This window comes from Cricetulus griseus, assembly GCF_003668045.3.
Source record: "Cricetulus griseus strain 17A/GY chromosome 1 unlocalized genomic scaffold, alternate assembly CriGri-PICRH-1.0 chr1_1, whole genome shotgun sequence".
In the NCBI taxonomy this organism is placed as follows: Eukaryota; Metazoa; Chordata; class Mammalia; order Rodentia; family Cricetidae; genus Cricetulus; species Cricetulus griseus.
Genome location: NW_023276807.1, coordinates 188,377,631 through 188,806,714, shown reverse-complemented (window position 1 = coordinate 188,806,714; position 429,084 = coordinate 188,377,631). Strand labels below are relative to the sequence as shown.

Here is a 429,084-nt window from a genome sequence, read left to right as displayed (position 1 = left end):
GGAAGACTCCACCAGGTTGCACAGTTGTGTGATGTTTTTTCTCAAAGAGATGTGAATGAATGTCTTTTCATCCCAGAAAGGGCACCAATGACAGATCAAAAAAGGGTTCCACCCTAGTCTGCTGCCAGAAGACCAGCATTCAGCAGCTTAGAGAGACTGAAAGGAACTGTGGCGTTTTCCCCCTGAAGGTCAAGGCTTAGTTCTTAGTTTTTTTTCTTTTCTCTCTGCTGGAGGTCCTCTTTTTTTTTTAGCCTTACATTTTCCCCTTATCCCTTTTATTATATCTAAGACAAAACTTTCTACATAAGAAAAGATTACCTCATAACCACAAGTTGCATATTTCTAAAACACGAATTAAAATCTTTACATAAGAAGAAATCACATTAAGATCACAATTACCTGTTTTCCTTAGAAGCCCACAAGTAAACTAACCAGGCTGGTCTCAAACTCACAGAGATCTGATTGCCTCTGCCCCCTGAGTGCTGGAATTAAAGACTTGTGCCACCACCACCTGGCACATTTTTCTTTGTATCAGTTTTCCCACCATAATATTTTCACTCCAAAGCAGTGAGTCTTTTATTACCAATTAACAAAGTTTGAAGCAAGCTAAGCCAGTTCTTTTTGCACTGGCAGGCAGCTGTTTGCAGCTTCAGTGTAGCAGATTTCTAGTCTTAATTCTACTCCAGAAAATCTACAGGTGGGCCAGCCGGTCATTTGCTTTCCTGTACACACAGTAGGGCCATTTAATTTCTTTTTACAACTTCGTTTTTTGCAAGGTACATACCAGGGCCTGTGGTTAATTCTATAAGTTACATAACCAAGGAACTCAGGCCTAACCTTGGGTGTGGGGATCATGACTGCTTTCTTTAACCATCAGCCTATTTTTCCATAGGCAGAATTCATGGGTCTATAATGCATGAAACTCCCTTGTTCTTATTTTCCATCCTCTGCAAATCTCATGTCTAACAAAGGGGAAGGCTACTACTTCTAGCCTATGTTTGCCTTTTTTGTGTCTCTTATTGGAACAATTGGGAGAATAATCTAAGTCCTGTCCTTAGTCATCTTTAGTAACTGTCCTAACCACCTGTATCAAGGCTCACTGAGAAAATCCCATTAAATCATAGGGGCATGGGTGAGGGGTTACATACAAGAGCATGCCTGACTCCAAGACCATCACTGTAAAGCCCACCCATCATGGATGATGACTCAAGGTTGCATCCCTGGGGGCAGGAGAGCTGGCTCTGTGGTTAAGAGCATTTGCTGCTCTTTCTGAGGCCTGAAGTTCGGTTCCCAGCACACCCCCCATAAATAAAAAGTTATTAGAGGCCGGAGAGCTGGCTCAGTAGTTAAGAGCATTGGCTGCTCTTCCAGAGGACCTGGATTGGATTTCTAGCACTCACATGGTGACTCACAACTGCCTATAACTCCATTTGCAGTGGGTCTGATGACCTCTGCTGGACTATATGCAAGTGCTACACAGACATACTTGCAGGCAAAACATCCGTACACACAAAATATACACAGTGGCGAGGCCTGAGCCCAAAAGGCAAGCAAGGGCTGCTTCTAGAAACTTCTCATCTAAGGGTTATGGGACTCTCAAGTCTGACCTTTGAGGGTTTTCTCTCTGGAGCATGTGCCAGAGTTAGACACCCTGGAGATTCCACACAAAATAACTTTAAATTTGTATTATAATTCAGGGTGTAGCTATGCACACCTTTAATCCCAACACTCAACAAGCAGAAGTAGATGAATCTCTGTGAGTTCAAGGCCAGCTTGGTCTTCATAGCAAGTTTCAGAGCTACATAGAAAGAACCTGCTTCAAAAACAAACAAAACAAACCAAAAACAGCCTTTGTATCCAGAGTTTCATATGTATCATATGCATAGAATCAACCAGCTGTGGGTTGAAACTTTTCCAGAAAAGTTGTACGCATGCTGAATAGATACAGATTCCTCCTGACACTATCCTGAGCAGCACAGCATGGTAACTCTGCATAACACTGTGTTTGGTGTTAGAAGTGCCTTGCAGATGATTTAAGAGCACAAGAGACGTAAGCCGGCTCTATGTGAGCACTACACTATTTTATATATGGGACTTGAACATCCATGGATTTTTAGTGTCCTTGGGGGTCCTGAAACCAATCAGCCATAGATACCAAGGGACAACCGGACCCTACCTACTTCTAGAAAAAAGGGCACAACCTGTGGCTTACAGATAGAGGTTGTAAGAAGAATAAAACCGTGAGTATTAGGATGAAAGAACCAAGCAATAGGATAGCAAAGTCAGACACCAAAGTTGAGGAAGCTGCAGAACCAGCTGACCAAAGTTTTACCAGGATAAAAACAGAAAGCAAGCTAGCCCACTTGCTTGTTAGTGAAAGCTGTTTTAAGTTTTTTCATCAGAAAACTATTCCGTGCCAGCTCTTGAGCTATGGAGGGTGTTGGTTCGGATGAGTCTTTCTCTAAGAGTGAGCCATCAGGACAATGGGTAAATTTCTGGCATGCTTGCCCAACGTGTGAGAACACTCTCCTTGCACTGCTGCTCCTCCACCCAGACTCTTCAGCAGAGACCTCATGCCAGAATAGCAGGAGACAAGAAAGCAACCCAGGGTAGGGGACTTGCTGTGAGACTAGAGGCAGGTGAGCCTGTCCAGCCTGAGTTCACTCTTCGAGGACATAACCTCCTGGGCCTGGCCCAAGAGTCAGTGCAGCAGCTGTGGTGTCAAGAGTTGGCTGCCAGAACCTTCAGTTGTACCTCCCTTTACTTTTCTACCCGCTGGGGGTTGCTCCAGGCTCTGGGCCAAGGGCCATGATTACACTGGGTGCTGTCTTAGTTCTGTCCCCTGTTGTTGTGACAAAATACTCTGACTAAAGCAACTTAAGGAATAAAGATGTCTGTGATGATTTGACTCACAACTTTAGGTCACAAAATCCCAAACTGCGGGGAGGTTGAGGTAGCAGGCATTGACTAGGCTAGTCACATTGACATGGCTAAGGTGATGCCATCTTTTCCTGTCTTTATTTTGTATCTGCCTAGACACCCTTAGCTTCTCCCACTACCATATGTCCAATAGCTACATCTGCCTTGGCAACACTTTTGGGACTGTCTGTGACCCTGGCCACAGTCCAGATGTATTAACCAGAATAACTGATATTTGAGCAAGCTAAAACATTAAAATAACTAAGAGGAAGTGTAAATCAGAAGTAGTTGTCATATGGTATCTGAAAAATACTCCTAAGCTCTGCAATTTGACACTCCACCCAACACTGGTCTAATTGTAGTTCTTTTGTCTTTAAAAATCCCTTACCCCTGAGCTTCAGTACCAAGAGACTGTGAGGCAAGAGCCTGCTCTTGGACGTGGGCTGATTGAATGACTTACATGCTTTTAATTGGCTTAATTAGCGTGATTGTCTGTCTTGCATGGGTCATTGTAACATCACTTCCACACTCCAGAGCAGAGAACAGTAAATGATTCACACCAGTGCTTGGCTGGCTCCAGCTCTCCCTTTCAGTCCAGGTCCCAGCCCAAGAAATACCATTGCTTCCATCCAGGTTCGTCTTCCCACTTTGATTAAACCAATTAAGAAAATCCCACCAGGTGATGGTGGCACACACCTCTAATCCTAGCACTTGGGAGGCAGAGGCAGGTGGATCTCTGTGAGTTCAAGGCCAGACTGGTCTACAGAGTGAGTTCTAGGACAGCCATGATTGTTTCACAGAGAAATCCTGTCTTGAAAAACAAAAGAAAAGGAAAGAAGGAAGGAAGGAAGGAAGGAAGGAAGGAAGGAAGGAAGGTAGGAAGAAAGGAAGGAAGGAAATCCCTCATAGGCTGACCAATTCCTAAACAAGTCCTCACCCAGACTCCCTCACAAGTGATTCTGATTGTGTCACTGTGACAAAACTAACCTTCACAGATACTTGCCCATCCTGGGGATGTCAAGAAAGGCTTCCTAGGGGTGGCTCTGAAAGGTGGTTCTGAGGAAGCAGAGCAAGGACACCCATGTGGAGGTTGTAGCAGGAGCCTAGGCCTAGAGTTGGGACACTGCACTGAATTCTGGGAAAGAGAAAAAAAAAAAGTGCTGCAGGCTGGGTGAGAAAGGACCAGGCTAACCCAGGTGCACACCCTTCACCTGGAGTAAGGCCTCTGCCTGATGTCTGGCTCTCAGCCAGAGTGCTGTGAAAGGACAGTTAGGGCACAGCCTGCCTAGTTGTTGCCTGAGTGGAGGTGCCCCTGCTTGTATGTTGAGAGAGGGGCTGGATTTGGGCTGGGTTATTTCTCCAGCCTTCTCCCCACATTCACCCTGCACCGTGGGAAGCCCTTCAGTTTGGGAGCTATGTCTCACATACCCTCTCTCTAGAGTGGCAGTGATCAAGAGTCACCTTCCCTCCCTCCCCTTGGCCAGTGTGAGCACTGAAAAGTCACTCTCTGACCCCAGAAGTGGGGAGTGTCTGTGGGTTTTCTGTAGTGAGAGGTATGACAATTCTTGTGACCCATAGCCACATGACACCTCCTACACACACACACACTCACATACTCACATGCATTCTGCATTCAAGATGTTCACATAGACACATGCTACCTTCTGCACACAGGCCCACATGCATGCACATCCTGTGCTCTCTACATTCAAGATGTTCCCCAGTTTGATTCCTAACTCTAGCCTTATTGTGCCCCCTGATTAGTCATCTAGAAGTGACCCACTGCTCCTCCAGGATCCTCTGCCCAGCATCCCTTGGGCCCTCAGAGAGGGAGGCAAAGAATCTACACAGGATGATCACATTGCCATTAGAAGCAACCTGTGTGTCTGGAAAGTGAATGATGAAGAGAAACACCTGATTTATTCCTGGAAAGTAGACAGGCTAGAAGAACGTCCTCCATCCCCAGAGTGATGAAAGGGCTGTCCTGGTGTATGGATTCAGGTAGGGCAAGCAAGTGCTGTGCTATGCAAACCTCCATAGAAGTCCAAGCACTCAAGCTGGAGATGTCTTCGATTCCCTCTGTAGGAACCTCTCTCTGCCTCCCTCATGCACCCCAGGTTCATTGGAAGAGAGAAAGTGGCCACCATGAGGTGACTGGGGGGGGTCCCAGCAAGGCCTGGTCCCATTGAAGATAAACTTTGGCAGTTGTGAAAGTAGGAACTGTGTTATAAGCTCTATGCCTGAGACCCTGGCCTGGGGTACCATGCCTGTCCACTGAATCCGAAGATGTGGTGAGTGAATGGGTGCATGAGTGGGTGGGAAGCTGAGTAGATAGGTGGTGCTGTTTTATATCTGTAGTGTCACCAAAAACCTATGTGCTTATATCTTGGTCACCAGCCTGTAGCACCAGCCTGTAGCCTGACAGAAGGTGATGGAACCTGAAGAAGCTTGGGCATAGTGGGAGAAACTTGCCCTTGAAGGAACACTGGATTCATATCTCTCTCTCTCTCTCTCTCTCTCTCTCTCTCTCTCTCTCTCTCTCTCTCTCTCCACTTTCCTCCTTCCCCCCTCTCTCCCTGAAATAGGATCTCACAGAGCCCAGACTAGCCTTGAACTCCTGATCATCCTGCCTCTACCTCCCAAGGGCTGGAATCATAGGAATGTGTTACCATTTGCATCTGTCCCTCCTCTTCCACCTCTTCCTCCTCCTGTCCTCCACTTTTTAATTTTTTTTTTTTTTTGAGGTAGAGGCTTGTATGTGCCTAGGCTGGCCAGCAACTCTCTATATAGCCTAGGCTGACCTCAATTCTCTTGCCTCTAACCCCTAGTCCCGAGCTTATAGGCCTGTGCAACCATGCCTGGCTCTCTTGTTTTCCCTCTGGGCTACCCTTAGGTAAACAGATTTTCTCTGGTACATGCTCTAACCATGGTGTGTTGTGCCACCATACTACCACAGCGTCTGAGCCAAGCAGGCACAGGTTATCCTCGGAAGCTGTGAGCCGAAACGAACATTCCCTCTTGTTACTGTGTAAATAGGAGCTGTCCTCCACAGGCTCACGTGTTTTGGTTGTGAGCCTAGCCTTTAACGACTGAGCCATCTCTCCAGCCCTGGGCTCATGTGTTTGAACACGCCATCCACCAGATAGCACTGTTTGAGAAGGTTGTAGACCTTTAAGGGGTAGGGCCCAGCTGGAGGAAGCTGTCACTAGAGGGCAGGTCTTCATAAATTAGGCCAGCCAGACTTGCTTCCAGCCCCAGGTTCTACTTCTGATTGATTCTGAGATCTGAGGAAGCCACAGTGCCAGATCCAACAACCATGACCAAGGTAATCCCAGCTACCATGCCTGCCCCACTGTGGTGGACTGTACCCTCTCAAGCCATGAGCCTAAATAGAACCTTCCTCCATTGTCACAGTGATAAGAAGGGGAGCTCTTGACTTAAGACATCTCTGGATTTTAAACTTCAAGCCACCCTTCCTGAGGTCTCAGAGGCCCTTTGCCCAGCATTGGTTGTGGATTCCCCAAGGTGTCACCCAACCAACTCTGTCCCACACCTGTCTCAACTGAGAGCCCCAGGAAGTTGCCCTCCCAACAGCCACCCCCTCCTTCCCCGATTACGGCCACCTGCTTCTTATGTAGTAGCTCATGAACTCAGAGACTAACAGCTGTCTTGGTTTACATGTTGGCTTTATTGTCCTGGTCCTTCCCAAAAGCCTCATTCTGGGCGCTTGCTTCAGACAATGCAGGCCTTCTACTTTGGCAGCGGGTGGCATGTTACTCAGAACAAGCTGGGAATAATGTAGTCGGTATGGACACCATCAATCAGCCCCTCCCCATTGTTATGGACAAACCAGCAGGTGACTTTCGTGCCAATACTGGCGTCCTTCCTGTAATCTTTCTGGGAGCCCCTGGGGAAAAAGAAGGAGATGCTGTAATGCACAGAGTGAGCAAAATGGCTGTGAGCATCGTGGGCCTAAGGTTGGGGGAAGCTGTCGAGTCTTGTTTTTATGGCTCTGCAGTGCCAGGATTAAATCCAGGGCCTCACATTTGCCAGGTAACTGCTCTGCCACTGAGCTACACCCCTGCAACTAGTCCCTGAGATGGGATTTTATTTTTTGTTTGACTTTTTAATGTTTAAGGCAGGGTCTCCTGTAACCTAGGCTAGTCTTGAACTTTCGGTATAGCCAAGGACCTTGAACTCCTGATCTACCTGGTCCACCTCCTAAGGGCTGAGTTTATAGGTATATGCCACCATGCCTGGCTTGAAGTCAAAGAGCCTAGCTTTCTTTTGTCAAGAATGAAGTCATGTGATTGCTCTTTCGAGGGAGCCATCTCTGAGCTATTCCTTGATTAGGAGGAGTCTAAAAAGACCAAGAAGACCTTTTGAAACCTTATTTCTCAAAAAGAAATAAGGGTCCCCCACAAAAATCAAGAGCCCACCAAACAAGGTGCCATGCACAGAGGGCTCTTTCCTCCTGTCTTGGTACTGGGTGTGGTGAGGGTGTCAGAAATGCCACCTCACCTTGTGACAGTCAACCGATGGTTCTTCACCACCATTGTGGCATCTGGCTTTGTGGGGTCAGAGCCTGGGCGGATGTCAAACACCTCAAAGTCAAAGGGGTGGAAGAATTGGCCTGGGAATGAAAACATTAGCGGTCAGCCTCTGCCTGTTGCCATGGTGATGTGGGCCTTTCAGGATTGATGCAAAGGCTGAATGGGCGTGTTGTGAACTGGGTACAGGGTGACTATGTAGCTCTGTACATTTATTTCCAGTGCTTCCATGTGACTAAGCAGTGTGCAGTTTGAGTATTGCATACCCAGAAGCCCATGTGTCTGTGCTGACATCCGGTGACTGTCCACCACGTAGAACCCTAGGAAGTCTTGGTGAAGTGGATGTTTCTTCCAAACCTGGTGTAGGATGATCACAAAGTTAACCCCATCTCCAAAGGACACGACCATATTCTTCTTCCTGTTGATGGTTACAGACAGCCTAGGAGAGAAGAGGAGGCAAAGGCAGTGAGACCATCTGAACCAAGGGCGTTTCAGCAAGGCCTGCACTCTGTCCAGGTACAAACTTGACTCTGATGGGGGTCCCAAGGATTGCTGCCCTATCCCATGGTTGCCATCCTGTCAATGTCCTGAGGTTGGCCCAAATCCCTCCAGTGTTTCCCTACATCCTCAGGATGCAATTGCACTTGGTGATAGAGTCTGTGTTCTCACCCAGTCTGTGTGACTGTGACAGTGTCTAGCCAACTGAACGTGCTCAGTTCATCTTCAGTCCCCAGGATGATCTTCTCTGTGTTCACCTCAATCCGGAAGTCCATCCTAGCATTGGTAATGCCCAGTTTGCCAAAATAGGTTTTCCCTGTCGTGGAGTAAAAGCTACTTCCCTTGTCTCCAATGATCTGTCCAGTCACAGTGATGCCTGCGGGGGGGGGGGGGGGGGGGGTAAGAAGAGAGACTACTGAGGTCCATGCTGGCCTGTAGGGATGTCTTCTCCTTCAGTGAGGCATGCTGGGGGGAAGCAGAGGCAGGGGCCCATGGAAACACCAGGGTGTCAGAGCTAAATCATGGTCTAGAATCTCAGGTCCAGGACATCATGGGTCTTCACTCTTTCCTGGGTGGGGGAGTGTTGTGAGAGGAAAGCCTGCTCCCCATATACAGGCTGGTTCCACATTCAGGGTCAGGCTGCCCACGTTTCTACCTCTCTCTAACAGCACCAAGCACTTAATGAATCTGACTCTTTGGTAGTTCCCACCTCCCTTGTGTAGAATGTTCTGTGCATGAAGGTGGATAATTACCAGGCAGAGTGAGGAGGACCCTGTCCAGGAAATCACCTGGGCACTCAGATCCTGACAGAAAGAACCCCAGGGTATAGCCCTACCTGTGACTGGATCCTGAATAAGGCGAAGCACTGTGCCAGGCTTCTCATCAATGTTGAAGCAGATGGTGTCATTTTTTCCTGGGACTTGGATGATGAAGTGAGGGTCCCCGTCCACTGAGGGCACATCAGAGAAAGGGCTGGATCCAAGGGCCTTTCTCTGTACCACAGGCCTTCCCAGACCAACTGGCCCTGTGGGCAGGAGTAAGGCACCCATAACCCTGAACCTTGACCAGGGAGGAGCCAAGGAACTCACCATAATAGTAGGGGCTTGGAAGAGACTGGTGGCTGGCTATGGAACAAAGGGAGACCAGATTGAACGCAGCAAGCTGTCCTGGAGAGATCTGGGGCCTCCACTCAGAGTTTGGCTTATGCCTCTCCCGTTTAACAACCCAATGATTTCATTCCCTCTTTCCCTCTACCAGCATTCAACTTCCCAGGACACCTGGTCAATCTGCCTGTGACAAGGTTGATTCGGGACCACTACCAAAGGGAACGGTGCAGGGGAAGCTCTTAGTGGTGGGCGGAGCTGGCTGCAGCAAGCAGCATTTACTCACTCAAGTAGGCCATGGATGTAGTTGCATAGGGGGCTAGAAAACACCAAAGGGCAGTCATGAGCAATAGCTAAGGGCTTCCCCCCTCCCAACCTTGCGCTTTCTGTCAACCTGGAGGCTATTGGTCCCTGCTGGGGCCTTAACATTGGCAAGCATGCCCAGGCAACCCCTTTACAAGGCTGTTGGTAGTATGAGTGTCATTTTAATGTAGGAACATATTTTGATGTGACTAAAATGCAAATCTATAGAGTCATCAGCCTCCCCATTGTGAGCAATGTTTAGAGACCTCTGTCCCTACCCTTGAGCTCTTTAGTCCTTAGATGGGATAGAGTGAGACCTATCCTATTGTGTCTATCCTTCGTGGTTGGTAGCTCCTAACATATAGGTGCCAGCAATTGCATCTAACATGACTTCTCCGAGGGGGAATGGTAGCCTAATGTACTTGTGCTCCACAGAGATTTGGTTGGGCAGCTTGGTAGGGGCTGCGTCTTGCCCAATGTTAGTGGGCTGGAGGGGTACGATGCTCTAATTTTACCATAAGAGAAATATGGAGTGCCCTGGTTCCCCGAGACCTTTAGCATGGGCACTGGGCCCAAGCTGCCTAGGCCTATGTCCCAGATCAGCTACTGTTCTGTCCTCTCTGGGCGTTGTACTCTCACTATAAAATGAGAATTGTAAAGGACTTTTGTGAGGGTTGCTGGGGGTCATGGAAAAGTGCTAAATATCACAGTTGCTCATTTTTGCAGATAATAGGACACTGCCAGTGATTGGTCCATCTTGAGACAGGGAAGCCATCTTCAACCAAAGAATGGGAACCTTGAGATTCTGAGGAGTGAGCCTGAAAGTTCTCTTCGGTCTGTCTCCCCCCTTCCCCTCCCTCTCTCCTCCATCCCTCCCTCCACCAAGCCCATGAAACTTACCTTCTAATATGCAGGTACAGTGAGGGAAGGGGAAGAGAGAGGCATTAGACATAGACTACTGACAGTGGCTATTTCAACCAGTGAGAATGGTCCATGGCCTGGCTTAGAGCTAGCTTTGTCCCCATAGGATGTCCCCTAAAACCTAGAACTTCTAGAAAATGGTAACTGTACAAAAACAGGTCTTTGACCCCCATGCCTCTCAGCACCAGACTCCCCATGAAGTTACTATACACATTTGGGGCTCCCCTGGTAAGTCCAGTCTGGGGTCTTGTTGAGAATGTTTGGTCTCAGCTTCCAGCTCTTAGGGCCTCTTTTTCTCACAGATCCCTGGTCCCCTCAGTTAGACAAGAAGAACCTCTTGTCTAACTGAACCCTTCTATGCTATAGCTGAAGTCCCTTCCTTGACATGGCCTTAGACAGTGTGCTCTCTTGGCTTACATCTCTTGAAAGACATAGATTCTGACTGGCCCACACCCCATGCCTCTGCTGACCACTTCGCTCTTGACATACCCCTTCAGATGCTTCCAAACCTCTTCAAAAGGTCTGGTGTCCCTAGTTTCTCTCCTGGGATTCTAAGGCCCAGGGACTAAGAGGGGGGATTCTAGATTCTGGCCTCCTCTCCCTGTGCCCACCTTCCCCAGGCTTGTCAGCAATGGATGTCTGGTCCTCATTGTCCTCAGGTTTGGTCACCACCATGGAGGTCAGTGGAGTCACAAAATGGTACTTGAGGGACAGCTCCAGGGCCTGGGCTGTGAGGTTCTCCTTCTCTTCCCCATGGGCGTTCTTGCTATGAGAAGGAACAGCTCAGAGAGTCAGCCCAGAACACAATGTCCTGCTTCCAGAATCTCCAGGGACAGCTCAGGAACTCCTCCTTCCTACCACCCCCCACCCCCACCACACACACACACACACACACACACACACACAGCCTACATTGTTGGTCCTGCTCAGTGAAGCTCACTGGGAGGAAAATACCAGTTTACCAGCTAGCTCCCTGAAGCATATGTCAAGGATGCCCTCTGGGTACTGGGGCTTGTCACCCTTGTCATAACTCCCCTCACCCATGTCACTGCCACTCAACCTCCCTATCACTGGGTGGTGCTGATGGAAGGACAAGAGCTGAGGCCCTCCCATGCTCTAGCGGCACTCTCAGGCTCCTGCCCTTGGCAGTGCTTGCCTGCTTGAAATGGCAAGCAGGGGCAGAACACAAGGAAACTTTTTCTTTTTTAATCTGAGCCAAGAAGAGGGCAGAGCAGCGAGAATGTTCATGAGGCTGTCCTTCCTCAGTATGTGTCTGTCTTACTCCTCTGGCCCTATCGGAACTCAGCCAGTGGTGTGGTGGACACTAGACAGCTAGGTATTCCTCAAGGAGAGGGTTAGGCCAACTCACCGTTTCTCCAGTAACTGCTCAATAGTGAGGTAGGCCCAGAGTCGCTCAATGTAGTTCCCAAAAATGTAGCCTTGCTCCTTCAGAGCTGCGTCCATTTCCTTCATGTCTACCTCCTCTGTGAAGGTCAGGTCATTCAAGGCCTAGGTAGGGAATAGGAACAAGTAAGGGACTTGAGAGCTGGGTCATGCAGTTATGTGGGCCAGGCTTAGAGGATGCCACTCCTGGACCGTCTGCAAAAAAGCCCGGGGCCCATCGCTGCTGACCCTTCACTCCCAGCACAGCCCAGACATCAGTTCCCACTCACCCCGTGGCCCTTCACATCTGCTTTAAAGTTGTTCATGTCACTGTCCACCAGGCGCCCTGCTACAACAATCTCAGAGCCATCATAGAAGTGGGGGTAATTGTTTTTGGTGAGGTCCAGGATGGCATTCTCGGGATATTCCACCTCCACATTCGTCAGCAGTGGGTTAGCTACCTCCTCATAGAAGCCCTGTAAGTCAGATCGGGACCCAGTCATCTTAGATCTCCCAAGGTAGACATGGAGAAGCCAGCATAGATTGGTCCCACAGATGCTGTGCAGTAGCATTTAGTTCCCAAGGGCTGAGCCAATCTTTTCCCCTGATCTTCACTTCTAAGTGGCCCTGACTGTGCCCTTGAGTCTAGGAGAGCCCTCCCTGTCCTGCCGCTCTCGAAGACAAGAGAAGACAGGAGCAAAGGACAGAACCCTTGGCACAGAACTTTCAATAAAGAAATATTAGCCAGAGAAAGTGATATGTGTTAGGGGGAAGCCCTGGGGTCCCCTATAAGTGGAGGTGCTGCCAACCACCTGGGGGAGGTGGCCAACTTCAGACTGAACAGTAAGACACACAGTTACATTTGGCTAGCAGATATTTTTAAATGTCATTTTATTATATAAAGGTCTGTTATGGGTCAAATTGGTACTGCATTCCCAAAGCCCTTTTGTTGTTCTAATCCTCAGACTGCAACCTTATTTGGAGGCAAAATCTTTACAAAGATAATCCAATGATGTCATGAAGTTGGGCCCTAATCCAGTATGCCTTGTGTCCTTATAAAAAGAGGACATTGGATGCAGGCACACCATGGAGGAGTGCATGGGAAGGCCCAGGGAGAAGAGGCCCACAAGTCAAGAATGGAGGCCTAGGGACTGGGGAGATGGCTCAGAGGTTAAGAGCACTGGCTGCTCTTCCAGAGGACCCAGGTTCAATTCCCAGCACCCACATGGCAGCTCACAACTGTCTGTAACCTCAGTTTCAGGGGATCTCATACCCTCACAGGATATACATACAAGCAAATCATCAATGCTCATAAAATAAAAACATTTTTAAATGAAGAAAATAAAATATTTTTTTAAAAATAGAATGGAGACCTATGTAGACCTCTCCCTCAGAGGGAACCAAACCCTGTCACCTTGATCTCATACTTGTAGCCTCTAAGACTATGAGGCAAGTGCTCCTGTTGTTTAAGCCCATCTCATCAGTGGTCATATACTTTTTAGGACAGACTCAGTAAACCATGGTCCTGTGCAATATTGGGACATAGTTACATAAAAATTACTCATTGCTTATGAGACATGTACATTACCTGGATGTCTTATGTTTGATCTGCCAGGCCTGCAAAGGAAGCAGCTCTGGTTTATGGAGATTAGAACTAGAGGTAGCCAGAGGTAGATTTAAACAGAGCGAAAGCTCCCTCTAATATCTGAGGTTGTTACACGGTGGAAACAGCTGCCCGGGAAATAGCAATCGAGGTGAAGCATACCTGCAGCTGCAAGTTGGCATCAGAATCTTCATAAATGCGCCGGGCAAGCCCATGGTTCTCCAGGGCCATAGTCTCCAGGAAATTATAATTCAGATTGTTGCCAAAGCCCAGGTTATACAAAGGGAACTTGCCCTCGATGGCATTCCGGACATTCTCCTGGATCTTTTCAGGTCTGCTTTCACCTGTAGAAAATGCTATTCATTCTGGGGACCAGTCGACACTAGCTCTGCCCAGGGAGATCCAACTCTACACGCACAGCTGGCAGGGAACCTTGGCAAGGAGAGGCATGTACCTGCCTTTAAGGGGCTCACAAGATGCTGGGGGACCCCAGGAAGAGATGTCTAAGGTCTTACAGTGAGCCGACTGCAGAGTCAAGAAGGCAGGCAGGCCGGCACTCACCTGGGGTTCAAACCTCCCTCTCCCTCACCAGTATTGGCATCCCCGTCTGTCAACATGATGATGATGGAGGTGCTCCTCTCCGGGACCAGGTGCTGCTCCCGGGCATCTGTCAGCATACGGATGCCCCTCAGCAGCCCGTCATTAATGTTGGTACCTGTACACAGACAGAAAGACAGAACCATTGGGGTGGGGGTGTCCCTAGGATGCCAGTGTACAAGACTGTATTATGAAGGAGAATGGGACAGCAGACCCTGTTCTTGTGCTAAGGACTGTGTCAGCCTCTACGTGGAAGTACTCGGTAAACATTGGCATAAGTGGATGAACAGCGTAGACTTTCACATAGGCTTCAAAGGGGTGCTAAGAGGTTCTAAGCCTGTAATGATTGTAGCAACTTGGCAAGCAGTCAGATGGAGTCACCAGAAGTGGAAGGGAGTGATAAAGATATCGTTTCCATAGGAAGTCAAAAAGGTTTCCCTGCAGCCCTATCATGCTGAGACTTGTTAGCACCAAGACTGTGATTAAACACTAAGAATGGGTCTCCCTAGGCTGCTCAGAAGTCACCCTGAAGTCTTGTCTTTAAGCCTGAGGTTTGCCGCCGAGGAGAGGCATGCCAGAGCGGGGCTGCTGGTGCAGATAAAGGAACAGGTAGAACACACATCTGTGCTCCAACCCTTACCTCCTCCACTGCGGATGCTCCTCACAAATGTCCTGGCCTCTTCAAGGTTTGCAGGGGTGGCTTGAACTAAGCTATCTTTCCAGGTGGTCACATCGGTGCTGAACATAATGAAATTCATATAGTCACCTTGTTTCATGTCATCCAGGATTTTGAGAAGGGCATCCCTGGTCTTGGGAAGAAGGAGAGAAACCAGTCATAAAGCAGTGAGCCAGGCTGCTTCCCCCAATAGGCTGACTGTGGAATCCCCACTGTCTTTGTTAGTAAGCATTGCCATAGGCCCCCAACTCCCGTGAAAGTGGGTAAAGGCTTGAGTAGTTTTACATTCTGTCTCATTCCTCCTTTTCCTCCCACTTAAGAAAAAAAGAATCTCCCAGCCTAATCTACAGAGTTCCAAGACAGCCAGAGCTATTAACACAAAGAAACTCTGTCATGAAAAAACCAAAGCAAAATAAAACAAAACAACCCCCCAAAACAACAGCAACAACCAAGCAAACAAAAATCTCTTCCTCACATTTCTACACCCCAGGGCTGCCTTAAGTGTTGGGAGGGGGTTGGGTAGAGGCAAACCTGCTGGATTTTCCGCCCAGCCATGGAGCCGCTGATATCAATCACAAAGACTATGTTCTTAGGCACCACTGGAAGGCCTTGAGGTGCAAAGAAGTGCACAAAGTAGCCATTGACTACCTGCAAAGGTGGGAGAGAGACAGAGGCCAATGCCTACTTAACAGTGGCTCTTCTTGCAAGTAGAGGTCAGAAGTTTGTCACTGGAGGGACAAGTGTCCCATTTCCACTAAAGATGGAGGAGAGGAATGCAGCTGCAGCCCCTTAGGATACAGGGCCTCTGCGCACCATGATGATGGATTAGTAGGCCTGGCGGAGCCATCGACCTATATACCTGCACGTTGCCTGGAGACTCTCTGTTCACGTCATAGACGATGGTGAAGTCCCCATTGAGAAGGGAGTCTGTACATGTTGGGCATGAGCGTTGCTGGTCTAAGCTGGGCTTGAAAGACACATGCCCCTGTGGGAAGGAGAGAAGAAACCTACTCAGCTTGGTCAAGGCTTCCCACTGGCAGACTGAGGGAAAAAAAAAATAAAACTTTGATAGCACAGATGTGAGAGCCTGGCATGAGTCAGATGCCAGTTCCCCAGGGATGAAGCTGCTCCCATGCCCCGCCTTTCTGAATACCTCCCTCCCTGGGTGATCTGAACCTGCCCAAGGTGGGAGTGGTCGCCGTTTTCATTTAGTCATTCCTCTCTCTTTTGGCTGCCTCAACCTAACCCTTAAACTCAGCACCAGAAGTTACTTGGGCATGGGAATGTTGCCCCAGACGAGAGAACGTTGGGTTGAGTGGTTCTGCACATTGGAGTTGGTACCCAAAGGAAGGGGAGAAGGATAAGAGTGGGGAGAGAGTGTTTTTTAGAGTGAAGGAGGCTAGGACAACACCCGAAGCCAGCAACTCCCTTGAATGTAGGCTCTCTGAAAGTCTCTCTGGAGAGCCTCGATGACTGAAATTTGATGTTTCTATTTTTTTATCCACTTCCCATCGGCACTGGGATCCTCCCCAGAATAGTTGCGGGGCTCAATGACTTTAGCCAACTACCCAGCACCAAGAATTGCATTCTCTTTAATCCTCCATGCCGTAATGGGGAGTCAGCAAAACTAGCCTCAGTATCTTAATTTGCATCCCCTTCCCTGTCCATTTGCCAAGGTAGAATGGAACTGGGCTTCATAAATGGCTTCCATTCCCCCTTTGTCCTGGTAGAGCTGAGACCTCAAATCTTTTAGCTGGTCAGCATCAGCCCCCTGCCTCCAGTATCCTCCTTGATGGCCCAGTTGACTGAGGAGACAGGGGTTGTCACAGACTGAGATCGGCAAAGTCAAGGCCAATGTCCTATCCACTGCACCCCAAACCCCAGAGGTATCTACGCCACCTTTTTCCCTGAGAAGGACTTGGTGAGGGCGCTTCCCAGGAGGTCATTTGTGATGAATGAGGCCTCAGCATCCAGCATGCTGATGCCCTGTGGCTCGAAGATGTGAGCATCAATCTGAAATGGCCAAATGAAGGAAGTGTCATACGGGGATGATGCCGTGGTAGGGACACAGCCAAAGGGAACGCCTGAGATGACACAGAGACTCTCAAAGACAATAGTGAGGGCCACTAGGAAAGTGACCACAGGAACTGTTAGAAGGTTTTGGTGGCACAAAATATTTCCATCGTCTGTCTGCCATTGATCCCAAGTTCTACAACCACAGTATTTGCTTTTCCTTTTAGCCTTGATGTAAGAAAAACAGAGCAGTTGCAAGTGTTCCAGAAGCACTTTGTGGTATAGTCCTCAAGGGCCTCTTCCCTTTGGCTCCCAGTGGCTGGAGAAGAAAAGCCATTGTGCTTTTTCCAACCCTCTTGGCCAAGTCCAGGGGCCAGGACTTGGAGATGCATCCTTGGCTCTGCTGTGAGATTTGCCCCTCCTTCTCCCACTCCCACCCACTGCCCTCCACCGGGCTCTCTGTGGGTCCAGGCTGGGGATACAGGAATGGATGCTTACCTCAAAGTGTCTGACCAGTTGTTTGGGCTGGACCTTAAGGTACATCTCATACTTGCCCTTGTGCCTCTTGAGCAGCTCTTCATAGGTTAGTTCAAAAGTGACCTTGCTGCCTGCAGCCACATTGACGGACACTGTGAATTTCTCCAGTTTTCTCCCAGAGGCCCTGGGTAGGATGCAAGGCAACACTTAGCACAAAGACTTCAGGAAGCCATCCTTCCTCAGCCCTGGGTTCAAGTCTCAGCTCTCAGGTTAGAGACCTCCCTATCTATTCTAAACCATATTTGCTTTAAAATGGGATGTTCTGGGGGGATACATACAGTTTGCTATAACAATAATCACAGTTGTTAGCCAGGCGTTGGTGGCGCATACCTTTAATCCCAGCACTCGGGAGGCAGAGGCAGGTGAATCTCTGTGAGTTCGAGAACAGCCTGGTCTACAAGAGCTAGCAGGACAGCCTCCAAAGCTACAGAGAAACCCTGTCTCAAAAAACAAACAAACAAACAAAAAACAAAAAAAATCACAGTTGTTGTTTGCTTCACTCAAGGTCCAAGGTCACACTTACTTGACCAATCCAGCTGTCTTGCCCTGAGACACAGCCTTTTCATATTGCTTCTGGGCAACTTCTTTCTCCTTGATGTTCCCAGGATAGGTGACACCATCAATGGTCCTACAGATAGAGAGTTTAGGAGAAGGGGCTGTCACACTAGGCCAAATGCCCCTCGGGAGCTTAGAGCCAGCAGCCATGGTGGCACCCACAAGGTGAAATTGGTGATAAAGGCTGTCTTGGGCAGTTCCACATCAAAGGAAACCTCCTTGGCCTTGTCTGCACGATTGACAGCCCTTGTGGTGACGACATTGTGAGCAAAGCGGGAGGTCACCTTGCAGCTGATCTTGGTACTGTAGACCTCAATGCCATCGACCACCTGTGGGAGAGTTGGGCAAGGATCACTGGGTGGAGATCAGCCAGACTGCACCCTGGGAAAGCTGGTCGTCAGCCTGGCTGCTTCCCTTCCAAATGCTCCTGTGTGGGCTCTGAAGTCCTGGGTGCCTTAGTTTTCCCAGTCATCCACACTGGAAGTCTGAACAGTGTCCTCTGTCCCACATTCAGTTGGTGACCACGGTGCTTATGTCATGGCTTCCTTAACACTATAATCTACACACAGCTGCAGCCAGTGAGATTATATGAAAGACACAGCCTCTCTCCCAAGGAAAGCCTTCCCAGGGCTCCCCTTTGCCCTGGCCCTATACTCCCCTTGAAGAGCCCTGATTCTCCATGAGGCTCTACCGGGATGGGGCCATGGGCTGTTTTCTGGCTCTGGGGGGGGGGTGCTCCCATTATGATCTGTACCTTCAACAAGTGAGAAACTGCTCCATTCTGCCCCTCCCCACCCAGTCTGTGTCTTACTGGAAGTCCTTACCCCTTCTGGGAGGCTCCGTTTCTGTAAATATAAAGATCAACAGAAAGGTCAGGAAGAGCATGAGGCTACCAATGGCCTGGCAGCAGGTTCTGGGCTAGGGCCAGGTCTCAGAGACCCTCCAAGCCATGTGTTAGAGAGGGACTCTGAATAGATGGAGAAAGGGGTATGTCACCAGGTCCCCTATGGAGGAGGCCATAGAACTGATCCTATGCTGTCTCATGCTCCGTGTGCCCCCAACTCACTCGGCTTCTCATTCTGCTCTCCCTGGCCCCTGGTGCCTTTAGTTAACTTCCCAGCACACCCACCTGCTCATCAGGCTCAATTTAGCATTTTGTAGTGGCCTCTGCACATGCCCTGCACCTGTCTAAGATGGGCCTTCATAGACCGCAGTGAGACATTCACAATTTATCGTCCATTTGACAGGTGGGGAAACTGAGGTCTGGGAGTCTCAAAAGCTCTGCTCTGGGTTAAAGAGCAAACTAGCTTATCGGTCCTATTTGTAGCTCTGTTCACCAGAGTCCAGAGTTGTCCCAGTAGCACAATGTCCAGTCCTTAGCCTCCTCCCCCCACCCCCAGCTCAGGGGACTTGGATGGACTTTTCTGTCATTTGACCCTCAAAATTCTGATATCAAACAGGAAGTTAGACTCACCCCTAGCAGCCGGACGGGGCTTCTCGGAAAGCCAGAGGTCTCCAAGCCAGAGAGCAGGGCCAAGACAAGGCAGGGCCACCACATAGTCACCATTGCTGAGCACACAGGCCTGGCCTGCTTTCCTTATATACGCCAGCCCAATGTTTTCCAGGCAGGGTCAATGACCTGTAGCATGGGGCCAGAGCAGCAGAGGCACACAGTGCCTCCGGGAACTGGGGGTGGGTGGAGTAACCACCCAGTGTGATTGTATGAAGAGAGCCTAGTGGGTACAATAAACAGTGTTGGGGTTTCACTCCTGATATTCTGGAGTCTGGAGGCCCTCAGCAAAGCAGACACTGTGTGAAACAAGTGACCCCTGGCCTCCTTGGGGTGGATGATGAAGATGGTGTGAGCTGCATTTAGAACAGCTGGCATCTCCACATCTAGGGCTCAATACTTTTGTCCTTACCACCCACATTGCCCCTAGTCTGGGCGTGGATCCCAGCTCCAACCCTCGCAAGACAGCCACTCTCCAGTTAGACCCCCCATGGCTGGGCCCTTTGCTTCATTACCTGATGTGGCTGCCAGGGACCAGTGAACTGAACAAGTCCTGAGCCCTGTAACCTATCTTTCTCTGGGATCTGACTCCAAACTGTTTTTCTGAGTTTACTCTCCTCCAGTGGCATCTTTCACTGAAAGTATCAACTCCTCCCTCTGCCTGCCCAAGGGCCTTGGCTCCCTCTTCCTTATTAAACAAGAGGTGCTTTTCATTTTAAAAACTTAGCTCTGGATGAGTCTGAGACTACCAAGTCCTAGTCTTGTGGCTATTCACAGCATGATGGCTTACTTAGTGTTTTAAGGATGTATTTCATTTTAATTATGTGTATGTGTGCATTTGTCTGTGTGGAGGTATGTGCGCATGAGTGTAGGTGTCTGTCCCTGACATGGGTGCTGGGAGACAGGCTCAGGTCCCCTGCAAAAGCAGTAAAAGTTGTTAAGCACTGAGCCATTTCCCTGGCCCCAGCAGGCTCTCTGGGACTCCATCCTGTTACCTTATGCTGAGTTTTATATGATCAGGTATCAATGTCCCTTCCTGGGCTGGACAGACAGACACTCTGTGCCCCAGGACCCTGCCAGGGTCTTGGCACTTTAGAAAATAGCAGTCTTTGTTCGTGAGGGCTGAGACCTCCTGAGCCATATCAGGGTCCTAGCCAGGTCTTCAGGACACATGCCACATGCCCGCCATGCCATGACTTCGTCTCTGGGCACCCTCCATATGCCGAGTGGAGCAGATCCTTATCTACCTGGGCTGAGGCCAGCTACCTTAGGGATGGTGCCATGTCCTCAGCCGAAAGCCCTAAGCCTGACTATCAGATGTGCAGAGCTCTGGCTACAGAGAGATGGCTGAAAGCAGAAACTGAGAGGCAGAATAAGTTATAGAAAGATTAAAGATTGGAAGCAGCAGGAAACGTAGAACAATGACAGAGTTACCAAGTTGACAAAGATGGGGGAGTGACCTGGGCCGCTGCAGGACCCTGCTGAGTAGCACCTGTTCTTAAACAATCACCAACACCTGAGGTGGAGAGAAGACCTCTCAAAACCAGGCTTCTTTCTTGGCTCTGGGCATGTTGTAGTCACATGGCCATTTTCTGCACCTACTAGCCACTAGGGGTTGGGGTTGAAGCGAACCTGTTTCTCAGTGGCTCCTCCTCAGCGCCCACAGCTACCTGTAGGGCCTTTCCCTGACTCTTTCATTTGAACCACTGTTTTCTCCCTAGATACTTGGAGTTTGGAGAGAGTGACAACTCAAAATAGGAATTTTACAGCTGCTTCAGAAGGACAGCCAAAAATTTGGAGAAAAGTCATGAAGAATTAGAATTTTACATTTCTAGGCTTATCCCCTGCCCATTCCTCAGGAGGGGAAGATGAGTAGGCTGACCCAGTCAGTTGGCAGTCCTGCTCTCCCAGAATGCCTTTGGAGGTAAATTGATGATCTCTCAGCTTCTTCCAAAGATACCCCTACAACTTGCTGTTGAAGGACTTTGTTCCCCAACCTGGGGTAGCCTTTGAGCTCAACATCTATGATTGCTAATATTGTGAACTTGACAAAATCTAGGGCCACAGAAGAGACAAGCCTCTTGGGGCACTTGTCAAGGATTATCTAGATTAGGTGGTTGAGGAGGGGAGACCCGAACTAGATGTGGACATACCATTCCAAGGGCTGGGATCCTGGACTGAATAAAAATAAACTGAGCACAAAGCTCATCGCTCCTACTCCTGCTTTCAGACCTTCACTGACTCTAGACTGTTTCTCCTTGAGTCGTAATCTAAAATAAGCCCTTTCTGCCCTAAGTTGCTTTTGTCAGGGTATTTTATCACAGTGAAGAGTTTAAAACTTTCCCACTTTTACAACTGAATTTAGATTTCAGTTCTCTGAAAGTGGCAAACAGGTGTCTCTCCCACAAAGGGCCATTTATCAACAAATTAACAAGGCCTGAGTCAGCCCCACAATGTCTCAAGGACAGTAACCTTGAAACATACTTGGGTAAGTATGTCCAAAGATAAACCTCAGCCAATTAAAAAAATGTACTAATTTAACTGCTGCTTTTTTAACCAATCATATTTGAGATGACCTAACTTCCCCTGAAATTCCCCTAGCTGTGCTTAAAAGGAGCCTGTACACTCCTCTCAGGGTTGTTGTTATTTTATATAGGTGAACGACTTTCACATATTCTGGTAAATAAGAACTCTTTGCTCTTACATACTGTTTGAATCTGAGGTTTTCCTTCAGCATTTCCTAAGACCCCTACAACAGAAACTGTTGTGTGACAGACTTTTCCTGAGGAGACATCACACAACACACACACACACACTCAGAGGGAGAGAGAGAGAGAGATGGAGAGAGAAAGAGAGAGAGAGAGAGAGAGAGAGAGAGGGAGGGAGGGAGGGAGAGAGAGAATCTACTCACTCCAGATAGATAGCCCATTACAAACCAAAGAAAGGATACTACGAAGTCCAACTTGGTGAACCAATGAGTTTTATTAGGGATACTGAAAGACCCCCCGAAGAGGCACTTTCGTAGAGGGAGACCCACACACCCAGGAATCAGCGAGGCCACGAACTGGATGCAAAAAAACAAGAGGCTTTATTGGAGACGCGGGTACCCGGGGCGACTTAGCCTTTGTGTGGCTAAGCGCCTCGAGCCAAGGGAAAGGGGTCCTTATATAGGGAAAAAGGCGCAAGCTAGGAGCAGGGATTCTATTGGATAATTCTAATGAGGCATTATACAGAGCTATTCCCATTGGTCAATGTATATGAGGCGCTATACAGGGTTATTCAAATGAGGCAAAGTACAGAGTTATTCAAATGAGGTGAAACACAGAGTCTTTCAAATGAGGCGAAATACAGAATCATTTCCATTGGATGGTTCAAATGAGACACAGAGCCATTCCAGATCAGCATATTCTCAAGGTCTGGTGTCTGGTACAGCAGACTCAATTCCCCCCCCCTTCCTGATGGCTGACCTTGGGGGCGGAGACCTTGGGACGGAGTGTTTCTCTTCGGGCGGGGCGGGGGCTCAGGGGCAGGGCTCCAGGCCGGCTCACTCGGTGTTTGTTCTCGTGCCGACCCACCCGGTGCTCGTTCTCGGGCTGGCCCACCTGGTGCTCATTCTCGGGCCGGCCCACCCGGTGCTCGTTCTCGGGCCTGCCCACCTGGTGCTCGTTGCTCGGCCCCAGCCCCGAGGCGCGATGCCAGGCGGGGCGGGCTGGGGGCGCGAGCCCTGCCGGGGTGAAGGCTTGGGAGGCTCCGGCAGCTTCGGGGCAGGGGGCTCAGGGGCATTTCGAGCGGGTCTTTCATTCCCCCATTTCTCTTGTAACTGAATGGAATCTTCCATTCAGAGGTCTCTGGTTAGGTCTTTCTCTAAGCTTGGCCATGCTGCCTCTATTCCTGTATGGTCTGTTATAGGACTACCTCAGAGAGTGATGTTAAGGATTTCTCGAGTGTATTGACTGACTCTTTTAGGACCTGGATATCTGTGTGCATGGCTTGCTGTAGAAGTTTGAAATGATTAATTCCCTATGCCGGCTGCTATGCCCCCCACTGTTATCCCTCCTAATAATAGGGCCACGGTAAAGGATATTGGCTCCCTCTTATATCGGGTTGATTTCCCTAACACGCTGTAAAGGAAATAAGGAGAGGCATAGAGGTGGTACCGGTGGAGCCCTTTTGCCATCCTCTGGTTACCTGAATCTTGTCCCATGAGGATGAAGGCTTCCAGTGAGCATGCCCTGTCGTTTCGCATCCCCATGCAAGGGAGTTCCTTTTGACTTAGCATTCTAACCAGGGAAAATGGACGGCGAAATTTCTTTCCAAACTGCTTCCTGCTGACTTTGGGACGAAGTTAGGGACCCCAGAAGGTTGAAATGCTAGTCAAAAGCAAAAAGGAATTTGGGCAATGGGGAATCCATCAGGGGCTTCTGGTTAGCAGACACTGTTGCAGAGATAGGGGGTGTCCACATCAGCAGACTGGTTCATATCCATAGCAAGTCCAGGGCTCGCAGTCTATTTAGAACAGCCTGTAGTCCGCAACTGATATTCAGATGTCTGTCAGAAGCAGAAACCTGTTTAAGACATATTTAAACTGGGAACAGAGGTTAAAACTTATTTATTGAAGCCCACAGTGCAGAAAAAGCAGATATCTGGATATCTGTTCAAACAGCAAGAACATATTTATAACTTTGAGTCCTAGCAAGAACTACAGATTTGGGCTATAAGCATGTACATTTCTCCTCTGTCCAGAGAGCCGGGTATGGATTGGACAGAGGTGCCTTTGGCCTGATGAAAAGCCCTTTAAGTTTGTACTTAGATGACAACCAAAATAAACTTAAAAACCTTGAGCTTGTGCCTGAACAGTAGATAGTCATTATTTTATCAGCTAACATACTGACTAGTCTATAGTGGATCTGACTGTCTGATGCTGTCAAGCTGACAACCAGTAATATTTCAGAGATCTGAGAAGGGTATATTTTATCCGAATCTACTAAAAAGTGACAGAAGCCAGTTAGAAGCAGGTCCATATACAGTTAGCCAAACCCAAGTTTCTCCATTACCGTTGGAGGCAGCTGTCTCAAAGAACAACAATCTTTGCCAGGCCTATACTGTGAGAGGTTTTATTTTCTCTCTGTGGAAGAGGGACATGGAAAAGACTGACCTTGTTTTGTCTAGGCAAAGGGGTACAATCAATTTTCCAGCGTCCAGCAGCTTTGTCCACGGTCTCGGCCAGGTTCTGGCAGGCGGCAGGTTTTATATCTGAGCATCTCGCTCACTGGTCCAGGTGCGGGAACCGAGGTGCCTCGTAATCTTTTGGAGATTTTGGGTCATTGTCAGGATCTGGCAGTCTGTCTGACATTAAAAACTTTAAAGATAACAATTTAAATGCCATATTCTGAAGATTTCTGAAGCATTAGAGGTCTGTTTGTCTGTTTTAATTACTTGCCTTAAGCATACATTAAGTATCTACAGGTGGCTAGGTAAGGTCTTATTTCTGTAAATAATTAGCACCTGCTCTAGAGAGGTACAGGTGATGCAAGGCCAGGGCAGGCACATCTAAGTGCCAGGATTCCTTAAACAGTAGCTTAACTTCTTTCTTAGGCAGGGTTTTTCTGTGACTTGTAACAACCTTTTCTCTGACCTTTGACAACTTTCCTCTGACCTTTTATAATTTTCCTCTGACCTTTTACAACTTTCCTCTGACCTTCTGCAACTTGCTTTAACCCTCTGTAACTTTCTGTGACCTCCAACAACTTGCTTTAACCCTCTGTAACTTTTACCGCTTGCTTTAATTCTCTATAACCTTTTATAACAATCTTTTCTGCTATGACTTGCTTTAATCCTCTATAACCTCCTAGTTCATTTCTCTGACTCTCTTAGACATTTTTAGACAAGTTTTCTTTTTTTTTCTTTCCCTTTTTATTATTTATGTCTCCTATATTTTTTTTTTCAGTTAACGTCAAAATTTTATCAAAGTCCTTTTTACAGTTCTTAATAACTTTAAGGCCGTTTAGATGTCCGGATCAGGCCAGATAAGTTTATACGCTCGAGCTGAGGAACAAAGAGTAATTCATTTGCGTTTATGCACATCAATTACAAAACAAAGGCCAAACAACACAGAACACAGAACAGGTTTTCGCAGCGCGGTTTCGACAGAGAGTCGAAAGAATTGAGAAGGGGGTGGGGTCGAAGAAGGGGGCCCTCCTTCTTCGCCCCCAGTAAAGATTGCAAATCCCTCAAGCCGAGGGCCTTCTCCAAAGAGACTGGGAAGATGTCCAGTCATAGATCTAAGTTCAAAGTACAAATCCCTCATCCCGAGGGCTTCCCAAGTTCAAAATACAAATCCCTCATCCTGAGGGCTTCAAACGCTACCAGGACGTCTCCTGGAGCTGCGGTCGGGAGTCCGAGCTCGTCAGCTCCTCTCGGATCCACCAAATACAAATGTACACAGCTGTATACTACAAACGCAAGCGCAATTCACAAAACGGATTCAGACAGACAAGACGAGACGAGACAAGACAAGACAAGACAAGACAGCGGATCCGCACAACGCTTACCTCCCAAACGTGGGTCGGTGGTCCCTGGGCGGGGGTCTCTATCCCGGACGAGCCCCCAAATGAAAGACCCCCGAAGAGGCACTTTCGTAGAGGGAGACCCACACACCCAGGAATCAGCGAGGCCACGAACTGGATGCAAAAAACAAGAGGCTTTATTGGAGACGCGGGTACCCGGGGCGACTTAGCCTTTGTGTGGCTAAGCGCCTCGAGCCAAGGGAAAGGGGTCCTTATATAGGGAAAAAGGCGCAAGCTAGGAGCAGGGATTCTATTGGATAATTCTAATGAGGCATTATACAGAGCTATTCCCATTGGTCAATGTATATGAGGCGCTATACAGGGTTATTCAAATGAGGCAAAGTACAGAGTTATTCAAATGAGGTGAAACACAGAGTCTTTCAAATGAGGCGAAATACAGAATCATTTCCATTGGATGGTTCAAATGAGACACAGAGCCATTCCAGATCAGCATATTCTCAAGGTCTGGTGTCTGGTACAGCAGACTCAATTCCCCCCCCCTTCCTGATGGCTGACCTTGGGGGCGGAGACCTTGGGACGGAGTGTTTCTCTTCGGGCGGGGCGGGGGCTCAGGGGCAGGGCTCCAGGCCGGCTCACTCGGTGTTTGTTCTCGTGCCGACCCACCCGGTGCTCGTTCTCGGGCTGGCCCACCTGGTGCTCATTCTCGGGCCGGCCCACCCGGTGCTCGTTCTCGGGCCTGCCCACCTGGTGCTCGTTGCTCGGCCCCAGCCCCGAGGCGCGATGCCAGGCGGGGCGGGCTGGGGGCGCGAGCCCTGCCGGGGTGAAGGCTTGGGAGGCTCCGGCAGCTTCGGGGCAGGGGGCTCAGGGGCATTTCGAGCGGGTCTTTCAATACTTACAGGAGCAGAAATGACTCAAAGACAGCTAGCTGCATCAGCAAAGCCCACCCTGACTTTGGTGGAAGTTCACAAAAGCTAGAAACCTGGAAACACACCGAATAACCTGAAGGCAGATCAACAGGTTGGAGAGTGCCATTTCCCAGTGGTTCAGCTGGTCTCTGCTTCTTCCAGGCTGCTTGTCTTGTCTAAGAGTGACTCTACAGAGTTTCTACTGTCCATATCTATGGTAGTTTGAATGAGAATGGCTCCCGTAGGCTCATATATTTGAATGCTTAGTCACCAGGGAGTGGAACTGTTTGAGAATTAGAAGGTGTGACCTTGTTGGAGGGAATGTACCACTGGGGGTGGGCTTTGATGTTCTAAAAGCCCACACCAGGTCCTGTGTCTCTCCATTTCTCTCTCTGCTGCCTATGGATCAGAATGTAACACTCTCAAGTACTGCTCCAATGCCATGCCTGACTATTTCCATGCGTGATGATCATGGATGCAAGCCCCCAATTAAATGTTTTCTTCAATGAGTTGCCTCGGTCATGGTGTCTGCTCACAGAAACAGAACAGTAACTATGAAACATAGTCTTGGAAAAGGAGCACCCTAGTAAATCTAGTCTGTTTCAGGGACTTCCTGAAGCGATTTTGAATTGTTTACTTCCGGGCTTCCCTGCAGGATACAGTGTTTCAGTCTCAGAGGAATTGTTACACAGCATTCAACTATGTGGAACTGTTTTTGCAGGCATGGATAATCCAAGATTGATAGTCTTCTACCATGCTTTCAGAGAGCTATTGCTGTCTGTGTGTCAGATTCAGAGTAATATGTGGCAGGGCCAGAATTCCTGCAAGAAGGCCCCTAGAAACCAGTCTGAAGCTCTGTGGGTGAAGCCTAAGTTGCAATGGAGATTCTGGGATATTGGAAGTGCCAAAACCACAAGATGTCTACCAAAGAAATCTGCATGCATGGGGTGGGTCTGAATCACGAGAGAGGCTGTGTGTGCTGCAGGCCATAAAGCTGGAGAGAAATGGCTGACTAGAGCGTTTGGCACCCAGATGATTCCATCTTGATTCTCAGCTGCCAAACATGGGCTCCAGGATTTAGTGTTTTCCCTGCTGAGTTTCAATCTTGCTTTGGCCCAACCATTCCTTGCTATTACCCTATTCTCCCCTTCTAGAATAGGAGTGTTTATTCTGTGCCCTCAACTACTAGAAGTACATGACTCATTTTTTTATTTTATAGGAGCACATATTTAAGAGGTTGCCTTGAGTCTCAGAAAAGATTTTGGACTTTGAAATAGTGTTGATACTGTTAAAGACTGGGGCCTTAGTTGAGCTGAGTGCATTTTACATTGAGATAGCCATGAGCCTATGGGCACAAAGGAAAAGGAAGGTTACATGTTAAAAGTGATAAATTTGGTGTGTGTGTGGGGGGGTGTTCTGGAGAGATGGCTCAGAGGTTAAGAGCACTGGCTGCTCTTCCAGAGGTCCTGAGTTCAATTCCCAGCAACTACATGGCGGCTCACAGGCATCTGCAATGATATCTGGTACCCCTCTTGGCCTGCAAGGATACATGCAGACAGAATGCTGTCTACATAATAAATCTTAAAAAATAAAGTGATAAATTTGGGTGCCAGGTTGGCAGGGGGTGAACTTTCTGGGAATGCCTGTGATACAATATCTAGATTGGGTTAGCCTCTGTGCATGCCTATGAGGGATTATTTATATTAGGTTAATTGAAGTGGGAGGTCCCACTTGAAATTGGGTGGAACAGCCGGGCGTTGGTGGCGCACGCCTTTAATCCCAGCACTCGGGAGGCAGAGGCAGCTGGATCTCTGTGAGTTCGAGGCCAACCTGGTCTCCAGAGTGAGTGCCAGGATAGGCTCCAAAGCTACACAGAGAAACCCTGTCTGGAAAAAAAAAAATTGGGTGGGACTATTCCATAGGCTGGGTTTCTCAACTAAATAAAAAGGAAAAAATGAGATGAGTCAATCATTCATCACTTGGCTTTCTGATTGTGGATACCTTCTGCTCCTGCCATCATGCCTTCTCTGCCAGGATGGATTGTACCTCTTGTAACTGTAAGCCAAAATAAAATGTCCTTCCTTAAAATTATTTTTTCACAGTAATAAGCCCATAATACAATATCCATGTTACTCAAAGCCAAGCTTTGTCCAACCTGAGTCGCCACGAGTTTTGTTTGTCATGGGGACTAGACAGAAGACAGATGAGAAAGAGGCAGAAACTCTTTTTCTTTTCTTTCTTTCTTTTTTTGTTTGTTTGTTTTTGTTTTTGTTCCCCCCCCCCCCAGACAGGATTTCTTTGTAGCTTTGGAGGCTGTCCTGTAACTTGCTCTGTAGACCAGGCTGATCTCAAAATCACAGAGATCCACCTGAGAGGCAGAAACTCTTAACCAGAGTGAGCAGAGGGCCATCACCTCTGCATGAAAGGCAAACAGCTCCCCAAGGTGGGAGGCATTGTCTTGTGCTCTGCGGTTTTCATTTTAACAGAGTCCTAAGACCAACCCAAGGAAAGGAGCCTTAATAGGACAATTTTAGATAATATGAGGAGACAATGGGGCGCTTTAGGCGTCTGAAACCCCAGCTTTGGACAGTCATTGTCTCTGTCCTAGAAATGTACCATAGCAGTCTGGCTACCACAGGCTGCCATCCCCACAAAGAAATGTGACTAAGGTAACTGCTCTGAGGTGCCTGCTCCTGTAAGATTTCCTTGTGACTCTAACTGTACCTGCAAATAGTCTTCATGTGTTAATGCTGTTACCCAGCAGGCTTTGCCCATGTACCTTCTTGCTGACTGGAAGAGTCACACAGGACACATCTGTGACTTGCTTGCTGTCAGACCCAGCTCTGTCATTCATAAGCTGAGGGACTTTTAACAGGTCACCTAACTTCTGTTTCTTCCACTGTTAATGGGCCTGTCCATAGGAAGCTCTGAGTCACTTGTGATGTCCCTCACTGCCAAAGCATCTCTGGGTTCCTGGATTGCATGAAGGGCTCATTTGGGGGATTCAGAGGCTATGAAGCCAGCCAGTTACAGAGAACAGTGTGCAGTTGCCAGTGCTACAGAGCTGGTGGATTTTCCTCCCACCTCTGCAACTTTTACCCATCTCTGGGTCTGATATGGTCCTAAGCTATTCCCCTGCTACCTCTCTCCCCAAAACCAGCCAACTCTGCACTGGACACAGCTTCCCTTTAATGAAATCACAGGATGTCTTGACACAAGGGACCAGAATGCTCAGGAAGGTGGGGTTAATTTGATGCTCTCCTCTCCCTCCTCAAATGCAGTTTCAGGTGCTGACTACAGTGCTAGTTGGAGGCCTCAGAAGATGTCAGGGACAATATAGTCAGTGTGAACTCCATCAATCAGTCCAGCTCCATTGTTGTGGATGAACCAGCAAGACACTTCTGTTCCATGTCTGGAATCCTTGCTGTAGTCTCTTTGTAAGCCCCTGGGCACAAACAAGAGAGCTGGGGTCCTTATTTAGACCTGGCAAGGCTGCACCTTGTCTTACCCACATGATACCAGGAGGAAGGCCTAGTCTTACAATAGGGACAAAACACAGGCAAGAGCAGAAGCACCGGACAGACCCACTCACCTGGTGACTGTCAGCTGCTGATTCTTCACTACCATTGTGGCATCTAACTTCATAGGGTCAGAGCCTGGGCGGATGTCAGATACTTCAAAATCCAGGGGGTAGAAGAATTGTCCTGTAAAGGTGCATTGGGGGCCGTGGTTACTGATGAAGCAGAGAGGAGCCTGAGGGACAAGTGCCTCACAGAGAGCAGGGGTGACAGAAATGTCACAGAGATCTGGTGACCAATGACCTGCCACTCTTACAAGGTCCCTGGAGCCTTCTGACCTTTCTGTGAGCTAGGTTTTTCTCCCATTCATTCCCAGGCCCATTTAGCTTTTGTCTCACTCTGCATTTGGTCACCATCTTTACAAGGGACAAGGCCCTCAAGCACTGAGTCTTAAAGGACTATCCTGGAGATCAGCCTGTCCTCATGCTCTGGGACCCACGAGCACACACTGGCACACTGTGAGTCGGAGCACCAACTCACAGTTCTGCCCTCCCGGCCAGTCGTACCCAGTAGCCCCTGCGTCCGGGCTGACATCTGGAAGCTATTCAGCACATAGAAGCCCAGAAAGTCCTGGTGGACGGCACTCCCCTTCCACGTCCTGTGCAGGACAATCTCAAAGGTAGCTCCATCTTCCACAGACACCACCAGGTTCCTTTTCTTGTTGATGGTCACAATGACCCTGCAGGGCCAGGTAGGCATCAGATCAGGATTAGCCCTTATCCGCTAGGACCCAGATATCACAACCATCCCCCATGGCTCCCATTCTGTGAGGTCTGGGTGCTATTTGTTCCCTCCCATATGTCTCTCTGTCCTGTATGGCTTAAAATGTACCAGGCCCTGTGCCAAGTCCTCTATGTAAACTGAATCACTCAATTTTTCCCTCTGACCCTGTGAAAGGACCAAGGTTCAGAGGGGTTAAGTAACTTTGCCAGAGTCACGTAACTAGTAATTGGTGGGTATCTGAGTCTGTGTCCCATGTGTCCCATGAATCCCACTCATTGTCCGCACTGTCCACCTGGTCTCAGAACACCTCTTCCTGTAGCCGTGCTGATATCTCAAGGAGTTGGTTGAATAAATGAATGAGTAAATGAAGGAATAGACATGACAGGTACCCAACAGAAAGACCAGAGGACTCAAATTCGGTGCAGAAAGCAATCAAGAGAGCTGTGGGAAAGGAGGGGCCTTTGTCCCAGCCTGGGGCTGGCTTTGCTTGCTGGAGAGGGTTGGGATTGAAGGCTCCAGTCCCAAAGCTCATGCCCAGGAATGAAGGAAAGTGGGCACAGGGATGGTTGAGTATGACCATGTGCATAGGCCCTGTGGGCATCACTTGATCACACTACTTGCAAAATGTTGGCTCTGCGGACTCAGGTGGCAGAGCTGGGGCTACAGCTTTACACCTTGGCCCCATGCCACAACATGTTTCCTCCCTGCTGCTCAGACCAGGCCTAGTTACCCATCCTTCTGCAGCGTGGCCTGGTCCCTCCAGGAGAACACAGGCCCACCAGAGCTGGGGTTCAGTGTAATGTTCTGTGGAGTCACTTCCAGCTGAAAGTCGGATGCAGGATTTGAGATCCCAAATCTCCCGAAGTATGTGCCCTCAGGCTGCCCAGGCCTGCTGGCCTTGTTCCCAACGAGCTGCCCATTCACTGAGAAACCTGCAGTGGGGGGAGGAGCCATCCAGTCAGCATGGGGCCCTTGCTCATGCCACATTTCCTTCCCAGGACGTCCCCTACATGCCACAGACCATGTCATCTTTGAGGGTGTCACCTTCAGGACTGCTCCCAAGACACCCTATGATTTTTCTCTGCTTCCTACCCATCCATATTGTAACTACTAGATGTCCTATACTTAGTTTTCTTTTTTGGACTCTGGCCCCCTGAGGACAGGAGTGGGTCTCCCCTTTCTCACACAGAGACAGACTCACGGGAGATCTAGAAATGCCTTTGCCAGGCCTTGAACAGCCCCATTCTCACTGACTCTAAATGTTAAGGCTCATGCTCCAAAATTAACATCTAAATTCCTTGGGGGGGGTGGCCCTGTTCTCACTGCATCCCAGCCCCTAGTCAATGCTCAACAGACATGGAGCTGGCTGGCTGGATGAGGGGTCGGGGTGGGGGGAGGGAGGAGAGGAGTCAGAAAAGTCTTCTCTACTATAGCCATGCTAGAGAGGTTCTTTGAGGGCTCTGTACAGCCACACTTGTGGGACCCGTGTGATGTTCAGACCTTGGTATGAGACAGAAATGAGGGACTCTTGGTTTTAAATGTCTAAGGATGTCAAGAGAGCAAGACCTGAGCAGTAGACTAAGTATGCGGCTCATCTGACTCCAGGTCCTGGATGCTGTATGAGTCACACACTTATAAACCTTAGGTAGTGGAGTCAAGGACACGGAGTATGAGGGAGGCAAGAGGCACCTGCCAAGTGGATGATATGTAAGGCAATAGGCAGTGAGGGCCACCCCAGTAGTTTCTGTTTAAATAGGGGGGGTAGAGGTGTGCTGGCTCTGTCCCACCTGGCAGAGAGCACATTACCTGTGTCAGGGTCCTGCACCAGGCTCAGGATAACCCCAGGTTCCTCATTGATGTTGAAGCACAGGCTATCCTCTTTCTGGGGTACATAGATGATAAAGTGGGGATCGGTGTCCACTGGGAATACAGCATGGAGTCCATTACATTGGGTATTGGTCTGATGGGGCCAATGACGGGAATCCCTCAGACCCTCCCAAGACTCACCACCTGTCACTTGATTTGGCAGCTTTGAGACTATGGAGGTGCGGGCTGTAGGAGAAGGCTGTGTGGCTGACAGCACAAACGCTGTAGGTGAGAATGAATGGCACTAAGAAGGGGTGTGTGGCACAACCTCCTAGAGCTCTGCAGACACCCCTTTCCATGTAGCTGGCCCGAGGCTACAGACAATGGGGACACAAAAGTATCACACACACTCCATGCCTCTCAGGACATGGGGACAGAAGTTTGGCCTGGCCCCTCTGTCCTCTTCAGGTGAGACCTAGGTTGGGGAAGCCAGGCCTACACTGGCGGAATGTCCTAAGGATTTCCAGTAAGATTGTGAAGGGAACCGGGCTGGGTGATAAGCAGGGAAGTGCTCAGTTGAGGGCCAGCAGGGTAAGCAGGAAGAGTGGAGAAGGGAGTCCCCAAGATGGCTGCTACTTACTTCTTCTGGGTCCCACCATCTCTGCAGAAGACAAGGAAAACACAATGTTACTCTGACCCCACCCTATCCCCAGGGCATGCAGCTCAGTCCACAAGTGTACCTCGGGCAGAGATGAACCCTGTTGAGGTTGAGGGGGCCTTCCAAGTATCCCCACTCCTTACACACACACTGGGCAGAAGGGCTAGATGGAGATGTGAGGAAGGCTGGGAAAGGTTCTGGCTGCTAGAGGCTCGTGAAGCATGAAAGCCCTGAACTCGTGATGCAGGCAGAAGGGCCCAGGAGGGGGTGGGGTTAGAGAAGACTCAGGAACAATGGGTTCTGTGCTTGGGGGTACAGCATGTGTCACCACTTGAAGCCATGCGCTAAATAAATCAACAGGCAGAAAACTCACCTAAGGGCTGAGAATCTGAAAGGAAGGGAAGAAGAAAAGAATTAATCCCACAAGGATTTTGGCTCATGACCTTCAAGACCACAAACCCCTACTGCCTATACCCTCTGGGGTCTTGTCAATGGTGGGCTCCAGCCCATCCTGGTCTGTCAGGCCTCTGATCGTCATAGAGGTCAGTGGTGTTACGAACTGATAGTCCAGTGACATCTTCAGGACCTGGGATGACAGGTTGGCCTTCTCCTCCCCTTCCATCTTCATCCTGTGTGTGAGAAACGTGCTTGACTCCAAGACCTCTATACAAGTGATGATGGGTTTGTGTTCCTTCCTTCAGCTTCCCTGCCTATCTGTTCTCTCTTTAACTCATTCAACAAACTTTCACTCATAGCTCCCTCCTGTCACAATGGCTGTGGCCTTAGGGACCTCATGGTTGTAGGATTTCTCGTGGTGAGAACCTGATTATTTGGGAGGGCTGAGGCATACACCTCAGAGCTACATGCCTTGGCTGCTATGAGACCATAGTAGCTCACCCCTCTGAGCTTTACACTGCTCTCCCATTAAGTAGAGATGATGAAGGAACTCCCTCACAGATGGTGAGGACTAAATGAGTATGTCTAGTATGTAGACACAGCAGCTCCATAGCAAGTGGTAGCCTTCTCCAAGGCAGCTCAGTGGGACAAACGGGCTGTCTTCTTTCCAGAATCCCCACCCAAGTGGAAGACCTACTCTGTAGACCCTGTACTCCCTCTCAGCCTGCAGGCTCAGAACCACCATTCCCTGTCCATCAGGAACAAGGGCGAACAGTGTCCACTCCTAGCAGTTGTAGTGGCCCTACCGCTTAGCCAGCAGCTCCTGGATAGTGAGGTAGGCCCATAGCCGCTCCACATGATTCTCTAGCATGTGGCCACGCTCTCGGAGCAGTTTCTTCATCTCTTCCTCATCCACTAGGCATGTTGCCTTGAATTCTTGCCTCTCCTGAGAGTTGAAAGGGGAGAAAGGGCATAAGCCATGAAAGTACGAGCCTTGGATGATGCCTGAGGTAGTGGCAAACACCCTCATTTGGTCTCTGCTTTTTCATTCTCAGTATCATCATCTCTCTGGAGCCTGCTTTCATATCCATCCATCCATCCATCCATCCATCCAACCATCCATCCATCCATTTATCCATCCATCCTACTGATGCTGGTTAACCACCCCTTGTGAGCCAGATGTGGCATAGGCCTCAGAGATCCAGTGGGACAGGAAGCCCAGGCCTGTCCTCATGGAGTTACTCTCTCTGGAAGGGGTCAACAAATACCTGCTGCTTCTGCTTGCTGTTCCCTTCTTCCAAGGGTCACAGAGTGCCAGCTGGGCTGCCCTGGTAAGCTTGCCATAGCTAGACCATATGCATGTGCTGTGGTCCCCAGCTACCATAATGAAGTCTTGGGACAAGGCATTGTTTGTATCAAGGCCTGTATCTGGTACTTAATAGATTATTCTATTTACACCCAATGCATACACACACACTCCAGGGCAGTGCTATCTCTGTGGTACAGAAAAAAGTACAATCTAGAGAGCTGGATAGGGCAAGGCAAGATTCTAGCTAGCTTTCTTCCTTCCAGGCCTAAGTTCTAAGCCCTCACCCCCACTGTGGGTTGGATCCATGCCCTGGAGGGTGAGCCCAGGTCTCCTATCGCTGGAACCTTCCACACATGTGCATGTAGTTGCATAGTTGCATTTACTGCACCATGACGCTGGGCCTGGTACACAAGGCTTGTCCAGGAAATGGCATCTAGTGAGAAGCAGAGGCTGGCCTCTCATTCTTGCATGCTTGGGGTGGGGGGGTTGGGGTGGGAGTGGGGTTGAGGAGTGGGGGTGGGGGATGATGTGAGGAGTATTGAGTGATCCTATTGAGCCAAGGGATTACACTAATTGATGCCACGTTGGTTCCATTCCAGCCTGTCCAGTCCCCAGGCTGCAATATATTTGTCCTCCCCTGGGAAGAGGACACTACTATGGGGAAAGAGAGGCCCTTGAGATGGTCAGGGGTAGGGACCAGTGTGAATCTGGAGTGTCTAAGAATTGCCTAGACTCTACACCCCTGACAGCCCACCATTTACCCCACGAGCCCGAACATCAGCCTTAAAGCTGCTCAGCTTGTGGTCAGCAATGCGTCCAGCCACCACGATCTCGGAGCCATCATAGTACTGTTTATGTCGGTGCTGAGTTAGAGTTAAGACCGAATCCTGGGGATATTGCAGCTCCACATCTGTCAGCAGGGGGTTGGCTACTTGATTATAGAAGCCCTGCAGGGATAGGGAGTATAGCCTCAGAACACATTACCTAGGAACCTGCTAGGAAGGCTGTGCACAAAATGGAATGCTGATGCCCCACGTTAGAGGTGGAATCTAGGCTCAGAGAGGTTAGGTAATTGCTTATGGTCATATAGCTGATTTCAACTCTGGGTATCTATCATTTCTAGGTTGGTAGGCAAATGGCCACCAAGCCCCCATGACATATTGATGATGGTGTGTGGGAGGGTAGGGGAGACCTGTAGCTGCTGGGTGGCATCGTGGTCCTCATAAATTCTCTGGGCCCATCCACTGTTCTCCATGGACATGACCTCCAGGAAGTTAAAGTCCAGGTCGTGGCCAAAGCCAAGGTTGTAGAGCGGGAATCTGCCCCGGATAGCATTGCGTACATTCTTGAGGATCTGGGAACGGTCCGTCTCCCCTGCAGCCACACATCCAGGCAGTGATGGGATGCCAGATCTCGGGCATAAGGGGGCCCTAGAAGCCTTTGACATAGTTCTTGGGAGCCAAGGTTCCCATCCCAGATCAACTCTGGTCCCTATGACAACTGGAGGCATCTCAGGGCAACCACAACAGCAGGAAACCATATTCACCCATCATAGACAGATGTGGCTCTGCTCCAAACGCTCCCACAGCTCCTGGCCATGGCCTGTGGGGCTCCACCAGCCCTTTCTCTCTCACTTTGCCCCATTCTGCACATGTCCTCTTTCCTGGCAGGCCCTGCAAAATTCCCTTCCTGTTCCCTTCATTTCCTTCCAGCTCAGGGCTTTCTTCTTCCAAGAGGCCTTTCTAGACCTCACCTGGGCCAGGTGCCCCTGTCAGGAATTCCATAAACCTGTGGCACCCTGCTCGTCTAGCTTCTAGAGTCTCTAGTCCTGGTTAGCTTGAGGGCACATCTCATTCTCTTGGTATCTCTTTGCAGCCCCTTGTCCTGGACTTGGCACAAAGTGGGTCCTGAATAAATGGCTTGAGGAAACTTAGGCTATAAATCCTACCCATCCTCCGAGTCCCTATGCATCCAAGCATCACATAGAAACACTTGCTGTTACCAACTCACAGGACAGAGATGCACCTCTGAGCGATGTGGTCCGAACAGTTTTCAGGCCAGCATTTGACTTTATTCTGAGCCTGTCTGCCCCAGTGGCCTCTCCAACAGATGAATTGGTCATTTCTGGTAGTGAGATCACCTCCCAGGGCAGCCCTTGAGGAACTTACCCTCGGTGGGTTCTCCATCTGTCAACATGATAAGAATTGAGGCTGGGCTGCTCAGTTCTGGGTGGCTTCCTTGAGCTTTGTTTAAGATCTCAATTCCTCTGAGCAAGCCTCCATTCAGGTTTGTGGCTGTAAAGGAGAAGAAATGGACCAGTGTACACCCATCTCCCAAGAAAGCAGAAGTGATGCTGGGGTGTGCTGAGACACCTCCCCTACCTCCAGCCAGAGAAAAGCGTCGCACGAAGTCCTGAGCCGCTTGCAGATTGGCCTGAGTCGCTGGTACCAGTGAGCCCTTCCAGGATTGCACTTGAGACCCAAAGAGGACCAGATCAAAGTTGTCCCCTGGCTTCACGTCCCCCAGGATCTTAAGTAGTGCCTCCTTGGTCTGTAAGGACAGTAAGTCAGAGGAGGGACATAGCCATAGGATAGCCATAGGATAGCTCCTTCCAGGAACCCTGGTAGCCACTGTAGAAACCCATAGTGGGCAAGCAGAGGTGACAGTCAGACAGCCCCAAGAAAGAAGCCTGCTGCTGGGACTTGGGGGTGTATGAGGAGCATAAAGAAGGAAAATGGACCAAGTATAGGGAGAAGAAGGAGTTTGTGGGAGCAGGGTCAATAAAGAGCCCTCCCCCATCTCCTACCAGAGCTGCTTTTCTAGAACTTTGCCCTGTGTAGCCATGGCTTCACCACCCATTGGGCAAATCTCTGAACGTGCAGAGGTGCCAGGCCATAGATCATTTATCATTCCCAGCATTTTCAGGGCACAGGCTTTCTCTACTGAGCACTTCTCCATGGGAAACTCCATGACCCGTGGGCACCATTTATCCTTTGTTTCAAAACTGAGAAGAGCTGTGCTCGCCTATCGTCTCCCAGTGAGGAAACTGGCTGATTCCAGAGTAGGGATTTCCTGTTACATCCCCTTGTCTCTGCCTATCAGTGCAAGTCCCAAACCGCTTTGACAGTCAAACCTTTATGACAAGATGAGTCAGAGGAGATTCTGCCACTCAAAGTGCCCTTTACCTGCTTCACTTTCTGGCCTTCCATGGAGCCACTGATGTCAATCACAAAAACCAGGTTCTTGCTCATGTTGGTCAGGTTTTGGGGGGCGAAGAAGTGTGCAAAGTAATTGTTGGCCACCTGGAACAGAAGAGACCCAGAAAGGCCTCTCTCCCAAGCACCTTCCCCTGCCCTCTCAGGCTTGGGTCATGACCTGTATGAAGGCTTACCAAGAGGTCACAGAGCTTGTCTCGATTGACATCGTAAGTCACCTTGAAGTCTCCATTCAGCAAGGATGTAGAGCACGTGGAGCAGGACTGCTGCTGGCTCACAGTGGGGCGGAAGAGCACGTGACCCTGAAAGCAAAGAAGGTGTGAGGCACCAGAGGTCTGCATAGTTACAAATAGGGTGTCTGCAAAACAACCTAAGGTTTGTGTGTGCATGTATGCACGGTGTGTGTGTGTGTGTGTGTGTGTGTGTGTGTGTGTGTGTGTGCATGTATGCACGGTGTGTGTGTGTGTGTGTGTGTGTGTGTGTGTGTTTACATCTGAATGTGTTTGCTTAGGCATCTAGGTTCCGAGTGTGCACACTTGTCTGTGGCAAGAGAATTGTTGGGATTTCTCTAATAACCACCAGCACTTAGGGTATAAAACCAGGAATAAAATAACAGCAGTATGATAGTATAAAAGGTATCAGTAATCTCAAACTGTGGGGTTAGCAAGGCTATAAGTCACTGTGGTAGTAATGTCTATGACCCCAGCAGTCAAGTGGCTGAGGACAGAGGATGTTCAGTTCAAGGCCAGCCTGGACTACATAGTGGGTTCCAGAAGAGACAGAGATACACAGAGCAACCCTGACTCAAAAAAAAATCAAAACAAAACAAAACAAAAAAGATTTTTAAAAAATGAATAGATAATTGGTCTGAGGTAGAATAGAGAAAAGTGAGACTAGGTCGGAGGAAGTTAGTCAATGGAGAGGCGCCCTGGAAAGTTACTTTGCTATGGCCCTTTGGGTCTCTCTCTCTGCTTTCTGGCTACATAAGTGAGCAACCTCTATTCCTACAGGCACTTTTGCCTCATTATGTCCCAGAAACAGTGAAACAAGCTAACGATGGATTGAGACCTCAGAGACCATGGGCCAAAATGAACCCCTCCTCCCCGAGGCTGTTTCCTTCAAGTAAGTATTTGCTACAGTGGATGGAAAGTCTGGCTAATAACTCATCCTGACTGTTTAGCAACCATGCCTGGATATTTTATAAGGGCCTGGCTAAGCTGAGCTGTATCTAAGGGCCCATCCCCATGCCCCACCATGACACGTACCTTTTTCCCTGAGAAAGACTTCTTGATGGTTTGAGCAGCAAGTTCCTTGCTGAGGAAGGAGGCCTGAGCATCCAGCTTGCTGATCCCCTGGGGCTCAAAGATGTCCACATCGATCTGCACCATGGAAACCAATTCTGTGCTAAGGGCCATTTGGGCTAACACCAAATTTCATTCAAGAGCACTGTGGACCTGCCTTCCTACTGTGTGCAGCCCGCCCTTAGCAGGGCCTGGCTCATCATAGGCAGTCCAGAAATACTGACTGAAAGATGCTCATGCCTGAACCCTTCAGCTCGATCCCTCAAGTGGATTTACACATAACTGGGTCTTCAGCTTTTTTTGTAGTCTGGGGTAGTCCTGGGGATTCGGGAATGCTCTCATTTAGTAGATACTCTAAACTGGGGTTCATGGATGAGGAGAAAGCTAGGCGATTCAGGGAGCTTCCTGCCCAGGAAGAGCCCACAGGAGCCCACCCTGAGGAGTCATTCTCATTCCCTGTTTTCAGGCCTGGGGAAACATGGAAGGGGCTGGACCAGTCCTGGGAGCCAGAGAGAGAGAGATGGCAGAGGAGGGGGGAGCGGCTGGGGAGGATGGGGTCCAAAGTACCTCAAAATGTTGTACCAGCTGCTTGGGCTTGACTTTGATGACAATGTCATATTGCATAAGTCTCCGCTTCAGCACCTCCTCATAGGTGAGTTGAAATGTGGCCTTGCTCTGGGCTCCAACAGAGATGTGGATGGTGAACTGTTCCATATTTCTGCCCGAGGCTCTGGATATGTCACCAGAGGTAACAACAGGCAGGCAAAAGGTGACATGTGCATCCTTAGCATCTAAAGCATGGCCCTCAGAACCAGTCTCTCTCTCTCTCTCTCTCTCTCTCTCTCTCTCTCTCTCTCTCTCTCTGTGTGTGTGTGTGTGTGTGTGTGTGTGTGTTTTGAGATAGGGTTTCTCTGTGGCTTTGGGGCCTGTCCTGGAACTAGCTCTTGTAGATCAGACTGGTCTCGAACCCACAGAGATCCGCCTGCCTCTGCCTCCCACAAGCTGAGATTAAAGGCATGCGCCACCATTTCCTGGCTCCAGTTTCTCTTCTTATCATGCTGTCCTCAAGATTATATCAACTGGTTGGTCAAGGCTGGAGCTCAAGAACGACACCTATTTCTCCACAAGACATAAAAAGGCCAAGTGTACCCAAGTTTCCATCCTACTGTAGATGTCCCCTACCCAATAACATCGTGCAGCCCTTGGCTCTGTCCTGTCTTGGCAGAAGGAACAGCCCTGGAGGCTTAGCCATCAGGGCCTGGAACTTACCTGACAAGGCCAGCATTCTCCCCTAAAATGGCTGCTTTCCGGTATTGCTTCCATGCACTCACTTTGTCCTTTATGTCCCCAATGAATGTGTTCCTATCTGCTGTGCTGCACAAAAAGGAAAAGTCCTCAGCGGTGGTGGCCCCCCTTCATTGCCTAGGTTGTCTTTGTATTGGAAGTGTGCTGAGCCTAAGAAGACCCTGTCCACAGAACTCCTTGAAAAGGAGGTATCTACTGTCTGCTGCTTCTACTGTCCACTGCTCAGGGGGCCCAGGGGAAATCCATAGGTAGCCACCATATTCACTGAGGCCAGATCATATGCTGTTTTTGCTCCTTGAGTCGAAAGCTGAAAACAAGCATTCAGAGGCCCTAATTTCTGTGTAAGGTAGGAGCTGAAAAGGCTAATAGACCTCCCTCCTGTCCCTCTACACTGGGCCTGTCCATGACCAGAAGTGAGATCTGGCCTCAGACTGAACAGGTAAATGGGCACAACTGAACTCAGGGTGGAGGAGTCAGACAGGGCATCACGCACATGGCAAAGTCACTGATGAAGGCTGTCTTGGGGATTTCCACATCAAAAGCCACTTCTCTGGCTTCATCAGCACTGTTGACCACTTGGCTGGTGATGACGTAGTGGGCGAAGCGAGAGGTGACTTTACAATTGACTTTCAAACTCTTGATGAACACACCATCAACTGTCTGAAGCAAAAAAGTGGGGGATCCTGCCCACTCTAGAACAAAGGTGCCCAGATTGCAGAAGAATATACCAGACTTCCCAAGGAGACCCCCTCTCTCTACTGGAGACATGAAGTGAAGTACAAACAATGTCACATTTCAGGGGATGGGAGCCCCCTCCCTATGGCTCTGACAGGTATACTCACAGGGGTGGGAGAAAGCAAACCTATACTAAGGGACCCATCTCAGATCCTTTGCCATGACTTTCACTTACTGTGTCCACAGCCTGTCGCTTCTACAAGACAAAACCAAGGCTGAGTGTGAGTGTGAACGCTCAAGGACCAGGCCCATCTGTTACAGGGTGGGAATAGGGTCTGTGTTCAGGACTCCTCCACCTCCCTCCTCCTGCTTGGGAGGTAACCTCTTCAGGCAGAAATGACCCAGTGGGTGGTGGTGGCCCAGGTCCCTGAGTAGTATCTTCTGCAGCTCCAGGGCCCCATGCAGGCACAACTGCCTGACTATGCTTAAGGGCTTAGTCACATACCTCTCTGCCCCTGGGTCTGCCCGTGGCCAAGCCCAAAGCAGGCATGGCCTGCAGAGTGAGGAGGGACACCAGGCACAGGCACAGCAGCACCCGAAGCCCCATGGCACCATCCATGGTCTCCAGGCTTTCACTTCCCAGTCCCTTTCCTCAGGGCTCTGATCAATACTGTGCTGGATAAACACAGATTAAACATTAGACACAGGGGAGGCAAATAGCAGGGTTTAGGGAATCAGAACTTAACAATGAACTGGGTCTGTAACTCAGTGGTAGATGACTTGTCTAGGTGCACAAAGCTATATATCGCAAAGGAAAATGAACATGTTAAGCCAAGTTGAAGAAAAAAATTGCAGGACCAGGGAGATGGCTCAGCAAGTAAAAGAACTTACTGCCAAACCTGACTACCTGAGTTTGATCTTGGAACCCACATGGTTGAAGGAGAGAACTAACTGCATACCTCTAGTTGTCTGATCTCCACATGTGTGATGTGGTATGCATGTACACACACACACACACACACACCACACACGGGAGGGAGGGAGGGAGAGAGAGAGAGAGAGAGAGAGAGAGAGAGAGAGAGAGAGAGAGAGCAACAAAAAATTCAGTGGCAGCTGGGCTTGACCTCTTCTGGCTTCTGTGCACAAACATGGCATGCACTCACATGTATACATATGTAAAAATAAATATCTTTGAAAAATATGGCAGCGAAAGCTGTCTTCTTGTGAGGCTGGCAGCTCAGGACTGTGGGAAGTCCCTGTGAGACTCTAGGCTGCCCTTATGTATCTATCTGCACTCAGTCAAGGAGGATTGTGATGCCCTCAAATGTTTCATCTCCTTCGGGCTCTAGCACCAGGCAGCAACAGTCTCATTCAGTTGACATTTGGCAAAAAGTTCAGGTAAAAGTGGATCTCTAAATTTTTTTAAGTTGCTTTTATGAGCATTGATGCTTGGCTTGCATGTATGTCTGTACAAGTTGTTAAAATTTTTGTTTAAATTTGATATAAAGAAAAAGAGGAGCACAAGATGAGACACAGGATGAGACATATTAGACAAATTAACTATTTGTCTATTTATTATAGGCCTGGCAGAGCAGGGAGACTAAGAGAGAAGAGGAACCTGGTTAATGGCTGACCGCCATGGCCGGTCGCCATCGAGAGAGAGAGAGAGAGAGAGAGAGAGAGAGAGAGAGAGAGAGAGAGAGAGAGAAAGCACGTAGGTGGGAGAAGAGAGGAGCAGAGCAGAGAGAAGAGTAGAGAGAGAGCGTAAATGGGCAGGGCATGTCTTTTTAAGGGGTCCTCTGCACCTGCATGCAGACTTAGTTCCCATGGAACCCTGGACTGACCTGTTCCGCCAGGTAACAGGGGCAGGCCAGCATAATGCCTGAACATTTCACAAGGGTGTCTGATCCCCTGGAACTGGAGTTATAGACAGTTGTGAGCTGCCATATGGGTGCTGAGAATTGAACCTAGGTCCTCTGGAAGACCAGCCAGTGCTCTTAACCTTTGGAGAGATGTCTCCAGCCCCCAGATTTTTAAACCAAATGGAGCTTTTCTTCCAAAATTCTTTAACCGTCAACAAACTTTTCAGTCATGCTTTGGTGGCAGATACAGTTGGCATCTTAGAAGGTGCCACAACACCTAGTTACACACGGTTCTGATAGAGCCACTGCTGGCAACAGTTCTGTGTGGGAAGCTTGGGGGAGGCACAGTAGGTGACCCATGCTCCAGGCCTATTGCATCATTTCTCTGGACCTTCTTGCCAAATTTAGACAGAAAAACAGAAATTAGCTTTGTCCTGCTCCCACCTGGCCAAGGTGCTGTTGATTGGGAGGTTTGAGATGAGCATCACTCTCTCATGCTATTGCTCTTTATTTTCTAAATTCTATTCCTATGTCTCTGGGACATCCACACTTGAACTTAGGTTTCAGGTTCCAAAGCCCAACATTTAATGATAGACATGCCCCCTAAGATAAAAGGCAGTGAAAACAGAGCAAAGATTCCAGAGGGGAGAGTCCCCAGAGACTTGGCTTATCCAAGAACTTGCTCAGCTTTTATGCTCAAGCCCTCCCTGTCCCCAGCAAACCAAAATACACTGGATGAACATAGTCCTTCAGTTTGGTCACTCTATGACCTGCGGTGGGAGTGACCCTGATGAGATGAAAAGGACCTTGCAGATCTGTTTGCTCATCCTGGACTTTGTCTCACAGAGACAGCTTCTGGGAAAATGGCATTGTCCTTGTGCCAGGGTGACCTGCTGACCTTTTTTTTTTTTTTTTGCCTTTGTGTAAGATTAGATAGGTAAACACGCTGCTGTACATTTGAGGGTTTGTTTATTCCTTTATCAGCATGAAAGGGGCCTTTGGTGGGCTGGGCACAATACTAGATTGGGATTCTACCATGATGAAACTTGGGTGCACCGCTATGTTTAGTGAGCTGATGCCATGGGAAGGGGAATGAGACAAACCAATGGAATTAGTGGATCCCAGGGAGTGGCTGGAGGATGAAGAGGCCAAAAGAGCTGTAGACATTGGGAAAAGGAATTCATCTGTATGGGAATCAGAAGGCATCTGGGGAAGAGTGGCATTTGGGAAGGTAAAGACAGGGACAGGAGGAGAGGAGGGACTTTGGCAAGTGGGGGCAGGAACTCCAAGCAGGAACCTGAAGCAGAAACCATGGAGGAATGCTGCTTGCTGGCTCACTCACTAACCCATGCTTAACTAGCTTTCTTATACAGCCCAAGATCACCTCAGGAATGTTGCTGCTCACAGTGGGCTGGGCCCTTCTATAGAAATTAACAATCAAGACACTCCCCTACAGACTCACTCACAACCCAACCTGATCTGGGCAGTCCCTCAATTGAGACTCTCCTCTATGGTGACTCTAGGTTGGGTCACACTGATTTTTCACACTAACTAGTGTTATAGTTTTTTTTTAAAGATTTTATTTATTATGTATACAACATTCTGCTTCCATATATATCTGCACACCAGAAGAGGGTACCAGATCTCATTGTAGATGGTTGTGAGCCACCATGTGGTTGCTGGGAATTGAACTCAGGACCTCTGGAAGAGCAGGCGGTGCTCTTAACCTCTGAGCCATCTCTCCAGCCCCTAGTGTTATGTTTTTATTTAAGAGGAGGAAAAGAGAAAGCTGCAAGATGAGACATGTTAACTAGTTTATTAAATGGCCCGGGAGAGTAGGGAGACTAAGAGAAAAGAGGAACAGGGGTAATGGCTGACCGCCATGGCTGGTTGCCATAGAGAGGCAGAGAGAGCACGTAGGTGGGAGAAGAGAAGAGCAGAGAAGGAGTGAGCACAGAGAGAGCAGTGTAAAGAAAGGAAGCAGAGAGAGTGAAGCAGGAAAGTTGGAGCTTTTAAAGGGAAGATTGTGCATGTGCACTGAGGTTCCACGCATGCCCAGAGTCCTCATGCGTGGCGGGTGCCGTGGTGATGACGTAGCACGTTTTCTTGTGCGTGCCCTGACTGTTGTCAGGGGGTAGGGTCTGTCTCTTAAAGAGGTAGAGCTGATCAGCGTCAAAGCCTGAACCTTTCAACTAGGACTGCCTATGTGAGAACCCTTAGCTTTTGGCATGGAAAACACTGAAGCAGCTAAGACTGCAACACTGAGAGCTAGGTACTGTAGTACGTACCTGCCGGGCCAGCTACTGAGGCAGGAGGAGCAGTTGAATTGAGAGTTCCAGGGAAGACTGGAAAAACAAGGAATAAAGCAGATTGGTGGGTGGGCATGTGGGGGTGAGGGTGGGGGAGATGGCTGTTGAGAGATGGTTATGCCAAATCTGCCTCATAGAAGGAACCAGGAGCACCCTGATTTGGCTACAGTGGTGGCAAGCAGCATGAAAGGATAAGAGCTAACAACGACAAGTCCCTGACTAGCATGCATTTCAGCATCTTTTATGGCCCACTCCTTCACTGTTCCCTACTACCCCCAGGAGTTAGGTATTGTTACTCTCCTCATGCTTAGGATGAAGAGGGCAATTGGTCCAGCCCATGGCTATGGGAAGGGGAGATAGACAGGAAGCGGGTGAGGTTGCTGAAGGATTAGGCCTGAGGGCCTGAGTGTGTGACTGCCTCATACTCCTGATGCCTTCTGCATCAGGATGGGCTGAATCCTCAAACTGTGAGCCCAAAGCAATCCTTCTTCCCTTAGGTTGATTCTTGTCAGATATTTAGTGACAGCAACAAGAAAAGTAACAGATACAACTGAGGATGCAGTTCAGTTCTGAGGATGCCTGGAAGATCAGAGGTCCTGGGGCTAATTCCCAGTAGTGTTAAAAACAAAAGCAAATCAAAGACGTGAAAGGATGTAAAAAAAAAAAAAAGGCACTGTGCTCTAAGCCTTCCCCTCCTAGGTCCTGTGTGGTCTGGTCCCTGCTCAGTTCTATCTTACCTAATCCATGGTCCCTATGCGGCTGGCAGTGTAAGACTTTGTGGTTGTTTGAAAAAAAATGGCCCCCAAAGGGAGCAGCACTCCTAGGAGGCATGGCTTTGTTGGAATAGGTGTGGTCTTGATGGAGGAAGTGTATTACTGTGGAGGCAGGCTTTGATGTCTCAGATATGTTCAAGATACCTCCCAGTGTCTCAGTCTACTTCCTGTAGTTTGCATGTCAACATGTAGTAGCTCCTTCTCCAGCACCATGTCTGCCTGCCATGATGATAATAGACTAAACCTCTAAAACTGTAAGTCGCCACCTCAATTAAAAAGCTTTCCTTTGTAAGTATTGCCATGGTCATGGTGTTTCTTCACAGAAATAGAAACCCTAAATAAGAGAGACTTATTCCATAGACACCTATTCCCAATTCACATAGCATATAGGTATCTGCCTGCCTGCCTGTTTGTCTTTCTGCTTTAAAGCAGAGATACACACAGCACAGAAGTCTGGGAGACATCAAGAAAGAAGCAGAAGTCAAAAGAGAAATCAGTGTGGACAGGGACTGTAGGAGAACCTGGAATGTTCTAGAAACCAAGAAAGGAAAAGATTCCCCAGAAGGGCAAAGATGTCCACTTAGGAGCTGTGCATGGTGGGGCATGCCTTTAATCCCAGCACTCTGGAGGCGGAGGCAGGTGGATCTCTGAGTTTGAGGCCAGAGTGGTCTATAAAGCAAGTTCCAGGACAGCCAAGGCTACATAGCGAAACACTATCTCAGAAAAAAAAAAAAAAGAAAGAAAAGAAAGGTATCTTTTTAGGAAAAAGTAAAATAGATGTTGTCTTGGATGGAGCAAATATTCAGTCTCGAGAGAAACAAAACAAACAATCATCCTCCCAAACCCTAGACTACCACAATGGTTTGTAGATACCCAAGAGTCACAATACATAAAGAGATATCTGTGGTACTAAAGGTTCTCTCCTTCTACCATACAGGTCTTGAAGGTGGAACTTATCACTAGTCTAAGTATCAGCCTTAACCAGCTGAGCCATTTCATTGGCCAGTATTTTTTTTTTTACCATTTACTTGTTTATTTTGGGGGGTGTGTGCACATATTCATGGTGTGGCATGCAAGTGGAGGTCAGAGGACAACTTTCAGGAGTCAGTCATTTCCTTTAACCATGTGGGCCCAGGAATCATTCTCAGGTCATCAGCCTTGGCGTCAAGTGACTTAACTCACTACTTCCAGCTACCATTTCAAAGTGTACATTTTAGTGGTTTAAGTACACTTACTTGTTTGCAACCACTGTCCAGACATTTAAAAATTTTGCGAAGTGAAGCTATGCATCCATTAAACACTGACTCCCAGCACTTCTCTGTCTAGGAGTGGGGAGATGGATGACACTGATAACCCCATTCTTCCTGCTGTTTCTCAAATTCTTTCCCTTCTGTAGATAACTTGATAACGAAATCACATAATAGTTGTCCTTTGTGACTAACTTATTTCATTTACATAATGTCCTCAAAGTCTTTCCATGCTATTGCATGTCAGAATTTCCTTCATTTTCTATCACTTTATAACACACACACACTTTCACCTACTCACTCATGATGGTAACTTACGTGGTTCCCATCCTTCATTCTTTTGAATGTTGATGTGATCATAGGAGTATAAATATCTGTTTGAATCCCTGCTTTGAATCTCTCTCTCTCTCTCTCTCTCTCTCTCTCTCTCTCTCTCTCTCTCTCTCTCTCTCCCTCTCTCTCTCTCCTCTCTCTCTCTCTTCTCTCTCTCTCTCTCTCTGTGTGTGTGTGTGTGTGTGTGTGTGTGTGTGTGTGTGTGTGTGTATATATCTCTGGATTATGTTGTAATTTTTTTGAGGAGCAATGATACCAATTTCCATACAAGCTGAGACATTTTCCATTCTCATCAGCAACACACAGGGTTGCTGATGAGATAGTCCCTTGGTCTATATTTGAGTGATTCCATTTGCCAAAATGATCTAGGTTAAGAAAGTTAAGACTGGCACATTTCTTTGGTAATGTCAATTTCCTCTCATTAAGAAAACCAAACAAGGGGCTGGAGAGATGGCTCAGGGGTTAAGAGCACTGACTGTTCTTCCGGAGGTTCTGAGTTCAATTCCCAGAAACCACATGGTGGCTCACAACCATCTGTAATGTGATCTGGTGCCCTCTTCTGGCACACACTGTAAAAATGATAAATAAATAAATCTTTAAAAAAAAGGAAAGAAAACCAAACAAAAGGAACAACAAATAAATATGACATTCTAGTTAATGATATTGCTAAAGATTAAAAAAAGCCAAACATTAGTTATAGCAGAGGACACAGATGTTTATTTAATAACTATTGACAGTAGCAGGAAAAGCTGAGCTTCATTTCAATTGTGCAGAGGTGACTGGACCTTTTAAAAGGAGAATGAAGGCTGGGCGTGGTGGCACTCTTAATTCCACATTCAGGAAGCAGAGCCAGGCCCATCTCTGTGAATTCGAGGCTAACTTGAGTTACATAGTGAGACCTTGTCTAACACACACACTACAGCACCACCAACAACAAAATGGATAATGAGGGGAAAAAAGAGAAGTGAGCAAAGGGGCTTCTTAGAAAACTGAAAAATTCCAAAGATTTGAGAGCATGATGCTGTTACATGCCAGGAAACCCAACACCAAAGAATAGGATTGCAAGTGACATTGGCAGATCTTATCTCAACAACAGTAACATAATAATAATAATAGTTGGTTGATGTAAAAGTAATTAAGCCAGCTGTATTTGGTAGTTGTCCGTTACAGAAGATGGGATTCTATCTTCCCACCAAACTGGGAAACAGATGCCTGAACTTTCTGATGACTTCATTTCAAAGGAAGGGCTTTCTCTCTTGGAGAAATACATTACTGGCTTGTAGAAGATACATGCGTCTCAACAGGACAGAGGAATAACCAGTAATTCTACGCCTTTGTAAAAGTAAATTCTTTGGGCAAAACATGTAGGTGTCGGCTAATAGATTCTTTTCGCAGCCCTGTGCTTTCTCAGACCGGCGTTAAAAGGGAGGGGGTCTGGTGCTCCTGGGGAAGCCGCACGAAGCTCTTTAAGTCTCTTAGGACTGTGGTTTTGCAATCATTCTGTGAGAGATCTTTGGAATTTCAATAAAGCAGGCTGAAACTTTTAGGGATGGCGTGCACTAATGTATTTCTTAAAGCATCAAAAGGGCAGGCGGAATACTGTCATACAAGAAAACAAATACAGCGAACATTATTGGTGAAATCTAGAGCCGGCCAATCTTTCAGTAGAATGTGAGTCGAGCACACAGACGGTCAATGTTTGTAGAACGAATGAACCATACTCTTAACGCTCTTAGAACCAGTAAGGACTCTCTCTCTGAACAAAAGCCGACCCAAAGCGCAGGAACTGAGGCTCTGAAGTCGCTCTGGCTTCCCAGTAGCGAAGCTCTATGGCAGGCCCTCCGAGGTTGCGGAACCGCTCTGGCAGCTCCAAAGGCGGCTCAATTGTTGTTCCTCCGGAGGCTTTGGAGCCTCTCTAGCTGCCGCTAAGTCGGCTCTATGGTGGGCCCTCCGACCCTGAGCATGCGCAGAACTACACCGCCTGTATTGCTATGGTAGCGGCGTCCGGGTGGGCCGGGCCTCTAAGCTCCTGGCCCCGTAGGGCCGCGTTTATGGAGGACTTCACCTCCGGTCGGGCATGAGCGGGGCCTCCCGCTGCCTTTCGCAACGCTGCCGCGGCTTCCCGACTGTGGTCCACCTCCGGGAACATGCCCCAGGCTACCTACTGCTACGTGCGGGTCGTGGGCAGGGGCAGTTACGGGGAGGTAACGCTCGTGAAGCATCGGCGGGACGGCAAGCAGGTCGGGGATTCGGGACCCGGCCAGGGGCGATGAGGGAAGGGGTGCGCTGAGGGCAACCTCAAAAGTCGTAGGTCCCGAGAGGTGGGCAGGGATTAATCTTAGATAGGAGGTCAGCTTCCCAACTCCCTCTGTAATAGTAGCTCCAAGTGTCTGTTCTATGGTATTAACTAGTGTACTTTATTTGCCAACCTCCCGCCACCTTAACATTTCATGAGAGCAGGGGCCATGCGTTCCTAAGGCCTAACTCAGTGCCACCTGTGAAACACCATCTCTTGTGCAGCTTGCTCTACTTAAAGTACGGCTCATCTTTTCACCCGCACTTCTTAAAGTAGTGAGAAGTGACTAGCTTGGTCAGCCGTGCAGCTGCCTAAGCTGGACTTGGTACAATTATCTTTAATGCTCCCAACGCGGTTTATATTCCTGTCACTAAACCAAACCAGCATCTTCATCTCTATTGGTACTGCCCCAATACAAGGCACCATTCTTTTTAAACTAAATGCCCACTCCTTCCAAAGGAGTCCCTGTCGCCTATTTTCTTTTCTCTGACTCCTCTCTTTTGAAGCTGCAGTGATTTTTCTAGAATTCAAATCTGGTATCACTCCTTCTTTTTGTGAAGTATTTTATCCCATGACCCAAAGGCTAATGAACCAATTCTTAAGTATGATTTGTTGTCAGGTGTCCGTAGAATGTTTTGCACAAATGGGGACAATTGTGAAACTGAAAAGTGGCATCTCATAACACTACCAAACCAGTTGCAACAACAAGCTGAGAGAGCCTTCACACCTGAAGTGTAGGACCCACTCTTCTCACATGCTAGATTCTCTGCCTAGAACACAAGCTTTCTCATAAGAGATTAATTCAGTAGGCACCCTGGGGAATTGAGCATTACTTTGTACTTCAAGAAACACATTTATGTATGTGTTTATTGAAGAAGTGAGTATATGATCTTTGAGATGATTGAGGGCAGTATATTAAATGGTAAAGGATTTTATTTTTAAATGGGAATGATGCCCTTTGTGAAGGACCAATGATACTTTAACTTTATTGGGCCACGAGTATCTAATGAGTCTCATAATTTATTTAAACCTTTATCTTAATGCCTTTTATAAGGAGAATTTAGAGGTTAAGGGGTATTTTCTGTCTAATAGTACGTTATCTTGGATTTACTTTTTAGTCATTTTTGTGTGTTTTCCCTTTCTTTTCTTTTCTTTTCTTTCTTTTTCTTTTTTTGAGATAGTGTATCACTGTGTTGTCCAGGTTGTTTTTCAAATTTCTGGGCATAAGTAACTTTGCTGCCTTAGCCTTCAAGGTATCTTGGGATTGCAGATTCAAAGAAATTGTAAAATGTAGAGGAAAAGGTATTTGTGACCTGGAATGGGCATAAGTCAGGCTTAGGAAGAAGTCATTAGCTGGACTAATTAGCAGAGTACTTGCCCAGCATGTGCAAGGCCTGGGGTTTGAGCCCAACCCTGGAAAAATAGCATAATTGTTAATGGCCAATATTTTCCCCCAGTTTTATTCTTTTTGTTTGTTTTATTTTGTTTCAAGACAGGGTTTCTCTGTGTAACCCTGGCTGTCTTGGAACTCTCTCTGTAGACTAGGTTGGCCTCTAACTCAGAGAGTCACCTGTCTCTGCCTCCAGAGTTCTGGGATTAAAGGTGTGTACCACCAGCACTAGACCAGTTTTGATCCTCCTCGTCAATGTATTCCACTGGCAATATTATGCCTCTTGAAAGCAAGCCAGTAGGTTATCTGATAGGCTCCAGAAGGTTGTTTTTGAGGGCTGGACATCCGTGAGAACTCTTAGTTACTTCTGAACTCTGTTTTCTTGCACCTTGTGAAAGAATACATTTTCTTTGTTAGTACGTTATCAAAAAATTGAACCTCCGAAATGCCTCCAGCCGTGAGCGCAGAGCTGCTGAGCAGGAAGCTCAGCTCCTGTCTCAGTTGAAGCACCCCAACATTGTCACCTACAAAGAGTCTTGGGAGGGAGGAGACGGACTGCTCTACATCGTCATGGGCTTCTGCGAAGGAGGCGACCTGTACCGGAAGCTCAAGGAACAGAAGGGGCAGCTTCTTCCTGAGAGTCAGGTGGTGGAGTGGTTTGTCCAGATCGCCATGGCTTTGCAGGTACTGTCACTGAAGTCCTGTAGGCTTCAGGAAGGTAGAAGGTGTATTTTCCTATGCCAGGGATGGTATGATAGGCTAGCAACCCATGGGCTGTGAATGATTCTACCAATACAGAAAAAGTTAGTAGAATTTACTAAATTTACTGAGATATAGCTACAGAAGGCAAAAGTGAAGAGAGAAATTGTCTATACAGAAATATTTTTAGGTGCTGGGTTTTTTTTTTGTGGGGCTTTTTTGTTTGTTTATTTTTAGTTTTTCAAGACAGGGTTTCTCTGTGTAACAGCCCTGGCTGTCCTTGAACTCACTATGTAGCTCAAGGTAATCTCAAAATGACAGCAGTCCTCTTGTGTGATCCTTCCAAGTGTTGGTCTTAATAGGCCTCAGCCACCATGCCTGGTTTATAAGCATATATTTTAATGGATCCAGGTATTATAAAAAATTATACAATTGTCAGGGCATAGGAAACAAGTGCAGAAGGTACCAGACCAACTAATATGTGAAACTTAATTTTATGTGTTGGCATACACGTTCATAGATGTGTGCACATACATATACACATATGTGTGTGTATATGTGTGGAAGCCAGATGTGAAAGTGTTAGACAGGGTCTCTCATTGACTGTGAAATGCACTCACGTGGCAGGAGCTCCAGAAATCCTCTGGTCTTCACCTCCCCAGGACTAGGAATGCCTCAGCATGCCTTGTTTTTTTACAGAGTGCTAGCAATCTAAACTCAGGTTCTCATACTGTATGACAAGCTCTTTGCCAACCAAGTCATCTTCCCAGCCTCTGGAACGCACTTTTTCTTACTTTAAAAGTTGTAAAGTAGTTCTTTTAAAGCTTATACAACAGTAATGTTTTGGTTGGCTGATAACTAATGCTCTTTAACTCAAGTGATTACTGGTGGTATATAGAAAGAGCTAGAAATAAGTAAATAAATTAGTATATTTACATATAATGAAAACTTCTTCTCTCTTCTCAGTATTTGCATGAGAAACACATCCTTCATCGAGATCTGAAAACTCAGAATGTCTTCTTAACAAGAACAAACATCATCAAGGTGGGCGACCTGGGGATTGCACGAGTGTTGGAGCACCAGAGTGACATGGCGAGCACCCTCATTGGCACTCCCTATTACATGAGCCCTGAATTGTTCTCAAACCAACCCTACAACTATAAGGTAGGATGCATACAGCTGTCAAGATGTGTACTACCTGACCTTGTCTCTGGGAGAATATCAGATTTCAGAGCCTATATGAGTAGTTAAATCAGAATTAACTATGAATCAGTTGGAAGAAAATGTATGCGTTGTTTTGAGAGGAAAATGTAAGCAAGATATTCAACATTTAACCATTTACTGTTTTTCTCTTGTAGTCTGATGTTTGGGCTTTGGGATGCTGTGTCTATGAAATTGCCACCCTGAAGCACGCTTTTAATGCAAAAGACATGAATTCCTTAGTTTATCGGATTATTGAAGGAAAGGTAAAAAAATAATTTAGAACTAATTGGACAAGGTTTATATAATACAGCTTTGTAAATTTCTGTTGTCAAAATCATTGAATTTTTTTCAGTGCTGGAGTCCAACCCAGGGCAAATGTAGAGCAAGCACTCTGTCACTGAGTTACGTCCCCAGCCCTCACAAATGATTTTGATTAGTTGACTAATATTCATTGTTACCAGCTGAATAATTAGGAATATATTATCTCTTCTGTGGAAAAGTTAAGTAGAAGTGTTTGGTTTTCTCTTAATGTTAATATATAAAAGTAGCTGATTGGCTCCAAAGAGCTGGCAGCTTGAAAACTTCTCCCTGTGACTGACTGCAGGGTGTACTGGTACTCTGAGAGGCAATAGGTGCTATCTCCCAATAGCCCATAGTTGAGTGAGCCCTTTACAGGAATCCATGCTGTTAGAATGTACTCTTTACATACTTGCAAGTAACTGATTAAGAACTACAAAAGGTATCAAACATGATGTAGATAACTGACTTCATGTTATTTCCCTGAGGCTGGTTGCAGCCTTTGCTATTACTTAAAGATTATCCAAAGATTCACTGAAAAATATTTTTTAAAGTACACAAGTAAAATCTTCCAATTGTAGGAGCAGAAGAGATGGCTCATTGCTTAAGAATGCTATTTCTCACCCACATAGCCACACTCAGCCGTCTGGAATTGCAGACCCTAGGACACTGGTGCCCTCTTCCAGCCTCTGCTGGCACTGTGCTTGTGGTGCACAGACATACATGCAGGCAAACACCCATACACATAAAATGAAAATAGAAACTTTAAAATTGTTTCCAATCATACTATTTAAATAATTCAGTTTTAAAAGGGAATAAAAATTTCTCTGTTTTCATCTTCTTGATAACTACTATTAGAAATTTATTCCAAGGCCTGTTTTTTTTCTTTCTTTGAAACAGATATGGCTCTGGGTGTATATGTATTTATACACAAGTACTCTAAACAAGAAACAGATGCAGTCTCACTGTACACAGTGATGGGGCCCAGCCTACATTTTTGGCTTAGCTGTCAGTACTTGTCTTTTACTTTTAAGCAGCTGCCCAGTGTTTTATGAGGAGAATATTGTTGTGAAGAGACACCATGACCACGACAACTCTTATAAAGAAAACATTTAATTGTGGTGGCTCACTGTGGTTTCAGAGGTTCAGTCCATTATCATCATGGTGGGGAGCATTGCAGTGTGCAGACAGATGTGTTGCTGGCTACATCATGGCTTGAAGGCAACAGGAATTTGATGGAGACCCTGGTTGGTATCCTGAACATAGGAACCCTCAAAGCCTGCCCCCCACAGTGACAGGCTTCTTCCAACAAGGCCATACCCACTCCAACAAAGCCACAATTCCTAATAGTGCCACTCCCTATGAGATTATAGGTGCCAATTACATTCAAATTAACACAGTACCATGATTTACTCCTAAGTCCTGTGTCCTTGAACACTTTATTTCTAGTTACTGACTACTACAAGACCAATACTGCACTGAATATTCTGGTATATGAATCTTATCTGTGCCCTTGGACCAACGAAATAGTTTAATGAGTAAAGATGCTTGCAGCACAAGCCTGATGAGCTGAGTTTGATCCCAGAACCCATGGTGGGAGGAGAGAACCAACTCTCAAAAGTTGTTCTCTAGCTTGAATGTGTGCATGCTCATTAATGTAAACATGTTTACATGCTAATAATAAACAAAATTTAGAAAAAGAAACTTGTGTTCCTTTCTGAAGGACAGTCCTCAAATGGGACTGCTAAGCTGAAGGGAATACTATTGTAGTCTTATAACTTGTTATTATAACCAGAAAAGACACTTCTTACTGCTAGCTGTTTTCTACTTTTGTGGATATATAACTTTAAATAAACTTTAAATAAATAAATATTAATATTTTATGTGTTGTAATGACTTTTAAGTATTGGGAAATCCCTGCCAGTTTTTACTTTGTTTTATAATGTCATTAATCATAATTACAGTGTCATTATTCTTCGTAGTTGCCACCAATGCCAAAAGTTTATAGCCCAGAGCTGGCAGAGCTGATACGAACAATGCTGAGCAGGAGGCCTGAAGAAAGACCCTCTGTGCGAAGCATCCTGAGGCAGCCTTATATAAAACACCAAATCTCCTTATTTTTGGAGGCCACAAAAGCGTAAGATACTTCCCTTACAGAAAGCTTTGATACACTGACGGGGCAAGAGAGGGTGGCTTCTAAATTTTCATGTGTAAAAATTTATGGTGAGGTTCTTTTTTGTTTTGTTTTGTTTTTAACAAAAAATAAAACTGCATGATTAGAATATGTAAGAAGACAAAATTCTACTCTCTTGGTGGTTTTTTGGCCTAGGCGTCAGAATTTAACTTATATAAAAAAGTAACAATTTTTTTTAAATAAAAGTTTTATGTTTCTTAGCCAGGCAGTGGTGACTCACACCTTTAATCCCAGCACTTGGGAGGCAGAGACAGGCTGATCTCAGTGAGTTTCAGGCAGCCTGGTCTACAGAGTGAGATACAGGACAGCCAAGACTATTACACAGAGAAACCCTTTGCAAAAGGGTTTTTAGGCAAAAGTTAGAGAAAACATTCCATTATCTATCCTATCTTAGTCCAGAGTTTTATACCTAAACCATTTTTTGTCATAACTTGTATTACCATCCTAAAAGTATCTTTTTAGACCTTAAAACATCTTTTTAAATAAACAAGCTTTTATGTTTCTCAACCTTATAAATGTTGCATCTCTTACGTAAGTTTCTTTTCTGAATTTGGTAGTAAAGAAAATTGTAAAACTATAACTCTCTAGTCTTCAATCCCAAAAGAGACCCAAGAAGGATAAATATTACTTGAGTAAACAGGAAGTGCAGAGTAAACAACTTCCAAAAGTAAGAAACAGCAGGGACATCTGGCTTCCTGGACAGTCACCCCAAGGTTCCTCTGTAACATTGGGGCATCCATCTTCGTTTGAACTACAGGTCTACACTATCTGACAGACTTTTCTGTAAAGCAGGAATTTTGAAGGACTGTCCTACCTTGTCTTGTCAAAATTCAGCAGTAGCTTTCTTTTGTGTCCTGCTTGTCCAGTTTGGACAGCATACTGTCCACAATTGAGGCAAGGGCAGTTTCTTTGCCCAGTGGCTAGCTTTTGCCATAGAGAAAGCAATGCCACATAGTGGGTTGTTCTTTTTAGAAGAAAATTGGTGCTGCCAGGAGCAGACGTGTCTCACTGTCAAAGCCTTATGTCAGTAAAAACATTTTGAATGCCATATTAAAGTCTTTGAAGTGTTTGAAGATCTATATAAAATATATCTTTGTATGACCTTGAAAATCATACCTAACATGACTATAAGTTTGATTATTGTAGTTGACTAATTATTAATCTGTATGTCTTTATTATTCTAAATAGCTTTCAAGGACTAAATCTTTACATTTTTAAATTAGCTGTATAGGTACAATATCTTAAACAAGAATAGAAACATATATCTAGGGGCTAGAGAAATGGCTCAGTGGTTAAGAGTACTTGGCTGCTCTTCCAGAGGACTTGGGTTCAATTCCCAGCACCCACATGGCAGCTCACAACTATTTGTAACTCTGGTTCTGACACCAATGCACATGAAGTTAAATAAATTTTTTTTTTTTTTTCGAGACAGGGGTTCTCTGTATAAATATTTTTTTATAAAAAAAGAAACATATATCCAGTATAACAAAAATAACCTTAAATTTGTATCAGTATACAAAAATTCGTTAAACAAGAGCAGAAACATACATACAGAAAAAAAACCCTTACATTTTGATCAATATAGGAAAATCCGTACCAATGTAAAATATTTAAGACTTAGTAGTTGCTTTTTAATTTAAAAGTAGATTCAATAATCTATTCTTTTTATCCTGTCATTTCTATATTGTATCCCCCCTTTTCCCATCAGAAAGGGATGTCTAGATCTAATCTCCTTAGTTCAGCTTTTTTTCTGACTATGACCAATAACAACTTGTAACCAAACTCCCTAAAGGATGACAAACATCCATAACCCATTGAATGACCAAAAACCATCCACCCCACCTCTTGGGAATGTGGGTGTGACTTTCTCTAGACTGTTTCCTGTTGTCTGGGGGTAATGACATCCTTATGGAACCTGAGGAAACTGAGGAACTAGCCATAATATTTGTTTTTCAGTTTCTGTGCAATGGGAAAGAACACAATATATTTGTAGTCCTGGTTAGAGTAACCTGTGAGGCTGGATTATCTCAGTCAGTAGCCTTGAAGCTATTCTGGATGTAGAACTCTGAGGAAACTGTAACAGAGGCACTCCGAGAGGCTGCATGACCTGGGCCACCTGTTTTTATTGGTGTCTGGTCCATTGCTCTGAAAATACAAACTTTCAAGGGTATCATAAATATCTACATTAACACAAGTATGGAATGTGCATTGTACACAAGCTAGCCAAAGATTTTTTGTTTTATGTTTGAGCAGGTAAAATATATGTTGCCTCTCTTGTAGTTTTTCTAGGTTTATTTTTTTATGTTTGTAGCTAGGATTTTCAGGGGTTTCAGGATTTCAGGGTTGATCTCTATCAACCTTGAGTGAATTCATAGTCTTTTGTTTTCTGTGGAAACAAAAGCATAACTTCCTCCCCAATGCAACATATTTTTGACTATCATTTTGTCGTTAAGACATTTTAAAAAATATATAGATTAGTTTAATTTAGCAGTTTCCATAATCCAATGTCTCTCAGCAGTTATTGATCAGTCATCAGCAATCAAATCAAAAAGTTTAAAATCAACAAGACACCATGTAAGATCCAGACTCTCTATGTATTTCCCATCTTTACATGGCTAATCCTTTTTATTTTATTTTATTTTCTCTTTAAAGACTTATTTTTAAGCTACTTTTTATGACTGTCTACACTTTTTTAATTTTCTTCTCTGGACTTTGCTTTACTTGGTGCCTGTAACGTTCTCTGACTACATGAATCAAACCTTAAACCTACCAGGCAGTTTAGTTCATGGCATGCTGGTGGCTTAAGCCTACAGGCAGTGGCCAGGGACTCTGTACAACGTGGTCTTCCTGAGAGACTGGGGACCTAGGAAGCCACATCTGACTCTGTGTTTGTGTTTTCAGAACTTTTCTTTTTAAACTTCCTCAGGTCCTATGTGGAAATATGTGCCTCACATTGGGTGCCATATGTTGACAGATTTTTTTTTGGTCCGCCAGCTGGAAAAAATGACATGGAGACATAGTATTAATTACGAAAGCTAGGCCTATAGCTTAAGCTTGTCCCACTATCTCTTATAACTTAAATTAACCTATTTCTGTTCATCTACATGTTGCCATGTGACGAGAGGTTTTTACCTCTCCTCCTACATGTCTTGCTCTTATGCTTCTGGCTTTGACTCCTCCTTTCTTCTTCCCAGAGCTCTGTGTCCCCAGAAGTCCTGACTAACCTCTTCCTGCCTAGCTAATGGCCATTCAGTTCTTTATTAAACCCGTCATCTTTACAAAATATAAAGGAATATTCCACAACATGTCCTAAAATTAAAAATGGGTTGGGCATTTAGCTCAGTGGAGTGCTTGCCTTGTGTGTGTAAGGCCCTGAATTTAAATCCCAGTAGAAACAAACCACAAGAAATATTAAAATTTGCCTAAGTGTTGAAATAAAAAATCTAGAGAACCATATAGAGGGGTTGGTGAGGCAGCTTAGCAGGTAAAGATATTTGCCACCAATCCTGAGAACTTCAGTTTGGTCCCCAGATCCACATAATGGAAAGAGAGCCAGCTCCTACAAGCTAATCTCCACTTGTATGCATGCAAAGACATGAACATATGTGATATTTTTTAACCATTTAGAGAGCTACTGTTAATTATTCACCCTGTAAGGAAAGGTCATATATGAAAAATGGTGCTCAAATTTCTGAATATTCAAAGGTTTTCTCTTTATTCATTTAACTTTTCAAGAAAAAAGGAATTCCCTTTTTGACCACAGGTCTTACTTTTAGCAAACTGATATTTCAGTATCTAAGACTTAGGGTTGGACATGACTGACACTATCTTAATAGCTTACTTCTGCCTATGGCAAGATAAGTTTGGGAGGAGAGGAGGCAATGTTAGAGATGATGAGGGGATGAACATTTTTTTCCCTTTTGAGACAAGGTCTTACTGTGCAGCCCAGAAACTGGACTCTTAGTATCATCCTGCTTCAGTGTCCCAAGTGCTGGAATTACAGACACGTACCACACTCCAGCTCAGTACTGCCTTTTTTCTACGTTTTTGTTTGTTTGTTTTTTGCAACAGGGTTTCTCTGGTGTAGCTTTGACTGTCCTGCAACTCACTATGTAGACCAGACTGGCCTTGAACTCACAGAGATCTGCCTGGGATTAAAGATGGGTGCCACCACCTCCCAGATTGTTCTCATCACTTTTAATTGGCCTTCTGTTACTTAGATCTGCATGCTTTTCTGAGTGAGATTCAGCCCAGTCTTAGAAACAGCATGTTAAGCAGATAAGGTGCTATTTCTGTACACATTTACTCTGCAAGTTAGAGAATATAACCAATTATTTTTACTCTGAAAGTTTACAAAATAAAAGTGATATTATAGTATTGTAAACATGTGAAACCTAAAAGAGGAAAATCCTGATACTTCTGTGTGAGCGACTTTCTCATAGAAATTTTGGAATTTTGTATTTATAGGATGTTATAAAAATATTATAGGCCGGGTGTTGGTGGCATATGCCTTTAATCCCAGCACTTGGGAGGCAGAGGCCGGTGGATTTCTGAGTTCAAGGCCAGCTTGCTCTACAAAGTGAGTTCCAGGACAGGCTCCAAAGCTACACAGAGAAACCCTGTCTCAAAAAACCAAAAAAAAAAAAAAAAAAAAAGTATAAAGTTCTTCTATACCCCTCATCTAGTTCTTTCTGTCATTAGCATCTTAGATTATTATCATGGGGCATTTGTCAAAACTAAGAAACCAGGACTGTTGATCTGATTTAACAAGTAAAGGTGTTTTCCAATAAGCCTGCTGACCTAAGTTCAGTTCCTGGGACACACATGGTAGAAGTAGAGCACTAACTCACAAGATGTCTTCTGATCACATATATGTATTTGTATGTGTTCTCACATATGCACACACTCACATGCATACAATAAATAAATAAATAATATGATTTAAAAGGTTGTTTTAAAAGTAAGAAACCAGTTCTGGGTGTGATGGTGCACACCCTTAATCTCGGAATTCAGGAAGCAGAGGCATGAGGATTTTTGTGAGTTCCAGGTCAGCCTGGTCTTCAAGTTCCAGGACATCTAGAGCTACACAGGGAGACTGTTTCAAAACAAAACAGAAATCTAAGTCAACTGGTATATTACTGTTGACTAACCTCAGACTTTCATTGGTTTTTGCTAATTTTTCCACTTCATGTGCCAGGATTCAATCCAAGATACAATATCCCATTTAGTTCTCACATCTCTTCAGCCTCCTTAACCTCCTCTGGGTCCCTGATTGCTTTCTTGTTTCTTACAATCTCGATTATCTTGAAGACAAATGTTTTAGAAAATGCTCTCTATGTTTTGACAAGACTAATCTCTGTAAAACAATGTAATTGTATTGTAGATACAAATTTCACATGCCCTTTCAAACTATCAATCATCACCATGTTGCTAATATTATTTTATTTTCTTCCCTATAAAGAAAAACTTCCAAAAATAATGTTAAAAATGGTGACTCCCTAACCAAGCCTGTTGCTGCCGTAGTTTCCAGAAAGGAAGAATCAAATCATGAAGTGATACACTACCGGCCATGCCCTTCTGAGGGCTCCACTACACACGACACGGTATGTTCCCTGTGGTAATGCTTTAGGGACTGTAGAACAACAGGTTATTCAAGTGAACAATTTTATGTGTCAGTGACTATGCTTTTCTAGAGATTCCTTATACTCTTACTTCTGATTTTAAAGAAAGCATACTGGTGAAGGTCAGTCTTTTTTCTCACTTTATCTACCATAGACTGTCAAACTGTTAAAGTCAATACAATTATTTTATCCTTTAAAAATGAAATTTACATTAAAAACTATTTTAAAATATTTTATTCCCTTGTGTGTGTGTGTGTGTGTGTGTGTGTGTGTGTGTATCTATATGAATGTATTCTGATATGTGTGAGAGTGTGACATCTGTGTTTATGGAGGCCAGAGAGGGCACTGAAGTTACAGGCATGTTTTCGATGCCTGGCTTGGTATGTGGGTTTTGGGATGCAAACTGTGTTCCTCACTATTGCACAGCTAGCATTAACTTCAGAGCCATCTCTGCAGCCCCACAGAAGCCCACATAGTGTGGACAATCATGGGCAGTTAGCACACTCACAAATTGCAATTATCACTTCTTTTCTAGTTCCATATTTTTTTTTCATCATCAAAAGGAAGCTCTTTACACATTTAGTTGTCACTCTTTATAGCCTCCTCTACCTTGCCAAACACTAATGTGTTTTTTGTCTCTTTGAATTTCCCTTTCCTGAATATTTCATATAAATGAAATCATATAGCAGGTGGCCTTTTATGTCTGAGTTATGTTTTTAAGGTTTATCTACTCATCCATCGGTAAACATTTGGGTTCTTTTCACCTGTAGGGTCTTGCTGTAAACGTTTAGGACCAGTGCTTGAGTACCTGTTTGCAGTTTTTTGGACTGTCTGCCTGTGTATAAATGCTAAATCAAGTGATAATTCTGTTTAACCTCTTGAGGACCACAGAGTTGCCCACAGCAACTATATTATTCTCCATTTCTAATTTCATGTTCTCACCAACAAATATTACTTCCTGTCTTATTGGTTCCATTTTTATTAGTAAATATTAATACAATAATGTCAGCCAGGCATGGTGGCACATACCTTTAATCCTAGCACTTGGGAGGCAGACGCAGGCAGATTTCTGTGAGTTCAAGGACAGCCTGGTCTTACTGAATGAATTCCAGGACAGCCAGGACTACACAGAGAAACCTTGTCTCAGAAAAAACAACAAAAACACAAAATTTTGTTAAATTCATTTATTAGTTCCAATAAGTAGATGTGTGTGTGTGTAATCTTTAGGGCTTTTACATATAAAATCATATTGCGTATAGATAGATAATTTTATATCTTCTTTTAATGCAGATGCCTCGTTTCTTTGTTCTTGTTTAAATGTTCTGGCTACAACATAAAGTATTATGGTGAGTGAAAGCACTGAGAGTGGGCAGTTTCACTGTTTCTGATTTTTAAGGGAAGGCTTTTAGAATTTTGTCACTAAGTATAGTGTGCAGTTTAGATTTTCCACACATAGCTTTACTATGTTAAGATAGTTTGCTCTAGTACAATTTGTTTTTCCACATCATTTGTGGGAATTGAATTTTGTCAGAGGATTTTTTCTACATCTATTGAGATGATCATGTGCTTTTTTTCTTCATTTTTAAACACCCTCCCCACCAGTGCTAGGGTTTTCACCCACAACCTTGTGCATGGTAGACAGAGGCTTTATCTCTGAACTGTATGCCCAGACCTTGAAAAACATTTCTTTGCATTTATTTATTTATTTGTTTGGTTATTCATTCATTTATTTTGGTGTATGTGTATGTGTGTGTGCATGTGTGTGAGAGAGACAGAGACAGACAGAAATTGGGAGGGAGAACTTTCAGAAGTGTGCTATCTTTCCACCTTGTGTGTTCTAGAGGGTCATACTCAGGTCACATCAGACTTAGCAGCAAATGCTCTTGCATGATGAACCATCTTTTTTTAAATATTTTTTTATTTACATTAGAAACAATTTTATTTTACATATCAGTCCCACTTCCCTCTCCCTTCCATCCTCCCATGCTCCCCACTGACTCCCCAGGGAGAGTGAGGCCTTCCTTGGGGGAATCATCAAAGTCAGTCATATCATTTGGGGCCTAGTCTCCCCCCCACTCCCCTACCCCCATGTATTTAGGCTGAGAGAGTATCCCTCCATGGGGGAATGGGCTCCCAAAGTCCATTCATGCACTAGGGATAAATACTGGTTCCACCTCCAGAGGCCCCATAGACGCCCAGACCCCACAACTGACACCCACATTCAGGGGGCCTGGTTTGGTCCTATGTTGGTCCCCCACTGATGAACCATTTTGAAACTCTATATTTTAACAACTTTTTTGTTTTTGTTTTTGTTTTTTGTTCTGTTTTTCGAGACAGGGTTTCTCTGTGGCTTTGGAGGCTGTCCTGGAACTAGCTCTTGAAGACCAGGCTGGTCTTGAACTCACAGAGATCCACCTGCCTCTGCCTCCCAAGTGCTGAGATTAAAGATGTGCAACACCACCACCCGGCTTTAATAAGCATGTTGTTCAGTGCCCTTGATTATTTATATTCAGTGTCGTGATACAGCCATCATCACTATCCTCAAAAATTCTTCCATCATACAGAACTGAAACTCCTTGCTCATTAAGCTGTAACTCACTATGCCCCATCTCCAGAGCCTATAAACCTCTATCTGTTTTCTATATCAATGAATTTTCCTGCTTTAGACAATTTAGATTAATAGAATATGTAACACCAAAAATAAAAGACCCAGTGACAGATACTGGGGTTTAAGCTTCAAGCTGAAGATCAGAGATGCTAAATAGTGAGCCACTCTTACTGATACCTCAGGCTGAATGGGCTGATCCTGCTGCCTCTCCTCAGCGTGGCTGGAGAATCCTGACTCTAAATGTCTTCCTAGCCTCAATGTGGCTGGAGAATGAATGTTTGATACTATCTTTTATACCCACTCTAGTGTTGGGATTAAAAGTGTGTGATCCTCAGTGCTGAGATCATCTTTGTGTGAGCTGTTTTTCTTTAGGCCTTGGACTCACAGAGATGCATCTATCTCTTAATCTGAGACCTAGGAATAAAGGTGTGTACTACCACTTCCTAGCTTTGGGCTGCTGGGATTAAAGGTGTGTATCACCACTGCCTGATCTCTATAGCTTGAGGCTGACTTTGTTTTCTGAATGCTTGGGCAATCTTTAATAAATCATAAATAATATATCACCACAAGAATAATACATATGTTATGCCTTCCCTTCCCTTTAAAAAGTTTGTGTTTGTGTGTGAGTATATGCCATGTGTGGGCGCTCACAGAAGCTGTATTATGTATATACTACATTTTATCCTTTGGCTTGCTAATGAACATTTGGGTTGTTTCTACCTCTTTCTTCTTTCATTTCTTTTCTCTGTTATGTAGCTCTGACTCTCCTGGAGCTCGTATGCAGAACTGGTAGAGGTCTACCTGCCTACCACATCCTGCTTCTTTTTTTTTTTTTTTTTTTTTTTTTTTTTTTTGGTTTTTTGAGACAGGGTTTCTCTGTGGCTTTGGAGGCTGTCCTGGAACTAGCTCTTGTAGTCCAGGCTGGTCTCGAACTCACAGAGATCCGTCTGCCTCTACCTCCCAAGTGCTGGGATTAAAGGCGTGCGCCACCACCGCCCGACTCATCTGCTTCTTTCTTTTTAAAAATAGTCTTGCTATATAGCCCTGGGTAGCTTGGAACTCACTATGTCCTCAAGCTGGCCCCAATCATGATGGTCCTCCTGTTTTTGTCTGCCACCTCAGGTGCTGGGATTACAGATTTGTGCCACTATGCACATCCTGTTTTGTTTTTTGTTTTTCGAGACAGGGTTTCTCTGTGGCTTTGGAGGCTATCCTGGAACTAGCTCTTGTAGACCAGGCTGGTCTTGAACTCACAGAGATCCTCCTGCCTCTGCCTCCCCAGTGCTGGGATAAAAGGCGTGCACCACCAACGCTGGGCATGAACACCCCCCCCCTTTTTTTTTTTTAAAGATTTTATTTATTATGTATACAACATTCTGCTTCTGTGTATATCTGCACACCAGAAGAGGGCACCAGATCTCATAATGGATGGTTGTGAGCCACCATGTGGTTGCTGGGAATTGAACTCAGGACCTCTGGAAGAGCAGTCGGCACTCTTAACCTCTGAGCCATCTCTCCAGCCCCCATGAACACCCTTTTTTAATAATGATGCTGAATCATTGGCCCACATGCCTGCTTGAGTTCCTTCTTTTATTATTTTAAAGTGTGTGCCATGGTGCTGGGGAGATTTCTCAGTGTTTAAAAGCACTGGCTGTTTTTCCAAGGACCTGTGTTCAGTTCCCAGCACCCACATGGCAGCTCACACCTGTCTGTAACTCCAGTTCCAAGGATTCGGGCGAAACACCAATGATCATAAAATTTAAAAAAAAAGTAAATATAAAGTGCATATCAAAAAGTAGAATTGCTGAATTAAATGGTAATTCTATGTTTAACTTTTTTAGGAACCTGCTATTCCATTTTGAATTAATTTTTGTATGTGGTATGAGGTACTATAATAACTTTAGAACAAGGGCTGGAGAGATGGCTCAGAGGTTAAGAGCACTGACTGCTCTTCCAGGGGTCCTGAGTTCAATTCCCAGAAACCACACAGTGGCTCACAATCATCTGTAATAAAAATCTGGTGCCCTCTTCCAGCCTGCAGGCATACATGCAGGCAGAGCATTGTATGCATAATAAATAAAATCTTCAAAAAAAAAATAACTTCAGAACATCTTTTCATCCAGGGTGAAGATAAGTGTTTGTCCCAAGAGAAACCAGTGACCATTGGTCCCTTGAAATCACCTGCTGGCCTCAAAGGCCACACTGACAAACCAGACATGAACAATTCTGCAGAGTCATTTGCCACAATCAGTAGGATAAATATCGATATCTTACCTGTAGAAAGGAGGGACTCAGCAAATAATGGTGTCGCTCGGGAGAATCAACCAAAACACTTGGCTGCCACTAATGAATTAGACAGTCAATATGGTATCTCTCAAGACAAGAAGGAGAGGCTACAGGGTGATGGCAAGTCCAGTGATCAGCCTGAAAATCTGCTTCCCAGCTGGTCCTCTGATTATGGTGATGGAGAAGGGAATGAGCCAGTGAAGCCATTGCAGCCCCCAAATAAAGACCAAAAGCCCAAACAGGTGAGTGATACACAGAAGGAGTGGTTTTCAGAGAGAGAGAGAAAATAGCAAGTATGGTTATAAAGTTGTAGGTATGGGGCTGGAGATGGTTCAGCTCTTGCAGTGGGCCTGGGCTTGACTCCCAGCAACCTCATGGTGGCTCACAACCACCCACAACTCCAGTTCCAGGAGATCCTCCACAAGCACTAGCATGCATGTAGTATACATACAAATATGGAGACAAAATTCTCATACCTATGAAATGAATTAATCAATCAATAAATCTTAACTTTTTAATTATTAATAAAACCCAAAGATATAGATATGCCAGTTGTTTGTTGTGCAAGTTTAAACTAGAGGCATGTTTTCATCACCTATTAAAAAGAACAACAATATAGTGTGTGTGTGTGTGTGTGTGTGTGTGTGTGTGTGTGTGTGTGTGTATCACAGACACCATGGCCTGGGTGTAGATACCAGAGGATAACTTTATAGAATCAATTCTGACCCTTTTTTTGTCTTCTTTGTTTTTTTTTTTTTTGTTTGTTTTTTTTTTTTTTTTTTTCTCTGTAGCTTTGGAGCCTGTCCTGGAACTCACTCTGTAGACCAGGCTGGTCTCGAACTCACAGAGATCCACCTGTCTCTATCTCCTGAGTGTTGGGATTAAAGGCGTGCGCCACCACCCCTGGCAATTGTATGAATTCTGACTTTTAAGTGGGTTCAAGGCATCAAAATCAGATCATTATTCTTTCACGGCAGAGCTTTTATTCACTTAGCCACCTCACTGTACCTATGTTTAACTTTAAAAATGTTTATGTGTGTGGCTGTTTTGTCTGTCTGTATGTATGTCTGTGCACCACTTTTGTTGCTTGTGGAGGCCAGAAGATAGCATCAGATCCCCTGGAACTGGGGTTTATAGCTGGTTGTGAGCTACAGTGTGGGTGTTGGGAGTTGAACCTGGGTCCTCTGGAAGAGTAGCCAGTGTTCTTAACAGCTGAGCCATCTCTCTAGTACCCCTGCCATGTTTAGGCACTTTCTAAGAAAGTGCAATGCTGTAGAGCAGCTGTAGTCATTTGCTTCCCAGTAGTGATATATGAGGGTCCTATTCCAGAATTTTTGTCAAGACTTGTTATTGTCCATCTTTTTTTTTTAATATTGTGACCAAACACTGTGCTTCATACATGCTAAGTAAAGTCCTTTACTACTGTTATACATCCCCAGCCTTGTTGTCTTTTCCCCAGTGTTGTTTTTCTGTCAGCACAGAGGCTGTGCTTTAATCTGCTGCTGTTTAAGCTAGCAATTGTGGCTCCACAGTTACTGGCCTGCTTCTCTTGCAGCAGCCTGGTGGCTCAGGCTGAGGCTTCCTGGGAGTTCTGTTTCCACAGGCACCGACTATGTCACTACTGCCGAATATAGCTTTTAATTAAATCTCTATCATCCTATTTACCAGTAAGAATTGGGAGTCAAAGGCTGGGGGGTGAAAACCTGCTAGCTCAGAGAGGTTGAGTAGAAATGATCTGACCCTCTCTCTTTGTCAGTGTCTTCAAAAGAGAGCATCTTTCCCCTCTGCCAAAACAAAAACAAACAAACAAAACAACCCACACCAAAGTCCCTCCTTACTGCTTTCTGCATATCTCTCTATTGTCTTAGTCAGGCACCCTCTGACTCTCTATGATTACTTTCTGTCAACTAGTTGCTAACTTGGCCTCCTGACCCAAGGCTGATTTTATTAATGCAAATGCAAACTCAGGGTTCATGTTGTGATCGAATATTCTGCAACATTTCCCTCTTATTGTCTAAATAAAAAGGAAAGGTTTTAATTCTAACACAGTAAAACTGTATACAATAAGAACAATTATTAAGTAAGGATTACATTCACAATGTCTAGTCCATTTGTATTCGGCAAATTCAGAGAAATTACTCTATTATCTATTCTATCTTGATGAGTCCAAAGTTTTATACCTAAAGCATTTTCTATCATAACTTGTATTACCATTCTAAAAATATCTTTTTAGACCCTAAAACATTTTCTTAGATAAACAACTGAAACTTTTATATGTGTCAGCTTATAAACTTTACATCTATTTTGTAAGTTTCTTTTCTGAATTTGGTAACAAAGAAAATGGCATAACCACCTAGCCTTCAACCTAAGTAAACAGGAAGTGCAGAGCAAACAACTTCCCAAACTGTAGAAATGACTGAGACATCTAGCTGCCTGGACAGTCACCCAAGTTTCCTCAGCAATGCTGGGCCATCCATCTTTGGCCTATGGGCCTAGAATATCTGACAGACTTTTCTGTGAAGCAGAAATTTTGAAGGACTGTCCTTCCTTATCTTGGCAAAGTTCTGTAGTCACCTTCTTTTGTGTCCTTCTTACCCAATTTTGACAGCTTTTGTCAGCAGTCAAGACAAGGGCAGTTTTTTCCCCAATGGTTAGCTTTGCCACATAGATAGCTAACTCCATATGGGGGTTCTTTGATGCCCATCATCTTCATTGAAGTAGATTGGTGCCAGGACTAGATGTATCTCACTGTCATGAAAAGCCTTATGTTATTAAAACATTTTGAATGCCATATTCTGTAGATCTCTGAGATCTAAACAAGAGTATGAACATATATACAGTATGTTATAACAAAAATAATCTTAAATTTGTATCAGTATACAAAAATCCATACCAATGTAAAATGTTTGAGGTTAATAGTTGCTTTTTAGTTTAAAAGTAGATTCAGTAATCTACCCTTTTATCCTCTCATTCCTATATCCCCCTTTTTCTTTTCAGAAAGAGACCCTTGAATGCAACCTACCTTACTTAATTTTTTCTCTGACCATGACCAGTAACAACTTGCAACCAGCCCCCTTAAATGATGACAAACATTCATCACTCACTGATTGACCAAAAACCATGCACTCCACTTCTTGGGAATGTGGGCATCATGTTCTCTAGATTGCTTCCCATTGTCTGGGGGTGACAGCCTGTTTAGGGGACCCTGAAAAAATTGGGAAAATGGTCAAGTCTTGGGAGAGCTAGCTGTATTATATTTTGTTTAGTCTCTATGTGATGGGAAAGTGTAGCTCTTATCTGAAGTCCTGGCTGTAGTATTATAAGGCTGGTCCCTCTTAAGTAACAGCTTTGAACTTGTTCTGGATGAGGAATTTTGAAGGAATTGCAACAGAGGCATTCTTAGAGATTGGATCACCAGGGCTACTTCATTGGTGTCTGATTTTTTTTTTTTTTTTGAAAACACAAACTTTTTTTCTTTAAGACAGAGTTTCTCTGTGTACCAATCCTGGATGTCCTGAACTAACTCTGTAGACCAGGCTGGCCTCAAACTCACAGAGATCCACCTGCCTCTGCCTCCCGAGTGCTGGGATTAAAGGTGTGTGACACCACCACCCAGCAATTAACATTTTTTAACTGCTTAACTATCTCTCTGGTACTTCATTTTGCAATTTCATAAGTAGGTATGGAGAGTTTGGCATTTAAAATTATAACTGTTCTGCTACTCTGTGCAGTTCTTTTATATATGTTTCTTTCCTTTTTTTTTTTTTTTCCTTTTAAGGATCAAGTTACCAGTGGATGTAGGATAGAAAAACAGGACAGCATCCAGCCAAGATTCCAGCCACACAGCTCTGTGTCTGAACCTTCTGTGTCTCGGCAGCGAAGGCAGAAAAGGAAAGAACAGACTGACCGTGGTCAGGCAAAGAGTCAGGTAAGCAGTCTCTTTGCAGTATCATTGTGCTGCTTGGGAGGCAGGATCCAGTAAGCTTGACTTTTGTCTAGAATGATTAACAGTTGCCAAAGGTTCAGAAGAAACGCAAAGAATGGAACGAGAAGCTGGGCAAGGATAAGATGCTTAATACTAGTTTTCAAGTGTCAGTGAGTTGGAAATATAGAGGAAATGAGTGGGTCATTTTGAAAGTTAAAGGAAAAGGCTGTTTGGTTCCTTGTGTTATGTTGCTGAACATGTATTTTCTTTTTACAAATTGTCTTGACCATATATTTTTTTCTATGCAGTGCTGGAAAATGAACCCAGGGTCTTGTGCATACTACATAAGCACTCTCTGCCTCTGAGCTGAATTCCTAGCCCTCAATACAGCCTTTATTAAAATATCTTCCACTGGGTGGTACAGGCCTTTAATTCCAGCACTCGGGAGGCGGGAGGCAGGGCAGGCGGATCTCTGTGAGTTCGAGGCCAGCCTGGTCTACAAGAGCTAGTTTCAGAACAGGCTCCAAAGCTATACAGGAAAAAAAAAAAAAAAAAAAAAAAAAAAAAAAAAAAAAAAAACTTTCATTGGAGGCTGGAAAGATGGCTCAGTGGTTAAGAACATTGTTCCAGTTCTTCCAGAGGTCCTGAGTTCAATTCCCAGCAACCACACGGTGGCTCACAACTATTTATAGTGGGATTTGATGCCCTCTTTGGGCATGGGGGTATACATGCAGATAGAACACCATATACATAAAATAAATAAATCTTAAAAAAGAAGCCATGTCTTAAAACATGTATATGCATGTATATGCACATATGTATCCATATGGATATATATGGTACATACATATATGTATATATGACTATATGTATATGAATATATACATTCATATATCTTTTCCCTAAGCTTCTTAGGTAGTCATTCCCTTTTGTCAGTCTCTGTAGCACAGGCAGGTCTTGAAACTGTGATTTTCTTACCTTTGCCTTTCAGGTAGCTGGGATTATGGCCTGCACAAATAGGCCTGGCTTTTTAAAATGTTGATATATCTTAATTGGTAGAGTGCTGTGGTAATATCTTATTTGTGATCTAACAAATAAAGCTTGCCTGAAGATCAGAGTGCAAAGCTAGCCACACTAGTTGGCCATAGAGGCCAGGCAATGGGGGCACACACCTTTAATCCTAGCACTCAAGAGACAGAGGCAGAACGATCAGATCTCTGTTAGTTCAAGGCCACCCCAGGCTACATGAAATTGATCCAGTCTAAACGAGAAACAGAGCCCACACATAGGTGATCCCAGCACTAAGGAGGTGGAGACAGGAAGGGATACGACTGGGTGGAGGAATATAAGGAAGGAGGAGACAGGAGCTAATGGCAATCTGGCAGCAGTCAGAGGAGCAATGCAGTCTGAGGCAGTCTGAGGACAGGTTAACCCCTTTGGTTTAAGCTTTGGTAGAGGTGATATTTATGATCTAACAGAGTGCTTATCTGGCATGCATGTAGCCCTGGGTTCAGTTCCCTAGCACCAAGTAAACCAGACATGGTGGCACAAACCTGTGACCCCAAAATTTAGGATGTTTAAATACAATCAGAAATTCATGCTCATCCTTAACTACATATAGACAATTTGAGGACAAACCAATGATGAATGCATAGGGGACTTTCCAATGGGAAGTTTTAGAGATGGCTGTATATGAAACTAATAATATCCCCCCTTTTCATTACTTAAGTTTCAAGAATCACCCCGTCGGCTTTTGCCTTCTCACCCTGATGTTGGAAAAGTGGATATCATATCAACACAACAAAATGATGAAAACCAAGGTAGACCTGTGGCTGGGTCTGTAAACAGTTCAAGGATCAGTTCAACGTCATCATCCAAGGTTTGTATGGAAGTGTGCTGAGTTTAAAAATACTTCTTATAAAGTTTTGGATTATCATTATAGAAGTGACAGATTTGTGCTTTCAAATCATTAGCTTTGACTGTAATGCACATGGTCTGCACTTCCAAAGAGAGCCACCTGCAGTCATTTGAGGAGACCAAGTAGATTCTGAATATGAGAAGTGCAAAAGTATTTTCTTGCTCATCACAAATGAGCATCTTCCAGAAGCCAGGACTGTGATCATTCTTTCATAGCTGTTACCCTTGTATGGACCAAACTCCACATGCAGAGTGGTTTCTGCTCCTTGAGAGACCAGTGGGAAACCTTTATCACTGTTGGATAATATGCCATGCATTGCTACAGGAAAAATGAGTAGAAATAGAAATAACTCGATGACTTTCTTTCAAAGGATCGACCATTATCAGCGAGAGAGAGACGACGATTAAAGCAGTCACAGGAAGAGACGCTCCCCTCAGGTGAAGTAGACATCTTTATCTGGTTGTTGATGACTGGTCAGAAGATTTGTCTCTGGTTGTTAGGTGTACAAACTTGGAAGCAGCAATAGTCCACCTGGGGAAAAGATTTGGAAGAGTTCTTGAAATTTCTTAGATAAGCTTTATAAAATGTTATAGGGTACATATGTATCAGAGACAGAGACAACTATGTATCAGAGACAGAGAACTAAAATGAGAGCCAGGGAGTGGAGAGATGCTCAACAGTTACGACGAGTACTTGCTGCTCTTGCAGAAGACTCAGGTTCAGATCCCAGCACCTACATGGTAGCTCGCAATCATCTTTAACTCCAGTTCCAGGGGATCGACACCCTTTTCTGGCTTCCATGTGACCAGGCACACATGCAGGCAGAAAACTCATACACATAAAATAAGATTTTGAAATCTAAAAATCTTAAACAAATAAAGAAAGAAATAAATTTAAGTGAGAGAGAGAAAGCCAGAGGGTTTTGAACTTTGACATCTCAGGTCGGAAATCAGATGTATGTTTAACTTGGTTTCCCATCCAGACCCTGTTGGTTAAGGGGCTACACTGAGCTAAAGAATGTAGGGGTTTTGGTTTCTTTGTTTTCTGAGACAGGATCTTACTATGGAAGCCTTGCCTGGCCTGGAACTTACTATGTAGACTAGGCTAGTCTTGAACACATAGAGATCCATCTGCCACTGCCTCCTAAGAGTTGGACTTAAAGGTATGTGTTGCTTGGGTCTGTGGATAAATCTGTTTTTAAAATTGTTTTTAGATTTATTTTATATGTATGAATGTTTAACTTGCAAGTATGTATGGATGCAAGACACTTGCATGCCTAGTGCCCATGGAGGTCAGAAGTCATTGACTTACCTGAAACTGGAGTTATGAATGGTTATGAGCTATCATGTGTGTGCTGACAGCAACTCAAGTCTCCATCAAGAGCATGAGGTCCCCTAACTGCTGAGCCATCTCTCCAGCCCCTCTATGGATCATTCTTAGTACCATCATCTAAAAGTTGTGTTCCCAGTTTTTCTTTATTAAAGGTGACTGTGTCTCCAGCATTATGGAGACACAGTGTGAAGGGTAGTATCTTGTTACGTATTTATAGTCATGCCAAAAGTAGTTAGTGTTACCCCGTGGTTCCATAGAGTTAAAAAACTTGCCCAAGATTCAAATCTGGTAAACCCAGGACTAAATTGTCACTAAAGTGACAGACACCAGAATGATGATGACTATGCTGTTTGGGTTACTCTGGCTGATTCTTTGTATGGTATCTTCTGTACGCAGTACAAAGCCCTCCTTAGTTGAGTCCAGCATACCACAAACAGCTGCTGGGGTGTTCATATTTTCAGGCCTTTCAGTTCGGAGAACTCCAAGTGCAGTGGAGGCAGTGAAACCACGGGAAGAAGACCAACCTATCCCTGTCCGACGATTCTCTTCTGACTGCAACATCACTCAGGTGCATCACACACTCCTGAGGGAAAATGTAGATGTGTCTGTTACTGGGAAACCTAATACAGTAAACTTCACAGATGTCAGCATCATTTTTTAGGGGCATTGCTGACCAAGTTTCTCCTTTTTGGAGACAGAGTCTCAGTAGCTGAGGCCAACCTGGAGCTTACTGTGTAGCTGAGGGTGATCTCCAGATCCTCCTGCCTCCATGTTCTAGGTGTAGAGAATATAGGCATATACTACCATACTCAGTTCATTTTAATGTAAACCCTTGCTGTGTAGCCCAGGATGACCTTGAATTCTTGATTCTCCTGTGTCAGTATCTGTCTTAATGTTCTATTGCTATGAAGAGACACCATGACTATGGCAACTGTTATAAAGGAAAGCGTTTAATCGGGGCTTGCTTACAGTTTCAGAGTTTTAGCACATTGTTGTCATGGTGGGGGGGCATGGTGGTACACAGGCAGTCAAGGTGCTGGAGGAACTGAGAGTCCACATCTGGATCTGCAGGCAGCATGAAGAGAGCAAGACACTAGGCCTGGCTAGAACATTTGAAATCCCAAAGCCCACACCTAGTGACACACTTCCTTTAACAAGGCCACACCAAATAGTGCCACTCCCTGGTGACCAAGCATTCAAATCTGTGAGCCTATGGGGGCCATTCTTTTTTTTTTAAGAATTTATTTATTTATTGTGTATACAACATTCTGCTTCCATATATATCTGCACACCAGAAGAGGGCACCATGTGGTTGCTGGGAATTGAACTCAGGACCTCTGAGTCAGTGCTTTTAACCTCTGAGCCATCTCTCCAGCCCGCCATTCTTATTCTAACCACTAGTGTCCCAATTTCTGGGATTAAAGAAAGGCATGTGCCACCATGCCTAGTCCTCTTTTTCACTTTTAATTAAGAAAAGAACTCATTGCTGGGCGGTGGTGGTGCACGCCTTTAATGCCAGCACTTGGGAGGCAGAGAGGCAAGTGGATCTGTATGAGTTTTCGGCCAGCCTGGTTTACAAAGTGAGTTCCAGGATACCCAAGGTTACACAGAGAAACCCTGTCTTGAAATACTAGAAAACCAAAACTAAAAACATACAAACAAAGGAACTCAAATAGTAATTAAAATGATTATGCTTAACTCATTTATGGTATATATTTTTTAAAAATGTGTATGAGTGTTTTGCCTACATGTGTGTCTTTTCAGTACATGCATACTTGGTGCCTGTGAAGGCCAGAAGATCCCCTGGAACTGGAGTTACAGATGGTGGTGAACCATCATGTGGGTGCTGGGAAATGGCATCCACTGCTCTTAATAGCTAAGCGACCTCTCCAGTTCCAAGGCTATATATTTTCCAGTCATTCTTGTTAATAGTTGGAAGTTAGTGAGAATCCTTTCTTAGGGAGTTGTTTTGGTTTTTGATATTGGTGATTGAACCTGTGGCCTCACATATGGTAGACAAGTGTACTATCACTGAGGTATGTTCTCTAGACCATTTTTCTATTTTTATTTCGAGTCTTACAGACTCACTGACTGACCTTATATTCACTATGTAGCCCAGGCTAGACTTGAGCTTACAATCCTCCTGCCTCAACCTCTGAAGTACCTGAGATTACAGGTCTGTACCAGCAGGCCAGAATAAGAGCTTCCATTGGGCAACACTTTGTCTGTTTTTCTGTATCACTAAATATCCCATCTATACAGCCAGATTTTTAACTCATTTGCTAATCATTAATCTTTAGTTTCCTGTTTGTGTCAAGTTATTTAAGGTTTTTTTGAGACAGGGTCTTCTCAGATTAACTGTATAAAGCCTGGGCCAGCCTGGGATTTACTGAAATTCTTCTGTCTTAGTTTTCTGAGCACTGGGATTAGATGTGAGCCACCACACCTGACTGTGTTGTTTACAGGTGTCATTTAGTTACTTCACTAATTGATGTCTGAACTTTCTAAAGCTGCAAGGTTTATGTGAATTACATTAGGTAACCCTGTAAATAACTTTAATAGTCTCACATAGGAGCGAGTGGAAATTGCCTGGATTGATGTGTCACTGTGTCTCATTTAAAATGCCGGTATTCCTTGTGGGGTAAGCCTCTCTGCCTGAGAGCTGAATCTCCAGAGCAGCCTGGGCTGCTCTGCAAAGGAAATATCTTCATAGCTGAGACTGGGGCCTTGAAAAGCTTTCACCCTGGCAGTCTTCAGTCTGAAATTGTGAACTTCATGAGTGAACTGTGACATCATTTGAATAAATTTGTTTTGTTTTATTTTTTGAGACAGGGTTTCTCTTATTTTTTAAAATTAACAAAATGTTTTAAAATTATGTATAATATTCTGTCTGCATGTATGCCTGCAGGCCTGAAGAGGGCATTAGATCTCATTATAGATGGCTGTGAGCCACCATGTGGTTTCTGGGAATTGAACTCAGGACCTCTGGAAGAACAACCAGGTCTGTGAAGAATTGTGTTGGGATTTTGATGGGGATTGCATTGAATCTGTAGATTGCTTTTGGCAAGATTGCCTTTTTTTTTTTTTTTTTTTGGTTTTTCGAGACAGGGTTTCTCTGTGGCTTTGGAGGCTGTCCTGGAACTAGCTCTTGTAGACCAGGCTGGTCTCGAACTCACAGAGATCCACCTGCCTCTGCCTCCCAAGTGCTGGGATTAAAGGTGTGCCCCACCACCCGGCAAGATTGCCATTTTTACTATGTTGATCCTACCTATCTAAGTACATGGGAGATCCTTCCATTTTCTGGTATATTCTTTAATTTCTTTCTTTAAAGACTCAAAGTTCTTACTATACAGGTCTTTCTCATTTTTGGTTAGTGTTACCCCAAGGTATTTTATTTTGCAGGTTGCTATTGTAAAGAATGATGTTTCTATGATTTCTTTCTCAGCACATTTATCATCCATATATAGTAGGGCTACTGATTTTTTTTTTTTTAGTTAATCTTGTATCCTGCTACTTTGCTGAAGGTGTTTATCAGCTGTAGGAGTTCCCTGGTAGAGTTTTTTTGGGTCATTTATGTAGACTATCATATCATCAGCAAATAGTGAGTTTGACTTCTTCCTTTCCAATTTGTATCCCCTTGATCTCCTTCTGTTGTCTTACTGCTCTAGCTAGAACTTCAAGGACAATATTGAAGAGGTATGGAGAACAAGCCTTGTCTTGTTCCTGTTTTTAGAGGAATAGTTTGAGTTTCTTTCCATTTAGTTTGATGTTGGCTGTTGGCTTACTGTATATTGTTTTTATTATGTTCAGGTATGTTCCTGTTATTCTGGATCTCTCCAGGACCTTTATCATGAAGGGATGTTGGGGCAGGGAGGTTGAGTTGGGGGAAGAACAGAAGAGAGCAAGATAAGAGATAATATAATAGAGGGAGACATTATAAGTTCAAAGAGAAATCAGGCACTAGGAAAATGTCTGGAGAGCTACAAAGATGACACCAACTAAAAATCTAAGCAACAGAGGAGAGGCTACCTTCAATGCCCTCTCCTGATAATGAGATTGATAACTAATTCATATGCCATCATATAGCCTTCATCCAGCAGCTGGTGGAAGTAGAAGTAGACACCCACAGCTAAACCTTGAACTGAACTGAAATCCAGATGCAGAGAAGGAGGAATGATGAGCAAAGGGTCCATTCCAGGCTGGTGAAACCCACAGAAACAGCTGATCTGAACAAGGGAGAGCTCTTGGTCCCCAGACTGAAAGCTGGGAAACCAGCATGGGACTGATCCAGACCCTCTGAATGTGGGTGTCAGTGAGGAGACCTTGGAAATCTATGGGTCCCCTTGTAGTGGATCAGTACTTATCCCTAGCATAGGAATGGACTTTGGGATCCCATCCCACATGGAGGGGTACTCCCTGAGCCTAGACACAAGGGAGTTGGCCTAGGCCCTATCCCAAAGGGTATGACAGACTTTGAAGACCCCCTATGGAAGGCCTCACTCTCCCTGGGGAGTAGAAAGGGTATGGGATAGGTAGGGTGTTAGATGGGGGGGGGGGCAGGGGAAGAGGGGAGGGAGAGGGACCTGGGATTGACATGTAAAATAATCTTCTTTCTAATTAAAATAAAAAATAATAATAATAATAATAATGAACAACCAGCACTCTGAACCACTGAGCCATTTTCCCAGCCCTGAGACAGAGTTTCTCTGTATAGCCCTGGCTATCCTGGAATTCACTCTGTAGATCAGACTGGCTTGAACTCAAGAGATCCACCTACTCTGCCTTCTGAGTGCTGGGTTTAAAGGTATGCACCATCACAAGGTGGTGTTCATTTGAATAAATCAACTTCAAGTTTTCTATTAGTTTCTCCTTTTTCATTGTGTGAAAGATACATTGTGTCTAGTTATTTGCACATAAAACATTTGGAGTGTTACATTCTGGTTTTGTTATTCTTTCCCAACACTAATAGGAAAAGAGACAGTCACATGGTCTCTCTGAGGATGAGTTAAGTTCTTCTACAAGCTCAACTGAGAAGTCAGATGGGGATTCCAGGGAAGGGTGAGTTGTTGGTTTCCTGTCTCAGTTCTGTTTGAGCTGAGTCTAAAAACTATTCCTATCTGTGGTATTCATAACATTACAAATAGTTAGTGGTACATGCTGGAGCTTAAACGTATCTTCTGTGAGGGGCTGGAGTGTTGGCTCAGTGGTTAAGAAGGCTGGCATTTCTTCCAGGGGATCTGGATTCACTTTCCAGCACCCACCTGTTACCTCACAACCATCAGTAACTCCAGTTCCAGGGGAGCCAACACCCACTTCTTGCCTCCATGAGCACTGAATGCATGTGGTGCATATAGATGCAAGCAAAACACCTACACTTGTAAAGTCATTTAAATGGCCGGCGGTGGTGGTGCAGTGGTGGTGCACGCCTTTAATCCCAGCACTCGGTAGGCAGAGGCAGGCGAATCTCTGTGAGTTTGAGACCAGCTTGGTCTACAGCTCGAGTTCCAGGACAGGTTCCAAAGCTACAAAGAAACACTGTCTCGAAAAATAAAACAAAGCAAAAAAACAAAACAAAACAACAATTTAAGACATATATATCTTCCCTGAAAACAATGTAATTTTCTTTCAGAATATATTCTTGGACCTCCAATTTTGTTGTTGTTATCAGTGATAGCTGTTACTTTCCTTACAACTTTTGTGACATACACACACATACCCTTGCCTTCTCTGGCATCTTTTGGGTTTTTTTGAGACAGGGTCTCGCTGGACTCTGGGAATCTAAATAAATGTGTATTAGACTGCTTATGGATGCACACAGTATCTGTCATGCTCTGATTATTCTTCTGCATCTTTTCTTTGTTCTGTTTTGCATAGATTCTATTGCTAGGAAAGATTTGAGTTCACTTACCTGTTCTGTGTCTAGTCCATTCACCCCATTTAACACGTTGTGTTTTCATTTCTAAAAGTTTAACATAGGCCTATTGTATGTCTTCCATATTGTTACCTTGGCAAGTCCATGTTTTTCTCTATGTAGTCATATGAAATATATTTACAATAACAACTTTAATGTCCCCATCTATTTATCCTATTATTTGTGTTCTATAAGTTTCATTTTTTTCCCCTTCACAAGGGTGATCTCTCCCGCTTCTTCTCAGTTCTGAGTAGAGCGGACCCTGTGAATTTTAGCTCTCTGAGGCTGGTATTTCTGTGTTCCTATGACTATTCTTGACTTGTTTGTTTGTTTGTTTCTCTTTTTTTATTTTTCAAGACAGGGTTTCTCTGTGTAGCTTTGGAGCCTATCCTGGCACTCGCTCTGGAGACCAGGCTGGCCTGGAACTCACAGAGATCCGCCTGCCTCTGCCTCCCTAGTGCTGGGATATTCTTGACTTTTATATTTGTGTAAAATTAAGTCACTTGGAAATGGCTATGTAGAATTTGTATGCAAAAGTGGGCTGCTTCTTTCTGGTCCTCTCCTTTTTCAGATTCCTCTCACCTTCCACTTAATCAGTGGCTATTGCGCCCTGACCCTTGCTTCTGCAGGTCAGAAAGCCTCACTTTTGTATTTTGAGATGCCTGTGGTCTGACACTGGACTCCTTTCCAAAACCACCTATTGATTTTGTTCATTCTTCATTGCCTTCTTGAAGTTGATTTTTGTATTTTACAAGATTATAGTTACTGTTTCTAATTTACATTATATATATTTACTTAAACACACACACACACACACACACACACACACACACACACACACATATATATATATATATATATATATATATATATATATATATTGATTATAGTTACTATAGAAGGGTCAGTCTGTAAGACAGCAAGCACATGGGCATTTGCAAGCAGAACTCCGTAAGGGTCATTTCACATCTAACTTGCCGTGATGTCAGGTAAATACTAAGGAGTTTTTTCCCTCTCAGGAAAGGTCATACAAATGAAATGAGTGACCTGGTACAGCTGATGACTCAGACTCTTAAGCTGGATTCCAAAGAGAGCTGTGAAGATCTCCCAGTCCTAAATCCAGTGTCAGAATTCAGACTTCATCGGAACTATCGAGACACGCTGGTACTTCACGGCAAGGCTGCAGAAGAGGTGGAGCTCCACTGCCAAGAGTTGCCTTCAGGTGACTACTTTATTTTTCCCCAGCAGCATAGCAAATGCAGGTAGTGGGGAACAAGGTTAATACTGTAAGTTGGTTTTGTTTTTAACTTTTTGTTTGGATAGCTACATAAATGGTGTATCTTAGGCTGGGTGTTGGTGGCACACACCTTGAATCCCAGGACTTGGAAGGCAGAGAGGCAGATGGCTCTCGGTGAGTTGGAGGCCAGCCTTGTCTACAGAGTGAGTTCTAGGACAGCCAGAGCTGTTACACAGAGAAACCCTGTTTTGAAAAGCCAAAACCAAAACCAAAACAAAACAAAACAAAACAAAAGGTGTATTTCATATAGTCAGTAGATACATTCCAAAGTTTCATGAAAATGTATATGTCTTTGTATTTTGGTTGTATGAGGCAGTGTCTCATGTAGCTCAGGTTGACCTCAAGTTTGCACTGTAGCTGAGGACAGCTTTGAATCCCTGATCTTCTGGCCTCAGCCTCTCAAGTGCTAGAGTTTGTGGATATGTGTGTGTGAGTACAGTGCCCTTGCAGATTAGAGGAACTGGATTCTCAGAAGAGGTCCTCTGATTCCCTGGAGCTGGAGTTACAGGTGGTTGTGAGTCACCTGATGTGGGTATAGAATTGAATTCAAGGTCCTCTAGGAGAGCAACAAGTACTCTTAACCACTGAAGCCATCTCTCCAGCCCCCTGAAAATTGATTTTTAAAAATTAATGTAAATAAATAAATAAGCCTTATAACATTGCATAAAATATTTGAACTTTTTATTGTGAATTTTCTTCAAGTTAGACAGTTGTTAATTGTTGATCTTCAAGTTAGTTTAGATTTTGGAGATGATAGCATGAAGCTTAATACTTAGTTTATTAAAATACTAGAGATGAAACTTAGTGGTAGGCACTTAATCTAACGTGTACAAGGCCCTGGGTTCCATTCATCCCTAGCACAACAAAAATGAATTTTTTAAAAACTAAAATATAGGGGCTGAAGCGATGGCTCAGCAGGTTAGAGAGCTGGTCGATGTTACAGAGGACCTGGGTTTAATTCCCAGCACCTATGTGATAGCTCATAACTGTCTGTAACTCCAGTTCCAGGGGATCTGAGGTCCTCTTTTGGTCTCTGTAGTCACTGCAGATGTGGTGCAGAGTCATACACACAGGCAAATACCTATACACATAAAATAAATGTACAGAGAAGTTTCTGTCCTAGCTGGTCCTGCAGCCATTTAGTCTGAAGTAAATGCACAGAGGCTTATATTAATTATAATCTTTTTGGCTGATGATTCGGGCTTCTTATTGGCTAGCTCTCTCTTAATTATTAACCCATTTCTATTAATCTGTGTATCTCCATTTGGTCTTGGCTTACTGATGATGCCCAGACCTCTTGCTTCCTCAGCACCTACATGGCGTCTCTCTGACTCTGCCTACTACCTTTCTCCATCCCTGTTTGGATTTCCCACCTGGCTAAAACCTGCCTATCCATTGGCCAAAACAGCTTTATTCATCAGCCAATAAGAGAAACATATATTCACAGCATACAAAATGATATCCCCCATCATCTCTTCTTTTCTGTCTAAATAAAAAGGTTGTAACTTTAATATAGTAAAATTATATGTGACAAAACAGTTACCAAGTAAGAATTATAGTAACAATATTTAATCCATTTACATTTGGCAAAATTTAAAGAGTCTACCATCTATCCTATCTTTGTGAGACTAAAGTTTTTTTTAAATTCTCTTAATATGAACCACTTATTATATAAAATTTATTTATTACATAAACTTATCTATTCATTTATTTGGTATGTGTATGTTTGTTTATGTGTTTGTGTGTGTTTTTGTGTAGGTTAGAGGATAACTTGTGGGAATCAGTTCTTTCCTTCTACCATGTAGATTCCTGGGATTGAACTCAGGTCATTCAACTTTGGATCCAAGTTCTTTTTACTTGTGTAACCATCTTGCTGGCCCCTTAGTATTTTCCCTAAGTCATGCAGCCCCCTCTGAATGTTGATGTTTTTTAAATAAATTTTATAATTTAAAAACAATCTTATTTTACATATCAATCCCAGTTCCCACTCTCTCCCATCCTCCCATGTCCCCTACTGACCCCCAATAGTTTTATATGAAACTTATCTTTTATCATAACTAAGGAAAACCATAACCATAACCATCTGTCTTCAACTTCATTAAATACCCAGAAGGATATAATATAAACTCTAGAACTGACAGAGACATCTTGCTGCCTGGACAGTCACCCAAATTTTCTCTGTAACCTTGGGGCATCTTCAGTCCATAGGCCATAGTGTCTGGCAAACTTTTTAATGAAGTAGGGAATTTGAAGGAACATTCTGTCCCTTGGCAAGGTTAGCAGTTACTTTTCTTTGTAACCTGCTTGTCCAGTTGGGACATTGTGCTGTCAAGCAGTCCAGGCAAGAGCAATTTCTTGTCCAAATGCCTATTCTGCCATGTTGAAGGCAAACTCTGTAACAAAAAGTTTCTTCGATGCCCATCTTCCTCTCCAATGTAGTTGGTGTTGCCAGGAGCAGTTGTATCTCATTGTAAAGAAAAACCCTAATAAACCATTTTAAATGCCATATTCTGTAGGTTTTTGAAAGGTTTTGAAGAATACCTATTCATTTGAAATATCTAGAAAACCTATTTTGACGATTACAGGTGATTGTCTATAATCTGTATTATACATTACATTTTTAATGAGCTGTATAAATATAATACCTAAATAAGAGTAGAAATATACATATAACAAAATTGACCTTAAATTTGTATCAGTAAACCCAAATCCATATCAATGTATTCATTTCTATACATATTTCCTTTTCTGTTTTTGGAAAGAGATTGGCCAAAACAGCTTCACTTATCAACCAGTAAGAGAAACATATATTCACAGTATACAGAAGGACATCCCCCATCAAATAAATATAATTTTTTTTTAGAAACTAAAGTATATAAATAAGTTAGACAAGTTTGCTCATGCCTATAATTGCTGTACTTCGAAGCCTGGGGAAGGAGTAGAATTTGTAGCCTGCTTAGGCTACAGACTAAGACCATGCCTCAAACGGAAAAGAATAATTAACATGATAATAAAGTAGGAATGGTAAGGTAATGGATAAAAGACTATCTGAAGTGAGAAAGAGGAGCCAGTGACTGGTGGGGAGGCCTGGGGATATCATAGGAGTTAATTATGATCTAAGTGTGATAATATATACAGATGTCATAATTTGTATGTAAATTAACAAATTTTGAAACTAAAGCACAACAAGATGTATTTTTTTATTTTTTTTATACCTTGGGGGTTTTTTGTTTGTTTGTTTTATGTTTTGAAAACAATGATCTCTCTACACAGCCCCAGCTGCCATGGAACTTATTATGTAGATCAGGCTGGCCTTGAACTCACAAGGATCCACCTGCCTCTACCTCCTGAGTGCTGAGATTAAAGGTTTGTGTCATCATGCCCAGCTCAGAAAAAGGTGTATAATGGAAGTCATTAAGCCAAATTCTTATTGAAGTGAAAACAATTGCAACAGGAATTTTAAAGATTGTATTGTTTTTGCTGTAGTGGTATTTATTTCCCCTGTTTTTTTTGTTGCTGCATTTTTAGCTATCATACCAGGTTCTGAGAAGATCAGGAGAATAGTTGAAGTTTTGAGAGCTGATGTAATCCAGGGCCTGGGGGTTCAGCTTCTAGAGCAGGTGTATGATCTTTTGGAGGAGGAGGAAGATGAATTGGAGAGAGAGGTAAGTATCTTAAACCATGCAAGCTGCTTGTGTTATAGACTTTAATTGAGCTGTACATTTAGCCCCACTTCCCTTCCTTCCTCCCCTCTCCCATCCCACCCTCCCTCCTGCCCCTCACGTTCCCAATTTACTCAGGACAACTTGTTTTTTTCCCCTTCCTAGTCAGATCCATGTGTGTCTCTCTTAGTCTCCTCTTTGTTACCTAGGTTCTCTGGGGTTGTGACCTGTAGGCTGGTAATCCTTTGCTCTATGTCTAATATACATTTAATGAGTGAGTACATATTACATTTGTCTTCCTGTGTCTGAGTTACCTCACTCAGAATGGTGCTCTTTAGTTCTGACCATTTGCCTGCAAATTTCAAGATATCTTTGTTTTTTTACCACTGAGTAGTACTCCATTGTGTAAATGTACCATATTTTCTTTATCCATTCTTTGGTTGCCTGGCATCTAGGTTGATTCCAGGTTCTGGCTATTACACATAAAGCTGCTAAGAACATAGTTGAGCAAATGACCTTGTGGTGTGAGTGTGTATCCTTTGGGTATATGCCCAAGAGTGGTATTGCTGGGTCTTGTGATAGATTGATTCCCCATTTTCTGAGAAATCGCCATACTGATTTCCAAAATGGCTGTACAAGTTTGCACTTCCACCAGCAATGGAGGAGTGTTCCCCTTTCTCCACATCCTCTCCAGTATAAGCTGTCATCAGTGTTTTTGATCTTGGCCATTCTGACAGGTGTAGTATGGTATCTCACACTTGTTCTGATTTACATTTCCCTGATGACTAAGGATGTTGAGCATTTCCTTAAGTGTCTTTTGGCCATTTCAGATCTCCATTTAGATCTGCAACCCATTTTTTTAGATACTTTTTATTTATTTATTCCTTTTTATTTAAATTAGAAACAAGCTTCTTGTACATGTCAATCTTAGTTCCCTCTCCCTTCCCTCCTCCCCTGCCCCCCCAACCTCCTACTGTACCCCATTTTTTAATTGGGTTATTTGGTCTTTTGATGTCTAGTTTCTTGAGTTCTTTGTATATTTTGGAGATCAGCCCTCTGTCAGATATGGGATTGGTGAAGATCTTTTCCCATTTTGTAGGCTGATGTTTTGTCTTGTTGACCATGTAATTTGCTTTACAGAAGAGTCTCAGCTTCAGGAGTTCCCATTTATTCATTGTTGCTCTCAGTGTCTGTGCTACTGATGTTATGTTTAGGAAGTAGTCTTCCATGCCAATGCATTCAAAGATACTTCCCACTTTCTCTTCTGTGAGGCTCAGTATGGTTGGTTTTATACTGAGGTCTTTGATTCATTTGGACTTGAGTTTTGTGCATGGTGTTAGATATAGATTTATTTGCATTCTTCTTTCTACATGTTGACATCCAGTTATGCCAGCACCATTTGTTGAAGATAATTTCCTTTTGCCATAGGTGGGTGGATTGATATCAGGGTCTTTGATTCAATTCCATTGGTCCACCTGTCTGTTTTTCTGCCAATACCAAGCTGTTTTTATTACTATAGCTCTATAGTAGAGTTTGAAGTCAGGTATGTTGATACATCCACAAGTTCCTTTATTATACAGGCTTGTTTTGGCTACCCTTGTTTTTTTGTTTTTCCATATGAAGTTGAGTATTGTCCTTTTGAGGTCTGTGAAGAATTATGCTGGGGTTTTGAAGGGTATTGCATTAAATCTGTAGATTGCTTTTGGTAAGATTGCCATTTTTTATTGTGTTAATCCTACCTATCCAAGAGCATGGGAGAGCTTTCCATTTTCTGATGTCTTCGATTTCTTTCTTCAAAGACTTAAAGTTCTTATCATACAGATCTTTCACTTGTTTGGTTAGAGTTAACCCAATATATTTTATGTTATTTGTGGCTATTGTAAAGGGTGATGTCTCTGATTTCTTTTTCATTTTGTTTATCTTCTGTATATAGGAGAGCTATTGATATTTTTTAATCTTGTATCCTGCTACATTACTGAAGGTGTTCATCAGTTGTAGGAGTTCCCTGGTAGAATTTTGGGGTCACTTATGTATACTGTCATATCAACAAAAAATAGCAAAAGTTTGACTTCTTCCTTTCCAATTTGTATCCCTTGATTCCCTTTTGTTGTCTTATTGTTTTAGCTAGAACTTTGAGTGCTATGTTGAATAGACATGGAGAGAGAGGACAGCCTTGTCTTGTTCCTGAGTTCAGTGGAATCTCTTTGAAACCATCATCCGGTCCTGGCCTTTTTTTGGTTGGGAGACTTTTGATGGCTGTTTCTATTTCCAGGGGGGTTCTAGGTCAATTTAATTTGTTTATCTGGTCTTGATATAATTTTGGTATGTGGTACTTAATTTAATTGGGAAGAGAGGACGTGCCAGGTGTTCTCCAGTAAGCCAAGACCACATGGAAATACATAGATTAATAGAAATGGGTTAATAATTAAGACAGAGGTAGCCAATAAGAAGCCCAAGCCACCAGCCAACAGTTTCATAATTAATATACGTCTTTGTGTGTTTATTTGGGGCTCAAGGGTGGCAGAACCCTGACAGGCCAGAAAACTCATGCTCACAACGTTTTCACTGTTCCCCACAGAACCTTATACCGTTAGTAGTGTTCCCCATTGTCTCCCCAGTCCCCACCTACCCCCAAGCAGTCACAAATAGTTCTCTCAGAATATATTTGCACGTGTTTCCTATTCTGGACAATTTGTATCAATGGAATCTCATGTAAGTGATCTTTTGTTTTATCTCCATGTAATCTTTTGAAGAGTTATCCATGTTATAACATGTACTAATACTTCAGTTTTTCATGGCCATATATATTATCCTATGGATTTTCTTTATTCATCAGCTGATGGATATTTGTCTGGTTTTATTTTTTTTAACTCTTCTGAACACTCATGGACGAATTTTTGTGAGGCTTCACTTTTCTTGATTTTTACATTCCTCTAGGAATGAAGTTGCTTGATCATACAATAGCTATATTGAAATGTTTGGGCAGTTTCCAGAATGTTCCCTAAGGTGACTACATCCTTTTATATTCCCACAAGAGTTTAAGATAAGAGCTTCTAATTCCTCCACACTCTTGACAATCCTTCTTTTTGTGTGACTGATTATAGCCATTCTAGTGGATATAAAATGGTATTCATTGTAAGTTTGGTTTATATTTCCCTGATGATGAATGATGTTGTGTATATTTTCATATACTCTTAACAATTTGTGTATTTTCCTTGGAGAAATGTTTATTTAAACTTGGGCTATTAACCTTTAAATTGTCAAGTTTTTATATATTCTGTATACAAGTCTCTCATCAGTATAAGATTTACAAATGGTTCTCCTAATGTATGGCAATGTTTGATTCAATCCTTACACTATGAGCCTATACCTATACAGATTTTCTATTTCTTTGTGAGTCAGTCTTGGTAAGTTGTTTATTTCTAGGAATTTCTCAAGTTTCAACTAGGTTATTCAGTTGATTGCCATACATTCATTTATAGTTGCTTCTATAATTTTATTTGTATAGGATTGAAAATAATATCTCCATTTTAATTTCTAATTTTCATATTCAGAATCTTCTCTCTTGCTTAATCTGTTTAAAATTTTGTAACGTTTCAGTAGTACTTGCTTCTAGTCTCAGGTACTCAGAAGGCTATGGCAGGAGGTCACTTGATTCCAAGTGTTTCAGACCATGGGGCAATATCAAGATCTGTCTGAAAAAGAGACAGGGGGTAGTGGGCAGGGGTGGTGGTGGTGGTGGTGGTCAGGGGCACTTGACTGGAGGAGGAGAAGAGGACTGAGGTAGTAGTCTGGTTTTCTTGGGATGCTGTGCTGTGTGGTCTGGGACAAAGGTGATTGGAGCCCCATTGTTATTAGTGTAGCTGCACTCACAGTTAATCTCCATCCTATAGGCTATGCTGGGCACAAGAAGAACTATTGCTTCTTGGCTAAACTCTCCTGAATTTTAGCTTCAGTTTTGCAGTAGGGTGACAGACATGTTGATGTCCTGCTTCTCCCAGAGAGATACCCTTTCTCCTGGGAGCAAGGAGGCCTATGTGAGGGTTTGATGGCAGTTTACTGGGATTCACATACTAAGACACATTTTTCTTTCCATTTTATTCCCTGGAACTGGAATTACAAATGGTTGTGTGCTGGCTGGGAATTGAACACAGGTCCTCTGGAAAAGTAGCTCTTAACTACTGAACCAACTTTACAGCTCTTATTAAATGTTCCGGGCTTTGGTGGCGCATGCCTTTAATCCCAGCACTCTGGAGGCAGAGGCAGTCAGATCTCTGAGTTTGAGGCCAGCGTGGTCTACAGAGAAAATTCCAGATCATCCAGGGCTATACAGAGAAACCCTGTCTCAAAAAAATAAGAATAAAACACTACTTGATTTTTTATTTTTCTATTTTCTTCTGTTTCCTTTCTTTTCTGTTTTAGACAGGGTCTCATGTAGCCTAGACTGATCTCAGATTTGCTGTGTAGCTGAAGATGACTTTGAACTTCTGATGCTCTTGCTTCCACACCCCAAGTGCTGGAGTTATAGGCATATGCTTCCAAACACAGTTTATGCTGTGCTAGAGACCAAACCCAGTGCCCCCTGAATGCTACGCAAAACTAAGTCACATCCCAGCAACTGTGCTTCTCTATTTTCTCAAGAATAGTTTCACATTGTGTTTTTTAGTGAGGGCCTCTCTTTGTAATATGAACTGACCTCAGATTGGAGTCCTCCTGCCCCTGCCTCCTGATGCTGGTGTGTTAGACAAGTGCTAGCATTCTTAGCTAGGTTATCCTTTTCTTTTCTTTCTTTCTTTCTTTTTTTAATGGCAGGATCTAGGTTGGTCTCAGATTCACTATGTAGGCTGGTCTTGAATGCTTAACCCTCTTGCTTCCACTTTCAGATGGCGTATTTTTCCAGAGTGATATTGTATCTTCAGTGAATTACATCAGACTATGCATCATATCCATCCAGGATACTAGGTGTAGTCTAAGTTTAAGCATCCATTTTAACAGATCTATACTGATACATGCCTTTTGGGGTTGCTAGTTAGGTCTTATAAGCCTCACCCTTTTCTGTTTTAAAATTGGGTCTCACTAAGTTACTTAGTTTGGCTTCAAGCTCACTCAGGCAGGCCTTGAGCTTGAGTAGATGTGATTCAGGTCTGGATTTGAAGTATTGAAATTCGATGTAGAAGTCAGCATGATGGCTCAGCAGGGAAAAACTCTTGCCATGTAAAGATAGAAGCAGTGGGCCAAGTCCACAGAACTGCCCTCTCACCTCCACATGGGCTCCATGGCACGCTTGAACCCACACAGCTGTACACAGATCATACGCCCACAATAATTTTATTTAAACAAAACTGGTAGTATTTCCCCATATGGTTTTCTCCTCGGTATTGTTGGAAGACATCACATTCAGGGGAGTAGTGAAAATGAAGCAGTGTTTAATGTATGATTCAGAAGAACAGGACAAAACAGAGAAAAGGAAGAAGTGGCTGGCATGCTCACTTGACACAAGACAGTGGTGTTTTTGTTTTGTTTTGGTTTTTTTTTTTTTTTTTTTTGCTTTTTGAGACAGGGTTTCTCTGTGTAGCTTTGGCACTCACTCTGTAGACCAGGCTGGCCTCGAAGTCACAGAGATCTGCTTGCTTCTGCCTCCCAAGTGCTGGGATTAAAGGCGTGTGCCACTAATGCCCGGCCAAGACAGTGGTTTTTAAAGTTCCAAACCAAGAAATTCTCCACCTTACTGGTTTACCTAATGAATAATCTGGGGCTTGAGACTTCCCTCTTTTCTGATGGTGGACTGTTTTGTAGCCAACTGCCTATAACTTCCTACCTCTTCTGTGCCAAACAGGTATCAGCTGCCAGCTTGGGGCTCAGTGCCTCCTGCTTATCTGGAATGGTGACCTCTAAGGTACCTCCTGTTGAAATGGACCTGTTTATTACAGTGTGATGCTTAGGAAAACCTTTGTTTTAAAGATTGTAGGAATTATTTTTGTTATGTGCTGATTTTATTGTCTGTTTCTCAAATAGGCACGGTTACGGGAGCACATGGGGGACAAGTACGCAACTTACAGTGTGAAAGCTCGCCAGTTGAAGTTTTTTGAAGAAAATGTGAATTTTTGAGATTTGTTCTAACTTGCTGCCAGAATTAGAGACTGTTTTCAGAGGTTTCTCACCCGAAAAACAACAACAAAAAACCTGTTTTGGCTATTCAGAGGCCACTCATGTCCTTCACTGTCTCTTTGGGGTCTTCCTACTATAAAACATTAGACAGAGTTGATTAATGTGAAATAAGTTCACAAAAGAAAAACCTTTGAATACCATTTTATTTTTATGAGGAAAATGTTATATTTGTTTGTTACTGTTTACTGAGCCTTAAACCAACTTTATATCCAGTTTATTTTTTTAAGATATTAACTAGCTTGAAATGGGGCCAGGAAACATTGGGTATTGTACTACAGTGATAAAAGCAACAGAAGAAACAACTGACATCTCGTAATACTTGCTATTGTGTATAATCTTGGAGAGCAGTGATGTTTATTCTCATCAACTTAACTATTCTTGGAATAGATTTAAAGAACATGAAGTTCTATGTTACATTTGAGCAATTTTTTTTACACATAAATGGATGTTTAAGATTTTCATTTAATCTGAACCTTAGTGAGGTTCAGTCTTTAGACTCTTAGAACTCTTGTTCAGTCTAAATGATAGCTTTGTGACTCATTATGACTTAACATGATTAATTTTTTTCCACCAGCAAAACCATCTCTTAAAGGTGAATTCCTCTTTCAACTAAGCAATGTCCATGTCCTTAGTTCTATTGGATACCTGCAATGTTTGTTTTTATATACAATGAAGTGTCAGTTGAGTCTCTGTATTTTAAATGTGTAACTGTAAGGCTGGATGCAGTGGTGCACACTTGAATCCCAGCATCTGAGAAACAGACAGGTAGATCATGAGTTCAGTGCTAGCCTGGATGACAAAGCAAGTTCAAGGCCAGCTCATACTAGAGACCCTCATCTCAAAAAAGAAAAGAAAAAAGTCATATTGTATATCACATGTTGTGTTAGTTATTTAATAAGTAATGTCCCTCTAGAAGTATTTTTATAAATAAAAGTCTTTAGTAAATTTTCATTTTTTAAGAGTGTGTGTGTATGCGTGTGTGTGTGTGTGTGTGTGTGTGTGTGTGTGTGTGTGTGTGTCTGTGTGTCTGTGTGTCTGTGTGTCTGTGTGTCTGTGTGTCTGTGTGTGCTTCAGTGCTCGAACAGGTACCTGAGAAGGCCAGAAGAGGGTGTTGGACTCCCTGACATTGACTTTATAGAGAAGACTTTTTCCATGTAGCCCGATTCCACTTGACCTGCAGCCACTGTAAGATAGCCACTCAGAGACTTAATATATATTGATAGTTGTCTGGCTAATGACTGAGCTTATTTTTGGCTGGCTCTCTCTCTCATAAATTAATCCATTACTACTAATCTGTATCATCATGTGGCTGTGACTTACCGGTGATACCCTGGCATCTTGCCTCCCCCAGCAGCTACATGGCCTCAGTATGACTCCACCTTCCTTCTCTCTCTGTCTTTGTTTGGAGTTCCTGCCCACCTATCTTTTGCCTGTCTATTGGACAAAACAGCTTTATTCATCAACCAATAAAAGCAACAAATATTCACAGCATGCAGGACATCCCACATCATGGCTTTGCAGGTGGTTGTGAGCCACCTGGTGTGGACACTGGGAACTGCTCTGAACTGCTGAGCCATCTCTCCAGCCCTATAACCTTTAAAGGACTGAAAATTACTCCACATATTTTTTGGCTGTTTGTTTTCTCAGACAGAGTCTCACTATGTAGCTCTGGCTGTCCTGTAACTTTTATGTAGACCAGGCTGGACTCAAACTCACAAGAGATCCACCTGTTTCTGAGTGCTGGAATTAAGACATATACTACCACACCCAGTTCCAAATGTTTTGTTTGTAGGGGGAAAATCATTTTCTTTGAGAATTACACACCAATATTTTAATGAAATGTTCTCCTAAAAGTCCCTTGTTTTTAGGATCATAAAACTTCATGATCCTACAGTCTTCAGGTTGCAGCCTAGTCCCTAAGGCCTCTTAATTTTGCTCTGAAGGGTTTATGAGAACAACTTGTAGACCCACTGTCAACTGGGTATAATTCTTCAGCAAACAGCCTTCTTTCCTGAGCAGTTCATTTCTTGCAAGTTTTGGAACCCTATGTCTTTCTGGACAGTCTTATTTCTCCTTTAGTTTCTAACTTACTGGCATAAATGTATTACCAAGTATCATTCTAACTTTAGAAAAATTATCCAATTTAACAAAACCAAACCACTGAGCCAAGTATGTGGTAGATACCTTTAATCCTAGTGCTTGTAAAGTACATGCAGGAACTCTTTGAATTCTAGGCCAGTCTGCTCATGTAGTGAGCTCCAGGCCAGCCAGAGCTACATAGTGAGACTGACTCAAAAAAAAAAAAAAATTCCATGTTTTCATATTCCCATATTGTGTTTTTTACATTTTTCTCTGTGTTTTTATTTAAACACCATTTTTTAAAGATTTTATTTATTATGTATATACACAGTGTTCCACCTGCATGTTTGCCTGCAGATCAGAAGAGAACACCAGATAATGTTACAGATGGTTGTGAGCCACCACGTGGTTTCTGGGAATTGAACTCAGGACCTCTGGAAGAGGAGCCAGTGCTCTTAACCTCTGAGCCATCTCTTCAGCCCCTAAACATTCATTGTTTAGACATTCATTCAGTTTCTATCTTCATTTTAAAATATTTCCTTGAGACAGAGGAATGGCTAAGTACCAGTCTGATGACCTAGGTTTGATCCCGGAACCCACATGGTTAAGAACTGATCTTAGCAAGCTGTCCTCTAGCCTCCACTTTCATGCTGTGGTGCACCTGCCCACACATGACACACACAAATAAATGTACATGTAACAGAAAAACAGAGAGTCTGGAGAGAGATGTCTCAGCAGTTAAGAGAGTATAGTACTCTTGCAGAGGACCCAAATTTGATTCTCAGCACCCTGACATCAAGTAGCTCACAGCATGGACCCGATGCCTTTGGCCTCTATAGGCACCTGCACTTCTGTGCACACACTCCCATACAGGCACAAGCACACATAGCTAAAAGATAAAAACAACTTAAAATTTAATATATATCAAGACTGCATTTTTCTTGTTTCCCTATGAAATCACTTTGATATGATAATCAGTTGGCACTGGTTTCTAAAGCATTCTGATTTTTTTTTTTTTGGAAACAGGGTTTCTTGAAAGCCTTGTCTGCCCTGGAACTCACTCGGTAGACCAGGCTGGCCTCGAACTCACATAAATCTGCCTGCCTCTGCCTCCCAAGTGCTGGGATTAAAGGCGTGTGACACCACTGCCTGGCTCTGAAGTATTCTTTAAGATTAATTTATTCTATATGTATTCTTGTTTTGCATGCATGAATGTTTGTTCACCACATGAATGCTTTGTGCCCAGAGGTCAAAAGGAGCCAGATTCCCTGAACCTGTAATGATAGATGGTTGTGAGCCCTACGTGGGTGCTAGGGATTGAACCTGGGTGCTCTTAATTGTGAAGCCGTATCTCCAGCCCCTAACAATTCTTACTTTTTTCACCATTTACCCTCCTTTTTGCCTTTGCCTAGTATATATTTGTTCCTGTTTTCTTCCTTTTTATTTCAAGACCATGAAGTAACTTGATTTGTTTTTTTCTATGTACACTGGTGTTTTGCCTGTATGTCTGTGTGAGGGTATTGCATCCGGTTCTTGGAGTTACCACAGTTGTGAGCTGCCACATGGGTGCTGGGAATTGAACCAGGGTCCTCTTGACCACTGAGCATCTCTCCAGGCTCCCTTGATTTTTAACTCTACCTGGAAGTTCTAACTTTCAATCACACTATACTTAATAATATGCCTCATCTGTCTTAATTCTTCTTTAAAAGAATCTTTTCTGAGTTTGTTGAATTAGGGTCTTTGCTGATGTTAAACTAACATTGCTTTTAATAATTCTTCCACATCCACTCTAACCTTTAGGCACACTTCTCTTTTCAGTCCTTTGGAAATATTAAAAGGAATGTCCAGCTTTGTAGTTATGGCTTTGGGCTCTCTCAAGTACACACATTTTCTACTTAATGCTCCTGGGTCAGAGGTGCCAAAGTGCTGTTTACCAGATTCACACTGGTACCTTTCCCAGAGGTGTTTGCTATTAAGAACTGACTGCCCCTCTTCCCATCTCCAAGTCTCCCTCTCCTTCACTCCCAGGCCCTTGTTTTTCTTCTTTCCCCTCACCTCAGGCTTGCTTCCTTCCTGAACTGTTGGCCAGGTTGGCCACCATGGGTCTGGCTTCAGCACAATGGGATGGAGGCTCCCTGAGAGAACTGGGTAGACTAGGCTCAGTCCTGCTTACAGCCACCTAACAGGTATCTGGTTGGAATTTGATAACCTCCTGGGATCTCTGAGCCTAAGACTTCCTCCTCTCCAACCAATTAGAATTATTTAAAAAGTAAATTAAAATTTAAAAAGAACCTGGGTGTGTGGTGGGGGGGGGGGGCGGGGGGCAAAGGGCTTGTGAAATGGCTCTCCAGGCAAAAGTTTTTTGCTGCCAAGCCTAACAACCTACCTTCAATCTCTGGAACCCACATAGAAGAAATGACTGTTACATCTGTCCTCTGATCTCTATATGTGGGCCCACACATACAAAAAATGTTAGAAACAACCAAACAAAAAAACAGTGGCTACGCCTGCCAACTGTCTTCTACCTCAACATGCACTCTCACACATGAAATAAAAATATTTTTTAGCTGGGCCATGGTGATCTCTGTGAGTTCAAGGCTAGTCTGGTCTACAGAGCTAGTTCCAGGACAGCCAGAGCTATTACACAGAGAAACCCTGTCTCGAAAAACCAAATTTAAAAAAAAAATTCTTAAAGTGAGAATTAAAAAAAAAAAATCTAGGAACTTGCAACAACAAGATGATGATTACATTTTCTAAACATAAAACACCTAATTTTGGCTTTTTAGTTGCAAAATATCCAACAAAAGATCTGTCAGATACAGAATTGTACCCTGAGTTTTAATTGAAACCATTTGGGCTAAGTGTGGGTGGGGCACACCTTTAATCCCAGTGCTTGGGAGGTGAAGGCAGGTGGAACTCTGTGAGCTCAAAAACAGCCTGGTCTACACAGCCAGGGCTGTGTAGAAAGACCTTATCTAAAAAACCAAACAAATAAACAAACAAAAAACACCACCACCAATAAAACCCACCATTAAAACAGTTCAATGACTCCTAACAGATTGTGAAACTTGGGTAATTACATATTGGACTATCAAGCCAGTAGTGGCATATACCTGTAATCTCAGCATCTTGGGAAGCTGAAGCTGGAGGATTTTGAGTTTGGTGACAGACTAGTCTACACAGTGAGAACCTACTACAAAATATTAGAAAGAAAAGAAAGGACTACCAGTTATGAGGTGTTTATTATGTACACCTGAAAGAAGCACTGCATACTGACATTACTGTTCTCCACAAGATCATGAAGAGATGGTATAAAATAGAAGTTAAAATACAACTGGATCAGAAATGAAACAAGGACAACTAGATCTCTTCACAGCTGTGCTGTAAGAATATAGGTGGTTTAAACTCATGTTTTGGTTTTGAAAACAATTCAGTTCATCACAGAGGAAACAAAAGCAGGTGCTGAACCGTGAAAGCTCCGATCAGTTATTTTTAGCATGTCTCTTAATTTTTCTGTCCCCTGATTTCTTGTCTTCTGTGCCTAAGTCTTGAACAGGTAACCACTTCAGGGGATGTCGGCGGTAGATAGGCCACGGAGGAAGTGTCAGCTAGATCAGAATGGAGAAAAGGCAGCATTTATTTCCATTCAAAGTTTACAAAAATCATTCTGTATATAATGTCTGGTCCTCAAATAACCACTCTGCTAAAGATTAACAAAACTGACCAGGCAAGATACATCAGGTAGCTAGAGCAAATTTTAAGTGTTTACACACACACACACACACACACACACACACACACACACACACACACACACACACAGTTTTAAGAACTAAAAGAAAGATGGAGGCAGAGTGAGCACAGTAGGATACCACTGCCATGTTTCTCTTACTGCCTGGAGTAAACTGCAAAAGGAAATTAAAAAGCCCTGCTCTTCTGTGCAGCTCACACCACCTGACATTTAACATTCTACTTTTCCAATAACAGAAAGCAGAAACATGAATGGGAAACATGAAGAAACCGCTGATTCTGGTTCTCCCAACTAGGTCCAACCAAGTTTCCCAACTCAGAAATTTAAGTAACTGCTAATGCTCAAACACCCACAAATTTCTTACCAAACACGAGAAAGCAAATCCGGCCATAACTATGTAGACAGTCCACCCAAACTGTTCAGCCAGGTACCCGTAGATAAACCCAACTATCTGAAAAGAAACCGAGTATATTAAATACAGTCAAACCGAGGGCGACGGGATTACGAGATTAAAGGTAAAAGCAACACTTACTGCAGAAAATAGAATAATTCCCTGAAACATCTGTTCAGCTAGCTTCTGCCCCTTGTAATCCTAGAGACGAAAGAGAAGGGGCAGAGTTAGTTAGTCCTACTACCAACGGACTGCAATTCTTGTGGGGAAAACAGTGTTGGCACAGGGTAGCCGCACTCAACACCAGGAGTGTCCCAGAAGGGCCCGAATAAGGAAGCAAAATTTTGATTTTCCGGGGAAACTTTGAGCATCTTAACGGAGCATGGGTAAGGGGATCCTTTCTGGGGACCAGAAGAGGGCATAGGAGGGGAAAGTGACGGCAATCTTTGGGGATGCGAACCACGCAGCACTAGTTGGTGCTCCAGCGGGGATTTAGAAGCCGCTAGGCTCCAAAGAGGCGTGCAGGGACCTGGGACGCGTGTCCTTACCATCTGGGTGGGCAGCGAACTCAGATGTTCCAGCATGATTGGCGGAGAAGATCGACAATAAAGCGGGGATAGTCGATTCTTAAGGAATATGGTTTTCGGGGAGCGACACCGAACGTAGCCTGGCCGACCAGCCGAGCCCCTCAGTCCGACGGCCGTGGCCCCGGAAGCGGATGTCTCCGACGGGCACAGACACCCTCTGGCCCCGCCCCGCGCCATCGCAAAAGGAGGTACGTCCCTAAAGGTTCCTAGAACTTTTAGCGCACTGCTCTCGAGGACTGAGGCCGCGACTTGGCCAGAGCATCGTGCGCCGGTCTGTGCTACTGGCTGCCCGGTGCCGCGACTGCAGTGGAAATCACTTGCGGGCTGGCCCTCTCTTTTTTAACGGCCGCCGGCACGCGCCGCGTCTCCATAGCGACGGCCTTTTCTCAGGGAGGACCCGGGCGGCCAGGCTGCCCCGTGGCGCCTGCTGCGCGTGGCTCTCTGGAAGCGGGAGCCAGGGTCAGGCTGGGGTTTGTGGCACAACGTGGGTGCTGCAGAGCTCGCGGGCCAGTGGTCCACGGCCGGAGTGCGGCGGACGCGGGCGGCCCGGCGGTGGGCCGGGGCCCGGGCCTGGGGCCTGCAGGGCGAGCGCTGAGCTGGGGGCGGGGCGGGCCGGGGCGCGGGCGGCGGCCCCTCCTCCCAGCGCAGGTAAAGGCGGCTGCGCTGAGATTCTGAGGACGACGATTCGTCTGACGCGACTCTAACCTGGCTTGTCAGTGCGTGGCGGGATCCCGGGAGCGCCACTCTACCTCCCCTTCACTTTCAAGCGTAAGGAGGCTCTTAGTTAGGGAAGATAACCGAGCCACATTCTCCAGGGAAAGGAGATTGCCTCGGAGAAGAGAAGCGAGGCCCTGGCGGCCCCATGCTTCAAGGCGTCCCCACATTCATACCAACTGGGTTGTGGGTTTCCATGGTTTTCACACTCCCCCAGACCAGGCCCCCTGGTAAAGAGCAGCTAAGGGTTTCCCTTAGCCCCCTCTTTCAAGGGTGGTGTATATTTCAGAAGTGCAAGCTTCCCCTCATTAGTGAGCTAGATGGGGTACCCTTTCTGGGGATCCCACCCTCCGGGGCCATCTGCCTCTCTGGATTCTCTGCTGTGCACACAGTGAGATGCTAGGCACTCCAGGCAGGAGGTGAGTGGCTGCTGCCCGCATCCACGGAGCCACCAATTTTTATTTTCTAATTAATTAATTAATTAATTAATTAATGTTTCTATTTAGGGTTTCTCTGTGTAGCTTTGGAGCCTATCATGGCACTCTCCGTACACCAGTCTGGCCTCGAACTCACAGAGATCCGCCTGCCTCTGCCTCCCGAATGCTGGGACTAAAGCATGCACCACTGCCCGACATCAGCCACGAATTTTTAACTCCTCCTCCTCCCCTCCTCTTCTTCTTTCTTCTTTCTTCCTTCTCTTTCTTCCTTCTTCTTCTTCTTCTTCTTCTTCTTCTTCTTCTTCTTCTTCTTCTTCTTCTTCTTTTCTTTTCTCCTCCTCCTCCTCCTCCTCCCTCCTCCTCCTCCTCCTCCTCTTCTTCTTCTTCTTCTTCTTCTTCTTCCTTTTTTTTTTTTTTTTTGCCAGCTAGAGACCCAGGCACAGCTGTGACTTAGATCTTGGGGGTGTGTCAAGGGAGATGGCCACATCACTCCAGAAATATATGGCATAGTTGTGGACGAGAGGCATCTAGGAGATGGAGCGCAGGGAGGTGCAATGTGGGTTTGGGGGAAGTTTTCTGACCATGGACGTCAAGTAGGACCTAGTCAGCAAAGGGGTGAAGAGAATGTCCAGGTCTTCTTGTGCTTTCCCACCCTTCAGAAAAACACGGACACTTTTGACACTTCTGATCTTAGAGCCAGTACATGGAAGGGCAACAACAGGTTCCCTTGGCCTTTTCCCCTTTCTCCTTCCCTATGATTTCTAAGTATGTATAAATAGACTCACTCTGTTACAAGTATAGTTGTTCATCCCTCAGGATTGTATCTTACCAGTGCACCTCACAGGATGGCAGTTGCTGTAGAGATCAGAGTGTTTGAACTATAAAATGATGGGAAAACGAAATGGTATTGTTGGGTCCCTTTTAAGTGAGTGCTCCTCTGGAGTCTCATGCTTTTCCTTATGCTGGAATTGATTGTCCATGATTATTAAGATTGCATTCTCTTCTTGGTTGGAGAACTGGATGCTCCTGGATTAGCAAAACCGTTCAGCAGATACCACATACCTGTTGCTCTTTGGTGGGGGTGGTCTTCAGTGCCTAGGATACAGCAGTAAAGTTACATTTTCACTTAGCTCCTTGTTTCCATAGAACTTACATTCATAGGATACAAGTATATACTTGTGATAATTTCATAACTGAGAGGGAAGAGTAGGGTTCTTGGTGTAAGGAGAGGACAGAAAAATGATACTGGTTGCTGATCTCCACAAGAGCAGTTTGAAAATAGGAACAGACATCTAAGAACAGAGAAGCAAAGGCAGGGTGAAGAATATTTCAAATCTTTTCAGTCCTTTAGTATGAAGGAGGCAGAGTACTATCCTGTCCATCCTCCACCCTCCACCCCACCTTTAACTGAAAGACAACAGAACATGCTTGCTAGCATGCTTCTGGGTCTGATCCAGAAAACAATTGTAGGATAGGGCACAGGGATAGCTTCTTGTGAATATGTCTGGCCCATAGTAATAGGAGGGATAATTAAAAAATAGTTGAGACTGAATATAAATACAGGTAACTAGAATATTTGTTTGTTTTAAAGGTGGAGGTTGGCTAGAGAGATGATGGGTAAAGTGCTTACCACACCAGATTCTGTGTAAATGCAGGGTGGTTGTGGCAGCATACCTGTGATCCCAGCAGTCAGGAGGTGGAAATGAGATCCTGAGATCAAGCTGACTAGATAGATTGGCAAGTTGGGATTCAATTGAGAGACCTTGTAAGGTAGAACATGATCACCTGATGTCAACCTCTGACACCCCCCCACACACACACACACATGCACACATACACAAACATGATGGTGAAGCCCTATAATCTCAGCACTGGGCAGCAGGGTCAAAAGCCTGAACTGTATAGTTGAGACCCTGTCTAAAAAACAGCAATAAACATAATTTTTTTCCTTAAGATTTCTTTCATATTGATAGGTAGTATCTGTCTGGACTTCCTGTGTGTGTGTGTGTGTGTGTGTGTGTGTGTGTGTATTTATGAGAAGTTTTTTGTTGTTTATACAAATGGTTTGGAAGTGTAAAAGTTTTATAATTTCTGAGCAAATAATTATGAGTTTTCATGGTGAAGAAAATTGTACACAACTGTTCTCTGATAAAAATGTTGCTATTATTATATACCTACAGTGTATATGAAATTTTGAGAGCTCCTTCTAAACAGACCAAGGAAACACAACATTGATCAGATTTACTCTGATAGCTGGTATTTTTCATGTAGGTAACTGGACCTATAAGTCCATCATGTGTATCTACTTAAGTACAGTCAGTACTTGCTAGAGGTGTGTTTCTTACGGTCTGCTAGCTGGACGTAAGAGACACACCTCTAGATGCATGTGACTTGGAATCCATATACAGTGCTACCGGTAACTATAATCACTGGAAGTTGATGAGATAAAACATTGTCTTTTGTGCCAGCAACTAGCTGCGGTTTGTTGGAATGAGATTGTTTGATCCAGTCTTGGTGGAATTTAACTCAAAGCAGGCAGATGTTAAGACTTTATTAAATAGCTCTCAATCTGTCAGCTTCTGTAGGTAAGACTCCACCTATGATGTGATAAAGACAAGTAATAGGGTATATAATATATATTCTTTTATTTTGTGTGTGTGTGTGCATTCCTGTGTGTGTATGAGAACACAAATGTGGAGGCCAAAAAGTCAGCCTCAGGTGATGTTCTTCAAGATGGCCATCCATCAGGGCTCCTCCTGTCTTCGTCTCAGTGATGGGTTACCTGTCTGCTACCACACCCTGCTTTTTATGTAGGTTCTGGAAATCTTACTCATGTACTTACTGACTTTGGGGACTTTTGTTTTATAGGATTAGTATCTAATGTTTGTGTAAGACAGAAGAAAAGGATGTCATTCCGTAAAGGTATGTTCTCTCATTCTCTCTCCAAATTCCATTATTTTTATACATGGACCAAAGCCAAAAGATGTAATGTAGATTTCCTCTGTTTCAGTAAGCATCATCATCTGGGTCCTGGCCATTGTTCTCTTCTTACTGGTTTTGCACCATAACTTCCTCAGCTTGAGCAGTTTGCTAAGGAATGAAGTTTCAGGTATGGAACCTTTACTAACTCCATAATGCTATCTCTTTGTTAAGGACCTGAGGGTCCCCATGTCCCACATACTAACTTATAGCTCTATATTAAAGAAAAGAAAACTTGCTTCTTGGACTTATGAAGACTTTGAGGCAGTGTAAAGAGGCAGAAGGCCAAAAGAGGCCAGTGACTTCCGCAGATGGGACTCTTAATTTCAAACAGCTAAGGACAGACACAGCGGAGAAGGGGTGTCTGCAAAAAGAAGGAAAGGAATACTGGGAGTTTATATAGGAAGTTTGTTTTGTTTTGTTTTTAGTTTTTCGAAGCAGGCTTTCTCTGTGTAGCTTTGGAGCCTATCCTGGCACTCGTTCTGTAGACCAGGCTGGCCTCGAACTCACAGAGATCCGCCTGCCTCTGCCTCCTGAGTGCTGGGATTAAAGGCATGTGCCACCGATGCCCGGTTATAGGACGTTTTGGGGATGGGAAGTTTATTGCAGATTCAGGGTCTGTGTGCAAGCTCTGTTTCCTGGAGTAGTTTGTCCAAACAAGGCTGTTTTATCTTTAGAAATTGCCTTGCTCAGGCTATCTGGATAAGGTGGATAGTGAGTAACTGAGTTATGCAATGGAGATGAAGAGTGGGGGCTGGAGCTCAACATAGGGTCAAGGGATTTCAGAATGTTCCTTGGTCAGGGGCTGGCAGTTTTTTCAACATTTATTCTGACAGAAGGCATAGTGGATACTCATCAGTTTCATATGGTGCCTTCCACTCTTCTCTCTATAATGAAGTCTTTAGCTAAGGACTTGATCCAAGAGAATATTCCTTTCTATCAAGTCAGAGGCCTTAAGGGGTGTCTGTGGGCTGCCATCTGCTTGCATTTTATCATGTCAGAGCTTTAGAAGATGGGTACAGGCAGGCAAGTGTCCTGGTATTTGGTGCTTGCCTTTGTCACTACAATGTCACAGTCTTATCAGCAGATTGAAAAATCATTGTATTGTAGAATTAGATTGCAATTATCTAGTTGTTCATATAGTTCTACCCTGGTAATGAGGGATGTTTGATGCTTCAGGGTGTTGTAGATACCTTTTTGTTGTTTTCTGTTGTTTTGAGACTGGATCTTATGGCTCAGGCTGGCTTCAAACTCACTGTGTAGTTTAGGCTGTTCTGGAATGGTCCTCCTGCCTCAGCCTCCATAGTGATGGGATTACAGGTATGAACCATAATGTTCTTGTTTCAAAAAATAATTTTTGAGGCTAGGTGTGATGACACACTGCACAAATCTTAGCAATTTGGAAGTTGAGACAAGGCAAGAGAATCATTAATTTGAGGCCATTATAGGCAATAGCAAGACTTTTTTTTTTTTTAATTTCCTCCCTCCCTCCTTGCCTCCTTCCCTCCCTCCCTCCTCTCTCTCCTCTCTCTCTCTCTCTCTCCTCTCTCTCTCTCTCTCTCTCTCCCTCTCTCTCTCTCTCGGGTAGCAATCCAGCAGTGTGCACCATGGCATATCCACACCCACACATCATATATACACATACACAATAATAAGTGACATTAGGGGGGAAGTTCAAGCGATCTTTGGTTATGTACCAAGTTGAGGTCAGCCTGAGCTGTATAAGACTTTCTCAAAAAGGAAATAAAGCCAGAGTTAGCTCAGTTAGCCAGAGTTAGTAAGTCCAGCACTTGGAGGTGAAGATGTAATTATTTAGTCATTGTCAGTTGAATAAGTTATTTCATTGACACGAGAAACTATAAAAATTTTGATCTCGTGTTTTCCAGTTCTTTTCTCACTTTATGTATTTTTTCTATATATTCGAGATTGTACTAACCTACATGACAAACTTTTCCGTGTGATTTTTATCAGAAGCGTAAACTTCATATATATAATTAAGTCTTTTTTACCTTATCTGTGTGTGGTTTTAATGCTGTTAAATTTATTTGAATCTACAAGAAGATATATTTTCTTTTTTTAAATAACTTTCAAATTTTGAGGCAATCCCATAGTAAGATACATAGACATAGATATCTGTCTGGTTAAAATGTATATGCTTTATTCATGGTTGTAACTCCAGGGCTAGACATTATCTAGCATATAATAAGACTCAATGTTCATTGATGGCAGAGTGAATATATAGCTGTCATTCTATATTCACAGGACTGGGTGTAGGACCCAAATCTTCAGATACTTGTATCTTTTGCATAAAATTGCAAAAAACACTTGTATATAACTTGTGTGCATCTTACTATGTACTATAAAGTATCACTATATGACATATATCTTGTATAGCATAAATCCATGGTATTTTTTTACTATTAAGGTACTAATGAAAAAAAATCAAGGTTCTATAGATTTAGCACAGTGATTCCTAATATTTTCCACCTGTGATTAATTAAATTCACAGAGGTGGAAATCATAAATATGGAGGTCCCACTGTATCATAAAAGGCAAGAAGGATGGTTTACAGAATAATACTGCAGTTATTTTGTATAGAACTCTTTAATTTTAATTTTCTATTCCAATCCAAAGCTTTTCCTATTTAAACTCAGATCATAGACCTAGGGATGTAGCTTAGCAGCAGAGAGCTTGCGTTATATATGCTAGGGCCAAGCTTCATCCCTAGCACCACAAAGAGAGTAAATTCTGATCATGATCCCTCACATTGATTTTTATCCCTCCATAGGATATGTGGCTTGAAAAACTGTTTCTGGGTTTTCATAAGTATTAGTAAGAGGGTGGCTTGTTTTGGTGTGCGTGGGTTGAACCCAGAGCCTTACTCATTCGGAACATACACCGTACAGCTGAGCTAGATCCTCAACCTAAAAATTTTTCTTTTCTATTTCAGATTTTGTCCTTAAGAAAAAATGATTAAGACAAAGGCTATACACCCCTTTAAGGCTGCTTATAAGCTGTCAGAATCCATTTTAGAAAGGTTCTGTAACTTCCCTACTAATGGCATACCAACAGTGTTGCCAAATTATTTTTTAAAATTCTCCCACTTCTTTAAAAGTGATTACATATAAGCCGGGCGTTGGTGGCGCACGCCTTTAATCCCAGCACTCGGGAGGCAGAGGCAGGTGGATCTCTGTGAGTTTGAGGCCAGCCTGGTCTCCAGAGGAGTGCCAGGATAGGCTCCAAAGCTACACAGAGAAACCCTGTCTCGAAAAACCAAAAAAAAAAAAAAAAAAAAGTGATTACATATATGAAAACACAATTTTCTATTGTATGCTTCAAAGTTAATGGACAAGAATAAGTAAATTGTAATTCTCATTTTATCTCCTTCCATGTCTTGGACTTTGTGAAAAATTTGCTGGTCAGCTGGGTGGTAGAGGCACACACCTTTAATTCAAGTACTCAGGAGGCAGACCCAAGTAGATCTCTGTAAGTTCCAGGACAGCTAAGGCTACATAGAGAAAACCTGTCTCAAAAAACCAAAAAATAAAAGACTTGCTGGGCAAGGGAGATCTTTGCGTTTGAAGCCAACCTGGGCTACCTAGTGTGTTCCAGCCAGCCAGGACTACATAGTGAAACTATGTTTCAAAGAACAAAACAAACCCAAACAAGAACAAAATTTGGTGAGATTGTTGTGCTCCGGTGCTTTCCTTGTGTGTGTTCTTCTCAGATTCAGGAATTCTGGGGCTTCAGCCCATAGACTTTGTCGCAGATATTCATCAACATCCAGTAAATGGGAGACAAGAGGAGATTCCCGTGGTCATTGCTGCCTCTGAAGACAGGCTGGGTGGGACAATTGCAGCCATAAATAGTATTCATCATAACACTCGATCCAATGTGATTTTTTACATTGTTACGCTCAACAGTACAGAAGACCATCTCCGGTGAGCACTGCTTTCCTAATGACTCTGCTTCTACCCAAAGGTCTTCACTGGCCTACTGCTAAGCCAGGAACCATTTTACATTATATCTTTCTGTTTTATGTTTTAACACACACACATACACACCCCAAATATTTTTCTATGTGACTGTGTCATGTCTCTGTGGCAAGAGAAATGATAATTTATGTCAAGAACTAAGCTAGTTGTCACACTGTTAATTCCACAGTTCTTTTAGTAATGGGTCTAATGTTTGGCAACCTGACTTTCTGAATAAGGGAGGCAATATATTTACTTACTATTCGAAGCTTCTTACCAGTATGCATGCACAAAGCACTGGGTTCAATTCCCAACATCACAGAAACTGGGTGTGGAGGCTCATGCCTGTCATTCCAGCACTCAGGAGGTAGAAGCAGGAGGATCAGAAGTTCCAAGGGCATCCTTGACTACAGGCTGGGGTGTATGAGACTGCCTTAAAAAAAATTAAAAACAAAAATCTACAAAATTTATTCTAAAAAGCAGCTTGTCTGACAAACTGTCAGAGTTCTAAGTATTTCTTTCCTCGTGGCTTTCTCCATGGGTCACATTCATGAAAATTATGTTCTCATTCTTAAAAAACCCATCTGAGATACAGAAGCATACTGCAGGTTTGTAATGGGCTAGAAAAAAAAATGTATAGTGCTTCTGCAGGTAACATGGGCTGTTTTTACAGTGCCTCAGTCAGGTGGGTAAATTTCTTAGGTTCATTGAAGTAAACAATCATTCTACAGCTGACAGATTGAATACTAGTTTTACTATCATTATAATTTGAGTCAATTTTTGGAAGGCTAAAAAATTTATGGTCCAGCTGGGCATGGTGTTGCACCCTTGTAATCTCAGCATTTGGGTGGCTGAGGGAGAATAATGAATTCAAGGTTACCCTAGTTAATGTAATAAGATAGTGCCTCAACAAAAGAAATAAAAGTCCATGTTTTGGCAGGGTGTTCATGAGTCTAGAGTTCCTATAATAAAGTTTTGGGAGAAGAGATTCTCCCATAGATTCTTGGTTTAGAAGGAACTTTAGTGGGAACGCCTCATCTCACGCTAAGAACCCCTAGTATTAGAGATAAAGAACTTGACACATCTATTTGGTACTTTGGGTTTCTCTTATATTGTATCATACCACTGTTAGAAAAGCATAGAAAGATAAGGCTATATTTCAGAAGCATGACTGTTTAAGACTGTAATGTATTTTTCTTCATCAGATCCTGGCTTAACAGTGTTTCCCTGAAAAGCATCAGGTACAAAATTGTAAATTTTGACACTAAACTTTTGGAAGGGAAAGTAAAGGAGGATCCTGACCAGGGGGAGTCCATGAAACCAGTGAGTTCCATGTGTCTTTGTTTCTATTGGGGTGTGTATTTTATTAGAATAGTTGGATAACTCAGGGTCCAATGCAAGTAGTTCCCTAGGGACAAAACCTGAGCAGCACCAGGAGTCCACTGCCTGTCTTTTACAAGGGTTCTGAGAACATTTTAGTAGTTAATGGCTTCTACAAATAAGAGCCCAGCTAGTATATCCTGTGCTGATGCTTCTTTCCTTTTCAGTTAACCTTTGCAAGGTTCTACTTGCCAATTCTGGTTCCCAGTGCAAAGAAGGCCATATACATGGATGATGATGTAATTGTACAAGGTACCACAGAATGGGTTCCTTTCTTCATCTGGATTCTGGGCTGTAAGGGTTATGCTATGATGATTGTGGGAAGCTGTGTTTTCAGGGCTGCAGTTAGAGCAAGCCGACTAGCCCACCACAGTTTGTACCTGAAAAGGGGGAGTGTGGACAACACAGAGACACAGGAATTTTGTCAGGAGGGCCATTCAGTCCATACTCAATGCTGAATGTCCTTAGTTTATTCTTAACAATCTTAAGGACCCAACAAAAAGTGGGGACAATGGCAGATTTCTATTATCATATATAAGGGTAAACAGACTTACTTCCCTTAATCCTCCAAGTATTTGTTGACCACTCCTGCCATCTGACCTTCAAGGTCAAGAGTAAACACACCTGAGCCTAAGTCTGTTGTTATTTAGATAAAGACATCTGCTACCAAGGCTGAAACATCCTGCAACAGCCAAGCTATAGACTTATAAGGACAGTTTTGAACTCTCTGACCTTAAGTCAAGATGGAGTGGAGCCATCTTTATGGGCCTCCGACAGATGATCTACTATAAAAAGCTACCTTTAGATCATGGGAGGAACAGATAGCAGGATGGTGGTGGTGCATGCCTTTAATCCCAGTACAGGCAGAGGCAGGTGATCTCTGAGTTCATGGCCAGCCTGGTCTACAGAATGAGTTCCAGGACAGCCAGGACTACACCGAAACTGTTTCAAAAACCAAATTTAAAAAAAAAAAAAAAAAAAAAAAAAAAATAGAAGGAACAGAATCTCAAGGCAACTGCAAATTGTTCATTTCAATTTGTCTGCTTCAGGTGATATTCTTGCCTTGTACAATACACCACTGAAGCCAGGACATGCTGCTGCATTTTCAGAAGATTGTGATTCAACCTCTACTAAAGTCATTATTCGTGGAGCAGGGAACCAGGTAAATTATTTATTGCAAACCTTACTCCCTATGAAAGCTTGAAGTAAATTCAGGGCTCAATCTTACATTAAACAGTTACTTCACTTCAGAATGCATGCCTATTTTCTGTTGATTCATTTATGGACTTTACAACCAAATTCTCCTTGGTTATTCTGCTAAGACAAACTTCGGATCCCAACTATTTCTGTCGGATCTCCTGTTACTTTTGCTAATAACTTGGGAAGTCTCCTTAGTTCAACTACTGACTTTGCTATAAAAATTTTTCTTGTGTGAAGCAGCAAATATCTCACTTGTGTTTCTAGTACAATTATATTGGCTATCTTGACTATAAAAAGGAAAGAATTCGTAAGCTTTCCATGAAAGCCAGCACCTGCTCCTTCAATCCTGGAGTTTTTGTTGCAAACTTGACTGAATGGAAAAGACAGAATGTAACTAACCAGCTGGAAAAATGGATGAAACTTAATGTAGAGTAAGTATGTAACTGGTTTAGCTATTTTAAGTCTTTACTAATAGAAGTTATCAGTCCTCTTTACTAACATTCTTTATGTTTTACCAAGAGAGGGATTGTACAGTAGAACACTGGCTGGCAGCATCACCACACCGCCTCTGCTTATCGTATTTTATCAGCAGCATTCCACCATTGATCCTATGTGGAACGTTCGCCACCTTGGTAAGTATAGAGTTCAAGCTGGGTATACTGGTTTATGCTGGTAATCCTAGCACTTGTGATGTTAAGGCAGCAGTACTACCCTGAAAGTTTGAAGTCAGTCAGAGCCACTTAGCAGAAAAATAGCCACTGATTTAAGGTAATCAGAAATTGGTGTCTAAGAACTCCTCCTTTGGGATGAGCTATATATACCCAGTGTTTCCCTTAAGGTATCTGCCCCTTAGCATGACATTGCTTTGTCTTACTAGTAGTTATTTGGCACTTATTCTCTATTTAAGGTTCCAGTGCTGGAAAACGGTATTCACCCCAGTTTGTAAAGGCTGCCAAGTTACTTCACTGGAATGGTCACTTCAAGCCTTGGGGAAGAGCTGCTTCATATGCTGATGTTTGGGAAAAATGGTATATTCCAGACCCAACAGGCAAATTTAGTTTAATCCGAAGACATATGGATACCTCAAACATAAAGTGAACTACAATTTAAGTAAGCTAAATGCAGCACTCAGGAAATCCTGGAAGACACAACATGTGGGAAGTTAACTGTTAGGCTTGAGTCTCTGTAGCAACCCACAGAAAAGTCTATGTTTCAGCTGGGTAGAGATCACAAATTGCTTCTGTGGCAGTCAGGTTCCCAGATGACTACAATGTCTCCATCTGCCTTACCAAATGTTTGCTTACTATAATACTGTTGACTGACCTGAAGGACAGACTGACAAATCCATCATTAGTTCATTTACTTGCTGTAGTTAGGAGGAACTGCAGCTTGGTTTTAATCTTTGTAACCTATGGCCCAGTTTGTAAATAAAATCTACCTTTTCCAATAAATCTCTTAGCTTCCAGACAACTAATGCTCTCCCCCATACTGTAAGAATGTAAACACTGGCTGGGAATTGGTGGCACACGCCTTTAATACTAGCACTTGGGAGGCAGAGGTAGGCAGATCCCTGTAAGTTGGAGGCCAGCCTGATCTACTGAGTTCCAGGACAGGCTCCAAAATAATAAAGAGAAACCCTATCTCAAAGGAAAAAAAAAAAAAAAAAAAAAAAAAAGTAAACACTGCTGCTCTTTCGGAGTCCAATTTCCAGCACAACTATATTCTAGTTCCAGGAGATCTAATGCATTCTAGAGACTCCACCTCATGGCATGTATCTATCCACCCATCCTGGACATTTTTTGAGACAGGGTTTATGTGTAGCCATAGCTGTCCTGGCCTCACTCCCTCTGTAGACCAAGCTGGTCTCGAACTCAAGAGATTCACCTGCCTCTGCCTACCAAGGGCCAGAATTAAAGGTATACACCACCATGCCTGATCATAAACAAATCATAAAGACAAATGCATGTAAGCATTTTGCAGTTTGTTTTTAATGCATAACATGATACATATTCACAACATTTACAGTTTGTTTCATGCCAACCTGGGACTCTATACACAAAACATTTTAATGCAGCAATTGTCTGTAGCAATTTTATAGATAATCTGTTTTAAAGTCATAGTCATCATCCTCTTGACTCATTTCATCCAAAGTAAATGATCTGTCAGGTGGTTTATCTGTATTGGAGAAAAAGAAAAGCAAAATTTTATACACAAAAATAAACCCAACTGTGCTCAAATTATGTTGTGATAGTAAGTCCTTTGTCCCAGACTCACTTGCTGTTGATTCCACAGGTAACATCTCCCTGGCGTCTTCTACAGGGGGTACACCTGAGCTCTCTGCCTGTGGACCAAAGAAATGTGATGTACAATTAATAGCCCATGGGATATGGTAAATCAGTCTTGGGTGGCACACACAATTAGGAATTCATAAAATGGCTCAGTCTGAAATACCCATAATACAACCACAAATTGTTTCTACACTTGACCCCTCCCCATTTTTCTGTGCTGCAATGCTAGAAAATTCACTCGAGCTTTAATGAAATAAACAAGACTTACATTATTTTCATCATTTCCTTGATCTTCAGTATTCTGTTTGTTTTCTTTCTGTCTTGGCAATTCTTCGGGTATGTCTGTTTCTTCTATTATTCCATTTGTGGGGCCAGAGGACCGGAAAAGGATTCTATTAGCTAAACGAGGGCCCTTCAGGACTAGAGGAAAGGAATAAAACTCATGTTAACAGGTAAGACTAGCATCCTGTCACTATTAAATTCATCAATATATAAAAAAAATCACCTTGTATGCTGTGTGCATTATTTGTTTCTAGTTCTTCTAGATTAAAGCCTTTCTTCATGTTTGCTGCAATATTCTCATTAAAATGTGGAGGATTCCAGGATGCAGGAGGGTGACAGTAGTAACCTAATGAGGCACTGGCATTAAATATAAGATCTGTCAAACACAGTTCAACCCCTTTATTCTACATTGTCTTCAATGCCAATATAAAGAACCCTTACCCTGTCCACTCAGACCATAGCAGTTTAGCAGCACTTTCAATATTTGGGCTTCCACCTTTTTGGTGCAGACCTCTTTTCTGAGCAAGTTTAGTAAAAAAATCCAGAGAATCCTTATACCCCGGGACAGTGTATTTTAATACCACCTTAAAAACAAAACGAGTCTGTCATTAGTCGGTGTAGATGAAGAACAGTGGTAAGGAGCTCAAGGAGATTTCTTTTACCTGTTGACTATCAGCCTGGGATAGAATGGCACTGGCAGCCTCCAATGGTCTTAGTACTTCAATGCTTACTGGACTCCGTAAAGCAAGTGCAGCAGAGGAGTTACATGGTGAGATAATGAAGCATGGACTATCTATGACTGTGATCTGCTTGTCCAACGGGACAATCTGCATGCTCCTGGAAAAAGAGTTGGAATTAACAGGGATACCGGCCTACCCAAATGGCAAGACAACATGAAGCTCAGGGTTGGATTGAACAAACTCAGCACAGCAGTCAGATCCAATTTATCATCACTGCTTCATGTTTATGTGAAACCCTAACATACAGAGCCCTTCTAAAATAAGCACTATGTCAAGATCAGGTCCAAATACTACTTCCTTTAAGGCAGCTTTCCTCAACCTTTCAAACCATTTCCCTACCCCAGCTCCAACTATCTGTCTTTTACTGATGTCTTTCTAATTACTGGGTTTTATTTACCTTGTAAGTCCCATAGGAACTCCAACAGTACATATCCGTTCTTGTTTTAAGCTATTAATGATGCTGCTTTTCCCCACATTTGGGAAACCTACAAATAAAGTTAAGCTCAGATTATAAAACACATTTTCTGGTAGTTGCCTTGCCTATATCAGGTAAGTGTTCTAACTGCCAAGAGCTCTTACATATATTTTAAAGTGTTTTGGCGAGTTAAGCCAGAATTAACATTTGAGAACAAACCTTTTCTTTTGTAATTACCTGTTCACTCTTCACAATATGATACTGTTAGTTAAGTATCTTTAGATTTAAATGGTAAGAAAGGTAAACATGCTAAATGAAACTTACCAATTACTCCAACCTGGATATCTTTCCCACATGACTGCTGAAAACTTCTGAGAAGCTTACAAAGTGCTTCCTTGCCAGAGCAGAGTTTCCTTTGGAACGGAACAGCTTTCTTCTTTGCCTTTAGACATTAAAAAAAAAAAAAAAATCCCAAACACAATTGTTTTAATAATTCTATCAGATAACATCAGGTGGAACCCAGTTAAGTCTGGCACCAGACTCCAGCTTTTAGAAAAGCCATTAGCCTCTACTGCCTTTCAGATGATCTTTTGATGAAATCAGAGTTGGATCTTATTGTTTCTCACCTTAATCAACATTTTGCATACTCATCATATTTCAGTCATCACAAACCCGAGGAAAACCACATTCCCCACCACTAACAGGACAGTGTACCTTGAGCATCTTCTCTTTGCTCTTCATGTCTGTCGAAGCTTTGAACACCACTGTTGGCAATTCTTTACTCAAATAATTTAGCCAGTTCTCCAAATTCTCCTTCGGTACTAGATCTGGTAATTGGGGAAAAGACATGCTTCAATTCGGTGGTTTTAAGACTAAGTTATTAAACATGGTAAACTATTGATTGTATTCATTTACATTCCCCCAATCTTTCAAAAGGAATTAAAGGTAAAAGTAAACTTTCTGTCACGCCACTGTGTCTTGATATGTTACTACATCTTTACTTTCAGGTTCCTACAGTCCTGTACGTTCCAGGTTGGCCTTAAACCCACTATGTAATTGAGAATGACCTTTAAGGAACCTCCCTTGGTCCTCTCAGTGATGGGATTGAAGAAGCATCCTGCCATGCTTGGTTTTATGTGGTGCCAGGCAGCAAACCACCTTTTGAGTACTAGGCAAGAACTGTACCAACTGAGCTACCTTTGAATCTCAGTATCTCCAGTACTGCTCACTCAATTTAAGGACTACTTCAGCCTATGCCCAAGTTTCCAGTATTCCTCACAAGGCTAGCCTGGTCTACAGAGCTCCAAAGTTATACAGAGAAACGCTGCCTTGAGAAAGCAAAATACAGCATTCCTCACCTAAGAGGCACCGATTTTCTAAGCTAACAGTGATTTTTAAATCACTTTCTTATATTTGTCTATACAAAATACCTCCCTCTGTTGTTAAGGCTTACAAACCACTGCTTGCAATTCCTCATTAAAATTTAGCCAGTTTTCCTTTAGTACCCACTCTGTTAAGGAGTAGGAAAAGACAAATGCTTTCTCTGGGTTTTCTTCTTCCTGCTTCAAGCCCACCCAGACACAGAATCACTTATTTTGTCCTGTGTAGTAACTTATCTTGCACCCTAGCTTACAGCGGAGTTGTTGTCAGTTCCTGTATGAAACAGTAGTTACAGAAACTTTCTTAAAACCAAGGGAGACTAAGTATTGAATAGCAGAACAGGATAGTCCAGTTGGATCATCTGCTGAAACCACCTCCTCCCCATGTCCTTGGCGAACAGTGCACATGCATTGGTTTTGTTGAGGTCAGAGTTGGATCTTATCAGTCTTCAGTGAGAATCAGACTGTTTAGACATTTTCCTCATACCTCATAAGTGCACACACAGGAGATAAAGGGGATCCTTTCCACTCACCTGATTTATTTAATACAAGTATCAGCTTCTTATGTCCACTTTGGACAATAGCTTCTTCTACTTGAGGACACCTACAACCAAGAGGATCTCTGGCATCCAAAACCTCTAACACAACATCTGAGGCCTCAATCACCTGTCAAATAAGAAACCACAAACACTCAACTGTAACCATGAGTCCAGAAGACAGACTCTCCATGCCTTCATTTTAGTAAGAAGAATATTGACAATATTTCCTATAAATAAAGTCAAATAACCGTGCCCAGCAGCCTATGATAAAGCATGAGTCTCGAAGTGCAAATAACCTGATCAGGTCAGAACTTATGGCCTACCCACAACGAAATGTATGGTTTAATGGGCCTTCTTAGAAGTACTTAGGCATATCCAGGTTCTGGCAACAGATTAGAGTGAGCCTGGGAAATGAACATCGGGGTGGGCAGTGTTAGGAAGCAAGTGCACCAAGAATCTACCATCCACCCTCTTTACTGCAACCATTTCCAAGGATTCCCACTTTTCAAAGGTACTCTCAAGTTTTCAAAGTCTCATTACCACTTTTGACACTGACCTATAGTAAGATACCTTTTTAAGTTCCTGACAATGCAATTTCTTTGGATTCTGTTTGCCTGGTTTTGCTTTCTTGCTTTTAGGTTCTTCAAATTCCTAAGATATAAAACATACATATATATACAGAAACAGCAGTCATTACCAGTATATTAACATTTAAACAGATGACTACAGACAATATATTTGGTATTTTAAATAGGAAACAACCTACATTTCTTTATTAGTCTTTTACTACTTCTATTTCTGCTTCAGAGCACAATTCATTTTTAAGGAGAGATACCCTACCTGGTGAGGTTCCACATTAGATTGCTCATCGCCAGGGTTAACTTCATGTTTTCTTTTCCTTTCCTGTTCTTTTTGCCTATCAAGTTTCTGCTGCTGCTTTAGTTCTTCAAGCTGTGACAGAGCCATAAAGAAATGAATGAGCTGTAGACTGATGGTGTTACCACATATACTTATACCACATTCTTTGAGAAGTCTCAGCTCACAGAATTTACCTGCTGTTTCCTTAGCTCAGCTTCACGAAGAAGAGCCTCTTTAAAGGGAGCACTATTTGGAATTCCAGGGTCCTTCCTAGGCTTCTTGTGACCCCGCTTTTTAGCTTCCTTCCTTAATTTTCGATGATGTTCTCGGACCTATTAACAACAACACTATGAGAAGGTCGGAGAAGGGTGCTTGCCTAGCATATATAAGGCCAAGGGTTCAATCCTCGGTATTGTACAAAAGAAAAAAAATCCTCACCCTACAAAAATAGTTTACCACTTAGAATTTAGGCAATAAGCCAATCTTAGACACCATTTATAATGCATGTCAAGCACCCTACAAAAATGGACCTTCAATTGGAATTATACACAGAAATAAGTATGAATAAAAGAGAAAAATTAGTCAAAAGCTCTCTGTAAAGGTTATGTTGCAGGGTGTTGGTGGCACACGCCTTTAATCCCAGCACTCGGGAGGTTGAGGCAGGCAGATCTCTGTGAGTTTGAGGCCAGCCTGGTCTCCAGATTGAGTGCCAGGATAGGCTTCAAAGCTACAGAGAAACCCTGTCTCGAGGGAAAAAAAAAAAAGAAAAAAGATTATGTCACAGTGTACAGTTTCGGCTTTCACCCTGAACTTTCCCACAGCTGCATTCTTTATGTTTAAGAGCTTCTATCCAAGTCCAACCCCTAAATCAGTAACAGAGCCTTCCCCATGGAGGAGAGATGTCTACCAGGAACACTTACCTTCTTTTGGATTTTATACCTCTTATGACAGGTCATACGTTTGCTTGCTTTCTTTAACTCTGTCAAAAACACACAAAAAAACAATTAAAGACTGTATACTTGAGCAGTAAGCCTAGTTTTGTTTTTAATTTCTAAAAATTATTATGTATGGATGTTTTGTCTGCTCTTGTCTGGGCACCAACCATGTGATACAGTGCTCTTGCAGAGGAAGCCACGAGGGCTTCATTTCCCCAGGAAAGCAGTGAGCTGACATGTGGGTGCTGAGACTCAAACCCTGGTCTTCTGGAAGAGCATCCAGTGCTCTCATATGCTAAACCTCCTTTCCACTCAACCCACCAAAAAAATGTTTGTGTTTAGTCTGAGAACAATTTGCAGACGTTCTCTGCATCATGTTGGTTTGGGAGATTGAACTCTGACAGTCAGGATTGGTGGCAAGTGCCTTTACAAGTTTAGCCATAATCCTGATCCTCAAGACACTACCTTATGACCACAATGTTTTAATGTACTTCTCTTGTAGTAAGTCAACCACCAATTTAGATGAGACTCACGGAGGTGAGAGGGGTTGGAAGACGGACACATGCCTTTAATCACAGCACTTTGGACCCTGAGACCAAGCGGAACGGGAATTAAAGATAGCCTGGGCTACACAGATCTGTCCTCGACCTTTCCTACAAAATTATGCTGGGTATTTAATAATAGTATACGCTCCACCTTCAAATCCCAGTCAGTTTGACTCAGTACATACGGAGTGAAAGCAGCTTCTAGAGGAAAGCACCACGAATCGCAAGTGACGAAGGCTTTTTTTTTTTTTTAATTTTTGAGCAAGGGTTTCAGTACACAGCCCAGGCTGGCGGCAGACTTTCGACCCTACTGCGTTATTCTTACGAGTGCCCCCACTGCCGTCCGACGGTGTTTTTGAATAATTCTTAAACGAAAGGAAATCCCCGGGCTCCAAACAGCCTCAGGAGCATTAATCTTTTAAATAAGGCTTAGTCTTTACCTTATGGGCCTAGCTTTCCTTCTACAGAAGAGGCCCTGGTGAACGAGGCCGAGGTCAGGCCTGGGCCTTCCAATCCTCAGTTGTACGGGGGAACAGAGCAATGGCCTGGGGAGCCTACGGCCAGAAAGAGCGACCTCCCGGTTCGCGCCCACCTCCCGACCCCACTCACTCGGCCGCTTCATGGTGGCAGCGGACCCTCCAGATTCGGAAGAGACCGCAGCTACGCCGTGCCTTCTCGTGCGCCACGTGCGAAATGAAGCTGTGGCCCGACGTCACGCGCTCAAGCTACTGCCGTAAAGCGTGTCGGCGCTCTGCCGCGTGCGCGCGCACACCCTGTCGCACAGAGTCGGGATCGCTTGGCGGCCACGGGTTGGATTTACGGCAGCACTGGGAGGGGTGAGGGCGGTAAGGGCGGCGGGTGCCGGAGCGACGGCAGCGGCCGCGGCCAGAGGAGCAATAGCAGCCGTGGCGGCCACGGGGCGGGGCGCGGCGGTCAGGGACCGCGGCCGGGGCTGCAAGCGGCGGAGCGGCGCGGTAAGCCGGGCCCGGGGCGGGCGGGGCCGCCTCCTCGGCCAGCTGCCGGGCCTTTGTGTCGGCCCGGGCGGCTGGAGCCGCGGCGGAGGCCCGCCCCGCGGTGCGGACGCGCTGGTCGGGCTGGGCGCGGGGCGGGGCACGGCAGCGGGCCTCGGAACAGGCCCAGCAGCCTGGCCGCACCTGCCGGTCGGGACAAAGGCAGATCAGGGCCCGAAACTCCCCGCGCTGCTCTTTCCCGCCCGTCGCCGGGCGGCTTCAAAGCTGTCAACGTTTCCTTTAGCCCCCAGAACCAGTGACAGGTCGGGCAAACTTCTTTTCCTCCGCCTCTCAAGGCCTCCTTTTTTTTGTGTCTTGTGCGTTTGGCAAAAACTCTCCCTAATGAGTTTTTGGTTTTTTTATTGTGTTTTGTTTTGTTTTGTTTAATTCTCTTTCCGTGTGATTGCCCAAACTGAATATTTTCGTCGGTGAGACATTTATTTAGATGTTTGGTACTTCAGCTTCTCATCTACAACGTCACGACGAATCGGGGATTTTTAAACTGTATTTTCTGGTTTTAAAAGTATTTTCCGCCTCAAAGTTTTTTACTTTCTGAAAAAGAAGTGTCTTGCTATTAAAAGAAAATAATTCTGATTTGAAAGAGGAGGTAAAAGTACAAAATTCCTGGAAAACAAATGACAAATACACAATAGAGTGGATATAGAGATTCTAGGAATAAATGTAGAAGTGTATGTTGGTTCAAGCCATCTTAATCTAAACTTCTCAAAAATGACTTTACAGCCAGGCACAGTAGAATACACATGTTGTTCCAGCCCTTAGGAGGTCGAGGCAGGAGGATGGCAAGTTTCAGTCCAGCTTAGGTTACATAGTGAGACCAGAAAAAAAAAGTGGTTCGAAGTATCTTTCTCCCCTCATTTAGTAGTCCCTTTCCCAAATATAATTCAGAAGCATGTTTGATTTGGTATAGAGATTAAAGAATATAGCTTTTGCTTTAGTAGTTTTTAAGATCCCCAATGAAAGATTAGAAAGTATCCTCTTTTATCTTTAACCTGACCTTATTTTGTTGCCAGGTTGACTTTAGGCTTATGTTCTCCTGCCTCCTCCTCTTGAATGCTGCGCTTACAGGCATGTGCCACTACTGGACAGTAAGGGGAGTGAGGAATAGTGTATTTTGAAGAAATGTTTGGGATCAAAACAAATGTGTATATGTAAAGGCACCAGTGGGAATGGAAGAATTGACGACTTTTACATTAGAGTATAAAACATAGCTCAAATAATAGTGCTTTGCCAAACTTCCCAAGATAAGTAAATTATATATCTGTACAATAGACCATTATTAGGACATCAAACATCATGAAGAATGCTGACTTGGTAACCTTCTGTAAGTTAGAACACAGTTGCAGAATATATGGTTTTTATTACTTTGTTTATGGAAAAGATAGTTGGGTTGGGTTGGAGTTCAGTTGGTAGGATGCTTGTCTGGTATATGTGTGAAGCACTAGGTTCAGTTCCTCAACTGCATAAAATTGGGCATGGTGGCATCTGATTGTAATCCGAGCATTTAGCATGCTGAGGCAGGAGTCGAAGACATTAGGGTCCTGAGTTCAACATTTGTTAGGAATGTATGAAACCCTGTTGCAAAGAAAGAAAGAAACCAACAAAAGAAAACTGAGGCATAAATATTAAAGGCTTGAATGACACTACAGGGTGGTTTCCTGTAGGAAGTATGATTATAATTACTTGCTTATTCTGGTTTTTGAGTCATCTTCTTAACCAAGATCTTTTTGTTTTAAGTGTGTTTATTATAATACTAAGTATTACTAAAAATCCAGAATACTAAAAGGTAGTAAGTTGTCAGATATTTGGCTATACTAGCTACTTGCACAGTTACACATTTTTAAGTACTCTTTTTAAATTTATTTTGTATATGTGTGGATGTGTTTATAGATAGTGGCTAGAAGTCCTGGCATTGTCTTCCTCTATTGCTTTCCTTTTTTTTTTTTTATTTTTTTTTTTTTTCAAGACAGGGTTTTTCTGTGGCTTTGGAGGCTGTCCTGGAACTAGCTCTTGTAGACCAGGCTGGTCTTGAACTCACAGAGATCCACTTGTCTCTATCTCCTGAATGCTGGGATCAAAGGTGTGCAATACCACCACCTGGCTTGCTTTCCACTTTTTTTTATGTTGAGGTCTATTCATTTTTATTTTATGCCTCCATGTATGTCTGTGCACCATGTGTGTGCCTGGTGCCTGAAGAAACTAGAAGAGGGTCCCCTGGAACTGGATGGCTATAGCTCTCATGTAGGCACTAGAAATCTAATCCAAGTCCTCTAGAAGATTAGCCAATGCTCTTAACCTCTGAGCCATTTCTCCAGGGCTTAATTTTTAAGACAGGGTCTCTCATTAGACCTGGAGCCTGCTGATTTGGCTAGCTGTCAGCAAAACCTAGTGATCCTCCTGTCTTTACTCCTCTCACATTCTCTCAGTGCTGGGGTCACAGGTCCTGACAGCTGTTCCTAATTTACATGTGGGTGCTGGTAATCTGAACTTGGGCCCTCGTGCTTGCATGACAGGCACTTTGACTTTGCTATTTCCCCAGACTGCTCAAGTATTTATTGTTCACTGGAAGCGTCCACAGGCATTGTAAGACTCTTGGATTTTTTACTGTAAATAAGGCCATCCTAACATCTAGAAGCAAACTCTAGAATTTTTTATTTTCTGCTTATAAATAAATAATGAAGTGATGCTTAGAGACTGTTTTTAAATAACACAAACTTTTGCTTTAAACATCTCACACATTTTCAGTACATTTATTTTGTTTCCAGCACTTTTATAGGATGGGGCTACAAAAATAAAGAGGACTCAGTTCTTGTGCCTAGGAAACTCAAGAAATTTCAAAGTATTTAATCTATGTCTTTTCTTCACTGTCAAAGGGTGTAGGTGCGCTTTACTGTTTTCTTTTTTTGTTTGTTTTGTTTTGAGATGACCTTGAACTTCTTATGCTTCTGCTTCCTCAGTGCTTGTATTACATGTGTACTCCACCATGCCCAATTCCATGTGGTGCTGGGGATTGAACATTGGGCCTCCCACCTGCTAAGCAACCGCTCTTCCGACTTAGCTATTTACCCGGTCCTTGTTTTTATTTAAAGATGAAGAAATAGATCTGAGAAGTTGTGATTTGGATAGTATCAAACTGTTAGAGGTGGAAGGTCTGGGACTCTTGAATGCAGATCCATTATTTCTTCCACACTGCATGTATACTTTGAATAAGAAATGTATACTTTGAATAAGAAAATTTGAAAACCATCCTTCCCATGCATCTTTTTCTTGTCTTTTGAAAGTGCATTAATGATTTAAGGATTTTGGCTATTATATCATCTAAAACTACAACATACTAAGTATTAATAATTTACATTTTTTGTCATTTGCTTTCCAGTGCATTATAAAAAGCAGTAATTTTGAACTAAAGTAATTGAAGACTTTGTAAAGCCCTGATAAACTTAAATGTTGTGTCTTTCCAGTGCAGATAGAACTTTTGGAAAGAAATGTTTTTCTCTGACTCTTGGGGGGAGGGAGGAAGAATTTGTAGAGTTTGCTCTCATGAGCCATTCTTGGTCTATTCCAGCTTGCCAACACTTGGGGTCACATGTGAGCCTCCCACATGTGTTCACTCTCCATCCCAGCTCTGTGATTGAACTCTGCTCTTATTGACTAGGGGGCACTTGGGCAGGCATGCTTCATTCCTGGAATTGACAGTCATTTCATGTGAGTAAAGGTGAAACTCAGTGAGACATTTCTAAGCATGTGAAAGCATTTGGTTTTTAAATGGAAGAAACTTGTCAGGTGCACCTGGGAACTGATATGTCTGTTTCTTTTTCTTTAGCAACTCTATTCGAATGTTACGTTTTCTGTCTGTTTGTACTCATTTATACTCTTATTTCCCCTTTCTCTGCCTTGTTCTTCTCTTTCAGTTCTGAATAAACTAACTGAATAAGCACTTAATAAAACCCTACCTTCTCTCACTGGCTTCATTTGGCCTTCAGACATAATGAGGAGATTGGCTTTTCGAGGCGCTGGTTGTGCTCTGGTAAAGCTGGTAAATTACTGATCATCTTCACCCTTTTCTCTTTCTGTCATTCTCTCCCTCTCCCTTCCAACCTTCTGAAGTTTTGTAATTCTTCCTATCTGAATCCCTCCTGTGTTTATCAGTGTTTCCAAGGATTAGTGCTTAATTTCATTAACTTGTGGAGTTGTGGCCAGGTGTCAGTCTTTTATAAAGTAAACAACAACAGAACCTGGGTATTTGGGGCCCAACTTTGTAAAAACTTTTAACCACTTTTAGTCAATTTCAAACTAATATTCTTGGTAACAAACCAAAGCCTACAGGATGGAACATGATCACTGTAGATTGTTTTAAACAGTATGTGGACTTTAGCTCAAAGCAACAGATAGGAGACCCTTTTGTTTTTTAATTGCTTAAGGGAGTTTTTTGTTTTGTTTTGTTCTTACTTTCTGTTTCCTGGAGGTCCCCAATTTTTCTCTCTGTAGTACTGGCACCCAGTGCTCTACTATTCTTTTTTGTTTAGCTGCTAGTGTCTGAATTTCCTGAAATCAAATGTTGAGTGAAACTGGGTCTGCTGTAACTTTTAGCTTTAGAAAAGTTCTTTGTAATTACAGTGCACCATTTGCTACTGCTGTTAAAGTATATAACCATTGTAGGACTTCCTGGGTCTATACCCTTTAACTGTAGTAAGTTATTCCAGTGGTTGCATTTCTTACATTATAGCCAAATGTGTATATTGTAAAGTTATGTTAAGAATAGTTTCTTTTCTTTTTTTATTTGAGACACTATGTAGCCCTAGCTGGCCTACAACTCAATATCCAAGGCTGGCCTTGAGCTCACAGAGATCTGTCGGCTTCTACCTTGCTTCTCAAGTGCTGGGATTAAAGGCATGCACCACCATGCCCAGCAAAGAATAGCGTCTTATGAGGGCTAGGGAGATATCTTAGTGGGTAAAGTACAAACGTGAGGACCTGCATTTAGATCCCTAGCACATACCTAAAAGTCATGTGTGGTGGTAGTGTCCATAGCCCCTCACTGGAGGGGCAGAGACAGGTAGGTCTCAGGCACTCACTGATCAGGCATTCTCCAAGTTTAATGAACAGCACTTTTTCAAAGAAAAATGGACAGTGTTAAAGGAAGACATCTGATATTAACCTATGGTGAGTGCACACACACCCATTTCTCATTTTTTCTGGATTAGAGATGGCTTTCTTATCATGTGTGAGGCCTACATTAAGTCCCTAGTACTGCAAAGAACAGTAAGAAATACCAAAAGCCAGCTAACAAAAACCATTGTCAGCCTAAAGCCAAGAGCAAATGTTTATGTGCTTTCCAAATGTCCACACAGTAGCTAAGAGCCCATATATATAACATGTTCTTCTAGATCATCTAGTGAAGCTTAAAACTGTTTTCACAGTCTGTGAGTATAGTGTACATTGGGACAGAGCACAAATTGCTAGTTCTCTCCAGATATAGCAAAAATTACATTCACAGGGGTATTTTTTTCCTCCATTTTTAAATTTAAATTAGAAACAAGATTGTTTTACATGTCATACCCAGTTCCCTCTCCCTCCCCATCACAGGGGTATTTTTTATGAATTCTGCTTTAAGTGGAGAATTCATTTCTAGGATACTTGTACAGTGCTGGAAAGTTTACTGCTTCACCCCCTTTTGCATCACCCCGTTTGACTGGCCTTAGGTACTGCTTCTTAGTTTTGTTTTCCACACTATGGCCCACTTAGGTAATGGGTATAATTATAAGAAATACAGGGGACTGGAGAGATGGCTCAGTGGTTAAGAATGCTGGCTGCTCTTCCTGAGGATCTAGGTTAATTTCCCAGCACCTTCTTGGCAGCTCACAACCAGTTGCACATCTGATGGCCTCTGGCATCAGGCACACATGTGATACACAGATACATAACACACATATACATCAAAAATAAAAAAAGGAAAATAAAAAAAAAGGAAGCCCCATTCCAGGAAATCTGGGGCAAAAAGTGGTTGAGTAATTTAGAATTATTGACATATAAATGTGTATACTTACGCCAAATTTGTCCTATCAGAGTTTGATAATGTAGCACTCTGATAATTAAAAGGCTAATTGCATTGAAGTCCAGGACTTAGCAAAAGAATGTAGAGCTAGTTAAATCCCTCTGGAATAAACTATCTTAAATGAACCAGAAGTTTCATGGTATATACCTAGCTGAGAGTTTGTTGACATTGTTGAAGATTAAACATAAGCACTTGGCTAATTGTTTCTTGTAGAAGAAGTTGGATTCCATGGGTTCCAAGAGAAGAAGAGCTACCTCCCCTTCCAGCAGTGTCAGTGGAGACTTTGACGATGGGCACCATTCTGTGCCTACACCAGGCCCAAGCAGGAAAAGGAGAAGACTGTCTAATCTTCCAACTGTGGATCCTGTGAGTAACTAAGGCTTCGTGGTTTCTGCCATTTCCCATGGTTTGCCTATACTTCCTTCTTTGAAGCAGTTGAGCTGCATAGCTTTCTTTTCCATTTGGTTTATTTCTCTTATGAAAAGTATACTTAGTCACAAGTCTTCTTTTTTAATTTTTTTTTTGTTTTATAGAAACAAGCTTCTTTTACATGTCAATCCCAGTTCCCTCTCCCTCCCTTCACTTCCCCCCTCCCAATCCCAACCCCTTCCAAGAGGGGGGTCTTCAAAGTCTGTCATATCATTAGGAGCAGGGCCTAGGCCCTCCCCCATGTGTCTAGGCTGAGAGAGTATCCCTCCATGTGGAGAGGGCTCCCAAAGTCCATTGGTGTACTAGGGATGAATACTGATCCACTACCAGAGGCCCCACAGATTGCCCAGACCTCCAAACTGACATCCTCGCTCAAGGGGTCTGGAACAGTCCTATGCTGGTTTCCCAGCTATCAGTCTGGGGTCCATGAGTAACCCCTTGTTCAGGTCAGGTGTCCCTGCGTAGCCATAAGTCTTAACAGTAATAGTGTAATGTAATAAGATATCCCACTCCGCCTGCACGTGTTGCATTGACCACACCCATTTAGGCGTGGTCACAGGTTCAGATGGGGGGGTAGGTCTGAGTCCCGGACCCGAGCTCGCTGTCTCTTGGTTCTGGGTAGGGTCACTGAAAGCAGCTTGGGTATGGGATATGTAAGTGACTTCTCCCTGAATAAAATTTACCCTTATTTAACTAAATCCCATGCTTCTAAAATGTAATTTAATATTTTGAAATGGAAATATCAGGGTTTCATGTTATATATTCATTCAACAAAAAACTATGTGCCTGTCATGTGGTGAGCACTGTTGAGGTAATTGAGATATGGTTATGTGAGGCTAGCTCTATTTTCACATGGAGCATTGAGTTCAGTGTGTAATATAAACAAATGAATATAAACGAATTCCTGCCTTAGACTCTTGAGTGCTAGAATTAAAGTTGTGTGTCCCTGTCCCCAGCTTAGATGACTTTTTAGAAATGATTTTCATTATTTTATGAGTATGATTTTTTTGCCTGAGTGTATATAAAGGCAGTGTGTCTATGCAGTGTCCTTGAGGCCAGAAGAAGGTGTCAGATCCTGTAGACCTTGAGGTTTTTTTTTTTTTTTTTTTTTTTTTGGTTTTTCAAGACATGGTTTCTCTGTGTAGCTTGGGAGCCTATCCTGGCACTCGCTCTGGAGACCAGGCTAGCCTCGAACTCACAGAGATCCGCCTGCCTCTGCCTCCCGAGTGCTGGGATTAAAGGCGTGTGCCACCAACGCCCGGCTCAGACCTTGTGTTATTAAGTTGGATTATTTTTAAACAGGAAAATGGTATGAACCAATGAGCTGATTTAATTTAAAAGAAAATCATAGTCAGTCATGGTGATGATGCATGCCTATGATCTTAGTACTAGGAAATGGAGGTGGTTTCTGTTTATTCATGTATTTATTTTGGTGTTTTGGGACAGGGTCTTACTATATAGACTATGTAGACCAGGTTGGCCTTAAAGTAGAGCTATCTTCTGCCTCTCAAACAATATTTTAAAGAATATGTCCTTTAACCATATTTCAGACTTGGGATCCCATTGGATAATTGGAGGGTTTTCCTTTTTCTTCCCTGTTTTTCTTTTATGGAGATTTTTTTGTTGTTTTGTTTTGTTTTTTTAAGAATTGTTGATAATCCTTAGGCCTTCATTGGATTTTGATGATTTTTTTTTTTTCTTTTCTTCCTTTGTGTAGATTGCTGTGTGCCATGAACTCTATAACACCATCAGAGACTATAAGGATGAGCAGGGCAGACTCCTCTGTGAGCTGTTCATTAGGGCACCAAAGCGGAGGTGAGTTGGGAACACTTACATACAGTTGGAGGATTTGACACAGGGTCTACAGTAAAGTGTTTGGTTATTGAGTTTTCCTTCACAAGGAACGGTTTAAGTCTGGGATTCAGTTTAGTCTTTTATTCTATCTTAATTTCCGTCTTATTCATCAAGATATTGCATATTATTTGTGTGCATGTGTGTATGCAATATGTGCATATGGAGAAGTTGTGTTAATTGATATTTTGCCTTCTACCCCGTGGGTCCCAAGGATTAAACTTGGGTTGTTAGGCTTGGTGGCAAGTGCCTTTACCACTGAGACATTTTGCTTGCCTGAGTGCCATGCATTCTCTATACATGTTACATAGTGCTTTTTAGAAACTGATACCACAGTTTACAGATAGGAACTTCCACAAGTTCTAAGAGATAATCAGAGTCCAAACTCATGTTATTCTGTGACACCTGTGTTCCTAACCATTATGTTACATAAAGGAATTTTGAGTTGGTGTACATAAAACCCTTTATAGAAAAAGTATGGGGCTGGAGAGATGGCTCAGACGTTAAGAACACTGACTGCTCTTCCAGAAGTCCTGAGTTTAATTCCCAGCAACCACATTTTGGCTCAAAACCATCTGTAATAGGATCTGATGCCTTCTTCTAGCCTGCAGGTGTACATGCAGAGCATTCATATACATAAAATATAAATACAATAAAATCTTTGCCAGGCGGTGGTGGCACACACCTTGAATCCCGGCACTCAGGAGACAGAGGCAGGCAGATGTTTTTGAGTTTGAGACCAGCCTGGTTTACAAGAGCTAGATCCAGGACAGCCTCCAAAGCCACAGAGAAACCCTGTCTCGAAAGATCAAAAACAAACAAAAAACCCTTATAGAAAAAGTATGACCTGGGATCTAGGGAGGTAGTTCAGGGATTAAGAAAGTATACTGCTTTTCAGAGGGCCCATGTCTGGCAGCTCAGAGCCCCTGGAACTTCAGTTCCAGGGGGATCTGACTTCCTCCATGGGGACTGAATTCACATGTACAAACCCACTCGGATACATGTACACATCATTAAAAATAAAACATTAAAGAAAAATGTATGCCCCTCTGCTTGCTGCCTTCTATCAGCCCACTGGTACTGAGAAGTGCAGATGCAGACTGTAGAAGCTGGAGCACTGTTACCTTGTAGTTTTGAAGCTGTCAGCCCTATGCCTAAACAACTCTGTAAAATACATGTTTCAACAAGGTTTCATGCCTCAGCCTCCTGAGTGCTGGGATTACAGATAGGAGCCACCACCACACCTGTCTGTGAATCTCTTTTTGAGACTGTATTTTGGTAACTTTAGACTGTATTAAGGTTTGATTGCTTGTGACAATGGCTGAAACAAAAGAGAAATTTCTTTTGTATTAGAAGACCTGCTGTGCAAAGTCTTCAGGGACCAAGTCCTGTGTGTCCCTGTTCTTCTGTCTTTGGGGTATCATCATGATCCAAGGTGATTCTCTATAACTACCCTCGGATGGCAGGGAAAAGAAGCTGCATTGTGGATGTGAGCTGAGCATGGCACACCTTAGCTTTTGTGTTGGCTGGAAAGTAACTGTAGTAAGATTGGGAAATATGGTCTGTAGATTCAAATGCCATTATCCTCGAAGGGAGAGTGGCTTTGTAGTAGTTAGCAGGCCCTACACATCAAGGTTAGTGTTTCTTAATGTTCTGGTTTAAATATTAATTGGTCCTTGTCTGTTCTTTGTGGTCATACGTCAAGGTGCCCTTACATATTATCAAAAGGAGAAAAGTTGTTACAAAAGAATGTGCACTACACGGGACTATTTGTGTTAAATTTTGTTTGCATATGCCTGGGGAGAAAAGTTTGGATGAGCTTATAAAAACACTGTGTTATTGAGTTTGGATCATACGTTTTATTTTGCTGTTTTTGCAGTACTGCCTAGGGCTTTGTACATGCTAAGCAAATACTTTTAAGCCTGAGCCATATTTCCAACCCTTTTATAGTATTGTATATGTTTGATTTTAGTGAAAATCTATGTAAGGCTATGCATTTTGAAAGTAAAACATCCCTGTTTTGATCCTTTTTTTTTTTTTTTCCCTTTTTTGTCAGTGTGGTAATTCTAAAATTGTTTGTGAAGCACTTTCTTGCTTACCTCTTTAGGTACATGTCCTTAATGAATTCTCAGTTGTTTACAGATATTGTCTACCTACAAGCATGAAAGGCTATTTTGGTCCAACATTAGCAAGAAAGAATAAACTGTTGGCCCAAATGAAGAGAGCCATATTGGATATCCAATTATCAAGGTCTTAATGTTTATTCTGAGAAAGTCCTTCAATACCAGCCACTGTATCAATATTAGGTCAAAATGGACCTTCATTGTTACCCATGGATATAAGCCACCTGACATGAATGCTGGTAACTAAAGTGTTCCTCTAGAAGAGCTGGAAGCACTTTTAACTGCTGAACTATCTCTCCAGTCCCAGCATTTTATTTCATACTTTATTAAAATCAAAAGTACTTGATATGAGTCTCTGGAAGCTAAATTTAATTCTCATCCTTAACAATTCATTAAGTTCAGAAGCCACTAGGTAAAGTTGAACAAAGTAGGTACTATGGGGAAGACAAGAGATGGAACTATACAGGAGTTTTGTGTTGGAGCTTTCCTAACACAGGATGTTGAACTTAAGTGGAAGAAGAATGAAAATAACCATGTTTGGGAGAGGAGTACTAGTAGTGGTCTGTCATGTGGAAGCTGAATGAGGTATAAGGAAGGTGTCCACAGGGTGTGTAGCCCAGCACAGATGGAGTCCCAGGTCTAATCAGGGTGAGAGCTTTGTGGGTTGGAGGTAGGACAGCAGTAAGAATTTATTATGTACAAGAGAGCAGTCGTATATGTAAGTATATTGAGTGGATTTCTCAATACTTGAGAAGGGGAATATGAGTAGAGAAAGAAAACTGGAATGAGCCATGTAGTTGGAATGACCCATTGTTGGATTAGGGATTCTCCCTTCCTCCCTCCCTCCCTCCCTCCTTCCCTTCTTTCCTTCCACAAGATAGGGGTTCTCTGTGTAACAGCCCTGACTATCCTAGAACTCACTTTGTAGACCAGGTAGTCCTCAAACTCACAGAGATCCATTTGTCCGTGCTCCTAAGGACTGGAATTAAAGGCATACATTATCACCACCTGGCAGGATTCATAGTTTCTAATAATGTAGGTTCAGAGCTATTTACAAGTATATTTATTTATAAGCATATCTATATTCCTTAGTTCTTTCCATTGAGACAGCATGAAATTAGCAACACCCCAGTAGAAATGAGCACATATAGCACTTACATCTCATTTTTTCAATGCTACTTAGCATTGGAAGGTATCTGAATTTCTTAAAGAAATACCTAATTTTCAGAGCAGGGGCAGGGATGATACTGGAGAATTGTATGGTGCCAGGGAATAAGTACATGGAAGATTATGACATGTTAGAAGATCATAGGAAATAAATACTGCTAGCTGACTGTGGCGGTCCTTATATTCCTATCATTCAGGAGACTGGGGCAGGTAGATCATGATTGGGGTGCCTACTTGAACTACATGGCAAGTTCTAGGTCAGCTTGGACTATATAGTGAGATTCAGGACCCAGGGCTAAATAGTTGAGACCCTGTCTCAAAATTAATAGTTGTTGTTGTTGTCATAATAGTCTTCAACCCATTTCCTATTGTAGGAGCTCAGGAATCCATCTGAAAATGATAAGTTAAAAGTATGATAAGAGATGGGATTTCTGAAGGTATCTCCTCATAAAGTACAAATGAAACAGTAGAGAAGCCTAGCAGACACAGCCATGATCAAAGGAAACCTTATCAGAGTATAGCACAAGACAAAACCATGTGCCATTAGGTAAGGTAGAGTGAGCTACTGCCACATAACCTCTGCTTCATGCTGTCCTATAAAGAACATGGCTAAATTTTCAACAGTAATCTGAAGAAACACTCCAATTGAGTAATGTTTTAGAAAATAACTAGTCTGGAGCTGGAGAGATGGCTCAGAGGTTAAGAGCACCAAATGCTCTTCCAGAGGTCCTGAGTTCAATTCCCAGCAACCACATGGTGGCTCACAACCATCCTTTATGAGATCTGGTGCCCTCTTCTGGTGTGCAGATATACATGGAAGCAGAATGTATATATAATAAATAAACAAATCTTAAAAAAAAAGAAAGAAAATAACTAGTTTGTAATCTTTAAAAATATATGAATATCAAGGAAAGTCTGAATAACTATTTAGAATGAAGGAAAATAAAATTAAAACAGGACTCTTGCTTGATTTTTTTTTTTTTTTTCTGTAAGGACAAATTTGAAGTAGCTGACAGAATATAAATAGGGCCAACAGATAAGCTGATTATGCATCAAAGTTTGTTTCCTAGTTTTGAGAGTAGTCCCTTGGTTATAGGAAATAAGCACTCAAAGATATGCCAGTTTACTAGTTTGAAAAATAAGTTCCTTAGGTTGTTCTTAAAATTAAAAATATAATTTTTTGCATTTATGTATTTTGTGCATACATTCACTCAAGTGTACATGTTTGGAGGTTAGAGAACAACTTGGAGGAGCTGATTTTTCTTCCGGGGACTGTACTCAGGTTGTCAGGCTTAGGAGCAAGCATCCTTCACCTGTTTAACACCTTGCTGATTCATGTTCTTATAACTTTTATGACATAGTTAAACATTTAAAAAAGGCAAATATTGGCCGGGTGGTGGTGGCACACGCCTTTAATCCCAGCACTCTGGAGGCAGAGGCAGGCGGATCTCTGTGAGTTCGAGACCAGCCTGGTCTCCAGAGCGAGTGCCAGGATAGGCTCCAAAGCTACACAGAGAAACCCTGTCTCAAACCCCCCCACCACCACCACCAAAAGAAAGGCAAATATACATGCTGGGAGAATGACTGTAAGGTGTTTTCCAAGTTCTCAAAAGAGATTAAACCCTAATGACCATGACATTCTTTGACTTTATTAACTTTTTTGTTTTACAACTAAAAGGGAACTAAATAACCCTATTGGGAAATTGAGAAAGTAATCACTCAGATCATTTTTAGGTTTGCTTGCTTTGTGGTACTACTTTAGAAAAAAGCCAGAAAGAATATTAATATCCATGAACCCCAAGAAATTAACTTAAAACTTCTTATAATTGCCTTTGTGTCCCTTTCTGTCTCTCCATTTAAGGGTATAACTGCTATCACTATTCTAGGTTTTTCCATCTTTTTTCTCACACCTTGGTATTGTTGATTGAACCAGGGCTATGCTCATGCTAGGCAAGCACCCTGCCATGTAGTTACAACCCTAGCTCACTATCTGAATTTTGTGTTTATAATTCCTATAACATTGTATTTGGCTGTAGCTTCTGGCCCTCCAAGTTTGATAAGCATCTTTCTCCTTTGTACCTTTATTAGTTGATTGTGAAGCACAGTAAGTAATATAGCACATGACAAGAAAAAGATTCTGTGGTCACTAAGTGGGGAAAGAAAATCCTTTTTGTAATTTTTTTGTTTCGTTTGATACAGGGTCTCACTATGTAGCTCCAGCTGTCTCAGGGCTTACTATGTAGACCAGGCTGACCTCAAACTCACAGAGATCCACCTGTCTTAGCCTCCCAAGTGCTGGGATTAAAAGTGTATGCCAAACACTTGGTTCATTGTGTAATTTTGTTTTGTTTTGTTTTATTTTTTTATTTTTTTGAGATATGGTTTCTCTGTGGCTTTGGAGGCTGTCCTGGAACTAGCTCTTGTAGACCAGGCTGGTCTTGAACTCAAAGAGATCTACCTGCCTCTGCCTCCCAAGTGCTGGGATTAAAGGCATGCGCCACCACCGCCTGGCTCATTGTGTAATTATTATAAAGAACTTTGAATTTTGTTTTGAACTACTTTGGAAATAAAATGTAAGTCATTTTCATAGAAGAAACCCTTGGCACAGGTTTAATTCTGGTACATTTACCCTTAGATATCTGGCACATAAAATTGATCATTGATGTTAACTTAGATTTTTTTGTATGATTAATATGTATTTTGAAAAGAGAACACAGCTGCACCTTGCTTTCCTTTTTCCTTTTAGCTCTAGTAATGAGGGAGAGTTCCTTGGTGAATTTCTAATTAGATTTGTTGCTTGTTGTGTTAGATATTACACAAATTGTTGTGAAATTAAACTTTTTAAATGCTTTGGATTGGTGTCATTAAAAGATATTTAAATTATAACAGAAATCAACCAGACTATTATGAAGTGGTTTCTCAGCCCATTGACTTGATGAAAATCCAACAGAAACTTAAAATGGAAGAGTATGATGATGTTAATCTGCTGACTGCAGACTTCCAGTTGCTTTTTAACAATGCAAAGGCTTATTATAAGGTAAGAAAGCATCAGATTTGGATAGTGTCTAATTTTATAATTGTCTGTTTTTAAAATCTTTTCAATTTAAAAATTTTATTTGTTTAATTTAGGAGAACTGTATAGGTATAGGCTGACCTTGAGCTTCTGATCCTTTTGCTTCCATTCAAATACTAGGATTAAGCCGGGGCGTTGGTGGCACACGCTTTTAATCCCAGCACTCGGGAGGCAGAGGCAGGCGGATCTCTGTGAGTTTCGAGGCCAGCCTGGTCTCCAGAGCGAGTGCCAGGATAGGCTCCAAAGCTACACAGAGAAACCCTGTCTCGAAAAACCAAAAAAAAAAAAACTAGGATTATAGGTGTATGCCACCATGCCTAATAATTGTTTAAAAAAGATAACATATATACATATGTATATATGTTATCTTTTATATATATGTGTATATTTTTATATATTTTATATTATACATTATATCTTACATGTCATGTATTACATGATATACATATAATGTGTATTCATGTTTTGCCTATATGTATGTAAGTGCATCATAGATGTGTATTGCCCATAGAGGCCAGAAGGGAGCATCAGGTCCTCTAAAACGAGTTCCAGATGGTTGTGAGCTATTGTAGGAATGATTGGAAAAACTCTGGCCCTTTGTAAGAGCAGTAAGTACTTTTAACTGCTGAGCTATCTTTGCAGCTCCCAGCTAGCTTTTTAATATTTAGCAATCATTAAGATAAGTTGAAGTTTTTTTGTCTTATTTTATTGTTTTGATTTTTGTGTAGTTGGGTGGGGGGAATTTTTTGTTTTGTTTTGTTTTGTTGAGACAACGTCTCAATGTGTAACCAAGGCTTGCTGGTCTCAAACTTGCATTACAGATATTACTGGCTTGCAATTTTTTCATTAGTAAGGAGACATCATTCATGTGATTTTTTTTAAGCCATTTTTGCCTCATTTCTTTCATGAATTGCTAAGATATTTTGCCTGTTTTTCTCTTATTGTATGTATGTATGTAGTATTCTGTCTGCATGTATCCCTGCAGGCCAGAAGAGGGCATCAGATCTCATTACGGAAGGTTGTGAGCCATCATGTGGTTGCTGGGAATTGAACTCAAGACCTCTGGAAGAGCAGCCAGTACTCTTAACCTCTGAGCCATCTCTCCAGCCCCCATTTTTGTATTTTTATATTCTGGAAATTAAAAAAAAATATTTTGAATACCATTTTTAAATTAGGTTCCAAATATCTTTTTACACTATGTGTTTTAAATTTCATTTTTTTAATGCTGTGGATTGAATCCTACTTAAAAGGCATTCTACTTTTGAACAACCCCAGCCTCCAATTTTTGTAGTCTGTTTGATGAATATGTTTTTATTTATTTGTGTTTTTTTGAGACAGAGTTTCTCTGTATAACAACCCAGGCTGTCCTGGAACTCCCTTTGTAGATCAGGCTGGCCTCAAACTCATAGAGATCTGCCTGCCTCTGCCTCCCCAGTGCTGTGATTAAAGGCATGCACCACCACCACCCTGCTGTTTTGTTAGTTTTTAAAATCTTCCTGTTGAATTTAGTTTTGATTTATTCTGCCTAAAATTTAGTATTTGTGAAATCTTAGTATTTTATTCTTTTTCATTAAAACAAACAAACAAACAAACAAACAACAACAAAAAAAAACTGCTGGGATTGAACCTCAGGGTTTTACATATGTTTACCAAATGTTGTACCACAGGTACATCCCTAACGTCAAGAAATGTTAAGATCAATAGTTAACTTGTCAAAATGGAAAGCTACTCTATGGCCATACCACCATGAATGTGCCCAGTCTCATGTAATTTTGGAATCTAAGCAGGGCCCTGCCCAGCTAGTACTTGGATGGAAGACTGCCTGGAAATACCAGGTGCTATAGGGTTTAAGAAGCGGGGAGGGGTAATTAGCATATTAACTACTACCTGCAAGCAATACAGGGACTTTATAAATATTATGCTCTGAGCACCTCTTATTATTCATGCTGCCTATTACTTATTTTGTAGCAAATTTGTTTTCCATAAATGAATATTATTTTACATAATTTTTTTGCTCACAAATTTACAACTTTGTTGTGTGACAGGGTCACTGTGTTCCCCTGACTATCCTGGTACTTACTATGTAGCCTGCTCTGGCTTCATATTTGTGGCAGTCCTTCTGCCTCAGCTTTACAAGTATTAGGATTTTAGACTCATGCCACGATACCCAACTTTTTACTTTTTCCTTCATTGCTTTAAGAACTTATATGAGAGCCGGGGCTACATGTATAGAGCCCTTGCTTAACATGTGCAAAGCCTTAGAGTAGATCCTTAGCACTCAAGAGAAGGGGGAATGTTGGCTATAAAGTCATCTGTTATTACTGCTGCAGTTTCTTTAAAGGTTATCTCCTTTCTGGCTTTCTTTTCTCGTTGGTTTTATTGTGTTACATGTAGATTTCCCTCTCCTACTATTTGTGAGCTTTGTTTCCTAAGTCTTGGGTTGATATTTTTTTCTCAGGAGGATTTTTCAGCCTTAATATTTTCATATATTGCCTATAACCCATTCTCTCTTCTTTTAGATCTTGGATTGGCTATTGTGTTAGTTTGGGTTTCTATTGCTGTGAAAAGACATCAGGACCATGGCAACTTTTTTTTTTTTTAATAATTTTGTTTTATTTGCATTGGTGTTTTGCCTGCATGTATGTCTGTGTGAGGGTGTCAGATCTTGGAGTTCTCCAGACAGTTGTGAGCTGCCATGTAGGCCTGGGAATTGAACCTGGGACCTCTGGAAGAGCAGTCAGTGCTCCTAACCACTGAGCCATCTCTCAAGTGTCCCCCTCCCACATCCATCACAGCAACTCTTATAAAGGAAAACATTTAATTGGGCCTGGCTTACAGTTCAGAGGTTTAGTCCATTATCGACATGGTAGGAAGCATGGAAGCACACAGGCAGCAGACACAGTGCTGGAGAGGTAGCTGAGAGTCCTACATCTGGATCAGCAGGCAGCAGGAAGAAGAGTGACATTGGGCCTGGCTTGAGCATTTGAAATCTCAAATCTCAACCCCAGTGACACACTTCCTCCAACAGGGCCACACTTCCAATAATATCACTCCCTGTGAGCTTCCTGTGGGAGCTGTTTTCCTTCAAACTACCACAGCTATTTGACTTTCCTCCTGTTTTCATTTCTTTAAAGCCTTTTAATGCTTTTGTATATTTAGTTTAATTTTAGTTTAATTTTTTGAAATTTGCTGTTAGTCTATTGTAAAATAGAAATAATTTCATCAGTTATTTCTCTTTTATAACAGGTCTTTCTATTGACTTATATTATTATTAATTAATTTTAAGTTAGCAAATCATTTGTCTTCTGTCTCAAGTATCTCTATAAATTTATTTCAGAATGCCTTTAAAATGCATGTTTTTTTTTATGAAAATGGATTAAGTCCCGAATATCTTCTAATCCTAAGAATTTTGAAATAATTGTAATAATTGAATTTTCAAATTTTCCTCAAAATACCGGTCTCTGTTGAACAGGATTCTTTAAAAGTAGCAATTACCTATAAAAGTAATGTCCCAGGGCTGGAGAGCTAGCTCAGAGGTTAAGAGCACTGACTGCTCTTCCAGAGGCCCTGGGTTCAATTCCCAGCACCCACATGGTGTTCACAACTATCTGTAACTTCAGTTTCAGAGGACCCGACACCCATGGCAAAATACCAGTGTGTGTAAAATAGCAATAAATAATTTTTTTTTAAAGTAATGTTCCTTTCTCTTCTCTTTGCTAATGTGTAGCCAGATTCCCCTGAATATAAAGCTGCTTGTAAACTCTGGGATTTGTACCTTCGAACAAGAAATGAATTTGTTCAAAAAGGAGAAGCAGATGACGAAGATGATGATGAAGATGGGCAAGACACTCAAGGAACTGAAGGTGTAAGTGTGAGCGTGCAGTGGCATGGATAGCTTGGGAAGTAAGGGTAACTTTGGGGCTGTTTTTGTATTGGTAGCTGAGAGGGTACGTGAACATTAAGCTAGAGAACTTCATTCCAGTTTCATGTACTCATGGGTGTTTTCATATTAATGCATATTTTCTTTTCAGTTTTAGAATCCTGATATTATCAAGGTCTAGTTCAATCCAGTATTGCTAGATTAAAACAATGAGTAAAGCTGGGCAATGGTGGCGCACGCCTTTAATCCCAACACTCAGGAGGCAGAGACAGGCGAATCTATGTGAGTTTGAGGCCAGCCTGGTCTACAGAGTGAGTGCCAGGATAGGCTCCAAAGATTAAGAGAAACCCTGTCTCAAAACCAACAACAAACCTAGTGGTAAGGGGAGGCAGTGTTGTTATAAAAATTTGGAAGAGCCAGTTGAGTTGCCTTAGTTAGGAATACTTTGTTTTCTTAAGCTGGAGGACAGTTAGAACTGGAGAGGAGAAACAACAAACAAGCTGAAGATCTTGGCAGCTAGTGGGAGGAGGGAGGTGGAGGAGAAGAAAGAAAACCGTTTATTTTGCAGTTGAGGTGGACAAGCCCTGTATGGTATAAGAGGAGGGGACTTGCAGTGAAGAGTGAGAAAGCCCAAAGTGTCTGGGAAAACATGCTTAGTCTTTTGGCCAGTATCTGGAAAAGAGGGTTGGGGAGAAAAAGGTGAAATTGAAGAAAAATTATACGTTCCAGGTACTTTGTCAGTATCTTTAAAGGAATTAAACAGGCTTAATATAGGTACCAGGATACAGCTTTCTGCAAGCCACTGTCAGGGATACTTTGACAGATTAAGGATTTACTGCTTGATTGTAGACCATGCCTTATGTGTTCTGAATGTGGAAATTTTGCAGTTGCTCCTACCTGTGCTTACAAATAAATTTCTTTTAAATTATTTATTTTCATTTTACATGCATTGGTGTTTTGCCTGCATGTATGTTTCTGTGAGGGTGTCAGGTTCCTTGGAACTGGAGTTATAGACAGTTGTGAGTTGCCATGTGGGTGTTGGGAATTGAACCCAGGTCCTCTGGAGGAGCAGCCAGCACTCAGGAGGCAGAGGCAGGTGGATCTCTGTGAGTTCGAGACCAGCCTGGTCTACAAGAGCTAGTTCCAGGACAGCCTCCAAAGCCACAGAGAAACCCTGTCTCGAAAAATAAAAACAAAGCAACAACAACAACAAAAATGATGTATGTGGGTATTTTACTTACATTTATGTTTGTGTGCCAGTTGTGTTCCTAGTATTCAAGGATGTAAATAAAGGGGAAGTAACTAGCAAAGTATGGCTTGCTGAGGCCCTAGCCTTTCTGTAGCTCTAGCCAGAGAATAAAATTGAAGATCTGACCTTTTACATTTTTTATTTCTGATATTTTCATACATGTAAATAATGCATTTTGGGTTTCTTTGACTCTCCATTGCCCTCTCTCATTTCTCAATCTGTCCTTCCCAACAAAGGACTTGCCTATTTTTATTTACTTATTTTATTTGCATAAATGACAAGAAATGGAGAAATCTTACACGTTCATATTTATGTCTCCTGGGTTTCTTTTATAACTAAGTTTTTTTTTGTTTTTTGCTTTTTTTTTTTTTGAAAGGGGAAGGCATTCTTTTAGCTCCTAGTTTTTATTTAAGGTAAAATTGTTTTAGTTTGCTTTGCTACAAAATTTTAACTAGAATATAAATTATTTGGTTTTACTATACTTCAAATGTAGTTTGTGAAACCTCTAGGGTAGATTATCTTATGATTTAAGTTATATTGTAATTTAGCTTGACTTCTATTTCATTCTTATTTATTTGTTTGTTTTAACATGATTCTTTGGGTATTTCACATCATGCACTCTAATCCTGCTCCCCTCCTAGTCCCTCCATATCCAACCCTTACCCCTGTAGCTTGCACCACCCGAAAATTAATTAAAAACATACAAAAATCACCTTGATCCTCATCTTTCCATTGCCTCTTCATTCATCCTAGTGGCATCAGGAGCTGCATTGTGTCATGCAGTATAATCTTTTGTCCAATTAGCCCTACCCATGAAATGTTCATTGCAGTGAGTGATTCATCTGGTTTAAGGCCTATGGCTTCTGGTACACCCTCACCATAACTCCTCTTAGATATCCTGCTGTTGTCCCAGTCTGTTTAATGTTGCCCGGAAGCATGGAGCTCCTACAGTTATCATTCCACAGGACCAGTCCCCTCATGCATTCCAGCAGGTTATATAGATAGGGTGGGTGTTGGGGGGGGGGCAACCCAATGCCCAGGATGTGGGTCTGGGTGGTAGCTGAACTGGTTGGTCCTGCCATTAGGACAACCCCCTTAGGCAAGGGACAGAGCCAGCTCTCCTCTGCCTATGGTGAGGGGTGGAGCCAGGGCCTAGCTCTCCCATTGGGCAGATAGGGCCAGTAATGGTGGGGCCATCTCAACGCAGCCCTTGGATTTAAACATGTGTGGTTCCTGTGATAACAAGGGACATGGATATCATCACAGACCTCAGCTGCAGCAGGAACACAGACCCATACATGGCCCACAGCAGTAGCCATGGAGGAAACATGGCCCTCTGTGGCAGCATAGGCCACCTAGATGGTTGTGGCCCTGATGGCAGTACTGCCCTTAGACACCAACATGGCCACAGGTTGCAACTCATATTCCGGGCATCCATGTGGCCTTTGATGATACCATGGGTCATGGATATCAACACAGAACCTAGCTGTGGTAGAACCACGGACCCAGATATGGTCCTCCATAGCAGCACAGGCTTGGATATCAACAAGGCCCCAGGTGGCAGTGTAGGCAATTCATACTGGCATGGCCCCCATGGCAGCATGGCCCTTAGGCACCAACATGGCACCAGGTAGCAGCCCAGACCCCTAGCATCAGCATGGTCTTCAGTGGTATCAGGAGCCATGGACATCACCACAGACCCTGGCTGTGGTAGTGTCGTGGGCCCAGACATGACCGTCAGCAGCAACCCTGGCCTAGACAACACCATGGTCCCAGGTGGCAGTGTAGGCCACTCAGATTGGTGTGGCCCTGGCAGAGGTGTATGGCCCTCAGGCTTCAGCCTGGCCACAGGTTGTAGCCTAGACCCTGGGCATCTGTGTGGCCTTGGGTGGCACCACTGGCCACAGAAATTAACACAGACCCTGGCTGTGGTAGGACCATGGACCCAGACATAGTCCGCAGCAGCAGCCTGGGCTTGGATGTCATCTTGGCCCTAAGTGGCAGCATAAGCCACTCAGATCAGCATGGCCCTCAGACATCCACATGGTCCCAGTTGGCAGTTCAGACCCTTGGCATTGGCATGGCCTTCAATGGTATCAGAAGTCATGGACATCAACATAGACCAGGCTGCAGTAGGGCCACGGACCCAGACATGAACCTCAGCCACAGCCTGGACATAACTTCTATTTTAAATAAAATCTTCCCCCATTTTATTAGCATTGATTATATAAAATATTGGGTTTCGTTATTACATTTCATGTGTTTATATATTTTGATCATCTTCAGTCCCCTGTTACCATATCTTGTTCCTCTTCTACTCTTCCCCTTCCTCTCCCTCCATATCCTCTTAGTTTCTGAGGTCCCAGGGATCAAACCTAGGGTTTCCTGCATATGTGGCAGAAAAACTATCACCTGAGGTATATTTCAAGTCTTGAAACTTTAATTTTTAAATCAAGAATGATTTTCTTAGCATTTTCTCAATTTCTGGAATAGGTTATGTAAATGTATTCATGCACCCTGACTCTTAGACCACCTGCATGTGTTTCTAGAGTAGTAGGCTAGGTTGGGAGGAAAGAAGCAAGGACCTTAAAAATTGAGAGTACATTAGTTTTCTTTAACTTTTTATTTTTAATTTTCTTTATTATTATTACATGCATTCATGCATATATACATACAAATATATGGATATAAACACTTTTGAGTCTGTTTAATGTTGCTTATATGTCTATGTTTCTAGGGTTAGGCATTTGATAATGGATAACCAGTTGGATTCACTCAGTCCTGGGAAGGACTGATTCTTCTCTCAATAGTCATTAATTGCTTATAGCTCTTCATCTAGTGGTGGGGCCTAATGGGATTTCTCCCATCCATGTTGTCATGTTAACTGGTGTTGTCATTGTTCATTCAGGTCTTGTTTAGGTTACAGTATTGTTGAGATTTCCTGGGTGCGGCTTCCCTGTAATATGTAGATGTCAGCAGTCATCCTGGTCCTCTGGAACACTTACAGTTTACCTGCCCCCTCTTCCATGATTTTCCATGAGCCGTGGTGTAGGGTTTATGTTGTAGATGTATCAACTGAGGCTCAGCACCCTGCAATCAGTTGTTGTCTGTGTTTTGACCATTTGTGTCTCTCTGTAATGGTCTTCTGCTACAAGAAACTTCTTGGATGAGGTGAGAGTTACACTTATCTATAAGTAAGGGTAAGTGTTTAGAATACAGTTAGAAATACCACTTAAGGGAAATAACAGTAGTCGTCAGAATTCTAAGTTCCATGGTCTCATTGGTCACAGATAGCTGTCTAGTTTACCAGGCATAAATTCACTACTATTATGTGGGCCTAACGTATAGTTAGAGCTGTTGGTTAGCTCTTAAGATGTAAGTGCCACTACTGCACCTTTGGAAATATCTTGCCATACTAGGCATTGTTGTGTCTCTTAGGTATCAGCTGGGTAGGACTACTGATTGGTTTTCTCCCTTGGCAGCTTGTTTAGCACCTTTAGTACTTTGAGGACTAGTCCTCAGGGTTTCTCTACCTGTTCTAGAATTTACTCTGTAGACCAGGCTGGCCTCAAGCTCACACATGTTCACCTGCCTCTGCTTCCTGAGTGTTGGGTTAAAGATGTGCACCACCACCACCCAACTTGTTTTGAGAGTTTCTTGAACTCCTTTAACCAACAACTCAAAAGGAGATTTTTCATGCCTGGTACTAGGTTTTTGTTGTTGTTGTAGCTGTTGTTGGATGGACTTCATGTGTTTTAGATAGACAAAGTACCGCCTGAGTTATATCTCTAGTCTTTAAAACTTTAATTTTAATTAAAAAATTTTTTTGAAACCTTTATTCTTAAATCAAGAATAATTTTCTTAGCATTTTCTCAATTACTGGAATAGATTATGTAAATGGATTCAAGCACCCTGACTCTTTTGGTTTTTCAAGACAGGGTTTCTCTGTGTAGCTTTGGAGCCTATCCTGGCACTCGCTTTGGAGACCAGGCTGGCCTCGAACTCACAGAGATTCGCCTGCCTCTGCCTCTCAAGTGCTGGGATTAAAGGCAAGCGCCACCAATGCCTGGTGCACCCTGATTCTTATTCCCGTACCCTGACTCTTATGCCACCTGCACTGTGTTTCTAGAATAGTTAACTGGGTTGGGAAGAAAGAAACAAGTACCTTAAAACTTGAAACTACATTAAAAGTAAATGTGAAAATGCCAGTGCACATTTAATTTAAATCATAAATGACCATTAATCTTGTGTTCTTTTGGGGTTTTTTGGTACAAAGTGTGGTTTGAATTTGAAGTATTATTTACTGTAAGTTTTGACTTGAGTCAGTCCCATTCCTTACTGTAGAAACTTGCTTCAAACTTGGACCTTCTCTGGTCAAGTACTGTTTGGGACACTTAATTTCTTGTATTGGAACAGTGACTTAACTAGATGCAAGTAAGTGCAAGTTGCACAGTTTGAAGAATAGAAATCTATATGAGTGTACTTATTCTCCTTTTAGTTTTTTTTAATATAATTTATTTAACTTTATTTTTTTTAAGATTTTATTTATTATGTATACAACGTTCTGCCTGCATGTATGCCTGCAGGCCGGAAGAGGGCACCAGATCTCATTATAGATGGTTGTGAGCCACCATGTGCTTGCTGGGAATTGAACTCAGGACCTCTGGAAGAGCAGTCAGTGCTCTTAACCTCTGAGCCATCTCTCCAGCCCCTACTTAACTTTTTTTTATGTGCATTGGTGTAAAGATGTCAGATATCCTGGAACTGGAGTTCAGGCAGTTGTGAGCTGCCATGTGGGTGCTGGGAATTGAACCCAGGTCCTCTGGAAGAGCAGCCAGTGCTCTTAACTGCTGAGCCATCTTTCCAGCCCCCTCCATTTAGTTTTTTTTTAATTAAATTTATTTATTCATTTATTTTACAACCCAAGTACAGTTTCCCTTCCCTCCTTTCCTCCTTTTCCCTCCTTCAACCTCTCCTCTGCAAACCCCTCCCCCCATTCCACTCCTCTGTTTCTGTTCAAAGAGGGACAGGCCTTCCATAGGTTTCAACAAAGCATGGCATATCAAGTTACAGTAAGACTAAACACCTCCCTTTGTATTAAGGTTGGGCAAGTTGACCCAATATGAGGAGTAGGTTCCCAAAAGCCAGCCAAAGCCTTAGGGATAGCCCCTGGAGTCCCACAAGTAGAGCAAGCTACACAACTGTCACATATCTGTAGAGAGGCTAGGTCAGTCCCTTCAAGCTCCCTGTTTGTTGGTTCAGACTCTGAGCTCCTATGAGCCAGGTTAGTTGTTTCTGTGGATTTTCCTGGTTGTCCTTGACCCCTGTGGCTCATACAATCCTTCCTCCCTCTCTTCAGCAGGATTCCTTGAGCTCAGCCTAATGTCTGGCTGTGGGTTCTCTGCATCTGTTTCCATCAGTTACTGGATGAAGGTCTCTGACAATTGGGATAGTCCAGCAGAATATTGTTAGGCATCATATGTTGACTTTTGTTGTTTTCTCCAATTGTGTTTGGTTTTATCCTAGGCCTCTAGGCCATCCAGCCTGTGGGTTCTCGATCTCTAGGCAGTGTCAGTGGTGTGTTCAGTCTTGTGGCATGGGTCTCAGACTGGACTACACTAGTTGACCACTCCCACAATCTCTGCCAACCTTACCCCAGCACATCCCATAGGCAGGATTATGTGTCTGGGTTGGTGTCCCAGTCCCTCCACTGGAAGTCTTGCCTAGTCACAGGAGATGGCCATTTCAGGCTATGTATCCACTGTTGCTAGGAGTCTTAGCTGTGGTCATCCTTGTAGATTCCAGGGAGTTTCCCTTGTACCAGGACTTATCTGACCCCAAAATTTCTCTCCTTTCCAGTCATCTCTTTCAGTACTGTCCTCTCCATCCTTCTCCCAACCCCCTCCCTCATGTTCCCATCCCCACTGACCCTCAGTCCACCCACAAGATCTCTTCTGTTTCGCCTTCCCAGGGAGAACAATGCATCCCCCCTTGGATTGTAAAGGATAACCATGCTACAATCCACAGACCTAGATAGGCTAGGTAACAAGAAGGCTCAATTTAGTTTTTACTTAATTTGAGGAGCTATGAGGAACAGTGTAGGCAAGTATTATTATGGGGCATGTTTTCCCTGGTTTAATGATAATTGATTTCCTCATTCACATATATCGTGCTTGTATTTCACAATGTTTATTACAAAATTAAGATTCATTTTAAGACCTGATCCAGGAGACTTAACTATAGAAATAATATATAAGGAGTGTCACTAATTCATATAGTCCTTCTCAGTTACAAGCTTGTGTCATTGCTAGGAACATTTCTAAGGTACTCTTGAAATTTGAACTTAGGATAAATACTGCTTAGTAGTTGCTCTTTGGAATTAGCTTTGTAATCTTAAGAACTATTTACTATCTGGCACTTATGTATTGATTTCTTTCTCTCCCTATACCCTTCCTTGCCCCCTAGTCTTCTCCAAGTTACCTAAAGGAGATCCTGGAGCAGCTTCTTGAAGCCATAGTTGTAGCCACAAATCCATCAGGACGGCTCATCAGTGAACTTTTTCAGAAACTCCCTTCCAAAGTGGTAAGAGATTTGATCAATGACAAATGTTAAAATATTTCATTTTAAGTACTTTTAAGAATTTTATTAGGTACTGGTAAGTAAAATAAGAGTAAAGACTCAGTGTTGGAAGTATCCAAGTGGTAATCTTCATGGCCTCAGCAGGAAGCACAAAGGACATAATCTGTCATTTTACTTGATTAAAAGATGGCCTTTTTTCTTAATATGGATAGAAGCCTTTTGCCCATGTGTATGAATGTGTACTATATGTGTACCTGGTGCCTGTGGAAGTTAGGAGAGGACATTAGATCTCTGAACTAGAGTTAGAGATGTTTGGAGCCATCATGTGGGTTCTGGGAATCAAATGTGGGTTCTCTGCAAGAGCATCAAGTGCTTTTAAGTGCTGAGCCGTCTGTCCATCCCCCAAAGGTTGGCTTTACAAAAAAAGATTATTAGTTCTTTGTGTGTTGGGTGATGGGGACAGATTTCCTGCCTTTTGTTGTTTGAGTTGGTTCCAAATTCATAGGCTCTTTTTGTTACTATGATGCAAAACAGTATAATTTATTATTTTAGCTTTATTTATGTTAAATATTACTTATTTTTGTAATTTTCAGATAGGGTCTCACTACATTGCCTAGGCTTATCACAAACAAATCTTCCTGCTTCAGCCTCTGAGTACTGGAATTGCAGATCTTCCTGACCTTTGTTTTAGCCAATTTAAAATGTTAATACATCCCCATTATTGTGCAGCTGTCATGACTGTCCATTTGTAATGATAAATCTTTATGCCAAGCTGCCCGAGCCCCGATGTGGGCTCCCGAGATAACACACAGAGTCTTATATTAATTACAAAGCTGCTGGCCAATGACTAGGATTTCTGATTGCTATCTCTGTCTTAAGTATCAACCATAATTATTAATCTATATATTTTGTAAAGACTTATCTGATCCAGGATGCTGGTGGCATGCATCCTCTCTTGTCCAGTTCACATGGCGGTTCCCAGAGAAGAGAGGAGAGGAGGAAGAGCGCGATTTCCTGCTTGTCTCTGCTTATATTCTGAGTGTGCCTGCTATGTTACTTCCTGCCTCGATCACAAGACTTCTCTTTACTATATTTCCCAGAATCCTCCTCGATTCCTAGTATCACCTAACTTGCTTCCCTATTGGCCAACAGTACTTTATTTATCAACCAAGAAGACAAACATATACACAGAAGGACCTCCCCCATCAGTTCATCTTCTAGGATTTTTTTTCTTTAATCTTTAAAAACTGAAACTCCGTATGTCGAAAAATAAACCTGAAACTCCAGCCAAGTTATGGCAGTGGATCTCTGTGAGTTTGAGGCCAGCCTGGTCTACAGAGCAAGTTCCAGGACAGGCTTCAAAGCTACAGAAAAACCCTGTCTTGAACAACCAAAAAAAAAAAAAAAAAGGAAGTTCTGAGCCAGGCGGTGGTGGCACACCTTTTAATCTCAGCACTCTGGAGGCAGAGACAGGCAGCCCTCTGAGTTTGAGGCCAGTCTGGTTTATATAGTTAGTTCCAGGACAGACAAGGCTACACAGAGAAACCTGTTTTGAAAAAACCAAAGCAAAACAAAAAGGAAGTTATGATTCTTGTGGATGGATCCTAAACATATGCAAAGTAAAATAACTAATCCTTAAGGAAAAATACTGTATGTGATTCATCTTATGTGAGAGACTAGAATAGTTAAAATCTAAGACACAGAAAGTAGAATAGTATCTTCTCTAGGGGGAAAGAAGGAGATGATGAGTCCTCATAAAAAACCCATCTTTTGGTACAGGGAAGATGACTCAGGCAGTAAAGTATTTGCCACATAGGTATGAGGAACCCATAAAAAAAAAACAGCTGCTGTGGTTGTGCTCCTATAATTGCAGCACTGAGGTAACAGAGGCAAGAAGATCCCTGGAGCTAGCTGTTCAGCTAGTCTAGCCAATTTGGGAAGTTCCAGGTTTAGTGTGAGACCCTGTCTCATAAAATAAGATGAAAGTAATAGGATACAACTGATGTTGACCTCTGGTCTCCACATGCACACATGTGCACATACATGAGCATATACAATTGTCTTCAATTAGATCCAACTATTCATTTTCATTCTGTGTCTGTAAGAACAGAAATCACTTAGGGATCATAGTGGAAGAGTGAGTGGAAAGTTTGTAAGAGCAAGAGGAACAGAAGTTTACTGTGAGATTATGTCTTAGAAAAATGTCAGGGAAGCTGTACCCCAGAAGTCTCACCAATACTTCTGCCTAAAGAAGACCAGAGCAAGGATGCTATCAGTAGACATGATAGCATGAAAGGGGGAAATCCCTGTATTTAAGAATCCCCTCTCCCCCTCCCTTCCTCCCCCCCAAGTAACAATTATGAAAATAGGGGCCGTAAATTTGAGAGAGCAGAGTGTGGTATAAGGGGGTGTATAGAAAGGATTGGAGGGAAGAAAGGGAAGGGGAAAATGATGTGATTATATTTTAATTTCAGAAGTATCATAAAAACTTTAAAAAAAAAGAACAAAACTACTTTTGGATTTTGTTCAACTTCAGTTATTTACTTAAAGAAACAAAACTTGTAGACGAGCCTGAGAGTAGTGAACATGAGCGGTATCATGAAAGTGTGTCTGCTTCTTGGGATGAGCTTGGGTTAGATAAACTCCACAGATGTATCTCACTTGTGTCCCACACATAATCTTAAATCTTTTTAAAATATTAGGAGGGAGAGAGTTCAAATTCAGATCTCATGGTTGTTGAACATGAATGTTAAAGATGCCAGTGTTGTATTACAAATATGAAAAGCTTGAGTCCATCCATAGTTTAAAGAACAGGGTCCAGTGGTATATTCCTAAAATTCCAGCCAAATAGGAAGCTGAGGCAGAAGAATTTTAAGAGGTTGAGGCTATCCTGTATTTCATAGTGACACCCTGTCTCTCCTTTTCCCTGAAAAAGAAAAAAGAAAGAAAAATATACATTCTTTTTGTTTCTACTATAAGAATATGCTTTAGCCATGAATTTCATAAAGTTTCTCAGTTTTCTGGTTGAAGAGCAGCTTACCTTCAGAGTACTTTAACTTATTGGACATACCTGTTTTTGCCTTCCAGCAATATCCAGACTATTATGCAATAATTAAGGAGCCTATAGATCTCAAGACCATTGCTCAGAGAATACAGGTATGAAGGTGAACATCTGTAGTCATGTGGTTTATGTTGGATTGGCTTGTATACTTTCTTAGGAGATTGTAGAAAATGAAGTAGTAGATATTTCTTTTCTTGTAATTGTAGTTTTTAATTGCATTTTAGGAGAAGAGTATACTCTTAAGTTCAAGGTCCTAAATCTCTTTCAAGTAGAATGAATGAATGAATGAATGAATGGCTGAATAAGTGGGTATAGCATGAATAATAAAAACTAGAGACAGATATTGGGGTTCAAGCTGAAGACCAGAAAAGCAAAGCAGCTAACCACTAGAGAGCTCTTACCTCCACCAAGGCTCATACCAAATGGGGCAATCCTGTCCTCAGAATGACTACAGACTGACCTTGACTCCTGTCTGCTATCTTATATTCTTCTCTAGTGCTGGGATTAAAGGTGTGTGCCACCACTGCCCGGCATGTATGGCTGAACTGTATGGCTAGCTTTGCACTCTGTTCTTCAGGCAAGCTTTATTTGTTAGATCATAAACAAAATTATCACCACAGGTGGAACTAGTTATAGGCATTTCTGATTATGAAAGGCATGTTGACAATAAAAGCTTTGTTGTTTATTTTTACCCTATTTTAGATTGCTTTAGGATATATTAGAATGAAAGTTACTTACAATAGATATTTGAATACAAGGTTAATGAAAATAGGTACTTGTCCATGTACCCTTTACCTGGTGTGTGTGTTCCCTTTCTTTCCCAAGGGAAATGCTCTTTTAAAAACAGGCAGGACTCAAAGAGTTGTGATCAAACATTTGAGATTGCTTAAACCTCTCTGTAGTAATATTGTCATTTCTGCTGTTGTTTGTTACCAGGGACCCTGGTTGGTTTCTGGTCTGCTGCTAGACTTTTTTCTTCACAGAAATCAGGGATGAATCCTGCCATGCTTGACTTTAATCCTTCAAGATCAAAATTGTGAAGTAGCTGACCCTTGGGGATTTTCCTTTGCCTTACTGCTAAGCTGTTGGCAAAGCAACCATTTGTCAATGATCAGTCTCATGGGCTTACCTACCACCTGTGAGAGTCCTTCCAAATAAGATGGATGTTCAGATGTTGGTTTGCCCAGTCCTTTGCCTGGCTGTCTCAACTCTGCCTCATTTGTCTTTTCCCTGTCTGTGCAGTCTGTGCTATGGTTTTACCCTTTCTCATCCTCCACTGCACTTCATTTGATTTCTCCACTCTTTAGAACTTATCCTGTTTATTTCTGTGTACTAACCACTAGCCATGTGTCTTTTACCTGGTATGTGTGTCCCTTTCCTCTGTAAATTTAAAGCAACTATATGAGTACCCTTGCATTATTTTGTACCCAGTGAGCTTTAAGGTGTGTAATAGCTTGTGCAAATAGAACTGATTTTATACCTGAATGGTCTGGTAATTACATTATTAAGTCTATTTTAGTGATTGAATACTCATGTAGCACTTGGTGTCTGTCGAATAGTAAACTATGTTTTTTGCTAAATCTTACCTTACTTGATTTTTTTAAAATTGTAAGTTGTTTTTATGAAAATAATATATTCTGGTTTGTTGTATGTCACCAAATATACTTGTAAATAGGTACTAGTAATAATCTATAAAAGGGTAAATAATGAAGTATACTTCCCAGTGATATTTTGAAGTATACTAACAGCCTAAAAATATGTAGAGTCTTTTTCTTTAAAGGTTATATTGACTCATTCTTATTAAGAAAATTTGCTATATTTTGTTGTTTACTATAGAATGGAAGCTACAAAACTATTCATGCAATGGCCAAAGATATAGATCTTCTAGCAAAAAATGCCAAAACATATAATGAGCCTGGTTCTCAAGTATTCAAGGTTAGTGTTGTTGCTACTTTCATGGGTGATAATAGATACTAACTAAGTTCCAATTTTTATTATAATCATAAATTCCATCCATTTAAAATATAGAACTTAGTGGTTTAGTATTTACAGAGTTGTGTAGCCATTACGCCAGTCACTTAGCACTCACTTTTCATTTCCCTACACTTTCCCAAACTGTAGACAACCTCCATATACTCCAACCTCTGTACATTCTTCTATTCTGGAAATTTCATATAAATGACATCATATAACATGGATTCCTTTATGATTAATTCTTTTATTTAGCATACTGTTTTAAGATTTGTGTGTGCCCATACTTAGCCTGCCTTTCTTCTGTTTATTTGCTTATTAATAGTCTGTCTTAAAGATGGCACCATGTGTTTTTTTTAAAACAGTTATTATACATTTTAGTTATTTCCATCTTTAGCTATTACAAATATACTGTTAGGAACATTCACATATATAAGTTTTTTTGTGGGCATACATTTTCATTATACTTGGGTACATATCTAGGATTGCAATTGCTTGGTCATACATTAACTATGTGTTTATCTTACTGAGGAATTGGCCAAGTGTTTCCAGAATAACTTTACCATTTTACATTCATACCAGTATAAAAAGGCTACATTTTTCAACATTCTCACCAAACACCTATTTTTTTGACTTTGTTTTTATTACAATAATCCTGGGAGTATCATAATGTGCTATAGTTTTGATTTGCTTTTCTTTAATATAGTTAATGATGTTAAACATATTTTCATGTACATAATGACCATTTGTGTATTATATTGTCCTCTTTGGAGAACTATCTATTTTGATTCTTTGCCCATTTTTTAAATTAGGTTACTTATTTTTCCATTGTCATTTTAATAGTAATTTATATATTGTGGATATCATATCCTTATTAGTTGATTTTAAAATACTTTCTCCCATTCTCTTGTCTTTTCACCTTCCACGGTAATTTATTTTGACATTTTTTTTATTGATTTTGAAGACTTCTAGTTTATCTGCTTTTTTTCTTTGTTTGCTGGTATTTTAGGTATCATAACATTGAAATCATTACCTACTCCGAAGTAAAAAATATTCACACCTATATTTTCTTCTAAGAATTTTATAGTTTTAGGTATCACATTTAGATCCTGGAATCTAAGTTCAACTAGTTTTTGTGTATGTTAAGTAGGAATCCAAATACATTATTTTATATAGGTTGTTACCCAAAACTATTTTAAAAGCATTTTTTTCTCCATTGAATTGTGTTGGCATCCTTATTGAAAATCAGTTAACTATAGATATAAGGGTTTATTCCTGGATTCTTGATTATCTTCTGTTCGTCTAAGTATATAGTTTTCTTAATTATTTAGTCCTTGCATTTAAGCTTAATAAAAAAAAGTATTCCTTTGAAATGTAGTACATAATATAAAATAACTGATTGTGCAACTTAGCAACTCTCTGGTTCTAATAATAAATAGTTGATTGTAGAAATGTCTTTTATTAGCTGGACAGTGGTGGCATATGCCTCTAATCCCAGCACTTGAGAGGCAAAGGCAGGTGGATTTCTGTGAGTTTGAGGTCTGCCTGTTCTACAGAGTGAGAGGACAGCTGGAGCTGTTACACAGAGAAACCCAGTCTCAAAAAAATCAAAAAAAGAACTACATATCATTGAGAATTTAGAAAAGGGTGCTCAGAAAGTCTTTTACTAATGAAATCATTAGGTTTTTCTGAATGCTGGCCAAAATACTCAAAATTGTTGTTGGTAGTTAATGTTAACTTTTATTTGCACTTATTTTATGCTGAGTTTATTCCTATGCCATGACTACCGAATCTATATCTAAACTCTTCATTCAGCCTTACTCTCTTATTTTTAAGCATGTGCAAGCAGCAAAAATTCAGTGTTTGGCCTGGGCATACCTGCTGGCTTCACCATCATTCTGCTAGGGTTGTGCATAGTGCTTCCTTAAAGTTAAGTTTTTTAGTTACTTGGTGGCTTTTCAGCTATGGCCTGGGCAGTTTCACAGGTAGATCCCCACCCCCACCCTCTAGTGAGGTATGAAAGGAAGATAGTATCTGTAACATTGTTTCCTTTTAAATTTTTTTTTTAAACTTTGTATGTGTGAGTGTTTTGCCTGTAATATATGTCTTTGCAGCATGTGCATTTGGTTGGTGTGTGGGGGGCAGATTAGGGTGTTAGAACCTTTGTAACTGCAGTTACAGACAACTATGAACTGCCATGTGGGTGCTGAGAATGAAACCTATGTCCTCTGGAAGCATATCCTGTGCTCTTAACTGCTGAGCCATCTCTCCAGCCCCTTACGGGTGTTCCTGAAATTAACATGCAAATTTGAACCTCTTGATTTGCATGATTTTTGTAAGACTTTTTCAGTCAAGAGGGTAGCAAACCATTTCTACACTTTACCCATCTCAGGCCACTTTCTGTTGTATTTTTAAGAAATTTGAGTGAAACCAGGTGTAGTAATACATACCTTTAATCCCAGGACTTAAGAGGCAAAAAGAATCTCTGTGAGTTTAAGGCTTTCTGGTCTACATAAAGAATTCCAGAACAGCCATGGCTGCATAGAGACAACCTGTCTCAAAGGAAAAAAAAAAAAAAAAAAGAAAAAAAAGAAATTTGAGTGAGAATCAGGTATGAATTAGGAAGTACTTGAATTCTTAGTTTGTGAAAAGACATTTTAGTGATATATGGTACTGTTTGCTGATATAGTTAAGAATTTTTTCAGCCTATTTTCCCTGAACTAAGCTATTTTTATTTATTCATTTATTTTTATGAGGTAGAGTTGAAGTTTATTAAGAATAACGTTTAATATAGATTTAAGCATGGGATTATTGCACAGGTATATACTTAGGAAAAGGAGAGTAATGACCCAAGAGCATGAGCATGGGTTTGTGCTTCTCAACAGAGTCAGCCAAAACTAGGAGAAAAGAAACTCTGGATGTCATTTGTTGAGTTGCTATTAATTTAAGCAAGTAAATTTATTTTTCTGAAATTTGTGTACGTGGTCTTTAAAATTGTAGAATTATATCTTTTTTGAATTTTTAGATCATTTTAAACAAATAAAATTAATTGTATTTTGCCATTGGACTCAGTGTGCCTCGAACTTGCCAAATTATAAAAGAGCAACAGCCTTCTAATCTGGTACTCAATTAGTGACAACTTGTGAAGATAATTTGGAAGACTGTGGGAAGGTGTTAGGGATGCAGTTTTGTGGCTAGTGACTAGAAGTCTGCTCCAAATGAAAGAATGTCATGAGAGCCAGCAGTGCATTAGTCAGTGTATTTTTCAGTCTTTCTTCCCCATTGCTTTGTTTGTTTTGAGTGTGTAGGGACCTAAACATGTGGGGGTGAAAGGACAGCTTGCAAGAGTCGTTTCTCTCTGTCCACCATGTGGGTTTTAGGGACTAAACTCAGGTTGTCAGGCTTTGTGCCAAGAGCCTCTACTGAGCTATCTTGTGAGTCTTTTCTAAGCAAATTAATTTTATCTTGCTAGGATGCCAATTCGATTAAAAAAATATTTTATATGAAAAAGGCAGAAATTGAACATCATGAAATGGCTAAATCAAGTCTTCGAATAAGGTAGGTTTAAGATACCTAACATCCTTGTGTTTGTTTGCTGAATTTTAGCTTGTAAAATGAATATAGTAGAAAATAAGATTAATTTACAGTTGATGTATGATTCTGAAAATACTAGAAGCATTTCTAGATGTTTCATTGTAGCTGAAGAAAGTTATTTGAAAAGATGTGGTGCATATATATTATGTTTGATTATATAACAATACTGTGTATTTTTGCAATAAGGATGTGTAGTCAGAAGAACTCGTCTCACTCTAGTTTTTCCTTCATTAGGACTTATCTTTGAAAAGGTCTTAGTTCTGGGATTCCATTTCCTCTTAAGTGAAATGGAAACATTGAGTAACTTCTTTCAAAGCAATCTTCTGGCCCTTATGTTTATTTCAATATGGTGTCTTCTGGTTCTGTAGCAACCATAAGCTCATGAAGACTCACCTTGGTCCATTTCTTCAATGTCTCCAGATCTTGACACAGAACTTACTGCATAATAGACTCTCAGAAATATTTTATTACTTCTCTTAGAAGAAAATAGTTGTCTCCTCTTTGTTTGCCCAGCATTCTGATTTTTAGATATTCAGTCTCTGAGAATTTTTTATTTTATTTTTTTATTTTATCTTTGGATAGGACTGCATCAAATTTGGCTGCAGCCAGGCTGACAGGTCCTTCGCACAGTAAAAGCAGCCTTGGTGAAGAAAGAAACCCCACTAGCAAGTATTACCGGTGAGAGTAAGAGGGTATAGTCTGAGAGCTGACTCATGCTGGGACAGTAGGCATGCTAGCCAGATGGCTATCTTAAAGTATTACTGTAGGTTTTGAGGAGGGTGTATCAAGTACTTTACTTCAGAAGTTTAAGGTACCAGCTGGGCATAGTGGCATATACTCATAGATTAAGCACATGGAGAACTGAGGCAGGGAGATTGTGAGTTCAAGGTCAGTCTGGGTTCCATAGCAAGATCCTGTCACAAAAGTAACAAGTAGATTAAGGTTCTATATAGAACTTTCCTCACCTCTCAGATGACGTTTAATCATTATTAAGTAGTGTTTAGTGTCACAAATAAAATGTAGTATTAAATACTTGTTTATACTAAATAAATATTGTATTCATAAGAATCTGTTATTGTAAAATGAGTGTCTTAGAAGAGTATAACTAATCCTTTCCATAACGTATGGAGTAACATACTACATACATTTAAGTGGAAAACAAATTGTAGTAGTCTACTCCAAGCTTATGCTACTACTTCCTCTCTTGTTTTTAAAGTTTTAATATATATATGTAATACATATTATATTATATTATAATTATATTATATATGGATGTTTTGCCTGCATGTATGGTCATGCACCATGTGTGTGCAGTGCCTATAGAGGGTGTTAGATCTCCTGGCACTGGAGTGACTGGCAGACAACTGTGAGCTGTCCTTTGGATGCTAGGAATCAAACCCAGGTTCTTTGGATGCTCAGCTAGTGTTCTTAACTGCTGAGCTGTCTCTTCAGCCCCAACTTTTCTTTTTTTGAAAAGAAGAATCCCACTTTTCTAACACATTACGAAGAACATTATAAACTAAGAAGACAGTTAATAGAAGTTACAGTTTTCCTTGATATTGGTGCATTTTAACAGTTCCTTCTTTTATAAGGTGAGCAAATCATAACACCATTCTGTATTCTAATTGCTCATTTTTCTTTGTAGTAATAAAAGAGCAGTCCAAGGGGGTCGCTTATCAGCAATTACCATGGCACTTCAGTATGGCTCGGAAAGTGAAGAGGATGCTGCTTTAGCTGGTAGGCATTTTTAGATTGTGATCTTTCTGGATGAGGGAAATTGCACTAACTTTGGTCTTTCTTGGAATTGCTTAGGTTTTTTTTTTTTAGAAAATGTTATTTTGTTGCATTTGATGCTGTCTTGATTGGGTAAGTAAAATTGTCAAACTTGAATTGCTTTGTGTTAATGGACATAGTTGAATAAATTTAGAAACAGGGAATTTGAACATAAAAGAGTAGATAAAGATACATCAGGCTAGAGAGATGGCTCAACAATTAAGAGCACTTGTTCTTGCAGAGGACATGGGTTCAGTTCCCAGCACCTACATGGCACTTCACGACCCTTTGTAACTCCAGTTCCGAGGGATTTGACACACTTTTCTGGCTTCCACATGCACTGCCTACATATTGTGAACTTAGATGCAGGCAAAGCACTCACGCACATAAAATAAAAGCAAGACTTTTTTTTCCAGACAGAGTTTCTTTGTGTAGCTTTTGGAGCCTGTCCTGGAACTCGCTCTATAGACCAGGCTGACCTCAAACTCACAGAGATCTGCCTGCCTCTGCCTTCCAAGTGCTGGGATCAAAGGTGTGTGCCACCACTGCCCAGGTCACTGTTTTTTTTTTTTTTTGTTGTTGTTGTTGTTGTTTTTCTTTTTTAAAGAAGATATACCACACAAATAATAACCAAAGGGTAACTGTAGCTTTATTGAATTCTAATTAAATCAGACTCTCAAATACAGATATTGACAAATAAAATTGTTCTGTCATAATGATAAAAGATTTATTTCCTTGGGAATGTGTTATAGAAGAACTCCAAGTATTTAAAAGCAAACAGATGGAACTTTGTGGGAAACTTGAAAATAATGTCTTTAGAAGTTAGTCACTAAATAAGAGGGGGTAGGTGTGGATCCATTTGCCATGTCCCAATCACCAATAAACACCACCCACTCTGGTAGTACAAAGGATTGAAACCTGGGCTTCATTCATCCCAGGCAAAGCCCTAATATTGGAGAAACATCCCCAGACTTCTTTGTATCATTTGGCTTCCTATTGCTGAAACAAGTTAACTGCAAACTTAGTGACTTAGAGTAACATTTTGTAGAGTTGTGGAGCTCAGGTGTCTAAAGTCAAGGTGGAAGTAGGCCAGCTTTCCATTTAGATATTTTACAGGAAAACCGATTCTTTTATTTTCCTTCGCTCATGGTTCCTTCTTCCATGTTCAAACTATAGCTCTCCAGCCTCGGTACTTGTTAGTCCTTCCTTTGACTCCTTCATGGTAGCATCCTTGTCATTACCTTTAAGTGTTTACTCCAGTCAAGATTGTTACTAACATCTGCAAAGTTCTTTGGACATAGGTAGCATTCACAGGTTCTAAGGATTGGAACATTGATGTGTTCTAGTACCTATTACACAAGTTACTATAACAGGCTTGATATGTGCATTTTGCACTTAGAAAATATATATTCCTCCCAGGTTCACATTTATCAAAATTGACTATTGAGCTTAAAATAAATTTCAATAAGTTTGAATGTTTCAGAATTATGCAGAGCATATTTCTGGTAATAGTATAAGAAAAATACCAACTAGGAATGAAAAGATAAAGTTTAAAAACCTAAATAGGAGCCAGGCTTGTAGCTTTAGTTGGTAGAGCATTTGATATACATGCATGAAAGCCTGATTTTGTTCCCCAGTACCTCAAAAAGCAGCTGTGGTGGTGCATTCCTATAATCCCAGCACTCTGGAGGTAGAGGCAAGATGGTCAGGAAGTTCAGCTAAAAAACAAAGCCCTTTTCTAACCTCTTCAGGCACTTGCACACACATAGCACATACACATAAATACAGGCAAATAAATCTTTAGAGAAATAAGCAACATGTGTTTTATATTTCTCTAAAAATTATCATTTGCTTTGTTCTGGTGTTTTTATGACTTAGCTTCTGCATGAACATTTCTTTACTAAGGAATTAATCATTACTCTCATGTTAGAGATGAGTGGGGCAGAGTCAGACTTAAGGCTAAATCACATCTGAGATTATCAACCTAATCTAAATTTGTTAGTCTTCTGTTTTTCTAACAAATAACTAAAGATAATAAATAATATCTTGCTTTGGCTCACAGTTTTGGAAGTTCTGGTCCAGGATCAGTCAAACCTGTTTCTCTTATTCGTGTGGCAAGGCAGCAAATCATATATACTAGAGACTGTGGTAGAGTAATAAAACCTTTTACCTTGTGTTGGGGAAGTGAAAAGGAAGATTGTTTTGTGTTTATTTCCCTGGTAAATATGTTTTTGTCTTCCCAGCCGCACGTTATGAAGAAGGGGAATCTGAAGCTGAAAGCATTACTTCCTTTATGGATGTCTCCAATCCTTTTCATCAGCTTTATGACACAGTTAGGAGCTGTCGGAATAACCAAGGGCAGCTCATAGCCGAACCTTTTTTCCATTTGCCTTCAAAGAAAAAATACCCAGATTATTATCAGCAAATTAAAATGCCTATATCGCTTCAACAGATCAGGTAAGACTGCTCTCCATTCTTCAGTATAGATGTGTCTTCCTGTTAGTTGATCCTGCACATACCTATTGCTTCCAGAAATAAAGATATAAAATGGTAAAAAAATGGTTTTTTGCCTCAATGTTTAAGTGTCTGTCTTATAACTGAGTAAAACAAAGGAAAAACCTTTGTGCCCATACTAGCATTCATTGATACTTATTCATTCAGTTAGGTATTTTTTGAAACAGTCTTGTAGTATAGTCATCACTGGCTTCAAAGTCCTCCTGCCTCAGCATATAGAAAATCAGTTTATTTGTCCTTACTAAAATGATACAGAAATTAAGCTAACATTCATTTAGAAAATAGCCTAGAAAATTGTTGCTTATATTCTTTGTCCCGTGAAGGATAGTGAATTTCATAGATGTTATGAAGTTCCCTGTAATTTAACAACTTTTTGCCTTCAGTTTTCTTTTCCTATATTTAAAAAAATTCAAGTAGTCTAGTTAATTTTAATTTTTTAATCCTTTAAAGATTTATGTTATGTGTGAGAGTGTTGCCTGCATGTATATATGTATAGCGTGTTCTCACTTGATGTCCTTGGAGGTTGGAAGAGTGTATTGGATCCCCAGGAACTAGAGGTACAGATGGTTGTGAGCCACCATGTGTGGATACTGGGAACTGAACTCGGATCCTCTGTAAGATCAGCAAGTGTTGTTAACTGCTGGACCATGCCTCTAGTATGTCCTGTCCCCAAAACTCCTACTTTTTAAAATTTGTATGGGTATTTGTCTGCATGTATGTGTATGTTCTATGTATGTATCTTGTGCCTGCAGAGTCTTGAAGAGGATATCAGATTACCTGGAACTCCAGTTACAGATGGTTATGAGCTGCCATGTGGGTGCTAGGATCAAACCTCAGTCCTCTAAAAAAGTAGCCAGTTTTCTTACATGCTGAGCCATCTCTCTAGTTATTAGTCTAGTTCGTTTTAAAAGCCAAATTAAGTCCTCAGCCATCTTAGTTGATAGTTCTAAGTTGGAATTTTGTAATACAAACTTCAGTTTGTTAAGTGAGAAGATAAAGAATTTGCAAGATTCATCTGCGGCTTCACCCATGTAAATTTTTCTGCGGTATTTTTATTAGTGCAGGGGTCCTCAACCTGTAGGTTATGACCCCTTTGTGGGTCACATATCAGATATCTTGCATATCAGATATTTATATTAGTATTTATAAAGTAGGGAAATTATAGTTATGAAGTAGCAACAAATTAATTTCATGGCTGGGGTTCACCACCACATGCAGAACTGTATTAAAAGGTCCCAGTATTAGGAAGATTAAGAACCACTGTAATGTAGTATTCCGATATGAAAGAATGAAAAGTAGGGAAATAGTTGAAGCCTTGTGGGCATCACACTAAAGTTTTGAAAGATGGATGGAGCTATGTTTCAATCTGTGCTATTCCAGCTGTGCGGGGTCCTAGGAATATTTGTTGGTAGAAGGATGGGAGGTGGATGCCTCACAGAATAGCATAGAGTAGAAAACTGGAGTGTGTGAGTGGTAGTATTTGTTTAGCATGCCTTTGGGTTTAATCTCCAGCCAAACCAAAATAAAAGTAAATGAAGTTAGAAGAACTGGCCAGTGTGGCTCCTCATGCCACTCTCCATTGTACTAAGGGTTCATCATCCCTATGTCCCTGTCTATCTCCCCAACACCCCACTGCTACTGAATAACACTAGTGTAAAACAAGCTGTCATTTTCAAGTTGTTTTGTGGCATGTGTTTATGTAGCTGTAGAGTGCAGTGACAGGCATACCATAACTTGTGTGGAAGTCTGAGGACAACCTTTATAAGGCAGTTCATTCACTGTAGGATTCAATCTGGGGATTGAACTCAGGTTGTCAAACTTGACAGCAAGTGCTTTTACCCACTGACTCTCTTACTAGCCCAGAGTTTCTGTTCTTTGTGGGTATTCTTTTTTGTTTGTTTGTTTGTTTGTTTGTTTGTTTTCGAGACAGGGCTTCTCTGAAACTTTGAAGCCTGTCCTGAAGGTCACTCTGTAGACCAGACTGGCCTCGAACTCACAGAGATCCACCTGCCTCTGCCTCCCAAATTCTGGGATCAAAGGTGTGTGCCACCACTACCCAGCTTTTTGTAGGTATTCATAACACCTACTGCTTCACCTTTGGTTTGGCAAGAAAAAGCTGAGAGCATAATTGAAATTTTGCTGTTAGACTTATTAGATAGTACTAAGAACTGAATTTGCTTGTTTTTCCTATATCCAGAGATGTTTTCTAATATTTATATCTCCTTAAGCAGTGCACAGAATCTGAATGTCACTTGAATAAACTTAAAGTGAAACTTTACATGCAGATTGAACAGTACCATTCTAAGAGAAAGTTTGGGATTTCTACATCCATTTGATGAAGGTGTTTTCACCTATTGTCATTCTCTTAGCACGGTTTGTTTTTTTTTTTTTTTTTTTTGATGATTAGCATGTAGGTACTTTAATCAAAGATGTAAAAGTTCATGTCCAAAATTCTTATAGTGTTAGAGCCAACGGAGACTCTATACAAAGAGCATACAGCCCACCAGAGAGCTTATAGTGTCCAAGATACTTGAATTCTTAGGGGTTTTAAGTAAAATAAACAGTCTTCAGCTTTAAACTATGCTACTTCTTTATAAATGACTGCACTGAGCCGGGTAGTGGTGGCACAGGCCTTTGGTCCCAGCACTGGGGAGGTAGAGGCAGGAGTATCTCTATGAGTTCGAGACCAGCCTGGTCTATGGAGTGAGTTCCAAGATAGCAGGGACTGTTTCGCAGAGAAGCCCTGTCTCGAAAAACCAAATAAATAAATAAACAAGTAAATGGCTTTGCTGAAAGAATAGTAGTAAATAAAACTCTGACAGATCTACCTCATGTTTCCCATCATGAGAGCCCCCTTCACTCTGTGTGGCTCCTTTGGAGGTAAATGTGTTATTCTGAATGCTTTTTCAGAACCTTATCACTAGTGTATGAACTGCAATGGCATCCTAATTTTCAGAAATCAGTAGTTCACGGCTGTCAGGGATAATGCGCTTGGGGAAACCTTGGTGGATTCCATGGCAAGCAACTGAGATGGAGGGACAAACATGACAGGCAGACAGGGCTTAACTGAAAAGTTATATTAGAAGGGGGCGGCGGTGGGGGCGGGGAGAAGGAAAGAGAAAAGAGGTAAAGAGACACAGAAACAGGGAGAGGACAGAGGAGAAGAGGACAGCCAAACATCCTTCCTGAAAGTTCACCACAAAAGCTTTCATAAGCACCCCAGGGGAACAATGGGAAAGAGAGAATAAGTGGGTGGAGGTCTGTCTTTTAAAGGGGTCCTTTGTACCTGGTGCTGACTAGTAGTTATGGAACCCTGTGCTGCCCAGGGTATTACCTGAGTGCATTCTGCCAGGTGACAGGGCAGGCCAGCATAATCCTTACAAGGGTGATTCATTGAATTAGTGTAAAATCTAATTTTCATTTCTCAGAGTTTTTCCACTGGCATTTTCATAGTGTATTTACTTTCATACTTGACCACTTTACTAAATTCTTTAATTTATCCTTTTGGGTTTTCAGGTAAACTGTGATACTGTCTAATAGCTTTAGATCTTACTTTTTAACTTGAAAGCCAGTGACAAGTGGCTAATAAAAACATGTGGTGCTTATGAAAGCTTTTGTGGTGAACTTTCAGGAAGGATGTTTGATAATTTTCATAACAGAAACTTTAATCATTTATTTGTCTTTCACAGAACAAAACTAAAGAACCAAGAATATGAAACTTTAGATCATTTGGAGTGTGATCTGAATTTAATGTTTGAAAATGCCAAACGCTATAATGTTCCCAATTCAACCATCTATAAGCGAGTTCTGAAATTGCAGCAAGTCATGCAGGTTTGTTGCTGTTTGTTGTATCACTGAATTAGTTTCATGTGTTTAGGGTGTCATTTTGAGATCTGTGTCCTCCGTCTCCACCCCAAGAATGTTGAGTCATTTGTTTCTACTACAAATACTGTTGAATATTTTTTATACTTATTAGAGCCCTGTAGAGAAGAATAATATTTTAAATACCATAAACTTTGTAGTAGAGGAAGTAAGGATTTGACTGTGGGGAAAGCCAGTTTCAGGATTCTTGGGAAGTTACTCTTCAATTCCAGATGGTTATTGTTCCATCTATAGTTTATTCTTTTGGTTCTAAACTTTGTTAATATAGGGATGGTCTTTGTGGGCCTGGTAGTTAGCATACCTGTGATCTCAGCACTCAGGAGGAGACTAAGGCAAAAAGACCCTAGTATTCCAGCCAGGTTGTGCTGTATAACAGGGCTTGAGTGCTCTGGGGAGAGAAGGGGAGGAGAAAGAACATCTGACAAAAAGGTAAATATGAAATACAGAGTAGCCCAGGCCAGGAGGTGGTGTGCACACCTTTAATCCCAGCACTTGGGAGGCAGAGATGGGCAATCTCTGAGGTCAAGGCCAGCCTGGTTTACAGTCGAATTCCAGATTAACTCTGTCTTACATGTGAGTTTTTTCTTCTTGTTCTTGTTAGGTTTTGTTTGTGTTTTTCATTTGTTTGGTGGCAGGAGGCTGGTCAGAGTACAGTTTGTAGGAGTCAGTTCTTTCCTTCTACCATGTGAATCCAGAAAGTCAAACTCAAATCATCAGACTTGTCGCCAAATGCATTCACCCGCTGAACCATCTTGCTGGCCTCTGTCTCCGTTTTTGGTAAAATATTTCTGGATGCAAGAATAATCTTGAACCAAAGAAGCAAAGGCAGTTTTAATTAAATGTAGAGCCTTTATTTATTTATTTGTTTTCTGTTCATTTTTTATTTGTTTATTTTCTGGTCAGCACTGCTTCTCAGTGATGTGAATTTCAGGCTTCTGCTGTAGTCTGTCTGTTCTCTAAGCTTGCTGTGTTGAGCTTTTTAGCTGTGTTTGCTAGGTGTGTAATGAAAGCTAGTAGATCTAAGTTTTCACCTCTCACTCTTAAACCTTTTTTTCTTTGCCATACTTCTGCTTAGAAATCAGATGCCAAGCCAGGTTGGTAGTGGCCCATGCCTTTAATCCCACCACTCAGGAGGAAGAGTCAGGTAGATCTCTGAGTTCTAGGCCAGCCTGGTCTACAGAGTGAGTTCCAGGACAGCCAGGGCTACACAGAGAAACTGTCTCGAAAAATCAAAAAGAAGAAGAAGAAGAAGAAGAAGAAGAAGAAGAAGAAGAAGAAGAAGAAGAAGAAGAAGAAGAAGAAGAAGAAGAAGAAGAAGAAGAAGAAATAATCAGATGCCAAAGGCCCCCTCTAAGTTAGTTTAACTTACATATGGGCTGCAGGGCCAGCTGACCTCCACAGCTCACCTTAGAACTTTTAACTATACCATGCCATTGATAATCATAAATGCTCTAAGTAGCATTGATTTTTAGTCTGATTCCATTTTTTAACCTAGTTTTCTGTCTTTCGGGCTTTTGTTAAATTAGGTTATTAAAAATATTTAAAGACTATCCAGTTTTGTACATTCTATGTGAGGTTGTATCTCTCTGAATGAATGTGATATGCCTAGTTGTTTAGCATTCATATAGTCATAGTGTGAGGCTGATTCCTAGCATCTGCTCTATTTCAGGCAAAGAAGAAAGAGCTTGCCAGGAGAGATGACATTGAGGATGGAGACAGCATGATCTCTTCCGCTACTTCTGATACTGGTAGTGCCAAAAGAAAAAGGTATATGTTCTTCTCATATCTGGAACCAGCTCAGTTCTTACTTTATTTCAGATAAATGCAGAAAAACATGTAAGCTATGAAGTATGAATTCTTCTAAAAGCTTTGATAGCATGTCTTTGATAGTATGTCTTCCAATTCATTTGTAAGTCGGTTAGTAGGTTTTGTTTTTGTTTTTTTACAACTATTGTATTGCTTTTAGATGACAGAAAAATGACATGTAGCTTGGGAAAACATATTATTCTTTTTGCTATCCAGATTTCTTTTTTAAGGCGGCATTTTCAAAGTGCCACTTAAGTCTTAGATAACTGTTTCATGCTGAATTGCAAAAAATGGAGTAGTAATGAAGAAAGGTAAGGAGTAAGTCAGCTATGCTGCTGCAGTGAAATAAGTCACTGTTCGGATCTTGCTTTTCCTTATCAACATGGTCTTTTCTTACGGTTTTGAGACTATCAAATCATAGGTGTTACAGGCAATAAAATGTTAAGCTGATTATTTGGGAGGTTTTTTGTTTTTGTTTTTTTTTTCCCCTAACTATCCTCTCAACTCCCCTAATCCTTTTCTTCCCTAACTGGTTTTAAGGAGAGGAACTTCACTGAGATTCTGAAGCTAGGCTCTTATCAGAAATCATTCAAGACCATCTCTTGGAATTTCTCTGGCCTGATCATTGTGGAACACTATACTCTCCCTGAAGATTTACATTCTTTGTAGCAACAGTCAGTCTGGGAGAATCCCTTGAACAAGAAATAAGCTAATCATTATTAGCAGGGCTTGACAGACTCACAATTGAATGAAGAAGCCAGTTCATTTTTTGACATTTCTGTATTTGCATTAAAAGATTCACTAAAATCAGAAGGTTATGAAATGTGATTCAGGAGCGAAAAGCTGCCTTGTCGTTCCCTCTTAAACAGCAGCTGGGAAACAGTTTTTAACTTGGAAAATAACTGCAAATCTGTTCGGTGTTAGCTAAATTGGTTGGTGTACCCTGAGATGCAAGTCTCCTCCATTATTGGCCTGTGAATTTCATCCTTCCAAGTTCTTAATTCCTTGTTATACCAGGGACAACGGAGGAAAAATGTGAAACCAGATCAGAGACATCAAATCAAGAACATCTTTGAGTAAGATCAGTCACCAATCAAAGATAGAAACTTCTCAGGCAAAAGAAGGTAATGGAGGCAAAAATGATGGTGCAATTAGCACCAGCATTGGAGAAAACGCTTTTAAATAAGTTGAGTGTTAGGAAGCAGTTCCAAAGAAGCATCAACATAGGCTAGATACTTAAAACTTACCTATTTCTGGGGCCTGTAGCTTGTGGTATAGTTCAAGTAGATGAAGTTATTGCCCTTCAACTTCCTATAGAAAGAACACTAAGCTATATGTTATTAAAATTATTAGATCATATTTCAGACAAAAGTCTCCTTGTGAATAGGTTTCCTAGGAAATGGTTCATATACTAAAGTAAAAAAAAAAAAAGTGGCAAGAACCATAAATTACCAAAACAATTAAAAAAATCTATTCCAGGTTTGGGCTGCAAGCATATGTGGATATTTAAACACAGAGAATTAAGTCCTATTGATCAGTAACAAAGTGATGAACCTTTTAGTTAAAAGGTTTTGATAGTAAATGGGTTTCCTCAGAAGTTAAGCAAACATGAGCTTGGCCAGAGATGTCAGAGCCATGTTTTCCAAATACTACTCTACTTCTAAATAATGTGTCTGATTCTATTTTTGCTTTATTTTTTAATACTGAAAGTCTGTTTTAAAAAATTGGTTTGTGGGTATATATTCTCTTCATTCTGGAAATGCATCCTTTCCCCTACTTTCTACCTACCAAAAATCTGCTTTCTGTTTCTGTGTTGAAATGTTTCAAGTGTTTGATCTTTTATCTTTTGGACCAAATAATCTTCTTTTTCTCAATCATTTTTGGCTTATGCATGACCCTCCAATGTTGCTTGTTTTATTTCTCTTCACATGTATTGTTTGTTTCTGCTTTCCCAGGAATACTCATGACAGTGAGATGTTGGGTCTCAGGAGGCTATCCAGGTGTGCAGACCTTTTTTATGCATAAACATACTTTTAAAAGTGTAATTCTTCTGTGAAATGGTCACTACTGACACTATGAGAATACTTTATGCATGTGAAACAAGTATTTGGGATGCCAGTTTATTTTATGAGTAAAGAAAGCAATACTGTTTAGAAGTCTTGTTAGTGTGTCAAAATTAGCCTCCATATGGTCATTACTGCCTTAATTTTGTTGCTGGCTTCCTTCTCCAGGGGCAGACAGCCCTCTCACTTATCATTATGGCTGTGCTTCTTTAGCAAGAGGTAGAAGCTAGCATAGTGACATGGGCTTGTGGGTGCTGATTGCATCTTAGGAATGCCCTACTGACTGAGATGGTGGAAAGGTCAGAATCAACATTGACAATCCAACCACTAGTAGGCACTAGTGCATTGTGTTGGGCTAGTGCTTCTTGTTAAGTTTCTTAGTCTTTGATCCTGTCTACATCTTACTTCTTAAAAGCATCCATTTCTTTAAGGCATCTTTTGTACATTATTTAAGGTTTTCGGTACAACTTCCAAGTTGCCATATTATGGTGTTGAATGATAACTATATAGTGGGTTTTTTTTTTTTAGATGTATTTTTATTTTATGTGTATGGATGTTCTGTCCACATGGGTGTCTGTGCACCATGTACATGGGGTAGCCACAGGAACCAAAGAGGGTGTCAGATTGTCTGGGACTACAGTTAGAGGCATTCTTAGGTATAATGGCTCACTCCCATAATCATCATTCAAGAGGCTCAGGAAGGGGAATCACTATCAATTTGAAGCTAGCATGGGTTATAATATGAGAACCTGGTTTTTTGTTCTTGTTTGTTTTGTTTTAAAGGAGATTCAGAACAAGAGTCCCTTCTTACTTATAATCATTGTATACATTAGAAAAGGCACTCATCTGTATGTGTTAGAAGCTTGTTCTACTATCCTGATACTCTTAGTACAGGACCTTTTATGGCCAATCTCTTCTAAAATTGTCTTTATTACAGTAGTGTGTATAATTTGGCTTGGAATCTCCTTAAGTACACAATGATGAATAGTCTTGATTTTGAGTTCCCTTAAGATGTATTTTAGTTGTACATTGTGGCTCACACTGTAATCTCCACCCTTGAGAAACAGAGGCAGGAGGATTCTGAGTTTGACTCCAGCCTAGGCTGTATAGTATGAGATTTTGTCAGGAAAATAGTGTTTTAGCCAGGCATGATAGTAACCAGATGTCTATACTCACAGCAATACTGGGACAAGAATTCTAGAATTCTAGGCTAGCTCACATTGTGAGACTCTATCTCAAGGAGGAAAGAAACAAGATGATTTTACTTTAATATCTGCAAGGTACTGATTCTCAGTGAATGTTCATGCTGGTTAAAAGATGTGGGACCTGTTTTTATGTACCTTTCCAAAAATGAAGAATACCAAAATATTAGTTATTATTAGCTTAACAGAGGTGAAGGTATAGAATTTCTGTTTCTAAGAATGATCCTGAAAAGCAAAGTGACATTGGGAATGGACAGAAATAGGGCTGGAGAGGTGACTCTGTGATTAAAAGAACTTGCTGTTCTTCTTAGAGACTTGAGTTTGGTTCCCAGAACTTACATCAGATAGTTCACAGCTACCTGTAATTCCAGGTCCAGGGGATCCAGTGCCACCTTCTGGCCTCTGTGGGCGCCTGAACACACATGGCATACAATCACTCTCTCTCTCTCTCTCTCTCTCTCTCTCTCTCTCTCCTCTCTCTTCTGTGTGTGTGTGTGTGTGTGTGTGTGTGTGCGCGCGCACGCGTATGTGTGTGTGCACGCGTGCACACAAATGTTAATAAAGATAATAAAAAAGAAAATGGCCAGAAATGTGGAGTGGGAGGAGCCGAAGTTTCTGTACTTTTGTAATATAGGATTTATCTCATTCCACAAAGTATATGAAGCTTTCAGAAGTCATCTATGTAATAAGGTTCACTGTACATATTGGAGAGAGATAAAAATAGCAGCCACTAAATTTAACACCGTTGTTATGTAAGGTCAGTCCTGAAGTTTGACTGGACCGGTGGTTCTCAGTCTCAAGGCAATATGTAAGGATTTAGAAAAGTGAAAACGAAGTAACAAACCTGGATTTGTCAAAAAAAAAAAAAAAGGTCATGTGTGACTCTAGTAATAGTTTTGTTTTCCCCTCTGAGACTGTAAACCAAGTATATATTCATCATGATATAAGTAAAGAAAAGAAATTACAGTCACTAGATTAGAACAATTTTTAAGGTATATTCACATTCTGGATATGACCCACTTACAGCTACCAAGTGTTAGGATTAATTGACATTGAGAGAATGGACCATTTGCTATTTTACTTTACAAAATCCAGTTAAAAACTTTGTCTTTAAAATCTCATTAAGGTCTGCCACAGATTCAGTCCCAAATGAAAATGCTTGTAGCGTCATACAGAAAAGTCTCCTGATAATTGGGAATCCTGGAAGACAATAAAGTTAATGTCCTGGTTCAGGTCTGGACTTTAACTGAAGTGTTCTGCTTCTTGGAACTTTGGGAATGATGAACTGATTCTTTCTGAGTTAACTAATGAGCTCTCTTTTAAGCCTAACATTTCAAAGCTGAGTTCTTCCATCTTCCTTTTAAAGTCAAGCTCTACATGTTAGACATTTCTAAACAAGTCAGATGTGACTTGGTTTAAAGTATGACTTCTGTGAGTTTTAATTCAAGTTCTGAAATTTCTTCTCAGTCTCTGAAAGTTAAAGTTGTCTTGCCTCAATGTGAAGCTCTGTCATTTGGAACTTTGTCCCTCTTGATTAGCCACAGATCTAGAAATCAAGAACAACTTCACATCATTGTCCCATATTTCTCCCCCTCCCCTCCGGTTTTTCAAAGCAGGGTTTCTCTATGTAACAGCTTCTGAAACTCACTTTGTAGACCAGGCTGTCCTCAAACTCACTGAGATGCACCTGCATCTGCCTCCCGAGTGCTGGGATTAAAGGCGTGTGCCGCTAGTACCCGGCCCATATTGCTTCTTGAGGAAATAGTATCCACTAGATTAACTATCTCTGAGGTTAGCTAACAACAATTTACTTGACTGAGAGACACAAAAGATCTGAAGGAGAGATTTGCAGAATGATCACAGGGCCCCAGAGGAGGAGGTCAAAGTAGAGACTTGGTAATGAGGATGGGCCCAATTCTGGGAACCAGAAGTTCTCTCTGTCTCTGTCTCTCTCTCTCTCTCTTCTGTTAGGTCATTTTCAATTTGTCATGAGCTCCATCATTGTAGGTAGACATTTCTGAAACTGAAGGGTGTCTGGGTGTTTGTTTTTTGAAATAGGGTTTCTCTGTGTAGCCCTGGTTGTACTAGAACTCTGGGACTTGTTCTGCAGACCAGGCTGACCTCGAACTCACAGAGATCCACCTGCCTTTGCCTCCTAAGTACTGGGATCAAAGGCGTGTACCACCACTGGCTGGCCAGTGTGTGGGTTTTAAATTGCTGATTATTATTTGAGCACACACGTTATATATACACAAATGCACACATGATCTTTCTCTCCCCTCCCTCCTTTCCCCTCTTCTCCAACCCCACCCCCACATCATATAGATCAAGTTTGCCTAAACTCTCTATGAATGCAAGGATGATCTTGGAATCCTGAACCTCTTGCTTCCACCTCCTAAGTGCTAGAATTACAAATATGTACTACCATGCTTGGCTTCTATTTCTAGTTTTTAAAAACATACCTTAAATTGAGGCAGTGTATCATGACCCAGAAGGAGAGTGAAACTAGTCTGAGGACTGGGCTTAAGAGACTCAAAGCTATATAATTTTCTTTAGTAATGAACTACTTCCTTCCCCTTATAAGATGGAAAACAACTAAAATTTGCCTCTGTGTACTATATTATAGGATCTTAGCAGGTTTTTTTAATAGACTAGAAACTAAATTTTAAGTCCTCTCCATTTTTATGTGCCTGACCACTTGGAGACTGGTGGGCAAACTAGCTAGAATTTATCAGTACCTTGATGACATAATACAATTGACAGAAGTCAAAGTAGAAAATGAATTCTTTTAATGGTTTATGAACCATTCACCTTAAACATTTCATTTAGCCTCTGGGCTGGTTTTCATAACAGTTAAGTAAGACCCCTTTTAAACTCTAGTGTTAATGTTGTTCTTGTACTTTGTTCTGTGCCACTCATATCAGTTTTTCAGGATCTTATCTTGATGATGGACTCTACAGAAAGGCAAGAATACATGCTGAAGGCTAAAACTTTAGAGAGAGCTCAGATGAACCACAGACTACTTCAAGCTACCTTGGATTAGACAGGGATGCTGGATAAAGGGATAAGCAAGGTCTGCTCCTGACATGATCAATGCCAGAGAGGTTTTACCTTCTATGAAGACATTTGTTGTGGTTTGGGGGTGTTATTCCTGGCATCCAGAATATTCTGTTTAGAAATAGCTATCTTTCTTTTTTTATCTTTTTTGTTTTGTTTTGTTTTTTAAGACACAGTTTCTCTGAGTGACAACTCTGGGTGTCCTGAAACTAGTTCTGTAGACCACGCTGGGCTCGAACTCACAGAGATCCGCCTGCCTCTGCCTCCCAAGTGCTGGGATTAAAGGCATGTGCCACCACCGCCTGGCTAGGAGTAGCTATTTTAAGAGATGAAACACTGTTGGTTTGTTTTGTGTTGTGTGTCTTTAGAAATTGAATAGCTGGTTTTATTACATTGTCTCAAAACCCAAAGTATTTCAGTTGGTTATTAAGTTTCATTTTCTTATGATATCACACAGTATCTTGTGTTCAACATTACATTTCTAGAGCTATTCGAAACAGGTTTGTCACTGGTTGTTCCTGCCAGGATCACTGTTATAATCATTTTATAAATTGTCTTAATATTCTCTTATACCTTTCCAGGGTGCATACTGTGTTTATGGCACATCTAATCAATACATTGTAATCATTACGAAGTACCTGCCCACAAATTTATTTTATTTTGTGATCACCCTTGGATAAAGAAAACTGACCCTGTCTTTCCCCCCCCCCTTTTCTACCTTCCCCTCAACAGTAAAAAGAACATAAGAAAACAGCGAATGAAAATTTTATTCAATGTTGTTCTTGAAGCTCGAGAGCCAGGTTCAGGCAGAAGACTTTGTGATCTATTTATGGTTAAGCCATCCAAGAAGGACTATCCTGATTACTATAAAATCATCTTAGAGCCAATGGACCTGAAAATAATTGAGCATAACATCCGAAATGACAAATATGCAGGTGAAGAAGGAATGATGGAAGACATGAAACTCATGTTCCGAAATGCCAGGCACTACAATGAGGAGGGCTCCCAGGTAATAAGGGGAATCCTAGAGTGAATGCTTTTTTCTGTAGAATAATGTGTTTTGAAAGATCGGAGCTAGGTTCTTTCTGTCTCAGTGTTGTCCGTCCGTTCCCCCCCCCCCCCGTTCCCCTCCCGTCTCTCTCTCTGACTTTGACTTTCAGCTAGGCTGAGTGGCCAGCAAGCCATAACCTATATGCACATGCCTATATCCCTATATCCCTAACACTGAGGAAGAGACAAGATGATCCTGAGGGCTTGCTGGCTAGCCAGCCTTACTGAAAGTCAGTGAGATAAGACAGAACATGATTGAAAAAGATACCTAATACCTTTCTTTGGTTTCCTATGCACTTAACTGGCACCTAAATTTTTATCCTGCTTTGTGTTGGGGAGCTGGTTTAGTCTGTAAAGTACATACTCTGCATACCTGATTACCTAAGTTCGGGTCCCATCATCACCCAGTGTTAACAGTCAGATGCAGCAGTACATACCTATAATCCCAGTGCTGGGAGGTGAAGCCAAAGGATCCCTGGGACTGTCGGTCAGTTTAGTCGGATTGAGTTCCAGGTTCATTGAGAAGACCCTATCTCAAAGAAAAAAAAGGTGGAGAAGTGATCAAGGAAGACATCCAACATCAACTCTGGCCTGCATCATGAATACACACATATATAAAATAGCTAGGTGTAAGGGTGTGCACTGTAGTCCCAACACTTGGGAAGCAGAGGCAGGTGGATCTCTTGAATTTAATTAAGATCAGTGTGGTCTTCTTCTTAGTTCTAGGCTAGCCAGGCTATATAAGAAATATTTGATCTCAAAAAACTAAAGTGGCCAGGCGTTGGTGGCTCACGCCTTTAATCTCAGCACTCGGGAGGCAGAGGCAGGTGGATCTCTGTGAGTTTGAGGCCAGCCTGGTCTCCAGAGCGAGTGCCAGGATAGGCTCCAAAGCTACACAGAGAAACCCTGTCTGGAAAAACCAAAAAAACCAAAAAAAACTAAAGTGATGATGATGGTAATAAAAAGATGAATGTTTTAAGTGGTGCACACCTTTAATCCCACCACTTGGGAAGCAGAGGCAGGCAGATTTCTGTGAGTTTGAGACCAGCCTGGTCTACAGAATAAATTCCAGGACAGTCAGAGCTACACAGAGAAACCCTGTCTCAAAAAAAAGTTTAAAATAAATAAATAAATGTTTTAGATGCTTCCTGTTTTGCCCATTTCTGTGTAAGGAAATTTTTCTTCTTAAACCTTAGTTTCCTTGTATATAATTAAGAAATAATAATAATAGTACTTACTCTTGAGGGTTTTTTTTATTAGTTCAAATTAGAAACAAGGCTGCTTCACATGTCAATCCCTTCTCCCTCCCCTCCCCCCAATCCCAAACAGCCCCCCACCTCATCCCCCCTCTGCTCCCCAGGATTGTGAGGCCCTCCATGGGGGTTCCCCAAAATCAGTCATATCATCCTGGGCAGGGCCTAGGCCCTCCCCCATGTGTCCAGGCTGAGAGAGCATCCCTCCATGTGGGATGGGCTCCCAAAGTTTCTTCTTAAAGCAGGGGTAAATACTGATCCACTACTAGGGGCCCCATAGAGTGCTGAGGCCTCCTCATTGACATCCACATTCATGGGGTCTGGATCAGTCCCGTGCTGGCCTCCCAGATATCCGTCTGAGGTCCCTGTGCTCCCCCTTGTTCAGGTCAGCTGTTTCTGTGGGTTTCATCAGCCTGATCCCGACCTCTTGAGAGTTTTTTTTTTTTTAATTTTCTATTTAAATTAAAGTCAATCTTATTTTACATACCAATTCCAGTTCCCTTATTCCTCCTGTCCTCCCACTACCCCCAATATTTTATGGATGATCACCAGAAGAGGTCATCAGATCTTATTATGGATGGTTGTGTGCCACCATGTTGTTGCTGGGAATTGAACTCAGGACCTCTGGAAGTGCAGCCAGTACTCTTAGCCTAAGCTATCTCTCCAGCTCTTCTCTGGAGTTTTGTAGGATAAAAAAATTACTGGCCAGGCAGTGGTGACACACACCTTTATTCCCAGCTCTCGGGACGCAGAGACAGGTGGATCTCTGTGAGTTCAAGGTCAATGTGGACTGCTAAGTGAGTTGCAGGACAGCCAGGGCTGTTACAGAGAAAGTCTGTCTCCAAAAACTAAAAGAAATAATTGAGTTTGGAGAATAGCACTTAATACCGAATATGTACTCCAAGAAAAGCCAATACATTAAAATGTTTATCTTTTTATTACTTCTTAAAGGCCTATTTTTGGTTTATGTGTATGAGTATTTTGCCTGTATGTATATGCATCACGTGTGGGCCTGGTGTTAAGGTCAGAAGAGGGTGTTGAATCCCTTGGAACTGGAGTTACAGATAATTTTGAGCTGCATAACATGGGTGCTGTGAACTGAACTCAGGTCTTCTGCAAGAGCATTAATTACTTTTGTAGCTGAGTCTTGTGTCTAGCCCCTTTGTTTGTTTTTTGAGGGGTTGGGAAGGTGCTTCTGGGATCAGTTGAGCCCAGGACTTTTATGTGTTCTCTGCCATTTAGCTATATCTTTAGCCTGTGATTTTTAATTCTTTATCAATATAGCCAATGTATGATCTTCCTTTGATATATTTTCTATTTCATATCTTTATCCGTTTTAAATATTCAAAAAACATTATCAAATTATTTCCTTTTTCTGCCTATAATTTGAATTAAAATATACATGCTAAGGATATTTGTAGATCGAAGAAATAGGCCTTTATATAATATCCATGCTGTCTTCAGGATCCCTGGCTACTGTACACCCTTTAAAGGGATAATCAGAGAAGAAAAGTCACATTCCTTCTGCCACTCTGCTCTTGTGGGCATTCAAGGAAATACAGCCTCTTCTGGGGAGATAGGAGGCAACTGTGGAGCAAGACCATTGAGTGAAGAACCTTGTTCTTGGCTGTATATTGCCATGAGTGTGTCAGTCTTTGGACGGATATTTTCAGTCTTGGATTTCCACTGGGTTGAGTCAGGTGCCTTGGAGATCCAGTAGAAAAAATGGGAATTTTGTTTGTTTGTTTTAGGAAATTGACACATATAAAAGTGTTTTGGAAGATCTGTTAAAACCTGCAAAACTGAGACTCAGAGAAATGACTCAGTGGTTAAGAGCACTGACTAGTCTTCCAGATGACTTTTCATTCAGTTCGCTGTACCCTCTGTCACTACAGTTCCAGGAATGTAGTACCTTCTTCTGGATTCTACATACACAGGCGGGCTTAGCACCCAGACACAGGAAATAAAAAATCTATGAAACATCTACCTTAGTGAATCTCAGATACTAGCTTGAATTTCTTTTTTTTCTCTCTCTCTTTCTATCTCCCTCTTTCTTTGTTTGTTTCTTTCTTTTTTTGAGACAGGGTTTCTCTTTGTAATAGCTCTTGCTGTCCTGGAACTTGCTCTGTAGATGAGGCTGGCCATGAACTCACAGAAATCCATCCACCTGCCTCTGCCTCCTGAGTGCTGGGATTAAAGGTAGGGCCACCATGCTTGGCTTACTACCATGCATTTCTATACATTAGAATCACCCAGAAAGCCTCATAGTAGATCCTTTCCATTAAGATAGTAATGCTATTGTTCTGATGAGAATGGAAACATGTAACATCAGCTGCCCTAAACCATGTTTTAAACACATTCACAAATATTTTTTTATTTGTTAGTTGGTGTTTTTGATATTGAAGATAGGGTTTCATTTTGTAAACTTGATAATGGCCTCAAACTTGTGATTTTTCAGCTTCCTGTGTGCTGGTAATTAATTTATATGTCACCACCTTCAGAGAGATTAAAACTTCTTTACTCCTTAATTATAGTGTTTTTAGGAAATAATCTTAAGTGTACTTTTTGGAATGTAGGTATACAATGATGCTCATATCCTGGAGAAGTTACTCAAAGATAAAAGGAAAGAGCTGGGACCACTACCTGATGATGATGACATGGCTTCTCCCAAGCTTAAGCAGAGTAAGTCTGCCTTATATTTTGCTCTTTAGCTTAGACTGTCAAAGAGATTGCTGATTTCTTGACATTTCTTTGATTAAATGATGATTATGTTTTTTTTTTTGCTGGCACTCTGCTGTTAGATATCTTCTTCACATGCACAGTCTTTGTGTTTTAAGTAAACAAGACTATCAGACTATTAGCTTTTTATTGATGGGACTGAATATCTGACGGTGAAAATGAGAAAGGATTCCATTTTGATACAACTTCAAAAGTTCAATCTCCATTGTTCTTGAGCTATAGTAAAATAGAACATCATGTAAGAAGGACACAGAATTGCAGATTTGCTTAACTCATGGAGTAGAGAGAAAGTCGTGGAGGCACTTACGTGCCAAGTGACCCACTTACTCCAACCTAGCCCCACCTCCCAGTACTGCTATCAGATTATGACTCCATCAAGTAAGTAATCTATTGATAAAAGCAGAGCTCTTGTGGTCAGTAACTCTCAATGATTGTGTCCACCATTTGGATTCCAAGTCTTCTATGAGGAACATTTCAAGGCTACTTCATATCTAAACCATAAAAAAAGAGAGCTTGAATATAATGGCAGAGGCTTTCCTTGCTCTCTGGAATGCAGTAGGTAACATAGCCATTAAATGGGAAAACTATCTATTCCTTATTAGATGCCAAAAAAAGAATATGGTATGTTTTTGTTAATATTTGTTTCGTGTTTCATAAAATTCTACTGGGTAGAATTTGGGAGGTGAGAAATGTACTAACTACTCAGTGACTGTCTGAGTACCCTATTTTTGGATATGATTTTATTGAAAGTTTTAAAGGAAAAAAAACATAGTAAAATACCATTGAATTAAGGAAGATATTTCTGATCTTTTTAAGATGTATATAAGTGAAACAAATGCCAAATAAACGACAATTTCAAATAATCTTAAACAAATGCTAAGCAAACAACGATGTCAGATAATCTTTAGAGTTGTATTTACTTCAAAGGAGAAAGACTAGCATCTTTTTTATGTAAACTACCTATAAACTGAATTTCACTATCGCTTGTAAACTTCTGCTAAATGATGATCTTTTGTCATTAAGGAATTCATCTTTTCATGTAATTATAAAAGCATACACATAGCCAAGCATGAAGGCACATGCCTGTATGCCCAGCCTTGGGGAGGTGGAGGCAAGATGATCAGAAGTTCAAGGTGAGCCTCCTCTACATAGTGAGTTTGAGGTCAGCCTTGGCTATTTGAGGCTCTGTCTATAACAAACAGACTAGTTTGGGGATATCCTATTACGGATTTGGTGATCATTTCCATGACTGGAACTAGGAAAAATGTGAGTTTATATTTAGAGATAAAACATGCTAAACTCAATTGATATTTTCATATTCAAGTTTCAAGAATTTTATCAACACTTCAGTTTGTTTCAGCATCTTTGTCTTTTTCCTATAATGAAATTGCTCGTTCTCTGGGAAGATAGAGGTGATAGCATTAGAATGTCACAGAGATAATCATTTACTTAACCTTTTCACAGTTATCTCAGCATAAAAGTATGATTACTAGCTGGGTGTTGATGGCATACACCTATAATCTCAGCACTTGAAAGGCAGAGGCAGGTGGATCCTTGTGAGTTTGAGGCCAGCCTGGTCTATAAAGCAAGTTTTGGGACAGTCAGAGCTGTTACACGGAGAAACCCTGTCTCAGGGAAAAAAAAAAAAAAAGATTACTAGTTTATGTTATTCATCCACCTTTAATCCCAGCCCTTAGGGCTGAGGCAGGAAGGTGGAGAGTTCAAAGCCCAACTGTGTTATATAGTGAGACGCATTCTCAAAGTTTGTATACATACATAAATTTTGTTTATAAATAAATGTATTGTTTATGTTTATGTATATAAAGTATATTCAACAGAGTAAAGGTTTTCGTCCAAATCTATTTTTGATATAAGATCTGTCTAATTGAAGATATGCTGATTACTGTGTTTTTACAAATCATTTGGGATATCCCCTTTTTTATGGTTGTACTACCAGCTGTGTAAAAATTTACGTTTACACCATTTTATCCACTTTATATTACATCTCTCTCTTCAGGTAGAAAGAGTGGTGTTTCTCCTAAGAAATCAAAGTACATGACTCCAATGCAGCAGAAGCTAAATGAAGTGTATGAAGCTGTAAAGAACTATACTGATAAGAGGGGTCGCCGTCTCAGTGCTATATTTCTAAGACTCCCCTCTAGATCAGAGCTGCCTGACTACTATCTGACCATTAAAAAACCCATGGACATGGAAAAAATTCGAAGTCACATGATGGCAAACAAATACCAAGATATAGATTCTATGGTAGAGGACTTTGTCATGATGTTTAATAATGCCTGTACCTACAATGAACCAGAGTCTTTAATCTACAAAGATGCTCTTGTCCTACATAAAGTCCTCCTTGAAACCCGGAGAGACCTGGAGGGAGATGAGGATTCTCATGTCCCAAATGTGACCTTGCTGATTCAAGAACTTATCCATAATCTTTTTGTGTCAGTCATGAGTCATCAGGATGATGAGGGAAGATGTTACAGTGACTCCTTAGCAGAAATTCCTGCTGTGGATCCGAACTTTCCCAACAAACCTCCCCTTACATTTGACATTATTAGGAAGAATGTTGAAAGTAATCGCTATCGGCGACTTGATTTATTTCAGGAGCATATGTTTGAAGTATTGGAAAGAGCAAGAAGGATGAATAGGTATGTTTTCAAAACCATGTCTTTATGATGAAAATATGTGATGTTTAATGCAAAATAGATGAAGAAATTCTGCTTTGATAAACTTTTTCACCTTAGGTATGTTGTTACAGTGGGTAGCCTGTTATCCTGAATTCTTGGTAGGCAAAGCTTTTTTATTTTTCCCCTTTATAGTGTTGGGGGTATCAAAGCTTATAAAAAGCTGTGTATTCTATAAAGTGGAAAGTTGTCCCAATGAGTGCCAGTGAAAGGAAGAGACAATTAAAGCTCTTATGCAATGCAGAAACTTAAAATATAGACTTTCATAGAACATGTCTTTTAACGGCTAAGTAATACAGTTTGTAATAGAAATTAAAAGTAGAATTTTTCAGGCTGGAGAGATAGCTTGGAGGTTAAGAGCACTGACCGCTCTTCCAGAGGTCCTGAGTTCAATTCCCAGCACCCACATGGTGGCTCATAACCATCTATAATGAGATTTGGTACCCTCTCCCTGCCTGCAGGCATACATGCAGGCAGAACATTGTATATATAATAAATAAATAAATCTTTACAAAAAAAGTAGAATTTTTCTTTGAAAATTAGTCCAAGAATGCTTTAAATGAATTAAGAAGCTTTGAGTTATCCTTGAGGTTAGAGTGATCTAAATCCAGTCACTTTTTTTAAAAAACCATCTGGCACTGGTGTTTAATCTCAGCATTCGGGAGGAAGGGGCAGGCAGATCTCTATGAGTTCAAGGTCAGCCTGGTCTACAAATCAAGTTCCAGGACAGCCAGGGCTGTTAAACAGAGAAACCCTGTCGCAAAAAAAAAAAAAAAACAACAACAACAACAAGAACAAAAATGAATTAGTAAAAGAGGTCTGGGAGATGCTCAGTGGGTGAAGTTCTTGCCATGCAAGCCTGAGGGCCTGAGTTCAGATCCCCAACCCCCACCTAAAAAAAAAAGCTGAGCATTTTGGCACAAGCCTGTAACTACCCTGTAGCTGAGGGTAGAAATCCTTGGAGCTTCCTAGCCAGCTAGTCTAGCCAATCAGTGAGTTCCAAGTACAAGACCCTATCTCAAAAAAAAAAAAAGTAGAAAGTAATAAAGACCTGACCTTGATCTCTACACACATGCACACACACCCATAAACACATACAGATGAAACACGTACATACCCATAGAATATACACACACCATACAGACAAAAAAGAAAAATAATAATAAATTCTTAAAAAGAATTGACAAGCCCGATATAGTGGTTTATACTTGTAATCCCAGAACATGGAAGCTGAGGTAGAAGGATTTGTAGTTTTAGGCCAGCCTGGGGTATAAAGTGGGAGTGTCTCACCAAACCAGAAGAAAGAAGAAAAAAGAATAGCTTAAAATGTATCAGTTTAAGCTGGGCAGTGGTGGTGCACACCTTGAATCCCAGCTCTCGGGAGGCAGAGGCAGGCAGATGTTTTTGAGTTTGAGACCAGCCTGGTCTACAAGAGTAAGTTTCAGGACAGCCTCCAAAGCCATAGAGAAACCCTGTCTCAAAAAAAAAAAAAAAGAAAGAAAGAAAATAGACATAGTCATGGTGCAGATAGTGGTGGCTCACACCTTTAATCCCAGTACTCGGGAGGCAGAAGCAGATGGTTCTCTGAGTTCAAGGCCATCCTGGTCTACAGAGCAAGTTCCAGGACAGCCAGGGTGACTCAGAGAACTCCTGCCCCAGCCCCCCAAATAGATGCAAGCTAAGTGTTGGACTTGGTCAGGAGCAATAGTACATACAGTTCTTGATTCTGCCAGCTGTTTCTGCTGTGCTTTGTATAACTGATAAAAATATGAGACATTTCCTTTGACATCAGTGAGAAAGGCGTATGCCTTGAGAAAAAGGAAGCTGGGTGAGAACTCAGATACTCATTTGTGTACTTATTTTTTCATTCATTCTTTTTTATTTTTGAGATAGGGTCTCTTGTAACCCAGCTGGGCCTCAAATTTATTATGTAAATGAGAATGACTTTGAACTCTTGATCCTCCTGCCTCTGCCTCGCAAATATACCACCATGCCAGGCTCGGATACTCTGTTTTAACAAACTTAGTGGGGGCACCCTTCTAAATGAGCCAAAATATTGTTATTATGTTAATGAACATAGTGAACCATTTGATAGGATTTAGGATGTAATGAGGTATTATGGAAGAAGCAGTTCATGTGTCAATGGATACTCTTAATGCTGTTATAGGACAGATTCCGAAATATATGAAGATGCAGTAGAACTTCAGCAGTTTTTTATTAGAATTCGTGATGAACTCTGCAAAAATGGAGAGATCCTTCTTTCTCCAGCACTCAGCTATACCACAAAACATTTACATAACGATGTTGAAAAAGAAAAAAAGGAAAAATTACCTAAAGAAATAGAGGAAGATAAACTAAAACGAGAAGAAGAAAAAAGAGGTTGGTTCCTTTTCACTTATTAAATATGAAGAAATATTAAAGTGTGTTCTAGTGGGTGTCACAGTTAGCTTTGGAAAGCTTGTGTGATTGAAGATTCAGACTGTTGACTATTTTAAATAAGATGTGATCAGATAGAAATCTGGTTGTCATCATCTGTTCTGGCAGGCTACTCTGGGCTCCCATGCATTCCCAGCAGCAAATGCAGCAGTTGATGCTGTACCTTTCAACAGTGTAGCGTTCCTCTTAAACACTGAGAAACAGGCAAGTAGATGAGGTTTCAGTTGAGCCACATTCCTAGTTTCATTTTAATCATGTCACCTAAAAGGGGTACTTTGAATTATTTGCCAAATTTGCAAATATTTTGATAATGAGAATTTGTCATTGCAAATTGAAATCTTTTATGGGGAGATGAGGGTGTGGGAGAATGAGGCAGGATCTGACTATGTACCCCAGGCTGGTGCCAGTTTTAAAGTGATCGTCCTTGCCTATGTCCCCCAATGCTGGGATTATAGGCATACATCAACACCCTTGGCAAAAATTGATCATTGTGGGTAACATTTCAGTTCACATAGATAGCCAGACATATGACTCTACAAAAGTTGCATTACTCTGTAGCATCAGACCTTCTTACATATTTTCCCTCAAGATCAGAAAACAAAATTAATTGACTTGGAGGCAGAGAGAGAGAGAGAGGGAGGGAGGGAGAGAGGGAGAGAGAGAGAGAGAGAGAGAGAGAGAGAGAATATGAGAACATAGCAGTTCTTGAGAGTGTCATTTTGCCAACATAGAGGTAACTACAAAAACATCACTTGCTGCTAGAGGGAACACACTCATTGAAGATGGTATGTATGAGTGATAGGGCCTATATCTTTTCTAACTGAAAACATCTAATATGGAAATGAATTGAGTAAAGCTGAAGGCTTACTGTCCCAAAAATATACATGTGTGAGAAAGCTACAAGAACCTGGTGAATGGGCAGTGGTGGCATAGACCTTTAATCTAGAATAAGCAAATTCATAGAGAAAGTAGGATAAAGGTTATCAGGAGCAAGAATGAGGGATGGGAATTTTCTGCTTAATTGCTGTAGTGTTTTATTTGGGGTGATGAAAAAGTTATAGAAATAGCAGTCATGATTATAGAACACTGAATGTCCATTTTTATACTAACATTTTATTGTAAGTAGTCTAGGGTTTTGTTTTGGGTAAAACTTAGAAAATTTGATGAAAAGCATTAGCCTATAGGCCCAAGAATCTCAAGTAAGATACAAAAGAGAGAGAGAAAAGAGCGAGAGAGAGAGATCCATTTTGATACATCATAAACTGCTTGAAGAAAAAAAAATCTGGATTTCAAAGCAAAAATAAGACATCAGACCTAAGAAAACAGCAGCATAATTAATGGCTAACTTTTTATATAAAATAACAGAGGCTTAGAAAGCAGTGAAGTGATATGAAAAATTCCAGGAAAAAAAAGTTTTATTTAGATAAATTACACTTTAAAATGAATTTATGAGCTAGAGAGGTGGCTCAGCAGTTAAGAACAGATCATGCCCTTCTAGAGAAGTGTAGTTTAGTTCCCAACACCCATGGCAGTTCACAACCACCTGCTTATTTCAGTTCCAGGGGGATCCAGTTCATTCTTCAGGCCTCCAAGGGCACTAAAACTCACATGCATACACACATATACAAATATACATAATTTAAATCTTTTTTAGAGCATGTAAAAGAAACCAAAGTTGAAATGAAAGAGCTCAACAGTTATATTTCTCTCTCTCTTTTTTAGTAATGGCTAGAACAGAAAATGATCAAAAAATCAATAGACACAGAATAAGCACTAAAACAACTGTACTGTAATTATCAAACATAGGAACAAATACCATTATTTATAATAGTCAAAGGCAGAAACACCCCAAGCAGAGCTTGTGAATAAGGAAAGTATAATATATCCATTCTATGGAATATTATTTAGTCATAAAAGATGAAATACACATGTTGCATTAATGAATTTTGAAGACGTCCTGCATGAAATATGTCAGATAAAAAAAAAGCAAATAGTGTTTGCTTGGACCTGCTTGAAATGTCTGTTTTGTCATGTTCTCAATTTTTTTCCAGTCTTTGCTCTTCAGTGGTTTAGTTCCCAATTATTTTCATGTGTTTTAACAAGCTCCTATTTAAATTGGTGTCAATATCTCATCTAAATGCCCTCAGCCCAGAAGTCCCTTTTCATCACCTGAGTCATCTCAGTGTGTGATTGAGGGTCTGGTGTGATTCTTCATCCAAACAATTCCTTTATAACTTTGGATGTGTTGACAAAAATAGTCCTCTGCGAATACATGCATAGGATAATAGTTACAGCTACTCTAATTTAAAATAGGAGAGATGAAAGAAAGTGTTACGTGATTTCGTTAATTTTTAAATTGAGCTAGACAGAAGCTATTGTGAGGTGTCCTCCATGGCACAGTACTCTGCTTCACAATTCTTCCTTGGGAAAGGTGTTTATAACAATAATTGGTGGGCTTGTTTCTTGTCTGTAGAGTTGTAATTTTATTTTCATTTGGTATACTATTCCTATTAGTACAGTTTTCTCATTCTGTTTGTCTAAAATTCTCAAAAACTTAGCAAAACCTTTAGATCCACAGTGAGGATTCAAGTTGGTGTAGACTTTTGGAGATTAATTTGGAATATGCACTTAAATTAAAATGCTTGTTGGCAGCATTTTAGTTTTTGGGAAACTGTCCTTAGTAAGTTAAAGATGTGGTACGAGTCTGTTAGCACAAGTTTTCTGATTGTGAGGAACACAGGGAGAGCTACTGGTGAAGTGCTGAATGCAGTACCAACAGCCACAGGCAAGACTCAATAGACGTGTTAACGTTTTTAAATGAGATGTATCTTTCTCAGCTACATTTTTGTTAATATTTTAAATTAGAATATACATTTAGTGGAATTTCAACCAAAGCATCTTTGCCACATGCACATTTTATTTCTTTGTATTGATCTTAAAACTTGTCAAAGGGGTTATTGATACTTTTAAAGTTTGATTATAGTGTCAAAAAGCAGCATTTGAACCAAATGTTCATAGGAGACATCACCACAAATTAAATGCTCTTATTTTTTTTGTCTGGGACCATGCCAAATTGATGTGGCAGAATCTGGTGGAGCTGGTATTGGCCATGAACCCCACTAGGGTGGTTCTCTGTCAAAGAAAAGTGAAAGTCATGGAGGTGAGCATGCAGGAAAAGCGCTTAGAGTTTAAATGGAAAGGCTATGTGCTAAATGACATGGTAGCAGAATTCTGTTCAGGCTCCATTTTCTATTACATTTAATATTATATTTATGTTATAGTCTCCATAAGAGACCCACAGAAGTTGAGTGTTGGTGGCACATGACTTTGATCCCAGTACTTGGGAGGCAGAGACAAATGGATCTTGAGTTCGAGGCCAACCTGGTCTACAAATAGAGTTCTAGGACATCCAGAGCTGTTACACAGAGAAACCCTGTCTCAAAAAAAAAAAAAAAAAAAAAGAGGGGTGTGGGGGAGAGATTCACAGAAAAACTGTGAGTTGCTATTTCAGAGAGTGCTTTATTTGAATATCATCTTTATATAGTAATACCAAGGGTGTTTTACTTTTAAACAAGTAATAATCTGTAGTGTTCACAGATAGCTTGTATTGGAACTATTAAAAGATGTTTTTTGACAAATGTAGCTCATTGGTAAAGTGCTTGTCTAGCATTCATAAATAGTATGCATAAAGAACTGGGTTCAATCCCTACTCCACAGCGGGGGTTGGGGGGAATGTTGCCTAACAAAATGAAAATCTTGTTTAAAAGTATTTCATCTCAGAGGAAATGCTTTTAGTGTTTTATACACATATGGTTTACCATTGTATGCCCTACATATTTTTTCTCAAATGCCATTAAATTTAATGTAACCATTAAATTTAATGTAAATTTAATGTGAGGCATATCACATTTTCTGTAGAATTATGTGATATATTCCGTAATGCCTTTCTGAATTCTTAAAAATTAGTATACATTCCAGGCATTGGTGGCACATGCCTTTAATTCCAGCACTCGGGAGGCAGAGGCAGGTGGATCTCTGTGAATTCGAGTCCAACCTGGTCTCCAGAGCGAGTGCCAGGATAGGTTCCAAAGCTACACAGAGAAACCCTGTCTTGGGGAAAAACAAAAACAAAAACAAAAAACTATAAATAAATGAATAAAGTGTGCAAGTATATATTATTATGGTGATAATTTTTGTTCTATAGAATAGTTACTTAATTTATTATCAGTTTGTTTTCACTCAGAAAGGCTATTTTGAGCTAGCTATCATGGTGAACACATATAGTTCCACCTATTTGGAAGGCTGGGGCAGGACTAGAGCACTTGAGCCTATGAATTAAAGAACTAGACAATTTAGTGAGACCCTCATCTCAAAACTCAAAATGCATTTTGAGGTGAAGACTATTGAGAATATGTTGATGCTACTATTTTTCCCGAGTCCTCTCTTTGAAGGCCACACAGATAATTAAGTGTAGTCAGCTATGGTGGCTCATCCCTACAGTCCCAGCAGCTAATGCAAGAGGGCCTCAAGTTTGAGGGTAGTTTGGGGTACATAGAGAGACCCTGTCTCAAAAAAGGGAGAGAGGGAGGGAGGGCAAAGAAAGAATCCATTGTATTAGTGTGATGTGTTGTTTGAATACTTTCTAATAGTCTTTTACTGAATATCTTTTTTTTTTTCCTTTTAAATCCAAGAAGCTGAAAAAAGTGAAGATTCCTCAGGTACTGCAGGCCTCTCAGGCTTACATCGTACCTACAGCCAAGACTGCAGCTTTAAGAATAGCATGTATCATGTTGGAGATTATGTCTATGTTGAACCTGCAGAGGCCAATCTACAACCACATATAGTCTGTATTGAGAGACTGTGGGAGGATTCGGCTGGTAAGTTTGTTTTAAATTGAAGGACGGGTACTAAAAAGATGGCTTAGTGGCTAATAGAACTTGTCACTTGTAGGGAGACACTACAGCCATGCCTCCTAAGGGCTGGCTACAGGTTACAGTGTCTCCCTACAGTCACTCTTGCAGAAGCCTGAGTTCAGTTCCCAGCACCTATATCATGGCTCACAACCATCCCTTACTCTAGTTCAGGAGATCTCATACCCTCTTCTGACTTCTGCAGGTACCAGGCACATTCATGATACGCATACATATAAGCAGGCAAAATATTCAAATATATACATTTTTAATATAAAAACTAAAGGGCAGACTGATGAAATATGGCTATATTTACTTTTCCTTTATCCTCTGGAAGAAAAATTTCAACTCATTTAAGTGTTCCAACAATAGTTATATCAGTAAGTACACTGTTAACTGTATCAATAAATATAATTATGCACCCTACTGTATACAAACATGGGATCTACCACTATTGGGAAGTGCCACAAATGAGCCAAAAATGTAACTTCTTAATGTGTGTGGGATGGCAAAGATTCAGAAGAACAAAACACTCATGTTTTTATCTAGCAAATTTTTTTCAATGAATGTCACAAATAAAGATTACATGTAAAATATTACATGTAACTGAGTTTATAATTTATTGCCAAAAAGCCTCCCTTAAAAATGCCTTTAAGGGACTGGAGAGATGGCTCAGAGGTTAAGAGCACTAACTGCTCTTCCAGAGGTCCTGAGTTCAACTCCCAACAACCACGTGGTGTTTCACAACAATCTATAATGAGATTTGATGCCCTCTTGTGGTATGTAGGCATACACGCAGGCAGAAAATACCTGTAAGCTGGTTTGGTGACACATACCTGCCATCCCAGTACTCAGGAGGTTGAGGTCAGCCTGGATTATAGTGAGAGCTGTCTCAACAGAAAACTAAAATAATAAAGAAAGTTGCTTCTGAGGCATTAAGAATGAAGCTAACAGCAGGTACAAGTGTGATATAGGCAATCCAATGCTTTTGGATTCCACCACCTTTTTGCTAAAATGTCCTTCCCTGTACTTGTCTCGTTTCGGAAGCACAGAGCCCTAGTATGCACTGACCCAAGCAGCCCTTCTGACCTCCTCCTCTCTGATCTACATCTAAAGAGTGAAATGCTGTTTTCTAAGTTCTTAATACTTCTTTTCTTAAAATACTATTTCCTCTAAAATAATTCTGTTAAGAAATCTTATCTAGGGCTGGAGAAATGGCTCAGAGGTTAAGAGCACTGACTGCTCTTCCAGAGTTACTGAGTTCAGTTCCCAGCAACCACATGGTGGCTCACAACCATCCGTTATGAGATCTGGTGCCCTCTTCTGGTGTGCAGATATACGTGGAAGCAGAATGTTGTATACCTAATAAATAAATAAAATCTTAAAAAAAAAAAAAAAAGAAAGAAAGAAATTTTATCTAAAACCACAGTGTTTAAACCTTGGCATAATGGCTTGATACAATATTTCTAATTCTGCAAAGAATATGAGATTTCTGTTAATAATGCTTTTCTTTGTTTTTGAGGTGAAAAATGGTTGTATGGCTGTTGGTTTTATCGGCCAAATGAAACATTCCATTTGGCTACACGAAAATTTCTGGAAAAAGAAGTTTTTAAGAGTGACTATTACAATAAAGTTCCTGTTAGTAAAATTCTAGGCAAATGTGTAGTCATGTTTGTCAAGGTAAGAAACTCATTCGTGCCAGTGATATCATTCCCTGGAAATATAATTTAGAAATATAAAACTCTGTATTTAAAAAAAATTAGAAACTCTGTTTTTGGTTGGGGGGATTCTTTTTTTGTGGGGTGGGGGTGGTTTGTTTGTTTGTTTCTTCGAGATAGAGTTTCTCTGTGTAACAGCTCTGGCTGTCCTGGAACATGATTTGTAGACCAGGCTGGCTTCAAACTCACAGAGATAACACTTGTCTTTGCCTCTGAGTGCTGGGATTAAAGGTGAATGCCACCACCATCCAGAGACACATATAATTTTTTTGTTTGTTTGTTTGTTTGTTTGTTTGAGACAAGGTTTCTCTGTGTAGCCTTGGCTGGCCTCAAAATCTGGCTGCCTCTCCCTCCTGAGCGCTGGGATTACAAGTGTGCACCATTGCGCTTGCCAAAAATAAGAAAACTCTTGTTTTGAACATCTTTAGCCTGTGTCTGTATATAAGAAATTAACATGAATAAATTGTGAGAGACCATTTGCTGTATACTGTTTATCTACACACAAATATATTAATGTTTTTATGTTGCTGGGCTATTTTCCAAGGATGGTGTTTTCTGAAAGGTAATCATTACCAATTATCAGTTTTGTTTGTGGTAATAAGATGTGCTGTCTATCATATATGCACATGAGACCTGTACAAAAGCTTTGAGAACATTTTGACTATATGGAAAGTAATATATTTTCAAAGGACAGTCAGCAAAATAAATAGAATTCATATTTATAATTAAAGGATATATAGCCAAGGAAATACCCCTAGTTATCTAGCCATTTACCTTTTATTGTCAGAAAGTTTTAATAGTTCAATGTTAGGTTGATTGAGTAACACTTGTTTTTTATTTCGGAGGTTAATTTTCAGAACGTTTACCTACTTGTGTTATTATTCCCATCCCAGGAATACTTTAAATTATGCCCAGAAAACTTTCGAGATGAGGATGTTTTTGTCTGTGAATCAAGATACTCTGCTAAAACCAAGTCTTTCAAGAAAATTAAACTGTGGACAATGCCCATCAGCTCAGTTAGATTTGTCCCTCGGGATGTACCCTTGCCTGTGGTTCGAGTGGCCTCAGTATTTGCAAATGCAGATAAAGGGGATGATGAGAAGAATACAGACAACTCAGAGGACAATCGAGCTGAAGACAATTTTAATTTGGAAAAGGTACGTGAATAATAGCCACCTAGAAGTGAATTTTAACCTTAAAATACCTATTCCAGAAAGTAAATTAATGTATTCAAACTCAGGGGAAAAAAAAGAAAAAAAAATGAGGCTTTAAAAACCTTAGTCAAACAAAGAAGAAACTCGGGGTTCCAGGAGATCTGGCTTGTGCAGGCACCAGGCATGCACTAGATGCACAGTTCTCATAGAAAAGTAAATCAAAGAGACCAGTGAGTATGAGCATCCATAGTGGATTCTTTTTAACTCTTTGTAGGACTGTTATAATTAAAAGTTGTTTAAGCCAGCCATGGTGGCACAAATCTTTAATTCCAGCACTCAGGCATCAGAGACAGGTTGACTTCTGAGTTTGAGGCCAGCCTGCTACAGAGTAAGTTCCAGAATAGCCAGGGCTATCCAGAGAAACCCTATCAAAAAAAGAAGAAAAAAAAAACCTGTTTAAACTACTTGATAGTATAGAAACAAAAGCCCTCCTTAGTTCATTCTATAAAGCCAGAGCAAACTATTCCACACCCTGCAAAGTCCATCAGAAAACTGTAATTTGGTCTTGTGTATATCAGTGTAAAAATTGAGGAAATGATATTTTTATAAGTGAAATCAAGCCATTATAATTTTTATATAAATGCCAGGTTTTGTATGTATTTGTTTATGTGCATTGGTTTTTTTATTTTTTGTCATGGGAGTTGGGTCCCCTGGAACTGGAATTACAGATAGTTGTGAGCTATCATGTGGGTGCTGGGTATTGAACCCAGGTCCTCTGGAAGAGCAGCCAGTGATCTTAACCACTGAGCCATCTCTCCAGCCCTGAAATCCAGCCATTTTAAAATGACATGATCAAGGAAGGAAATGTTCCACTTAGGAATGAAAGGATTATTCAAAATAAAGGGGGTTCTTGTTGTGATTATTTACTTATTGGCCTATTAATTTATTTGTGCTATTTTTTGTTGTTGTTTTGTTTTTTACAACAGAGTTTCTCTGTGTAACCGTCCTGGCTGTCCACTCTGTAGACCAGACTGGCCTTGAACTCAGAGATTCACCTGCCTCTTCATCTTGAGTATTGGGATTAAGATTACTATTTTTTTTAACCAGCATTTTTATATCACTTATGCTTTCCAATAACCCCATCTGAAGGACACACTATCATTCATTTTATACATAAATTAAGCACAAGAAATCAGGTAATTTGCCCTACATCGATGCAGGTAGTAGGTAATTTTTTCAGATCCAGAATACATCATATTTATGTCATAGAGCTATATTATTTCTTGCCATAATGGAATCAATAAAAATAATACAAATTTAAAATCTCTGAGTTGTTAACATTAAGAAACTAAAACAGTATAGTAGAGGCCAGGTGAATGCACCAAGCTAGTGGTTAACCCTCTTCCTACTTTACCTGCTTCTGTAGGTAAGGAAAGGCCACAGTAGGAGGTAATTATACCTTTTGCAAACAGAGGGTTAGAAGGACAGATCCAGGCAAAGAGGGAAGCTTTTAACTGAACTCCTTTTTTTGGGGAGGTGTGCGTCCCCTCAGCTTCAGTGCCTCTTCTGGCCCCAGCCTGTGCTCATCTGCCCTCTCAGGTATATAGAACAGGTCTGAAGAGATGTAGGCTTCAGGCAAACATTCCAGAGGGGCCTCAGCCCCTTCACTCTGCCATGTCTCCTGGACTTTATCTGCTCTGTCACACCTCTTTCCTGTTTAGTCTGGAGATGAGTTTGCTAAGTACTTTTGTGGAGTGAGAAATGAGTTCTCACTTTCATTTCTGTTGTGTTAATGAAAGGCTTTCCCTGGGTGTTTCACCAGAGATTCAATCACTAATTAGGACAGAAACGATGGATAGAATCTTTCTGTGTATCACAAAAGCAAGTTAAAAGCCACCTTGTTATATTTCTGAATCCTGCAGGAATCAGAAAGGAATATTACTTTCCAGAGTGGGCAATAGATGAGCTATGTCATTAGAAGAGATTAAATAAACTTAATTTATAAAGGTAATATTAAAAAGAATCTGGTTCTGGTGGCACACGCTTATAATTTAAGGGTTTTGGAAGGTTGAAGCAAGAAAAAGGAAAGCTATGAACCTGCTTGAACTGTAGAATGAGTTCAGGGCCAACTTAGTAAGACCCTGTTTTAAAAATAGTAAATAAAGGGTTGAGATATATCAATTTAGTGCTTTACTAGCACAGAGTCCTAGGTTCCATCCCCATTACCACAGAGAAGGGGGCATCCTATAAAATTAAATGTTATATAGAATTTGTTCCTTTGGAGGGGGTTGTTTTTGTTTTGTTTTGTTGTTTGTTTTCGAAACAGGGTCTCTTTTTGTGGCCCTGATTGTCCTGGAACTCACTGTGTAAACCAGGCTGGCCTCAACTCAGAGATCACCTGCCTCTGCCTCCTGAGCACTAAGATTAAAGGCATGCACCACTACTGCCCAGCTAGAATTTGTTCCTTAAACTTTAATGATTTGTGAATTTGTCTACTTTTAAATGAATGCTAATAAGTTCTTTCCCAGTATTTTTTCTCAAAAATTCAATCCCCTCTGGGTGGTCGTGGCACACACCTTTAATCCCAGCACTTGGGAGGCAGGGACAGGTGGATCTCTTAGGTTCCAGGACAGCCTGGTCTACAAAGTAAGTTCCTTCCAGGACAGCCAGGGCTACACAGAGAAACTCTGTCTCAAAAAAAAAAAAAAAAAAAGGAAGGAAAAAAAAAAAGGTTCAATCCATGGGAAGGGGGGTATAAAAATGTAACCCACAACTTAATGTTTGGTTTCTCAACCTTCACAAAAAAATTACTTTATAGTTGTTTCTTAAGTTAATTTGGAGTCTCTTCTCCTTCGTTGTTCTCTGCCATTCTTTAACCAGTTTCCTTCCATAGGAAAAAGAAGATGTTCCTGTAGAGATGTCCAATGGTGAACCAGGTTGCCACTACTTTGAGCAGCTTCATTACAATGACATGTGGCTGAAGGTTGGCGACTGTGTCTTCATCAAATCCCATGGCTTGGTGCGCCCTCGTGTGGGCAGGTGAATTAGGGAAGATGAGGTTGGGGCTGAGAGTTGAGGCTTAGTAGTCCACACTGAGAAGGAAGACAAAAGTCCCTCCCCTCGAAATTTCTCCAGCTTCTTCACAGCACATTTTCTCTGTTCCTACTTCTGTGGCAAGTAGAATAGTATACATATGTGTATAATCCCAGAAATTGGAGGACTAAGGCAGGAAGAACAAGGCTTCCAGACTAGAACCGTCTCAAAACAAAGAATGAAAGATAATTTTACTTCAATAGAGCTTTGTTCCAATGGGAAAACAGACAACAAGTATCTTGGATAAGTAATGTTGCATGTTAGATCCTGATACATACTGTTGAAATTGGAGCCAGTAAGGGGTCAGAATAGAGAGAATAGTCTGTGTAGATTTCACTAAGAATCATGAGCTAACATGAAGAAATGGTAAGAATTGTGACTATCAGAGAAAATATTTCAAGCAGAATTACATAGCCATTATAAATGCTTGAGAGATAAGTACACTACACTTAAACCAGCAGTTTTCTACTAGCAGAGTGAACCCTATATAAGGTAGTAGATGGGGCAGGGGTTAATATACAAATCATGTAGGGTTTCAGAGATCATTGTGGGTACTTGAACTTTTGTAGAGTTAACTAAAGTATCTTTGTATTGTTTCAAGCAGAGAAGTAACATTTAACTCTTGATTTAATAAGATTGCTCTGCTTTCTCCTTATTGAGACTGAAGGAGTTCAAGAATGGAATCAAAGAGATCTTCTAGGAGGGTATTTTAATAATCCAGGCAAGAATGATAGCCTCTTAAATGTGCTTATTACACACAGCTGATAGCATTCCTAATCAGTGGACTATGTAGTCCAAGAGTAGAGCAGTCAAGGGTGACTCCTGTAAGTTGGTAGAGTAAACTGAAAGGCTGGACTTAGTATTCACTGAATGAAGATGCTTCTTTATGTCTAGGACCCTGAAGATATGGAACAATAACGTTAATTTTAAATTGATAAATAGTATAGTATAGCAGCCTAAGGGGAAAGCGCTTTAGTGCTTGATCTTCCACCAAATGCTGTGAACCTCTGTTTTGAAGGAACTGTTGCCAAATCCTGAACATCTCAGGAAGAAAACCTGGGAGTTAGATAAAATGATCTAATTACATTCCTTGATACTGTGTTAAAAGTCTTTTCTCACCAAGTGGTCAATGTCATTTTCTCTTTTTCAGAGAACCTTCTCTGAAAAGTATCTTAAAGGGTGAGGAGCATCCATGAAATTCCTCTCAATGCTCTATCCTATTACATTGTAGTTAGTGGTGTTTTTATTAGATAATCATTCAAGACTGAAATTATTATAACTTAATTTCTCTGTTCCCCCTCCCCAAGAATTGAAAAAGTATGGGTTCGAGATGGAGCTGCATATTTTTATGGCCCCATTTTCATTCACCCAGAAGAAACGGAACATGAGCCCACAAAAATGTTCTACAAAAAAGAAGTATTTCTGAGTAATCTGGAGGAAACCTGCCCCATGAGTTGTATTCTGGGTAAGTATTTGTCCTTTTTTCACAGTTGTTCTGTAAAACATTGATTAAATCCTCCTGCTCTGCAATGCACTCTTCTAGACATTGGATTTGTAACAGTTAAAAATATCACAAGTCTTGCTTTCAGAAAGACATTGGAGCAAACATTGGGGAGTCAGTGAATAAATAACAGATAAGACCAGGTGGCAATTAGAGTTTTAAATGAAAATAAAATAAAAAAGATTGACAATAGTGTTGGGGCAAGGTTATGTGATTGTCCAAAACTTTGCTGATGAATGCTATAAAATGACCCTAGTATGGTTTAAAAATAAACAAAGGAGAATTATCTGAGGCTCTCTTCTAGGTGCAGCAAACATGTTATCTTAGATTATTTGTGTTTAGACCCTTTAGGTAGTGTTTGGTAGCTAGAGCAAGGGAGGGGATGTGGTGAAAGGAATGATCCCTTAGAGTTTTGTGAATACTCACATAGTAGGTCTTGTAGACAGTGCAGTGATTGGGCTTGAAAGGAAATTGTAGTAATGTTGAGCAGAGCTATGATATGAGGTGACACACACATTAGAGGTAAGAGTCATTCTGGGCTGGGTAAACAATGCTGTAAGAGTAAGGTAGGAAATAGGGAGAATAGTCTAATGAATGATTCACTTTCTGTTAGACTCTTAAACTTGATCATTTTATTTTCTCCATTCCAAACTAATGTCTTGATTTCTTGGTCATCTACCAAGCATTCCTAATGGTACTCTGTTTCTTGGATCTAGTTTTATGCATCATCATATACTAACAATGTTGCCACCTGCTATATTTCTCCAAGCCCTGAGAGCTACTAGGTCATACACTAGCCATGCTACATCCCTTGAGATGGCTTCCTAAAAGGTTACTAGTTATTAGCTTTACAATGATGGTTGATGTTTTGCAGATCCCCCACCAACACTCCAAGTTACAGTTTGAACCTAGGGCCTTGTACATGATCAAGTGCACACTCTGCCATTAACCTGCATAGCTGCAAACAGTCCCTGATTGTTCATGCTTTTAAGAAGCCACCGTGGATCACGACTAAAGAGAAATTTGCGGATTCAAACATATGTTTGTCTTTATTTGATGATGATGTTGGCTAAATTGTTTTGGTGCTTATAATTATTTTCAAAATTAGATATGGCAAAACTGTTCAGTTATTCAGCACATTTTCAACTTTCTGTCATGGGAAAAGTGAACTAAGATCAGTAAAGTGTGGTGATACCTTGCTTGTACAAATAAGCCTGTCTGAACATCAGAGAGAAGAAAGAGAAAGCCAAAGTCACCTTTACTTACTTAGCATCTCAGCAGACAAGAGAGCAAGTTCCTGTTCCTTCCCGCTTATATCCTCTCTCTGCCCAGCCATCTCACTTCGTGTTTCCACCTAGCCATTTCACTTCCTGTCTGTCTGTGTACAAACCTCCAGACCTCTTTGGTTAGCTAGTAAGCTCCAGTCTCTGATCTTCAGACAGGCTTTTTTTTTTTTTTTTATTAAAAAAAGTGAAGTCATTAAACCCATGCCTTTCTGTAGCAGAAAGTCTCCTTTTAAATTCTGATCCAGACTAAAGTGATGCCCAAGTCACTTTCTAGTGTAAACCCAGCAAGATTAAAAAGGAACATAATGGTGAGACTGAAGTTTCCTTTTGTTAAGGCAGTAATAAATGTGTTGGGTTAATTTTATTTAATTTTAGTTTTTGTACAAGTTTTCATATGAATCTTTTACCTTTTATTCTTTGACAGGAGAAAAACATGTCCCCTCAGTAGAGGCCAAAAAGCACCCTCTAGCACTACATTTATAGGAGCTTAGAAGACTCCAGAAGTATAGCTTAACACAAAATAATATATACTGCTCCAGGAAGATTATTGAATGATGCCAAACAAATGTTAGAGAGAACATCCAAGACAAATGTCTCAATCTTTTTTTGAGAGGGGTCTTTCATGTAGTTATGACTGTCCTGGAACTCATTTTGTAGACCAGGCTGGCCTCAAACTCAGAGATCCATCTCCTCCTGTCTCCCAAGTGTTTGCCACAGTGCCCAGCTCAGCCTAGCTCAGTCTTTTTTTTTTAAAAGCGGGATGACATCTCACAGTGAAGCCCTGACTGGCCTAGAACTCAATATGTAGACCAGGCTGGCCTTGGATTCACAGAGATCTACCTACCACTGTTTCCCAAATGTTGAGATTAAAAACATGAGCCATCATGTCCAGTTTGTCAATTACATTCTAATGTACTTCACCATCACAAGGTTGAAACTAGAAAAACAGCATTATATCCTCTTGCATGATCATGCAAAGTAATACAGCTATTATTGAAATCAGTTTGGAATTCCCACAAATAAATTTAAAAATTCCCACTTTTGGGCATATACCTAGAGAGCTCCATATCCTGCCATAGAGATATCTGTACATCCATGTTTATTGCTATCTTATTTATGATAGCAAGGAAATGGAACCAATGAGATGTCCATCAGCAGATGATTAGATGATCAAAATGTATATATACAAAATTAAGTATAATTCAGCTTAAAGAAAAATAAAATCGTTTTCAAGAAAGTGGGTGGACTTAGAAAATATAGTATTGTTAGATTACCTAAACTCAGGGGGAAAATTGCATGTTCTTCATATGTGGACCCTGCTATATATGTTAATAGCTGTAAGTGTGGATAAGGTGTAAAATTTAAAAAGAAGTCCAAGAAATACTGGGTGATGAGCAAGCAAGATCAGGATGTAGGTGAAAGTACTATTTATTTATATTCTTGTCATCCCAAGTAAAAGCTACCCATTAAACAGTAACTTAATTTCCTCCTCCCTTCTTCCTGCCTAGGAATCTATTCCACTCCATCATATGAATTTCATGTATTCTGTATATTATACATGAGTGGGACAGTGGATATTTTATCTTTTTTCTTGGTATATTTCACATAACATGATGTTTTCAAGATTCATCCATGTTGAGTACATCATAATTTTATTCCCTTGTAAGTCTGAGTAATAATCCATAACAGGTATAAAAGCTGCTTTGTTATACATTTATCTTTTGGCCAACTGTGGGTTTTTTCTACATTGTAGCTACTATTAATAATGTTGCTGTGATCATTGCTATACAGTTGTTTGATTCTTCAGTACTTAGGGCTAAATACCCAAAAGCAGCATTGCTGGTTCATGCAGTAATTATTTAGTTTTTAAAACAATAGTTTTATTTATTCTTTGACAATTTCATGCATGCATACAACATATCTTGATTATATCCACTCCTCCAATTCCCCATGTTTAAGTTGAGGAACTGCCAAACTACTTTCCTTAACAGTTGTATAAGTTTATTCTCTTCAGTTTCTCTGCTTTTGCCCACACTTGGTATTTACCATTGTTCCCTTTTCCTCTTTATCTTAGAAGTATTTGCCATTGTTCCCGTTTCCTCTTTATCTTAGAAGTCATCTTAATGGATATAAAGTAGTACCTCATTGTGGTTTTGATTTGCATCTCTCTGATGATTAATGATGTCAGCTATCATTTTCCTATACCTAATGCAATTTTAAATTTTTGGGGAAATGTAACTTAATAACGTTTCTCCCATTTGTAATAGGTTTGTGTAATTGTTAAGTTGTGGGCTTTTAAAAGATATTCTGGCTATTAGATGCTTAACTAGATACATAATTTGAAAATTGTTTTCTTATCTAGGTTGTCTTTCACTTTTTTAACAGGATCCTTTGGAATTCAAAAGCTTTTAATTTTGATGGTCTATTTTTAAAATTTTTTGTTATTTATATATATGTATGTATGTCTTTATGTCTCCAAGAAGGTCAGAAAGGTGTTGGCTTCCCAAAGTGGGAGTTCCAGGCAGATCTGAGCTGCCCAATGTGGGTACTGGGAATTGAACTCAGATCCAGATCCTCTACAGGAACAGTAAATGCTCTTACCCACTGAGCCATCTCTCTAGCCCCAAAGACTATGTACTCCTTTGTGGTTTATGTGTCCCTTAGTGTCTGTTCTAAGAAGCCACTGCTTAATCAAAGATGAGCTTTGTTTTGTAGCTCTTCATGTAAACATTTAATCCATTCTGAGTTGATTTTTGTGTGTGAAGTTTAGTGGGGATCTACATTCTTTTGCATGTAGAAATCTATTTGTCCAATTCTACAGGTTTATTTCTAGGCTTTCAGTTTTATTCTGTTCATCTGTTTATATCTTTATGCCAATATATATCCTTTTTATTTTTAACTGTGAGTCAAAACATAAAAATATAAAATTTGGTGCTAAGGAGTGAACTCTGCTGGTAAAATGCATACCTTGCAAGTATGAAGATCTGAGCTCGGTCTCCAAAACCACATCTTAAAAGCCACACTTGCAGGTGTGCAGTTGTATCCCATCCCTGGAGAACAGAGAGAGGCCCAGGCCCACTAGCCAGCCAGCCTGGCCTACTCTACTCGGCAAGTCCCAGATTGTTAACTATGAGAGTTTACTCCTTTAATGTATCTCTAATTTACTCTTTCAGGAAAATGTGCTGTGTTGTCATTCAAGGACTTCCTCTCCTGCAGGCCAACTGAAATACCAGAAAATGACATTCTGCTTTGTGAGAGCCGCTATAATGAGAGTGACAAGCAGATGAAGAAATTCAAGGGGTTGAAGAGGTTTTCACTCTCTGCTAAAGTTGTAGATGATGAAATTTACTACTTCAGGTAAAGCTTATAAAAGTAAGGAAGAAAGAACACATAGGCTAACTTATCAAAATAGTGAAGCCCAATGTTTGAGTTGTGTTATTAGGCTTTCAACTATCATTACATAATTCCAATTGAAAATATTAATTCAGTGAGATGTGGTATTTCCCATGCTTGGGAAGCTGAGGCAAGATTGTGTAAGTTTGAGTCAGCCTCGGCTGTAAAGTATGACTTTGTTGCAGAGAAAGAAAATAGTTTTAAAATATTAGCAATTCTTTTAATAGTACCTTGGCTTAGACACTAGCAATTATAGAAGACAGAAACACTGGGTTCTGATTGACAGCCTCTTTGTAGGGAGATTGTTCAGTTCCATAGATTTTGACAACTCCTTTTTACCATATAGTCCATTAGACCTGACCAGTGCTCTGTGAGTAATCTTCAGAGTTATTTCTAAGTAGAGGTGACATCACAAATACCCATTTAAGTGACTTTGTTGCCCTTAGACTTAGGGATTAGAGTGGTTGTAGAAGGTTGTAAAATGTCATTTGTAGATGTTCAGATCTACTCTCAGACAACCTGGAAGTGGCTGGCAACTTTTTTAATTAATTAATTAATTTACTTATTTAGTTTGGTACTTTTTTCAGAAAACCAATCATTCCTCAGAAAGAACCCTCACCTTTGTTGGAAAAGAAGATACAATTGCTAGAAGCTAAGTTTGCTGAGTTAGAAGGTGGAGATGATGATATTGAAGAGATGGGAGAAGAGGATAGTGAGGTCATTGAACCTCCATCTCTACCTCAGCTTCAGACTCCCCTGGCCAGTGAGCTGGACCTCATGCCCTACACACCCCCTCAGGTATGCTGACATGCCCTGTTACTTGCCTCGTTCTCAGTTCTGGTCTGCAACAGGCTTGGACCAAAGTAGGAAACATCCAGCCTTAGTTTTGTTTGAGATGATGTCAGTAGCTTAGGCTGGCCTTAGACTTGCTGTATATTCAAGGTGGGCTTGAACTCTTGTTTTTCTTCCCTCCATTTCCCAAACACTGGGAGTATATATAGGTGTGCAATACCATACATTTTTCATTTGTGAGCTTCTGCCTAGAAATCTGCACAAAAGAATAATTGTTTTGTTTATCAGAATATTTATTTACTGACAAAATACTTATTTATCACATCATTAAGCTAATAATAATTTCTCTTAAGTTTCATAGATAGCTTAATAGCAGTTTAATTGAAGGCTTCTTGCCTTATACTGAAGAACAACATTAAACAATAGTATCATGCTCTTAAGTCCCTTAGTTTTCAGTGCCCAAACATGTGACCCTTCTGCCTCCAATTCCACTTCCTAAGTAATGGGATTATAGATGTATTCTGCCACACCTGGGTACCTGTATCTTTTTAATTTACCCTTTTTGTTAAGGTGATCCCTATTATATTTATTTTCCTCATTCAGAATTTTCTCAAGTCTTAATTGTGAGGTCACCATTGTAGATTTCAGTCATGGAATTCAGTGAATTTTTCATTTATTTTGTAGAAGGCAAGGAAGAGGTATATTTTGACCAAGAAAATGTCAGGTACAAACTGAGTATGTCTATAAAACATTTATTATTGAACCATATGTGTCTGGCTTCCAGAAACTATGTAGATAACCCAGTGCAATTTTCTGATACCCTATGTAAGTTCTCTGTCTTACAGTCTACCCCAAAGTCTGCCAAAGGCAGTGCAAAGAAGGAAGGTTCTAAACGGAAAATCAACATGAGTGGCTACATTCTATTCAGCAGTGAAATGAGAGCTGTGATTAAAGCCCAGCACCCAGACTACTCTTTTGGGGAGCTCAGCAGACTGGTGGGGACAGAATGGAGAAACCTTGAGACAGCCAAGAAAGCAGAATATGAAGGTAAATAGAGACTAGGCACAAGGGTCCCCACTTTCTAAGCAAGGGGTGTTTTCCAGGAGTGCACATGCATAGACAGGTTTTACTCTCTCGTTCTTACCACATGCACATGAATTTGGTGTTTTGGATTGTTCCGGCCGACAATAGTACACTGTCAGTAGATGCCAGTACACAGAGTGTTGCCTCTGACTTAGCCTCAGTTCCTGGTGGTGGTGTCCCTCCCCACAGATTTCTCAAACAAAAACATTTTACTATTAAAAATTACATGATTTTACTTCATTTATCCATGTAGGCACACACGTTGAGCAAGGAAATGATTGTTCAATAATGTTAACTTTAATTTTGATTAAAACTCACCTGCAAGTGACCTTTTAAAATAGGTGATCTTCTGTTATGTCTCTTAAGCCAAAGTTGTAAGCTAAACTCTAGGCTCAGGCTTGGTGTGCCTGGTGCCGTGTCTGTGTTCATACCTAATCTTAAGACACTTGGATGACTTTGACAAAGCTCAGCTGCCTTCATTTCCCCCTTACTCTGTGATTAGATCACTTTGAGCCATGAGCTATTATTACTCAAAGATTTGGTGCTTCATAGCCATAAAGGATATGTTCTTAAAAGATTTTTGGTGGTTTGGATCTTTTGTTATTCTAGTTAATATTGGATGTGGCTTTAATAAATGAGAGTAAGCATTACATTAGGTAGGACTTTAACCTTTGAATTGTAGTTTTTCTGTTGTAAATATTGTATGTTAGATAATTTTCCAATTATACAGAGTCTTCCTCTCTACAGTGGTCTGTACGCTTTTTGATGAGTCCCAAATCCAGTATTTTCCAACAAGCATACAGTATGAAGTCTGCTCCTTTTATTGAAGTTTATGAAATCCAAAGAAACTCTTTTGTTTAAAAAAAAAGTTACATTCCTTTCATTTGTTACTATTTATTATTATAAAATTATCTGACAGGCTTCCTTAAGGATCTTGTGCTGAAGCCTAATCCTGCAAAATACTCAGCCAAGAAATATCTCATGGAAAAACCTGTTTCAGAAGCATTCCAAACTCTGGGCGTAGTCCTAAATTAAAGTCTCTAAGACCTATAGTAAAGAACTTCTTATTATCTGTTATTTTCTGAGCCTTGACCAGGTCTTTATATGGTGTTTAGTAATACCCTGGAAAGTTAATTTGTAGGGCATTCTTTGAGAAAGTCTAGTCAATCCCATAAGAACCTATAACTCTGGGACACTTCGATATTTCAGGGCTTACTGCAAGTTAAGACCAAATATACCACTTAGTTGGAGGGCTGTTGTCTAAGAAATTAGGCAAACATAGTATAAAGGCAAACAAAACTAGTATTGTGGGTGGTTGTTGGGGTATGAATAGAACAAAGGGATCTAGAGATAATTTGAGGGCCAAAAAACTGGAGCATGGCTGAGGGAAGAAGAAATGATAGTTGAGAAATTTTCTCATGCAGAAGGGTGTGTGAAATTAGGTAGAACCTAGTAAAAGGGAAGTTGCATAATTCAATAGCCTGAAATTCAAACTCTAAACTTTGGGTATTTCTGCCCACTGAATTCAAAATGCAAAGTTGGGAGTTTGACTGGCATAGTTTTGGTAATTCAGTTCCGCTTCTCTCAGAAACAGCTAATAATTTGATGCACATGCCTGAGCTTTTCTGTTTTTCCAATTTCAATTTTTGTTTTTCCTTCCCAGTTTTACTGTTTCATTTGTGTAATGGTAAAATAGGATTTTAATATTGTGGCATCTGGATCACCAATATATTTTTTTTAACTACTACATTGGGAAAATAGGTTGTTAGAATGGATTTGGTCCTCGAACTTACTGTACTCAGTTTACAGAGAATATTAGACAAGGGTAGTGCTAGTGAGTGATGATAAGTGTCTACAGGCAACTCCATCACAGACTCGGGGACCTTTGACTTGCATGTTTTTTTACATTCTTCCCATAAAGGAGTGGAGCTATTGCTTCTTAAGTCTCTTTAAAGCCACATGACCTCAAGCAGTTTCCCCCCAAATAGCTGTAGTCTTGATTTCCATGTTGGAGAGTTAATTGTGGAAGTTGAAGTGTGGCACCAGGCGTCAGGGCCGTAAGTTGCTGTTTCTACTGTATTCTTGGACAAGTCACTGCCTGTATTCCAGCTTCTGTTTGCCCATCTGAAGAGTAGGAAGGACTTCCTACTTAGAATGGTGAAGCTGAATAAACCCTGAATGGTGGGAACTTTGGGAATATACCCTCAAAGAAGGTCTGGCCTGCTATGAGCATGACTGTTGAGGGTGCTGGCTCTAGAGATGCAGAGTAGCTCAAGAAAGTGAGGGGTCTATTGGCTAATAGCCCAGAATTTCCAAAAATATGTGCTTCTCTTGCATTTCAGATGCACTAAGAGTAGATGCTGGAATTGTTGCTGATTTAGCATAATTTATGGTCAGTTGTGAACTCAGCTTCAGGGAATCTGGTTCTTTCAGAATTATTGTCCATTGCTACATACATGTATGTATTAGTTCCCTGTTTCTGATGACCGTAGTCTAGCTAACCATGTATTTCCCTCCCGTGGAGTTTGCTAATCATGACCTCTTTCTTTGCTTCATTAGAATGTAGAAACTGGCTGTTTACTTTTCCTAAAGTCTTAAGCTAGAAGCAGTAAGCTACTTTTCCCTTACAGAGTTAATTTTCTTCAGCTGCTAAACTTGTGATATTAATGATGAGTCCTCAAATTTTAGTAAAATTGGAATCAAGGAATCAGGAAATTAGAGTAAGTACAATTGTGCCAAAAATTATAATGGGCCATGGAATTGCTTCATGTTGAAATTATAATCTGTAATGCTATTAATACTAGAATAATGGTAGCGCTTCTCATCTTCAGAGTGCCTCGTGAGATTAACCACGGTGGTTACGCTGGTGATGTGTTTCGATAAAACCTGTGCTTTCTGAATGTGTGTTGCAGTCTTAACATTCTTGAAATCTTTGCAGACCAGTTCTCAAGATGGGATAGGAAAGCTGAATTCTAGGTTATCAAGTGAAATCGGCCCGACTCCTGTGTTGAGACTAGTCATCTACCGTTCCTTCCATTGAGACAGAACTGTTGCCTGTGTTTTTACTAGTCCTGTTGAATGCAATGGATGGTATTTTGAATTCCTGGGTTAAAAACAGAATTGAAAATCTGAAATGCCTTTACAGAGCGGGCAGCTAAAGTTGCTGAGCAGCAGGAGAGAGAGCGAGCAGCACAGCAACAGCAACCGAGTGCTTCTCCCCGAGCAGGCACCCCTGTGGGGGCTCTCATGGGGGTGGTGCCACCACCAACACCAATGGGGATGCTCAATCAGCAGTTGACACCTGTTGCAGGTAAAAACAGGAGCTAAGACCATTTTTTTCCACTTTAAGAAATTCCTTCATTTTTTTTTTCTCCAAAAGGAGTAGGCCACAGTCTGTAGCCTTTTCTCATGACAGATTAAAAGTTTGAAGTCATCCATGTTGTCCTGTATTGCTTTTCCCATACAGGCAATGCCTCTTCTCTAACCCAAAAGTGGGCCATGGGCCCAACCCTGGCAATTGGTAGGTAGCAGCTCTTCCCTTGCTGTAGGCATAGTCTGGCAATGTTCTTACCCCAGACTGCTCTTGAGAGAGTACTACATCAGGAAATATAATAGACCCTGAGTTCTGTTCTGAAGAACTCCAAGGAAAATAAAAGCAGTCTTTAGGTCGTGTTGATTTTCTGTCTCATGTCAGTTCAGTTTGCCTTATTCTGCTGCAGCCATCCTTAAAAGACTGACCACTTAAAAGGATTTTTGACAATGAATTATTAAATCCTTTCTTGGTCACCAATGTGCATGACTGCTAAGTAGGGGGGGGAAGTCCTCATTCAATTCATTGTGCCCACTCTGTAATGCTTTTCTATTTAATTACATTAAACTGCATTTTCTGTTAGTATCCCAGTCACATATTTAAATAAACAAATGAATAAGAAGAAAGAAAGAAGGAAAGAGAAAGAGAGAAAGAAAGAAAGAAAGAAAGAAAGAAAGAAAGAAAGAAGAAAGAAAGGAAAAGCAAATGATGAATGTGGTTTGTTTGTGTGTGTTGTCTCTGGTTCTGGTAGCCATAGCAAACTTGACTACTGTTGAATTGAAATCTTGTCTGACATGTCTCCATGAAAAGCCTGCAGACCACCTCTCAGGCCTTCCTTTGTTACTTCTCCATGTCTGGTGAGCTCTGTACAAGCCACCTGTGTTTCCTCTTAAACAATAATCTGACCTCTTTTGCACGGAGTCCAAGACAGTGTTGTCCAAGGCAGCTTTGTTGGGATACTGTTTTTGTTTTTGCTGTTTTTGTTCTTGCCGTTTTCGTTTTTTGCCTTTTTTGTTTTTGCTTTTAGAGGAAGAGTGCATAGGATAACTTTTCCATTGTTGCTCCTAACTTTTGTGATGGCAAGTTCTCAAATGCACTGTCGCTGAACTCAGCAGTTGCACTCGCCAAAGCACATCTGAATCATGGCTGTCAGTGCTTTCAGTGTGACTGATGTTGATCTAACAAATCTCATAATCGCCTGCTCTATTCCATGGCCCATTTTGGTTAATGGGGTTCCAGAGGTTTTCAGTAATCAGGTCTTGATCAAGGGGACTTTGAAAGCTAGGATTCCCTCATTTGACATCCTCTTTTGTTCTATTTGATGTATAATACTGTGGCACTATGTCCTTGACTACAAAACCCAGCAACATATTAACAAAATGAATACAAACAGCTAAAAAGAAACAAAAATTAGCAGCTGCAGCATTTTAGCTCCCTGTTGGGGAATAGCATCATATAGCTCTGTGGGTGAGGAAGGTGGTCCCTCTAGAAGACCACTGCTCTGTTACTAAAGGTGTGCGGTCCAGGCTTCTGGGCCACAGGAGTGAAAGGCAGAATCTCTATAGTAAAGAGCCTTTGGTCCACAGTGAGAGCTTTGAAGCTAAGAGGGTGATTTTTCATGGAGTCTAGATTGCTTAGGGCCTGAGTCTTAGCCTTCTTGTTGTTGAGACCAGCTTTGCTTACAAGCATTGAAGCTCATTTGAACACATGTGACTGGGATAATAAATGCCAAAGTACAGTTTAATGAAGACAAGTGTCGTGTCTTTCAGTTCTTAATAACTTAAATCTTCAACCACAGCCTATGATGGCTGCGTTCAGATGGGCTTTTGTAATTGAAAGCAAAGCCTCCTAACATTGTTCAATTTCTCACCTACTTATCCTTAAAAGCTGTACCTGGTGGCATGTTGAAAGGGCAGTTTAGCAACATTCGATCTCATCATGTTTAAGATGATGGTATCTGCTCAAAGTCGCTTTTTTTTAACCTTGAACTCTTAAAAACTGAAATGCATCCTATTTCATGTATAGAAACATTTCAAATTTGTTTTGTGTAAGTTTTTCTAGCCAGTTTAGACATGACTAAGGAGGCAAGATGAGTCAGTTTCAGGGTTTTCAGTATGCCATAGCTTTAAAAGACTAACCTTGTATAGATAAATGGTTTCTAATACCTCTTCAAAGTAAAACTGAAATTCTCTTCAAAGAATATTTTGGTGCTCCGCCTTTGCCCTTCCTATGTGAGAAACTGCCTAAGTGACTGTACTCCAGGGGGAGCTTTATATTCATTCAGACTCTTACAGTTCCAGGAGAGTCATGTTTTGTTTTGGTTTTGTTTTGTTCTGGTTTTTTTTTTGATAGGTGAGTCCTTACAAAATAATTTTATTTCCTCCCCCTTTTCAAAAATACTTCTTTGCTGTAACACTTCCCTAGCCGGCAGATATTGTTATATGATGGCATTCTTGGAAAATAAAGGAACAAAAGCCTCTGTGCATATGAATTCTGTACCTCAGTTAAAATACCTGTCAACTGAAGGTTTACATGAGGAAATTTGTGAGCCTGGAGACAGTGATGACAGCTGGCCTTTCCTCCTGTCAGCAGAGCCAGACGCTCCAGCTGCATGTAGGTTTCTCAGCGACCTGGACTTTAGTTGGCTTGAGAAGATTTAGATTTCTCCTTAACATATTTTGAAATCTAAAGATGAAATACTGTTCAGTGTGATGGGTGTTAGAAGTTGTTCTCCAGCTCAAACCTTAACATAACCCATTCCTAACAGCAGTGGTGGAGGGAGGAGTATATGAAGAAGTCTTGAAACTTTTTTGCTCCCAAACTGGAGAACCATGTCTTGTGATCAGGACTGTGCACCTCATTTCCCTCCATTTTGCTTTCCCTTCATGTGCACCCACAATAGGGATGTGAGTGCGGGCAGAGTGGAGTAACTGGGGTATGTACTGATCACTTGGCGTTGCAAGTGGCAGAACTGGTCAGTGTTTGAACACCTTGAAATAGTTCCGACCTTGGGAAAGCTGTTACTAGAGCTCCTCTTTATTATTAAATGAAGCCATTATGTTTAGCTTATTGAATATAACTATAAATAATAATTTACTAAGTACTAATTCATCCAAAAATGTTGGGTTTCATATTTGTAACTTTATTTTGTTCATTTCTGCAACAAAATAATTGCACTAATTGCTGTTATATCATGCAGTACTAAGGGTGCTTTATTCATTGGTAGTGCATGGAGGGGGTTGTTATTATTAGCTCATGTTGCATGTTAATGATGCATGTCTGAAATTTGTTGTGTCCTTCAAGGCATGATGGGTGGCTATCCGCCAGGCCTTCCACCTTTGCAGGGCCCAGTTGATGGCCTTGTTAGCATGGGCAGCATGCAGCCACTTCACCCTGGGGGGCCTCCACCTCACCATCTTCCGCCAGGTGTGCCTGGCCTCCCAGGCATCCCACCACCCGGTAAGAACTTCATCCTCATTCACTCATTAATCTCATATTTTAATTCTTTTTCCTTCCTCAGCCAGTTCTTCCTGGAGGCACCTGCTGCCCATGGTGGCCAGGCTTTCCTCACTAAGAATCCCAGAGCTGTCAGCAGTAGGGCCCACCCTACATGTTCAACAGGTGACCTACTTACTGCCTGTGCCCTGTGCATCTCCTACCTGGCAGCAGCACAGGGTGCATTGCAGAGGCCAGACCCATAGATGAAGGAACAGGAGGCATGGCTCATTATCAGATATATGTTTGAAAAGCTTTGAGGGCCACAACCTCTCATCAGTGACTTGCCAGTTCAGAATCATATATAAAAGTACTTTTTACTCCAAGTGCATTTCTTCACCTGGTGAAATTCTTATCTCACAAGGTCTTCATTGTAGAGTTCCTGCACCATCTCTTCCTCCTCAACAGCCCTTTTAAGGTGATCATAAGAGTAGCCTATCTGAAGCTCTTCAGAAATCCTTCACTTGTAACCAATTTAGGAAGGGAAGGAGTTTGTATTATGGATTTAATCTTGAGTTCCCTAAGGAGCATGACACTTCAAATAACACCCTGATAGCTATGGACATAACTTGCTTGTCAGCAGAACCCACAAGTTGTTTTATGAGAACAAAACATTGTTTTCACTTTATAATGAAAGTTGAAAGATTGGAAAAATCACAAGTTTCTATAATAATTTCCATCATATGCAAAAGAACTTACATTGGGCTAGAATCTAGTTAGGGGAAATGTGACTTTTAAACAACTTGAAACAGCAGTTGATGCACTACTGAAATGTCATCTCAGCCAAAACCCCCGTGAAATGTGGGTTGGAGCCTGTCAAGTTTACTTGCATTATGCTTGGACCCATTGCCCATAAGGTTCTACATGGTGTGTAGGGAAATCAAATGCTGGCTCCACTGAACTTTTTTCTTCCTTTCTGGTTGTTGTTTTGTTTTTTTTGTTTTGTTTTGTTTTGTTTTTTGGCAACGTAGCCAAGGCTGGCCTGGAACTCAAGATTCTACTGCCTCACCATCCATCCCAAATGTGGGGATGACATGCATGCATTCCACTTCTGCAGTTTAGCCACATTCTCTATGTTCCTTAGAGAATGGCCATAACTCTACTAAAGCTTTTTTTTAAAAATGTTCCCAAAGGAAAAAATGTTTGTAGGATTTGTACTCAATTCTGGATATGGTGACTCATGTGAGATGCTGTGGCACCAGGAGTCAATCAGAAAATAATTTTTCTTATACGGCAAATGAACGTGGTCCTAAACTGTGCCCTTCATACCTTGGCACAAGGTTTCTGAGTCAGTCAGTAAAACCTTGTTGGAGCTGACACCTTGTAGATGTATATAGCACTTGATAGAAGTCCTGTTTAAGGCAAGTACACACCCCAAGATAGCAGCTGTGTTTTGGTGGGTGTGGGGCATTGTTATCCTCGCTTCTTTTGCCTACAGAATCTAAAACTGCATTGAAAGAAAGCACAGCACATCCAATAATAGTCAGGGAGACAGAACTCTTTGTATGCCCGTGCACAGCTGATCTGGCTTTGAGCTTCAAGAGGCTTATCTGTTATCTCAGCTCACATTCTCAATGGCTACCCTAGGCATGGTACTTGTAAACAGGAAGTGGAGGGGGTTGCTGATTTGTTTGTGCTGCCCTGCAGATCTGTGATACAGCCAGTCTGGGGAGCTTCCAAGTCTGTAGAATCTAAAGTAGAGGAGTGACTTGAACGGAGCTGGGACCATGGCTTATTAACATGTTGCTGAAGCAGCAGCTTATCTGCCGTTACTTTGTGCAATTCCTAAATCACCAGGACACAGCTGTGGTGATTGGGTTATACTTGCAAGGACTTGGCGTATTCTTCCTTTTTAAACAGAAACTTGTTTCACTTTTTTTTCCTTCTCTCTAACAAGTAAAATTCCTGTACTTCCTGGAACTGACACTTAACTCTGAACCTTCAAATGATTTTCTGCCTGTCAAAATGCTAGATTTGGGAGAGAGAGATGTATAGTTTACGTATAACCCAGGCTGGCCTCAAATTCACAGTGGTCTTCCTGTTTCAGCTTCCCAGGTGCTGGGACTACAGGTGTGAGCTAATGTACACAGCAAAACATCAGCATTTTAATCAGGGACAGAAGACTAGGAAGCAGGATTTAAGCTTAAGGAACAGTTTTAAATGGTTTGGTTGTGGTTTGTTAGTTTTAACAAACTGAGGCCTTTGGCTATTTTTGTTTTGTTAGAATAGTAAACGGATTGCCCTGAGATTAAAAGTGCCTTAAAAACTAAATTTAGGACAGCCCATTGTCATTAGCTAGTACCTGTGAGACAACAGTTGCTCATGAACATCTTCCAAAGGAAATGTACTCAGTGATTACCAGAGAGAATAAGGCCAGGAGGTCTTTCTCTATTCCTTTGTCATTTGGAATCCAAGGTGATGGCAACAAGGCTACACTGCTTCCACATGATCCACTGAAATGCCTTCTCTCTGCCAGCATTAGTGCCTGAGGTAGAACCAGTTGGTGGCTGGCCTGCAAAGGAACAGTAAAGTAGTACCTCCAGCCTCCACAAGGCTCAGGTAACTGCTCATCCTCAGCCCTTGTGGTTCCTGCCCCAGCACAGTGGTTACTGCAGAGCCTGATCCCATAGGCTCCAATTGCAGAAGACTATATGGTCAGAAAAGTGCCTTGAAAACAGAAGTGTATTCTGACTATAGCTCACCCAAGGTATCCCTAGAATTTAAGCAGGGTTCAAAATATTCTAAGCCTGGAATAATAATAAATGTACCTATGACAAAATGTACTATTACTGTGTTTAAGTAACCAGAAACAAAAGAATATAAATTTCCTGATTAGATTGTTTGGGGTACTTAAGGTTCCTATCCACACTCAAGGGTAAAGGTACATAGGTTGGCATTATAAATGATATCAGCTCTTGTCAGACAATTTTTTCTGTCAGTGAAACCCAGAGCCTCTAATTATGCCATTGCATTCTGAATTATAGGTGTTATGAACCAAGGAGTAGCCCCCATGGTAGGGACTCCAGCACCAGGTGGAAGTCCATATGGGCAACAGGTGAGCCTCTTAGTTTGATTTTCCTTGGACTCAAAAATTTTTAGCCATTGCCTTCTCAGAACATGTGCAGATTATCTTTATGCCTTAAACCCATGTTCTTTCAGGTAGGAGTTTTGGGGCCTCCAGGGCAGCAGGCACCACCTCCATATCCTGGTCCTCATCCAGCTGGCCCCCCTGTCATTCAGCAGCCAACAACACCCATGTTTGTGGCTCCCCCACCAAAGACCCAAAGGCTTCTCCACTCAGAGGCCTACCTGAAATATATTGAAGGACTCAGTGCTGAATCCAACAGCATTAGCAAGTGGGACCAAACTCTGGCAGGTAAGGAGAACCTTGGTAAAATATGTTTTTCCTCTTAGTCCTCTCATTTCTGCCCTTTCATCCCTTTTTCTTATACCAGTAAAATAAACTGTTTCATAGAATAGATTGGGAGTTCTTTGCACATTAACCCAGTGAAAATGGACCCAAAAAATCAAAGCTCCGTATCTACCATATTCTCAAATACATTAATGTTTTTTCAGTTTTTTTCTCAGATATTTGAGTATTAGAATACATATCAGATTTTAAAAAGAAAAAACTGGAAAGCATATTTCTTTAGTCTACCAAGCTATTCATTTAGTTCAACAGACAATGTATCTGTAGTATATAGTGAATAGTGTTAACTAGTATCTGGAAAGGAATTTGGAAGCTTCTGCCTATTCATTTTAAAAAAGAAATTTGTGAGCCGGGCGTTGGTGGCGCATGCCTTTAATTCCAGCACTCTGAAGGCAGAGGCAGGCAGATGTCGGTGAGTTCGAAGCCAGCCTGGTCTACAGAGTGAGTTCCAGGATAGCCTCAAAAGCCTCAGAGAAACCCTGTCTCGGAAAAAAACTCAAAAAAAGAAAGAAAGAAAGAAAGAAAGAAAGAAAGAAAGAAAGAAAGAAAGAAAGAGAAGAAATTTGTGTTTGTTCGTGCATGTGCATGCACATGCCAGAGTTCGCATGTGTTTTGGTTGTATGGAGGACAGAAGACAACTTTCAGGAATCGGTTCTTATTGAAACAGGGTCTCTCTTGTTTATGTTGCTGCGCTATTGCTCTAGGCTAAGAGCCCCTTGAACTTCTGGGTATTTCTGTCTGACTCCCATCTGTCCTTAGAATTGCCAGGATACCTGACACCCAGCACATCTGCCTTTTGTGTGCAGGATGGACTCCTGGTTATAGTCAGATTTGTGCGTCTAGCACTGTATGCACCAAGCCATTTCCCTGATACTAGTTGGATTTTTGGGTTTTGTTTTGTGGTTTGGTATTTGAGACAGAACTGCCTTTTCCATGTATCCCATATTTCCATATATCCCATGCCTTCCTTGAAATCGCAGTCCTCCTCCCTCTGCCTAAGAGCTGGGATTACAGGTGCCTGCTACCATACCCAACTCTTGCTCATTTCTTTCAAGATTTTATTTTATGAGTGTTTGCCATATTATATATTTTTATATGTACCACATAAATGCCTGGTGTTGGGGCTGGAGAGATGACTCAGCGGTTAAGAGCACCGACTGCTCTTCCAGAGGTCCTGAGCTCAATTCTTAGCAACTACATGGTGGCTCACAACCATCTGTTATGAGATCCGGTGCTCTCTTCTGGTGTGTAGATATCTACATGGAAGCAGAATGTTGTATACATAATAAATAAATAAAATCTTTAAAAAAAAAAAATGCCTGGTGTCCTCAGAGGCCAGAAGAAGACATCATCAGATCACTGAAAGAGCAGTAAATGCTCTTAGCCACTGATCGAGCCTCTTACTCGTTTCCTTTTTGTTTGGTTGATTGGTTTGGTTTGGGTTTTTCGAGACAGGATTTCTCTGAGTGACTCTACCTGTCCTGGAACTCACTCTGTAGACCACAGAGATAAATTGCATCTGCCTCCTCGGCGCTGGGATTAAAGGCGTGTGCCACCACTGCTGGCTCCTTATTCAGGGCGGTGGTGGTGAACTCCTTTAATCCTAGCACTCAGGAGGCAGAGGCAGGCGGATCTCTGTGAGTTCGAGGCCAATCTGATCTATAGAGCAAGCTCCCGGACAACCTCCAAAGCAATACAGAGAAACCCTGTCTCGAAACCCCCCCCCAAAAAAAATTGAAGCAATTGCTAATATTAGGGGTATCACAATAATTTATCAGTGGTCAGATATTAGTGCCTAATAAAAGAAATTTGCTGACTTACAATCTTTAGCACATATTCAGTTTTAATATATATTATTTTAATAAATACATCAACCCTTAAAACTGGGGGTCATTTTATCATCTTAAAATTCAAATGTCTCTCTGTTTATACATCACATTTTCAGCTCGAAGACGGGATGTCCATTTGTCAAAAGAACAGGAGAGCCGCCTACCTTCTCACTGGCTCAAAAGTAAAGGGGCACACACCACCATGGCAGATGCCCTCTGGCGCCTTCGGGATTTAATGCTTCGAGACACTCTTAACATTCGACAAGCATACAACCTAGAAAATGTTTAATCTCATCACTGTGTTTCTTCTATAGAAGCAAAGAGTTGTGGGAAAGGTAGCCATTTTAGTTACTGGGGGTGGGAGGGAGGAACAAAGGATGATAATTTTTATTGCATTTTACTGTACATCACAAGGCCATTTTTATATAAGGACACTTTTAATAAGCTATTTCAATTTGGTTTTGTTATATTAAGTTGACTATCAAATACACAGATTTTTTTTTGCATACGTTTCCTTTGTTTAAAACCAGTTTCATAATTGGTTATATACATAGTCATAGTTTTATCTTGTTAAAGGACTTAAATCAACAAAGGTTTTGGCTTGGCTTGGGGTTTGGTTTTCTTTTTTATAAATATATATATTATATATATATATACACACACAAGAAAAAAATTTAAAAAAAAAAACAGAGTTTACAAATTAGTTTAAATTGACAATGAAATGTGAATTTGGTCCTAGTTTACATCTTAGAGGAGTGTATATGTATGTTTCACATGCCTAAATATCTGCAACGTGCTGTGAAAGGTTGTTTATAGACGATAGGTGTGTGACAGACTTAACATATTTGCTGTATTAACACAGAAGCTCACTATAGAAATCTAAAGTCAGTGCTGTGTATCCATCCACAGCCAGTGTAACTGAAGGAAAAAAATAACTTTGTGCTGAGTTTAACATCTGTATTGTCAGTGACTTTTGCAGACCATGTGCCCAGATCTGACTTATATTTAGTTTTGGAAGGTAAGTTTGAGTACTTATGATCTGTTTATGCCTTCATGTTATATGATTTGAAACTTTACATCTGTTGCCTTGAAAAAAATTGAAGAAAGTACTGAAGTACATATGGAGGTGGTTTATTAAGCATAATACCCTACCTAAGAAAGAGTCTAAATGGACACAAGCTTTGTCTTGCATGTAACTGTGCAAGGGTAGACTGCCTACATATGCAGATGCTCTGGATTCTTTATTTCTCTGTTATCAGTTATGGTATTTCGTTTGTTTCAGGGTTAGAATTCTCAACCAGAAGTAATACTTTTTAAAATATTTTTGAATTCAGCTTGTGCTTTGGATTATGGGAAAAGGAATTATACTTTAAGAAAATGTTCACAAGTACTGTCAGGATGGCCGAGCGGTCTAAAAATGTTCACAAAACAAACTATTACAGATCCCAAACACTTGGACTTGGTGACCTTGTCTTTCTTTCTTTTCTTTTTTTGAGACATGGTCCCACTATGTACTTTGGCTGGACTGGAAATCATTGTGTAGACCACGATAGCCCCAAACTCAACACCTGCCATCCTCTTCCTCCCAAGTGCTGGGATTAAAGGCGGTGCTATAATGCTCAGCCACTGCAACCCTGTCTTTCTAACACAGCCCTAGAATAAACATTCTGAGGCAGTGTACGATGTTCAGGTGGCAGCATTTCACATGGTGGTCTGTTTTTTAAACCTGCTTTATTCTAATAGGATGGTTGTGTTATGCTGATGCTGCCACTGTTCACTGAGAATGATTGTCAAAAGACAATCTTTTCCTTTAAAATATAATGAATCAGTACTCGTGTTTAATTGCCATGCTTAATAAATCATGAGAGTATATAATGCAAAGAAGTCCCCGGTATCTGCTTTAAATCCAGGAACCCTTGTGACTTAATGCCAATAGTCAACCACTACATCTAAGTTTTCATCAAGTATTTTAAAGAATTTTAAATTTTAAAAAATGTACTGCAGATTATGCCAGTACCTTATTGCTAAACTGAATTAAATATTTGATTCCTGGTCATTTGGACCCTTGACTCATCATGAACTATGAAATGTAATCAGGTTCTTTTCTTTTTAGGTACCCTTGAATTACACCAAAGAACCAGAAACTTCATTTTGGTTAAATTATTTATTTCATGAACTCATTTTATTTCTCTTGTTAAAGGTTTAGATGCAGCTCCCTAGGAGCCTCTAAAAACCCTTCACTGTCAGCAACCAGGGGCACTAGAAGCCAGAGCACTCCTCCTGCTGGCTCCTCCCCAGTGCATTAGTGCTGGAGGAACCAAGAGCCAGCCCAGGTTCCCTTATAGTAGAAATCCAGCACAGGGTGTCACTAAAGCAGGCCCTGATGAAGTTTAAAAAACAATTAATTAGTTAATTAAAACCATTAAGATACTATTTATTTTAGAATCATGCTTTTAGAGAATACCAGTTATTACTTAGGATATAGGATTTGAGATCAGTCATCTTCAAAAAAAGAAAAAGCTTGACTTAAGGCAGTACAAGTAAACAATACACTTTCTCGTGACTTAAGAACTGTAGTAATGTGGCTTAAGAAATATAATGACCTAATTGTTTTCAAAATGTAAGTTCCTATGAAGAGTTTTGTTTATATTGAGTTGGGGGACCTATAGGTTTAAAATGTCAGCCAACTGATTTAAAAGACCTTGGTTTTACTAAATCTGCCTTCTCCTTCTGAACTGGGGTGGGAGTGAGGGACACTTGTGTAAAATCCCCAAATTGATGTTATAACTTTCAGCTTGAACATTGGTTTCCAGGCCTGATTAAAGAGTGGTTTATTCTATTTTCTGTACTCTATCATTATCTGAAGTTTAAGTGGTAACTGGTTCTATACCGTGTATGTATCATATGTTTGTTCATCAAAGCTTTTTAATCCAAATAAAAACAAGAGTTTGCAAAGTGATTTGGATTAGCCAGGTTTGGTGGTTCTGTTAAAGCTGTGTTCAAATGTTCTGAGCAGAATGAAGACGACTCGTACAAGCCCTGATTTCTTGCTTAGGAGGATAGGGCTACCAGTTCAAGGAAGAAAGCTCCTCCAGTCAGGGTGGAATGCAGTGTGCATTACCCAGTTGCAGCCTGGCATATGCCCCACATCCCTCAGGCTGGTTGTCAAAGAATTCTTACCATGTCCTCAGGTTTGGCATAATGGGCAGAAACAAAACACAGGTTTCAAGAATGAAGAGCAAGTTATTGAGGGTAGACAGAAAAGGAAGTACATCCTCCATCAGAAAGCAGAGTAACTCATTTTAATTAGCTTATCTGTGACTATAATACAAATCTTAAACAGGTTTACAAGTTCTTAAAATGTGTTCTACTTTTAGTAGAAAATGATGAAATCAGCCAAGTGTTTTCTCCTAATACCACTTTGCAAAGCCCTGTGATTGTCCTAAGCCCGTAGGGAGGGATATATCACTGTGTCCATGAGCAGTTTGAAGGCTTGCTGATATCTAACATTCTACCCTAGCACTGCACAGACAAATACTTCGAAGTGTCTTTGTTCCCTTTTAATTTGCATATGCTGGGTCAGCTGACTGTAAGTTCAGCACTGAGTAAATTACTTTCGCCTGTCTGGGGTATTAATGTATTCATGCCTTGGTGATGGTTCATATATGTGGCAAGACATTTTGATATTCCTTTACAAGGAGAAAAGTTGCTTTGGAAAACTCCATGGTTCAAGAATATACTTTTCAGCGGGGCATTGATGGCGCATGTCTTTAATCCCAGCACTCGGGATGCAGAGGCAGGCGGATCTCTGTCAGTTCGAGGCCAGCCTGGTCTATAGATAGATTGAGTTCCAGGACAGCCTCCAAAACAATACAGAGAAACCCTGTCTCAAAAAACCAAGAAGAAAAAAAAAAGAAAAAGAAAAAAAAAAAAATATATATATATATATACACACTTTTCTTGAGAGGAAACTCATCATGAAAAACTCAAACGTAAAAACAGACTAATGTGGTTAAGTAAAACATCAAGGATTTAGTAAGTCTTCCAAAACAAGTGTAAGATAGATTTAAAAAAAAAAAAAAAAAAACCTTCCTTGTTACTTACTGTATGCCCAATGTAGGCACTTTCCCCATCATTTATATGAAAAGTGAAGCTCCCAAATTCTGTGGTCTCCCTCACCCCCAACCACAGTGGGGGTTTACAATAAATGCTAAGTTTTTATCTATCTGACCTAGTGGCTCACACCTTGAAATCAGCTACTTAGGGGGAAGATTGTAGGTTCAGGGCCAGCCTGGATAATTTAGTAAGACCCTGTCTTTAAAAATATATATATATTTATTATGTATACAGGGTTCTATCTGCAAGTCAGAAGAGGGCACCATATCTCATTACAGATGGTTGTGAGCCACCATGTGGTTGCTGGGAATTGAACTCAGTATCTCTGGAAAAGCAACCAATGCTCTTAACTTCTGAGCCATCTCTCTAGCCCCCCTTTCCCCTTTAAATTGTGTGTGTCTTTGAACAACTTGTAGGAGTTGAGTCCCAGGGATTGAACTCAGGTCATCAAATTTGGGTACAAGCTCCTTTGCCCACTGAGCCATCTCAACAGCCTAAGACCCTGTCTTTAAAAAAAAAAAAAAAAAAAGTAAAAGGATGGACAAACTTGACCAGCATGCACAAAGCTCTAGGCATAATTTTAGTACTGCCCAGGCACCCCCCAAAAAATAAAAAATAAAAAAATAATCCTAGACTATGTTAGGATATGTGGTATAATTTGAAAAACTGAACAATATTTTACACCCTGGGGCTGAAAAGAAGGCTCAGAGGTTAAGAGTGCTTGCTGTTCTTCCAGAGGTTCCAAGTTTGATTCCCAGCGCACATAATGGGAAGCTCACAACTACGTGTAATTCCTGCTTTGAGGGGTTCTCTGGCCCCTGTGGGCACCTGTAGGCATGTGCGCGCGCACACACACACACACACACACACACACACACACACACACACACACACACACACACACACACACACACACACACACACACACACACACACACACACACACACACACACACACACACACACACACACACACACACACACACACACACACACACACACACACACACACCCCACACACAATCTTTTTTGTTTGTTTCCAACACAGGGCTTCTCTGTAACAGCACTGGTGTCCTGGAACTCCATTCGCAGACCAGGCTGTCCTCAAACTCAGAGATATGTCTATCGATTAAAGCTGGCCACCACCATCCAGCTATACACACAATTTGTTTGTTTTTCCAGACAAATTTTTTCTGTGTAGTCTTCGCTAACTCAAAATCCTCCTGCCTCTACCTCCCAAGTGCTGGGATGAAAGGCGTATGCCACCACCATGCAGCTACACATACATAATTTTTTATTTATTTATTTTTTAATATTTGCGCCTGGGACTGAAGAGATGGCTCAGAGGTTAAGAGCACTGACTGCTCTTCCAGAGGCCCTGAATTCAATTCCCAGCAACCACATGGTGGCTCACAACCATCTGTAATGAGATCTGGTGCCCTCTTCTGGCCTGCAGGCATAAATGCAGATGAAAAACTGTATACATAATAAATAAATCTTAAATATTTGCACCTTGGTTAACAAAGATGAGTTCTTACTCATAGCTTCCAAACTAATGTGCTCTGAAAATGTTTTACATTAAATATCAAAATCAAGTTGTTTTCCTGCCATTTTCAAGTTTCTTTAATAAAACTGGTCGGGAGATAGAGGGGCGGGGAAGGAAGCAGGGAAGTAGCAGACAGAAGCTGGCTAACAGTTATATTGGCATTAACTGTGCTCTTCAACTTCTAAAACTGGAAGTATAACTGAATAATTGAGAATTATACCACAACTTCTTACATAGCAACTGAATCGATATAAAGTGTCTGAAGTTTCACATTCTAAATGACACAAGTGGGCAGACTATATGCAATACATTTCTCTCCCTGGTAGTAGTAGTATTGTTGACAAACAGTGAGTTGAACTTTGTGTTCATAGTACTTTGACACAATCTTAACAGTTATGACTTCATTTTACACTGAATTGGTCCTAACATTAGCAGACAAACTTAAATTAGGAAAAGGTTTCTGAAAAAATTAAGACTTTCTGGTTCTGTTTTTTCAAGTCAGGGTTTTTATGTAGTCCATCTTAGCCTTGAACTACTTACTGTTCCTCCTGCCTCTACCTAGAAGTATTTGTGGCAGAGATAATTAACCTGTTAACCCCCATGGACTTTAAACACCAGCTTCTTTCTTCATAATATTTTGAAGTTTGCTTTTTCTTTAGACTGTAGGTCACTTATTTGAAAACATGGAGATTTTTTTTTACTAGTGATCTAAACTTATATTGAGGTTAGATTGCCCGTTTGTCTGACTCAACTCAATTGAATGCTAGCTTTGCATCTTTAGTGGGTGTGCAGCCCTGCACTAGAGTGCTAGCTAAGCAATCTGCAACCACTAAGAAATCCCCCCTACTCTAGCAAAAGCTTACAAGTTGGAAAAGGACAGAAATGTGACCTGTGTAGTTACCCTAAGTAAGGTGATTTTGAAAATAAGAAAGGACATGCTTTCACTGTAATTCCACCAAAAAGAAACAGAAGGTGGGGACTAGAGAGATAGCTTGGTGGTTAAGAGCACATTCTGCTCATCCAGAGGACCTACGTGATTCCCAGCATTCACAAGGTAGTTCACAACTCCAGGGAATCCGATGCTTCTGACCTGCACTCACATACACACAAATACAGGTAATTAAAAAATAAACTTTTCTTTAAAAAGCTTCACAAATAATCCAGACTGCACTGTAAAACATCTTGGTTAATCTTTGAATAGCTTAAATATTTTATGAATGAAACACACAAGTTGAGTTTTTAGGAAAATAGTGACTAGAGATATAGTCAAGTAGAAACTGTAGAACTGTGCGAATTATTTGTAAAGGCAGTTCTTTCTGATTGCCTAAGATGAAGTTGCTAAAAAATTACTATTCATTAAAAAGTTTTTCCTGCATGCGTATCTGTGTACCGTGTTCAGTGTTCAGTAAGTGTTCAGTGTCCACAAAGGCCAGAAGAGGGTGTGGGATTACAAATGGTTGTCAGCTGCCAAGTGAGTACTGGGAATTGAGCCCAGGCCCTCTAGAAACGCAGCCAGTTTTTTTTTTTTTTTTTTTTTTGGTTTTTCGAGACAGGGTTTCTCTGTGGCTTTTGGAGGCTGTCCTGTTACTAGCTCTTGTAGACCAGGCTGGTCTCAAACTCACAGAGATCCACCTGCCTCTGCCTCCCGAGTGCTGGGACTAAAGGCGTGCGCCACCACCGCCTGGCTTTTTGCAATCAGTTTTCTTAGCTGCACTCTCTAGCCCCCTTGAAAGAGTATATTTTTAATGGACCTAAGGAAGCAGAGGCAGGGATTTGCTTGAGTTTAAGGCCAGCCTGGGCAAAAGTGAGACTATGAAAACACAAAATGGCTGAAATCAATACTGAAAATTCATATTTACTTTATTTTATGAAGATGGGTCTCTGATGTATCTTCCAGCCTTCTCTGATACTGTCTTTCTGAAGCTTTTCTACGGTAGACGTCATCTGTATCAAACAAAAATTTTAAGAAACTGAGTTGTTTTTTGTTTTTTTTTTTCTGTTTTTTGTTTTTTTGTTTTTTTTTTTCCCGATACAGGGTTTCTCTGTGTAGCTCCTTGGAGCCTATCCTGGCACTCGCTCTGGAGACCAGGCTGGCCTCGAACTCACAGAGATCCGCCTGCCTCTGCCTCCCGAGTGCTGGGATTAAAGGCATGTACCACCAATGCCCGGCGAAACTGAGTAATTTTTAAAAAGAGACTAGGAGTCTTTCTCCATGGCAGAGTGTTTGTCTAGCATATGGAAAGCCCTGAGTGCAATTTCCAGCACAGCAACTAAAGATCAGTAGGGTTTAGAAACAGCCCCATGGCAGTAAGTCAACCAGTAGTCTGTCTTGACTGCCTGAATCTTAATATTGTGTAACTTAGTGGCAAATAAACAATTTAACAGAAAATAAGATGAATGAGTGCTATGTTGAGTCTCAGATAACAAAAGAGTAAAAATATCAGTGTTTCCAGAGACTGACTCATGTCCCAGAATCATGTCCTGGCATATCTTTCTGTTCTCCAAATTTCCCTTGCCCCCAGGGCTCTCTTCTGCTTCCTTTCCAGGGTCCCAAAACCTGAGTAAGGAGGAAAGTAATGTTCCTTGTCCTCAACGGCTGTTTTTCCAGACTAATTTTCTACCCTCAGGTAAAAAACATGTTCCTTTTTAAAGTCCTCTTTTTGGGGCTTGTTATTTGACTGCCGTCTTCTCTCTCACTCCATCACTGGTAACACTGGCCACCAGCTCAGAGTTATTGTCTCTTCATCTGTGCCTTTTTAGCACCCATATTCTTGGGGTGAGGTGCCAGCCCTTTGGCCTCTTTATATCTCCTATTAGTGTTCCATGGAAATAAGTCTGCTCAGACTACAACTTCTGCTGTTCCACTCCTAGCTTCCCTGTCCTTGAACTCACCACCACCTCCTCCTGGTCCTTTGGCCTTTGTCTCCCTCTCTCCCTGCCAAACCAACTGAAGTTCCTTCACATTCTACTCACTATCTTAACTTCTGGACAGCCCTCCAAAACCCCAACCAGAGATTGCTCCAACTGCCTCACTTTTCAATTCATGCTGCTTGAGGTACCCCTAACTGATTCCATTAACATGGCTGAAAGCCCGTTCCTCAGCCCTGAATGACTAAAACCACTCCCTTCTTTCTCAGAGAAAAGCCAGGCATTGGTGGTGCACGCCTTTAATCCCAGCACTTGAGAGGCAGAGACAAGCAGATCTCTGTGAGTTCAAAACCAGCCTGGTCTCCAGAGCAAGTTCCAGGACAGGCTCCAAAGCTACACAGAGAAACCCTGTCTTGAAAAAAACAAAAAAAGAATAAAAGAACTCTGGCTAATTTTTAAGACTGATCCCACTGGGCACTAGTATTTCTAAAGTGCAGTCTTCCAGCCCCCAACCCCCCACTCCTTCCCACACACACACTTTCCTTGAAGATTGAATCCAAAATTTCCTGCATGCCAAAACAAGTACCAAGTGAGGTACAGCCTATTTCCAGCACCTACTTTCGTCAGCATTTGCATGTCCTTCAGCCTCTCCTAAGCAGATGGTCACCTCCCCCTCACAGTTGTATTTCCTTATCAGCTGTCTTCAAGTGTTCCTTCTGACCACTCCAAGTCACCTTAAATATATCTGACGCTTCCATCACAGTTTAGCTGAAAGGCCTGCAAATCCAGAAGTCTGGCCCAAACTGTCCTCCATCGCATCATGTCCTCAATGGCACCCAGGATCAGCCTGCCTATGTTCTGCACCTTAAGCTTCCCTTGAGAACAGCCTCAGCTGTTCCTTGAGAAGTCTCCATGCCCCATCTCAGTTACCATGCTCAGCATTACCTCTAGGGTGCCTCAGCCCCACCCACTTCCTGGCATTCCTTTTGCCCCTTAGAATAGACCATCTCAAATCTGGCCAACATACATGGCCTGTGTTTCTACCAATCTCTCCAAAAAGAACCCTTTCAATCATTAAGATATATTCTTATTGTTCAGTTCTTTTATGGCGCTACCCTTCTATCCATGTCACCTGTCACTTAACCCTGCTGAAATCCTTCAAACAGCATACACAAAGGCTTCCAGGTTTCCCTTACCACTGCCATGAAGTCCATTTCATAGATCTTCCCCGTCTGGTTGACAGTCCTAAATGCCTAGCTTTTCCCAAAAGCCTTCCCACACCTGATCCAATGAGGTACCCAAGCAGGATTCTTGAACTACTCACACTCCTCATTGCATGCTTAATGGGGGAAACAGGGTGGAAACTGATCTTGGGCCTATGTGAGTCAAGTAAGTACTCTACCACCAAGCTACACCCAGTCTTATTCCCATGAGCTTCTGAAATGGAGAATCCTTTGCCTTCTTCACTAGATCATCATGTATGGTCATTAAATACCGAGTGGTGGTCCATGCCTGTAATCCTAGCACATGGCTGAGGCAAGAGAATGGCTCCCAGGCCAGCACTGGCCCTTTATCAGAGTAGAAAGAAATCAATGAAGACTTTGACGTAACAACTTAAAATTTTTGAATTGGCAATTCTCAAGTGATAAAGTTACATAAGAGGCAAAACAGAAAGCCCAGGGGTTGGGAGAAATCATAAAGGGAACTAGCAGTGCGAAAGGCAGTCCACAGAGATGCCATTCTTTTCAGTTCTGGGCCAAAGACACAGTACTGACTGCCTATAAAGGTGATAATCAGATAAACCAGGCAAGCTAGCGTCCTCCAGAGTTTGGGTTGAAAGACCTCAATGGGCAGGTGACTTAACCGGAATTTCTGAGTCCTCAGAATTGGTCCCTCTTCCGCATGTGAGCAATCCTGTTCCTTAGGCTTAGCGTCACCACAGGCAGGGCCAAGGACAGGTTACAAAGGACAACAGTCTGAGTGGAGGCACGTGCCCTTTTAAAGTGCCGGGGTTGGAGGACTGGGTGCCAATATGAGCAAAATGCAAGAGCCCCGAGGGCCCCCAGTCCGTGCTGCACGAGAACTGCCAAAAGAGTAAGAGCACTTGTCCTTCGGACTAAAGGAAAGTAGCTCTGCAGCTGAGTGGAATCAGCGGCCTGTAATCGCGTACCTACAGGAGAAACGGAGGCTGCTGCACCCCCACTTACAGAAGGTCTCCTGGCCCACGCGCACTTTAATCATGATCCACTCCATTGTTCCTCCCAGGACAAAAAAGAAGGGCAGGAACCTGTAGATGCCGAATCGCTGCTTCCCGGGCACCCACTGCAGAGCTCGCCTCACCTGGGCCCTGGAGAACATGACCGAGGCCTCGAAGTGGGGTACGGGCTGAACCAAGCGAACTATTACTCCTGGAGGAAGTAGGAACAGCCCTGCTGGTCCAGCTGTGACCCACGGACTGAGAGACCCAGCTACTGCGACACTACCGGGCCGCGAGAATTTGGTCGCAGAAGCTGACAGACCTCAGAGCAAGGTAGCTCCGCCAATCAGAGTGTGGCGGGACGCTCAGTCTCCCCAATCAGTGTGCTGTTGGGGCACGCGTGCTCTGTGAGCCTGAGGAAGCCTGCGCAGGCGCCTAGGCTCTGGAGGCGGAGCAACCTCAGGGGGCGGAGTCTCCAACGTGGCGTGGCCCGCCCCACCCTCAACCTGCCTCAGCTGCTGGGGCTAGGAGTTGATTGCCGCGCCCCCTACTCTGCCATCGCCATCTTTTTTTGTAATACTCTGAGCGAGGTGGCGACCCTCCTTGAAGAAGACAATCTAAAATGCAGTTACGTGACGCCTTCCTTTTATTTCTGGGATGTGACCTGTTGGACTTGGCTTCTAAAATAACAAAATTCGATATGCATTTTTGAAAACTGAACTTTATCAAAACAAAAAGTATAATTGTCCCTGACAAACTATTCTAAAAATAACTTAAATCTATGCTGAATGAGCATTAAATGACAGACTGTGGGATCCAGGAAAGGGTCCTGGATAAACAAACTAAGAGCAGCCTATTATATGCCCTGTACACCAGCGCTGTAGGGCAGGCCGGAAAGAAACCACACACAGCAAATCCCCGAGTCCCCAGCACTTGTTGCCATTTCTTTTGGTTCTGAGGACTGGAAAATGTAGAGCATCCATCCACCTGGAAGAGATTCACATGTGACCAAGTCTCCACAACCCACCTTGGTCACTGTGACCTGCAAGGACTCAGCCAGCCATGAGCCCACCCTTTGGCATCCATAACTACTAGTACCCAGCCCAGGATTGCCACACCAGATCATCTGCCTAGGTACAGGAGAGCTATAAATGCACACATTAGACACCACTTTAAACCCAAGAGCCATCGTGTACTCAGTTGGACAGCTCATCACCAACAAGGCCAACTGGACCAAATCTGTCCTGGTGTACACCTGCAGGCTAAGAAAAAAGTAGGTGGAGTGGTTTCAAGCAGAAAAGAATTTCACTGCTACAGCGCTTGAATAGACCATGGCATTTCAATTGGGGTCTGCACTGTTGGGCACATCCAATTTCCAGAACCAGGCGGCTGCAATGATCTTGGCCCACAGCCACTCACTACTATGCCCAGTACATAGGCTCCTAGTTAAATGTGTCACCCGTGCTGGGTACCAGACAATAATACAAAGAAAAGGCTGGCTGTCTTAGCAAACATCAGCTGCCATGCAGGCTAAGTGGTCTCACCTAGCTTGAGACGGTCACTGCAAGCAGAAATAGCTCTTTGTGCATTAGGTGAATAAAGCGGCCCTAGCTCCAGTCGGGCTTGCAGTCCGACGCGCAGTCGGGTCAGAAACCCGGCAGGGGCGCAGGGCTCCGGGGCAAGAGGTCTTGTCTGGAGGGGAGGGGACGGTAGCGCTAGCTAGGGTCAAGGGGAACCCGGGGCTGAGGGGAGGGACAGAAAGACCGTGGGATGAAGGAGGAGCTGTGCAGCCGGTCCTACTCCTCGGGCCGTCCAGGGCCTCTCTGAGACACCGGCTTTAAGCCCTGCGACTTCCCGCGCAAGGGAGGAAGGTGCCGCCATCACCACCGTGACGACCAAAGGGGGGCGCAGAGCCCCTGAGCCGAGCTCGGGACAAGGAGGAGGGGGTCGGGGCCCGCCCCGCCCCGCCCCGCCCCGTCCCGGGACTTCCCGCCCTCCGGGCCGAGTGGTGCGCCCATTGGCCAGATGGGCTCCTCGCGCCTCGCCCATTGGTCGGCCGTCTTGAGAAGCACGCGGCCACGGTGGCGGGCGGGCAGTCGGAGGGCTGCGGGCCGGCGGGCAAGCGGACGGGCGGAGGGCGGCGGGGGCCGCGCTCAGGGGGCATGGCGGGTGCGGGACTGCGGGCGGCAGCTCGGCGCTGGCTGCTGTGCGGAGGCCACGGCGGACCGCGGGCTGCCTCGACCTCACCCTCCTGCCCTGGCTGCGGCCCGCCGGGTCCCGGAGCCCACTGCCCCAGCACACCGCGCTCGGCTCCCGCAGACAGCGCGGACCTCAGCGCGCACTTGTGGGCTCGTTACCAAGACATGCGGAGGCTGGTGCACGGTGGGTGACGCCGAGAGGGCAGTGCACGGGAGGGCGTGAGCCGAGCGGCGCCCAACAGACGGTCGGGGCGCCATCCCGGGTGCAGCTTGCTGCAAGCCCCAGATGTGGCTCGCCATGGTACCAAAACCTGAGGGCCAGATGGCGTTTTTGAAAAGCCTCCATCGGGTTGATACGAGGTGTCTCTGCAGAGCACCTCGACTCCCGGGGCGAGTGGAGGTTTTGTTTTCTGGCTTCAGGAGTTTGGAATGCCTGGGGCGCCCGCCGCGCACGCGGCCCTGGGTCTGTCTGGCTCCCGGGTCCAGTCTTTGGGCAGCCGCGGTGGAAACCTCAGTCCCTTCTTCTCCGCTGGCTTTTAGTTACAGTGTGTGGACAAAGACTGAGCGGTGCTCACCGACGGCCCGATGTAAGGCGACACCGTCCGGACATTGCAGGCACCTCTTGTCTTGCCGCTGGCGGTCGACAGCACTCTAAACAGGCTCAGTGGGGGCGTTGGAGGGACAGAAAAGTTACTGTAGCCCCCTGCAATCCCTGGATGTTGCTGTAGTCTGAGCCAGAGCTGCACAGGGCATTTTCCCTCCCCTGTCCTTTCTCTCTCTGGAATGGGCTGATGAGGCAGGAGATCTGAGTGCGGAATATCTGTCCATTTGTCTGGGTGGGTCTAGTGGGGCCCTGTCTCTGCAGCAGATAGATGTGGTCTGGGCTGTGGCCCCTATCGCTGCCCAGCAGGGTGGCCTTCGGCCTCACACCCTCTCAAGACCCTCAGTGTCCTCAGTCCCAGGATTATGGTGATGACTCAGAAAGAACAAGGCCAAGCAAGAGCAGGGGAGCTTCTGGAGGAAGCCCCAGAGGTGATGTGGCTTGCATTGTCTGGGAAGACAGAGTGGCTCTGTCGGGGAGATTCCAACTGTGACTGGGCAGGGGTTTCCACTCTGGCTGTATGGAGATTTGGAGATTGGCCAGAGTTGTCACCTCTTGACAAGCCACAGTCAGAATACAGAAAGAATGGTTGCTCTTCAGGATTGGGAATATTGCAGAGTCTTTCTTCTGCATCTAGAGAACCTTCCTGAGTGGCCTGTCTTGGAGGCCTTCAAGCCCTCCTGTGTCTTCAGATCCTTTTAGAGCCTTTGAGTTCTTGTGTGCAGGGTCACTGCCACTAACATGCCCAGATGAGCTAACTTCATGCCTCTGAGCCCTGACCGCCTCACCAGGCTGGATTTTCTGAAGGAGTCTGAGTAAAACTGCCAAGGCCAGGGCTAGTAGCCCTTCAAAGAGCAGTAGAGGACCATCGCTTTCGCTGCTTGGCCTCATTTGACTAGAAGGCTAGGAAAAGAAGAGAGGATAAAGGGGCGGGGGGCAGCCTGACCATGCATCTCAACTTAGTTGCCTGGTTCTGGGTAGTTTGGGTAACTTTACCTCCCCAAGTTCAGTTCTTCTCTGGACAGTGGAGATAGACGCATGGCTACTTCACAAGACTGGGATGAGCTGTAAGACTCACAAGTGGTCTTGAGACACTCAGCACATCACCTGTGGAAGGAAGTGGGCCTCTGTTACCCCAACCTGTCAGAGCTATTATTTCCTTGGTCTAGAAATGAGGTGGGTACCCTTAGGCCCTGTGAATTTCTCCCCCATCCTACTGTTCCCAGAAAAGTTTATATTCCCTGAGAAGACCTTGAAAGCAGAGGTGAGGCATGGACATAGTCAGAACTCTGCAAGCTTGAGTCCACAAGCACCGTGCCTGTGCTTCCCACCCCAGGGGTTTTCTGGATGCTAAGGCAATTCATAAACCAAGTTGTCATCCAGGAGTGTAGGCTTGTGGAAGTTACCAGCTATGTATGTGTGCAGCTGAGGCCCGGATCCTAGTGATACCAGGTAAGAGATATCTCAAAAGTAGTTAGGGATGCCATCAGCATGTCCCAGTTAAAGAGCTCCGTCTGTACTCGGGGATCTTCAGAACAGCTGCTCTCTGCTGGCTGTACGCCACCGGAGGAATTAGCCACACCTGTTCCCAACACCTACACTCTTCACTTGACACTAAAGGAAATGGGGGTGGAGCCCTGTGTTCCAAAGGGGCCTTTGAGGCAACAGCTCAGCACGTAGACGAGGTGTCTGCACAGCGCAGGGGCCACTAGACATGCTGTGGAGCCAGAGAGTTGTCCTTTATGATCAGGATTGGTGTGGCTGACAGGCTCCCTGGAGATTTGGACTCTGCCCAGCATACCTAGTCCTGTCTCTTCCCCTTTCCCTGCAACTCCAGGACTGACCAAGCGAGACCCAGGACAGGGCTTCTAGCTCAGGCACATCACACATTTGGTCCTGTGTATTGTGTGGGTACAGAGCTACACGGAGTAGGTTGTTTCTGGTTTTATTCCTCCTTTAAAAGAGACAAGCCCGGGGCATGGGAGGGAGGCCCTGATCTCGCCTGGCTCACATCCCATCCTATCACATCACGTCCTTTTCCTCCACTCACTTTACCCACTTTCCAGATGGGGAAGACAAGGCAGGTGAGCCCGGGACCCCAGAACCTTCCTGACATAGTGCCAGGCTTAGCCTTCCTCTGTCACTCTTTCAGAGGCCGTGACTGTCACCAGAAGAGAGCAAGCTGGGTAGTATCCCAAAATGCGACATCTTACATCCCGCCTGTGGTAATTAGCAATGTTCCCTGGCTTCAGCCAGAGAATGTCATTATGTGGTCTGGCAGGCAGTTGAAATCCGATTAGAGGGGCCTTACTCCCCAGGGCTATGGCAGGTGTTCCAAGTTGGCAGCCTTGGTTCTCCACCCCTCTAATGTTCTTGGGCCCCAACCCCATCTCTGGGCAGAGTGGAAAAGCAGCATTCATGGCCTTGGCCTCCAGTCAGGTCAGGAGCCAGCATCCTGTGGGAGGAGTTCACAGTCCCTGCATACTGCCCTTGGCAGGTAACCCCAAGAAAGTGGAAGATGAGGCCAGTGGATGGTGTGCTCCTGGACAGGTTTGAGTGGGGGGCATGACCATTCTGAGGAATGCTGCCAGGGTTCCCACACACCTGTGTCTGATAGAGCATAGTAGCCAGCCTGGAAGAGACACAGGTTCAGTATCTGTGGAGCACTGCAGATGATAGTTTAACATAGAGAGGGGGCTTGTGACTATGACCAGAGGAGAGCAGGCTGGCCCATTGTCTGCCCTCTCTTGGCACATGCCTTCTCTCTGAGCCTCAGTTTAGCCTCTACTTCACTGGGTTAAGATGAAAAAATCCAGTGTCTTGTGGGGCACATGAGACTGGGACCCACAAAGGACTTGGGCCATTTGACATAACTGTTCCTCATGCTGGTGCTGTCCTCTTGTATCTCCTTCCCTTTAGACCTTCTGCCCCCTGAGGTCTGCAGCCTCCTAAACCCAGCAGCCATCTACGCCAACAATGAGATCAGCCTGAGTGATGTTGAAGTCTATGGCTTTGACTATGACTACACACTGGCCCAGTATGCAGATGCACTGCACCCTGAGATCTTCAATGCTGCCCGGGACATCCTGATAGAGCACTACAAGGTGAGGCTGCCAAGCCTTGGAAGCCAACGGGACCCAGCTTGACCCACACCCCATACTGACTCTTGGGGTTCCCATGGCATCCTGAGCTGAGGGCTGGCACTGCTACTGGCTCTTTGTCTAACAGTACCCTGAGGGAATTCGGAAGTATGACTATGACCCCAGTTTTGCCATCCGTGGTCTCCACTATGACATTCAGAAGGTGAGTGGCGAGACACTGACCGCTCCTGACTAGATGTGTCCAGGGCCAGCCTCTTCAGCCTCTTCCCCTTATCAGACCACCCTGGCCTTAGTAGCTTCTGTAGAGGTTTTGTTGCTGAGGCACTGGGGAAGTTGGCTCAGGGCCAGTGACAAAAAACAACAAAAAAAAACTACCTCCTCACCACTGGCCCTGCCCCCTGCGTGCTTCCAGAGCCTTCTGATGAAAATTGATGCTTTTCATTATGTACAACTGGGAACAGCCTACAGGTTAGTGTTGGGTCCACCCTAAATCTACCCTTGTCCCTATCCTGTACTGTTACCTGGGCTCGGGCTGAGGGCATCTGTCCCCCTACTTACCCTCAACTCAGGGGACTCCAGCCTGTGCCAGATGATGAAGTGATTGACCTATACGGTGGCACCCAGCACATCCCACTATACCAGATGAGCGGCTTCTATGGCAAGGTACCCACTCAACCTGCTGTTGCCCAAAGCAGCCCACCCAGACCAAGCATCTTGATGTGGGTGCTGGCATCCTGTGAGGCAGTGGCCAATAGGTCACACAGCCAGTGGCCCACAGCAGATCCCTTGGTCTCCAGTACTTGGAATAGTGGCTGAGAGTTGACCTCCCTCCCCAGGGCCCTTCCATCAAGCAGTTTATGGATATCTTCTCACTACCAGAGATGGCACTGCTGTCTTGTGTGGTGGACTACTTTCTGGTCCATGGCCTGGAGTTTGACCAAGTACACCTCTACAAGGATGTGACGGTGAGGAGGCAGGTCTTGTTCCTTAGATGAGACAAAGTCTGTTTGCAACTTGGTAGGCCTTCCTTCCTTCCTTCCTTCCTTCCTTCCTTCCTTCCTTCCTGGCATGTCCTCACTGTCCCCTTGTTCCCCTCAGGATGCCATCCGGGACGTTCATGTGAAGGGCCTCATGTACCAGTGGATTGAACAAGACATGGGTAAGGGAGGGCAGTAGCCTGAGGGAGTGGCCTGCCTGAGCAGAGGGTCACAGAACTGGCCCTGGCAGACCCGTCTTCCCTTTCAGAGAAGTACATCCTCAGAGGGGATGAAACATTTGCAGTCCTGAGCCGCCTGGTGGCCCATGGAAAACAGCTGTTCCTTATCACCAACAGTCCTTTTAGCTTTGTGTGAGTGAAAGAATATATATGGGGGGGGGATAGCATAGTACGTCTCCAAGACCCCCTATAGCCAGTGCCACCTCTGCACAGGGACAAAGGCATGCGGCACATGGTAGGTCCTGATTGGCGCCAGCTCTTCGATGTAGTCATCGTCCAGGCAGACAAGCCCAACTTTTTCACCGACCGGCGCAAGTATGGGCATAGCAGGGGCTATGGGGTTGTGGGAGGAGGATGGAGGCCCCATTCCCATAAGAAGATTCAGGCACAAGACCTGACTGGCCCAGACTCCATATTCTCTGTGATTAGATGGAGATGCCTCCTTGCTGGTCCTTGAATGGGTGGGCCTTTACAGGGACAAGGAGAAAGGTACCTAGTCTCTGTCACAGACCACAAACCAGGCTCTCTACTCTTCACCCAGGCCTTTTCGAAAGCTTGATGAGAAGGGCTCCCTCCACTGGGACCGTATCACTCGCCTGGAAAAGGGCAAGATCTACCGGCAGGTAAGGACTATTTGGGGGAATGGTGCCTAGTAGGTGGCCTGGGCTTTACAGGAACAGCCTCTCAATCTTGACCAGGCTTGCACTGTTGGGCTACAGCCAACAGCTCCAGGGCAGGACTCTTAGGAAGCAAGCCTGGGTGAGATTAGAGGAGAGCTTGGCCTTTGGTCACACTGCTTGGGTTTGGATTCTAAATCTACCCAATAGCCTGGGAGCCATGGTCTCATCACCTCTAGGCCTCTCTATCTTTTGGAATGTCCCACAAGAGTCATGGTACAAAAGCCTTAGGATGTACCCTGATCACTGTGAAGAAGTGGCACTGAACACTGCTACAGGCAAAACCAGCCTGGTTGGAGTCCTGAGGTAGGCCTGTGGAGACAGCTTATGAATTAAGCCACCCCAGCATACCCTTCCCAGTTTTCTGTGGGATGCCTGGGAAGAGAGACCATATTTAGGTCATTGGTGGCCCAGGCTAGAATCTTAGCTGAGATAGTCCTGGGGCTGGGGAGCCCACACTTGGCCATCAAATGCCTCAGCTCAGCTGGCAGGCCGCTGGCAGCATCCTGCCCTGATGTACCCATCTCCAGTCCTCTCTTGTCTTCCCACCAGGCTGGCGGCCCTCTCTAGGGGAAGGTGACTTTCCTATTAGACCCTGTGTAGTTCTCAGGAGCCTCTCCCTAAGTCCTTGTCTTTCTTTCCCCTTTTCTTCATCTGCCCCTTGAGATTCTTGATCTAGGGGCCACATTCTCCATTGCCCTCCGACCGCTCCCCCTCATCTGGCTTCTCGGTTCTGTTCTTCCACAGCTTCCCTGCCACCCCCAGTTCCCATCTCTGAAGCTCACTGATTCGAGCCGCTCTAGGAACTATGCTTTGCTGACTGCACCTCTGTTCTTCCAAACTCTCCCCTCTACCCCCAGCCCTGGAGCTTCCTCAGTTATGTGTGTATTTGGTGTAGTGGCAGAGAAGTCACAGTAAGCTCTGTAGTTGGCCCACGGGGTCCTGTGGGTGGAGACTGGAGAGGTTCACAAGAACTTTAGGAGGGCCTGGGGCCCTCCCTGTGGTTTGTTTCTCACAAACAGGGATTAATGCCCTTGTCTGGGTGGGTAAAAGGTCACTGGAAGAGGCTGTTGAGTGAGGGCCAATCCACTCCTACAAGAGAAGCTCTGCTGCAGGCAGGAACCCCCTTTCCTATTGAAAGGGGGGAGTAGTAAGGGCCACAGAGCAGGGAGGCCACGGGAAAGGGCAGCCCAGCATCCGGCTGGCTTTGGCTGCCTCTGGAGAGTTGGAAGGACTAGTGAAGGACAAAGCCTGGCTCCCATAGCCAAGGGGAGCATAGTTGGCTCAGCAGTGTCCTCTACTCCCCAGGGAAACCTGTTTGACTTTCTTCGTCTGACAGAATGGCGTGGGCCACGTGTGCTCTACTTCGGTGACCACCTCTACAGTGACCTGGCGGTGAGGGGTAGGGCTTTTCCCTAGGAGGGGAGGGAAGAAGCACTTTCAGCTGGTGCTGAGGTCTGCGTCCTATCCCTTCCTCCAGGATCTCATGCTGCGACATGGCTGGCGCACAGGCGCCATCATCCCTGAGCTGGAGCGTGAGATCCGCATCATCAACACAGAACAATACATGCACTCGTTGACCTGGCAGCAGGCGCTCACCGGGCTGCTCGAACGCATGCAGGTAGGGACAACAAGGGGAGAGGAGGAGGTGTTGGCTGGTAAATTGGAGGTAGGGCTGCACCTCCTAGATGCGTGTTCACCTAACCCCCACACACATACACACACATTGCGTTTCCCCAGACTTATCAGGATGCAGAGTCACGACAGGTGCTGGCTACCTGGATGAAGGAGCGGCAAGAACTGAGGTGAGCAGAGAGCCACGACGGGGAGCGTGCCCCAGCCTTTCCCCTGCACACTGATGCGCACCATTTCTCTCCCCAGATGCATCACCAAAGCCCTGTTCAATGCTCAGTTTGGGAGCATCTTCCGCACCTTCCACAACCCTACCTACTTCTCCAGGCGCCTTGTGCGCTTCTCCGACCTCTACATGGCCTCCCTCAGCTGTTTGCTCAACTACCGTGTGGACTTCACTTTTTACCCGCGCCGAACACCCCTGCAGCATGAGGCGCCTCTCTGGATGGACCAGCTCTGCACTGGCTGTATGAAGACACCCTTTCTTGGTGACATGGCCCACATCCGCTGAGGGCACTTTTATTGTCCTGGACATACCCTCTGTCTTTTCAGCCCCAGTCACCCTGACAAGCAATAAAAGTGGTCTCTGTCTTCCGTGTGCCTCTGTTTCCATTTCAGACCATCATTTGACCTTGAGGATCCTCTGGGTATCAGGGAAGTCCTCCTCTAGGAGTGAATCCTGCAGAGGTGGGCAGGGGGCAGCTAAGCAAGACTAAGCCCAGGACTTGTCCCCACCAACCCTCCCTCCAGCCACACTTCCTACCCCACACTCACATTAAAGGGGTCACAAAAGACATCATTGCTGCCGAAGACAGGGTTGGGGACAGAAACCAGGGTTGGACTGGTGCCTTCTTGCCATGGGGAGAAGTCATCATCAGCATTATCTTCTGCCTAGAAGAAGAGTTATGACTGGTAAGGCCCTGCAACAAGAAGACAGAAGGACCCTGCCGCTACACCACCACCCCCAACCCCTCTACCTGGAAAGCAGAGAAGCCAAAGCCTGTTGGCTTGCCTCGGGCACGCAGGTAGAAGACTCCAGCTACCAGTCCCAGCAGTGTTCCAGAAGCTATCACAACCCCCATGCTTAGTGCCACAGGTTGAGGCTCAGGTCCCAGCACTGGCCTCTGTAAGCAAAAGGGGGTATCAAGGACCAGGCTAGAGGTATTCCCTCACCCTTGAGGCGCTATCTCCCACTTCTGCAGACTCAGACTCACAGACTGGGGAGGTGTGAGCAGGGGTCTGGCCAGAGTGTGGATAATGCCATTGAAAGCCATGATATCCCACTCGATGACGTGGCTAACCATAACTGCCCCGGGGGCCTACGGAGAAACTGCAGTCAGGCCCAGTAGGCAAACAAGGGTTGAACCAGAGGATCTCAGGAAAGCCAGACTCACCAGAGGGGCCCTAGAACTGTTGTCAGGGCCTACATCACTTATGAAGAGGCTAAGACCTGAGTGGGCAGGAAGCAATGTCCCTTGGCTGGCATTGGCACTCAGAAAGGTGGCATTGGAAGCATGGAGCTCCAGGTCTGGGCCACTCAGCGTCTATGAGCAGAGTAAGGTCTGTTGGTTTGCGCCCGCCAGAGAGAACAAACTGTACCCAAGCCCCTATTGTTACCATGTTGTCCACAAAGCCTTCGTTGACGGGAACGAAGAGTGTCTTGTAGGAGAGTTCATCATCCAAGAAGTCCAGGAAGTCCAGACCTCGCTGGGTGGCATTGGCATAGCCCAGCAACAGCTGGGAGGGTGAGGAGATAGGGCTGTGGGCAAGCTCCCTCCTTAGGGATCCCAACTGCCTACATTCCCACTTCCGAGGCTAGACCCCTGCACACCCCATAGAAGGTGGAGAAGTTGGCGGTGGCAGCCAGGACATCAAGCAGCTTCCCGTTGCATGCGCTGATTCCGTCACCCACAAAACCAAGCCGGCATTGGCAAGCCACATCTGCAGGGAAGGCAGGCCAGCTTAGAGAGGCTTACTGGGGAGGAGACAGCGGGTGGGGAGTGGGCAGAGGTCAGTGCAGTGGACATACCTTGCACACGGTAGCAGTAGGCATCCCAGCGCTCCGAAAGGTTCTTGCGGACCCCGAGGCTAATTACACCTACACGATTATCGCCACAGTCTGCCGCTGGGAAGACGACAGGGTGGGCAGCAGAGCCATTGGCCAACCAGCCCATGAAGCAGATGTGAAAGCCCAGCTGTAGGGGCAGGAGGAGATGTTGAGACCAAAGCCCAACTCAATGGGCTCCCCTAGGCTTAGCTCCTACCCCTGAGCCCCGTCGACCTGCTGGGCAGCAGAGAGTTGAGGGAGTGAAGCAAGGACTGCTCCCTGGTCCTCACATGCTCGCTTGGCCTCTGAGAAAGTCAAGCCGTAAGGGCCACTGGTGGCCTGGATGTGGAAGACACCAGCCCGTTTTTCTGTAGGAAGAAGGGAGGCTATACGGTCAATAGGACAGTAACCAGGGGTAATGCCATGGATCAGGGGTGGGTAGGGAAGCATACCCTGGAAATGTAGGTCAGTGCACAAAGCATCTGTGTGGCAGGGTGACGACTCGCCCATGCATCGGTCCACAGGCGGTTCAAGCTCCTCCAGACACTGCAGTCCATCACCCACATAGCCCGCATGGCATTTACAGTGCGATATGTTCTGTGGGCAGAGAGCAGTGGGATGTCCCACAGACCGCAAGAGTGGACTCAGACTGTTCAACTCCCTGGGGACCTGCTTACCGGACCAGTGTTGAGGCAGTCAGCATGCTCACTGCAGCCTCCACGGTGGCCATCTCGGCAGGGGTTACGAGCTCGACAACTCCAGCCATCACCCTCATAGTCAGGCAGACAGGTACAGGTGACCACTGTCCCCACCTGGCTGCAGTTGGCAACCTCGCTGCAGCCACCATGCCCCTTCTGGCACAGATCTGCCACTGGGGGCAAGGAAAGAGTGGTTGAGCCAGATGGCTAGAGTGGGTCCAGGGCTTCCTACCTGCAAGCCACGGCCTTCTGCTTACCTGTGCACACACGGCCGTCCCCTTCATAGCCCAGGCCACACTCACAGCTGTTGCCCACACGGCACATGGCCTCGGTTGCACAGGGTGGGGTACACACAGGCTGCAACTCTGTCCCCAGAACCCATCCCATGACCAGGTTAGTAACTGCCCTCCTTAGCAACTGCCTCTCCCTTAGGGGCCTCCACCTGAGTGTGTAGCTAGGGCGTGTACCAGTGTGTATCCGTCTGCTGCAGGGGCGCAAACTCAAGTGTTACTCACCCAGCTGCACTTCACAGCGTGGCCCAGTCCAGCCTTCCTCGCAGAAGCAGGAGCCAGAGCCCCCAAGGCCTTCATCACAGTGTCCATGTGGGGTACAGCGGCAAGCTGGGGAAAAGGACAAGTTGACACAGGTCAAGGGAGTGGGGCAGGGTAGAATGGGACATGGCAGAGGCGGCTTACCTTGGCATTGGGGTCCAAAGGCACCTGGGGCACAGAGCTCACAGGCTGTCCCAGCAAAACCCGAGTGGCAGCTACACTGCCCACTTCCACTCATGCCATCCAGGCACACACCGTGGTCATTGCAGGGGCTTCTGGGGCCACCAGGGCAAGCTAGGGAATAGTGTAGAGAATAGTGTAGAGAATGGGACCAGAGGCTCTCTCGTACAAGAATGCCCACACACCTGCATCCCAGGCTCTGCCCTCTGTTCCCCTACTGAGTGCCAGCCGAGGCTCTTCAGGGAGTGTGTCAGTTCACTCATGTCCTCACACCACTGAGACCCCACCAAACCCAGAGGGTACCCAGACTCTCCGGAACTCCACGCCAGATATGAATCTTCTGTACACTTACCCCACTTTTTAAGCATTCTCCCACCCTAGAGCACCCCAAAATCCTTTCTTAAGGGCAATGGCCAGAGCTTTGTCTTTGGCCATCTAGGAGCTGGTCAGCTGCTCTGTAACCTTCAGAATGCTTACCTTGGCAGTCAATGCCATAGTGACCAGGGCAGCAGCTGGGCTTCCAGACGGCAGTGACGCAGCTGCGGTGGCAGCCCCTACCCAAGCGCTGGTGGTTCCAAAAACTAGGCTGTAACCAGGCACCACTACGTGCTGTCAGAGAGTGCAGTGGAGATGTCCAGAACTTGGAGTAATCACGCCAGCAGGTCTTTCGGAAGCCCTGGATCAAAAAGAGTCAGGCCACAGCCAGCCTGAGCTTGATGGTGCTTTGCCCCTCCCCAACCCTGAACTCAGCCTCCAGCCCTTTACCTGCTCCTGTGAGCCCTGAGGACAGGGTGGCTCCAGCCCACAGACGCTGCAAGTCTTCTGGAGGGGATGGAGGCCAACACTGCAGGGTCAGGTGGATGGACAGGATAGGACAGGTGGGCTGGGTCCCTGCCATGCACCTGTGGCCTGTGGCCTTCCTCACCATTTGAAGCAGCTGGGTCTCAAAACGATCACAGCGGGCACCAAGGCCGGGTGGCTCCAGCAGCTGGTCAATGCCATAAGCCAGGCCACCTTCAAAGGGCAAGTGCCGTTGCACAATGTGGGCATCATCTTCACCTACCATGAGCTCACCCTAAAGGGGAAGGTGTAGGGGTCACGGGTACTGCAGCCCCTCACTACCCTGCACCTGTTTTCCTTAACCAAGTGTCTCCCCAAACTCACAGGACGGGTACGACTGCAGGAGAAAGAGATGGTGTTCCCATGCATGGTTCGGAGTTGGCCCAGGTTGGGTAGGTCAGATGCCAAGGCCTAAACAAATGGAGGCATTATTGGAGTTGGGCATGCGGGTTAGGGACCAAAGATTGGGTCTGTACCCACCTCAATGCTGCGAATCACATGACCCCGAAGAATGGCTGCCAGTTTGTCACGGTGGTCCTCATGGTAGAGCCAGTTCTGCCGATCGGGAGGCAGGGCTTGCAGGGCAGAATCTGTGGGCCACAGCATAGTGAAGGGACGATGGGATGCATCTCGAAGCATAGGCAGAAGACCAGCCATCTGTGGGGTTGGAGCAAGGGTGTGACAGTTGGAGATGAGGCTGGACCCCAGAATCCAGATAGGAGAGCCAGAGAAACACAGCCCAAAAAACTAGCCCTGCTTATCTGCAGCCATTTTGGGAGACAATCATTCCCTCATCTGCAGGAAATAGGGCCCAACACCCCAGCAGATACCTTAAATTACAGTGACCCATATGTATGAACTATATATATATATATATATATATATATATATATACTGCTTTCCTTATATCTGTGATAAAGTATTTATAAACTAGATATAATAAGGGATAAAGGAGAGCCAGAAGGTGGTAGTGCATGCCTTTAATCCCAGCACTCAGGAGGAAGAGGCAGGCAGATCTCTGAGTTCAAGGTCAGCCTGGTCTACAAAGTGAGTTCTAGGATAGCCAGGGCTTCGCAGAGAAACCCTGTCTTAGAGAGAGAGAGAGAGAGAGAGAGAGAGAGAGAGAGAGAGAGAGAGAGGACAATAAAACAATTGGAACAATACATCATAATAAAAATTATTAAAATGTGAGAGATTTCTGGGGCTGGTTTGTTTTTGTTTGTTTTGTTATGTGTGTTTTTGTGTATGGAATGCGAGAGAAGAGGAGGTCCTGCAACTGCATCCATGGAGACCTATAGGAGTCTCGTTTCTCTCCTGCTGTGTGGGTCCCAGGGATCATAGTCGGGTTGTCAGACATGGTAGCAAACACTCTCACCCATTGAGCCATCTTGCCAACATCGTTGAATATGAAATTGAACTTGTAGGTAGGAGAACTACTGTTTATGGACACACTTTCGTGGGTAAGTTTACACACACCTTGGCAGCACACTTTCCTCATGTGTACACACACTGGGAGATTCTTACATTGTACAAGGAAATTCACATAGGCACATCCGTTCCCAGAAAGAGGTAAGCACACCTACTGTTGCACGCAATTGCACACACTGGCAGACCCACACTCATGAGAGCAGTACCGTCATTAGGCGGCTGAAGATCTTGTAGCCGAAGCTTTCAGCAGCGGTGGTGACATTTCTCTGGGAAAGAGCATGCATTAGCCATGTGATCAGGCAGGAAGAGAGGATCCCAGCCAGCCACCCAGTCCCAGGCTATTGCCCAGCCATACCCGAGGGCTTGTGATAGTATCCGCTTCCCCATGCAATACATCTGGTGGCAGCAGAATATGGTCAATGAAGTGCAAGACACCGTTCACCGCCTCATGGTCACTGCTTACCACCCGAGCAAAGTCATTGACATAAATGCTGCCCTGTGGGAGGAGCATGGTTGTATTGGGGCCAAGCTGAGGTTGAATGGAGTTCATCACTAAGGTGCTTGAAGCTATGGGGTGTGCCTGGGCCAGGGCAGGGCTTGAGGTAGGGAGAGTTTTTTGGTAGACAGTCCTGGTTTGGGGGCTGAGGTAGAAGGTGAGTTGGCCAAGGGCAGAATCAAGACATGGGGTAGGGCTTCAATCCCTATGAGAAGCCTACACAAGGCACCACACTAGGCCTGGCATTGTGGGAGGAGCATGGTGCTGGTGTCAGCTTGACTTGGGAGTCCCAGCTTGGTACAGGCCAGTGCTAATGGGTAGGGGCCAGAGTGTGGGTATCCTCTGGGCTGGACTCCTCTCACTTTCATTTTAGATCCAGACTGAGGCAGGGCACAGGGATGATTTGAAGGGGGCTGAGCTGGGGGCTGAATTCTAGCCTTGCAGGAAGACCCTATAGCCAGTAGGACCAACAGTGTGAGAGCTCACCTCCTTCTCGCTAAAACGCAGCGTGTGCCCAGACAGTGCAGTGACATATCCCTGGTCCGGCAGTTCCTGGCTCCCCAGTTGCCGGCAGCCAACCACGTGGTAGCGAAACACAAGCTGGCGATGGGCACGAATCCTAGTCAGCTCGTCCTAGCATAAAGTCATGAAGATAGTGGCAGCCAATGATTGTCATTTCTGCCAATGTAGTGATCAGAATCCTCACCTCTCTCCAGACGTCTCCCAGGGCTGTGTACCTGTGACATGTTGCTCATTAAATCAGCATGTGGCACAAAGATGGTGAAAGGCCCATCACCCTTGAGCTCCTTGTATTCCTGGGAAGGCAGGACACAGCTTGAGCAGAAGAAGAACAATCTGGGACCAACTTGGAACTTCTAAGGATCTTCTGGGAAAAACTGAAATTCTGAGAGTCCACAGCCAACCCCTTCTACCAGATGGGAACACAGAGGTCCAGAGATGGCTGGAATTTGCCCAGCAGGTAACAGAGGCCTAGACTGGCTGCTCACCAGGAGGTTGAGGCTGAAGAATGAGGCGCGCTTGTCCCGTAGGAGCTCCTGGAGGGGGGCGAGGATCAGCTCAGATTTTGGGTGGCCCCCCATTCAGGGGCTGGTGCTTGTCCCAGCACCTGCAGCCCAAGGTCTGGCCAAGGCAGAGATGAGGGAAGGAAAGCCAGGGAGGCTCTGAGCTGGGTCCAGGATTATTTTCATGTATGCAGATGAGGTTTAGCCCAGGAAAACTCAGGGGTTGGGTTCAGGGTCACATGGGGAGTCAAGGATCAGATGCGAGTCTGGGGTCCTAGCCAAGATTGCAGTTCAAGGTTATAGGGAATAGCCACAATCAAGTTTGGGTCAGACTTGGGCATCATTACCAGTCCAACTCGTCCATGACAGGTGATACCATCTCCCACAGAATGACTCGGGTCACAGGTACATGTCCTCTGACCATCCCCTGTGCTTTTGCAGACAGCATAAGGACTGCAGCCTCCGTTGTTCTGAGAGTAGGAGAGGAAGGCTGTGGTGGTGTCTAGGCACCTCTGGGAATCCAGTCTTAGGGAAGATGCCTCCAAGTCCCGCTCAACCCTTAAAGTTTTATTTCTATTGTTGAGCCAGACTTGAAAGCTGTTTCTCGCCTTAGTCCCCTCCCTTTGACAGATGTGCTAGGATATGAGGCTCTAACCTGGGAGCAGGGGTCCAGAAGCTTGCAACTCTGAATGCCATCACCACTGTAGCCCTCACGGCAGCTGCAGGAGACCTGTCACAAAATCCTGATCATTGTGGCTGCAAGGAGCCCTGAATGAAAGGGGCTACCCCAGATGTAGTCTGAACGGAGGCCCCAGTGTCGAGCCTGTCAACTGACCTGCTGGGGGCCTGTGGGGATACATTCAGCATGAACATGGCAGCCCCCATTGTGGACGAGACAGCTGTTTATTTCTAGGAGAAGAGACACTGAGATGAGGAATAGTCCTGATGACCCCGCCATTCAACTGTCCATCTGCAACTGCAGGTGTCCCTCTCCTCCCTCTTTGAGCCCCAAGTCACCACATACCCTTTACACACTCAAACCTTCTTAGTCTGACTCAGCACACTAAGGTGGCCCAACCCTCACATGTGTCTCTCTTAGGGCACCTCACCCTGGCACAGCTCCCCGTCGCCTGTGTAGCCATCCTGGCAGGTACATGTCCGTTGCCCAGGAGCCACCTTGGTACAGTTGGCATAGGGTGAGCAGCCCCCATGACCAGAAGCGCATGGGTCCACCTCTAGGGATAGAAGTTGTGAGAAACAGGCAAGAGATAAAGGTTAGAGAGAAGACGGGCCGGCCACCCCAAGCATTCCAGAGTGGGGCCCAGGGCATCCATATGGCCAACCTGAGCAGTAACTGCCATTGCCTGAATATCCTGCAGCACAGATACAGGCAGGGACTCCAGTGGCATCCTGTATGCAGCTGGGAGGGATGGCAGCCACTTAGCCTGTGTCTGCCCGGTCCTGCCCACAGTCACCCCACCATAGGTTGGACTCACTCACTTGGCATTGGGATCACACTTCTTAGGACATTGAGGATTGATGATTTCTGGGAGTAGACAGAAGTTTGGTCATTCAGACCAAAATTGTTCTCCTATAGTCACTTGGCCCAGTCCCCTGGGACCTACTTACTTTGGTCACAGCGGAGACCCTGCCAACCCGCATTACAGACACAGCTTCCATTTCCTCGCAGCCCCTCCTGGCATAGGCCATGGTCACAGTCACATACTGGAAGTGGGACCATGAAGGACATGAGTTACTTTCCTGCTCTTTATGGTGTCATACCCAGTCTGGTCTCCTTCCCATCCTACTCTATGCAGACCTCACCTCCAGAACAGGTAGGTCCGTATCGGCCCAGCTCACACATCTCACAAGCTGTTCCATGGAAGCCCTCTTGGCAGCGGCATTCACCATTGCCCAGGAACCTGTCTTGGCACTGCCCATGGCCCGAGCACACTCCACCTACACCCCCTGGGCATGGCTCACACAGTGTGCCAAAGAAACCTGGGCAGCAGTCAGGCACCTGTAGGGGCAGGGGAATGGGAAGGGAAGGAGAGAGGCCCAGTGCAGGCTAGGATGGATGTCGCTAGTCAGGAAGAGATGGTAGCATCTCAGGGCCACAGAAATAGGGCAGTTTGGAAGCATAGACCCAGAGAGGGTAGACCAGACCCTCAGGGGGTGTGGGGGCTGCCTTTTTGGTGGGGGCAGGCTCAAACAAGGGAGAGCTACAACTGCACGGATTGCACCGGAAAAACAAGGAAGCCTCAGTACTGCCACTGGGTTTTGGCTGATGGTGCCAACTCTGGGATATGACACTGTATCTCTTTCCTATGCCCATTCCCCAGGGGTTAGACACAGGACCAACAGTAGCCCTCTAATTTGGGATATTCCTAAGGCTCTTGCTTTGCTGTCTTCGCTGGAAGTTCAGCACCTCTGCCCTTGAAATTCAGTCTAAGCTCTTCCCCAAGGCCTACTCTGCTCTCCTCCTCCCTGGGCAAAGCCTTGGTAGGGGGCATCTCAGAGCAAACCTGGATCTTCTTGGCACATGTGTAGGAACAGCCCCGGGAAAAAGAAAGTCCAGATCTGTAGACACAGCTCTTCCTAGGTGTGTCCTAGAATTGGAGACACGTAGGAAGGGTCATCTGGTGGCTTGGGCAGGGACAGGGATGTGCACAGGAGACAACTATGCTTCAAGTGTCAGAGCAATTGAGATTGACAAGCATGGGAAGGATAGTAGAAGGGAGAGGTAGAGGCCAAGACAGATGGACCAGGCCTAGGACAACAACGCAAACTCCTCTGGGAGTTGCAGTTGCCCATACCAGGCCAGTGCCCAGCAGGGCTGGACCTGGGAGTTTAGTGGGGACATCGAAGTAAGTACAGAGCTGTGCTGAGCCCAGCATCACCTGTAGCTGGAAGCCTTGAGTGCAGCGGAATTTCCGGGTACAGTTTACACATTTCTCCTGGAGAAGAAATGGCATGGGATCAGTTGGTCCATCCAGTACAAGACTGGCCAAGCGTTCCTTCCTAGACCAAGCAGCAGCTGCTGCTCTTGTGTTTTGTTTTGTTCACTCTGTAGCTCTGACTGGCCTTGAGCTCAAGAAGAGATTTGTCTGGCTCAGCCTCTAGAGTTCTAGAATTAAAGGCATGTGTCACCATGCCCAGTTGCAGCTGCTGATGCATATTTTATGTATGGCTGCTCTGCAGGACAGAAGAGGGCACCAGATCCATTACAGATGGTCGTGAGCCACCATGTGGTTGCTGGGAATTGAACCCAGGACCTCTGGAAGAGCAGCCAGTGCTCTTAAGTGCTAAGCCTTCTGGCCAGCACCCATAGCTGCTGATCTTTAACACCTCTCTGGCCCCAGCTTCTTTTTATTTATTTATTTATTTATTTATTTATTTATTTATTTATTTATTTATTTATAGAAACAATCCTATTTTACATATCAATCCCAGTTCCCTCTTCCTTCCATCCTTCCGTCCCTCCCATCCACCAACTCCCTATCCACTCCCCAGGGAGGGTGAGGCCTTCCATGGGAGATCATCAAAGTCAATCACGTCATTTGGGGGAGGGCCTAGGCCCTCCTCTGTGTATCTGGGCTGAGAGAGTATCCCTCCATGCGGAATGAGCTCCCAAAGTCCATTTGTGCACTAGGGATAAATACTGGTTCCACTGTCCTATGGACTGCCCAGGCCTCCTAACTGGCACCCACATTCAGAGGGCTTGGTTTGGTCCAATGCTGGTTCCCTAGCTTTACGATTGGGGTCCGTGTGCTCCCACTTGGTCAGGTCAGCTTTTTCTGTGGGTTTCTCCAGCCTGGTCTTGACCCCTTTGCTTATCCCTCCTCCCTCTCTACAATTGGATTCCAGGAGTACTGGCCCCAGCCTCTTACCCGAAGAGCTTCGGCATGGCTGTGCAGGCAGCGGCTGGAGCCCACTGTCAAGATCCCCGACAGGCCAAAGAGGGAGCAGCCAGGAGCCTCCAGAAAGGGCCCCTCAAGTGGCATGTGGTTCACCTCAGGCTGGCAAGGAGGGTAGCAGGTTGAATCTGCCTGCCTATTATCACCACCCTCACTCTTAGAGGCAACAAGACAAGAACACACTCCAGGACTGGGGGCAGCTCCAAGAATGGGAGGGAAGTCTTCCTGGAGCAGAGGCTAGGGTGGGGAAGCTTCTAAGGACAGAGTTCCTGGGAAGGGTCTTCTAATCCCTGCCATTCACACCTGGCCACTGTGATTGTAGAAGACCAGCCAGTGTGCAGCACCCAGAAGGGAGTTCCGGTGTCCTCCTTTCTGCAGGGCCTCCACAGAGAGTGCCTCCCCAAGGATCACATGATGTCGGACTGTGTCTATGTCCTGCCAGGGAGGAATCACTTCAGGGTTTCTAAGACTCTCAAGGGCCTTGGGTGTCGTGTCATCCCCACCATGACCCTGTGTCTTGGCATGGGAGGCTCATCCTGCCCATCCCCAAGGTCTCACCAGGATACTGCTGTTGCCCTGGGTCTCCAGGGAGTGATTTGTGGGCACAAAGATGGTGTAGGCTTTGGCAGCCTCAATTTGGGCCACCAGTTTGTGGTGCTAGGGATAGAGACAGGGAGCAAGTTAGAGGGATGAGCATGGCAGTCCTTGGTGGTGATGCAAGGAGCCAACCAGCCTCCAGCAGGCTCCTGGAAACGCTCTCCCCTTGAATAAGCCTCCATTACCTTTAGCTGCTCCCGGAAGAGGTGGAAGGCAGGCACTCTATCTAGATGCTGCAGCACTCCTGGCCCCGTCTGCACATTACTTCTTGGAGGCAACAAGACCTGGCATAGAGCAGGAGGGCTGTCAGTCCAGCACCACTGGCTTAGGAAGTTCCCTGCACTCCCTTCTCCTGCCATACCTGGCTAATAATGTGTAGGATGCCATTGGTAGCAAGGAGGTCAGGTACATCCACACTGGCATTCTGCACCCAGACTTTCTGGAAGGGAGCAGACAGAGCTTATTCCTGTTGGGCACTGATACATGGTGTGAGACACCCACCTGCTTCACAGCCTCAACTTCTGCCAGGTGGGTGCATAGACCCTCACTAGTACCCACAGGAGAGGGGCGGAGTTACATGTGCTGGCACACACAGCTTCTAATGAGACAGCTTTGTGACCTGTGTAGTCTCTGAATCATCCCTGGGCAGGGCCAAGGAACCCCAAGCTTATTTCCTGGGAGCCCGGGTCTTGGGGGAGAGGGATGCCTCTGTGGGACCACTCCAGCTCCTACCATATCCAGAGTTCAGCTCTTACCCCACTGACGTTGTGTATCTGCCAGTGTGTCATGGGGCTCAGTGTGGCTACTTGTTGTCCACTTAACCGGGCCAACTCCTCCTCTGAAAAGGCACCCTGGAGAAAATGGGCCCTAAGAGAAACAGTTGGGGGGCATTGAGCCCAGTGTGACCTACACAGAACCTTAAGCCTGGGCTTCCTCCACTTGTGTGGAGACATGGTAAACAAAGAACCGGATACTCCAACCCCGTCTGGGAAGGGTCCGTGGTCCCACCCAGAATCCCCTCCATGACCCAAGCCCTTCCCAGCTGTCCCACCTGACCAATTCTGGCAGCATTTTTGGCTGTAGCCAGAAGGCCTGGTCCTTGAGGGGCAGTCTACGGATGGCAGATTCAGAAGGCACCAGGGCTGTGACTCTACTGTCAGCAGGAAGAGTGACACTTGAATTCTGTACAGTGAGTGGGGATAGGGAGATGAAGGTGACTCTTGAAGTACTAGGTAGCATTCCTGTATCCAGGAAGGCCTTGTAGACATGAGCCCAACCCTAGCATTCTGCCCTGTCCGTACCTTGAACCACTGGGTAAAGGCAGAGAAGTGGGCATTTGCCTCTAATTCCTAAGGGGCAGAAAAAAAAAAAAGCTAAGGTCACAGACCTAAGGACAAATTCAAGTCCCCAAGCATCCCCTTTCCCACAGGGACATGGGAAGACAATACAGACATAGGGAGGAGAACAAATCTGTGCACCACTTACCTGCAAGATGTCTCCATAGCAACTGAAGCCATCACCACCAAAATGAGGGGGGCATGTGCAAACCCGCTGACCTCCCCCAACTGCCTGGCAGGTAGCCTGGTAGAGGTAAGGAACAGACAGTTATGGCCTTCCATTCGTCATCCAAATAACAAGCTGAATACTAGCTGTTCTCATCTTTTTTCTCCTGTGTCACCCGTGCCCCGCCCTCCGCTTGTGCAGCCACTGAGTCCTTTTATCCCCCTCTCCAGCTATCCTGTCTTCGTTCACAAAGCCCATTCAGGAGGCCTTCGCCCCATTACCACAGCTTTGTGACAGTTTGACATGGGAATTATTCCATCAGTCCTAACTAGGGACTGGGAGCCAGTGCTATAGAGTGACAAAGGCAACCCTGGACTGCAGGAGCCTGAGCTTTTGAAGGCAGGAGGGGCAAGACCTGAGGAGTATGGGGGAAACGCAGAGATGCTGCAGGGTAGGCAGGCAGAGGCAAGTCAAGGGACAGCAAGGAGCTTGGCAGGGCCAGAAGAACAAGGAATGGGATGTGGTGGTACCATGAGAGGGGCTGTGCAGGCTGGGAGGCTCTTGGAGGGCCCATGGCCTTAATAGTGCAGAGGTTCTAGCCTGCGGTGGGGTGGAGGAGTGGTGACATGGAATTTAGGAAGATACAAGTGCTAAGGACAGGGCTGCCTGGCTGCAGCAGGTCCTCCCCAGAAAGCCTCCACAGGGGCTTGAAGACCTTGCACCTCTTACCAGGCCATGGCAGCCACCATTGCCTACCCGACAGGGGTCAATGGGGCTGCACTCGTAGCCATCTCCAGCGAAGCCCAGCTTACATGTGCATCGACTCTGGGGAGGCAAGGGAACAGAGTTTTATCTCACCACAGTCCATCTCGTCCTCTGCTCTCCAGGAAATCTGCCCTGACCCCAGATGAGCTCTTACTATCTTGCCCTTGAAGATCTGCACTCTGGAGCCCCAAGGGGAAACCAGCTCTCAGGGTAAGGATGATCAAGAGAGGCACTGACTGGAAGCTTCCCAGCACCACCCTGTACTCAGAACCCCGTCAAGGCCATTGGCTTGAGGTCAGTGTCTGTGGCAAGTGGGCAGGGGTTGGCCAAGGCCAGCCCCAGGAAGGGCACTGGAATCCCACTTCCTTCCCTGTTACCCAGTCAAGCATTCTTAACCACAGAGCCATCTCTCCAGTCCTGCCTTAGATATTCTTTTGTTTTGTTTTGAAACAGGGTCCGTTATGGAGCTCTGACTGTTCTGGAACTTACTATGCATACCAAGCTGGCCTCAAACTCACAGAGATCTGTCTTCCTCTGCCCACTGAATGCTGGGATTAAAGGTGTGTGCCACCATACCCAGCCCATGTTAGATATTCTTAAATACTTGTCGAAACTTGGGTTGGGGCTGGAGAGATGGCTCAGAGGTTAAGAGCACTGACTGCTCTTCCAGAAGTTCTGAGTTCAATTCACAGCAACCACATGGTGGCTCACAACCATCTACAATTCAATCTGGTACCCTCTTCTGGCACATAGGCAGAACACTGTATATGTAATAAATAAATAAATCTTTAAAAAAAAACCCTTGGATTCATGAGCCTCAAAATGCTTTAAGATCCCACAATAAATATTTGAGACTAAACTGTGAAGTTCCAGAGATAATTACTGTGAATCTATAGAGTTGGGACCTCTGGAGGCAGGGTCTCCACCTCCCTGGCTTAGTATCACACTTCCTCAGTCTAGAAGACAGCTTGCCCTATAACAGGTGCTTGGCTACACATAGGGACCCAGGGAGCACACCAGTACCAGGGTGTGTGCCTTCATCTGTATCTGTGGGTCCAGACTCTGAGCTTGGAGTGGAGAGTCCTGAGTTAGGGTGAGTGGCGGCAAGCCCCCAGCTGTCCTTCTCCTCCTCACCTGTCCAGGGCCCACATAGCTGCAGAGAGCATCCGCATGACAGCCACCTCGAGTGTCCAGCCCACATTCATCAATGGCCACACAGATGCGGCCATCCCCACTCCAGCCTTTGTGGCAAACGCAGTGGTGGGTGCCCTGATCCCCAGGGACACATTCAGCCTGTATGGGTCATGAATAAGTGACTCAAGGGTACAGGGCCATGGGTGGAGACCAAGGAGCCCCATCCTGTATCTGGATCAGAACATTAGAGATAGGGTAAGATTAAGGGGAGGGGAGAGAGAAACTAACATTCTCTGAACAGCCACCACGGTCTGGGTGTGAGCAGGGATTGCTGCGTGTGCAGGAGAAGCCATCACCTTCAAACCCATCAAGGCAGACACACCTGGGGTAGGGAGAAGAGGAGGCTGGAGGATGAGCAAACCAACATGTAATTACGGACAGGACACAAAGGAAGCCAGAGTCCTCCTTACCTGGCCTCACCCTTCTGACTAACGCAGCGAGCATGCTGGTGGCAGAGCTGGGCCAACCCTCCGTGTCTACAGTTTCTTATGGTCTCATTGCAGAAGCGGCCTTGGAAGCCAGGGGCACAAGTGCCGCTCTGGCACACTCCCCCACTGCCAGGACGGTTGTCACACAGCCCATGGACACAGCCACAGTCTATGAGGAAGAAATGGGAACAGAGAAATTGGACAGGAAGAAAGGCTTGTTGGGAGCCAAGACTGGTTTTGCAAAGTAAGGGGCTGGGAATGGAGTGGCTACAATAGACTTGACTTTATGTTATTTGACCCTATATTAAGGTCCCTAAATCATAGATCATTCAAACTCAAAGAACAGACAAGCAAACTATGAGGGAGGCCTTTTGTTTTTTTGAGACAGGGTTTCTCTGTGTAGTCTGGCTGTCCTAGAACTTGCTCTGTAGACCAGGCTGGCCTCAAACTCAGATCTACCTGCCTCTGCCTCCTGAGTGCTGGGATTGAAGGTATGCACCACCATGCTTAGCTTTGAATTTTTAGTTACATCATTCTAGCTACACTATCTCTAATCCCACTATCAGAAAATCTCCATTGTGTCTTGCTTAAATCCTGCTCGCTTTAAAGCACGGTTTTCCTCGGGTGAAAAAGACAACATCCATTTCTGTTCTCCAACTGGCACTACTCCCTGTTGCCACCATTCCTCTTAAGGCCCTGTCCCTTCTCGGGAGCCTCTAGTCACTTTTTCTTTTTCTTTTTTTTTTTTTTTTGTTTAGTCACCTTTTGTTTGTTTGTTTGTTTGTTTGTTTGTTTTTTGAGACAGAGTTTCTCTGTGTAACTTTGGAGCCTGTCCTAGAACTCACTTTGTAGACCAGACTAGCCTCAAACTCACAGAGATCCACCTGCCTCTGCCTCCCGAGTGCTGGGATTAAAGGTGTGTGCCACCAACACCCAGCACCTAGTCATATTTCCTATAGTAAGAGCTTCTCTCTCTCTCTGGGAGGTGGCCTGGGCCAGGATCACTCACCCTCTTGGCACTGCTCGCCATGCTTGTTTGGGTTGGAGCAGATATGGCAGGCAATACCCTTGTACTCTGGAAAGCAGATGCAGGCCCCATTGCCCTGGACCCCATCACTGCACTGGAAGATGGCAGGCACAATGGATTAGTCATGGGCATGGTCACCACATCCCCTCTTCCCTGAGCCTCCCTCCCTGGTGGGCTCTGAACTTCTGTTCCCCGGAGACTTCAAGCTGGGAGTGACCTGCAAAAATCACTTAAGCTGCCAGATAGCTCCCGAAAGGCACATGGTTCTGGAGGTTTTACATGTGACCCAGACATTAACTCCTGTGCTCTGTGTAGGCACTCAGGTAGCTCTGACATCCCAAAGTGTCAAAAGCAGAATATTAAAGAATGCTGGTAAGTCATCTTTTATTGGAAAATAGATGTAAAAACTATCAAAATAATTACTTCTTCTTTTTCTTCTTCTTCTTCTTTTTTTTTTTTTTTAAAAAAAAGGTTAGGAACTGGCACACATGGTGACACATGCCTTTAATGCCAGCACTCGGGAGGCAGAGGCAGCTTCTACATGCTCCAGGCCAGCCTGGTCTACAGAGAGAGTTCCAGAACTGCCAGGACTATAGAGAGAGAAAATAATTGTGTGTGTGTGTGTGTGTGTGTGTGTGTGTGTGTGTGTGTGTGTGTCTGTGCACCTGAGTGCAGAGCCCTCATGAAGGCCAGAAGCACTGGATCCCCTGGAAGCTGGAGTTACAGGTGGTTGTGAGCTGCCTGACATAGGTGTTGGTAACCAAACTAAGGTCCTTTGCAAGAACAACATGTGCTCTTAACCACTGAGCCATCTCTCGAGACCTAGATGTAATAATTTCTAATGAAACAGTTATTAACTGTTTCATTAGAAACAGTTGTTTCTAATGAAAACATCAGTTACTTAGAGTGGGCAAGCTAAGACAAGAGACAGGCAGGCCTGGTTCTGACACTGCCAGCCAGGGAAGGTATCAACCTTCATTATACCTAGCAGGGTGAGGACTCACGTTGCCTTTGCCATAGCAGGGGTTGGAGAAGCCCCCAGGACACTGTGTGCAGTCAGGCCCAAAAAATCCTTTGCAGCAGCCACGTTTCTGCAAGAGACAGCATGTGTGAACATCCAGGCCATGCAACCTCTCACACAGGATGCTTCAACTTCCTGGACTCCTCTCTAGAGCACAGAGATGGGTATGGACTCCCCAGTGGCACTTCTTTGACCACTAGGACGTGGGACAGGGCTGGGTGTTGTTCAGCCACAAAGTGCTTGCCTAGCATTCAAGGCTTTGGGTTCTACTCCTAGCACAGACACAAAAACAAACAACAAACAAAAACCCTTCCAAATCAATTGAAAACAAAAAGAATGCCTGAGAAGGGAAGCCCCCCTCAGCCCAACTTGGGAACCCCAGACAAAGAGAGAGTAGCCAGGATCCCTAGGGGGCACAGGCCTTCCCAGGCTCACTGTGATGGTCTGGTTGCAGTAGTGGGCACAGCCCTTCTTCAGCACATTGAGTCCAGTTGGGTCATGGGTATAAACACACTCCTTGGGGAAGATATCCTAGGGCATGCCATACAAGGCCAGTCAGAAGAGTGGGTGCCGGGCTAATCCTGGTCCAATATTCCCACTCTTTGTGGGCTAGGACATGTTGAACCTCCAGGTATGGTCCACCCTCCCTGCCCCCTACTCCTCAAACTGCAACCAGGGTACGATTGCGATACTGGCACAAAGGGATCCCTGAGTGCCAGGCTGGAGTACTCACCATTTTCACACTGTTTGGGGGGCATATACTGGTATTCAAGGCTTGGCAGTCCACACAAGAACCCTGAGAAGAACAGAACAGAGCACACACACACACACACACACACACACACACACACACACCACACACACACACACACACAGAGAGAGAGAGAGAGAGAGAGAGAGAGAGAGAGAGAGAGAGAGAGAGAGAGAGAGAGAGAGGAAGAGGGTCAGAGACATTCAGCAAAGATCTGAGGTCGGAGAAAGAGCCTACTGTAGAGAGGCCAGGGAAGGTTTGTGAAGAGGAGCCTGAGGAGATAGATGGGCTACCAGGCCGCCTTCGTGCAGGGATGGGCTAGTTTTCACCATGCAGGTTCCAATGGGATGAGCCAAGGACAAGCGTCACTGTGGCCTCCTCACCTGTGTCCAGCCGCCCTTGTGCCACAAGGCCCTCCCTCAGCAAGAACTGAATTGCCGCTGTACCGTGCTTTCAGAACTATGAGCCAAAATAAGCCTTTTTCTCTGAATTACCCAGTCTCAAATATTCTGTGATAGTAACACAACAGTGTTCTCTCCTGCCCATCTGCTAGGTATGGGGTTCTGGGTACAAAGTGAAGTCGGGGTTCAGTGCAGGCCTCACCGGTACAATCTTGTGCTGCTCTTCATCACAGTGCTTGGGCAGGATGGGCAGAATGGTGGGGGGCAACAGGATGCCTTCCAGCATGTGGATCACACCATTGGCAGCCAGCACATCCACTCTCCGCACAGGGGTGCCCTCAGGTCCCAGCAGGATGCGTCCCTGCAGCATAGACCCCATGAACCATCCCCAGCTGGCCCTTGCTGTTCTGTCTCTGTCTGTCTGTTGTGGCTTTACCTCATACTTGTGGGGCCTATGTCCACCTTCCTAGCCCAGCTGGGGCCTTGTCAAGTGTCCCGTCCGTGGTATTTGGAGCACACTGACAGGCACGAACAAGGCCAGCAGCTTCTGCACTGACCCAGGCACCCAGCTGCTCACAGATCTCACCTCCTCAGAGATATTCACAGCCAGGACCTGGTTGGCCATGGTGAGGACACGTCCCTTAGAGATGAGCTTCTCGACTGTCAGCTGGGACAGGAAACAGTGGTTTTAGGCTAGGCACTGGCCACACCTTGTCCAGGTGATACACAGTGACTCTCAGAAATGGAGTGAGTCCTCAGAAATGGAGAAGGGAGTATGAGGACCCTGGGTCCCCAGAAAGATCAAAACCTGCAGTAGTCCCTGAAACAGGGAACACCATGAAGGAGGAGACCCTCTCACCTGGCCACGGCTGTAGATGTGGTATCGTACTAGCTCCTGAAGCTTGGAAAGGCCCTGAGGGGAAGAGTTGATTGCTGGAGGTTGGTGGGGGCTGGGGGAGCTCTGGCAACCCCAGCCCACAGCCCCATCTCCCCATAGAGCTTACTGATGTAAAAAGGTAGATGAGACGTCCATCTCGAAGGCTGTCCACAGCTTCATTGCTTGGGGCAAAGACCGTGAAGGGCCCAGGCCCATCCAGGATGGATGGTAGCCCACAGTTCTGTGGCAGCAGAATGAAAGGGTAGATAGATCCTTGCCTCAGAGCCCTACCTGGCTCCTGCCACTGCCAGACAGCCAGCAGGGTGCTCCCACTGCTTAAGTGGGAGACATGAGCAATGCATTGGTTCATGTCCCCATAAAGCTCCAGGATTGTGCCAGATGGGCTCTAGGAAGGTAGATGGGAAGATTCTGGGGCAGTGAGCTGTTCTGGCCTGGAAGCCCAGCTAGGTAGAACTGCTTCCCCCAAGCTCACCTCCAGGATAGTTTCAAACCGTGTGAAAGCCTCTGTGGAAGCAAGGATCTGGCCAACAGTTTTCTGCAGGTATAAGGACCACAGGACACGATGAGGCTGCTTCAGCCCCAGGAAGGGGAGCCTGGCTTCTACAAGCCAGAGAGACCTCTTGTCTGGACTTAAACACCAAGACATCTACCTACTGTATAGATAGAGAAGAGCTTGCTGGCTCACCTTGGGGTCTCCTGGGAGTGGAGGTGGAAGCTGCTTCCGTAGGGAAGTGACTAAATGGAAAACTCCGTTGGCTGCTATGTAGTTGGCCTTTTGGATAGTGAATGTCTGTTGGGGCTGGTCTTCATACTTATAGGTGTATCTCTGATGAGACAGACACAGGACTGTGTCCCATATGCCAGCTCTCTGTCCTGCAGCTCCTTCCCACTGCCACACATTTGCCCCAACTGTGTCATCCACCTGCCAGTTCTCTGGAGGTCCCTCTCATACCAAGCGGTTGAAGGTAACGGTGATCTCCTGGCCAGCAAGCGTCCACCACTTGCGTGTATTCGAGGGCCCTATGTCCTCTAGGATGTGCTCCCCCGCAATGATATGTTGTCTGCACAGCTGCTGAGCAAGGGTCATCTGCGGATGTGCAGGAAGAGGGAGCTGGGTTAACCCATACAGTCCAACCCTCTGCACCTCCCCCCACCAGAGCCACCGAGAGGACAAGAGGCCTTGACGGCCTTTGTTTTCAGTGTTTGAATGAGAATATCTCAAAGGGAAGAGCATTATATACAGGGAGACCTTGGCCTGCTCTCAGGGAGAAAGGGCTCACATTCATGGTACTGGAGGGGACCAAGGAGACAGGTAAGATAGATGGCACCAGCACGGTAAATGGGCCCGTCGTGGTAAGGATCTCCTGGCAGCCCTTCTCTGTAGGGGGGAGAGAGGCAATGTCAGCATGAAAATGGGGAGCTCCAGAGGGGATGTCTAGCGTGGGAAGAGGACAAGAGTGCTGGAACCAGTTCTTGGGCAAAGAAACAAGAGTCTGTGCTGAGGTTAGCCCCTCCTCCCTCCCAGCTCTGTGGATCTTGGGGGTGGGCATTGTTACAAGTAGGCTGAGGGGGCACGCACCCAGCATGGCAATGGCCACTCGTAGCCTCAGGAGCACCAGGCCCATCTGATTGGCCCTCTGAACCTCATGGAGCAGGTGTCCATAGCAGGCACGACCATCCCCTACCTCACCATCCTTGCACACACAGCTGGAGATCCATAGAAACCAGTCAGAGAGAGGAAGGGCCATCCCGCATCCTCCCCAAGCCCTCCCGGCCAGGACCCGTGTAGAGGAACACAGCACAGTACACTGCGCACCCTGCTCTCCCTGCTCCTTGCCCATTCCCCTTGATCGCTGTGCCCACCTGGTCTTTCCATCAGGGGTCACCTGACAGGTGGCTGATTTGTCACAGGAATGTGGTTTGCAGAGGGCGTGGCATCCCCCAGAAGCATTGTCATTGATGCTGATCATACCCGGCTGGCATGAACAGACGGCCTGGGCAAATGGCAGGGCCAGGAAGGGACAGTACATCCACCAGTGAGAATTCAGGAGAACTACTGGCATATGTTCCCCTCACACAGCCCTGCCACCCATCCTCAAAGACTAGGGTGGGCACTGTCCCTGCATCTTACAAGTGGGATATCTGGGGTGACTTGCCCTGAGTTCCACAGCTAGAGTGGGTGAGTGGCTTGGGAAGCAGGTGTCCTAGCTCACCTTGCCTGGACCCTTGTACAGACAGATGGTAGAGTTGCTGGGGCAGCCACCAAAGTTGGTGATGCATGGGTCCTGGGGCAGACACACTTTCCCATCACCGTGGTAATTTTCTGGGCAGTGACACTGAGCCTGCCCCTTGGGATTCACTGAGCATCGGGCCAGTGGGGAGCAAGGAGATGGCTTACAGGGATCACGAGCTGCCAGGACAGAGAGAGCCTGAGTGAGGTGAGTGCCAGGAGCCCTCTCCCCGTCATCATTTCCACCAGAGTGGCCATAGGCCCTCTGCCTCTTAGGAATAGTTTTCTCTCTGTGTAAGTGGCCAGACTGTAGTACAAAATGTTCCCTTCACAGTGCCTCAGACCCACAGGCCTCACACCCACAGTGCTCTCCAAGTTGGAGTCTCCTGCCTCCAGATCACAGGCTTACCAAGACAAGCACTGTCCTGCTGTGTGTATCCAGGCAGGCACTTGCAGGCAGGTTCCTCTGCAGAGCACTGGGAATTCTGGGGGCATTTCAGGCCCTGGCAGACTGGAAGCTCTGAGCAGGAGAAATCACAGTGACAGCTCAACCTCAGATTGGGGAGGAGCACAAAGCACTTTGTTCTGCCTGCTGTGTGGCTCCAAGCAGTTGCCTCACCTCTCTGAGCCTCCAGACAGTGGAAGTCTGGAATGACACTCCCGGTCCCCTAACAGGCTGCAGGCTGAGGTGATCCTGCTTCAACTCAGAAGCTATCTGTCACCCAGTTGTCCTCCCCTGCTCTGACCACAAAGAACCTGCTGCACTAGGCAGCATTACTCACCTTGGTCACAGCGGGGGCCGGTATATCCAGCAAAACACAGGCAGCTCCCATCCCCTTGTGGCCCATGGCTGCACAAGCCATGTACACAGCTGCATACTGAGGGAGACATTCAAGAACAAGTGGAACCCCAGCCTCTCACTGAGGTACATACAGGACATCACCTTCCTGTCCTCTGTGTACTTAGAATGTAGGAATAACCTGGAGAGTCCAGAGCTGCCGTACATGACCACAGCAGAAGGGGGAAGGCCAGAGAAACCCAGATGAAAGGAGGGGGCAGCATGGAGGGCTTCTTGGGGGAGGCTTCTGAGCCTCAGGGCAGGAGGAAGCAAGGCCAACATTCCAGGAGGGAAAGGCAAGATTGAGGGGTTCGGAGAGGTCAGAGACAGGTAGGATTGGCCCTGCAAGTTTACCTGATTGGCAGTCAGGCCCAAATCTGTGGGGGTCTTGGCACTCCTGGCAGGCTGAGCCACTGAAGTTCTCCTGTGAGTGCACTCAGTCAGTGGACCTCCCTAACATGCCCACCTCACCCCAACCCAACCTTTACCTGACACACACAGGTTCCATTTCCAGCTATGCCATCCAGGCAGGTCCCATGGCCATTACATGGTGTCTCAGCACCTCCAGGGCACTCTGTGGACACCCAAGAACTCAACTTTTCTCCCAGAATGCTCCCCTTGCCTCTGCTCCAGCCCCTCCCCCCAGGACAGCCAGGACTAGAGAACCATGCCCTGATGGCTTTCGATGAGCAGGCACAATATAGGCGCCCCTCAGATGAGGAGCTGGGGCTGGGGCATAGTGGGGGTGGAGCAGGGCAGGCTGTCTCTTCCGTACCATAGCACTGGGAACCCCAATAGCCGGGGCAGCAGGCCTTCTGCACCATATCCTTCCAACACTCCTGGCTACAGCCACTGAAGGATACCAAAGAGTCCCTCAGATGCACCTCATAGCTAGGAGAGAGGGACGCAGGTGGTGAGGTGGTGGGCACCTGTGGCCTTCACTCCCACCCTCCTCACACTGAATTCCAGGAATTGTATCCTGCCCACCTTTCTCTCTTCTAGCCCAGGGCCGAGCACAGAGCCCAGCATACAGTAGGTGCCCAGTAAACCTCCTGGGACTTAGTTTGCTCCCATCTGGAGGTCAGTGAGGTTCCTCTGGGTCCCCTGCCACCCTCCTAAAAGTGGGAAGGAAGAAGCGGGTGCGCCCATACCGACAGTCCTGGAGTATCTTCTCTGGGTAACTCCGAAACCAGCCTAAGGGACATAATCGCTTCTTGACAGCTGCACATGCGGTGCAGGGTGAGTGAGTGACAAACTTGGTCTTTATGTCGCAGCTTTTAGACCGCACCTGCGCCATAGGCAGAATTCACAGTGAGGGGTCCAGACCCTGAACTAGCCCCAAGTCCATGCTGACTGTAGCAAGGCCAGTTTCCCCTTGGTTCAGCAGGAATGGGCAAGGCCAGGGAAGGTCCTGAGAAACCTCCCTGTAAGGAGTTGCTCATGCCACATCCTGTCCCCATATCCATGGCTGAAATCCTTTAAGACTTTGTCTTCCTACAGGAGAATCACCATCTAAGGCCAGGAAATTGAAGTCCAGAGGGCCCTTTTCCTATGTGGCATAGGGACAGGGTGTAAAGCAGGGTCTGGAGCCCAGATTCATTGCATGAAGTTCCTTCTTGCCATTTTGGCCCAAATAGACACACAACAAGCCTCACACTGTTTGCAAGCACAGTGTCGTGGCACATGCCTTTAGCACCAGCACTCAGGAGGCAGAGGCAGGTGGATCTCTGTGAGTTCAAGGCCAGCCTGGTCTACAGAGTGAGTTTCAGGTCAGCCAAAACTACACAGAGAAACCCTGTCTCAAAAAACCAAAATAAATAAATACAAACAGAACCCCTGATAAAAATACTTAAGGAGTGTTTTAGCTCACAATTCCAGGTTACAATCTGTCATTGCAGGGGGGTCAAGGCAACAGGACCCATATCTACAATCTTATGAGCAAAGGGAAGTAACAGTGTACTCCACACTGCTCAGAAACCCCTGTGTAGGAAATAGTGCCACCCACAGTGGGTTGGATCTTCCCACATCAATTGATAATCAACGCCCCCTTCCACAAACACACACACAGGCCAACCTGGTCTAGACACTCCTTCATTGAGACCCCCTTCCCAGGTGAGTCTGGGTTGTGTCAAGTCGATAACAAACTACTCCCTTGACTTGGACCTGAGGTTTGTAAGAGAGTTGGCCAGGGTCAGTGCTCTGACTGAGGGGGCAGCAGAACGAAGGCTGGGGGTGGAAAAGAGCAAATGACCATGTGTGACATGCAGGGTAGCTTAAAAGAAGGATGAAGAGTGGCTGGAGGCCAGACTGACAACTGCTGGCTAAGCTTGGGTAAGGCAGAGCTGCTGTGGCCTCAGGACTTAGTTAATGAGTTGTTTGTTGTTGCTTTTAGGTACTTATGTATTTTTTATTTGTTGTTTGTTTTTGTTTTGAGACAGGGTTTCTCTGTGTAGCCTTGGCTGTCCTAGAACTCCCTCTGAAGACCAAGATGGCCTTGAACTCAGAGATTCACCTGCCTCTGTCTCCTGAGTGTAGGGATTAAAGAAATGCACCACCACCTTCCATTAAATTTATTTTTTTTAAAGCTTTCGTATATAATTTTTTTTTTGGTTTTTCAAGACAGGGTTTCTTTGTGTAGCTTTGGCTGTCCTGGAACATACTCTGTAAACCAGGCTGGACTCGAACTCATAGAGATACACCTGCCTCTCTTTCCTGAGTGCAGGGATTAAAGATGTGCACCACCACCACCCAGTAAATTTTCTTTCTTTCTTTCTTTCTTTTTTTTTTTTTTTTTTTTGGTTTTTCGAGACAGGGTTTCTCTGTGGCTTTGGAGGCTGTCCTGGAACTCTTGTAGACCAGGCTGGTCTCGAACTCTCAGAAATCCACCTGCCTCTGCCTCCCATGTGTTGGGGCTAAAATCGTGTGCCACCACCACCCGGCCTCAGTCAGTGCTTTAAACTGACATTGTGTAGAGAACTGAGTAGGGAGGGGGCTGAGGGTATCACTTGAGGGTGGCTGGGGAAACAGATTAGCATGCTGGTGGGGGTGGAAGGTGTGAAAGAAGTCCTGCCCACCTCCATCCTGTAGTCCCATTCAGTGGCCTGAGACAGTCCTCAGCAGTCCTCCACTGGGGCCACCTTAGGGTCAAAAAGAAGCCATAGTGCTGTTCCCTGGAAGGCAGACTAAGCTTGTAATTGTGAGCAAAGGGGCTGAGAAGAGGTACATTTTGATGGCAGAATGGCTTAGAGAAGCCACGTATTCTCTTCTTGAAAATGCTGACCACAGAGTACTCCAAAGGGGGTGCACCGAGAACACCTCTCCCCTAAAATTAGTTACAGATGAGTAGCTTCCCAAAACCAGAGAAAAGGAGAAAACACTTCCTTTGTGTGGGGGGGAGGGGTGGGGGGGGAGTACAAAGCCCCAGGCATCTTTCCCTGTTGCTGTGATTTGGTGCTTTCTGCTCACACTCTGCAGTCTACCAAAAGGGAAGTTACTCAGCACAGCCTCAGATCTGCCTGTTTGGGTCCTAATGTTATGTTTGGATTCCCCATCCTAAAGCTCCTCTCTGCAGAACCAGGGCACGTCTAGGAAATGAAGTGACTCAGACTCGGGTTCAGGGCATATGCTGGCTACAGTGGGCTCCCCTCAAAACAACTTGCTGAGGCAGGCAGAGGTAGCAGTACAGTCACCACTCTGGTGGGGACCCCAGGATGCTTGGCTAAGCTTGGGTAATGCTCAGGGTGAGTGGAAAACTGTCACTCAGAGGGAGGGAGGCGAGAGGGCCAGGAGGGCCGGCAGGAAGCTGGAGCTTTGTGAGCCTGTGTGAAGTGGTGATGGATGGATAAGCCAACTGCCAAATCAGCACCTCTCCAGGGACCACGCCCTAGACAGGCACTCGAATCAGTTTCTGCCCACCAGTGACACCAGATGGAGCCCACATTTCTGCTGGTGATCCAGTTGGGTGGGATGAGCTTGGACTTCAGCTGAATCAGGGGTCTGCTTTCTGGGGGTACCTTGGGACCTGCTAAAGCACTCAAGATTCAGGGCTGAGTTTGCAGTGTTTGCTTCCTACACAGGTGCTGCTGGGGGAGCGGAGGAGACATGAACTTTAAGCCCAGTAGTGAGTTGAAAGAAATTCTTCCAAACTGGGACCAAGGTCCCAAGGAGTCTCTAGGTTGACAGCCTAGAAGCTAAACCCCCTAAGGCAGGAAGAGCCCTTGAGCTACCTCCCCTTGTGTGGATCAGAAGAGGAGTGGACAGAACAGGGGGCTCGGCAATGTCCCTGCTTTTGTACCTTAGCTGCAGATCGCAGACTTATGCTCAACACCAAGTAGTCACTGGGCAGAAGGCTTCTAGATGGAAACATGCTAAGACTCATCCTCAGAGAGCCCTCGGTGCCTCCACTGCCCAAGCTTGCTCTGCCAAGTCCTACTGCCATCTTTGTTAGCTGTGTGACTCAGGGGTGCCCTTTCCCCATTCCTGAGAGTCAAATAAGGACAGCATTGCTACATTCCTACCCACAAGGACCTCAGAACATCTCCCTTGGCTGACTGGGCCCCATACCCAGAATTACAGACTTAGAAGTGTTCAGATCTATACCAGGCCTCTGATAAGAAAACAAAACAAAACCCTCCAAGCTGAGGAGCTGCGGTTTCTGACTGACCTATGTCCTCACTGCCCAGAACACAGGTGGCAAGGTGATTTCCAGCTCAGCACAACCCGGGAGCTGCTGTTTTTTCCACCATCATGCTCACCCCAGTGTTCCACCTGCCACACCCAGCCCTGGCCGGACCCTGAAATCATTTTCCCCACTGTGGACCATGGGGAGTATAAAGACAAAGAGCCCCATGGCTACCTGGTGGCAGATCTCCTCTCTACTACAGAACTTCTGAAGCTGCTCAAGAAGCAGATGAACTTGGTCTCCCAAGGGAAGCTCTCTTGCCCAGCCACAGTTCCAAAACTCAGTCTCCACACTCAGGTTGTGGAATTCAAATTCTCCCCAAAGCCCAGGCAGCAGCCCCCTTACTATGGGCTGGGGAGAGTTAGAGATAGGCAATCTGGCACTCTTGGCCTCAGGGTCCAGGCTACAACCACTCAGTGCACGTGCATGGGGGAATTTCGAGCCTGAGCAGTAATCACAGACTGCGGTCTAGACTGTGGCTAGAGGGGGAACAGCTTATTGCCATCCTGTGTGGGCCCTGGATTCCCAATAAGAGAACAGAACAAGCTGACCAGAGGTTGTGAAAGGGCCATGCCCAGGGCTGGCTAGGAGCAGTTCTGAGACTTAAGACAGGCTCAGTGCTGGCCACAGGCACATATGTGGCTAGGTTCTGAATGAGTCTGTCCATTTGTAGTTCCCAGAGAATGGGTAGTGATCACATCTAGAAACTCCCAGGTAAGGACCACGCAGAGGGTGGCCTTAGTTTGGGAGGGGAGCCCAGGAGGATGAGGCTGGCTTTGTTCCTGCTCACTCACAGGCTGGGGAACCCAGGATGGCTGCTCACACATAGTATACAACCAGCTAGCCAGACATAGTTAGAGGAGCTCAAGCTGCTGTAGCCTTGAACTTCAGGTAAAACAGCCACAGACTTCAGCCTAGGGAGGTGGGACAACAGCCTGGCTACCTGGGCCCTCCTGGACGTTAGACAGTACCACCCCTCACCCATCAGGATACCAGCTACGCATGGTCCCTCCCTGCTCCCTGAGATTTATTCTCTGCTCACCTTCTGCTCTCTGACGAAGCTGGAGCCTGCCAAGCAGAAGACCAGGACGCAGAGCAAAAGGAGGATCCGGGGCTCTGCCATGGTTGGCAGGTCCACTGTCCAAGACAGAAACTGTATGGAGACAGAGGTTGCAGTGGCAGGCAGTGAGTGAGCTCCGAGAGGCAGGCATGAGGAAGCAGGCAGGACAGGGTGGGTGAGCAGGCTCTTTAAAGCTATCGTCAGCTAACCCCCACAGGAACCCACCAGGATTTCCTCCTGCGTATCAGCAGCCTGCAGGCGGAAGGGAAGACGCTGGCCACTGACCCCCGCATGGACAACCTGGGCCCAGTTCAGGCCTTCCTGGCCCAGGATGCCATCCCAGGGCATCACAGTCTGAAGGGCAAAGCCACCATCAGCCACCTGCCTGGGGTCTAGGGGAGATTCTGAAGTGAATTAAAACACAGATAAACAACTTCCATGCATCCATCTAGCCTGTTTTTCATTCAGAGGCTTTGGGGTTCTGGTGGCTAGCCAGGAGGTAGTTGGACAGCCCACTCCCCTCCCCTGGTGTTGGGCTGGCTGCTCTTGGGGCAGCTGCCTCAGTCTTTCCCTCCAACACCAGTAGAGGTGGGAGTGTTAGCACTATGCTAGCCCCTCAAACTGCTCTTCCCTCATCAGCCTGACCCACTCTTGACCCTCATGGCCCTGCTGAGCCCACTTCTTCTCTGCAGCCATAGCCCAGGTCTCTTTCACTGCCTACCACACTTCAGTCCTTTCCAAACCTGTGGTGGGCTTCTGTGATGTCCCCAGATGTCAGTGGGACAGAGCCACAGCTCTACGGCCTGAGGAGTTCCTTTATCTTTTAGGGATAGCTACTCAGGCAAACCCAGGATTCATGGGTTCAGAGCAGAAAAGAATTTCAGGAGTGGCCAGTATGAAACAGAACTGAGATCTTATTAAAAATAGTGTGAAATATTCAAAGCACATCCAAGAGTCACATTAAAAGACTTAGGGGTTTTTGTTGTTTGTTTTGCTTTGTTTTCCAAGACAGGGTTTCTTTGGGTAGTGCTGGCTGTCCTGGCATTGGCTCTGTAGACCAGATTGGCCTCAAAAATTATAGAGATCCACCTGCCTCTGCCTCCTGAGTGCTGGGATTAAAGGTGTGCGCCACCAACACTTGGCTTTATATTTAACTTTTATGTGTTCAGGGCTCTAGCTGGACTTTTTCTTTCCCACATTTCCATAGAATTTCCCTTTCTAGTCTGCCTCTTGGCCAACTGGAGCTTTTCTCTTAAAGTAAGCTCCAATGTACATGCTGTTTCCCTTCCAGGTAGGTGTGGTGTCTGGTGTTAAAGCCATTGGCCTGGACTACAATCTCTTGCTGTGCCCAACAGACCAGACATATGGAACTCAATTGCAGCACGGGGCTTTTGTCTTGTGGAAGGGGCTGTCTCATCACCTGCCAGCTAAGCCTAACTTAAATGTTTTCTGTTCCTTGCTGTCTCCTGTAAGTCTTGCATGGTTTGGTCTCTCCAGCCACTCTTCTCAGGGCTGCCTGATTAAAGAACCTGGTTTCCTTTGCTCTAATAAACTCTGCTACATTTACTTAGTTTAAGGCTGTGTGTGTTGTTGGGGTTAAGCCCCGAGCCTAGTACATGCTGCAGGTGCTTTATTATCAAGCCACACCCCCAGCTTTAAACAAGGGTTCAGAACACTTCTTTGACTTGACCCCAGGCTTTGGGGCAGCCCAGTGCCTGATTTCATCCCCCTTGGCACTGGCAATCAGCTGGCACTGTCCTATTTAATAGTTCATTTTTTTTTTGTCTCTCCTGGAGTGTCATCTGAGAAAGAACAGGGGTCCCATCTTGGCAGGTACAGAGCAGGTTTACCATCCGGGCTGGTACAGATGCATGGAAGAAACAAAGCATAAAATGAAGATGGTTCATTTACCATTCCTGTTAGAGGATGTAGGCTCTGAGGCCCCTGACAGTTCAGCTGAATTTATGCTTCAGATACAGCCTCCTCCAGGAGGTGTCCGTAGGGCCCAGTTGGAGACTGCTGGTCTGGGTGTGAGAGGCCCTACTGCTTATTACTATTCTCTATTTCTTGTTACAATTTCTCTATGTCTCCCCAGCCCCTTCCTCTGAGACAAGCTTATCTAGATTTACTGTATAGTTCAGGATGGCCTCAGACTCTTGGCCTTCCAAGTGCTGGGATTAGAGGTCTGAGTCACCAAGCCTAGTTTTTATTATTATTTTTTAAAGACAAGGGTCTTGCAGTGTCCTTTAGGCTGGCTGGGATCTCAGCATCATCCTGCCTCAGCCTCTTGCTTAGCTATAACCTAATGGGTTATATGTGTATGTGATGGTTTGAGTAAAAATGACCGACCATTGGGTGTGGCACTATTAGGAGGTGTGGCCTTGTTGGAGGAAGTATGCCACTGGAGGCAGGCTTTGAGGTTTAAGAAGCTGAAACCAAGCCAGTGTCTCACAGTTTTCTTCCTGATGTCTGTGGATCCAGATGCAGAACTCTCCAGCATATCTGCCTGCATGTCACCATGCTTTCTGCTATGATAGCAATGAACTAAATCTTCGAACTGTAAGCCAGCTCCAATGAAATGTTTTCCATTATAAGAGTTGCTGTGGTCATGGTGTTTCTTCACAGTAATAAAACCCTAACTAAGACAGTGTGTTACCATCCCCTCGCATTTGTGAGTAGATGCTGTGTGGTCCTGGGAATGGAATCCAGGACTATATGCTTCCCTGTTCTTCCTTGGTGGAAGGCTAGGCTGATCTTGGAGGTCTGGTTAGGGGGCCTTGGGAGTGAGAAGCCCTTTCCTGAGGGACTCTTTTGGCTTTTCTCTTTCCCTCTTCACGCACACCCTTTCTGAGGGCAGCAGGTTCTCCATGCTAGGATTCCATTCTGACGGCACAACAAAACAAGCCAAAAAACCAAAACCAAAACCAAAACAAAACCCACAACTAGACCAACTGGGGAGCAGCTGAGTAGAACCTAAGGCTTAGCCACTCCAAATCCATCTAACCTCTCCCGAAGCCCAGCCCACTGCCTGGCCCAGATGAGGTAAGTGGGGAACGGTAGAGGAATGGTGGGACACAGGGATTGACCATTCATGAAATTGTAGGTCCTACTTGGCAGAGCCCCTGAGGTAACCCTCTGGCATGAACTCAGGCAGAGACTGGCAGGGGGCTCTTCTTGCCACTGTCCACCTGGTCCACTTCCTATTGCCATTCATAGGTTAACTTCATTGGACCTCTGGTCCCACACATATCAGCAAGCCCTGTCCAGGCCTCACCCTTAGGCTTTTAAGCTTCAAGCGTGGCTAGATCAAGATGCAGGACACCCCGAGGAAGTGAAAGAGAGATGGTGGGCTATGGGAGGGGTGACCTGAAGAGCTGCGTGGACTACTCTTTGCCTAGGCTCCAGATCTGATCATACCCAGGATGGCCCCATCCAGAGGTTCCCCTCACACCTGTTCCCCCTCCCTGCTAGTCTCCTCCACACCGACCATGCATGCCCTTGGTTTAAGTCCTTTTGGGACCCCAGTTATCTTTGACTTAGAAGACTCAGACTGTGTCAAACTCTGCTTTATTAGAATAGAGAAAATAGGCAACAGGAATTACGCTTGGTGCTGGCAGCTCTAGGTCCCCTGTACCGGCTCCTCTTGGCCCCATGGCCTGGGAACTCCCCATAGGACTTCCTCTTGTCTGGACCTGAGGAGGCCTCCATTTTGGAAAAGCCCACAAAATGGGAGCTTCCAATTTATATTCTGCTACCAGCTTCGTAATTAGCAGCAAAGCGCCCACAAGGACAGCAACAGCAACAGCAACAAGGGACTGCACTCAACACTTCAGGAAAGGACGTGGAGGTTTCCAGGTTCACAGCGCCAGCCACGTGTTAACACCAGCATCACAATCACGGACAAAACAATGCTGTGTGCCTGGCCATGCCACTTCAGAAGCAGGCGACACAAGGGAAGCGGACGGCACGGGACACTCTGGTGGGGCAAGCATACTTCTTCCCAGCATTAGGAGGATGAACTCAACACACATGTTCACATTCTCTGTGGGAGCTGTGTGGGGGGCTGTGGGCAATCACTGTAAGGAATCTAAGGAGGGAGAACACCTTAAAAAGAACACAGAAGGCCTGCTTCCTTGCCCTTCTGGGCACCACACTAGACTGCACATGGCAGGTAGCCAGGGCTGTGGTGGCGTGCACTAGCCGGTGAGCTCCACAGGCAGCTCCCTGCCACAAAGGGCTTCCCACTGCCGTGCCAGCAGTGAGATGAGCTTTTCTCGGCTCTCAGCACTGGGGACAAACACCTGCCACTGGACCTCCCGGCCCTGGCCAGCCCTGCCAGGAGCACCTGGCATCTCCCCAAAGTGGTCCAGGGTGACACTGCCCATGAGGTCGTGACCCTGCATGTCATCAAACACCAGAGTAAGGGCCTGTGGGTAGGGCTGGTAGCCCATGAGCACCCGGTCCAAATCCCGGACACGGCGGCCATCATCCAGCCGGTATCTATCCCTCTGTGGTGGCTCTTTGGCAAACTCAGGCAATGGGTAGTGGATGTAGTCCTCATCCAGGAGGAAGATCTCAGCACTGGTGAGCAAGAGTGTCTTGGGGCGCAGTGGGCCCCTGTTTCGTCCAGGCTGTGGTGTGACTACCTGGAAGGCCTGTATATACAATAAGATGCTGAGGGCTGGAGCCTTTTCAGGATCAGCCATCTTCTGCGCCACGATATAGGTCAGGTCCCCAACCTCTTCCTCACTGGGGTAGGTGAACTTGACACGGCTGGAATGGATCAGCTCATAGTTCTCCATTTTTCCTACAGAAAGAGAGGACACCAGGGCTGTAGCCTGAGCTGGCCTGTGGTGGGGTTGGAAGCAACAGCAGCCCTACCCCTAGACTCTAAATGAGAGGTAGTTGAGGGTGCTCCAAGGCCTGGGCTGAGAGATATCTGCTGGATGACACTCCTGGGATGGAGTCTCTGCCATGGAAGGCGCCCACAGAGAGCCCTGGCCAGCTAGGTAGAGAAGAGGGAAAGAGTCAGAGGTAGTGAGGGCTCTGGGGTGGACAGGGTACCTGTGTTCTTGTCCCCAAATTCTGAGTAGAAGTCCTTGTCAACAGGCTCAGGTGAGGGTGTGCGCTCCAGTGAGGAGAGCACCAGCATGAGGTGTTGGAGGAAACAGTGTGTCAGGTAGCTGTCACGAGTCAAGCATGTGACCACTTGCGATGGGGAGGAGCCTGCACAAGAAGGGCCTGGTCACAGGTACAGCCATCACTCCCATCCCCTCCCCTGCAAACCAGGACCCAGAGGGCCCATGTGGGAGGGCATCATGGACCCAGGGAGGTGGCCACATCTCAGGCAGGAAGGGCTGAGACATTTTTCTGGAAGGGGATAGAGGCATTAGGGAAAGAGCTTAGCTTTCTCTCTTCAGGAAGTGTGAGTCAGAAACATCCGGCCCCCAGGCCCAGGGCCCACTCTGCTGCCATTCAGGTTGGCTGCTCCCTGCACACCCGCCCCGTTATAAACGCTGGGGCGGGAGTCCTGCCATCTCAGCAGTTCCTCAAGCTGCTTCCTCCCACCCGAGTAGCTGGCTTGTGAGTGGAGATAATGTGTCCAGTGATACATGTTCGAGGTGGCAGCCCACTGGCAACTACTGGCCTTTGCCCAAACTGGGACAAAACACATTGGGTCACTTACCCGTCAGCCGGAAGTACTGGTCAAAAAGGCCAACATTGACTGACTGCAGGTCACTGAGCTTGAACACAAAGCACTGAGAGATGTGGAAAGGACTGTTGTTATAGTCTGTGTTTTTCTGATGCCAGAAATCTGTGATGGAGAGAAGAAGCCGTGGTTAAACATGTCCAGCAGGAATGTTGCCTGGCAAGGAGCCACAACCACCTGCATATACGAAGGACTGGCTGTGGGGTATCAGCCTCATGTAGCTTAGCTCAGCAGAGTCACCACATCACTGGATAAGGCTCCCACTGAGATCTAAGGGGCTGCCAAATCCAAGCATGTGACAGCTAGTTCCCAAGCATTCCCTGGCATGGCACATCCACAGTTGACCTTAGGTCCTCATGACAGTCCTAAGAGGAAGTACTGTTGTCATCTCTTCCTCAGATGAGGGACTCGAGTCCAGAGCTGCTACCCAAGTCCATAGCTGGCTTTTAATCTACCCCTGCTCCGAAACTCTGCAGGCTGGAGTGCCTACCCTGTAGTGGTTCAGAGAAGTAGCGGCGGAGGCCGTCATGCAGCACGAAGTACACAGCCTTGGTGGAGAGCAGCACACAGGCAGTCACTTCCAGCCCCGGGCTCTGGTAGAACACCACTGATGACCACAGCAAGTGCCTCAGCTCCTCGTTCTCAACCTGGGCACAGAGGGAATGCAGGAGAATGGGGTAGGGCAGGCCACACCTTCCTTCCTCTTCCACAACACCTGAGTGCAGACTCCAGACAGCACGTCCCCCCATTTGTATCAACCCTGCTACTGTGCTGACTCCTGGGTCCTGGGAACAGCTTATGGCCATGGATGATGAAGGACAGGAAGCTCATCTTACTTATCAAATAAACTTGGAGCAGAGAAGAGTTAAGAAAAGGAGGTAGGCATGGGGGTATATACCTGCACCAGGGCTACAGAGTTACATATGACAGAAGGCACACCTGGCTGGGGGTGGAGTGGCAGACCCTCAATCCTGTGAGCAGATGAAGCTGAGGACCTGAGGATGTCCCCACACAAACCTTGTCCTACCCTCAAAACTGACTGGTACCACAGCAGAGCCCACACCTCTCTCCACACAAGCGCCAGCCAGCAAGACGAACCCCTGGTCCAATACCTCAGCAATGCTGTTGTGGAAGAGCTCGATGATGGCACGCCCCTGAAGACTGGCAATGTGCTGGAGTGACGGGCAGACTGGCAAATGAGAGGGGATCTGATTCTCCTCAGATGTGGACTGGATCAGGCGCTTGCTTGGGTATGGGGCAGGGGCCTCAGCTTGTGCCAGAGCCTCTGCCTGAGCCTCCACTGGAGCTGGAGCCTCTGCTGGAGCCTCTGCTGGAGCTGGAGCCTCTGCTGGAGCTGGAGCCTCTGCTGGAGCTGGAGCCTCTGCTGGAGCTGGAGCCTCTGCTGGAGCCTCCACTGGAGCTTCCGCTGGAGATAGAACTGGGTCCTCCACTGGGGCCTCTACTGAAGCTGGAACTGGAGCCAAGGCATCTGCTGGGACTGCAGCTGGAGCCGGAGCTGGAGCCGGAGCCGGAGCCGGAGCCGGAGCCGGAGCTGGGGCCTCCTTTGGTCGCTGCTCATCACTACATCTCCCAGGGCCCAAGAAATGCCAAATAAACATGTGGACCCCAAGGAAACTCATATGCACACCAGAGTGTGATGGCCAACTGTACACCAAGTGCTACCTTGGGGTCACTAGGTGATCTACTTCATCACCAGGTTCTTGAAGGGAGAACCATCAGCCTCTTTTTTCTTTCACTCTTTTCTTTTTTTTTAAGACAGTGTTTCTCTGTGTAGCCTTGGCTGTCCTGGAACTCACTCTGTAGACCAGGCTGGCCTCAAACTCACAGATCCTCCTGCCTCTGCCTCCCGAGTACTGGGATTAAAGGTGTGCCACCACTACCTGGCAGGACCTTTAGTTGAACAGATGTGGACAGAACACACCACCCTAGGGCTGAGCCAGCCATACACATGTAATAAAGGCTTTGGCTCATGGACTGAAAGTTCTTTTTATTTTTTTAATTTAACTTTATTTTATGTGCACTGGTGTGAAGGTGTCAGATCCTCTGGAACTGGAGTTATAGATAGCTGTGAGCTGCCATATGGGTGCTAGGCACTGAACCCAGGTCCTCTGGAAGAAGAGCCAGTACTCTTAACTACTGAGCCATCTCTCCAGTTCATTTTGAAAGCATTGCAGAGGCATCAGAAAGTCCACTTCAGGGTTATTACTTGGGTGCAAGGTGTCAGATGTGTTAGAAATGCCACCCTAGAGTACTTAGACAAGAACCGAAGTTAGAACCTGGGTATGTATACGCAAGCAGAAGGGAGAAGCAAAACTCAAAATGCTCTTTAGTTTGTTTTGGGATGCCTTTAGGTAGCCCAGACACTTAGCCTACTCAGCCACCACTGCACATGGCCATGCTGGAATGTCATTGGTCTATCTCAGTCATATACCTGCTAATGCTCAGAAACTTGAAGCTCATGGGAGCTGGGAGTCTCCAGCATTCTACCCACAGGGCCACACCCAATGAAGGTGGGGTGGGGTCCTTTGGATGTTGCCCTCTCCATCCATCAGATCCAGTCCAACTGCTGCAAACACCCAAGAAGGTGCTGGGCTACTCTCCTGCTGTCATGGGTGTGCAGATAAGCTTTAGGAGCCTGGTTTCTGCAGCATTCCCAGGAGCAAGCCAGGCTTGTGGTAGCTCAGAAAGAGGACAAGGTGCACACCAACTAAGCTTCACATGGTGAGGGGAGATATGGGGACAGCCACTGATGTACAGGTATAAGAGGGGCACTGGATTCAGCTATAGAAGTTGAAAGCCCTTTGGATCATCAGCTGGGTACTGACTGAGGGGAGAGGGTAGACTCAGGAGATGCTAAAGAGAGCCAGAGGTGAAGATAGGGTCTCAGCATTCTGCCAGGACAGTGAACATGAACTATGGGAATTCCGCCCTTCCCCCAGGTGGGGAATTTCTGCAACAGAGAGCAGGGACACTCACAAGAAATCCAAGGGGAGGAGACAAGTGAGAATAGGCTCTAGCTGCCAGCTCCTTCCCTCTAAGTACCTCAATCTCCCCGGCGGAAAGGAAGACCTACCCGGATACTTTGGTCTTTAAAAGGTCCTCTGGGAGGGGCTCCCAAGTAAGTTACAACTCAGGCCTTCCTGAGAAGGGTTTTCATGTGTTGCCAAAAAATAAGCTTTGGGAGCTGAAATGGGGTACCTGAAGCAGTCCCTGGCTGACAGAGGCAGCCACTGGATGAGACCCTGGTGGAGGGGAATATGATATACACAAACCATGCTTGGGCCTATGAGAGGACACTGGCAGGACCAGGAACAACGTGAGACAGGGCTAGCTCCCTTAACCTGTCCCGCATGGGACAGCTTGCCTGGGCTGCTTTTCAGCCTCTGGAGGTCTGGAGCGGGGGTTCAGGGTGGTCAGTGTTGAAGAGAAGTCAGAGGAAAGGGGAAAGAAAAGGGGAACTCTCACAAAGTACAAATGCTCAGAGATTACACCCAAGCCAATCCCATGCCCCAGGTCCCAGGAGCTTGCACTAGTCTCACCTGGCCTTGCTCTTGGCAGGCTTGCCATTCATGAAGAGGTTTTGGGATCTTGGTCCACCTCCAGGAGTCTTGGAGATGACAATAGTCTTCAGGTCCTGCAGTGAGGCCCGTAGCTGATTGTAGATTCGCAGGAAGTGGAATTTCTCATGGGGCAGTACAAAGATGGCGGTAACAAAGCGGTAGCCAACCAATAGCTCAAGCACGTGGCCATCAGCAAAGGCACCCCGCGGCTGGGTGCAGCTGCGAGTGGGGTCTAGCAGCACAGTGGAGAGCGGTACACGGCTAAGCTTGAAGCTATTGCGGTTGCGGCAGTTGTGGGTGCCACGATTGGGCATCGGGTTGAAGTCGGCCTTGATGACATTGAGATGCTGGGGAGTGAGCAGTAGCCAGTAGGGGATGGCAGCAGACTTGACGGCCTCAGAGGGCGCACAGCAGGAGCGCCGAACTGCCGAACAGAGTGTGCAGCTGGCCCATTCGATGTTGCCCGAGTAGTCCCCAGCAGCTGTCTGGACCATGCGCTTGTCACTGTAGACCAAGTAGACAGGGAAGCAGCCCTGGCTGCGCTCCTGACAGCCACCATCCACCTTGTAGAAGGTTAGCAGCTGGCGCAAGAACTCCTGCAGGCTGGTGTGGCTGCCATATAGGATGGGGCTGCACAGCATAGCCATGTGCTGTGGTGCAAAGCAGGAGCGCAGGTCAGCATGGAACTCATGCAAGTTGGCAGCATCCGAGATGATGAAGAGTGTGTTCTCACTGTGCCGCACCTTGAGTACCAGACACAGCTCTGGCATGAGGAAGCCAAACTCAGTGAGGTCACCATGTGGAAAGCAGAAGACGAAACGCAGAGATGAGAGGATGTGTTGGCTGCTACCTCGTGACTCTTGGTGTGGGATCTCGAAGACAGCGATGCCGAAGTCAGTGAGAACGAGGCAGGCAGCAAACTGGCGGATGCTGCCCTGCACGTGGATCAGGAAGCACCACAGCACCTTGAGGATGCGGATGTGCTCCAGCAGAAAGTCCTCGTCAGCGCCTAGGGCCCACTCCAGAGCCAGGCGCTCTTCCTCAGCCTCTTCATCTTCCTCATCTTCCTCATCCTCCTCTTCTCCCTGTCCACTGCCCTCCTCTTCCTCTGTGTCTGGTGGTCCCATTTCAAAGTAGCGGTTTTCAGTAACATCCTCCTCTTCCTCTTCTTCATCTTCCTCGCCCTGTTCACCCTGGGCTTCCTCTCTCTGGTTGGCAGCCTCAATCCAGGCAGGGAGTTGCCGTTCAATGGCCTGGCGGATCAGTGTGCTGAGGCGCTGGATGAAGTCCTGGTTGGTGGCTGTGTAGCCAATGCAAGTGAAGGGCAGGAAGATGATCTGGCCTGACCCAGGCACCACCTGAACCTCTGGCTCCGCATGTTCTGGGCTGTGCAAGAAGAGCCTGGATTAGGGACACAGGAACATTCTATCCCCTAGTCTGCTATAGTACCTTGACTCTGGGAAGCCAATCCATGGGTCTCCTGAGCCTGTTCAAATGTCTGCCATCAGGATGGGTAGCCAGCCTAAGTCCAGGCTTCTACATACTCAGATCACAGCTACCCACCACAGCCTGCACAAACCAATCTGGCTTCCACAACAAAAGTGTTACATAAATTTCTGTCATTCGGATGCCTCCAGGTGTCAAAGGGGCAATGAAGTACTCTGAGGTGTGAATCTCTTTGTTGAAAAAGGACTATCTTTATGGACATTCTGATTTTCCAGGGCAGTAAATTAAGTTGGGTGGGTCTTAGGACCATCATATTTAAATCCCAGACTCTTGTGCTCTGCAACCCTCTAATGAACAAGAATTAGAAATATGCCTCTGTAGACAGGCATGGTGGAGCAAGCCTTTAATCCCAGAACTGGGCAGAGGCAGGTAAATCTCTGTGAGTTCTGAAGCCAGCTTGTCTATTTAGTGAATCCCAGGCCAGCCAAGGCTATGCAGAGATCCTGTCTCAAATAAATAAATAAAAATAGACTTCAGTAAAGGGCCAAGGAGCTAATGTTTCATGATGTGTGTGCTGGCCCTATCCATGTAATTTTGTTTAAGCAGGAATTTAAGAATGTAATAATCAGGGCCTCGATTGAATGTACTCAGCGTTCTCACAGAGGATCTAGGTTTGTTTCTCAGCACCCACACTACAACCATCTGTTGTTGCAGGACATGTGATGCCTATTTTGGCCTCCAAAGTCACCAAGCATACACGTGGTGCACAAATATATACATGCAGGCAAACACTCATACACTTAAAATTAAAATAAACTTTGTTTGTTTTGAGACAGAATCTCTTTATGTAGTCCTGGCTGTTCTGGAACTTGCTATGTATACCATACTATCCTTGAACCTATAAAGAAGTGTCTGCTTTTGCTTCTTGAGTTCTGGGATTAAAGAAGTACACCACCATGTCCAGAAAAATAAACAAATCTTAAAAACAGTAACAACAAAAAGAAGCAGCAGCCAGGCATGGTAGCATACTCCTTTAATCCCAGCCAATAGGTGGCAGAGGCAGGCCAATTTTGTGAGTTCGAGTCCAGGCCAGTCTACAAAACAAGTTCTAGGGCAGCCAGGGCTACAGAGAGCGGCCCTGTCTCAAAGACAAAAGACAAACACAAAACAAAAACAACATTAACAACAACAACAAAAAATCAAGCAAGGTGGAGTGGCTTAGTTCTGTGATCCGGACACTCAGACTGAGGGAGGGGGGTGCCATGATTTTCAGGTCAGCTTGAGCTACATAGTGAGACCCTGTCAAAAACACCAAAAGCTCCACCAGCAAACACAGAGAGAATGCTTATTCTTGACTCACAGTATAAAACAACTGTGGCCCAAAATGGCTTTGATTTGCCAACATCTAGTGTAAAATAATGTCAATTACACAGCTGAGGAGAAACAGAAGGAGCTCCTCTCAACTGTGCTGGAGTAAAGAGACTTCTGCAAACAGGCTACTAACAAAAGCCCACTGGTTGCTCAGTCTGCAGCAGAGACTAAGGCTTTCTTCCTTACCTTGCACCACCAACAGCTCCTGGCACATCCCTTAAGTCTTCAGATGCCACCTGGCAGGAGAGAACAGTGAGCCTCAGCTGCTGCAGCTATTCCTTGGCACTGACTGGGTGCAGCCTCGCCACCTCCATACTCCACCCTGGGTGTGTTCTGGAACTTGGGGAAATGCTCATTTGGCTATCTTGCTAATATTCAGTAGGGCTGGCTTTCCCATCCATCTGACCTGCACTTGCACACCCAACCCTGGACCACCGACTGTTTCCTTGGAGGTCTGGAATCTGGGTGTGTGGGGGAGTCTTTGTGCCACCCAAGGATCCAGCTGCTCTGGCCTGGCCCCAGGCAGCGCACATAGTGAAAGGTAGTCCTGGCAATGTCCCCCAATGCTTCCTGCCTATCTTTTTCTATAACCTTAAAGATAGAGTACTGGGGACAGACAAAGCCTTTGCAAACTGTTTTAGCATCACATGAGCACGACTCTGCTGTGCAAGAATAAAGGAGCAGGGAGTTTCCAGGCATGGAGCACACAGTGCCAGGCACTCATTTTCCTCTTCTTTTTTCCAGGGACAGAGATGGGCCCCAGAAGCCTGGACAACAGCTACACTGTTCAGACCACCAAGGTGACATGTGTGAAGGGACAGAGTAGTCTCAGGGTGCTAGGCATTAGGGGAGATTCCCCTTGAGCAGCCAGCTCATATGTGCGCAAAGAATGCCCACCTTCCCTGTCCCTCAGGGCCCCAGTATTGCCTGTTCTCATGGGGTGGAGGAGGCCAAAATCACACCCTTAACCACTTGGTCTATGAAGATGACCCAACCAGAGACACATCCAAGAGAAAGACTGCATGTCATGCAAAGTACCCCAGGAGCCCTAGTACCACATGCCAGATCCCCACCAGGCCACATCCCACTGTGAACAATGCCAGACAGCAGCATCATGGTTGAGGCCATAGTCCCCAGGAGGAGGCAAGGTTATATTACCTGTCCTGTGGGGATAGATTCCAATGAGTCAGAGCAGTCTTGGGCAATGGGCCGGTCCTCGGGGGGTAAACTGTCAGTGGATGAGAGGCTGCTGGCCAGGGCCTCTTCCTGTACGAACATGATTCCTGTAGAGATGGGGTAGGCAGGTGGGTGGGAAGAGCAGCTGTTCAACAAGAGGCTAGGCCTTGGGCTCATGGCAAGGCCAGGCACTAGCCAGACCCCAAATTATCATATGGGTCACAGAACAAAATGCAGTAATTCAGGAACTCCTCATTTAACTCAGGATCAAGCAAGTGGCTGCTCTCTACTGCCAGGGAGAGGCTTCCTGAGCAGACAAACCAGGGAGGGGGTCATGAGGACCAAACCCTTAGAGGTGCACTCTACAGACTGAGATAAAACAATGCACACAGAGAAATGTACAGAGAATAACAATGATCTGCATCTTAATCTTTAAGGCGCTCTCTCTCTCTCTCTCTCTCTCTTTTTTTTTTTTTTTTTTTTTTGGTTTTTCAAGATAGGGTTTCTCTGCAGTTTTGGAGGCTGTCCAGGAACTTGCTCAGTAGACATGGCTGACCTCAAACTCACAGAGTTTGCCTCTCCCTCCCAAGTGCTGGGATCAAAGGCATGTGCCATCATTGCCTAGCCAAAGAGCTCTTCTTACAGATTACAAAAATGGGGAACAAGTTGTTTGAAAACTTTGTGAGAATGCAAAGAACAGGAACAGACACTGCACGGAAGAATGACCAAAAGATATAACATACAAAACAATGCTTACACAAAGAAAGACAAATTGAAACAGGAGACTACCTTTTCTCTTACTATGGCATGGTTAGAGAATGGAGCCTGGCCCAGCCTAACTAGGAAAAGGTGGGCACTGAAGTAAAAGCTGGTTCACCTGCTAGGAAATCAATTTGGTGATATACTTATCAATAACTTTGGACATATTGAGACACTGTCTAAAGAAAGGACTACAAGCAACCCTGTGCTCCTACCTGGCAAATTCCAAGCACAGGACTATTTACCAAGAAGCCAGGCTTTGCAGACTTGATTCTTCCAGGGTTTGCTGAACACAGCTGGGGCCTGAACCCACAGGCTGCTTTACCAGGGTGCCCTGCTGACTGTCCTATGGGCAGTAGCAGTCCTACTCATGTACTTTGAAATGCATTGGATATTTAAGCCATACTAAGTGTATTTTATGAATAGCCTGTTTGGACCCATTACTTCACTCCAGTTTGCAACTCGGTAAAGGGGAACTCCACCTCCCCACTTAAAAAAACAAAAAACAACAATAACAAAACAACAACAAAAACATGTTTCAAACTGTAGCTAGCTGGTATAGAAGAGCCCTGCCTCCACAGCCTGGCTTTGCTACTAAACAGCCACCATGGTCCAACTAAATGACTGAATCCTTCAAGCCCCACATGACACCTTGTTCAGCTTGACTGCTGCCTAGAATAGGACAACTCACACAGCCCAGGTTCTCTGCCCAAAGGGTAAGCAGGCAGCCCAAGCTCAGATACCCCATGAAGCTAAGCTGCAGAGGCTGTGAGGGAGGACAGGGCAAGCACATAGCCATGCACCAAGCGCCGAAGCCTTTGCTTTTGTTGCCCCTGCTCCTGAAATATTTTAACCCAGCCCATCAAGATTCATCTCTGGTACCACCTCTGCTGCAGTTCTAAAAGTATTCCCAAACTGTTCTAACCTGTTCTTCCATAATCTCTCCCCAAGTGGCTCCATGTTCCTAGAGGCACTGTCCTGGAACCCCAACTCAGGATGAAGGAAGGAGCTGCTACCGACCAATCCTGTTGAGCCTTAGCAGTGCTAAGCACTTCCCCAGCATTAGCTCATGCGCACCTCTTGTTATTTACCACAATTCATCAAATCTAAGATCTGTGGATGAGGTGCCATCTTGGTCATAGCAGATGTCCATGGAAGGTTTTCTCACGACTCCATCACGATTACCAGCTGGCTGACAGCAACTAGGGGACGCCACTGACTGAAAGACGCATCTCGGTTTCAGAGAAGTCATAGAGTGGAAATGTGTGCTTTTCAGAATCGATGAAGTAGGATGTATCCACTTTATGGCTGAGAAAAAGCTTCCAAGAGGCTGTATGTTGCTTGAGATCTCATGGCCAGGAAGATGTTAACATGAACTCAGCTGCCTGCCTGCTTCTAGTCACTTCTACAACACAGTCTTCTCTCAGCCCCAGGCAGGGCTGGAGAATGAACTCTGGCATTTTGGACATTGGCCCCTATCAGTCATAATCTTCCACTGCTCTAACAGCTGTGATGACCAGAGGCTTAGTGTTTTCTGGATAGCACCCCCTTCGGGTAGGGCTCAAATGCCCTGTTTTTTTTACAAGTGTGTTCTCTATAGGTTAGGCTGAGAGCCACCAGGGTCAGTAAAGCTGTTCTCCTCCAGGCCAGCTCCAGTAACACATGACCAAATACACATACATGTGGATACCTCACATTTGTGAGGACAAAAAAGAAAAAGAAAAAGCAGTATTTTCTTGCCACTATCCCCTCCCCCCACCTTCCCCGCCAGCCTTGTTTGGGCATGAGGAAATGCAGACAGGACAGTCTGTCCACTTCCTTCCTGGACCATGGCCTGTACAAACAAGTGGTCAGAAAGGGCCACTCAGCAGATGGGATAGGGGACATCAGGAGTCCTCAGACAGGGGTTTGACCTTTGTCATTTCTCACCCAAAGGAAAGAGATGTGCACACAAAGACATCCACTGTAGTTTTATTTATAAGAGGTGTAAATCTGTGACAGCATCTCTCAGTGTCCAATGACTGGGAAAAGGGGGACAGACTACAGAGCACCCAGGGGTGAAAGGGTATCAAGGAAGGGGTAGATGAGGGTTGCCTCAGGCTGCAGAGACTTCACCACCTCAAGGCAGAGGGCTGCTGGCAGTTGCGGCCTGGAGGAGATACCCATTCCTCCTGCCTAACCAGGATCTGCTTTTGGCCTTGTCACTTGCCCATACACACACACACACACACACCACACACACACACACACACACACACACACACACACACACAGCACACACACACACACACACACACACACACACACACACACACACACACACACACACACACACACACACACACACAGTGCTGATTCAACAAATGCTAGAACAGGATATATCCTAGACTTTGGGACCTTAGTATTGCCCTGTCCCCAAGAAGTCTATGGTTGCATGCTTTCAATGTAGTCTTACTAATACTGTGGGGATCTGAAGAGAGGTCAGGGGAACTTCCTCACAGAGACTCAAACTTTCTTCCTTTTTTACGAAAAAATTAAAAAAATTTTTTTTTTGTCAAAAGTTTGACAAAGCCAATGGGCAAATGTGCTGGCACCTAGCTCCACTGTTGGATTTTCATGGCTTCTCTTCTGCACATCACAGTTGTGACTTCAGGCTGTTGTGCCCAGGGCTTTTGCCTTGTCTCTTTGTAACTCAGGCTTCTGGCCCTGACCAGACTGCTATGGAGGGTTCTATGCCACAGCGGCCTTTCCCTGCTCTCCTTGGTGTGCATGTCACAGTTCAGTGCTGCTAGAGGGGAGAACTTCCCTTTCCCCAGGATCTCAGCCCTCTCTAGAAAAGTTTCCTCCAGTGGGTCACCAGGTCAAGGAGTAGAAATGTATTTCTGGCTCTTAAAACCTAGGGCCATACTAGTTTCTCAAGACCTCACACCAAGTTTCTGCGTCTCCAGGAGCCTGGGCGGGCGGCGTTCTTTCCAGTGTGTCCCGAGCCTCAGCTCCACCTGGGACGGCATACCTGCCCCTCTTCCGTCGGGGTCAGGCCAGCAGCCACGCTCATGGTACCTGGTTCACTCACTCATCTCCGAGGATGCCTGGGTTCAGAGGTGAAAGCCCTTTGAAAATGCTCAGACAATGGGTAGATGAAAGGGGCTGTTCTTCCATGGGTCCATGGAGACAGACAGCCCATCTTGGACCCATAAATGCAGTATTTTGGGGCTTAGCCATACCTTGAGTGCCAGAGGCATCACCACAATAAAAATAAGCTCTCCACACAGGGATCAAGAGCTCCAGACTAGGAAAGTAACAAGCCCTGACTTTCTAGGAGCTGACCTGCCCACACAGTCTGCAGGGGAACAGATCCTTATGAGCCAACAGCCTAAGCCTGCTCAAAGGGCAGCCTCAGTTCTCTGTCCAACACCCCATGGTAGCCTGTAGGAACTGGTTGTGATAAAGGGATAGGAAGTCCTCATTAAGCAAACAACAGCGCTGAAATCAGGCCGGGCACCTCCCTGCCATGTGCCACCCAAGGAGCCAGCCTGCAGAAGGTGCCACCCTCCCCGTGCCTGACCCTATAGGAAGCAAGTGCCAACCTTTCTCTCTCAAGCCCAGCCCTGCCTTCGGTCCAGGCAGCACTGAGCAGCTCAGCGAGGAGCAAGATCTAGTCATGATTACCTTGGTTGGAGAGGATGGGCTGAGGCAGGGAGGCTGAGGTGGGAGCTGCAGTGGGAGGGGAGCTGTTGGGTCTGACGCAGGGAGCAGCTGAGAGCCGGGAGTCATCAACCTGAGGAAGAGTACTGAATCAGCCCAGGAGAGGAAAAAAGGAAAGGAAGAACAGAAACGCTAAGGCCAGGGATGTGGAGGATGTTGAAAATTATCTCATACAATCCAATAGTAGGTATCATCATTGTACTTGAAGACCCAGGCTGAGGTTTCATGGGGGGTGTTAATGATCAGAGACCCTAAGGGATTCCATGGCTCAGTTTCCCCAAGAAAAGTTCCATCCTTGGCTGGCTCCCCCCACCCTAAAATGCTTACCTTCTTTTCCGTGTTGCTCAGTTTGGACTTGACATCCTTGGCTTTCTGAATTGCTTTCAGCACTTCCACAGTATCCAGCTCCTTCTCTGTGGTTGCTGCATCATCTAGACAGATCTACAGAGTCCAGAAAGTAGCTTACAGCATGGAGACCGGTAAAGCATGTTGGTAGAATGGTGAAATCCTGCTGTAAACTGGGTCTGAGCACCACTACAGGCTACAAGAGGATACTGGAAGCTAAGGGAGGCTTCCTAACTATCCTGGAATCACCTTGGAGGGCCCATGGAGGTTCCACATAGCTTAATCCATCTTCAGGAGTCCCTCTCCACCAAGAGGGGGCAGCAGCCTCTTGGGGAGTAGGAGAAGGGAGTGAATGTATTGTGTCTACTATAGGCAGAACACAGCAGAACTGACTGTCAAAGAGCCAAGAAGAGAACGTTTTGGACGAGGGGCTAGTGGGGCAAAGATAATGGTGTATGAAGAAGGCAGGAGTCCTATTCTGGAGAGCTGTGGATTACCATGTAGGCGGAAAGGTCACTGAAGCACAGTGCAAAAGCACTGGACAGGTGTTGGCATCAGGGAGTCAGGGGTGCTTTCTAGCTCTGGAGTCAAAAAAGGGAAGATACCTTTTCTGCCTGTTTGTTTATTTATTTAGAGACAGGGTCTTACTCTATCACCCAAGCTGGCCTTGAACTCTGGGCAACCCTCTTGCCTCAGATCCTGAGTTCAGGAATTACAAGTATAATCAATTATCTCCAGCAAGAGATGACATCTTATGAAAATTATCTTAGGGGCAATGTGGGCAAAGTGGCACTTGGTTGGGACAGAGAAGGGCTAGAGATAGACACAAACAGACCCTCAGATATCTTCTGGCCTGGGATCTGGAGGAAATAGGTTCCAAGGACTGGCGAGAGAATGGGAATGGGGATAAAGCCTGATGGAAGCTGAGGGGAAGGAGTACACCTGGGTAAGGACCTTGTTGGTTAGCATGGTGGCACTTGTACTGTCATAGCCAGTAGGTAGCAGGCACAGGACTGGATTGACTCAGTAAGGGGAAAAAAAAAACTCAAAGCTGGTAGTTAAGCATCAGGGTTACCAGCTGTCCAAGAAATCGGTAATTTTAGGCATCTTATTCTAGGCCCTTTGTCTAAAGTACCCAATATATTTCATTGCTTTTCTTTTTTGGTTTTTCAAGACAGGCTGTCCTGGAACTCAATCTGTAGACCAGGCTGGCCTTAAACTCAGAGATCCACCTGCCTCTGCCTCCTAAGTGCTGGGATTAAAGGCCTGTGCCACCACCACCCACCCGGCTTCCAGTGTATTTTTTAAAAGTTGAAGATAATCCCTCTGTGCCTATGTGTTCCTGGAGCCTACCTGGCCTGAAGTTCTGGCAGATATGAAGTCTGCTAGGGAACACATGACTGATGGGAGAAGGATGGGAAGTGCAGAGAGCCTTTTCATAGGGAGCAGTGGACTGGCAGATCTGAAAAGATGATGCCCTCTCAAGCAGACAAGGGCCTTGCTTTGCCTATGCAGACCTGCAATTTCCCCGCCAGTCTCTCTGGGCTCTGCTGGTGGTTCTGGGGCTTACCTCAGAGGCTCGTTCTCCGAACTGGGAGAGCACTTTGGTGCGGTAGTCAGGGATGATACTTAGAGGGTTGTTGAGCAAGGCCACTCGCTCCAGACATGGTAGGCTGCCTATGCTCTTGACCTCCTCCAACTGCAAGACAAAAGTGCCATTTGGCCACTTCTTCTAACACCTCAGCAACAAACTATACACTTGATGGTTGCTTTTAAGTGAAAGAGCCCTATTGGTTTTCTTTTCTTTAAGATAACAAACACCAAGGCCCAGCAATCCCAGATCCCTGAGGCCCTGAGGGCTAGGGCTCACCTGCTCAATCCTGTTGTCTCTGAGGTCCAGATTAACCAGAGAGTACAGTTTGTGTAGGCCGCTCAGACTCTCTAGGAAGTTGCCTGCCAGGTTTAGGGTTTTGACATTGCCCAGTTTGGTGTGCACACCTTCCAGGGAGGAGAGTTTGTTGTAGGACAGGTCAAGGTGTATGAGGTTGTATAGGTGCTGTAGTGGCAGAAGAAACACAGTGGCAGCACAGGTCAGGCCTCCAGACAAGGAACTGTGCCCCCTCAGACCAATTGCTTTGCAAGTCTTTTTGACAGCCATTGGGAAGAAAAGCCCGTCTTTCCTCTTCCACACGCCATAAGCCAGTGGTATCCCTTGCAGAGAGGTTAGGAGTAAGCACTGAAAACCAGTCTGCCTGCCACCACCACACTCTGCACTTTTCTAACACTTTGAAACTAAAACAGTCAGTGCATGCTTGCCACCCCGTAGGTTGCCATGCTTCCTCAGCCTCTGGACCCATCAAGAGAGCAGGTCCTAGAGAGCTGGTAGGCAGACATTACCTGTAGGTTGTCCACAACTAGTACTCCATTGTGACTCAGGTCCAGGTACTCTATCTTTGGGATCAGTTTCTTAGGAAAGGAAAGAATGTCTAGTGTTACTCAAGGGGGCAGGAAGGACCCTACACAGTCCATGTACCCAGTGGCTAAACACACATTTTAGGCCGGCTTATCTTTACAGGGCCACTGATATCCCCCAATGCCCACTCAGCAGAAATCCAAAGGACTGGCTTAAGTAATACAAATGGCAGTGTCCCCAAAAGACAAGGGACCTGTGCTTTTTTAACCCTGCTTACCCCCACAGGATAACAAAAAGAATCACTCTAACACAGGCAAACCTGTATTCTAGGCAATGAGTTTTCTGCTATTTCATCATTTACCATGGTTTGGCAATATTAAGTGCATACATAGTTCATATGCTTTGCTTGGTTTTAAAACATTTTAAAACATTCTCACTCTGAAATTTAACTTAAAAACTACAAACAATGTATAGCACACTGAATAGATTTTTTTGTGGGCCTTCAGAAAAAGTAAAATATAATAGTCATTCCTAGGGTCTGGGAGGTTTGGAAGCCTTGGTAGGCTGCTGTAAGCATACCACAGATTCGTCAATCTCAGAGATGCTGTTGTGGCTCAGGTCTAGAGTGGTCAATGCTTGCCATGTAGGGATGACAGCAGTCACAGGGCCTTCAAGGGTTGCGCCTTCAGGCTCCCACTCATCAAATTCTGAGGCTTCAGGAACAAGGACTTCCTGCATAAGAACATCTGTTGAGCCCTCACGCAATACTAAGTAGAACACGCTATCGTTGCAAAATTTAAGGAAGAGCTGGAGCATATTTAGCATGTGGAAATGAGCTTGCATTAAAAAAGGGCTTTGGTTTATGTGTCTTAAAGCGATTGTGAAATAAATGAAAGGCTTAGAATATGTTCTGGTCCTGTGACTTCAGGAACAAATGTTAGTCAAGCCCCCTGGGCCTCTGCTATGCAGTAATATCTTTCCTGGCTTAACCTTCAGAGGCTGAAGGTCTGAATTCATGGTGTTGCCAGGCAACCATGCTTTCAGAATGGTCTCCACTGTGGACATCAGATCCCTTAACCATAACTTCACAGGGAGAGAATGATCACCAAGACGAGAGCAGCAGCACAGAGCATCAGGAGAGGGAGGCAGTTCTTGGTTTGACTTTTGATGCCTATAAGACATCTTATATGGGATTACCCCAAGTTCCTTTAGCTACATGGAAAGGAGTACTTCCCAGAGGACAAGGTAGCTGAAATGTTGCTGCACCTGATAAGCCTCTTTGCCAATGCAGCAATCCAAATCAGACCAAATTAAACAGAATTAGAAAAAGCCCACTTTAATCGTTAAAATGCTCCCAGATGATTTTCTGGCTCCCCAGAGATCTGGGGGGCAATTTAAATACCCTGTGGGAGTGGTCTTGAGCATCTCTGGGAGAGGAGCCTTGTTTGGTGGGTTTCCTGGGATGGAGTAGGATTTGGGGAGAGATGGGGGAGAAGTATTGAGATGGAACTTCCACCAGAATATTCCAGACTCTGTGTAAATGGATGCCAGGGGCTGAGGTGGAGTTTCTACCAGAACAGTATCTGCACTCTGCTCTCTCTACAGAGTGTTCCTTTGAGTCAACAGTCTCAAGAGAAAGAAATTTTTTTTCTTCTTTTTTTTTTGGGGGGGGTTTTCGAGACAGGGTTTCTCTGTGTAGCTTTGGAGTCTATCCTGGCACTCGCTCTGGAGATCTGCCCGCCTCTACCTCCCGAGTGCTGGGATTAAATGAGTGTGCCACCAATGCCCGGCGAGAAAGAATTTTCAACAAACCCAAATCTTGATCAAAAGTCACAAAATATACTACTATATACTAGGGAGGATTTTAGCATTACTATGATGATATCTACATAATGGTAAAAGAAACTCCCTACATTATCAGCTGGGCTATTTCTGTTACCATGTCCAAACAGGGTCCTGCCCTTCTGCACCTCACCTCTTCAAGTCCATGGAGGATGATACAAATGAGTGCTAAGGTGATGCTTGCTGGAAGCTCCATCAGCTTCACTAACAAAGGCTATGCCCCACAGGCCAGGTCCACCACAAACACAAAGGCAGAGCTCACCTTCATAGACGTTGCTGAGAATCTGACACTCATTGTAGCTAAAGTTGGCTTGGAGGTGACCAGCCCCCGGATTTGCTTAGCATCACAATGACTTATCTGGAACAAACAACAGCTGTGTCTCAGAAATGGCATCTTGGCTCCTCAGAAACCCCAGGAACTAGATGTTCATCCCACAGGCAAGCTCAAATCCCTAGATAAGAGATGACTCAAAACTTGGCTTCTTTTATTCTCCAGTGCTACTCAGTGCTGATAAACATTTTAAACATCGAGTAAGAAAGGTATCTAGCCAGGCATGGTAGTGCTCACCATTAACCCCAGAACTCAAGAGGCAGAGGCAGGTAGATCTCTGTGAGTTTGAGGCCAGCCTGGTCTACATAGTGAGACAGCCAGAGCTATGTAGTGAGACCCTACATAGTCAAAAATGGACTCAGGCTCATTATGAGCCACAAATTCCATTTTCGTGGCTAAGGGATACCCGGAGCTTGCCAAGTGGACAGAAAAGGTGTGACAGGGAGTCAGTGGCGGAGAACAAGGGATGCTTTCCTGTGTGGCACATGAACGTCTCCTGCTTATCCACCTGCCCAATGCCCTCTGGTTTCTGGGATTCAGTCAAAATCAACACCCTGGCCTAATTTCCCCATCCCCCCAAGTCTCAGTTTCCTCCATTGTAAATTGAGAACAAAAGCATCCACACTTCACAGAGAAGTTGGGGAGACTCAATCAAGAACTCATGGGCACTGGGTAGAGCTGAAGACAAAAGCCAGGTTCAGGAAACACATGTCTTTATTGTATAAAAAACGGCTTTTATTGTTCACTACTGACCTCCCTTTCTTTTTAAAATTGACAACAAAATTAGTGTTTTGTTTTGCTTTTTTGTTTTTTTCAAGACAGGATTTCTCTGTGGCTTTTGGAGGCTGTCCTGGAACTAGTCTTGTAGACCAGGCTGGTCTCAAACTCACAGACAGCCGCCTGTCTCTGCCTCCCGAGTGCTGGGACTAAAGGTGTGCACCACCAACGCCCGGCGACAACAAAATTAGTGTTAAGAACCAGAATTCAGGCTGGGTGTTGGTGACACACACCTTTAGTCCCAGCACTCGGGAGGCAGAGACAGGCGGATCTCTGTGAGTTTGAGGCCAGCCTGGTCTCCAGAGCGAGTGCCAGGATAGGCTCCAAAGTTATACAGAGGAAACCCTGTCTCAAAAAACCAAAACCAAAAAAAAAGAACCAGAATTCAGTAGGAAGTAATATAGAGCACTAGAGCACTTCTGGTTAGGTGTGGGTGTCATAGATGGCAAAGACCCTTCAACGCTTTTTGACTTGGAAAACAAAGACTTGGCCTTTAGGATGATTTCCGTGACTTCTACCTGAATAACCCATGTTCCTGCCTCCGTGAGAGGCCAGAGGGAACTAGGCTCTGGTGTGTTGCTCTCTCAAACTTTTTGCTGCCTACAACAGAGATGGAGAACTACAAACCAGCTAAGGGCAGAAAAGGCCTCTTTCTGGCTTGATTTACTTGGATAGAATCTGCCAACATATCGCCAAATATGAAAGCAACAGTAACTTGTCACTTGCTACCACAACTACTCCCTACATACAGACAATAATGCAGATGCTGCTGTGCAGGCTCAGCCCTGCCTGCTCATGAGCAGCCTTGGCCCTTACCTCCACCTGATGAAGAGACTTGAATATAGAAAGATCAAAGGGCAGGAGTTGCTCCTGAATATTGCTGGTCCCAAAAGGTCCTTCTGTGCCAGAAACCTGAGGCCAAAGATGGACTTAAATTAGGGATGCTGTAGTAACCACTCCGGTTCTGCACTCTTGGGTCAATGTGGCCACTTCCAAGGTACTCAGAAAATGGGCCATGACGCCCCCTGGTGTTCACAGGCAGAAGCACAATACCAAGAATTTCACCCCACCCACTGAGAGTCCCCAGCTTTGGTCTCTACACACTGCCAGCTGCTGAGCTGTCAGCATCAGAGCCAACTGAGACTCCACAACTACACGGCTGCATCTTTACCTTAAGGTACTTAAGGCGACAGGTGAAGTCTAGGATGTGCCCAAGGTCAGTCTTGGCATCACCGCTGGCACAAGTAGGCTTTCCTTGCTGCAGCTGCTCCGTGACAGCATAGAGTTGCAAGGGCCTGAGGGCAAAGACCTCGCCAGCTCCCAGAAGCTGTTCTCCTGTAACAGCCAAACCCAAGGGTGAGTGTCCAGCCCCAGTCCCAGCTTGCTGTACAGCAAGGAATAGAAGCAACAAGCCAAAAGTCAATAAGCATGCAGCAAGCACTTATGACAGGCACCCCTCCACCCACCATGCAAAGCTAGTCTTAGGTACACACGAGCAACCCTTCGGAGCTCACTCTGGACACAGGGCCTTCCTAGACACACGATGAGAGAGAGGATGGGCTGTGGGACCGGGGAGCCATCCTGAAGAGTGAGGCTGAGTGGAGATCTAAGGCACTAAGCCAAGAGGAGGCTGGGGAGGCAGTGCTCTAGGTGTCACAACTACTCTGCAGCCTCTAATATGCAGAGACTAAGGTCAACTGTAGACCTAAGATGCCAGTGCTCAGACCTTAAATTGCTCCTTCTAGCAGGTTCCTGAGCTTCTGACCACTAGCATCCTTACCTTTACCTCATGAAAGGCAGTAAGATACTAAATGTAAGACTGTTGGCAGGGAGTGTTCATTCCACTACTGTTAATTGTTAATATGACCATGACCCAAGATTGGCTTCTAATTACAATCTGAACACTTCAAAGCATGGACAAATCAGGTGCAAGATGGCAGCATGCCAGCCACCTTTCAATGCCCCATGTGGCTTGGGAATAGATCCTGAGACTTAGGTGAGTCCCAGGCACTCACCTTACACAAGCCTGGCTACCTGAGTTTGATCCCCAGAACCTACATAAAGGCGGAAGGAGAGAACTGACTCTATCAAGTTGTCCTCTGATCCCCACATGTGTGCTGTGACACACGTGCCCACATACACATACCCCACAATAAAATTACAATAAAGAATCTTAAGCAAGAAGGATCCTCACCTGCAGGGTAAGTAGGTGGGTAGACTTGGCTGAGGACTAGGGCCAGGGCCAGGGACTTGACACTCAAGGAGGTGGGACCTGGCTAGGACCTAACAGATGAGTTTGGTGCCACCCTGGGCCTACAGCTACCAACTAGACTAGACAAATGGTCCTCAGCATTTCAAGAGCCAACGGTTATGTACCTTTTTCAAAGAGTTCTTCAGCCAGCGCTGCAGTGATACCATTTATTTCCTGTGGAGGAAACAAACCCGACAGTTAGAAGTCCACCTGCCCCATCACTGGAACTGCACACTCCCTGCTATCTACTCACTTTGCTCCTGCAGTGCCAACTCGAGATCTCAGGAATGTCTAACCTTTTGACACTGCAATAAGACACTGTCCACTACAAAATTTATGCTTGAGAACCGCACAATCAAATAAAAATACAATCACAAGAAACATCTTGTAATGTCTTAAGTAAGTTTTGTGTTGGGTTGCATCCATAGCTATCCTAGACCACACATAGCCTGCAGGTAGCAAGTAGGACACAGTTCTAGACGGTGAACAACTAAAGGAGAGAGAAAACCTAGAATGAAGCAAGGAGCTTAGAAAAAGAACTGTTTCCAGATATATGAAGATCTGAACGGTTTCCTAAAAAGCAACTCCAAGTCTGCACAGGCACTGGCTGAGTGTACTGTGTCCCAGGAGCCAGCAAAGCTTGACTTGTGCCAAGGCTGACTGGGGAGCCAGCAGCTCCCTAAACTGACACCCCAGGAGAGGGTGTGGCAGAGAAGACATCCTGTTTCTTTTGGAAAAGAGGCCCTGATTATCCAGGTAGAATACATGACTCTGCATTGCCAACTTTCCCTAGGAATGACTATTTTCTCCTTCTCTCATGTCAAATGTTTCTTCAAAGAGAAGACACTAAGCCAGTTGTGGTGGCCTGCGCCTTTAATCCCAGCACTCGGGAGGTAGAGGTAGGCTGATCTCTGTGAGTTTGAGGCAAGCCTGGTCTACAGAGCAAGTGCCAGGACAGCCAGGTCTGTTACACAGAGAAACTTTGTCTCAAAAAACAAAAACAAAACAGAGAGAGAGAGAGAGAGAGAGAGAGACAGAGAGAGAGAGAGAGAGAGAGAGAGAGAGAGAGAGAGAGAGAGAGAGAGAGAGAGAGAACGAGTGGATATTTGTCTTTTTCCTGTGCTCATTCCTTCCAGATCACAGCTGTACCACAAAGCTGGGTCACTATAAAGATGCATCAAGGGGTTTTCCAAATGACACAAATAGGCATGGCAAGAACCAGTCCTTACATTAACAGCTAACATGTTGGCTTTAAGTTATATCAGACAATGGCTAAGTACTCGATAGGTCCTGGCTCACTGGCATCTCCTACCACCCTACAAGAGGAAACTGTTACCTTGTACCATGTTACACAGATGAGCAAACACAGGTGGAAAGCTTTAGGGACACTCCAGTTTTATGTGGCTATAAACCAGCAAAGCTACACTCAAGCACTTGATCTTGGTCCTCTCTGAACATAACCAATTGCCTCTGCACTCAAAATAATCACAGGCTCCAGAGAGATGGCTCAATGGTTAAGAACACTTGTTACTCTTCCAGGGAACTTAGGTTTGGAGTCACATGGTGGCTCACACTATTGGTAACTCCAGCTTCAGGGAATTTAACCTCCTCAGGCACCAGGCACAGGCCTGGTACACATACATACATGTTGGCAAAACACTCAGACACATAAAATACTAAAAATCTAAAGAAAAACAAAAACAAAAAAACAAAACAAACCAATTGTGGTTTGGAGATCCACACCAAAACCTTTAGCTCTGCCTCCCACAGGTAAGAAATTAAATTGACTGATAGCAGTCCACATGTCTTTTTGTAAACAAGTCCAGATGGAGGCTGCAAATAACCCCTTGCAATTCACAGGAACATTGCTGCCACTAGGACACACAATTTACGTATTTATGGGACTTAAAAAGGACCAGGTTGAGGGGACAGGGTGTTCTTTTCCTGTTTTTCTCGTTAGTTGTTTGTCTCTTCTTTCCTATAATCTTTTATACATCATAGCTACTCCCTTCAAATACCGGGAACTGAATCTGGGGCCCCTATCACTGAACTACAGCAACCAGCCTTTTTGTGTTTTGTTTTGAGATAGAATCTCTAAGTTACATGAGTGGCTTCAAATTCTGAATCCTTCTACCACAGCCTCCCAAGAAGCTTGGATATGAGCCCTTCACCCAGCTCACAACAGCAATTTTAACAGTTGTGTATGTGCAATAAGCATGTCCTCCCAGCCTGCACATACTTTTGTCCTTTGTTCAGGTGGCTTTCTTAACATAGTGAGGTTTTTCACTGTTCATTTAACTTATAATGTTTTCCTTTGAGACTGAGATCACTTCTGTGACACCAAGAATGTAAGACTCTTATCCCAGTTTTCTCGTGACCCTATGATCTTTAAAAACTGTGTTGATTTGGTTTGGTTTGGTTTATATGTATTGCAAGAATTGTTCCTCTCCTACCTACCCACTCCTCAGTGTACAAAAGCCAAAGAGAGAAGATAAGCCACCGCACCCCAGCATTCGAGAGCTCGGGGTACAGGTCAAAATGCAAAAGGCTAACAGAGGAGCAGGATTCCAGCCAGCATGGCTATGGCTTCTCTGACGCTCAACTTCACAGTTTCTTACAACCTCCTAGACCCCGTTAGTTTCCCCTGGCAGCTGTGAGGATCTGCAGTCAACGAAAAGCTTGGAAAGCTTGTTACAAACACGTCTCCTACACACTTCTTTCCTATCTTCCTATAGCCAGCCCCACATAGTGCTGAGGTCCCAGGGGCTGCCAGTCTACACTTACCTCAACTCCCCAGGCCTCTCAGGCACTGGATAGGCACGAGGGGCCCATTAGAGGGCTCTTGAGAAAAAGGGCTTCCTGCCCTGTCCTCAGTGCCAGGCAGGCCTCACCTTCCACGGTCCATTTTTTGGGCAACTGGTGTTAATTCAGAGTCATGCTGTATGACAGCCCTGCTAAGGGTCAGGGCCATATCTTCCAGAAGACTCGGGGAACACTGCTATCAGGAGCCAAGAGCAGTGCTGTAACTTCTGAGGAATCTCAAAAGCAAACTGTAACAATCTCTCTCCACTCTGGGCACAGGAAGAGCACACTGTTGGCCTTCCTACTTGGTTTCCTCAGGCTGACCTTCACCTTAAGAGAGAGCCTGAACTGGAGGAATGCAGAAATTCCTCACCCTGCAAACCTAGAACACTAGCTTCCTCTGGTCAAACTGCACCTGTGGGCGAAGGGTCCAGAGTCAGGCTTCTGTGTACCCCAGGAAGAAACAGGGCAGGGGGCTCAGTAGGCCCTGAGCCCAGCTATTGCCTCTCATGTAGAGTAACCTGTGGGAACTCGTAGCTCTCTACATGCTGTATTGTATTTGCACTGAGGGACCTGAAGTGCTTTGGGGTGACATGAACTGTAAAATAACATTCAACATGAGATATGTCACAGACTTCATCAGTCATGCCACTGCGACCAGGACCACGTGTCAGTGTGCACACTTGGGAAAAAGGTGTTTTCTCTCATATCCCACCACCTGTGGTGATATTTTGTTTATGATCTAACAAATAAAGGTTGTCTGAAGATCAGAGTGCAAAGCTAGCCACACTAATCAGCCACAGAGGCCAGGCAGTGGTAGTACACACCTTTAATCCCAGCAGCCACACTAGTCAGCCACAGAAGCAAGGCAGTGGTGGTGCACACCTTTAACCCTAGCAGCCACACTAGTCAGCCACAGAGGCCAGGCAGTGGTGGTGCACACCTTTAATCCCAGCAGCCACACTAGTCAGCCACAGAGGCCAGGCAGTGGTGGTGCACACCTTTAATCCTAGCAGCCACACTAATCAGCCACAGAGGCCAGGCAGTGGTGGTGCACACCTTTAATCCTAGCAGCCACACTAATCAGCCACAGAGGCCAGGCAGTGGTGGTGCACACCTTTAATCCTAGCAGCCACACTAATCAGCCACAGAGGCCAGGCAGTGGTGGTGCACACCTTTAATCTCAGCACTAGAAAGGAATATAAGGCAGGAGGTGACAGGAGCTCAGTGCAGTCTGGAGATGCAGTATGAGGATAGGATTGTCCTTTCGATCTGAGCATTGGTAGAGGTGAGAACTCTCTAGTGACTGGCCGCTTTGCTTCTGATCTTCAGCTTTAACCCTAATATTTGTCTCTGGGTTTTTATTATTAAGACCAACTAGAATTTGTGCTACACTCTCTCATTTTTTTTTTTTAGATTTTATTTATTTATTATGAATACAACATTCTGCTTCCATGTATACCCGCACACCAGAAGAAGGCACCAGATCTCATAATGGATGGTTGTGAGCCACCATGTGGTTGCTGGGAATTGAACTCAGGACCTCTGGGAGAGCAGTCGGTGCTCTTAACCTCTGAGTCATCTCACCAGCCCACACTCTCTCATTTTTAAAAAAATCTGTTGTGCTGGGAAGGAATCCAGGCCCTTTCCCATTCTAGATAAGCAGTTTACCTTAGTTATACCTCCTCTTTGGGCTTCATGTCAACACCAAATGGACTAGTTAGGCTATTTATATTTTCAGCCTGCCTAGTTACAGAGATAAGTGTACCCCCAAATACATATGCTGATGCTCAATTAGAAACCCCTGACACCTCTGCTTGGCTCATGCTAAAGCAGTGGCTGTCAGTGGGCATTAACCAGACATTAATCACATGCTACTGAGGCCATCACCCAGATGTGATCTGGATACATGCTATGGGTTGAGGGCCCTTGTCTAGCTTTCATTTTGTGCCAGCAGGAGTCAGGCATATTATATGTGATTCAACTTTAAGCAAAAATTCCCCACTGAAGAATTCACATATAAACTTTAAAGAACTTCAAGACTATAAGTTGAAAAGCAAACATACAAAACAGGCTTGTTATTGCTCACAACCTCAGCCCCTTGCAACTAAAACAAATTGTAAAAATAAAATGGATCTAAAGCCAACACGAAGAAAGTCGACAGCTTCATTTCAAATTTAAAATTCTTCCTGGTTATAGCCAAGTGGGTTTAAAATAAGGAAATGATATAAACATTTCCTTGGAAGAACAAGGACTGAGTATCTTTCCTTACCAGAGCTGCCCACTATGGTGACACAGGGTGAGCCCTGACCCATCCCTCTTTAAAGCCTCAGACATTCACTGCACAATCTCATGCAGGCTCCAAAAGGGCCCCAGATTATCACCCTCCAGCTCATAAAACAGAACAGGGCACAGAAAAGTTAAATGACTGACTTGGAATTAACTGGTTGAAATGAACAGATCTGGGAGACAGGCTTGGCTCTACTTCCAAGTCCACTGTGAAGTATCCTACCTCAGAATGATTCTGGTTATGATAATCCATGGCACTGCATTCTCCTGAGTATGAAAACTAGACATTCTGGGATGGGATTTATGGCTGTGAGTCTAGGAAGCTAAGAATGCAGCTATCTAGTGGAGCAGGAAACAAAGGCTGCACCATCCCTTAAATCCCTACTTCTGAGTTGGCTGCGGAGAGAAATGATGCTTTTTCCCTTGTCACTGAAATCCAAATGATGAAAGAATCAAACTGGACCCCTACTTTATACTATATACAAAGATGAACTCAAAATGGGTCAAAGTCCTAAATGTAAAAAAAAAAAAAACTCGTCCATTGCAGTACATTGTGCTTCACAGAGACAGTGCCGGGGCAAGCGTGAGCCGTCTGGGCACTGGACAACTCTGTGCCTCGAGGATGAAAATCAAGTAAACGTGGGCAAAAGAGATCCTAAGAAGCAGAGAGGCAAAATGTCCTCATATGCATTCTTTGTGCAAACCTGCCGGGAGGAATAGAAGAAGCACCCGGATGCTTCTGTCAACTACAAGAGTTCTTGAAGAAGTGCTCAGAAAGGTGGAAGTCCATGTCTTCTAAAGAAAAGGGGAAATTTGAAGACATGGCAAAGGCTGACAAGGCTCGTTATGAAAGAAAAGTGAAAACTTACATCCTCCCCAAAGGAGAGACCAAAAAGAAGTTCAAGGACCCCAATGCACCCAAAAGGCCTCCTTCGGCCTTCTTCTTGTTCTGTTCTGAGTATCGCCCAAAAATCAAAGAACACCCAGGCTTGTCCATTGGTGATGTTGCAAAGAAACTGGGAGAGATGTGGAACAACACTGCTGCAGATGACAAGCAGCCCTACCAAAAAAAAGGCTGCCAAGCTGAAGGATATTGCTGCTTACAGACCTAAAGGAAAACTGGATGCAGCGAAAAAGGGGGTGGTTAAGGCAGAAAAGAGCAAGAAAAAGAAGGAAGAGGAAGATGAGGATGAGGAAGAGGAGGAAGAAGAGGAAGATGAAGAAGATAATGAATAAGTTGGTTTTTTTTTTTTTTTTGGTCTATAAAGCATTTAACCCCCCTGTATATAACCCACTCCTTTTAAAGAAAAAAGTTGAAATCTAAGGTTGTGTAAGATTTGCTTTTAAAGTGTATAGTGTCTTTTTTTTGTATAGTTAACACACTACAGAATGTGTCTTTAGATAGCCCTGTCCTGGTGGTATTTTCAATAGCCACTAACCTTGCCTGGTACAGTCTGGGGGCTATAAATTGGCATGGAAATTTAAAGCAGGTTCTTGTTGGTGCATAGCACAAATTAGTTATATATGGGGACAATAGCTTTTTTGTTGTTGTTTTTTTGTTTGTTTTTGGGTTTTTTTTTGCCATCTTCAGTTGTCTCTGATGCAGCTTATACGAAGATAATTGTTCTGTTAACTGAATACTATTCTGTAATTACAAAAAAAATTGTTGACATTCTGAATGTTTCTAAGTAAATACAATTAAAAAAAACTCGTAAGAGAAAATGTAATTATAAATTTTTGTGACACTAATTAGTCAATGGTTTCTCAGATATGGCACCAAAAATACAAGTGACCAAAATATATAAAAAATGAACTTTGTCAAAATCTAAAACATGTATGCTTCAAAAAAATACTACCAAGGGCTCAGTGGTTAAGAAAACTTGCTGCTCCTGCAGAGGACCAGGGTTCAAGTCCCAGCACCCATTTAGGTAACAACTGTCCATAACTCCAGTGCCAGGGGATCTGAACCATCTTCTGGCTTCCACAGGCACTACACACATGGTGCATAGACATATATTGAGGCAAAACACCCATAAACATAAAATAAAAATAAATAAATATTTTTAAAGGATATTATCAGGTAAAGGAAGCCAGGTGTGGTGGTACATGCCTATAATCACAACACTCAGGAGGCTGAGGCAGAAGGATGGTAAGTTTGAGGCCAGCTTGTTCTTATATGGTTCTAAGCCATCTATGTAGAGACCATGTCCCATGAAACAACAACAAAATAAAGTGAAAGGCTGTGGGTAGAGCTCAATGTAGTCCATGTTTAGTATGTAAAAGGCAGCGCGCGCGCGCACACACACGCTCACGCACACAAAGAATAAAGGGTTAAAAACCAAACCAAACCAAAAAACCTTCGTGGAACGTAAGTTATTCGCATATCACACTTCTGATAAGGGTCTAGCATCCAGAATATATAAAGAACTCTTAGAACTCAACAAAAAGAAAACCAAAAAAAAAAGGGGGGGGGGAGGGACACAAAAGGGCTGGAGAGATACTTAACGGTTATGAGCACTGCCTGCTCTTCCAGAGGACCTGGTTCAATTCTTAGCACCCACATGGCAACTCTACCCTGTTTGTAACTTTATCCAGGGCTTCTGACACACTCACACAGACATATATGCAGGCAAAACACCAATGCACATAAAATAAAAATAGATTATAAAAAAAGAAAGAAAAACCTAATGTTACAAGGACAAGGATTTAAACCCATTTCTCCAAAGATACAAATGGCCAATAAGCATATTTAAAAAAGTCTCAGCATCATTAATCATGGTGCAACTGCAAGCCAAAACCACAATGGAACTACTTCACAACTACTATGACAACTAGGAAAAAAACAAAGACAAGTGCAAGTGCAGGTAAGGGTGTGGGGAAATGGAGCCTATACATTGTGACTGAAAATGGAAAAAGAATCTGGTGCTTCCTCAAAAAGTCATGGGTTACTATATAACTCACCTTCCTCTTCTGGGTATAACCAGTAGGTATGTAACACACATTTACATAAAACCTTATGCAGTAGTCTTCCCCAATTCCCTTTATCCAACTTCATTTTCTGGGGTTATTCATGGTTGACTACAGTCCAAAATTGTTAAATGAAAAATGTCAGAAATAAAAAATTCGTAAGTTTAAAATTGCACACCACTATGAGTACCATGAACTCCCCAGTTGTTCTACTCTGTCCCTCCTGGAACATGAGTCGGTCTTTTGTCCAGCATACCTACTTAATATATTCAGCACTTAGTAGTCTACTAATTTTTAGCAGCCATCTTGGCTACCACAGTATTGAGATGCATGTGTTTAAATAACTTTTACTTGAATTTAGAACAGTCTGAATATGTGGGAATTCAGATAAGACCCAAGACAAGTCTTAAAGTATCTCCAAAGAGAAAAGATAAAAAGTTTCTAATTTGGGGCTAGAGAGACGGCTCAGAGGTTAAGAGCACTGGCTGTTCTTCCTGAGGTCCTGAATTCAATTCCTAGCAACCACATGGTGGCTCACAACCATCTGTAATGAGATCTCGTGTCCTCTTTAGTTATGTAGACAGAATACTATATACATGATAAATAAAATTTTTAAAAAGTTTTTAATTTAATAAGAAAATAAATTAGTTAAGATCTACAGTAAAAATGAACCTTCTATCCAGAAAATTGTGAAGAAGAAATTCCTGCTAGATTTGCTGTGATACTTCAAACTGAAAAAGTTATGGTTAGAATATATAACCATAGAAATAGGATAGAAAAAACAATGGATTTGTATATGCATATGAAGGAAAGAACACAGTAGGGTTCAGCGTTAGCCTTGGTTTTAGCTGTCTCCTGGAGTCCTTCCAATGTATTCATTATCTCAGATAAGGGGATGATGAATGGAGAAACACAATATGGTAAGGCAGTCCTTCCTCAGGCATGGAGAGCATGCTCTAAAACCCACAGATGCCCAAAACTATACAGTTCATATACTCCATCCTTTCCCATAAATGCATACTCATGCTAAAGTCTAATCTAAAATAAGGCAGAGCCAAACATTAATATCCTAAAATAAAATTGTTAAAACAATATGTTGTAATACAAATTATGTAATGTGTTCTCTCAAAGTATCTTTTACTTTTGTCTATCAGGAAATACTTCCAGGAAGCACTTCATTGCCAGCATCATGACTCAGGTGCTCTGGGTTTTTACTGCATAAAATCAGTTACCCGGACACAGCACTGTGACACTGGAGCACTTGCTCTGACGACTGAGATGGCTACTATTAAGTGATGTATGTATAGTATGCGTATACCAGACAAAGAGCTGAGTTTGTGAAAGAGTTCACCACACTACTCAGAATGGTACATTTAAAACTCATGAATTGTTTACTTCTGGAATTTTCCATTTAACATTTTCAAACCATGGTTGCCAGGAGGCAACAGAAACTATGGGATTCAAACTCAGATTAAAAAGGGATTTCTAAATGTATATCCAAAGATATGCTAGTCATAAAAGGTCTAAAAGATTAATGCTACAACATGACTGGACCCTAGAATTAAATTAAGTTGCTAAATGTTACATGAACTACTTATACAAAACACCGAGAACAAGCAAACTCCTAGAGGCAGAAAGTGAGGCAGTGAGTGCCAAGGGCTGGGGAAAGGAAAGGACAGACACTGCACTAAATACAGGGCTGTGTTGTGGGTGATGAAGTGTTCTGGAATTAAGACAGCAATGTTCATTTCACAACTTTGTGGATCTACTAAAAACTATTGGATTGTATACTTACAGTGAATTTTGTAGTATGTGAATTATATCTCAATCTAAAAGTAATTCTCCCTAAATAAAAAGAAAACAACAGCAACAACCACAACAAAGCCAAGTATGTCAGCATTTACTGTAATTGCAGTATTCAGGAGGAAGAGGCAGGAGGATCACTACAAGTTCAAGGCCACCCTAGACTGTGGTACAAATCTTATGCCAATATGTCTATATAGTGAAAGTCTGTCTTAACAAAATAAAATTTCCACACCATAGCCAAATAGGGTTCCCTGGGTCTATCCACCTCATCCAATGTCAGCACACAACAGACAGATGTATCTGGGACAACCCCCAGGCAGATACTGGCTAAGACAAAGATTCCCTAGAGAGCCCCTGCCTGCAGAAAAAACCGACAGTGCTCTTAGACTGTGTTGGTTTAAAATTTAAATTTAAAGGAAGATCTAGCCCAAAGGGTCTCAGCTGGGTGATTTTGCCCCCTTCCCACCAGGAGAAGATGGGCATTGTCTCCTCTAGAGAAAAGAATTTTAGTGGACGGACAGGGAAGGATGTCGATAGAGCCGGGATGCTGCTAAGCAGTGCCCCTCACAGTTCAGAACAATGACAGTGCCATGGCTGAGAAACTTGTCTTAATCTAATGACAGGTTAATTACTTTTAAAATCCTCAGATTTATATAACCTATATACATGTTTGATATCAATAATGTCAAATATGTCCAAACAGCTCCGAGGCCATGCTTCAAACCAAAATCACAGAGTTAGGGTGGCCTCAGAACTGCCACAGGAAAGTCTAACTAAACAGAGTATTCCAGGCCTTTTCTGGCTCAGAGTTGGGCAAACCTGCAGCAGCTGGGAAAGCCTCCCCAAATACAGCCTTAAGCAACAAATTACATTTTCAAAGAGATTTTTATTGGGTTTCGTTCTTCAGTAGAAAATGGAAGTTTTGTGAAGTTTATTTGGCAGACTCACACAGGGAATGAGAGTTTCTTTCTTATTGGAGGAAATGTAAAAAGACATTCACAACAGGAGGTGGTATGCAGACGCATTCTAACGTTTACAGTCCCTTCTAGCTTAGTGGTAGAAGGCTAGCCACATCACCAAATTCCAAATCTCTAGGCTCTATTTAGTACTCCGAAAAATATATTCTGCAATTTCAAGAAAGATTTATTTTTAAAAATGGTACTTCCTATAAGCCAAGGCCATCTTCATCACTTAAAGGGAAAATAATTAAATAGTAGATATATGTTATCAGAAAACCTCTCAAAGAAAACTGTTTCATGTAGATCTTCACAAACTACATCAATGTGACCCCTTTTCTTATAAAACTAGAACCCCAGTTTATATACTGTTTTACGACCTGTTCCTTTGTGGTTTTTTTTTTTTTTTTTTTTTTTGGGGGGGGGTGTTGAGCCAGTCTCATTTTGTAGCCTTGGCTGGTTTGAAGCTTCCTATGTAGACCAGGCTGGCCTTGAACTCACAAAGATCCATCTGCTGCTGGCTCTCAAGTGCTGGGATTAAAGGCATGCGCCCGAATGGCAGCAAGGACTTGTTCCTCTTACAGATTTATTTTCCCATGATAGAAGGCCCACAGCTATACCAGCAACATGATGTCAAATTGCTTGGCTAACACTTTTTTTTTTTTTTTTGGCTTTTCGAGACAGGGTTTCTCTGTGGCTTTGGAGGATGTCCTGGAACTAGCTCTTGTAGACCAGGCTGGTCTCAAATTCACAGAGAGAGCTCCGCCTGCTTCTGCCTCCTGAGTGCTGGGATTAAAGACATACGCCACCACTGCCCAGCACCTACCCACTGTTTTGTTTTGTTTGTTTGGAGACAGGAGTCTCAGTCCTGGCAAATTTCAAACTCAGAGATTTGCCTGCTTATACCTGCCAAGATAAAAGGCATGTGTCACCATGCCCAGGCTTGTTTGGATTTTCTAAGACAAGCCTTCATGCACAGGCCAGGCTGGCTTTGAACTGCAGTCTGGAAAAGTGTTGAACTGCAGGTGTGTGCCACCATACCTCCTGGCTTGGCTTGATTTTATTTTATTTTATTTTTTAAAGAAACTTCTTCTGACTGTTCTCTGTATTGTCTTCAGTATCTTGCTCGGAGTCTTGAAATGACTACTTTTACAGTTGTCTTAACTTTCCTTAGAATAAATTCCCAGGGGCTGGAGAGATGGATCAGTGGTTAAGAGCACACTGGCTGCTCTTCTAGAGGTCCAGCAACCACATGATGGTTCACAACCATCAGTAATGAGATCTGGTGCCCCCTTCTGGTCTGCAGGCATAGATGCAGGCAGAACACTGTATACATAATAAATAAATCTTAAAAAAAAAAAGAAGAAATTCTCAGACATAAACTGCCAATGGCTTTTGATATTTGGCTCCACACTGCTAAACTACCATTCTTAAGGTGTAACAACTTAATTATGTTTTACCTTTTATTGTTTTTGAGACACAGTCTTGCCATACAGCTCTGAGCAGCCACAAACTGATAATCCTTGTGCCTAGCAAAATTTATTCAGTCACCAGTAGCACATCATTCTCTGCCCAGAAGGGAGAGTAGAGCTGCTCTATTATGCAGCTTCGATACGCTGGCAGTGGGGATATCTGCCATGAGCCCCATTATGGCAATTCATTGATTAAGAAGAACTAATTCCAAGCTGGAGAGATGGTTCAGCAGCTAAAAGAGCAAACTGCATTTATAGAGGACCCAAATTCACTTTCCCGGGTGACTCACAACCTCCTGTAACTCAAGCTCCAGGGGACCCAACATCCTCTCTGGTTTACATGGTGTTTACACTGACATGTACACATCCCACACAAATGTACAATACCAAAAATAATCTTGGAATCAAAGAATGACTAATTTTCTCATTGGCACTGAGTCTGAGCCAACACTGCAACAGTATGACTATACCAGTCATTACTTCTTCCTAGTCCATCCTCACCCACTAGGAGGGAAATCTACCTTAAAAATCAAGAGATATTTTTGCAAAACAAAATGCCTTTGTAGTAGAAAATACTTGGCCAGTCTGATTTAACATAAACCCACCAGCAACCATGATCTGACCCATTCCTCTATCTTCTGACTGCTTCCCCTCAAAGTTGAGGTCTATGTCTTGAACTTTGGTGGCTGGGGTTGATAGACAAAGTTGAGAACCCCAAAGGGAACTTACATAGAAGTGAAAATGCAAGAAGTGGGCCAAAACTCTGGGAGCCACATCGGGGAAGGTGGTCAGGAGAGTCTGGAGGTACACCTCCAGGTCCTTCTCCCTCTTCTCTACCAAGCTTCTGGAGTTCTTTCCAATTATCTTTTTGGGTGGAAGTAGAGTTTTGTCAATTTTTCTCTCTGCAACAAGCTGTAAGAAAACACAAGCACATCAACCACAGACTCTATCTGTGTAAGACCCAGGCTGTCAATCACATCTTCTACAGCCACTCTTGGTAGCAGTGCTAGGATTAGTGCTCCAGCTAGTTCATCTGGGATGTGACCTTTTCAAATCCAAACCATACTGGAAATACTAATATAATTCCAAGTGAGAAATTCCATCTTTAGTCTTTGAGGACACTGAGAAAAGTAGTGCTTATGGCCCCCTGAAGTTCGAAAACTAAAGGATTCTGTGTTGTATCTTTAAGACACTCTCACTATAAACATCCCACAGAAAAGCAGCTCTTTCTAAAAGCAAAGGAAAAATATAACCTCAATCTGTTGATAAAGAATAAATACATATCTTGTGGAACAAGTTCAAGCCTGTGCTTTCCTCAGGAATATGGCAATCTTAAAATAAAATTTAAATATACTACTCTAGATGGTCTCATACTAGGGTTGAACTCCTAGGACCAACCATTTCTTTTGCCAGATGCATTAAGGAACTGTTCTACTAAAGTAAACTATAAAGCCCACGGGATGGCTCATCTGGTAAAGGTGCTTGCTGCTGAATCTCATGATCTGAGTTCAATCCCTGGGGCCTATGTGGTGGAAGGAGAACCAGCTCTCACAAACTCTCTACATGGGCCGTGGCATGTGTGCATCCCCCTCCCACCTAAATATAGGACAGGGTTTCTCTGTATAACAGCCCTGGCTGTCCTGGAACTCACTTTGTAGACCAGGCTGCATCAAACCACAGAGATCCACCTATCTCTGCTTCCCAAGTGCTGGTATGAAAGGCATGTATCACTATGACCGGCCATAAAAAAATTCTTAAAAAAAATTAGCACACAATAGGTGTGGAGGTAGTTTTATCCTCCATTGTGTGGCACAATGGAGACATGGTCCTCAAGCCCTTAAGCCCTGAGATACAGGTTCCCAACTCTTAAGATTACCTTTTCATGTAGGTCATGAAAGTCGCTGTAACGGTGCTTGATTGTCCACTCATGGTTGCCATCAGTAACCTGTATGATATAAACCTAAAGGGAAAAATGATTCCTTGTGGCAAGGGAAACCTACCCCCACAATAGCTGCCAAGTATTCAGACCCCACTCCCTAAGATCCAGAATCAGGTACCCTTCCACATGCCATGTGCTCCTGACCCCTACTGAGCAGTGGTGGCCCAACCTTCCTTAGCCTCTCCCACAAGCTCTGTGAGGTCTGGAGTAAAGCTGTGCTTCAGTCATCAGGAAGGAATGGAAATGTGACTAGCTCAACACAAATCAATCCTTAGATTTTTAAATCCTGCCTCCACATTAATTCAAAACTCAACCTGACTTGTAGGCAAGGCTGCCCCTACTAAGGGAGGCAGAGCAGAGCCCAGTGTAGCAGGACCAGTGTCTCTGCTACACATCTTTTCAGGTACCCTGACTCCATTCTGGAAGCAGGTCTTCTGTCAACATTTCCCACTAGCTGTGGTTTTGAATTCTACTGTTGAACCAGGAGTCAAGGCACCATGCCCCCAGGGGCAGCAGTCGCTCAATCATGTTTAGCAGAAGGCAATATGGTTTTGCTGGTTAAGAAAACCTGGGTTCAAAAATCTGGCTATCCCATTTCCTGGGCGTGGCTTATGTGCAGCTTATGTAAGTGACTAGGAGCCTAAGTTCTCTCTAGGCTTCAATTCCTCCATTTTAAAGCCCGGTAAGCTTAAGGATCAAGTAAAGCAATAAGTATGAAATGATTTGTGCAGCCCTAACACCTAACAAAAGGCAGGTATGTTAATAACATCCAACGCAGCACACCCAGGGACAAATGCTGGTCAGCTTGATCACCACCTTGCTCCCCGACACATATGAGGTAGGACAAAGCCCCGAACAGGAAGAGCTTTTTGGAGATGAACCTCTACTGACTGCAGCTAGTCATAGCTGAGTGACCTCATCTCTTAACTAGATGAGCAAGCTCCGTGGTCCTAGCTTCCCCATCTCTGTGTATCAGGGAAAGGTGAGTGGGAATAGTCAGAGGCTGATTCCTCTGACCCCCAGAGGCAGCCATTTCTTCAGCACCAGCCTGTTGCTCCAGGAGGCACCAGCCAGAATTTCACTGCAATAGTTCCCTTTCCTTGCCAGGGGAAGAAGAGATAGAGGAACAGCCCTCAGGATCCGGTATTAGGATGGGAGCCAATAGGGTGAGGCAAAGGCAGGGCCAAGGCCCTTACCACTGTCCACCCTGGGAACAAAGGACAAGGAGACAGAGAAGTACTCTATGAGCCCCCACCACAGAACAAGTTTTCACTTGGCAGCCTGGCATCCAACCCTATCCAGACCCAAGAGGGCTTCTAACACCATCAACATAACTACCTTCCTTTATGTAGGGCCTCCCTTGTAGCCTACAAGGATATGGCCCTCGCTTGTGAAGTCCCCTAAGGTCTGTAAGTCCCGTTCTTCAGCCCCGAGGTAACTAACTTGTCTTTTCCCAACGACTAGGGTCCAATTCTTTCCCACCAGACCCCTCAGGGCCCATTTTCCCATATCCCTTCCTCACTTTGCAGGGCTGGTCTGGACTGCGACTGGAGTGTGTGGGGGTGGGGGTGGGGGTGGAGATCAAGAACCGCCCCCTCTCCTTCACCACCTGAGGATCCCTGGCCCTTTCCTTTGGTTCCATCATTCAGAGACCACCCCTTTAGAGTCCCCTTCCTCCCAGTCTCCCTATCAAGGTCTCTTAGGCCGGCGTCCCTCCTCGTCTGGAGGTCCTAGAGAGACTCCATCGCATCTACACATCCCTTCCTCCCCAGGTCCTCCTTTACCCTCTGATTCCTCCTACACAAGTCTCCTTTTCTGATCGCGCACCCTTTCCCTCTATCCCCCCCCAGCCCCGCCCTAGAACCTCCTCCGGGACCTATGCAACCCAGCCCCTTCCTCTGAGAACCCCATTTCCAGTGCTCCCCGTCGCTATCGCAGAATCTTCTACCCACTCAGAGGATGTGCGACCCAGACCCCTCCTCGAGCCCCCGACTTGGACTCGCGGTTCCAGGCGCTAGGCCCACTTGGGGTGCCCGCGTCCCCCAGCACACCGTGTACGTGTCCACGAGCTCGGAACCCACGACGCGCGCCTCCTTGGCCGGCTCGGCCTCCCGCTCGGGCCCGAAGCTGAGTGCTGCCGCCGCCGCCGCCATGTTGCGGGCTCCGCCGCTGCCGACGCCCGGCGCAGACTGGCAGCAGCAGGGGGCGGGGTCAGCGTCCCGCCGCCCCCCAACCCGCCGCCCCCCGCCCGCACCGGCGCCGCCATCTTGGCCCCGCTGCCTTCTCGCACCCTCGCTCCGCCCCTCACCCATAATTGACAAGCCCGCCAATGGCACGCATGCGTAGCTCCTGCGGGCTTGCCTTTGTATACCTGTGTAGCTTCTCACGTTTCTTGTAGTTGTGGTTATTGTCCGCTGGGCCCTCAGCAACGGAGGCCAAGAGGCCAGGGGCCTTCTGAGCAATCCGAACTCAGTCGTCAGTTTCCAGAGGGGACATCAATAGGATCTCGTGTGGCAGTTAGGCTCATTCCCTGTATAGCAAGAGAAAGATGAAGAAGATAAGAACTGGACTTAGAGCTGGAGCAAGGACCAGAGTGACTCTGATATTTAGGTGGTCTGTGGTTCCTTGTAGTGATGGAGAGTTGAGTGTGGTGATTATGCATGGCTCTTCACATCCCCGTTGTGTGTTAGGCTGCAAACTGATGTGTGTTCAGGGGGAAAGAATATGAAGCAGAGATGCAGGTCGGGGGAAGGGATATCTGCTTCCTCAGATGACATCCTGCAAGAGCTCAAATTGAGGGGAACACAGACTGGCCCTGAACACAAAAGCATCCATACTCGAATGAGGAAACATCATTAGCCATGGGGAAGACCTAGCTGCAGAAGAGATGACCTAACTGGAATTCTGATATAGATAGGGGATACTTGTTGAATCACAGAGCACAGCTAACTCAAGTCCAAAGTGAACATTGCTGTCCTTGAGAGACAGAAGGTTGGGATGTGGCAGATCTGGCTGAAGGGCTCCAGGCCAGCCTATCTTAGGTAGGCCAGGGACTTCTCCTCTTACCAGTGCCATGTTATACTCTGAACCTCACATAGGAGGCTCTTCTTGACAGGGCTTACACTGCCAGCCTCTGCTTGTGTGTTGCCCCCTCCAGAGAGGTGTAGCCTGATCTTAGGTCAGTCACTGTCACTGTCATTGTCCGTTTGAAAGCTTCTTGTTTCCTTATATAGAAAGTGGGGGTGTTATCACCCACCTCTCTGATTGAATAGAAGATTGAACTGTTTTTAGGGACCTGGCTGGCCTGGAGCCCAATACTTCACATTTTCTGTCTGGGCCTGAACTCCATGTTTTCATTCATTCAAGAAACTTTTCCTGGGGCTATTGAGATGGCATCTATGTAGTGCATTTAGGTGCTTGCTGTCAAGCCTGAAGACTCGAGTTCAGTCTTGGGTATCTAGGCAGTGGAGGGAGATAAATGACTCCTGCAAGTTATTCTCTGACCTCCACGTGCACACATAAAATAAATACAATAAGTCTGTTTTTTCTTGAGAATTCCCTGTGGGGTATGGAGAACAGGTGCCAAGAGACCTGGTCCTTGCGGTCCTTCATAGTTCCTGGCCCAGGCAGAGGATACAGGGACTCTAGCCAGCCTGAGATTACAGGGACCAGGGGAGGGGGTGGAGGATATTGCAGGCAGTGGTGGGCTGGACTGGGACTGCAGCAGGAGGTGGAGGGAGGCAGGGCTATTTAAGCCCTGGCTGGCTGGCAACCCCAGTAGCCTGTCCTGTGAGCTGCCTCCAGCATGGATGACATCTACAAAGCTGCGGTGAGAGATAAGTCTTAAAAAGGTTGGGGTGGGTAGGACCATTGGGGTTCACTCAGCTCAGAATGGGGGACAGGGGTGTCCCAGGGAAGTGATGGAAGATTCAAAAGAGGCCCCATACATCTGTAGCTAAGCCCCTCAAAGGAATGGTAGACTGACATTTGGAGGGTGCAGAGAAGGTGGGAGTCCCGGGGTCTGGAGAGGTGCTGTCAGGGTGGCTAGAGGGTGTGATCTCAGTTTTTAGCATCCTGTCTCTTCCTCTGTTTCTAAATGTCTAGTCTGTCACTGTCTTGGCTACACCTCTGTATTTGTATTTCTATTCTTTTTGGTCTTTCTCAAGGTCTTTCCATTCTCTGTTCCTTCCTCACCGTCTCTCCAAGTCCTTGTCTCTCTGTGTATCTCCAGTCCTCCCTCCATCCCCCATTTCTACCTCTTACAATCTGTTGCTTACATGCTCAGATCTGCCCTTCTCCTCTAGCCACTTAGCTGGCTGAAGATGCTTTAGAAGGTGGAAGGTGACTGGGAGGAGGCGTGCAGAACTTGAATTCTGGGATGGGGAAGGTGCTTAGAAGGTCCAGGCCTGGGGGGAGGTAGGAGAGAGGGAACAGAAAACTGAAACCTAGTCCTTGTACAGTCTGGTAGACTCAGGGCTTAGGTGGACGCTGAGGGTGGTAAGAGTCAGGGCTAGAGAACAGGCACTCCGAGATCTTGCAATCTCCCGGGGACCCCAAGGGCCTTTTGATGCGACCTCTACCTGCTCCAGAGACAAGAAAATCCTAGCAAACAGCTGCTCCCTGGGAATTTCCCCCACCCCCAGAATATGGCCCCTCTTGTGAGCAGGGAAGGGCTGCAGCTGGTTTCTATGGTATCCTTGCCTATCTTGTAGGAGTCTGTGGAGCTGGAGTGTGTGTTGGGGGGGTAGCCCTCCACCCAGTGCCCATACAAGGCCTGGCGGGGCTGGGGACTAATTTTGGCTCCTGAGGCAGCACCAGTAGGCCAGGGGGGCAGATAACACTGCCCCACCCCTTGCATACCAAAGTCCCCAGAACAATCACCAGGTTTAACTTTGTCCTCCTTTAAAAATAGCTCAGCGGCCACCCTGGTCAGGTTACAGTGGGTGGCTTTGCTCACCCCCACATTAGTTTTATTGTCTCAACCTGAGGGACAGCTGTCTCTTAGGCCAGGCAGCTTGGGTTTCATTAGGGTGACCTAAAAGGCATGGAATGGTCATTGAGTATTGTTACTCAGGACACCTTGCCTGTTACCTTGGCCCCTAGCCCAGCTTCTGGAAGATCAGCAGGGTCACCTTAGGGCTTTGGAGGCAGGAAAGAAGGACTGAGGACTTCCTCTGTAACCTGGGAGTGTGTGCCTTCTCCCATTGTTGGTCTTCCCACAATGGGTCACTCTCTACAGCAGTCTCCACTAAGGCCTGAGTCTGGGCCCTGAGTTCCTTTTCCTCTCTAGGTAGAACAGTTGACAGAAGAGCAGAAGAATGGTGAGTGTCTCCCATCGAGGGGGCAGTGGGGCTAGGTGGAGGGAAATGTGGGGATGCCTTTCCAGGAAAGAACCCCAGACTAGAGGCCATGGTCTGGGGGGGGGCTCTCCTTGCTATGACCTCAAAGGACTCTTGGAGGGAGGTGGGCAGTTTGCTGGTGGCCCTGGGGACCTGGATTTCTAGTGTTTTGGCTGCTGATCCTGTCTCCTCATCCTACCATTGGACACAGAGTTCAAGGCTGCCTTTGATATCTTTGTCCTGGGTGCGGAGGATGGCTGCATCAGCACCAAGGAGCTGGGCAAGGTGATGAGGATGCTGGGCCAGAACCCCACACCGGAGGAGCTGCAGGAAATGATTGATGAAGTGGACGAAGATGGTGAGCCCCTTCACCCACTCCAGTCTCCACACATGTAACACCCTGGGTTCACTGGCCTCCAGATTTTAGCCATATCATCCAGAAACTTGACAAATAGCTCATACCTGCAATCCCAAGAAGGCTGAGGCAGTACCTCTGCAATGAGTTGAAGCCAGTGTGATTGTGTCACATAGGGAACTCCAGGCCAGCTTGGACTACAGAGCAAGATTCTGCCTCATCCAAGAAGAGTGGGCAAATGAACACACTAGTCCTATATCGTTGGTGTGGGGAGGCCACAGCCTGAATGCTAACTATGTCTTCTCTCTGGCCCTGCTGTCTACCCACAGGCAGTGGCACAGTGGACTTTGATGAGTTCCTTGTCATGATGGTTAGGTGTATGAAGGATGACAGCAAAGGGAAGTCTGAGGAGGAATTGTCGGACCTCTTCCGAATGTTTGACAAGTGAGAACATGCTTGGCTTCTGACCCTGACCCAAGTAGAGGGTATAAAGGGGTAGTCTCAGCTGGGTGGTGGTGGCACACCCCTTTAATCCCTGCACTTGGAGGCAGAGGCAGGCGGATCTATGAGTTCAAGGTCAGCCCAGGCTACAGAGTGAGTTCCAGGACACAAAGAAACCCTGTCTTGTAAAAACAAAACAAGAAAGGAAGGAAGGAAGGAGGGAAGGAAGGAAGGAGGGAGGGAGGGAAGGAAGGAAGGAGGGAGGGAAGGAGGGAGGAAAGGAAGGAAGGAAGGAAGGAAGGAAGGAAGGAAGGAAAGAAGGAAGGAGTAGTCTCAGATCCTATGCTAGATACCTGCTGTTTATCTCCCATCCTATATGATGAGACACAGCAACGCCCATCTTCTAGTGTCCCGGTCCTGCCTCCTGGGATTGTATGTGTGGGGAACCTCTTTCTCTCCTCCTCCACCCTCTCATGAGCTCTGGGGTTCCCTTTGCCCTTCCTGTAGAAATGCTGATGGCTACATTGACTTGGATGAACTGAAGATGATGCTGCAGGCTACAGGCGAGACTATTACAGAAGATGACATTGAAGAGCTCATGAAGGACGGTGACAAAAACAATGATGGCCGAATTGACTATGATGGTGAGTGGGTGAGAGAACCAGATCTGCTACTGTTCATCCTCTGCCCAGCTTTAACCTCTGACCCAGACATGGTCCTCTTTCCACAGAGTTCCTGGAATTCATGAAGGGTGTGGAATAGACACTGACTTTACAGAGAGTTGCCCACGCCTGCCCTCCCTCTCCAGACAGACCTGTGGTATGGGTGCAACTAGGTTCTCTAGATTCTGAACCTGGTTGTGTCCTTTAACCTTGTCCCCCCTATTCCTCTCTCCCCATTCCTGTTCTGGGGAGTGCAAATAAATCCTTACTCCCCAAAGGCTGGTGTCTTGCTCTGATTTTCCTGGGGCCACAGTCTTTTCTCAGGGTTCCCTCCTTCCTGATGACTCCATCCCTGTTAGGCTGGCTGCAGAACCTGTGTTCTGACTGCTCAACCCACCTTCTTCCAGAGGGCTTTCATTAGGTCAGCGATACTTTGCTTTGTGCCTTCCTGGTGACTAGGTCCTGCAGTAGCCACAGAACCTGCATTTGAACAAGCTCCTGAAATTCATGAAAGGTGTGGAGCAGACACTGACCTTCACTAAAAGCTGACCATTCCCGTTTTCCCATTCTAGTCAGGCTCTGGCATGGGGGTGAGCTGCCTGGGTCAACCAGTACAGCAGCCAACAGATACCCTCTCACAGGGAGCAGTTAGCTCAGTGGGTACTGGGTGCTCATTGGCACAGCAACTTCTCATCGGGTTGGAAGAAAGCTAAATCTTGTGCGACCCAGCAGGCTTATGGTGCTGTCTTCCCACTGCCTGTGTTTCCCACCAGCAATATTAACTTCCAGCCTCTGACGAGCATGCAGTTCACTCCACACTCTATCATTCACTTTACAGATGAGGACCCAATGGCCTAGAAAGCCAAGGTCATTTGGCAAATCTACAAGAGGGCTTAGCCACCTTGCAGCCAGCCAAGGACTCTGACACACTAGGTCAAATGGACCTACTGTCTAGTTTCTTTGGCCCTCTGAGACTGACCTCCATTCACCCATCTGATCTTTTTCCCTGACAGGAAATGAAGGCCTGAGGTCTGGAGACATCCCCAGTTTAGCGGGGGTGCCCGGGTCAGAGCTGTAGCCAGAACAGTGACTGGGGAGGGAAAATTGGGAGTTTGCAAGGAAGTGGAGGTGTTGGTAGCAATGCTTTCAGGACAGACAGCTGATAATGACAGCCAGGCTCTAGTCAGAATGTCAGCAGCTGTCCTCCATCTGCCCTGTAGCTGTCCAGCCTCTGCACCTGTGCCCCAGCCTAAGCATTCTCCAGACAGGCTGCACATTCCAGAGAGAGTCTTGGAATTCTAGACATGCCTCTGGCCAGGCAAGAGCTGCCAGGAGTTCCCAGTCCCTGCAGAGCCATGGGAAGAGTGGAGATGGGTCCCCACAGTCCTGCCCTTGGGATTGGGAACTGGAGAATTTGGGGTCCTACAAAGACATCCAGAGTGACCCAGCAGGGATGATGCCCCAAAGTAGGAGGAGCCACAGTGGGTGGTACAGCCTGCATCCTCCAGTGGCCTTCCACACACCCTCTCCACAGTATAGGGCTAGATGCTGTGGTACATCAGAGCGAGGGCTTGTTCCTAATCTCTGAATTTCTAGCTGGCTCTGGGAAATGAAAAGGCAAAGGAACTCAGTGAGGAAAGCAGAATGGTGTGATGGCCTGACATAAAGCCATCTTGGAATGTTTCCTAGAAAAGGAGGTGTTGAGCAGAACCCCTAAGAACACCAATGGACTAGCTGTGGGATGCAGGGGAAAGACTTGAAATGAATCTCAAACAGGAAGGTAGCACTGGGACAGAAGCTGAGCCCCAGCTGCCTCTGGGAGAGGTGGGCAGTGCCAGGACCCCAGTTATGTAGTGCTCAGAGGTGATCTCACTAGTCTGCCTTGGGTTTAAATGAGTTTATTAAGTATATAGCAAGCAAAAGTACAAGTAGGTAGTCACAGATAGAGAGAAGCAGCAGCTATCAGAACATTATCAAATCATCCAGCAGAGGTGCTCTCTCAGCCACACTGAGAGCAGACAGAAGGCAACAAACACCATCAAATTGGAGATTTCTAATCATTCAGCTGAAATCAACTCCATTTAGGCAGCTGTCTGGAGCTCCCAATCCAGAGTCTTGGGTGGAGGAGACCTTCTCCTGATGATCAGATAGGTAACATCAAATCAGGTATCACAGCATCAGTAGAAGCCAAAAGGACAAGCTGAAGCAGCCAGCAGTCCCAGGTGAGCTTTCTGCCCTGTGGCTTCATACTTACTGCAGGCATTTTTGTTTTTATTTTTTATTTTTACTAATTAAATTTGTTTATTTATTTTACATCCCTGCCACTGTTTCCCCTCCCTTCTTTCCCCCGTTCTCTCCCCCTGCCTTCCCTTTGCCCTACCCCCCAATCCACTCTTTTTCTGTTCAGAAAGAGGCAGGCCTCTTGTGGGTGTCAACAAAGCTTGGCATATTAAGTTGAGGTAGGACCAAGCTCCTCTCTTTGTATTAAGGCTGGGAGAGGCAACCCAGTATGAGGAATAGATACCCAAAGCCATCCCAAGTATTAGGGACAGGCCCAGATCCCACTGTTAGGAGTCCTACAAATAGACCAACTACACAACCATCACAACTATGTAGAGGGCATAGGTGGTTCTCATGCAGGCTCCTTAGCTATTGGTCCAGAGCTCCTATGAACTCAGGTTAGTTGTTTCTGTGGGTTCTCTTTCGATGACCTTGAGCCCACCCCACCCTCACTGCAGGCATTTTTACAACATAGGATTGAATAATATCAGTTGGCAACAGTTGACCTTCTGGCTGTCCTCGAGGACACAGTATTTTTATTCTTAGACTGTTTCCTTTCTCTCTCTCTCCTGTTGCAGAGCTAGGGGGCTAGTTTACCACAGGAAACATTTTGGAGCATATTTGAAATAAGCATGCTGGAGTCTGGGACAGAAGAGCTTCCCCTGGTTCCCAGGTTCCACTTTCTGCAAGCTTAAACAGCACACAACAATTTACCAATCTAATATACATTACACGCTCTTGAACAACTCAGCTTTCCTAAGGAGTGAGGCACTCTTGGGGCTGCAGAGGGAGAGCCAGGAGGCATGCCAGCAGCTGGATGAGGAGGCAGAGTGGCTCTTGGTACTGTGGAATGCTGGAGTAAAGGAGCATAGAAGGTGCAGGGCTTGGGGAAGAATTTGAACTAGTGTAGAAATTGCTGAAGGCTTGAACTTGAGAGGATTAGGGACTCCTGGATAATCATTAGAGTTTTGGTCACACAGACATTTCTTGAGATATGGAAGCTTGGGAAGGCACAGATTTAGATCAGAGGTTTTGGGGATGGAAGTTTCTTTGTATCCAGTTTTGGTATTTATCTTTTTATGAAATTCTATACTTTAAAACATGTTGCAGAAATAGCACAAAATACTCCCATTTTCAGGCCCGGAAGATGGCTCAATGGGTAAAGGCACTTGCTACCGAGCTGGGTGACCTGAGATTGACTCCTGGGACCCACCCAATGGACACAGTGTTGTCTCACTTGGACTGTTTTACCGTTCAGTTCTCTCCTTGTCACATAGAGAACTAGCCTGCCCCAGGAGGGATGCTGGCAGTAGTTTTGAAAGTTGTTCTCCGACCTCCACACATGCACAGTGGCACACTTGCTCCCCACTCCACCTCTGTGCACTTGCACACATACATAAATGCAAATATATTCAAGCTACTCTCAACTGCACTTTAGACCGCTTCCCCAAACTTTAACAAGGCCTTACGATGTAGCTCAAGTGTTCCATCTTCCCACCTCAGTCCCTCAAATGCTGGGACCACAGATGTGAAAACTACACGATCTTGAACTTGAACTTTCATTTTGTTTTTATTTTTTGAGACGGGTTTCTCTGTGTAGCTCTGGCTGTCCTGGAACTCACTTTTTATACTAGGCTGGTCTTGAATTCTGCCTGCCTCTGCCTCCTGAATGCCAGGATTAAGGGCCTGTGCCACCACACATGGATTAGAACTTTAACATTTCAGATAACCACTAGATGGTGATCAAACCGAGGAAATCAACATGAGTACAACACCGTTACTTCACCTGTAGACCTGACTGAAATTTTGTCAGCTGCTCAAAGTCCTTTTGCTGGATGAACCGCTGTGTGATGAAAACGACACCAGCATATCTTAGCTTTCCCTGCTCCTTGTCAGTTTGTGACTGTTTTTCAGTCTTTCTTCATCCTTCAAGACCTTGACGATTTGGAAAGGGTACAGATTCATTTTTGTGTGTGTGTGTGTGTGTGTGTGTGTGTGTGTGTGTGTGTGTGTGTGTGTGTGTGTGCGCGCGCGCGCTCTCATGTGCATGTGCACGTGCACATGTGTGTGTGCCCATGCTTTTGGGTACACACAGAAGCCAGAGGAAGACACTGGGTATCTTGCTCTATCATCCTGCCTTATCCCTTTGAGACAGGTTCTCTCACAGAAAGTGAGCTAGGCTGGCAGCCCCAGCAATCCTATCTTTACCCCCACCCCCCAGCACGGGGATTGCAGGCCCATGTGTGACCATGCCTCACTTTTTATGTGGGTCCTGGAGGTCGAGCTCAGGTCCTCATGCTTGCACAGAAGTGCTCCTATCCATTATACTGTCTCCCAAGGCCCAAGTCCTCTTTAAAATATCTCCCTCCCTCCATTCCTCTCTCCCCCCTCTGTGTATGTGTGTGTGTGTATGTGTGTGTGTGAGTGTTGTGTGTGTGTGTGTGTATGTATGTGTGTGTGAGTGTGTGTGTGTAGGCCCCCTCTCTCTTTGTGTGTGTGCGTGTGTGAGTGTGTGTGTAAGTGTGTGTGTATGTATGTGTGTGTGAGTGTGTGTGTGTGTAGGCCCCCTCTCTCTTTGTGTGTGTGCGTGTGTGAGTGTGTGTGTGTAAGTGTGTGTGTTTGTGTGTAGGCCCCCTCTCTCTTTGTGTGTGCATGTGTGAGTGTGTGTGTAGGCCCCCCTCTGTGTGTGTGTGTGTGCATGTGTGTGTGAGTGTGTGTGTAGGCCCCCCTCTGTGTGTGTGTGTGCATGTGTGTGTGAGTGTGTGTGTAGGCCCCCTCTCTGTGTGTGCGTGAGTGTGTACGTGTGTGTGTGTGTGTGTGTGTGTGTGTGTGTGTGTGTGTGTGTGTAGCCCAGAGGTCAGCTCCAGAGTGTTATTTCTCAGGTGCTGTCCAGTATCTTTTCTGCAACAGTCTTTCACTTACCTTGAGAACTCACTGGTGAGGCCAGGCTGACCAGGCAGTGCACCCCAGGTATCGTGCTGTTTCTGCCTTCCCAGCTCTGGGATTACAAGCACACACCACCTCTTTTATTAAGTGGTTTCTGGGATTCAAGCTCAGGTCCTTGAACTTTCAGAGAAAGCACTTTACCAAGCGAGTCACATCTCCAGCTCCCAGGCTGGCTCTTTGGTAGGCGCTCTCAAAGTTTGGATGGGGTTCCTCAGGATAAAGTTCAGGTGGGGCATCTTGACCAAGGGGCCCGAGATTTAAACTAGGCAAGAAGAACGAGTCTTAAAGCCACGAGGGCGGGTAGGTGGCCTCAGTGGGTGGAAAGATCATGGTAGGGGTGTTGGTGTGGGTGTGGCCACTGAGTGTAGTGGTAGAGCCCTGAAGAAGACATGTTCCAAAGACACACACAGAAAGGCATGTCTTTCTTGGTGACCACTTGAAGAATTCCTGAGGAATATGTAGGGTGGGGGAGGGTGATGGATGGGCAGTGGCTGGGGAGGGGAACAGAGTCTCTCCTACTATGAGGGAAAGAGGAGGATGGCTACACAGCTGCCTCTTTGCCTGGGGTTTAGAAGAGAATTGTCTAGGAGGGGCATTAAGAAGATAGAGAATGTTGGGCGTTGGTGGCGCATGCCTTTAATCCCAGCACTCTGGAGGCAGAGGCAGGTGGATCTCTGTGAGTTCGAGGTCAGCCTGGTCTACAAGAGCTAGTTCCAGGACAGCCTCTAAAGCCACAGAGAAACCCTGTCTCAAAAAAAAAAAACAAAAAAAAAAAAAAGAAAGAAAAGAAGATAGAGAATGTCTCTGCCCACCCCAGCCGTCTTCATCAGCTGCCAGAGGTGGGAACCTTCTGAGAGAGATAAAGATCCTGACCCATTCACTAAAGGGAGTTCTAGGAAACACCATGGGAGTTGAGAGCAAAAAAAGGGGAGCTTTTCCTCCCAGATATTACTGCCCCAGAACTGTACTGGGCTATACAGCCCTGCATGTATTCACCTGGTGGCACCTGCTGCATGAACACATACATGCCACATGAATCAACCCAGGGATCCCAAGCACCTACCAGCTAATGCTATGTCACTTGTATGCATCACCTATTTCTGTCTTCGCCACTGTGGAGTTATGTCATCCTTTGCCTGGATAGGGCTTTCTCCATGAAGTCCCCCTTGATCTTTTCCATTAGGAGAAATTACCGGAGCGTCTTTCCTGCTTTTGCTTCTTTGTATTGCAGTTTCTAGGTACCTGCCTGATTGCTTAGGAGGTTTTAGCTAGCACAAAACCAGATTGGTGCTTTTGTCCTGTCATGAAGTTCCACCTTTGTCCATTAGGTGGCACTGGGTGTCTGTGCAAGACTGACTGGCGCCTTGGGGTGCCCTGCTGTCTAGACTGGGAAATTGAGGAAAAGAAGGACAAATGGAGGCATGGAGAGAGAGGGGAGGGAGGGGGAGGGGGGGGGGGGAGGGGAAGGGGGGAGAGAGAGAGAGAGAGAGAGAGAGAGAGAGAGAGAGAGAGAGAGAGAGAGAGCTGACTGAATAATACAGCTGAGTATGGGCCTCCAGGCTCTGTCACAGGTTCTTGCTGTGATGTGAAGTGTCCCTGTCCTCCGCCTGAGCTAGGGTCTGGCTGAGTATAGACTTCTGGGGTGGTGGCCTGAGGAGGCACCCTGCTCATACTCAGCTTGCAGCCACATGGCAGTTAAAGGGCTTGTCTGGCTCAATCTCAAGCAAGATATAGGGCCTCAGCCTGGACTAGGTACCACAGTGCTTCCCCAGAGAAGTAGAGGCAGAATGTCTCTACCCTACTGCGATTCCAGGATAGACTCCACTATAGCAGTCCCTGCATAGGCACCGTTCTTCAGTTTATAAGTTCATATCCCAATGACTGGTCCCTTGGCCTCAGGAGAAGTCAGACTCAGGTTGTAAAGGGCATTGGTTAGGGTTCTTCAGCAGAGTTCAAGGCAGGGGTGGATGGGGCCAGTTGCTAGTGTCTCTATGCAGCCCTTGGTCTGCTTCCAAGTTAAAAAGCCCTACCACATTAATGATCTAGGGTCTAGGGGAATAGGAAGGTGGAACTGTAAGGCATAGTTCCTTTCTAGAGATGAAATAGAGGCGGGGTGGGAATAGGGTCCCCCCCCCAGCAACCTCCAGGAGACCCAGAAGCAAAAGAGGGCCCTAGGGCTGAGCTGAGCCTGTGCTTTTGTGATTGGAGTCAAGCTCCTCTTGGAACAGCTGCTCATGAATTCCCTGACGCCCACCCTCTGAGGGTGCAGGCCACTCCATCTGGGAGGCCCGCTTTACAGGCATTTCTAGAATTCTGGGAGCTCTAACTTTGAAGGTTGTGGATTCAGAAAGGAGGGTGCAGGGTGGGGTGAGGTGGGAGCTGGGGGTGGCAGGGACAGAAACTGCTCTGAAATGGTGGGGTGGGGGTTCCCACTCACCCAGATCCAGTTCCTTGCTGCATCTTTCCCCTGGCTCCTTTTCATGCACTCCTCACCAGAGTTTGGGGCAGAACAGTGAAATCTGGCAGAACCATGCTATGTAGGGTCCCATGGGCTTAGGAAGAACTCACCACTGACCCATTGTGCTCTGGCCCCAGGGGCCTCTGAATGCCTGGGGCCTGAAGGAAGCAAGACAATGGAAGGTCCCCTGGGCTTCGGATAAACCTTGTTCCCACCCCAGAAAAAGTCTGCTGAGCTGAGCTGGAGCTTCGTAGGTTCAGAGAGGGGCTGTGGAGCCTGGCGAGGTCTGAATAGGAGACCTTAGGCCAGTAGTTCTCAACCTTCCTAATGCTGCGACCCTTTAATACAGTTCCTTATTTTGTGACCCTAAATATACAATTATTTTCATTGCTACTTCATAACTGTAATTTCGCTACTGTTGTGAATTGTAATGCAAATATCTGTTTTCTGATGGTCTTAGGTGACCCCTGCAAAAGGGTTTTTCCACTCCAAAGGGGTCATGACCACAGGTTGAGAACTGCTGCCTTAGACATTTGTTTCTTACTGTTGCCATACCTGTGAAGTGTGGTTTGGCTTTAAGCCCCTACCAGAATGAGCTTCTTGGGTTAGAAATGAACCCTCTACCCCCAGCAGCTTAGGCACTGCAGGAGAGCTGGACAGTCATGTTGACAATACCTGGTTGGCCCAGGGCTAGCAATGGGGATGTCTTTGGAGAGGCAGGAGCAAAGGCGGACCCCTACCTGATCCCTGACTTCTCTTTCAGGTTGTCTTGCCCCTTTGCTGCTTTGCTGGAGCCTGGGTACTTGCATCTGTGAGTGTGTCATTCAAACTGTCTTCACCACAGCTAGGAAAGAGTCTCCTAAGAGGGGAACAGACTGGCTTGCTACACCAGCATTCAGCGGGCCAGCTGAGGTGGCTGGAGAAACTGCAGGTAGATGGCAGGCTTGGAATTCTTCTGCTTCCCTCTTCCTCCCTGCTTTCCCGCCCAGTGTTGGGTGGAGCCACCGCCTTATAAGTGGCAAGCCTGGTGGCAGCAGCGCAAACTACATCCAGCAGCTGGATCAGGGGGCAGATCCTTTTCCCCAGCATGGCCCTGCAGGCTTGGGCCATCTGCTGCCTCCTGGGGAGCCTCCTGCTCCAAGGGTGCAGCCCCAGCCCTGGTCCCAGCCCCAGTGTGCCTCGTCTGCGGCTCTCCTACAGAGGTACTGACCAGTGCTGCCCTGTTTGTGAGCATGTTGTGAATGCCTGTGAATGTTTGTGGCTCTAGGACTTCTCTCAGCCAGCCTGCAACAACAGGGGTAGAGCCAGGACCTGTACATCCTTTGGGAAAGGCTTCCTGGGCAACCCCTAGATGGTGCTAGGGATGACCATGGACAGGAAAGGTAGACACATCCTGGGAGCCATGACCAAAGTGGGGGACTGATGCAGGGTGGAAACTGAGGAAGCTGATACAAGGGAAGAGAGGGAGATGAAAACCATGACAGAGCTCCGTCAGGGTGGGCACAGAGATGGGAGGGGAACAGTGGGACAGGGGCAGATGGGTGTAGAGAGGGTCTGGGCAGACATCAAGGCAGTGGGTAGAAGTCTGTCCTAGTCCTGAGCCACAAGGAAGGGAGGAGCCTCTCCCACCTCTTGCATCCTGTCCTGGCTGATCATCCAAGCTCACTTTATCATCCCTTCTCCATCTATAGCCCAGGAGAGTCTCTGCTTCCCTCTGCCACCCAGTGTTTGCGTGTGTGTGTGTGTGTGTGTGTGTGTGTGTGTGTGCGCGCGCACACACACACACACAGAGGTAGTCCTCCATTCTAATCCAGCTGTGTGGTACTGCGTCCTTTGATGGTCTATGGGGAAAGGTGATTGAAACAAAGATTTCATTATAGATGCTTCAACAGAAAATGTATTGTGCTCATTTATTTTGAAAGGGGGGGTGAGAGAGAACGTGTTGTCTAGGCGCACATGTGCTAGAGAGCATGTTGCACATGTGTGGAGGTCACAAGACCAGTTGTAGGAATTGATTTTCTCCTTCCACCATGTAATGCCCTGAGGATCAAACTCAGGTCGGCAGGTTTGGCAGCAAGTGTCTTAACCTGCTGAGCCATCTCCCCAGCCCTGCAGACTCTTGGGGAGAAGAGTCACCTTCCCCCTGGAGAGCTCAGTTAGAAGGCGAAAGGTTCAAGCTTGCTGTGGAGACCAAGAGGGAAAGGTGTCCTTGTTTCAGGAGTTGTGGTGCTGAGGGGAGATCAGGCTGTTAGACATGGCCTGCAAGAGGGAAGTTTCAGAGTCTCTATCAGCCAAGGAGGGCTTCCTGAAGAGGCCACTAATGAGTTTGGAGATGGAGTGGAGTGCATGAGGAGCTCTAGGTAAAGGGCTCTGGACCTTCCCAGAGTGAAAATCTGCTAGTCCTTTGCGGAGGCATCACTTCCACCTCCCCAAGGAACTATATCAAGACCTACAACTTGGGGCCCTTGATGCCCCCACCTCTGGGGTCAGCTGGCAGGGCCGTGTCTACAAGGGATAATGTTATTTGCCCACAATTCTGAGGCTGGAGTTCTGTCTGGTGGTACCTAATCTGCTAATCTGCCCTGTGCTGTGGTGTTCCCTCTGTCCGGGCCTGTCTACCTTCCCAGTGGAGCCAGACTTGCAAGTGTTCACACTCTTCCACCTTCTTCCTGGCTCTCCAAGTTCTTTGCCAGACTTGCCAACATAATTTCTGTTGGTGGGGCTGACTTCCCTGGGCACTTAGCAAGGAACAGGTAGGATTCTGGGAAGCTATCAGCTGAAAGATGAAGGGTCTAGAGAATGGAGTATGGAGGCTTATTGGGAATTTGCTTGGTGGCAGAGTGCTTGGGTGCTGAGCATGATGGAAGGCAGTCCTAAGTCTAATCTCCAGGACCATTTCAAAAAAAAAAAAAAAAAAAAAAAGGTAAACTGGGCTAGATTGGGTGGGGACTGAGAGCGCTACTTATCCCAAGAACTATGTCCAGAAAGCCTTCCACCATGGCAACATTGCCCAGAAGTACGTGTGTGATGAGTGCATAGCTGGGACCCCCATTCCCGAGACCTGACTGGGGATGCAGGCTGAGTAGCAGTCCCTAACCCTCTTCCCTCGATCTCTGCTAGATCTCCTGTCTGCCAACCGCTCTGCCATCTTTCTTGGCCCACGGGGCTCCCTAGACCTCCAAGTCATGTACCTGGATGAGTATCGGGATCGCCTCTTTCTGGGAGGCCGTGATGCCCTCTACTCTCTGAGGTTGGATCAGGCATGGCCAGACCCCCGAGAGGTGAGCAGGACTGATGGGGGTGAAAGTGGGGCACCTCCAGATGGAGAACTTGAGACTATGAGTTTAAGGACATTGAGGCACTGGCTACGTTTTAGGTTTTGTGGCTGCCACAGCCAGGACAGAAGGCAGAATGTGTCCGAAAGGGAAGAGACCCCTTGGTAAGTGTTGTTGACAAGAACTTCTGCAGCCTACTCAATACCAGGCCTTGTTTCTCAAAATGGCCTGCAGCCACTCCCCTGGTACCCCTGCTTGGAGCATTTGGAGAAGATCCTGAGTGTTTGGGGAGGTCTGGGAAGAATGTGACCTTCACCAATGTCCTCAGAGCAGCTATGAAGCAGGGCTGAGCCTTAGAACCCAAGGACATGGTGCACGTCTCCCTCCTTCATCTTTGGGCCCCTCCTTTCTCCTGCAGACAGAGTGTGCCAACTTTGTGCGGGTCTTACAACCCCACAACCGAACCCACCTGCTGGCCTGCGGCACTGGAGCCTTCCAGCCCATCTGCACCCTCATCACAGTGGGGCATCGAGGGGAGGTGAGCCTGGGCCTGGCCCCATGAGACATTGGGAAGCAGTGACATCCCCCACCCCCACCCCAGGCTGTCTGAACGCTTCCCATTGAACCAGGGTAGGACAGAGGGGGTAGGGGCTTGAAAGGAGCCTTTGTGCTGGGGTGTTGACCCCATCAGAGAGGCCTTGAATGAGGATTTCTCCCTCTACCCCCAACCCTGTGCCCCAGTTGCACGCAAAGGTCACTGCCTGGGATGAGGCCCTGCTTCTTTCCCAGGTGACACCCTTGTGTGTCCTTTTCCTACTTCTAGCATGTACTCCACCAGGAGTCCAGCACTGTGGAAAATGGAAGGGGACGTTGCCCACACGAGCCAAGCCGTCCCTTCGCCAGCACCTTTGTAGGTGGGTAATTGTAGGGAGCCGTTCCTGCATTCTCCATTACAATGATGGTGCCTGCAGACTGCAGGTAATACTAAGCTAGAGTGGACCAGGAGGGTGAGAGTTGGCCTATGGTACTGGAGAGGGATGAGCTGGTTGCTAGACCTGGCCCTCTCTCCTCACTCTGGTACCTTCTAGGTGCGGAGCTGTACACAGGCCTCACTGCTGATTTCCTGGGACGTGAGGCCATGATTTTCCGGAGTGGGGGTCCCAGAGCAGCCCTGCGTTCTGACTCTGACCAGAGCCTCCTACATGGTAAGGCCCCCTGAGGACAAGGCTGCCTGGGACCCATCCCTCTAACTAGGATGATAGAAGATAGTTAGAATGTGACACAATGGACAGGCCACACCTTCAGCTCCTGGGGTGAGGGAGGCATGTGGCTTCGCTTGTCACATTATTACCTGTCACTCTCCCAGACCCCCGGTTTGTGATGGCTGCTAGGATCCCAGATAACTCTGACCCGGATGATGACAAGGTGTACTTCTTCTTCTCTGAGACTGTCCCATCACCAGATGGTGGCCCAGGTCATGTCACCATCAGCCGTGTGGGCCGAGTCTGTGTGGTAAGAACTGTGGTGGGATGGTGAGGTTCAAAACCCCTGTTGAGACTTCTTTCCTAGACTGTCTCTCCACATTAGGGAAACTGAGTGCTGACATCCATACCTCTCCCCGTGGTTGGGGTGGAAGAACAGGAGGGGGGCCCACCCTCATGGGGCTTGAAGCCAACTTCAACTTCCCATCCCCCAGAATGATGCTGGTGGCCAGCGGGTGCTGGTGAACAAATGGAGTACCTTCCTCAAGGCCAGGCTGGTATGCTCTGTGCCTGGCCCTGGTGGGGCTGAGACTCACTTTGACCAGCTGGGTAAGAGGATGGCCAACCAGAGCTGGGTTCTGGGAGTAGGGAGGGCTCAGAGAGGGTTCGTCAGAGCACTGGCAGTCGATGTAATGCCAATGCCTCTTTCTGTGACCCAGAGGATGTGTTCCTGCTGTGGCCCAAGGCAGGGAAGAGCCTTGAGGTGTATGCACTGTTCAGCACTGTCAGGTGGGCACGCTTTGCTTCCTGCACCAAGCCACCCCAGCCTGGTCTCTGTTGAGCCTCTGCTCTCATGGCACAGCCTTTCCGTTGTCTTTCTCCCTGTTTTGGCGATGCTGTGACTATTTTCTCAACATGTCTCTGTCTTGTCTCTGTGTCTGTGTCCTGCGTTCCAGTCTTGGTCTTCAGCAGACACTGTCGTCTTCTTTATCACCTATTGAGCTAGCTTTTGTCAACTCCAACCACCTTGGCCTGGCCTGACTGTCCCTGTTTGTCTTTGGCAGTGCTGTGTTCCAGGGCTTTGCCGTCTGTGTGTACCACATGGTAGACATCTGGGAGGTCTTCAATGGGCCCTTTGCCCACCGAGATGGCCCTCAGCATCAGTGGGAACCTTATGGGGGCAAGGTGCCCTTCCCCCGTCCTGGTGTGGTAAGTAGCTGCTTAGGACCAGGCAAAGGAACCCTAAGTAGATGATGGGTGTGTGTGTGGGGGGGGGACTCCTCTATAGAAAAGCTTCAGGTTTACAGTCATCCCATGGCAGTGATGGGCTGGGCCTCCAGGGGGGCTTGGAAGGAGAGCCTCTGCTATGCTCATGGCTCCCTGGAGGTAGAAAGAGGCCTGGCAGTGCCAGCCTAGGGATTTCAAGTGCCCCCTTTGTTGCTGCTTGCAGTGCCCTAGCAAGATGACTGCACAGCCAGGGCGACCCTTTGGCAGCACCAAGGACTACCCGGATGAGGTGCTACAGTTTGTCCGAGACCACCCACTCATGTTCCAGCCTGTGAGGCCTAGGCGTGGCCGCCCTGTCCTGGTCAAAACTCACTTGGCTCAGCAGCTGCGCCAGATTGTGGTGGACCGAGTTGAGGCTGAGGATGGGACCTATGATGTCATCTTCCTAGGGACTGGTAGGAGGGCAGAACAGAAGTAGCCCCCCAGGTTTGTGGGGAAGGGTAGCTCCTTCCTTCTTATTTCATTAACCCTTGTTACCCTGCTCCAGATTCAGGTTCTGTGCTCAAAGTCATTGCCCTCCATGTGAGTGGCATGGCTGAGTCTGAAGAGGTAGTTCTGGAGGAGCTCCAGGTGTTTAAGGTGAGCAGGGGATAATGAGAGGTTCCACCCTCATTCCTGGGCCTGGGGTAGGCTCCAGGGGAGTGAACCGAGGAGATAGGCTCAAATTATGGTGCACACACACTGAAGAGCCTCTGGGGTGCTTCTGAATTACTGGGGGAGCTAAGGTAGCAGAGTGTGGACTCAAATGCCTGGTGCTTTCTGGGGAGGGAGTGCCATGGTGAGCACCTTTGACAAAGCCTAGTATAAGGCTTAACTTGCAGTGACAAAGCAGCTGAGACTCCAAGTCCCCAAGAGTTTTCCTCCCCACCTTATATCTGGACAGGGATTGTCTCTGTTTGGGGGGCTATTTTGCCTCTGGATATGAGGTAAATGATTTAGGGCTGCTGGTCCATGGCTGGGAACATTGTGGGAGGGGACAGTGGAACTCTGTGCCAAGCCTCCCACTTGGCCTGGTGGCCAGCCAGCATGAGGGGATCTTTCTGGGTATCAGGGAAAGATGATCCAGCTGTTTTTGTTTGTTTGAGCAAGGTATATGCATATATCTTGCTATATATTCTTAGCTGGCCTAGAACACACTATGTAGACTAGGATGGACTCAAACTCAGAGAAATCTACCTGCCTCTGCCTCCTGAGCTCTGGGGATAAAGGTCTGTGCTACCATACCCAGTGTTTGTATTTTTGAGACCATGTTTCTCTATGTAGCTCAACTTAGACTGTGACTTATTATATAGAGTGAGCTGACTTTGACCTCTCCATCTTCCTACCTTGGCTGCTCAGGAGCTAAGATTAAAGCACCACCTTTTCCCAAGCCCATCCATCCTTTGCTGCCAGGAGGTACAGAGATCAGGTTGCGGGTGTGGGCAACTGGCTCCTACACAGGGCTTGGGGAATGATGAAAGCAAGGATTCTGTACATAGCCTTCACCAATCCATCCTAAGACCCTATCCCTTCTCTAGGTGCCAACACCCATCACCCAGATGGAGATCTCTGTCAAAAGGGTAAGGCCCACCCCTTCCCTATACCCCTGCTCCTAAACTTGCCTTGGATTCTATTGGAGAGCTGGGCCTATCAGATTTGATTAGGTCTTGCAGCTAAGGCCAAGTCCAGCTGGGAGCAGAGCTTCATGTGTTCAGATAAAGCCACAAAAGCCCCGTGGGAGCCTCTCAGGGACACAAACGGGCTTGGAAAGAAAAATCCAGATTTCTAATGGAACAAGGTTACTCCTTTTAGTGTCCTGCTGTAGGTGCCTAACCAATTGCAAATGCTTTTTGTCCCAGTTTGTCTTTAGGTAAATCACAGCTTAAAAATTCTTGTTTACAGTGTGTGTGTGAGCATGCTAGCCTGCCTGCCTGCCTGCCTGCTTGCCTCCTCAGGTGTCATTCCTCGAGTGCTGCTCACCTTTCTTTGAGACAGACTCATTGGTCTAAAGCTCGCCGATTAGGCTAGAGTGGCTGGCCAGCAAGCCCTAAAGCCACATGTCTCTGCTTCTCTAACCTGGAATTCTGGAATTGCAAGTGGGGCCACCATATCCAGCCTTTTTTTTTTATCATGTAGTTTCTGAAGACTGAGCCCAGATCCTTGTGCTCAAGCACCTGATTGATTGACTGAGCTATCTCCCTAGTCTCTGGGAGCAAATCCCAATATTTTAAATTTTTAAAAAATATCCTGCCATGCTCAAGTTGCACTGAGCAAGTGGCTGAGTCTATAGGGCCCTAAATGTTCTCCTGGCAAATGGAGTGTGGAGATCAGAGAACAGTTGTGGAAGCAGATTCTTTCCTTTTACCATATGGGACCTGGGGGCGCAAACTCAGATTGTCAGGTTAGGTGGCTAATACCTTTACATGCAGAGCCATCTCACTGGTCCAAATCTTAGCTTTTATACAGGGATTACTGTAGACTCCTCCAATCTACATCCTACTGGCTACATGGGGCTGAGGACAGCTATGAGTGAGGCCTAACACAAAATCATAAACTTACTCAAAACATGAGTTGGTGTCATCGTCCCCCCCCCGTTTGTTTTTGATAACTCAGTTGCTCAGACATGAACTTTGCAGATGACAGGGTCATATCACAACGTCAAAAGGCACAATTCTGGAGTCAGAGGCCAATGACATAAAGTCCCTTAGGCTAGGGTGCAAAGGCCGACAACAAAGAGGGCCTGAAGAAGTCTCCCCGGGGCTACTCCTACCTACTCACAGCCTAGTACAGGATCTGGAATACATTCAGCATCTCTAGTCTTGTGAATGAATCCAAGAGGTTCTGGAAACCTCCCTGAAACTGACGGGTCTCGGGAAAATCTGGAGCTTGGGAGCCTGTTGGTGAAGCCCAGCTCACCGTGGCTCTGTCTGTGTTCCTTCCCCAGCAAACACTGTACGTGGGCTCTCCGCTGGGCGTGGCCCGGCTGCAACTGCACCAGTGTGAGACTTACGGCAGTGCCTGTGCAGAGTGCTGCCTGGCCCGGGACCCATACTGTGCTTGGGATGGTGCTTCCTGTACCCGCTACCGCCCCAGCTTGGGCAAGCGCCGGTTCCGTAGGCAGGACATCCGACATGGCAACCCTGCTCTGCAGTGTCTGGGCCAGGACCAAGGCCAGGGCCAAGACAGTGAGTTGTGGGCTAGGGATGTGGGTCAGCCTGTGGACTGGGCTCCATCCTTGGGAAGCATGGGCTTAGAAAAGTCTTATGGTAATAAGGTATCCAGTTTCCCTATCTAATCAGCTACACTCGGGGCTTTAGGGCAGTATCTTCTATCTCTGAGAGTGGTTTGTGATTGATGGATGGCTAAGTCCTCATCACATGGGTATCCTTTGGGAGTTAGTTTGTGGCCCTCAGAGCCTGGGTCCCCGAGTTCCCAAGCTGATCTGACCTAGCCCTCTCTACAGAGGAATCTTCAGGACTGGTGATCAGAGTCTTTGGCACAGAGCACAACAGCACCTTCCTTGAGTGTCTGCCCAAGTCTCCCCAAGCTGCAGTGCGCTGGTTCTTACAGAGGCCAGGGGATGAGGGCATTGACCAGGTGAGTGAATACTCTGCCTTGAGATCCATTTCTCTCCCTGCACCCCCAAACCCTAAGCTCTAGAAAGAGACTCTGGGATGAACTGCCAAAGATCATCCTGAGAAAAATTATACCCTGGCTACCTATGAGGACCTGCCCATATTTCTGCTTCTGGGAATGCCTAGGCCAGATGTAGCTACACTCTTTAGTATGTGAGGGGAGTGGCAGAGGTTAAAGAGAGGGAATGGGGTCTAAGTTGGTCTGGAAATTCTCTTGCTAACACATATGGCTCAGCTTTGAAGAGATCTCTTCCCCAGAGTTTCTTAGTTTTTCTCTGCCTTAAGCCTGGTCCCTGATCACTACATTACTTCCTATTACTAGCCCTATGCTTCTTCCTCAGAAGCCAGTTGTCTGCCCAAGCCCTCTTCTCCCCGTGACTGGGAAGGTCTATCAACCCCCAAGATGGCTTCAGTCTGGGCTGTGGGCAGAGCAGAGTCGGGAAGGGATTTCCCATGGGGAGGGAAAGAAAAGGAGGGGTGTGATTACAGGAGGGCCTCTTCCTCCAGCTTGGGAGCTAGAGAGGGCAAGCCTGGGACCAGCTGCAGGGTTGGGCACTGAGGAGACTCCCTGGAGTAGGGGGAGCAACAAGATGAAGTTACACAATGCTAACCACCCAGGCAGTTCACCCTCGGCTCTCAGATGCACAGACCTAAGCCCAAACAGGGTTAGTGGAAGAGCTTGGGATCAGAGCCAGCTCTTGCCTCCCACACACAAGTGGGCACTTAGCCCACCCCAGGCTTGGGCTGTGGGCCTCACACTGTGAGGGAGTGAATAGGACAGACCAAGACAGGAAAAGGCCAGCATCACTCTGTATGTGTGTGTGTGTGTGTGTGTGTGTGTGTGTGTGTGTGTGTGCGTGTGTGAATGAACATATGTGTTTGTAGAATTTTCCTTAGCTCAGTGTAAAACCTCATTAGACATGCACCTAACTCCTCTGCTTCCTGGGTGATCCTGCAGAGTTTATGAAGCTGGTGCCTTAGTGCTCTGATCTGGGGACACACAGCCATTCGGTATTGGAGAAGCCTCCTTCATAGGTCCTTATCCTATGCTGTGGGAAGATGAGGGCCTGCCTGCCTGCAATTAGCTCATGGTTTGCCTTGAGATCCTGTCATGCTACTAGGCCCATCTTGGGGAGGAGGGAATAGGCAAAAGGGAGAGCCCAAGGCTTGGACCCCAAGGAGGGTAAATGTGGGAAAGAAAATGAGGTGACTGTCCTCCCCACTTCTTGCTCATGTCTCCTGTGTCCTCCTACGCATCCTGTAGGTGAAGACAGATGAGCGAGTTGTGCAAACAGAGCAGGGACTGCTGTTCCGGAGGCTCAGCCGCCTTGATGCAGGAAACTATACCTGCACCACACTGGAGCACGGCTTCTCCCAGACTGTAGTTCGGTTTTCCCTGGAGGTGATTGCAGCCATGCAGCTGGACATGATCCTTCGGGAGCCAAGGCTAGAGGAGCCCTCAGCCTGGAGAGGCCTGGCTTCTGCCTCACCCAAGACTTGGTATAAGGACATCCTTCAGCTCGCTGGTTTCGCCAACCTGCCCCGTGTGGATGAGTACTGTGAGCGTGTATGGTGTAGGGGGGTTGGGGAGCGCTTGGGCTCCTTCCGGGGCAGGGGAAAGCAGGCTAAGGGCAAGAGCTGGGCAGGGCTAGAGTTGGGCAAGAAGGTGAAGAGCCGGGTGCTGGCTGAGCACAATCGAACACCCCGGGAGGTGGAAGCCACATAGAAGATGGCTGAAGAGGGGGTGGTCAGGCAGGACTGGGGGACTCAACAGCATCTCCTTCCCACCCAGCAAGGGCAGAGGAGGCCAGGGCACCTAGTTACCTCTTAGAGATGGAAATCTCTACTGACTACATGAAAGACTAGAGGTTGGTAGGAGGGGCCATGCACCTCAGCGTACCCTGTCCCTCTCTGTGCTCTCAGCCCCAGGCTGGAGCTGGCACCCCCTGACCACTTGTAGTCCCAAGGGGCCTGCCTGCTATTTGTTCTCAGAGATGGTGTGGCTTCCGGAGCACATTTCCGGTTGTGCCCAGAGGCAGGAGTGTTGGGTGGTTCTTTCTCAGCTTGCAGAACAATGGCCATTCTGAGTGGGTGTATGGGTGACTCTGAGAAGACATACTAGCCGTCCACCAGAGGTGGGGGAAGTGGCCCTGTGAGCTGGCATCTGTGAACAAACACTTGTTCTAACAGAGGTATGAAAGAAGGTGGCAGCGTGAGGAGGCAGGGGAGCCCTGTTCATCTGCTTCCATGCTTTGGTATCTCGATGTTTCCCTGCCTCAGCCCACCACCATCTCATACTTACAGAGGCAGAAAGAGCTGGAACCTGGAGGTGGCCTGGCTCCCCTTTCACACCAGGAAGAGTTGTTTCACAATATGACACCTCACCATCAGGGTCACTTCCTGAGGATCAGAAGGAGGGCCTGTGGGGTGGAGAGAGGAAGAAAGCAGCTGCTGGATGGGAGCAGGAAGGGGCTGCCTTTCTAAGGGGGAGGTGGCACACTCAGGCTTGTGAGGTTAGAAGTGGGCTCTCTGAGAACTGCAGCCTGTGGTCAGGGTCAGCACCCTGGGCTTAGTCTAGGGCCACAAGGAACTAGAGAGGGGTAGGTCCATGGGTCCATGACAGGTGTCCTCTCAAGAATCAAAGTGACACTAGATAGGCCAGATATTTCCAGCCTGTAGTCTGTATTTTCTGCTCTACACAGGGCGGTCATGATGGTTCATTTGTAAGACTCCCATGTTTTTGGTGGTACTTGGGATCCAACCCAGTCTCATGCTTGCTAAACAAGTGCTCTACCGCTGAGTTACATCCCAGCACTCTCCCTCTTTCTTTCTAATGGGAGGTTGTGGAAAAGAAAGCTGGTGTCAAGGGCACATCTGGCTCAGACTGTAGGGAGGAGCTTTGCCATCAGCAGTCTCTGCAGCTGGGGAGCAGAGTGGGGGAGGAGGACAATTAAATGAAATGTTATTCCCAGCCCGAGGGTGAACAAGTTAGTGACGCACAAGACAGACAAGAGGGCAAGTCTGAGATTTCTTCTTTGAAAAGAAGGAAAAAGAAAAAAAAAAGAGTGGGGGAAAAGATGAAAAAGCAAGATAGAGGTTCTTATTCTACTGAAGTTCAAACCTTGGGTTTATGTCCTCTAGCCTGGCACCCCTAGGGTGCCGGGATCTGAATGTGCACCCCCTTCTCTGCTTTGCTCATTTGGCAAACAGAAGCCCTGAAATCCACCAGCCCAAACCCAGATTCCTTCTGCTTTTGGGTGTGGCCCTTGGGATATCAGTGGATGAAGGGAGAGAGGAACGGGTGGAAGCGGGAGGAAAGAAGGGATGGGGAGACAGAGGAGATGAATGGGGCAGAGGAGACCCAGAGAAGACAGAAAGTGGCAGCCTAGCCCTCAGTGACCTTTGGACCAAGTCTAGGTTTGGGATTCTCCAGGTAGGACCCTCTGGGGAAGTGGCTTTGGAAAACACAGGGATAAGGAACTCAATATCCTCAACAATGTACCCCTAGATGTGGGAACAGGACAGCTCCTGCCGACAGCCACCCTCTCATGGTACTGTGGTCCGAGCACCCGAGAACACCCATGTGTGTGATTTGTGTTTGTGTTAGTATTTTGAAGTGGTCCTTTTGGCCTCTCAGTCTTCCAAGGATACTTATTGAAATTGCTATTGATATTTTTATTGTTTGTGGTTGCCTTGAGCTCTGATGAGGAAAAGCAGAGCCCATTAATGATGAAAACATATTTATACCACCCAATTACATCATGACTGTATCTGTGTGGTTTTGTACGCAACTGATGGCTATGAGCTACGAATGAGGAAGGAAGAGTACTATGTGTTCCCGGAAATGGTCAGCCTAGGTGGCATTTTCTAACAAACAGGGCGATGTATGACAGTGGAAGGAGTCAGTCTTTGCCTATAAAGCAAAGATTGCTCAATATAGAAGGAAAATCCTGTCCCCAGGGCTTATAAAATTGACCTTTTCGGAACTCCAGAAGGATTTTGAGGGGGCAGGAGAAGCTGATAAGGGCAGACAGGCAGCTCTGCTCCTTTTTCACAGCTCTTGACATTTGTAACAGTGCCTCTTAGTCTGGTACTGCCTTCATTCCAAGCCATACACTAATGTATATTGAGGCCAATGAGATCATGCCCTGCCCAGGCTAGACTGCAGCTGGGGAGGAAGGGAAGCCTTGAGTGTGAGCTACCGAGCATGCTCAGAAGGCATTATGACCATGATTGCTACTGCTCCAGTGACATGTGACATCCTTCCCAAAGTATAGACCACACTGATGCTAAGGGGAGATGGAAAAAACGGACAAGAACACTTCAAAAATAGGGGGACAGCAGCCTACCTCCCCAGGAAGCTGGCTGTGGCATCTAGCTTGGATAGGTCCCTTGGAGATTAATAAAATAGGTCACCCACTGGTCTCATCTTGTAGGTTGGCTCTGGAGCCCTCTACAAACACCTAGGCTTGATTGAACCTGAAACACCATTGCCCCACCTCGAGCCATCACCATTGATTAAGAGACATCACCATTGCACTTACTTGTCACTGGTCCAGCAAAGAGTACAAATGTGGCCCCCGTAACCCTCTTCCGCCCTTGGCCACACTATGCATCCCCTGCTCCCAGCTGTCACTGCCACCCCTGTTCCCAAAGTCTTCTCCCATCCGCCCCCCCCCCCCACTTCTTAACTCAAGCCCAATTTCCGGCTTTAGTAATTTCACCTTCTCTCTATCTTTCTCTTGCAGCTTTTTCCTCTGAGGCTCATACTTCCCCTGCTGTCTGGACCCCTGGTTCATGATTTCCCAAACTGGTTTAGAGCTGAAAAGAAATGTAGACAAAGAAACTAGTTAAGTGTTGCCAAAACAGTGTCCTGTCAACTGCCAATCCCAGGAAACCCTTCATGACCTCCTTGTCTCTATGATCTGTCTGATTTCTGTGCTCATAGCTGCCCCAGGCCTGGGGGCTGTATACCCTGTGGACTCTTTCAATGACCTCTCACCCATCTCCTCCCTACTGTGGCATGGCCTTTTGTCTCTTGTTTCCATTTTTGCAGGGCTGCTAACTAACATCTTATTTCTAATGTTCTGAAGAGCACATTTTTTAAAAAGTGCTGATTAGATTAATTCCTTCCCTTTACACATGAGATTAATTTGTTAATCGTTGCCTCCCAAGTTGGTAAACACTGGAGGTCCTGACTCCCAGATGTCAGTCAGTCTCCGCTTCCTTCACCAAAATAGGACCTTCTGCCCTATGGGCAGAGTTGTAAACCCACTAGCATAGGAACTGTGGGTCTGGGGTCTTTCCTGCTCTGGCTCCTTTTCTTCTTCCCTTAGCCTGCTTCAGCTCAAGCCTGTGTCTGTCCTGAAATTGAACAGAATAATCTCTCAGGGAGGGTGGGGAGCTTGTCAGAACAAGAGGGAGCAACCCCTTTGCTGTCTCGAATGGCTTCTGTGCTGCTCTTTCATCTGGTTAACCTAGACAGGATAGGTCTAGACACCCAAGAATCTGACAAGTGGACATACAGCAGGCACCAGGAGACTGTCTCCTTTAAGACAGTCCCCTCTCAGCCTGGCTCCCTGGAAGACCAGCTCACATGCCTCTGTCAGCCCAGGAAATGGAGGCTTCTCGATGTAGCACTTCCCCCCACTCCCCAAAACTATAGTTCTGGCTGTCCTGGAACTCATTCTGTAGATCAGGCTAGCCTCAAACTAACAGTGATCCATCCACCTGTTCTGCCTCCAGAGTGCAGGAATTAAAAGTATGTGCCACCACTGCCTGAGCACTATTTTTTTTAAAAAACTAGGAGACAGATACTCAGAAATAGTCTAATTTTCATCAAAATAATGACTCAGCCTAGTCTCACTATGTCCTGCGCTGCAGGGAGTAGGGCGCTCCATGAGGAGAAGCTTGACTACACAACAGAAACCAATCTCTGTTTTCCTAAACTACAAACTTGGAGAGAAAGGATTAGGCAGGGCCAGATTTGGACGCAATATCTGATAAGAAGCTTGGGGTCCCTCCTGGCTCCTTTTCTGGACTCACCTTCCTCTCTGGTGTACTAGAGATGAGGAAGGCAGCAATGGCCTGGTGCCCATCTGCCCCTGCCCAGCCTATTCACCTTGCCCCCCTTTCCTCCAAGGCTGCCTTATAATGAAGCCTTTCACTTTCTCCGCTGGAGTTCCATTAAGGAAATTTCTAGTTCCTCAATCATTCTCCACCAGGGGTAAGAACTGTTGCAAAGTCTCCAGGGGCTTCTAAGGGCTGCTGGGCTTTCTTCCCATAGGCCTCCAGCCAGCTGGTAGCCTATTCCCAGGAGCTCTGCTGCCAAGGGAATGCAGGGAGGAATAGGCTCAAAGTTTCTAGTGCAACAGTGATATCTGTTTCCGATGAGTATACCATTGGACAGAGAGGAACAATCTGCCCATCAGAAAGTTGTGACCTGATCAGGATTCCAAGGTGAGTTTTAAAAAAAAAAGTTCTGGAACGGAATCCAGGTGTCTCTCCACCTTCAAATAAAAGGGACACTTGAAGTCAAGATTGGTCTGTTGGGAAGTCAAGGCAGCTCTGCTCTCACAGATACAGATATAGAAGAATAACACGTCAGAACAGCAGTTTGCTTTGTGGACATGATCTCATTGTGCACACCGCCCCCACCCGCCTCAGCTGATAACAATCTGTGCTGTTTCCTGTAGTCCAAGGGTCTAGGACAATAGTGTGAACGGCTGGTCCAAATGGAAAGGGCATTGTTCAGGGAAGAAAAAACAACACCCCAACACAAAGCCAGGGCAGGATCTGTCTAAATGTAAGAGCCTGTTTACAAATTCACCATTTCCAAGGAGTGGAACACAATGGGGGATTGTTTCCTTGAGGATGGTGTCCATTCTAGTCTGATCCTGATGGCTAGGGATGGCTTTGATGGCCCAGACGGGTTTCAGATGGACTTAAGACGGATGGACACTGATGGCGCGGATGCCTTCCTGTTTATCAGGCATGCATGAAGGCTAGGGTCAAGAATCCAGGGTCAAGGGGGAGGGGCTGTCAGGCTTCACTCCTCCATCTGGGCCTCATGATGTCTGATCCTTTAAAATGGTGTTTCCTTGCTTAGTCACAAAGGAGTCTTCTTTCATCTGGGGGCCTCCATGATGCTGTGATTCACCTCCTGCCAGCCTGGATCACGTGGTGGAGATGGTGTTGATACTCAGCTGTGTCAGGGCCAGTGGAGATGTGGCATTTCATAGCATCTCTGTCCTGTCCATGTCTCCGGATCATCAGCCACAGATGGTGGCTATCTGCATGTGTGTATGGTAAGAAGGCAATGCAGAAGAGCAATAGAACCATATTAAATATCCCTTGGGAATGGAAATCACCAGTTGATGGTGGAGGAAGGCATGCCAGGGTTAGGAAGACCACTCTGAGTCTAGAGGAACTGTAAAAGCAGTCTTGTTTAAGAATTTGACCTGAGTGGTAGTGTCATTGTTAGCTTTAATATTCATCTCTAACCCTAACATAGATACACCTCATGAATAAACTTGAACTAATGTGTTTAGAACAAGTGAGGCACATTAATTCTGTGTAATTCCCCAAACAGAAGCAAGCTTTTCATAGTCTTATTCATCAACGTGCTAACACTGCCCTCTGATGTTTAATACCAGAACAACATGATCAAGAACCAGTGTGGATAGATAGCAAACTGCCAGGGAAGGTGGCTGGGCTGGGCACCACAACCAAGAAGAACGGCTAACAAAACAGGTCTCTGACTGCAAGTGGCTTCCAATCCAGCAGTAGAGACAGACCTACAATTGTAGGACTGACAAAGGACAATTTTAGGATACTACAAGGGCGCAAGCAGAGACCAGAAGTGAGAAGGCAGCGACGAAGAGTTGGCCATTGAATTCAGTTCAACAGGCTGAGGATGAAAGTTAGGGCTCTCCACTCTGCGGACCTGAGGTCCAGAAGTTCAGAAATGAACAGGGCAGAATGCCCATGGGTGGGGTGTTGTGGGAGATGTAGCTGTTCAGGACCCTATTTGCAAAAGGCCACAGATATCAATCCTAAGCAAAAACTATCACGTGTTTTATATATATGGTAACTGATAGAAGGAAAAGGGGTGAGTCTGAGCTGAACACTGGCAATGGCAGAAGAGGAGGACAAAACTTTGAAAAACAGATGAATTGACAAGAAAGGAGGTTGGTCAGGGAGGAAAGCAGAATAAAACCCGGAGGTTTCTGACCTTCACTTCTGGCTCCAATAAAGGGAAAAAGCACAGGGGAGCATGGGCACTGGAGAATTTCATTAAATGTTTATTTCTGTCTTTCACAAAGGAAGCATTTGTTCAGGTTCTCAGTTATGACAGCCATTAACTGAATAGGCACATCTATTAGTAATTTGTTCTAATAAACACATCTGTTATGAAAATAAGCATTTAAAATATACAAGGTAGACCAGGCAGTGGTGGTGCATGCCTTTAATTCCAGCACTCGAGGCAGAGGCAGAGGCAGAGGCAGAGGCAGAGGCAGAGGCAGAGGCAGAGGCAGAGGCAGAGGCAGAGGCAGAGGCAGGTGGATTTCTGTGGTTAATCAAAGCAAGGGTTTCAAGATCTCTGCTGAGGAGTCATCATTTTCGGTTAAGATGATGGTTTCTTGCATTTTAGTATTATACAGATTGATTCTTATAAACAGAAAGGTGCTAACACCAATCTCTAAGACAATAACACTTACAGTGACTCTAGGTTAAGAAAGTAAAATACAGCCAGGGACTGATGGCACATACCTTTAATTCTAGCACTTGGGAGGCAGAGGCAGACAGATCTTTGTGAGTTCCAGGCATGGTTTACAGAATGAGTTCCAAGACAGCCAGGGCTACACAGCGAAACTTTGTCTCAAAAACCAAAGCCAAAACCAAAACCAAATCAAAACAAAAAAAAAGTCAACTAAAGTAATGGTGGCTCAGCTGGGCATGGGTGGCGCATGCCTTTAATCCCAGCACTCAGGGAGGCAGAGGCAGGCAGACCTCTGTGAGTTCGAAGCCAGCCTGGTCTACAGAGTGAGTTCCAGGACAGGCTGCAAAGCAATACAGAGAAGGCCTGTCTCAAAATAAATAAATAATAGTAATGGTAGCTCAAATACATCATTTTAGCACTTGAGAGGCTGAGGAAAGCCTAGAGAGTTCAGTGCCAGCCTAGGCTACCGTGAGTTCCAGGACAGCCTGGGCTGCAGAACAAGACGTGTCCTGCCCAGCAAACCTATGAGATAGAAAATGAAGAAAAGGGGCTCCTAGGATAGCAGTTGTTCAGAAAGCCCAGGAGCATCCAGCTTAGGCTAGGCTGTAGAAGGCAGGCCTTCAAGAAAAGAGGTACAACTGGCAATGATATACTATCTAGAGTTAGCAATAAAAGAGGCAGTGATGGTACACACATTTACTGCCAGCATTCTAGAGACAGAGACAGAAGATGTCTGTGTGTTCAAGGCTACCCTGGTCTATCTATATAGCAAGTGCTAGGCCAGCCAGGGCTACTACATATAGAGATAGTCTCAAAACAAAAACAAATCCTCTCCACCCAGAACCCCAAACCCAAAAGAAAACAAAGAAGGGTGGTTACTAATTTAGGGAAAGAAAAGTTAAAACATGATGTATTGTCTGGATCAATAGTAAATCACATTATTATAGTCATGATAATATAAATTATCATGGGAGATTGAAAATAGGAATTTCCTAAGGTGCTAACCCCATTGTAACAAAAGAAATAAATGTTTAATATTACTAAATCAAGAAACTGCTTAAAAATGGCAGTAGTTGCCTTTAGGAAATAGGACTAGAAATAGAGAAGGGTGAGTTAAGAGTGGTTTTCATTATTATCCTTTTAGGACTTAATAGTCTAATGACTTTCATAAGTATGTAAGTGCTGGAGAGTGAACCATGCCAGGACCTTGCACATGGTAAGCATGTGTCCTACCAGTGAGCTGCACTCCTAGGCACTACAGATTTTTATTTAAATGAATGTATTACAGATTTAAAAATATATACCTTTACATATTAAAAAGAACATATTCCTTTTCTGTATATTTTGATAGTGACAACAGTGCTTATGCTTTCAATCGAATCAAGTCAAATCTGAAGGCACTCACCATATACATCTTGGATCTAAGTCTGCAGGATTTAGCAATATTTGAAATAAGAACACTGTCCTCCACTGCTAGTAACAATGACTCATTGAAACCTTGGGAATTCAGTATGTGGCAATGCTCTGAGTTTCTCCCACTAACCCAAGCCCCATGAAATCATTAAAAACATACAAATAATGTAAGATATGCTCTATTCAGTTTCTCCCCAGGCCTTCTGCCAGATTCCCATCCTAGCTGCCTTGCCTAATGTGGATGTTGTGGTATGCAAGTTCATAGTTACACTAGTCAGAGATGCTCCAGCCACCAGGCAGTGGGGCTTTGAGTTGCTCACTCTAGCTACAGAGCTAAGATCACACTAGTTAGAGTGAGTGGACACCTTCTACCCCACATAATCATGGCAATCCTATATTATGTTGAGTCCAGGGACCCCATCCTGGCCACAAGTGTCTGTTCTCAGACCAAAGTAGACTGCTAAGCTGACTCATTTTCCAGAATGCATGCACTTATTTGCATGAGGGTGACACTTTACACTCATGGAATTCACAGTTACAGCTGATCCCTTCCCAAAGAACACATCTATGCTCCATATTCCATAGTTTAGTGACTCATTTTGGGGACCAGGAGGCTGAGTTCTCTTATTCCTTCACTCTGTCCTCCAGATTCCTTAGAGTATTAGAGAGATTCCAGAGCAAATTCATAGGGAGCCACCACTGGAGAGACAACTTTATTTGCAAATAACAAGTGAAGCAAGAAGAGGCATATGAGAACCATCTAGGGTGGAAGAATCTTGGTGAAAGAGGAAAAGAACTGGGGAGAAAGAACAGAGGTGGCCTTATGCTCAGCTGTTGGCATGTAGACTCGGTCAGTTCTACTCTCAGCCTCCCCTGAGACCTCTCCACTTGGCTAGTAATCTCACTGCTGGCCCCCTTTGTCTCATGGTTTCAAAGTGCTACCTCTCCAAACTGATGCAGCAGCGCTGTTTTGTACTCCACTGTCCTTGGCAGCAACTACTCTGAAGCTGTTACTTGGACTTTTTGCAGTTCTTAGCGATTCTGATTCCTTTGGATCTCCAGGAGTGGCTTCTTCTGCCACCAGAGGACTCGGGCTTTTCTAATAGGGATGGTTGGAGCCACTCAGTCCAGGAAGAGTCTGGATTCCCTTCCAGGTTGCTGGCCCTGAAGAAATGCTCCTGGGGATGGAAGGTACTGCTGCAGCAGGGGATGTCACTTGAGTCTTCACATACGTAATCTGTGATGAAAGAAAGAGAAGGGAAGGCAAACTCAGCCTTTGTTTCTCCTGTGTACAGGTCCTTAAATCCTTCACCAGCTACTTTCCTTCCAAAGCTCCTCTTTGGGACATGCTTTCTCCATCCCCAGGCATGACAACTCTCCATCCCCATCCCAGTCCTTACACTAGACCATCCTTCCAGCCTCACCCTTGGTTGAAGCAGGCGAACACTCATCACATTCCCATTTCTTGCTGTTGGGTCTAAGAGAGGAGCAGTCTCGGTGGGTTCCATGGGATCCACATGTAGCACACAGAATGAGGCGCCATCGCCTGCAGAAGAGTCATGGAGAGATGTAGGGTCAATCAGGACCCCCACTGTCACTTTTGAATGTTACCTGCCATCCAGCCTCAGCCATGAGGTGAACTTCCTAGGAATTTTATTTTTCTGTGTATTGGTGTTTTGCCTGCATGGATGTATATGTATCCTGTGCATACAATGCCTATGGTGGCCCAAGAAAGTGTCATATCCCCTAAGACTGGAGTTGCAGACAGTTGGGAGCTGCTTTGTGGATAGTGGGAATAGAGTCTGGGTCTTTTGGAAGGGCAATTGGTGCTCTTAACCACTAAGCCATCTCTCCAACCCCAAGGGCATTTAAAATTAATTTAATTTTACTATACACATTTATTACACTCCATGGCTCTGGGATGCTGAGTGTTGATTCTAAGGGGTGACAAGTGGGCACATCCCCTGGAAGGATGAATTTGGAAGGAACTGACCCTGAGAATCTCTCCATTGGGCACAAATAGCAGACCCTGCACGGGAGACTTTCCCATTTGTGCATGAATAAGTCAAGGGCTGGTCAAAAAAAGGACTTGGCAACTGGGTTCATCCAGAGGGTTGTGGAAAAGAGCAGACTTCCTGCTTTAATAACAGTGCCAAGATCTAAGATGGTACTGCCCAGGAGCTTCTTCCTACCCTTCATCCTCAAAGCTGTCTCTGCCTTGTTCGTACAGACAGATGGGGGCATCGCAATGCTGATAGCGTTGATACAGCTCTGAGAAAGCCCCTGGCTCCAGTTCCCAGGCAGCATCTCTGCAGGGGGAAAAGGAGATGTAAGGGACACATGATCTTCTGGTGAACCTTTGTCTACTAGGAGGAATCCACGCTAAGCACAGCAAGAGTTCAAAGGCTGCCCAAGCACTGCCTACAAGGCTGGGCAAGCAGTCTGGCTGGGAGAAGAGGACTGATGCAACGAGAGTGGAATGTGGGGGTTCCTTAGTTCCACCCTGGAGTTCAAACTCCCCATCCCCAGAGATCTCTGTTTTGTTTTAGAGCGCTTTTTCAGGGATATGCCTCCTGCCCACTTCCCCTCTTTTCCTGGTGACTGACAAGCTCCCGTCTCACTTCCCTGTACACCAGCACCTGAGCTATCTGCACACTCACCCTGTCTAGAGGTCCACACAACCCACTCCCTGGCCCAGTTCCTGCTGTACAGACTTCCCACTACCTGTCTGGAATGTGAATCCCCATCCTCAGCATCTCTTGTGGAAACTCCTCTCGGTTGTTGCACTGGGGGCACTTGAAGAAGTGCTTTGCTGACGTGTGGGCATATTTCTGTAAGAGAAGAATGCATTAATGAAAACACTCAGGCCCCCTTCCCACTCCCATCCTCACCTTGGGAGTTCAGAAAAGCCATTTTGGGTGTACTAGGATGAAGGCTGCCACCAGGTATCAGACCTGTGACCAGAATGCTTTTAGCACATTCCCAGGAGTGCTTCTGTTGTCATCTCTGCCTATGGGGCCTGGCAGTGCTGACTCAGCAGGAGTCAGGTACTTGGATTCCTTTTCCTTTCATCCCAGTAGTGAAGCTGGTTTTGAGCTCCTTGACTCATTCTTGGAAATACCCGATTGTTTTTGGCAATCCTGATGACTTTGCCTCGTTTTTTATTGTAAATGAGGCCCTAGGCCAAGGATAACAGAGACTGGGTTGACTATTCCCTCACTGACCTGGAAGCAGTTCATGTATACAGGCCTGTAGTGTGCTGTTCTGAAGCTTAGACATGCCTGAGCATTCCCAGGTTGCCTTGGTTCCAAGCATAGGGCCAAGGCAATAATGGAAGGTCCCCCCAGAGCAGAGAAAGCCCACCTGGATACACTTTCGGTGATAGATAGCTTGACTACAACATGGGCTCCGGATATTCTCAACACTTGTTTGGGATAAGTCTTCGCAACACAAGACACAGCTTTCCTCCCTCTGACTCCCCTGTTGGATGTCCTGTGTTGGGCGATGTTTTCCGCAATATGATCTGTGGTGGGTAAACAGACTTGGTTTCTGGCTTGTCACTAATACAGATTCCCAGCTGCCTAACCTAGGAAGGGCAATCAGCTATTTGCTTGGTGCCCAGTGAACAACTATACCCCTCCAAAAAGCAGGTGAAGAACCGCTGCATGATTTCTCATGGCTGCTCATCCAGTGAGCAAAGCTTGAAGTACTGTCTCCATAGTTTCCCATTACTGAGAGCCCTATTTAGTTATGAGCAGCTGTCTAAGAACCCCAGCTGTTTGTAATTTAAGGAGGGGACAGGAAGCAAAAAGAAACCCCTGTGAAACTTCCAAGTCAAGGCACTGTTTCTCATTATTAAGTGGAGGGACAGATTTGTTGGAGAATCAACACCATCTTGTGAGAACTGGATTCTGATCTCAGTGCTGTCTAAACAACAGGCTACAAAAGGGCATCCAACTGTCTCCTTCCTCACTCACTTGTACTCTCCAAAAAATTGTGAAAGGCAACCCCTTTCTTGGCCACAAGGCAGATGGAAGTTTTTGACGCACTGATCATTCTGGCATTTGATAGCAGCTCCTTTTTTCTTGCACACAAAGCACATCTGCAAATGAGATTCCAGAAAACGTTGTGCGACCCGAGAAAGACAAACAGAGGTTGTGGTTCTTTCTACAGACTGGAAATTCTGGGAAGCAGCAGCTTTCTCCTTTCCCTTAGTGGTGCAGGGCACCCTAGAGTTCAACTTCAAGAAGCACTGAATTTTCTTTTTCTCAGGATGTTGCTTCCTTTCTTTACTTAGGAAACAGTCCAGAAGAGATGGGATGTAAGGGAAGGACTGGGGGCTAGGGGGATAGCTCAGTGGTAGAGTGCTTGCTTATCATACCCCAGCCCTGGGTTTGACTCCCAGAAACAGACAGATGGACACACAGACAGACATATGGATTCTGAAACATGTATGAGAAGAGGCCTACCCCAAGGTCCTCATTTCAAGAACTTCTAACCTTCTTAGAAGCCCGGACTGCCTCCTTTTTGATGTCTTCAGGCATAAATCCATGGAGACCTCTGTTGGGTTGGCCCTTCTGAGGCAGCTTGCTAGATAGGATCTAGGGGAGCAGCAGAACCAGGCTGTCAATATAAGATTGTCAGTGAAATAGAACAGTGGGGTGACAATGACCAAAGAAGAGAACTAAGACATGGAGCTTGGTGGGACATATTTCTGTATATAAGACAATTTATTTAATGAAGTCTGATATCATGGTATGTATTGGCTACTCCAGCACTTTCTAACTATTAACTTTTTGAACAACCCAATTAAGAGAAACATAACTTGTTAAAGGCTACTGAGCTTCAGAACCAGTGCCTTTATGCAGTGCTGTCCCTTATGTGTTAAGGGCTGCTGCTGCCATTACATGAACACTGGGGACATGTTATCTCTAGATTGATTCACTTCATGCTTATAAAGACTATATGACACAAATGCTATTGTGCTTTTATTTTACAGAGGAGGACACTGAAGCATAATGTGGCAAGTGACATGGCTGGAGTCACATGGCAAGGAATTACGAAACTGACATTCACCTTTGGGCCTACAGAACCCACACTCTTACACCTTCTGCTATATTCCCCCTTTAGTACAGGACATTTTAGAATATTTTTTTCTCAGAGTATTACAGGAAGGTAAATGGGATTTTAAAGTCTCCTCTTTAATGGCCATTCTGCATTAATAGGAAAAGGTTAGGAGTTGCACTTTTAAAAGCATACTTTAAAGGTCTGTTTCTTTAAAAGTGTTCAAAAATAAGAATATTTCAAAAGTATCAGGATATTGGGCTTCTTGCAGTGGTTATAAAATGTGTAATGGGAGCTTAGTTTTTGCATTTAACTTTTTAAAAGACTTCTTTAGTGTGTATGAGTGTTTGTCTTCATGTATGTGTATGTGCAGTCCCTGAGATTAGAAGAGGTGGTCAGAAACACTAGAACTGGAGTTACAGATGTTTGTGACAAGCCATGATGATTCTAGGAACCCAACCCTGGCCCTCTGGAAGAGCAGTGAATACTCTTAAGCCCTGAGCCATTCCTCTAGCTCCAATATTTATTTTTGAGACAGTCTTTCTGTGTAGTCAAAGCTGGTCTTCAACTTGTGAAACTCCTGATACAGTCTTCCAGGTCTATCAGGTAATCCTACTTTATCATTATAGAGAGATGGTCCTTTGTTAGATGACTTGGATTATAGCCGTAGGTTCCTAATGATGCTTAAAACATCTCACACATTTTATCACTATCTCAGGGAGTCATCATAATGAGGGATTTTTGTTTTAGTTATATTTTAAATATTAGTCATTTTTTTCATGAAGAGCATGTGCTATTTTTGTTTTGTTTTTCAAGATAGGACTGTGTAACAGTCCTGGCTGTCCTGGAACTCACTCTGAAGACCAGGCTGGCCTTGAACTCACAGAGATCTGCCTGCCTGTGCCTCCTGAGTGCTGGGATTAAAGTCATACTCCTCACTTTGCCAAGCATGTGCTATTTCTATAAACAACAACAACAAAACAATAAAGAACAGAAACAACTTAAAGGCCATTAAAATTTTTTGAGACAAGGTTTCTCTGTGTAGCCCTAGCTGTCCTGGAACTTTCTATGTAGATCAGGCTGGCCTCAAACTCACAGAGATCTACTTGCCTGCCTCCCCTGTGCTCTGACTAAAGACATGTGACACCATGCCAAGCTTTTTAAAAAAATGAGTTTTTATTTCACACGCATTGTTTTGCCTGAATGTGTGTGTCTGCCAGGTCCCCTGAAACTGGAGTTACAGTTATGAGCTGCCATGTGGGTGCTGGGAATTAAATCCAGGTCCTCTGGAAGACACGTGGGTGCTCTTATGCTGAGCCATCTCTCTAGCCCACTGTTTTAAATTTTTTGATATCTACTTATTCTTTTTTTAAAAAAAGATTTTATTATGTATACAACATTTTGCTTCCATGTATATGTGCACACCAGAAGAGGGCACCAGATCTCATTACGGATGGTTGTGAGCCACCATGTGGTTGCTGGGAATTGAACTCAGGACCTCTGGAAGAGCACTCAGTGTTCTTAACCTCTGAGCCACCTCTTCAGCCCTATATTTTGAGTCTTATATAATCCAGGCCGACTCTGAATTGATGATCATTTGCCTCTGCCTCCTCAGTGCTGGGATTATAAGTGTGCACTGTCATGCCTAGCTCTAAATATTCTTTAACAGGAGTGTAATATTTTGGGAACATCCATACTATGAAACACCAGTCAGCTACTTAAAAACTAGGTTTATATGTTGAATATGGAGAGAGCTCCAAAATACCTGTGATGGAAAGAAAACCCTACAAAACATTGTATATGTTTAATTTTATGTTAAAATGTATATGCACCAGAGTTAACCAAGCCCTAACACCTAGCAGGATTTACAAGAAAGGAAAATCACAGGTTAATTTTTCTCATGAGGATAGATATAAAAAACTGAAAAGATTAGTAAGTTGAATTCAGCCCATATTCAAAGAATAATACAGCATGACCAAGAAGAGCCTGTACTAAGAATGCAAGATTAGTTTAACATCAGATAATCTAGTTGGTATAACCATAAAAAGAGAAAAATCAAGATCATGTCAGTAGATGCCAAAAATATTCTCAAAACTCAATACACACTTGTGATATCCTCAGCAAACTAGGAATAAGAGAATTTCAATCTGACAAAACATCTATGAAAAAAGTTTAAAGTTAATGTATTTCTAATGATGAAAAACTAGATGCTATTTCTATAATTATAATTCCTATAATTTCTATATTATAATTCCTAATGCTGGGAGAAAGGCATGGCTAACTATTTATACTACTTCTACTGAATATTAGGTTGAAGACTCTAGCCAGTTAAAAAGGCAAGAAGAAATAAGACAAAACTTGGGGCTGGAGATGTAGCTCAGTCAGTAGAGTAGTTGCCTAAAAAGTAGTAGGGTCCTAGGTTCACTCCTTACCACAACATTAAAAACTGGCCATGGGAGCTGGAGAAATGGTTCAGCTGTTAAAAGCACATGTTGCTTTTGCAGAAGACAAAGGCTCAGTTCCCAGTATCCACATAGTGGCTTACAACCTTTTATAACTCTAGTTCCAGGGGATCCAACCCACTCTTCTGACCTCCTTGAGCACCAGGCATGCTCATGTAGGCAAAACATACATACATATAAAATGGTTTTCCAAACAAACAAACTGAGCATGTGGCAAATGCCTGTAATCTCAACACTTGAGAGTTAGAGGCAGGGGAGTTGGAAGAGAGATGGCTTAGTCAGTAAAGCCATGCACAAGCATGAAGACCTAAGTTCAGAACCTCATCAGGGATGTAAAATGCTGGGGCTGGTCACGTGTGCTTGTAATCCTATCAGTAAGGAGGCAGAGACAGAAGGATCCCTGGAGCTTGATGGTCAGATATTCCGCCAGATTGGTGTGCTCCAGTATCCTGTCTGAAAAAATAAGATGGACAGAGATAGAGGACAGCTGATGTCAACCTCATCTTCACATGCATACATGTATGCACACAACTAAACACATGCACACATACATGAATCTGTACATACATACACTCCCTCCCCACAACACACAAGAAAAAAGGAAATTCAAGATCATATTCAAGCTACAGGATGAGTTTAAGGCTGTCCTGGGCTACATGAGAACCTATCTTTTAAAAAAGGACAAAATTTGGAAAAGAAGCTGTCTTCATTTACATATAATACTGACTATAGATACAGAGAAACAGAGAATCCCAAATAAACAAAATTTTTGTTGAATTGGTAAGTGAATTTAACAAAATTATATAATACAAAATCAATATACAAAATAATTACATTTCTATAGTTCAGCAACAAAATATTTAGAAAAACATTTAACAAAAGATGCACAATTCTACCGTTTCAACAGGACTGCAGAACATTATGGAAAAAATAAAAGAAAGGTGTTGTCGTCTATTAGTTATGATGTAGGATATTTATTTAATGATGCAAAAATGTGTTGCATTTGTTTAACTTTGTAGAGCTATGTTACTTTGCCTGTCTAAAACACCTGATTGAACTAATAAAGAACTGAACAGTCAATAGTTATGTAGATGAGAGAAACAGGTGGCGCTGCCAGGCAGAGAGAATAAATAGGAGAAATCTAGGCTCAAGAGCTGAGGAGCGAGAAAAGGAAAAGGAGAGGAGGACACCAGGGGCCAGCCACACAGCCAGCCACTGAGTAAGAAGTAAAAAAAAGATATAGAATAAGAAAGGTAAAAAGGCCAGGCGTTGGTGGCGCACACCTTTAATACCAGCACTTGGGAGGCAGAGGCAGGCAGATCACTGTGAGTTCGAGGCTAGCCTGGTCTCCAGAATGAGTGCCAGGATAGGCTCCAAAGCTACACAGAGAAACCCTGTCTTGAAAAACCAAAAAAAGAAAAAAAGAAAAAAAAGAAAGGTAAAAAGCCCAGAGACAAAACATAGTTAAAGAGAAACAGGATAATTTAAGTTAGAAAAGCTGGCTAGAAACAAACCAAGCTAAGACTGGACATTCATAAGAATAAGTGTGTATTTATTTGGGAGCTGGGTGGCAGGCCCCCAAAGAGTAAAACAAACAAACAAAACTAAACCCAACTAGAGAAAGGATTTGAGCCAGGTGGTGATGAGGCATGCCTTTAATTCTGGTACTCAGGAGGCAGAGGCAGGAGGATCTCTGAGTTTGAGGCCAGCCTGGTCTACGAGACAGTTCAGGACAGTCAGGGCTATACAGAGAAACCCCATCTTGAAAAACAGAAACAAAAACGAAAGGAATTGATACCCAAAAGACTGTAAAATTTACTGTATTTAATTTTAAGACACTATAAAACCACAAGAATTAAGACAGTGGAGTACTAGTATATGAATAGACACATATAGACTAATAGTATAAATAGATTATCCAGATTCACAAATACATATATGGCCAATTGATTTTGATAAAGACATCTAGGTACTTTAGTGGTATTTAAGTACCACTTAGGACACACAAAAAGTGCTAACCATAAAAGAAAAATTGATAAATACAACATAAAAATTTTTAAAAAATGTCAAAAGACACTATTAGAAATAATATATATGTATATGAAAAAGGATTTGTATCCAGAATATATAAGTAATTCTTACAATCCAGCAAGACAAAAGAATCCAGTTTCTCTTCCTCCTCCTCCTCCTCCTCCTCCTCCTCTTCCTCCTCCTCCTCCTCCTCCTCTTCTTCTTCTTCTTCTTCTTCTTCTTCTTCTTCCACTTCCTCCTCCTTTTGAGATAGGGTTTCTTTGTGTAGCTGTCCTGGATCTCACGATGTAGACTAGGCTGGCCTTGAACTTAGAGATTCACTGCCTCTGCCACCCAAGTGCTGGGATTAAATGTGTGTGCCACCATGCCCAGTTTATAATCCAGTTTCTTTTAATGGACAAAAATATTAAAATAGATTCAAAAGAAAATATATGAATAAGCATACAAAAAGCTCAACATCTTTATTCCTTAAAGAAGTACAAATTAAGAGAACAGTAAAATGCCAGTAGCTTCCAGTAGGTAGGCTGAAGTGAAAAAGACTGACAATACCACGTTTTGGTAAAAAAAATTGTCAGCTTCAACTCTCATAAATTGCTAATGGGTGTGTAAACTGGTACAATAAATTTGGAAAGATGACTTGGCAACTTCACACATGTATATTTACATGTAATCAGTAATCCCACTCCTAGACATCTGCCCAAGAGAAGGAAGAACACATGTCACAAAAAGACTTGCACATGAATGTTCTTAGCAGCTTTATTCACAAAAGTCCACTAAAGTAAAACAAATCAAATGTCTACCAACTGTTGACAAGATAACTTTAACACACTCAAGCACCGTTGGGAACATCATTTCAGCAGCAGTAAGCCAGGGGTAATGGAATCTGAGTCTGAGGAGGGCAGGAGGGCAGAGGAGGCAGGAAAGGAGCTGATCAGTCTAATAAAAGTGCATGATTACTTTAGGCTCTGGCAGGCAAACTAAAGACAGGGAGAAAGACCAAGTAGGAAGGGAGACATCCTTAAAAGTGTGGCAGCAAAGAATTTACAGGGGCAGGAGGAGGAGCAATTTCGCCAGAGGGAGGATTCCAATAGCATAGGAAGGGAGGGAAGGGCTAAGTGCCTTAGGACAGACAGGATCTCAATGTGAAGGCATCCTCAGGAGACCAAGACTAGTCAGAGAGATGCCCAGGATCAATGGACAGGTGTCCCTTGTCCACACTGATGAAGAGCAAGGAGGGTGTAAGGAGGCTTGCCTGGTATACCAGTGTGACTTTTGTACTGGGCTATAGAAACACAGAGACAGAGCACACATCTCAGAGAGGACACTGACCTGAAAGATAAGTTAACAGAATAGGTGGAGGAGAAGAATGGCTGGAGAGGCAGACTCTACAAATTTTGTAGTCAAATATAGTAAGTGTCAGGAGTCAGAGAAAAGCAAATGGTTTGCACCCAGGAGGGCCAAATCAATAGTTTGGTTACAAGAGGCAGAGCCCCTTTAGGGTGGGGCTCAATGATTCTTCCCTTGTTTCTGCACCAGGGTACAGTGAAACCACCAGAAGAAAGGTTTATTGGAAATATGAAACTGCTGCATGGCCATCTCTCATGTGATAGACAGAGGATAGCCAGTCATAAGGAGCTGTGTTTTGTCAAGAGGAAGGTGAGTTAGCTGGAGCAACCTGGAAACTAGCATGGGGCTTTGATCTGTTGGAGGCTTGCTCCAGTTAATAGGGAACTAGATGCCCTTTCTGGAGGTAGGCAGCTGGTGTGTGTGTGTGTGTGGGGGCGTGCAGATAAGGGAAGTAATGGCTTTTCTTGACAGACAGAAACCCACTTTACAAGGTTTACAAGCTTTCTGAGGAATTTGGGTTTTAAGTAACAATCCTTCCATTTATCTGGTCAGAGTCCAGTCTGAGCTGGGCCCAGCCTGTCAGTTTGGGGGTTGGGACCTAACAGAAAGAATATAAACAAAATAAAAGTAAAACAATATCTAAAATTAATCTACTGGTCCTTCTAGTGACTATCTCTGGTGGTATTGACTACAAGTGGACATGAGGTGAATTTTCTGAGATGACTGAAGATTTGTTTATTTTTATGTGGATGGTGATCACATGGTGATACAATTTATCAAAAATCAAGGGCTGGGGATATGGCTCAGAGGTTAAGAGAGCATTGGCTGCTCTAGGGCAGGACCAGGGCTTGAATCCTAGTTATCCATTCACACAGCACCTCACAATTGCCTCTAACCTCACTCCTAGGGAATCTGATGCTCTCTTTTGGCCTCTGAGGGCACTACACATATGTGGCACACAGATTATATATATGTAAAATACATAGAATAAAATAAATAAATCTTTAAAAAACTCGTCCAACTGTACACTTAAGTTGGTTCATTTTACAGTATTCATATTATATTTATTAAAAAATCATATTGGGGAAAATTAAGTGGAAAAACAATCTAAGTGAGCATTTGTTTCTGGGAGGCAGGGAGAAAGAAGGAATATGATTTAGGGGAGAGGGTTTTTATGCTTTATACTGTCAGGATTTTAGATCATGTCATTTATTACTTAAAAAGTAGATTTCAAAGATTAAAAACTGTAAGGAAAACCAAACAGCTGTAAATTTGAGTCTAGATGCAGAAGTAAGTGCCTTTTCAGCAAAAGCTGTTAGACATGTAGAGCAGAGAGGACCTTATACTCACAAGACAGAAATAGTGCACACAGAGACTTTCTTTCTGAAGAAATTCTCCTAGTTTTTCAGGATCACCAGGTTCTTGAAGGCAGAGCAGGCAAACTGAAAGAGTGAACATAAAGAATAAAGGCTTGGCTCCTGTTGATCATTAAGAATAGAGAAGTGGGCTAACCATCTAAGAACAGCAAAGAGTCTAGAGGCTCCTTTACTTACCTAGGGGTTTTATCTAGATAAAGCCTCCACAAATGAAAACATCCTAAGTAGGAGGTACAATTACTTCATGTAGCCTATCGAACACTACAGCTTAGCAGCACAGTATACTACAGATAGTTGGTTGTTTTTAGCAGCACAGTATACTACAGATAGTTGGTTGTTTGTGTGGCTTACTACTGGCAGCACTGCAAGAGAATATTGTACTATATATCATTAGCTTGGGTAAAGACCAAAACCCCAAATATGAAGTATGGTTTCTATTGATGCATGTCACTCTTGCATCACCTTAATGTAAAACAAACAAAAGTTAAAGCTTTGTGGTCAGGAAGCATCTTTACCAGAAGCAGGGTAATTTTGGCAAGGATAAAGGTTAACTCTTCTTGGGTATCAGGCCTTGATATAATTTTTGTCACAATGGCATAGGTAGGTGTCGACTAACTAATGTCAGACTGTTTTGTTCTCAAGTGGTTTTAATTAAATTCTTTCTTTTTTTTGTTTATTTTTTTTTTGAGATAGAGAGGCTGTCCTGGAACAAGCTCTTGTAGACCAGGCCAGTCTCGAACTCATAGAGATCCACCTGCCTCTGCCTCCTGAGTGCTGGGATTAAAGGCGTGCGCCACCACTATCCGGAAATTAAATTCTTTCTTGAACTTCAGATATGAAACTTTAAACTACAGACACTGAATTCTTTAGGATCTTAATCTTAAGAGTATCTGGGAAAGAAGTAGGAGTTGACAATGAAAGAAGCAAGTTTACTGTCCCATTGGAGTGGCCTTCTTTGCTAATGGCTTGAAGCAGCAACTGAATATCACTTCATCTCTCTTACCAGGCCCTGAAGATGATAGCTTCTTCTGGATTACCTTCTTAGTCCTGGAAGTTTTTCTATATAAGAGAAAAAAAATGTGAGGATACTACTGACAAGCCTTCTCAATTTCCCTTAAAATGTCACTCATAATCTGATTAAGGACCAAATTCTCTAAGGGCTTTTCATATTTCCATTTTAAAGTATAAAATGTACTAAGTTATTTGAAGATAGGATCATCTAAGTGCCTATGCTGCCTGGGTTGAGTGAAGTAAAGAGTAACCCTCCTTTTACTTTCTTCTGCCAATTACCCCAAGTACACCAAATGAATCAAAGTTGATTGTTTCCCAGTTCTAGGCACTATTTTTGGTACTTTATCATGAATTAGTTCAACATATCTGCAGAACATTCTACAAAGGGAGTACTATTGTAATGCATATTCTGAGACGAGTAAATTGAGGCATAAATGATTTGTCTCAGGTCTTGCAGTTATCAAGCAGCATAGGCGTGTTAGAGATTTAAGTAGTAAAGTCCCACAGTTGTCACTTTGCCACTGGGGACAGCACTGGGAAGACAAGGAGGTCTTTCAGGGTGGTGGTGGGTGTTGTTGTATGCTCTGACACTGTCGAACCATAGCCCCTGAGAATATGCCAAAGGGAGCAGAAAATGCAACATGTATCAATGGCCATGGTAATTTTCCCCAACTCCTTCAGGTCACCTACTCTACCTCAATCTTGGAAGTTTCTTCTTTTCTTTTATAGTCTTCATTCGCTTCCTTCTTTCCTTCCTATCTAGAATTCTTTCGTACTATTATGAAGATAACACAGGCTTTTCCAGCTATAAACATAAACAAGGTAGATTAGCAATTTAATTTTACGTTTGGTTATCAAATTCTACAAGATCAAAGTGTACTTCTCAATTCACTCAAAAAAGGGGTATCTCCAATATTCATGCCAGCAATGGCCAATAATGATTAAATTATGCCAAGAACTATTCTAGGCACTTATCACATACTTAGGCACAATTATCACCCTTATTTTCAAGTTGAGGAGACTGAAGCACAGAAAGATAAACACCTTAGTCAATGTCAGAATCAGTGATCCAAGGTGAGACTTGAAGCTAACAGAAGCTAACGTCAATTCCCACGTTAGAATGTCATAACACTGCAGTGTAAGATGTTGGAACCATTGACTGACCTATTTAAATGGCTTTTACTAAGTGCATGGGACAATACTCAAGAAAAATGGACCTTAAGTGTGGGTGTCTTTTCTACCCAACTAGGTAAGGTAGCTCTTTCCTAGTTACTGAGAAATTTGGTAGCTTAAAAGCCATAACTCCATCTAGTTGAGGGAGAAATAACAATGAAGATCATCCCCTTAGCTCTTATCCTTTTAACCAGGTTCAGATGGCCATTGAGATTTGGTCTGTCTCATGACTGTCTAGATGTAAACTAAGTAAAATGCCACTCCTGCTACCAATGTAAGCAGATTACAAAGATACCCAGGTTTCATTGACCATTACAAAGTCTTCGGAAGTGAACTGAGGTTTAAGGGGGGGGTGGGGTGTCGGTGGTGGGGTGGCCCCATGAAGGGCTATGTCTAGTAAGACAAAGGAGGTTAACGTTTCTTAAGAGAGCTCAGTGAATTAGGTCACTCCAGAGACATACACTTCAGTACCCAGAGCCTCAGATCAAGCCTGGGCATTACGAATATCTTCATGAACGTCTAACTAGTCTACATAAATGCTGTTAAAAGCCATGGAAATTTCAGGTTGTTTTCCCAACACAGGAGATACTGTTCCAGAATTGGTTTGGTCTCTTACTAAATGTGGACAGGCTGGAGTGAGGTGGCTCTAACCTTGCCATTTCCCTATGAGATCTACTTTAATCACTTCAGAGTTGTTGGCACTAAACCCAACCGTGTTAGAATAGTAATAAACCTTGAGACTTCAGTCCTTTGCATCGCTGGACCACGACGTTCCTTGAGTAGTAGTCTGTGCACACTGGTTGTTATAAGGTGGGACAATCTTCAAAACAGTTGAGGACAGACGTGGCAAAAGTAAGCTGCTCAGTCCGTGACTTCTTAAACCGGCGGATGCTCGCTCAAAATGCTTACCAAGTTGTTTTACCGTATAAAAGTGTTGGGTGAATGTTTGCTGAGAAAATTAAAAATATAGTAACGTGTTCGGCCCCGCCGCCGCAAGAACAAACGATTTATTTGGAAAATACTTGTTGGTGAGGCCACAACGGTCCTCCGAAGGTAACTGCCACAGGTGGGGCTCAAGGAGCATTCCGCGTATGCCAGACTAGGCTCAGGTCACGCCTGCTGGGCAGCTGGTGCAGGGGCCAGGCTGGAGTTTGCTTCGCCCTCTCGCTCCTCACGGAAACTACGAGTCACCGCTCCCACTGCCCACCCAGCTGTCGCCGAAGGCGACGCTGTCCGGGAGCTTTATTCGTTGACACAAGCCGTGGTAGCTACTTCAGGGGCGGCCGCCCCGCGCGGTGACTGCGCCGACGAAGGAGGCGAGCGCGCTAACGGGGGCTGGGTCACGCGGACTATATGGCCCATGCAGACCTCAGACAGTTGTCAAAACGAGGACCGCTAACGGCCGCGCGCTAACCGTCGCGCGCCCATCCCGTCCTCGGCGCATGCGCATGCTCGCATGCTCTTTGGGCGGAAGGCCGGCTCCGGGCTCGACTCGTCGCGTAATGATGACGTCGTACTCCCGCGCGGGCTAGTGACGCGACGCGGCCCGTTGTCTGTGTGGGACTAAGAAACCCCGAGCGCGGTGGGCGCTCCCATTGGGAGCGGCGCGGGGTTGGCAGGGCCTGGACATGGCGCTGAGGGCCGCCCCGCGGGAAGATGAATAAGGGCTGGCTGGAGCTGGAGAGTGACCCGGGTACGGAGGGGCCCCGGCGGGCCGGGGGCTGGGGAGGCCGGATGGGCCCCGGACACTCCTGCCTGACAATCCTTCCTCCTCTTGTCCTCCCACCCAGGCCTCTTCACCCTCCTGGTGGAAGATTTCGGTAAGAGCCGCCCCTGATCATTGGGACCTGGCTGTTGGGGGGCATGTGGGGGAGTGCTTCCTGAGTCTGGCTGCAGAATCTGGGGCTGCCCTGCCGATTTCTCCTTTCCTGATCATAGGTGTCAAAGGGGTGCAAGTGGAGGAGATCTATGATCTTCAGAGTAAATGCCAGGGGTGAGTGGCTGGGCCCTTACCTCCGGAGGGCTGGGAAAGGGCAGGGGAATAGTACTCCTTTAGGGGAGGCAGTATTAGAAAACAAACAAAGTTGTATAAGATGTCCCTGTGTGGGTGCCCTCCTTGAATTATTTATTTTTTATTTCCAGTCTTCCCTCAGCATTTCCCCTTAGGAAGTAATAGCACATCTTTTAACCCTAACCACTCTTGGAGTACGGTTCAGCTGCCGTTTTTGGTTTTGTAGCAGGAAGCTTCTGGTTGCACAGTGCCTTTTTTGTAAGTGAACAATCCGTTAATTACATAACCACGTGTGCTTTGCTTTAATCACCACACAGAATTTGTCCTGACCAGGAGTGGTGTTGCATCCCTTTAATCCCAGGGCTTGGAAGACAGAGGCAGGCCAGTGTAAGCTACATAGTATGACCATGTCTCAACAAAACTAAACAGTTGTCGTATATTGATTGGTTGATGTGACAAGACCCTTTTCAGGTACCTAAACACTTTGGTGATCTTTCTAACAGAGGAACCTGCTAACTAACAGTAATGATCCAAGAAGTGTGCTTGCATTTCCTAGAAATGAAGGGGCTGGTTCAGGAGTTCATGAGCTTCCCTAGTTTTAGGGCTTGAGGCTAAGGTCCATAAGTGAGAGCTCCTCATCAAAGTTTTTTGTGCCTTGAGTTTTCACCTTGCTCCATTGTGGGCCACCAGTTCCAGATTTCCTCCTCCTTTTGCCTAGACTTCATTATGGCACTGAGTGGTGTTTCAGAGCATCAAGCCCACACTTGACTGTCTGTGATAGGCTTCTGGGTGTGAGGTCTCAGAGCCATTAGGATTGGTAAGAGTGAGGGGCTGAGATTAATAGCACTTAGTGCAAAGGAAAAGGGAGAGAAAGAAGGGGACACTTATTGTCATCTACCTCTTCCTTCTCTAGGCCTGTATATGGATTTATCTTCCTCTTCAAATGGATTGAAGAACGCAGGTCCCGCCGCAAGGTTTCTACATTGGTGGATGATACATCGGTGATTGATGATGATATTGTGAATAACATGTTCTTTGCCCACCAGGTCTGCTGATTTCTGAGCTTGTTTGAAGTGCAGGATGCTATTTTTTGGTTTTGGTTGTTACTGGTTTTGCATGAAAAGTGACAGTGGGGGAAGCAGGAAGAAGAAAGAGACTGATACCAACCAAGAGTGGTTGTTACATGGCAGACAGAACCTAGCTCTTTTTCATTAAAGGTATACCTTTAGAGTAGAGTGGTTTTGTAGGTTATTCTCCATGTCCCTAGATATGTGGTACTTAGTTGGTCTGTGTTTTATGTAAAGACTGAGCAAGACAGGGAGGTGGTGGCACATGCCTTTAATCCCAGTACTTGGGAGGCAGAGGCAGGCAGAGATCTGTGAGCCTGGTCTATAAGAGCTAGTTCCAGGACAGCCTCCAAAGCCACAGAGAAACCCTGTCTCAAAAAACAAAAAAACAAACAAACAAAAGACTGAGCAAGACAAAGGAAACTGATGAGGGTTGTTGACATCTTTTCTTCAGTCTTCTCAGTGAAGCTTGGGGAAGCTTGAGGTAAAAGGTGTGTGAGGGGTGTATGAATGACTAATTTTGATTTACAGCTGATTCCCAACTCTTGTGCTACTCATGCCTTGCTGAGCGTGCTTCTGAACTGCAGCAATGTGGATCTGGGGCCCACCCTGAGTCGAATGAAGGATTTCACCAAAGGCTTCAGTCCAGAGGTATGCTGTCGTGTCTTAACTCATGGCTTACAGCTAGCTGGGTACATCTTGACCCTCAGAGCCATTGGCAATGCCACCGTATGATATTTGGTACTGTTTGGCCATTTCTTTTTCAAATGATAATTAACATCTGTTTGACTCATAAGTAATGTGGATGGTGGTTGACTTCATTGTTAGGAAGGGAGATGATCGAAGTAGAGAAGGGACAGATTTAAGTCACCTATGTCAGAACCTTTTCTCCTGTGACTTTTTGTAGCAGGCTGTGTTGTTCCCTGGTAGCCAAATACTGTGCAAAGCCAGTATGGCCCATCCCTTTGGGGGAGTCTTATGCTTTCATCTGCCACCACTAGCCCTTTAGGAAAGTTATCTGTACTGATGAGATTCCTGGAATGCCTTTAAGCCTGCTCTCTGGAACTTTGCCCTTACCTAGAAGCTCACCTGAGAATCTGTTCTTATTTTCTTCTTAGAGCAAAGGATATGCAATTGGCAATGCTCCTGAGCTGGCCAAGGCACATAATAGCCATGCCAGGTAGGTGAGAGCTGTGCTTGCTGATATGGGGTAGGGGTAGTGGAGGATGGCTCTGACTTTGTCCCTTCCCAGGCCAGAACCACGTCACCTTCCTGAGAAGCAGAATGGCCTCAGTGCAGTGCGGACCATGGAGGCATTCCACTTTGTCAGCTATGTGCCTATCACAGGGCGGCTCTTTGAGTTGGACGGTTTGAAAGTCTACCCTATTGATCATGGTAGGCATCCTGAGGAAGGGGTCTGCTGGATTTGTCATGCTTCCTTCTGGTTATCTGGGTCTCAGGGCCTTTGGTTCTTGGGACTCGGTAGCACGAAATGGGTGGGTACCAAAGACATCTAACTCTGGCCATGATTTCATCTTGTACCGAGTTATGTGATCAGCTCATACCTGGCTCAACCACATTAATCTATTTTCCTTCTTATCCCTGGCTACGCCATCTCAGGGTTTCCCACCTTCTGATTCCTCATCTTGTTCTCCCTCAGGGCCCTGGGGAGAGGATGAGGAGTGGACAGATAAAGCCCGACGGGTTATCATGGAACGAATCGGCCTTGCTACGGCAGGGTAAGGACCCTCAGTTTGCCTGTTGTATTTGTCTGAACTGTCCCGTTTGGGAGGGAAAGAGATAAACCAGATGATCTGTAAATTGTAAGGCACATTGTGTATCTGGCAAGATCAGGCTTGGGTCTTGGGCTTCCAATTTCTTGCCTTTCTGCCTGGACTGCCTGTGGCCTGCTCTGGGCTGGGCTAGAGGAGGGCCAAGCCTTTGGGTAGCAGAGAGGCCTGGGTGGCACAGGTGTGCTGACTCATTTCCTGACAGGCCCCTCACATGGAAAGGTACAGCTCAGGTTTCTGGATATGTGGCTGACTGCTGTCTGTCTATTGGAGTGGGGCCTATACTTATAGCTACAAGATACTTTCCTCAGTCTGACAGCAGGGCTGGGGTGGGAACTGCTCTGAAGGCTGTCACTGTAACTGCAGGGAACCGTACCATGACATCCGCTTCAACCTGATGGCTGTGGTGCCTGACCGAAGGATCAAGTATGAGGCCAGGCTACATGTATTGAAGGTGAACCGACAAACAGTCCTGGAGGCCCTGCAGCAGGTAAGTGGGCCTCTGGCCATGCCAACCCAACGATCCCTGCCTTTCCCACATTGTAACATCTGTCTCTAATTCCAAAACCATTGTGTCTTGTAGATCCAGATTTAACTGACCATTTCTTTCCTTTGCTTCCTTTGTAGGGGTGGCAAAACTTAGGGTGGGAAGCTTCTAAAGAAAAGTTGTGGCTTGGCCTTTTTATCTTCCAGTAAATAAATGAATGAGTAGGTCAAGGCCCTTGACATGGAGTCCTGCTCTACCCCTTTTCTGCTAAGCTTTGAGTTCTGTTTTAAGCTGATTAGAGTAACACAGCCGGAGCTGATTCAGACCCACAAATCTCAAGAGTCACAACTGCCTGAGGAGACCAAGCCAGCAAGCAGCAAGTCCCCCCTCGGACTGGAGGCAAGCAGGACCCCAGTGGCCTCTGAGTGCACTCACACAGGTACTTGAGGGACTTGGGCATCAGCCATCTAGGACAGCTGGATATGGGAGGGCCCACACACTTCAAGAAGGTACTTGGGCAGTAGTGCAGGGGATTCAGCAGGAGGTCTAAAATCCCAGCACCTGAGCTTTCCCCTCAGAACACCAAGGGAGAGTAGAGTGAGCTTTTCCTAAAGGACACCTTTAAGGGACTGTCATGCCCTTAGACCCTGCCCCTCTGTACTGCCCCTGCCCCCATTATTTTCTCTGTAATATGCCTTTCTTCTTGTTTTCCCCATCTCATAGTGGAACTGTGACTTAGAGCTTACTGGCCAATCTTGATAGCTGCCTTCACTGGGGAAACAACTGTCACAGGATTGGGGAGACTGTAGGCTTTTCTTAAGGATCCAACTGTCCTATCTATATTCTGCTTGTCTTAGATGGTGCAGAGGAAGTGGCTGGTTCGTGTCCACAAGCTTCGACCCACAGTCCTCCCAGCAAATCTAAGCTGGTTGTGAAGCCTCCAGGGAGCCTCAATGGGGTTCCCCCAAATCCTACCCCTATTGTCCAAAGGCTACCAGCCTTTCTAGACAATCACAATTATGCCAAATCCCCTATGCAGGTAAGATGGAAGCACCTTGGTAGGATTTCATATGAGAGGCCACAGTGTTGGGTCCCCAGTGTTATCCTTTGACTCTGCTTGGGCCTTGATGACTAGTCCCCTCTAATACTCAGAGGCCTCACCATAGCACAATAGCATGGCCTTAAGGTGGCTAAGAGAGCTCCTCTGGCTTTAAGTCCTTTTTGTGGGCTACACATTTGGGCATATTCTTTGGTTCTATATAGGATGGTCTCTACTGGTAACACAAAAGCACCTTCCTCCCTAGCTGCAATGCCATCCATGCCTGGTTTAGGTGAGCAGCCCTCCTCATTCCTATTGTTGTCTGTCCTAGGAGGAGGAAGACTTGGCGGCAGGTGTGGGCCGCAGCCGAGTTGCGGTCCGACCACCCCAGCAGTACTCTGATGATGAGGATGACTATGAGGATGATGAGGATGATGTGCAGAACACCAGCTCTGCCATCAGGTTAGTCTTGACTCGGAAAGCTTTGGCTGCCTCAGATCCAATTCTGAGTATTCCACCTATATCTGAGAAGGCCTTGGAGGAGGCTGGCCTGAGGGGCTAACCCCAAGTCTTCAGGAACTTGTGGTGGGTTTAGGGGGAGGTAAGCATCTTGCCATGTATCAAGACATTTCTTGCTGAGGTGATCTTTCATCTGGACTTTAAAGAATTGGGGTAGGAGAAGAGGTTGGAGAGAGGACTTATTGAGTAGTATGGCAGTTTTGTTGGAGGATATAGCATTGGAAGGTTAGAAGTGAGGTAGGTAGAGGAGGTCCTTTGAGGCCACTGTCTGTACTGTGGGTCATATTGTTTGGACCAAGTGTAAGGAGCTTCCAGATTGACTTGGGGAGAAGAGGATATATTTGAGCCATTCTGGACACTGCTAGGTGTGGCCACCTAGCCCATTCCCTCTTTTTACCTTTTTATTGGACCCCACAGATACAAGCGGAAGGGGACAGGGAAGCCAGGATCGTTGAGCAATTCTTCAGAGGGGCAGCTGTCAGTGCTGCAGCCCAACACCATCAATGTCTTAACTGAGAAGCTTCAGGAGTCTCAGAAAGACCTTTCAATTCCTCTGTCCATCAAGACTAGCAGTGGGGCTGGGAGTCCAGCTGTGGCTGTACCCACACACTCGCAGCCTTCACCCACCCCTAGCAATGAGAGCACGGACACAGCTTCTGAGATTGGCAGTGCTTTCAACTCACCCTTGCGCTCGCCCATCCGCTCAGCCAACCCAACACGGCCCTCTAGCCCTGTCACCTCTCACATCTCAAAGGTGCTTTTTGGAGAAGATGATAGCCTTCTGCGTGTTGACTGCATACGCTACAACCGTGCTGTCCGTGACCTGGGTCCTGTCATTAGCACAGGCCTGTTGCACCTTGCTGATGATGGTGTACTGAGTCCCCTGGCACTCACAGGTGGGCCTTGGGCTGCCTCATTGATCACTTGGTGCACCCAAGGAGAAGGAGGGAGGTGACCAGGTGACTACGATCACTTGGTGCACCCAAGGAGAAGGAGGGAGGTGACCAGGTGACTACAAAGTGTCATGTACTCTGATGCATCTTTTTATGTCCTCTCCCAGAGGGTGGGAAGGGTACCTCACCTTCTACCAGATCAAGCCAAGGCAACCAGGGGTCCAGCAGCCTAGAGGAGAAGGAGGTGGTAGAAGCCACAGATAACAGAGACAAGTCTGGGCTGAGCAGGTCCACTGAGCCCTTGAGTGGAGAGAAGTACTCACCTAAGGTGAGTCTTTCAGCTTTCTTTTCCTAGTGGAGGGAAAGACCCAGGGCCCTACTCCCTGGGTATTGGGTTCCTTTTTTGTTTTTCGAGATAGGGTTTTTCTATGTAGGAGCTCTTGCTGTCCTGGGATCAAAGGTGTGAGACCCCACACCCAACTGGTATTGGGCTCTTGATTGGAATTTTGGTGTGAAAGTTGGTGGTAGAGCCAGGTGCCTGATAGCCTTTTTGGGTTGGGTGACCTCAGTAGTCCCATGGGCTGTTCACCCTTGCTTGTAGCTGCTTTTTGGTAATGAAGCTTTGGTGCCAGTCAGACCCCTAAGGTACAATGTTGGGTTCTGGCAGGAGCTGCTAGCACTACTAAAGTGTGTAGAAGCTGAGATTGCAAACTATGAGGCTTGTCTCAAGGAGGAGGTGGAGAAAAGGAAGAAGTTCAAGGTGGGTGATCCCTCTATGGCCTATTCCTCTGTCCTCTCCCAAAGACTTTTGCTCTGAGGAGATGAGCTCTGGTGCCCTCATGTGCCTTCTTTCCCATAGATTGATGACCAGCGAAGGACTCACAACTACGACGAGTTTATCTGTACCTTCATATCTATGCTGGCTCAGGAAGGTGAGGGGACTCATACATTGTCTTAGTTGTCCTACCCTGCTGAAGGTCATATGTCCCTCAAACTCCCTACACACATCCCCAAGAATTTCTGAGGCTGATCAGACTAAAACCCAGGGAACCTGGAAGCCAGCCACCTACTAAGGAGTTTGTGCTTTACACAGGTATGCTTGCCAACCTAGTGGAACAGAACATCTCAGTGCGGCGCCGCCAAGGGGTCAGCATTGGTCGGCTTCACAAGCAGCGGAAGCCTGACCGACGGAAACGCTCTCGCCCCTATAAGGCCAAACGCCAGTGAGGACCTCTGGCCCTGATTCTGCAGCCTCTCTTGCCACAAGGCTCTTACCAAGTCCCCTCCCTATCCCACTTTTTTCCCCCCAGTATTACTGAATAGTTCAGCTAGATCCCAGGCCCTGGGAGTGGGAATAAGCTGTGTGTCCTGCTTTATTATGCTCTGGGGCCTGGCAGGGGTAAGTCAGCCCCATAATGCTCAGGAAGCAGCAGTTAGAATTGGAGGGTGCTGTGGCCTCCACAACCATCTATGGAACAGCAGTACCTGGCCTTGTTGCCTGGGCAGCAGAATATACATTTTACCTACTGGAGATGTCTATTTTTTTGGGCTCCTGCCCTTCTTGCCATTGTATTTTCATGGCCAGCTTCCTTTCTCTCCCATCCTGCTGGGGATGACACCAGGGTCCCAACTGGGAAATTGAGAAGGCATTGGCCCTGGTGCTCTAGCCCCAGCTACTAGCCTGTCCTTGTGAAGAAGCTTGGCCTACTCTTCATTCCTCTTGGGAGAGCGCCAAACTCAGGGACCTGGAGGCTGAGCTGGAATGGGCATGGGGTGTCCTAGTAAGATGCACACAGCCTACCAGGGTCCCACAGCTATAGTGGAGAGAAGTGTTGAGTTGTCCCAGTGGCATGCAGACGGTCCTAGTTCCATCCAGACTTGCTAATGCTGTCAAAGCAAGGCTCTGGGGCTGTTTGCCTTCAGTGTTGTGGCCCTGGCTATGGGCCTATCTTGGGCTCCTAATCTCTGTTTGTTTATGGGACTCAGAGAAGTCTCTACCCAGCCCCTCAGTATTACCATGTCTCCCTCCTCTTAGGGATATCAGAGACAGGGCTGCTTGAATGAAGCTGGTACTATTCAATTCTCTCTACTGTACCAGCTTCCTTGGCCTCTTATAAGGTACTCAGGGTAGGGGACAGGGTCAAGATGAGTTATAACTCCTGTGTTCCCATGGGGCTGGATGACAAGGGGGAGTAAGCACAGTACTGCTTCAAGCTCCAGCCCCAAACAGCCCTGTGCCCTCTGCTAGATTTAGGTGATCCAAGCAGGCCCTTATCTGTACATAGTAACTGTATGGGAGATGGTGCAGCATTTTTACCCCTCTAGTTCTGTAAATACTGGATCAGTGAGTGAATAAAAGTGTGCTAATAAGAAATCCTCTGCTTGCTGTCTTGAGGTCTGTAGGCTGGCCTGTGGTGAAATGAGAGACTTACTAGACTCCAAGCAAGGCAGTATGTATTCCTGGGCTGTAACTGATTGGTTGTGATGGTAGGCCTGGGATGGGATTCAGGACCTAAACTGAGGGGAATGTTTCAGATGGGCTGTGGACAAGGAATACTGAGGTGAGAATGCTTGGCTTTCACTAGATCTGATGGCTTTGAAGCTGAAAAGGTTCTGGAGCTCCGGATCAAGGCAAGGCTGCCCATAGATAGATAGATCTACCTGGTGAATTCTTGGAGGGGCACTGGGACCTGAGAGGTTACATGTCTCATCCCTTACTGCATTTGGGCAGGTACAGCAGGCCAAAGCTGCCTCTGCCCCTCTCCCGATTACTGACTATTCTCTACAGAGACTGCTATCTCTTTTCCCCTACTGTGGCACTGTGGATGGGGCCTCTTGTACACAGCCAAGGCACAGCAGGACTTACTGGACAACTTTTAATGGCCCTGACCCTTCTATCAGGGTCTAGTAATCCAGGGCACAGATGAGGGCTACACCACGCTTTATCCAGTGTCGCTGAGGCTTGTCAGTGGGGATCTCCACAGCAATGACATAGTTGGTTGAGTGGCCTGTGGTTGATAATGTTCCTGAAGCAGGCAAGAAAGAGATCCCGTTAGGTTATACCCTGTCACTATGAGAAGACCATAAACAGTAAGTTTGACAGACTTGAGTTGGGAATAGGAAGGAACCAGGGCACAAAAGTCAGGCTCCTTGGTGACTTGATCTGATCAAGGCTTAGGCCTGCCTAGAGTTATGACACTGAAGATGAAGTTGCTACCACCCTTCTTATTCCCTGGTTTGGGCTTCAGTTCTTCCTCTGAGCCACTGGTGGAAGATGGGACCCATAAGCTGCACAATAGATTACTAAGGAGGGCAAGCAGGCAGGGAATTAAGGCCTAAACACTAACTTGCATTTCGCCCTGCATTGGCCCAAACCTCCACCAGCCTTCCTGGGCAGCTAACCTTGGTCCATGTAAACTGACCTAGATTTCCACCTGTAGTGCAGATTATCTATCTGCCTTGGTTTGCCTTACCAGCACGGGTCAGAGTCTTGTAGATGGGGCACAGGTAGAAGTCTTGGGTCTCAATCTTTCGGTTGGCTACTGGCAAGAGCCAGATAACAGCCATCTCTGTATACAGTTCTTTGGGCCGCGACTCAGCCAGCTGGAAATCATATGGATCCCAGCGAGCACCTTCCAGAAATAGTCCATAGATATAACATCCTACTAGGGGCTTTTTCTCAATTTCTGTTGGTGCGTTGGACAACACCTGTGATGGGCACAGACACCCAGATTGAAAGCAAGATTAGGATTTGCATCAGGAGGCACAAATTCCCTCCTGAAAGCTGTCACCTGCCCATCACCTATCTGCCATTTTAGTCTATGGCCTGTCGTCTGCCCTGCCCCTTTGAGTATCTCTGGGACTCTTGACTGGGTCTTTCCACCTCCTATTCAGGATTGCTCCCACTTGTAGGTAATTATGGCCTACAAGTGTTGTGTTCTCCCCCTCCCTCCCCAGCTTGTGTTCAGACCTTGAAATCAAAGGTGATAGTGTCAATGGAGATGACGAACATTCGGGCAAAGTTCTGCAGAGTGCCTGTTAGGAAAGCCTGAGGGAAGAAGAAGCCACTGATCCAGAAGACAGGTGGAATGCCATTTTTGATCCAGGACTGCACAAAGTTCAGGCGCTGCAGCAGGTCCATGATCCATGAAGCCAGTGGCTTGAGTGATGGGTAGGCCTTGGATTTCCAGAGCTCGGGCACAGTGTTGTTGTACAGGCTGGTGGACATCAGCTCCAGTTCCAAGGACATTACCACTAGCCCCTTGAGTGCCTTGAGCATGTCACTAAGTGTCTGTGTGATCACCACTAGGAGCTTGTTGTACCTGTGGGGTCAGTGGCAAGGTATTAGTGGGCTGGGGTTCTGTGGCAGTATCTATGCCCTTCCACCTGCACCATAGACAATGACAGAACACATGCTAAATGCCGAACCGGGTGAGGCACTCTGGGTACAATCCTAGCTCTGGCCCTTAGTTAAATATGTGACAAGACGGTCGACTTTCTTGGGACCTTGGTTTATCCATCTATAAAATAAGCAGCTGAATTAGACAGATGTTTAGCACTTAGCAAGACAGCTAAGTAACACCTGTTGCCATTCCTCTATGGCACAGTGGCCCCTGACTCGGTTGGCTAAGGTGTGGCAAGAAATTACCTAATGACCTCTTGTACCAGCACTGTGTTCATTGACTCCTCATACAGCACAGGGAATTTGTTTATCACATCTTGCAAGCCAATAGGTAGAGGGATCTGGTACAGAATGCTCTCAGCCACATCTTCTACTAACTGCAGGGGCGAAAAAGATGAGAGGACAAGGCTGGCTACCCTTAGCCATGACAGGATTTTTCTTGAAGAGTTCTACTCACTGGTGCAGGCAAAATGGAGCAGCCTGGCCCTGCCTAGACCGTGGCGCCTTCCCTCTACCACTACTCACCTCCTCCCGGCTCTGGCCACCCACAGAGGATGATTTGGGCTGCAGCTGGAGAATGGCATTGAATAGGGCGAAAGTCTCATTCTGGGCAAAGGTGATGTTGGCGTTGTCATGCAGACCGAAGATCTCAGGCATGTCATTGAGTGGAAGGCTCTTGATGTAGGAGAGATAGCCCTAGGAAGCAAGAGGGCTGGAACTGAAGGCCTTGGCTTGCTCTCCCCAGCCTTCAGAGGCATGGTCACTTTCCCCGGTTCACCATCCTGTTGTTTCTGGGACTGAAATGGTCTCTGTGATGTATATGGTGGTTCTTGTTTTTCTCTGAGCCATTTACTGCCATCCCTCTACTTTTTTCTCTCTGTAGCTGCTAAAACCTAATATTCTCCCTCTTGCCACAGGTACCGACACTTCATCCAATCTAGCCTCAGTTCAGAATGTCACTCTAGAAGTATGTCCTCAGAGAGTGTCACTATCCCTACACAGCCTGCATTACCACCACACTGAGTGATGCCTGAAATGCGTGAGGCAGGGTTCACCTTCTTCTACAGAAGCTGTTCTCTATTGGATATGACTGTTCCTTGCCCTGGGATGGGATTTTTATTAGAAAGGTGTTCTGGAGGGCAGGGCTATACCTCCTTTCTACTGTCCCCTTCTGCATCAAAGTTCCATGGACCCTAGCATCCCCTGGCCCCCTCCTGTGGACTCACATTGAGGTCATAGGTAGGTGGGATCTGGTGGTAGATGCCGGAGTCACTATAGCTGTGCTCAGAAGAGAGCACAGCAGGGTTGTAAAAATCTTCTAGGATGTTCATGACACATCGGCGGTCCCAGTCATCAGTGACACGACCACCATAGTTGATCTCTCCAGCTGTGTACTTGAGAACCTATGTGGTGAGTGAGTGAGGGTCCTTATTATAGGTGCCTGTGTCAGTGGCCCCCGGCCTGCCCCTTGCCTACCTTATAGGGGATGTCATCATATTCATCTAGGAACATCTTGAGCTGGCTGATGCAGATGCGCAGGTCTCCATCTGTGAACTCATAGGGGATGTTGAAGCCCAGGGGCCCAAATTTACGGCGTTCAAGTGCATTCCCATGGAATAAGCACAGAGATAGCAGCAAGGACTTGAACTCCACCACCTGCAGGACAGGAAGGGACAGGGTCATAAGAAGAAGGGCAGGTAGGTGGGAGCTTAGGCTGTACTGCACTGTATGAGTGTGTGGGTGTGTACATATGAGTGCTGTTGCTCACAGAGGCCAGAGGTATCAGATCACCATGGAGGTGGAGTCTGAGGTTATTGTGAACTGCCTGATGTGGGTTGCTGGGAACTGAACTAAATTTTCTGCAAGAGCAGCGAGTGCTCTTATCCACTGAGCCATCATCTTCCCATCTGATGCCTCACCTTTTGACAGGAGTGGAGGAAGTCATCACTGAGGCTGTTGTAGGACTTCAGCAGGTTGGCTTTGACACCACGTGGTGGTTCAATAGTCATTTTGGAGCCATTTTGTAGGATGGACACTGGGAACTTGTTGCTGGGCAGGCTGGTGAGCCACAGGCGGAAGTCCCGATGTACCTGGTGGCCCCAGCACCTCGTGAGCACAAAGACCTTGGCTTAGGCTCCTTCCTATCCAGAAACTCAAGCTCACCCTCTGACTTACTCCTTTCCTGAGCTGGCTAGGCTATAAGGTGATGTGGAATAGGACTAGCAAATTCTAGAGTCATCAGTCTGTGCTGGTAGCCTTAGGGAAGTCACTAACCCCCTGAGACTTAGCAACTTGGAGGGCCAATAAAACTCCAGTTAATAATCCAGAATAGCCAGGCAGTGGTGGCCCACACCTTTAATCCCAGTGCTAGAGAGACAGAGGCAGGCATGAGTTCCAGGACAACCAGGAATACACAGGGTTTCAACCCTGTGTATTCAACAACAATGGAAATCCAGAATAATTAGTTGTATTATGGTATACATGCTTTGTGTCTGGGTTTGGTCTACATGCTTTGTGGGACTATTTCATTAAAGCATCCTCAGTCCTTGATGGGTGGTTTCATTAGTCCTTTCACTGAGAAGGACCCAATGGCAGGCAGCATGGCACACCTTGTCAGGATTGATGTGCTCAATGAGACGCTCCAGTGCTGGCATCCAGCTTGGTGCCAAGTGGCAGTTCTGAAAGAAGACCCACTTGCCCCTCTCTATGGAGCTACGCATCATGGCTTCTGCCCGAGGGCCCTGTAGGACAGAAACATTGAGGAGAGGGCAGTTTCTCATCCTGTCCAGCCCCCTCTTCCTTCCTTGCCTCATCCTTACCTGCCCCTGGCCCAGGGAGATGGCAGAGAGCTTCTTGGAGAACTTCATTTCTTCGGCAAATTTGTAGAGATCTGCAGCAGGGTCAGTGCCTGGCGACAGCACGAAGATGAGAGGTGTGGTGGAGTTGGACTCTTTGAATACTGCAGACAGATTGGCTGTCTGTAAGGATAGGGAGAGATGCTGAGACCAGATGGGGCTGATGAGAGACAGGGCTCAGGGCAAGGGAAAAGGCTTCCGAGGTTCCCAGAGCACTTCTACAAGGGCCTTCTAGGTCCTAGAATGTCCCTGTTCAAGAGGTATAGCCTGGACAGGGCTGGAAGGTAGTCCTCAAAGCAGCATGTCCTTGAGAGCTCAGCCTGGAGATCAGCACTTGCCTGGGGCTCAATGAAACGGGGTTCCAGGTGGTTAGCCACAAAGTCCTGCATGGCATTAGTAACCTTGTCCCCACGCAGGCAACGGAGAAGAAGAAGTTTCTGGAACTCATCCAGGTATATGTTCCAGATGCCAGGCCAGCGCTCCCTGCAACAAAGCCCACATCTCCCTGAGAGTCAGCCCACAGAAAGCCACTGACCTATGGACTTTGGATTTCCCAAGAGAACAGAGCAGGAGGCACCGGGAGATGTGGCCATAGATTCAGGGCAGTACTGTCGTGGCCCAGCATGTCTCAGCCCCAAGCCACGGTAGTCATGAGGTTTCAGCCTGAGTGGGGGAGCGTAGACTTGGAAACCCCTAGCAACCCAACAGTGATAAAGACCAAACACGGGCATCTTGTCATCTTAAGAGGGCTCTCAGTTCCATGCTGTAAAACTGGAGTCTCTTGTTTATTCAGCATCTTCCTGGCTGTTTCCTAACCATGCTTCACGGACCCTGAGGCCATTTCTCTCTCCTCCAGTCAACCCCTCTGCCTGGTCGCTCTTAACTCTCTCTGTCCTCTCTTGTTATTTTGTTTTTTCGAGACAGGTTTCTCTGTATAGCTTTGGAGCCTATCCTAGCACTCGCTCTGGAGACCGCACTGGCCTTGAACTCACAGAGATCCGCCTGCCTCTGCCTCCTGAGTGCTGGGATTAAAGGCGTGCGCCACCAACTCCTGGCTCTGTCCTTTTGTGTTACTTACACAACTAGCCCTCCGCCCTGGTGCAGGCCTATCAAATGCTTAGTCCTGTAGAGATGCAAACTAGGGTACATTTCCCACTGAGGCCATGCTATTCAATAGCAAATCAGCTAGCATCCACTATTCCATGCAGACTGGAGCTCCTGGTTACTAGAACCGCTGGAAATTTCCTAATGGAATTTTCCTGGCTCCTGACACAGTACTAGGTAATATTTCAAAGAAAGCCTCTGGACAAGCCTGTTCTTGGGGTCTTGTCTTCTTGTGTGTTCCTGATAGCACAGTCTGGGACCCAGCTCACCGATGAGGCTCGGCACTATCAAAGATGGCCTTGAATTCTTGGAGGTGCTTTATGAAGTCAGACGAGAATGTAGCAAAGGCTGTCAGGTTTGAAAGTGCCAAGATGTCTCGCCAGGCCCGGTCCGATAGCCATTGTGGTGCAGGGTTTTCAGTCATGGTCTGGATGGAGCCTCCAGACAGGAGGTAGCGCCACTCAGCCTAGCAGAGTACAGGTCAAGATGGTGACTACACCCTGTAACCAGCTCCTTTGTATCTCTAGGCACCTCACCTGAGAAACTGGGTTACTCCTGAAGGGACCAGCTCCCCATTTCGGCAGCCTTAACAGCCGAACACGCACTTGCCTGACCTTGTCTTGGTCACTAAAGTCAGATGCCTGCCCCTTTCAGCAGCCATAACAGCCGAACACGTGCTTGTCTGACCTTGTCTTAGTCACTAAAAGGTCAGACGCCTACCTCGTGGCAAGGAACCAATCAAAAGTTAGCTGGTGGTGCTATGCTTTACGGCTCTGGGTGTGCTTTATGGACAAGCGCACAGCAATGACGCGCAGAGCATAGCAACCACCCTGGGAGGGCCTATGGGCCATAACAACCAGTTGACCAATCAACACAGGGCAAACCCTCCAAGCCTGGAGGCACACCAATCCTGAGCCTGTGCATAGCCCCTAGACACTCCCCTTATGCTACCCTATAAGATCTCTATGCAGACAGTTCGAGCTGTCTTTTCTAGCCATCTGCCATGGTGGGTGGGTGGATGAAAGACCGGAGCTAACATGGGGTTAGCTCGTTAAACGACTATAATAAAAGCCTGGTGCAGTTTGCATCAGGCATTTGAATCCGCCTGGTGATTGGAGTGACCGAGGTCCTGGGCTGAGATCCTGGGGGCTGAGATCCTGGGGGCCTGAGCTTCTGGGGATCTTACACTCCTAGTGTCTTCTGCTTTGCCCCTTCTTGGATATGAGGTACATGGAAGTTCCTGACTGAACAAGTGTGGGAGGCTCAGGACAGTTTGTCCCTGGGGACAGTCTCTGCTCAGCAACACACTTAAGGCTCTTAGAAGACCTGTGCTCATAGCATCATTTGGGCCACATTAACACAGAGTCCCCTGTTGTGTTTAACCAAGAATTGTGCTTCCAAAACCTCTGTCCCCTTTAACTGTGCTATGCCCATAGGTATTAAGGCTTTTTACTTAATACCTATGCTATGGTCTCAGGCCCGAAATAGGGTGACCCTCAGACAGTCCCCTGAGCCATCTGCCTGCTTCTTTCTGCACCTGGTTGATCTTGCCCTCATTCATCATTATACGGACACACAGCAGGAAGGCGAACATCAGCTTGTGCTTCTCAAAGAGGCTGCGGCAGACATTGCTGTAGAGGCTGTAGGTTAGGTAGCGGTTGATGTTGCTGATGCGTTTCTTCAGGTTGTCTACAGGGTGGAAGAAGTGGTGGCAGACATGGGGAAATTGAAGAGAGATAATCTCAGGGTCTAGCCCAGCCTTGAAAGCTTCCCAGCAGTTATTGGGGTAGTCTGTGCATCTCCCTGGGCAGCTGATGTTTGCAGTAAAGGGGATCTAAGTAGGGTAGGGATGGGAGGTGGTGTCTTCCTCGGTATCATGAGTGTATGATGTAAGAGTGAACATAGATGAGGGTTCCTATGTGTGCTCCACCATAGCAATGTGCCATACGCATTCCATCCATTTCAGAGTGGGCCTGTTGTGCCAGTGTGCCAGTGTGCCAGAGCTACCTGCCCTCTCTGAGTTGGAGATGCCTGAGAGGAAGATGTTGAGGAACCACTCGAGAGAGTACTGGTACATGGGGTCCACATTAGCCAGGTCTGACACACAGAAGAAGAGGATCTGGGTGCGGACAGCTACAGGTATGTACTCCATGCGCGTGAGGTCAATGTCCTTCTCTGTCTGCTCTGCGATTCTGACCTTAGCCTGGGCAGAGGGGCAAAAGGAAAGGGGTTATGTTCAGGAGCAGTAGGTAAGCAGGGCTGGGGCAAGTGGGGAGGGTCAGGTTTGTAGGAAGGCAGTTCCCGACCTGGATCTCAGCAGCCTTCATCTTGGAAGCCTCTAGCACCTTGATAAGTTCCATGTCATCTACAGGGTTACCCTCAGAGGAACTGAGACGGTACAGTATCTGGTCTTCAATGTCCTTTAGCTCTTGGCGCATCTTGGCATTACTGACAATCAGCTGGTTCTTGGCCTCTTCTAGATCAGGTCGTTCCTCAGCCACTACCTGGCCTAGTAGCTGGTCCTCTAGGCCACTACCGGGGTGGAAGACCATGCTTATAACACCTGGGATCAGTGTTAGCCCACACTTAGCTATCAAGGGCCCAGCACCGCTGCCACTATCAGCCGGGGAGGCCTAGCCTCAATCTGTCGGATTGATGCAGGGCTGCTTTCAAAACAATGGTTGTCATCAAGACCTTGAATAGCAGGGACTGGCCAGCTAGATCTGAGTTCTTCTTTGGCAAAAGGGGCTATGAATGATCAAGATAAGACTTAAGAGTGTCTTTTTCCCCTCCCACTGCTTGTAGCTACTCAAATGGAGGTTTTAGTATGTAGCAGGCCTGTGTGTGTGTGTGGGGGGGGTGGTTAGGGGGAAATGAAGGATACTCTTAGGTGGAAATGAAGTAACAGAGGCCCGTGGAGGGTCTGGAAAAACTTGGGATGTCAGAGTACCTGGGAGGAAGTTGATGGGGCTGCTAAGCAGAAAAAACAGACCTCTTGATTCCTGCAGCTTAGGGATGGCCAAGAGATGACCAAGGGGAGATGGCAGGAAGGGACAGCTGATGCTGTGTTCTCGTGGGTGGAGGCTTACCTGGGTGACAATGTAAAGTTGATGAGGGTGAGTTTGGTGGAAATCTCTGGCGTATAGTGAGGGTTGGGTAGCTTGGTGGTAATGTACATCCTGAAGTCCTCATGGTAGGGGATCACTGTGTCTCCCAACTTCAGCACTATGTTCCCTTGCTGCTTGTATGTCTGTGGCAGGCAGGATGGATGGGCACTGTGGTTGGAGAGTGGTCGGTTCCCTGTGTGGCTGGGCCTGTAGGACATGGCTTCCCCTTCCTCGACAGGCCTACCTGCTTGAGCAGCACAGGCTCCAGTGCAGGATCCAGCTCCTCACCCACGTTTTCTAGAAGGCATGGCTTGCCAAAGCGGATAGCATTCTCCATGCTGCGCAGGAAGTCACGGTCACTCAACTTGAACACATCTAGCCCGTTGTCCTTCTCCTGCAGGGGAGAATAGGGTTATGGGAGCTTAGAGCCAGGCCAAGGCTCAGTTGCTTCCCCAGCACTGGCTGAGCCTGTCTGAGGGGGCAGCATTAGGGACTCTGCTTACCATGTTCTTGATCCATTTGTTAGCCTGACTCTGGGGGTCAATGAAGTGGGTCCAACGCTGGGAGTATTGATTGATGACCCCATTTTCCACTGACAGAGTGTCATTGGGGAGGCCAGCGATCTGTGGGAAGCCAGGTGCCATGCTGGGTCAGGGTTTTTATGCAAGCATAGCTGGCTGAGCTACTCTCAGCTCTGTTCTGGATGTAGGTTTCACTTTGTTGTATGCTTTGGATGGAGAACATGAGGGATAGAGGTAGCAATGTGGATAGGATCCTATCTCTTTTGCTCCTGGAAGTCTTCTGATGCTCTCCTTTGCTGGGCCTTTCTGTCCACATGCCCACTACTTCCTTGCTTAGAGATATCACCTCCACAGTGCCCACGTCCCATTGACTCTTCTTGCATTTGCCCAGGCTTAGCATCTTTCTCTGCCTTTTGGGCCTAGCTCAGACATGACTTTCTTTTTTAAAGAAACCTCTACCATAGTAGGGAACATCTTTAATCCCAGCACTCTGGGAGGCAGAGGCAGGCGAATCTCTGTGAGTTTGAGGCCAGCCTGGTCTATAGAGGGAGTTCCAGGACAGCCAGAGCTGTTACATAGAGAAACCCCTTCCCCAAAGATAACTCTCCCTACAGCTTATAGTACCTATGTCACCCCTGGCCTGGTTCTTTTTCCCCTTTGTCTCTCACTACCCTCTGGCTACACCCAGGAGGGTGGAGAAGAGACATCCATGAGTTAGGCTTGGGAAAGGGGTAGAAAGAAGGCAGGAGGCTCTAGGTCCAGCCCGAGACAAATCCTGACATATCCTGATAGTTACCTGCCACGAGCGGATCTTCACAGGGTTTCCCAGTGTTGCAATCAGTGTGGGTTTGGAAGTGTGCGGGACTTGGTGAACTGTGAGCTGATTGACCCACTGTTCATAGAGTGTTGTGCGGTACTGGCCCTGGAGAGATGTAAAACTTAAGGTCACCACACCAGACACTCAGAGTTTCCTAACCTCTAGACACAACAATGCTTGGTAAAGGCATGCAGAAGTCAGAGCTCAGATGTGGAGCTAGACATCATACTTCAGACCTGCTTGGATCCTACAAAACCATGGACCCTTGTCTATGAAAGGGGTCATTGCCTTCAATATTGTCCTAAAAGATGTCTGTGAGGATTAAATGGGACACACAATGGAACATTTAGAGCAGGGTCTGGCACAGGTGCACGTGTGTGAGCCTTTTTATACTCCTAAGGTGGGGGTGGGGTGTCTTCTGACTTGTGTGCACCTGCTCAGCACCTGCATGCTACATGAGGGAGGGAAGGAGAGGTACTCCGGAGGTTGCCCTCACAGAGGTAAGGCCTCAAGGGAGGGTTTCTTTATGGGATGAAAGCTGATCAGGGGTAGGGTTGGGGGCTCTTTACCGTGAAGGGGCCCAGGTAGGCTACAAAGCCGGCAGCCACCATTACATCACCAGAGATGTTGTCAAGCATATTCTCCAGATTCTCCACAGTCTCCTGCCAGCGGACCTTTTCATCTGAGAGTCCATTGATGAGCTGTAAAAGCAGTCTTGTGGAGTGGGCTCTGGGAGGCTGGGCTGAGGCCTGGGGCTGGCTCTGCCCACTGTGGCCCTGTCCATCAGTTGCTAAGAAGGAGATGGGGAGAGCCAACCCATAATTGTCCTATATCACTGAGTCCTCTTCTTCCTAATGGGCCTGCCCGTGGGCTCACGCACCTTGTCAGCTCGGGTTAGGCGCTGCTCACACTGGTCACACTTCATTTCTAGCTCTTCCTTCTTGGCAACACACTCTCGATACTTGGCCTGCATTGTGGCAATCCCATCTTCCACTTCACGCAGGTGGTGCTTTGCCTCTTCTAGGATCCTTTGTGTTACTTCCAGGTCGTCCTGGGCTTCCCGTAAGGCTTGCTGCAGGCAGAAAGAGGGCCAGCTCATAGCCAGTACCTGGAGAGGGGAGCTGGCCTCTATGAGCTCTGTATAGTCCTCACCCGTTTGGGTTCCACAGCCTTGGCCACAAAGTGGTACTTGTGCATGGCGCGTACCCACTGGCAGATAGAGGTGCAGGCTTTGGACACCTTGGCAATGGCAGCTGGCTGGAACTCCTCATTGTCGATATATGGCTGGATGGCTTTGATAATTGCATCCCCAATGTTGTCCTGGGGTGGAAATCATAGATCTCAAGACACTGCTTCATTACATCTGGGTTGCTGGAGAGCCTCCCACACCCATACTCTGTTCCACTTTCATTGGCAATGGGCCTGGGAACTGAGCTGCTGGTAGGCTCTCAGAGGTCAGAGCTAAGACAAGCCTAGGGGAATCAGAGCTCAGGTTGTGAGCCCTCCTGGATTGGGTGCCTCCCTGAGAAGGGTGTCTCTGGACCTGCAGATCTCTAATGGAATAGTAGGAGGAGGGCTAAGGAAGCCCCGAGGGGGTCCAGTTGCTGTGACACCGGTCACTCACTGCCTTATGGCATGTGATGGCAGGGAGTAGCCCATGTAGGCCAGGCAACTGGCATTCAGTGAACTTCTGGACTGGAGAGGGGTTTGCTGAAGGGGTTGTGGGCTCCATCATGGCACAGACCAAGAGAGCAGATATCCATGGACACTGAAAATCCCCAAATGGACAGACATACAGAGAACCTAGAGACAGCCAGAGGGAGCTGAAGCTTAGGGAGGGAGATAATACAGAACAGGTGGCGAATCTCTTGACTAGGACCACTTTCAGTGGTGGTGGGGTGTGGTGGGTGTGGGTGTTGGGTAGGGGATGATCTCCAGCCTTGGAGTGACGTCGGGTGACATCCGATAGGCACAGGAACCTGACTTGGTCCCAGTTCCCTCAATTGACATTGGTTGGGGAGGAGGAGGCTATCATCCCACCTGACAGTTCCTTGGGGGCAGGGGGACAAGCTTTGCATTCCATGGTCCCAAACAGCTCTATGTCCCCCAGGGGCTTATATGCTGCAGCTAGTGGTGGGACAGGCAGGGGGTGGAACAGAGATCACGGCACCTACAGACACCGGTGTGACAGACACTTCTCCAGTTCTGTCCTACCTACCGTGTCTTACCCGTAGGTTTAGCGTGGTTACCTTGTCAAACTTGAAGAGGCTTTCAAGGAAGCGGCCTGGGTCTTGCAGCAGCCCCTTGCCTGGCTCCCAGTAGTCATCCACTTTGGAGCCTGGCTTATCTCCAGGTATCTTTTTGGGCTTGATGCCCTTCATGATGCACACAGCTTCTATGACCAGCTTCACTCCTGGGGGTGGGCGCTGCATGGCGCGTACCTATGGGCCATGTCAAAAGGTATAGAAGGGGAAGGTCCTATCCTTGGGCAAGGTGGGTCCCACCAACCAAGTCTTTACTGACAAAGGACCTAGAGCCTTGGGACTGCCTGGGGACGACACAAGGAAAGTGGAACAAGAAGCTAGTATCTGGACTTCATTCTGCCCTCACCTATTGGTGCACAGTCACCAAAAGATGTGGTACACCATTAGGACCTAAGAGGACACCAGAAAGGGATATGATAGTGTGAGAAGATGTCTGGCTGCCCACCTCTGTCACATCGTTCTTGTTGAGGTTCCGGAGGCTGGCTAGGGCTGCATCCAGGGCTGGCAGTGCCTCATCCAGATCCTTCTGAGCATCGTCAGCAATAGCTTGGGCCTTACTGGCCTTCTCATTGGCCTTGTTCTCCTCTGCTTGCACTGATTTCCGGGTTTCCTCAGCTATGGCTGTGTCCACCTGGGGATGCATGGGAGACAGGGGATCCACTTAGTGGCCAGCAGCAAGGACAGGAATACCATCCTCCCCTTTCTGAGGGCTGAGATGCAATAGGTAGAGAACTGGGAAGGCCAGAAGTTCCACCCACATCTTGAGTGCCCACAATACAGCCTAGGAGTTTCTAGGTTTGGGCATTCCAGCTCTACAGGCCCACATGGCCATCTGTACATGATGCAAAGATGCACCTCCCCATTTCCTCAGGGGACATGTTGTAATACTCTGACTCTATAGAGCAGGGCACTTGAATGCCGGCGGAAAGCTGTCATGCTAATAATGGTGGTTAAGTGCCGGGAGGACTGGGCCTTCACTGTAAACCCCAGTTGTGGGCAGAATCTGCCTGTGGCAGTCCTGCTACTCAGCCTGAGTTGTGATGGTCTGTTTGGATTCATCTGCCTTGCTCTTTGTAGGACCCCCTGCCTACGGAGTGCCTGACTTAAAGTATTAATGGTCCTGCCGAAGTATTTGTCAAATAAATGGACAACTGGTGAATGAGGAAAATGAAGTACACAAAGGCTAAAGGACTTGTGAAGGCCAGGGGTCTAGCCATTAGGTGATTTGAAATGTTGAGCATCCTTGGACAGGGTCAGAGAAGCCCCCCCCCCCCCAAGAGCTCTCTGTGAGCACTCCAACCTTGATCTGATCCATAGTGAGCAAGGTGTCCTTGGCAGCCTCTTCCAGCAGGGGGCGCATAATCTCCAGCTCCTCCTGCATCTTGGCCACATCCTCAGAAGTACGCAACAGCTAGTTAGGGGAGAGCAGAGAAAACAAAACAAAACAAAACAAAAAAACAAAAACAAAAACAAAACAAAACAAAACCCCAGCACAGGTCTTACCAGAACCAGAGAGAGGTCAAGTCTGTAGGGTTCTGAGGAGGGGGTCCTGCTTGATCACCATCATTCATGGCCCCTAGGGTGCTTGGTGGTCACTAGATGAGGAAGCCTCACTCCCTGAGAAGCTGTGGGGTACCTTTGTTTGCCCTTTCCCTTCACTGTTGATTTCTATTCTATCACTGAGAAGGAAGTCACTTTTGCAGCACTTTGGGCTACAGTCTGAAATGCTAGGCCACCTTGGCATCATAGATTGCTAAGACTCAGCAGCCACTATCTGTAAGGCCTTCCGCAGGCCTACCTTGTCAAGGCCACTCATCATGCGGTTTTTAGCAGTCTTCAGTTCCATTTTCTTCTGCCCAATGAGGATAGAGAAAATATTGAGCAGCTCCAAATAGCTCTTGGGAGTTACATAGTTGTGGCGGGCCAGCTCTGCCAGGTACTCAATGCATTTCTTGGCCACAGACTGGTGGATAAATACGCAAACCTGAATCTGTGAATGGGGAGACCATGGATGCTTGTGGCACTTCAGCAAAGACTAGGTACCAGGCACCCACAAACCCACTGTGTCTTGGTCCTGAGGAAAAGGCTATTGCAGAACTTCTATACCTCCTATTCACTGTTTCCTAAGATCCTGGCAACTTCCAGGTCAAGGTAACCCTTTATGCAGATGAAAAGCCCAAGGCCCATACTGGTCAAGAACAGAGCTGGCCTTGAACAGGGGCCCAGGAGTCTCCCTCTCCAATGGGACTGAGGGAGAAAGGTCCATGTAAGGCCCAGAACCCTTGGCACAGCTCCCTGAGCTGTCTCTCTCTGAAATTCCTAAAATGTGTCCCTTCAGCGGTTGGGTCTAAGGCAGGGAAATGTTGAGTTCATCTTAGTTCTTGGCCCTCAGAGGGGCAGTGTTCTCTGAGATGGAAGCAGACAAAGCTGGCTTAACCTGTCTGAGGTCTCTAAAGAGGTGTAAGGGGGGCTTTTGGGAGAAAGGGGAACGCTAGGCATTTGTAGAACACTAGGTCACCACACGACTTATGGCCTCATTTCACAGATGGGAAAAATGAGGCATAGACAGGTAATGTCATGTCAACAAAGCTTTGCTGCCAGGGGTAGGACTCTTACCCAGGTTGTGGTGGCCCTAAGCCTCTACCCAAAGTGAAATATTTCTCCCCAAGAGACTGCCTCTCACCAAAATACCTACCAGCCCTTGAATTATTTCGCTGGAAGATTCCAGTTCTGGGATCTCATTCAGGAACATGGTGGCCACAGATTGCAGGGCCTCTGCTGGCCACTCGTTAAACCAGTCAATGGTACAGCAGTTGACAAGGGAGGGAAACTGCCTTAGGCGAGCTCGGAAGACCTCTCCAATGGGACTGAGGGAGAAGGGTCCATGTAAGGCCTAGGGACATGGACTTAGGCACTCAGGACTCAAGCCCATCTATAGCTCTGTGTTATAGTAGCCAGGCCAGCCTAGTAGTTTGGTCTGAATGGCATGGTGGCCAGGCCTGGGGACACTTTTCATTTCACAAGGACCCTCTCACCCACCCGATGCCCCAGTGGGGCCTGATGGCAGCTGCGTGTACCTCATGCACAGCACCATGTGGATGTTATTGCGCACACGTCCAGTGTAGGCGGCCATGAGGTTGGCTTTGGTGGGCTGCAGGCCCTGCTCCTGTATGTAGGGCCGCATGGTGTTGACAATCTGATCTTGCTCATCGGCACTGTAGATGTTGGGGATGTCACCTGAGTTCAGGACGTTGTTAATATCCTCTAGGAAGGACTCATTCTTGATCTGGAGAAGGACAAGGGGTAGGAGCGAGGCCTTTATGGAAGCCCCTGTGTGTCACATTTAAATGAACAGTCTTCCTGTACCTTTGTAACAGCTGTCTATATAGGACCTAGGCCAAGGACAGTCTCATAAGTCCTGGACTTGTACTCAAATCTGCCCCATTGTGGAAGCTCTGAATGTAACCTATGGGCTGTGGCAGGGACCCAGGTCTTGGGTAATGTTGTGGCATTTTCCTGATCCCGCTCCAGCATTCCTCCAGGCCTTATTTTACTACAACAAGAAACCATGGCAACTGACAGAGGCATCTGGCCTGTGTTGGAGGGAAACCTCACTTTCTTGACTATGTGAAGGGGCTGGACAGGTCTAGGAGGGGAGGGACTTGTCTAGGATTGGGACATGATCTTGGAGCCTAGGTCACCCTGACACAACCTATACTGCCAACCAGGTTTGCGTGCTGCACTATTTGTCTTGTGGCTTCTCTATTCAGAGACCTGGAAAGAGGCCTTATGCCTCCAAAAGTGGAGCTACAGGTCCCCTATACCTCAGGAACAAACTTGTGGTCCTAAAGGTAAGAAGCCATTGGCCTGTGAGTGGTGTACTATAGTACCAAGGCACTTCTTTGTGCTTGGAGCATAAATAGTGATCTCTGTCTCCCCTGAGAGCAAAATGGCTGGGTTGGTTCCTCTTTTGACCAACCCAGTCATAATCCCACCTGGTCCTGATGTATAGGGAGTTGAACATATAGGACTGACCACCTACAGGATACCACTTGGGGACACTCTTCAGCCCACTCTTCAACCCACTGCTGTGGTGGCTGTACCTGGGTGTCTGAGAACAGGAAGGTGATAGGCAAGTTATGCAGGCCAGCCTTGAGCAGAACCTTCTTGACATCTTCACGCCACTCTGACATGCCGTAGTTCTTGGACAGCTCAATCTGGAAGCACTCATACTCAGCCCTGGAGGCAGGAGTTTGGATCAAGGTGTGCCAGAGGCCCAAGGATGGTGGGTGCTCATATCCCAGCTATCCACCTGGTATCTTGCTCCTATCCAGGGTCAATTGTAGGTTCTTTAGGACCAACCTATTCTCTTATTTCCTGACCTTTGCCTACTATTCCTACAGACTAGACCTCCCATCTCCAACCCTCCGTGCTTGGATTCTGATAGTAGACCCATGGATGCCTCTCTTAGGCATCCTTCTGGGATGCTTGTCTCTAACCTCCCACCCATAGCACCAAAAGGTCCTGCTGCTGCCTCCTCTTGGGGTCCAGGTTCCATTTGCAGTTCTTCCAGAAGCTCATGTGCTGAGTAGGTTTATGTTGGGGCCACACCAAGATTCTACCATGCTGGAAAATCACCTGTTCCAAACAGTCTGCCACATGCCACCCACTGCCCACCATGATCCCTTACATGTGGGAGGCAAGCTTCGTGAGGGAGCTGCGGCCACTGCCACCCACACCCAACAGGAGTGCATTGCCCAATGCCTGGCGCAGAGTACGACTGATGCGGCAGATATGACTCATGGCATCCACAAAGAGGACCAGCTTCAGCTTGGCTGTGTTGATCTGGTTGTAGTCCTCCATGTACTCCTCAATCACCTGCATCATCTGGGAGCAGTGAGATGGTGGGGAATGGCAGGTTCTCCTCCAAGGAGGGGTCCCCCATTTCCCCTGCTTCTCTCTGTTCAGACCCAGAAATGTGACTGATTGAGCACTCTGTGACCTGGCCAGTTGCAGATTTTTTCCTGTGGGCTAGAACTCAGTCTTGTACCTTGTATATCTTCAGGTGCTGATAAGCTGGCTCGGGTTGTCACTTGACATGCTGAAAGAAGCCTATGCAGATGCTAGCTCTGTCCCTCGTCAAGTCTCTATACTCTCATAGCTTCAGCACCCTTCCCCATTGTGGACACACTAGGATCTCTTGTCTTACCATGCTTCATGTAACTCTCTCTATTCATAAAGTCCCCAATGAATGCTTTGGGCCCATCATCTACTGCTGCTTTTTTTTTGGAAGTGTTTGGGCAGGCCCTTGTAGGAATTTCCTGCCACTGTTTTTGTGTTAGCTCTAGCTATAGATAGGTTCGGTGGTTGGAACATTGGAATACTGAATACCAGGCTTCCCATGGCTAGTTCTGCTCCTTCTGTGCATGGTGGGAATGCTGGCTTTCAGAAGTCAGGTCTGCCCAGAGAAGCCTGGTCCATGAGACACACCAGTCTGAAGCAACCCTGGGGAGACCACCTGGGAACTAGGAGAGGAAGTGTATAGGGAAAACCACCAGGAGGTCCACTGCAGCCTCACAGCTTTGAGACCACAGAGGGAGGCCACTGATGAAAACCTCAACCCTGTCTCCCAAGGTCCCAACTGAGCTATGGTACCAAAACCTTTCTTCTCCTCTGTGAGTGAGAGTGGTAGCATCCCAAATGGACGCGGTGTGTCACTGTTTGTACATTTGCCCCAGATGAACTCCAGGCTTGTTTTCACAGACAGGCTGCCTAGCTAAACCCATGTGAACAGGGAAATGGGAACTCAGAGAAGCCAAAAGCTTGTCTGACTATCATGACTCTAGTCTAGTACATGATTCATTAATGGTGACAGGAGAGGGCCTGGGTCTTTCACTCATCCTGTGTAGACTTTCGGACTCTCTAGGTACTACACTTGTGGGCCCCTGGACCTACCAGAGGACGTACCAGAGTAGAGCACCCACGCACCTTATTCTCACTGGTGATGAGTTCATAGGACTTCACATCTGAGCCTGGAGACATGAAGTCCCCGTAAAGAATGGGATGGAAGGGGCAGACTTTGCTGAAGGCCACCCCAAAGTCCTCCATCTGGGTCTCGAGGAGCTCATCAAACCAGCTGCGGTCTTCCTCATTTACCAGTCGGTCACGGAACACACGGCAGTTCTCATGGTACCATAGTCGCAGCAACTGCACCTTGTCCTGTGAGTGCCCAGTGTCAGTGCCTGCCTTGGTCCCAGGCCCTGAGTCATCATTTGAAGTACCAGGGGAGAGATAGAGGGTAGGAACATGCTTTGTGGGACTAGTCTCCTTCCTTTGCCTCAGATCCAGAGCCACATGCAAGAGCTGTTGGGAGATGTGCCTCTGGCCAACTGAAGACCAAGCAAAATTGCAGAATACTGCTTGGGCCTCCCTATGCCTAGCTCCCAGCACCCACTAGGTACCTAGCATTAGTAGCTAGTCATGGGTATCCTAAAGACACCACTTCCCTTTATTTAAAGCTCCAAACTCCAAGCCTGGTAAGGAGACCTCATTCTCCTGATGCCTTCCCAACACCCCACATCTAACTGCTCAGCAAGCCCCACCTATCTCTTTCTCTGAGTTTGGATCTGCTGCCCACTGTTCCAGCTTCCATGCCCCTCACCCAGGGCACACTAAGGAAGTTCCAGGCTTTTCTCTTAAGTCATTGGCTATGAGCTTGCCAAGGCCAGAACCAACTTTTGTTTAACCCACCCCACCTTCCTGAGGCTAGCCACACTTTGGTTGTTTAGCCAGTGATTCTGTGTGCCTCCCCATTTGAGTTCTCTGCTGGATGAACAGCCTGTACACTCTGGCTCCTGGCATCCCACTGCCCACTCCTTAGACCTGCACGTGTTTAGTTCTCAAAGGCACCTTGTTCACCTCTCCCTAAGTCTTCTCACGCATAAGGCCTCTACTACAAATGCTCCTGCCTTCTTTGCTTTCTCCTGGCTTGTTCTTTGTATGACCTCACCATGGTCACAATTTTGGACATGAGTTTGACTAACAAGATAGGCTTAGCTGTGCTAAGGTCTGGCTCTGGTGGGCTGACCTTTTATGTCCCATTTTCCTCAGGGCCTAGCTAGACAAGGGCTGGGGACTGTTTAGGTAGAAAGGCTTAAAATTAGGAGAGGTCTGGAGAGGGTGGCAAGGGCAACTTGGGCATGGGGGATGGGCCTGGTAGATCCTCACCTCAACCTTGGCTGGCTCAGCCATGAGCATACCCTGGAAGACTTTTGAGAGGTCCCTCAGGTTGAAGGTATAGTGGGACTTGGCTGGAGTGGGCAGCAGCTGGGAGGTGATGGTAGCATATACCCTGATGGTAGCTTCCACAAGGGGCTCATTCAGATGGACGATGTTGGGGGCCCCAGCTGTGGAGACAGGAGAGTGGGCAGGGTCACACAGACAGGAGGGCTGCAATGCAGGTCCTAACAGTGCCCCTGTGATCCCCCCAGCACCCATCCCCTAGCCTTAGGCTTGGATGCTGCTTTTGCTTCAGTCCCTTCTTAGATGCCCCCTCCTTTGCAAAGCCTTCTCGATGTCCCTACCTTAGGATGGAGATCTCTTGTTCTGTGTGCCCTAAATTTACATCCACATTCCTGACAACTGGCCATGCATAGGGCACTCACTGAGATGCAGTCACAGAACTGTGGGTATCAATGGGCTCCGTCCTGGCTGTCTTCCTTATGAGCCTATCCTAAGACCTGGACATGGCAGTGCTGAGTCACATATGTGCAAGGGCCATTTAATCTACACAGGCTTCAGGAGAGCTTAATGATGGGTATAGGGTGATCTGGATCTCAGGCCTGACACTTGGGGGTTTACCACTCTCTGTGGAGTTGTCCAAGTTCCATCTTGCTTTCCATTACTACCATACCCATGTGCTTGTTATATGATAAGTACCCCTGTCTCTACCTGGAACTAAACTCTGAGAGTAGGAACTTGGGGTACAAGAAGAACTCAGAAATGGCAGAAGAAAAGAGTCAGGAGGACACATGTATTCTAGGTGATGAACACAGAGGTTGACCCAACAGACATCTCTCACCCTTAACAAGCTTTGTCTTGAAAATGCAATGACAAAGAGACAACAACCAGGTGAAAAATGCTATGGAGAGACTTGCAGCAAAAGAAAGGTTTGGGGAACCTCAAAGTTAGGCTTTGGAGTGATTACAGAAATGCTGTGGGATATCACACTGAGAAGGGAGACATTCAAGCTGAGGTCAAGAAGTGAGATTGCAGGCATGAATATTGCTGGAGAAAAAGTGTTCTTGGCATAGGGGCCAACAATAGCAGTACCCAGGAGACAGGAATGTGAAACATGGACAACGTTTCCTGGCACTGTTGTGATGGGGACTATTGCTTGGCCAAGACAGTTGAGAAGAAGAGCATGGCCTCATTATATTTTTGGTTTTGTGTATTTTTGAGACAGTCTTGCCCAGGCTAGCCTTAAACTGATGGGCTGAAGTGATCCTCTTACCTTAGTCTCCTAAGTAGCTGGACTACAGGCAGGCAATAGCACACCTAGCTTGATCTAATGGGTTTGTTTGTTTGTTTGTTTTGGTGTTTTTTTTCAGGGTTTCTCTGTGTAGCTCTGGCTGTCCTGGAACTCACTCTAGACCAGGCTGGCCTCGAACTCACAGAGATCCACCTGCCTCTGCCTCCAAGAGTGCTAGGATTAAAGTCATGTGCCACCACTGCCCGGCTTGATCTAATGCTTTCACGGGTCCCTGTAGCTGCAAAAGGAGGATGGGCCATTGGTAAGTGAATGCAGAGTGAGCAGATTAGAGTGAATTTCCCAATGATTAGGTGAAGGAGGGCAGGGCGGTGATTCAGGACACACTCTGCAGGGACAGCCAAGAGATTTTTTGGCAGTTGTCGTATGGTTTGAGAGGAAGAGGATGACGGAAGAGTTCTTGTCAGGAGCATCCAGAAGGATGAGACTGTCTGAGGACAGTGCATTTAAGAGGGAAAAGGGGCTGGAGGTCAAAGTCTGGTTAGTCCAAGATGGGTGTCTACTATGACAGTTTGTGTTTGAAGTACCTCCCTGCAAAGGCCTGTGGTTTGAAAGCTCGGGTCCCCAGCTGGTAGGTCCAATCATTGGGAGATGATTGGATCATGAGCACACTAACCTCATCAATAGGCTAATTAATTAATGAATGCTTCCTGAGTGGAGTCATAAGGAATATGTGAAGGAAGCAGGCCAGGCTGGAGGAAGAAGATTGCTTGGGCAGCATCCCTGAAGAGAATACATTTCCCTGAAATCCTCCTGTTTGCCTCTGCTTCTTGGCTGCCATGAAGTGAACAACTTTGCTCTCCCATGCCCTCCTGCTGCCCTGGTGTTTTCCTCACCTCAGGCTCAGAGCAACAGAGTAAGCCAATCATGGGGGAGACTTTTGAAATGTGAACAAAAAAGCCATTCCTTCCTTGGGCTATTTTATCAGAGCGACATAAAGCTGGCTGATACACCCAGGGGAAGGAGAAGGCCTGGGAGAAGCTGCTGGGAAGAAGAGACTGTTTTCAGAGTAGATGAGGCTACACTCTTGTCGCCAGTGAGAAAAGTGGAGGAGGTAACTCAATTGGAGGGATAGGGATGTGACAGTGTGAGTGAGTTTTGTTATAAAGCTGAGCAGAGAGGTGAGGCAATGATGAAGAAGGGATCTGGCTGGCAGAGATAATTCTGTGTTTTGGTTAAGACAGGAGAAATTGGGACATGTTTATAAGTTTTTGCTTTGTTTTTAGAGACAGTCTCACTATGTAGCTCTGGATGTCCTCAAACTCTCTATGTAGACCAGTAGATCAGGCTGGCCTCAAACTCACAGAAATCTACCCACCTCTGCCTCTTGAGTGCTGAGACGAAAAGCATATGCCACCACGCCCCACAACATCTTTCTATGTTGACAAAGTGGCCCAGCAGAACAGGGAATACTGGTATTGGGGGATGTGTGACTCTTGTCCTCCATCAGGCCAAAGAGGAGCAGTCTGGCCTCCATTAGAATAGGAAGTTCACTCCTAGGACAGGAGCCATGAGGGATGCCAGTAACAGAGCTAGAAACTAAGACTCCAAGAGGGAGCTTGGCAGCCTCTTTCAGCTGAGACAGGACAGAACCTGAAGTAGCCAACTGCCCTGTAGTGATGACTGACAGATTAGAGCTGCATGAGGCTACCATAGAGGGATGTCTGCCTCCTAACTGAAAATCACCTGCTTTCATGTTCATGCCTGCTCTCTGGAGAAGGCTGGATTTCTTTTTACTATAGTTCTTTTAGACGGCAGAGTTCATTGGATTCCTTTCTTCATCCACTTATCTTTCATTTCCTGCTACCAGTGTGACACTAACCTAGGCACCGAGGGTTGAAATGGCTCTAAGAGAGGTACAGGAGCCTGAAGAGCAGCCAGTGCAGGTGCTGACTTGAGCTCTGGCTCCATGTGAGCCCAAGGAGGGCCCACCATGGTCCTTGATCCTAATGTTAACATACCAGCTAAAGTCTGAGTTCAGGGTTGCCCCCAGACTAGATCCTCTTAAGATCCTCCCAGGTCCAGGACACACTTACGCACAGGCTCTCGGTAACTTTTCTCTCCAAGGAGTCCATCTGCAGGGGTGAGGGACAGATACTAGGTTCAGAGTTAGGTGGTCACTTGCTGGCTACTTTGGCCAGCTGTGTCCTGCTGGAAACTCCTCAAGCAGCTGCCTCCCACCCTTTCTCAGAGCAATGTGCCCCATGCACCAGTTGTATATGAAGGAGAGCCCTGGCCTATAGCTCTGGCAGGAGGGTCCAGGCCTGATGGAAGGCTTGACTTCTAACGCTCTCTGCCCAGAATGATACCAAGTGGCATTCCATTGTGGGAGGTGGGGAGGGATGGAGGGGGAGGTGTGTGCTGGGTGAGAGGTGGGCTACTGGAGAAACAGAGTTCTGGGTGGACTTTTTCCAAGCCCCAGGATGGAGCAGTGCTACTTTGTCCCTTTGTTCTTCCTGGGTTTTCCTGTAAGTTACTGTCATTACATGTGAGCTTCTGGGCAAACACTAGCACATGTCTCTATGTGAGTGAATGCATATATCTATCACATATGCCATATGCAGACTTGCTGCATAGCTTTACTTTAGGTGGTATGTGCCATAACTTAACTCTCAAGACTTGGAGGGTAGGTATTAATATTAGCACCCATTGGTAAAGAAATAAAGGTTCATGAGATTGCCAGCCATAACTGCTGAGTAAAGGAGTAAGGCTGAGGTTGCATTAATGGCCAGTGCCTTCTTCCTGCCCAGTGCTGTTCAGCTGTCTTTGGTGTGACAACTAGCTTGGGCCTCTGCCTTTGTTCATGGCCTCTCCTGCCCCAACCCTATACTCACCCATCCAACATCCCAGAATGGTAGAGAAGATGTGTTTCTTGCTGACTTCATCCATCTCAATAAAGGACAGGTAGTTGAAGTGGCGTGTCAGCCTTGGAGTTATAGCGTTCCTGCCTCCTCCTGGGGGGCCCATGGCACAGACAAAATTGATGTCCACCAGGTTCTTGAAGGCTCCTGGGTGGGAGAAGGAAGTCAGTCATGACTTCTGTGGGCCCCTTGCCCATGACAAGAATGTATTTTAAAACTGTAATTTATGGTGTTAGGGAGATAGATGACTTGGAGGATTTGCATGCCCTGTATCCACATAAAAGCCAGGTAGATGTGACAGTGTGTCTGTAATCCTAGTGACTCCAGAGGTAGAGACAGGGGTAAGTTGGCTAGCTAGATATGCTGAGCCAGCAAGTTCTGGGTTCAATGAGAGACCTTACCTCAGTTAAGTGGACAGTGATCAAGGGAGATACTCACCATAAACCCCCAAATACATGTCGCACACTAATGCAAACACATGTACACACATGTACCCAAAAATGTAATTTACAACAGTACTGAGATAAAAAGAATGTATTAACAGGCACCAAAATTTTCTTTGACCTAACGGCTCATTCCCTCCAGTTTCAAGAGGAATTGAAATACTTTTGTGAACCCCTAAAATGGTCTTTATCCCTGCATCTACTGTACTCTTCACCCAGCACATGTAGCCCACTCCCCGCTGCCCGGGCATAGCACGCACCGATGATTTTTCGGTCATACCAGCCACCATGGTCCATCCACTGGCGCAACAGCTCGATAGGTGGCTGTGCACCATATGTCTCCAGGGCTGGCATGTTCAGGTCATCAATGAAGAAGATGAAGTTGCGTCCTAGGGGTGGCCCGAACACACCCTTTCGCCTGTGGGAGGGACTGTGTGAGCCCAGCACCCATGGACACCAGGTCCTCTGGGAATCTAAGAGGCAGCCGAATGGCACCTCACTAAATTTTAGCCTCCTCTAAATTGCTAAACTTCATGACCAGCCCCTCTGTCTTGGGACATCTGGGTCCAGCTGACCTGTATCTGAGGCCTTTAAAAAGAGTCCCACTTCCCAGAAAGGTGGATAACAGTCACCTCTAAGGTAGTCCCCAGCCCTGCCTTAGTGGCCAGTAAAAGCCCCATAGGAAGACTAAGAGGATCCTGAAAGAGGCAAGGAGAGATCTGAAAGGCAACCTAGGACCCCTAGAGGGTTTTCTGGCTTCTGCTGGCTCATTTCAGACAAAGCTGGAAGCATAATCTGGTGGGGGAGAGGTGAGACAGCTGGTTCAGTTAGGCTGGGAACACTGAGGCTGAGGAAGGAACCAGAGGTGTCCTGCCTCTTGTCCAGCTTGCTATCGATGAGGTCCTGGGTCTGGTTGGCTGAAGTGCGGGCTGAGAAGGTGAGGAAGTGGCTGATATATTCCAGTGGCAGGTTCCTGAGAAGCTTGTTGGAGACGGTGAGCGTCTTTCCTGTGCCTGTCGGCCCAATACACAGCACCTGGGAGAGTGGGGATCCGGAAGGTAGGGCACACACAGGGCTAATGCAGAGGGAGCCACCATTGCTGATGTGGAAGACCAGACAAGCCCTAACCTGATCCTTGGGTCGGCTGGGACAGGGCATGATGTGGCACTTACAGGCTTGTTGTTGGTGATCAGCATGCCCAGCAGGAAGGACATCTGCATGGTGTCCATGGTGGGCACAATGATGTTGCAGTAATTGGTGTCTGGCATCATGGTGAAGGGAGTCGAGGAGTCCATCCACTTTACCCAGGCAACCTGGAACCACATCTTGTTCAGGGTGGGTCTGAAATCCCTTCCCATTCCATGCCTGGCTGTGGCCCCACTGCTAAGTACAGCAAGAGGATGAGATACTGTCCTGCTGGGTCTTGGCAAGGACACCCAGGGGAAGGGCTACTTCTGACAGAGGTAGGAATTCCTGTGCCTGCTCTTTGCATGGGATGGGAGGCACCCAACACAAACCACCAGGAATAGAGGTTCTCTGAACACAGCTGAGCAGATGGGGGCTCCCTGACTGCAGCTGCTCAGTGGTGGTGTTCCTACACACAACCAGTCCCTAGATCTTGGCAAGAAGATGCTCTGGGAATGGAATAACCCAGGAAGGCCAAGGTGCTCACTGTTTATTTTTAGGCTAACCAAGGAGTCGGGATGCCAGAACCCAGGGCACTGACAACTGGATCCAGAGAAGCCACCTCATACTGTCTCCTCACTGTCCCTGCCTCATGAATTCCCTTACTCATGGCTCTTGCAAAACTCCTTTGAGGAAGGGCTCACTTTGGCCAAACCAGCACGTCCCACTGGTAGCCGTTCTGACTTAGACCCAAATGTACCCTGAAGTTCCACAGCGGGACTCTACATAGTGACTTTCTGTCCCCTCTTCTGGGGCTTAGGGGCTCTGATCCTGGAATAATAGTGGACTCAGAAGCTCTGATTGGCTGACAGTTAAGAAGGGGATGCTAAACCAGGATACCAGGTATGCTCCTGGACCCTTAGGGAGCTTGGTTCCAGGGAAAATGGGGGCTGCTAACTAGAAAAGAGGGCTGGTCCTTGGACTCATAATCAACACAGAAGAAACATCTGTCTGGGAAGTGAGGCACTCTAAAGCCTCCAAATGCCACGCTCAAGTTCAGCTCTACGGCTGATTAGCTGATTATGACTGCTTTGTGTGCCAATCCCCATGTCTGTAAAATGAACACAATAATTAACACCTGGTAGACTGTAAAATTCCAGGTGGTGACAGAAACAGCCAACAGCCTCAGACCTGGTGGCTATCAATGTAGCTTTCTCTAAGTGGCCATTATTCATTGAGGTGGTGGGGTTCTACCCTCTCTCCTTCCTGGGCAGGCCCGTGGCCACCTGTTTGCCTTCCTCCTCCTCCTCCTCCTCCTCCTCAGTGCTGCTGATCCCAGCGTCATCCAGCCTGTAATCGAACACCAGGCCTTCTTCTGGGAATTGTAGTTTCACCTATCAGGACCCAGAGAGCAGCCTTGTGAGCCCCAGGGGGTAGCCCGCTGTTGGCCCCCCAAGACCTGGCTCTCGGTCCTACCACTTCTTACCTGTTCTGATGTCATCTTCATCCTTAGCCACTGGCTAAAGGTGATGCGACTGGCATAGTCCCCCGTGGCCCCTATACTCCAGACCAGTGAGAAGATGAACCAGGGTTCTATCAGCTCTGAAATATGACTCAGCCTTTCAGAGGGTATTTTCTTGAGACCCTGGGAACAAAAGGGACAGTGTCAGGCTAAGTCGGGCAGTAGTGGGAAGCCTAAGTGGGCATATCATGTAGTTTGTTTCCCTACAGCTCATTGGATGGGATGGGCTCATGATCTGTGGGGTGTCAACCCAGTTCTTTCAGGAAGCTGGAGGTGGAATTCACAGGCTCTTTGCGGCTGAGCAAGGAGAGCAGGGGGTGGGAGGGACCAGGTCTGCAGCCCCACTGCTTGGCCTGTACCTCTCTGGGTAGGAAAGGTCTGAAGAAGCAGTCAAGTAGTTTGAGGAGACTCATGGTCAGGTTGCTGTTGGTTGAGGCAATCACTTCCTTCACTGTAATTCGAATGAATGAGATGGAACTCTGTTGGAAACAAGCACCAGGCTGTCATGGCTGGTGGTGACAGTGCGCTACTACCCTTTGGCTGGGTGGCCTCACCTACCTCCAGGTACTTGAGAAAGAGGGTGTTGAAAAGTTCTTCATAGGGCTTTATTATGGAAGGGAGTTTTTTTAGCCAGCACTCAACGAATGGCATGAGCCCTAGGATGCTGGGCTCCAGGTATACCATTCCACAACGGGATACTGTGGCTGGTGAGGCCACTGCCAGGTCCTGCACCTCGAACATCATGGTCATTGCCTGGTGTCAAAATACAACATGTGAGAGGGTCATCTACCTACCCCCAAGTAGGGGAAAGGGATATGAAGCTTTGGAGAGCTGCCTGCCCATCCTGCCAGGAGGCTCTGCGGGCAGTCACAGGGTAGATCAGGGCAGGGGTTGAGGTTCAGGGATCCTTGGATCTTCATCCACAGAGCCCTGGGGGAGAGTCAAAGTTGCAGAGTTCTGGACTTTCTGGCCAGGGTGGAGTTCCTAGAGGCCTGGGAAACCTGATAGGACATATGTGCTCTGCATCAGAGCTCTAGTCACACTCGGGAGGCAGAGGCAGGCAGATCTTGGTGAGTTTGAGGCCAGCCTGGTCTACAGGGCAAGTTCCAGGACAACCTCCAAAGCTACAGAGAAACCCTATATCGAAAACCAAACAACTGGAGAGATGGCTCAGTGGTTAAGAGCACTGGCTGCTCTTCCAGAGGTCCTGAGTTCAATTCCCAGTAACCACATAGTAGCTCACAACCATCTGTAATGAGATCTGGTGCCTTCTTCTGGCATGCAGGCATATATGCAGACAGAATGTTGTATACATAATAAATAAATCTTTTTAAAAAAAGAAAACCAAACAATAACAACAACAACAACAAAACACTAAACCAGAGCTCTAGTCTCACACACACACACACACACACACACACACACACACACACATGCTCACACTGACTGCTACATGTTCTCAGGAGTTTAGTGCAGTGTACACTCTGAAATGCTCTCATAGCCAGGACATAGCCAGCTTTCTCAAGAGCTGAGCTACACAGAGTAAGCAGGTCCCTGTGGCTAGGTTTGTGCCACCGAGTCCCTAGCCCCTGAACACATTGCTAGAACTAGGCTAATACATAGAGCCGACTGGGAGACGTGAGGCAGCATAATCTAGGGAACAGTCGGGCAGCTGTCATGACCCTGGGCTTGGACAGAAGCTGCATAGGACATGGCTTAGAGGAGGGAATTCAGGGTTGGGAGGGGTGCTGGGGGTTGGGCCCACGATCCTGCCATCGAGGCTCCTGGTCAGCATGGTGCAGTCTCCAGACCCAACTAGCTGCAGAAAAGACTGGGTGGGTAGGCAGGCAGCACACCTCTGTGAGTTTGATGATCTCCCCAGAGCTGAGGCACAACTTCTTGTTGTCATCCAGCACTGTGTTCATGTTCTCTATCCAGACAGCATCCACTGGCCCATCAAACATGTACCATTTCTTATTGCTGTCAGTAGCAATGGCCCCAGCCCGGATGAGGGAAGAGAAAATCCCATCTGTCCTGTAACCAACAGGGAGGAGAGAGCTGTAGATGCCAGGGACATACACAGGCTGTGGGTACAAATGGCTTCCAGGGAAACGTGGCTCTTATCTTTAAAAAATATATGAGCATATATTAATTATGTTTAATAACAGGTTTCATCATATTGGCTTCATACACCGATATAATGCAGTTTTTGATGTGTTTGCTAAGCAGTTACTGAAATATTGGTCACTTTTGAAAAAAAAAACAGGTTTCTTACTTACAAACATTGATTTATTTTCAAGAGATATATTCCAAGATCCCCCATCTACCCTGGTACTATGGATATATGAAACTGTATAGTACATAATAGTATATATAAGCTTTTTTATCCTATATATAAATAAGTGTGAGAAAGTTGGTTTATAATTTAGGTACCTTAACAAACAAAACCATTGTAACAGGATACTATAATAAAAGTTTGCACTATGGGGCCATAGTTAGTTAAAATAGGAGTTATTTAAATATAAGCAGTGAGACCATGAGTCAATGTGATAACTGACATGGCTAACAAGTGCTAATGGGGGATAGTGTAAACAGCATGGACACATTGGACAAAGAACAGATTCATTTCCCATGGTGGGATGGAATGGTTCAGTACAAGATTTCTTCCCAATTCTCAGAATGGTGTACAATTTAAAATGCATGAATTCTGAATATCTGGAACTTTCCATTTGATATTTACAGATTGCATTTGATCTCAGGTAAGTGAAATCTATACAAAGTGAAATGTCTGATGGGGTGGGGTGGGTACAGCCAGGGTTCTATATTTTGAGTAAAACTCTAAGGTCACAGATAGATACAAATGTATTTACTAATCTATGACCTGTCTATTGATTTCCTTAAAGGTGTCTTTAATTATTTTGGATATTACTTACATACAATGTATTGCAGTTATTGGTTCTCATCTTTTTAGCTTTCATATCTTCACTCATTAAAATTATAATAGGGGAAATGTTTTTTTTTTTTTTTTTTTTTTTAGTGTAACATGGTATAATGAAAACGTGTTTGTATCCCTTCCCCTCCCTGCTGAGTTCCCATGGGAGTCACAGTAAATGAAAGTAAACAGCAGAGGCAGAGGCACATTCGGTTCTGAGTTCTGGAAGGTGGGAAGAGCTGCAGGAGGGCCAAGTTTTGTTTCAGAATCTAATAAAGGCTCAGTTTTGACAAGTTCTATATGCCAGGGAAAGAGCCTGAGAGTCCCCGAGGTCCCACATGTGCACTTCCCCATAGAATCAGCATCAGCAACCAGCCCTGCTAAGTCAGTTTGGACAAGCCCTTGCCCCACACGCTTGCCCACCTCAACGCCTGTTCAGGTTCCCCATTTCCCATCCTCTTCCAGGTGAGGTCTGACCACTTGTCCTATTTTAAGAATCCTGTGAGGTCAATTTTGTCAGAAGCACCCTTACCCCTGATGTCCCCTTAGAAACTTTCTACCCACCACTGTCTGCCCCACTGGCCTATGTTGTATTTGGAGTTGAGCTGATCCTGTCCCCTGCCCTGAGCCCATGCTCCAGTGGTCTCTATACCTGATAAAGTTTTCTTTAGCATGCTTTGGGACATTTTCCCGGGTTCACCTGTGGACCCCATGGCCACTCACATGCGTCTGGAGTAGGCATGGGAAAGACCGTTACACAGAAAGTAGAGCAGGTCCACATCGGAAAGGAAAGGTGACTCCCCTCATTAGTGCCCACCCCTTACTGGCTTATGGAGCACTACAGACAAGAGGATACTTCCAGCAGGAGAGGGGAGGCTTTGGAGAAATAGAGTAGAAAAGATATCCAGGGGTTTTTTGGTTTTTGTATTGTTTTTAAGAGCCTCAGGTTTTAGCATTCAAGGAGGTTTCCACTCAGTTGTCCTTCCCCCATACCCACTCATCTCCCTAAAAAATACATGCCCTAGCCTGGAACACAGCCTGGAAGTGACCCCTTCAGCCTCTCTCAGGGTGAAGACAGCCAGTTGCTGAACGTTCATCCGTGCCAGCCACTGTTCCCGGAACATTTCATGTGTTAGGTTCCTTTCCTTGCCACAACAACACTGCCATTATTGTCACCACTGTGCAAATGATGTAACTGAGGAAAGTCACTAAGGGAAGAAGTGGAGTGATGGATATAACCACAGGCTTCCTGCTGAGAGCTTAAATTCCCAACTACTACTGCAGGCAGTCTGAGAGCACATCACTGGAGCAACTTGGGGGCCACTCACCACTCGTGGGTGAGCAGGTCAAATTCCCCATATAGCTGGCCCATCGTGATGGACTTGGGATTGAGCACGTAGTAGCTGACAGCTTCATACACACCACCACTGATGGATGGCTGCCCTTTCAGAAACGTCATGGCAGCTGCCAGGACTCTGTAACACTGGAGTCACCACCTGAAAGTGAACCTCCTGGCTTCTCAGAGGGCAGGGATGCAGTGGGCTAGGGACTACAGGAAGTCAGGAGGGCATTCCAGAGGCCAGTGGAGTACAGGTGGAGGCTGATGCCCTTGCTGGAGATACACCCCCACCCCAGGTCCTGTACTTGGTTCTGCTTACGTTACTCTTGCCAGAGCCCGTGGGTCCGACGAGCATGAGGCCATGCCGTACCACTGTGGTCTCGTATAGCTGGATGCACTTGATCAGGAAGCCTAGGAGACAAGGCAGGGGACATGGGTTAGAGGATGGGATTGAATCATGTCTCTGAGGCTGGCTTGTGTGGCCTTAGGTGTGACATTTGAACCCCTGAAGGTCTTCATTTGCAAAGTGGGGAAGGCAGTGACACCTATGCCATAGGTGGGAGCGGGTGAGGGCCAAGCACAGGGCCTATAGGGCACAGAGTTGAAGCTCTCTAGATGCCAGATGGTATTATTGTTACAGCCATTGCCTAACATTGTCTGGTTGGGTGATCAGCCATTATGGGCCACAGAATGAACTTCTTCCCTGAAGCAATTGCCCAGCCTCCTGAGAGCACCAGCCCAAGAAAGTGCTTTCCAGTGTGAGGTAAAATTCAGGGACCAGCATCCCAGTCAGTCAGGTGCTTCAGGAAAGAGCACATTGCTTTGTCCCAAGGGGTTGAGGTGGTTGTGGCTCTGTCAGGCCCAAGGGTCCCTTCCAAAGGGACAGAGTACAATTAATGAGGGATGACAAAGCTGACCCAAGGCTGTGGGAGAAGAGAAGAGCCCAGGGATTGATTTAACAAACTTGCTGGATCTAACTGCAGGGGATGGCCAGGGGAGGAAGTGTTAACACTACACATGGAGCAGAAAGCCATAGGAAACACTGAGGTAGGGGCCCCACAGGGCTTAGATGAGCCAATCAACTGATTAATCAGGCCCTAGTGGAGAGCTGTGTGGCCAGACACTCCTTCCACAGAGAGTTCTCACCCCAAGGACCTTCTGGGAGGTACTGGGAGGAGAAGGAGGAGCAGCTGTCCTAGGAAACTGTGAGAATCAAGAACTGTAAGCTACATGAATGTGTGGTGACCGGGCCGAGGTGAGGAGAGGACAGCTTCAACCAGTGTATGTCAGCTTGACACAAACTAGGGTCATTTGGCAAGAGAGAACCTCAGCTGAGAAAAATTCCCATCATATTGGCCTGTGGGCAAGTGTGTGATACATTTTCTTGATGACTGCTCACTGTGGGCGGTGCCATCCCTGTGCTGGTGGTCCTGGGTGCTATAAGAAAGCAGGCTGAGGCTGGGCGGTGGTGGTGCATGCCCTTAATCTCAGCACTCCAGAGGTAGAGACAGGTGCATCTCTGAGTTCATGGCCAGCTCTGTCTATAGAGTGAGTTTGAGGACAGTCAGGACTACACAGAGAAACTCTGTCTCGGAGAAAAAAAAAGAAACAAGAAAAACAAAAGAAACAAAAAGCAAGTTGAGCAAGCCACAGGAGCAAGGCAGTAAGCAGCACTCCTTGTTGGTCTTTAGTTTTTGCTTTCAGGTTCCTGCTCTAACTTCCTTCAGTGATGGATTGTGACCTGAGAGTTATAAGACACAATAAACCTTTTTCTCCCCAAAGAGTTTTGGTCATGTGATTTTGTCACAGCAATAGAAACCCTAATTAAGACACTCCACAAACACCCGTTGCTGGATGAAGCAAGGCTAGATAGAGAGGGGATCTTGGATTGGGACAGGTCCTACCATGGGCAGAGGACCTAAATTGTGGGGACTCGGTAAAGAAACATGCTGCCCATCCCCTGGAGAGCATTAGTAAGGACAGGGGATACCTTGGTCAGTGGCGAGGGACCCTGAGACAGCATTGCCCTGTCCCTGTCTCCAGCCCTGGACTCCAAGGTGGCTGGAGCCAGCACTTCCTAGATTGGGACACCATGGGTGTGCAGGAACCCTGGGGGCTGGGGCTCACCTTCCACATCCTTGAGGTTATTCTTCTCACAGGCCTTGCGGATGGCCCGGTCCAGGATGCCATAGTCAGTCTCCTCTTCCTTAATGGTAGGGAACAGGTCGGACACAATACCTGCAAAGAGCTTGAGGTCTTCCTGCAGGAACTTGGGCACATTCACATCCCGGATGGCCCGAAGGCAGATCAGTTCCTATAGTAGGGGCCGGCAAGGGCTTCAGAGTTGTGCGCTGGGTGCCCCTCCAGGGCCGGGACCCTCCTGAAGCCCTCTCTGTGTGGGAGCGCTGTGGGTAGAGCTCACCTCATCCATGGTGGGGTTTTCTCTCTTGAGGTTCCCAGCAGCTGAGATGACAGTCTTTACAGCTCTCATCCCAAAGTCATAGTGGTCCTGTTGGCACCAGAGGAAGAGACATGGGTGGGTGCTGTCCATCTCCGTGTTCTGCCTTGTCAACACTGCCTCCCCCATGGAACCTGACCATGCCTCATCACTCATCTTGTAGCTGGGCCTGCACACTGTAGCCTGGGCTAGGTGCCCCTTCTTTGGGCTGCTTTGGTACCTTCTACTTCATCGTCCCTATGATCCTCGGGCTTATAGGAGTGCCTATTCCGAATCCCTCCCTCACAGAAGGTGAATTTGGCACAGCTCTGGAGGTGGGAGTAGATGGCAATGCTTCAGTCTGAGGTTGTGGCCTTACCTGGGAGCTGAGCTGCTCAGAAGATAGCTTGAAGGTGGTGGTGATCTTCTTAGCCAGCACATTGGCCTCATTGAAGCCAAAGGAGTAGAGGGAGATCTCAGCAATCATGGCATAATCGGGGACCATCATGGCCACAGGTCGGAAGAGGGCCTGGACATACAGCACACATGTAGAGGCAGACAGAGCACAGCCCCACCCAGGGACTTAGCCCATTCTCTGGACTCTCCTCTGTGCCACACCTGCCACACTGAGGCTTCCTTCCATTCTGCAGTGTTTGCACAATGCTTAACATTAGAAATAGCTGCTTTGTGTTGGTGAACACCTCCAGGACAGGGCCCCTCTCACTTCCTGTCTTCCCATTTTTCTCACATTCCCATCTTAGCAGTTTCTGTCCTGTACCCTCCCCACAGGAATCCCAGACTTCTCCCATGCCCGGAAGACAAGTCCAGGGCCTCCCCTCCATAGCTGGGTGTGGTCCAATGGGTTTCCTGGACAGGAATGCTACCACAGGGAATCCCAGTTCTTCATGCCAGGCAGCTAATTATGTGTTCTTGAATCAGAACTTTAGCATCCTAGAGTCCAGGCTAGGATGTCACCAGGCTCTCTCATCTTCGGGTCACCCTGGGCCTGAACTTGCCTTCAGGTTGTCGGGCAGCTCTGTGCGGCCGGCATATCCTGGGTTCATGGTGATAAACACGGCACAGGATGGTACAAGGGGGATTTCAGAGCCCTCAAACATGAAACGTTCCACCTGTATGTGGGGTACAGGGGTTGTCCCACATTAAAGAGATCTTCCCCTCCTCTAACTGGACTCCCTCATGCCACTGACATAGCATCAAAGGTCAGCCAGGCTGGGTTGCTGGTCATGAGTTAGATCTCCCAGGATCTGACCTAAGACCTTAGGTCCCAGTGATCTCCCAGGGGCTCCCAGGGCCTGGTTCCAGTTCCCAGAGGTGTCCACAAAGTTTCTACTTCCCCAAATCTACTAGTCACAGTTCTGACTGGTCCCTTAGGATTTACTCAAACTCATCCCAGAACAGAGCCTAGGGCACTACTTCAAGGGGTGTGTGTCAGCTTCTCAGTTTTTGTCCCTGAGGTAAGATCCTTGGCTACCCTGAACAACGCAGGCAAGGTCAATGCCCTGGACTTTCCATAAGAGCCAGGATGCAGGACAGGACTCCCTTTGCCTGACCACAGGCTGAGGTAAGGATGTGGGATCTGAAACTGACTAGACAGCCCTTCTAGACATAGCACTCAGGGTGATGGGTGGGGGCAGTGCCATCCCTCTAGGGTGCCCAAGCTCACGCGCTGCTGCTGTGCCTTCTGGATGGTGGTGATCTGTTGTGCCACCACAGACAGCACCTCGATGTCGATCCGATTAAACTCGTCAAAGCAGGCCCAGGCCCCAGCACTAAGTAAAACAAGGCATTGGGGCAGGGCATGCACTCAGCACATACTTGGTACCTCCTTCCAACAACCCTCTGACTTCACTGGGGAGGAAGCATTAAGTGGTGACCACCAGCTCAACTACAGTCCCATGCCTGCTCCAACCCTAGCCCACTGAGTGGAGCCTTTGGCTCCTGTCACTTCACCCTGTTTCTTGTGACACTCCTCTTGGTCAGTGTTCTCCCCTACTTCTCCCTGGGCCAGCTCACACCCAATCTCACCTGGCCAGACCCTTGAAGAATTTGCCCATGGCCATGAAGTCGAGCTGGTCAGAGCAGTTGAATACAACTGTCTGTATGGCCAAGGCCTTTCCCAGGTCTTTCGTGGTCTCTGTTTTCCCTGTGCCAGCTGGGCCAGCTGGTGCACCTCCAAACTTGAGGTGCAAGGCTCCAGTCAGGGTCAGATAGCACCTGTGGGAGTGAAAGGAGTTGGGCATGGGCCACACCCATGCTGGGTGCTCTCCTTCCTAGGGTGTTCTGCAGATCTGAGGCATTTTCCCCATGATCAGCAGCTCTTGCTCCTCTCAGGGCCAGGTATGCCAGCTCTGACTGCCAGGGCCAGGACTGGAGCCTGGGGTTAGCTACCTGTGTAGTTTCTCCTGACCCATTTCTGTGCCTTGTGGACAAGCTTTGTTCAGAGACCCACTGGGCTGGCTTACCTGGGGCTACCCATTTACCTTACTCAAAACCCAGCTGGGGAGGGGCTTTCACCTGTCAGTGAGCGGTGTGATCACCAGCCTTCCACTGTTGCCTAGGTACTCATAGCCATAGATGAACTCAGCATTCACAGCACGGATGTACAGGTCGTTATTTGTCCAGTAGTACCTAGCAATGCAGGGACATGGGCTTCTGGACATGGGGCCATAGGCCACTGAGTAGGTATACAATTAAAAAGAGGGGACTATTTTAGAGAATAAAGACACAAAAATACCCCTATCCATCTTTTCTCTGCTTTGAGGACAGGGGCACGCCTTGTGTGGATTGACAGTATCCCCACCCTCAAGCTCATCCAGTATGCCCTGGGGTAGCCCTCCATGACCTCACCTGAGCTGTGAGATCCACTCAAAGTCATGTACATTGGTTACATTCTCATTGATCAGCTTGTTCACCACATCCTTGGCATGGACCTCAATGACAATGAGTGCTGAGAGTACTGCCCGCTGCATGCGGGACAGCTTCCCTCGCACCAGGGCCACCAGGTCACTGAGCTGAAAGGATGGGGGAAATCACTGTAGAGATCTGAGAACTATAGGGAGCCCCCCATCCCTTGCACAGAGTATAGGCTTCTGCCACAGAGAGATTCTATATTCTGGAGCTTCTGCCGCTCTGAGATGGGAGGAGAGCAAGGACTGGGCCAAGGAAGAACATACAAAGAACATACACAGCCACGGCACCTGCCTCTGTGGTGTAGAATGCCATTGGTATGTTCAGGGCTGGAAACCCAGTCTGGAGTGTGGCGAGAAGCATGGATCATGGGTAGCCCAAGGTACAGTACAGGAAAAACCTAGTGACTGCCTCACTGACCTGAGAGGAGCGCCTGCCCAGTCTCATAGCCCTCCTTAGGTCCCCTCTTGCTGGTGCTACAGTCTGATCTGCTCCTTGGGCCTCACCTTTACCCTCCTCCAGGCTTGATGCAGGAAAATGTTCCTAGGAGAACTGGGTGTGGGGTGTTGGAATGAGGGGAGCCCCAATCTTCTTCAGACCTACCTGTTGGGAGAGCTGAGGGAACAGCTTGCTACTGATGTTGTTAGCTTCCAGTGCCTGGGCTACCTCCATTGTCCAGTATGTCTGGCAGCCAGCAATGGTCACCTGGCCTGGCCAGTTCAGAACCCACTCAGTTCTGAGCATCTGAAAAGACGACATGAGCAGACTGACTCAAGTGCTGCCAGCCCTGACCCTGTCCTCTTCCTCGCTTGAACGCTGTCTGTGCTTTGGCCTTTCAATGGGTTCAAATGTTCTCTCAGAAAGACAGCAGTTATTAAAGCACTGAGCCTCTTGCAGGCTGACAGAATGGCTGGAGGTGGAGGCAGGCTATGGCAGAGAGGCACTGTTGAGGGAGCACACTGGAGGCTGAGCAGGAAGGCTACACTCACTGTAGGGTAGGCCTTGATGGCCTGCTCGATGATGTCATGCACACTGGCCTTCATGCTGCGCTCCACCTCCAGCAGCCAGTCCTCCACATTGCTGGAGGGGTAGATGGAGAAGGACAATTTCACCTCTTCACCCTCTGCTGAATACATGTGTGTAATCTCCAGATCCTCCTGGAACAACAGCTATGGACAATGGGAGTGGGTAGGAGTGGGTTACTCTGGTGTGCCAGAGGGCTTGCCCCCAGCCCCAGACTGACCTGGCCTGACCCTTACCCTTAGAGGAGCTAGCTCTGTGCAGGGGCACCCCCAGAGTTTGCCTTCACTGGGCCTTCCCTAACAGCAATTTGACAGGATGTATTTCAGCCCTTGGGGATGAGGCTAAGCTTGCCCTCTGTGTTTCCACCCCTCAGGGGATATCAGTATTGTGGGAGGACAGGAGTTGCTGGCTGAGTTAGGACCCCAGGGCTCCCAGGCTCAAGGCAAGGCATGGGTTCTTTAGCTATAACCTCCTTCCCACCAGCCCCAGGTGTGCTTCTGAGGACCAGGGTCTCTCTTGCCATCTCATCTCTAAGAGGGATTGGCATGAGAGGAGAGATGTCTCTTCTGGAGAGTACCCTAGTACACTGGCCAAGCCCTAACCCGAGCTACATACCCGGGCAATGTTCTCGAAGCACTTGCGTAGGTGGGGCTGCACAGCCGTGGGGTCCTTTGTCTGTGACAAGATCTCCAGGAGTTCATCATCCGACAGGAAGTAGAATCTTACAGGGGAACATGGGTGATGAAAAAGGTTAGATGGACTTGTTGGGCCCTGGCAGCCCTAACACCACTGATATGGTGCTTACTAGCTTGGCAGAGCACTTGAGGGCCCATATGTGGTCCTGGGCTGTGGTGCATACCTGGGGAAGGCACTTCGCTTGGTCTCCAGGTACTCGCTGAGGCCCTTCTGTACCAAGTCCAGCAACTTGTTACAATCCCTCAGGCTGTCCAGCAGCCTCTGGTCAGAACATACATTGATCACCTGCAGGAACCAGAGCCAGCCAGGGAGAGAAGGAGGGAGTGAGTAGGATGGGGGCACCAGACAGTACCCATGCCAGCCAGATGCCACCAGGGGATAAGGGGCAGGAGACTGATTCCTGGGCTAGGGGTTGCCTCCATCAGTCCTGAGAAACCATTCTGTAGTCAAAAAAGAAGGGTAATAAGGCTAAGGCATTGCCTTGCTGCAGGACTGGGCAGGATCCCTGAAATGCTAAAACCACTGTTTCTGAGGGGCGTTTCTGGTACCAGGAGTCCACTCCCAAAAACACGAGCCACAACCTAATCCTTGTTTAGGGAGGGAAAAGACTGAGACATCCTCAGCAATGTGATTAGAGTGCCTTGGAGGTGCTAGCGGCCTTCCGGGGGCTCACCTCCCGGTTTTCATAGGCATTCTTCATGATTTTCCTCCAGATGCGCTCCATGGTCTGGTAGCGCTTGCTCTCCACGGGCAGCTGCCGGGTGATATCCTCAGAGCTGAAGATGGGCTCCAGGTAGAGCCAGGACCGCTGGCAGTTCAGCCACTCCTCCAGTACTTCCTGTCAGAGTTGGGGGCTTGGGTTGGGTTTAGTGTCCATGGTGGAGACATTTCACTCCATCAGAGTACAGGGCAGAGCACCCACATCAGAGCCAGTGTCTACTGGGTCACTTTGCACAGAGCCATCTTCCTTTCTGCCTCCCAATTCCCCACCTGGGACTTACCTCGTCTTCTCCATCAATGCAAACTGATTCATTCATCTCTGCTCATGAGAGATGAATGATTAGTACCATGGTTATCTCTGCATCAGGTCCATGCCAGACTTAAATGGGCACCAAGAAGATGGGCATGGTTTTCTGTTCTTGAGGAATACACTAGTGGTCATTCTGTTCCTGGATCACTAGGGGCCTGGTATTTGTGAAGCCCCTTTAAGGGGTGCTGAGCAAGGGCCTCATTGGGAATGAGGCCCTACAGGCAGGTGTGGGTGAGTCAGAGATGGAAGGTGGGGTGGGAATTACAGGTGGGGGCCAGTGTGAGCAATGCAGGGAGGCCCCTGATCAATGAGGTACAGATAATCCCCCTTCACCTGACTTCTGGTCTTTGCTGGCATATATACAACATCCAAGAAGGACTGAAGGGAAAGGCTGTGGGACACATGTTCATGCTTACCCTCTAGGGCTCTGTGAGCAGCCCCTGCCTCTGGTCTTAAAAGCCTGAGAGAGCTGTTGTCTCAAGCACCCTGGCCTCTCTCCTCAAGTATCACATATGGGGTGGGAAAGGGAGGCTCAGGACAGGTGGACAGGATACTGAGGTGCCTGGGGCCTTATGGAGTCCAGAGAATAAAGTTCCAATGACTACACTGTCCCAAGCTTAGGCAGCCAAACTGTTTAACTGAGCGTCACTCTTTCCACAGCTTTGACTGCCTCTTTCAGTAGCTAGACCGCATATGTGGGTGGCACCGTCCTGGCACCCTCTTCCAGGTGGAGGCTTGTTAGAGAGCTGGGGGAACAGGTGCCATGTCTAAATACACTTAAGTGAGACTTGGTGGGCAGTGCTCCTTTGGTGGGGGGACAAAAGGAGGAAGGCCTACCTGGGTCAGTTTCAGTTTGGTCTCCCAGGAGTTGATGCGCTGCTCAAAGGGTTTCTTGTATGGTGAGAAAGACATACTCTGGGTCATGACAATGTGGTCATCGAGCAGCTGTGAGGCTTCATCTGGGCTCTTGAGGATATAGGTGTCTGTTTCCTTGTAGGGCAACACGTTGAATAGGATGACTGACCATTCCTTCTCCATCTTGTCTAGTGCCTGTGGTAGGGAACATTCAGAGCTGTGTGCTTGGAAAAGACTGTTAGGCTGTCTGACTAGCACTGGGCAGGGAATCATGGATTCTGTCAGGCCATGGCCTTCGTGTGGGCCCCACTGACAAATACTCCCAGCTTGCCTAATCAGCAAGTTCCCAGTGGGCCTCTGTCTGAATTCAGGCTTTACTCAAGCCCATATGGGTGCAACCTGAGAGGCAGTTGGGTGCCAGTTAGGAGTGTGGTCACTCCTCAAGAATGTGTTATTTTGGCCACTGTTGTACCTCCCTGAGCCTTAAGTTTCTCTAATTAATTAAATTAACTTTTAGCAGTGCAGGGCTAAAAGCATGCATCAAGGCTGGCTACACTTTCAACTTCTGTGCTCATCTGCTAAATGATGATAATGCTATTGGCTCCTTGCTAGTCTTGAGAGGGAAATGGAGGATTATAGCAGTGGTGGGCATGGTGCCAAGCACTTCACCTACATTATTAACTTAAGATGTATCCCCACCCCAGGGATGAAGCCACTACTGTTATCCTCCCAAATGGCTGCCATTGCAAGAGCTAGAAGCTATCCTGTTCAGCAACGGACAGGTGGGATTAGGCTTGCTTGTACTCACCTGCTCAATAGCATACTCCTTGCCAGCCACCTCAGCCACCTTGCTGATGCTCTCAATATGATCCTGAAGGTTCATCTCGAGGCAGCGGGCAAATGTCAAGTTGGCCTTGGGCCTGACATTGATGTTGATCTCATTGGACAGTATCTCCCAGTGCCGGTTCCGCATACCAGGGTTGCGCAGGCCTTGGATCAGCGGGATGTATGGCTTGAACTCCTCTATACGTGCTCGGATGTCAAAAGCCACCTCCTGGCAGGCTGTGGGGTAGGTAGGAGGGCAAGAAAGTTAGCCAGTCCAGGGAAGAAAGAGGCTAGATAATCCGGGTCCCCAGGAAAGGGCTGGCTGGCTATCAGGCTGTCTGACCAGTATTGGACAGGGAATAACAAACCCGACCAAGCCATGACTTTTGCATGGGTCTCATTGGCAAATATTCTAAGCTACCTGGGATGTCCTTGAACTGCTTCACACACTTGTGCATGGTCTTGAAGGACTCAACGACACTCTTCTCTAGCTGCTCAGCATCAATGGCTGACAGGGGGTCATTCATCCAGCTCTCAGACCAGCGCAACCAGTCTGAGGCTGTGGTCCAGAGGTCCAGGTAGGGTTGGAATTCCTTCACCATTCTTGAGAGCTTGTCGTACTATAGGGACAGAGGGTAGGGATGTCAAGATGCTCAGAGGGCTTTCTCCACATTATCTCTACTTTGGCCAGGCCCTCTTTCCCTTCTTTGTTCTTGGCTGCTATCCTTGCCCCATGGACTCATTCTCCTGCAAAATGTAGGCTTTGGATGCTGAGCTTCCAAGGTCTAGGCTGACCCTCATAAGGTTGTTTCTTCTGGTTTCCCCATCCTGAGAGCCAAGGAAGGTTATCTTTATCCTGTAGCTAGCTCAGTTCTACCCTAGCACGCCTGAATCTGCCCCATAGCAGCTGGGCTCTGCTATGGCTGCAGATCCAAGTTGCTTCCTTGCTTCCTTAAGCCCTGAGAAGTAGGGCAAGGTGCCCACAGTAGGCCTACATTGGTGATGGGCAAGCCAAAGATGCGCTCGCGGTTGTTGTAGAGCATCGCCAGATGCTGGCAGTCCTTCAGCTGCTTCTTGACCCGACGCACCTCGTTGGCAATCTCGTGTGCTCGTGCAATCTCCACATGGGTGGAGAAGCCAGCCACCACCAGCTGTAGGCCAAGGAACAAGGGTTAAATGCATCTGAGTCCTATGATGACCATGTGTTCCACATACCCAGGGCATCGTCTCCTATCTGAAAGAACTGTTTTGTGGTGAGTCATTTGCCAGAAATCACAGGCAGCCTGCCACAGGACCAGGGAGCAAACATAAATCTTTGAATACTGTGCTCACTGCCCACTGGGATGCCAGTCATACAATCAAGAAGGTTGGGTCCATTATTGCTAAATTTTCTGAAATATTCTATCCAGGCATCTCTTTGCCTTTCAGTTAATTCTCTCAGCCCTTATGTATATTTGTCCATCTAGTCATCCATCATATACTGACATGGCATCTCCTAATGCAAGATGTAGGACAACAGTGTGTGTGTGTGTGTGTGTGTGTGTGTGTGTGTGTAGGAGAACAGGTCCTAGTAGAGACCTAAGCCAAGCCCCACCTGCAGTCCTTCCAGCTTCTCCTGGAAGTTGTTCTGGTCCATGATCTGGATTTTGCGGAACTTCTCCTCATCCTCAATATGTTGCTGCCGCACCATGTCTATCTGCCCAAGGATCTTAGAGGGCCAGTTGCTGGCAGCCCATCTGGCAGGGAAGAGGATCAGGATTTGGGAAGATGCTACAGGTGAAATAATAGGATAGAAAGGAAGGGCCACCCTTCTAGGTGTCCAGGCACCAAACCTAAGCAGCTAGGGTGGTGAGCAGGGTTAGGTTGGGGTAGCATGAAAGAAACACAGTATCAGCTGGATCCAGCTGGAACTGGGGAACTGGGAAGTCTGAGTAAGCTGAGAGGCTGCCACTGCCACCTGTGGGGAGACACCCCTGCCCTGCCTTCTGGGGGCCATAGTCAGCACTCAGGGAGATGCAGCTCCAGTGTGCCCATGCAAGGGGCAAAGGAGAAATAACAGGAGAGTGAGGACAAAGAATGCTAGCCAGTTTTATGTTAACTTGATAGAAGCAAGAGTAATTGGAGAGGAGGGAACCCTGATTGAGAAACTGCCTGATCAGGTTGTAGACAACCTGTTTGATGTCAGAGGGCTCAGCCCCTTGTGGGTAGTGCTACCCCTGGGCTGGTGGTCCTGAGTGCTATAAAAAAGTAGGTTGGGTGAGGTGTGGGGAGCAAGCCTGTAACACTCTTCTATGGCCTCTGCATTAGCTCCTGCCTCCAAGTTCCCGTCCTAACTGCCTTTGCTGAAAGTGTGATATACAGCTGTAAGCAAAATAAACTCTTTCCTCCCCCTAAGTTGCTTTGGTCATGGTGTTACATCACAGAAACAGAAACTTAGCTAAGACAATATATTTCCTCTTAAGTCCCAGAATTCTCAGATGAGGCAAAATCAAGTCTCTAGCCTGCATGCCTTTGTTGACCAACCAGAGCCATCAGATCAGCTTCCTTCACATCAGCCAGCTCCCTCTGCTACCTGACACAAGGTCTCAGTGGAACTTTTAAAGTTTCTAGCTGCAGCTGGCTTAGGGGTATTCACCCTTGGGAAGGCTCCTTCTGAAATGAAGCTTTCTCAAGCTGATGTGTGGGACCTCCATCTGTAAGGCATAACTGGGGGAGGGGTTGCTAGTGTTCACAAGCTGTCCAACAGACTAATCTTGTTTCCTTCACTGTTCCCCAACCACTCCATGTCCAGGGTAGATGTGTATACAAGATCATCAATAGGACAGTGATGTGGTCCCTAAACTAAGATAATTAGCCCCCACATGATTTCTGTTTGCCCACAGGCTGCTTGACCATGTCTGGTAGGAGCCATGGTTTAGAGCATTGTGGGGAGGCATTTCTGGTGTGATTTCATAGCTTTTGACAGCCGGTACATTTGATCACCACTGCAGCCCAGCATCTCCCGCTGCCCACCTAATAGCCAGGGTCGGGAACAATGCTCCCACTCACTTGTCATTGAAGTCGTCTGTGGTAAGGTTGTAATGAAATTCATCCATGACCTCGTAGTCAGCCATGACCTTTCCAATCCGCTCCTGCATGAGCAGGGAATAATGAGCCATGCTGGGGAGGGGCTACTTGGATGGGTTCTCCAAGTGGCTGGAGGCCAGGGAATAGGTGCTTTCTTTCAGAGAGGGGAAACTTCAACAGATTTTAAAACCAGGCCCTGGGCTCCAAGAGCCATGGCCACCACATCTCTGGTTCCCGTCCTCTGACGTATGCCTTCAGCTCCAAGTCTCTGCATCCCCCCAACCTATAACCCTCCATCCTACCAGTCCCTGGGCATCTGCTTTGCCTCACCACCTGGCTCTGCTCTCCCAGCCTCTGCCTGTCCCAGCCCCCAGGCTCTAACCAATGGTTTTAGGTGTCCAACCCTGGGTCTCTAATGCATCACCCAACTGCAACATCTGGTCCCAGGAGGCTCCTGGACACCCAGCACTGTGTGCCTGCCTTACCTCCAGCACTACCAGCTTTTCAGGAATCCCCTTCATCCAGTCTCGGAGCTCAGCAAGCTCCTCAATGCTATTGGGCTTCTCGTAGATCTTTCGGCTAATGCTGCGGAACTCCTCACAGATCTGGTGGGTGAGGATTGGAGGGCTCTAGGGAGGGTTCTGTGCCTCGCCTACCCTGGGCCCTGTCTCTCTTCAAGATCCCCAGGGCCTGGAAGTCAGGCTATACTCTCCCATGGCTATACTCTGCCATGCTTTCCAAGAGAGAGGTTCCTGACAGGCTCACTAGGTTGCTGAGATCTCTTCTGAGGCAAAGGCATCGCCCAGTGTCTTCCACTCTCAGTCTCCTCAGGACCCAGGAACACACATGTTAGGGTTTCTAACATCTGTACTTGCATACCCTCAACTCTGTGGAACAGTCTAGCTCAGGCTGTCCTTCACAAGAGCTTTGCATGTTTCTAAAAGTCTAGGGATGGAGGTATCAACCTTCTATTAACATTTGGAAACAGATGAATGCAGACAAGGATCAAGGGAGGGTGACTTCCAGGTACCTTCTTTGACCCAGGCACCTGAACATACCCCAGACTTTACCTGGGACATTTACTAGTGGGAGTACACCATGTGTGCAAGGCTGCTTGTATGTTTCTGGGGTCCCTGGGGCCAGGCCAGTCATTACTTACACTGTCTACCTCCTTGTGTAAGTTCTTGGCTAGGATATCCAGCATAGAAGTGGCCAGGGCCTTGCGCTTTTTAGACAGGCTCTGCTTAACATTGTCAACATTGATGTAAAATGGTCCAATGATGATGCTGCTAGGCAGTGAGTTGTCTAGGATCTCTTTCTCCTTCAGGTGGGTAACTACCACTTCTCTCACCTCCTCTGCCGACGGGCACTTAATCTGATAGTCTCTGAAGGTAGTAGAGAGCAGAGGATAGTTAGCAGGATAGGAGGGGATGCATGCACAGACAGACAGGCAGACAGACACACACACACTGACACATGCACACATATAGACAGACAGACAGACACACACACACTGGCATACACACACACACACACACACACACACACACACACACACGCACGCACGCACGCACGCACGCACGCACATACTTGAGGAAGGTGGAAATGTCATTGTTGTTCAGCTCCAGATACTTCCCGTACTCCTTAGCATAGGCCTGCAGTGGGATCATGGCCTTACAAATGGCATTGGTGATGCTAGCCCGTAGCTCCTCTACCAATGGCTCATGAAGCCCCACTGACTCCAGCAGAGGGTCACCACTGATAAAAATGTCCTCCATCACCAGCTTTAAGGAAAAGGACAAAAAAAGGCAGAATTGGATGAGCCCTAGAGTGGGTAGCAGAGTGCTTTAAAGACTGAATAGGCAGAAATGTGGGCAAGAACAGGCAGTGTGGCATAGGAGTGGGGGAAGGGCTTGCAATGACATGTCTCATAAATGACTGTGGACTAAAACAAATGCAGAAGTTACTGTGAGGCTGACTGAGGGACCATATCCCCTCTGCCTGATCTGACTCAGACTTTCCAAGGGCAGGAGCAGATGAGGCAACCAGGCTGCCAATGGTGCTGACTGACAGCAGAAAGGGACTTGAGTTATGGAGTCTCTTAGGCCTGGAGAGTGGGCTGTGTGCAACTTGGTGTATGGGTAACAGTGGTGACTTGAGACCTTGGATACTAGTTTTGTGTGGAACTCCACCTGGTAGTCTACACTTGAGGTGGAGAAAGGGGCTCAGAGATGGAGAAGACAAAGGGGGTGGGGTATGAGGCCTATATGGCTGTGGCAGAACTACTCCAAAACGTCTAAGATTCAAACTGATGTCCTGATATTTAGCTGTCTTGTAAACTAGGTTTAACTGGTTTAATTCTCCAGGTCTACAAGGCAGCAATGCTAGTAGTTCCATTTGTGGTGAGGATTAGAGGAGATATTTATGAGTTTGAGAGCCACGCCTACTGCCCATTAGTGGAAGGCCTGTGGTAAGGAACTACTCTAGTATTTGTGAAAGCACTCCATGGCTCTTAGCACCTAGGCTTGGCCCAGCCTGTAGTACATACCTTCTCTAGTTGGGGTACAGCATGGGTGGCCATGATACCCTTGTCAAAGAGGTTGAGCAGAGTCATCTCAAACTGCTCTAGGGGTGTGCTGTAGTGTACCCCTGAGGTGTCCAGCACCAAGTCTACAATGAACAGGGGATTCTTCCGAGGCCTGGAGGAAAATAACTGGGCTGGTTGAGAATGCCTATCCCTTCTCGCCAGCATTGTGATCTCAAGCTTCTATAACACTGCCCTCTCTTTCCCTACAAAAACCCCTGATTTACTAGACAGAAAGCTCAAGGCCAGCCAGAAAGCGTCTTTGGCTCTTGCCCCAGAAATTCTGGAGCTAATACCATTCTACATTGGTCTTGAGGTCATTGGACCGGTTGGCCAGGCCTCTTGCTAAAACCCCCATATTCTTCCTGGGAGTCTGATATCCTCAGCTTCTGAAATGTGAGCTACATCAAAAGCCTTGCTGATAGATCCCAGTGAGGCCTCTGTTGATAGCTTCTGACTTACTAAAAATAAATTCAGCCCGTAGTACTGAACCCTGGAAGTGCTTGGTGATCTAGACTGGTCCCTCTGACCTGTCCCATTTCCTCTGACCAGGCCTATCTGCCCTTCCATATTCCAGCCATACTTGCTAGCCTATCCTTCCTCAGCTGGTTCCAAGTCCTTTCTACTCCTGGTGCTTTTGTTCCATTTGGTCCTGCCAGTTACCTCTAGTGTCCTCATGCCTCAGATGCTACCTCCTTCCTGACTCCAAGGCAAAGATCCATCCCCAGAGTACATCATAAAATTGGCAATGATAGTATTTATTAAATGTCTTGCTATGCCTGCCCCCTACTGAAATAAGATACAGTAAAAACTGTATCAAGACAGTGGTGGTGGCAAGCACCTTTAATCCCAGCACCTGAGAGGCAGAGGAAGGCAGATCTCTGTGAGTTCAGGCCATCCTGGTCTACAAAGCTACAAAGAGAAACCCTGTTTCAAAAATCAAAACCAACCCACACAAACAAACAAACAAACAAAACCCCCAAAAAACTGTATCTCAGAGTACCCTAAGACCAACATCTGGTTCATGGTAAGGAATCAGTATTATCAAAGCAACTCAAAGAATGACTACATGAATAATGATGATCACCAGAATGTAAGCTAGAGCTGGAGGGGACATGCCTGGGTAACCTAGAGATGGTGAATACTCTCTGATGTCAAGAACCTGGTATGTTTGGTACCCTGACATTGGTTGCCCAACAAAGTCATTTCCCAGTGCCTCTGCCCATCTGAACCCACCTGTAGGGGCTATTGACAAGGTCTTCACCCCAGGCCATGTCATCTGTGCAGTCAAGCACACTGCAGCAAGCATCACCAATGAACTGTGAGAAGCTGCTCAGTGAGTCCTGCACCAGGAAGCGCAGTGTGTCCTGCAGCATGTACTTGATGAGCTCCATCAGCTTGCGCAACTTTGACATGAGATATACCTCCCAGTTAGTCTCATAAAGGTTGTACCAGCCCTTGCTCATGTCTCGAAGGCTGCTTCGCATAGCTACTTTCAGTGTGCTGACCCAGCTATCCTTGAGGAACATCTGTACCTGGAGCAGACACAAATGTCATTGAAAAGCCACCCCAGGGATCCACCATCCATAGCTACTATGCTCAAAGGTAATGTGGCAGGGTTCTTGAGACTCATATGACAATGGAGGGAAATCTCCTACAACTTGCTGCCAAGCTCTGTGGACCAATACCTCAATGTGACATCTGGGGTCCAGGGCTGCTTGGAGGAGAGGCAGAGGACATGGGACTCAGAAGCAGCCATGGGAAAGAGACAGACACACAGATGAGAAGGAGGCAGAAAGGGAGAATGCAGGAGCGACAGCAAGACAGACTTGAATGGAGAGAGGCTACAGCCATGCCCCTCAAACCCTGTCCTCAAGTATTGTGATGGGGTTGTGGTTCCTGTTCTCCCTTAAGACAGGAGATCTGCCCTAAGGCCACCAGGGCTAGCTCAGAAGGACTGGAAAGGAAGCCCACACTGGTTCTCCTTGCCCAGCAAGATGAACTCTGCCCTTCTCCCACTCCAGTAGGGCCTTGAGGCCAGTACTGTTGGCTGTAAAGTCCTGAGGCCCCCATCCTCAATGCTCTGATGGCCAGGTACCTGGGAGAAGGTCTGAGACTGGATCTGCTCAAACTCCTCCAGGCGGCTGTACTTGGAGAGGCTTGAGTGGAACAGGGACATGGAGGTCACCTTGTTGCATTCAGCCCGCACCTTGCTCAGAGCTGTGATGACTTCTGGCCGAGTGAGCAGGGACACAAAAGTGAAATCCTCCTTTTGCTCCCGGAAGGGGTACTTGGGGATACTCACCAGTCCTACAGAGGTGGGGGCAAAAGCCAGCATCAGCCTGGGACACACTGAGGGCCAGGACTCAGCTAGAATGCTTGATGGAGGGGACACAACTGCTTTCTTCTCAGCACAGTCAACTTTATCCCCAGACCCTTCTTTTCCTACTCTAGCCTTTGGGAGAAGCCCTGAAGCCCATAGTGAGTCACCTGCTCTGAGATTCCTCCAGGATCATTAGTGGTCACTGGATCCTTTGAATAGTGGGTGGTACCTGTAGGCCCCCTTCTTAATCTTCTTCCCATGCTACATGAAGCCAGAGGCTGGTCTGGAGCCTGCCCTGGGACCCCAAAGGAATATTTGACCACAAGAATGCTTGCTATCCACAGCCTAGTCTGTATCCTGGGCACATCACACACAAGCATCTGGGCCAGAAAATGTACTCTACATGTACGGGTGGGCTCAAAACAAGAAGAACTCTTGGGGTTTGTTCTGAGACTTGGTCTTTTGCATGTCCATGGAACTGTAGTAATGCCAATTCTCCTCTTGTTACTGAGGAAGAAAGGCTTATATACTTTTGAGGCCTGACTAGCAGGATCCTAACGTCTACTTTTGGTCATGGCTTTCCGGGTACATATTTACCTTGTGGCTTCTGCATTACTAGGAACACACACACACACACACACACACACACACACACACACACACACACACACACACACACACTGTTCCTTGGACAAGAATTCCCTGGGAATCTGGCAAAAGAAAGGTTTAAAGACTAGGGACAGGGTGGGCACAAGGGAGTACCTTGTTTATGAGGCCCTTAGGGGCTGAACAGAAAGAGGTAGGGGTGGGGTGAACTAGCCAGATGGGCAGCCAGAGGCCGGAGGCTCTCACCTTGGTCGGGCACTTTTTCTTCCTCCTTTTGGGGAAGAGTCACGTAGGAGAATGTGTCTGGCTTAGAAGAGACAATTTGGTCAAAGTTGATCTTGTTCATGCTTCGCTCATAGTCCAGGCTCACTTCTCTGGCTAGGCTGCTCAGGTGCTCCAGGACCCTGTCACAGAGAGGGAGACAGGAAGTCAGGGAGGGAGACAGTTTATACACCCTGCTGAGTATAAGTTATGAGTGCAATACAGTTTATATGTAAAAGATACAAACTGAGGGACAGTGAAAAGACTCACTGTGTAAAGGTGCTTGTCACCAAGCCTGATAGCTTGCATATGGTTCCCAGAATCCACATGGTGGAAGGAGAGAACAGACTCCCAAAAGTCATCTTGTGTTCTGTATATGCACTGTGGCATGAACATACACACAGACACACAGACACACACACACACACACACACACATTCTCTCTCTCTCTCTCTCTCTCTCTCTCTCTCTCTCTCTCAACAAGTGTTATTTTAAAAACTTACTTAAAAATTAAAATAATTGAACAGAACTACATCTTATAAAATATATAAATACCATATTGGTGAGAAAGAATCAAATCAAATCAGCTTTGAACACAATATTTTGACTATATTCTCCTATTAAAGAGAGAAAAGGACACAGTGCCAGAATTTCTCCTGAGAAGCTGGGGTGATGAATGGCCCATGCCTGCAATCCCAGTATTGGGGTGATGGATGGCCCATGCCTGCAATCCCAGTACTGGGTGATGGATGGCCCATGCCTGCAATCCCAGTACTGAGGTAATGGATGGCCCATGCCTGCAGTCCCAGTATTGGGTGATGGAGGCCCATGGTTACAATCCCAGAACTGAGGTGATGGATGGAGGGCCCATGCCTGCAATCCCAGTACTGGGGTGATGAATGGCCCATGCCTGCAATCCCAGTACTGGGGTGTTGGATGGCCCATGCCTGCAGTCCCAGTATTGGGTGATGGAGGCCCATGCCTCCAATCCCAGTACTGAAGTGATGGATGGCCCATGCCTGCAATCCCAGTACTGGGGTGATGAATGGCCCATGCCTGCAATCCCAGTACTGGGTGATGGAGGGCCCATGCCTGCAAACCCACTACTGAAGTGGCTTCAGTGGGAGGATGGTAGTTTCAGGACTGCCTCAAAAAAAAAAAAAAAAAAAAAGCAAAACAAATAAAAATTGAAACTGTATAGAATTTGTATAGAGTTTTTCTTCTAACTGGCATGGACCAGCCATTTGAAACTACTTTTGGTGTATTCTAGGGCTGAGCATATAGACCAACGTGTGTTGAACAATGGGAATCAATTTTCTTCAGGTGAAGATAGCCACAATTTTTGTCACAGTGAGAATGAGCCAAATGGTGTTGGAGTCAATTTGAAGGTTTCATTGGGGCTCTTGCTTTGAAAAAAAAAAAAAAGATAAATGTAAAGGAAATATGGGGGTGTGTAGAGGTGCTATATATAAGTTTAATTATGTCCAGGAAAACATTTTCCCCTGCATGTGTCTGCTCTAAGACCTTGCAGCAATACATTTAATGCCTAAATCCTGGCTTCTAAATTCCCCACTAAAAGCAACTGAGGCTTCTTGGAGTAAAAGCCAATTTGGGGGCTGGAGAGATGGTTCAGCAGTTAAGAGCAGTGTCTACTCTTCCAGAGGTCCTGGGTTCGGTTACCCAGCACCCATAAAACACCTCCCAACCATATGTGACTCCAGTTCTAGGGACTCCGACTCCCACTTTTGGTCTCCACAGACACCAGGCACACACATGCTATATATACATAGGAGCAGGTACTCATACACATAAAATAAAAATAGAATTTAAAAGTCTTTTAAAAGCCAGTTTCAGGCTGGAGAGATGGCTTGGGGGTTAAGAGCACTGACTGCTCTTCCAGAGGTCCTGAGTTCAAGTCCCAGCAACCACATGGTGGCTCACAACCATCTATAATGAAATTTGATGCCCTCCACTGGTATGTAGGCATACATGGAGGCAGAATGCTGTACACATAAAGAACATCTAAAGCAACACTACCCCCACAGGAAGGTCCAGGGAGGATGCAGCCCCCAACTTACTGAGGCCCCTTGCGCATGCGTGGTGTGCTCAAAGCCCACTGTTTTATTTTGCTCAGGCTCTCCTCGTTGATGACCCGCCGGCCCTCGGTGGGCATGCAGTCTACATACAGGTTGTACATTAACAGCGCCTCTGTGTTCTTGCGTAGAGCATTGGCCTGGACCACCCGCTGTGTGAACACACGAGGATCTTCAGCACAGAAGAGCAGCTGGATCCGTGGCACCCAGTACTGGGAGACCAGCAGGGGTGGCCTTCCTGGGGGTGGTGAAATGACACATAGTCAGGCTCCCTGGGCTGGAGTACTGGCTTCTGGCCAGCTCTGCCTCAGCTGGTGGCTGTGAGCAAGTTGTTATTATCATGGGGTGTGGTGCACCACACAGTTAAATGTGTGAAATGGGCAAAATGACATTTCCTGCTCTGCCTACTTCATAAGGTGTTATGGATGCATATGAAAATACTTTGTAAACTGTATAAAAGAGCCTTTCTCTGGCAGGAGTTACACAGGGGAGGCTATTCAGGTATTCCTTCCTCTATACTCCAGAACAAACATGATTAACAGGCCTTGGTTTCCTTTACAACACCACAATGAAAGTCATTGGGCCAGCTGCTCACAGCCCACAGGCCAGTGAGTGGCCATTTGCCTTCTCCAAGTCCTTTGCTTCAAACTGGTCAGGGGGCGGGCCCTGGTTAATAAACCCAGTAAGGTAGAATTCAGAACTGAGCTGGTGGGATTGAGCTGTAGTCACAGGCTGGGCCAAGCTTCAGCTGGGACGCCCCCCCCCCGTCCTGGGGGTGAGGGGAAGGTACAGAGCTTGTTACCGTTGGGGGTAACTCCTCCATTCACAATGGGCATCCCCATTTCATCGCGCACCAAGCCTCTGTCGTCAGTTTTCTGCACCAAGTACAGTTTCTTTTCTTCATCATAGTCAAGGACGCCAACATCACACCACCTGTAGTCCAGGTCCTGACTCTTGGGGTCCTCTAAAATAGAGAGGGATACCCTATCATACTCTCTGCCATAGTGGTGGATGGGGGAGTATGGCAGCCAGTGTTGGGAATGGAGCTCAGAGGTGACTAGACTGGCATCTCTTTCCACAGGACACCCTTTCTGGCTCCAGCCAAGCAGCAGTCCTGCTTCCTCTCAGATGATCTGACCTCTGAGGAAGCTTCAGTTATAAGAGGACCCAGAAAGACAAGGCTTCAGGGCACAACCCTCATCAGAGTGGAGAGAGACACATATCAATGGGGAACCATGGAAGGTGCAGCCCAACAAAACCCTGCCCTGCTGCGTGCAGAGCCTGGTGGCATGTGCCTGTAATCCTAGTTACTTTGGGACACAGAGGCAGTGGGCTGCCAAAAATTCAGGGCCAGACTGGGCTACAAAGTGAGTTCTTGGATAGACTGGCAACTCAGTCATGCTGCCCTGTCTCAAAACCAAGGTTGGGGGCTGGAGAGACGGTCAACAATCAAGAGCACTGGTTGCTCTTCCAGACACCTGGGGTTTGATTTCCAGCACCCACATGACAGCTCTCAACTGTCTGTAACTCTGATTTCAGGGGATCCAGTGCCCTCTTCTGGCCTCTAAAGTCACCAGGTACACATACATAGTACAGGCAAAATATCCATAAACAAAACAAAACAAAACCCAGAAATACAAACAGCACTGTTGAGGACCCACCACAAGAGGTCATCATGGGTGAAGCTAGATGACTCTCTAAAGGTGACCAAGACACCTCTGAATATAGAGCCCACTGACCTATACAGAACAGGACAGGGCAGGGCAGGGTTGGGAACAACCACTTTGCTCATATGCTATGAGTCTGCCTATCCTTGTAACTTTCAGGCTTGCTCTGCTTCAGGTCCTTTGCACTGGCCGTGACTGCTGCCTGATGATTTGTCCCCTGCTCAAGTGGCTCCTCCTTGGAGAAGCACCTCTGCTTCACATAACATCTTTGCCCTGTGTGCTCTCTAACATGCTACTCTTTGTAGCTTCCACCCTAACTTGGTCATGCCGTTGTCAGTTCCCTCAGTGCAGGAGCCATTCTGTCCCACCTTAAGTACAGCTGAAGGCTTGGGCTCAGGACAGAAACTGGTGCAGAGTTGGTATTAAATACATTATTAAAGAAATAAGATGCACACACAGTGCCCAGCAGAGAACTTCTCCACATGGAGTGACTTAAAACAAACTGATGGGTTCTCCCGCTTGGGTTAAGGAAGGAAGGGCTGATATTCTGGGATGATGGCGCCTGCCTCTGACATCAGATAGCCGAGGAGGCCACTGCTGTGCGCCCTCATCAGCTCTGGTTTTACTTTGCTTTTCTCTTCCTGGGATGTTTCCTTTTTGAAAACATCATCTTCATCTTGGTTCAACTTATGGGAAAATATGTCGCAAGAGACTACCAGCTAAAAACAAGAGGTCCCTGGTTGATGCTCCCTGTGAGCCTCTCTTTGCTCTAGTGTACCTGCTCCAGGCCAGGGCCCCTGTGGGGCAAGTAGGCTGGTACTTGGTGCATTTAAGGTTAACACAGCCCCATTCCTAATGGTTTAATTGCCAGGAACTGGAGAACTGGAATCAATTTAGTTTAGTTAAATGTTTCTGTATTTAAGCCCAAAAGTGAAGGAAACACTCTGGGCATCTTGTCTACTTCAGATAAATTGATTCCAGTATTAATATAATTCTAAAATGAAACACATTTGCAGCCTGCTCAGAAAACAGTCATGGGAAGGATACACAACTTTTAACCCTGTCCTTGCTCATATAGTCCTGCCTTCCAGCTGATGACTGGGTACCTGGGATTATTCAGTTTGCACATTGCCACCCATCCTAGGACAGGGAACAGAGCAGCCTTCAGCCGTGCACAGCCTTCAGCTCTCCCACTACCAACCTCCACACCATACTTAGGAATCTTCCTAGGAGTTTTCACAGACCTAGTCATGCAGGCCAGAGTGGCATCTATATTCACCCTGTCACTGCTCCTAACAGCAGGCAATTGAAGAGAACCTCTGTGGTCATCAGGGGAGATCAAAGGCCAATGGAGAAACCATAGGTACTGTAAACAGATGTAGGCAAGGATAAGACATATCAATCTGGGTGGTAGATATATGTGGAAAGGGTGTGCCAGTGGTTGTGAATGTGTGACTGTCGAATAGATACATGGGTACGTGTGGTAGAAATGTATTTGAATGCAATGACATGCCTGGAAGGGGCATGGTGTGTGATATAGTGAATGTGATTGCGAATGTATGCGACAAGCTGTGTATGAATGCTCGTGTGAGTACCTCTGTGACAATGTACTGAGAAAGAGTCGAAGCTGGGTGGTGGTTGTGCACACCTTTAATCCCAGCACTCGGAAGGCAGAGATAGGTGGATCTATGATTTCAAGGTCAGCCTGGTTTTCAGAGTGAGTTCTAGGGCAGCCAGGGCTACATAGAGAAACCCTGTCTCAAAAACTGTGTCGGGGGAGGGAGAAAGAGAAATAGAAAGGACAGAAAGGTCACTGAGAGCAGAAGCAACAGTGATTTCAGGGTTGATGAATGGAAGGTCTGTGATTGTGCCCTTAAACATTTCCAATGAGCATTTGCGTTTTTACTTTACTGTCAATAAAGATTGTTTTGTGTTTCTCTCTCTCTCTCTCTCTCTCTCTCTCTCTCTCTCTCTCTCTCTCTCTCTCTCTCTCTCTCTCTGTGTGTGTGTGTGTGTGTGTGTGTGTGTGTGTGTGTGTGTGTGTATGTGTGTATGCAGGTAAACACACCTGTGTGTATGCTCATGGATGCCAAAGAGGGACAAAGATGTCTTCCTCTATTGCTTTCTACCTGTTTCCTTGATACAAGATATCTCACTGAACCTAGAACTCACCATTTCTTGGTTAGGCTGGCAGCTAGCAAGCCCCTGTGATCTCCCCATCTCTACCCACATCCCTAGTACTGTGATTATAGGTGTGCCCACCACACTTTGCTTTTTACATGGATGCTGGGGTTCTGAACTCTGGTCCTCATGCTTGGGCAGCAAGTGTTCTTACCAACTGAGCCATCTCCCTAACATGCCCCCCCAAGTTTGTTTGTTTTACTGTCCCCAGTCCTCTTGGGAGTGCTGTCCCTGGTCTTTGCACCCCTGCCTCTGTGTGACCAGATTCTTGGACTGCATCACGGCTGGGGGACTTCAACAAATACTAGCCAGTTCTCCTGGCTATGAGGTCCCATGGAAGACTAAGTGTCTTGGCCAGCCTTTTCTAGGACAAGACAGTTTTCCCAATCCTGGGGTGGTCCTGCTCACCATGGCCCAGAATGTCATCTGTGGGAAGAAGGGCTTTTCCAGGGACAGGCTTCCTGTTTTGAGATCCTGGCTCCAAGCCCATGTTGAGCCACTCTTGGGGAGTCCGGCAATCAAACTCTTCGTTATCAAACACCTTGGAGAAAGCAGGCAACTGTCCAATGAAACAATTCCCCTAGTGGCCAAGCAAAACTGAGCATGCCAGAGGCTTCTGCAACCTTGGTAGCAGACTAATCTATAAGACTCCTGCTGCTTCCATTGATGCATAGTGTTTGTTTGAATGAGGGGGATTACCCTGTATAGCCAAGCCACCAAATGCTCAGTATGAAGGTGCCCAGGGTCTCAGAGGAGGATGTGGGCTCTCTTGACTACATGGAAACACCATGCTCAGGCCCAAGGGGACAAGTAGCTCTGGGATTTCCTGAGAAACACATGCTGATCAGAAACAACAGAGACAATCAGCAGGTGACCTTAGTAGAGTGATACTCATCTGGACTCAGCTCTGCTTCCCACAGGGGCTCCAGCCAGAGAACACATAGGGTCACAGAGGAAGGGAGGAGAGGACAGCAAGAGCTGGGGCCTGGCTGTGCTCCCTATCCTCCCCAGATTCACTTTCCTTGTTTGTACCTTGAGAAAGTGATACCAAATCCCTCTTACATCCCTACTCTCTTCATTTCATAAGCTCCCATCGTCAAGGGGGCTCTAGTCAGAGGGTCAGGAGCCTACTCCACATTCAGCCTAGCTGCTTACAGATGCCAGTGGCCAGGGTTGGGATGTAGAGCAGGCACATGGGTTGTCCAGGATTCCAGGGAAGAACTAGGGAATGGGTGACTAATTCATTTGGGGACCATTCCTGTCCACCTGGGGGTGAATTCTGATTATTCCATTATGTGACAAATGAGTGCTTGTGACCGGAGTGGGAGTTCCCTTTGTCATGTGACTCCTTGAGCTTCTCCTGGGGTTCAAGACTGCCATCTATCAGTCATCATGACAGTGTGGCTCACCTTCAATGGGAGATATATGGGGAAGAGTGGGTCATGGCCCTGTTCGATGGTTTGTGGGTGCTGCAGGTCTGGGTGTCTGGGCATGAGATTGTTGGCTTCAATGCCCTCATTGGCCAACAGCTGCTCAATGTCCAGGCTCAAGTACTGCCGTTTCCTCCTAGCCAGAGCAGGGAGAGTCATGGGATGACAGCTTATGAGGCAGCTTCGGGGATGTCAGGAAAGACCCAGGGCCCCAACTGCCTCTTCTATCCTGCCTTAGCAGCCCTACTTCCTTGACTTCATCACTACCCTCCCCAATTCCATAGCAAGGAAAGCCATTTGTTCCTATTCAAAGAAGAGTGGCTCACACATTTGCACACGCTGTGCTGTGAGGCTTGTCCCTCATGGTCTTCTGTCCCTGATCCCTCCAGCCCAGCAGATGCTGCCTCCTTGGGGCAGCTTCCCTCTCCAGCCACCACTCCCCCAAGCATACCTCTCGATCTCAGTCTTACGAGGGCACTGGCCGGGCAGCACCTGGAATGGGACCTGCACCTTGGGCTCATAGGACTGGAGCGGGAAGTCAGTCTGAGTGAGCAGCTGCGTGGTAGCGCCAATGCACTGCTGCTCCACAAGTCCCTGAAAGTCCTCAGGAACCTTGAACGAGTCCACTATGGGTAGAGGAGACATCAGCGGCTGAGGGTGCTGAGGGTGCAGGCCAGGGCCAACAAGCAGCTCTACTCCAAGCCATGCCATAAGGTATATCCTCAGATAGGAACCGGGTAGCCATGTCCTGCCTAGGCTGTGGAATGTTAGTCTTTGCCTGTGCTGGGAAGGAGCAAGGCCTTTCTTGGGGTAGACATAAAGGATAGATGCTTGGGACTATGGGGCATCTGGGTCTGATGGGAGGGGTACACTGTCTGTTGGAGGAGGAAAACAATGAGGCCAAATTCCTTTTTATAACTGGGACTCTGCTAAAGTCATCTTCTCTCTGCCTCAGGTATGCTCAGAGACTTACAATGAAGCCATGGACAGTCAGTCCTCTTTCCTTTAGGAAAGGTCTCTCAGGTATCTACCTAGGCCAGGCTCTGTTTCAGGTAGAGTTCAAACATGATCTTGGCTTCCCTACAGCCCATATTCTGGGGGATGAAGAAAACTCAAACCCTGCTGAGCCTAGCCCAGTAGAGAGAATTGTGGCCCTCAGGAGCCCGAGGCCAGAGTCAGGCCTGTACTCAGCTCTACAGTGGGTCAGGACAAAGCACAGCTCACAATTCACTAATATCATTTCACCCTTGAGGAAGCTGAGGCTTTCTGCCAGGTAGAGGCCATTTTCCTGAGGCCTGAGGTAGTCTGAATGTCCATTAGCACTACATGCCCAGTCCTCCTGGCACTGACCTTTTGGGGTGAACTTGTCGAGGTCAGCTTTACGAATCAAATTCTGGGACACGTAGGGGCCACAGCACACATTCTGAAACAAAGCCCGAAACCTTGAGTGTGTACAAACATTCCACAGTCAGGACCCAGGGTGACTCCAAGGCTGGGTGTTTACCACTGCTCACCGGAGAGCACCCCAGGAGTTTGAGTTGAGCCTATACATATTGTTCAAAGGCCATGGTGGATGACAGACACCTGGGACACCCCTGGCTGTCCTATTTGAGTCCAACATAGCTTCCTTCCTTCCAGAAAACACTCTAGCATATGTCCAAGGGCCAAGCCTTTAGGCAGAAACTCAAAGTCAGGAGTTGTCTCTGGGTGTATTTCCTTTCCCAAGGGCCACTCTGGCACTACTGGTAAGCTCGGTACCAGTGGGTCCTAGCTGCTGTTCCAGTCTTTCCCCGGCCTAAAATCTTCCTAAGGCAGCTTGGAACCTACAGGACTCTGGGAATTCTCTTCTAGCTGTTTCCTTCTCATCTCCCTCCAGGCCCTGGCACCATCCCTTGATCTCTCTGTTTAGATTCTACACCTACTTCTTCACATGGACCATGCCTTCTCTCCCAGGATCCCAGGGACTTTGTACTCTCGTCTCTCCCTGCTTGACATATTCTTCAGGCCCCATCTTATCCAGCAAGTAAATAACTTTTAGATTTCAGCAGAATGCTGCCTCATCCATACACCCCTTCTTAACCAGAAGTGGTTCTGGGGACTTCGGAAGGCCATCACAACGGGGATGTGCATGCCTTATCTTTGCTATGTCTCCAATGTTCAGCCCTATGTCTGGAACATAGGAAGGGCTTATCAATGAACTAAAAAATAATGGACTGACAAATTGGATAGCTAGGTGGGTGGGTAGATGGACGAATGGATAGACAGATGGATAGATACAGTTGTGTAGCTAAGTGAACTGATGAATTGACATTGAGCAGGACAAAAAGATGGATGAATGAAACCCACATGGAGTGATCAAGGCTGGCAAGGGACAGCTGCCATGCTCACCCCAAGTTGGTCTAAGGTTCCAGGGCTGAGGATGTCAGAGTAGAATCCACGCTGCTTCATTAGGGGGTACTTCTTATCAGTGCCTGTCAGAGGTGACTTCCGTGGCTGCCCTAAATCTGAGAGGGGTAAAGTCTTGGGGTCAGGAACTGGAGATTGTTTTTCTAACTGACGAGTTGATTCTTGGAGGAGTATCTTCTCCAGGTCATAGTCCTTGCTTCCAGGAATCGGCACTAGGCAGCATCCTGTGTCCTGAGTGCTCGTTCCTGGTCTTTCTCTATCATGCTCTTCCATGCTGCTCTTCAGAGAGTCTCCCCAGTCAGAACTCCTACAAAAAGATACAGTTATCACTCACACTTTGACAACCTCTGTCTCAGCCTAGATAAAACCATGATTTACAGATGGACAAACTGCCTCTCTAGATCAAGTCCAAGTCTATTATCCATGGATAACAGAAGAGGACAATACTAGCAGTCCCCCAGGTGACAGTGGACTTCCTTGAGAATCAAGGGTTGAGGGAAGGAAACTGTAGATGCCTCCAGCTCAGTGCCTCCTGACTTTCCCACTCTTTCCCTTCTTTTAGGCAGCAAGGCCTGGCTTGTGCACTGTAGGAGATGCAGGGAAGACCCAGAACTCACTCACTTGGTGAATTTCCCCCCAAAGGCTTTCATACACACAGAAGTAGTCCTAGTGCCCTAGCCCAGATCTGCAGGACTGGTCTGCTCCTCCTCCATGTGGGCACAAGATCACCATGCTTGCCCAATCCATTTCTCCCACATCCCAGGAGTCAGAGGATGCAATGATATTGCCAATGGGATGCAAAAATTGACCCATGTATGGGCCCACAGACCCCCCTATAAGCCACAGAGTGGCATTCACTTACCCTGATTCAGAGTGTCAGATCAGCGAAAGGAATATCACCTTCCTGTCTTCACAAAGGGGTAGCCGGTGTCTCTGGGCTATGGGCACATCCACCACCTTGAGGACAAGGATTTGCAGGGTGATTATTAACAATCCCTTCCCATACCACAGCTGATTTTTTAGGTACTTCAAAACATTACCGCCAGGGTAAATCATTAAATGGGAGAATGTTACAGTAACATATAAATGTGTGGGGAAGAGGTTTTCATGTAATGGCAGTACAGAAATAAAAGAAAGTCTACAATCACTTCAAAAATTCAATGAAAAAATATCATGTGTGTGTTTTGCATGAATATGTGTGCACATGTGTCTGGGTGTACTTGCCTGTGTGTGTACATGTAGAGGCCAGAGGCTTAATTCAGCTATCTCCCTCAAGACATTTCTACATTTATGTACATTTATTGTGTGTGTGTGTGTGTGTGTGTGTGTGTGTGTGTGTTGTGCATGAGCCATATCTTATGTGTGGAGGTCAGAGGCCAGCTTTGGGAAGTCATTTCTGTCCTTCCACCTTCCATGGGTTCTGGAGATTAAATTCAGGTCACCAGGCTCAGTGACAAATGTCTTTACTTGCTAAGGCATTTCATAGGCCACATTATATTTTTTAGACAAGGTATCTCATGGAACCTAGAGGATACCAGTTCAATTAGGTTAGCAGGTCACTGAGCTCCTAGAATCTACCTGTCTCTGCCACCTCCTAGTGCTGGACTTACAAGCTTGTATCATCATACCTGGCTTTTATATGAGCCCTGAGGATCTGAACTCAAGTCATCATGCTTGTGCAACAAGCACTTTACCCACCGAGCCACCTCCCCAGCACAAAAGAAGGCATCTTAGCAAAAAAAGAAACAGAGGGCTGAGCTGGCAAGCCCTTATCTCACTTCCTCACCTCCTCTACACACAGTGTCAAAGCTAACAAGAGCTTGGAGTACAGGCCATGGATGTTTTGGGAGTCTTCCATTCTCAATGAGACTTGTTGGCATCTTCTTATACACTTTGGCAGAGGGTCTCATCTATACTACCATGAGGAGTGGGGTACGCCTGTTTGGACCAAAGTTGCATAGCAGCCCAGAAACCAACCTCAGCAGCTAAGCACTTTCTAAGTAGAAGTTGGTGAGTTGGAAGGCCATTTGAAAGACAAAGGCAGGTGGGGTTCCTGTAGAAGCCCCAGATCCCAGTGTGAAGGCTCACCATCCTCTAAGTAGGCAGACCTGACAGGCCTCCCTATGGGAAACTCTACATGAACCTACTCCTGGTGGCCAGCTGCCTCCAAGGGCAGATACTAAAGATTATACCAAGTCTGGCCTACCTGTGTGACACTCACTGCTCTTTTCAGGACAACATAGCACACAAGAAGACTCCCTGAGGCTCAGCTTCCTCATTCTGCAAACCCACAGACATCATCTTTGAACAAAATCATCAAACAGACAGCTGGGCTTGGAGAGGCCAGGGTCCCATCTCCACAGGAAAGCATCTTGGTCTTGGTGTGTCCAGCAGTATATTGAGTATGACTGGTCAGCTTTACTGGGGCTTGGGGCTTAGCACACACGACTGTCCAAGAAACTGCAGTGTGCCAGGAGCAAAGGAGTCTGAGTGAGCAGATTTATTGTCCCGTTCTGTAAGTTGTTTTTCTCTGAGGAGGTTGCAGTAGGGGACTGCATTGTTGATAGTGTGTGTGTGTGTGGGGGGGGGAATTCATCAAGGCACAGCCCAAGAGAGGAAGATGGGAGAGTGGGCTGTAGACCCAGCAACTCATTTCCCTCTACTTTCCAACCCATCACAACAAATCCCTTCCACTCCTGCCCCTACTTGGGGAGCCTATACAGAGCGAGTGTGTGCAGGAATTGTAAGAGACAAACTTCCGCCTTCTTACCATAGCTCCATGGGTGACAGCAGCCTCTGCCTGGGAATGAGAGAGCATGTGGCTCACAGCAAGGCCTCTGCTGCTATCACCCTGGGAACTTCTTTTCCTCCATTTTTGTGTGAGGAAACAAGGTAGTAATACTGGTGGCAGGGTTGGTTCTGGCAGGCCCAGAACTAGGGATGGTGAGTGTCATTAGACCACAGATTAATTTCATACACAATCCCATTTAAACCTATGTGGAAATTGAAACTATTCTTATTTTCAGAGATGAGAAAATGAACCCTGGGAAGGTTGCGTGACTTGGCCAATGTTTCACAGTCAGCAAGAGGCACCCACAGCTCAACCACTTGGCTGACTATATACAGAAAATGGAGGTGGGGGCTGAGAAGGAAGGAGGTGTGTGGTCCTCACAGCAGGCACTCTGAGTACTATCAACAGTTACAAACAAGGAAACTCAGGTCCAAAGAAGTATATGGAGAAGCCCTAATACGTGTGCAAAATAGGTGCTCACGGAGGACCTGAGCAGGAGGCCTTCCAAGTCACCATCCCCTGACTCTGAATATACTATGTAAGCTCTCATTCACAAAGGATGTGAACTTTAAAGGATCTCCGGGTCTCTGCCTCTGCTGAGAGTACTGAGCAAACAGCACAGGAGGTGGTCACCTCTCTCACAGGCTTGGGGGTGTCCTTCATCCTTCTGATGTATTCAGCCTATGAAAACTAGCTCTGTGCCCACAGCTTCTTGCACCATTGGCCACAACCACAAATTATGTGGTACTTTGCTCCTTCGTGCCTGTCGACAAGGGATTTTCAAGTCACATTGATCTCTGGAAACTGGATGCCTACCATGGGAAAGTCAGGAGCTTGGCACGCAGTAGGTCCCCAGAATGCATTTTCTGAATTATTGTATGAACCAACAAATAATTGAATGGGGTTTGTAAAGGAAGGAAAGGAGTCGGTCTCTAACAACTTTGTGGTCAGATAAGGAGAGAGAATGGCGTCTGGTGAGGGCCAGAATTTTGGCTCCTTCTTTGCAGGGATCCTTGCAGGAGCCTGCCACAGGGAGGGCATTGAGTCACACTCCCTGCGGAGGGGTAGGATTCGCACCCCAAATGGTGTGCTAAGTACAGTACTTAACAGCAAGGCTGCTTAAGGTGCCTTCTATACCGTTCCCCCAGCCCCGACCCACACTCGTGGGAGGGAATGCTGAACTTCAGTGGGCAAGGGTGCCTCCTCCGTGTCCACTCACTTGTGAGCCCTTTTGAATTTTCCCCGACCCAATCATCCCGCCGCCTCAAGGACCTACCGGCTCCCCTAAACAGCAAAGTTGTCGGTCCCTCCTGTTTCTAGGAAGGGACGCTGGGCCCGTTGCGAGGGGGCGGGACCATCCGGCACTGGGGGCGGGAGCTTCCGGCTACGAACTCCACCCCCCCCCGCAAACCCCCGTCCCCCCACCGGACTGCTCATGCCCTAGAGGTCTGGTTCTTCAAGGCTAGTCAGAGCACAGACCATTTACACTACGCTGCTCCGGAGGTGGGCGTCTAGTTCTCAAGTTCAGACTCTGTAACCCACCTCACCCTTTAGGGCCCTCTAACACAAAGAGACAAACACAGCCAAAAGCAGCGTGAAAACTTTGAATAACGGGCAAGGAAATGGGGGTGAAAGGGCAGGAAATGTGGCTCAGACCTGTGGTTCCAGCACATAGCAGGTGGAGGCAAGGTCATCCTAGAATACATAGCAAATTTGATGTCAATCTGGGCTACCCGAAACCTTGTCACAAACAAAGCTATTCAGTCTGGAGATTTACTCAGTTGGTAGAGTGTTGGCCTGTCTGCAGACTGGTGGTATACATCTGTTATTTAAGCAGTGGGGAGGTAGAGGCAAGATCTTAAGTTCAAAGTCATTCCCAGCTATGGAACAAGAGACCCCCATCTCAAACAACAACACACCATCAACAATAACCAAACACTAAACACCAACAAAAAGGGTGTGAGGAGATTATAAATTGGAATTTGGTGTTCAAGTCATAGCTGCAGACACATGGCCACAGGGTTCAGAGTTGCTGCCAAAAGAAGCAGAACTATAGGCAGCAGAGAGACATAGGAGGGGAGAGCAGAGAGGAGAGGGAGAGATGGATAAATTCTAAGGTTTCCTCCTGTTCTTGCTCTCCTGGTCCCCATGGCCAGTCAGCTAGCTAGCCTCAGAAGTGCTGTCCAGCATCCTCCTAGTTTGGAGCAGTACATCCATTTCTTTGATAGCAGTTAAGACAAATTAATTTCCCTTTGACTCATATTGCCACTCTGGCAGAAAAAACAGTAGGAATCTGGAAGGTTGGGGACCATGATGCGACAGATTTCATCTACCCCAGTCCCAGCCCAAGTTGCTCCATGCTTTGCCCTGTGGTACCTGTGGGCTGGCATTCCTCTTTCTTGGACTTTCTACATTTTTCTTTCCATCTCAGACCACTCCTCAATCTCTTGGTGTGTAGAGGACACAAGGTCTTTGTGCTCACAGATAAGCACTAGGGAAAGCAGGAACGTTAAACTTACAGGGTTGTCTCTTCAAAGGGAGAGGTATATGACCTGTTTCCACCAGAAGGCTGGGAGCAGATGTGGTTAATAGCCTGGGGACCACACCAGATCCTCCCCAAGACCCTTAAAATGTCATATGTAGTCAATATATAGAACCCATATTTATGGGAGATGCCATGTGTACTTAACAAAGAGGTTTTTTTCCAAAGAGTTTTGATATAGCCATGCCTTAAACTTAACTATGCACATGAGATTGAATTAATTATCACTAGGAAAGTTACCCCCAAATTATTCTGTATTTAAATATATCTAAAATAAATTACCCAGTGTCAGACTCTAGAAGTTTGAACCAACACTGGCTACTGAGTCATGTTTAACCAGACTTCCTTCTTTCCTTGTGTGTACTGTTACTCTTCTGGCTGTAGTGTTTGCAGAGACCCCCATATCGGTGTCTCAGTCCATAGAGCACACATATTCTCCTCAATACTATTTGGTAGGTAACTATACAGTGGTGTGTCTCACTGTGTTTTCAACTGTGTCTCTATTCTGTTCTCATGCCCTCCCTTTTAGACTGCTTCCCTCTCACCCAAGATTCAAGACTATTCTTGGAAGAGGGTCCAAGATTCTGAGCCCCTGTAACCACTGACATTCTGTAACCTCTGCTTCCTTTCTGCTTGGGTAAAAGACCTAGAGTTTTCTAAAATCTGAAGTGGGGACCTTCTCAGCTGCTTTATTTTCTTGGTTCTCTGTATAATGGGAAGATGTAAAAAGAATGTGTCCACTCCTGTCTTTATGGCCTGGATTTTGCATTAGCAGCCAGATTTAGAGAATGTGTTTGCGGGACCCCTTCTGCATTGCAGCAGTACTTTTCCCATGGCAATTGCCCATTGAGATTTTGGGGTAGCAAAACAGTGAAGGTGACCTTTCAAATGCATGAACCCACAGCATAGGGGAGCTAGCTGCTGAGCTCCCAGAATAGATTCTGGAGATTCCCTCCCACTTCTCACTCTTTAACCAAGATTGTACACCTGGGGGTTGCCTGTTTCAGCACCATCACCTACTTACAGTAGGATTGATTTGAACAAAGCCTGAAGTATTCATTCAAAGCTCTGAGGGGGTGTAACTCGGTGAATTATGTCACAAAGCAAATGTTACAATTCCATAATGCTGGCTCAGACAAGTTACTTAATACACTCATTGAATTAATCAGATAAATTTAGAAGTGTGAGATTTGTAAACTAATCTAATGCTGCTTGGCAGATAGGAGGCCTCGTCTACTTTTATGTTTATAGCAAATAAACATATACAAATCTCTATATTTTTGTTCACTTTTAGAACCTAGTGTATCTCATAACTTAGCAGTCTACATTGGATTTCAATATCAAATTTACTGATGGTATATTCTATTTACACAAAATCCTCAAATACATTCCAAACATTATCAAACAATGTAACACAGAGATGACTAAAACAAATTATTTTAAGAATTATTGTTGAAAAATGATGTAGGCATACAGATACTTTAAAAAACTTTTAAAGTGGTTATATGGAAAATTTTTAGTTCAATAATTTAACTGGAAAAGATGAACTTGAGCATGTCAAAGCAAATGAAGGTTTGCACAGGGGTATTTGTCAAACCTTGATACATTTCATATTTGTTTACATTTACTACTTCTCCCCCTTAGCTAATTTATGCTGAAGCCAGTACAGAAAAAGAAACAAAGTTGTGATCACCTTTGCTACTGTATGTTTGAATGGAGAGCTCATGTTACACACGGACACATTGAATACCTAGGGTATATGCTGCTCAGAAGACAGACAATGGGAATAATTCATATCTGAACACAATTTAACAATAGGATATACAATTTTATATTGTATACTAAATATTATTACTATTAATGTATGTATAGAGGTCAGAGGACAATTTTTGGGAGTTGGTGCTCTCCTTTTACCTTGTTGAAGCAAGTTCTCTCTTGTTTCTCCTTCTCTGTGTATTCCAGGCTAGCTGGCTCCTGAGCTCCTGGACCATGCCACTGTAACCCGCACCCATCTCTCCATGAGAGTGTTGAGATTACATGTTCAAGGCAAAATACCCTGCTTTTTGTGCGTTTGGGAGATTGAATTCAGGTTGTCATGTTTGGGGTGGCAAGCACGTTTACCCACTGTGCCAACTCATTCATTGTCCCTTATATGTGTGGTTTCTGTTAGCAGTTTGGAATAAGAATGACAAGGAAAAAAAACCAAGAATGGCATCTCCTTATGTGAAAGTGGAATTTCTTTTTTCCCAAGGCCAGGAATCACAGAGGAAACATGCATGTGTCCTTGAAAACTTTCCTCATCTTGCTATAATTCTTCATGAGGACATACATTTGATAGCATGCTGCAGTGTAGGGGAGAACTGACATCTTTTAACTGGAACTCAAGATTTTATGCTTTTTAGCACTACATATCTTCCATTGACACACCCTTCCCCTATCCAGCACTCCTCTACGGAACTTCCTCGAAACTCTCCAAGCTTCTTAGCTCACCGGAGTTTTGACTCCATTGCTCCAACCCTAATGCACAGTAGTAAAGGTGAATGGATGGGCTCAACTGGCATCTCTAGAGCAGTTCCTCAATCTGTATTTCAAAGAAAACATTTATTCTTCTAGAAGTACCACATCAACTGAAAGATTCCATCATTACAGAACCATTCATTACAGGTTCAGTATGCTAAAAAGAAAATAAAATCTCTTTAATTTAACCTATGTTTTCATGGGGAGCATTCACATTTGATGAAGGGCTTTTAGGGATATGGTGTTTACAGTTTTCCAATAACGTGGGATGTTGCATCAGGTTAAGTGTGAAATAGGATGTTGAGTCTCTTCTATTTAAGGTAGCAGAAACAGGTATCATTGTCAGGTGCTCCTGCTCCAAATGGGGACCTCAGGAAATTTCTCTGAATTAAACAACAGAGGCCTTGAATTAAGTTTCATTGCTTATTCCTATAAAAGAAAATATTTGTATCTTTGAGTAAGTGGGAAGGATCTGGGAGGAGTTGGGGGAGAGCAGGATCAGAATATATTGAATAAAATTTTTGGCAATTAAAATCTTAAAAAGGCAAAACAAGATTTATGCCTTAGAATCCTCAATACACTGATTGTCACTAATATTAAAACAAATAATAACAATAATCCAGGAACAGCATGCAAAGCTACTACTTTAAACCCATTATCATCTGGTTCCATTTTAGGAATTAAAGTTATTTTTGTTATATTTGTTTTAGGCAAGATACAACCCAGAAATAAATATATTCCAGTTTAGCAATAAAACTTTGAATAGTAACCTATATTTATTATTTTGGTCCCTTTGAATGTGATTATAATGTAAATTGATTTTCAAAATACTAACTTCTAACTTGAAAATTTCAATCCTATTTCTAAGAGCCTAATATAGACTGTATGTTACCACAAAGTACAGGCTAATATTCTTCTTCTTTTTTTTTTAAAAGATTTTATTTATTTATTATGTATACAACATTCTACTTCCATGTATATCTGCACACCAGAAGAGGGCACCAGATCTCATAATGGATGGTTGTAAGCCACCATGTGGTTGCTGGGAATTGAACTCAGGACCTCTGGAAGAGGAGTCAATGCTCTTAACCTCTGAGCCATCTCTCCAGCCCCAGGCTAATATTCTTAGACATTAATATAAACTACAAGTCCTGTTTGCATGTATATGTATGTGTGAGTGTGGGTGCCCACGTATGAGCAGGCACACATACACGCATGTGGAAACCAGAGATTAACCTCCAATGTTTTTTGATCCTCAGCATCTGTCTGTCTTGTTTTCGATCGTCCTAGGCTGGAAGCTTGCCAATTAGGCTAGGAAGCTTCACCAATGATGTTCAAGAATCTTTGCCTCCACTAGAGAACCAGAATTATAAGTGCATGCCCCACACCCCCTTTTCCAATGGATCTCATTCAGGTCCTTGTGTTTGGAATGTCCTTTGCTGACTGCACTGTTTCCCCAGCCCCACAAATTCATATAAATCATGTTGAAAATCATGAGATGTTTTACTACAAACTGAAGTTATAAACTCAATTACACATGGAGGAAATGTAGGCACCACAAGGAAATATCCAGGTGTGTCCCTAGGAAACTGGAGCAACATGACCTTCCCATGTAAGTGGTGTCTTCTACACAAGTACCAAAATGCCATGTAGACTCAAAGTACACTGGATTCTACTCTTTGTTTTGTTTTTTTTGTTTTTTTTTGTTTTTTTTTCGAGACAGGGTTTCTCTTTGTAGCTTTGGAGCCTATCCTGGCACTCGCTCTGGAGACCAGGCTGGCCTCGAACTCACAGAGATCCGGCTGCTTCTGCCTCCGGAGTGCTGGGATTAGAGGTATGCACCACCAGCGCCTGGCTGGATTCTACTCTTTAAACCCAAGTTTCTGTAAGACTCCTGAAGTGTAAGTCAACTCAATTCATGGTGGAAACGAATCTATCTGTGAGCCTAATTGGGTTGTAAAATTGACTTTTACTTCCCGTGTGGTGTTTCCAAATGCTTTTGTAGGAAGCAAGTGTTTGTGGGAACTTTTTCTTTCTTTACTATCTCACTTTACCAAAAACATAAGCCACAAACTGGGTGGGTGGTGGCGCACGCCTTTAATCCCAGCACTCAGGAGACAGAGGCAGGCAGGCAGATCTATGTGAGTTCAGGGCTAGCCTTGTCTACAGAGGGAGTTCTAGGACAGTCAAGGCTACACAGAGAAACCCTGTCTCAAAAAACCAAAACACAAACAAACAAACAAACAAACAAACAAAAAACCCAAAAACTTCTTGTATGTTGTTCAATTGTCTAAATATGGCTTCATTCACATACCCATTCTATTCTTTAAGAACTTTTCTTAGATTTTATTTTAATGTGTATGGGTGTTTTGCCTGCATGTGTGTTTGTGTACCACATGAGTGTCTGATACCTGAAGAAGCCAAAGGAAGATGTTGAGTCCCCTGGAACTGGAGTTATAGACAGTTGTTAGTGCTCTAACTGACAAGCTAACTCTCCAGCCCCTACTCATTCTGATCTGGATGAACACTTAGTCATTTCCAGTTTCAAGAATAAAGTTGATGAAAGCATATTTATTTATGTCTGACAGTGGACATGCACAGCCATTTCTTTTGCATATGGGCCTGGAAATGGAGTTGCTGAATCAGAAGCTATGCTTCTTTTAACTTCATAGGCATCGCTCAAGCCATTTTCAAAGTGATTGTTCTATTCTCTACACCCATCAGCATGGACTCACAATGCTGATTCAGCTGCTGTTCTGAGGCCTTCCCAGCCATGACAGCTTTCTCAGCAATCACCCAAAGGTGCTGCCACCTGTTGGCTGGTGCTGGTCAGCCGTTTGGGTCACTTTGCTTTAATATCCAACGTCTGACCAACAGTATTTATCGAAATTACTATCGCTTGGCTGGGAGCTTTAAAAAGAGTAGTAATGATATGACTAGTAGGTCACATTTATGAAGTCTTTCCTATGGCTATTTTTTACATTTAAAAACCAACTTCACTGGGGTGAAATTTGTTAAGTAATAAAATTCGGGCTGGGCAGTGGTGACTCATGCCTTTAATCCGGGCACGAGGGAGGCAGAGGCAGGCGGATCTCTGTGATCTACAGAGCAAGTTCCAGGACAGGCTCCAAAACAATACAGAGAAATCCTGTCTCGAAAAACAAAACAAAACAAAAAAAGCAAGATGTTAAGGGCATACTTATACAACACTTTGAGAACTCAGGGATCCTTTCCAATCAACCATTCCACCCCACGTTCTAGGTATGCACTGATATACTTTCTGTCATTACATACCAATATTTCCTTGAGTGTTAGAGATATAGGGTCTGAGAACATACTTTGTCTTTGTCCTTGATTTCTTTGCTCATGTTGGACTCAAAAGTGAAGTCCAACTCCGAGAAATGCACCCTACAGAGTCACTCACAGGACACAAGTTTTATGCAAAAGCAAAAGGATTTTATTCCAACGCATTGGGGTTGTTCCCTGGGAAGAGAACGACCCCGAGTTTTCAAAGCAGGCAGTTTTTGTGTCTTTTTGGTCACTAGGCAGGAGTGTGACAACATATTGATTGGCTATAACATACATGAGTCATTTACTGATTGGTTGGGAACTGAACTTACAATTTTGCCCATGAGGGGTTTGGAATGTTATTTTGGTTTTTACACCTGCAAGGCCATGGGACAGCTAGTGGTTTTACTGGGAACAGAGTGACTAATACTTATTTTCAAAACTTGGGTGCTCTGGAGCAGGGTAACCCATAACAATTTTTAGAAACCAGACAGTTGTTGAAGATAACAGAAACTAGTAATAATAACAATTTTCAGAGACTGGTCATCATGACCGACAGACCATTTCATGTGTTCTTTGTCCCAGAGCTGTGTGTGGCCAGAGTGATTTTTAAATACATGCTGGTGGATATCAGGCTAGGCTTGAGTTGGGGTCTTTCACTGAGGATAATATTTTTGAGATTCATCCATGTTGGAATGTGTGTCAGTAATGAAACTGAGTGTAGTTGTGTTCATTGTGCAGATATATCATGACTTGTTTATCCATCCACTTATTTGAGGACATTTGAATTTCTAGTTTTTAGTAAGAATAACGCTGCATGCATTTGTTGGCCTGATTTAACCTCTCAAAATATTTTTAAGGCAGCATCTTCTA

The 429,084-nt window shown here is 45.4% G+C and overlaps 16 protein-coding genes and 3 non-coding genes across 45 annotated transcripts; 7 read left to right on the top strand and 12 right to left on the bottom strand.

Annotated features, from left to right (window-relative positions):
* Positions 1-6,696: 6,696 nt before the first annotated feature.
* Positions 6,697-19,225, bottom strand: Itih3 (inter-alpha-trypsin inhibitor heavy chain 3). The gene is made up of 21 exons (XM_035452948.1): positions 19,133-19,225; positions 18,483-18,503; positions 17,821-17,987; positions 17,627-17,731; positions 17,065-17,227; positions 16,453-16,566; positions 15,413-15,538; positions 15,085-15,201; positions 14,518-14,686; positions 13,870-13,995; positions 13,443-13,624; positions 11,968-12,153; positions 11,664-11,803; positions 10,906-11,060; positions 9,357-9,389; positions 9,056-9,091; positions 8,803-8,916; positions 8,139-8,343; positions 7,736-7,908; positions 7,441-7,552; positions 6,697-6,826 (listed from the first exon to the last, which is right to left on the bottom strand). Exons 1-21 carry the CDS (start codon positions 19,223-19,225, stop codon positions 6,697-6,699), a joined length of 2,667 nt encoding a protein of 888 aa, XP_035308839.1.
* A 10,690-nt stretch (positions 19,226-29,915) lies between these two features.
* Itih1 (inter-alpha-trypsin inhibitor heavy chain 1) lies at positions 29,916-42,185 on the bottom strand. Of its 2 annotated transcripts, none has more exons than XM_035453247.1 (22): positions 42,072-42,185; positions 41,798-41,822; positions 41,385-41,574; positions 40,856-40,960; positions 40,154-40,316; positions 39,551-39,664; positions 38,462-38,587; positions 38,256-38,372; positions 37,452-37,620; positions 37,239-37,364; positions 36,263-36,444; positions 35,832-36,017; positions 34,568-34,707; positions 33,840-33,994; positions 33,739-33,753; positions 33,348-33,368; positions 32,909-32,989; positions 32,708-32,821; positions 31,632-31,833; positions 30,685-30,857; positions 30,193-30,304; positions 29,916-30,045 (listed from the first exon to the last, which is right to left on the bottom strand). In XM_035453247.1, the coding sequence occupies exons 1-22, from the start codon at positions 42,183-42,185 to the stop codon at positions 29,916-29,918; spliced, it is 2,760 nt and encodes a 919-aa protein (XP_035309138.1). The 2 variants fall into 2 exon arrangements, with proteins under 2 accessions (XP_035309138.1, XP_027245366.1); XM_027389565.2 differs by having other exon boundaries at positions 41,385-41,551; positions 41,802-41,822.
* A 7,888-nt stretch (positions 42,186-50,073) lies between these two features.
* On the top strand, positions 50,074-91,846 carry Nek4 (NIMA related kinase 4). 2 transcript variants are annotated; one of them, XM_035452585.1, is made up of 16 exons: positions 50,074-50,330; positions 52,194-52,460; positions 53,442-53,639; positions 53,834-53,941; positions 55,958-56,112; positions 61,631-61,772; positions 66,522-66,926; positions 70,463-70,612; positions 72,339-72,488; positions 72,898-72,964; positions 74,321-74,427; positions 78,829-78,917; positions 80,790-80,992; positions 84,596-84,732; positions 90,566-90,625; positions 90,745-91,846. In XM_035452585.1, exons 1-16 carry the CDS (start codon positions 50,238-50,240, stop codon positions 90,835-90,837), a joined length of 2,424 nt encoding a protein of 807 aa, XP_035308476.1. In that variant the 5' UTR covers positions 50,074-50,237; the 3' UTR covers positions 90,838-91,846. The 2 variants fall into 2 exon arrangements, with proteins under 2 accessions (XP_035308476.1, XP_027245365.1); XM_027389564.2 differs by lacking the exon at positions 90,566-90,625 and having other exon boundaries at positions 50,075-50,330; positions 90,745-91,842.
* Positions 91,847-96,199: 4,353 nt separating this feature from the next.
* On the bottom strand, positions 96,200-97,897 carry Spcs1 (signal peptidase complex subunit 1). The gene is made up of 4 exons (XM_027389561.2): positions 97,667-97,897; positions 97,260-97,319; positions 97,092-97,178; positions 96,200-96,584 (listed from the first exon to the last, which is right to left on the bottom strand). Exons 1-4 carry the CDS (start codon positions 97,880-97,882, stop codon positions 96,459-96,461), a joined length of 489 nt encoding a protein of 162 aa, XP_027245362.1. The 5' UTR covers positions 97,883-97,897; the 3' UTR covers positions 96,200-96,458.
* Glt8d1 (glycosyltransferase 8 domain containing 1) lies at positions 97,838-110,629 on the top strand. 3 transcript variants are annotated; one of them, XM_027389558.2, is made up of 10 exons: positions 97,838-97,893; positions 101,725-101,778; positions 101,867-101,965; positions 105,563-105,776; positions 107,015-107,132; positions 107,357-107,441; positions 108,239-108,351; positions 108,654-108,820; positions 108,909-109,021; positions 109,297-110,629. In XM_027389558.2, exons 2-10 carry the CDS (start codon positions 101,763-101,765, stop codon positions 109,485-109,487), a joined length of 1,116 nt encoding a protein of 371 aa, XP_027245359.1. In that variant the 5' UTR covers positions 97,838-97,893; positions 101,725-101,762; the 3' UTR covers positions 109,488-110,629. The 3 variants fall into 3 exon arrangements, with proteins under 3 accessions (XP_027245359.1, XP_027245358.1, XP_027245360.1); XM_027389557.2 differs by lacking the exon at positions 97,838-97,893 and adding an exon at positions 98,310-98,473; XM_027389559.2 differs by lacking the exon at positions 97,838-97,893 and adding an exon at positions 98,337-98,421.
* Positions 110,356-117,138, bottom strand: Gnl3 (G protein nucleolar 3). 2 transcript variants are annotated; one of them, XM_027389555.2, is made up of 15 exons: positions 116,980-117,138; positions 115,811-115,869; positions 115,085-115,222; positions 114,873-114,983; positions 114,603-114,683; positions 114,027-114,159; positions 112,829-112,941; positions 112,439-112,556; positions 112,097-112,184; positions 111,622-111,796; positions 111,401-111,561; positions 111,183-111,316; positions 110,946-111,097; positions 110,664-110,730; positions 110,356-110,564 (listed from the first exon to the last, which is right to left on the bottom strand). In XM_027389555.2, exons 1-15 carry the CDS (start codon positions 116,990-116,992, stop codon positions 110,482-110,484), a joined length of 1,626 nt encoding a protein of 541 aa, XP_027245356.1. In that variant the 5' UTR covers positions 116,993-117,138; the 3' UTR covers positions 110,356-110,481. The 2 variants fall into 2 exon arrangements, with proteins under 2 accessions (XP_027245356.1, XP_027245357.1); XM_027389556.2 differs by having other exon boundaries at positions 111,401-111,543.
* On the bottom strand, positions 111,850-111,924 carry LOC113832597. Its single transcript, XR_003479908.1, has one exon. It is a non-coding gene; the product is annotated as a small nucleolar RNA SNORD69 (small nucleolar RNA).
* On the bottom strand, positions 112,703-112,781 carry LOC113832600. Its single transcript, XR_003479911.1, has one exon. It is a non-coding gene; the product is annotated as a small nucleolar RNA SNORD19B (small nucleolar RNA).
* LOC113832596 lies at positions 113,907-113,983 on the bottom strand. Its single transcript, XR_003479907.1, has one exon. It is a non-coding gene; the product is annotated as a small nucleolar RNA SNORD19 (small nucleolar RNA).
* Positions 117,139-117,191: 53 nt separating the features above from the next.
* On the top strand, positions 117,192-212,854 carry Pbrm1 (polybromo 1). Of its 15 annotated transcripts, XM_027389542.2 has the most exons (33): positions 117,192-117,344; positions 120,964-121,103; positions 123,667-123,819; positions 125,600-125,697; positions 131,913-132,060; positions 135,824-135,961; positions 143,691-143,807; positions 146,892-146,960; positions 148,702-148,800; positions 152,309-152,394; positions 153,013-153,108; positions 154,076-154,167; positions 156,447-156,660; positions 160,407-160,548; positions 162,269-162,366; positions 164,361-164,405; positions 169,460-169,736; positions 173,607-173,712; positions 175,787-176,429; positions 178,633-178,844; positions 183,593-183,778; positions 185,334-185,491; positions 186,423-186,686; positions 189,577-189,722; positions 191,084-191,241; positions 195,737-195,920; positions 196,544-196,754; positions 197,594-197,795; positions 200,977-201,141; positions 204,445-204,600; positions 207,621-207,691; positions 207,796-208,012; positions 210,012-212,854. In XM_027389542.2, exons 3-33 carry the CDS (start codon positions 123,682-123,684, stop codon positions 210,182-210,184), a joined length of 5,109 nt encoding a protein of 1,702 aa, XP_027245343.1. In that variant the 5' UTR covers positions 117,192-117,344; positions 120,964-121,103; positions 123,667-123,681; the 3' UTR covers positions 210,185-212,854. The 15 variants fall into 15 exon arrangements, with proteins under 15 accessions (XP_027245343.1, XP_027245344.1, XP_035308463.1 ...); XM_027389543.2 differs by lacking the exon at positions 120,964-121,103 and having other exon boundaries at positions 117,197-117,344; XM_035452572.1 differs by lacking the exons at positions 117,192-117,344; positions 120,964-121,103 and adding an exon at positions 121,330-122,561 and having other exon boundaries at positions 183,596-183,778.
* A 4,542-nt stretch (positions 212,855-217,396) lies between these two features.
* Smim4 (small integral membrane protein 4) lies at positions 217,397-221,026 on the bottom strand. Its single transcript, XM_035452584.1, has 2 exons — positions 220,633-221,026; positions 217,397-217,501 (listed from the first exon to the last, which is right to left on the bottom strand). Exons 1-2 carry the CDS (start codon positions 220,781-220,783, stop codon positions 217,413-217,415), a joined length of 240 nt encoding a protein of 79 aa, XP_035308475.1. The 5' UTR covers positions 220,784-221,026; the 3' UTR covers positions 217,397-217,412.
* A 1,737-nt stretch (positions 221,027-222,763) lies between these two features.
* On the top strand, positions 222,764-230,645 carry Nt5dc2 (5'-nucleotidase domain containing 2). The gene is made up of 14 exons (XM_027389554.2): positions 222,764-223,004; positions 226,341-226,525; positions 226,650-226,724; positions 226,935-226,990; positions 227,092-227,185; positions 227,359-227,487; positions 227,621-227,681; positions 227,768-227,870; positions 227,952-228,053; positions 228,280-228,361; positions 229,724-229,810; positions 229,896-230,036; positions 230,156-230,220; positions 230,297-230,645. Exons 1-14 carry the CDS (start codon positions 222,785-222,787, stop codon positions 230,556-230,558), a joined length of 1,662 nt encoding a protein of 553 aa, XP_027245355.1. The 5' UTR covers positions 222,764-222,784; the 3' UTR covers positions 230,559-230,645.
* On the bottom strand, positions 230,605-258,683 carry Stab1 (stabilin 1). Its single transcript, XM_027389538.2, has 69 exons — positions 258,603-258,683; positions 254,031-254,167; positions 253,655-253,770; positions 253,368-253,453; positions 253,234-253,303; positions 252,824-252,919; positions 252,451-252,561; positions 252,025-252,221; positions 251,675-251,805; positions 251,391-251,518; positions 251,092-251,189; positions 250,764-250,898; positions 250,497-250,637; positions 250,284-250,346; positions 249,918-250,031; positions 249,773-249,826; positions 249,500-249,580; positions 249,116-249,274; positions 248,495-248,557; positions 248,197-248,292; positions 247,745-247,831; positions 246,723-246,834; positions 245,696-245,882; positions 245,514-245,607; positions 245,226-245,384; positions 244,056-244,151; positions 243,309-243,404; positions 243,125-243,172; positions 242,875-243,005; positions 242,579-242,690; positions 242,185-242,262; positions 242,009-242,107; positions 241,785-241,883; positions 241,530-241,661; positions 241,200-241,328; positions 240,210-240,266; positions 239,835-239,918; positions 239,134-239,329; positions 238,939-239,034; positions 238,810-238,855; positions 238,653-238,729; positions 238,419-238,544; positions 238,145-238,218; positions 237,965-238,039; positions 237,657-237,779; positions 237,295-237,342; positions 237,025-237,102; positions 236,774-236,920; positions 236,147-236,287; positions 235,998-236,057; positions 234,844-235,020; positions 234,688-234,774; positions 234,449-234,598; positions 234,289-234,345; positions 234,001-234,199; positions 233,488-233,637; positions 233,308-233,412; positions 233,050-233,157; positions 232,772-232,965; positions 232,547-232,691; positions 232,329-232,462; positions 232,077-232,242; positions 231,879-231,988; positions 231,665-231,784; positions 231,442-231,591; positions 231,262-231,366; positions 231,025-231,171; positions 230,822-230,938; positions 230,605-230,726 (listed from the first exon to the last, which is right to left on the bottom strand). The coding sequence occupies exons 1-69, from the start codon at positions 258,681-258,683 to the stop codon at positions 230,670-230,672; spliced, it is 7,722 nt and encodes a 2,573-aa protein (XP_027245339.1). The 3' UTR covers positions 230,605-230,669.
* A 3,487-nt stretch (positions 258,684-262,170) lies between these two features.
* Nisch (nischarin) lies at positions 262,171-300,849 on the bottom strand. 3 transcript variants are annotated; one of them, XM_027389534.2, is made up of 21 exons: positions 300,610-300,849; positions 298,496-298,579; positions 297,349-297,531; positions 284,453-284,501; positions 283,248-283,411; positions 282,893-282,988; positions 281,231-281,326; positions 279,706-279,858; positions 279,111-279,179; positions 278,584-278,769; positions 278,284-278,412; positions 276,696-276,809; positions 276,333-276,441; positions 271,887-272,011; positions 270,915-270,964; positions 267,891-269,297; positions 265,443-265,917; positions 264,821-264,977; positions 264,307-264,435; positions 263,685-263,846; positions 262,171-263,427 (listed from the first exon to the last, which is right to left on the bottom strand). In XM_027389534.2, exons 1-21 carry the CDS (start codon positions 300,709-300,711, stop codon positions 262,817-262,819), a joined length of 4,650 nt encoding a protein of 1,549 aa, XP_027245335.2. In that variant the 5' UTR covers positions 300,712-300,849; the 3' UTR covers positions 262,171-262,816. The 3 variants fall into 3 exon arrangements, with proteins under 3 accessions (XP_027245335.2, XP_027245336.2, XP_027245337.2); XM_027389535.2 differs by having other exon boundaries at positions 265,443-265,911; XM_027389536.2 differs by lacking the exons at positions 262,171-263,427; positions 263,685-263,846; positions 264,307-264,435; ... (3 more) ...; positions 270,915-270,964; positions 271,887-272,011 and adding an exon at positions 274,954-275,752.
* On the top strand, positions 300,448-305,632 carry Tnnc1 (troponin C1, slow skeletal and cardiac type). The gene is made up of 6 exons (XM_035452570.1): positions 300,448-300,612; positions 303,849-303,879; positions 304,109-304,255; positions 304,582-304,696; positions 305,201-305,337; positions 305,424-305,632. The coding sequence occupies exons 3-6, from the start codon at positions 304,186-304,188 to the stop codon at positions 305,453-305,455; spliced, it is 354 nt and encodes a 117-aa protein (XP_035308461.1). The 5' UTR covers positions 300,448-300,612; positions 303,849-303,879; positions 304,109-304,185; the 3' UTR covers positions 305,456-305,632.
* An 8,494-nt stretch (positions 305,633-314,126) lies between these two features.
* Sema3g (semaphorin 3G) lies at positions 314,127-326,155 on the top strand. Its single transcript, XM_035452918.1, has 16 exons — positions 314,127-314,241; positions 316,160-316,320; positions 316,416-316,478; positions 316,733-316,852; positions 317,138-317,228; positions 317,403-317,519; positions 317,681-317,826; positions 318,011-318,125; positions 318,236-318,305; positions 318,581-318,725; positions 318,967-319,198; positions 319,291-319,382; positions 320,321-320,362; positions 321,727-321,958; positions 322,246-322,379; positions 323,682-326,155. The coding sequence occupies exons 1-16, from the start codon at positions 314,127-314,129 to the stop codon at positions 324,141-324,143; spliced, it is 2,337 nt and encodes a 778-aa protein (XP_035308809.1). The 3' UTR covers positions 324,144-326,155.
* Positions 326,156-332,710: 6,555 nt separating this feature from the next.
* Positions 332,711-348,479, bottom strand: Phf7 (PHD finger protein 7). 4 transcript variants are annotated; one of them, XM_027389531.2, is made up of 11 exons: positions 347,668-348,479; positions 346,539-346,648; positions 345,836-345,891; positions 344,807-344,898; positions 337,052-337,153; positions 336,530-336,654; positions 335,916-336,075; positions 335,277-335,383; positions 334,745-334,861; positions 333,977-334,098; positions 332,711-333,789 (listed from the first exon to the last, which is right to left on the bottom strand). In XM_027389531.2, exons 2-11 carry the CDS (start codon positions 346,577-346,579, stop codon positions 333,563-333,565), a joined length of 1,149 nt encoding a protein of 382 aa, XP_027245332.1. In that variant the 5' UTR covers positions 346,580-346,648; positions 347,668-348,479; the 3' UTR covers positions 332,711-333,562. The 4 variants fall into 4 exon arrangements, with proteins under 4 accessions (XP_027245332.1, XP_027245333.1, XP_027245331.1 ...); XM_027389530.2 differs by having other exon boundaries at positions 332,712-333,789; positions 347,750-348,477; XM_027389532.2 differs by lacking the exon at positions 346,539-346,648 and having other exon boundaries at positions 347,750-348,479.
* A 53-nt stretch (positions 348,480-348,532) lies between these two features.
* On the top strand, positions 348,533-357,196 carry Bap1 (BRCA1 associated protein 1). 3 transcript variants are annotated; one of them, XM_027389528.2, is made up of 18 exons: positions 348,815-348,836; positions 348,955-349,009; positions 349,159-349,285; positions 349,389-349,498; positions 349,941-350,073; positions 350,626-350,745; positions 351,213-351,274; positions 351,347-351,489; positions 351,755-351,833; positions 352,251-352,374; positions 352,663-352,810; positions 353,229-353,410; positions 353,742-353,872; positions 354,347-354,825; positions 354,990-355,150; positions 355,490-355,582; positions 355,682-355,754; positions 355,916-357,196. In XM_027389528.2, the coding sequence occupies exons 5-18, from the start codon at positions 350,056-350,058 to the stop codon at positions 356,047-356,049; spliced, it is 1,947 nt and encodes a 648-aa protein (XP_027245329.1). In that variant the 5' UTR covers positions 348,815-348,836; positions 348,955-349,009; positions 349,159-349,285; positions 349,389-349,498; positions 349,941-350,055; the 3' UTR covers positions 356,050-357,196. The 3 variants fall into 3 exon arrangements, with proteins under 3 accessions (XP_027245327.1, XP_027245328.1, XP_027245329.1); XM_027389526.2 differs by lacking the exons at positions 349,159-349,285; positions 349,389-349,498 and adding an exon at positions 348,533-348,709 and having other exon boundaries at positions 348,807-348,836; XM_027389527.2 differs by lacking the exon at positions 349,159-349,285 and having other exon boundaries at positions 348,810-348,836; positions 349,345-349,498.
* Positions 357,197-357,726: 530 nt separating this feature from the next.
* Dnah1 (dynein axonemal heavy chain 1) lies at positions 357,727-421,217 on the bottom strand. Its single transcript, XM_027389525.2, has 79 exons — positions 421,141-421,217; positions 417,936-418,030; positions 417,056-417,380; positions 416,018-416,090; positions 415,119-415,293; positions 414,647-414,803; positions 413,646-413,778; positions 410,192-410,353; positions 409,375-409,627; positions 407,282-407,439; positions 406,205-406,416; positions 405,343-405,641; positions 404,071-404,221; positions 403,113-403,306; positions 402,682-402,907; positions 402,008-402,127; positions 401,505-401,587; positions 400,051-400,192; positions 399,452-399,607; positions 398,878-399,076; positions 398,440-398,693; positions 397,614-397,826; positions 396,420-396,584; positions 395,910-396,031; positions 395,666-395,771; positions 395,017-395,196; positions 394,631-394,771; positions 393,968-394,131; positions 393,635-393,748; positions 393,146-393,334; positions 392,784-392,889; positions 392,116-392,229; positions 391,479-391,628; positions 391,085-391,171; positions 390,790-390,976; positions 388,982-389,073; positions 388,652-388,806; positions 386,248-386,425; positions 384,950-385,144; positions 384,751-384,870; positions 384,356-384,514; positions 384,156-384,263; positions 382,917-383,057; positions 382,619-382,779; positions 382,005-382,162; positions 381,275-381,448; positions 380,477-380,515; positions 377,120-377,298; positions 375,881-376,111; positions 374,583-374,779; positions 373,996-374,131; positions 372,970-373,178; positions 372,588-372,759; positions 371,691-371,882; positions 371,193-371,303; positions 370,338-370,523; positions 369,878-370,069; positions 368,781-368,948; positions 368,509-368,700; positions 368,198-368,329; positions 367,608-367,733; positions 366,794-366,913; positions 366,535-366,684; positions 366,273-366,433; positions 365,490-365,715; positions 365,191-365,386; positions 364,721-364,872; positions 363,453-363,649; positions 362,418-362,562; positions 362,044-362,202; positions 361,834-361,965; positions 361,144-361,314; positions 360,701-360,880; positions 360,451-360,627; positions 359,750-359,920; positions 359,471-359,601; positions 358,793-359,144; positions 358,296-358,530; positions 357,727-357,848 (listed from the first exon to the last, which is right to left on the bottom strand). The coding sequence occupies exons 3-79, from the start codon at positions 417,344-417,346 to the stop codon at positions 357,727-357,729; spliced, it is 12,756 nt and encodes a 4,251-aa protein (XP_027245326.1). The 5' UTR covers positions 417,347-417,380; positions 417,936-418,030; positions 421,141-421,217.
* Between the last annotated feature and the right edge of the window lie 7,867 nt (positions 421,218-429,084).

Excerpts from the sequence above, each read along its gene's own strand:
- Itih3 (XM_035452948.1), bottom strand. The coding sequence starts at position 19,225 with ATGGTGACTATGTGGTGGCCCTGCCTTGTCTTGGCCCTGCTCTCTGGC. Across the intron at positions 14,687-15,084 it reads CTGGGCGGAAAATCCAGCAG|ACCAGGGATGCCCTTCTCAA; the intron begins GTTTGCCTCTAC and ends CTTCTTCCCAAG. Across the intron at positions 11,804-11,967 it reads CAGATGTGAAGGGCCACGGG|GCCTTGAATGACCTGACCTT; the intron begins GTGAGTGGGAAC and ends TTCCCTACCTAG.
- Itih1 (XM_035453247.1), bottom strand. The coding sequence starts at position 42,185 with ATGGATGGTGCCATGGGGCTTCGGGTGCTGCTGTGCCTGTGCCTGGTG. Across the intron at positions 41,575-41,797 it reads ACAGGCTGTGGACACAGTAA|GATCCCCCACTTTTTTGCTT; the intron begins GTGAAAGTCATG and ends TAGAGTGGGCAG. Across the intron at positions 32,990-33,347 it reads GATGGTGGGACCCAGAAGAA|CGTTTGTGCTGTCAGCCACA; the intron begins GTAAGTAGCAGC and ends TCTCACCTACAG.
- Nek4 (XM_035452585.1), top strand. The coding sequence starts at position 50,238 with ATGCCCCAGGCTACCTACTGCTACGTGCGGGTCGTGGGCAGGGGCAGT. Across the intron at positions 50,331-52,193 it reads ATCGGCGGGACGGCAAGCAG|TACGTTATCAAAAAATTGAA; the intron begins GTCGGGGATTCG and ends TTTCTTTGTTAG. Across the intron at positions 84,733-90,565 it reads AAGATGAATTGGAGAGAGAG|GTATCAGCTGCCAGCTTGGG; the intron begins GTAAGTATCTTA and ends TGTGCCAAACAG.
- Spcs1 (XM_027389561.2), bottom strand. The coding sequence starts at position 97,882 with ATGGCGCGGGGCGGGGCCAGAGGGTGTCTGTGCCCGTCGGAGACATCC. Across the intron at positions 97,320-97,666 it reads GTTCGCTGCCCACCCAGATG|GATTACAAGGGGCAGAAGCT; the intron begins GTAAGGACACGC and ends TTTCGTCTCTAG. Across the intron at positions 97,179-97,259 it reads GAATTATTCTATTTTCTGCA|ATAGTTGGGTTTATCTACGG; the intron begins GTAAGTGTTGCT and ends GTTTCTTTTCAG.
- Glt8d1 (XM_027389558.2), top strand. Across the intron at positions 105,777-107,014 it reads AGTACAGAAGACCATCTCCG|ATCCTGGCTTAACAGTGTTT; the intron begins GTGAGCACTGCT and ends TTTCTTCATCAG. Across the intron at positions 109,022-109,296 it reads GTGGAACGTTCGCCACCTTG|GTTCCAGTGCTGGAAAACGG; the intron begins GTAAGTATAGAG and ends TCTCTATTTAAG.
- Gnl3 (XM_027389555.2), bottom strand. Across the intron at positions 112,557-112,828 it reads GCAAAGAGAAGATGCTCAAG|GCAAAGAAGAAAGCTGTTCC; the intron begins GTACACTGTCCT and ends TAATGTCTAAAG. Across the intron at positions 111,098-111,182 it reads TAATGCACACAGCATACAAG|TCCTGAAGGGCCCTCGTTTA; the intron begins GTGATTTTTTTT and ends CCTTTCCTCTAG.
- Pbrm1 (XM_035452571.1), top strand. Across the intron at positions 148,801-152,308 it reads CTGGTTCTCAAGTATTCAAG|GATGCCAATTCGATTAAAAA; the intron begins GTTAGTGTTGTT and ends TTATCTTGCTAG. Across the intron at positions 173,713-175,786 it reads TTCTCCCAAGCTTAAGCAGA|GTAGAAAGAGTGGTGTTTCT; the intron begins GTAAGTCTGCCT and ends CTCTCTCTTCAG.
- Smim4 (XM_035452584.1), bottom strand. The coding sequence starts at position 220,783 with ATGTTCTCCAGGGCCCAGGTGAGGCGAGCTCTGCAGTGGGTGCCCGGG. Across the intron at positions 217,502-220,632 it reads CGTGGGCCAGGAGACCTTCT|ATGACGTCTACCGTAGAAAA; the intron begins GTAAGTGGGGGT and ends TGTTTGATACAG.
- Nt5dc2 (XM_027389554.2), top strand. The coding sequence starts at position 222,785 with ATGGCGGGTGCGGGACTGCGGGCGGCAGCTCGGCGCTGGCTGCTGTGC. Across the intron at positions 226,526-226,649 it reads TCCTGATAGAGCACTACAAG|TACCCTGAGGGAATTCGGAA; the intron begins GTGAGGCTGCCA and ends TTTGTCTAACAG. Across the intron at positions 228,362-229,723 it reads AGGGCAAGATCTACCGGCAG|GGAAACCTGTTTGACTTTCT; the intron begins GTAAGGACTATT and ends TCTACTCCCCAG.
- Stab1 (XM_027389538.2), bottom strand. The coding sequence starts at position 258,683 with ATGGCAGAGCCCCGGATCCTCCTTTTGCTCTGCGTCCTGGTCTTCTGC. Across the intron at positions 252,222-252,450 it reads GCAGGACAGTGCTTGTCTTG|CTCGTGATCCCTGTAAGCCA; the intron begins GTAAGCCTGTGA and ends CTGTCCTGGCAG. Across the intron at positions 238,856-238,938 it reads GGGTCTCCGCTGTGACCAAA|AAATCATCAATCCTCAATGT; the intron begins GTAAGTAGGTCC and ends GTCTACTCCCAG.
- Nisch (XM_027389534.2), bottom strand. The coding sequence starts at position 300,711 with ATGGCGGCGGCGGCGGCAGCACTCAGCTTCGGGCCCGAGCGGGAGGCC. Across the intron at positions 281,327-282,892 it reads AGTCTCTTCATCAGGTGGAG|ATAAGTCATTGTGATGCTAA; the intron begins GTAAGGGCCAAG and ends TGTTTGTTCCAG. Across the intron at positions 263,847-264,306 it reads CCAGTACTTCCGGCTGACGG|GCTCCTCCCCATCGCAAGTG; the intron begins GTAAGTGACCCA and ends CTTCTTGTGCAG.
- Tnnc1 (XM_035452570.1), top strand. The coding sequence starts at position 304,186 with ATGAGGATGCTGGGCCAGAACCCCACACCGGAGGAGCTGCAGGAAATG. Across the intron at positions 304,256-304,581 it reads TGATGAAGTGGACGAAGATG|GCAGTGGCACAGTGGACTTT; the intron begins GTGAGCCCCTTC and ends GTCTACCCACAG. Across the intron at positions 305,338-305,423 it reads TGGCCGAATTGACTATGATG|AGTTCCTGGAATTCATGAAG; the intron begins GTGAGTGGGTGA and ends CTCTTTCCACAG.
- Sema3g (XM_035452918.1), top strand. The coding sequence starts at position 314,127 with ATGGCCCTGCAGGCTTGGGCCATCTGCTGCCTCCTGGGGAGCCTCCTG. Across the intron at positions 316,479-316,732 it reads GAAAGGGAAGAGACCCCTTG|ACAGAGTGTGCCAACTTTGT; the intron begins GTAAGTGTTGTT and ends TTTCTCCTGCAG. Across the intron at positions 320,363-321,726 it reads TGGAGATCTCTGTCAAAAGG|CAAACACTGTACGTGGGCTC; the intron begins GTAAGGCCCACC and ends TTCCTTCCCCAG.
- Phf7 (XM_027389531.2), bottom strand. The coding sequence starts at position 346,579 with ATGAAGACTATAAAAGAAAAGAAGAAACTTCCAAGATTGAG. Across the intron at positions 344,899-345,835 it reads GCTATCATCTTCAGGGCCTG|TTTGCCTGCTCTGCCTTCAA; the intron begins GTAAGAGAGATG and ends TCACTCTTTCAG. Across the intron at positions 334,099-334,744 it reads GACAGCTTTGAGGATGAAGG|GCGATGGCGCCTCATTCTGT; the intron begins GTAGGAAGAAGC and ends ACTCTTCTGCAG.
- Bap1 (XM_027389526.2), top strand. The coding sequence starts at position 348,673 with ATGAATAAGGGCTGGCTGGAGCTGGAGAGTGACCCGG. Across the intron at positions 351,834-352,250 it reads ATCGGCCTTGCTACGGCAGG|GGAACCGTACCATGACATCC; the intron begins GTAAGGACCCTC and ends CTGTAACTGCAG. Across the intron at positions 352,375-352,662 it reads TCCTGGAGGCCCTGCAGCAG|CTGATTAGAGTAACACAGCC; the intron begins GTAAGTGGGCCT and ends TTCTGTTTTAAG.
- Dnah1 (XM_027389525.2), bottom strand. The coding sequence starts at position 417,346 with ATGGAAGAGCATGATAGAGAAAGACCAGGAACGAGCACTCAGGACACA. Across the intron at positions 416,091-417,055 it reads GAACCTTAGACCAACTTGGG|AATGTGTGCTGTGGCCCCTA; the intron begins GTGAGCATGGCA and ends GCTTTGTTTCAG. Across the intron at positions 382,780-382,916 it reads TGATCACCAACAACAAGCCT|GTGCTGTGTATTGGGCCGAC; the intron begins GTAAGTGCCACA and ends CCACTCTCCCAG.